The 494952-nt window shown below is 43.5% G+C and overlaps 1 protein-coding gene and 2 pseudogenes across 4 annotated transcripts; 2 read left to right on the forward strand and 1 right to left on the reverse strand.

The window, feature by feature from the left end:
• Positions 1 to 11243: 11243 nt before the first annotated feature.
• GPC3 (glypican 3) lies at positions 11244 to 413663 on the forward strand. 4 transcript variants are annotated; one of them, XM_088028917.1, is made up of 9 exons: positions 11244 to 11418; positions 11707 to 11811; positions 42363 to 42524; positions 224444 to 225138; positions 276845 to 276978; positions 287558 to 287683; positions 311604 to 311724; positions 364319 to 364478; positions 413494 to 413663. In XM_088028917.1, the coding sequence occupies exons 1-9, from the start codon at positions 11244 to 11246 to the stop codon at positions 413661 to 413663; spliced, it is 1848 nt and encodes a 615-aa protein (XP_087885043.1). The 4 variants fall into 4 exon arrangements, with proteins under 4 accessions (XP_087885043.1, XP_087885044.1, XP_087885045.1 ...); XM_088028918.1 differs by lacking the exon at positions 11707 to 11811; XM_088028919.1 differs by lacking the exon at positions 11707 to 11811 and having other exon boundaries at positions 42363 to 42476.
• Positions 88180 to 88527, reverse strand: LOC114201647 (small ribosomal subunit protein eS26 pseudogene; annotated as a pseudogene).
• LOC148162976 (small ribosomal subunit protein uS14 pseudogene) lies at positions 409106 to 409339 on the forward strand (annotated as a pseudogene).
• Positions 413664 to 494952: the final 81289 nt, after the last annotated feature.

The raw sequence follows: 494952 nt of genomic DNA on the forward strand, positions 1-494952 counted from the left end.
AAGCGGCTCTCCCTACCCAGGCGTGTCACTACTACATTCGGAGAAATTCTGAGTTTTGTATCATCGATAGTCTCCATGATTAGCTGTCAAATTCCACTGGCCTGAGGAAGTGCGATTTCAGAGGCTTTCAAAGGCTACTTCATTCGGACTTCTCCTTTTGATTTCTTCATTTACCTTCCTGATAACAGGATGAAAGTAAAACAGAGCCAGACTTTCCCTGAACCACTTGAGGCTTTTCACCTACAAGGAGGAAAAGGTTCTCCAAACATTTAAAATCCAACTGCAGGGTGATTTCCAAAGCGTCTCCCACTTTCTGCTCCCCCCCCCTCCCCGCCCACAAATTGGGAGTGAATCGTCTGAAACAAACTCGCTTTTCCACACACAGCCAACACTGTACCTCTTCTATCTTGTGCTAAGGTCATGGTTTGCAGGAAAGTGAAGAGCAACAAGAAACGTTCTGAAACCTGGCCCGGTCTATATGGTCCCCGACTTTTCTCTCTCATCTAGTAAATCCTAAATGGGCATTGTGTTTCATAACATGGCATTTTTCAGGCCTGGCTCTTGAAGGTGAGTATCGATTCCCCTGAGCCTTTCAAAGACATCTGGATAACATTCAAAAGTTTTTGCCTATGACATTTAGGTTTGAAACGACTGCCACATGGCTTGTTGGGAGTTTTTATTTTTGTATCTTTTAGAAATGGACGGATATGACTTGGGTTATGGTCCCATCTCCGTGGCTGACCTGCTATGTGATCTTGGGATTATCACATTATGTCTTTGAATCTTGGAGGTTTTCTCATCAGTGTTACCGGGGTAATAATACTTGCATGTCTGGTCTGTCTCATGGGGCTGTTGGGAAGAACAATCCGGATAAGGTATGGGGAAGCCCTTTGTGAGAAGCATGAAGTCTAAAACAAGTGTAAGAGAGTTGGAAAGGAGACAAGTTAACTGGGGTGATTAGGCAGTCCTGGAAACCGGGCCCTTTCTTCTCAGATCCAGAGGTGTGTTGTCAGGCCCCCAAATTGCCCTACATAGTACCATCCCTTTAATCCCTGTTTCTTGGATGTAAACGCCCTGAAAGATCAAATTCTAAGGAAAAAAAAATGGTATGAATGGATATATGCCTCAGTTTGAAGAACCCATAATAAGATTAGTACAGGGGTAAGGAAACTTGGCAGGCTTAAAGTTCTGTTAATATCAGTGATGCTGTGAGTGTATTTAAGGTATATTGCTAATAGTGCAAGTCCTGTTTGCAGCAAAACTGAAGTGAGACAGATCTTCTCCCCGGATTCCGGAATCATGGCTGCTTCAGGTGTAAACACAACTGCTCGGAGAAAAGATCCTCTGTTGATCTGCTCATCTCAGAGTCAAGAACTAAACAGTGCCTGTGAGAAGAGACAAAGGGGCGATAGGCAAATCCATCCTTCATTCTTTGATTTTTTTTCTCCTTAACTGTCTCAGGGTTTCCCATCCTTGAGTGTTGTAGGGGCATCTGATAAACCCCAGATGGTTTAGAAGCACACAGAATCCTGCTTTATATTACCATCTTGTCTAGCTGCCGGCATGTGATTAAATGACCTTTTTGCCACAGGAGCAGTTACACTGAGGAAGATGAACTTTCCCTTCCACATGTGGGAGAAATGTTTTCCCTCCACATATAGACTATCCGCCAAGAGCCTGGCCTTGTTTCCAGTTGTCAAGAAATCATTTGGCCTTTTTCCTCTGAAGAAGAGTCAGTTCGTTGCCTAGTATCGAGCAGAAAAAAAGAAAAGTAAATACAGCATATGATATTTCTGTACAGCAGTAAATTAGAAATGGTATGAGTATATGTGAATATGACTGTGAAGTTTAAAACTGGGGTAGGTCTGGCTGCAAGCTCAAGTTTGAAAGCTTTTTTTCAGAAGTGAATTTGAGCTCCTGTAGTTACATCCAGGAAATACGAGCCATTACGAAGGCTGGGAATTGAGGGTAAGGCCAAAAAAAGGGTCTGGAAATGTAATTGTAATTGGGGAGGCCAAGCGACAGAGGTTAAGCCCCGGGAAATGGAAAGGCAAATCGGTGTCTGAGAATTCCTGGGCCTGTGGCAGGTCTCTTGCTGGAGCCTGGCCATCACTGAACACCGTTCAGCTCTTACACCCTCCACATGGACCTGTTTTAAGGGAGGCTGCGGGAGGGTTGAGCTGGAGCCAGCAGTGTGTAGTTAAAGGAGACCCTCTGAGAGCATATGCCCCCCTCAAACTTTTGAATCCTATAAAATCTTGATAATCTGGCACGCCCCAAAGCTGGAACTGTGGCAAACCTGGCAATGAACTCCCAACGAAAAATGCAAGATCTCAGTTAGGCCTGACCACTCTGGTGGTTAAAAACAAACCTGGATAAGGACCACGAGGGTAAGAATTTTACCCTAATTGCTGTATCAACAGCGCTTAGAACATGGTGACGGTTCAATAAATGTTGTTCGTAAAAAATAAGGCAGTCTTTATTAAAAACAAAAAACAGACAGAAAACCTGGCTTTGATGGCCCTTAAAAGAAATAGTCTTTAAGTTCATAGGATAATGTGAATATCTACAATGTGCCAGACAATTTACCTATATTATCTCTAGGCCTCACAAAGACCTTGCAAGGTTATATTTTTCCTAGCATACAGAGAAGCCAAAGGAATATTGCAGTGGACGCCAGTATCCTGGCTACCTGTACTATTTTTGTATTATCACATGAATTTACCCACCCATCAATTCATCAACCAAAGGTTAAGCTTTTAATCCTTATTTTTAAAAAGATTTTATTTATTTATTTGACACAGACAGCGAGAGAGGGAACACAAGCAGGGGGAGGGGCAGGCAGAGGGAGAAGCAGGCTTCCCGCTGAGCAGGGAGCCCGACGTGGGGCTCAACCCCAGGACCCCGAGACTACAACCCGAGCTGAAGTCACACACCCAACCAACTGAGCCACCCAGGCGCCCCTTTAATCCTTATTTTGTAAGTGAAGCTTCAGCCACGTAGGGCGGCTGGCCTAAGGTCACCCAGCTAGTAAGTAACAGAGCTGGAATTTGGACTCAGGACTATCTGACTCCAGAACCCACACTCACTCCACCATGATGCAGGGACTCTTGTCATCACCGTGTTGCAACATCAGTTAAAACAAGTAAACTAAAGAGTGGTTTGAAACTGACCGGATGGTTGAAGTTACTCGTTGCAAGTATTGACAGCAAAGGAACAGCCCATGAAGGGCCTTTCATTCCAGAATTACAATTTGTAAAATTCAGACTCATGCAGGAGGGTTTGGATCGCTATATGTTCTATGGCATACATTAAAGAGGAAGAGACAAATCATACAGGGGATTTTTATTGTGCTTGTTTTTAAGAAAGCAAGTTTCATGATGTGTCATAGGCCCAGCACAGATTCGGCTCCAATGTATCACCATTTCTATATATTCACAACATCATACACAAGTTAAATAAGAGAAAACAGAGCAGCAAGAATAGATTAGATTTCCTATACTTTGTCTAGTAAGGCAGGGAAATATGCACAACATTTCAGAAAGATTTCCATAGAAAGGATTGACACAGGTCTTTCAACAGGGAAAAATTGATAATAAACCCTCCTCAAAGTTTACTACCATCAGTTCCAGCCAATATAGTAACCTGTTAGACCCCCATGCAGCAAGATTTAGATAAACATAGTCTCTTACCTTCGGTACTTCACAATCTTAAAGAGTCAACATCAAAGCCTCAGTTATGTAAAGATTTTAATGACATAATTCTAAAAATCTCTAACTGAGATTTCTGGAGATAAAGAAAATACGATAGAAGTATGCCTGTTTGTATCTCCACTCTTGCAATATTGCTTACAACAAGCGTGCCTGGGCTGCTCGTTAGGAGAAAAATTAGATTCTAACTGTTGTACACAGTACTTTAAGAAGAGCACCGGTGGACCAACAAATATTTCTCAAGACTCTCCTGTGGAGATTGCACCCCATTGTTGGGGTGTGTGTTGTGAGGGCTTTGTTCAGTCATCCATTCGACATATAGGTATTGGGGGCCTGCTATGCTGTAGGCACTGTTCTAGAAGCAGGGTATAGAAGTATAGGGTTCCTTCCTTCAAGGAGTTCACAGTCACAGAAACACAGACTGTCAGAGCTAGAAGGACTCTTAGAGAGTATATAGACCACCTTCCTCAGTTGGAAGTTAAGGAAGGAGGCTGTGGGTTCAGAGATGTTAAGCTACTGAACCAGGGGCACAGTGCTCTGAGTGGCAGCACAAGAATTAGAAACCAGCTCTTTGGACTCCCTAGTCCTATGTTCCTTCCGTTATTCCAGTCTATTTGGGAAGACAGGATACTCCCACATGAAACAACTTTAGAACAATAGCAGACAAAAAGCTAACAAACCATATGGTATTAACCATAAGTTTAACAGGAGTTAGAGGAGGACTGGAGACATCCAAAAGAGCTTAAATCTTCTGAGTAATGACATGCAATTTATTTATGGCAGGGGAGACTTGCTCTGCTTCTGACATGTTGCAAGGATGAATGAGATGAAGGCATTCCAAGGAAGCAGTACTTCCCTCTGGGTCTTATCATCTCGCTCTAAGAAGATGGGTTTTGGTACACAGGCTAGCATCTCCTTCATTTCCAACGGAAAACAGGATATAAAATCCGGGGGGTGGGTGGATAATTGGTAAAATAATATACGAAAGCTGTGGAGTTCAACTTCTGTTTTGCAATTTACACCAAGATCTACTGAGACACAAAATCTTGCAAAAACCATATTTACTCTCTTCTGAGTATTGCCGAATCAAAGTGAGCCAAAGAAGAAGAATGTTCCTATGGGGAAATTTTTGTAGGAGAAACCTTTCAGTTAGAAATTTATCTTCAGATGGGCTACGGTATTATCAGAAAGTTTTTACGTGTTGTGATTTTAATAGGAACTCTCTATAAGTAGGGAAGGTGGGAATTTATTTTTGTAAAGAAAAGCTTCACAGGGCTTTATTTGAAAAATATGTATGAAGTGGCTACCATGGCACTGGGCACATCCTAGGGCAGTGCTTCTCAGGCTGTAGTAAAGGATTAGTTTATATATTTTTTAATTTTCTGTCTGACATGTACAAATACTTGGGGAAACTACAATAAAAATGAATGACTAGAAAAACCGGGAAATAAAACCTAAATACAAGACCGTTTTTAAACAGTTATGAGATTCAACAGTGGGGCCAATTCATCATGTGTTTACATGTGGCCGCGGTATCAAAATGCTATAAAATTTTCTAAAGGCTTACTCTCCCTTTTTGTACTTAAACTTGGCACAGACTGGTAGCAAACAGTGCAGGGACCAGCACAAGTACCCAGACCACACTTTGAGTAGCACTGTACTAGAGGAAATAGAGAGAGAAGCGTCATGAGAACCTGTGCTCATCTAAAGCTTACAAGTCATGGTGGAGACAATGGTCCCTCCAGGTGTTGGTACAGCAAATATGGCAGACGCTGGGCTAACGGGTATAGAATGGTTTGGTACCTACTCTCCCCTTCCTTTGGCTGCAGGCCCCCACCACACTGCTGCTGCTCAGGAACACAGTCCCTCATGGATAGCCTTTATGATAACTCTATAGAGTTAGGGGTGGGGTGGGGATGGCCTTTTCTTGAGAGATGCTACTTTGGAAATTCCCCAAGACTTAGAACTGTGGATGGGGTTTGGGAAGTGGGATGGGAGACGTGGTTGAGAAAGCATCAGTTGCTATCTGTGGTGGTGGCTGTCGATTTTCTTCCCCCAGACTGCTGGGAATTCAGGGAGCTCTGAGGATGAGAAAGGACCCTGATGGAAAGAAACAACGTGAGAGTTCAACTGTTGGAGAGCCTCTGTTGACGTAGGCTCCAGAGCATAAAGACCCAGGGAAAACAAAAAACAAAAAACAAAACAAAAAAACAACATAGTAAAATTCCTTATAGGTTCTACACACCATACGACAAAATAAATATATTACATTACCTGAACCACTGTGTTTTGGGGCCATGATAATTCAAAGCAAAACAAAGGATGTGTGAATTGCCATGTGGCATATAAAGCCATGCCTCAGGCATCACCAGCCTTTAGATTTAATGCTACCATAGTCTCAACCACCAAACTACAAACCCCTTAAATTGTTTAGAAAACCAAATACCCTATGCAAGAGACAAAATGTTAGATATAGATAGATACACTATATCTGCCCAATCAAAAAAAAATCAATGGACTGGGGGTATGAAGAAATATGTTAGGAATCTAGATCAATATCCCTCATACAAACAGAGACGGAACAGAATAATTTTTGATTTGTAGTAATCAACATGGTGCCACAAATAAAAATTTCAATAATTTTTTCCCCCAAGTCTTAGACTCTAGCTTACAAGAACCTCAGTATATTTTGTGGATTTAGTGAGGGCCAAGCATAGTCCCTGGTCTGAGGAGAGGCTATCCATCCACAACTCATAATGCAAGCATCTCAGCCGGCCCTATTAATTTTCCATACACATGGAGCCAAACTCTGCCTGGGATTATTATGCAATTTTCAAAATGGCTTTAAGTCTTTCAACTTACAAAGTTACCATTTACATTGCACTGGCCTGCTGGCTGGGATGAATGAATGAACACTCTTTCCCAAAGGACCATAATTCATTCTCTGATCATAGCTTATATGTTTGGGAGAATTGGGATCAGTGTGCCTGGCGCCTCCCCTCCTCTCTGCCCCACAAAGGACTCATACACTGCGAGAGAAGGGGAGACAAAGTGGCTGTGTGCCACGGAGTGCAGAGGTGTGGCTAGGGACGTGTTGACTGGGGGCAGCAGCGGTCCAACATATAAGCAACTGTCTACATGATGTGATTTCAGGTGCACCAAAAAAGGCCTCATTGCCCCTCAGTTTAAACACTCCCTTCCCACTGGCGAATGCCTGGAATTCCACAGTTTGGAGAGCTCTGTTCCTTTGGTTTAAAGCTTTGATCCCTGTTAAAATACCCGTACCCCTGGGTGGGCAGCCCCATTATATCCTATCAAGCAGATAGACTGTGGGCAGATGAGTCTGAAAGTTTCTTCTCTGAAAGCCGGTTTTGAGGGTAGGGCAAGGAGGAGAAGGCACTGTGCACCTGAGGGGGGTGGGAAGAGGAAGGCATAATCTGGGGGGCAAAGGGAACCGGGCCCAAGACAAACCATGTGTGCGTGTGTGGCCGCGTGCACGGCTGTGTATGAGCCCCTCCCATGGCGGCAGCTGCTGAACACCCTTTCTTAACTCTCTCCCAGAAACCTTGATTTATGCTGCTTTTGGAGCCATGGAACTAGACTCTCCTCCCAGCTACAGCAAGATAATAGCTGCTGGCTACAGCTGGGAATTCTCGAATTCTTTCAAACTGGAGACTAGGAACGAAAGGTGAAGAAAAGTTCTTCTGAGGTCCAAAGAGGAAAATGGGGCCCAACGGTGTCATCTAAATGCTTCCAATGGGGCTTGAAAGCACAGAACCATGAATTGTAGAAAGTGAACACTGGCTCAATCAGCACATCCTTTTGTGTTTCTCGACTGATTGTTTCTCTTTGTTTCTTCCAGCTGAAGAGTAAGAATGAGTCATTGGCCTGACTCCTAACACGAGGAAGGGAGCCTTGAAGGATAAGATGGTTGTTTATGTAAAAGAGCAAAAAAGAAAACCCAATCTTAATTCATAGTCACTCATCTGGGCAGTGGAGAGTACGTAGGCTTTGGGAAAGGAACTGGATGTTTGTCAGTAAAACTCCGTTATCACTGGATGTGCAGAGGGCACCGGATCGATCGCTGTTCCTGACCCAAAGCCTGTTGTTCCTCAGGGTCTGTCCCGGTGCCTGAAATTCCACTGCCAGAGTCATCGCTTGGGGGCTGGAAGACCAGAAAGTCTTTGAGAGGCCTTTATAAAAATGGAACCGCTTCTTTTTTTTTTTTTTTTAAGATTGATTGATTGATTGATTGATTTGGCAGAGAGATAGAGAGAGCCTCGAAGAAGCTGCTTGGATGGAGGAGGAGCAGATGCTTTGAGGCCAAAGACAGAGTTCCCCAAACATCTGGCTTGGGCTGGTTTGCCTGTGAGCTAGCCCCAGTCCCGGTCATTCACATAGCACCCCACAAGTTTTGCCATATCATCATATTCCCAATACTCTTTCCTGTTTTTCTTCAAGCCAGCTCACGTTTTCACTGAAAGCAGTTCGTTTCAGCACTATCTACTTAGCTTTGTCCTAATGCAGTCAGGGGTTAGGTGCACTACTCCTGTATATATTTTTCTAATCCACATTAAAATAAATATCAAGTAAAATAAAAACCCCAAACTTCACTGGCCCACCTATCACCACGGATTCACGCACTTTACTTTGGGAAGCACCCCCCTGGGCTCATACAGAGCGTATCACATAAAGAAGTTCATATTAAAAATAGGTCTCCGTCCCTCATTTCAAGGTACTCACTACCCAGTAGTTGAAAACAACTGTTGCCTTTGTAGTTAGTTGCATGAGCTCTGGAAGATCATGAATTTATGGGAGGTCATGTCTTCCTCTGCGAGGTCATGAAATTCAATCAATGCTTGCCTTCCAATCTGCCCTTTGGTCACAGGGCTCCACAGGTGGAACATATCAAACTCACCAGCCAAATTATGACTCTTAATTGGTGTTTCTTTTAAAGTGGATATGTCATTTGTCAAATGTTCAATGCAGGCGCAGGCCTAGCCCCAGGCAAAATTATGAAGTAGGAGAAGAATGCCAGATACATAGGCGGCACTCAAATGTTTGTTGAAAAAAGAATGAATGAGCCCTCCGTCCTTGACTCCTCTCCCAGCCCCCACATCCACCAGGTCACTAAGCCTTTTTCATTCTCCTCCCCAAGTACCGCTGCTAGTTTTTTTTCCCCTTCCACACACATCTCCTCTGCCCTGGGCCTTTATTGCTTCTGGTCTGGATGACTTTCACGGCGTTTTAACTTGCTTCCATTCCTCTTTCTTCTCCAAGCCATTCTCCACAATCCACAAAGTCGATGCCGGAGAGATCCTTCCCTCAGGCAAATATGATCATGTCACCCCTCTGCTTAGCATTCCCTTAAGTGGTTCCGCAGGCTCCTTGGCCTGGCTTCAAGACTGCATCACCTGGCCCTTGCTCGCTCACCTCGGCCTCGGCCTCGTGGGCTCTTCTGACACATTCCGCCCCGCCCCCGCAGCCTGAGCGGTCGCTTGTACTTCCCGCCCTGCAATGGGGCCCTGCAGGCTGTCCCTGCTCCATCTCTGTTCATGCTGCTTCTTTTCCCTTGGCCCCCTCCTTGCCGGCTTCTTTTCTGACTTCAACTCCTGCTGGCCTTGTAAGCCTGAGCTTATGGCACCATCTCTTCTGGGAAGCTTTCCCTGACCTACCCTCTCACCCCTTAGAATGCTGCCCTTGCTTCTGTCTTATCACTGACCGTGTGCTGTGTTAACATTTTCTGTTTGGTTGTTTTCCCCATTAGACTTGTAGCTCTTTGAAGTTAGGTACCAAGGGTTAATCTTTGGATCCTCATTGTCTGTTTGCATCCCACATGTCTGGTGCATAGTAGGAGTTCAAATCTTTGTTACTGAGTGAATGAATGAATGAATGAATGAGCGAGCTCCTCAGCAGCCTACCCTTCCTTTACCTCTTTCCTCAGCCCACAGGTTCTGGCACATGACCTCCTCTCTCCTGGTCTGGCACTCCCTGGAAAATTCGTGGTGTGGAGGCTCTCCCTTTTCTTTCCTAATCAAAACCTACTTTTACCTAGATCAGAAACAACACAATCAGATGATAAACTAATCCACACTGAAGTGTTAAATCATGTCATTATACAATTTTTGAGTTCCTACCACGTGCAAGGCACCGTGCTAAGAGGCATGTGTGTGTGTGTGTGGGGGGGGGTCACAGAGAAGAATAGGAGAGTTAAAGATCCTTGCCTAGGAGCACATGAGTAATGACCAAACGCATTCCTCCTTTGAGAGGTATTTCATTTTCAAAGAACTGGATTTCTAATGGAGAAATTTAAGCAGGAGAGGTGGGGATTTGGGTCTAGGAGACAGTTCAAACAGCCTTCTACTCCATCTACGAAACAGGCAAGCTCTGGCTCGATGAATCTGCTGTGTCCAATGATTTCCTCATGAGTTAGGCTGGCGTTAAGCCCCAGGTTATTTTGTTGTCACCAGTTATGCTTTGCTTCGTGAAGGGTCACCCGGGGCTATCCTGCAGGAGACAGATTCTTTTAACATCCTGGGATCAGGTGCTTTCTCTGACTTTGTGTGGCTCATTGGAACCAAACGTAGCAAATCCCACGGGCTTGTGGACTTTTTAGGTACAGGAGTCAAAGATGAGGCAGGCTGTGAACCCCCCCCCGGGCGGTCCCCAGCTGCCCCTGAATGTGACTATTCGTGGGTTGGGTTTGCTAACCCGACCGGGGCCGCTGCGTTGGGAAAACGGTTTGAGGGAAGCCCCTCGGAGAGCAGGAAGAGGAGGTGGATTTTGTGCGGAGGAGGAAGACCTCGGTTGGCTCCGGTGGCCAGGGGCGAGTTGGACCCGGCTGGGAGGAGGCCTGCGGCGAAGCGGAGAGGGGCCCCGCGGCCAGGGAGCCCCCACGCACCTCGAGGAAGGATGGAGAGGTTGCAAAAATCCTAAAGGGAAAAGCCCTGGCGGCTGTAGGCCAATGAGCGGCGGGAAGGAGGAGTGAGGCTGGGGAACTTCTCCCAGAGCCAGTCAGAGGGGACGGCTGCTGGGAAGCCAATCAGCGCGCCGGAGCCCGCAGCCCCTCTGCAGTAGTTATGCCAGAGCGCCCTGGGTAGAGCGGCGGCGAGCGGGCAGCTGGGCTGGGCCGCCAGGAGCCACCGCACGCGCTCGGCGCCCTCCTCCCCGCCGCCCCCGTCCGGTCGCCGCGGCGCGGTGCCCCAGCCGACCCCGCAGCCCCGCGCCCCCGCCCCCGCAGGCTCGCCGCCGCTCGGCGGCCGCCGCCCCCCTGGCCGCGCGCTTGGCCTCGCCCCGCCCCGCCCCGCCCGGTCCCTCGTCGCCCCGCCCCACCCGCCGGCCCCGCCCCGCCCGAGCCGCCGAGCCGTTCCCGCCCTCGCCCCGCGCCCAGGTAGCTGCGAGGAAACTTTTGCCGCGGCTGGGTAGCGGCACGTCTCCCGCTCCTCAGGGCCGCTGCCAGCCTTGCCGAGTCTCGGGACCGCTCTCGCCCCCGCTGCCACTCTCCCGCGCTCTCCTCGCTGCCCGCGAAGCAGGATGGCGGGGACCGTGCGCACCGCGTGCTTGGTGGTGGCGATGCTGCTCAGCTTGGACTGCCCGGGACAGGCGCAGCCCCCGCCGCCGCCGCCGGACGCCACCTGTCACCAGGTCCGCTCCTTCTTCCAGAGACTGCAGCCCGGACTCAAGTGGGTGCCCGAAACCCCCGTGCCAGGTGAGGAGGCGTCCCCGCGCGCGTCCCCCGCGCCCGGCGGGGAGCCGGGGTCGCGTGGCGACCGTACCCCCGGGCGCGCTGGGCTCGTGGGGCCGCGGTCGTGCGCCCGGCCGCTGGGCACCTGGGAGTGGTGGCTGCGCCCGGGGCCCGGCCAGGTCTACCGGAGGAGGGCGGAAGGGTGAGTGTGGACCGTGTCCGCATCTCCCGGGCTCGCTCTGCTGTCAGGAAAGGTGCGGGTGGGAGGCACGGCGGGGAGGGCCTTCTCGCGAGCGCCCATTTTTGGGGGAGGGCGGGAAGGTGGGAGCTGCTTCCCGGGGCCTTGGCGAACTGGCGCCCCACAGCCGAGCCGGTGCCTCGAGCATTCGCCACCCTCGCTTGCACGAACGTGCCAGCGTTTCAGCCGGAGCTGGACCGTGGCTACGGCCATTCTCTCCCCAGCCTGCCCCCCACGCCCTCCTTTCCGCAGCCTGGGCTCCCGGGGTTCGCGGGCCCAAGTGCAGGCAAAGTTGGGGACAGATCTCCGAATCCTCAGTGGCAGATAGAGTACACGCTGGGGGAAACTTTTGAGTAGGAGGGTCCCCAAGATGAGGAGGACCGAACCTTTCCCTTCAAAACAGCGTCCCTTATCCAGGTTGGCAAAATCGCTTCGGAAACGGTGCTGCCGGCCGGGGAGCAGGAGTCCAAAGATGATTTAACTCCTCCCCTTCTCAAATTCATCTGCCTTCTTGACAGGCTGGACCCTGAAGGGGAGATGATTTTAGGTGGAGGAAAGTTTCCGAACGCCTGCCTTTTGTTCTGCACAATCAGATCCTGTTGTAAGGGCATATTTTAACCTTCGCTGTGGGCTGCCGCTGTCAACAGATGAATATTAATGGCCCCGTGTGATTGACTGTCCCGCGGTTGGACTCCTAAAAGCCTGCCTTAGAATCCAATTAGGACAAGTTGCTACACTGACACTGCGGGCGAGAAGAGTTGGTTTGAAACAGGTTAATTTATCGGAGGTGCGCTCTGCAGAAGCGGCCGGTGGTGTTCGCAAACCCTGAGACGTCCGTGGCCTTCGGGGTCTCCTCCCAGCCGGGGTCTCCTCCCAGCCCGCGCCTCCAGCGAGGCGCGCGTCCCGCGCTTCGGAGGGATCAGGGATCGGGGAGCAGCCCTCGTCAAAACTTGGCTCGTGGCTCTCAACAAGTCAGAGAGGCGGGCCTGATGGTTGGACCAAGTTGTGAACGCGACGCGCGCCCTGTGGGCGCTGCCAGCGAGCGTTCACTAGCGGGAGGTTACCTAGGCAGCCGGCGCTCCCTCAGCCCTCAGCCTTTTCTTTAGGTGGATGAAAAGAGCCGAGCGAGCCCGCTGTTTGGTTGCAAAGGTAATTGGTCACCCCTTTTGGCGACTGAAATGCATTTGCGCATATGTTAAATATTGCGTTGCAGGATTTCGCTCTATGGGAGGGGAGAACTACCTCTCCCACTGTTAAATGTTCATAACGTACCACGTGGGCGTGTGCAGGAGCTGTAAGGGGCAACCTACGAATCAGTTCCACAGAGCTGAAACAACAGGCGCAATCTCTCTCCCCTCGAAGTGTCGTGGTAATTAGATTGCTAAGGCCAGAGAACATGCTCTTGTTGATAATGTAAAAATTGGTCCTCACAGGATGAGTCCCCGTGAGATGAATGGTTCCGGGGTTGGGGTTGGGGCCACATTCGGCTGGCTGGTTCGAGGCCAGGGAGTAAAGGTTGTGCTTTAAAAGAAGAAAAAGACCAGAAGGAACACACTGATACTCATTTAGCAACCCCCTCCCTCTCCACACACTCGTGCTGGCGCTGGCCCTCCCTCCTCCTCCCCAGCTCTCTGGCTGCCGGCCTCTTTGCAGCATCTGTATACAAGTAACTGGGAGGGCCCACACACTGTGTGTAAGAGATTTGGCCTGGGCTCCCTCCCTGCGAGCTCTCTTGCTCCCCGCCTAAGGATGGCCATGCTGTAGAGGACAGGAATTCCTAATGGGGATTTTTTTTCCCCCTTTTCCTCCAGTATTTCCCAAACTCTATAGGCAAAATCACTTTCCAAGGGTCTTCATATAAACCCAACCTCCCTTCTTCACTTCTCTTAAACAGCCGTGTGCGGTGGCCAGCACCTTCTAGATGGCGGGCAGGCACTGTTCTGACTCGTGCTGGAGTAAAGCCAAACTTCAAATACGGTGACACCCAGGCAGCTAGCTACCATATATCCTGGATGTTGCTGGGACTGCGCAGATTTCCAGTACTCTTGTCTTGCCATGAAAACCATGTGTCCTGAATTTCACTTGGGCAACTCTGGTCACTGTAGAATGGGAAACATGGTGAAAATCCTAATGTCCACAAGTGGAAATAGCTCATCGGTATTTCAGAGAAGAGATGATAATGGCCGACTAAATACAATGGCAAGTGCATCATCTCAAAGTGAATAAATGTGTCATTTGCTGCTGTCATTCCGTGGTTGGAAATTGAGAGAGAGCTGCAAATTATTTGATAGTTATGAACCGTCAAGGTGACCGTTTGACTTTTTTTCCCCATCTGTATTTTAAGCCATGTTCAGTTTGCCCGTGTCACTGTACTAACTGCTAATTAAAGCTCTTTTTGTCCCAGATAAAATGAGATTTGGTCACAGGAAGGAGAAATCCTCAAGAATGTCCTGTCTCACTTAGGGGGAGCATTTGGGATTGACTGCTAACTTCGGCCATTAGCAGAATTGGGTTAGAGTGGATAAGGTACATTTCTTATGCTAGTATGGATGAGACTGAATGGCATTTGAAATCAGCCAGCCTAAAAAATAAATCACTGGTGCTGAAGGGCTACACCAGACTTCCACAAAGCAGATCTAAAGCCTTACAATCTCATGTTCCCATTTCTTTTAGAGCGTTCAAAGGCACGGGATAGCAATTCTAAATAGCATGTCCCCCAAATCCATAGATCTTTTCATACCCCACTCTCTCTCTTTTTAAGGATTTGTAACTTGGAAGGCACCACAGATGGAAACCAGGCACACAGAGTTAGCATTTGGCAGAAAAATCCATATAACTGACTTTCAGTGTAGCTCTTTTGCCCTTATTTAATTTAGAAAAATTCAGAAAAAAGCCAATGAGCTCATAAGTCTGGATGTTTATTTTGTTTTGCTTAACCTACCCACAGGCACAATCAAGAATGGATACAATTTTAGGCAAGGAAAGTGAGCTAGTAATCAGACAATGATGTTTCCAATTGTCTCAAGGGAATGTTACAGAAGTCTGAAAAAAAATTCCTCTAAACAAAAATCAAGTGTAATTCACTTTATGAATGCCATACACCGCTTTTGTGGGGGGTGGTGGTGAAGGGGACGGTCGGGAATGGGAAAATCAAACAAACCGTGGTAGTGTTGCAACTCCCCAAAGATTGAGGGATCTTGCCTTAGAGGGCCCTGGAAAGTGCAGGAACCAATCCCGAAGGCCAAACTCCCGTGTGGGTCAAAGGCAACCCTGAAGAGCCAAGCCCGACTTGGAGTTTCTCAAGATAGATGAAACACCATAAAAATAAAAATCAGCGTTCTTGAAACAAAGGGAGAGTTTGGTATTTGTTGTTGTTGTTGTTTTAAAGTGTGAGACCTAGTGACCGTGTCTGGGTGACCAGCCGCGGCTCCCCAATCAGTTGGAAAGAGCTAGGGGTCCTAAGGTCGGGAGAGAGAACAAGACACGGGGTGTGGGTGTGGGAGGACTTGCTCCCTGCCGAGGCCGCACTAGACGTGGGGGCGAGCAGGTGATTTGTTCGCACTTTGACAAAGTTGCGTTATTGCATGCTAACTGGGGACAGTTCGGAGGGCTCTTCCGGAGCATGGTCTGAGTAGATTTCTGAGGCCAGTCCTGACGGGTGGTACCGGGCTGGGCTTGGAGGGCCGCGTGGGGCCCGTCGAGGAGATGGCTGGAGGTCGGTGGAGCGCCCTGGCCTGCGAGGAACCTAAGCCTGGCGCTCCTTGGCCGGCCCCGCGTGAGGTGCTGGAGGTGCCGAGAGGCGTAAGACACAGCCCCTTTTGTCAAGGCGCTCACAGTCTAGTGGGGGAGCCTACGAGTAAACAGCCTTCTCAGGAAACTTGTAGGATTAAACAGGGTGAAAAGGGCTAGAAAATACCTCCAGGAAATTGGCTGAAATGGTCACAATAGCCAGCCTGGCCAAGGGAAAAGAACTGAAGAGATGAAGTGGGAGATAGGGCGGTCGCTCTTAATAGGGCCGCCATCTTAAAGAGAGTTTTCTTAATTCTTGGAGCAAATTCCACGCAAGCATTAGGAGATGCATGCATGGGATGATTCTGATGGATGCTAGATGACACAGATGGTGTCAGTTTTGCAATTTTTTTTTCTTATGGGCTGGTAGATTGCGTCCAGTTTTTTTGATGCAATATTTTTGAGCTTTCTGCTACTTACATCTTTAGAGTTGCCATGTTTGCTGTTCGCTGTGGCCTAGAAAAAGGCTGCTTATTACCAACCTGGGAAGAAAGAGGCCTGGGTTTGTCTGCTATGAGACAAGACAGAAAATATGTTTTCTCCTTAAATGGCAGCTATCAATGACCACGCCAACTTTAGTGTTTGATGCATATACAAAAGCATGGGTCTTAAGAGGTATCTTATTACTCATTTCTAAGAAAATTGAAGATAATCACTTATAACTTGTGCACACGATACATCATTTGGAAAGAATTTCACTAGGGATCATATTGCTCAACTGAAAAGTTCTGGCATGCTGAATTTGTACATTTTTGTGAATGCTTCCTTTACTCTGATCTCTTGCTTTTTTCTGCATATGGTTATTTGTATGTTTTAGATTAGAAGCTTCTTAAAGGGAAAGCACTGCATTTGGTGCAGTGTTGAGCACAATACCAAGAGCACCACAGCACATTTAGTAAATTATTGACAATAATAGAATTTCTAGATCATGACGTATTCCCTATGAACACTCAGATACTTTCCTAAGCTCTGTGTCATCTTACTTATTTTAGAAGCCCAAGTCCAGTTTGTTCGGGTACACTGCTGGGGTATGTGGACAAACTTTTCAGGCTGTATATATCTTGACTGGAGCCAGATTCAGTCTTTCCTCAGTTAGCTGGCGACTCTTAACCATCAGGAAGGGCTTATTAATGTCGAGTACCCAAAGAACAAATTGAAATTAGCAACATTGTTATGATTGGCATAGTATCATTACAGATCAACAGTTATTATAGCACATAAATTGTAAGACATCTCTTAAATCAAACTCTCTTTGATTGAATGTCAGCTAGACCTTTCTCGCTAACGTTGACATTACTGTATTTGGGAGTTGAGCTATAACACATGCACGGACCTGTTGAAGTACCTCACACGTTTCTGTAGCCTGGGATCAGAATTTGTGCACAGGCTCAATTCAAGACACCATACCAGGAGCCAACATCTATTCAGCCCTAGCCAAGCTTGCAAAGGGGTTTGATGTTTTGGGTAATCTAGGGTCTAATGGAAAGTGTGGGTAGAACCCACCCCCCACTCATTTGCCCATATTTAGCAAATTGTCTGGCTTGAAACAGGATCCCCAGCACTCCATTAAGAAATGAGCATCAGAGAATAGAATCCAAACCCGGGGCCCCAGACTGGCTTTAGAGTCAGCGTAGGGTAATGGGAATTTACCTTCTGAGATAGAATGACAGGGAGAATGTGAGTCAGAAAGCAAGGTGAAGGTGGGCATACCAGCAGAGAAAATGTGCATTTTGAAATGCTGCATGTGTGGAGAAAACCCTCGCTGGAGCACGGTAGTCTCACTTGAAGACCTCGTTGAATGTACAAAGTAAAAAAGATTTAGTTCTGTACTTCAAGTTAGGCCAATTAAACCTCAATTGTCCAAGTGCTAAGTATTAGAAATACTTGTCCGCCATTTTTAAACAAAAGTGAATCCAGAGTGATTACCAAGAAAGGCGTGTTCACTTTTGCCTCTTTTTGTGTGTAGCTGGATAAAGCCTTATTTGAGAGTTTGTATTTTTCCTCATGAATAAAAAAGAGTCAATGGTAGGACCAAAATGCATTGCTAGTGTTCCAAACAGTTAATTACTTCCAGTAGTCGAAATTGTATTTATATGCTAGATTAGTAAATCTACTAAGCTCTTTGAAGTATACTTAATAGGCTTATATTGATAAATAATTGATAGGAAGGGAGATAAAATACAAGTGAAAGCGGCAATAAGAAGGGACAGGGAAGTTAAAGCCATTATAAAAGAAACCTCCACTCACTGTATTCTATCCATCCACCTGAAAGTTGAATGATGTACATTTCTCAGAAGTGAGGATTTTGAGAATATCCTGTGTTTTTCAGAATTTCCACAATGTGGCATGCATTTATTTCTTTTATAAATCCAGAATAAAGCAGAGTTCTAGACTACAATTTTAATTGGCCTTTTTGAGTCTGCCTTTTGGAAATAAGTTTATGACTGGAAAATTAGAAATCCTGAGTATGGCATCTTTAAGGTATGTGTTCAGAGTCATCTATATCTGCCCTACCAGACTGTGATCTTCATCTTTGTGTCTGCCATTATCTAGCGAAGAGCATGGTACAAATCATAGGTGCTCCATAAATATTTGTAGACTAAATGGATGATTGGAAGTAGAAATGTATTACAAACAAAATTTCCATAAAGCCAATATTTAAGTAATTGATTCACTTTTACTAATATATTAAGGTTTCTAAAAAAAGCAGCTCCTTTTTCAGGTCAAAAATCCATTTGTTGTCTATAGATGAGTGACAAAGGACTGGTTTAATTCATGTGGCTGTACTATAATTCCCCGAAAGAAGTAGTCTAGGCAAACCTTTCCAAGAGGTAAGTATTCTGTGCTTGTTTACAAGGCTATTCTAAGAAGTTTATAGATAAATTAAATATATCCGCCTATACGTAAATGCATTTATTTACTTTACAGATCTGTGGCATTTAGGTTTCAAAAATAATGCAACTTGGTGTCAGTTACAGAAACATATATGGAATGTATGTAAGTTTTTCTTTGGTGTTTCTTACCTAGAACATGAAGCTTCATAAATGTACATTTAAAAGGACATAATCCAAAGTGGATATTCAGCCAAGGAAATTTTATTTGAGTAGGATAAAGGGCCTCCTGAGAGGTCTCTCAATTTCTGTATGCATTGGGGCAAGCTTTGAAAGTCAGCTGAGAAAACTCAACTATTTGGCTAGGGATGACCCATCGGGAGTTCTTTCAGCTAGAGGCTCAACTAGGAAAGAGGGTAAAAAGGAAAGGGATGATGTTCATTTGAAAATAATATCAGAATTGTGTTTGCATACTTTCCTCCTTAGTTATGGTTCTGCTCCCTCTCTCCCAAACTCTGCATTCTGGTACTTGTGGTATGTATCAGCATCCTGGGATACTCCATTGCTCTTTGTCCATTTTTGGTTCGGAGGATTGAAGCCGAGGGAAACGTGGGCGAGAGAGGAAGGGCTAGAGCAACAGATATAGGGAGGACATCCAAAGCCCTTACTCTGGTGTGTATCAGAAAGTTCACTGACACATAACACTCTGAAACGATTGGAAAACGTTTGAATTTGGAAGCTTGCATGTTCATAGCAAATACGGAGATATGTCCCAAGTGCATTTGGGTCCCTGAAATACTCTATTTGTACTTCTTCTTGCTTAGTATCCTTTTTTTTTTGAAGTACCTAGCTTATTCATAGCCTCTGCCAGACCCTACAACTGTTGAATACAGACGCCATATTTGATTCCGCATGATATCCTCTAGAGTGGTGAGTAGAGTGCCTTGTATAGAGTTATTAATAAAGGTTGGAGCTAAGGTAAGAATAAACACCTAAAGACACAGTCTACAGGACTTGACTGCTGTTGAATGAGATCCTAGGATGGCATATACCTAGAGAAGGACTGAGTCCCTGGATGCATCACTGTCTAAGTTGATCTGCAGTAGGATTGAGGATGGGGTGGTGGAGGTGAAGCCCATTTATTTGTTCTTTGTGGTCCTGGGAGCCTTGTTGCCCCTCCTTCAAAACTGAAGTCTGGAGAGGAAGTGACAAGTAGAGAGAAATTTTTACCTACAGGTTTCTCTAAGATTTCCTTACTTATTTGAGAGGAGGGGAGAGAGGGAGAGAGAATCTTAAGCAGACTCTGTGCTGAGCACAGAGCCCCATGTGGGGCTTGACACAGGGCTCGAACCCACGACCCTGAGATCAGGACCTGAGCCAAAACCAAGAGTTGGATGCTTACCTGACTGCGCCCCCCAGGCGCCCCGCCCCCCAGCCTTCTTTAAATGTGGTGTTTGAGGGGCACCTGGCTGGCTCATTTGGTAGAACACGTGACTCTTCGTCTTGGGGTCGTGAGTTCAAGACCCAAATTGGGCATAGAGCCTACTTTAAAAAAATGTGGTGTTTGGATATGTTTTATATGTATTTATATTTATATACACACGTGTGTGTACATTCATAGTTTATGTATGTATAAATATTCTATATTTCTATTATTTTGATAGGAACAACTTATAATTATGTGCTATTTAAACTGTTTGAAAGTTGCTAATTATTACTCTTAGTAGTGAGTGGTCTTTCACAATCCTATCTTATATTTGTGTTATGAAAGCCTTGCTTTCATATATTTTATGTACAGACAATGCAACCACTCATAAAGTGTCCATAGCTTCTGAGTTCAGGTGACCTGCCTGGTTCCAACACACACACACACACATTTGTACACTCATACATACACACATATACTATCCCTACATCTATACATCCTTAATAACCTAGAGAAAAAGCCTAACTTACCCTGGGAAGAGCTATGGGGTACAGCTTCTCAGAGCTCGAGTAAACCATTTTCAGTTGGATTGGCCCCAAATTGTTGCAGAGTGAATTGTCACTGATATCATAGAGCTCATTTATTAAGTTCCATCATTTTCCTAAGTACAGAGATGTGATCCTCATTTAAAGCAGTGGTGGTCAACCCATACTGTGACTCTGACTCATTTCGGAGAATGACTTCTCGTGCTGGCCACATTGCATGTTGAAGTCCATAGCAAGGAGAATGTGACCCAAGAGGCAGTTTCCAAGTTAACTTTCATGGAGTGATTGTATTGGGGACAACATTTAGTTGTTTGGGAAAACAGATGGAAATCCTCAGGAAAGCAACCTACTAATATTGAACTCTATATGCCATTGCTGCATAAATATTGAAAAGTTTTTCATTCTCTACCTCAGACGATATTCAATAAGCCCTGATTCTATGCCAGGTACTGACCTAGGAGCTGATGCATAAGATACAGTCACCGCCTAGGGAGGGAGCTGTGTAGGGATCTGGGGGTTGTTGAGCTATGGAAGAGGGGTGCCTAGCTGCCTTAAGTGGGCTGTCACGTAAGGTATATGCAAAGGCCTGTAGAGACAAAATGACACATTTGTTGGACTGGACTGGTTTGGATTGGTTGGAGAACAGCCGTGGCGGGGGGGTGGATGTAGAGGAAAGATGAACTAGAAAAGTAGGCAGGAAATGATGAGGAGTTTCCTCAGGCTGTATCCAAGGATGATGAGGAGTCATGAAAACATTTGAAGAAGAGAAAATGGTATTCAGGATGGAGAATGACTGGTACAGAGTCTTAGTAATACAGGTGAAAAAAAAGCAGGGCAGAAAAATAGGGGAGTAAAAGATCAAGTTGAGAGACCAGAGGAAGTGGATCAGGTATGACTTGTTGACTGGATATGAGGATAGTGGGGAGAGTCTAGAACTTCTGGTTTTTCTGGGTGGTGGGGCTATGGCACATAATAGGTGCTCAGTAAATATTTGTTGGCTTAGTGAAATAGAGGAGGAACATATATTTTTAAGTAAACTCTACCCCTGACGTGGGGGCTCGAACTCATGACCCCAAGATCAAGAGTCGCACGCTCCATTGACTGAGGCAGCCAGGCGCCCCAAGAAGAACATATTTTTTTTTAAAGATTTATTTATTTATTTGAGAGAGAGAGAGACACAGCGAGAGAGGGAACACAAGCAGGGCGAGTGGGAGAGGGAGAAGCAGGCCTCCCGCCGAGCAGGGAGCCCGATGTGGGACTCGATCCCAGGACCCTGGGATCATGACCTGAGCCGAAGGCAGACGCTTAACGACTGAGCCACCCAGGCGCCCCAAGAAAAACATGTTTTTAAGGGGGGAAATAATGAGTTTGATTTTGAAGGGGTGGAGTTTGAGAGGTTCTTTGATCATTGAGGCAGAAATGTCTGCTAGGTAGTTGAGGTTGTGTTTTGGATGATAGACGAGAGAAATCAGGGCTGGGGATACATACTCGGACATTAACAACGTATAGATGGTAACTGAAACTCTGGGAATAGATGAGATCACTGGGAAATAGTGTATACACTCTCCTGGAGTTCGGAAGAAGCATAGTTGGGACTCATCAGCATATAGGCTCAAGTTGGAAGTCAAGGGTGTGGATGATATTTTCCAGGCTTTTGCATGTGACACATCTTAAAATGCATTTTGCCAACATCTGGTGATTTAAAAAAAACTGCCAAAGACTTCAAGAATTCTCTTGATTAAGAGAAAGTATGAGTAGATGTTGTCATGGTCCAAGATTTTGCAAATAAGATAATGCGCTAACACACACACACACACACACACACACACACACACAGGGGTGTGGGGGGAATGTAGAGAAGCACATTTGAAGCAAGGGATTGGATTTCTATTATTTTTGATAGCAGTAATTAATAATTTTGCATGCTATTTAAACTGTTTGAAAGTTGTTAATTGTTACTCTTAGCAGTGGGTGGTCTTTCACAATCCTACCTACATTTGTGTCGTGAAAGCCTTGCTTTCATATATCTTATGTACAGACAATGCAACCACTCATAAAGTGTCCATAGCTTCTGAGTTCAGCTGACCTGCCTGGTTCCAACATAGAGGCCCCCCTGCCGCACCCCAGCCCCCACTGGGGACCAGCCTCCCACTCTGGAGAATGAAAGCTGTAGCTTTTTGGAGCTCTGGTCTCTATTCCACTTCAGACTGGGCCCTGCTGGCTGGTCTCTGAAACATGTGGTTCCAAGCAAATACTAGGCATACTTGTGTAATTGGGCTGATTTTTCTTAAGTGTCTATGGAGATGTAGTGTGTGTGTATGTGTGTGTGTGTGTGTGTGTGTGTGTGTTTGGTTGGTGGGGGGGGGAAAGGGTGGTAGAATTCTCTGTTTCTCTGGCATGAAGAGTTTCTTTAATTTCCCTATTGTTCAAGAGGTTGCCTTCATCCAGGCTTCTATTTTCATTCAGTGTAAACTTGAAACCCCTTGTTCTCCAGTAGATTTTTTCACGACCACTTTCAGGTTAATGAAATAGTATGGAAGGGGCCCCAACGGAAGAGCACAGAAACTACCATTTACTGAGTGCCTACAATGTGCCAGTTGCTTTATATTTAATCTCGTTTACACAGCAAACCTGAAAGGGTGGCGCTGTCATCTCCATTTTACAGATGAAGAGACTGAGGCCCAGAAAGGTTAACTTTCCCCGAGCTTGTGTAATATGCGGAGCCAGGATTTGCATCCAGATTTGTCTCACTTGATAGCTCATGCTCTTGCCAGTATGCTCACTGGATTCTGAGGGGAAGGAAGATGGGCTGGATAGAAAGCATTTGACTTAACTTCCCACACTCCTTTGACTTTATGACATTTTTCACTCCGGGCTTCTCTCCTCCTCTCAGGCTGATTCTGTCTCTGCTTGTTTGCCTTCACCCTCCCACCCTTTCTTAGATGCAAGCGCTCCAGTCATGTTTGTCCTTTGCCCCTTCTGTTCTCTTTGCTCATTCCCACACCCATTCCCATGACTTCATTATCTTCGCTGTTTGAATGACTCCCGTCTCCCTTTCCAGCCTGACCTCTTCCTTGCTGTCCAGTTCAGGATCTGCCAGTCGCCCTGCCGAACATCTCCATCTAGAAGTCCTGCTAAGGCTTCCCTTTCCGCAGAGCCAAAAATCAGTCCATCATTTTCTCCTCCCGCCTGCACAAAACTGCCCCCCTCCAACATTCTGCATCTGTGGCGATAGCAACTCCGGTACCCAGACCTGAAACCACGCAATCATCTTGGACTTCTCTTTGTCCACCTCTCACCCCCGAATTAAATGGCTAAGTCCTGCGAGTCTATCTCCGCCATGTCTTTTGCGCTTACCTCCTTGGTCCGTGTGCCTTCTGTTTAAGCACAACAGGCCATGAACTCCTTAACTGAAAGGACCCTGTAGTTGTCTGCCTCCGAGCCTTTGCTTGTGGACCACCTGACTGTCTGCCTTCCATCAGTGCATGTTCTAGTCCTGGACACCCTTCAAGGTGGCCGTGCGATGTCATCTCCTGCATGAACCATATCACGGTTCCCCATGCCTAGTTCCCTTTGAACCCTGGTCTCATTGTACTTCTCCTATGGCCTTGGTTCTCTCTTGCTCTTCTAGTTATTTATGTCCTTGACCTTTTCGTCTTCCTAGAGGCTTGCTCCTTAAAGGGTGGCCCATGCACCAGGAGCATCAGCATCACCAGAGAGCGTGCAAGAAATGCAGAATCTCAGGCCCCATCCCAGACCTGCTGAATGAGACCTGTATTTCTCTTTCTATTTCATTTTATTTTTATTTTTTTAAAGATTTTATTTATTTATTTGACAGAGAGAGACACAGAGAGAGAGGGAACACAAGCAGGGGGAGTGGGAGAGGGAGAAGCAGGCTCCCCGCTGAGCAGGGAGCCCCGTGTGGGGCTTGATACCGGGACCCTGGGACCATGACCTGAGCCGAAGGCAGATGCTTAACAACTGAGCCACCCAGGAGCCCCGAGACCTGTATTTTTAAACAAGATCCCCAGTTGATTTGTATGCACTTTAAAGCTGGAGAAGGGCTGCTTCCAAGTGTAAGCTCCTTGAGGACAAGGACCTTGCAGGACTCAGGGGAGGGTTTTGCACATAATAGGTCCACGTTCTTTTGATTTCTTGCATTTGTGCTGTGCTTGGCTGTTCATTCATTCATGTGGCCCCAGCGATCTATACACAAGAAATGTATGCAAGAAATGTATGAGGGGGGAGGATGGGAGAGGAGAGAGAGAGAGATTCAGAGAGTGGGGGTGAGAAGGAGGGAAGGGGGGGTTGAAGAATGAAGGGGCTGGATTGAGCCCATATGCTGGCTAATAACTTTGCGACTAGTTTGGAAAACAATCTTTGCGCTCCCAGATAGTTAGAGCCTCTTGTCTACGCCTTGGCTTAATTTAATGTGGCCAGAGGCAAGTGTCTTCCAAGACCATTTTGCTCTTACCCTAGGGACCTAATGGTTTCCCACTTTTTTTTTTTTTAACTGGGCTTCTGGGGTGTACCTTCTCTGGCCATCCCCAGAAGTCAGAGTGGAGCTTTTGAAGCTATTCAGAGGGCCATGGAAGAACTGTGCTCAGTGTTTCAAATAGTCCCGTTTTCAGAAACTGATTTTCTGCTTTGTTTTCAAACTTCAAAGTTTATTTCTGAAATAAAGGTTTATTTTCCCCCACGGAATTCTGAAGGTTTTATACAAGTGTTAATTTCTAAAACCTAAGTCATTTCTTGCCTTTGAAACTTCAGTGCTGTGGGTCAATTTAATAACGTTGCCTGAAGGTTCTTTTGGCCTTCAAAAGCTGTCAGATTGCCTTTTCTTTGTTCTTTGAGGGAGTAAGGTTGCCTCATTCACAAAGCTTGAAGGAGTTGGAACCAGCTTTAGTCAATCATTCAGGCTTTCTCCACCCCTCAGCAATATCCAGTTTTATTTTCAAGCTAGGTCCTAGTGGCAACGAGATGTATCGCCGACTAAGTTCTATGAAAGTCTCTGAAAACTCATCGCCATTTATTTCATAGAGTAGAGTGATAAGAAGTAGCCTGAGTTATTAGGATACCCGTAGCTAAGGGGAGCAGCGGGTGTTCTGAGCACACCCATCGCTGCCCTTCTGGGGCTTAGAAAAGCTCCAAAGCTACCGAGCCCCCCCTTCATCATCTGCCGGACTGCTCCCCACATCTTTCCTTTTTGCCTTCCTCCTTTTCTATCCTCATGCTCTCTCTCAACTGGTTATAATTTAGAACAGAAGGTGTTTTATGGTTTGTTATATTTATTGAATGGTTTTGTGTTTCTTGTTCTCTAAAAAAATTGGAGGAGTGGAATGTTTTATATTTCCCTGTGTATTTTAGTTTTTAAGTTGTGTTTCCTTTTCCTATAGCTCCTGATTTCCTTTTCTCCTCTCTCTTCCCCCATCCTCTTCTGCCTCCTCCACATCCGCTTGCCCTCAGTGATTCTGGAGAGAAAACAGCCTTTCCGTTTCTGCCCGCATATTTGGTTTGGGTACCTGGTTACTTCTCCTGGGGATATTTCGAAATTCGATTCCTTAGTTTGGAATTGCAGAGCTCTAAAATATGCACCAATGAATTTACATTCCACTTTCTAAGAACTCCGAGTATTTAAAAGGGTTTCTGTACAGATAGCACCAGGCTAAATATATCTGACTGGAGTATCTCAGATCATTGCTATGTAGTTTACATTCTCTCTCACTTTGTCATAATTCTCGATGAATGCAAATTGCATCTTTGTTCTTAGAAATCTCTTGTCTTCCACCGAACTGCCTTTTTCTGAAGATCAGGGAGCCCCTTTGAGACACTGCTACAGTGGGGTGGAATTGACACCTAGCTCACAGGCTAACCAAATGTAGCTTGCTTTTCCCTGATGAAGTGATCACATTTCAGGACATCGTGTCACTTGCAGGATTTTATTGTCCTACTTTCAAATTTGACTTCAGGTTAAAGAGCATCTTCCAGTTGGACTATTCCTTGGTATTTTTTTCTTCGTCTTTACACTTAGGGGGAATCTTTTGTTTGTCCTGTGTCTATTATCTCTTCCAAGCTTGGCCAAGGCTGTTAGGTTATGCACCTACGTATAAATATTTAACAAGATAAGTTAGACAAAACGTGCTCGGAGATACTGCAGCCCTTCCATCCCCACCCCTGCCTCCGCCCCCACTCAGTTTTTGTGTAGAGTCACAGATGGTTGCTTTATCTCAGATGTTTAGATTTGGAGGACATTCCTTTGCACTTTGCTTGATGGACACAATGAAATGGAAGCATTTGAGTCAATCTGGACTACCAAAATGGTAGCACCAAGTAACAGATAACATTAGGCTCCTCTTCCTATTTTTTTCCAACTGGTTACCCAAACTCCCCTAAGCCAGAGAGTTTTAGGTAGGAGATTGTGTTTTTAAAGAAAATATTTCGGATAAAGACTAATGTTCTCGAGTCAGGAATAACAATTAGTACCATTCATTAATCAGGGACATGTTTTGACTTTGAGTCCTGGCTAGGAAATATAAACTGTGAAAGTCACACATATATATGAACCTCAGGCAAATTTATGACTTGTCAGCCTTTTAAGGTTAAATTCTTAACCCCAAATCGGGGCTGGCTTTATATGTGGAGTCCAGCACATTCCTCTGGGCCACTGAACACCCCCCCCCCCAACCCCGCCGCCCCAGCCCCAGCCCCAGCCCTTTGCTTAACAGCAGCTAATGGCCTAATGAGCAAGAAGGATTTCTGCCTCTTATCAGCTGCCTGAACAGCAACAGGAAGGCTGATATACAGAGTACGGGTCAAAACCCGAGTTCTCGAACCAAAAAAACTACAGGCGCAGTTTAAAACTCTGGCTATGTGGTATCCGTGCAGTTATCAATACCTATCAGCGAAGGAGCTGGACACTTGAGTTCAAACAAATAGCAATAGTTGTCAAAAGTATGAACAGTTTTTGCTAATAGTTCGTTCCTTCTTTGTTTAGTTCTTCTATAAATAGCCTCCATATAGTCTTTAATGAGCTTTTAGTTTGCGCCTGGAGGTTGTTATGGTCATGCGGGGGTGTTTGATTGGCAGATGGTGAGGATGGAGGCAAGGATATTTATGTTTTGGCCCGGAGTTTGGAAGGGGTGCCAAATAAACGTAAATAGACATCTACTACTACTTTTATTTGTTATTCAAGCCGAGCTTTGGAATAAATATGCACTCAGCTTGCCACCGAGTCGGAGAAAGCTTTGTGCCTCCTCATATCGTACTCAGACATTTTTGAGGAGAAAGAGTCCTTGCCTATTTGTTAGAACCACTTGGAATCCAGGCTCAGACTCACATAGAATAAATATTTTAGGTTATTCAGTGCCCATTATAGTGAAAGCCCCTTGACTTTCATCTTCTGCATTTGCATTTTTTCAGAGACAATAATGAAAACATTTTTTTTTTTTCAGATTCCGTCCTGTTGTTGAAGATCCTATTTACATAAACAGGCATTGTTGTGGCTTAGGGGAAGAATGTGGGGTCCCATTCTTTAGCTCCCTGTATATCTTTGCTAAGGCTTGTCTAAATAGAAGTAATGACGCTTTAGTCTAAGCAGCTTTTCTCATTTAGGTAAGCAGGGTGGTTTGAAATTTCAGTTTACTAGATAATTGAGTCTCTTCTTAATTATGTCAGGCATGCAGGTTGCTCTCTTGATAGTAAAGACCCTAAAAATCTAGTAATCTCCTCAGGCATCCGTTTGGTAATAAAATCCGGTGCATTTTCAGGGGTTAATTTTCATGACAATTGTTTGTCCCCTCCCCACCCCCACCCTTGAAGAAACCCTGCTATCTTTTAGGGCCTTGGTCTCCTCACGTCTGCCAGAGCACACTTAGCAATATATGTCACGGTGTTGCTGGAGTTACCGGATCTAGAGGAAATTTAAATGTATTCAGATTCATGCTCATTACACAACTTTCATTTCGAGTTTTTAATAGCCTTGTCATATTTCTCAGAAAATCATCGGCCTGACTTCGCCAGACTTGGTTTTCTGCCCTGAATGAAAAGCTGAAGATCAGCAAAAGTGGAGCCTAACTATCCCCTATTCGATCCTTTAAATCAAAAAAAGAAAAAAGAAAAGAAAAGAAAGGAAAAAGAAAAAAAAAGAAAGAAAATCTCAGAGGTCATCTGGGGCAGAGTGAGGTGGGAAAAACCTAAAAAAAAAAAAAAAAAAAAAAAAAAAAAGCCCAGGCCGCCTTCACATCTGCTAGTCATTCCCACTGGTGTGACTTCAATTCAGCGAGTTTTTATTGAGCACCTGTGGTGGGGGCGGTGCTAATAATCGTTAACATTTATTGAGCCAGGCGCTGTGCTAAGCCCTTTATGGGCAACATCCCATTTAATCCTCACTATAGCACTACCAGGTGGGTAGCATTATTTCCCCCATTTTACAGATGAGGAAACTGAGGCTTAGAGAGGTTTCGTGACTTGGCCAAGGACAAATATTTTTCCGAAATGAATCACACTTAGTCTGGTCCCGGAGCCATGTTCCTAATCACTACTCTTGCGAAGGGCTCCGCATTTCTGGGAGTTACTCCTGAAACCAGTTCTGAGAACCCAGACTGTGTGAGATGCTGGGGATTCAAAACCAAGCATTCCACTCTCCCTGCTCTTGGTGGGGGAGGCAGACAGGTAGACAGATGCGGACCAGGCATGGGGGGGGGGGTCTCCCGATCTGTGGAGGGGAAGAAGGTGGGCATGGGGGGTGGGGAGCCGTGGCTTGAATCTGTGGGAATGCTGTGTCCTGAGTGAGTTCAGCAGCCTGGGGGTCGTGGGCATTTGATTTTCCTGTTCAGTGAAGGTCATCATCTAGGAGTTGAACTGCCTCAGTGATTACATCAACCTGTTTCCATCATGGCCCCAGCTAACTGTAGCATCAGGTACCTTGAACCCAGCACTGCTTAGACACGCATGGTCAGCATGGTTTGGGACCTAATTGGCTCCATAGTTCCTGTGTCACAGTTTCTCTCTGATTGCACTTCTCCCTTAAAAAAAAAAAAGTAAATTAAATGAGGCAGATATTCCTGAACCAAACTGCTGTGATCTTGAGAGCAGGTGGTTTTCTGAAGGTCTGAAGGCAGGTTATTTAAGACTGGCCGCCCACAGGGAGACCCCAGATCCAGGTTGGGTTCGTGTAGCTTGATGTGGAGCCCTCCTGGCATTGCCTGTTGGAGCCCACACGGGGCTCTGGGGAGCTCTGTATCTGCATCACCCACGCCTTGACAGAAGAATGAAGTGACTATTAAAAATTTTTGAGTTTTTCAGTGAAATCATGGGAATGGAAGCAAAATCCCCAGATCACTGTTTGGGTAATTTATTTTTGTTTTTCATAGCTCCCGAAGAAAGCAAGGAGGAAAAGAGTCACCAGTGAGCATCACTGAGAAGTCTTTTAGGTGTTGCATTAATAACTTAGATTTTCCTCGATTTGGGGAGACATTTGGTTCAGGGTAGAGTGGACGCACCAACATGTGTGTTTGTGCATGTAAAAGACACAGACAGACAGACAGACAGACAATATCCTTTGGCTTTCAGTCTCAGCTTACCAAGAACGCCTTGTGTCTTGAAGCTTCCTATAGTTGCTCTGCAACGGTTTGCTCGCCAAAACCCCTCCCGTGCACTTTCTCCTTCATTAAATCTCTTCCACAGAAAGGGGTTGCCACCAAGTCTAGACTTCAGTGACATGTAGGAGGAGGGCCAATTAGTGGGGATTTTGATTCCTATTACATGAGGGTGAGGCGGGGGGAGGAGGAGGAAAATCTGTCCTTCGCAGTCCTTCAGATTCTCAAGTTCTAACACAACAGTATGTGGAAGATGTATAAAATTACCGGAGCATTTACACAGCTATTCCCCAAGATGGCATAAATGCCACAGCGCTCGTGCATGTCAGTGTAGACACTCAGACCAGCTGAAGGGTAGGAAAAGCGAGAAGATCAATAACGTGGCTTCTCCCTCAGGGATCAAGAGTGAGTGTTTGATTTCCTTGCGGTTGCATTTTGCTCAGGTGCAGTTCGTGTGTTGTACTAACAAGGCAACCGACCCCCTTTTCTATAGGTTCCTGTCGTTGGGAAAGAGGAAAGATAAAATAGAGGACACTGATTATTTACAGTGGCTGAGAATGTAATTACAAGGTGCAATGGCTTGAAACTGAAATTTAGGTTAGCCATTAGAGCCGGGAGAAGCATCTTAACAGTAAGGGCAATTGGGCATCGGAGAGATTTGCTCGGGAGCTGGTTAAGCAGTATCTCCCCGAGTGCCCAAGACTAGGAGAGAGACTCCAACCAAATTCGTGGTTGGGCTGGAGGCCCAGGTGGATAGACATCTGCCATTGTTGCCTGGCTCTGTTTGTGACTACTTGCTAGGAGCTTGAAAACATTTCTTCATGTATCTGAAATATGCCTAGTTTGTGAAGCATAAGAAAACAAATGCAGTTGAGCAGTGAGAATGAGGCGTTTGGATTGGTCTGAGGCCCCCCCCCCTTTTTAAAAAAGATTTTATTTATTTGAGAGAGCGAGCGAGCGCACAGGGCGGGGAGGGGCAGAGGGAGAGGGAGAGAGAATCCCAAGCAGGCTCCACGCCCAGCGCAGAGCCCAACGTAGGGCTCGATTTCACGACCCTGAGATCATGGCCTGAGCTAAAATCCAGAGTCGGGCACGTAACCGACGGAGGCACAGTCTGAGCACCCTCTTAACAGACTTTCAGAAATATGGGCCAAGGACAGAGGCAATATTAGGATTTTTTGCTTCTATAAGGGCTTCCTCCTTCTTATAACATAGGACTGTTGTTGTTCAAGTTACATTTGGGCTCTGTCAGTAGGACTTTCTTAGGGCTGACCCTAGATAAAATTTGGTTTGAGTCTCTTTTTAAAAATCTTTCCTTGCTTTTTGACATTTCCCCTCATCCCCATCCAGGTGTTTTGGGTTGCCTGCCCACTCCCTTCTTTCCCGTGCTGGATGAAAATCCCAAGTAAACTCTTTAGCCTTGAGGTAATAAGGACATTACTCCAGGGGTGTTGCACTTTAAGACAAAACCTGAGGAAATTGCCTAACCAGAGTACTGACTCCTCCATGATGGAACATTTCAATACTGCTAGGCAGATACTTGCAGGTGGGGTAGAGGGAGAGAGTGGGGGTGTTAGCTTCCTAGGGCTGCCATACCAAATTGCCTCAAATTTGGTGGCTTAAAACAACCGAAATTTATTCTCTCACAGTTCTGGAGGCCAGAAGTTCAAAATCAAGGTGTCAGCAGGGCCACGTTCCCTCCACAGGCTCTAGGGGCGGATCCTTCCTTGCCTCTTCTGGCTTCTGCTGGCTCCAGGCCTTCCTCGGCTTGTGGGCTGTGTCCCTCCAGCGTCTGCCTCTGTCTTCACCTGGCCTCCTCTTCTCTGTGTCTCCCGCCTGTGTGTCTCTTGTAAGGACGCTTGTCATCGAATTTAGGGCCCACCTGATTAATCCAGGATGAGTATTCGTTCATTCAGCCAACAAGCATTTGTGGAGTGTGTACTATATACCCGGCGCTCTGCCATGTCAGGGAGTACAAGGATGGCCAAGATACACTTCCTGCCTCCAGAAATGTACAATTTAATGGTAGGAATACAAAAAGTATGCCAATAGCTATAGCACCTAGATTGCAAAATTCGCTATTAGAGGGACAAAGTGTGCTGCGAATTCTGAGTTGACGGCTCTTGGGGATTATTTGGTGGGGAGGGTAGCCGGGGTAGGGGCGGCAAACATGATGAAAAAGACACTATGGATGAGAAGGTTTGAAGAGCTGAAGCTCAGGGAAGGGCACTCCAGGGACAGGAATAGCATGAGCAAAACAGGGAGGCTGGAAATGGAGCCATGTGTTTGTGATGCAGGAAATAAGTTTAATTTAATCCTCAGAACCATGTCGAGAGGTAAGTGATCTTGTCCCCATTTTACAGGTAAGGAAACCGAGGCTCAGAGAGGCAGTAACTTGCCTATGATCACACCGCTGTTAAGTGGGGTTCATACCCCCCTGGTCTATCTGGTTTCACAGGTCCTCCCTTTGCCACTGTGTACCATCCCATCAGGAGGCTCCCTGCCGTTCGTTGGTCTCTGGAGACAAAGGGCTATATAGAAGGGGATGTGCGCAGAGTGAAGCGCTGTAAGCCTGAGTCGTTGGCCTTGGCCCCATATCTATGTTCATGTAGAGCCAAGTGCTCCTGACAAAGCAAATCCTTTGCCTTTTTGTTGTTGTCCTCCCAATGCCCAGTCTAGAATGGGCTCAGTGACTATCAATTGACCTACAGTTGGGGAACATAGATCCTCAGCTCTGAAATTACCTTAGCCAGGCCTGGATTTGAGAAGATACTTGAGTAAGTCACACAGCTGATTTGGTAGCAGAGCAGGTAAGAACACTTTAGTCTTGGTAGGGAAGGGCTCTTCCTCCTGCCTCCGACGTGATTTCATACACAGGGGAAAGGGCCTAGCGCTCAGATTGAGCCTAGGGTGTTGAAATTCTCAGCTATACTTCAGGTCTGCATATTTGAAGATTGTATCTGAAAAATAGAAATTATACATCTCCTGAAAGATGGGATCTCAGCTACTTATCTGAGTAGAATAACAATCAGTGAAAGAGTGACTCAGGGAGACAGGGAAATTGCCTTAGTTTAGTCCCTCTGGCAAAATTCTAAACTAAAAGGTTTTTTTTTTTTTTATCCCAACTGGCATTGTTCTCCAACCCAATTTTGTTTTTATTAGGACTTTTCCCCGTGTCTAAAGAGTATGAGAGAGAGAGAGAGAGAGAGAGAGAGAGAGAGAGATATCTTTATGTGGGGCTCTGAGGACTCTTCCTTCATTTTCCCTGGAATACCACTCTTCTAAAAGTTGCTGTAGTAGCATCAGTTAATCTGATCTAGTTCCTTTAAAGCTGAACTCTCTTGAAGTTCTGGCATTGGTTTCAAGTCAAAGGGGAGGGCATCAAGCCCAAACCTCAGCGGGTCCCTGGAGATACAAAGATGAGTCAGTCAGGGGTCTTTGCATCGAGGAACTTAAATCCGGTGGAGATAAGCCATGCAGATGTAACTATGATGCAAGTTAGAGTAGAAGTGTCTTCATAAAGGATGCAGAGTGCTGTGGGAATTCAAAGGACAAAGCTTGTGGAGTACATCTCTTTCTGCTCCCATAAACACTGGTTCCTGTGAGAATCCAGTCCAAAGATGAGTAGGAGTCGATGATACCTCAGTAAAGCTGGGAAAAAAGTTGTAAAGATAACAAACAAAAAAGAACCAAAGATATGTGGAAATCATCTTGTAGCAGGACTCCCAGAGCTCCTCAGCATCTGGCCCTGGCCACTCTCCACAGCTCACTTTTCCCTGTAGCCTTACCAGGTTTCTTGGCAGTGCCTGGCTGGGCCACCCATTTTCACACCCCTGTGCCCTTGCTCCCTTTTCTTTTCTTTCCTTTTTTCTTTCTTTCTTTCTGAGAGAGGGGGGGGTGAGGGGCGGTGCACGTGGAAGGGCAGAGGGAGAGAGAATCCTAAGCAGACTCCCTGGTGAGCATGGAGCCTGACGCAGGGCTCAGTCTCACAACCCTGAGATCGTGACCTGAGCTGAAATCAAGAGTCAGACACTTACCTGACTGCGCCACCCAGGCACCCCCTTGTTCCATTTTCTTGAAGGGTTTTTAAGAAGGAGAATGATGTGATCAGATATGTCCTTTAGCAGGATCTCTCTGGGGCTCGGGTGGAGGAGAGCCTAGTAGAGGTAGGAAGACCAGTGTGGAGGCTCTTTACAGCTGTCCAAGTGAAAAGAGGCAGGGTGATGAGGGACATTTACAAAGTAGAACCAGTGGGATTTAGTGGCATTTGGCTACAGGGGATGAGGGTGGGTAAGGTGTCTAGAATGACCTAGAGGTTTCTAGTTAGTTTGGAAGTCCATATCCTGGACAGGGACTGTGTCCTGGTCTTTATTGTACTCCTCGGGTTGGGCATGGGCCCTGGCCCAAAGTAGGCGTTCAGTAAATGTTGGATGAATGAACCGTACACCACTTTGGCCAGCTGAGGGTAATCAGTGAATTTGTATTCCCAGAGCACATGTTGACTGCTGGTTGGGAATGGGGTCCAGAAAGAACCTGTTTGTGGGAGAGTGTAGCTAGCGGTCTAGGGATTCAACCTTTACCAGGCATGAAATGATACGCAGTTAATTGACAGTTGGCAGTAGAGATAAAAGTAAATCATTCTTTAATTCTCAGGCTTAGAGAATGGCTTATCTCCAGGGTTGCTTTAAACTCCCAGTACTCCAGTGTGGTAGCGACATTTTGGCCTGCCTTTTACAGAGGCAGAGTCTGTGGTGGCCCCAGGCATGATCTTTGATTTGAAGTCTGAGCTCGTGATACCCAGGTGCACCCTCTGCAAGGTCATGTTCTTTCAGGCTAAATAACAGAAGGGTAACCTTCAGCTGGGTTCCCTAAGATGATTTCTTCCACCAGCAATCATGACTTTCCCCACCGGTTTCGAATGAAGTCATTTCTTTCATCTGTATTCCTATCTTGATTAGTGAGAAATTAATGAGCGTGTAAGATTTGATTTAGATAATGATTAATTAGGGGAAAAGGCACTGTTCTAATAGCACGTCACTATTATATGCTAAGGAAATTAGTTAATATTTTTGGATGGCTAATCGACTTGTCCTCCGTTTAAAAAAATACCTTTTAAAAGTGTCTGATATGATTTTTTGGTTCATTAGTAGAGCAACCTGCACTTAATCCCTTGGATAATTTTAATAGGCATCTATTACTTTCCCTACAAGTCATGAAGCAACCAGTTTGGGATATCATTCATTCTTCTGCTTAATATTTCTTTAATGATGATATTACATCATTTTTTTAGCACAATGTACCTTTGTTAGCAAAAAAAAAAATAATCTGCCGTTCATAAAGCAGACCTTGGCAAAGAAATGTGTCAAATCATCATATATATATATGTATATATGGAAAAGATTTCAATTTTCATTGTTACTGAGCCCTGACGATTCCCCCTCTTCTGTTGTTGTTCGAATATGTTTTATCTGCTCTTAGAAAAGTATAAGGAGCAAGGTCTACATTAATATTTCTTATGTTCTTTATTGTGTTTTTTTAATGGGATTTTTGACAATTTATAGTCATTAGTAAAATTGCAGTGGAGTAAAATAACCAACGTATAGAACACAATAAAGGTAATTAGAGAACTGGCAGGCTGGAAGTGACCTTGAGTGGTTATTTAGTCCATTCCCAGTTTCAGGCCGTAAGACTCATCCTCCTACGCAGCACTCCTCCTCGAGTTCTGCTTTTGTTCGAGAACCAACAGCAGACCTTTATAGCCTGGGGGGCCAAGCCCCCAGGTTTCTCTGCGCACTCCCATTCTACCCTGAGAAGCTAGCTGTGCCCCACATACCAGCAGGCAGGTTAGTCTTGCTGCTGCCAAACCCATTGTACCCCTTCGCCTCTTCAAATCCTTCCCATCTAGCTCAAGTCCTACCTCTCCCCTGGAAGTTTCGTTTGGCCCCCAGAGCCTCTGGTGAGCACTCATTTATCTAGCAAATGTTGTCCGTAGGACGTATTTTAAAAACCAACTTGATTGAGATAATTCACAAACAGTAAAATACACCTGGGCTGAGGGAAGCATTTAATGAGTTTTTACACATGTACGCACCCATGAAACCCCCTATCCCCAGTGAAAATAGACTCTTTCCATCACCTCAGAAAAGATACTGCGTATTTTGTCACCTGACCACATACCAACTTTTACTGTTCTCTAGCTATTTTTGTGTGAAAGTCTGGTCTCTGTGTGTGAGTTTTGTATTTGTTTATTTTAATGTTGCTTAACACATACTGTGCCAAGAAGGCCAAGAGCTTTACCCACATCATCTCACTCAGTCCTTGCAATGACTCTGTAAGGTAAATGCTATTGATAATCCCCTTTTAGAGATAGGGACAGAAAGGCATGTGGGATTTAAGTGACCTACCCTTGCTTGTGCGGCTAGCCAGTGGTGGCGTAGGACCACATGATAAGCAACTTGACAAGGGGGCCACACTGTGTTTGCTCTTTCCCGCCCATAGTGCCTGCCATGATGCTGACCTCCAGGCCATTAATACTTGCTGATTTGGAATAAAATCCAATAGAACAGATGTATTTAGACAGACCTACAGCACATTGTTCACTGTCCTCTTCCAATTAGGGGCAGGGCTCAGGCCTGAAATGGGGTCTCCGAGTGAATGTGTGAGCCTATGACCGCAAGTTCTTGAATGGAGCCAAAAAAAGAGCAAGAACCGGGCCCAAAGGACAGAGGTCAAGAAAGCAAGGCCACAGGTAGCCAAGGCTGAGACATCCCCTGACACAGGAGTACACATCAGGAAACAGCCTTCTGTGGTCCACCTGTGCCCTAGCCTCTGAGAGGGGAAGTAACTGGTAAGGGTGCCCAGCTTGGGTACACGTGGCAAGAATCCTCCAGAGGAAAGCTGCCATAACCCAAATATCCCTTTTTAGTTGTCGGACCCAGAAGCGGACCCAGTGTGCAGGGAAGACATTGCCTCAAAATAATCAGAAATAAATTACTTTATAGTCCCTTCAAGTGAAACAGCTATTTGTGTATCTTCAAGATGTTTGGAAATTGATTTTTGTGATATTTAAAAATATTTTTCCAAGATCAAAGTTAAGTGCACAGATGTAAAATTTTCGGGGTCATCTGCCTCCACTCCCTCGTTTTAGATCAGAGAGACACGAAGTTGTTTTTACCCGTGTTCTCGATCTGAGGCCCTCATTAATTCAACATTATATGCGCAGGGCTGAGTGGGATCGACGGGGCATCCCAAGGAGATGGGTGTCATTCTCTGTTCTTCAGGAATGGAAAATCTAGGAGAGGAGATTATAGTATGAAGGTACTTTTTAATCCTCCAAAATAAATGTGAACTAGCAGCCCTGTAATGACTTCAGTTAATTTTTTTTTAAGCATCTGAGAATGCAAAGTTATTAAGCTCCAAAGACTTGAACCTTTCTGGCTCATTTGAATAGTCAGTTGCTGAGCCTTCGCCTCATCTCCAGCCCAGGCTATATTGCTTGTCTCTAGTCCCATTTCCCAGCCAAATTCCATTTTTATATAAAAAATGAGCACCTCTCTGGTGAGTGTGGTCAAGGATTACTTTTCCTTTCCATCTAATAAAGGAGTTATTTTCCCTTGACCATCTTTTGTTTCTGACATTCTTAAAGAATGCTTTGCTATTTATTATGTCTTTTGTACGTTGCATCTGATTTTTTGAATTGGCCTTTCTGCTTTCATTCATACAAGTATGTACCAGTTCTTGGTGTACCTCCTTAGTTATTTGCCCTTGGTTACTTTTTATTTATCCCACTTGAGATTTGGTTTCCAGAGGAATTCTTTGTTTCGTTGATGAGGATTCCTCTCTAAATTCTTTCTCTACTTCTTTTGGTTCTGCTTTGTTTCTTTCATGCGTCTGTTCCTGCACTGAAATGGTTCTGTTTCATTATTGTCATTTCATTTAGGCATGTCTAGCTCTCCTGGCCCACTTTGTTCCTTATGTTCTCTTGTGCTGAAGCTTATTTTAAGCTGGCCTATGAGTTATATGAAATTTACTTAAAATGTTTTTCCCTTTGGTATATATTCCTCTCCTTCCTGGCTTGGAAATTCTGAATTCGTATCAGCTTATAGATGTTTTTATTTCCTCAAATACATAGCTAACTCTTAGCACCCAGATCAGTGGTCCTGGTTTACTGATTGATCAGGTACTTTTAACCGGGAGGGAGGATAGATGTTACTATATGGTACATTTCTTATATCAGGATATAACCTACATCTTTCTTCATGATGTCTGACATCTTTCCCCCCAAATTCTCACTTGACATTTTGTTCTGTTCAAGATGTTTGGCTCAACGAATTCTTGAGGTAGTGGGAGATTTTACAATGATAAGACTTGACCAAGCCAGGGAAGGGGCCACACTATGCAAGCTCTAAGTTACCAAACTGATGTCATGGTGATTCAGAGAGGTGGTCCTGGGTTTCTGCAGGTACACTGAGTGGTTTGTTACCTTCTAAGACCCAACAACTCATAGTACTGCACAGAGGAAAGATCTGAGCCCCGTTACTTTGTGATTCCCACTAGCTAGAGCTGGTGGCAATAGGAACATAATCAACAGCTACCCTGCCGAATAAACCCTACCATTCCCGAAAACTGGAAGTCCTCACCAGTGGAAATTTAGAAACACAAAGGATTTTATTTAGAACATTTAATTTTGTGAATGTATTCAAATACAGATATTTTAAACACACATGACTTAGGCATCAGTTTACCAAGAAAGTAGATGAAACATTGCCAAATGGACAGGAACTTGGTACATGGCAAGTATCTGCTCTATAGGATTTTCCTATCTACGCGTGTGTCCCAACCAACCTTGTTTAAATCTAGATTAGCCACTCTTCCCGAAGGGGACTCTTTCCCTTCGTGGTCCAGTAAACCGCATCAGTTTCTACTCCTAGAATAGCATTACATTTTGTAACCGCCCGTAGAAAGAACACAGTGAGCTAGAACTAGCTCTGTTTTGTTTTTTCAGAAGATAATCATAAAGCCTTTAGGCTTAGACCGTATTTAAAATCGGTTTAAGGCTTGTCTATGAGATTGACATTTATAGGAGATAAATCTGAACTCTGTGTCTCCAGACCCCAAATTGTATTTTGACACATTAAATATCACCTTTCTATCCAGTGCTATAAATTGCAGTGCTGGATTCGGTTTGGTGATATGTATTATCTGTGCTCTCCGTTGACAACTTTTGTCAGCTCCCTTGAGGAAGGGGAGGGGGAGAGCTCAAAGTCCATACCCTGGACTCCCAGCAGTGATGTCATGTGAGGCAATACTTGATGAATTTCAGTCCTAAATTAAGAAAATAAAACTTGGACACGTACATTAAGGTCATGATTAACTGGAATTCCTAGGGAAATAAGATGTAATAGAAATAAATTTTCTGGTCACTTAGGACTAGCTAGTCTCTCACCGCACACCCCGCCCCCCATCTTTTAAAACCTCAGTTGTTACAGAGCTGTCTAAAATGTCTGCCTATGCTTTCCTTCAATAAGATTTGATGTTTATTACAGGACCTTACTTTGCCAAAGACCTTACAGGACTTTGGGGGAGTCTTCCCTCTACCCCATACACATGTTTTGTCATCCTGGCTAACTATGTTGCTTTTTTGCACTCATCTCCTATGCCTTAGGTATTTATCTCTGTTAACCCCTTTAGACAGTGAACTCTTTGGGGTAAGGACCATGTCTCTCTTGTTCGAAGTGGTACCTCCGCCATGTAGTGCAGTGCTTGGCACATAGAAGATGAGTCCAATTGAGTCCTCTGAGAAGCAGATGCCAGTATGGCACTAGATGTCTAAGGGAAACCTTTGTGAAGGAAAATGAGCAGGGAGCTGAAGGCTGCTGGAAGAACCCTCACACTGTGGTGCAGGTCTGACCCTGTGGCGGAGGAGGGAGGGAAAGAAGGAAGGTAGGGTAGGAAGAATCTTTGACAGCAGTACAGTTTTAAGAAAGTTTTGTCAAGGTCAACGGGGAGTCCTTGAGCCCAAATCCCTGTCAGCAAAGTTCTGTGTCTCACAGACCTTAGCATCTTTGTTGTGCTCTTGTCATTGGCTGGGGCAGCCCCTGGGGATTGTGGCTCGGGTACAACATGGTGGTGAGCTCAGAGCACAGCAGCTGGGGCCATTTGTCAGTTACACGCAGCGCAATAGGAGATCTGAGATGTGCGTGTTCATGGCCCCTGCAGAAGGATCTCAACAAATGCTCATTGGAGGGAGAGTCTGAGTACAGTGGGAGTTGCAGAAGAGAAGGGAGACTGGACTTAATAATCACTGAGCCCTAATATTTGCTAGTATCGGTGGAGGATATAAAATCATTGGACTCCCCCTCATTTCCTTCGTCTCTCCTCAGATGTTACCTGATGAAAGAAGCCTTCCCTGACTACCCTGTATTATAGAATTGTTGCTGCCGCCACCAGCTACCCGTTCTCCCTGGCTTTGGTTTTTAAACATTAAAAAAAAAAATAACAGCTTTATTGAGGTATAATTAACATACAATAAAGTACATATTTTAAGGGTATAATTTAATAATTTTGACACGTGTACAGCCATGAGACAATCACTGCAACCAAAATTATGAAAATATCCATCGCTCTGACAAATTTCCTCTCTCCCGCCCCCTCCCTGCCCCGTGTCCCCTCCCCAGCAAACACTGAACTGCTTTCTGTCATTATAGGTTAATTTTCATTTGGTAGACTTTTGTATAAATGGAACCATAGAGTATGTAATTTTTTTATGTGGCTTCTGTTGCTTAGCATAATGTTTTTGGGGTTCATCCCCATGGTAGCACGGATCAAGAGTTCATTCCTTTGTATGGCTGAGTAGTAATCCACTGTATGTATATATCACAGTTTGTTTTCCCTTCCTTCCTTTGTTCTATTTTCTCTGTAGTACTATCACTACTTGACTATGTGTGTGTGTGTATGTTTGTGTGTGTGTGTATAGTTTATTACATATATATACACACACACCATATATATACACAAACTGTACATATACACAACATATATACAAAGTACATATGCGTGCCAGTTTATATCTGCTATATCCGTGGTGCTTGGCACGTGGTAGGTGCCCAATAAAATTTTTGTTGAATGACTCTCATCTACTCCCCTGGCTTCACTTTTCATTCATATGCTGATGACATCCACGGGTGCAGAAATGCCTTGTGTCACCAGTGAAGAGCTGAGCATGACAAAGGTTTCAGTCATTGGGAAACTTGGCAGATGATCATTATTAACTGAGACATAGAACACCAGAGATGGAACTGTGTGTGTGTGTGTGTGTGTGTGTGTGTGTGTGTGTGTGTGTGTGTGTGTGAGATACATCGAGTTCAGTTTGGGGTATGCTCAATTTGAGATGCCCATGGAGTGGTTGCAGATGTGGTTTTGGAGCTCAGGAGAGAGGTGAGGGCTGTGTTAGGGAGTTCAGCGGTCATGTGGGTATAGATGAGATCATGGGTGGGGAGAGATGTAGAACGCGGGGGACGGTCAATGACATTAAAGTGACAGGCAGAAGAAGAGGAAGCACAGAAAGGCAGATAAGAGTGGCCGTAGCAGTAGGTGTGTGCGTGCACGCATGTGGTGCGTGTGTGTGTGTGTGTGTGTGTGTGTGTGTGTGTGTGTGTGTGTGTGTGTGTGTGTTGGGGGTAGGTTCACTAAAACAAGGGAGGAGGAGAGCCCTTTAAGAAGGAGAGATTAGTCGACTGTGAGGGATGCTGTAAAAGGTCACATTGGATGAGGACTAAGAAGAGGTTCTGCTTCCCTAATTTTGGAATAAGCGAGGAGATTCTTCATTTGGCAACTTTTTATGGAGCTGCAAAAATGAAAAGGTACTGTGCATCATAAGTGAGGTGGCAAGGAAGTAGCTCAGGAGTTCAGATTCTAGCGCTATTTGAATAGCGCTAGAATGTTGTAGTTGTAAGGGATTTTGGTGATTGTCTGAATGTTAATATTGTCCTCTGGTTTATTCCTCTGTGAATCTTACCCCAGACCTTTAGTTAACAACAACAGCAAAGCTTTGATATGATATTGATGTTTGAATCATTTATCCCAAAAATCCACATTGGGTTGGCAGACATACATTTCATTAGGAAATCATAACCGGAATTTTGAAAATTGCCTCTTGGTTGTGCTCTCATTCATAAATTATAATCAAGAAAAATAAATTGTAGGAGTGAAGATTAATCTTTTAACGGACAAATTAAATATCGGTGTTCAATGACGTATACTTGGTGCTATAAATTAGTTTGTGCAGAATTTATGAGTCAAACCTAGGCAATTAATTCTAATGGTTATTCAAAAAGAATCAGTCATAAAGGTAATTGGGGGAAAGCAGGGATTAGTTAAGATAAACACTAATTTTGAATAATCAAGATTTTATTGTGTTTTTAAAAAAATGCATTGTCTTGCCTTGTTCGCTTCATTTATGTGTGTGTGTGTGTGTGTGTGTGTGTGTGTGTGTGTGTGTGTGACATTCTGCTTACTGAAACATGAAAAACTTGTTTGTTTCAGGATCAGATCTGCAAGTATGTCTCCCCAAGGGCCCAACATGCTGCTCCAGAAAGATGGAAGAAAAATACCAACTGACAGCGCGGTTGAACATGGAACAACTGCTTCAGTCTGCAAGTATGGAGCTCAAGTTCTTGATCATCCAGAATGCCGCAGTTTTCCAAGGTGAGTGCTGGGGATCATTTTAGATGTGCTGCCCTATGGCATCATTCTCTGGGCACCGGGCTTTCAGATGCTAAGTATAATTTATAAATTACCATGCCAGCATTAATGCTTGACAGAGAAACTTCCCAGTGAGAGATTCTGTTTAAGGAACAACACAGTTTTTAGAGACACTGAGTTTCACTCTTTGGAGAGGTGGACATTGTCCAAAGTCATTGTCCAAGGACATTCTGTTTACCTGTGCGCAGAGGCTGCAAATCCCTACAGAAAGGGTAAATGATATCTTCTCTCAACAAGCCCTGAAGACTGGTTTAAAAAAAAACAAAAGAGGTTGCTTAAATACCAGTTTTCTCCAGGCGTGGGTTAGATGCTTGTGGAACACGCCTGAACTCCTTCTGACCGCGGGGACCATTTCCAGAGAGATCAGGAGCTTGACTCGACAGCCCTACATTTTCTTATTTGCGTGAGTGGTTACCTCTTCTTTCTTTGTGAGTCTCCGTCCTTACTACACCTGTGTGTGACTGTGAAAGGAGCTGTTGTGGCATTTGCCAGAATGGGTCAGAAATTCCATTTCTCCTCACTAACTTGCAGGACTGTCCCAGCAGGATGGAGAGTACCTCCCTTGACTCAAAGACCCAGCTAGGGATGACGGTGATAAAGTGCTCTATATGTATTCATTCTTTTAATCTTCACAATAACCCTACGAAGTAAGTCTTATTATCAGCATCCCCATTTAACAGATGAAAAGCCAAGGCACAGAATGGTTAAGTGACTTGCTCAAGGCCACATAACTAATAAATGGTGAAAGCAGGATTTGAACCCAGGCGGGCCTGGCTCTTAGAGTCTGTTTTTTTTAACTACCTCGATATGCTGCCTCCTGGGAGGGGAAATTAATTACAGTTATTGGGGCTTGTTTCTATCTTTCCTGAGGCATGGGACACCAGCCACCTTTTTCTTGCTCTACAGAGAATTGGGGTCAGATAGAAAAATAACGCTTCTGATGACTTGATGTTCCAAATTTGTAGGTTTATGGCACCTTGATAAGGATTGACCTCTTTGAATTTTAAGGTAGGTTGATTATAGCTTATTTTGTGTGTTACAAGGAGAATCTTAGAATTAGCTGAGAAAATTATTCAAATTAGCTAATAAAGCATACATTCATAATAGTTTCGTGGGTCAAAGCCTCAGGGGATGTTGGGTTGATTATATGAAGTACAGTACAGAAGCGCGAGGTATTTGTTCACTTATTTATGCGGCCAGACTCTTGTGAAGAGTTTGTTGAGACTAACAATTTGGCAATTGAATGAATAATTTAAGCTCATTTTAAAAATACATGTACCATTCATGTACTTCTTAGATTAGTTTTGGAGCTGATCTGCTGGCTGAAAGTGGGGTGGTAAGAAGTGATGGGACATGAGAATTGGGTCAAAGCAGAGAGCTGAAACTTACTCTTCGGGGGTGTCCAGGTGCTTTTCAGAATGGAGCGTTTGTGATTTGTTTCATTCTCAGAATGACCCGACCCACTGATGTTATCTGACAACTGTGGGCCCGCCGGAGGCGGGCGGGAGAGCGATTGCGCTCACAGTCCAGCATGCAGAGTAGCGGACATGGCTGCCTTTCTGAGGGCCTGGGGTGTCAGCCTTCCCATCTCTGCCCAGTCCTGCATTGTGCATATTGTGTTTTCTAGGCCCGGAGTAGCACAAGACGAGGAGAGAAAGGAAGTTCTGACCAGATTTTGATTGGCTTTAGCGTGGAGGTTGAACACTAGTCGTGTGAACGGAGGCTGGAAAGTGGGGGTGGGGGTAGCATCTACTAGTTGTATCTTCTCTCTCTCTCTCTCTCTTTTTCTCACCCAAACACATGTACACACACAAATACGTATTATTTCTCCAGTTGTGAACATAGGAGGACAAGTTTGGCAAAGGAACATGGAGACAACTCAGTGATGTCTGAACTCGCTGCGGGTGCCTTCTACCTCATCACCATATGGACTCAATTCTTCCTCTTGTTTCATTCCCTTATTCTTTCCCTGCTTCACATTTAGAACAAATAAACCCCATAAGAAAAAAGAAACCATGGTCCCAGACCTCAAGGCAATTATGCCATGTTTGTAGAAACATCGCCCCCGAATTCTTTCTGTAACAAACATTGGGAGGGACAAGACTAAAATCAGGGACCGCTGCAAGCTGATGTATTATTGCTTGCTAAGAAAAAGAGGGCAGCCACTTTTTCCCCCTTATAATTACTTATTATTCTGACGAGCTGAAATTGGGAGGGCACAGTTGTTTCTTCCTTAAAATACGCTCCCTCCCCAAGATTCCGGTAGACCAAATCCGTGCTCCAATACTTCACTCCTATGAAATTTGATGCAAGCTATTTTCTCCACCACATGAAGTTGAAGAAAGCTCATCTTGATATTGGCCTAGATCCACACTCTCTTTAGGATTCCTTCACTCGTCCACACTGGGGGTATTTAAGCTGTGAATGCTTTCTGCAAATATGTGCACAGTTCCACGAGCAATCCTTACTGCCTCGATTTGGATTTTATGTCTTCGTTTGCAAGAAGCCTTTGCCCTCATAAATGAGCCTGGGGCCCTTTGCTACAGTGGTTGGAGCGCTCTCTCGCTAATGTTGTTTTGATAATGATTGAAGCATTAAAAAAAAAGTTGTTCTTTATTTTCAATCTTTGCATTGCCTCGTTTCCTAAATTTAATTTACTTGGATGTGCTTAGTAAAATGGGGCAGCACAATTGTTTTTTGTTTCTGCTTAATTAATTCTTCTTGAAAAACTCCACTAAAAGATTTTTTTTCTCTTTTTCTTCTCCCCTACCTAATAATAATTACGATGATAGTAATACTAATGGCAATTTATTAAGTGCCTCCTACATGATGCTTACTCTTACATAATTCTCTCATAGGATTTATCTCCATTTTACAGATGAGGAAACTCATCGATGCCCCAGCTTCTTCCAAGCCATCATGTGACATGGTCGTCCTTGTTCTTGGTGTGCTTGAGATGAAGCAAAATTAGGAAGTTGTAGGATCTGTGGTCCTTGAGATGAAAACCGGCATCGAATTTTGAATGTTTCAGCCTCTCTCCGCCATCTCTACACCTTCAAACAAAGCTCAGAGCTTTGTTTTCCTTGCAGAATGTCATTCTAACTTTCAGACGTGTCCTATCAGGGAGTATTTGGGGGGTATGCCTAGGAATTTTTTCTGTATTGTGGATGATTCCAGTCTTCCCCAAGGTGCCACTGACTTTGAGGGAGAACATGCTTCAGCTTTTCTGGAAGTTGCCTAACCTGCAACTTGAACTGGCTTCTTCAGAGGGGAGAAACAGGGGTTAAGCAGAAGACATCCCTGTGCTCCCGAAATGCATGGAGCTCCTGCTGAGGTGGCTGAGAGCTTCTCAGGTCCTTGTTCTGTGGCTACTGCTGTTCCAAATTTATGCATGGTCTTTTGGCAGGCTGGATTTTCTAGTTTTCTAGCCAGTGGTAGATAAGGAGTTAGGTGGAAGGGTTATGGAAGAATGCCAGAGGGAGGTACCTATGAGAAGCAAGAAGTTATGAGTGCCAGGAAGGGTGGAAGACAGAGAAGTAGACTCGGGGGCTCACTGAATGGGGCAGTCCTGAGGGCATTCCGTAGAGGGGTGCATCCTACATGCCTCAGTAGCCCCTATATTATAGGAGGTCCAACAGCCGGTGTCCATAGTGATGGTTGTGAATCAAAGAAAGATCAAATTACTTGCACCGTTTTTCTTTTCCTTCACATTTTCATTTGAAGTGGCTAAAATATATTTGGGGGGTGGTGTCTGAAAGGCAATGAAAGAAACACATGGCTTGGAGTCAGAACATCTAGGTTCTAATTCTAGTTCGGTATTGGTAAGCTTTATGACTTTAGGTGGTTATTTAGACTCCATTAGCCTCAGTTCTGCGATCTACAAAATGGGGGTAATAATTACAGTCCTGCTTCCCCCCATAGGGTCGAGGTAGTATATATGAAAGTGTCTTGAAAACTGTGAAGCACTGTATTCGAGCACTATTATCTAGACAGCTCACTTATGTGGCCTGCTTTACCCCGGGTGGTGCCAGACCCATGGCGCATTGCCATTACAGACGTGAGCCTTGATAAAGCCGGAGGTCACGATATACTTCACCCACTTTTGCCCCCTACAGATGATATTCAAACAGCTTCTGGGCACAGGTGAGAGAGCACTTGGGTAAAGTAGCCTTTGAAAAGGGGGTTTCTTTTGTACCTTCTTAGATGCGAAACTGTGCTGTTTGAAATGTCAGTACTGCCAGGAGCAGTCCTTTTTCTCCAGCTTCCCGAAGCTTCTCTTCTGGCCCCTATCTGGTATATTTTACACACAAACAAGCAGCGCGAGTGGGAAGGGTTTGTTGTGTTCAGGCCATATATCATTTTTTCAGGCCGTATTTTATTTGCATTGTCTGGCCCACGAAATTCTGGCAGTGTTGGAAGGTTTCTTCTACCTGCTTTCTACGGAGGAGACGAAAAAGACATTTCCACATGGCGGGGGGCAGTGGGGTGGGGGGACCGTGTTTCTGTGCTGCTGTCTCCCCACTCCCTTGCTTCCCATTTCCATCTGCTCTTGGCAGTTCTTACACTTTTTTTTTTTTTTTTCTGTCAGATTCCTGTCTCTCCCACTCCCCCTAAAGAAAATTGACCTTGGTTAGAACACCCTTTTCCATCAGCTCGGAGCAATTTCTCCAGTCATTTCTGCTTGAAATAACTGTTTAGGGACATTATTCAAGCAAAGCTTTTTTCCTTCACAGTTAATATGTGACTAAATAATTGCTCGAATGTTGATAAACATGTTTTTGAGATTCAATCATTTGTTAATTTAGTTTTTATAATGTTGTGGGGGTTTTAAGTGAGCACTGAGCAATTTTTCTCCATTTCACAATTTTTCCCCTTGACTAGTCTGACAGTTCTCCTGCTCACGCTCCAGCTCCGTGGGGGCCGAGCCCCACTGAGTCCCTGACTCCGACCACGGGTCATCCTGTCACAGCCCTTTCTTCTTTGAAAATAACGTACGGGAGAGAATAATTACGTTGATGTCTAATCAGAACTTAATTCCTTTGCTAGGGCTAAATGTAATAATATTAAACTGGATAGAAGAATTTTAGGAACGCAAGCCATGACCATGAGCGAGGTGATATATCCTCAAAAATGTAAATTATTAATCAAACCACTCATCTGTACAGCAAAGCTCTAGTAATCCCATTATAAAAGGGTGAATTTCTCATCAGAGCCCAGAAGATGCTGGTTTTAATTAGTGTACTTTTATGGCGCTGACTCAAAGAGATATTTTGGTTACAGAGTTTTTTAAAAAAATGCGATTCTTTAATTATTAGTGCTATTGGAAACACAATTGGAAACTGGGTGTTTAAAGTCATTTTAGTTTTAAACTTAGAACTTTTGGATTCAAGTCGGTTTCAAAATTCTGTGGCTTTCACAGAGCCAGAGGCTGGGGGAGTTGTAAACCTTTACTGTGCCCTCTTATTGATTTAGAAAAGTCAGTCATTAGGCTGAAAACTGTTTAATAAAAAGAGCTTAGAAAAATGACTCAGTGTGCGGGTGGAGACTGTTCTGGGGCCAATGTGAGGTGAGGAGATTATACAGATTAACTCTTTACCCCAGCCCCGGTCCCTCAATTCAACAGGGTTCTGAACAGACCCCCTCTGGCTGCCATGCTCCTGCCCACCTTCTCACTAGTGTGCCCAACGAAGCAAATTAAAGGACATTGTCCCTGCCCTCTAGAAGCTTCCAGGAAAAATACCACTTTTGCCTCGAGTGATTACCCCCTCCTTACCCCCACCGGGATTTGTTTACTTTCTGAAAACATATGTTTCCTCCTCCTCTTTCTGTCTCACTGAGTGGTGGTACCTGAGAGCGGAGTAATGAAGCATATGTTTGAGAGATTTGAATTCTCCTGTCAGTAGAGTGGAGACAGAAACGATTTTCCTTTAAGCTGGAAGCGGTAACGTAGAAATTAAAAACACCTTTCCCTCTGTGGACTGTGGGAAGCTTCCAGGGGCTGAGGTGCACCCCTGTACCCCTCCTTTTTTCCCCCCTCATCCTGGCTTCCAGTCAGCCACCGGGTCGTGTTTGTCCCTTCCCGTTCCCCCACATCTCCCTCTACCCCGTTCCCTTCTGCCCTCTCTGGGTCTCAGTGGTCTCGCCGAGTGCACACTGCTGCCCGATGGCCTGGTCTCCGATTTGAGTTCCAGGCTCCATCAGCTCACACCTAGATACCGGCAAAGGCAGAACTAAGTGCCATGCCTTTGGACTCCTCCTCTGGCTCCCAGGCCAGCTACAGAGTGTGATGTTTAGGAGGGCAGGCTCTGGGGTCATGTGGTGGGGTTTGGGTGAGTCTGGTAGGACAAATGGGGTGGCTGTGGAGAAGAGGAAGCTGAGGGCTTGGGCCGAGAATCAAGCCTCCCCTCCCAACATGTGCTGAGTTGGTGGGAGACAAATGGAAAGTCTCCCCCTCGAAAGTGTTCTATTAGTATCATCTCACTAAAACCTCACGGCAACCCTCTGAGGTTGACACTATGATTAGCCTCATTTTACCCTGAGGAAGTGGGGCTTTAGAGAGATGAAGGGGCTTGTCTAAGGTCAGCCAACAAATGGCAGAGGCGGCAATTGAAGCTGGGAAGGCCAGCTCCAGAGCCGGCATATTTTTTTTTTTTAGATTTTATTTATTTATTTGAGAGAGAGAGAATGAGAGATAGAGAGCATGAGAGGGAAGAGGGTCCGAGGGAGAAGCAGACTCCCCGCCGAGCAGGGAGCCCGATGCGGGACTCGATCCCGGGACTCCAGGATCATGCCCTGAGCCGAAGGCAGTTGCTTAACCAACTGAGCCACCCAGGCGCCCCTGTAACCGGCATATTATTATATATTGCCTCTCTGTATTTTGTTTCACAGTCATGGGCAACCTCCCCAATTCTAGCTGGCTTTCTTGCAGGGGACTTCTGTTGTATTGAATTAAAAAACATTTGCTGAGCAGGAACCTAGCATGTCTGGAGGCAGGCATTGTGGGGGATTCAAAGGTAAGAAGCACTTCCTGCTTACCTTCACCTTCTAGAAACCAAGACTTTTATACATGAATAACTTGGGTACAAGGCATCCCAAGAGAAATGCTCTAAGAAACGTTTAGTAGTCTTCTGTGGGGAGTAAGGGTAGATTCAGGTTTTGTGGGGCCCAAAGCTTATACAATCTGGGGGCCCTCTTTAAGAAAAAGAAGACAAAATAAAAACTACAAAATGCCCGTGGCTCTTCCAGGCGGAGGATCACAAGCGTGGGTCCCTGCAGCTTAGGTTTCAATAGCTTCCCACGAAACCCGCCTCTGTATGGGAGTGTGAGGTTGGAGAGGATTAATTCCAACTAAAGGGTAGAGGTTCTTGGAGGAGATTGCCTGTATGAATTCCCCAGACAGACATGGCTCTTGATCAAAGAGAAGGGCAGGTGAGGGAGTTAGGTAAATCAGTGCACATCTTTTTTCTAAATTAAATTAAAATTGGAAGATTATTAATTGCCTACCAGATACCAGTCTTGCTGGCCTCCCTGGCTAGCCTCGTAGCATCTCAGCCTTCCCTCTCGAAAGAGCAAGATGCCTAGGAGACATGCAGAGAGGGGCGTAGTATGACAGATGTGTGCTTGGGCTTCCGGGGGACTGGAGTCTACATCCCAGCTCTGCTAAGTCCTCTCTTTGTGACCAAGAGCAAGTTACTTCTCTCCGAAGTAAGAGGGTTAATTAAGCAGGGTTAATTCAGAGAAGGGCTGTGAAGAGTTCAGCCCTGTGTGGGTCTGTAGGAATCCAGTGAAGGGCAGCCATTGTTTCTATTATTCCCAGTTGTATGTTTGTCAGCATCATTGTAGATGGAGTAAAATATCTTGCCCTGCAGTATTGACTGTCACATATCTGGCACATATACTTAAAAAAATGCTTTTCTATGCTTTCATGTAATTATGATTCATATAAAAAAGTTCCAGTATACCCCCTCCTAATCCTATCACTCAGAAAAAATGTGTTTTCTTCCTTTCTCTCTCTCTCTCTCTCTCTCTGTGTGTGTGTGTGTGTGTGTGTGTGTGTGTTTAAGACTAAATAGTATGCACTGTCTAAATGGTCCCCTAGTGGTCTGAATGAGTTAACGTAACCTCGAGATCTAACTAGCAGTGGCAGACTCTGATTTCATTGGGTTGCTTTAGGAGAGGAAGGAGAACAAAAATGATAAAATGAACCAGGATGTTTATGATGCTTCCTCCTATGGTTGAAGTTCTTTAGCTTTAGTACTGGACCTGATTAACTGAAATGTAATCATTGGATTAGGCCAAATTCCAGTGTATTCCCTCTCCTGGGATCCTGTATTTTTCCTCTACTACTTACCAAGTTCATAGTGATACGCGTATGGATGTTTTGTTAACATGAGTCTCCTTTACTGGAGAATGAGCTCTCTGAGGGTAGGGCTTATGTGTATTCTACCTCACTGCTATATCCCCAGGTGAGATATTAGAAATTACTCACCCTAGGGGCTCCTGGGTGGCTCAGTTGGTTAAGTGACTGTCTTCGGCTCAGGTCATGATCCTGGAGTCCCGGGATCGAGTCCCGCATCGGGCTCCCTGCTCAGCAGGGAGCCTGCTTCTCCCTCGGACCCTCCCCCCTCTCATGCTCTCTCTCTCTCTCCATCTCATTCTCTCTCTCAAATAAATAAATAAAATCTTTTAAAAAGGAATTACTCACCCTAGGTGAGTAAATGTTTGAAAACACACAGATGCATGTGCACGCACGCATCTACACATGTACATAATTAAAAGAAGTAGTATTAATAGAAACAGATTTCCAACTCTTCCACTTCCTCTGCAGCAAGTACCACTACGACCAAATAGGAAAAAAAAAATACAACCTGTTGCCTGCAGCATTTATTTTCAGGTTTTATTTATTTTTATTTTTATTTTTTTTAGAGAGACAGAGCAAGCCGGGTGTGGGGGGAGGGGCAGAGGGAGAAGGAGAGAGAATCTCAGGCAGGCTTCATGTGGGGCTCGATCTCGAGATCCTGACATCATGACCTGAGCCGAAATCAAGAGTCGGACGCTTAACTGACTGAGCCACCCAGGTGCCCCTATTTTTAGGTTTTAAACTCTACTCAGATATAAGATCTTAGGAGTATAGCTAATAGGTTGACGCTTTCCCATTTTGAGATGAAATGTCTTATGCCTGAGCTTCTGTCTCTGCTTACGGCCTCACCACTCCCTGGCTTGCTGGTTGTCTTTTCTTCCAGTCTGATCTAGGCTCTTCACTGAGAACTGTGAAGAAGTCTCAGGGCCACGGATTTACACTTTGTGACCAAGACTCATGAGACTTGTGACACCTGTCAGCCTCTCCAAATATGCTCTTATGTGTCATTCCTGATTACAACGGACACTAATTCTCCCTCTCTAAATGCCAGATTAAAAAAAGTAATAGAGCAAATTTTCTTTCAGGATATTCTTTTTTTAAAAAAATAAGTTTTGACTACACAAATAAGTACCACAGGAGTCTCCCCTCCTCAGTTTGCGGTTTTACTTTCCACGGGTTCAGTTGCCCGAGGTAAACCCTAGTCTGGGATCAGATGATTCTCCTTCTGACAGATTGTCAGAAGGACAGTAGTAGCCTAACACTATGTCACCAGGCCTACCTCATCCACCTCACTTCATCTCGTCACGTAGGCATCTTATCTCACATCGCCCTGGGAAGAAGAAGGGTGAGTATGGGACAATTAAATGCTTTGAGAGAGAGCCCACATTCATAATAACTTTTATTACAGTTTATCGTTGTTATTGTTCTATTTTATTATTAGTTACTGTTGTTAATCTCTTACTGTGCCTAATTTATAAATGAGACTCTATCATAGGTATGTACATATGTACGTACAGGGAAACGTAGAGGGAAAAACATAGTCTATCTAGGGTTCTGTCCTATCCATGTTTCAGGCATCCACAGAGCATCTTGGAATGTATCCCCAAGGATAAGGAGGGGGACTACTGTACATGTTTATTGGGAAAATGAAAAAACACGAACAAAAAAGTGGAAAATAAAAATGACCTACATTTTAGCTCCCAGAGGATAATTACTATTAACATTTTGGTATATAATCTTGCATACTTTTGTTCAGTATTATACATATATAGGTGTATGTATATATTTTTCAAAAATGGATTATATAGCTTTTTCATGTGACATACGCTTCCTTCCATGTCAATAATATATTTCTATAATACAATCAAAATATAGTATTTAGAGACCACATAGTACTTAGTCATGTGGCGGTCTCATATGTTATTAATCCAACCTTCTTTATTGTTAGAAATTTAGGGTACTTCCAGTAAACCATAGTGAGATAAATAACATTCATGTAACTGAATATTTATGCACATCCTTAATTATTTTTTTAAAAGATTTTATTTATTTATTTGACAGAGAGAGAGAGAGACAGCGAGAGAGGGAACACAAGCAGGGGGAGTGGGAAGGGGAGAAGCAGGCTTCCCACCACCGAGCAGGGAGCCCGATGCGGGGCTTGATCCCAGGACCCTGAGATCATGACCTGAGCCGAAGGCAGTCGCTTAACCAACTGAGCCACCCAGGCGCCCCTGTGCACATCCTTAATTATTTACTAAGGAAAAATTCCTGGAACTGGGATTGCTGGGTCAGAGGCAATATAGTTTTTAAGGTTTCTCACATTTATTGCCTATTTGACTTCTATGAAGTTGTAGCTATTTTCACACTCACTAGCAATATATGAGTGTCTATTTGCCATTTTACAGTAATCCCACTTTGGGTGAAAAATAGTACTCTTTGGTTACTAGGGAGATTTGATGGTCATATATACTTTTTATTTTGTGAGTTTTGTTATTAATATTCTTTTATCATTAAAAAATTTAACTATTCATTGTTTCTTATTGAGATGCCCTTTCTTATTGCTTTGTAAGAGCTCTTTATATATTCAGGATGCTAACCCATTTTATATGATATAAATTGCATTTACTGATTTGTTTATTTGAGTTTACATTTTTTATGGGGGTTTAAAAACACCTTCAGTCAAACATATCAATGTCTTCCTTTGGTTTCCAATATATTCTTTGATTATTTACTGATTGGTAACAGCTTTGGTATGAATCAAAGATGTGTTCTGTTTCCTGTTCTGACACTAGCTATGTGAAAATTGGTAAGTAATTTAGTGTTTGAGTTTGTTTTTTGTATGTGCAAGATAACACCTGGCCTGCCAACCTGCCAGAGCTTTTACGGATCAGAAGAGGTAATGTATATGAAAATGCCTTCAAAGTTTAAAGGATTATTTTTGTTGTTATTCAGCTATCCCCTGACACTATTAATCTGAACAAGTTCATGTTTACTGTACTGAAAACAGCATTGCCTTTCCTTCTCCTGGATCTGAGACCTTTCTGGCCATGTAGTAGGAAGTAGTCTTGGTCTAGAAATACACTGGAGTCTGTGCTCTGGTAGTAGGAGAGGTGCTCAGAGGGTGGTGAAATGTTGCCTGCCACCAGTCTCTGCCTGGAGCATGGATTCTGGGCATCCATCCCACCTTCCCAGCTGGGAAAATGGGCTCTGGAACTACGCTTTGATGTAGTATGTGTGTTTACTTCCACATGCCCCCGCCCTTGGAGGGTAGCTAACGAAACCCATTCAGTGAGGCCAAAGTGTCTGTTCCTGTCCAACAGAGTAGTAGGTGGGGGAAAACCCAAAAGCCTTCTGTCCACACTCCTATTCCTTGGGGACTAGAAAAACAGTACTCTTTCTAGCAATTAATATTTGAAACAGATACAGTGGCCTATCAGATAAATCAGTGGTTTAGCACAGTTTTGTGGTACACATTCTGGAAAGAGTTGTTTATTGGGAAAACTTTTTTTTTAAACCACGAGATGACCATAATTCTCCCTCTCTAAATGCCAGATTAAAAAAAATCAGAGAGGCAAGAAAAACAATTAGAGTATCTCATGCATCAAAGTAATCATTAGTAGAAAAACAAAGTATGTTCTTTCTGGCAAGCTCTCTCAGATGGTTGAGATGGCGTATAGTAGGAGAAGATGCTTAAATGATGCACGTATTATTTCAAAAACAACCTTGAGGGGTTTTGTTTTTGTTTTGATGGGAGGGGAAGATAGTGCATGCTCTCATAACTTAAGCCTTCTTCAAGGTCAGAGGCCTCTGGAAAGTTGATGAAGTTAGACATTTGAACTCTTCTGGGTCACTTCCATGAAGGAGAAGCAAGGTTAGCTTATTGAATGTCTACTATGTGCTTGGTTTGATTAATCTTGATAACAGTAATGATACTGCTAGGTATGATTATTACAGTTTCACAAGAAATGGAAACTGGAGTTAAGAGCCATTAAGCAAAACACTTAAGGCCACATAACCAGTAAGTGGCAGCATTAAGTTTCTACCTTCAAAGTCATCGCTCTTTTCATTGAACCACATTGTCTTCTTGGACTTAGAGGATAAAAATAAGCCTTAACAACTCATAAAAATGATCATGATCGGGGCGCCTGGGTGGCTCGGTCCGTTAAGCATCCGACTCTTGATTTCGGCTTGGGTCGTGATCTCAGGGTTGTGAGACGGAGCCCCACGTTGAGCCCCACGTCGAACTCCGTGCTGGGCGAAGAGCCTGCTTGGGATTCTCTCTCTCCTTCTCCCAGCGCCCCCCCCCCTTAAAAAATGATCATGATCATAGTTTGAAAAATAGAAAGGGCTGTTGGAATCTGTACAGTAATGGAGAAATAAACAAAATACCCCAAGAATGACCCCCCAACTTTATTTGGCAGAAGGCTGCAAATTCCACTGATGGGAAGCAGTTCTCTGCAGGGACATGCTAGGGTGGGTTAACTATACCCTGATGTTCTGTGACAGCATGGCAACCTTTCCTATTGCCCTCATACAGAATCACACACACACCCTTCAGAGTTCGTTTTGGTACTTTTCGGCCTAACGTGGAAAGGGGCTGCTAGTCTGACAAACACAATCTGGCCAGATGTTATTATTTTGCACTACATTTAATTTCTTCCTGCCAAAGATTTAGACTTCTTTTCCCTGATAAAGATCAGGGGAAATTGTCTGGTATTTACAAAATCCCATCCAGGCGTATCTGTTACAATGTTCACTTAGCAAAGTTTATTAGATTATTAGGGCTTTAAACCCTTGGGCTCTTTCATTATTGAAATTAAAAAAAGAAAAATCCAAACATCTTCAACAAATTTAAGTGGCATAATTAGACCCTGGACTTGTGTTACAGGCATTTTGGAATTATGAAAATGATTTAAATAGTATTTGCTTCCTGAGAAACTTGCTGAGTTTGACAGGGATGAAAGGAAAGCGGTTATGCTCCTTTGGTCTCCCGAGTTAATGGGGAAAGTGATATCTGGAACTGAAATAAATTTGCTATAGTAGTATGGCGAAATTATTCCCATAAGTAGTTAGCCATACCACACAGGGCCTCTCTTTCTTGGCCTAGTTAAAATGTGGGCACCACACTATTAGAGGAACATGTGGGTCTGTCACTTCCTTGCTGATGAAATCCATTTAGGGTAACACTGAACCAGACCCCTTAAACTCTAATTTTTGGCGTATACCCATACTCTACTAGGCATATGAAGATAGTAATAGAAATATTCAGTATTTTCAAGATATAATAAGTTCTGGTTTGTATACACTACCATTTTCCTCAAGGGATTTCACTATGCTTTGCATGCAATGATTATATTTTCATGCATTTTCCAAGTTGGAAGTTGGTGGCACTATTCTTACTTTCTCTAGCTTAGGAACGGAGGCAGGGGAGGGTTTGGGCTGGGGACCTGAAAGAATCAAGATTAGGAGCCAGTAACTGGTCAGGAACTTTAGCTGTATGGTGTACATGGGACATTGAGGCTGGCTAGACCAAGGCAGTCTAATTATGCTTATTTGTTTTGGGGAGTGGGGTGGAGTGGCACTAATTCAAGCACCCAAATTTTGGAATACCAAACTTTGCTTAAGAAAGAGAGAGGACTGGGGCGCTTGGCTGGCTCAGTCGGTAGAGCATGCGACTCTTCATCTTGGGGTCATGAATTCAAGCCCCACGTTGGGCATAGAGCTTACTTTAAAGAAAAAGAGAGAGGACTGTGTAAGAACATTGAATGGAAGTGTTCATTATATATGCCAACTTGAGCATTTTCTTCTATTATATATTTACTTGGTATCAGACTAGGCTTTCAACAAATTATGAAAGCCCAGTTCCTCAGAGACTATGTTAGAAATATCTCACAACTAAGCAGGACGATAGTTGGCCTTTTTCTTTTTATTTTGAAGCCCTTTATGGGAAAACCATAATAGTGCAAACATATGTTCATACATTAGATATACAGGCCATAAATGCTGAAATGGCAGGAGTGAACTCAAGGCAGGAGGTAAATATTTTGTAAAAATTAATGATCTAGAGTGAACTCTCATTAACTCTGGCTCTGTTAATTTGAATATTGTGATAATCTGACTTGGACTGAAGTTTACTTTCATCCTATTTATGAAGAAAGAATCTGATAAACGAATTAATAGTGTATATAAGATTTGCAGGAAGCCATGTTTAACTTGCTTGAAGGACTTGAGCAAGCCCATTAATTAGCTAATTATAAGGAGTTTTGCTTATTAAAGCAAGCCTGATAGAGCCTCTCCTTGGAAACACTTTATTAGTGAGTTTGAATTACTCCAGGTATGGAAAAATAATAAAAAGTAGTGTCATGTTTAAGAGAATAGATTCCGGAATAAATTGACTTGACCTTGAATCTTGTAACCTAGAGGAGGTCCATTTAACCTCTTTAAGCCTCAGTTTCCTCATCTGTAAAATGGGGGCAAATGGGGCACCTGGGTGGTGCAGTCCGTTAAGCGTCTGACTCTTAATTTTGGCTCTGGTCATGATCTCAGGGTCGTGGGATTGAGCCCCACACTGGGCTCCGGGCTCAGTTCAGAGTCAGCTTGAGTTTCTCTCTCCTCTCTCTGCCTTCCCCCATGCTCGCTCGCTCTCGCTCTCTCTCAAATAAATAAATCTTAAAAAATAAAACGGGGACAATAAATGATAGGATCTAACTAACCATACACAGTTGTGAGAAAGAAATGATATGAACTTAACTCAGAATGCCTGGTACATAGCACATGCTCAATAAATGTTAGCTGGTGTTTGTGATTCTTGGAAAGTAGTTGTAAATCACACTTCACTAACTTACATTATCTTTTCCTTCATCAATTCAGGTTAGTGAGGATGTTCTAGGAAAACATCCTATTTGTTGAGCTAGCTGTTCCGGAACTGGAATGAGAGTCCATCTGGGGAAAGTAACTTAATAAATTGGCCTACCTCTTCCATAGGCCAAATATACATATGGAAAGGGGTTGATTATCAGGTTCAAAGTCCTTTTAGTTTCCCAGGAGGGAAATTCTATTTGAACAGGTTTTATGTTATAAGCTTAGTTGACCATGAGTTCATGTTGTGAAGTTATTTTCGAGCTTGAAAAATACCAAGAGTTTAATATGTCTGAATATTTTACTATAACATTTCGAATATAATCCCTTTTCTTATCCTGATGACACTTTGCTACACAAATGATAGGTGTTAATTTTGGAAGAGAAATAAGTAAATACTGGTAAATAAAACAGAATATAAACATCACCCTGAATCTTAACACTCAGAGATGACCATATTCAACATGGCCTTCTACTTTTTCTCTGTGTATACCCAAACACACGCATGTAGATATTATAACAAAAATGGAATCACACTGCGCATATTAGAAGCAGTGCTGGTGATAACCCAGAGAGCGTGCATGTTTCCTTTAGTTATTTTCAGGTGTGCCTTCAGATAGGGCATGAATTTGTGATCACGAGATGGACTTGAACTTGAAAAATTGCATAAAATTTTACATCTGAGAGTCCTCCTCAGATCTGTTTCTGTTGAAACCAGTAGTAATTCAGCACAGAGAATATGGCTTCAATTATTTTTATAGGTCCATTATAATTCCGAATTGACGTTGTGTGTGTGTGCGTGAGAAAGAGAGAGATGGGGGAAGAGACAGAGACAGAGAGACGGACACACACTGAGAGAGGACAACTGCATCTGCTGGGTGGAGGTTTTCCCTGTTGTGTGGTCTGGTGACAAGAACATTGGACTGGGAGTAAGAAGATATGGCTTGTAGCTCTGACTCCATCATGACTCACTGGATGACCTTACGCAATTAATTTCATTTTTCTGGGCTTTAGTTTTCTCATATATAAAATGTGAGGTTAGGCCAGATAATTTCTACAGCTGCTTGCAGCTCAAAGAGTTTGAGTTTTTTTTTTTTTTTAAATCAGACTTGCCTGTCTGCCTGGAAGAACCCAAGGCTCTGTGGATATCTTCCTAAAGAGAGGAGAGGTGATGAATCTCAACAGTTTCTTCGGCGCCAGATAGACCAAAAGTCAGGAGTTTGACTTTTGGAAGTGCTAAATCCTCCATTAGGAATAAATGTGGAAGCTCCAGGTTATTTATCGTTATTTACACTTTCCATTCATAACTGTCAGTGTCAAAGTCTCTGTCGACATAACTGCGTCAACGAGGTTAGCTTTAATCAGGTTAGTGGCGGCTAAGTCACAAATATATCAAATAGCCAATCATAATGCAGGAGTCCTCTAAAGCCTGACTGAATTATTTATTTTGTTATGATGAAAATGTCTGGGCTTTATTGGGTTTTCTTTGAAGAACTTGATGTCTAGAAGATAAAAGATCAGTGATTGTCTCTCAGATTTTTATTCTGCCTTCCTTCAAGGCTTTTCATTTTTCACAAGCCGTTGTTAGCACTTTTAAGTCAAGGTGAGAGAGCTGTGATATTTTTTATCCTAGGGGTTTAAGCATGTGTGAAGAACTTTTACCTTTGATTTCTTGTCCTCTTTCTGTTGTATGGAAGCTATGTGACCTTGAACTAACCACTTAACCTGTCTGAGCCTCATTTTCTTCATCTGTAAATTGGGGATAATCTTAGTCTTGTCTAAATCTCAAATTGTTATGAAACCCAAATCAGATAATGCTTTAGTTGTCATACAGATGTAAGGGTTTTTATTATCATCATTAAGTGTAGTGCTATTATTTAGGCCCTCAGTAGGTAGGTCTGACTTGATGGGACAGATACGATCCTGAAAAATGATGTGGAAGTCAGTTTTAGAAATCAAAACTCTTCTCTGCTTACATTATACCCTGATATGTTATCCAGAAAATTTTGTCCTCCAGAGGTCATTAAAAAATTAAAAGATTCAGGGGCACCTAGTTGGCTCAGTTGGTAGAGCGTGCAGCTCTTGATTTTGGGGTCATGGGTTTGAGCTCCACAATGGGTGTTGAGATTACTTAAAAATAAAATCTTCTTTAAAAAAAATTAAAGGACTTCACAAACTTAAGATCACATTCAACTGAAAAAGGACCCATATTCAAATAAAACACGAGCACTGCAAATCATACTAAATACAATGCTAATAATATAGCTCCAGAGACTCTGAAAAGGGAAATAATTCATCTCGCTTTAAAGATGCTCAGGACCTATTTGGGGATGGATGGCATTGGGGAGTGGGCTGCTGGCATTGGGGGGGGGGTGTCAGCGAGAGGAGAGGACAGGAGGAAAATCATGTAAAATCTAGCTCTTCCGAACAGTCCTCTCTGTGTCAGCACACACAACTATTACCAACCCCCACCGCACACTTCTTACTTTTTCCACACATCCTAAGTACAGATGGTGAAACTATAGACGTGTGCCTTTGTCCTTAGAATAAGTTGTATGGTCTCTCTGAGAATCACTTTTGTTTCCTTTTTTTTTTTTTCCTACCAAGCCATTCAGAGGCCCTGCTTACCAGCATAGCAGGAAAGAAAAGAGATAAATACGTGGGGCCGAAGCAGAACACAAAGGAAGCAAGATTAGACAATTGAGAAGTGTGGAGAGAGAACATCTGAGTAGAGTAACATGGCCACCAGTAGGAAAGGCTTCATATTCGCCCAGTGCATGATCTCATGTTTTAAGTTGAGTCACGGCTAACTGATTTTCATGTGCTAAAGCAAATTTACATGTATTGAGCATGTACTAACTGAGAGTGACATTTATTGAAAATTGAAGAGCTAGGGGGGTTTTATTTTGGGTGAGATGGAAGCTTTGCTCCCAGGAGTGATTTTGCCAGCCTCTTCTAGCTGCAAGGCCCTTGGGAAGCTCAGCCCTCAGAGAAGTGCTGGCCTTGGAATCAGAACACATAGATTCCAGTTCCAACATGGTTATTCTCTAGCCCTGGGACCAGCAGCCAGCCCCCTGAGGCCCCAAGGATCCTTTCCCAAGCCTGCCGGTGAGGCTAGGTCTCCCTGCCATGCTGCTCTGTGTCACCTACCTCAATTTCCATGCTCCCTCCCTCTGCCTCTGCCCTAGGACTGACCACACTGGAAATAATGTGCTTTGGATGGGGCAGGAGGAGCAAGGGGGATGTCTGTCCCCTTCACTGGACCGCAAGCCCCTCCAGGGTCTGGTTTGAGTTCCTCTCTGTGTCTCTGCCCAGTGTCAGTGTTGGTACGTGGATACACACAGTAGACCTTCAGTGGATGTTTGTGAAGCTTCATGCAATTTCTCTAAACCTTAGGTTTCTTATCTATAAAATGGAGCTACTACATGTCCAATCTATGTTAGTTGTGAGAATATGAAGATGTGTATATAAAATTACATATTAGGGGCGGCTGGCTGGCTCAGTTGGTAGAGCGTGCGACTCTTGGGATTGTTATGTGTAAGTCACATCTTAAAACATAGGGCTAACTTCTGAATGGAGTTTGGGCAAATTAACCTTTCGGAAGTGCAGTTTCTTTGTCCAAAGAGGTGAGTAGACTAGCACATCAGCTTTATCTGGGGTCCATGGATAGGTTGCAGTGGGTCCTCGAAGCCCCTGTCATTGTGTGTAAAACTTCTGGTATTTGTGCCTTCTTTCCTAGAGAGAGTGCATAGCTTAAATCAGATTTGTAAAGGGGTCTCTGCCCCACCCCCCACTTCCCAAACAGTTAAGAACGACAAAACTAGCTAATCTCTAAAACTCCATTCAGCTTTAATCTGCTTCTATGAAGAATCCTAGGCTGAACAAATAGACTTCAATTTATGATTATTTAATGGACTCAAAGAAGTAGTCTCAGTTAGTTTAACCACACTAACGTCAGGATTCCCAGATGTAATAATATTCACTTGGGTACTGACCATTGGCATTTCCTCCCACCCAGATGCCTACTTGGCTTGAGGGGAGAACTACTGTTTTGGATGTGGTCTTCCATCTCCTTTCCCAAATGTGATTATTCCATCCCACCTATGTTGCTTTTAAGAGGGGCTGGGGCTTGGTCTGCAGAATTAGAAGCTTTACTCGCATGTTTGTCAACCGAGTGCAGTAAATATCCTTTAAAAAAATCGACTAGGAAGAGTGGAGCTATAGCTCAGCCAAGCCTTAGAGAGGAGTGGCTCCATGGCAGAGTCCAGTTGTGTTTGTTCCGATGATAACGAAGAGGCCGTATACCATTTCCTCCTCTCAGGAAGTGATACAGTTAAAATATCAACATCTGCAGAAATCGTAAGGTTGAGTCACTTGGTTATGTACACCATTTTAATAAAGAGAGGCGTAAGTCAACCTATCAGATTAAGTATGGTGAGTAGAAGGAAGCGATCCATCAGACCGTTTTAGAATCCATTGCTGACCAGTGGGAGAAGTTTGCTGACAACATGGGCATCTCACCTTCATCTTTGGGAGGGGAGCACCCTCCAACCAATCACTGAGAAGAGTACAGTGGAAAAAAAACCCAAGCCACAGGAGGCAGAAGATGGAGTTTTTATTCATGGCTCCCATGCTAAGCAAATAGCGTAGCATTGGGTAAGTCTCTTCCTGATCTTGAGCCTCTTGGGCTAGCTCTTATCTAAGGGCCCCTTCCAGGGTTGTTGTAATTATTGTTGATAAGAATTACAATAATAGAGTTTCCGTTTATTGTCTTCTATGTGCCACTATGCAAGGGGTTTTAGAATAAAATTGATTTAATCCTTACAGTAATCCTGTTAAGTAGATGATGTTACTCCATTTAATGAATGGAGAAAAGTGAAGCTCAGAGAGGGTAATCAGTTTGTTCAAGTACGACCGTCTGTCCACCCTTTCCTGATTTCTCTTCTCCCACAGTCATGGCCAAGTCCTGCTGGTTATAGCTCTTCTCCATCTTAAAAGCACTGCCCTGGTTTCAGCCCTCAACTGCTTCCAACTGTCTCCCTACCTCCAGTTTTATGCCCTTCCTCTAGGGCCCATCAGTTTGTTTGTTTGTTTGTTTGTTTAAACAGGGAGAAAGAGAGAGGGAGAGAACAAGTACGCAAGTGGGGGAGGAGCAGAGTGAGAGGGAGAGAGGGAATCTTAAGCAGGTTCCACGCTCAGCACGGAGCCTGACATGGGGCTCAATCCCATGACCCTGAGATCATGACCTGAGCCAAAATCAAGAGTTGGATGCTTAACTGACTGAGCCACCCAGGCACCCCCTCCTCTTTCCAGTTTTTACGAAGTAACTCGGGTACCACCTTTTCAGGAAACCTTCCCTCATCACCCTCTCCACTGGATTAGGTTGCCCTCCTCTGCGTACCTCGGGTCTGCTTCATTAAAAATAGAATACTAGCCAATATTTAATCAGCATTTACCATCCACCAAGTAGTGTGCTCAGCTCATTATATACATTAACTCTTTGAATCCTCACAGCAACCATATGAAGCATAGGCACTATTAATGCCAAGATCTACAGATATTTGGTTCAGTTCATGTTTACAGATACCACGTTTGCCCATGATCCCAAAGCTATGACATGCCCAAGCTGGGACTCGAGACCCAGATGCACTTACTTGAGAACCTGGTCTCAGCCTCTGGTTCCTTGGTGTATTTTGCCTCAGGTGCCACCTTCACCAGGAAGCCCCCACCTATGGCTCTTCCCTAAATTACTTTAAAATATAATTTGGGTTTATATAAATAAGTTCAAATTTAATATAATTAAGTTTGAAGCTGAAAATGAGCAGTTCCCAGGCATGATAGGCTTGAGGTACTAAAATGACCCCAGGATCAGGTAATCCTACATGTACATAAAGCAAAACACTTTAAAACATTTTGACTTCCATGAGACACATGGTGGCTATTTTCCAGGTCAGAAAACTGAGGCTAGAGTGATACGAAGTGACTTGCCTAAAAGCAGTTTCTCAAGCTCAGCATTACTGACGTTTGGGACTGGATAGTTCTTCGTCCCTGGGCGGGGGGGCTGTCCTGTGTATCATAGAATGTTCAGCGGCATTTCTGGCCTTTACTTTCCCCTCTCCCGCGTCATGATAGGCAAAAATATCATCAGACATGGTCCCATGTCCCCTGGAGGGCAAATTCACCTCCGGCCTGGAGGCCCCTGCTGGTGAGAGGCAGTTGGAAAGCTTTGGACTGGCAGTCCAGTTCTCTTCTTGTTCTGTGAGCTGGCTCCCACCCTTGTGCTGATGAGGAATATTGTGGTCTGTGAGGTGCTTTTGCACATTAACCTTTCAGAAAGTGTTCTTTTTATGCCCTAGAAATGGTTTGGTGACGAACCAAAGAGGAGCTCACAGTGATTTCCTGGGGTGTTTTGGTGCTTGAATCCTCTTATTCGATGTTGCCGGATTTTCTTTTCCTAAACTGTGTGTGTGTGTACACGTGTGTACACGCGTGTGCACATGCACACACGTTGTCTGGGAGGGTTTGATAGAAAAGGACGTGTGTATCAAAGCTTTATTGCCTGGAGGCTTATGTGAATCAGCACCTTCATTTTACTGAGTTCCCGTTTGCCTCAAGTGCCGGGTTTTCTCCATCGGAAGTATTTCCTTGACCATGTCAAGCATTTCGGTAGGTGCGTTATGTAAGTTCACGAGTGAGCCCTGCTCTGGTTCTCACGAGAAGGCTTTGCGAGGGTGGTTGGTTCTCCCAGGGTTTTGACCTTCTGAGAAAATCGCTTATTTATAAACTATCCTTCCATGTAGGGCTATGCACGACCCTGAGAACCAGTCTCCTCTCCAACCCCTCCACCCCGAGAGAGAGCGGGAATGCTTTGCTTGGGTAGAGCAGGGAAGCTACACAGGCCTGGCTGGACTCCTTCAGCCCAACCCTCCCAGGAAAGCTGGGGGGTGGGAGAGTGGGGATTTCTTCCTTTTTCAGAAAATTTTTGATATTTTTCGAACCACAAAGGTAGTTTTTCTGATATGGGAAAATGCATGCAGTAGTTAGACACGCTTAATGTAAAAAAGGAAATTATATGTACATATTATATATCTCTCCCCCTCTGTCTTACTAACTTTGCCAACTGCAAACACTGTAGTTTGATGTGTGTTTCCTTCCAGACTTTTCCCACGAGTTTGTGTACATACACACACGCTCCCTGCGCACTCACACAGTTTTCCCCCCTACGTAAATGGACCCATATGGTTTTGCCAACATACTTTTTCACTTCATAGATCTTTGGCATCTTTCCCAACATGTACTTGAAGACAGCTGCATAATATTCCCATCCATCCACTCTCCTCTCGGCACACCAGTTATGTGCGCGCTTTCTTTTTTTTTTCCTTCTCTCTTACAGTGCCGAAGGGAATATCTTTACTCACACGTTTTCATGTTCATCTGCCTGGAGCTGAAGCCCCTAGAAGTTGCAAAGCTGCGTCCAGGGCAAGGTTTCCAGTATCACACTCTCTGCTGCCTCCCGCCGTGCAGAGAGAGCGAGTGAGCCAAGTTTTCCATAGCTCACTGGGGAAGCTCCTACCTGATCACACCAGGGGACTGACCCTGAGCACTCCACCTAGGAAACTGTGTTCTCCTTTTCAGCACGCCAGAAGCCAAGGAACACCAAGCTCTTGGCTCTGCCCTGCTCTGCCGCCTCGGCAGAAGACCTATATCCTGCTGTCATACTGCAGGCCCGAATTTGGAGGGCGTTTTTGGTTAGATGCCTCAAAAACTTCCTTTTTCTGTTTCTGCCAGCCGGTCAACAGCTATTTAGGGGGTGACGGCTGTATGCCAGGCACTGCTGGGTGTTTTCAGACATGCACATCGTAGTATTCCGATGTATGTCTCAAAAAAAATGTAGCTCGGTCTGTCTATGGACACGCTCTTGTTATTTTTATATCTTAATTAAGGGCTCATAGAAGAAATGCTTTGCTGTAGACTGAGTTTCAATTATTATTTCACAAATAATCCTTTTAAAGTGGGTTAGGTCCTTGTTTGTTTGTTGTTGTTGTTGTTGTTGTTGTTTGGCCCTATCCATATAAATCACTGTCTCTATAGAAAAGCATCAAATTCTGTTTTCACAGAAGGCAGGGAAATAAGTGGTCTACACATCACCATTTGACTCCCTTCACCCCCGTCCTCCTTACAAACATCTCAGCCACACAAGTGAAGTTTATGTCAACTGCCAAGCTATCCATGCAAACAAGACCCCTACAGCTAAGGAGTTTAGAGAGAGAGAGGAGTGGGATTGTCTCCTACTTCCCAGGTCACTCTGGTGCAGAATATTTCTTTTCGTGTGGTAATTCACTACCCAGAAGTTTGGCTTCGGTACTGTGTCCTTTTTCAGTTCTATAGATTAGGAAGGTGGTTCCATAATGCCACAGCTTCTCAGAGTTGACAGGAAGCTTTACAGGTCATTGAATGCAACCCTCTTACCTCTGTGTGACTCCTCTGTACATCGTATTCCGAGAGAGCCATCATTTGGTCTTAGAGTGAAAACGGCTTCTGGTGAAAAAATCCACTGTCTTACGAGGAAGCTCATGTAACTTTTGGTCAGCTTTAATTGCCAGTTCTTATGTTTGTTGGACTCGAACCAACCTCCTTGTCACTGTTTCTTTGTAACTGGTTGCTCTCATGTGGATAAGCTTCGACTTGGTGATGATGCCCCTAAATTTTGGCACCCTAGTGATCTCTGCCTGTAGTCTATGGGCATACTTTGAGTGAGGCTGCCAACCCGAGGCCCTCTCTATTGAGTCGGTGCGTGTTGAACTTAAAGTCGGGCAAAATTCTCCAAACTGCTGTCACCAGCCTTCATCCCAGGTTTGGTGTGTTGGTCTTCTATGAATAGGACATCTTATTAAATCCGAGCCAAGATTCTAGCCTGTTGAGATCACCAGGGTTTCAAAATGGGTTAACTGTTCCTTCCAGCTTCATGCCGTTCACAAACTAGATCAGCGTACCGCTTACGCCGTTGTTCCAGTCATTGATAAAAATGCCGAGCAGGGCAGATCACGCAAGTTCCCCACCAGAGGCTTCCTTTCAGATTGCCGTGAATCTCTTACCTAGCACCTTTGGGGACAGCCGTCACAGCAGTGAAGGGACCAGCCGGCGGAACTCGTGACAGATCAGAGCAGCCTGTCTTGGACATGACTGCTCTCTCTGTCCTAGGCCCTCTCGAAATCCAGAAGCGGTGTGTCCACTGTATTCTTCTGGTTTTGAGCCCAACACTCCCATCATAAAAGGAAATGAGGGTAGTCCGGCATGACTTGTTCTTATAAAACTATGCCAGCTTCTTGTGATTGCCACTGAGTTTTTGAAATGCTCACAGATCTTCTGCTTGATGATGTGTTCTGAATTCTTGCTTGGGGGCGACGGGAGACTGGCGAGCCTGTTATTTGTGACAGCAGCCCCCTTTCTCTTCCCCTCTCAGAAATATGGGAACCAGAAGGGCTTTGGTTCTGCTCACCCTCACCACCTCCCCCATACCTCTGTTTCCACAAATACCCCTCTCTTTGTCACCTTTCCCCCTGCTGGGCTGACTTTCTCCTCCTTCCCATTCCCTTGGACCCCTGCGCTCAGTTTTCCTAGGTGAGAGCTACTTAGTGTGGTAATGGGTGCTAATGGGCTAACGGGTTTTTGACAATGAGTAATCTATTTGCTTTTTGAGCAGGGCCTAAATCCCAACATGTGATTAGAATGGTGGTAATTTTGGGCACCACGGCAGGTTATTAACGTAGCGTGGGAGGCTAAAGCCTTTTGTTTCCTCTCAAATAGGTGACTCCCATTTACACCCCGTGTATGGCTTTCTGCCAATTGTGTTGGGGGCGATTTCAAGCCAAATTGATTGGCTAATTGCTTGTGGTCATCCGGCTTTTCAGCTGCTCGTGTTGCATCCCTGGAGGTAATTAGCACTTCCAGAACTGGGGGTGAATTGGAGTTATTCATGGTCATGGCTTCTGGAGTGGGAGCAGGGGCCGCACTAGCTTATAGTTACAAGTGAATCATTTTTACTTTAAAATAATTACTGAGGATTGATGAGTTTCTTTAACAATTTTTAAAAATCCATTATGGAGAAGTTTGATATACAGTTGCCTTCTAGAGTCATTTGAAGTGGCCAGTTGGGTTCTATATATTGTGAGATAAACTCATTGGTAGGAAATAGCTTCAAAAATGTCGAGCATTTTCTAAAAGCGACTGGAATTTCAATTGCAGCCCTGTACCAGCACACATAGTGGAATATTTTCCAGCCAGTGTTATGCTAAAAAGTACAGAATACACTTTTCATTAAGAATGTCTTCATATGTAAATGCCATGTAAAACCCACTGGTATCTGACAGTGATCCCCAAATTTAGAATCGTCCCAGCTTCGAGGCAATTTCTCTCTTTTAAAAAACAATGTCCTTGGGCAGTTCATAGGACACAGGGGGACCAAGCAGAGCATCTTAGGACCCTATCCTCCCCCCCTCCCAAAACGTGGTGGCATTCAGTGTCAGCACTGAAATTCTACCTGTGGTGGTCAAGGAAGGCCTAGCGTCATCTGCTGAGTTGGATTCTTCCTTTTTCATAATTAAGTGGGAGCTGATATTGTCATCTTTGGGAGATTCAGCCTGAGGGTGATATGCCCTAGCAATGCAAATAAACAGCAGGCTTGGGCCACTGCTGAGCCCAGGGCTGGGAAGCCTTGGCCCAACCAGCTGTGGAGTTCCAGTTCTTCCCATGCTGTTCAGGGTGGTCCCCCAGGCCTTTGACCTGCTGGCTGGTATTCAGCCCTCCTCCTTGGGATTCTTTTAGTTTTCCCTCTCTTGTGTTAGAGTCCCAGCCTTGACTAATCCCGGAATTCAGGGAAGGCTAGAGGAGAAGAGGTAATAATTCCTTTTCTCTGTCCTCCCAGTCATCAGATAAGCCCTCTCCCATATTTCAGGATGGGTTGGGGTTCTAGAGATGACATGCTTTAGATGATTCTTTCTTAAGAATCATCTTGCTTTGGGGCATCTCATAATGGGGGAGCCATGCCTGAGATGGCCTGTGTCCTGTATCTCTGATCAGAGGTCCCAGTCTGCTCTCTCGACTTCCTGTTTTCAGTAAGTTTGATTTTTACTTTCACTTGCTTGTCTATTCTCAGCCTGTCTCCTCTCCCTGACTAAATGGGTCAGATTTTGTTTCCTAAAAGGAGATTAAATTGCTCTTTGCTGGAAAAGATAAACAATCACTGGCATGGGGTGTGTTTGTGTGTGTGTGTGTGTGTGTGTGTGTGTGTGTGTGTGTGTGTGTGTGTGTGTTGGCAAGGGATGTTTGGGCGGGGATTGTAAGGCTTCTTTTCTGAAGTCTGTTTTTAATCCTAATGGCTCTTTGAATTCAAATCCTGGCTCTCTCTGTGACCTTGGGCAAGAGGCTTCTGCTCTTAGACCTCTACTTTCCCTGTCTTTCAAATGAATGAGAGAAGAATCTCGTAGTGTTGTAGTGAGGGCCAAGCAAATAAACCTGTGTGAGCTTCTAGTCACAGTTTCTAGGAGGGTCAGAGGAAAAGGTGGGCGGGGGGTGGTGGTGGTACTTTTGTGGTCACCCCCTTTCACCTGGAGGAACAGACAGCAGTGGGGAAAGTTGTTTTTTTCTTTTGAGGATCCAGTGTGTGACCCCGAGGAAATTGCACAACCCATCTATCCCCAGTTTCTGTCCCCAGAGACCGAGCTAGATCTTCTGAGCGGGGATCAATCAAAGAGCTGTCTACGGCAGTGGGAAGTGTCATGAGAATAAACAGCTGCTCCCTCCACCCCACACCCCGTCCTGCTGCTAAATGACTCTAGGGAAGAGGAAACCAGTCATCAAAGGCTTCTGCCACCTGTGCGCAGCTGGTAGTTCCTGAGGTCACTTCTGTAGTGACTAGAGGAGTTTAGAAAGTCTCCACTGGGCCAAGTCACCGACATATCCATTCCCCTAAGGTCCCTCCGTTTGCTGCCTCCTGCGTCCTTCACTCTGAGCTGGGAAACTCCGTGGTAAGCTGGGACGCGCTGGTCTAGGATTCCCCTGCGTCTTCCACGGTGCCATTTTGGGAACAGCATCTCTTGAGAGATTCTTACTATAAAGAAAAGGAGTAGAACAAGGCTGTCTTCCTCCTGTCCCTCCGGCCTTTTTTTTTTTTTTTTTTTTTTTTAAAGGAAGATGAGAGAGTCACTTCCCTTGAGTTACTTGCTGCCAACTGTTTCTCCCAGGGGATCCAGGTTGTTTCAGCCAGACCTCCCTTTGCCTGGCTCTAAGGTTACCCAGCCAACTGGTAGTGTACAGGGGCCCAAAGGTAAGGCTAGTCCTGTGTTCCGGATGGGGCAGAGTGGCCGGTGACTGCTAGAGGGCAGCAGAGGGCCAGGAGCAGGTCTAGACCTGCTTAATGGCCAGATGGTCACCAGACTGGCTGACAGAGCAAAGGACCCTGGAGGCTCCCCATTGTCAGGGAAGAGGCAGGGTGGTCCCTAACCAGGGGAGGCATGCATATCCAAGAAGTTTTAACAGAACATGGCTATGACCCCTTACAGAGGGGTCAACTGGGTTGCTATATATCCAACACATCACGGTAGGTAAGGCCAAGGTTTAGTAAAGGGGGAGGGAAGGCACATAGCCATAAGGATCAAGTTAGAACCAGGGCTGGGTCAGATCTCAACTCAAGGTTGGAGTAATCAGGGTTGGAGAGCTAGAATTGGAATGGCTTGGCTCAACCATTCACTGAGGGTCTCTCAAGAAGGCACAGTGATAGAATCATTAAGATCATGGACTTTAGGGTCACACAGGAACTGGGGTTTGAATCACTGCCCTGCCATCTATTAGTTAAGCGACTTTTTGTTGTTACTCAGCCTCCCTGCACCACAAGGAGGTCACGCACATGATGCTAAAGATGTTTTTATGCGTATATACTAAGGACGTGTTTGTTGAGTGAGTCGTCTTTATCCAGAGGTTGTTTCAGCAAGACTGGAGTTACTGATAGTAGCTCCCCACCTCGATATTCTATTCCATTCGGCTTAGTACTTCTTCTTGTCCCTTGTCTGAGATGGTGCTGCCCAGCCAGTGGGGGCCTAATTGTGAGGGGAGCGTGAATCCTGCTGACAGGGAGGGACCCAGGAACCGTGGGAGAGGGAAATGTTCAGGTCTGTAAGAACTCAAGAGATAAGTAAATTCATGTGAAAATCAGGAAAAGAATATTCTGACTTATTCTAAAATGGCATCTTCTCTATATTTTCATGGCTTTTCTTATAGCTGAAGCTAAAAGAAAGCCTGATGAAATGAACAGACATTTTATGAGTCTCAGGCAAGGCAAAAGTGTGGAGTATCCTGTTAAAACTAAGTGGCCACGTAAATGCATTGCAGTATCCTGAATTTGAGCCTGCAACAGATAAAAGACATTAGTGGAAAACCTGGAGAAATCCAAATAAAGGCTGTAGTTTAGCTAATTGTATTGTACCAATGTTAATATTTTAATGTGACAAAAGGTCTGTAGTTAGGTAAGATGTTATATGAGGGGAAGCTTGGTGAAACTAGCTTTTTTTTTAAAGATTTTATTTTTAAGTAATCTGTATGCCAACATGGGGCTCCAACTTACACCCCCAAGATCAAGAGTTGCATGCTTTACTGACTGAGCCAGCCGGGGGCCCCAAGCTTTGTAACTCTTCTATAAATCTAAAATGATTTCAAAATAAAAAGTTTTCTTTTTAGTGGCTTAACTCTTACTTTCAACAGTGATGAGCTGTGATTTGTTTTTCATTTCACTGCACTGTGTTTGAAGATGTTTTGAAAATACACAGGATTGGGGGGGTGGATTATGATACTTTCACATACGCAGATTTTTTTTTTTTTTATTTGAGAGAGAGAGAGAGAGAGTGCCCGTGAGGGGAGGAGCAGAAGGGGAGGGAGAGGTACAAGCAGACTGTGCACTGAGCACAGAGCCTGACATGGGGCTCGATCCCAAGAGCCTGAGATCGTGGCCGGAGCCGAAACCAAACCAAGAGTGGGCTGCTTAACCGACTGAGCCACCCAGGGGCCCCTCACATACACAGTTTTGAACTCTGCCCTTTTGTTGACAATGTATATAGGCCCTTTCACATGCCATTGAAGTATGTGAGTATAATCGTTAATATGCACAGTGTACTGAACCAACTTCTTACTGATGTACATTTAGATTGTTTCCACCTTCATGCTGGTATAAATAATGTTGCAGTGAACACACGTGTAGATATATCTTTGTGCTCATTTCTGGTGTTTCCTTGGGAGCGGAGACCTGAAAAAGTAAAATGACCACATCAGAGAATATAAACTTTTAAAAAGATCTTGATATACCTAGTACCACATCACCCTCCAGTAGGTTTTACCAATTCATATGCCCAGGAGCAGCATGTGAGTGCCCATCTCACTGCATCCTAATCAATACTGAGTCCTTCCCTATGTACTCGCTCTCACCTGGTCCCCTGCTGAGAATCTCACCTTCAACCTGTGGTTTTATAATGGCCAGGCTTAGTCCCCTACTCCTTCATTCTTTTACCATTTTTATATATAATTCCTTAACATGGTAGCTACCTGGGACATGATCTTTACAGGGAACATATTGTATTGATAGGTACCTGGAGATTCCCTTTCATTTCCAGGAATATTGTGAATTTAACATACAAATTTTGATTCCTTTTGATATTTACACACACACACACATACACACACACACACACACACACAATATCATTGACAGAAGGGCGTTAGGAAAACAAGTGAAAGTTGCCATTTAGGAAGTCCTACCTACCCACTGGGGTTTGGAGAACACCAACCTGGCATGGGCTGGGTTGATTTGAATGCACCATTGCCCAGCACTGCGCATTCTCATGCATGGTACGTAGCTTCTCAATAAACAGGACTAATGGCTGAAATCTGAAAACTTGCAGTATTGCGGTGGAGGCAAAAGGGCCTAGAATGTTTTTGGCGGTGGAAATGTCATTTTTGCTCCTAGCTCACTGTGTTGGGTGGCAGGTGAACTCAGGGCCCTCACTTGACACCAGTGGCTCTGGAGGAGAGCATGCTGGCCAGTGACCTGGTGGCCCATTCTGCATGGGGACCGCTCTGTCAGAAAACAAGCTGCCACCGCTGGCTACATGGTTCTTTCTGCTTCTGTCGCCCTTCACAGTCTCAGATCCTCTTGTATTTATAAGACTGCTTTAATAGTCTTGTCTTGTAATTACATCTGGAGACAGGAGACAGCATCTTTTGATAGTTCAAGTCCTAACGCATTTAAATTGCCCTCCTAACGCTGTAAAAGAGTCAAATTATATATTCTGGTTTGCACTAGACAGCAATAAATGTCAAGGTGCCATCCACTCTGGTACTTAACTCCTTGATGCCATCTGTTTTGGTGTTCCTTACCCGGATGGTACACTGGTGTTTTCCCATCTCCTGGCTCGAAAGGATCAAGTTGGGAGATAAATTTCACTATTCAAAATATATTAAAAGGCAGAAGCAGTTTATAAACATTGCTTTGGAAAGGTAGGCATCGCAATAAAGTCAAGGACAGGAACCTGATTCAGTAAAGGCAACATTTGACAAGATTGTCATCTACTTTATTTTTAAAGCTGCAATAAGATGTAATGACAAAAAGACCAATGATGCATTTCAGCCAAGTGATATGAACTCTTGCTAAACCAATGAAACTGTCAGTATACTATGGTTTCACATTTTCTATAACATAGTAGGTCACCTTAGGACACTTAGTCACTTATGACTTTTTACCACTGATGCAAAATCAATTTGGCGATTTATAATCTTACATTTCATTATGAAAGTATATGATTCTGCACGAAAGCTGCTGGAGAAATAAGAGCTTTCTGAAGCCCATTCATTCCTCTCCTGTTCAGGTAGAATCATAAAGGAATAAAACCAATCACGTTGTCTGATGTTTTGAGACTTCGAGCAGTTTTTTGATTTCTATTTTTTTTAAAAGACATACCAAGTGTACAATTTCTAACCCCGGATGCAATTCTGAATGTTAGATAAAATTGCGGACATTAAAAAGTGAGAATTTTGACTGAAGAGCTCACTTTTTCACCTACCATTTTAAAGTTTTGCGTGTGTAGGCTGAAAGAACCCTTGGCTTAAGTATGCCAGAGGGCGGGCTTTTTTGGTGTGCTATATTTGGAGTTTGGAGCTCCAGCTCTCCTCAAAGAGATGGAGCAGATGGTTATTCATATTTAATACCGTCACATTTTTCAGTTTATTTTTTGGAAATTGTGAGTTACAGAATGATAAACCAGCTGTATTTGAGAGAGGGGTGGGGGAAAAGGAAGAGGAAGGGTTGGAAGCTTTATTATTTTTATTTTATTTATTTATATTATTATTACTCATTATTACTATTGTTACACTTGCACTTGGAAATGCCTTCCCTTTTCTTCTCCGGGACAAATATGACACTGCTTTTGGAAAAACCAATGGCAGTAATAAAATGCACATGACAGATCCTTAGTTTTAGGTGCTTATTAGCACAGTCGAGGACAGATCTGCTTTCATAAGATCATATAGCACACAAGAACATAATTAACATTGACCATATAGCCCTTTTCTTCTGTTATGAACTCAACAAGGGTTTCCTTTAACCCTCCCTCAGGACTATTCATCACACTTATAAACACATCTCCTGACCCCCACCCCCAAGCTTCAGTCACATGTGTGCCTCTGGCAACTATGGCTGCATTAACGCTGCACCCTTTATTATTTTTTTAAAGATTTTATTTATTATTTATTTATTTATTTATTTATTTGAGAGACAGAGAGAGTGAGCGAGAGTGCAAGCGCACAAGCAAGGGGGAGCAGCAGAGGGAGAGGGAGTGGGGAGCCTGATGCAGGGCTTGATCCCAGGACCCCAGGATCATGACCCCAGCCAAAGGCAGATGCTTAATTGACTGAGCCACCCAGGCACCCCAATGGACCCTTTAAATGGGAGATTTAAATTTGAGCTTTTCTTCCTTTTTGGGTTTAAGTCGTGATCACAGGGCAGGCAGGGGTGTCCCCCGGTATTAATTTAGATTCAGCTTGTGATCCAGCATCTCTGGTTTGTACACGATGCAAAGACCGTGCTCCTGTGATTTGCCTGCCCCCATTGTCCCAGGTATTTCCACTCACTGGCATCCCTCCTATTTGTGTCTTCTCTCTCAGACTACAGTCTGAACACATGAGAACTCACCAAATGAATAGAGAAATACAGAGGAGGAACTGAATAATTAAAACGAGAGTTGCTTTGCACTTTCTGTCTTGCTGAGAAAGGTATTAGAGCAGGTTTAACTGGCTTCCTGTGCACCAGGCATGGGAACAGGCGCCTGCACCTGCACTGTCTCATTAAAACTCACAGCCACCTTGTAAGGTAGGCAGTATTATTCCCTATTTTAGAGATGAGGACAGTGGCTCGGGGAGATGAAGTAATTACTGTGATACAATGAAGTCTTGAGAAGCCAGATTACATAGGGAATGGTAGCACACACCATAAGAGGGGTTTAGAAGGTAGGTGAATGAACAGTTCTGGCTGTTTTTTTTTTTTTAATTAAGAATCATTTATTGGCATCATACCTATTAACTTTCAAAAATACAGAGAAGATAGAGAAGAAAATAATTCACTCATGATACTAGGACCCAGAGATAACCACTCTTAACAGCTTGGTTAATAGACTTTTTAATAGACTATAGATACACACACACACACACACACACACACACACACATTTTAAACGAGGCTTATAATATACACACCATTTTATACCCTGCTTTTTAAACAACCTAGCAATATTTTGTGAACATTTTCCCGTGTTATTACATAGATGTCAACATGATTTTAGTGGTTCGGCAATATTCTGTTGTCTGGGTGTAGCATAATACATTTAACAAATCCATCTTGGATATCTTAATGAGAACCAGTCCTCTGGTTCAAGAATACTCCCCTGATGTCATAAAATGCATGGTAATGTGGCTTGTTAAAATATGCCGATATGCATTTCATTATTAGGTAGCTATGGTTGAATGTACATAATGTTACCTACTTCTTTTCAAGCTGGTGGTTTCTTAGGACATCAGCCCAAAAGTCTAACTTTCACAGTTTCTGCTTAGACATCAACAGGCAACACTAAAGCCAATAACCCCCCACAGAGGCAGCTAGAAGGATGATGGCCAATCAGAAGGTGTAATTTAAGGGAAACAGAAACTCTCTTTTCCCTGGAATTTTCACTGGACGAGTCCTCTGGGTTGGGCTACTGAAGACTGGTTAAAAGGCAGTTGTTGCTGTTAAATCAGTGTTGTGTCTGTTAAATCAGTTTGGTACATCCATAGACTAGAATATTATAAAGCCACTAACAATGATGTTTTTAAAGAATATTTCATGATATGAAAAAACAATCATGATATGTTAAAATTTTATAAGTAATAGGATATGAAACTATATATATATATATATATATATATATTTCCCCAGTTTGATTAAAAAACCATGTATACATCTATGCTACAATATCTGGGGATTTTTTTGGGTGGTAGGATAACAGCTCATTTTATTTCTCTTTACATTTTTCTGGATTTTTCAAAGATTTTACAGCAATACATATATTTACTATAAAAAAAGAAATCTCACTTGAGTGAGGGAAACATCAAACCATTACTCAATGCTCACATTTTTAAAAAGTAACATTTTTTTTATTATTTACTATGTGCTAGGCTCTGTACTAGTATCTCAGTCTTTACAACAATGATGGAAGCTGCCATTATTGACCTTTTGAGGAAGCCATTTTGCCTAAGACAGCACAGCTTGGACCGGACAGAGCCAGGATTTGAACTTGTGTCTATTTCCAAAGCCTGCATGACGTGAGATAGAGTGGGGACAAATATAGGGAAGTTTATTTATTTTTAACTGGTTGAAAACCAAGCAGTCAAAGCAGTTCTGGGACAAGAAAATACAAGTTGATGGCCAGGATATAGGTACAGAGCATTTATGCTAGCAAAACCTGGGAGGTCCTTTGGCGCCAGGGTTAGCCCAGGGGCTCTGCATCCCTGGGGCTAATAATATCTAACCTCCCAGGGCTTTTGTGAGGATTAAATGAGACAATGCACATAAAGGGCACATGGTACATGCTTGCTCAACAATGTAGCTAGTATTATTATTTCTCTTATTTAGGACCTTGCTTGTTATAGGGATTAGAGGCTCCAAGAAGCCTGAGGCAGGACATGTTTACCCTAGTGAATCCTGTCACATCTTAATAGTCCTCAAACATTCCTGACCAGTTGAAATGCCTTTTATTTGAAACTTTCAAATAAACAAGCCCTAATCAGCTTTGTGGACCCCACCAGCTTTTTTTCAGAAAACTATTCTGCTTCTTGGGGGGTTATTTATTTACGCACTGAAGATAGGGACTTTGTGTAATACAAGGGAAGCAGGAGGTGATTGGTTTGGAGTTAATAGGCAAGCTTTCTTCCCCCCCCCCCCCCTTTAACCTGAGGCGGCTTGATTGGGTTACGCTCCTTTAAGACTCTTGGAGAGTCTGGGAATTTTGAGAACAAAAGCTCTGTAGGGAGGCCACCAAACAGAGAAGGCTCTTCACCAATCTTTGTACATTCTTAAATTTTTCATTCTGTTCCCCCCCCTTCGGTCCCTTGAATTGAGTGGCATTATCTTGAAGCCATGGAGATTTAAGAAACAAGCAAGGTTGGCCTCTCTTTGTTGAGTTTATGAAAGCCATATTTAGTTTTAGGAGGAATGTATTTTTCCCTTGGGAGGCCCCTCTATACCTGCAGCCATCAGAAATTCCATATTAAAATCCCACATTTAAGTCTTTACAGCTAAAGTCTGTTCTTGCATGTCTGGACCAAGTCCAGCTGTCAGACTGAGATATTATTGACTTTCTCTTCTCAAGTGAGTGGTTTACATCTGCTGGCTCCATTTCTTTACCACTCATTCTGAAACACCTTGTAATCTGGCTTCTGCCACTGCCTCTTTGCTAAAATTGCTCCCCTGCAGATTACCAGCAACTGACTTTTTGCTGAATTCATCAGGGCTTATTTTTCTTTCTCACCTTTGAACATCTCTCTTTGCTTGGCTTGTGACACTACATATATCTGTTTCCCTCCTACCTGTCTGGACATTCCTTCTCTCCTTTTTTGATGGCAGATTTTCCTCTTCCAGCCAAATGTGACTGTTCTCCAAAGGGAGGTCTTTAGTACTCTCCTCTCTTCATTTATTGGCATGGCTTCCACTTAACCACCTCCATGTAATTAACTCTGCAGGTCTGACTCCTTACCCATGCCCCAGTCCTGTATTTCTTATGGACTGATGATCATTAAAATGGTCTTGTGGAGTCAGGCATTGTGCCATGTACTTAATGTACATCATCTCCAATTCTTACAACACTCTTCAAGGCAGAGAGTCTTAAGCCCATTTTAGGTAAGAGGAAACCAGCTCAGATAAGTTACACACGGTTATATTTTTCCATTCAGATCTCTAACCATCAACCAAAACTCAGCAGAGAATATCTTCTTCTCTGGCTCCGAACACCAAACTCCTTCTCCCTTTAAGGTAATGTCACTCTCCCACTTCCTGTTATATCACTTGCAGCCTGAGAGAGTTGAAAATCAGACAGGTAGTTGCTTTGGAATAATGCCCTCCCTCCCCGATAAAACCAACCCTTTCAACATCCCCCAAGCCCAACTCATGACGAACTCAGTGTCTTGAAAACTGAAGTTCAAGCTATCCTACGGACCAACCATGATGAGACCTAAGGCTGATAACTTTCTCACACTGCGCGCTCTGGGTTGCCCAGACTTAAGCTTGATTGGAAGCGCTCACGGTGTATTCGCCAATCCTCAAGGAAACACCCTTCCCAAGAGGGTCCCTCCCATGGGCGGGGCTAGCGGAGGTCCTGTGCAGTTTCCAGTGCACGACGGTAATCCCGCCCCTTTCCTGTCTCTAGGACCTGAAAGCCTATTGGAATGTGAATGATTTAGCAATGGTATTTCTATAGTATCAGGGCAACTTTCAATTCACTATTTTTTTTAAAGAAAATTACTTACAAATGTTGGTAGTTCAGTATTCCTAACAGCTGATGGAAAGCACATATTCACAGCTGATCTGGACATACCAATGTGTTGAGACAATGGGTTTGAAACCACTTCCACAGACTTTTAGGGAAGGCCCAAATGCCCCTTGGTGAGGGTCAGCTTTCTTCTCTGTGTGGCTCATTTGCTTAATGCAAAACATTTTAAACCTGATACTCCTTAAGAATCAGAGAATCGAGGAAACTCTGCGTCTTTTTGAAGGCCGGGAACGGAACCACCAGGCACTAACATCTCATTGAGGATTCTGCACGTGCCAAACCAAATGCTTTCCTTGGGCTGTTTTTACTCTGCTAGCATCTTTGTGACCATTTCATTTTTCAAAGGCAGTAATCTGCCATAGCTGCCATCATTTTCAATGGGAGCAGTACAAAAGGTCAGAAGTTCAGGTATATGCTGTCTTGTGAAGTGAGGCTAAAAGAGAGTATAGACCCATTGAGAGATTTTGGTTATCTGTTCAGTACTTCACTTTCTTCTCTTAGGAAAGCATGGGAGCCCAGAATTGTGGTGACACCGCTCTTCAGTCAGACTTGACTAGGATGGCAGCATGGTGTTGAAGGATAAACATATTCAGATTAGCCTTTGGTGAATTATCTTCTTTTTTTAAAAAAAGATTTTATTTTATTTATTTATTTATTTATTTATTTATTTATTTATTTATTTATTTATCAGAGAGAACGAGAGCAAGAGAGCACAAGCAGGGGGAGCGGCAGACAGAGGAAGAAGCAGGCTCCCTTCTGAGCAAGGAGCCAGATGAGGGACTCAGTCCCAGGACCCTGGGATCATGACCTGAGTTGAGGCACATGCTTAACTGACTGAGCCACCCAGATGTCCATGAATTATCTTCTTAATAAGGAAATTAGAATATTTTTTTAAATCGGAAGAGCTGGGTATTTAATCACTGGCAAGAAAAGAAGATAGAAAGCTGGTGTGTTTTCCAGGATTTTTACCTGTATCTGGTTGAGCAAATGTGTAAATATGTCCTACATGCACCGCGTACATATGTGCTTTGTCCGCAGCTAACACAGTGCCTAGCATGTACTTGGGGTTAAATTAAGATTTGTAGAATGAATTTGTTCCTTTGGCAAAATGAATATTAAATAGTTCTGAGTTTTTAAGACATGTTCCCTATGGTGGTTAGCATAAAGAAAAGTTTGATGGGGGTAGAATCTAATTTGAAAAAAAAACCACGGAAATGCTTATGTTTTAGGAAAAAAACTTTATTCCGAAAGGTAAAATATTAACAGTGTCTCACCAGGCTACTTTTTTTTTTCTTCTTGAACTATAATATAGAGAGCATTTTTCACCTTTAACTTAGCACACGCCAATTAAGGTCGAGGGCAGTGGGGAGGAGGTAAAGTTGAAAAGGTCACTGGGAAGCATCACTCCCATCTGGTCACAGTGGGCCACGGAGGACCTGCATCAGATTCCCTGGGAGGCTCGATATGTTCTTGGGCTCTCCCTGCAATTCTTATGCCCTACAAGTGAAGACTTTGGCCTGATGCTGGTTAGAGTCTGCCTAGCAGCCAAGGTGACCTGTGACATCCTATATGCCCCTCTGAGTAAAGTTACTGAATAGAAGTCTAATTACAGCCAGTCTAGCACATGGGGAATCAATTCAATCAAGAAATGGTCCTAAGTACCTACTATGTGCTCAGATTGTGTGATGTCTTCTGTGGAAGTGTGAGACATGGTCCTTAACCCAGAGATGCCGAAAGGCAAGGCAATGACAGATGAAACAGACAACAGTAGCAAGTAGTCTGAGAGGCATAGTTGGAGAAGCAACTGTGAAGATCAGGTACTATAAACTTTCCAGTGGCAAGGAAGATGGGGTCAGATTAGAAATAGAATTTCCCAAGGTTTGCCAGACAATCGGTAGAAGTTGGAGCTACTACTCAAGTCTTCTAATTCCTAGATACTTTTTTCATTCTGTCATATAGGTGGTTATGTGACATTTTGACATGCTTGCATTGATCAGCTATTTTGATGCTGGGAACTTTTTGATGAGGGCCATTTTGACATGAGGGGAGGGAACTTCTGCAATGCCCTGCAAACAGACTAATAAAACATTCAGCTACTTTTTTTTTATTATCAATTAATATGCAAACCAGACAGCCTCACCCCATCCCTCTGCTTCACTTCATTCCTCAGCCTTGAAGGTGGAGATCGGGGATGAGGTGGGAGTGGGGGCTCAAGGGTGGAATGGACATCATGGATAGGGTGAAGCTCAGAGAAGGGATGAGGGATGGGATGGGGGGTCAGGCACCATCTGGCAGGCAAAGCCCACATTGCCATCATGTGTTCTCCACACTGGCTCATCTTTAAAAGCCATTAATCATTCTGGGCACATTATCTGTTCATTCTCTGAGAATTCTTTTATTTCTTGACTAGTTTGTTTCTTAAAATCTCTGATTCCAAACTTTCAAAGGGGCAGGAATGGAGTAGGGAAGGATATTTGGATCACAGTATGGTCCCATCGTCCCAGGTGCAGGCTCCACTGGGAATCCTTGAGTCCGTGACTCAGTTGTCTCCTTAATACTCCATGTAATACACTGTGGAAAAGTAATAGGTTTTCGCTATTTTCAAAAGCATAAAGGTGTCAATATCACGTTTTGAGGGAATAAGACTGGTAGGCTCTTTCAAGGTTTGTCCTCTTTCAAAATCTAACAAAGTGAAGAGTATGTCTGGGGTTTTTTTTTTCCTGATTATAAATGGATGAAATTTTCACTTTCTCCACGCAGTATTTAGCATAAAATTATTTTTAAAGATTTACCCTGAACGATGAAGACTATAATGCAATAAAGGGACACATATTCAGATGTGCATACTGAAGACAATGGCAAGGGGCTATTCCCTAGAATCTGGGTAAGGACAGAGGAAGAAGCGTCAGGGAGGTAAGTGATCAACAGCCTCCAGTGGTCCGTGTTTCTCATGGCTGCAATCACAATGCCTGCATCAGAGCAACCGCGCCAGAATGTCAAATATAAATATAGGATGTCTGGTTCTTAGCAAAACATTTGAGAGTCTTTCTGTAAAATCCTTGTGCATAAGATTGTGAAATTTGACTGCATAACTAGTCATTAGGCAAATTCACAGCTGGTTGAGCAACTGATGCGGTATCATCTTGGAGGAAGATGTTTTAAGTTAAGGGCCAGGGAACGGCTTTTCGGCTCTACCTGGGCATTCATTCATTGAACAAGTACTGAGCGCCTACGATGTAAAAGGCTCCCTACTTAGCACTGTGAGGAAAACAGGGTTGTCCAGGTCGTGGCCCCTGCCCCAAAGCAGCAGATTCTTGATCATAATTGATCACAAAGACAGGCTTTCTACTTTGCAGATGATCTAGAGCTGGGTGGCGTGGCTTAATATACAGGATGACAGAATCCAGATTTAAAATGACCTCAACTTGTAGGAACTCTAGGTCAAAACCTACAAGATGAAATTTAACAGTGATAGATGTAAAGTCTTGAATTTAGGTTTAAAAAATTGCATATGTACAGGATATGAGAGATGTGACTTGGCAGCCGTTTATGTAAAAAGTTCTTGGGGATTTAGTTGATCACAAGTTTAATATGAGCCAACAATGTGGTGTAGCTTATTTTTTTTTTTAAGCAAAACAATTTTAGGCTGTATTAGAAGCATGTGTGCTGATCAGACCACATCTGGAGTATTATGTTTTAAGTATAGTCACCACATTTTATGAACATTGACAAAGTTGAGTATATCCAGAAGATAGTGACCAGGATGGATCTGAAATGATGTCACATGAGAAATGGTTGAAAGAAAGAACCGAGGAGATTTAGCTTTTACTTCAGGCCTCCGTTTATTTTATTTTTTATTTTATTTTTTTTTAAAGTAGGCTCCCTGCCCAATGTGGGGCTTGAACTCATGACCCAGAGGTTAAGAGTTGCATGCTCTACCTACTGAGCCAGCCGGGTGCCCCTAGGCCTCAGTTTAGACCCTTCAAGTCTTGGTTAGGTTCCCTTGTTATGTATTCTCACACTCTGGACAACCCCCCCCCCCCCCCCCCGTCTTCCTCCTTAGGCTCGGGACAAGATATCTGTGGGGCCCTAGTACTGTGCTTGAGACGGGTGGGTCCTCAGCAATGTTTAGAGAATGAGTGAGTAGAATTTTCACATGTGAGGGCCTTGGGGAAAACTGATGAAAAACTGTAGCGCTTGGCATCTGTAGTCATTAAATAAAAGGACAGAAAAGGAACTTAAAAAGTTCCTAAAAGCTTTAGAATGGGTCTTTTTTTCCTCATGTTCTTTTGGCCTTTGCTAGGACCCGATACTGGATTTATGTGTCTGCTTTAACATAAATCTTAAAAAGCATTCTCTCTAGAAGGAGCATTTAAAAAAATGAGTTCAAGTTCAGGGACCGGTTATCAAGGACATGCAAATGAAAACAATGAGATAACATTTTTTAACACACAGATTAGAAAAGAGTATCTAAAAAGTATAATATCCATTGCCAGTGAGGATTTAGTCAAGTGGACACCCTCATGCATTTCTGGTACAACCCTTTTGGAGCAGCATTTTGGCAATATGTATTATTCAAGGCCTGGAAATATTCATGGTTAAATCCAATAGTTCCACTTCTGGGACTTTGTTCTATGAAAGCCATCCTGAATACAGAAAAAAAGAAAGCTTTATGAACAGAGGTGTTTTCTGATAACAAAAAAACTGGAAACAACAAAATATTTAATAATAGAGGAGTGCATGGTTATATAAACCGTGATATGTCCATTCGATAGAATGTTATAAAGTCATTAGAGTTTGTAGTTTTCAAAGGATACACAGCTGTGTATATATAGTACAACTGAGTGAAAATAAATAAATCTAAACCTGTGTGTAGAAAAATCCTGGAAAGTCTCACACCCAAATGTCAACATTGGCTGTTTTTCAGTGTGAGAAGATCATTATTTTCACATTTGGTCTCCTTTTTTGCATTCTCTAAATTTTTCTTTAAAAGGCATTTTTACACTGAAGACAATTTATAGCATGCCCTGTTAGGTCTAGGAAGAGACCTGTAGAGGCTAGGCCTTCAGCCCTGCTGTGTATCACCAGTTTTATGGACGGCATTCTGAAATTGTGTGGAAAAGACAAACCCGAAAAGCTTCAGAACAAAACTGATTTTCATTCTAAATTTATTTTAACTTAATTTTAATTCACTTTAATCCAAAACACATATATTGGAGCGCCTGGGTGGCTTGGTCGTTAAGCGTCTGCCTTTGGCTCAGGTCATGATCCCAGGGTCCTGGGATCGAGCCCCGCATCGGGCTCCCTGCTCAGAGGGAGGCCTGCTTCTCCCTCTCCCACTCCCCCGGCTTGTGTTCCCTCTCTCACTGTCTCTCTCTCTGTCAAATAAATAAATAAAATCTTTAAAAAACCCCACGTACATGTAACTACATCATGAGCAACTTTAGATCAAGGGTATGTGAGTGAACTTCTCAAATGAAAGATGATGCAACTGTTCGAAAGAAAAAAGGTCAGCATCCCAGATTCTAGAGAGCAAGGTACCTTTTGCAAAGGGAAATGAAAAAGTGCCTTGTGGGTAGTAGGCACTTTAATAAAGTCTTGAATGACTGGCTCTTGGAGGTGAGGAGGGACAGATGAGAGATGGATTGCTAATGCGTAAGGTTGAATGTCTTGATGGATACAGAAGAACCTGGATATCAGGTATTATCTTGTTAAATCAAAATCTGTTCGAAGGGCTATTTAGATATTGCTCAGATGTATCAAAGTTCAAGTTGTCAGACCTCTGTACGTTGTAAAAATGCATCCATTACAAGTAATTTGCACTAACCCATGACTCTAGATACTCAATCCAGTTCAATTCTTCTATGAAAATTACTAGTAGTTTTCCCAATATCCATTGTTTAATTTCACATGCATAGTACCTGTTCACAGGCACGTTTGATGTAAATTTCGTTGTGGGCTACACATTAATGCAGCCTGTCCCCTCATCTTTTTCTAATGACGGCAGGGAGTTTTGGTCCTCGAGTCATTATTGTTTTCCTAATCCCACTTAAAAAAAAAAAAAAAAAGGGCACTGCCTACCTCAGAAAACCGAATGGTTCTGTTTTGTTTGTGATATTGGGGGAGATCAGCAGTCTACCAGGGGTAAATAACAGATCCGGTTTCACTGAGAATGTTCAGAATGTTTGAAGACCATCTAGGTTTGAAGAAAGTGGAATTTTTACCTATGTTAACATTTAGTGATCTTGCTTTTTGCAACTTCAGCTCTACTTAACATGTATATTTATTTCTGTGGCATTAACTTCCTCCTGTTTTCATGTATATTGCGTGTTAAGGACAATGCTGTTACGAAGGTGAATTTAGTAACAATGATTTATGTTCTTTACCTATTTTTTTGTCCTTTCTGTCTCCCCTCTCCCGTGTTTTCCTCTCTCTTATTTTAAATATTTCCTTCATCTTTTCTTGTATCACCTTATTTCTATCCCAGTGGGAAGCAAACTGTTCTTCAGAACTGGTCAAGTCCCTTCTTTTGGGTTGTCTTTTTTTTTTTTTTTTTTACCCCAAATCTCTGCTAAATGAAGACTTTCATACATCATTGGATTGGCATTTCTACAAAGCCGAAGAATGGAGAGTCTTTGAGAATGGATTTGATAATGCATTTTCTTTTAAGATGTCCTAGGCTGGTTGATGCTGACAAGAGATTTTCCGTCTGATAACCTAAAGGTGTGATCTCCTTGGGATGAGTATTCTTACATGGGGATCTGGATAACTTGAAAGAAAGCTGTGTACTTCAAAGCTCCCTTCACCTTAACCACAGTCAACTTTATAGTCTCACTGGTCTGGCAAGTGTTAATAGCTTGATCATTTGCCTGCAGATAACTCCACTGGAACCTGTAGATTATTTCAGTGGGGGATAGCCAGTGGACCTTTGATCTCCATTTAGATAGAGAGAGAATAATTCAGAAGGAATTCTATTGGAGTGATTTATGGCAGAGACAGCCCAATTTTATGAATGTTTCCCCCCACCCCAGTATGTCCAAAACATGTTGGCAGATCTCAGTAGAAGATGTACTCTTTCCATTGTTACCCCTTTCCATGAAATGGGGTTCTTGGGGATATGATTTTTCGACCCCCGTTCTTTTTTTTTTTAACAAAATTGTTTTAAGAATAAGTGTCTGCTGATCGTTAAACATGTAAAATATTGGTTCTTGGTGAGGACAGGGGAAAAAGTGATTTTTGAAAGGAGCAGATGGTACCCCATGGGGTGAAGATGATGTGGTAAATTTGCTTTCTTTACCGTGTGCATAAGATCATGTACAAATGGCCAGAAAGCGAATGAAAGGTACCCTTGAGGCCATTTGCACTTAGCTGTCAACTCTCTTTCAGGAAAGGCTCTTTTTCTTTATTTTTCTTTTTATACAAATCTAGGCCCCAATGTTGTTTGTTAGTTTCTTTTACGGCTGCTTATTTAGTGCTGCTTCATCAAGGGCTTAGGTTTCTCTTTGAAGTATCTGAGTCCTACATCTATAATGCTATTCTTAAAGCCTCTAGTGATTAACTAGACTGGAGCCAGTGACCTAGCCAGCATCTTTTGCCTTAACTGCCTCCTGCCTTCTTAGCAACATTTGGGCCTGTGGGGGTAGATATGCTAGAAGGATTATTGGTGGTGGCACATTTCCTCCTTGGTGGCTTTCTTGGTCTTGGGAACATCTTCCCCGTCTCTCTCTGGGTAGCCAAGGACTCTGTTTTCACAGCTAAGACTTGCCTCCTCTCCTTCTCAAGCTGGCTTGACAGTGGTCTCAGCACTTAGTTTTATCATTCTCTAGCCTTTCATGTATTTTCCTTTTTTATTTCCCAGTTAGTTTGTAGTGCTCTGGGGTTGAGGGGGGGGGAGACTATGTTTTATAGAATAATTCTTTTTTTTTTTAGAATAATTCCTTTCTTAAGATGTATGTGGTCTAACGACACACTTTATTGTCTCACAGTTTGAGACCAGAGGAAGAAATGATATAAGAAACAGAGGGCTCTGGAATGTCAAAGAAAAAAAAAAAACAACAACTTCAGAGACAGGAAGGATTGGTACTAAGCTCTCCTTAAATACCAGTTAAAACAACGTCAGATATAGATATCAGAAAACATAAGCTGGATATAGATGAGAATGTTAATGTTTATTTTAAGGTTATAGCACTGGGATCCAAACACTTCAGCTGTACTCCTGCCCTTTAGATTGTGTTGGGGATCTGTTCCTCAGTACTGGTACAGCTGTTGGCGAAAGTTCTCAGGGGCTGTGGCGATGGAGATCTCCTGGTCCCTTTGTCATCCGAAGGCCAGCGCCACCCAGGTTGCCAGCCAGAGAGCAGGGAGCCTGTGAGCCAGGCCATCGGTGCCTTCCTTGCTGTTCCAGCTGCAGGCTTGTGTGTGTCCTTTTCTCCCCTCAGTCACTTTTTTTTTTTAAAGATTTTATTTATTTATTTGACAGAGTGACAGCGAGAGAGGAAACACAAGCAGGGGGAGAGGGAGAGGGAGTGGCAGGCTTCCCATGGAGCGGGGAGCTGGATGCGGGACTCGATCCCAGGACCCTGGGATCATGACCTGAGCCGAAGGCAGACGCTTAACAACTGAGCCACCCAGGCGCCCCTCCCTTAGTCACTTTTGCTCAGTGTGTCAGGGTCAGGGCTAATCAGAATCCAGAGCCAGAATTAGGACAGTGAAGCAGAAGACCACCGTGCACCAGAATGGCGAGTGAGGAAGGGAGGAGAGGGGTGGGAATGATGAGAGCCAGCCCCCTATTGGCTCCCCACCGTGTTGCCCTTTCCTTCTCTGCCAGTGGCTTGCTGCGAAAGTGATACCAAGTTCAGTAACCGAGATGTGAACAAAAAGGAAGTTCAGTGCAACATTGTTTTATAATGGTGAACAATTGTGAATGGTTGTATGAAGCACAGTATGATAAAACCATTAAAAATGGTGTTTTCAGAGATTTTTAATGACAGTTGAAAAATGCTCACGAAATAATATATATGTAAAAAAGCAACATATCTGATCCCATTTGACCAATATAATACACATAGAGAAAATGCTATAAGGAAATTACTAGCATATTAATGGAGATTGTTTTTGCATGGTAGAATCACGGGTAGTTTCTTCGTATTGTATATTCTAAAATTTCCATAATGTAGATTTATAATTCTTTTTTTAAAAGTATAATCTCCATTTTATTTTTATTTTTTCCAGAGAACAGTTTCTCTTCAGTCCTTAAGGACTTCGATGCTTACATGGGCTTTGGTGGAGGTGATGGGGGTAGCACCTTCGGGTCTAAATTGGAGTGGGGGTGGGGATGTTGGGTTCTTCCCTGCTTCAGGGGAGCGATTCTAGACTACCTTGCTGTGAATGGCTCGCACAGTAATATAGTTGCAGACAGCTTGGGACGCACAGAGGCATCGAAGACACTCGCTTTGGGAATGCCCCTGGTGGCAGCAGCCTCTACTGTGGCGCCAATAAGGAACTTCTTAATGGCCTTGACCTTGGGTATGCAACGGGCACACTTGGTGCCGCAGATAGGCTGTATGTGGCCACGGTCCTTTGTGGCGCGATCATTGTTCCTTCTTTTCATGGTCATCTTCAGTTAACTAGGAAGACATAGGTTGGTAGAAAGGTTCAGAGAAGATGAAGCCTCGTACCTGTGTTTTGTTGCATCCCCAGATATCACGCCTGGAGTGAGGTACGTACCTCTGATGTTCCCTCAGGCACCATGGCTAGTCTGTCTGGATGGCCTCTGACTCTTAAGAAGAAGTGTGTCGAGTTGCTCCTTCTTGCTACCACCACTTGATTGCACTTCTTTATTGAAAACACACCCATTTTTTTTTCTCACAGACTTTATGCACAGGACCCTCTATGTGCCAGGCAATCAATAAATATTTGATTGATCGTTCTCAATGCAAATTCAACATTTAACATTCAAATACTGAAGTTTCCCTAGTGCCAAAAAACAAAGAAGTCTCTGCTAGGAGAATGCCTGCTTGAATACTTTGAACCAGCTACTACAGATCAGTTGGCATGTGTGTGTTCTGCTTCTGTGCTTTAGTTTAAGTGGAACTTAATAACCACTAGACTACCAGTCAAATCACTTGTTTAATGGCCACCTAGAAAATCAGGACCCTCCAATGGTTGGCAGGAAACCCGGAATCCTAGAATTCAGTTAAACAGTTGATTGAACATTCCTTGAACTAGGCTTCTGGATTGGGGGGTGGTGGAGGGTGGGGGTAGCATTTATGTAGATAATGGTTCAGACTCAGTCCCTGTTCTCTGGGATCTTACAGTCCAGTGGAGTGGGGGTCACTGATGATGAGCATTCTCAGGGAAGACACGCTTTGACAACCAAGAGCCATGCACTGCATTTGGTTGGCAGTGGCTGTGAATGCCAGGCTCCCAAGGTGCTGGAACAAGGAGGAGAAAGACGAGATGTGTGTGTGAGAGACAGCGGAAGAAGGAACAAGGGATGGCCGTAAGAAGACCATAGATGTGGGAGGTAGGGCTCCATTCAGTAACGTGCTGATGTTGGCTGGGGCTGTCATGGGGTTAGGGCACACCCAGCTCCGTGTCCCACACCGTATGAGACTGATGTTCATTATAATAACCAGAGCCATTGAATGGCTTATGTTTCACATACAGAACTCCATTTACAAACAAATATAAGAAAGATCCATAGAGCAACGCATAAGTATTTAAAAAGTTACTTTTTATCCAAGAAGACCTCAATCCGCAAATACTTAACAAAGTCAGACATGAAGGGGGATACCAGAAACCCACGCATGTGCCTTTGAGCTGTTTACTTAGCTGGGAAGCCCAGACGTATACAAATGGAAAGTTTACTCTTGTTTTAAGGCAGCGCGGGCCGATTGCTGATAGATAGTAATGGCTAGCGGAGCAGAGGGGATGGTCAGCTCCCTGGGGCTTTGGGCAGTCGGGAAAAGTTTCCAGGTTCTTGAGCTGGCCTGCGTGGTTGGGCAGGATTTAGGTTGGCCCAACATAATGCCAGATCTGCAGAAACGTGGTCTTTTGCCCTCTGAGAAGTTGCAGTGTCTGACCTGCTCTCATAAACTCCTCCCCAAAACAGGCTTGTGCACTTAGCAGTAATAAATTGAACCGTCAACTCCTTAAAGCACACCTGGTTGATAATTAGCTCAATCACATTGTGTTTCGGTCATTACCCTTGGATTTCCCAAGGATGAGCTTAATTCATCTCCCACATTAAAGTGAGTGCCTGCATGACCCAAACTCGACTGAATAGAATTTCTGTCTCTATTATGTCAATTTAATGCTGTGGTAGTTTTATTGCAAAATAGGTATTGGGTTACAATTTGCCACCCAAATATCTGCGCAGAAATTGTTAATGTGTGCTGTAAAAAGATCTCCAGTGGCAGAAGGCTCTTTTTTATCCTAAACGTGCTTGATCTGAAGGCAGACAAAAGAGGAAATGAGCTGCAACTCTGATTCGGGGAATTTAGAGTTGATAAGATGAACTGTTGTTTATTCAGAGACTACCTATTCAGGTTTTATAGCTTATAAACGTATTGATAATGGATACAGCCCCTTGCTTCCAAGGGTTTACAGAGCTTATTTTGTGTTTTAACCACACTCCCTTCGCCTCTGACCTGCTGCTGGTGGCGTATGTGCTCTATTACCAAAGGAGGAAGGCAAAGGGGCACCTTTATTGTATCGGATTACTAGCCAGATGCCTGGAATGCTCACATCTACTCACTGGTTGCTGTTTAAAAGGGAAAAATACAGATCTAACCACTTCTAGGAATGGTGCCAGGTGTCTGTACTAAGGCAACCCAACTCCAGAAGGCTATAAAAATAGCCCCCAAGTAGTAGGTTCTGATTTCCCACTGAGCTGACCAATAAATCCACCAACCAGTTAATTAAAAATGCTGGGAGGGAATGTTCATCCTCCATTACCCACCTGTTCTTGTGAATACTCATTGGTTACAAACGGGAGGCTACAACTTAGCGTGTCAATGTCCGGATTAGGAAACTCTCTTGCTCGTTTTCACATCCATCCGGAGATATAAACGGCCAGTGTGGTTGCCTGATACTCCTACTTGGGTGTCAAGGTTTATTTGAGGCCAAAGCAATGTGAGGCTTCCAAAGACAAACCCAGTTATTACACTTGCCTTAGGGTTTCCGGCACCATCCGGAAGATCATATTTGGACAGCCTACCTCATCTCTCCCTTGTTCAGGCTATGAGTTTTCCTCTAATGTGCCAAAACCTGACGGAAAGCCTTCCTGCCCTGACTGCTGCTATGAGCAGTATAGCACAATAGACTGAGAGGCAGAGAGTGCTAGAAGTTGAATCTTCTAGAATTTCAACTTGATAAAACTTAAAAAGAAATCAGTCAGTAAAGCAAGCAAAACCTTGGACAAAGTAGACCATCAATATCATCCTAATCACTAAAGTCGTTAAAAGGTACACAAAGAAAGTAATAGTTATTGGACTCGGGTTAAAAGCTGGAAAGAGGAGGGGCTCCTGGGTGGCTCAGTCGGTTAAGTGGCTGGCTCTTGATTTCAGCTCAGGTCATGATCTCGGGGTCTGGGATTGAGCCCCACGTCAGGCGTCCCACTCAGCGGGGAGTCTGCTTGAGGATTTGCTCTCTCCCTCTGGCCCTCCCCCTGCTCGTTCTCTCTCTCTCTCTCTCTCAAACAAATCTTTAAAAAAAAAAAACTGGAAAGAGGAAAGCAGCGGGGGTGGTGGAGAGTGAGGGAGACACAAACTCACTGAACACAACTGGTCACCAAGAACCTTTTCTGAGATACTGCTATTAATGAATTATGTTTCTTGCAGAGTTTTTTTCTTTTTTTTTAAAATTTTTATTGTTATGTTAATCACCATACGTTACATCATTAGTTTTTCATGTAGTGTTCCATGATTCATTGTTTGTGCATTAACACCCAGTGCTCCACGCAGAACGTGCCCTCTTTAATACCCATCACCAGGCTAACCCATCCCCCCACCCCCCTCCCCTCTAGAACCCTCAGTTTGTTTTTCAGAGTCCATCGTCTCATGGTTCGTTTCCCCCTCCGACTTACTCCCCTTCATTCTCAGAGTTTTTTTCTTTTTAACTTAGAGGCATTTTGATGGAAAAGAGAGAATGCTCATGAAACTTGACTTCTAGACAGGGCTCTGTCAGAAGTCCATTTCCATTTCCTAGGGCTCAGTTTCCTCCATCTGCGAACCCGTTGGCCTAGAGAAGCACTAGTGATTCTTTGCCCGCACCCTAAATTCATGGGACGGTTGGCTTTTGAGTCTTTATGAATTGGAACTAGAAGTTTTTTTATAGAGTGAAAAGTTTTGGGAGAGACTCCTGAGTCCAAGGGTACAGAAGCTTAGCAAGGACAGAAACTTCTCTTCCAAGTGAGGAATTCTTCGGTCATCAGGAAGCCTGATTGATTGGGGTGGATATGCAGATTGCTTTTTTCAGGCTTTCGGGTTGCATGTGAGTGTGTGTTCGGTTCCAAGATGCTTCTAGAGCTGAAGCTCTTATATGATTTGCTGTGCATTAGCAGGATATGAATTATGAATTCTGCTTATACTTGATCATGAAGACCACAAACTGGGACCCTATCATCTGACAGTCTAACGCATGCATCCCTTTCTCTCCATCAAAAGGGGTTTGTAAATTGTCATTAGGCTTGAGATACCAACCCTTTACATAACACCTCTATGTGCTGCTACCTGAGATTTCTTTAATAAGGAATGTCAGGGAGACTCAGAATCACATTATGGGAGAGGAAGTTGAAAGAACCGAAACTTGGGGGATTAGAGTTTCAGGGGGCCATGCTGCCTGTTATCAAAAATGTGAAGGTTTCTCAAGTCAAAGTAGAAACTTGGGTGTGTGTGTGTGTGTGTGTGTGTGTGTGTGTGTGTGTGTGTGTGTGTATGTGGTTTTGGTGTGGGCGGAGGCAAACTGGGATTAATGGAGGAGAGTCTAGGTAGACATAGATTTCTTAAGCCAGGCAATAACTTTCCAGCAATGTAAGCTGTTCAAAGCAGGGAGAATGAGTTACCTCAAGGAGGGGGCCAACTTCCCACTGCCAGGCCCCATCACAGAGTTGGGGTTAAAAGTTAGTTTCTTTGAATGGAAGTTGGACTCTGTTTTCTGGAGTCGGCCGGTAGGGATCCAGTGGGCTGGGGATGCCCCCACTACAAGGAACAATTCCAGGGCCCGCACCCTGTCTCACTTGTATTCTCCGCACCTGACGTCAGGCCTGATCACAGAAGGAGCTCAGAAGATGTTTGTTGGCCAACTGATTGAGTGACAATGTAAGTAAGCAATAGATGCTTTTGGTCCCTCAGTCAAGTGTATTAAATTGGTTCCCATGTCTATGGTGTCCCCCTTTTCTTCAGATGTTCCTATGCCTTTCACTCACAGCAACTCCCTCACTAACAACACTTGTCATTGTCAGAGCGCTAACACAGTTCCGTCAACAAAAGCCCCTTCCATAGCAATATAGATGAGAGAAAACACACGACTTTAATGTTAGGTAAGCATCAGCAGAGTTACGTGCATGTGTAAGGCAGCGCAAATGTCACCACGATGTCTGGCATGTCTTTCATGAATTTTGGTGGAGAAAATATTGATACAGAAAAGTGAAAGAGAGGGCAATTTAAAACTTCTCTTATTTCCTTGTGAGACAAGAGGATGCACCTTGTGAAAGACATCTTAGCCAATTCTAGAGGTATTTGCTTTTCCAAGGGTCGGGAGACCATGAACATTTGTTGTAAAACTGAAAGGTTGAGCCTTTTTTTTTTTTTTTTCATCAGACCTAGTATGTTCTCAAGGAGATACCTGAAGAAGGGATAATGGGTAGACAGGGACTTCCCTCCTCAATAAAAATTTCATCATGGCATCACCAGACATGGTTAGATAGTGGGTGTTCCTCGTGGTTTTCTCAAGCTTCCTGAGGGCGAACTCATCTGTGGGGTAAAATGTCTTCCCAACAAGAGGCCACTGCATCTTGGAGCCGGAAACCTGCCTCTCGTCACCTTGGTTGATTCTATAGTTCCCATTTTTTAAAAATAAAACATTTTGGATGAGGCTTTGTACAAATAGAAAGGTCATATTAAAGGGCTAAACAGCTAAACCTCATGGGAAAATGCAATCTCTTTCCCCACAGTATAGCTTGAGAAGCCATTGAAAAGTGATAGAAACTTCAAAACTGTAATCTGATCAGAAGCTGAAGAAGATACCGATAGCTCTCTGAAAGGCTGGGCCCTGAGAAATATTTGGGCTAGCGCCTAATAAAGTAATTAAAGGCACATGTAAATCTTTGGTTGCTTTTGGCTGGTGTCTGACTGTGACTTTTGCTTAACCTAACCCGCACCCTGCCGGCAAAGGTTTCGCCGACTCTCCACTCGTGTGGACACTGCCTGTTTACCTTCATTTGTTCCTCTCTGAGGTCTGTAAAAGTCTCCCCGCGGATTCCTACAGGCAGCCTTTGAAGGTGGTTTGTCAGAGCAAGTATCTGGCTCTTTCCAGCCTGACCTTCTCTCTCTTTTGGTGTGCGGTGGCTTGAGGGTGTCACCAGAGGAATACTGCTTTTGAGCCACCCTGCTCACCATTTAGTGAAAAAAAAAAAAAATCCCAGCATCCTGTTTGGACAGATTGTCAGCTGTGACATTAGACCTTCCTGCTATGCAGAATGGCTTTCATCACTCTCCCACCCCATTCAGCAAGGTTAAAGGTCTCAGGAAGGTATTTGACTTGTGGCTCAGACTTGCCCTCACTGCTGAGCAATGATGGGTCTTTTTGCTTGAGCCACTTAGGAGGCGCCAACGGGAGGAGAAGTGAAGGAGCAGAAATGAGTTCATGACAGCATTTGAAATGAAGAGGGTGTCAAGAGGAAAATAGGGTATACGCTGAAGGCTTTGCCTATAGATTTTTTTGTTTGTTTGTTTGTTTGTTTTTGAAATTCTGCTTAGGAAGTAAAATGGTGTTTTTGTGGTGTTTAGTTCAAGGGTGGTAGAGGGAAGCTGAAAAAGAATATAATTTGTCTTAGATGAGAAGACCCTCAGAGGCAGGGACTGATGTCCCTTTGCCATTTCTGTTGTGATCCCAAATCTACAGATGACACTGTAGGTACCTTATTGACTATTGAAAGCTGTGGTGTACTTTCACGTTAGAAAAGTGTGTGTGTGTGTGTGTGTGTGTGTGTGTGTGTGTGTGTGTGTGTGTTCTCCAAAAAGGCATTCTGTCCTTTCTGGATTTTGTAATGTATAAATAATAAAGCCACAGGTGTTCATGATATTACCCTTTTTATGCCAAGTTTAAGAAGACTCAGTCTAGGTGATTCCCAACTAAACTATTTGGGTGCTCTCACTGGGTGTTGCATAACATTCAGAACATTCTTGAAGCAAAATGATTTTTAGTTCATTTTAGGAAATCATTTTATATTCAAAGCTGAAGATTTTTGCAGAACATGCCTCAGAATTTTTTTAACAGGAGGCTTATTGAGATATAATCCATATACCGTGTACAATTCAGTGGTTTTTAGTATATCCACATAGTTGTGCAGTCATCACTGTTGTCTAATTCCAGAATCTTCATTACCCTAGAAAGAAACGCTTTACCTGTTAGCAGTCACTTCCCATGTCCTAGCCCCCTCAGCCCGTGGCAGCCACCATTCTACTTTCTATCTTTATGGATTTGCCTATTCTGGACATTTTGTATAATGAAATCATACAGTATTTGTCTTTTCATGTCTGGCTTCTTTCACTTAGCATAATGTTTTTAAGGTTCATCCATGTTGTAGCATGGATCAGAACTCTCTTCCTTTTCATGGCTGAATCATATTCCGTTGGCTGGATAGACCACGTTGTATTTATCCACTCATCAGGTGATGCCCATTTGAGTTGTTTCCATTTTTTGCATGCCCAGTAATATATCCTGAAGAAATAGCCAACCAGGTGCATAAAGAATTAGGTTATTTGTTGTGACATTATAAAAGTGGAAAACTGGAAATAACCTGAGTCTCTAAAATTAAGGGATTGGTTCAGTGATGAGAGCTATATGACGGAATACTGTACGGGTCTCAAAATGGTGTTGTAAAAGAATTTATAATGATGTAGAATGCTGACAATTTCTTGTTAAGCGACAAAATAGTACATAAAGTGTGATCCCACTTTTATAAAAAATGTGTTTAATATGCATAGAAATAAGGGTAGAACCATAGGTAACAGAAAACCATGGTTCTCTCTAGATGGTAGGATTATGAGGGAGGTTTTTTTTTCTTTTTTATCTCTATTTTCTAGTTTTTCTAGAATTATCCCATAATTATTTATTGAGTACATAGTATGTGCTAGACATTGTGGAGTGTGCATGTATTTTGTAATGAAGAAATGAACAATTAATATTATTATTAAAAACAATCCAAAAGGGAGTGTGGGAGTGATACCCTGTGTCCCCACACGGACATACACGCCAGCTTCTGGAGATGTGACAGGATCTTACAGGCAGCACCAGGGTGTTATGTTTTAACTCCAAATAGATTACAACGTACTGATAATGACATATTTATCAGGTAAGAAAGACATTGAGCCACTGTTTTGGAGCGGTCCTGTGCATGTCTGCCTCCCCACCCAAACGTCTAGCTCTTCTTTCTCTACAGGAAGTGATTGGAAGTGGAATGTAGAGTTTATTTCCGCCTCCATGGTCTGACATTTTGACATTTCCTGAACTGCAGGATGTTTGAGAGCAAGCAACTTGGCTTTTACCGGAAAAATTAATGATACTGCCACTTTTACATAGTGATGGGCCTTTGCAAGAGGACAGAGCTATTCAAGTAGGGAAAAATGAGATGGTTTAACAGGATGACAGTAACAGAAAGGTCTTGAGTCTGGAAAAAAGCAGCTCATTAAGCATTGATTATCAGCATGGTGTAAACTCAGAAAGTGTTACTACATTCCATGCCATTGTTGTGTGGAGGAAATTTAAATCTGTGTTCCATTTACATCATAAATGAGATTTGTGTATCCTAATAATAGGCCAGTCTTGCCTTAGGCTGCATCAGTACACACAAACATATTCGGTTGCTCCTCCTGGCTTGTCACATCAAGCCTGGCACGAAAATTCAGTCACAAAGACTCACACTTGCTTGTGTGTTGCCATACAACCATCCCTGTTTGGAGATGAAGTCCGTTTGGTCCAACTGGAATATGTATAGTTTCTCTGGGACATACTTGAGTTACTGCTCAGGGCAGGCTGTAGTGTAGGGCGGAGGTTAAGATTTCCGAGTCTGCAGTTAGACCAACCTGAGTTCTAAATCCCTGATGAGATTGAGGCTCTGTGAGCCTCAGTTTTCTCATCTGTAGAATGGGGATGAAAAGCTCTGTCATTCTACTTCATTTAATGGGTTGATGCCCAGATTAAATGAAGTAATCTAACCCTTACAACGCGCTCACCATATTTAAATTGTAAGAGCCCAGTAAACTTTTACAGTTTTAATGAGTATGCAAAGGAATTTAAAGAGGAAAATGGAGAGAATTCCTGTTATTTTCTCCCCCCCATTCCTTATTTTTTGCCTAAAATGGATTGTTAAAATAGCTAAAACCTCAATTTTTAAATATAGGCTTTTTTTTAAAAACAGATTTTATTTTTAAGTCATCTTGCACCCAACATGGGGCTTGAGCTCACGACCCCAAGATCAAGAGTAGCATGTTCCACTGACTGAGCCAGCCAGGCGCCCCTAAATATAGGTTTTAAGTGCATTTTCTAGCACAATGATGAAATACTGGTGTTGGCATGTAACCAAACAAAGCACGCAGAGACATATAGCATTCATACCCAACAAAGCCTGTGATCAGCAATCGTGAAATCATCTGTGTAGAGTCCTCCAAGTTCTTACTTTTTCTTCTCAGCCTTTGGCCTTTCATAATGACGAACACATATCTCAACATTAACAGATTGGCTTTTTCAAATGAGGTGCTTGTGGGCTTTTCTATAATTCTTGACAGACTACCAGTCTCTCAGAGCACACCACTCCCTCTCTAACTGGCTGCTTTTAGCCTCCTGGGGGCTCAAGAACTAGGTGACAGAACTTGTCAAGACTGGGTAAAGCACAGTGTTCAGCTCTGACTGAGGATCGGGGTCAGAGGGAGAGGGATCTACATTTTTGCGGCTGGAGGTAACTTTTCTTTGATTGTATTTGGACCGTTCTCTGCCTTCTGGATCCTTGGTAGTCTATAAGGGAAATCCAAATAATGTTTCTCAGTAGAATTTGTGAGCCCGTTAACACAAGAGAGGAATGTTCTTTCGCTCACAAAGAGGGACTGTTCAGGAAACCACACGTAATGACTCTTTGACAAATAACCCAGTGCCACAGTGAATTGTTACATTGGGGTGGGTACTTTTCGAATCACCAGAAACAAGCTTTCTGAAGTGATAGGTGATGCGGAGGCAAACGTCTCGGGGAAGGGGAAGCTTTGAAATGCCACACGACATGTTTACAAGGGTAAAATATTTAGTGCTGCGATAATGTCATCTGGGTAGACAAAGGGGAAATATTTCTATCTAAAATGTCTGGTTCATATTTGACTATAGACTAACATACAGTAGAGTAGCAGGCTAATGTCTTGAGAGTAAAACTAAAAATACCGGAAAGCGCCCAATTTGGAGCAGGGAACAAAATTTTGACTTTGATATGTGCCTTCCCTACTTCAACATGATCAGTGAACAGGGCATCTCTGCCGTACTTTCAGGTGAATTTTCTTGGATTGTAGTTTATGTTGAACATTGGTTGGGCTTCCAAGTGAATGACAGATGCTAGCTTTGACATTTATGTGTTCCCATACAAATGACTTATAATTTTCATTCAGGAAGATGCCTGTCTATTAATGTGCCTGGGCTTCTCTCCACAGATACACAATCACAACATTGTAGCTGGGGCTTCCCAGTTAGACCAGCGGCCTCTATAGGCCGCATAATCTGGGGCCAGTTGCTTAATCTCAATGTCCCAGTTTCCTAATTGGTAAAATGGAACGAGTAATAACCATCTCAAAGGGTGGCTATGAGGATTAAATACGAGACTATGTGCGAAGCCCTGGGACAGCCTTTGTCGTCGTGGCAGTCCATCCGTTAATATCACCACCCAAAGCTAGGCTTGGCTTTGATGGCTGTCTAAGGAGACTTCCGACAAGTGAGCTTAGCTGCGCCTTCTTCGTGCTATTCGTTTTAATCTTTTGAAGGCCCAGGGGCTTGTTGCAGTCTAGAGGAATGTGACTCTGGGAAGTGAAGACAACTTGCTCATAGAAAACTGCTAGGCGATCATAGTGGAGTATTCTTGATGCACCAAAATGAAAACTTCTTATGGCAATCGGTAAAGGCAGTTAGAGGCTGTGTATTTTTTTCGCTAGACATCTGTCTCTCTCTCTCTCTCTCTCTCTCTCTCTCTCAATGTAGTCCTTTAGATGAGCACTGGGGAAACTTTTCTTGACTCTGGGTCTCCGTGAGCTCTGCACCAGAGGCTTAATAAACTTCAACTATGAATGAGCCATCATTACCATAATAAAGGCTCACTAACCACTGGTGAAAGCCACAGGTTAATTATTACATAAGGGTTGTATAATGTAATTTCAGGAACTAAATAATTAAAAAACTTAAAAGACCATTTAATGTATCTTTGACACAGTGCCAGAAAGTAGAAGACAACCTCACTTTAATCATTTAACAGGGATTTAACAACTCATGCAGCACATACAACTCATGAATCAGTTAGTATATTATGGTTGCAGTGTTGAAAAACAACCTTTCCTCGGGACTAGTGGAATTCAGTAATGAAAGCTAAAATTGAATACAAATAAGAGAGGAGCCGGGGTACTGGGAGAAGAATATAGGTCATCAGGACCTTACAAGTAGACTTGATAGTATTCAGAATTTGAGTGTCTAGATTCCAGAACATATCCAATCTGCTTTTAATTTCAATCCCAGGATAGTTGCTTAAAAGGTTTCTTCAGCTTAATTGCCCTCTTTCATGCTCTTGACCTTCAAGTTAAATTCCTTCTATTTTATGAAACCTGACTTTAAGTTTCCGTGCCTCATTCTGTGTCCTTTCAGTACATATGTATTTTGTATGTAGTGCATGTATGATTCTATTTATTTATTTATTTTTTTAGATTTTATTTATTTGAGAGAGAGTGAGAGCTAGAGAGAGCACACACAGAGGCAGAGGGAGAGGGAGAAGCAGACGCCCCACTGAGCAAGGAGCCTGATGTGGGACTTGATCCCAGGACCCCAGGATCATGACCTGTGCTGAAGGCAGATGCTTCACCGACTGTGCCACCCAGGTGCCCCTGTATGATTCTGTTTAATGGCAGCCTGGCGGTAAGGACCACATTGTATTAGAACCTCATTTAAATAAATGCCGATCGCAGAACCTTGAGTTCCTGATTTGACCACGCTAGTTGGGTACCATAAATGCTCAGAGAAATGAAGGGGTAGGGAAGATTGTACAAAAGGAGCTATTTTGCTGACTCCAGAGTGGTGGTATTTCTAAGTAAATACCTCTATAACCTTCTGCTGTAATTGTATTGGAAGGCGGTGGGATCTATAAGTATTGGAAGTACCAGAATAAAGGCACAGGCAGAATAAAGGATATTCTAAACCTTTTGCAGGTTTTAAAATTTGTTTAAAAGATGCTTAGGGAAGGGCTTTAATACACATTTTCATATGTGTGTGTATGATACACACATATTTCTAAGCTTATGTGAAACAGATTGTGAAGGCATTTGGGGCAAAGTTCAGAACCTTTTTCTTTTTTTTAAAGATTTTATTTATTTATTTTGGTGGGGGGGAGAGAGGGAGGGGCAGAGAGGGGAGGGAGAGGGAGGGGCAAAGAATCTCAAGTGGACTCTGCACTGAGTGCAGAGCCCGATGCGAGGCTCGATCCCATGACCCTGACATCATGACCTGAGCTGAAATCAAGAGTTGGAGGCTTAATCGACTGAGCCACCCGGGTGCCCCAGAACCTATCTTTAAGTAAATGATGGTTCAGTTTGAGACATTTTGCTGGACCTATGGATCTGTTTTAGCAGAAGAAGGATATGATCTTAGACCATGAGGAGTAGGGGAAGTAGGAGTAGCTGTGGGCAAATCTATTTGGAGTTCTCTGACCTATTAGGAGTCAGGTTGGAAGTGGGGCTCTCATGGGATTGGATAGGCCCTCCTCCACCATGCTTTTCGGCCTCTGAGCAGGGCATATTCCCCTGTCACGCCTGTCCTCTACATCATTCCCTTCCTGTTTGCACAACTTGCTCAAGGTCACATGGTGAGTTAGTGGCAGAGCCAGATTATAAATTCTCTTTAGGCAAAGACTTGGTCTGTAACTTTGCTTATGTTGGGAGCAGAGTTGGAAGGCACAATTCAGGTTGCTGACTGAGTACCCCAAGGGCAACAACTTGTTAATTCAAATGGCAGCTAAGCCACAAAGAGCTATTTAAAATATCTGGTGGCCATTTAAATGGAAATCAAACAAAATGATTTGTCATTCTAGGGGGAGAAAAAGATGGCGCATCTGAACAGTTGTTTCTAAAGAGCACACCCAAGGTCCAGTGTTTTTCCGGAGCAAAAATAGGCAAATCCAAGCAGGATGTAAGGGCTATTTTGCTCAGTAGCACCTAGAAACAATTTCAGTCAAGGTCCAGATTTAAATGGTTGTTACCCAGGTCAAGCTAGGGATTAGAAAAGGTGGCAGATGAAATCAACTCAGAGTCTGGCACCAGTTACAAAAGGAAGCGGGTCATTGGGTTGTGTTTATAGAGGAAAGAGAATGGATTGTAAGATTGTTATCGCTGGACTCATGGTAGGGGAGGGGGCCCTCATTTGAAGCCTTGGCCCCCAGAGGAAAGGAGCCCAGAGTGCTTTAAGGACTCACACATAATTGGCCATACATTCCACAGGAAGAAGGCCTGCCTCTGGCTACATCCCTCTGCCTGGGAGAAAGGGAGAAAGGAGGAGGGAGGGGTCTGGGTGGGAGGGGGAGTGGGGATCAGGCCTCTGGCATCCTGTGAAGACGGTTCTAAAGCATCGCCAGATTTTTCCAGCCTAGTTTCAGACTTTACATTGAAAACTGGCCGATCTCTAGAAGCCTCAGCTAACCACTTGTGGAAGTTTCTTTTACTATTGCATCAGTTAGCAGTGGCATACAGTTTCTACAGTCCGGGTTTTTGTGTTTGGTTTTGGGAGTGTTTTTTGTTTGTTTGTTTTGTTTTTTGTTTTTTGTTTTTTTTTTTTTTGTGGGGTTTTTTGGTCCTGGGTGATCTCCTTGCCCTTTGATGTAAAGGTTCTGTACTGCTTCGTGGTTTGCAGCAAACACTGCCCCTGACCCTTGAGGGAGGAAAAAAAGAACTTAGTTCTCCACTTTACTCTTTGAGGATCCAGGTAGCAGAGTGACACATAGAAAGTACAGTTTCACTCGACAGAGGCTTTGGGTGTAGTTCACCCCAGTGACTCATACCTGATGATCAACACGAAAACAAGCAGCTAAGGAGTTTTCATTAGTATCCAATTAGTAGATGATTTGCTTGCTAAGTGCGTCTGCTAATTCATTAACAATTAGATAAATTAAATTTAATGGAAAGGATTTAAGTTTGAAAATAAAATGCCACACATATTAATTTTAACTCTATAGATTAAAATCCATTTGCTGTTTCCCCCCAAGCCCCTTCCTCCCTCCCTCTCTCAAATTGTGCACGGCACACAGGCAATTAGAGCTCACAGGGTAGATTGTTTTTCTCATTTAAAGTATCTCTAGTCTCTGGAAATCAGTCCTCCAGTGGAGCATGTCTCTCTGTGTCTCTAGATGAGTGTCAGCGACAAATGGTGCTTGTGCACATAATACTTACTGATGGGGATTGTTGGCGCACAGTGAGAACAGGAAAAGCCCTCCGCGATACCGGGAGGGATTCAGGAAGGTATTTTAGAATTTGAAGGGGCTTAAGGGTTGATTCCGCTGCTGATATTGAATTGCAGCATGACCAAATGATTAACAAACTTGTCTTTCTTGAAATATCTCAGGGCAGAGAGGTTCTCAAGTGATTGCAAATTGGTTAATGACTTTAAAAACAAGTAACTTTGCTGAGTTTTCCTAAACAGTTGGGGATGTTTAGAAGCCGGGCGATTTAGATCAAGTCGAGATACACGGAACTGGAAAGCTGATATTCCTTCTTTGGGATAAATCTCGGAATCAACGCTACAGTTTAGGGTGTTGCTTTGAAGGCCAGTACCTTGCATTATTCGAAATAACTTCATTTCAGCATGACCGTCAGTGATGATAGAAGTTGCAACACATTCCCGCTCTAACACTTTGGGTTGTTTTCATGGTCTTTCTGACTGTTTTTCTGATCTTTGGACAGATCTCATTCACAATTTCCTGGAAAAACAACCAGCCTTTTCCCACAGGGGAATCACATTATGTAATTTTTCCTTGTTATCAAATGGAAGATTGAATCAGCAAAGCTAAACAGGGCGGCAAGGCAAACATCAATGCGGATTGGTCTTTTCCGTTTTTAAAAGGCAGTATTCAACCAGGGGAAGGTTGTTATTGTTGTAATCTATTCAGTGTGTGGAGCTGAAAGCAATAAGATGTTGCCCGTAGGCCTGGATCTTTCCTCCTCTGGAAGATGGGAGAGACTCTGTGGCCCCGTGGGGTTGGTGACTTGCCAGGGTAGTTTCACATTTCTCAGAAACTGGCTGTGGTTGTACAGTTCACATCAGTATTTTGCTTTCAACTCATATTAATAGGTTGTTGAAAGTTCAAGTGAACGTTGTTGAGCTTGAGTGAGTGAAAAATTATTTAATAGCGTCTGTTAACTAGAAGAGGAGATCATTCACTGTTAGCTGCCATCGGGATATCTAATTTCTCCTCGAGGACCTGACCTGATTTTCTATCATACGAGGGTCAGATTACCATTTACCTCAAAGTCAGCTACTGTGCTCGTAAAAGTTGTGTTTATTTTCTCTCTCTCAGATATGTGGCCATAAACACTGGGGTAGAAGCCTCACTGGACTTTTGTTCTCCTTTTACATCGCTTTCTCTTAGTGGAGTTGTCCTGTTTTCTCCCTTACCTTTATATTCAGTTTTAGGGGATCATATAGAAAAATCCTCTTATTTTTTTTTAAAGATTTTATTTATTTATTTGAGAGAGAGAGAGAGAGAATGAGAGATAGAGAGCACACGAGAGGGAAGAGGGTCAGAGGGAGAAGCAGACTCCCCGCCGTGCAGGGAGCCCGATGCGGGACTCGATGCGGGACTCGATCCCGGGACTCCAGGATCATGACCTGAGCCGAAGGCAGTCGCTTAACCAACTGCGCCACGCAGGTGCCCTAGAAAAATCCTCTTAAAAGGCAATGGTTGATGACGCCAATCTTTTTAAACAGTTTTAACTATGAAAAACTGAAGGGTCTTTAAGTGAAGCAAGGTGGTGATAGATGATTTAGAATATGATGATTCTAATAAGGAGTGCATTCTTTTTTTTTTTTTTAATACAGATCTAGTCATTGGATTGCCCTTATTGTTTTCACTTACCAGCTTTCTCAGTTGATCATTGGACTGACTGACCTCTCAATATCACTGATTTTTGAATTTTCATTTAGGTGTCACAGAGCTGATCACGGAGTTGTTTGATTTTTGCATTTGGAGTGTGTTAGGCTTCGTCAAGCACCCAGCGGTGCTCTGAAGAAGCTTGGATTTTATACATAAAATAAAAAATAATCACTTGAAGACCCATGGATGGAAATTTGGGTCAATTTTCTTATCACCCAGGATGGGGGAGGGAATGGAGAGGCAAAGCACTTAACCCTATGCAAATAATTTACTGATGTCTCAGATTTAAAATGTTTCCCTGAATATATTCTGGCACTTTCTATCTGAGGTTTATTCATTCCAACTAAGCCATAGTAATCCAGTCAACACATTTTATTTTATTTTTATTTTTATTTTATTTCATTCTGAATAAGCTGTATGCCCAACGTAGGGCCCAAACTCATGACCCTGAGATCAAGAGTCCCATGCTCTACTGACTGAGCCCACCAGCCACCCCTCCAATGTTCTCTTCTCTAGCAGTTTATAAATCCTAAGTTTGTCTTATGGGCTGGGAACCTTGTCAATGATGAGAGACAGATTAAATGCACTGTGTCCTCATTTGTCATACTTAGTTGAATGCTCTTTGACTTGACTCCTACAGCCATGTGGACATTCTAGCTGTGAATGTAACTGGGCAATGCAATGGTACTTCCTTTCTCACCTTACAAAACCAGGATGTTATCCTGCTAAAATAACCCCAAGGAGTATTCAACAGATTCTGACCCATTTTATCAGGTACTGTGTTTAAAAAGAGAAGAAAACGTAAGAAGCACATTCCGAGTGTGGAAAAGTCAATCGAGGCTAACAGAATTGAAATTTCTCAGCCCAGTTCTTTCCAGAAACACCTTTTTTTGGGGTCTCTCTTCCAAACTTTAATTATTTAATTTTTGTCTATAGTGGTGAGGACTTGGACCTCTCAAACAATGATCATATGACCTTAGTCTTGTAATATTGTTTTAGAGTCTACAAATATACTTTCACAAACATCTCATATCATTTCCAAAATGGAGGTAGAGAGGAAATATTACTTAAAATTCTTTTTCCTGATTACGAATGCAATGCATGTTTTTTTAAAAGAAAATTTGAAAATGCAGAGAGTATAAAAAGACCATAAAAGTCATCTGTAATTTCATCCAATGATAACAAGGGTTCAGTGGTTAATATCTTGGTGTATTTTCCTCTAGTCTTTTTTCTTTGCATGTGTGTGTCTGTATTATAGTTTGTATTATATTATGTGCGCCTTTGAAACCCACTTTTCCCACTAGTCACTTATTATGAACATTCTAGTTCATTAAGTATTTTTCTAAAACCTCAATTTTATGGCTGCATAGTTTCCATTGTATGGATATAGAATAATTTATTTGGACTTGTTCATCTGTTTAGATTGTTTCTGACTTTTCCAGTTAGAGCTCATGCTGTGATTAACATTCTGGTACATAAATATTTGGGTGCGTTTCTGATTCTTTCATCAGGGTAAGTTCTTAAAATTTCAGGATTACTCAGTCAAAAAACACAAATGAAGATGTAAAAATTCTTTAATACGGCCTCACAGTTATGCTTTGAGAAGTTGTGTCTGTTTAGTTCCACCAGCAGTGTGTGAGTAGAGAATAGTTGGTATTATCCCTATTTTACAGATGCAAAAGCTCAGCTCTAGAGAGATTCCAGGCTTGTCCAAGGTCACATGACTAATATAACTTGTCCTTTGGTTTTCTGACAGTTCTATATTCTTTCCACTCTACCACTGTTGTAGTAATCTCAGTGACAGATCTGTAGTGGTTTAGCTGTGTGATTCGTCAAGGGAAACTTAATGTAGCCATGGCCTTAAAATAAATTTACTTCTATTATTATTTACAAACTCTTAATGTGTTTGGAATTTGATATATAGTGAGGACAGTACATAAATGCATGGCTCACCTCCCAAAGGCATTCTTTTATATTTTCAGTATGTTTTCTGACTTGCACCTAAAATATCCCACTGAGAAATAATATCCTAAAGTGATTTTGTTGTTCTGTTTTGGTCACCAAAAGCTGGTTTACGGTATTATTCTTTGTTAAGTAATAGTCTTTCCAGCCTAGCATCAGGACACTGAAAAGATTCCTTCTGTCAGGATTAAAGCTGCTCTCAAGCCATAATAAGTAACCCTTAACATCTACAAAATGAATTGAAACTTTTATTGACACTCATTTTTGGAAGAAGGGGAAAAAACCCACAATTTTTATGTCAAGACTCCAGAATGAGATGGGATATAGCAATTAAAGATGGCCTCCTTAAATGGAACATAACCAAACTAAATGTGGGAAGTAAAACAAACATCTACCCTCTCCCCCCAAAACAAAACAAAACAATAGTACCAAAGGACAAACCACATTCAGTAGTCTTCATTTCTTTCCCATAGCATGGCCTCAATTCTTAGAATAGCTAGGCACTATGACCTTTGTCTGAGGATGGTCCATTCACAACTTCTAGGTCATCAGAGAGCCATATCAGAACTGTGCTGAAGACTTCTTGCTCTTTGCCTTAGAGAATCAGTGTGATAACATTGTTTTGCTTCTGGATTCTGGGTAGATAGCACTTAAGTTGGAAGTAAAACATTCAGATTCTGAAAGCGGGATTAGGCTTTATCTTGAGACTGTGTTTTCTTTCCTATCACCTTACCCTGGGAGTTCCCCACCCCCCCACCCCAAGTGTTTCATAGGTACCATTGCTTCTGGAGTTAGGAGCATGTTTTTGTATCTTCAGAATGTCTTTGGTTGGAAAAATGCTTTTCAGGTGTTAGTGGGGTCTGTATTCTGTTTTAGGCCCTTGTCATTGTTATTTCCAATCATATTATCTCAATGAAACAGGAGTGTATGTAATAGGAATTTTGTTGTATTTGACAACCAACTAAAGATGGCTATGACTTTTGATCATGTTATCTTAATTGCTGAAAGTATGGTTAATATTCCTCAGTTCTTTTCTGTTGATTGAACAACTGCTGGGGTAGATGGCACATCTCAATGGCTCTAGTAATAAAGATCTAAATAGCCTAATAGGGATGCCTGGGTGGCTCAGTTGGTTAAGCAGCTGCCTTCAGCTCAGGTCATGATCCCGGGGTCCTGGGATCGAGCCCCACATCGGGCTCCCCGCTCAGTGAGGAGTCTGCTTCTCCCTCTGCCTCTCCCCCTGCTCCTGCTCTCTCTCTAAAATAAATAAATAAAATCTTAAAAAATAGCCTAATTATATATCTGAATGCGGTAGTTCTTACATGTTTCAGGAAATAACTATTTCCCCAGCTTTACTGAAATATAATTGACATTTAACATGGTGTGAGTTTAAGGTATACAAAGTAATGGTTTGATATATGTACATATTGTAAAATGATTACCACAATAAGGTTAGGTAACACATCCATCACCTCACCTAGAAGTGTGTGTGTATGTGCGTGTGCGTGTGCGTGTGTGTGTGTGTGTGTGTGTGTGTGTATGATGAGAAGTTTTAAGATCTGTTCTCTTAGCAACTTTCAAATATACAATATGGTATTCTTAACTGTCGTTACCATGTTGTACATTATACCCCCAGAACTCTATTCGTCGAATAATTGGAAGTTGGTACCCTCTGACCACCTTCACCCCAGGAAATGATAATTTATCATCAAGGTATTTATACTGAATTCAGATAGTGATAATAGTGTAGGTCCCTGTTGCTTAACCTTTTTCAGACAGCAAGAACTGCATTTTTAATATATGCATCTGCTCAAGTTAGATTCTCAAGAATGTTCATGTCCTGGTAAACATCTTGAGGCAGATATGGATTTCTTGAGCATGTACAAAGTGCCAAGCACTGTGCTAGGTACTATGGGGATGATATGTAAGATGCAATTTCTCCTGTCAAGGGGGTTTACGGTCTAGCTGACAAAGAAGCCATGCCCATATCATCTCTTTTTGAGTTAAGTGCCAATGATGGAGAGGCTATTGATAAAAGAGTATGAGCGACTGTGACATCCGTTGCAAATAAATATAATGGCCTGAGCAAAATCTTTGAGGCAGGAAACGTGAGCTTGGTGGGTGCCAAAGAAACAATTGGGGCTGGAATAAAAGGTTCTTTCTTTTCTAAAGATTTATTTATTTGATTTGAGAGAGAGAGAGAGTTAGTGAGCACGGGGAGGGGCAGAGGGAGGGGAGAGAGAGAATCCTAAGCAGACTCCCTGCTGAGCGTGGAGTCCAACGTGGGGCTCGAGATCACAACCCCGAGATCATGACCTGAGCCAAAAGCAAGAGTCGAATGCTCAACTGACTGAGCCACCCAGGTGCCCCACGAATAGTTCCTTAAAGGGAATAACATAGCAGAAGAGAAAGTTGAAAAGGCAGGCAAGGCAGGGGACAGAATACGCTCATTTCCATCTCCCAGCTGTTTTCTAGGGCTATATGCCTGGAACTCAATAAATATGAATAAATTTTTTTAAAAACACGTGTCTAATTTAAAGCAACACCCAAAGAACAATATCTTGAGTTAATCTGTACAACATGTGGCATTGTAAAATAACCCTTCAGGGTGTCCTATTTTAAACAGCCCCCTTTTTAGTCTCTGCATATATCATGTGGGCCACCCAATGAGACCAGTTGGAAATGAGAGCTGTGGATTAGAAAATTTTGCCAGAGCGGTTAACATCTCATTGGATCAAGCTGAGCAGCTGTGTGATTTCAAACTCACTACTTTCTCGTGAAATGATGTAGCATGGATTTCTGGATGTTTGGAAGGGACAGTCATTGGTCACATGATCTCACATAAGAGCCTTTCACATGAGATACACCACTAGCCAGAATCTGTCCTTGACACATGATCTGTTTTTTCTTGTTCTCTCTTGGCCACTGCCTTCATCCGTCACGTTCTTTTAAAAGCAAGATCCTAGAGCTTTGCTTTCAAATCAGTATTCTAAGGCGAATTTTGTGATGTTTTGAATTAATGGCAGGGAACCAGGGGTATGGGCGATTGCAAATGGCAGATGATGAATAACTCATTTATATGTGACTTGGAAAGTCTGTTTATACTTACACTTGACTACGGGTGAGTCTGTTTTTAAAATTCACTTTCAAACTAAATAATGAAGTCTTACTGTAAAGGTCTGACTTGAGCTGCTGAGAGGCTGGCCTAATTTCCTGCAACCTGCTCCATGCTGGGTAGAGAATAAAAACATCGCCTGTTGCCCAACATATTACTTACATAGCATTGTTCTAAGTCTCACTGACAAGTGTAACTGAAATATTTTATTCTGCAGCTCACGACTATTTCCTCTTAGTTTGTCCTCAAGAAATATGGAAGGGACTACAATCAGAGGACTTAAAAAGGAAAAATAGGATAGTTGTGTATAAGGAACTATAGGGAAAGAAATATACACAGAAAATGGAAGGATTGGGGTTCCATGGTATCAACAAATCTTTAAAAGATTGCATGAAATAAAGGGGTTGAAGCAAAACCAAGATAACATGACATTTAATGCTCAAGAAGTTATTGGTCGAACCAAACCGAAAAGCTCACACAGATCGGGGGTGGGGGGTGAGGGGTGGGAAAAAGGTTTCTCTGAGATGAAGAAATTGGATGGTTTATGCACTCCCAAAGTGCAATTGCAAAAGATTGGCAGGGTGGCTGTGGCAGGGGGCGGGGCGGGGGGGGGCAGATGGCTATAGAACATGGAATGGGAGGATTGTAAAATTATTTTTGAAAAAGCAATGAGAATCTTGTTTTTCAACAAAAAGGATATGTCCATAAATATGCAATTGTGATTTAGTGGTTTGTCGGGATTACAAACTGGATCCCAGGTAAACCTCGGGAGATCTTCTTAGGTATCATAATTAGAACTGGATCATTTTTATGCTTTCCAAGTGTCTGCTCCTGAAGACCAGGGTCTATTTTGAAATGCTCATTCAGTAAGCCATTGTGGATTTAAATCTTATGAATGTATGTAAACTCTGTTTTTGGGAAGCCATTAGCACCTCTTGGTTTGAATAATGTAATGAGTTCCATATATTCAAACCAGCCGCTTCCCACTCCACCGCCCATGTGACTCTGTTTTAAGCTTGTCTTTGTTTAGTTTCAAAAGTCTCCCTTATCTCTGCTGTATTAGGATTTGGCGAATGAGTTCACTTCACCTTGTGGATATCCATTATTATTTGACAGACTGATTATATCCCTTCTGCACCTTCATCTATTCAGACTAGAGTGCCTACAGTCTGTAATCTCTGTTCGTATAGCAGCTTCTCCACTCCACCCCCCCGCCCCACCCCAAAGATCCCCGCTGACTTTCTCAAGCTTTATTCTGTCTTGTCACCCATGGAGCCTGGAAGAGTATGTTGTAACCGGGGTGAAAAAGCATCTTGCCTGTGCCCCTGGGCATCATTTTGCTCATTTGAATGCTTCGTGGATGATCATTTACATTTCAGCAACATTCTTTGGATTCGGGGGGAAATATATACGTCAGGACTGGCATAGGACCGCCTGCCCTTTTCGTTGGCTGCCCTACCCGCCAGCCTACAGGGTTGTCTGCGATGTTTGTTCATTGGCAAAAGAATGCCAAAGGGTAGTGTGTTAATGCCTGGCATCATTTTTAAAGTCATTAGCCTTGCATTTTATTTTTGTAGTGAACTGGGATGGCAGCCTGCCAGGGCCAATTAACCAAAGTTTAGAAGACTATGCGGTTGAGGTTCCAGCCGTCTGTTACCTGCGCAGTTCCTGCCAGTTAGATGACTTTCACTAGGGCTACTTTATGAGGGTATAAAAACTTCTTAGCAAATTCAGTATTTTATTAGGCACCGCACAGTCCCTATTTCAGGAAGACAGTCCATACCAGGAAACATACAGGAAAGGAAAGACTTTTCTGTTCCCTCGGTGGGGGCCTTTTAAACATGTTAGCCATCTTGGCAGTTGGCACTAAGTGAGGGAGGCACTTGTCATTCAGAGGGGATGGTTTTAGCATCTGTGATTTGGAGACACAACAGGAGCCAGAGTAGTCAATGCTCCGGCCCTGGGGCGTTTAGGTCAGGCAGGTTTCTTCCAGCATCGATGCTGTTCCTACTGGGGATGGCAGGAATCAGGGGCACCAGGAGCCTCTTAAAGCAACAGGAGTTAAGCCCATACAGCAAAACTGAGGCTGAAAGTAAAAAGAGGCTGACTTTGAAGCCAGGAGGCAAATGATTGGTTGAAGGAGCCGGGTTTTTAAGTTGAGAACTTAAAAACAGCATCTGTATCTTCTTTTCTCCCTTCCCTCCTCTCATCTCTGTTTCCCTCCATCCTTATGCCTCTCAGGGTCCCATCAAAAGATCCCAAGGGAATAACACAAATGAGGGAAAGATAGTTGGATGGAAAGAGAAATCATTCTAGTATTTTCGTCGCTTTCTCTCCCACCTCCACTCTGACTGACTGTTGCATGACTAGTTTGGGCTCCAAAGGACCATGAATTATGCTAACAAAAACAGGAATGTGTCTTTAATATTAAATGTTTTGGTGACATCAAGATGCCCACAGAAGCATTTTGGTAGCCATATACAACTGGCTTTGTCCTACAGAAAACTACATTTATATCCATTAACACCCCCTTGACATTTATATACGAAAGGAGAATTGTCTGAAACTCAGAGGAAAAGAATACATGGGATTTATGGGTGCTTGAAACCAAAAAATGACACTTTTTCTTCCTGTCACATTCCTTAAGTCTTTGAGGAGATCATTGCTTGATGTGCTTGGAGACAGTTAATGTAAGAGGTCACCTGGTGCCTTTAAGTTCCTTGGGAATTAAACAGGATGGAAACCAGTTCCGGGACCATACTTCTGTCCTGTCTGGCATCTGTGTAGATCCCTTTGGAAGGGCCTAAATGTCTTAGCAGCGTTTTTGCTATCGTAGGGCTTTCGCAGTCGCTGTGAGGTAATACGGCCGTGTTTATTGTGCACCGTACAGTTGTACCACTGGACGATGAGGAACTGCCACTTTATATCGCCTAATCGCTTCTTTCTTCCAACTTCGTATGTGGTTAGAAGTAGCTGATCTCTTGCCTCGTATTTTTCTATTCAAGGCTTTTATGGTTTTAAAAGGAAATTCTTTGGGGTGTGCTGATTTATTATATTTGTTGCCAGTATTTGTTTAGCATCACCTGTAGGAAAAGGATGGCATATTGGGCAAAGATTTGTTGTGCACTTGCTCTGTGAGACACGTAAACCCCTGAGCACGGTACCTCTCACATAGTGGGTGTGAGATGGTGATCTTAACTTGAGCAGTAGCAGTGGAGGTAGAGAAAAGCCAGAGGTGGGTGTGAGAAACATCGAGAACATGAGAACTGATGGGGCTTGGTGACTGGTTGGAAGAGGGTAAAGGTTGTGAGTCAGTCACTACAGGAGGGAAAGGGATGACTTCGGTCATCCTGAGTTTGTGCTAGGGGTCACCCACCTATGGGGAGATGTCCAAGAGGAGTCAGAAATACAGAGGAGAGCTTCGGAGACATGTGGAGACTTACAGAGAAATCCAAAAGTTACCTACATAAGGCATCATAATCAGAGTCAGGAAAATTGGAAGATTTGCCAAAGAGTTCTGAGAAGAAGACCCAGCAGAGGAAGAGTCAGAGAGTCTGAGTACGCTTGAATACCAGAGGATGTTAGCATGGAAGGCAGAGAGCTTGAAGAAGGAGCCATGTCAGATACTACAGAGAAGTAGGAAAGGATAGAGTGGCCATCATGTTCCGCAACTCTGAGGTCATTGGTGACACTGGAGGACCAAATTTCACTAGCGTGGTAGGTGTGAAGGCCACACTGATTGGAGTTGAGGAAGTCAGCATTGATTCCTCTTTTAATATATTTAGGAGAGGGCGTGTGGTAACTTGAGACAGGAGGGAAGGAGAGGAGATTAGGTGAAGAAACAGAAATCATGTGGAATGTCTTCAGTTTTATTGAGTAAGGAGAAATGCCATTTGCTAAGAGTAAAGAGGACAGGAGTGGGTTTGGGAGGTGGGAAATTGGGGAAGCGTGGAAAATGGGAAAGGTTGAGATTGGCCGCCCTCAGAAATAGCAGGTAGTCAGCAAGATATGAGTAAACATCAATGACGTTGTTAAACATCAACCAGGGCTCAGCTCTATTGTGAGTTTATACCGTCAAAATGGCAAAATTTAAGTGTTCCTGGAGAAATTCCTGAAATTGGGGATAGGAGCAGAGAAAAAGTAAACAATCTGGGGATTGGCAAATTGAGGAGAGAGAGAGAAGTCACATGGCGAGGACTGTTAGAGACTACCAAGAGCACAGGATATCTGGAAGAAGAAACGTGACGACTTAAGTCATACGTTTTGCTACCATTCATTCTCTCTGAAACAAATGATATCAATTGTCCTTCCAATTGTGGCTTGAGGGGAAAAAAAAAAAAAGAGGGATTCCCTCTACCCCTAACTTACTGCTGTTACAGTGATGACTGGTACATCATCACTAAAAAATCAGAGTTGAATGTCCATGTGTGAGAATTCATTGAAGCCATATGCAACATAAAGTAGTGATTTCTGTACTTGCTCAGGACTCCTAGAACCCCCGCAAAAAAGTCACTCTCCTTCCCCACCCTTTGGAAAGTTCATGTTACTATTCTGTGCCAGTTATTAAAACAGGCTGTGCCATTCAAGCTTGAAATGCGTTTGTGTTGCCATGGTTTGTGTCAATATTCTTTCCCGTCATGCTTACAGTTGCCTGTGTTCACTGAACCCCAACAGGTGCGACTTTAATGTAGAACTTAAAGAAAGATGCAGGGAAACATCTGTTAGCCTTAGATTCGGTGTGCACTTTGAATGAAGTTATAATTGTGACATTTTCTATTACGTACCAAGGGTTGATTTTGCGAGGCATTCCTTCCAGAACTCATTAGTTCTTGCTAGGCACCATGCATCTGATCTAAGATGATTATTCCTGTGAGCGACACAAGAAGCTATTAAATCCAGCTTCTATTTTCTGAGATGGAGAGTACTGTCATGTTTGCCTCCAGAGACCCCCAGTTTCCTACCATTACATTTCTTCCTTGGGTTTTAAGAGTGCAGAAGAAGGGTGGGGACTGGGACAAAGAAAGGTGGGTGGTGCTGAGTACGGGAAGGAGCTTGAGCTCCGTGAAAGTAGGGAAATCAGGCCTAATCTCATCTCCATTTCCCTTAGGATCCGTGATAGCTGTTTCTGGAGGCTTTTTAGGTTTCTTAGAACTTCTCTGTGTGTGTTATTAAACCTTGTCTGTTCCTCTATAGTTATTAGCTGTAAAACCCTTTACAAAACCTCAAAAGGGTTTCTGGGCTTAAGTAGATACAGATGGGGAGTGGGGGGGGGACCATATAGCTGTGTTCTGCTTGGCAGTGGGCCCAAGAGAAAACCTGGGTCAAAGAATCAGTGTTGGCAGTCGAGGAGAAGAGGGAGGAGGCCAGCACCTAGGGCCCATTGACAAGAAAGCGAAGATCGATTTGGGCCCAGAAAAGGGCCCAGGAGAGGCAGCTTCTTAAGAGGTCTTCTTTTCCTCTGGCTGGAAGTCATCTTCCCTCGCTTTAAACTTGACTTGTATCTCTGTAAAGGGGCCTGTGTTTTAGTATCTTGTACATGTTGTTTCACTGTTACCTTGTATTTTAGTAGCCAATTGTAAACTTGCCTTACCTTTCTGTTTAGACGTCCAAGCTCCTTGAGGGCAGGTACAGTGACTGGCATTTGTTCCAGTGCCTTGCCCACAGTGGCTACATATGGAAATTTTGACTGGAGACCAAATATGTAGGTTATGATCCGCCCTTTCTCCCATTGCTTCCATATGTGGTCTTTGAGCACTACTATTATAGGAGTAGAGGGGAGTTTTGAGAAGGTGGCCTGCTCTCCGGGAGCTGCCTGTCTAGGCAGGAAGATGAGACACCGTAGGCCCCCTTTGATTCTATGCTAGTGGCAACTTGTTCATGTGTCTTTCTCGTTTCCCAGTTGCAGTTGTAGCTAATATTCTCTTTGCTCTGAAAACCATGATCTATTCTCCTCCAGCCATTTATTTTCTGGGCCCAGCAAGCCAGTAATTTAATAACTGATCCAGTGAAGACTCATTGTCAGACCCGACAGTGACAGTGACACACTCCTTCCTGGGAGCTACTCAGGCATTTCAAGCCACAAGAGAATCTTAGAGTCAGTGCTCTTAGTCAGGCACTAAATGCCTAGCCTGGGAGCCTGAGAGAGAGAGAGAGAGAGAGAGAGAGCATGCGCAAGTGATTGGTTCTTTCCCAGAGGGCCACTTCCATCTCTTATTTCCCCCTTCCCTTTTCCAGTTCCGGTAAGTGACTGGACTGGTTTGGGGGGCCGTAGCTTGATCTCCAAAAACAACAGAAGGTCTTTGAAAATGACCTTAGTTTTTTTTTTTTTTTTCTTTTGAAGACTATTGGAGCAACAGGTTAGCTGGGATTTTTTTTTTTTTTGACCAGGGAAATTCTATTTCCTGTATTTGCTAAGAACGTTATGAATGAGTTACCATGTTACTGTAGGTTAAGATAATCTAGAAATGTATCTGGAAAATCTATTTCAATTACCTTCTGGGTGCTTTTAGTGAAAATAATAAATTTCAAAGAATTAGGAGAGTCATAAAAATAAGTGTTATGAGGGGAGTATGTCTCATTTTTCACCTTCAAAATTAAATACGCACTGTCAGGGTCACTGCCTTGCTTGTAGCCGCCATAGGTAACTTCTGAAGGAGGTAAAGGGAGCCATTTCCCATAACACAGAGATTAAAGCATGCAATTTACTGAAAATCTAAATAAAGAGTGACCTAATGCTCAGTTGTGCACTAAAAGGGATGCTGCTTCATATTTACAATTTGCATATGGGTACCCTGTTGAAACTTTCATTTGCATACATATATAAGGTATTGATTTTTGGTTAATGGGACATGAGGTCATTTCTCTTTAGTTTCTCTCAATTTAAGTATCATTTTCTTTCTCTCCGTATTGCTCACATAGAGGAAGGCAGAAAAATGGCCTCAGATGGTTGTGTCTGGAAATGCTACATCTCTCAGTCTCTTTTTCTTTCCATATTTCATATTTAAATTGTCTATGTACCTCGGTAACCTCAGCAGCTGGTTGCTGCTTCAGCCTCAAAATTTGCCCGACAAGAAAGAGTTATGCCCTCAGACAGTCCCCATTGCATGGTCTATGGAATGCAGTGAGGCCCTGAGGCCCCGGCCCGTGTGAAGTGGCTTGGTTGAGCTTGTTGGGATACAATACAGGCACTTGCCTGGCCCTCCTAACTGAGCTGAAGATTTACTGCCAAAATGGCACCAGGGCTTAATTAGATGTGGGCTTCAGAATTTTTAACTATTATCCTGGTTACTTACCAATTACCACACAGAAGAAAAGACGAACAAGGCACTCCACATTGTTGAGACAACAGAATCAACTGATTTACACCTGCCTGTACATTCTGATGCAAACAAACTTTACATAGACTGCTGTTGCAACGACCGAAAGCCGAATGGATTTACCCTTCTAGGAGTGCATTTTCCTGTGTGAAAGGCTTCTTGCCTTTTTTCCCCCTCCTGTTTGACCCAATAAAAACACACACAGCTCATTATAGAGTAGGTACCCCGTGGTGAGGATTGCTTGTGACTTTCCAATATGAAATGACAATATTTATATGCATCTTTTTTTTGGTGAAAAGTTGCAAAAGTAATTTATTTTGCAAAATACCACCTGCAGTAGTGTAACCTTAATTACACTGTTTTGTTGGCTTATGTGTAAAAAAATAAGAATGACTCTTATTGCTTCTCAGTACCCAGATGACACAGTGTAATGTTGTCTGTTTTATTTTTATTGTTATCTTTATGTATTTATTTTTTCTTAGGGAGAGAGAGAGAGAAATGGGGTGGGGGGAGGAGGGTGAGAGGGACAGGGAGAGAGAGAATCATAAGCAGGCTCCACACAGGGCTCAATCTCACGACCCTGAGATCAGGGCCTGAGCCAAAACGAAGAGTCGGATGCTTCACCGACGGAGCCACCCAGGCGTCCCTGTTACCCATTTTAGAAGTAACACTTCCCATGATAGGTTTGAATTTTTAACTTGTAGAGGGAGAAAACATTAATATTAAAATATCTTTTTGGGGGGGTAGGATATAAATGAAAAGACATCCCACAGATAACTGTAATTGAATTTTATTGAAGGAAGAGAACTTGTAAATAGGGCAACAGCTGGACGTCTTAAATTTAAAAAAACCCAGAAAACAATATCCCATTTAATGTACTAGTGTCTAAGAGGAAGTTTATTGTGCACACATCACACTTGCAGTTCAAGAAGAGCAGGAGCATGCTTTTTCCCACCGGCAAACTGTAATCTGCGTAAAGCACCAGGTATGTTTCCCTAAGCCATTGAAATGCAAGGGACTTTGAGAATGAAAGAAGATCCAAAATTAACACTAGTTATTTCCGTTTCATTCACAGTTTGAGAGTTGTGTTTCACACTCTCATTTGAATAAGATATTTTCTTGCTTCATGAATACAAATTTTCAACGACAACAAAAGTCAAAGCACATGTTGGTAAATTGTAACACATTTCCCCATAAATTTTCACCAAAACTTCAGAAGGGCACTCCCAAGGGAAAAAAAAAATATTTTCAAATTGGGCAACGTAGCCCATCTGTCAGTTAGACTTGGGTTCAGGGTAGACGAGGCTGCCGGAGATGTGAGTGTTGCCTGTTCACAGAGATTAGGGATGGGGCTGAGCAGGATCGGGGCCAGGTGGCCCGGGGAGGCGATGGAGGTTACGGCTCTTTGTACATACCCACCGGCATGAGATGCCAACAGCTGGAGAACAAATTTGGTATAAATTCCCGGGAGCTACTGTCAGTTAATGTGAGCCTTCCAGGAACACATACCAAATAATAGCCTACTTTCTTAATTCTATTATGGGAAATTTCTTCAGAGTCAATCCCTGTGAAATGGGATCAGAAACGGCGTTAGTCCAAACCGTGAAGTGAGTGCAATTTGGGTTTCATGCCCTTTAACCTCTTCTTCATCTTTCATCCATTCTCCTTCCCCCTCCTAAGGTGCCGATGCCGTGAACGTGCTACCCCAACTGTCCCTATGCCTCCCTCCCCCAACACTACCACCCTGCCGCACCCTTTCGAGAAAATACCCTGTGATCTAGATTTTGGATCTATTGCCCTCCCCTCCTCTCCCTCTGGGTAAAGTTAGCTGGGTATTCCTGTTCTTCCAGATGCTGGCTGTGTGAAGGGAAATGTGTCAGTAATCAGAGAGGCTTAATGTGTTCTTCTTCTTAGGAGTGTTTCCGTGTTAACTAGGTGTGTGTGTGTGTGTGTGTGTGTGTGTGTGTGCACGTGCGCGCGCATGTGCACAGTGAGGCTGGTGGCCGTTGCATAGTTCCCTTAATACAAAAGGATGAAATGTACATGATGGCATTTATTCGTTGTGGGGCCTCCTCAGCACTCCCCAAACCCCATCACTTGGGTGACCCCCTTCTCTGCCTGAATAGGAGATGTTTGCATCCATTTATTCCCTACCTGCCAGAAATGCAATTTTAAGATTGTTCCTGTTGCCCAGTGGAGCCACGAAGAACCTTTCAAGATTAGCAAAATATTCATTCTTATCTAGAGAGAGATGGCATCATTCTTCAAAATCCTTCTCTTACTATGCTTAAAGAAAATATATATTTTTTTCCCTTAAAGCGTTGGTCAGAGTATTGAGACCCAGATTTATGACTATTCTATTGACAAGGGATTATTGCACAGATGTTTTATTTGCTGTTTCTAGGGGCTTATCAAAAATAATTGACTAGCTGTCATTTTCTGCATGAGACCAATTACTATTGACCCAGCTTTGCTTATTGTTTTCATTAATGTCTAATAAAAAATGAAAATGTTACAGAATGTTCTTAGAATTGACATGAGAAAAGCAGTGTTAAGAAGTGAGTGGGTATCTCTTGTGCTTTCCTAGTGTTGCTGAGCAGAGCCAATGTTTGGTGCCAAGAGCTGTGTGAACAAAAGCATCTCCAGTATGCAAAAATCAAATCCACCAAAGCCAGGTTTTGGGGGTCTGGGGGTGGGGCGGGGAGAGGTAGTAGGCTGTGATGTGCACCTTCTAGAGTTGGGCAAGGCCCCGACCATATGTGAAAGCCTAGGAGGCAGTAGGATAGCTTCTGTCTCTTCTGTGATTAATATAGTCAGGATTTTTTTAAAGAGAAGAAGGAAGTGAGACAGGTGTGATCTGTGACTTGGCACCTTATAAAGGCGAGGGTTGCCTGTTTTACCTTTGTTATGTGGTCCGTTGGTTGGACATTACATGTTGATGCGACTTTGTGCTGTCGTCTAGGAATGACTGTATTTCTACCATGGGAGGAGTCTGGTAGATGACGTTTGGCAGTTGCTGATTAGACAGGAAGACACGTGTGACTTATTAAATAAGTGTCCCATTCTTCAAGGGTAGGGTGAAAAGTAAAATCCCTCAGTTACAGAGTGGCCAAAAAAAAAAAAAATCCCCTTTTCCTAAAAGACCAAGATTGTAGCCAATAAAGGGGCAATGCAAGCTTCTATTTACATGCAAATATAATTTATGGGTTTGGTTTAAGGAGCTGAAAACTATTTTTGTATGAATTGGGGCTCTTCCTCTTCAGTTTCTTTAAGCGTCTCCAAATATATTTAGTATCATCTATGACCCAGTGCCCATTTAAACTGGTACAGAGGACATAACCAAACTTGAGCCGATCGAACTTTGGGGTTGCTAATCTTTTAGAACCAAGAACTCAGAGTTGAAACTACATAGTCACCGGTCAGAGTCTAGCTCTTATGGGCCAAATTTCAGATATGCCTAACCAAGTCGGTTGGTTTCATTCTTGTCATTGGAATTAAACAATCACAGTCAAAGCTCCTTTGTTTTTGAGAGCCCAGCGGCCCCATGTTACCCCAAGTAACCAGACTGGATGCAGATTAGTCATTTACTGTGATGAGATTATCTATAACTAAAATTTTAAGCCTCTGCAGTTTTGGGCCTATACAAATAAAGCCTCCTCCCAACTGGGTTACAATGAATATTCCAATCAACTTTTTAAAAAGAAGACTCGCCATGTGTGCTGGAATACGAAGCTTGAAGATGCTGTCAATGTTGATTCCATAGGACTCTCTATAATTAACTTCGTAGTTAACCGCAAATCTATTGTCAGACTGACTTGAGTTAGAATCCTGGTTCTAGCCTTTTCTAGCTGATGAACTCTAGACGAGTCCATCTTTCTCGGTTCTGGTTTCCTCATTTTTAGAATGGGTACAGTGACAGAACCTTCCTCGTACGAATGTTGTCCCGATGAAAGAAGATAATGCATGCAAAGCCTGGCACATAGTAAGCACTCATTAAGTGCTAGCTGTTAGCACGATTTTTAACTGTCATGGTAGTTTTTCACAGCTCTCTGAGTGCTGCTTATTTGCTGGCCTCCCTCATTAGGCTGTGAGTACTTTCAAGAGAGGACGACGTCTGCCTGACTCTCCTTTGTATGCCCCGCACGTAGCCTGGAGACTGTGAAGTAAGCACTCTGGGCCTCAGTTTCAAAATCTGGAAAAAAGGGAGCTAATATTGGCACTTACCCTCATAGGGTTGTTAGAAGGATTTAAACTATTACCTAGGCTAACATATGGACAAAAGCCTCAGTGATTCACGTATATACTTGGAATTTACTTTCCTTTTGTATTCGCAGGATTGCCAAGGGTCCAGTGGTATAATGCCCGTAGTGTTTGCAAACTCACAATCGTGACAGGGACGTTGGGGAGGGTGTCGGTAAATCTCTCTTGAAATGTTCACTTTGTCAGGAAGCTGAAACCTGCACAGACATGCACTCGCTCCTTCCGAAGCCCCAGGTCTTGTTTGCTAACGTCATTCATGGCCACCCGAAGTAGCTGGGGATGCCTTCCCCTTCGTCTCCACCCCCACTCACCCCGACCGGGCCCTGGGGTCCCTGGCAGAGCACAGTCCTTCCACAATAGCTTTCTTTCACCTAGGTGCGCATCCGGGCTTCCCGAGGGGATTCCCAGGGAGCCGCCAAGACAGAGAATTTTAGTCTGGAATTGCTGGTCTCCAGCAGCAGCCCCCCTCAGGCCCCACGAGCTCTGCCTTCAGAAATCCTCTCCAGGAAGGCTGGCCAGGGAGAGCAGAAGGAGGCCTGCATTGTCGCAGAGGGTCCTGGAAATGGAGCCTTGAAGTCTTGAACAGAAGAAGATGAGGGCTTCTGAACATGGTTCCGTGGTTAATACGTTTGGGAAATGGTGGGTGAAACAGGGCTGTAATTCACTAATGTATGATTCTAATCTCCAAGAGATATAGTACATAGGGTTTTCTAAAGTTACTAGACCAAGAGACTTATTTTCCAAGGAGTAGTTAATGGGACAAAATGTTGCATGGAATCCACTTTTGGAATATTATCCCCTTCACCAATGAGACTCATTTTGGTTTCCATCTTCCAAGACGACCTCCTGTTCATTAAGATACCAACCGAAACCTTTAGTTTTCCATCTCTCAGAGATGAATCTGGTCCTAATCTAAAAGCACGGTGAGAAATGGCAGTAGTGCACGGTGGAGCTGGAGCAGGCGAATGCAGGAGTGCACGGCGATTCGTCAGAAATGAACCTGGCTCTGGACTGACACTGGAGCACGGGGTGGGAGGGGCGTGAGCAAGAGCGTGAGAGAGCATGCGCCATCAGCATCTCAGGGTACTGTAGATGCCAGGTCGACGGGGTGCACGCGGAGGCTATAATGTAGCGTACTGCTTACCACCCAACACTTTCTTTCTAATTGGTCTACTCAGAAAGGGCACCTTTTGCAATCCCTCCATCCTTTTTCCAGCTGGATGGCCCAGAGGGGGGTGCTTTTTTGTGTGTCTGTGTGTGCCAGAAGGGTCCCTTTCCCTACTTTGCACAAAGGCACACTATGTGCTAGCAGGGGTCCTAAGGGTAATTACAAGACGTGGTGTGAAGGCAAGGGTGTCTATTTGGTATTCGAGGGGACAGGTGCCGGAAGACTGGTGATTGTTGGGAATTTTCTTTGGATAACGGCAGCGCGCTCCCTCAGCAGCTCACTTTCCTAAATTGTCTATTGTTCCGCTTATTAGCCTCTATACATACGCCCTGCTCTCTGTACCCAGATATCTATTCATCTCGATAATGATATGATCTCCCATCTACCATACCATCTAAGAATACTCTCTGGCACGCTAAAATATCTCCGCAGCTCTGCTAACCCATTCTTATAACAAGACAAGCTACCCTTCCCCCTTTTTATCCCTTTATCTATAAGTACTTTTTAAAACAAGGGCTGACAGCTTTATTGTTCAGGAATAATTGCCAAAAGGCTTAGTGGACTGTACTTGCCAGTAAAAGGTTATTTGCTGACTTGGGATATGGGTTCCTTTGCTGTAGTGTGTCATTCCAATTATGTTGTCGTATCTTGAGCCTGGTGCTGTTCTGGGGGGGGGGGCACAGTGAACATGGCGGTGGCTCATTTGTACAGTGGTGGTTCTTCCCCATTTGTCCTGATGCTTTCATAGCTATCATCTGGGCCTTCTAGGTAATCCAGGCTGTTCCTTTCATCTTAAAGATGAGGAAACTGGCCCAGAAAGGGGATATGGGTTACCCGAGATCACACTGTGGGTTGATGGTGAGGACAAAATAGAACCCAACTTCCCCTCACCCTGAGGCCAGGACTCTTGAACTCATAGCTTTGGAGACTAAATTCATAGGGTAAAGGGGGAGACTGCATTCATATTTGAGTGTTTTCTGACATGTAAAATTTATGTAGATAGCTCTGCCTAGCAGGAGCCAAAGAATGATAATTCAAAAATAGTTCTGTAAACTTCATATCCAAGTTAATTAAACAAACTTTTATTGATCTAAGAGAAACTGGTTAATCAAGTTCATGATTCATTCATAATCAATTTAACTCGATATGAAAATATTTGTGGTACAAGCAAGAGATGGGAGGAAAAAGGAGCCAGAAAACCAGAAGAACAGGACAGAAGGAAGGGGACTTAGGGAAGGAACCGTTATGTGCGTGATGGAGAGGGGTAGATCAAGATGGCTGAGGGCAACCTAAACACAAACATTACACAGTAGATAATTAAATTATCCATTACTCCATGCTGTGTATCTTTCTTTCCTGAGTTCAAAGCATTTCACCAATGTTATCACACCCAGCACCACAGTATTCCTTTGAAACATGCAGTAATTATTGATTCCCTAAAGCACACACTAGTGAAATGACCTGGCCCAAAGCAGAGGCCATGGAGATAGACCCTAAAAGTATTGCCAAGCTGTGGGGCAATAGAACTCACTCATTTAAATAATATGTGCTTGTTCATGTTAGTCTTCATTAACTTGTCTAACAGTCCCATCATTCTTAATTGGAGTTTTTGTTTTGAGCCCTATGAAGTTAGTACATGTTCAGTGTAGAACATTTTTAACGCTATGGAAAACAAGAAAGAAGAACATAAAACTCATACCACCGTCCTGCTATCCGAGGAAGATTGCTATTAACATTTTAGTGTGTGTTCTTCTGTTTTTAATGCATTGTAATACCTTTGTAGTGCTAGAAAGCAGCAGTATTGTTGCAGGAAGTGTGGAAAATTCACAGAAATGTTAAAAAGAGCAGTAAAATCACCTCTCATCACACTACCCAGTGATAATTACTGTTAGCATTCTGGTATATTTCCTTTTACCCTCTTTTTTCCCCTATGCACTCACAAAGAAACATACACTGTTTTACCCAAATGTGATTATGCTGCATATATAGTTTGATACTCGCTATTTTCGCTTCATGTTACATTATGAGTAGTTTACCATGTTTTTAAGTAGTCTTGAAAACATTATTTTTAATGGTTGCATAGAATTCACTCGTGTGGCTGTACCATAATTTATTATGAATGTACTATAGTTTATTTACCATTTCCACTGACAGTGTATGAGAGTACCCAGCTCACCCAACTCCTTGTCATTGCATTTTATCTCTTCACATCTTGGCCAATTTTCTAGGAGAACGATGGAATCTCATTGTTTTAACTTTTCATTTCTTTGATTACTAATGGGGGTGAACTTATCGAAAAGCAGCTCAGTTTTTGACATGTGGCTTTCAACGCCTACTGAATGCACAACTTCTAGTCAAAACCACATATACATGTTGAGGGCTCATGGCTCCAGTTGTGACAGAACAAAGATTGCCTTGCTAATATGTTTTATATAGCGCTGGGCTTGGTGCCACAGCCGCTAAATAAATCATAAACTCCCTGACAACCGGGCCCATGTCTTAATCATTTCTGCATCTCCCAGAGCCCCCAGCCTAATGCCTGACACAGAGGAAGCCTTAATAAATGTTTGTTAAATGCATATGGAGGTGGAGCTTTTGTGAGGGTCAATGTGAAATTACTAAAATAGTTTCTGAAGTCTTGACATGGGAAAAAAGAATCCCCAGAGTTAAAATTTAGAAACCATTGCTTAGGACTCAACCAATCATCTCATTACAAGGAACAATGAAGAAACTGATCCCTTCATACAAGGGAACTTGGTGTGTGTGTGTTTGTTTGTTTGTTTGTTTTGCCGAAAGGAGCCCTTTTGCAGCCATGATACCACATCCATGTGCACAGCAGCACCAGGATAGAGGAGAGCCCAAAGCAAAGCAAGTAGAGGAGCGCCTGGCTGGTTCAGTTGGTAGAGCGTGTGACTCTTGATCTTGGGGGTGTGAGTTCGAGCCCCGTGTTGAGCGCAGAGATCACTTGAAAAAAATAAAATTTTTAAGAGAAAAAAAAAAAAAGCAAAGCAAGTAGAAAGGACCAACTGGCTGCAAGAAAAAAATGAATGGATAAGAAGAAAGGGGGGTGGGATGGAAAGAAGAAATGTGGAGTCTGGAGCTATTTACCTGCACTTCCCTGTTTGGTGAAATGTTATAGAGCATTAAGGCCACAAAGATATGTGGAGATTGTTCATTTTTCTGAGAAGGAAAATGGGGCTTAAAGAGGTGAACTGACTTGGCCATCGTGATGCATCTTACATAAGAGCAGAGCTAGGTCTGAAATGAGGGTCTTCTTCTATGAGACCTTCCTTGACTATAATCCTACTCACATCCCTAGGCCCCATATCAGAACAATTAAGCAGCTTGGGCTTCCCCATCCTCCTTGCCAGTTCTTTACTTAAGACATATCTCTTGTCTTGCACTTCTTACACGGCACTTACAATCATGTTTTCCATCTCTCCAGTAGACTGTGAGCTCTTCGAGGACAGGGACTGAGTCCTCACCTCTGTAACCCCAGTATCTAGCATGATACTTGATGCATCTAGATGCTCAATATTTGTTCATGAAGGATATCATGTTGCTTACCAAAGCTTAGTGTTAGGTTTTGGCATTCAGACCCTAAGTATCTGGAAATCTTTCTAGTCCGATACAGTTTTCAGGCACCGAATCACTCCCAATAATTTCTGCTAGTAAGTAAGGCTGCACTTGGAAAGGGGAGGAATAACTATTGTAGAGAAGCAATAGGCTGGGGAAGGGGAGTATGAAGGAAACAGAGGAGATGAGGGGAAACCGAGGAGGCTAGAGGAAGGTGATATTGGGTAGAAGGAAATGATTCTTAGTGGGGTATCACACCCATTTCACAGATGAGAGGAATGCGAGATGTTACCTGACTTGCCCAGAGTCACACAGTGCTGAGGTGGTAGAGCTGGAATTCAAATTTTTGTCTGATTTCAAAACTTCACCTTTTCCTTGGGTTTTCCATATGCTCTATGCTGCCTGTCACTGTACAGTAGTAGGAGGTCACTGGCGTTAAAAAGAATAAAACAGAAGAATGCTTTTCTTCTTAGAATTAGAAAAATTACATGTCACTTTCACCAAATATTAATGATATGCCAAAAACCTTCTTCTTTTGAGACTTTCCCCTAAATTTCCACGATAATTTTAGCCCTTTGGATTTGCTTATCTGTGTAACATAAATTTTATTAATGAAAGACAATAGCAGTATTGGAAAGCACCAAAACTATATATACATTTTCTTGCCTGATTGTCGAAGGGACAAAATACCAGCCTCTGTGCAGTTACTGGAAATCTGGCCACCTTGAGCCCACCTCCCACACTTTTTGCTTCTCTCTTGGCTCTACCGAACTTCCCACCAGCTCCACGATCCCCATCTCGGCATGCTGCTCATCTCTTGCTTGGCAAAATTCCCATTTTTAAGACTCTCACAACCAATTGGCGCTTCATTAGAGGTGATCAGTTGCTTGCCAGGATTTTTAAAAGTTTAAGATGTATTTATTTCCTCAACAACAAGGAAATCTTGCCTGGATCTTCAGAGAATTTCATTTTAGCTATGTGTTCTCCCATGTAAAGTTAATATCCACAGCAGTTGATTGCACCTAGCTGGTTCAACAGTGCTCCAGACTCAATAAATTTTCTAATTATTCCCGTTCTCCTTTCTGGAGGCAGCCTGGCACCAGCTGTAAGGGAAGGCAGGAAGACGGGCCTGTCTCACCCTCCACCCCTCAAAGGCCTTATTAAATTACAAATTCCATCTGTTCCCAAGAAGAACTCAAACTGAATAAAATATTGGGTCATTTGGTTTAATATCTTGACTTGATTTTGCCTTAATGAATTTTATCATCATTCTGCAAGAATCTAAAGCTTTCTTAGCAAAATTTGAGAAATATAGTTAGATGACTATATGGTGAGATCTGAGACCTGGAAGGGACATAAATAAGCCATTTGGCTCATCCCGCTGCTTAGGTATCTCAACACCTAAATCATATGTGAGTGATGGTTTTTCATCGCATTTGAAAAGATTTCTAAAGATAGATATGTTGTATCTTTTTTTTTTTTTTTCCTCCAGCAGTCTGTTCCAGTGTTTAAGTCTAAGTCTCTCTCATGGTCAAGAAGTTATCCCTAATGTTTGAATTTTCTTCTAGCTATGCTTTTAGGCCCAATTGATATGAGCAATTTAGAAATCGTAGGGAGATACATGACATTGAAATTTGCTGAAAAGTACTCAGAGTTGGATTACAGTCGAAACAATGAAGAATCACGCCAATCTGCAGGGATGTGAGCAGAAAAGGAAACAGTATAGTTGATCTCATCATGGATTTGCATGTAAATAAGGATGGAGCAGGGCATGGGAGGAGGAAAACAACGGGAAGAGAAAAGGGGAATTTGTATCAATGTCATTGGAAATGAATCAGTAGAGGAGAACGATTTTAGGGTAACAGTGTGAAATAATTGGAAGAGATAAGGCTCACTTCAGAGAGAGTAGCAAGATTTAAGGACATAGATTTTCAATTGAGAGAGCAAGGTTGATTGTACAAAACCCATGCGATCTCCCCTATGACTAGTGCCCTGGGAAGCATGGAAGGGAAGTAGATAGACGAAGATATTAACTGGTTTACCAGGAGGGTGAGGAAGTGGTGCAGTCTCTCTTTTTTTTTTTTTTAAAGATTTTATTTATTTATTTGAGAGAGAGAGAATGAGACATAGAGAGCATGAGAGGGAAGAGGGTCAGAGGGAGAAGCAGACTCCCCGCTGAGCAGGGAGCCCGATGCGGGACTCGATCCCGGGACTCCAGGATCACGACCTGAGCCGAAGGCAGTCGCTTAACCAACTGAGCCACCCAGGCGCCCTGGTGCAGTCTCTTAGAAGCTAAGTTATCTGGCTGATTTTGAAGCACAAGTGAAGAAAAAACTTTTTAATACTGTAATTGGAGTGATGTGCATTATGGGATTTTATTTAGCAAGGACCTTTGTAAGGCGTTGGCAAAATTAGAAGTCACATTTGAGAAGTATCTCTTTTGAACAGGTATTCATGTGGGCCAGAGTAAAGGTCTTTCTTGAGGACAGCGGAATATAAATGAGGGGTAGAATCTTCCAGGGTGGACTTTTGGAATAGCTCGTTTAGACAAATGAAAGTTCACATTTTCTCCTGAATATTATCACTGTTTCAAGCCTAATTGGAGATTCTGCCTAAGGAAAGAGAAAGGTGGATCAGGTGAAGACTGTTCTCACCTGAGGTACATTCTTGGGCCCCTGAGCTGAGGAGTTGCCATTGGTGAGGAAGGGTGAACTCACCAAGCACATACATCTTATATGTACTGGCAAGTGCATGATCATTGGACTGCTTATGAAATGGAACTTGCATGATTCTGAGGTAGCATTTCTTTGTACTAATGTCAGAAGTTTTTGACCAAGGTTGGTGGCTGTTGTAGTAAGGATTACTGAGTAAATACCACATCTCTGTTCGGTAGAGTGTTATTAGCTATTGATCTCCACCCCCCTCAGAAATTGGACAGTAGTGATCTCTTCTTGTTCTTCAGGATACTTCCAGGCTTTGGAGGTTCTGATAATTGTGTGAAGTTCTGAACCTTCACTCTTCAAACCATTTTACAAATCACTGTGGAGAAGCTAATGAGAATCCTGTGAATTTGCCGGGTTTGAACAGTAAAATCTGAACTTTTTTTTTTTTGTCTTAAGCTGTAAGGAAGAGCTCAGCTAGCTTTTTAAAAGAACAACAACAAACCGCATGAGTCAAACCCTAAAGATGAGCATATGATGAAGAAGAACATTAGTATCTTTGAGTTTAAATTTGTAATCTCAGGCTTAAAGTGAAGGTTATTGATTTCATCCATTTTAATATTTTGCACAATAGTCCAGACTTGAAGTGAGAGCAATAGAGAATTAGGTAAATTCTGGTCCATGAACTATTGATTAAGTAACAATATCTTTAAACCCAAGAGATGGCTGATTAAAAATAACTACCCAGGCAGTTTCCCCAAAGTCATAGGGATCCACAGATGGGTCAGCCAGGATCTCTGCCCTCAAGGGACTTCTAGTCTGGTAAGAAAATATATACCAAAAATAAGGTTGACTACAAAAAAAAAAAAAAAAAGAAAAGAAAGAGAAGACCCAGCCCAATGATAATCCAAAGTGGAATATGTCGTATGTGGTAAAAGAGGTAAAGACAGAGCTATACACGTTTAGGAGTGGAGGAGACTACAGTTGAGTGGGGGTAGGGAGATCAGGTAAGGACTGGACCAGAGGATCAGGTGACAGTTAAGTGGGCCCTGTCTCCACCAAGGATCAGGAAGGCTGGGCACAGGAAATGAGATTTTTCTCTTACTTTTTTGCCAGATGGAAAAGATTTGAAAGTGGTTGAGGGGGGCTTACCAAAAAAAAAAAAAAAAAGAGAGAGAGAGAGAGAAAGAGAAAGGAAAAACAGAAATGGTTACCTCTTGAGCTAAATGCTGGTATTAAACTTTATTAGAAAGTTTGGTGAATTATGGACATGTTATTATTATATGTTGACAGATAAGAACAGATGTTAAGTACAGTGATTGGGAAAAACGTGTGCCTCTGTGGTCTCCATAAAATCTGTCTTTGAATCTTAGAGTTCTTACTAGAATTGCTCAGAAAGTTCTCAGAGCCATGCCAAACTTCAGTGAACTCATTAGTCTGTTGTCCAGCTTAGTTTATCTTGGTTAGGTGAGAACACATTTTAAAAATATCTTCACTTTCCCTTAGCTATCTCTTCAAGTATTTGACGCGAAGTCTTCTTTATATTTCGCCTAACTCACTTAAACGGTATTTCATCTTATTCTGTCTTCAGTAGAAATGGAGATCAGCCATGTGTATAATATCCTGGAAGACTTATTAAATGTTTTCCCCATTTCATCTAAGCTTAGGTAATTCCACTGTCATTACCTTTACTCACAAACCTCATTCCCCAGCCTTTTGATGATCTTTTTCTTGAAACCTCTATGTTCTATACATCTTTCCTTCCTCTCCCCCAACCACAGACATTTAGAGTGTATCAGTTGTTATGCTAAGTGCTGCAACATATCAGCCCTCCTTCCCAGACAACACTGATGTTTATTTTGCTGGTAATGGGACTGCATGGCCCTTATAGGGACTATATACCATAAAGGAAGGGTGTGTCTTTGAACCTTACAATTTTAATGACTTTCATGAACAAATTCATCAGTGTCACTGGAAATGCTGGATTTCTTGTCTGTTACCAATTGATTTCAGTTTCCTCTGGGAATGTGATCAGCATTGATATTCTTGCAGTCTATCAGCGTGCATGCTTCAGTGCTGCTTTTTGTTTGGTATGGCCACTTCAGTTGGTTTATGTGAGGATTGTATATCTCCTGGTTCATCTTCCAGTCCATTACCCTTCTCCATCTGTGAGCTCTATGGGAGGAATACCATAGAATCTTTTAGGAAGCGGGGTTATGATGGATTTTTTTTTTTAGGTAACAAATTCTTCCTTCTTGTTTGTTCCTTGACTCCCCGTCCCTGGCTCTAACCTCTTCTTTTACCATCCCCATATTTCTTCACCCACCCCCCCAAACAAGCATAGAATCTGTGGCCATGAAGTGTCAGTAGACTCTGATTTAGGCTGGGGTCTGAATTAATTTTGAATTCTTGGCTGCCACAAATGTTGCTGTAATAATTATTGACTACATCTCTTTCCACCTTTGTTTTTATCCATACTGACTGACCTTGTGTTAAGAAATACAGAAACTATTTCCCTTCCCTTTTTCCATCATTTCATGTATTTGAAATGACACCCCCCTCTTCCTTCATCGAAGTGGCAGCATTGATTTTCTTTTGTTAATCTGTGCTTCTGTTTTCAGATGAAACAATCAGACCCATGTGTCTGCAAATAGCTGTTTCTGTTATCTCTTCTGACTAGTAGTTTTAATACAAATTTCCTTTCTTATGGTCATCTTCTTTTGTACAGTAATAGAAACAGGCATCAGAGAAATAAGCACAAAATATTCATCCTGATTGTGACTCGTGGGCAACAAGTCAGGTACTTTGCATTGTGCTTTTCTCTGTAAGTGGGCAAAGCCCTGAGGATTAACTCATTCCAGTTTGGAAAGCAGCTCATTCTTATGTTTGAGCGTGACTGAAGAAAAATTTCCTGTTTGCAGATATGTACCTGTGCTAACTGTGGTTGTAAAAGATCTTTCTTTCAGATTTGAAAGCCCTGAGCTGGAGGACTGTCATGGAAAATAGGCAATGGAAAAGCCTCCGAAAATTGTTTCAATTTAAGCCAACTTGTTCCATTTATAAAACTGTTATATAGACAGTTGGATTTCTGCTTTCAGTGAGTGCACGAGTGGTGGTAGCCAAAATTGAGAGCGTATGAAATCCACAATTCATATGATAAGATATCCTTCCTGAATAATGAAAATTATGGTGGAGAAATAAATCATCAAGCAGGAATCTGCCTTTCAAGAGTTGCTTTTAAAGATGTCTATGCCCACTCTGATGTAAGAGAAGATAAAATATCCCCTTTGGGAAGAGAAATAAAAGTATTCCTTGCTGCAGATGGCAAACTGTAGAGAAATGCCCTGTGTGTGGTATCATGTGTAATTACATCATTTCATCTTGAAACATTTTATGGGTTTCGCCTTGCTGGATGTCTGTTGTCTTTATCTTGTTTATTATGCATACACTCAGTGTATATGTATATAAACATATAATTTGATTCTATAAATCCACCTCAATTAGGTAATCTTGGCTTTTTCCTCGCTATATGACAGGAGGGGTCACATACCAGAAATTTCCAAATAAAGCACATTTAAGTGATCAGTCTCAAAAAAAAAAAAAAAACAACAACAAAACTCTGTTACCTATTAGTTCTCAGAAGGAACAGCTCAGATTAATGGAAGCTTCAGAATGGGTTCTATGAGCAAAGCTAGTTGAGGTGATGAAGTTTTGTTTGACAAAATTATACTGAATCTTATGATATCAAATCTTAGAATTAGTCATCTGTAACTCGTAGGCACAGAAAACAATATAGTATGTATTTATTAGGGTTGGCTGAACTAGAAAAATAAAACATTCGGGTGGCACTTAGAGAGGAGAACAATGTAAAGAAAATAAAAGGAGCCATTTTTCAGAATTTCTGAAAGAAGGCAGTTTTGCAGAACAGAGTGAATTCTGCCTTTTCATGTTGGATATCGTTCTGGTTCTCATCCAGACTGGGTCACAAGTTCAGTATAATAAATTTATGATGACTGCAAAACCAAGGCATCCCCTCAGGTCTTTGGAGATAAATATGGAAAGAGTAGTGGAGAAAACAAATATGTATTTTCGTTAGCCATGTCGTGTATAAAGGAGGTAAATAGTGGAGTATTCGTCATTCACTTGAGAATGGTGCCATTGGAAAGTGACCCTCTGGCAAGAATTCTGCAATAGCTTCCAAGAGCTACGTTATGTCTTTGAGGTCCACTGTATCATTGGGGTAAGAGGAGAATTATTTCCGTATGTGTGAGAGTTAGCCTGTATTTGAAGTTATTTAAAAAGAAAGCAGTTGGACCTCATTAATTCAGAATTCTGTTAATTTGTAAACAAGATTGCCTGAAGGAGCTTTTAAACTGCTTAGGAGAGTAAACTTTTCAAATACTTCAGAAGTAGTGCCTGGGATACTAATTTCAAATACTTATTTGCATGTGAGGCAGAAATCCTTGCCAGGTAAACTTTTCTTCACTGCAGCCTAGCTGTGGTGTATACAGTAATCCTTCCATAAGTCTGAATTCCCTTAATCACAACGATAGCGTATGCCTACTTGCACCTATGCACTTCCCCGCCATCTCAAGAATTTCAGCTCAGGATTATAGAAATCTCTCCACTTACTCCCAGTTGCAAATTAGGGAGTGATATGATATATAGGGCCTCAAAATCAGAACACTTGGACAGAGGTCTGGCTAAAGGAACAGAATGTCTCTTAATATTTTACGTGTAACATAGAAGGGTGAATTTACAGGGATCTCACTAAAATCAGTATGCTGGAAATTTTGCAGTCAGCAGACAATGGTAAATGAAAGTTAATGGTACAGCACCCTTTAGCACTCGTTTACCAAATACCATTGATACTTGGTTTACTGAATGTCCTGTTTTTTATTGTTTTATTTTGATGAACATTAACAAATATTTAGAATGGTTCTGCTAGGGTCACTTCTAACCAGTCTTCTGAACTCCAGGGAGTGTGGCATTCAACTACATAGAGAATGCTGTGGGAGCCCAAGGTCCTGGGACCTGCTCTGATCTGAGATTTGGACCTTCATTTCCTAGGTATCTGAGAAGTGGGCTTTCTCTTTCTGGATCTGTTCCCTTGTTCTTGTTAAAGGCTGAACTTTTCCTAAGCTCCCTTGAGCTTTGAAGAAAGACAGACTTCCAAACCCTGACCTTCTTCTTCTTGTTTTTTTTTTTTTAAGTAGGCTCCATGCCCAACACAGGGCTTGAACCCATGTTGTGAACCCCTAGGACTGAGAGTCGCATGCTCTACTGACTGAGCCAGCCGGGCGCCCCGAACCCCCCACCTTCTGTCCTCAGCCAAGCCCATTGGCATGCCCAGCTTAATTCTCTCTATTTTTAAGTCAGCAGGACTCGACTAGTTTGTAGCTACGCATTCCCCATTCTTTCTGTTGGACTCTTAGCCTTTTTTCCTCCCAATTTCCAGCTCCTTCCAGCCCAGACTTCCCCTTCCACCTCCTGTGATCCATTATTAAGTCTCAGCTTGCGTTCCTCGGGACCAGCCCCTTATCTATTCCAAATTAGCATCTACAAGCAGAGTCATTTGTCTAAACTTGGAAGGTTGTGTTGTTCTACTCCCACCCAGGAGGAATGTGAGACCATAACGAGAAAAGGGATTTTGTATTCCTGCTCCTTCCGCTGTTGCCTACACCCTCCCTATCTTCTGAACCAGCCCCCTCAGGGTTGGGCCCAGGATTGGTCAGTTTTTCTAAGCTTCTTCCCATGGTAAACCCACTAGCTTACTTACTCTTTCCCTACAGTGACCATATCTTCTGAACTGAACATGGTGGGAGTTGGGGCATATGGTCTAAAAGGGGACCAAATATTTAAAGTCAGAACCTTAACCCCCTCCTTCCATAAGCATCAGGGTAAGGGAAGGTGGGGAGAGGGTGGGGGCTTTGGGAAACAAGTCTTTGGGTATGAAGAGTAAGCTCTGGTTTTTTCTTTTCTTTTTTTTTCTTTAGAAGCAAAATGGATTTGCCTAATAAGGTTTCACAAATATCTATGCTCAGTCTCCCACTGTTCTAGGGCCCCTGTACAAACATCCCCAGGTTTGTGTGTTTAATGTGGCCTCCTCATACTCTTTCTCATGGAGAACAAGAACAGTCAGACCTCACCAGCGAGTGTCCAGTCATGTTTTTAAAGTTCTACTGGCCTTGAGTGTCACGGTTAGCTTCCCTTTCTTCGGATGTATATTTTGCCAGTCATATTCCCTCTTTTGGAAAACATCTGGAATACTCTTTTAGCTGTCTTATGATGATGGTCTTCTGTGAGATCTATCATCTGGGGCTTCATCACTTGCTAAAAGGATGTATAAACCAAAGAATGATTCCTGGCAACAGCCGTGTAGCTCATGTCGTGTTAAGATTTTAACTGCCATGCTTTTTTTTGACCTAGGCTTGGAATTCACACATCATCACTTCTGCTGTATTCTGTTGGTCACACAGGGCCCGGCCTGATTCACTGTGGAAAGGGACTAGACCAGGGCATGGCTACCAAGACGTGTGCATCATGGGGGGCCACCTTGGGGCCTGGCTACCACACCATCCACATGAATGAGGAAAAACCTTCTGAGGACTAAAAATAGAACTAATAATAACGGGACTAGTAGTTACTACTTCTCTGTCTTACTTATTTCTGTATAGAAATTCCTTATGTAGTTTCTGGATGGCCTTCTCTCCCGATTGTCTTCTTACCTCTTTGTCTCTACTTTTCTGTTTCCTTCATGCATTCATTTCTTCAGTCTACCCTTTCAACGTGTTTCCTCAGGGGCTTATCTTTGTTTTTGCTCTGTTCTCACTGTGGGCATTTTACCTGGGTGACCTCGTGGGTGCCTCCTGCCAAGGACTCAACCACATACCTTCGGCCTAAACACTGTCATTCTGGGCATCTGTCTATAAAAGCATCACACACCAACCATGCTCAAAAACGTAACTGACCACCTCTTTCTTTGAGCTTGCCCTTCCTGTGCCCTGTTTCTGGATGAATGAGCTGCCTCATCTCTGGACTATGAACTCTTTGAGAGTAGGGTCCACTTCTTACTATCTTTTTAACCCCTTCACCTGACCTGCTGTCGGGCATGAAGGAGACATTGGAGTGTTTGCTGAATGAACCTATGCATTGTGAATTCTCTATCTGTAGGCATCTTTATGCTTATAAGAGTAGTGGAATGCCAAGCTGGTAAAAATAAATTATAAGAAAACTTTGATGAAATAGTGTTTTAAAGGATAGGTAATGCATTACGGTAAACTGGGCAAAAATAAATATGTACATAGGTGTAATATTTATGGACTGTTTTGAGTGCTTACTTATTAACCAGAAGAGATGTCTGAGAGTCATTGCTAACTATTCCCTGCGGTCTCAAAGTCCAATTTGGCCAAAAGGGGCCCACAATTGCAGGCATTTTCAGGATGGGAACAGAGCTCTGCCTTTTCAAAAAACTTTCTATTGGATATTTTACAATGTGGCCCTTTGCAACTGCTCCTTGCTCCAACCCTAGCAGAACTCCAGCTTTCTCCTTTGACCTACCTACTGTCCATATAATGCCCTGGTTCTGAGAAGCTTGGACTGAAACCTCTGTCAAAGGAGAAGGAAAGAGAAAATGGTGGCAGTGGTGATGAGGAGGAGGACGATGATGACATAATGATGACAATGATGATGATGATGATGACAATCATGATGACGATGATGTTGATGATGGTAATGATAATGATGAAGATGATGACAATAATGATGATGACAATGATGATGGTAATGATAATGACAAAGATGACAATGATGATGACGATGATAATGACAAAGATGTTGACAATGATGATGACGATGATGATGACAATGATGATGGTAATGATAATGACGGAGATGATGACAATGATGATGGTAATGATAATGACGAAGATGACAATGATGATGAAGATGGTAATGATAATGACAAAGATGATGACAATGATGATGATGACGATGATAATGATGATGGTAATGATAATGACGAAGATGACGACAATGATGATGATGACGATGATGACAATGATAATGATGATGATGGTAGTGATAATGATGAAGATGATGACAATGACAATGATGATGATGATGGTAATGATAATGATGAAGATGATGATGACAGTGATGATGATGATGGTAATGATAAGGACGAAGATGATGACAATGATGACAATGATGGTGATGATGGTAATGATAATGACAAAGATGATGACAATGATGATGATGGCGATGATGATAATGACGATGACGGTAATGATAATGACAAAGATGATGACAATGATCATGATGACGATGATCATGATGACTATGATGACGATGATGATTAACACCTACCAGTTGTTTTCTAATGTTCCAGGTACTGTGCTCAGTGGTCTATCTGCATTATTCCCATTTAACCCTCAAAACAACTCCATAGGATAGGTGCTACTCTTTTTAACTCCATTTTAGAGATGAGGAAACTGAGGCTCCCAAGATCACACAGTGAATGAGAGAGATGGATTCAGGTGGAGATTGAAGTCTATCTGACTCACGACCTCTCTGTGACCCCTTCCTCAGCACTCAGCTTCACCTTGATGGTTGCCAGCTGCATACTTTTCTAATTTTGCCTAGAATTATTGAATTAAGGAGAACACTATAGGTCATACATGTTGCCTATAAATCTGTACAGGCTGTATATGCTGGGTACAAGACATGATAGCTTCTGCTAATAGTTTAGTTTTCTCTCTAATTTGAAGCTCTCAACAGCTCAGTGAAGTGCCTATGAAAGCTCTTGTCACCATTTATGGGAAAATAGGGCCTGAAGCAGCTAAGTGATTTGCCAAAAGTCATCCAATAAGCTTGTGACAGAGCTGGGACTAGAATCTCAGTCTCTCAAAACTTAGTTCATTGTTTTTTTCTTTGGTTTTAGTGTTTGGAGCCACCTTTCTAATCATCATTAGCCAGTAGATACACATGGCTGATTTGTGTTCTGAGACCTCTCAAAAGATGGATACTTTTAAAATTGGGGAACAAAGGACCCAATATCAGTTATGAACTTGAGAATTATCCCAAAAGTATTAATGACTCATTTGCCTTCACCCAAGCACCCTCTTGATTCCTTTCACTTAATTAAACAAGTCTATTGTCTTAGGGTTCCCAGACTCTTCTGAGGTCCTCCTGCCAGGGGTCCTTTAATACAGCTTCTCCCCACAAGGGGGAGCCAAAAATGCTCAGGGGGCTGGGAAATGAAGCCGCTCAAATACCAGGCTCGGCTTCCTCTCTTGCTTGTTTTCCCACGAAGGCCCTCCAAGCACACAGTCTCCAGAAAGGAGAAGCAGATGGTGCTGATGCTGATGGTGGTGTGTTTGTATATGGCCGTGGGATGGGGGTGGGGACTTCTGTCTGAGGAAACTTGGCTCTGACAGATGAAGCCATCTGAGCAACCAGTCAACACTCTGCTCTCCGTACCTGTTTCTCCTGCTGGAACTTTGTCTCACAGAGCTGCTCTTTCGCCACTGTACGTGGGAATCGGATCGGCTGCTCCATTAGCACTCAGACCATCATCTTGCCCCATCAACGCACTGGGCTGCTTTTGCCCCCTCCCACTAAGGCAGTTAAACAGGACTAGGCCAGAAGGCTTCTGCTGCTCTCTTTGCAGAAGCTGGGTGGATGGGAGACCCCGTAGGACTATGCCTTTTAACACCGCTTTGACTTTAGTCAAACCTGTATTTCAGCGAGGCCAGGAGTTAAGAATGGTTGCTAATGCCTTTGACAGCTACAGCAAACTTCTGAATCTACATCTGAAGAGTAAACATGGCTAACAACCAGAAGTACATATGGGGGCGGGGGAATGAAACCTTTCTCTGTATGTAAAAATTAATTAAACTATTGTTTTTATTGACACCCCGCAGATCTCTTTTCAATCAGAAATACTTAAGAAATTTACATGTGATAATAACTTTCAAATACAATATTTCCAAATGTCGAGTTAATGTGTTCAGGGAACAAAAAGACTCAAGTACTCAGTATGAGTTTCACATAACATCTGCTTCCACGAGTACTTTTGGGACCCTTTGAGGCAAAGACAGTAGGGAACCTTGACTTATTTGCTAGATGTGGAGGTGAAGATGGGAATATCCCTCCCATCTCCCTTCATTTTTAAAAATGGAGATGAGGATTTCTAAGTATAACTGATTATTTCAGGAAAAAAACGAATTACAAATCACTTGAGTTGCATAGATAACAATATTTATAAATGAAAAATGGGGTTATTTTTGAGGATGGAGAGAAGCAGACTATTACAATGACATATTTTGAATAATGTAACCCCCTAGCTAAGGTGTAATTACTGAATTTTTAAAATAGTAAAGCAATAATCTAGTAATTCTAAAAATCCATTTGGCTTTCTGTAGGCATTTAAGAATTATTGTTTGTTTTTTGGCGTGGAAGTAACATCTTTCTCAGTTAGTTTTTGGAGCATGGCCACTGCTGAATGAAGGGTTCCAGTCGTGCATTATATTTCTTCTGTATAATTGTACTGAAAGAATACATTGGCGTATTGTATGGCTTATAATGAGCTGGAAATAAAAATGGGAAAAAAAGCCACAAATCCTCAACAATAAATTGGTTATTCTGGATGTTTTATTTTTCAAGCAGTGATACTGTATAAATTGAATGAAATGTCAAAAAAAAAAAAAAAGAAAAAGCTTGTTGGTATTTAGTGTGAGCATTAAGCTGAAGCTCCCCCAGCTACAGAACTGATCAGTGACTAGACTTCTTGATTCTACCAAGGAGGTCCTTCATAGAGAGCCATTTAAGCTTTTGTCTAAACCTGCCCTTGAAGACAATTGAGGTTCTGTGTATACCTGCCCTTGAAGATGTGTTGAGTTAGGCCTGAGCCCCTTCTTCTATCACTCTGGCCCCAAATCAGGCACTGATGAGGTTTTGTGATCCTGTGGTCACAGATGCAACTAAAGTAGTTAATAACAATTGTCAGAAACATGTGCAGTTGTTACGTGACAGTGATTATCTTGAGCCATGAGCAATCATTTAACCTTTAGGCTGTAAGTTCCTTACTTTCTTCCTAATTCCTTCCATGGATCTTGTAGGAGTCCAGTCTGGGAGTAGAGATTGTTAAAACCTGCAAAGGGTCTGGGATTTTCACCTGATTCTCAAGCCAGCATGTTAGCCTGAAACAGTTTCATAGACGCTGGCAGGAGACACAAGACTCTTGGATCAGAGAGGAACAGTTTCTTATTCACAGCAGTAGCAGTAGCCGGAAGATCAGCATTTTTGCCCTGGTCCTCTGAGTCCTGGGACCCACACGATGACGTGAAGATGGCTAGTTGGTGTTGGCACATTCAGTGGGTTGCGCTGAGGGAGAGGGTCCCTCAGCTTAAGGAGCTCAAATTTTCTATAATGGGCAGTAAGCACACTGGTCCTTGCTCCAGAGAGAGAAAGACATTATCTTTTCTATTTTGAGTAAACTCTGCCACCAATGTGGGGCTCAAACTCATGACCCCGAGATCAAGAGTCGCATGTTCTACTGACTGAACCAGGCAGCCAGGTGTCCCCGGAGAGACATTATCTTTATTACAACTGGATCATAGTCATCTCTGTCTTCCAAAGCTGTAAGCAAACCAACTCTTGCTTTCAGGGCAAGATACTATCTCTGGATTTCAAGGATGTTGGCTATACAAGCATTCTTGAAAAGATATCTTGGAACAAAGGCACTCCGGTGCTTCTGTTGACAAGATGTACGGTAATACAAGAGATCCATGGAGAATCATCTCCCAACACAGACTAAGGCCTCTGAAGAACTGTTGCCTGGTCTGCCCTTGGGTGTTGCTGCTGACAGCACAAAGCACCCCAGTCGTCACCATCATTACTGTTTTTGCTGTCTGGAAGAGTATCGTTCTGAAGCTGCTCCATCACCCTAAACCAAAAAGCCCATACTCCATGCCTGACTCCATGTGTAGTCTGGAGATTGGAGCCGGTGGACCTAAAGTTACCATGTTACTTTGATTTACCACCATACTCTCACTTAGACAAACAAACAAACTGACCTGACTGAGGCTTAATGTAGCCCCAGCTCAGAGGCTCAAAGTTTTTAGAGGGAAAAATCATTCTTTTGGCAGGAAAGAGTTGGAATTTGGAAGCTTAGGCCAACTCCCAGTCCCTGAAGAAAAATCAGTCTCCTGACTTAGGCTTTAATAAGCCTCTGGACCAAGGGGTCAGGAGGCCAGCCAAAAGATCTTTGTTTATCTGCCATATTTTCTTCATTTAGGTAGAAATGTTACTTTTAAATAAGCAAGCTGTGCCTTCGAAGGTAACAAAAAATTATATTGAATTATAGAGCTGTGTCAATCACAGAGGTCCAGAAATGATTCTGTGTCTTTAAAAATTATTTTGCCTTAAAGGTACTTGTCTCTCCCTTGTCTGATTCGCTTCTAACCTGAGAGAAGTCTGTATTGCCAGATTATATTTCATAGACTCTTCAAGTTGGAAAGCATCTTTGAGTCCTCTAGCCTACCCTGGTCCCTAGGGCAAAGTCCTTGCTGCAGCCCCTTGCCAGAGGGTCATGTGCCTTCTGCTCAGAGATGTAGCTGGGCCATCAGAGCCCCAGACTGGGTGAAGCCCTGGATCTATTCTGGGCTCTGCCATTGATTGGCTATGACACTTTGTGCATATATCACATGTCTTCTCAAAGCCCAGGTGTACTCAATCTAAAGAGAGACGCACCAGATGATCCCCAGCATGCCTCTAGTGGGTCTTTAATTCCTGGAACATGTGAATATTTACAAGTTTTGAAAGGATGATTCTCTTTTTCCGATGACAGAAGTAACACGTGCTTATTTTAGAAAAATAGGAATATATATATTAATAAAAGAATCATTTTTGACCCTGTTACCAATTTCAGTGCACATTTTTAGTCTGTTTTATTTGTGTGTGTGTGATAAAATTGAGATCATAGTATTCTGTAATTTGCCTTTTTTACTTCAGATAGCATGAACATCTTATCATAGCAGTTGGACTTTATCCTGAAGGCAATAGATAGCCACCGAAGAGTTGTAAGTAGATTTTCCTATAAGTCATCCCTGTCCAGATCAGAGACAGAGAAGAGATAAGAGCACTTTCATACAATTTTGAACTTGATTCCTTCCGTTCTTTATTGCTTTCTGCACAGCAAAAGAACAGCTCATGGTTATCTTCATTAAAGATAGAAGTTATAGATTGTTCTAGAAGTTTAGTTGTCTTGAGATGCTCTATTATGAGTACTTGCATGTGTACATTTATCTGTTATGAAAACAAACTAGAATGGCACATTTGAAGATATTAATCACATAGAGACTATTTAATTACACCACTCTCAAAAGTATCAACTACAAATATCAAGCCTCACAGCTCCCAAATCAGATATCGGTAACAATTGAGCCAATTTTTCATAACATGTGAGCCAACTGTTACCAAAAAGCTTCTAGTGGTCAAATTTATTTGAGATTCCTTCATTCTGTATACCTTCAAAAAGATCTGATCCTATATAAATGTAGGACCTTTACAGTTTTAAAACCAGGGAGCCGGAGGAACCAGAAAGGGTGGATACCATGAGATATCTGGACAAGCCAATCCAATAGTCTGTTTCCTAGCAGCAAAAAGTAAACAGGAAAATACATTGGCTTGTATAGTTTTTATTGTTGCTGCAAAAAAATATTTATGCTTGTTCTCCCAGACAAATTTTATTCTGAAACTTATTCTATGGGCCCTTGTGTGAGAGATCATAGGTTACAGTAGACACCTTCAACTATAGTTTTGCGAACAAGCAACAACCCTGTTGAAATGGATGATTCCTGTATCGACCTTCTACATAAGGGTGAGAGTGTCATATTAAATCGTAATTCAGGGTAGACATTTCTCTGGAGGCTGAGATAATACAGTCCAGGTACTTGGCTTTCTGATGATTTAATTTCATACAGAAATAGAACTGGGGAAACACAGATGATCATCTAGCTACCATGCCTAGTTGATTTTTTCTCAAGGGTCAGATGCCTCAGGTGAACCATCCACTCATGATAGCTGGCATAGGAAGCCTCAGTCAGGTAACTCTAGGACTAAGGGTCTAGGTTGATTCATATGTTTTGAGCAGGTGTTCAATAAAGTTTTGTTGAATGAATAACTTACCAGGGTCCACAGCATGGACAGAGTCTTTCTTCCCTCTTAGTATTCTCTCTCTAATAGGAACCACCCTACATGAATCCGTTTTTTTTTTTTTTTTCATGTACTGCTTGACTTCTCTCCTTATTTATCTCTCTTTTATTAAAGATTTTATTTTGTAAGTAATCTCTACACCTAATGTGGGGCTCGAACTCATGACGCTGAGATCAAGAGTCGCACGCCCTACCAACTGAGCCAGCCAGGTGCCCCCTTATTTATCTCTTGATGATGATCTCTTCCTTTTCTTTTTACCAGTTCTACCTTTAAGCAGATTGCAACTGCCATGTTTCTGGACAACAGCTGTCATGGAATGCAAACACAAGTGCATTTCAAAAATAACTCCTCTTATAATTGCAAAAACAGAAAACAGCCAGCAATAAAGGATTGGTTAAATTATGAAATAGCAATATGATGGAAACCTATGCAGCTGTTAAAAAGATGTCATTGAAGAGGATTTAATGACGTGGATATTCATGATGTTTTTAAGTGGGGGAAAACGTGTGTGTATGTGCATATACATGTGTTTCTCTTGATAGAGACCTAAAAAGAGGGAAGGACAGATGCAGAGTGTGCAGCTTTGGGTGGTGGAATTACAGGTGATTTTGTTTTTTTTACATGTGCTTTTCTGTATTTAAAAAAATATTGTATAGCAAACATGGATTATTTGTGCTTAAACAAAATACATAAAATGTAAAACTCCTTGGCGGAGAATACAAAGCCCTTCCATATCTGTTCACTGCATATTGCTTCAGCTTCTATCTTGATGATCTCCCATCCTTTGCTGTATGTCCTGTAAACTCCAACCCCACTTGAATTTTCCACAATGCTCTGGGATTTCCCCAACCAGATTGCTAGCTCATGAGGGCAGGTGCTGACTGGGTCTTAGCCACATCCGTATCTCCTGCCCTTAGTGTGGTGCTCAGCACTTAGCAGGTGCTCAGCGCCTGTTTGTTGAATGGATAGCCCAGGTATCATGTTCTTTTCTCAATTTTAATCAGACCCTCCCTCTTCCTTCCTGGCCACTGGTGCACTTGTGCCCTCACACTTTCCAATCACTGGCAGAGTCGTGTATTTGAAATACAAACAGGCAGTCTGATTCTCAAGTGGTAGACCTCACAGCATACAGTGGTTGTGATATGTTAATGTGGATAGTCACTGAATGTGTCCAGGGTTATTTAACAACAACCCTTACAGATGTTCTTGCCCTTATACATCATTTAACCCCTAAACAAGCTCCTTTCATGAAATCATCCCTTCATTTTAGGACTTACTTTGAACACATACAAGAAGGAAATGATCCAAAGGCATCCTAACTATTAAAACCTGTAGGATCTATTTCCCTCCTGAAACAACATATCTGGCTCTGTTTTCCCCTAAAAGTAAAATCAGACCTTGCAGAGACAGTATGATTTAAACAGCACCACCCAATTAATTTTTTTCTGGTCAATTTTGTTTCAAAAACAGTAATTAAGCATGGCCCTCTGTAGCATCTCTTTCTTTCTTTTCCCCAAGGAGAGATTTTGTATAACTTCGCTTTTGTCTTTGCTCAGCACTTAGGCACGTGTGAGTTTTCACTAACCATTCTGAATGTAGGCAAACGCAATGTGGTAGGAACAAACACAAATCAAGACCACATAAATTAATAATCTTTTTAGTATCATTGTCCTGTGTGCCTTTAGAAATTAATTTTCATACCAGCAAATCAGTTCAAAAGCTCCTACTTCTCCAGCTATTGTAAGAAACACAAACTTCCTTTGGCAATTTTGTGAATGATACAGGAACCTTTTTTGTCTATATTTAAGTAGCAAGTATCATATGGATTTATGTAAGGAAAACAAAAATTCACAGCAAGAAACCAGCCACCTCTGTTAATCAGTACAGTATGTGGGAAAGTGAAGTGTAAATTATGACAGGTAGATCTTTTGCTTTCTTGTTCTGTCCCTTTCTGACTAATTGGGTGTATGAATTTATCTTGCTAAATCTTAAGGACTTTCTTCAGAAAATATAGGTCAATAAGCACCTCCAATAGGTTTATTAATGAGGAGAGAGCGTCTTCTAAAGAGCTCGGAGTGTAGAGCATAGAGCACAGTAAGGTTTCATGGTTCACAGCAGAGACTCTGGACCTCAACAGAAGCTTGGCTTTAATCCCAGCCTCACCACTTCTCAGCTGTGTCATTTTAGACACACTGTTGCACCTCAGTGTGTAAAATGGTGAAAATTCTAGTACTTACCTCATAGGATTATTGTGATAGTTAAGTGAGTTAATATTTGTAAAACACTTAGAACATGCCCACACTGGGGCACCTGGGTGGCTCGGTCGGTTAAGCGGCCAACTCTTGATTTCGGCTCAGGTCATGATCTCAGGGTCCTGGGATCGAGCCCCATGTAATGCTCCATGGTCAGTGGGGAGCCTGCTGGAAATTCTCTCTCTCCTCTCCCTCTGCACCTCCCCCTGCTCACTCTCTCTCTCAAATAAATAAATAAATAAATAATTTTATTTTATTTTATTTTAAAGATTTTATTTATTCGACAGAGAGAGAGAGAGAGAGACAGCGAGAGCAGGAAAACAAGCAGGGGGAGTGGGAGAGGGAGAAGCAGGCTTCCCGCCGAGCAGGGAGCCCGATGCGGGGCTCAGTCCCAGGACCCTGGGATCATGACCTGAGCTGAAGGCAGACACTTAACAACTGAGCCACCCAGGCGCCCAATAATTTTTTTTTTTAAAAAGAACATGTCCACACTTTATAAGTGCTAGATACATATGTGCTCTTATTTTTTGAATCTCTAGATTGTGAAATGATGTTATTACTGGCATAATTAGGTTAGTTTTATAAAATATTCTGTAAATTAACCTATAGTAAAATTTATTCTTTTGGTATAGTTTTTTTGATTATTAACACATGCATAAATTCATGTGACTACCATCAAAATGAGGATACAGAACACATCCATCATTCCAAAAAACTCCCTCCTGCTACCCCTTTGTAACATCCTAGTGCTAACTATTGGCAGTGCTGATCTGCTGTCTATCACTGTAATTTTGCTTTTTCCAGAATGTCACTTAAATGAGATCTTACAGTGTAGCAATCTTCTGAGACTGACTTCCTTCACTCAGCATAATGCCTTTGAGATTCATCCAGGTTATTGTGTGTGTGAATAATGTGTGTTCCTTTTTATTGCTGAGTAGTGTTCCATAGTTTAGATGTATACTACAATTTGTTCTTCCATTCTCAAGTTAAAGGCTATTTGGGTTGTTTCCAGTTTGGGGAAAATTACAAATAAGGATGCTATATGCAAAAGTATATAGGTTTTTGTGTTAATGTAAGTTCCATAAGTTTTCATTTCTCATGGATAAATGCCTAGAGGTAGGATTTCTGGGTCATATGATAAGTATATAGGTCTAAATTTATCAGAACTGCCAAATGGTTTTCCAGAATGGCTGTACCATTTTGCATTCCCACCAGCAATGGATGAGTGTTGCTGTTGCTTCAGGTCCTTCTCAGCACTTGGGATTTTCAGCAATATTTATTTTAGCCACTTTAGTAGGTGTGTAATAGTATCTCAGCAGTAGCTTTAATTTGCATTCTCCCAGTGGCTAATGGTATTGAACATTTTTTTTCATGTGTTTATAGGCCATTTATGTATCCTCTTTAGCAAAGTGTCTGTTCAAGTGTTTTGCCCATTTTTAAATTGGATTGCTTGTTTTCATACTGTTAAGTTTCTTTAATGTAACATTTTATTTAGAAATAGTTTTTTTTTAAAGATTTTATTTATTCATCTGAGACACAGGGATAGAGAGAGAGAGAGAGAGGGAGGAGAGAGCCTGAGCAGGGAGAGAGGCAGAAGGAGAAGGAGAAGCAGGCTCCTCGCCGAGCCAGGAGCCTGACGTGGGGCTCGATCCCACGACCCTGGGATCGTGACCTGAGCCGAAGGCAGACGCTTAACCATCTGAGCCACCCAGGTGCCCCAGAAATAGTTTAAGAATCACAAGAAATTGTAAAAGTAGTACAGAGAATTCCCAAGTACCCTTCACTTAGATTCCCCTGATGATAATATCATACATAACCATAGTACATTGTTAAAACCAGGAAATTGACATTGGCATAATACTATCAGCATGGGCATACACTAAATTAGGATTCCACAAATCTTTACATGCACTTTTTTTCATGGGTTGTTCTACAAAATTTTATTGCATCTGTGGATTTGAATATACATCATGAAAATCAAGATACAGAGCTGTTTCATCACCACAAATAAACTCCCTTGTGCTACCCTTCAGCAGTCACATTCCTCCCTCAACTCTAACCTGTAGTAAATACTGATCTGTTTTTTTTTGCTATAATTTCAAAACTTCAAGAATGTCATATAAATGGAATCATACAATAACCTTTGGAGATGGGCTTTTTTCTCTCAGCATAGTGCTCTTGGAGATCTCTTACTTGAGAGCTCTTTATGTATTGTGGATACAAGTCCTTGTAGAATATGTGATTTGCAAATATTTTCTTCCAGTCAGTAGCATGTCTTTTTGTTCTCTTTCAAGGTGTCTTTCTCAGAACAAAAGCTTTAATTGTGATGAATTACTCAAAATTATCTTTTTTTCTGTAATAGATTGTGCTTTTGGTGTCATGTAAAAGAGCTCTTTGCCTAAGCCAGGTCAAAAAAATTTCTCCCATTTTTTCCCAAAAATTTTATGGTTTTATAATTTACATTTAGATCCATAATCAGTTTTGAATTAATTTCTATATAAGGCATGGTTTTGGGGAGAGGTTCATTATTTTTTTTTTTTTTAAAGATTTTGTTTATTTGACAGAGAGAACAAGCAGGGGGGGAGTGGCAGGGAGAGGGAGAAGCAGGCTCCTGCTGAGCAAGGAGCCCGATGTGGGGCTCGATTCCAGGACCCTGGGATCATGACCTGGGCCAAAGGCAGCTGCTTAACCAATTGAGCCACCCAGGTGCCCCAAGAGGTTCATTATTTTTCCATACATGTTTCTAATTATTCCAACACCATTGTTGAAACGACTATTTTGGCTCCATTGAATTGCCTTTGAACATTTGTCAAAACTCAGTTGGTCTTATTTGTGTGGCTCTATTTCTCTTTTTTTTTTTTTTTTTAAGAGAGAGAGTGAACATGCAGGGGGAGGGGTAGAGTAGAAGGAGAGAGAGAATCTCAAGCAGGCTCCATGCCCAGTGTGGAGCCTGAGTGGGACTCAGTCCCACGTCCCCGAGACCATGACCCAAGCTGAAATCAAGAGTCAGACACTCAACCAACTGAGCCACTTAGGTGCCCCTGTGTGGATCTATTTCTGGACTTTCATTTTATTCCATAGATCTATACTGATACTATACTGTCTTCTGTTGAGAATACTGGAGGTTTTATAGTAAGACTTAAAACTGGGTGCTATGGGGCACCTGCCTGTCTCAGTCAGTAGAGCATGCGACCCTTGATCTTGGGGTTGTGAGTTCGAGCCCCATGTTGGGTGTAGAGATTAGTTAAAAACATAAAATCTTAAAAAAATTGGGTGCTGTGATTCCTCCAATTTTATTCTCCTTTGAAATTTTTTTGGTTATTCTGAGTCTTGGATTTTTGTAGGAATTTTAGAATTAGCTTGTCTGTGTGTACAAAGAAGATCTTGCATGGATTTTGGATGGAATCACGGTAAATCTATAGATCAGTTTGGGGGCAATTGACATTTTTATTATGTTGAATTTTCATGTACTTTGAAGCCCTGTTATTGGGTATATGCACATTTAGGATTAGTTTTCTTTCTTGTTGGGTTGACCCTTTTATCATTATGTTGTAATGTCTCTCTTTATCCCTGATCATTCTTTTTGCTTCATACTCTACTTTTTCTAATTTTAATATAGTCACTCCCGTTTTCTTTTTTTTTTAAAAATATTTATTTGAGGGGGGAGGGGCATAGGGAGAGGGAGAGAGAATCTTAAGCAGACTCCATGCTGAGCATGGAGCCCTACATGGGGCTCAATCTCACAACCCTGAGATCATGACCTGAGCCAAAATCAAGAATCAGATCCCTAACTGACTGCTCTACCCAGGTGCCCCCCAGTTTTCTTTTTAAATTTTATTTTTTTTTAGTAATCTCTACACCCAACGTGGGGCTTAAACTCATGACCCCTAGATTAAGAGTTGCATGCTCTTCTGACTGAGCCTGCCAGGCATCCCTCCAGTTTTCTTTTGATTAGTGTTTGCATGGTATGTTATTTTCTATCCTTTTAATTTTTACATATTTATAGATTCCCCAAATTTCCTTCTGTTATCGATTCCTAATTTCACTCCATTATGGTCAGATTATCCTTTGTATCACTTCAGTTCTTTTAAATTTATTTATAACTGTTTTATGATCTAATTTTTTAACCATCTTAGAGAATGTCCTATGAATACTTAAGAAGAATGTGTATTCTGCTGTTTCTGAAAGGAGCACTCTATAGATGTTCATTAGGTCTAGTTGGTTTACAGCGTTGGCCGTGTCTTTTTTTTTCCTTGCTGATCTGCTGTCTAGCTGTATTATATACATTATGAAAAGTGAGGTATTGAAGTCTCTAACTATTGTTGTTGAATTGTCTCTTTCTTTCTTTAATTCTGTCACTTTTTCCTCCATGTATTTTGGGGCTCTGTTTTTAGATTCAGATATGTTTATAATTGTATCTTCTTGATTGATTAACCCTTTACCATTATAAAATGTACTTTGTCTCCAGTAACTATATTGGTTTGATATTAGTATAGCCACTCCAGCTCTCTTTTGGTTACTGTGTACATGTTATACCTACATCTTTTTCCATTCTTTTACTTTCAACATATTTGTTGAAAATTGAATCTACAGTGTATCTCATGTAGACAATATATAGTTGGATCATGTTTTTATATCTATTCCATCAGTGTCTGCCTTTTAATTAGAGGGCCTAATAAATTCGTGTTGATGTGATTACCAATAAGGTAGGATTTACACCAGTCATTTTACTATTTGTTTTTATGACTTATGTTTTCTCTTGTTCCACTATTTTTCATTTCTGCCTTCATTTGTTTTAAATAGATATATTTTACTGTGCCATTTTAATTCCCTTGTCATTTGCTATATATATTTTTAGTTATTGTCTTAGTGCTTGTCCTTGGGACTGCTGTTAACTTCTTAATTTATGACAATCTAGTTTCAATTAAAAATAATGTACAAAAACTTTGTTTCTCTATCTCCTTTATGTTGTTATTGTTACAAGTTACATATTTATCCATTGTGTTTCCATAAACACAGATTTATAATTTTGTTTTATGTAATTGTCCTTTGTTAGGTAGGAGAAAAGAAGAATTACAAACAAAAAAAAATTATACTCTGTTTTACTTATATTTGCCTATGTAGTTACCTCTAATGGTGTTCTTTATTTCTTTATTAGATTGGAGTCACTGAATAGTGTCCTTTCATTTTGCCCTGAGGGATTTGCTTTAGTGTTTCTTGTAGTGCTCTTCTGCTACTGATGAATTCCCTGTTTTTATCTGGGAATGTCTTTAATTTCTCCTTCATTTTTTAAATTGAGGTGAAATCCAAATACCATAAAATTAACCATTCTAAAGTGAATAATTCAGTGACGATTAGTACATTTACAATGTTGTACACCCACCACCTCAATCTACTTCTAAAACATTTTCGTCACCTCAAAAGGAAACTCCAGCCATTAAGCAGTTACGTGTTACATGTTTACTGGGTCAAGTGATGCCAATCCAAAGAAGAAGCTTAACTCAGGCCAAAGCAATCTATTTCAACAGAATGATTTTGAGTGTGATTGACAATTATAGAATTATTATAATATTTGTTTTTTAATACGAGCATCTTTTTGGCAGACACAAGATTCTAGGGTAAAAAACACCATATTTTCTTGAAATGGCCATCCCCAAGCAATAAATGTTTCTGGGCATGTGCTCATTATTCGTCTGGAACAATTTTCAGGTCCACAATGGATATAAAGATGAATAATACCTACATGGGCAGGGGTAGATATTATTACCTTTGTTATGTAGGTGGGGGATCTGAGGCACAGAGTTTGCTCAGCCAGTAAGTTTTAAAACTGTGTTTTGGTCTTAGGTCTTCTGACTCTAAAGTATGTGTCTCTCAGTAGGCCCATAATTGCCTTTATCAAGTTCATAATCTGAGACAATAGGAAGGAAATGCTTCAAAAGAGAGATAAACTGTCCATTCTGCCACAGTTAGAACAGAACTATCCTCCATGTGCTAATGTCAGAACAGAACTATCCTCCATGTGCTAATATCCCCAAATGACAGATAAAATTGACTGCATAAGTATTGTAATGTTGTTGCTCTTCACTTATTTGGGCCACTTAAAAATGTGCCAGGATTATACAGGTATTCAAAATATGAATAATTGGCTACAGCCTTTACCAGAATTCTCTTGTTCTTCTTAGGAGGTCACAAAGCTTATTAGTCAACAGAGCACACACGTAGCTAGCTAGTGATAATTAACGTACGTTTATATTTCCAAAATAAGCTGTTTGGAGGTTACCCTTGGTCATTAACTCATCCTCATTTTTTCAATTATTATGTGTTGGAAAAAAATGATTCTGTCAAAAATGTTGCTATAGAGGCGGGTGGCTGGAAAGATCACTTTGTAGGCATTCGAAAACTTTCATCCTTTGGTTCGCAGGCACGATCCCTTTTGCAGGACTTGACAAAATGCATTGAGGTTGTACTACGTGCTGGCTGCTGGACTTCCTGGCCTATGTTTTCTCAGTCGTAACTCTGAGAGTCAGTTTAAGACCCTGGAGCCAGAGCATGTGATCACGTGGCTGTACTATCTCCCACCTGCCAGCTAGCTGTTCCTCTGTCTTTTGTGCTCAGCGCTCTGCAGGCTGCCCTGTACCTTCAAAAGCCCTTGCCAGCCAGATATCATTACGCTCTTTGCTGCTAGCTGAGGACAGCTGGGATATTCTGTCCATGAGAGAGAGTGTGTGAGAGTATCGGGTTCAAGCTAGGTGCCCTAATTAATGATTTCTTGTATGGGCTTCTCCCCATTTGCTCCACCCAAACACATGACCCCCTGCTCTGACTTCTGATGTCTGTATATTTCTTTATCTCTGTCTTGCTTCTGCAACTCCCTGACCTCCCAACAGTGCTACCAACTTGTAGGGTCTTAGCAGACCTGCTGGTCCCACAACCCATCTGATGACCCCAGGTTTACTGTCACTCGAAGTCCCAGCATGACGTTTTATGGAAAACAAGGCATCCTATTTCTGATTCCTTTTTTTTTTTTTTTTTTTTTTAGGATTTTATTTACTTATTTGACAGAGAGAGACACAGCGAGAGGAGGAACACAAGCAGGGGGAGTGGGAGAGGGAGAAGCAAGCTTCCCGCAGAGCAGGGAGCCTGATGCGGGGCTCGATCCCAGGACCCTGGGATCATGACCTGAGCCGAAGGCAGACGCTTAATGACTGAGCCACCCAGGTGCCCCCCCCTTTTTTCTATTTCTGATTCCCTCCCCCCAGGTTGAACTGCCTGCCTCTGTTACCCACAGCTAAACGGCATCATCTGATGTCATGAGCAGTAAATATTGCACTAATTTGCAAGAAAATATGCGTTAGCAGCACTACTGGAAAATGAAGTCAAAATTGACTGTATAAGATCTATGTCTTATGCTGCCCTTTACATTCTGGTTACCACTTCTACTTTTATCCTTAGAACTGGGACACTTACTTCTCTTTAGTTACATATAGTATCATGATGACACTGGTAACAAACATGGCTTGAAGAGGTGAGGTTTCCATGTTTTATTTCTAAGCATTTCCGGAGCAAGCATCTAAGTTGTCACTGGTTGCTCCCATTGTAGATAAGATTATATAGTTCTATTGTGGTTAGCTGTGTGGCCCAAACTTGATTTCTCATCGACCAGAGAGACAGTGAGGAAGACAGCTCAGGCTTAGGCTGGACTGCAAGGACTGCAGCGTAATGGGAGTAGAGGCAAGAGTAGATTTTGGAACCATAGAGATCATGGTTTGAATCCAGACTTTACAGCTCTCTGCAGATGACCTTGAGCAAGTTTCCTTAAGCTCACTGAACCAGTTTTTTCATCTTTAAAATGGAGATAACAGGGGCAATTTGGTGGAGCTGTCGATTAAGAATTGGACTCTTGTATCAGCTCAGGTCATGATCTCAGGGCTGTGGGATTGAGCCCCGCGTCCAGCTCCACGCTCAGCGTGAGTCTGCTTGAGACTCTCTCTCCTTCTGCCCCTCCCCTTGCACTCTCTCTCTCTCTCTCTAAATAAATAAATCTTTAACAAAATGGAGATGACATCCTAATGGGATTGCTGTGAGGATGAAATGAGATATTATACAGAGCACACTTGCACCTGTGCCCACCACCGATGTGCATGGAGGCTATGTAACTTGCCCGCGCTCACGCTGCTAGTAAGTTGTAGAGTACAGTCTGGAATGGAAACAGTTTGATTCCAAAGACTCCTGCTCTTTTTACTGTATTTTTTTTTTTAAACTAGTAATGGGGCATTTGAGTTGTTAGTCCTTAGAAACACAGAAGCTTGGGGCGCCTGGGTGGCTCAGTCGTTAAGCGTCTGCCTTCGGCTCAGGTCATGATCCCAGGGTCCTGGGATCGGCCCCACAATCAGGCTCCCTGTTCTGCGGGAAGCCTGCTTCTCCCTCTCCCACTCCCCCTGCTTGTGTTCCTGCTCTCGCTGTCTCTCTCTCTGTCAAATAAATAAAATCTTTAAAAAAAAAAAAAAAGAAAGAAACATAGAAGCTCAGGACTAGAAGAATTCAAACAGTGTCTATTATGCCACTGATCAGATATTTGAATTCCCTTCACGACATGTTTCACAGAAGCCCTCTCAAGATTTCATCATGCTTTTCTTGAGCACCTCTAGTTTGTCTGTGATTTACTTAACCTGTGTTGAGCTTATTATACTCTGTGGCCAAAAAAACCCAAAACCAAAACCAAAACCAAAACCAAAAACCAACCCACCCCAAACTGCTATAATTCAAGGTGCCTAACCATATTTGTGTTCTGTTGCAGAGGGCACAGTGGAAGAGAAGGGGTAATGAGAGTGAGACGCAAAAACAGGGACATAGTTTAATGAGGAGAAGCCCCTGCCTCCTTCAGTGTTGGTAGCAGGTTAAAAAAAAAAATCCATCAGTAGAGAAAATCACCAAGGCAGTCTCCAGCCCAGCATGCCTGTGAACTGATTTTATCGTAATGCGCCACAATGTGGGCTGGGTGTTGTGGCATACCAGTTCTAGAAAGAACCGTTCTGATCTAGACTCAGCTCCATTTTTGCTGGAATGAGGAATCTTGCCAGATTCCCACAGGGATTGGGCAGTCTTTTATTGCCATAGTGGAGATAACTATAACTTCACAATTTGCCCAGAGTTTATGTGGCCTATCCACTCTATTGAGCTTGTTAAGTTGTTTGGGTAATTTGATTTTTAGCTTCCCGTAACACACGTTATATTCTTGAGGGGGGGGGGGCAATCGGTCTATTTCACTCTTCATTACTTGTTGTTCAATAAACATCTAAGGAATTCAGGGTGTTTGGTGCTGGAGCCCTGGTTTAAGTCCTCATCGTTCGGATTACACAGCTCAATCAGTGCTCAGAGTTTTCGTAGTTAGATTAACTCCGGAGACGCCCAGCTGCTTGTAGACCAAGGTGGCGGGAGGTGGGGTGTGTGGAGGGGGAGATGGTCCTCTGGTCTCAGCTCATTTCAATTCCATATCTTGGGGAGGATGCTCCTCAGTCTTGTTTAATGTCATAATTTTAAGCCACTTGGAATAATATTCTCCTTTGCTTTAATGTTATACATCCCTGTGCATGTTCTTCAGTAATTGAAAGGGATATTGGACAAATTTGATCTGTCTAGCTTTGACTTATGCTGTCCTTATCTTGGCCTTTGTGTCATTAAGAAAAAAATTGGTATTGATCTTGGACAATGCCACTACATTGTGCCGCAATTTTTCTTCTTTGCTAGTGGAATATAAATCGATAAAAGGCAGCTGCTTTAGACGAGGGCCAGATATGGTGCTGTCATTTATATATTGTAAATCCAATGATAGCTGATCAAATCAGTGCCTCTCCTGTTCCAAACTTGACATGATTGAATTGTCAATAAAAAAGATTTTACAGTAAGGGAAGGAGAGCTGACAGTGTAAATGTCTGAAAACCCAATGAAGCTCAATATAAAATGAAACAATGAGCTAGGATATCATTTTATAATTTCCAATGGGAAAAAAATATTTAGTAAATCACGGCTGAAATTGGGGATGATCACAGGAGGGGGGGGGAAGCAGGAATGAAAAGCCAGCTAACTTGCATTATAATTTTTGAGAACTCTGAAATGCAAATTTGTAGATGCAAATTTTAGGAATTATGCATCTGTACTCACTGAGTTGTTTATTTACAGAAATGGTTCAAAAATTCTCCACTTCCTCCCTTCTCCATGTGCATATTTTCTAGTGAGAACACCCAGTTGCTGGGGAAAAGAAACAAGCACCTCCTTCCGCAGGCATCCTGCTAACTTCTGGGAAGTGATTCAGAAGCAGATCTGGTAGAACTTGATCCTGCATTCTCGAAGTCAACCAGTAGAACTCTGGTTTCACTTCACAGATCCCTAGAAGGATTCAGATTTGTTTTTTAAAAGCAAAAGCTCTCAATAAGTAACCATGGAAATTTCTTAGAGAGATACACCTTTCTTGGTATGTGGCCCATCAAACTTAGCTTAGGAAACGAATATCTTATCCCCTGGAACTTGAAGAAGTCCTGCCTTTTTTTTTTTTGAGAGACCTGATTAATCTCTTTGCAGATGTAAGAGTCTAGAACTTGTTTGTATGTTGAAAGGCATAGGCAGTCCCATTGGGAGAGACCAGGCTGGAACTGATAAGTGGGTGCTGTTTCATTTCAAAGCTGCTGGAGGCATGTTTGCGTGATGTGCTTGCCTAAGTGGTTATTCTGAATATCTTTTGGAGGGCTTATTTTCCAGATTTTCTAATGATGACTGGGTTAACACGATCTTATAAACCGTGGCAAACGGCACTCCCAACACCCCAAACGCACTCTCATGTCTGCGCAGGGCACCTAATTGGAAAGATGAATCACCACTGTGCATCTAGGGTAAGACTAGTCTTATTTTCTGATTTTAACTTGAGACAATTCAAATAACATTTAACATTATTCTCTTCGTCCTTGTTGAGGCACGTGATACCACTCACCATCCTCTCCCTCTTTCTGTCATTTGCTCTTCTCCTCTCTAATATTGCTCTTTTTTTTTTTTTTTTTTTTTCTGAAGCTTCTCAAAACCATTTTGGTAGCTTGTTCTTTGTCTCATTCAACCAACTTCTTTTCTCTCATGTCCCGGCAGTGGAGTTCTCATAAAGTTCAATCTGTTGCTCTCAGGTTATTATCATGGCTACCATATGCTAAGAGTTTTTACAAGCCAGGGACGGACTGTGCTGTTCAAATTACATGTATTATTTCATTTAATACTCACAAAATCTCTATAAAAGTCAACCATCTGAGCCCGTAGAGAGGAAAAAGGAGGGCTGAGAATCTTCTAGATTCTTGGTTAACACCCAGTTTTACTGACAAGGGGAAAGAGTAGGAGCCAAACAAAGAAATGGAGAAGTAATGATCAGAAAGGAAGGTGGGCACCAGGAAGGGCAGGATCCTGGAAGCCAAGAGAAGTTCATGCAATACCCACTGTGAATATGACTCCCCAACATGTACATCCCTGTCCTCACTTTATTGCTCATGCTTTGTACCAAAGATTCTGTGGGTGGTTTTGAGGGGAGTCACTGACCCTCTGAAATGTGATACGAAATTTCATGTGTGCACATGTATACTTTCTGGGGAGTGGGTTTGCAGATTTCATTAGGGACCCATAAACAAAACAGAGGTACGTCTTCAGGTCCATACCATGAACTTCCCATTGGTTATTTGCCATGGTCCCCTCAGAGTCAACATATCTAAAACTTCATTTAACCTTTGCCACCTCCCTGCAAACTAGTTTTTCTTCTCACCCTTTGGTAGTACCATTATTCTTCTTGAAGCTGTCTTTTGCTTTCCCCCATACATCTAGTATATCACCATTGCTTCTAGGATTTCCTCTTTCCCTGTTCTTACTTCACCACCTTCTCTTAGGACCTTTCCTCCTACTGTCTGGATTATTGAGGTTATTCTTTTTTTTTTTAAGGTTTTATTTATTTATTTGACAGAGAGAGACACAGTGAGAGAGGGAACACAAGCAGGGGGAGTGGGAGAGGGAGAAGCAGGCTTCCCGCTGAGCAGGGAGCCCGTTGCGGGGCTTGATCCCAGGACCCCGGGATCGTGACCTGAGCCTAAGGCAGACGCTTAACTACCAAGCCACCCAGGCGCCTACTGAGGTTATTCTTAACCAGGATCCTTGCTTCCTAACCCTCTCTGTTTTACAATGAGGCCAGACTTATGTTTTGAAAATTACCCTCATCACATACAGCAGGATATTTAAGAAGATATTTAAGTGTTTATGGGCAGCGGAATCAGACCTGTCTGGGTTATAATCCCAATTTCTCCTTTCATTTGCTATGTAACCCTAGTCAAGTTGCTTAATATTTTTTTTTTAAGTAAGCTCTGCACCCGATGTGGGGCTTGAACTCACCATCCCGAGATCAAGAGTTCCACAATCTACTGACTGAGCCAGCCAGGCACCCCGGTATTTCTGATTTTCATTGTGCCCATCTGAAAATAGGGGATGCTAGTACTACCTGCTAGGCTTGTTGCAAAGACTCAACGGGCTAATCCATGGAAGGAACTTGGCAGAGTACTAGCACGTTGTAAGCTTTCAGGAGAGAGTTATTGTTTTTCTCACTGAAGAACACAAAATGTCTCCCCAGTGCTTACCTCACAGCACGTAACATCTTCTGTCTGGTTTTTCAGGCCTATCGGAAACTGGTCCTGACTGTCACCTCTCCAACCTCACCTTACCCCCCTCAAGGCCACTTCCTAAGTGTGCTCTTACAATGCGTACCGCACCCCTACCTTCTCCTGGAGTGTCCGACCCTATTCCTTTAGCCTCCCTCCCGGCCCCAGCTCCCGTACTTTTCCCTGACCATGGCGGTCCCTGCAGTTCTCACCAGTTTCCTTTTTCTCTCGTACTTTGAAATTGTCCATGCTGTCCAATTAGTACCTTCTAATAGACAGCTCTGCATGGCTTGTGCTTTACTGACGGGCTTATCATGCTGCAAAATATGAAGCAGCGCACTTGTTTATTGCTTATTCACTGCTCATTTCATGTTTTCATGTTTGCTTCTTTTTAAATCCAATCCAGGCACTAGTCTCTGTTCCACGACCTGTAACAGTTTCTCGTTATCATGCACTTTCTTGGGATATTTGTTTGTTCATTTGGTTGTTTTATCAAACGCTCCAAGTCTTCAGGCAGAAGTTATTAAAAATTTGCTGCCTGGACTTAGTTTTTGTGAACTCAGGTATTTGGAGACTTGGAATTCCAATGCCACAGTGGGTGGCTCGGGGATAGCCACCTCCCTTCTCGGGCACCTCATTCCCAGAAATATGTGGTGGATTAAGTGTGCTAGGCTAGGTGATCTCTGTAAGTCCCCCCAATCTCTCAGGACTCTGGGACTCTGGGGAAACGAGGAATCTGCTCCAAAGACCTTCCCCAGCTGCCCTCTCTGCCTTTGCCCCGGCTTGCTTGGGCTTTGACAGAATGCAGCGTCTTCAACAGGGCTTACGTGCTGTCCTTAATTGAAACTGTTTTGTCTCTCCTAGTGAGCAGACAAGCCTCAGTTTACGAAACCACATCAGCAGATTTCATTCCAGGGTGGGGAACTGTTTCTGACAAGGAGCCCCACAAAGTATGTGTGCTTCAGAGAAAAGGGAAAACTGAGTAAACAAATACTCCCTTTGCTGAAGGAGGATGTGGGTTGAAAATCATATTATAGAGGAGGTATCCTGGAGTGTCCTGGGTAACCAGCCAAAAATTGGATCTGGTTTCTCTTAGCATGGGGTAACTCACCACGCCAACTGACATATTTCTCCAGTGACCTCTACATCCGAACATGTCCCCTAAAAGCACAGCTGTCTGTTCTCCATGCTCCAAGCCTCACTGTGTGCCCTAACAGCCTGCAAGATGCCATTCTGCAGATGTTTCTTCCGCATCCCTCGACACAAGGACACACTGGGCTCTATTACGTTTCTGACATTTGGGCGATTGCATCCCCTCCTGGAGCTCGGGAGTTTCTTTCTTTCTTTTCTTTTTTTTAAAGATTTTATTTATTTATTTGAGAGAGAGAGAGAGAGAGAAACAGCATGAGAGGGGAGAGGGTCAGAGGGAGAAGCAGGCTCCCTGCCGAGCCGGGAGCCCGATGTGGGACTCGATCCCAGGACCCTGGGATCATGACCTGAGCTGAAGGCAGTCGCTTAACGAACTGAGCCACCCAGGTGCCCCAGGAGCTCGGGAGTTTCTTTTGTCTGGCACGGGCCACCCGTGCTTGAGAAGCCTGGGCATTGTGCAGTGGCATCCTGATGCTGCCCGGCCACCATTTCTACCAAGTGCCCAGGTCTGTGTTGACATTAATTTGCAAGTTTCTATCTCAGGCTATTCTAGTGAGCAGAGTGGGAAGGAAAACATTGGCATGTCCTCCAGAATTTTAACTAACCAGTTGGCTCTCTGCTGCTGAGTATTCTGTGCACCGCTAGCTCCAAACCTTCCCTAATTATGCAGACTCATCAGGAACGTCACCTGGAAATTTAATGGGTGGCTGTGCACCACACTTCTTTCATTCCACATCAGAATTATTGACATGATATTGACATTCACGGGCAGGCTGGTTTTCTAATGCCGGCCAGAGAATCAGAGTTTCTTTCTTTCTTTCTTTCTTTCTTTCTTTCTTTCTTTCTTTCTTTCTTTCTTTCTTTCTTTCTTTCTTTCTTTCTTTCTTTCTTTCTTTCTTTCTTTCTTTCTTTCTTTCTTTCTTTCTTTCTTTCTTTCTTTCTTTCTTTCTTTCTTTCTTTCTTTCTTTCTTTCTTTCTTTCTTTCTTTCTTTCTTTCTTTCTTTCTTTCTTTCTTTCTTTCTTTCTTTCTTTCTTTCTTTCTTTCTTTCTTTCTTTCTTTCTTTTTTTATTTCCTGACTTTACCTATCCTTTTGGAAAACCTGAGAATGTCATTAATACTTAATGCTGCACATAGTGTTTCCACCAATAATACTTTCCCCAGAGATTAGTCCTCAGAGTACACAGGACAGGGTAATTAGGTCTATTGATCTTTGCTACAGCCAGTGTTATCGGAATGGTGATCAACTTTATAAGTAAGATATGGATATTCATTTTAGCTAAGGAGCTCTTGTTTCTTAAACATTCTTTGCTCTAACAGAGGCATTGCTAAGCAGCTACTGGGAGATCCTATGGAGCTAAAAGTCTCTCTTTTACAGGACTGGTATTAGGGGCCAGAAGGAGTAGGGGCTGGCTGTGCCAAGAATGCGAAAACCTTGAACTTAAACAGATTTAGCCCATGGGGCAAGTTTCATAAAGTCAAAAACTCTGTCAAGGAGCTCCAGCCCTGCCATTTAGGTTGACAAGTGAATTCTCTGAAAGAGAGTTTCTCAGGTAAAATGTTCAACTTAGAACCCTTCTCAGGAGACTCTTCCGTCCCTTCACTGAGCCTCAGAGTGGGGGCAGGTAATGTCTTAGCTTGTAGCTGGAGATAAGTCTTAAGCAAGTGGCTTTGACAATGGTATCGGAACTTACAGAGGTAGATAAACATCTACCCAGAGACCCACAGAGTCTGGGCCCTGGGCAGGATAGTTCCCTGGATTGTCTGGCACGTAATTCCTGGAGTCCAATAATATGAGCCCGCTCTGCCGGAGAGAGGCTCCTAGGGAGCCAAGAATACCTTGTGTTTATCACATATATTAGCCACCCTGAGCTATTTTCTCTTTGGTGTCCCAAAGAGGCTCAAATATTCAGAGACAATAGGTTTGGTTATTTGGCTGGCAGGAGTTGGGGGAGGAGGATGAGGGCTAAACTATCAGGCAGGCACATACCAAGTAGGCAGGAGTCCAGTTACAAGGGAAATGGTCTACCAAAACCTGAGTCAGGCCCCAGGCAGCAAGATCAATTCAAAGTAAAGCTAGGAAGATCTGGTCTGAGGTCTCCTTTTATCTCCTTGACCCCGGTGCCCACCACCCATCCCCAGTTTCCTGTAGGGCTTATGTAAATCATGGCCACTGCTTTCCAGGCACATCTGTATATCTGTATACATAGCCTGAGTCAACCAAATTGAGATCCAAATTCATTTCAGTTTATATACTAACAGCATTTTGTTTCTCAGATGGCTTTGGAATTAAAAAAAAAAAAGTATATTCGTCTGGCTAGAATGGTAAATAGTTTTGAGACGAGACCTGTCTGCAAGGTACCTCTTCACCAGAAGTATCTAAATATTTTTATGTGACAAAGTCCATCAGATACACTTAATATCTGTTTCTAGCTTGAAAAAAAAAAAAACAATCAAGGGGCGCCTGGGTGGCTCAGTCATTAAGCATCTGCCTTTGGCTCAGGTCATGATCCCAGGGTCCTGGGATCGAGCCCCACATCAGGGTCCCTGCTCTGCGGGAAGCCTGCTTCTCCCTCTCCCACTCCCCCTGCTGTGTTCCCTCTCTCGCTGTCTCTCTCTCTCTCTCTCTCTCTCTCTCTCTCTCTGTCAAATAAATAAATAAAATCTTTTAAAAAAAAGAAAAAAAACAATCAGAATATCTAGATTCCAGTGAAAGTTCAATAGGATTTTACCCAAATGACATGAACATTTGTTGAAATTTGGGATTATTTCATCAGTTTAGATATGGCTTTGGGTCTTTACAATAGCTTGCTCTCGCCTTTTTTTAATCCCAAAAAAAGGAGGTTTGGGATCTTTCATCGCTATTTCCAACAAAATCTCTTTTCCTTATTTGGTTTTTAACTAAAACTTTTATGAAAGACACATTTTAACTAAGTCTAGGTACTTGTTGAAGGATTTAAGTAGCTTCAATATTAACGAAGTTATTTAAGCCTGGAAGTCTCAGGACAAGTTTAAGCTAGCACCTCAAACTCTGTGATTAGTCAGATGGGAATTGTCTGTGGACACCTGAGGGCAGATTTCGGCCTACATGAGCAGCTACGTTGATTTTTGTGACTTCAGCGTGGCTAGTTTTCAGAATTAGACCTTTTTCTCTTGATTTAACTCTTGTGCCTTGACCTATACTGTATGTAAATGATGTCTGATGATAAAAGGGAATGAGTCACACTTAAGCAGCAGCATCAGTGCCCATTAAGCAGAATATAAATAACTGTCTCTAGATATGCAACAGAGATCTAAAATGGCCCCATGGGAGCTAAATTATATAGGAGAATTTCCTGTGTAATTATTCCAAAACAAAAAAACAAAAAACCCTCACTGATTTCAGCTAGGAAAGTTCTCATACTCTTTAGCCAAATCAGTGAGACTGAACTTTATGCTTCCCTTACTCAGACTTGTTGCTTTTTATCTCGCTGGTTTGATCCCCCCCCCCACCCTCCCTCCTTTCCACTCTCTATCTTTCTCTTCCTTCCTTTCTTTAGGAACAAAGCTCTGTAATTTTAAGTATGGTAGCTAGAGATATGTAATTAGCTAGAGCTGTATACCAAAGTACAAAGCTTACATTTTTAAATGACTCACAGATAGAGCGATGATATAAATTATTGTCCAAAAAGGGATACTTCTGAGAGTGGAAGGAAGTACTAAAAATAATCAGTGGTTTAGTTGACGTACAAGGTATCAACTGAGACTGTAGCAGGTGAGTCAGGATGTATGGTCACAGAGATGACTATTCACAGAGATGACAAGGCTGGTGAGGTGAAAGAGGCTTCAGAAGGCATCTGGTCTACCCCCTTTAGAAAAGGAAACAGACTCTGTACCCACAATGACTGGTTCTGATCCAGGTCTTCTAACTCCCAGTCCAGGCTTCTTTCAACTACTCCCCCTCCCTCACCACTACAGCAAGCTGGAAGGACATACAGCGCAGAGCCACCTTGTTCTCATAGCTTTTTTTTTTTTTTTCTGTCCAACAAATAGCTTTTCAATGTGAAGCTTTTGAGAGATGAGAATCTTCAGCTCCCCTTCTCTCCAGATCAGTGCCTCACAACTAAACAAGTGCCCTGATTCTAGTTGAACCTCCACTCAAACTAATTGTGGTCTTTGCCATATCTTTTTGTAGTTGAGTTAGGATGGGAAGTTTACAAAACCTAAGCCAGTTAGATATTATAGAAGCATTCAGATAGTTTAAATTAAAAAATACCGTTCTTAAAAAAAATGGAATCAAGTGAATCTTTAACTGACTTTGAGGCACACCTTCCAGACTAGCCATGTTTGAGTGATCATCTGCTAATCAACAAGGTACAGCTGCAGAGTAAGTTTTTCCCAAAATAATGAACTTGAACTTGTGCATTTGGGTGAGAGGTGAGAATGAGTAATACTCTCAGCTGCAACTGACATGTTGGAAAAGGAACAGAACACAGCTGAAAGAAATTGGGCCAGAAACTGGGATTAAGCTTATTTATGTAATGCCCACTATCTCCTCTTGCCATTATTCTGTGTATATTCTCTCATCTCTGTTCACACAGTAGATTCATTTGCCCCGGTGATAGACAGGTAGTGTGGGGATAACCTCGTTAATGAAGAGGATGGGTTCCCACAATACACTTTGTTGTCAGCAACTTCATGACCATGGTAGAAATGACAGAGCAAATGCACAGATGGGTTTAATACATGAAAGCAAAGACTTACAGAATAAAAATATTGTCAGATCCTAATGGAAATATGGATGTGACTGATACAAGGCCCTCAACGTTGACATCAATATCTCACTCCCCTTTTAGGTATAGCTCAATAATCATTTGTTGACTGAGTGGCAGTGCTGGATGCCACCATTGATTCACCACACCAATGAGTTTTTCCTTTCGTTTGTTTAGTTACTCTGCATAGGAGGAGGTTTTGTGGCCAGCAGTAACAACATTGGCATTTGTTTTCCTGGGGACTGTATATATCGATCACAAGGGATCAATTAAGGCTAGGAATTTGGGCAGCTGCAACCCAGCACACCTAGACTGGTGAGGGATGGAATATGAGGATGCCTCTAGTGCCTTCTCCCTATTCTCCCTCCTTTCTTCCTTCCTGGTTGGTACTTTCTACGTAGTGACTTGATCATCCTGGGACTTTATCCAAAAAACCCCTGTATATCCAGGCAAGCTAGCCATTTGGCTTCACAAATTGCAAAGTTTAACAAATGACCAAAAAGAGCTCCAACATAACTAATAACTTCATTGGAAGTTAGAAAGTTTATTGATGGAGGTATATAAAATTGTGTAAGTATTGCTATAGGTCGGTCAATTATTTCCTCAAGTCATTGGTTTGTGTACTAAGTTGGTCCTTCCCATCACCTTGTCTCACCTCATATTCTTCTCACACACTCTATATAGCTGATGTCTCTCTTCATGGCCCTCATTTGAGGTTCGCTTTCTAGCCTTTCCCTTACATGCTTGTGGTTTTTCTCCATCTTCTGTCTCTTCTCCACATCATTGAGCTTGTTTAAATTAAGGGAACAGAGATGTGAACAGGAAAAAGAAAATAGCCCGAAAGAGTTGAAACCCAACTTTTCTAGTACCTTCAGAACATATCTTCATGAATATACATGTGTTTGTATTTGGGAATACCTGAAGCCAAGAGCCATCTTTTTTATTGTGTATGAAGTTTCATTTTGTGTGTTATGCCTCTTTGTGTGTGGCAAGAGGTGTAGATATACAGACAAAACTGTAGGTGGTGGTGTTATAAATTCGCAAAACTAGAACAGGTATTTGGTTGTTTTCTGGTTTTATGATACTTATTCCGTGCTGGGCACATTTAAAGACATTCCCGTTGAATTCTCACGACTCCTGTGAAGGTGTGGAGTCTTGCCCATAGTCTCACAGCCAGTAAGTGGTGGGACTGGAATTGGAATGTAGATTCGTCTGGCTCCAAAGCCCCAGTCTCTTTCCATTATACTATTTCTTCCAAACATAAATGATTCTGGGTTTTACTACTTTCTGATATTATAGCATATAAGGACCAGGCATATTTCCCCACTGGCCTCACTGTTCTTGTGTTCAATTTCTTTATATCCTGAAGTCTGTAGAGTAATTTTTCTATTTTCAAAGCATTCTAAGCTTTGATTTCTATTTTGGGATTGGATGACCCTTCCCCCATTTTCTTTCCCCAACACATATGGATTACTTTGAAAAATCAAACTGTCATTTGAGACTAAGAAGGAAAGGCAGAGTGTGTTAAATTTCTCCTTTTCTTGTGGGCATGGTTTTCATTAAGCTCTCTCCCTTTCTTGTAGGGAGCAGCCCTATGGGCCCAGGCTTATACTTAATTTTGTTTTATGCGGACATTGTCTCCTCCCTATTCTCAGGGTTCTTTCATGTTTGCTTCATAGTGGTATAGCCAAGTCATGCCAATGGCATTGTAGTGCCTTGGCCTTCAGCACTCGGCCACTATTGTTAATGAGTTGCTTTCTATCTGTTCTTCACTAAGCACCAGATGTTCATCCTTCAGCTGTATAATTATTGATTTTCCTTAATTCCGAAGGAGCAGGTCGTGCCTTTGCCATATATAATCAGGTATTAAACATAGTGTACCCTTTTCTTAGGAGATACTTGTTAAAATTTTAGGTTGCCCCCTATGAAATTGCTGCTATTTTACTTTTCTTTAAATCTGAAAAAAATGGCCATTTGGTGTGGTTTAACCTAATATTTTAAAATAGGACTATAAGATGATTCCTGAAGCCACTTAACTATGATGCTGATAAGAATAAAAGCTAACATTTATACAGGCCCTGCTACATGCCATGTACTTTATATGTGATTTCTCATTAACTCCTCTCAAAAACCTTAGTACTGATATAGTATTATTTCCTTATCAAGGAAGAAACTGAGTCTCAGAGAGGGTGAGTAACTTGCTCAAAGCCATACACATTAATTAGCAAAGCTGGGATTCCAACCTAGGTCTGGCTGATTCCAAAGCTTGGGTCTCTTCCAACTGTGCCATCATTCTCATGTTGTCATTGCATATAGGGAATTGTGTATGATCAGGCAGAGGAAGCAGAGTTCATTGGTGACCACATTCAAAGTTAAGCTGTCTTCCATCTGATTCCAACTTTAACCTAGAACTTGACCTTATATTTTACTACCCCCAAGTCCTAGACTGTGTCTGCTCCCTTTCCATGGGCTCAGTTCCTTTCCTAAGGCACTCTGGGAGAGGGAGTTCCAGGAAAGGCCACCCACCTTTATTTTCTTCCTAGTGTGAGATGGGGGCAGGGAACTGTTGGAGGGCTGGGGAGTGGACTGGGCTGAAGCCCTATAGATGGCCCAGTCTGTGACACTACCACAACTTTCTGTGACTGTTTGATTTTTGTGTTTGATATATTTCCCTTTGATTTGCAAGACTAAATAATAGATCTGATGATTCAAAGGCTACAGCTTGAATTCTATTTTTTTTAAAGATTTATTTATTTATTTTAGAGGGAGAAAGAGCTTGAGAGAGAGAGCACAAGCAGTGGGGAGGGGCAGAAGGAGAGGGAGAGAGTTCAAGCAGACTCTGCGCTGAGCATGGAGCCCAACTCAGCGCTCCATTTCACAACCCTGAGATCACGACCTAAGCCCAAACCAAGAGTCGGATGCTTAACTGACTGCACCACCCAGGTGCCCCTTGAATTTTGTTTTCATATATTTAGAACAACTCCAGGGCCAATTTTTTCCCAAGTGTGCCTGCTTCTGAGTAATCTGGTGAATAAACAGTCTCTCTGAAAAACTAATGTTGGAACTTACCTCTCCTGATACTTCACTGATACTTTAATCAGGACCTATTTTAAATGGACACCATTTGGTATCTAATGGTGATATTCCATCTTTGCATACAGATAATATTATACTCCTATTAGATTTTTGTAAATAAAGCAGGATATTTCCTAGGGTCCATTACTTTAAAAATATATGTTATGTGAAGAAAAATGGCAAATGCAGGATCATAAAGGTTTGTAACAGATTTTTTAATCGTTAGCTTTCATTAAAAATTATTTTTAAAGGAAGATTAAGATATAAGGTTGGGAACAAGTTAGAATTCTAGTTCATAGAAATGCAAGAGATCTTGGCCCAGGTCTGTTTTTCACGTGAAGAAAAGCAACTTTTTGTGGGAGGGGAGCATCCAAGATTGTGACATAGGAAGACCCTGAACTGACCTCCTTCCATGGATACACCAAGTCTACAGCTACATATGGAATAGTTCTCACTGAAAAAGGACTGAAACCTAGCTGAACAGCTCTTCCACAACCAGGGATAAAAGGACTACATTAAGATAGATAGGAGAAGCAGAGACAAGGTCTTGCTAAAAACCCCTCCCCAATATGGTGACACGCAATAGGGAGCTTCCTCATGGGTCCAGAGCTTCCCCCTAAGGAGTGAGAGGTTCGTGTCCCACGTTGGGCACCCCAACCTTGGAACGTGCACTGCAGAGGTGAAGCCTCAAAAATGTCTGGCTTTGGAAACCAACAAAGTTCATATCCAGGGACCTGAGGGGCTGTGGGAATCTGACATACTTCTTTTGAGGGGGGCTCATGCATAGATTCACCCATCCAGGGACCCAGTGCAAAGGCAGCAGTTTGAGAGGTGACTGGATTATATGTGAACAAGATGCATTTTGCTAAACTTCAAGTGTCTGCCAGGGGGTCAGAGACCAGTTGGGACCTCCTTTGTGGATGAAGGCACTGGGTGTATCATTTTTGCATTCTCCTTCTACCATGCTAGGGCAGGTATGTGCACATGGACATGGCCTCATCAAAGCCACAGGCATGTCCTGCCTCCATTGCTCTTCTCCTAAATCATTAAAGCCACAGGTATGCACCATGCCCAGTGATCACCCCAGGCTCCACTAAAGCCCAGGGCATGCCCCAACCCAGCACTCTTTCCCTGCATCATTAAAACCACATTGGTGCCCCATCAGTACTCTACCACAGCCTCGCTGAAGCTGGCAGGTGAGCACAGTCCACCCAGGGGATGCCTCTTGATTACCTGCCTCTGGTAGCCAGAGGGTCTTGTGTTCCTGGGCCCCATGGGACTATGACAATAAGAAAGACAATTCAGAGCAGGCTACTACACTCAGGGCACTGCATAGACGGCAGACTGAAACACACCCCAAGCCAGCCTATGAAAAAGTCCCAATTACTTGTCCTGGAGCTTCAACCTGAGAGATGGGCTTCAGGTTTATTACACATCTAAAGGCTACAGAGGCGCTCTCAGGGATTATAGGCAGAGAGACACCATCTTTGTGCCTTGCCTTGGCCTCACCATAAGCTCACAGGCCCAAAAAGGAGATTATACATTTGTCTGAAGCCCCAGTTCTTGCAGCTGTCACCCCAGGGGACACCTCCAGATCTGGTCTGGTCGTTGGCAGTATCTACAGTTGTGGTCCCACTGGACTGTATATATTTACGTATGTTAAATCTGCTGCCTGAGGATCTGGCTTTCAATCAGCCTGAACAGGTGCTGACTGAGATCACTCCCTTTGGAACACTGACTGGTCTTGGCAAACCCTCAACAACTGGGACCTATCAAGAATAAATCAGCCTTACACATTTAATGCAATCCCTATCAAAACATCAATAGCATTTTTCACAGAGCTAGAACAAACAATCCTAAAATTTGTATGGAACCACAGAAGACCCCAAACAGCCAAAGCAATCTTGGAAAAGAAAATCAAAGCTGGAGGCATCAAAAGTCCAGACTTCAAGTTGTATTACAAAGCTGTAGTAATCAAAGCAGTATGGTACTGGCACAAAAAGAGACACGTAGATCAATGGAACAGAATAGAAAACCCAGAAATGAATCCACAATTACATAGCCAATCAATCTTTGATAAAGCAGGAAAGAATATCCAATGGGAAAAAGATGGTTTCTTCAACAAGTGGTATTGGGAAAACTGGACAGCAACATGCAAAAGAATGAGACTGGACCACTTTCTTACACCGTACACAAAAATAAATCCAAAATGGATGAAAGGCCTAAATGTGAGACCTGAAACCATAAAAATCCTAGAAGAGAACATAGGCAGTAACTTCTTTGACATCGGCCATAGCAACTTCTTTCTAGACACGTCTCCTAGAGCAAGGGAAACAAAAGCAAAAATAAATTATTGGGACTACATCAAAATAAGTTTCTGCACGGTGACGTAAATAATCAACAAAGCCAAAAGGCAACCTACGGAATGGGAGAAAATATTTGCAAATGACATCTCTGATAAAGGGTTAGTATCCAAAATCTATAAAGAACTTATCAGACTCAACACTCAAGCCCCAAATAAGCCAATTTAAAAATGGGCAGAAGACACAAATAGACATTTTTCCAAAAAAGACATACAGATGGCCAACAGATACATGAAAATAGCCTCCACATTACTGATCATCAGAGAAATGCAAATCAAAACTACAATGAGATATCACCTCACACCTGTCAGAATGGCTGAAATAAATACAAGAAACAACAGGTGTTGGCAAGCATGTGGAGAAAGGGAAACCCTCTTACACTGTTGGTGGGAATGCAAACTGGGGCAGCCAGTCTGGAAAACAGTATGGAGGGTCCTCAAAAAGTTAAAAATAGAAGTACCCTATGATCCAGCAATTGCACTTCTAGGTATTTGCCCAAAGAATACAGAAATACTAATTCAAAGGGATATATGCACCCCAATGTTTACAGCAGCTTTAGCTACAACAGCCAAACTACAGAAACAACCCAAGTGTCCATGGATTGATGAATGGATAAAGAAGGTGTAGTATATATATTTGACGGAATATTACTCAGCCATAAAGAAGAATGAAGTCTTGCTATTTGCAATGACAGGGATGGAGCTAGAGTGTATTATGCTAAGTGAAACAAGTCAGTCAGAGAAAGACAAATACCATAGGATTTCACTCGTATGTGGAATTTAAGAAGCAAAAACAAATGAGCGAAGGGGGAGTGAAAGAGAGACAACCTAAGAAACAGACTGTTTACTATAGAGAACAAACTAATGGTTACCAGAAGGGATGTGGGTGGGGGAGATAGGCTAAATAGGTGGTGGGGATTAAAGAGTGCACTTGTGATGAACACCGGGTGTTGTATGGAAGTGCTGAATCACTATATTGTACACCTGAACTAATATACTGTATGTTAACTAACTGGAATTTAAATAATAACTTTAAAAAGAATAAATCAGTCTACTTAGACAATCACAAATGTTCAAGAGACAACTGAGAGCTAGGGCAATGTAGAATGATAAGGTTCATCTCCTACTCAAGGCTACTCCTTCAAGACTGGGAGAGGTAGCTGTTTCACATAATACATAGAAACAAACACAGAGAGTCAAGCCAAATGAGGAAATAGAGGAATGAGCTCTAAAAGAAAGAATAAGACAAGACCTCAGAAAAAGATCTTAATGGAGATAAGTAATCTATCTGAAAGAGAGCTCAAAGTGACGGTCATAAAAATGTTCACTGAACTCAGAAGAAGAATGGATGAACACAGGGAAAACATCAACAAAAAGAAAATATAAGAAAGTACTAAACTGAAGTCATGGAGCTGAAGAATACAATAACTGAACTGAAAAATACACTAGAGGGGTTCAACAACAGACTAAATGAAGCGGGAGAAAGGATCAGTGACCTGGAAAAGAGAGGAGTGGAAGTTACCCAAACAGAGCAGCAAAAAGAAAAAAGGAATTTTTAAAAGCGACGAGAGCTTAAAAGACCTATGGGACAGCATCAAGCAGGACAAGATTTACATTATAGAGGTCCCAGAAAGAAAAGCAGAACATTTATATTATAGAGGTCCCAGAAGGAAAAGACAGAGAGGAAAGGGGGACCAAAAATTTATTTGAAGAAATAATGGCTGAAAACTTCCCTAACCTGGGAAAGGAAACAGACATCCAGGTCCAGGAAGCAGAGAGAGCACCAAATAAAATGAACTCAAAGTGATTCACACCAAGACACATTGTAATTAAAATATCAAAAGTTAAAGAATCTTAAGCAGCAAGAGAAAAAACAACTTGTTATGTATGAGAACCACCACAAGACTATCTGCTGATTTTTTAGCAGAAACTTTGCAGGCCAGAAGAGAGTGGCATAGTATATTTAAAGTGCTGAAAGGAGAAAACTTCCAACTAAGAATACTCTGTCCAGCAAGGCTACCATTCAGAATTGAAGGAGAGAGAGTTTTCCAGACAAGCAAAAGTTAAAGAAGTTCATCAACACTAAACTGGCCTTATAAGAAATGTTAAAGGGACTTATTTAAGCTGAAAAGAAATGGCACTAATTTATAATAAGAAAACATTTTTTCCTCTAGGTTACTGTAAGAACACAATATGTAGTACATATAACATACAAAATGTATGTTAATTGACAGTTTATGTTATCAATAAAGTTTCCAGTCAACAGTAGAGTATCAGTAGTTAAATTTTGGGGGACTTAAAAGTTATATGTGAATTTTCAACTATGTAGAGGGTCAGCATCCCTAACCCTTGCATTTTTCAAGGGTCAAATGTAGAAACACAAAAAATAATGAGAAAGGAATCTAAGCATAATGCTAAAGAAAGTCATCAAACCACAAGGGAAGAGAGCAAGAGAAGAAAGGAACAAAAAGAAATTACAGAAAGAGCCAGAAAACAGTGAACAAAATAGCAACAAATACCTACCTATCAATAATTATTTGAAATGTAAATGGACTAAATTCTCCAGTCAGAAGACATGGAGTCGGCTGAATGGATTAAAAAACAAGACTCATCTATACATTACCTATAAGAGAATCACTTCAGATCTAAGGACACACACAGACTGAAAGTGAAGGGATGGAAAAAGATGGTCCATGCAACTGGAAATGAAAAGAAAGCTGGTGTAGCTATACTTATATCAGACAAAATGGACTTGAAAACAGACACTGTAACAAGAGACAAAGGGCATTACATAATGTTAAAGGTATCAATCCAGTAAGAAGATATAGCATTTATAAATATTTATACACCTAACATAGGAATACCTAAATATATAAAGCAAATATTAACAGACCTAAAGGGAGAAATTGACAACAATACAATAATAGTAGGAGATTTTAACACCCCGTTTACATCAGTGGATAGATCATCTAGACAGAAAATCAATAAAGAAAGATTGGCCTTAAAGGACACATTAGACCAGGTGGACTTAATAGATATATGCAGAACATTCCTTCCAAGAGGAGCAGAATACACATTCTTCTCAAGTGCAACATGGTATAGTCTCTAGGATAGATCACATGTAGGCCATAAAACAAGTCTTGATAAATTTAGGAAGACTGAAATCAGATCATGCATCTTTTCTGGCCACAGCAGTATGAAACTAGAAACTAATCATAAGGCAAAAACTAGAAAAATCACAAATGTGTAGAGATTAAACAACGTGCTACCAGACAACCAGTGGGTCAATGAGGAAATCAAAGGAGAAATAAAAAAAACATTAAGACAAATGAAAATGGAAAGAAAACAGTCCAAAGTCTATGGGATGCAGCAAAACATTTTAAAAGAGACGTTCATAGGGATACATGCCAACCTCAAGAAACAATCTTAAACAATTTTTAACTTTACACCTAAAGGAACTAGAAAAAGAACAAACAAAGCCCAATGTTAGTAGAAGGAAAGAAATAATAAAGATCAGAGGAAATAAATGAAATAGAGACTAAAAAAAAAAATAGAAAGGATCAATGAAAGTAAGAGCTTTTTCTCTGAAAGGACAAACAAAATTGACAAACCTTTGGCTAGACTCCCCATGAAAAAAAGAGAAGGCTCAAATAAATAAAATCAGAAATGAAAGAGAATTTATAACTTACCATAGATGATTATAACAGACTACAATTAACAATTACACACCCAAAAAATTGGACAACCTGGAAGACTTGTATAAATTTCTAGAAACATACAATCTTCCAAGACTGAAATATGAAGAGAAAATCTGAATAGACTGATTATTAACAAGGAGATTGAATTAGTAATAAAAAAACTCCCAACAAACAAAAGTCTAGGACCAGACGTCTACAGTTGTGAACTCTACCAAACATTCAAATAAGATTTACTACCTATCCTTCTCAAACTCTTCCAAAAAATTTAAGAGGAAAGAATGCTTCCAACCTCATTTTATGAGGCCGGCATTACCCTGATTTCAAAACCAGGCAAGGACATCACAAAAAAAGAAAATTACAGACCAGTATCCTTAATGAATACCAGTGCAAATATCCTTAACAAAATATTAGCAAACCAAACTCAACAGTACATTAAAAGGATCATACACCACGATTCAGTGGGATTTATTCCAGGGAGATTCAAAGATGGTTCAACATACACAAATCAATCAGTATGATAACTGATTAACAAAATGAAAACAAAAGATAAAAATCATCTCAGCAGATGCAGAAAGAGCATTTGACAAAATTCAACATCCTTTTATGATAAAAACACTCAATGAAGTGTATATAGAGGGAACATATCTCATCATAATAAAGCCCATGTATAACACACCCCACAGCTAACATCATACTCAATGGTGAAAAACTGAAAGCTTTTCCTCTAAATTCAGTAGTAAGATAAGGATGTCCATCCTGACCACTTTTATCCAACACAGTATTGGAAATCCTGGCCACGGCAATTAGGCAAGAATAAGAAATAAAAGGCCTCCAAATTGGAAAGGAAGAAATAAAATCATCACTATTTGCAGATGACATGATACCATATATAGAAAACTCTAAAGACTCCCACCCAAAAAACCTGTTAGAACCAATAAAAGAATTCGTTAAAGTTTCAGGACACAAAATCAATGTATATAAATCTGTTGAATTTCTACACACTAATAACTATCAGAAAGAGAAATTAAGAAAACAGTCCTATTTACAATTGTATCAAAAAGAGATGGGGCATCTGGGTGGCTTAGTCAGTTAAGCGTCTGACTCTAGATTTCAGTTCAGGTCTTGACTCAGAGTAGTGAGTTCAAGCTCTGCATTGGGCTCCACGCTGGGCATGGAGCCAACTTAAATTTTAAAAGAGAGAGAGAGAGAGAAAACCTAGTGATAAATTTAACCAAGGAGGTAAAAGACTTGTACACTGAAAACTATAAGACATTATTAATGAAAGAAATTGAAGAAGACACAAATAGATGGAAAGATATTCCATGCTTGTGGATTGGAAGAATATTGGTAAAATGTTCACACTACTCAAAGCAGTCTACAGATTCAATTCAATCCCTATCAGAATTCCAAAATTCCATTTTTCACAGCACTAGGATAAACTTTTCTAAAATGTATATGGAACCCTCAAAGACCCCAAATAGTCAAAGGAATCTTGAGAAAGAAGAACAAAGCTGGAGGTATCACACTCCCTGATTTAAAACTATACTACAAAGCTATAGTATTCAAACAGTATAGTATTGCAATAAAACAGACACATAGATCAATGGAACAAAGAGTCCCCGCCCCCCCAAATTTATGCAAAAATGGTCAATTAATTTGCAATGAACGTGCCAAGAATATACAATGGGGAAAGAATAATCTCATCAATAAACTGTTTTGGAAAAGCTGGGTAGCCACATGCAGAAGCATGAAACTAGACCACCATCTTGCGTTACACAAAAATTAACTTAAAATGGACTAGAATGAAATCATAAAACTCCTAGAAGAAAATATAGGCAATAAGCTCCTTGGTATCAGTTATGGTGTTGAATTTTTGGATCTGACACCAAAGCAAATTTGTTAGTCTCATAAAGAGTACAGGTTACATCAAACTAAAAAGCTTCTGCACGGCAAAGAAAACTGTCAACAAAATGAAAAGGCAACCTACTAAATGGAAGACAATATGTAGAAATCATATATTTCATAAGGGGTTAATATCCAAAATATGTAAAGAACTCAATAGCAAAAAGCAAAACAATCTGATTAAAAAATGGGCAGAGGATCTAAATAGACATTTTTTCAAAGAAGACATCCAGATGGCTAACAGACACATGAAAAGAGGTTCAACATCACATCACCAGGGAAATGTAATCAAAACCTCAATGAGATATCACCTCACACCTGCTAGAATGGCCAAAATCAAAAGAGAAGAAATAGCAAGTGTTGGCGAGGATGTGGAGAAAAGGGAACACTAGTGCACTGTTGGTGAGAATGGAAATTGGTGCAGCCACTCTGGAAAACAGTATGGAGGTGCCTCAAAAAGTTGAAAATAGATTTCTCATAGGATACAGCTATTCCACTATTGGGTATTTATCCAAAGAAAATTAAAACACGAATTCAGAAAGATATATGTACCCCTATGTTCATTGCATGATTTTTTTTACAATAGCCAAGATAGGAAGCAACCTGTGTCCCCCTGTGGATGAATGGATGTGGTACACACATACACACACACACACACACACACACACACACAGATGCACATACACACAATAAAATACTACTCAGCCATAAAATAGGAGGAAATCTTGCCATTCATGACAACATGGATGGACCTAGAGGGTATTATGCTAAGTGAAGTCAGAGAAAGACAAATACTGTATGATTTCACTTATAGGTGGAATCTAAAAAACAAACGGACAAACAAAACTCGTAGACACAAAGAACAGATTGGTGGTTAGCAGAGGGGAAGGGGGCCTGGGAGATAGGTGAAGAGGGTTAAGGGGGTCAATTGTATGGTGACAGATGGTAACTAGACTGATTGTGGCGATCACTTTGTAGTGTATACAGATGTCAGATTATTAGGTTGCACTCCTGAAACCAATATAATGTTATATACCAATTTTACCTCAATTAAAAAAAATTTTTTTAAGAATAACAACCTGATATCAGACTTAAAGAAGGACCAAGTTGGAACAGAAAAGAGAGAGATTCAGTGTTTTGGCCTCAATGCATTTGAGGTGCCGCTAACACACCCAGAGGGCTTGCCTGGGGCTCACGAGAGAAAGGTCAGGGCTGGAGAGAGATGGAAGAGAGCAGGGTTCATAACTGAGGATGGGGTGGTCTGCTACAGGTGTTTTGGAACTGGTTAAAAATGCAGATTTCTCGGTTCTGCCCTGGGAGTTTCTTGGACAGGGCCTGTTCTTCTGTGTTGTTGTTGTTTTGTTTTGTTTTTCCCTTTTATTTAATAAGCTCCCCGGGCCATTCTGATTTGCAGCCCGGTTAGTTCATTGGCTCATCCATCAATTCAGGACTTGGCTGTTGCTTTGTTGGCTCCAAAGGGGATCATAAAATGTGAAAGATTCTTCTCCTGTCCTTTCAAAAGAGGGTAGTTTCCAAAGCAAAGCAAGTTTTAGAAATATATTTTAAGGAAATATTTATGAAAACTCCAGAGGCAGTGGGGCCATTTCCCTTGCAATCCTGGGTTTGATTTGTTTAACTTTTTAAAGGAAAGGAAATCATTTTTTTGAACTTAACCCAGAATTTGAATGGGTAATTTTTGCATATTTTCCAAAGTCTCATAAAGAGTAATAATTTAGAACAAAACTAGAAAGTGGGCTAATTTTATTATGTTAAATAAAGAGTATACTTAGCAATTATTTGTGGCTTCCACACTAAAAACACTATTTTATTTTTTAAAAATAGAGCCCTCTAAATATGAAAATCATATCTGGACTTAAAGAAAAAATTGTCTTTGGACAGGTACAGATGGTGGGCCGTATTTGAGGTTGACTTTTGGATATTTTCCTCTAAGGGTTATCTCCAGCTCTAAGTGTAATCCCAGGGCACTCCACGCTTCCTAAACAGATGTTTCTCACTTGAGACATATGGAACCATCAAGGATTTTCCCATTTGACTGTATTGTAGGAGAAGAGAGTACCATTGCTTTTGGGGACACTTAGGGCCAGTCTAATTAAATTGAAGGCTGGAGGAAGCAGTGGCTATTATAAGCCCCAAAGGTTTAGAAAGAATCCATAGACTAGACTTGTCTTCTCAACCTAGAAACCTAGAATGGGGCCATTTTGAACCATGGTACCTGGAAATGTCAACTGGTCTAAATTCATGGTTGTGGAATTAAAACAAATCATATCTACTTTGGTTATCAACTTAGTCCAGCATTTTGTTTTGGCCAATCCCTGCTGGAGTCCTATTTTGTGAATTTCTTCTATATCTTTCCAACTCTGCTCATTCTCTCCCTCTGCTGATCTAGACAGATGTTTCCTCGTGGAGCTGGATACATTCCCTATTCCCTGGCAGGAATCTCATAGATGGGAAACTTGGAAAGATTTCTGAATGATTGATATGTCACTAGTGTGGGACGTATGGATCGTTTATATCAATAAGGCGTTATTGTTTATTTGGGAGCGAGTTTTCAGAACTGTTTTATATGTGTCATCTGCTTCTCACAATAGTCCTATGCGATAGAGGGGGTAGGGTAGCTTCAGCATCACCATTAATAACCGGAAACCAAGGCTTTGGAATGATCTCAGCCAAGGGTCCTTGCCATTCAGCCTTGCTATAGAATCAGGAAGAGTGATGGATAAGAGAATTTATGTGCATGGGCTTTGAAACCAGTTTTGCAAACTGCAGGCATGGGATCATCATCATTCCTAGTTTGTCCATAGGGGGAAAATTAGGAAGCACAGTGTTAGGAGTCACACAACTCATACAAGACTGTTGAGGCTGGACCATGTCACATAGCTGGCTCTTAATATAGTATGTTGTTTTCATTATAATGCCTCTTTGCAAAATGCTATTAACCTTTCATGAACTGATGAAGCTGTGTGTGTGTGTGTGTGTGTGTGTGTGTGTGTACAAACTAGTGTTTCTTGACTTTTCTCTCAATGATGGAGGGCATTTGTTCTTAGCAATGTGCTCATCTTATATATAATATTTAAGATATAGAATGCATGATCTTGTGAAATGCTGTTTGTGTCTAGAACTTCAGCTATTCCTCTCTGTGTTCTATTTGTATTGACTCTCACATCGGGGAAGGGGTTATAGGGCTTGGGATTTATGATTAAGAGTGTTAGAATTTATAATTGTGTTGGGAATGGCCAACAGAGATGGAGATGTCAGCAGGTGCTGGGTTTTTTTTTTCTAGGCCCATTTTCTGTTTCTTTGTTGCATTCTCTGTCTTGAAGCGCACACACACACACACACACACACACACACACACACACACACACCCCTAGATGGTTAATTCATTCATGTGCAATTAAACTTAGAATGCAGACTTCATGGAGACGACACATAAAAAACAAAAGCTTAAGAGACCTATTAGTGAAGTTCATCAGAGTGCCTGAGGTATAAAGAATCTTTACAGCCTTGACAAAATGTATTTCTAAGTGTTCTTTGTTTAACCGAGATGTGCTAATACACGCTGTATTGTATTTTAGTGTTCTTGACCTTTTAATTAAAATCCCTTGAAATGAAAGCTTTAGGAGATGACTTAGATGTAGTCGAAGTTACCAAAGATGATTGTTTGTTAAGATAATGCCAGTTTTGCTGTCAGTTTTTGACAACCACACTTGCTGTTTCTTTCCCTAGAGGGAGGGAAAGAAATGTTTTTTTTTCCCCCTGCAAGATTTTATACAGTTGCACTAGACTTTATATGGATTTGCTGGATTCCTAAGCAGAAAGATGTGTGTAAAAACACATGTTAGCAAGCACATCTTGATGTAGCATTAGACCAATGAACCTCCATTGACCAAAGTAGGAAAGGATACAGCAGCAGCACAGCTCTCTTGCTTAGAATCCTCTCGATGGAACCTGACAAAAAGCAAAGAATGTATTTCAAAGAGCATCTCTGTGTGGGCCAAAGACTGGGACCATCTATCTGTCTAATTTCTGGTCTGCTTAAGATGAAAAGCTCTTGGTGGTAGACATTTCTCTTTGAATAAAAAAGAAACCCCCTCGGTGAACTCTGTTGCCACCGTGTTTTCTTGTGAGGTGTTCCTTACAAGAAAGTTTCGGGATTCATCAATCTGTTCTGCCTCTCCTACTCACCTTGATCAGTAATGCTCAGATCTCCTAGTTCATTTACAAGGGAGACACTTGTTTATTCAGCTTGTTGCTGGTAAAGGAAGATGTCTTACATGGGTACACTTCAGATGAAAGTAGTGATGCTTCTTAGAAATGGACACATGAATGTGCTTAAACAAAAGGCTTACCTCTCCCATGAAATTGCCATGTGATACTTACCCTAGGAAGAGAGGTGGCCTTCAGCCTGACTCTGAAACTCCTCTCAGACATGGGTCATCTTCTTTGATGGTGCTTTTTAATTCCCTTAAATTCCAAGCAGACTGCTGGCCCTGTTTTGTTATCATGCCAGACCTTCCCACTGTGCACGGTTCTCATTAGAGAGCTCTTTCTACAGTCTATGCAGAATGCACTTAGGACATTTTCTGCTTTGGCGTTCTGAATCTGCAGCCCACTCTACTATTTGCAAAGCCATTAGCATGTGATTTTTCTTTCATTTCTTTTTTAAAAAATAAATGACCACCAAAAGAGATTTCAGAACAAAATGAACCCCCAAAGGCTAGATTGACAGTATTCATCGCTTTACTGCCTGTCTCCAGATACCATCATAACCGTATTTCAAGGGTTGTGCTTGCGTGGTCGTTACGATGCAGGGGATGAAGTCAGACCAAGAGTGGGACTTGCAATTCTTTGCTCAAGTTCACGGAAATCTGAGTGCCCTGATTTGTCATCCCTAATATCTGGGTTGGTCTGATGTTTTAACAGCATTGCCCATTCTCTACATCAGGGGAATGTACATTTCTGCAGTACATTCAATAAAGTTCTTTGGCTCTGAGGAGCGCTCAGATGGTGGAGGAGGTCAGATGAAGCCCAAGAGCCTTCCAGTCCCATGACAGCATCAGTATTTTTTTTGTCTGTTCCAAATACCGAATTTGGTTCTTTTTTTTTTCCCCCTTCACCACCACACTTTCTCCAAGGCAGTCGATCTTTGGGAGTCCAAAGAACAAAGGGATTGAAGGTGGCACGGGTCAAAGAAAATGCGAAGCCATCTCTGTTCGGAAGGGGACTGCTACCATTCTAGATGGCTCACACCACACCAGTCAGAAAGCAGAGGCTTCTCTTCAAAGTCATTCATGTGCCTTTGTGTTGACACATGGACTCATCATCGGGGCACCTCAAAAGCACTGGAGCCCATCCTTCCCGACGGGGGGGGGCTAGATAAAGTGCTATTGGAAGACTCTGCCTTTCCTTCTTAGTCTCAGACTTTTGCCCTTTCAGGCTCCAGAGAGAGGTTACGGCTATCTGCAGCCCCTCATGGGAGTAACATACATTTCCAAACAAGAAGGATGGGAGTCACATTCTTCTCATAGAGGACCTTGAATGGGGTGAGGGAAAAGGCATCCGGGAGAGCTTCTGGGAGAGGGTAATGCTTCAACTGAAGCTTTAAGTGTCAATAAGGATTTGGGATGTAAAGGACAGGGAATTCAAAGAAAGACCTTTCAGGCCTAGGGAGTAAGCAGCATGTGCGAAAACCCAGGTGGCGCTATAGAACCGACTTACAAAGATGCATATGATAAAAGACCCGACCTTGCGGAGCTCACAGGCAGTCAAATACATCTTCTGAATTGCTTTCCCACTGGCGAAGGTGACTTTGTCATGATGTACTCAAGTTCAAGCCTTGTGCCCCGGTCCGGTTTCAGGAACATGCCACCTTGCCCTCATAGGGCGCCCCGCACGGAGGAGGGCCAGTCCTTGCTTTAATGCCCTGTTGGCGTCCGCTTGAGAATCTTAGTAATTTTTAAACAAGGGATCCCGTGTTTTCATTTTGTGCTGGGCCCCACAGATTATGAGGACAGTCCCATTTGTATCCCTTATTACTTTAACAAGTCTCAGCCTGAGGCGAAGCAAAAATATCCAGTGCCCCTTTTTATATCCTTCTGTCTTCACCATGCCCTCCCCCCCCAGCTCCACCCCAGTGTGGGAAGGCTCAGATAAACTCATTCCTCCCCAAGTTTAGAGGGCTTAGAAGATGCAAGAACTGTGTGCCGGGGGTTCCGTTTCTAAAGCAAGGTGTTTATCGCAGCAATAGCCGCAACAAAAGCAGCGTTTGAACCGTGCTGTTTACAGAACTCATTCTTGCATATTAGTCCCTGCACGAGGCATAAGCAGTCTGATGATTTCTGTGCTCTGCTCATCAAAGGTAAATAAACAAGCTCGATGGATCTGTGTAGCTCCTTAAAGCAAGCATGCCCATCCTCTGTCCCATGGAGGCCAAGTACCCGGGCTCGGCATCCAGCAGTTTAGGTGGTGGCTGTAGGAGGCCTCAGCCCCCCCCTTCCTCTCTTGCCAGCATCGAATTAAGGTGGAGATATTCTTTTATTGAGGTAAATTGGTTTATAACATTATATAAAGGTGGAAAATTTGAATACTGAGGCATACAAAAGGAGGAGTTAGTGTCAGGCTGAGGGACCCCATTCATCTTGTGGGCGTCCAAGCCAACTCGCCCAAAGATGTGTAGACCAGACTCTCCTCCTCCTGAACATCATCATCATACCAGCTGTCTGACCAGCACCTCTTTTCATTATCTATAGTCCAGTCTTTCAGAGAAGGAAAGCTGGTTCGCTCTATTATTTTAGCTAGATATACCTAAAATGAAGTATAAAATCTTAATGTGTTACTGAGCTCCAGTTGAATTTAAAATTGACCTTTCTTCACTTGTGCTATATAAGCCTTATAAAAAAAGGGATTTCTTGATGTTTTACCCAGCTTACCGTATGGAGAAAAGATTTGTCTCCTTGAGACATCAAGAAACTTCTTCAGGGAAAAGGAATTTCTTCTTAATAGCTTTGGAAGAATTGAGAGAAGGCTTAAGATGAATGGGAGAAATTAGATTTAACAATCATGTATGCACTTTAAGCCCAAAAACTATACCACTTGTCCCCTCACCTTCAAGGAGACGTGGGGAAGGGGGGCTGGTGATCAGAGAAAATTCCAGTAATAGGAAGACGTTTATTTTTGTGGGCACAACACCAGGTTCAAGTAAACCTGGCAGCAGGTGATAAATATCACAGAGGTCTACTCATTCCGTCCCCTTTAGGCTTTCTATGTGCTGGGCATTGTGCTCTGGTCTATGGAATACAGGTGAATATAATAAGGTCTAGGTCTTGGCTCTGAATGCAAAGTCTTAGGTGGGGACATCAACATGTGCCCAGTTGGGACATCTGATCGCAGCTGAGCTCATCTGACTCTAGTTAAGAACTTAGATTTCTAATTCCAGGCTCAGGGGCAGGACCCTGAGGAGCAGTGGCAAGGCAATTGAGAAGAACTAAAATTCTGGCCGGGAAGCCAAGACAGGAACACAGGCAAGATAGAGTGTCAGGATGGGCCAGGATGACTGGAAGTAACCCAGGTATGTGAATCACAAGAAGTTACCAAAAGCCCAGTTACTGCAACCAGGGTAAAAAGTCAGAGCAGGACTGGAGGCCCAGGGAGACTTGACCCTGAGCGCTGGGGCTCCTAGGAGCTTCCCTAGCTTTGGAGATTATCCTGAAGCTAGGCAGGGCTGGCCTACCAGAAGGAGTTCTAAGGAGGGGTTGTCTATAGTCACTCAGAAAATAGTGGTAATGAAATCGAGTGAGTTTAATTGTGGGGGCAAAGCTAAAAAATGTTAATGATTCCTAGAAGACTGAAAAAAGAGGAAGTTATCTCTGACAGTTTATAAATTGTGCCACTTAAACTGTTGGTTAGTTTGGAAAAATGTGTCCTCAGAAATCCTGATTTGAGTGGTGACTCCTCAAGTAACTGAGGCAGTAGGATGTTAGAGAAACCTCATCTAACTAAGCACTGAACTGATCTGTAGGAATAGAGAATGTTCCAGACTTTGAGAAGGCTGCCTTTTTAAGTAGTTTCTGTTTTCAGTCTCAGAGAAGGTCTACCCAATGCCTAATTACCTTGCTTTAACTTAAAACCATTTATCTTCTCCCAGTTTACACATTTCTCGATACTACTATAGCTAAGGTCTAAATTGTCAGTACATTTCTCTTCAGGCACATTTAAGGATTTGTCATAACATGATGGAGAGCCATATTTTTAAACTGGGGTCCTTTAAAAACTGTATCAGCTTAGGGTTGATTTTGTACTTACACTTCAGCATACAGAAATGGAATTTTGCTGGTGTGTGTGTTGGAAATGGCTCTTATTGCCTTCTGAGTTTAAAAGAGAGAAATCAAAATTACTGAAATAGTAAACTATGAAAAATGGCCCTAGGCACTGCCCATAGGACTCTTGCTCCATGGAATGTACTTGAGTCCATGTACTATATAGATGATGATTGTTTATTCCAGATGCTTATGAGAGAGCTAGCCCACCATTCTTCATATGGTAGCTGTTCAGGGAAATAGTAGTATTCTAGCACATAATGTGCATTTCAAAGCGTTAAGATAATTTATATTACTTGTAATATAACCTTTTAAAAACAGATTTTTCCGTTCATAAGTATTTAGATACATGAGATAGTAAAATTTTTACTGTTTTTTTTTTTTTCTTTTTGAAGATCTGAATGAAAGATTACACTTCCCTGGATAGTTTTCGTGACAGTCTATCTTCTCGGACCTAAGCCAGGTTGTTCAGAATAGAAGCTGGAAATTTTCTCTTGCCTCACCCCACCTTGACTAGGCATTGCAACATGAACTTGGAATTGGGACCACGTGTGACCCTTATCCATTTATTTAATATCTAATCCTAGCAAAGCATAAGCAGACTCTGCCTTTGTAGTTTTTCATGGCTATGACCACTTTATGTGAATTACCGCAAGGGAAGGACATGGTCCCTGACAGGCAGATAAAGGATAGTCTTTCCAAAGGACATTGTTCCTGAGGAATGTAATAGCTTTTTAAGTGTTCCTTGCTTCTTTTGATTATACCAGTTGCTTTCTGGTTGGAGTAGCCATATGTGTTTTAACTACTAAGTTTTGGAAACGTTCTAGGATCCACACATGGGATTCTTCTCAGTTGGCATATTTTAGGCTGAAGGCACCATTTTGTTGCCTGTGGATACACAGGGGCTTGGTTCGGTTAAACACACACTTATTAAATGGCCCCCTTCTGTGTCAGACTCTGAGGTAAATACTGCGACATAAAGACGAGAGATACAGTTCCTAGTCTCTAGGGGTTCACAGTCCAGTGGGGAAGACAAATGGATAAATAGGTATTTTCAATATATCATGACAGATTCAGGGGGAGGAATGCAATGGATACCATGGGAGCCAGTACGGAGTCATCGTTTCTGCCTCTTGGAATCTGTTCTACTTACTACTCACCAGATGGATTTTTAAGTCTTCCCTAAATTGGACTGGGAAGCCATGAGCATCTTCAGCCACGCAGTAGCCGACGTTTTATCATAGGGAAGAGTATTGACAGTGGAGATGCTGTGGAGATCGGGTACATTTAGGCTCTGGGATGCCCAAGGCCACTGTGGAGGCGGGTCTACAACCCCGATTTAGGTTTGTGGTCTTTCTCTTCCACAGGGTGGGGAGGAACAGATAATGAGTGGAAGCAGGAGGAGGAAGGGAATGGGAGAAAGCCAGAGAGGCACTGGGAGGAAGAAGTTGAGAAAATAAAGAAGCATATGGTCCACTCTTTCTCCCCTCTACCCCCCATCTACCAGCCTTAAAGGCTAAAAAGGTGACTGACCCCGGTGTAGACTTCATATATTTTCAGTAAGTTGTATTTAGCCATCTACTCCTTCCATTCCTTCTTAGCAAATTTCACACAAACGACGAGGCCTCCTTTGTGCTTAGGGACATTCTCAAGCACTTACGTTTTTATCCTGGAATTCACGGGCCTTGCTCTGTTCTGTGTTTTATTGCCTTCAGCTTACTTCCTGTTCTCTTGATTAAAAACTAAAGCCTCTGTAGAAATGATAAGAAGCTAACACTGGAGCAGACACCAAGCATTGCTTCCCAGGGTCCACACCCTGTCCAGGTGAAGCGAATCTAGGGCACTCGGGATTCAAAGCCCCAAACGGAACCAGCTTTGTGCACACATTGCTTTAGAGGCTTTGCCTTTCTGCCTTTTCGGTGGAGTTATTTAAATAAGTTTAGAGCTGTTTGTTTATTTTTTTCTTTCATTCTGCTGCCTCACGTGCAGATAGAGGAGAAGCTTCCCATATCAGCTTGGTTTAAATGATGCTAAAAGGGATACATTTGCTGGCACTTATCAGGGGACTGACTGAAAATGATCACCTCCGACAGCCCAAGATGGACCAGCTCTTTCTTCTTCACCTCCTGAGGGTCGAAACCCTCTCAACTTTGTTAACAGGAACTTGCAGGGACAAGCCTACCCAGCTTATCTCATTCCAAATGAACACTTTAATTCACCAAAAGCTTACAGGGAGGCAACACAGGTTTATAGAAGAAATACCATATAAAAGCCTCTCAGAGGTCCAAGGCAATGATCTAGTTCTGAAGCTAGAGATTGTTGGTTTTCCACACAAATATATAGGCCGGTAGTATTGTGAGCAGTCTACAGTTGCAGCCTGAGGGGTTGTGTGGAAGATTGGAGTCCATAAAAGGATGTACCCAGGGTGCGGAGAGGATATTCTGAGTTTGGTGACTTAGGAAAAAATATGAGGAAAGTTTGCTCGGATGTAAGACTTGAAGCATATTTATTAAGAGCATCAAGGTTTTTATTTCACAAGAAGGTATGGTTAAAATTAAATTTATATATGTCATAGCAGTGAAGAATTCAAAAGCACTAGAATATGCAATTGCAATAGAAATTCACATATTGAAGGGTTTTGGGTTCTCATTAAGCCCTTAAATTTCTTAATAGAAATTACATGCGTATGCACATACTTGTTAAGTGTAATAAGTTTTTCTTCATATATATTTTGACGCACATATTTAATATTGTAGCAGGGTGTTCAATTTTTGGATTTAATTATACCCCTTTTTAAAACTCCCCAACTTATTATAATGGGTACCGTGTTTTAATTAAAATGCATTGTCACCAAGTTCCAATGATAAATGTCTCGGAGAGGCAAATAATCAGATTGTAAGGTCAGCTTCCTTTGATGCCAGGAGTTGGCTTTGTTTTGGGGGGCGGTGATAACTCGGGATAATCATAAACCAAAAGATTATCATTATCATTTTATTATATTACTCTAGTTAAAGAGAATCCATCAAAAGGAAGATTACATTTGGCAGCCCTTTGCATCATGGCCTCTTTTGTCACAGCGAAATGTGGCTCCCTCCCCTAGTGTGTAGAAAACAACCCAGGACACTTCTGGCAGCTAGCCATGGAGTCTTTCCTGGCTTTGGCAAGAACAGATGGTTTTGGGGTCTGTTGTTCACATTTGATTTCCATGTTACAAATTTTGAATGAAGTCTTTACTGAACCCTTTGTCCTGCAGTCTGCAGCTCCTCACATCAGGGGGCAGCTCGGCGCCGTCCCGACATGCCAATTTGACACCCGAGTTCTGCCATTTATCTGGAACTTGGAGTCCCCCTACCTCTGGCCCTCTGCTGGAGGGAAGCAGTAAGTGTGGGTATACTGCCCTCCCGTGTCCGGCTCGGGGAGGTGCCGAGGAGCAGGATCGCCGAACTCCAGGAACCAGGGGGCGACCAGCACGTGAGCCCTCACTTAGCACTTGGGGGCAGCTGGGGAGGCGCCTGTTGGAATGCCAGATCCTTATCAGAACATGCTAGTGCTGAGTGCCCTTGAGTGCCGCCATGGTCCGTGGACTTTCAGCTCTGGGAAGCCCACCGCCTTCATTGTCTTGCTCGACACATGTTTATTGAGCATCTACTATGCCTTCAGTTTTTAATTCGACAGATATTTATTAGCACCTACTAGGTGCTAGGCCCTGTTCTCTGTAGCTAGGGAGACAGCAGCGAACACGATGCAGTGACAAGGGGGTGCCTGGGGGGCTCAGCCGGTTAAGCATCTGCCTTCGGCTCAGGTCACGTCAGGCTCCCTGCTTGGCAGGGTGTCTGCTTCTCCCTCTGTACCCCCCTTCATGTTCTCTCTCTCGTTCACTCTCTCTCTCAAATAAATAAATAAAATCTTAAAAAAGAAAGATGCAGTGACAAGGAAAAAAAAAATCCTGGCCTTAACAGAACTGAAATTCTATTGGTGGGGCCGGGGACTGACTGAGGGCAAAGAGACGGCCAACAAGGAAATCATGAATGAACGAATAGACAGATGGATGAAGGAAAAGAACGAACAAGGCAATTTCAATTTTATGGTAGGTGCTACGAAGAAAAAGTAAAGCAGGGCAGAGGTAAAGAGGGCTGTGGGTGGTGGTGACAGGTAGGGTGGTGAGGAAAGCCTGGCCAAGAAGGGAGTGTTTGGAAGGAGAGCTGAACGAAGTGAGGGAACGAGTCATTTGGAACGCGCTGAGGGAGCTGAGGCACGGAGGGGGAGAGACCGTCTTAAATACTCACAGCTTCTTCAGTGGTGGAGGTACCGCTAGAGTACATGCTCCCGGATTCCAAAACCAGTGTTCTTCTCTATGAGCTCTAGCTACGTAAAATAGCAGGGGAAAAAAAGGGTTATTGAGCTTCTTCCCTATACCAGGTAGATGGCTCGACCCTGGGTCAGGAAGAGACACACAAACATGAATTAAGGTGACCGCCCTGCTGTGCAGAGGCCCAGTGTCCAAATGTTTGTGTCTGACAGGTATCTTTTGCATGGAAGAGTCGGCAGTCACCCACATGAATGGCACGCTGATTGCTCCAGTATGGCGTTGCAGTCCCGTGGTGCCTGGGACTAGACGGTTGAGTGTCGGGTGGCCTTTGTACCTCAGAGGATGGGTTTCCGGGGTAGCCGCAGCAGCGGGTCACTTGCTGTTTCTGCCCCTACCTCCCCAGCCCTGCCCAGCACAATGGCTGCTCCTTGGATTCCGTGGTGGTGGGGAGGGCTGTGTTGGCTGGCTTTGAAAGGAGCCAAGTCAGGGGGACTCTGTGGAGGGAAGGTCTCTATTATTCACAGAGTGGTGGGGTGATGCTCAAAGGTCATCAGATTCAGAGACAGGGTCAAAGTACTAATGAGCTGGAACCCTCATCCACATGGCAGGGCAGTCCCTGAGGAGAGACAGAGGCGATGGTTGCCTTTGTGGAGAGCCCGCCCCACACGCACTTTCTGGCATGCCCTCTGCCCTCCCTGCTCTTTACCTCCCGACTCCTGTTCCTTTCATGGAGCTATCTATACTATGTGGTTTGGCCTAGGTTCTGTCTTCAGAAGAATTAGTCTCTCTTTCTCATTTCTTTTCACATAATGGTTCCAAGATTGGGTGGGAGGATTTTTCTAGTTGACCGTTAAGGCCCGACGCTCATCTCTCTCAAATCTATTATCATATGTAGATACGGTGTCATATCTGACAGCGTAATTACGGACATGAGTGCGAACACACCAGTAGGTGCGTTGTAGGGGTGTACTAGGTGACTGCTTTAGCATCTGTTTACCTCGGGTTTTTTACTACCAGAGGAAAATGTGTTTTTTTGTTGTTGTTGTTCGTTTTGTTTTCTTTTTTAATGAGCATTTTCAGAGTACAGAAATTTCTAGCGGAAAACATGTCCTTTTGAAAGATAAGTATATTTCATCTGCAACAATAACGTACCCTTTCCTCTCCGCACCACTGACTCAGAGAATGACACATGTGACAATCAAAAAATGAGAGTTTGAAGTGAAATATGATGAGTATAATCTGAGGTCAACTTTTAGTATGGCCCGTGTGAGTGTAATCAATCTCCTGAGGAAATGATCACCTCCTCTTCCCGGGGAGAGAAATGTTCCATGTGGCTGGTGGGAGGGGAAGGAATTCTTTGCCTCTGGTGCTTGCTGCTATCGAGGACCACTTTGCTACATGTACTTCTTTCTCAGGGCTTTCAGATTCATTCCCATCCTCTCTCCCCGCTTCCTCTTCCTCTTTCCCCCTCGTAAATCAGCCGGTATATCCTTTTTTTTTTTTTTTTTTTTTTGCGGATCTTTACTTCCTCCACGTCTTTCAGCCAACTGACTCCTCATTTATCAGTTGGCAACTAATTGCACACTGATGACCCTAGCCTTCTCCCGGCCCTGGCTTGGAGGTGGGGGAGCGGCACTCACTGACCTCATTTCATTGTATATCTTGCATCAGCACTGTTTGGGAAAGAAGTGATAGCCTGGGGGAGCTTAAATAAAAACAGTAGTTAACCAGGAGTTTCCCCAAGTTTTCAGCTGACTGAGAAATTTCCCCTCCTGGAAATTCTCCACTAAGTGCTCTCTACTCTCGTTTACCACCGTCTTTGGTAAAGTTGAAGGATGGCAAAAGGATCCACGTGTGCTGATTTTAAAATGATAATAGCTTATATTGGCACGGTACTTTCAAAGCCTGTTTGCGCCTGTCTTATTTTTCTCCCATGAAGGATATGGGATCATCGCCATTTGATGGTGAGGCAGCAAGACAGGGGAAAGCATTGCAGACTCAGAATCAGAAAACCTGGTCTCGGTTGGTAGTCCATGGAGGTGACAGATGTCCCTTGAAGACTCTGGAAGTAGGTTGTTCTCTGATAATTAAACTTTAAACAAGATGCAATAGATCAAACCAGAGAGATGTCACCGGGAGGTAGTAACGTTGTTAAAGAAGTGATATGTCAATGAGAACAGAAGCTGGAGAGAGTAACTACGACAGAGCCCGTCCAGCTCTAAGGCCATGGGTGTCAAAGGGCCACTTCCTATGGCAGCTTTATCTTCATTGTGGACACCTGATGCCACTGAAATTTTACATGATTTCACTAACTCACCTGGTTATGATTCCAGGCCCACCCATCAACCTTCTGATTATAATTCATCCTTTTCATGTAGCTTGTCTGTGGAGAGCGTGGCCAGAGAATGTGAGAATCTGGTCCCCCTAGTAGTAATAAATCACATTGCAAGTCAGTACCCAGGCATTCTAATTATTTATGCCACTTTCTTGGGAGCTTTAAAAAAAAAAATTTTTTTTTTTTTTTTTTTTTTTTTGAGTAAGCTCTACAGTCAACGTGGGGCTTGAACTCATGAGGATCAAGAATCTCATGCTCTACTGAATGAGCTGGCCAGGTGCACATCTTGGGGGCTTTTTTTTTTTTTTTTTAAGCATGAGTTAGATGAGCACCTGGGACGCTGGCAAAATCAGATCTCTGGATGGGCAAAATTGACCAAATTTTAGACCATGGTAAATTTGTCAAAGTGAAGCCTCTGCTGTGAATCCTCATAGTAGCCGCCTGGTCCCGTTGGCCTTCCCTGGTGACATCCTTCCTTATTGCCATGCACATATTCTTTGGAGTATCTAAGGATTTTTGTATTTGTAGGCTGTGTAGCCTTGGGCAAGTCATTTCTCCTCTCTGAGCCTCACTGTCTGCCTCTTTAGAATGCTCTGGAATCCATACAAATAAATGTCAGGTGGTAGTGTGGGGGAGGAAGAAAAAGACCAGATTGAGGTTTGACATCAAAAGTAATTTGTTTAAATCATATACCTAGCTGACGGTGGCCCAAAGTAGCATTTGACCCTCACCGTATTCTTCTCTACCAGCGGTCGTGCGCAGGGCAAGAAGGGGCTGTGACGTGAGCTGGGGGTAGGAAGGCAAAAATGGAGAAAGCTCTTGAGCAGGCAAAGGCACTGTAGCTCTTGTTTCAGAGGTGAAACAAGGAGGCTGAGTCCTGCCTGAGAAGAAGGAATTTGTCACTGAGCTTTGGAGAATTGGTAGTAGTGATAGGGCCCTTGGTGCCCTCTCTAAGGATCTGAACAGACCCCTAAATTCAAGTTTTACTTCTGCCCACTGTCTGGGTCTTGACCTAGAGCCCAGGAGCAGAGTTTTTTCCCCTAAATTTTTGTCATGACCTCCCTTTGGTTGCTAGATCTCTTTCCCTGGGAAGCGATCAGCGTTTCCCTTGGACTGTTGCAGATGCTTCTGGATCTTAGGTATATATCTCATCAAAAATCTTTGAGGGCAGAGATATAGTCCTCTTTAACTCCCGAGAGCTAACACAGCACCTGGGAAATTAGTAATGAAAGCCTAAATCACCGACTTACCAAATGAAGATCTCTTTGTGAGTGGGTCTGTCCGATCTTCTGCATTCCAAGTCCTGATGATGATAAGAGTAAAACAGAGTGGCCAAGGGTCTTGGAACTGGATCATAGGATGCAAAGAAAGATAGAGCATCTAGCTCCACCTCCACAGTTTACATATGTGGGCACAGAGGCCTGGAAGACTAAAGCCACTTCCAGGGGCGCCTGGGTGGCTCAGTGGGTTAAGCGTCTGCCTTCGGCTCAGGTCATGATACCTGGGTCCTGGGATGGAGCCCCATATCGGGCTCCCTGTTCAGCGGGGAGTCTGCTTCTCCCTCTGCCCCCACCCCACTCTTGTGCTCTCTCTCTCTCTCTCTCAAATAAATAAAATCTTAAAAAAAAAAGCCACTTCCAGATATCATACAGTTAGTTAGTGACAGAGGTAGACCGGAAGCCAGATCAGCTGACTAGGCTAGGCTAGGCTAGGAGTTGTTGAGCAGAGGACCAACCTCACTGCTACTTGGCAGCAGTGTGGGGGCCTTTTGGCACCTACCACTATTCTCTGTTCAGTCCACCCTGTTCAAATTTCCTTTGTGCTGGAATGGAAATGGTTAATTGGATTCCTAGAGATTCTTTACCACCTCGTCCAGTGTTTCTCCTGTCTAGAACCAAAGCGTGACTGCCAGAAGGAGTAAAGAGCATCCACAACACGGTGGGAAAAAGATCCAAAAAGTGAATCGTTGTTTCTTAGAGCCACGGGATTCTTGGGAAGTCCCGGAGTGTTCCCTTTCCATGGCTATTGCTAATGAGTGAGAGAAAAAGGTGTATGTTCCGATATCAGGTTAATGACACACGACTGTATCAGATTCCTGATTTCCTTTGGTCAGTGTCAGCGGCTCCCGTCTACAATTTTATGCGGCTTGGATAGTGTCCTGGACCAGGGATTTGAATGGCCCTAATTCTTTAAGATTATAGGAAATCCTCTAGAAATGGAATTCTGCTGGGATCCTACTGCTTTGTGATCATTTTCTATTGCTTTAGACAGTATTAAGCACCAAGTTATCCATCCAACCTGAGAAAGGAGTTAAATAACCACTTAAAGATAGAGTCCGATGGTAGTCCCTTTGTTTTTGTCCACCTACCAGATAGCCTGTGCGTGCAGTTATAAAATATTTGACTTTGAACTTTTTATTAGTGAAGATGGATGCCTGACTGTGTTTAAAAATCCTATTGGGTTTTCAGACATACTGTATAAGATATGTATTCTTTATTTTGACAGGATTATATTTAAAGTAGCCTTTTGATGAGAGACATTTATCTTTTCTAGATCTTTTCTCCCTGGCGACTTGCTGTAACTTTTTATAAATCAAAGGGCTTATTGATCTATAGATTTCATATTATACTGTGCATGAATGGCTGTTGCTATATTACTGGAGAAACTGCCATATAGTCAGGGTAAAACGTATTGATTTTCATGGACTATAGTATTTGCAGAAAGAACATGTTGAATTTTAATTTCCTGAGAATGTCAACTCGCCTTGCCTGTCAAGAAATTAATCTGGGACTAGTGTTTACTGATGTGATATCAGTCTCACATACTTGATCAGACATCATGTCATCTTATTACATCGATATCTTTCAGAGGCATAGCCAGCTCTTATATTCAGAATCTCATCTCTCCTTTTGATGGTGTGCACTTCACAGTAAGGAAGCAACCAGCAAATGCAAAAACCAGTACCTGGCCCACGATAGGCATTTCATTTTAGATATCATTTATTGAAATCTTACTAATGCCTGGTGTGGTACCAAGCTACCCATCTATATTTATATCTATCATCTATCTATATCTCATTTAGTCCTCAAAATAAATCAATCCCGTGAGGTTGGTCCTACCATTTCCCTTTTGAAGGTGAGAAACTGAGGCTCAGAGAGGTCATGTAACTTGCCCATCATCACACAGCCTGTAACCCATAAAATGTGGGTAGAGCTGTGGTTTGGACTTGGTTCACCTGACTCTGGAGTCTACTTAGCTGTCCCGCGTCTGGCCAACAGCCTGGAACTGGCTTTGAGGTATTTAAATCTACCCTGTCTCTGACAAACAGCAAAGACCACCCCACTGCTCCACTTTCCCAACCAAGGGAGGAAGAGAGAATCACACCTGGCAGGAAGATCTGTGCTCAGGCAGTGCTGGAAGCAGCCGTCTACATCTACAAGTAAAGGTCCCCAAGGGAAGTTGCTCTCAATGAAGTTGCATACTGGTATGGGAACCTGAATTTCAGATGGAACCACCTCAACAGTTCCTACAGATTTACTGTTTCCGCCAGGGAAAGACCCAGTGGTTACTTTAAAAGCAGTATAAAGACCAAAGCCCTTATGCAACGAGGAATGATTGTCCAGAATAGGCAAATCCATAGGGACAGAAAGTAGAGGAGCGGCTGCCTAGGCTGGGAGAGGAGAGCGGAGAATGGGGAGTGCCTGCTAATGTGTATAGGGTTTCTTTTTTGGGGTGATCAAAATGCTCTGGAACCAGACTGTGCTGATGGTTGGGCATCTTCGTGCATACACCAGAAACCACAAAATTACACACTTTAAAGGGGGTGAATTTTATGGTATGTGAGTTATAGCTCAGTTTTTTTTTTTTTTAAAGAAATATTGTAACATCTGCCTAGAGCATCCATGTCCTTGGGGGTTCTCAGTGCTCTGGGATGCCATTTGTGGCCTATGACTTTTGACCAAGCAACAGTGGGTGTTTTTGAGATCAGCTTTGCCCGGGAGCTTGTCAGCATGGGCTCCTGGTTACCGATGGAGTTTTTTAACTCCCTGATTACAAATTTCCTATGAAAGTCACAGAACCAGTTTGGATCCCTGCCTCTCTGCAGGATACTCAGGTAAGGGCTGTTTTTTTCTTTTTTTCCTTAGAAGAAATGTAAATAAAGTGTAACTCCCCCAAATAACTTGATTTATCTTGAAGTGCAGCAATTTGCTACATGTGCGTTTTTCAGAAAGCACTAATCAATTCCAGGTCAGAATCAGTTACAGCGCCCCACAAATTGATAGTGAGGTCTTAAAAAGGCTCAGCAGCTTTGGAACGTTAAATTCACTTGCTGTAAATTTGGAATAAGAACATAAAGAATCACTTTCCAGCAAGATGATGAAAATTCATCATGTTCATTATGTGTTTCTTCAGAAGCACACTACATTAATTTTCCAGCTCAACTAAGTGGAGGAAGTAAGGTTTCTTGTTACTGAAACGTTGCTCTGATGTTTAGAGAGGCGGTCCAATTCCATTAATGAATCCAATCTGCTCTGACTTGCGATACTGTTTAATGTGTCCTAAAAACCCTAATGTTGGGAAGTGTCATACAAACCAGTATCAGGGGTTTTTTCCCCCCCTTAAAACAAGGCCCAGTTGTTTATAAAACTGAGTTTTGTTTTCCAAGGATCCAAACGCTTACAGTCAGCTCTCGGTTATCCACGTTAATGGAGGTACGCAGAGGTGTGGCCCTTCTGAAAATAATCTCTCTTTGCCTCTGGGGTATGTCTTGGTATTCACTTGACTCTGGAGGATGCATCAGAACCGAAGGAAGGAGGAAAACGAAGAGGTTCCTCTGGTCAGCATCTCCTCAAAGCCCCCTTCAGGTACCTGTCCCACTCTAGACTGTGCTGGAGAACAATAGCGTCGCCGCTGAGCCCAAAGAAGCCTTCTGCCAGCGAGGTGCAATAACGAAGTGTTGCCGGGGCACCTGGGTGGCTCATTCGTTAAGCATCTGACTTCGGCTCAGGTCAGGATCCCAGGTCAGGATCCCAGGGTCCTGGGACCGAGCCCCGCATCGGGCTCCCTGCTCCGCGGGAAACCTGCTTCTCCCTCTCCCACTCCCCCTGCTTGTGTTCCCTCTCTCGTGTGCCTCTCTCTGTCAAATAAATAAATAAAATCTTTAAAATAAAAAAAAAATTTAAAAAACCAACAACGAAGTGTTGCCATGGTGAAAAGGCCCGTTGCTCAGTTGCAGGCCAGCACAGAGAAGTGAAAAGAAAGCTCAACTTTGTTAATAAGAACTTGAAAACAAGGTAACCCACCCCGGGATAGTCGAGCCTTACCGGCGCATGGCTCCAGGCCCTGTAAAGCGCAGCTTTCCGGCTCACCTTAGGAACCCCAGAAAGCTTTGCAAATCTACGCTGTGGTAGAATCGCTCCACACCACCTGAAACGCAGCCTATGTTCCTGTGAGTGGGGCCAGCTGTCAAACCGCTCCTAAGAACACAGTCCAGAAGTGCGGATCAGGAAGGGGAGGGGGCGCCTAGGCTTCCTGTGGTCCCAGCACCTCCAGGCCCACGGCCCCTGGCTCGGGCCTCTGTCTGCTCGGGCTCTCCTGACCGCGCTGAGTTCTGGGACACCTGTTCCATGAGCACGTTGTTTTGGCCGGACGTCCGCTGTGGATGCACAAGCCTCTCTGTCCACCCTCTGTCCACCTGACCCTTTGGCATCTGCCGGCCTCTACCGGCCTCCTGAGTTCTCAGGGCTAGCCTCTGCTAATCTGCTTCCATGCTGTCAGAGTTGAAAGCTTTAGCAGCCTGTGTGCATAGATGTGGCACCTATTCTTGTGACAGAGCTCCGTTACCATGGCAACGAGGTGCAGAAAGTCTATATGATAGGCATCCAGTCTCGGTCTCTCTGGTCATTCCTTGGTTGTCAGTGCTAATGGGAGGGAGCAGAAGCATAGGCAACCTGATGGAGCCGAGGACCCAAAATTCATTTGTGTTTGATGTTGGAATGGGCGCACACCATCCCTCGGGCAGCCATAGATGAGCAGAGATGGCCGTTAAGTCTGGTCAGGACTTGCGTTGTATAGGGTAAGGTGCGAGGGGAGGGACGAGAAGAGGAAACGGGGACAAGGAGAAGACTAAGAGGGAGAGAGAGAGGGGATAGTGAGGGGCAGATGGAATAGAACATGTAAAGCGACATGCTGAGAGGTGCAGTGTTTCCGTGAATTAAAAAAGGCGAGCGCTGAGCACTTCCAGAGGTAGCTGGCCTGCTCTGCTGGGCTCTGCTTTCCCTTCTGTTCATGAAATGGAACGTCAGATTTGCATTTCTATCACCATTTCAAGCTTGATTATTCTAACAAGTGCTCCTCAGATAGATAGCCACCTTTTTATTATACTTTCCATAGAGATGAAATTTAGCAAGTGGTAGTAATTACGGTGAAGGTCCCAGCCTCTAGCAGAGCATGTGAGCTCGCAGGGTACCTGATTAGCCGTGATGTGGCACTGGTGCCCGGCCAGGGGCTTAGGGCTAATACTTTGTCTCCCACAGAGAAGATGGAAGGGAATATCTGGGGTCATCCATAAGTAGGATCCCTCTGGTAGCATTTAGGGTTGTCTCTTCTCAGAGCAATTGCTATTTTGGGAATGGGCTCACTGATGAATCACTGGTTTGCATGATTCATGGAGGTCTTTGCAAATGACAGTGCTTCTGACCCAAAAGGAATTATGAATTTCTGTTCTCGGAAGTACCGGGAAGATTAAAGCCCCTGGGAACCCTAAATAAGCTGGTAAAGGCATAGGGGAGGTTGGATTTCACACCAGGCAGGAAATGCCTTTAGGGCGAGAATCATACCTGATTCTCTTCTGGGCTCTCGGAACCGTTAGTACAGGTGCCTGGCACAGAGCGTGTGCTCATGTGCTCAGGGATGGAGGCTAAACAGGTAAGGGGAGCTTTGCACTATTGCATTTTCTTAGCCTTGTCCAGTTCCCTTCTGCACCTTCCTGGGGCACGTTTACGCCCAGCTGCTACTTCATCAGCCTCGTCTGAAGGTTTCAGAAGAGGAGTCTACTTCAATATATCACTGTGGCCAAAGATCTGGAGCTCCCCTTTGCAAACAGAAGAAGTCAGCTAGTAGAGAGGGTGGTGCAAGTCATTTTCTCAGTTTGTCGAAAAAGTGCTTTATTGGTCTCCTGTCAGCCTGGCCTTAAAGTCATTTCATGGAGTCCCCCGTTGCCTCATTCTGAGCCGTGACACCTGGCCCAGCCCTGGCCTCTGTGATCCTGGCAGTGTAGCCAGCCAGCTGTGACAGTCGCCATCTGGCCTGGTCTTTCGCTCTTCCTGCAGCAGGACCGACTAATGTGACAGGGAAACATTCCCATTACATTTTTGTGGATGAGGCAGGCCAGTGGGTTTACTTTTGAAGGGAAGGAAATGAGACTGAGAGAGATTTCCTTCTAGCCCATGTTGCCAGAGAACTTTCCATCAGTGAGGCAGTTGGAAAAGAATAGGGAGCTACCGTTATACATGCCGAGGATCGATTCAGAGAGAAAAACAATAAAAGATACGGAATTAAAAAGGAACAAAATGTAAGGCTGTAATCGGGGGAGGAAATACAGTATCTTTCATACCAAGAACATCATTTCTGCAATAATTTTCAATAAGTCAGTGGGAGCATTGTGATTCCACAGGGCTTGAGATATGAGAAAAATAAATACTTGGAATAAGCCATTATGGAGAAAGGTCCCTGATGAGTTGCTATTCACTACTATAACGCTACTAAAACAGAAATCCTTTGAAATCTTTTTGGGAAGTTTTCATCCAGGTACTCGAGTTCATTTTTTTCCTTTCCTCTGGGGTGCCAACGGCCCAAGTAGACTGTGAGGAGTTTGATCGAAGTGGTGTCGCTACCCATTGATCTCCTTCTAGACCATTAGCAGTAGAACCTGCTTCGTTTTGAGGCTAAGGACCACATTTCTGGAGGGTGGCTGTCACTGAGACTGCAGTTCCAGTGTTGTCAAAGCAAGTTGGTAGGTAATTATATGTTCCCGTAGAGATTGCTTTCAGAGCTGGGTAATTATTGTGAAACTGACTAGCTGGAACTCACAATTAGCTCAGGTCCAGGCTTCCCAGGCCACCAAGAACTACCTGTCTTTCAGGCAGGGTAATCTTGGACACAAATTGCTTCTCTTAAATGTTATAAGACACAAAGGCACTTAAATTGAGGTATGGCTGAACTCTCTCCTAGAAAAGCAGAATCTGTTATCAAAACAATTGTACAAATGCAAATATTAGACCACTAAAAAAAAAAAAAAAGCCTCCTTGGGGAGGGACAAGTAAGAAGAGGGATGCTCTGAAATAGTTGGGCAGTTTCAAAGTTTAATATAATTAAAACTATTTCTTAAGGCTAAAGAGAAATGAACTTTACTATTGAATAGTTAGGAAGCCATAAACGGCTCTCCTGGCCTCCGAGAAGCATTCTCTTCTTTTCTTTCCCACTTTGCCTAAGTCAGAAAAATGTAGTGCCTCTCCATAGCTTATAAGGGTGTCTAGGTCCCTTCCCAGGCTGGCTCCAGCCTGCTTCCAGCCCTCCTCTTTCATAGGGTCCCCGTAACCATCCCATTTTGTCTATCCACATGGCATTTATGGAAAGGTGCCATGCCCAAGACGTTGCTAGGTGCATTGTGATCTAACGCCCTTTTACTTCACTTTGGTGGGGGCTTTATTAGTTCACCATGCATCCTACGTGGGCCCCATTAAACAAAATTATGAGGTGCTGAGTGCTTGGGCTGGGGTTGTAGCAATGGCCTGGGGATAAAGAGGGGGCTAGGATGGAGTGGGAGAGGGAGGAAGATGGACCAGTGAATGAATTTGAAGAAACCCCAGCGAATAACGAAAGTGATGGATGCGATCCACCTCCTGTTTTTGATTTTCAAAAATTTTCCAAATTCCTATGAACTCCCCTAAAGTCATGCAAGATGAAATTGGCTAAGCACGCCATGATCTATTAACACCATGGAACCTTCTGAGGTGAGGTGCTATCATTATCCTGATTTTACAGGTAGAGAATCCAAAGTACAGAAAGATTAAGTGACTGGCTCAAGGTCACACATCTAGCCAGGATTCGAAAGGATGGATTCTGGCTCCAGAGTGCATGCTTTCAACTACTCTGCTGCAGTTGTCTCAGTACATGAGAAAGAAGATCAGAAAGTCTGTAAACCTAGCTACGCACGTATAGGTACATTGATAAAGACAATTTGCAGTGATACAAATGAATGGATTTAACGTTAAATTCATTCTTCCGTAAAGAAGCTTAAATGCCTAAGAGAAAGGAAAGAGTGAAAATAGTTTAGTGTCATGGAGGTCAAGGGAAAGCAATTTAGGAAGGAGGATATCCACAGTGTCAAATGTCAACTGAGTCAGTAATTAACTTAATAACTTGAAGCAAGTCATTCAGCCTCCTTTGTAATTGTTTCCTTGTCAGTAAAATTTGCTGTTGCCTTACAGCTATCTTTTGAAGATTAATGAGATAACATTAATAAAGTCCTTGTGGTTTCCTTCAATAATAGAGACTTTTTTCAAAATACCATGCACAGTTGCAGACCATTTCCTAAGGGGTAAAACTAAAGGCAGAATATATGTGCGTTTTCCGAGTCTTGTGCAGCCGGCTAAGATAGTTTATGTCTTTCAATTCTGGTTGAGTGGCAACATAACCTGAAATGCCTGGGTATTTGGAGGGATAAAAAAGCAAGCAGGTTGCTTGTTTGGCGCCATGTAGGCAAACCAATTGGTGGATTGACTAAAGTTTTCATTTTTCAGCATCCACGATGGCCAGTCAGCGCCCTTTGATTTCTCTTTCATTCGTTCACCCACACCTATTCATTTAGCAAATGTACATGGAGAGTCTCCTGTGTACCCAGAGCCTATCTAGGTGTTGAATGAGACACGTAGGCTTGCCTCAGAGCACACTCATGCTGAGGAGGTGAATTTGTAAGTCTAGACTGTCATTACACCACAACGTGTACAAATTCAGCATGGGCTTTACACACAATGTACTACTATGGGAATGCCCAGGAGAGAGACCAAGCTAGGAAGGCTGTTGATTCTTTGTCATCGAATTGGAAGTTTGTGTCATTGTTCTCTCTTTCCAGGTGAACAAAATACAAATGCGTTGAAAAGCAGAGACAACAACTGAAATTTCTTAACCTTAGCAACTACACGCACAGCACAGACTTCTAATAACCTTTCTGATGGTTTCGTAGGCAACTGCCACGCAAGTGTTTCCCAGCCCACATTACATTTAGCGCTAGCAAAATTCATATCCAAATAGTCTTCATGTTCCCTCTGATCACGTATATAATAAGTCCAGTGCCTTTGTCACGTTGTTATTATAACTCTTCAGAGCCCCACCTGCTATTTCTTGATTCATCCCCGGCCCCTATTTTGTTATTATAGTCACACCAAGCTCTCAGAGGCGGCCGAGCCACCCCACATCGAGAAGACAACCTAGTATTTCCAGGCGACTGTGTCTTTCATGTCTTTGGCTGCTATATTTAACCAAGTTTGAAGTGACCTTTTACACTTTTACCAAGTGAGAGATCATGAGAATGCTGTCATAGGTTTTATGTCCATCTTGCTCTGGTTGAAAAGGACTTGATTATTATCTTAAATTCTCTGTCGTTTGTATGATCTAAAAATCATACCGCTGTTTCAATTAATGTCAATGGCTAAGGGTCCATTACTTGTTTTGTTTCCAAAATATGTATCCGTAATGGAAAACATTATTTGTGTGACTTTGTGCTGGTGGTTGCATGTAATTTGTAGCTCGACAATAAGCAACTAAAGAGAGGGGGGCATCTGAGGGGCTAGGACCTATTCGTTCTTTTTTCATGACAGCGTCTTTCCCATTTTGCTTTTGGCTCTTTGCCTTGCTTCGTGTAGTCTTCATAAACAAAGGGTACCAGGTAGTTCAGATAGCTCAAGCAATCATCCCAGTATAATTCTCTCATGCTCCAGCTCATTGCTGAAGCTCAGCAGGCTCTCCTGCTTTGGACCCATGTGAGTTTGGGGTGAGGGGAGAAATCATAAATCTGCAGCAGTTAATACGTGTCACCCCAAGATTGGTGGCCTTCGGGAGTGTGCAGACCTTTTCAAAGGAGGGTTTTTGAGAGAGTTTAACAGATAGTCCACTGTGTTCTTCACAAAACAAGCTTTTTACTGCAAATGGACTTTATAACTAGCTCTTACACAAGATAGTTCCAAAGTACTTCTCCCAGCAGGAGAGAAAGTGCTGGAAAGTGCCATGATGAACGAACAAAAACCTGGGACTCGTGGGACCTGACTTTCAGCTCCTGTTCTCTCAGTTTCCTCATCTGTGAAATGACAGGCTTTGATAATCAGCGTGTCTAGGTCTAACTCTGAATCCGACATGCCTGGGGAGCTTGTTAAAATGTAGATTCTTGGGACCAGTGCCTAGAAACTCTGAATTTATAGGTCTGTGGTAGGGCCCAGGCATCTCTGTGTTTAACAGGCATCCCAGGAGATCTTGATATCAGAGGTTTTCAGACCAGCAATGTCTAGAAGTCACTGAGATACAGGATTTCTAAGCTCCCTTTCAGGCTTAAACCTGTGTAATTCTAATATCAAAGATTTCTAATCTAGGCAATAGAGGCAAATAAGCAGAATTGATAAGAGGAAGCTTATATTCATATTTTCATGCCAGGCTTTTGTGTTCTGAACTCAGACTTCTGGGCATCAGGCCCAGCCGGAAGATGTCGGCAAGGTTGTGGGTCCAGCAAGTATGTTGGAGTCAGGGTTTAGAATCCTACTCTGGGAAGGGAAGGTGAGCACTGTGAGGTCACCGTTCGGGGGCAAGAATTTGGGTCCAAAGGCCTGGGGCAGGCAGTAAGGCATAGACAGGAGGCGAAGGCTACCTTACAGGAATTGGCTGAGATTTGCAATTCAAGTAAGAAGCAGCTAAGGAGGGGTAGAGACTAACAGAGAAGTGGAGAAAGGTGAGTGGAGAATAAAAATAAAGAGCTTGGAATGAACTGATGGTCCGTGCATTAGTAAAGAAAGACTGTGACTGTCAAGTTTCTACACTGATTTTTGAGGACACTCATTGGTGTAAGAGGAGGAGAGCAGATGCATGGGCTGTGATTGGAACAGAAATGTCTCTCAGGTCGGAAGGTATTAGAGATGAACCTGGCCCAATATTCTCCTGACCTTTTGGACCATCGGTGCAAGGGCTGAGGGGAATGAGTCTAACTGGAAAGGGATAATAGCCAGACCCCAGTGTGAGCGGAAGATGGAGGTGGATCTGAAGGAGCCCAGGACACCCGTCTCAAATGACCCAGAGAGATCTGATAATGTGCGATAATGAACAGTGAAGGGCTTCTGGTATCTGTAGCTAAACATAAAGGAGACGCTCTTCACCTGATAGTTTTCCACACAGAGCAGTGTCCTGTGTAGGTACGTTTTGCTCCTTCCATTGAAAGCCTAGAAGAATATAGGCTCATTCGGTTGATTGTCCTCAGTGCTATAGCAGTAGGACACCCTGTGGATCTAGGTGGGCCAAACGGTGCCTGAGAAGGGGTCTGTGAAGGGCTGAGGCTTGAGAAATGTTTTATGCCATCCCTGGGAAGACCAGTAGGGGGAGCCAGTCATTTGGTTGATGCCCTATAATCTTTGTCATGAGATTGCTTGAGACAGTGTTTTGACCAGAAATAGCTATGGATTTGGTTTATAATATCTCCTCAGTTTTCTGCCATATATATTATTAGAAAGATATATTTAGAGTAGATAAACTATAGAAATAACTCCATAATTACAACCCTGGAAGTTGAATGTATCACAGATTGAAAGGGCTTCTTTGATTTGACAGAAAAGATGCCTTTGACCACTGTTCACTGTGCTCACTTGTTGATATTTGCCATGCACACCACATTTTTTCCCTTCTGGGAGGCTTTTTATTTTCCATTAATTCTGTGGTCTTATCCTTTCCACAGATAACCTTTAAAAAGAGTTCTGGGTGCACGTCTCTCTTTAAGCCCATAAACTAACACCCCCTTTTAATTTTTTTTTGTTTTGAAATAAATATATACTAAATGTCATAGTTATCAGCTCTCCTGAATTACTGTCTACAATTTTCAGACATGTTCAGAGGTGACTACTTAATAGCTTACTTTTCTGTTGCCAAGGTATCTCTTTTTCAAAGTGGTGCTCCCAATTTTGCCAAAGTCACCCACGTAGTTAATCGTTTATGTCCGCTCCTGTAATTTTCTTGTCAATATACAAATCCTTTTGCTTTGTCGGGGAAAGATTGTATAGTCATTGACCCCTGCACAATAACAATTTTTACAGACTTTTATGTGGAAATAGATTTCTTTTGACAATTAAGAGCTGGGCAGGCTAGACAAAGTGCATTCTCTTGAGCTCCAGTGCTAGCAAGATGGTCAGTCTTATCTGCCTGTTTGTTTATACCAATCTTACCATGTCTGGAAATGTGTAGTTGGGGCATGGAAGCTACTGAGTGGGGCCTCCCCAAGAACCTGAAGATATTAGAAGTGAAATTACCCCCTAAGAGTTAAGCTAGAATATCAGTAAGTCATGACTGAGTACAGAGCTACACAAATTCCCATTACAAAGGAACAACGTAGTCACATATTTCTTCGTAGAATTTTGTAAAGCATAAATGTAGGAAAAAGACAGGAAGCAAATTGCCGAGGGTTGACTATTATTGGCAATAATTGGCAGGAATATGGGCGATTATTATTGTACTTCTTTGAACTTTGTTTTAAATTTCAAAAAGAGAGAGAGCAGGACTGAGACAGAGACAGACAGATTGAAGGGCTCCTAGGAAAAAAGACCAGACAGTAGCCTGATTGACAGCATTAACACACTTGAAGAAAGAATGTGTCAATCAGGGAGTGGGGGCGGGGGTGGTGCCATTGGGCATGAAGGGATGAAAAGGAGACAGTCACAAAGATTGTAGCACTGATCAACCCCCCTCTGCTCAGGGAGAGAGACTCTCTTGTCCAGCTCTGGACTAGGCACAGAGGCAATGTAGCAAAGCGGTTAATGAATGGGTTCCCATACCCGGACTGAGGAGGGCTCCTGTCTCTTGCCTACCACTCCCCAGCTTTATGACCTTGGGCAAGCGGCCACACCTTTCAAAACCTCACTCTCTTTTCTGTAACGTGGGGATTTTCATAATGGTGCTTACCCCATAGGGCCTTTGTGAGAACACAAGGAGATATCTTACGTATTTAGCACAGTGCCTGGCACATAGTAATTCCTCCTTAAGTGTTAGCTATTGTTTTAATATGATATTGTAGTATCCTATTTATAGAGATATATTTTAACATGATTCAACGTTCAAATCTTATAACTTGAGTTGACATCAATTCCATGTTTATTAAGCAAGTTTTGGATTGTAATTTGCCTTCCCACATTGTCTACCAGTAGGGAGATTATGTGAGGATCTGTGCCTTCATGACTTACGTTTGTCATTGTAAAGTGGTACACTGGCATTCAGCTTTGATTCAGAAGTCTTTGGAGGGTTTGACAATATGGATTCAATCAATCTGGGACATTGTCAAAATTGAGTTTGGATTCCCCCAAACCCTGGGCTTTTTTTTTTTTTTTTTTGGAGATTACCCTCTGTGATCTCGGTCGATGTGAATCCACCCCTGAGCAAAATATATACTTGACTCTGAACCTCATGAGGTTTCCTCGAAGCCAGTCTTCCAGCATCCTCCAGCCAAACTAGCTCCCTCTGTTTCTATCAGAAATTCGACAGAATAAAATAAAAATTTCATGCTCCCTTTTGATGCTGTTTGAAGTATCGGTAATGGAGAATATGCATTTCAAACTACCCCCCCCCTTCTCCAAGGAAACACGCTAGGCTCCCACCCTGGGCATTGGAGAGAGGTGCTGAAGAGTTCAGGCTTTGGAACCAGATAGACCTCACTTTGAATTCTAGCTGTGTGGCCGAGGGCAAGTTACGTCTGCTCTCTGAGCCTCAGTTTTCTCATCTATAAAATGGGAAGAAGAAGAAGAAGAGTACCCTATCTCATAAAGTGGTTGTGAGGGTTAAATGAAGTAATAAGTGTAAGGGGCATAGAATAGTGCCTGGTCCAAATGACTATGCCGTGTGTCCAGATATTACTTGTAACTGAGTCATTACAGAACCAGGCTGCTGACATCACGTTAACCAATGGTACTCCACCTGGGTTGTCAACATCAGCACTGGTTCCCAGGATGCTGTGGCATTCTTAAACTTTACTGAAAGAAAAGGGAGCACATAGCATTTATTGGGGGGGATGGGCTATGATGATAAGATCAGCCAAATTGGGTGACATGATTCCAGCTAGAGACATGGTTCCAGCTAGGTCGGGACCAATCACAGTGAGCGTGTTCATTGGGTCGCTTGTCGGCAGCGGACCTTTCTTGGTGTAGGTACGCACTGGCAGGACACACCAGCACCTATCTTTATGACCAATACTGATGTAGGTCTGCTCAGCTAAATTAACATTGTCATCTGGCCCACCTCATTTTGTGGAAACAAGTTGGCAAGCTCAGGTGTGAGTTGACTCCCATAGCCCCTTTGGCTAAAAACAACGGACGGTATACCTTTGTGCTTTGACTCCAACGAGCATTGAGAAGTGGCAAACAAACTTTTCTTTCATTTTTTTTCTTTTGATGGCAACATTCACTGAGCTCCCTTGGTGTTCTTTGAGAGGCACATGGAAAGGAGACTGAAAATCAAATACAGGAATAGGAGGGGGACGCAGAGAAAAGAGGCAGGTCATAATTGGTCAGCATATGAGTTATTTATAGCTTGTTCTATAGTAAAGACTCCAACCCCGACGGTTCTGAAAAGTTTAAAGACCTAGCACAGGAATGGGGCAAGCTAATTATGAGCCGATCACAGAGACGATTTGAACATCGTTTATATCAATATTCCAGTGAACCGTTGACATCATGGTGTGCCAGCACCAGATGACATCCATAGCTCCTTCCCTGCTCCCTGCCCAAAGTATTTAGAGCCAAAGGAAGAATAGAAAAGAATCCACTTCTCTAATTTGTGTTCAGTCATTCTGAGCCAGCGGCATTGCCCTTAGTGACTTCCATCCATGGGCAGATTTGGGAAAATGACAAAATTGAATTTTAATTCATCTTTTTTTTTTTTTTTTTTTTTGGTGGCACATGTCTCAAACTGGAACAGTGACATTCTGAGGGGCTTCTCCTTTGTCTCTTTCTTTAAAGGGATAGAATTTTCGGTGATGTCAACTCCACTGTTCTAGACTCCACCAGCTGGAATTTATAGCCTGGCTGAGGCCGCTTAGATCAGTGAACAAGGACACAGTCAATTGTGCTGTCTCCCTTTGCCCAGAAATCGGGGCTGCCCCCAGGCCCGTACGCGGGGCCCCCAGGCATATTTAAAGAAAGTGCTAGGCAACAGGATAAGAAGGCCTCGTTAGGGAAAGTGACTATAACTTATATTTTAGCGATTTTCTTTAAAATGCCCAATCTCAAAATCAGCTTTTTCTAGGCACTTTGCCGAATTACAGCAATGGCCCATTTTAAAAATGCCTGTTTAAAATAAGCTTTCTTGAATGTAACCCTATGGCAGAGGTCCTCCTGGCAGAAGGCCACTTAGACATCACATCACTCCAAGCATTATTTTAAAATAATGCCCAGGCCGTTTAGTAATTGAGGTGCTGTTTTCTTTGAACCCAGAAAATGTCAGCGTACTCAAAGCAGAGAGAAATGGGGCTGGCCTGGCCAACAGCTGATTTTCCTTTCCCACAGGTGTTGCCTTTATACGGATCGAACCTGGAGCGTTTACACGATCCCTTGTTCATTGATCTGGGTCCCGTGTCCTATCTTCCCTTGATTCACCCCCTGCTCTCCCACCCCATTCCCTCCCAGATTTAAATATTAAGTTGAGTTTGGGGGGAGTGAGAGATGGCGCAGTTAAAAGGAAGGAAATCCACTGTGACCTACTCAGGGCAAAACTCCTGGAAGCTATGAGGAAGACGATGGGGAAGGTGAGGAGGATGCTGTGCTCTGTTTTCTCCCCTCATCAGGAGTAGAAATGGAGCAGAGTAGCCAGGGCTGCTGGAGGTTTGCCAAAGAGAGTTCTACAATCATGGGCTTGGGACTGCTGCACATAAAGCCTTGCAGTTCCTTAGAAGCTTGGGGACAAATGGCAGCAAAATGCATCCATGTCTCTGATGCTGCGAGTAGCTGAGCTAGCACTGAGTGGCGGGCTTCCTGCTTTTAGCTCAGGCTGCGGGGCTCTCTCACACATTGCAATAGGATGGCTGCTAGAGGTACTCAGCCGACACAGAATGGGAAGCTGAATCAGGCACTTATATCTGTGGGAATGCTGGCTTGTCCTTCTGCCCACACCCTCTTTTCTTCCAGGTTGTAATTTCAGGATTATTTCAATCACTGGCTCTCCATTTGGATAACTTCCTGTTAAGCCCATGCCCACATTTTGTTAAAATAATCATCTGTTCGCGATTGTTTGGAAGGTCAAATTCCATCAGACCACCTCGTCCTTAGTCATTAGCGTTACATGTGATTGCTTTATAATACAATACAGACCGCCCTTGTGGCCCACAGAGTCACTCCTTTGTCACTCTTGAGTGTGTGGCATTCGGCATTTGCTACAAGGAGCAAATGTGCTTTATGTAGTGATGTCTTAAGAAATGCCCATTTAAAAAGCAAATCAATGAGTTTTCAATAAAACAGATGTTTCTCTAACCCACTTCTCGGAATTTGCACTAGGGTTTTAGGCTCTTCAGATAGCTGCTGAAGCCCCCAGTCATGGCTACAGACCAGAACTCAGGCAGTAGCCAAGCCTCAAAATTTAGCTGGTTTGGTGCAAATAGCTACCAAGTAATAGTCCATCCAGCCCTAGAGAGATGAGATGGCTTGCCTCGTAGATTATATTGGTACTATGGTATCTTTTCAACTGCATCTCACCATTCTAGATGTCAGTAGAATTGGTTCTTCATCTAAAAACCAAGGTGGAGTGGGGTGCCTGGGTGGCTCAGTCAGTTGTGTCTGACTCTTGGTTTTGGCTTAGGTCGTGATCTCAGAGTCGTGGGATCAAGTCCTACGCTGGGCTCCGCACTCAGCGTGGAGTCTGCTTGAGATTCTCTCCCTCTCTCCCTTCCCCTCCGCCCCTCCCCTTGCTCGGACTTGTGTGCATGTGCTCTCTTCCTAAAATAACTAACTAACTAACTAACTAACATCTTAAAAACCAAGGTGGAGAAGGAGGTGACGTGAAGTATGAAAGAGGAGAGAGATCACAGACAGTACTCAAGTATGTACATGCTGTCTTTTTGGATACATGATAATAATTTTCTTCTTAAACAAAAGAAAGGCAATATCAGACAGAAATTGTTGAACACCTGCTGGAAGAAGAAAGAAAAGCGTGATTCCTGAGACGCTCCATGGAGTCCCCTCTACTGGAGGAAGAATTCTTTATTAGGTGCTCAGTAAATCGTGAAACACTTTCTCTTCTGCATGGAAACATTTTTGACTTGTTGAGAAGCATCCAGCATTTTTCAAACTCTCCAGCTGTCGAATCATAATTGCAGATCCTAGCAGCTGCCCCACTACGTTGATGGCCCCATAAGAACAGGGAGGGGAATGGAGGCCACCACGCCCAGCTTCCCCAGGGACATCTTCACAATAACACTGCCATCTTCCTACCAGCTGACTTGTTTTGTCAGTCTCAAAACAAGAGCTTTGCCCCTGCTCCCGCCCCATTCTTTCCCAGAGTCTCATACCAGGCACAAACACACGTGACTCCATCCTAAGGAGGAGGCAAAAGTCATTTTATGAAGTTTTTAGAATATAAGAGCAGCATGCCGAAAATAAGACATTCCTTCCTTTGGCAAGCTCAGGGGCAAGCCACGTGGTTGACCCGTGCTGGTGGTCTACCCCATTCCCACCTGCCCCTGACCTTGGCTGCAAGTCACTGCTGCCACACCTGGTGAGTGCACCTGCACAGCTCTTTCCCCCTGAGTTCATCAAGCCAGCCTTCACGAGTCCCCTGGCCTTGGCCCTCCCTGGGTTTTCTTGTGCCGATGTCCCCTGCAGGAGACTGAGTCCTGATAGACAGCCAAGATCCTGGCCCCCGAGTCTTGTCTGCCGGTAGCACTTTGAAGGAACTGTGGCTCAAGGGAGGGCCTGACCTTTGTGAAAAGGCCAGCTTTTTCAATTAAATACCATAGTTTTACGATTAGAGCTGAGAATCTGAGATTTGATACCCATATCAATAATCCCTAGGAAATGCACAGTATTGACTTTTTTCACTTATTTTCTTATAATTTCCATTCCACCATGGCTATAAGGCACTGCAGGTGGTGTGTTTCTAGGGAATTGCTGTTCTTGGTGAGTAGTTGGAATCATTCAGGCTTTTGCTGTATTCCTCACATCTTACCCAGGTTATGGAGTTATTTTCCGGAAATGTCCAGTGAACCCAGTGCAGCCCAACAACTGAGATATTAAGGGTTTTTTTTGTTTTTGTTTTTGTTTTTAGAGTTGAGCCAAAAAGAAAAGAAAGGAGGGGGGGAGAGAAGCTACCCATACCTTGAGGCATTATTGCATAGTGTTTTAATGGGTAAGCTCTGGAGTCAGACTGTTTGCATGCAACTCTTGGCTTTTCTACCTACCCACAGTATAACCTTTGGCAAGTTGCTTGACCTCTCTGTGCCTCAGTTTTCATATCTGTAAAATGGAGACAATAGTATACCCCCCTCATAGGATGGTTCTGATCATACGTGAATTAATTCACACAAAACACTTGAAATACTGCCTGGCAGGGATAAATGCTCTGTGGATGTTAGTTCTTACTATACCTTAAGCCAATCTTATGTGCTATGCAATATTTTCCCTAGAAGGAAATGGATATAATGGGGAAAACATTGCACAGATAGGAGTCCTGTGTTGCTACCACCAGCTACTGTTGTAGCTATATGCCTTAGAGTGGATCTTAGCTTCAGCTGCTTTATCTGTGAAGTTGGTATAATAATAATTCCCTGAACTACTGTTTGCACACACGTATGCATGTGCACACCGCCCACATACACTCACGTTGACTTCCAGTGATAGATAAGGAGGAGAATTAAATGAGAATATGACATTTTAAACTCTGAAATGACACGAAACACTTCAGTTGTGCTTGGTGTTGCCGCATATGCTATGTATACTGAGGCTGTAACAGAACTTAGTTTTACACAAGTGAAATCAATCTGATGATACAGCTGAGATGCCTCAGAAGTGGTCTTTAAATAGGTTTCTAGCAAGTGGTTAATATTATTGACTTCCCATAACATCAGGGGCCTGTAATAATTTAGGTCCCAAACAAATTGAAATTTGGTTTGGACAGACATCTTAAGAGACTGTGTTAGGGTTCAGTGGGAGAAGCAATACCTCAACCCTTTGGGGCTTGGGATCTCTTAGCCAAGATTTACCTTATCTTTCACAAGACAGCAGACTGTCGTTGCATGGCTCTGTGTGTAAAAAGTGAAAAGAAAATTGTTACAGAGAGTGCTCAGTGAGTACTTGAGTATATGAACGAATAAGGCCTTGCGGAGGGTGGGGGGAGTGTGTAGAAATTCTAAGTCGACTCAGATCGGGGAATTCTCATTAGTTAGAGGAGGAAGGATGGGAAGGCATCTTCCAGTAACCACGGGGAAGAGGAGTCTGGTGCTTTCGTAATCGCTGAAGCTTTGGCTGTGAAGCACTTGTGGAAGTACAAAGTGCCATGGAAATCCTTAATAACAGGTTACAGACGCAGTTTTTTCCAATAACAGTGGTTGCATAAACTACTGACAGTTGACCTTTCTTAGGGTACTCATTTAGTATCTTAAGTGGTTAAAGAAGGAAAGAAGAGCGAACAAGAGCAAGACTGGGTCAAAGGAACACATTAATTGTCCTGACGACACAAAAGACCCCCTAGTTCTTGTGCTCTTTCTTTTTAATATCTAAAGGTATACTGAAGAGAAATACGGGATTTTATTAGATAAAAGCACTAACAGAATGTTTGCACTGGAACCTTTAAATGAAGCCATTCCCTCTTTATGGAGCAGAATCTTGCATTCAATATGTCTTCAAAAGCCGATTTGTATTTTCCCAAGCCATGGTTAGGAAGAGTAGGTGGTTCAGAGAAGAAACTCTTTAGCCTTGATGTATGGAATTATGGTCACACACTATAAAAAGAACATTTCGCAAGTCGAGAAGACAGTAACCAAACCTAGAATGTCGCCATGATTTTTTGGTCTAGCTAAGACATAAGCCATTCTTCTCATGACAGTTTGGAGTTATCCATGTCCAGTCCCCATAAACTCTTTGGAGAAGGACCTTTTTTAAGAAAAGAAAAGATTTTAATTATGGAATGATTTGGTGAACCATGGGGGCTTTTTCACTATTTGTCGTGGGTTCTCAGAGTGATGGTAGAACTTCCCTTCCTTGGATACTATTGGGCTTTCTTTTGAAAGAGTGAACTGCAAGATCTAAGAATGCAACCCCAATGCCTCCTTTGGTAGGTGTTATTCCTTCACCATGGGAACCTTGGAGAAGTAAGAACATTTCCTAATCAACCAAGAGTTGGCTCATTCAAGTGAAAGCCTGGAAGACAACAAAGAATGAAAAAAAGACTAAGGATCATGTCTTAAAGCAGAACTAACTCATCAAGGTGATAGGGCAGGGTATGGTCCAGCATGAAAAATGCCAGCCCACACTATTCTCTTAGAAGGACCAGAGTTATTCAGGGCATGTTCCCAGTGAAATGAATTCCTGATCCCCAGTGAGTTCTGTTAAGACAAACTATCTGGAGTTCCCCTACATTCTTCTCTTTCGCCACCTTCCTGATTTCCCAAGGGTGGCTTGTTCCTGAATCCAGTGTGAAGACAGACATATGTCTTCTGAGCTGTGATGAAGCCAGCCTTATTAGTGCCTACCTAATTTTAAAGTTGTTATATACATTTGACCAAAAGTTTTAAGATATGGCTCAAGAGTAAAAAGAGAAAAGATTTTGGAAGGACCATGCATGCACGTCCAACCTCGGGCCCTGACAACTGTGGGGAAGACAGTGCTGGGCTACTGATGCGTCCCTGACAAGGGTCTGGCCATGCAGGAATACAAACGCTTCTATAGTTGCTACTCAAAGTCGTGAGAATACGTTATTGAAGTGATATTTTGGCTTGAGGTGGTAGGTATATCTCCTCTTTCTCTCCTTCTCCTTATTTATCTACCTACCTGTTTATTTACAGCCTACCTTGTCCCCAAAAGAATTTAAAGTGCCCTATAAAAGGGCACATTAATAAGAGCAGGATACAATGCGACCAAAATACATAGGGATAAGTGGCACCAGGACTAAGGTTAGGAGACGGATGCATGACCTGAAGTTTATTATGCCTCGTAGAGGCGGGCCATAAATTTCATCTGTATGTTCTAGCAACACATGTGAAGAGGGAAAAATGATCGGATGCATGAATCACAGTGTCCAGAAGGTTAAAACAAATTCGTTTTTCAGACAAGCTAGCGGAGGGTAAATGATAAGAACTAATAGGGTTGATGGAGCAGAGGTGTGGCCGATTGCAGAACCATGTAATTTTTAGCAGTTAAGGGTATTCATTCCTGAAGATTCTTCCAATCAATCATTTTAATTGCCTTTCCTGGTCTGTGATAGCCTTTGGGGGGAAAATCTATACGTACGTACGTATGTATGTATGTGTATGTATATGTTTCTATCTACGAAATGATATATGTAATAGCCCTTGAAAAATACATTGCTTTCATTGTTTTCCCACTCATTTCTTTCCTTCTGATTGATGTACCTTGGTATTTAGAAGCCTCGCATGTGAAAGTTAAAAGAAAGGCTCCATCCATTTACAGTCTGGTCATGGGCCTGCACAAATAGATGGCTGATCCTTAATAGCAACTTATTTCTAAGCTTGGTCAATTCGAGTTAATGTGGAACATAAAATATCAGGTAAATCCAGCAGAAGTTGGAGCAACGCTTTGCGTATCTTCTCTGTGAGCTATTCTAGAAAACATGGGGGCTTTTCTTACAGCCTAAACTTGCCATTTTTATGTGGCTGATTTTTTAAAAATTATCCAGTATTCGAAAATAACATTGAAACGTGTTGCCTATTTGGATGTTTTGGTCCATTAACTTTTTCTGGTGGTTTTCCCAATTAAAATTACACTGATGCCATATGGCATCTATTGTATGCTAAAACTTCCTAACTCGTGGAAGGAATGTCAAAGCAGACCGAGGAAGAAGACAGAGTGAGTTAACACTTTCCAGTGATTTCTAGTCACTAGTTACATCAAGGACTAATTTCCAAGATCCAGTTTTTCTCATTAAAAAATCAATATTTATATTTTAGAGCAGTTTTAGATTTAAACCAAAATCAGGCAGATAGTACAGAATTCCTGTTTGCTCCCTCTCCCCTGCATACAGTTTCTTCTGTTATTACCGTTATTAGCATTAGTGGAGTACATTTGTTATAATTAATGAACCAGTACATTGTTATTAGCCAAAGTCCATAATTTACAATAAGACGCACTCTTTGTGTTGCATAGTTCTGTGAGTTTTAACAAATGTATTATGTCTTGTATCCTCCATTAGAATATCATACAGAACTATTTCACTCCCCTAAAAATTCCCATGCTTCGCCTATTCACCCCTCTCCCCTTCTCTACCCCCAAGGCCCTGGCAACCGCTGATTATTTTAGGGTCTCCATACATTCCTCTTTTCCAGAATGGCAAATAGTTGGAATCATAGAGTGTATAGCCTTTTAAGGCTGGCTTCTTTCACTTAGAAACAGACATCTGAGGCTCCTTTCTGTCTCTTCATGGCTTGATTGCTCATTTCTTTTTATCAGTAAATAGTATTCCATTGTATGAATATACCACTTTTCGTTTATCCTGTTGAAGGATATCTTGCTTGCTTCCAGTTTGGGGCAATCATAAGTAAAGCAGCTATGCACATTCATGTGCAGGTTTGGGTGTGATTATGAGTTTTCAGCTACTCAATATGGTAAATATCTAGGAGCACATGCTGGATCATGTGGTAACAGTATGCTTAGTTTTATAAGAAGCTGCCAAACTATCTTCCAAAATGGCTGTACTATTTGATAACAGCTGTGTTGCTCCGCGGGTTCGTCAGCATTTGGTATCGTCCGTGTGATGAACTTTAGCCATTCTAAGAGTTGTGTAGCGGAATCTCATTGCTGTCTTCATTTGTAATTCCCTAATGACACATGGCGTTGAGCATATTTTCTCAGGCTTATTTGCCATCTGCAAATCTTTGGTGAGATATCAATCCACCCAGATCTTTGGGCCATTTTCAATTGGGTTGTTTGTTTTCCTGTTGAATTTTAAGAGTTCTTTTTATATTTTGGATACAAATCCTTTATCAGATATGTTTTGCAAATTTTTTTCCCAGTCTGAGGCTTGTTTTCTCTTTCTCCTAACAGATTTTTCTCTTCATTCTCTTAACATCACATAACACATGTTTTTACTTTTAAAAAAATTCCAACTTACCAATTTTTTATTTCATGGATTGAACTTTTGATGTTGTATCTAAAACCTTATTGCTAAACCTGAAGTGATCAAGATCTTCTTGCATGTTATTTTCTAGAAATTTTATAGTTTTGCATTTTACATTTAGGTCTACAATCCATTTTGAATTAATTTTTATGAAAGATATAAGGTCTATATCTAGATTTATTTCTTTGCATATGGGTATCCAATTGTTTCAGAACCAGTTGTTGAAAAGACTGTCCTTTTTCCATTGAGTTGCCTGTGTCCTTTCTGTGAGTCTTTTTTCGGGCTCTGTATTCTGTTCCATTGATCTGTTTCTTTATTCTTTTGCCAATACCATGCTGTCTTTATTACTGTAACTTTATAGGAGTTCTTGAAGTCGGATATTTCCAGTCCTTCGATTTTGTTATTCTTTAGTGTCATGGTGGCTATTCTGGGTCTTTTGCCTTTCCATATAAACTTTAGTATTGATATCCACAATATAACTTGCAGGGATTTTGATTGGGATTCCATTGATCAAGTTGGGAAGGATTGACTCCATAATACTGAGTCTTTCTGTCTATAAACATGGAGGATTTCTCCGTTTGTTCTTATACATATTTTTGTTAGAATTATACCGAAGCAATGTTACATTTTTTGGGTGCTTATGTGAGTGGTATAGTGTTTTCAATTTGAAATACCAATTAATTATTGTTGATATATAGAAAAAATGGGTTTTTGTATATTAACTTTGAATCCTGCAACCTTACTTTAATCACTTATTAGTTCACAGAGAATTTTTTGTCAATTCTTTGGGATTTTTCTACATAGACAGTCATGTCATTTGTGAGCAAAAACAGTTTATTTCTTCCTTCCCAATCTGTATGCCTTTTATTTCCTTGTCTTGTTGCATTAGCTAGGACTTTAAGTACAATGTTGAATAAGAGTGCTGAGAGAGACATCATTGACTTGTTCCTGATCTTACGGGCAAAGCCTCTAGTTTCTCGCCATTAAGTACAATGTTAGCTGTAATTTTTTGTGGGTATACTTTATCAAGTGGAGAAAGTCCCCGTCTCTTTCTCATTTGCTGATGGCTTTTATCATAAATGGTGTTTGATTTTGGCAAATGTTTTTTCTGCACCTATTGATGTGATCTTATGATTTTTCTTTTTTAGCCTATTGAATGATGGATTACATTAATTGATTTTTGAATGTTAAGCCAGACTTGCATATCTGAAATAAATCCCACTTGGTCATGGTGTATGATTCTTTTTATACATTGCTGAATTTGATTTGCTAATATTTTGTTGTAGATTTTTACATTTATGTTCATGAATGATATTGGTCTATAGCTTTTCTTTCTTGAAATGTCTTTATCTGGTTTTGGTATTGGGGTAATGATGGCCTCATAGACTGAGTTAAGAAGTGTTCTCTCTGCTTCTGTTTTCTGGAAGGCATTGTAGAGAATTAGTATCCTTTCTTCCTTATATGTTTTGTGGAGTTTACCTGTGAATCCATCTGGACCTGGTTCTTTCCTTTTGGAAGGTTGTTACTTATTCACTCACTTTCTTTAATAAATACAGACCAATTTAGATTATCAATTTCTCATTGTGTAAGTTTTGGTAGTTTTGTCTTTCAAGGAATCAATGCATTTCATCAGTTTTATCAAGATTATAGCCATAGAGGGACACCTGGGTGGCTCAGTCATTACACGTCTGCCTTTGGCTCAGGTCATGATCCCAGGGTGCTGGGATCGAGCCCCACATTGGGCTCCCGGCTCAGTAGGAAGCCTGCTTCTCCCTCTCCCACTCCCCCTGCTTGTGTTCCCTCTCTCTCTCTCTCGCTGTGTCTCTCTCTGTCAAATAAGTAAATAAATAAAATCTTAAAAAAAATAAAGATTGTGGCCATAGAGTTGTTCATAATATTTATGTATTATTCTTTTAATACCCATGGAATCAGTAGTACTGACTCCTCTTTCATTTCTCATATTAGTAAAGTGTGGTTTTTTTTTTTTTCGCTCTCTCTTTTTGGATTAGCCTGACTAGATATTTTTAAATTTCATTGATCTTTTCAAAGAACTAGATTTTGGTTTCATTGGATTTCTCTATTGATTTTCTTTTTTAAAAGATTTATTTATTTATTTGAGAGAGAGAGTGAGTGTGCACAGGTAGGGTGAGGGGCAGATGGAGAGGGAGAGGCAGAGAATCTCAAATATACTCCCTGCTGAGCATGGAGCCCGACTTGGGGCTTGATCTCATGACCCTGAGATCATGACCTGAGCTGAAATCAAGAGTTGGACGCTTAACTGACTAAGCCACCCAGATACCCTATTTCTCTATTGATTTTCTGTTTTCAATTTTATTGATTTCTGCTCTAATTTTTATTATTTCTTTTCTTCTGCTTGCTTTAGGTTTATATTACTCTTCTTTCTCTGGTTTCTTTTTGAGTTGAGATCTTTTTTCTTTTCTAGTATATGCATTAGACATTCAATGCTATAAATATCCCTCTAAGCACCTCTTTTGCTGCATCCCACCCATTTCTTTTTTTTAATTAAGTTTTTTATTTTAATTCCAGTATAGTTAACATACAGTGTTATATTAATTTCAGGTGTACAGTATAGTAATTCAACAATTCTATACGTGACTCTATTCATCATAAGTGTACTTTTAATCCCCTTCACCTATTTCCCCTATTACCCATCTCCCGTCTGGTAACCATCAGTTTGTTCTCTAGAGTTAAGAGTCTGTTTCTTGATTTATCTGTCTCTCTCTCTCTCTCTTTTCCCTTTGCTCATTTGTTTTGTTTCTTAAATTCCACATATGAGTAGAGTCATATGATATTCGTCTTTCTCTGACTTATTTTGCTTGGCATTAGCCTCTCTAGCTCCATCCATGTTCTTGCAAATGGTAAGATTTCATTCTTTTTTATTGCATCCCAATTTCAGTAAGTTGTATTGTCATTTTAATTTAGTTAAAAATATTTTAAAATTTCTTTTAAGACTTCTTTGTCCCATGTGTTATATAGAAGTATGTTGTTGAATTTGCAAATGATTGGATATTGTCTTGTTATCTTTCTGTTATTTATTTATAATTTAAATCCATGTGGTCTAAAAATATTCTTGGTATGTTTTCTATGCTTTTAAATGGGTTAAGATGTATTTTATGGCCCAGAATGTGGTCTATCATGGTGAATGTTCCATGTGAGCTTGAGAAGAATGTATATCCTGATGTAGGTGGATGGAGTATCCTATGTCAATGAGATCTATTTGATTGATGGTGCTGTTCAACTATATCCTTACTAATTATCTACCAGATGTATTTGTTACTGACAGAGGGATGTTGATGTCTCCAACTATAATTGTAGATTTGTATATTTCTCTTTATAATTCTATCAGTTTTTGCTTCACATATTTTGATACTCTGTTGTTAGGTGCATACACATTAAGGATTATGTCTTCTTGGATAATTGACCCCTTTATCCCTAATAGTTTTCCTTCTTCCAAAGTGTGCTTAGTCTGAAATTAATTTAGCTCTTCTAGTTTTTTCTTAGTGTTAGCATGGTATGTCTTTCTCTATCCCTTTGTCTGTATCTTTATATTTAAGATGTGTTTTCTGTAGAAATCTATAGTTGGGTCTTGTTTTTATATTTACTCTGATAGTCTCTATTTTTTACCTTGTGTATTTAAAGATTGTGTGTTTAAGTAATCTCTACACCCAACGTGGGCCTCGAACTTACAACCTTGAGATCAAGAGTTGCATGCTCTACGGACTGAACCAGCCAGGTGCCCTTACTTTGTGTATTTGAACCATTGACATTTAAAGTGATTAGTGACACAGGGCACCTGGGTGGCTCAGTCGTTAAGTGTCTGCCTTCGGCTCAGGTCATGATCCCAGGGTCCTGGGATCGAGCCCCGCATCGAGCCCCGCATCGGGCTCCCTGCTCGGTGGGAAGCCTGCTTCTCCCTCTCCCACTCCCCCCGCTTGTGTTCCCTCCCTCACTGTGTCTCTCTCTGTCAAATAAATAAAATCTTAAAAAAAATAATAAAGTGATTAGTGATGTAATTGGATTAGTATCCACCATGTTTGTAACTGCTTTCTATTCATTGCACTTATTCTTTGTTATGGATGCTTTTAACTTTTCTCTCTTCCTTCTCTGGTTTTAACTGAACATTCTTTATGATTCCATTTTTTCTCCTCTCTTAGCATATCAATTATATGTCTTTTTGAAAAATTTTAGTGGTTTCCATAAAGTTTGCAATATACATTCTAAAACTATTTTAATCCACTTTCAAATAACACTATATTGCTTCACTGGTAGTACAGGTACCTTATAACAGATTATTCCTAATTTCTCTCTCCTGTTCCATCCACGTCCTATAATCACCAAATACATTGTTGCTATTATTGCTTTGAACAGTTATCTATTAGATAAGTTTTTTAAAAAGAAAAATAAAATATTTTATTTTACTTTTATTTATTCCTTCTCTGATGCTCTTCCTTTCTTTATGTAGACCCAATTTTCTGACCTATGTGATTTTCCTGAGAAATTGCTTTTAACATTTTATGCAAGGCAGGTCTACTATGTCAAATTTTTTCTATTTTTGTTTGAGAAGGTCTTTATTTTTCCTTCCCTTTTCAATAAAAATTTTGCTGGAAACAGAATTCTACATTGGTCAGGTTTTTCTCTTTCAACACTAAATATTTCACTTCCCTCTCTTTTTTGAGAGAGTGAGAGAGCGAGCAAGGTGGGGGAGGGGTAGAGGGGGGGAGAGAGAGAGAGAGAGAGAGAGAGAATCTTAAGCAGGCTTCATGCCCAGTGCACAGCCTGATGTGGGGCTCAATCTCATGACCCTGAGATCATGATCTGAGCTGAAATCAAGAGTCAGACACTTGACCAACTGAGCCACCCAGGCACCCCACTTCCCTCTCTTTGCTTGCATGGTTTCTGATGAGATGTTTGATATAATCCTTATGCTTATTCCTCTATAAGTGAGATGACTTTTTCATCCTCTGGCTTCTTAGAAGATTTTTCTCTTTCTCTTTGGTTTTCTGCAGTTTGACTATGATATACCTAGCAGTTGGTATTTTGATATTCAACCTGCTTATTGATCTCTAAGCTTCCTGGGCCTTTGGATGGTGTCTATCATGAATTTTGTGAAATTTTTGGCCATTATTACCTCAAATATCTCTTCTTCACTGTCCTCTCTTCCTTCTCTTTCTGGAATTGCAATCACACATATTCTACACCTTTTGAATTTGTCTCACGGTTCTTAGGTATTCTTTTCTATTTATTTTTTCTCGCCCCATTTTGGTTTGGGAACTTTCACTGACATTTCTTTAAGCTCACTGATTCATTTCTGTTTGTGTTTTTGATTTCTAACATTTCCTTTTTATATTTCTGGCATTTTCCATCGTTGTATTTACATTACCCAATCTGTTCTTGTATGTTGTTCACTTATTTCATTATAGCTCTTAACATGTTGATAATAGTTATTTTAAATTTCCTGTCTGATATTTCCAAAATCTGTGCCATATCTGATTATGGTTCTGATAATTGCTTTTTCTCTTCAAACTGTTTTTCTTACCTTTTAGCATGGCTTATGATTGTTGAAAGTAAGGCATGATATAGGCTAATAGGAACTAAGGTAATTACACTTTTAGTGTGAATTTTTATGGAACTGGGCTATTTAATGTTTGCTCTAGCTATAAATGCCAGAAGCTTTAGTTTTCTATAGTTCCCTTATTTTATTTTTTTTCTCACCAATTGTTTTTGGGTTTCCCTAATAACTCCTTCTTAAATAGGGTCTTTGTCTTTCTGGTGGTAAATTATAGGAGGAATAGTAGTGGTCTGTAATCTTATGATTAATCTTAGGCTTTCAGTGAGTCTAAGTTCTTGGGCTGTGACCTTCAGAAGGTTTTCTCAGCTTTTGTTTTCTCCCTTAAGATAGAACTAGAGGGCTAGAGGGGGCTAGACTTGTCTAATTGCCCGTCTACCAGGTATATTAAGCTTTGGTAAAGTTGTGTTCTTTGGAGAACAGGTATTTGTTATGGAGAATGCTCATGGTGTATTCCTAAATTATTATTTCCCCCCTCCCCCTGCCTGAAAAACAAGGAGACTTTTCTTAGATCTTCACCATGAGAACTCTGTATGTTTCCTGGAGATAAGTTCATGGAGGTATGGGGGGCTTATAATACTGGGGGCCCAGGAGCTTTTAGGTCTCAAGCTAGTCCACATTTAGCCTCTGTCAATTTGTCAAAATTGCCCTTTAAGTGTTCCTACTAGTTTATGGCTCTAGTGGCTTCTGCTCCAGGTAAGCTGATCATATCTGTGATTCTCTGTGTTTGCCTATCTTCCCTTATTTCTGAGTGGCAGTTTGCCCTGTGACCTCAGTTCCTTGATGGGTCTAAGAAGAATTGTTGATTTTCAGTTTGTTCAGCTATTGTCTTGTTGTGGAGGATGGGAACAATGAATTCTAGGCTCTTTAGATGTTGGAGCCAAAACCAGAAGTCTCCCAATGTCCAGTTTTCAAAGGTGGTAGATATTGTAAGATTAATAAGGGGTTTGGGGGAGACTGCCCTACATTCAAATTCAGGACCTGGCCTTTAATTAGAGGTAGTACCTTGTACAAGTCATTTAACCTGTCTGGGCCTCAGTTTCCTCACCAGTCAAATAAAAATAATTCCAAGTACATATGGCTATGTTAAAGTTAAATGAGAAGACATATATGAGCAAGCTTATCACAGATCCCGGCATGTATACTGCAGGTACATCGCAAATGTTACTTTCCTTTTTCCATTAAAGTACCTGTGCTTGAAACCAAGGACCATTTTGAGTCCAGCTTATCACATGGCATGTATCTGAGGAATTTAAAAAGTTTTTATAAAGTATTTGCCATTCTTACAATGTGGGGAAAAGTGCTTTGAAAAAAGAACCTGCCTCTGTAAGGATTGCCCTATTCTTAAGGGCTTGAAGGAATTCAGCTGTTCATTCATTCCTCTCTTCCAACTGCAAGTATAATATCCTTTTTGAAAGTATGCAGCCTTCTGAAAAAGCCCATGAAAACACATTTCTTTCTGTCTGAGTCGGAATACAGAAACATTATTACCAAATACTAAAGATGATCATTTTGCTACAGTGGTAGGCTATATGTCCAGAGGTTAGGAGGGTGGTTAGTAGAAGTTGTTGAATCACTTAGAGAGATAATAAATAACCTGATTGCAAAATTCACTGTCAAACCACATCTGGATAATTGTGTCCCCTTTTGAGCACCATCATTTAAGGAGGATGTTGACAACACTAGAGTGTGTCCAAATAGTGGTGCCCAGGATAGTGATGGGGGCATCTACAAATTGAGAAAACTTGCTATATTGGGATGTATATTAACTCAGTTTATTAGCTCTATTTATCTGTATCATTTATCTTTTTATATAGTATAAAATATATTTTTTTGTTCAGTGCCAAATTTTTCTTTATAGCTCTGATTTTTACATTGTTCCAGTTTTTCTTGGATATAACTCTTGACTCCTTTCCAGGAAAGACATAGAGGGAATCCTCCCCTAGCTTAAGTGTACATTATTATCTGACCCCCCCCCCCAAAAAAAAATCAATGGGCTGAACTTCCTTGCAGTAATTCTAGCCCTTGGCTTCATTTCATGAAATCTCCAGTTGCCAACCTCAAGCTGAGCATCACTTTTCACCTCGTGTTGTTTCCTATAAGTCCCCAAGGAGCCTTCGCTTGAGCAGTTATGGTTTGGTCTGTTGTCCTGGGATGTAGAAATAAGGGGGTTGGGCAAAACCCAGAGATGTGCTAAGTGGATTCCGAGCTGTGAAAGTTAGAGCAGGGAGCACATGTGCGCTTGAGGTTAGATGTGAACTGGAGCCTTTTCGCCCTGCCATCTGCATTGTTTTTATTCTTTCTGCAGAAGAGTTCATGATCTTTTGTAATTTTCTTTTTCTATTGATCCAGCAGTGCTAGTAACAGAAACTTAAAAAAAAAAAAAGGTTATGGCAGTACAGTCTATGGAATTTCACTGTCATATATCTTGCACGTTAGAGAACACACGCACTGTGGGATGAAGAGATGAAATTTGCCTTGTAGAGAATTCATTTTAGGGTAGCAGTCCTCCTTCCCGTACCTCATGCTGCCCCAAGCAAAGGTGAAAGTACGACTCTGCTTTGTCGGTCTTTGGGCTGTAATTTCTTCTAATACAATTCCATCTGGAGAGGTGAAGCCAATGGGAAAATAATGAACTTTTAAAGGAACTTAACTTTCTACAAAGATTTTCGAGGATATGTGTGTTGGCTCTAGGGCTGAGGGCAGCTAGAGTGTAACCATTGCTGGGAGACAATAGTCTGAAGCTGACTACTTCTACTTTGCAGTTATGTGACCCTGTGAAAGTGCTTAAACTATGCTGAGCATCAATTCCATCAACCATAAAATGGGGATCACAATATCAAATTGAGAAGATTGTTGTAAAATGTAGATATCATAATATTCTTGGAAATACTTTGTAAACACCAAACCATATAGTTCGTGAGTAATCTTAAGACGGGATGGTCTATCATTTATTTCCATCTACCCAGCACTTCTATACCCCTAGCACTTAGCACAGAGCCTAGTATATAATACGTGATTGGTAGCTGAAATTAAAATGAATGAATAGTTTTAAATCTCCAAATTTCTGATGATTTTAAAGAATTCATTGACTGATCCTTTGTATTGCGCTGGATGATCTCTTGGCCTCATGGCCTCATTCAACCTTTAGATGCAAGGATTGAGACTAGAGTAGCATGTGGGGTTAGGAAGAAATTGCCATAAAGTAGATAACTTCTCCAGGAATTGCCTTATGTTCTAAACAAAATAGGACAAAACAAACAAATGAGCATGTAGCAGTTGATGGAAATGAAGATTAACTTTCTTGAGTGGGCTTGGAAGCCCAGTAGAATTACACTGGCATCTGCTCACCATTGCTGGGCATGTCATAAGCCCAAGGGAAGAATCTAGCAAGCGTGTTCTACCTTGTGAGGGATCTGGGGCAGATGGTGGTGGCACAACCTAGAGCTCACTTCTGCCACAGATGACTGCGATATTGGACTAAGTGATCCCAAGGAGCTGGTGGAGTACAGTCTCTCTAGTAGTCTTAAAGTAGTAATAATTTGATTTTTCAAGGCTCATGAATTGGCATCATTTAGACTACATCTGTCATGGACCTTTGCACTTTGGAAGGAAACAAAAGTACTAAGTTCATTTTAAATGTCTCAGGATACTTGGTTATTTTTGTTTGTTGTTAAGCTGTCTTATTTCTTGAAAAACCTATCATTATGGTTATTTTCCTTTCCTTCATATAAATGTGGAACTCTGATTATTTGGGATAATTTGTGTCTTGAGTGTTTCAGTTTGGAGAAAATGAGATGATGACATTACTACTTTCTTTCTCAAACCAATGACACTAATTGGGCCTTATGCCAGGGGGTAGGGGCAGCAGATGTAATCTTGAATTCATAGTCTCTGTAGAATAGATAAGGCTTCCAAGCCAATTGGAAGCCAAACTTTACCAAGGAAGCTCAGCAGTCATCCTTCCAGATGTTTGGTTTGCAAATACCAGAGGTGTTATTTGCAATATCAAATGTATAGATAAGTGCATGGATTGGTTTTTTTTTTTTCCATTCAGATACCCATGTGGGGGATACATTTCATTTTCAGGTCTGACAATCTGTCAGAGAGCTCCCTTTAAAGTTATCTTGAGAAAATCTACCAAAAATGATTAAATTCGTGATAGTTTTTATACTCGGCTAAGACCTTGCCTCTCCTCTGGGGCTGAACGGGCTTAAAACTGTTATGTGAATTTATATGGTAGTATATGGTTTGTTGCCAAATATTTATCTCTGTCTAAAAATGAAATGTCTTGAAATACATTTTCTTTTTAACTGAATAAATCAATGAGAGAAAGAGAAATAACTTCTCATTTAGCCAATTTTTAATCGATATTCTCGTGAGAGGCCGAAATGTTAACCGAATCCTGGCTTTTGTCATTTGAAATACAATTTGTGTGTTTAAGAATTTATGTGCACATCAGGGTTTGGACTTCATGTTCAGAAAGGAAAATTGATTTATAGGAGCAAACAACCGCAGGAGTAGAGGTAATGCTGGAAATGAATATGAGTCAATTATTTAAGGCAAATGGGACTTTAATCACCACAGCAATAGAGAAATCTCAAATTCAGTTGCACCCTGTGTTTTCAAGCTTTAATCTCTGGGCATTTCTGTATCTCTTATTTTGCAGAGGCCTTTGAAATTGTTGTTCGCCATGCCAAGAACTACACCAACGCCATGTTCAAGAACAACTATCCGAGCCTGACCCCACAAGCTTTTGAGTTTGTGGGTGAATTTTTCACCGACGTGTCTCTCTACATCCTGGGCTCTGACATCAACGTGGATGACATGGTCAATGAATTGTTTGACAGCCTGTTTCCTGTCATCTACACCCAGCTCATGAACCCTGGCCTGCCTGAGTCGGCCTTAGACATCAATGAGTGCCTCCGAGGGGCAAGGCGTGACCTGAAAGTATTTGGGAATTTCCCCAAGCTTATCATGACCCAGGTTTCCAAGTCACTGCAGGTCACTAGGATCTTCCTCCAGGCCCTGAATCTCGGAATTGAGGTGATCAACACAACTGATCACCTGAAGTTCAGTAAAGACTGTGGCCGAATGCTCACCAGAATGTGGTACTGCTCCTACTGCCAGGGACTGATGATGGTCAAGCCTTGTGGTGGCTACTGCAACGTGGTCATGCAAGGCTGTATGGCAGGTGTGGTGGAGATTGACAAGTACTGGAGAGAATACATTCTGTCTCTGGAAGAACTGGTGAATGGCATGTACAGGATCTATGACATGGAGAATGTCTTGCTTGGTCTCTTTTCGACAATTCACGACTCCATTCAATATGTCCAGAAGAACGGAGGAAAGCTGACCACCACGGTGAGTACTCGTCTGCAGTTTTCTAAGGAATTGGGTCCTGTTGAGGTGGGGCAGTCTGGCCAGCATCGGGTGCTGAGAGAGAGAAGTCAGGGTAAGATCAGGGGGTAGGCAGAGATGGTAGAGGGACTGAATGATCTCATGGAGCTAGGCAGCACATTAAGACCACAGACTATGGATGGGGCGCCTGGGTGGCTCAGTTGGATAAGGGTCTGACTCTTGATTTTGGCTCAAGTCATGATCTCATGGGTCATGGGATCAAGTCCTGCATTGGGAACCTGATCTCAGCAGGGAGTCTGCTTGAGATTCTCTCCCTCTGCCCCTCGTTCTGCTTGTGCAAGCTCTCTCTCTCTGTCTCCTCCCCTCTCTTTAAGATAAATAAAGAAATCTTCCAAAAAAAAAAAAAGACCACAGGCTATGGAGTCATAATGCCTGGCTTGAATTTTAGCTCCACCTACTTAACTGCTGTGAGACCTTGGGTGAATCATCTTATCTTTATGAGCCTCATATTGCTGATTCATAAAATAAGGCTAAAAAGAATATCTTCTTCATAGGGAATAACATGTGTTAAAGCATTTGGCATGTGTGTGGTCCATGGTAAGTCTTCAGTAAATATTAGCTATCATTCCCATTGTTGTTAGTCATTGTAATCCTCCTGACAACACTGTGAGGTGGGTATAATTATCTCCATTTCATAAATGAGGAAACTGAAGCTCAGTGAAACTCTAACTCACCCCGGGGCACCCAGCTTTAGTTAGTGGAAGAGCCATGATCCAGAAATGGATCAGGTTTCCCTTTAATTATGTTATCACCAGTTTTTCTGATTGTGATTTCACGCTCATGCTCTTAATCGCGTATATCATATTACCCTTTTGGGTAGTGCCTTTAAACACAGGAGGCCCAGCCAGAACCCACTAACTCAACCTACACAAGAACAGAGGTGAGGCAAAGCATCTGCGTGCTCCAGCTGTTGTTTTCGCAGCCTTGGTTATACCAGTCTACCCCTGATGGGCTTTGTGATGGGGGCAGGACAGTTCTGTTAATGGGGCAGCAGTTGGCTTGGTTTCAGCCACACTGCACCTGCTGAGCTAGAGTGCACACATTCAGAACCACAGGAAACACCCACTTTCCAGCGCAGAGCAGAACCCACGACAAAGAGCTACCAGCAGATCCCATGAAGGTGGTCGTGACTGATCCCTGAATGCTGCCAGTTTTGTAGACAGAGGTGGCAAAATCATATACTACACTACCGTTGTTGAGCTCCAGCCACATTCCAGGTGCTCTGCTGGCCAGTTCACATATTATTTCACAGCAGTCCACAAGATAGGTCCTAATAATGTCCCCATTTTACACAGGGGGAAATGAAGCTTAAAGAGGTTCAATACCTTGTGCAAGGTCTCAAAGCTGTTAAGTGGAGGTGGGGGAATCTGTGATTCAGACCCAGGCTGGGCTGGCTTGGTTGACACAGACTCTTAGCGTTTACACAGTGCAACTGCTGTGTACTCAGAGCCATTGCTTACCCGGAATGTGGAGGGCAGATTGGGCCATTTAGTCTGGCTTTAAACTCGGGAAATACAAAGCGATGGGGGTAATTGGTTTCTTTGGTGAGTTAAATTAGGAAGGAGGATAGAAATGGTGCAAGCGGCAGCATGGCTACTCACGGAGCTGTTCTAATTGCCCCATTCACAATGTTAGCCATTTAAAACACATTTACTGAGAAAATATTTTATAGTAAAATGAACAGAAATGTCCTATCTAACGATAGTGTTCTTCAGTGGCTAATTATTCCCTTGACTGCTTTATAATTTGAGGCCAGATTCTGGGGACTTCTACAAAAGTAAATCTCATGGAACTAGAAAAATGAGAAATCGATGTGTTTGTGAGTTCCCCCACCTGATAGTGATCGAGGGCCCACTATGTGTCAGACACAAAGCAAGGGTGCCAGGGGTGTGGAGGTGTCTTTAATGAGAGGAAAAATGAGGAGACAATATTAAAGACAGGGTATCGGAATGTTTAAATGTTGCCTCTGATATTGGTCACTTCACGGCAACATAATGAATCTTGAAAACATGTATTCTCCTCTGGTGCTTCTAAACACAAAAAATAGGGTGGGGAACTGGTAAGGGGTTAAGGGCACTGTTTTGATGGGGCTCTAGGTGTAAAGGCTTATTTAGTAAACATTTATTAAGCATCTGCTTTGTTCATGGCACTTTGCCAGGTGCTGGGTATTCATAGTTACCCAAGACATAGTTCTTGAGTCTTACAAAGGTCAGTCTAGTTGACAGACAGATGTGTAGCTGAATAAATTTCACCATAGTGGACATTTCACCATAATGTGAATGTTGGAAGGGCCATGAGAGATTAGCTAGTCCAATCCCATTGATCTACAAATGAAGAAATACAGTTCAGGGAGGCTTGCCCAAAGTTATATAATTAATGGAAGAGCCCAAAAGACTAGAATCCAAGGTCTTCTGCGGCTTCAGTCTGGTGCTTCTCTTAACTACCATGCTGGTCTGTCTCCCATTAGACTCCCCACTTTCATTCTAAAAGCTCCATTAGGATTTTGCAAAGACATCATGAACTTAAATTGGATAGCTATTTCAGGGTGCCAGACCTGCTGTATTTTAGGTGCATACGTGTGTGTGTGTGTGTGTGTGTGCGTGCACACATGTGCGCATGTGCCCACATGCACGCTCATGCAAGAGGGCGTACATTTCATGTCATTATCATTCAGGAAGAAAGGCCTTGGCTGTCAAGAGGTGCTCAGTGATGCAGTCCCTTTCTGTTTTGGCCATTAAGGGCCTGATTGCTCCCAGCTCCCAGCTGGTTATGAGAGCGTGAAGTCTGCCTTCCCCAGGGAATGCCTGAACTAGAACAGAAAGCATATGTAAACTCTGCCTTGTTACTGTTTTATGACCACCAACTCTAAGTAATATATCCCAAATGGTGGGGGTGGGGGAATCATTGGCCAGGTGTGATCCAGCCCATACTCTGTACAGGCCAGAAGGGGGCTGGGCTGTTTATGGGGGTGGTGAGGGGAAGTGAGGGTTGGGGAGACTGCAGAAGTCTATTCATGTTAACAACCCCACAGAATGCCCCAGAGCGAAAGCTGATTTAAAACTAAAGCATTAATGAGGTTCTGCTGTAGCACCCTCACCTTCCTGTTGTGATAAAATATAAAATCCTGCCAGTCCGTCCTGTTTGAGGTTAAGTTGTGGTGAGAGACCTCTTTGAAAATATGCTCTTTCTGAGTTCTGATGAGACCACCTTTTTAGCCAGCTATATGCCATGCCGTAAGTCCTGCCATACTGGGACTTTGCTCCTTGCTTTGGTGGCTTCTATCTTCCCCAGATTATGAAGGACATTTTGGTCTTCTAAGTGAACCAGGCACTATTAAAGTTTTGTAAGTACAGCCTGTTAGTGCTTTCATTTTCCCTAAGATAGTTTTCACTTCTTCCACCTACCCAGTGGAGGCATGCGAGTGAATGTCGGGCGTGTTCCTCACTGGCAGCTCTCCTGGAGGTGGTAAACATCTGGTTCCTAAACTGGGCTCATCATTGCTATCCCCTGTGGAACATGTTAAACAGACTCCTGAAGTCTAACCCCGGGGCTTCTGATACCACAGGTCTGTGGAGAAGCTGGAGAATTAGCCATAGAATTTGTCAGTTTAAAAGTACCCTCAATTGATTCTGATACTCCTTTGGGAACAAATCCAGCCACCTTGTTTTGAAGATAAGGTAAGGCCCAGAGATTGGGAGTGAATGACAGTTAATGGCAATGCTAGGATCTCTAATTTCTCATCTATAAAATGGGATTGATATATGGAAATGAATTGAAATGATAGGTACAAAGTACCTGGCAGAGTTCAAGGCACATGGCAGGTGCTCGCTTAAACCCGGTCTAGTACGTTTTCTGCTACATTTTTCTAAGTGCCAGATGGACAATGAGTTCTTCTTAAACTTATTTTTTCTTAGATTTTATTTAGTTTTTTGACAGAGAGATAGAGCACAAGTGGGCAGAGAGGCAGGCAGAGGGAGAGAGAGAAGCAGGCTCCCTGCTGAGCAGGGAGCCCGACATGGGGCTCAATCCCAGGACCTTGGGATCATGACCTGAGCCGAAGGCTGCCACTTAACCAACTGAGCCACCGAGGTGCCCCTTAAACTTATTTTTTAAGTGCCAGGACATTTCATGTCATGTTTGTCCAAAGAGGTGACTAAAATATTGTGTGAAAATGTGTGTGTGTGTGCACGTGTGTGTGAGAGAGACAGAGAGGCACAGAGACTGAGCGAGATTGAGAAAGAAGAGGGAGGAAAGAAAGGGAAGGAGAGAAAATTTGTGCTGAGATGTCCAAGAAGGTTTAAATGATGGGACTGTAAATAGATCCATCTTGACTCTTTATCTACATTTGTGAACTAGGTTAAATATCATGGCCCCAAGTGAGTACTGAGCAGGTTTTTAATAGTATTTGGGTGAGAGCATCACTGTTAAATTTATCAGCACATTATTGAATTCCGCGTCTTACACCTTGAAGCAAATACAAATATGTACAGTCATTAGTACGTGTGTTTTCAACATTGTTGTCGCACCACAACCCCATTGTCAAATGCGACAGCCTTCTTTTAAAAATGCAATTGCTTTTATTTGGAAACCATTTTGATTGTCATCACCACATACCAGTGTATGGATTAGAGGCATAACCGTTGTGCGTTTCCTACCCATTGATTAAAGGATTAATAAGCAACAGTTTGGATGTTTACTGCTCTCCCAGAAAGTTTCCCAAAAGTCTCTCTGATTTCATTTACTTCCTGTACCCCCCACAGTCGTTGCTCACATATCCTCATGCGGCTGTTTGCCCTGTCAGTTTCCCATTTGTACTCATGTACTTTCTTTATTGATTCATCTCAGAGTTTCTCGGCATTAGTTCCTCCTCTCCCACAAGTTCATTACCTTGGCTTGTTATATGCTTCACTGAACGGTGGGCAAAATTGCAACCTTTCCTACCACCACTCCTCCCGGTCTTTCCTCGCTGTGATATTTATTTTAGCATGATCTGAAATAGGACTGATTTCAGGGAACATTAATGAGTGCTCATTGCAGAAGCACCACGATAGACACCAGGAGCCACAAGGAGTGGTAGAAAGATGACCGTGACCATGTTGCCGTGCTCAGGGGTCACTTGGCTAGCAGGTAGCCAAGCTAACACCTAAAGCCAGACCTGTTGGACTCCAAAGCTCATGCTTTTAACCATCATTCTATGGCTCTCTCAAATACTTCACCTCTGTCTTCACCAGAATCTCCATTCCCTGAACAGAGGCTAACTCGGTGTTTACCATCTTGTTTAATATCCTGTCTTACTCTCCGCTGTTTTTCCAGCTGCACAATCAGGGTTTGAATTCATTCTCCCTCCTTGGAGACTCTTGCTATAGTTTTTCCCAATGAAGGACCAAAAGACACGAGATTTTTAGTCTTCATAACACTTAAAGGCACAGAGAAGTTGCTTGGGGAATGAGGACTGTTTGTGCAGGTGATGAAAGAGCCAGTCACGCATTGAAATGACTTTGCCTAGAATCTACGTGAGCAGTGCCAGTGGTGAGGAATAGCTTATTTTTCCATGGCAATGTTTGGAATCTGCCCATTAGACCAACAGATGGTTTTTAATGCATTTGCCTTTGATTCTGCCCCTTCCTGGTACATCCGGGTCTCCATTATGGAGTTTCCTCAGCAGGAACATTGAGTACTGAGAACCTAACCTACTCCGGTATCCAAGTACATCCATTTCCTTTGCTGGAATTTCTGAAGATACCTGCAGCGAAGTCAGTATTTATGTGTGCTAGGAAGCTCTGGGGAAGATTCTCTGTTGATCCTCAACAATAATTCACTCTATCAAATTCTTATATTTTGCTCTCTGTGTGAGTGACTGTAACTCATCAGAATTTCCAAGATGAGCCCTCCCTTCATCTCTGCTTTGAAGGCTGAGGTTAGAATGTCAGAATGTCAGTGTTTCTCTCCTTGTGCTATCACTTTGGACTTTCATTTTTTAGTCTCCGATAGAGATACCTTGTCTGAATTCATACAAGCTGTTTTCAGTACAAAGTGGTTTCAAAGTGATAAAAACAAGTAAATGACTCACTACCTAATTAGTGTCCGCCGGTCAGCATCTAGAACTGTGGTAAGCAGCATCATTTGCATGAGGTCCATTTCTGGAAAGACAAAAATGTTTATAGGCTGCCATTCTTTCTTCACTCACAATAAAAATAGCTTTAGTGGGTCCCATGGGGGGAAATACATAGTTTTTAAACATAGATTACCTACTTATTGAAGAGAAACGTACAAAGGAAAAAATTGGTACCACTTTTAGGCACTAAATGTTAATTTCAGGGCGCGTTTCAAACGGTGGTCACACTGGGGAAGCTTTTATACATGCTTCATCCTGAAATTATATATATTATGGCTCATATTAGGAAATTAGGCGGGCCCTTCACGAATCTAGAATTACTCACCTTTACCTTGGCAAGAAGTGGCAGCGTGATTACCAGTTGTTCTCTGTGTTCTGAATCTTTAGAAATAAGTTTTTTCTTTCTGTGGTCTGTGGACTGATGTCACAAGACCATGTCCTCAGGAACTGTGAAAGATCAGAGATCTGTACCCTAATTACAAGCTAACACGTTCGTTGGCCACACAGTTTCATGGATGCTGGTTAAAGACACGAGACTCCCTGGCTCAGAGATGAGGGACAGTTTATTTCTCACAGCAGTGGTAGCCAGAGCATCTGCATCTGTGCCAGACCCCCGAGCCCCGATTCCCATGGGGTAAGGCAAACGGGACCAGATGGCTACCGCACCCCCAGTGAGCTGCATTACAGGAGCAGAGCCTTGAGTTTCTGGAACTCAAATCTTTGACAACAGGTAGTGAGCCTGCCTGCTCTTCTCTCTGAAGGTAGGCACTGTCTCTGTCTTCCAAGGCTGCCCACTCTTCAAGGGTACTGGAAAAAGAGCGTGGGGAGAAAGTGCCTATGTGTCCACGACAGGCAAAAACCCAGGAGACCCATGGAAAATTGGCCAACAACACAGGATCCCCCAAACTTGGGCAAAAGTCCACAAAGATCACCCCATGACTGGATCTTCCAAGAATCTCTGTGCCCCCAGCATTAGCCGTGAGGGGAGTCCGAAATGATTCTTCTGTGTTGAGTGGCCAGGGCATGGGAGCACAGTGAGAGCAGCCTTGACCCTGGGGAGGGCAGGCAAGCCCCTGCATGCTTGCTGTCTCCATCACACACTGAAGCATCCCCAGGAAACCTGGAATCATGTACACGGCGCGATTCCCCTCCCCGTACCTGGAATAAGGTTCCTCTCGGCAAGGGGAGCATGACACCATTCAGGCACAGTAGCACCACTGGTGACCTTGGCTCTCTTGCCCCCTGGCGCCTGGGCATTCTGCTACCTTGCTCAGGTCTCCGGTGACAAGTGCTTTCTACTGGGACTGTTTTGGAGCAGGCAGTCTCCCCGCCCCCACCCGGAAAATTGAAAACCTATTTGAACACCACAGAAGCACGTTGAAATGAAGTTACCCTGCAGCACAGCAATTTCCTCGGGTGGGGGCGGTTATAAACTTGCCATGATCAAGTGCGTCACAAAAAGGGCAAAGACGACGGACTTTGGGGCAGATTTCTTCTAGCACATTGCCGCTTTTGGAAGATAAACTACAAAACTGCATGACCCACAGCTGGCACAATTTTCTGAGTGCTGATACTGGGTATAGACTGGGGCTCACAGTTCACTGCTCCTTTCCTTGTGTGGGGGGGGAATGCTAATAGGGGAAGACAACTAACCTCTGTTTTGGTGAAAGTACAGACTTCTTAATGTCCTTTTAAAATGTCCCTTTGGGGAATGGGGCTCAGAATTCATCAGACTTCTCCCAAGCAATGCTGGAAGGGGCATGAAGGATCTTATTGGGGTGATGGAATGTTCTAAAACTGGTCTGTGGTGATGGTGGCACAACTTAAGTCAATTTAATAAAAATCATTAAATCGTACACTTGGCATGGGAGAATTGTACGAATCCAAAAATACGCCTCAATAACATTGTAAAAAAAAGATTTCATAAAATAAAACACTGTGGAGTTAATATATAAAGCACTTCAAATACAGCAATGTATAAGCACATTATAAAACAGCTAGTAAAACAATACTTGTATAAATATTAACCATATCATTCAAATAAATTACTTTATAAAGTAAAACAGAAACAAACAAAAGCAAATTCTGGAAGCTAGAAGACAAAAAAAATGTCCCTTTGGGAAGTGTATAACCCAGCAAGGGTGCTTTCATATTTCATATGGGGGTGGGGGTGTGCAGGGGGGTTGATGCTGTCTTCTTATTACCCAGTTCAAATCCTTTCGGAAGAATATTCAGAAAGCGAATTAATTTTTCCTTTTTTCGTTCCACTCAGAATGCCTGAAACAGATAAAGTAGGAAATGGAGTCATTATATTTGGGCGCTGTCTATTATCATTTACTGACTGAGTATCTAAGCCTTGCTGCTTTTTGCAGATAATTAATTTTGTTCCTAAATGTAGGAAAGAGTGATTGTAATCAGTATGTTTGTACTTTCAGCCACAAATAGAGCCCATCAAAGATATGCAGTACAAATAAACCTCATAAAATATGCAGCCCGAGCACTGCTTGAAGTTAATGTGCTGTTTTTTTTTTAAAGAAAAAAATTATATGTATGATTTTTGAAAGTTGTTCTTGGTATTCTTATGTAGTTAATAGATGAACTCCTCTTTTTCTAACTCAAGCCCACACTCTGAATTATTTTTATCATGAAATCTCATAAACTCAAGCTCAAGGGGACTTTGATTTGGCATGGAAATCAATTCATCAACATACACATATTTCTGAGATCTGGGTGTGCGTTTCTCTTATGCTTCTAGAAAATTATGAATAATCAGATCGAAGTTTGAGGTTCAGGTTCATGGGATGAAACCCAAGAGCATGGTTATTTGTGAAGGACTCCCTCTAAACTCTTTAGAAAGACTTTTTGTACTTTTTTTTCCTGGCCGCCCACACCAGCATCTGTTCTAAGCCTGTCCCTTGTCCCTCTCCTTCACAATTGTACCTTGCTTGGTGTCTTGTTCATTTAGGCCCTGTAGTTGGTTGAAAATGGTGTTTAATCATGGTTCTGTCATCCTGGGAAGCACATTTCTGCTTCTGCTGATTCTCTAATGTGTTCCCTCTCTTGAGAAGTAAACTCACTTCACTTAGCAAAATTATATATCATCAGAAAACACTTCAAAAAGGTTATCAAGGGCGGAGATCTTAGTCCCTGTGGCGCAGGTAGAGGGGAAATATTTAAGTGTATGTGGGACCTTTTCATGCTTCTACAATTGCCCGCTGTGCAAAATAACATCAGGCCAGGAATCAGAATAGGGATGTGGGGTCTCCGCCTTGTGCGGCCCCAGGAAGTGGCCTGGGAAAAGTGAGTTAGTCTGTGCAGTAAAGAAGATCGTGACCATGAGTGTGATCACGGAGCACTTGCCATGTGCCACACACAGTGCTAAGCTCTTTACATGAACAGACACATTTGATGCATACGACAATCTGGATTAGGAAGGAATTCTCAGGGCTATTTTCCAGGTTAAAGAACGGAGGCAGGGAGAGTTGAAAGTGGGTGCCAGCCACAAGGCTGCTTCAGTGGCTCTCTCCACTGCCAGGGCTCCCGAGGCTCATCTCTTGCCCGGGACCAGACCCAGTCTCAGACTGTGTAGACGGAGCCTGGCTCCTGCTGCAAGAGGGTGCTGGCTGACTCGGTGGAAGTGTGGCAGGAGGGAGAGCTAGGAAGTTGCTAAGGGGCTCACATCCCTGCCTGCTCGCTCAGCTCTAATTCTTCATGTTTCCTCCACGTGGCCTTGAGAATAGCATGGAAACTTCCAATGGGCTTAGCTTTTTCTTCTCTGCTCTTCCTCATACTTGTGTTAATCCTAATTAGATTTTTCTAAATCTGCTTGGAGCTCAGACTTCCCCCAGGATCAAGGGCTATTCCATTTTTTATCTTTTCTTAAAAAAAAAAAAAAATCCGTTCTTGATGAGCTTAGGTTGAAAATATACTTTAAAAAATATATGTCGCCTCCATTTCCCCCCTTTCAGATCAGAAATCCAAAGAATAGTGAAAAATACCAAGCGCTGTGGTTTTCTTATTCTGCATTAAAACCCTGCAATGATCTCTTTTCAACATGGAAGGAGTTCTGTGATAACTGTTTCTGATTTACTCCAATGTCCCATTCGCCTTAAATTCTTCATGTAAATGAATGGTCTTCTTCACTGTAGCAAACTTCTAGTAGATTTTTTTTTTTACAATTATGAACACTTCAAATCACCTTTGAACAGTATCTTCACAAGTTTCCTAGACATAAAGTACTCTACACAAAAGAAGACACTCAATTAATGTCCTTACTCTGATTAAAAATAAAGCAATAATTGTGATAAATTGGCATAATCAAACTTGACAGAAAGAAGGTATAGAAGACATGTTACATCTCCTTCCAGTATGAAAAGGATGTTAATAAGCTCCAGATCACAGAGGGTGGAAGAAGACACACTGGTGGAAACATTTCCCTCACACATCTGTGTTTATCAAGTTTTAAAGTCTGTTTCCTCCCCGACCATTTCTTCTGAATCTGTAATCCATTGATTGCAACAAAATTAATGCATAACTCAAACTGCTCTGCTGTGAAAAGCCCCATTCAGAATTGTCTTGGCTCTGGTTATCATTGACCAAAGAGTCCTCGAGATACCAGGAACAATAAATTACAATGAACATCCATTTTTAATAGCACCATAAGAGATTTTTAAGAGCTAAGCTCTTGAGATGGAAAGCAGAGTCAATACCCTGCACAGGAATGGGTCAGCTTGGTGTTGCAAGGAGCAGAGTAAGAAAAGGTTGTGTAGTAGAAAGAACATGGGCTTCAAGGGTTAAGATGTAAATCTCTGCTCAGCCATTCTTTATCTTAGTGACCCTGGCCATAGTGCATCTTCTTCTCCCTGAAACTTCGCTGCTTTATCTGTAGAATGGGGATACAAATGCCAAACTCTGGGGGGATGCCTGGGTGGCTCAGTGAGTTAAGCCTCCGACTCTTGATTTCGGCTCAGGTCATGATCTCGGGGTTGTGAACAGAATCTGCTTGAGACTCTCTACCTCCCTCTCCTTCTGCCCCCCCCCCCACCACTCACGCTCTCTCTCTCTCTCTCTCTCTCTCTCAAATAAATAAATAAAAAAAATCTTTTTAAAAAAAGCCAACCTCTGAGAACCACTATGAAAACTGGCAATAATGCCTGGTGCACAGTAGCACCATCAAGTCTGACATGTAACACGATCTGTCTCCTATGCCTCTTCTTTCTAAGTCTTCCCTCACATGGGGTGGTTCATCTCTGTGGTCCTCTCATTAGCCATACCAGCACCGATAAATATTTACCGAGCTCCTGTGGCAAAAACCCTATGCCTGGGACGGGCAGCACAATTATCAACAAGCCATGTCAAGAAGCTAAACCAGTTGGGTTGCAGCAGAATTTCTGGATTCTTTGCCTAATGTTAGGGTGGCTGTTTGAGGTGAGGCTGCTCATCTGGGTACTCCATGTTCATCCTAAAGACGTGATGCTCCTACTGATCTTTGCACTCACAGCTTGGTGTGGCCTTGAGCAGGTTCATTTGGCCTGAGTGGTTGTAGGCCTCTGCTTCCATTGGCCCAACCCTGCTACTGAAAATCATGTTCTGCCAGATGTTCAGGTGACTTGATTCCCAGCCAGGCAGGACAAGTTGAGCACACAAGTTTGCTAGCTGCTCACAGTGGGCTTCATAGAAGACTCATGAATAAAGGGCAATGTGATATATCTAGATTCCCAATGGGGATTTTGAGCATTTATCTTCTTTTGCTCGGGTTTAGTGCTGAAATCCTTGGGAGGGGAGGGAGGACTCAAGCTGTGTTTATGGCTCCTTTGTTTTCGAGTGTGTGTGGTGCAGTATAATGCTAAATTGCTTTTACTGTGTACCACTGTTAAATGATGATTAAATTTAGGTTGACATAAAATGAACAGATATCTATTATATATCTTTGGAATAATTTAATGATACCCCCTTGTTTGAGATCATATCCTTTTATTAAATCCCTAAATTTCCTTGTCTGTTCTTATCCATCTTGCCCACTCAGAGTCTCTTCCCCCTTTATAATGATTGGCAGCCACCTTTCTGATCCCAGGGATTGGGTTATCATTCTATTTCTTTTGATGGAAGGAAAGAGGAGGAAGCAAAGGGAGTTTGGGGAAGTAAAAGGAAGATGGGAAGTGAATCAGACCATTTAGAAATGTTTTTTTTTTCTAGGTACGTGTCCTCTGCAGGTTTTTGCTTAATATAATCATTGCCCCAGTCAAACTAGCACAATACAGATAAGTCACAAATTTCAGATTTGAAAAATACAGAAAAATACAGGGACATCTGGCTGGCTCAGTCGGTAGAGCATGTGACTCTTGACTTCGGGGTCGTGAGTTCAAGCCCCCTGTTGGGTGTAGAGATGACTTAAGGAAATAAAAAAAGTACAGAAAAATACAATATAACTCAACTGATTTACTTGCCATTCTCTTAAACCAAGCATCAGTTTTAGTGTGTGAGGCTACCATTCTCTTCCCCTCATCCCTACTAAACAATTTCTTACGTGGAGTAGGTGTTTTGTTCTTCTCTTAAATCAAGCTAAAGGGGAATGGAGTTTCTGCTTGGGATAATGAGGAGCCATTAAGAGTACAGAGAAGATGAATCTCCACCCACAAAATCAGAAGTATAAGAAGAAGTACATTTATTATTATTATTTTCTTGCTTTCTCTTTTTAAATGATAGACTCTTTTTAGAGCACTTTTAGGTTCACAGCAAAACTGAGCAGAAAGTACCAAGTTCCCATGGACCTCCTGCCTCCACATCCCCCAAAGTCCATGGTTTACATTAGGGATCACTCTTAGTATTATAAATTCTATCAGTTTGACAAATGTATAGTGAGGCATTATAATATCATACAGAGGCTTTTCACTGCCCTAAAAATCCTGTGTTCTGCCTGTTCATCCCTCCCTCCTCTCTAACCTGTAGCAACCACTGATTTTTTTTACCGTCTTTTGGTTTTGCCTTTTCCCGGATGTTATATAGTTGGAATCATACGGTATGAAGCCTTTTTAGATTGGCTTCTTTCACTAAGTACTATGCATTTCAAGGTTCCTCCATGCCTTTTCATGGTTTTGCAGCTCATTTTTTTTCTAATGCCGAATAATATCCCATCGTCTGGAGCATCTTTTATTTTTAAATCAATTTAATTTCAACTCCAAATCTTTATTCCCATTGGGTTAGTGGTAAATCCCCCCTCATTACTTTTTTAAAAAAAACAGCTTTGTTGAGATAGAATTCATATAGAACACATTCACCACATATAACCACTGAACTGTACACTTTAAATGGGTAAATTGGTGAATATATTCACCATGGAGTTGTGCATCTATCACCAAAGTCAATATTAGAAGAGTTTTAGCATTCCAAAAGAAACTCTGTACCAGATAGCTGCCACTTCCCATTTTGCATTCCCCTGCCCCTGGCGACTGCTAATTTACTTTCTCTCTCTCTGGATTTGCCTATTCTGAACATTTCATATAAATGGAATCCTACAATATACGGCTTTTTGTGTCTGGCCTCTTTCACTTAACATAATGTTTTCGAGGGCCATCCATGTCGTAGCATGTATGAGTATTTCATTCCTTTTTGTGGCTGAATAACATTCCATCCTATGGATAGACCACATTTTGTTTATCCATTATCAGCTGATGGACATTTGAATTGTTTCCATTTCTTGGTTATTATTCATAGTGCTGCTAAAATCATTCATGCACAACTCTTCGTGTGGATATATATTTTCATTTCTCTTGGAAATATACCTAAGAATGGAATTGTGGGTCATATGGTAACTCTAGGTTTAACCTTTTGAGGAATTGCCAAACCATTTCCCAAAGCAGCTGAACCATTTTACTTTTCCCACCAGCAATATATGAGGGTTCCGGTTTCTACACATCCTCACCAGCAATCGCTATTATCTGTCTTTTTTTTATTATAGCCCTCCTAGCGGATTTGAAGTGGTATCTCATTGCAGTTTCAGTTTGTGTTTCTCTAATGACAAATGACGTTGAGTAATTTTCATGTGCTTATTGGCTAGAGATGTATATCTTCTTTGCTGAAAGGCCTATTGAGATTCTTTCCTAAATTTTTAATCAGGTTTATGTCATTTCATTGTTGAATTGTAAGCATTATTTATATATGTTGAATACTAGACCTTTATCAGATATGTGATTTGCAAGTATTTTCTTCCATATGGTGGGGTGACTTTTCACTTTCCTAATAATGTTCTTTAAGACATAAATGTTTATGATTTTGATGAAGTCCAATTTATCTGTTTTTGTGTATACGGCATATCTAAGAAACCATTGTCTAATTCAAACTCGTGAAGATTTATACCTATGGTTTCTTCTGTGAATTTTTTTTAAAGATTTTATTTATTTATTTGAGAGAGAGAATGAGAGAGAGAGAGCATGAGGGGGGAGGGTCAGAGGGAGAAGCAGACTCCCCGCTGAGCAGGGAGCCCGATGCGGGACTCGATCCCGGGACTCCAGGATCATGACCTGAGCCGAAGGCAGTCGCCTAACCAACTGAGCCACCCAGGCGCCCCTCTTCTATGGATTTTTATAGATTTAGCTCTTATACATAGGTCTATAATCAATTTTGAGTTAATTTTATACATTTAATGTGAGGTAGGGGTGCAACTTTATTCTTTTGCTTGTGGATACCCAGTTGTCCCAGCTCCATTTGCTGAAAACAGTAGTGTTCTTTCCCCATTGAGTGGTCTTGGCACCTTTGTCAAAGTGAATAGACCGTAAATGTATGGGTTTATTTCCGGACTCTCAATTCTATTCCATTGATCTGTATGTTTATCATTATGACAGTACCATGCTGTTTTGATTACTCTTGCTTTGTAGTAAATTATAAAACTGTGAAGTGTGAGTCTTCCTACTTTGTCGTCTTCCAGATTATTTTGGCTATTTGGAATCCCTTGTAATTCCATTTCAATTACACAAGCAGCTTGACCATTTCTACAAAGAACTCAGCTGGGATTTTGATAAGGATTGCATTAAATCTGTAGATCGTTTGGGGGGAATATTGCCAGCTTAGCAATATTAAGTCTTCTGATCTATGAACATGGAATGTCTTTACATTTATTTAGGTCTTCTTTAATTTTTTTCATGGTTGTTTTGTAGTTTTCAGTATACAAGTTTTGCACTTCTTTTGTTAAATTTATTCCTAATATCATAGTTTTGTTGTTGTAAATGGAATTGTTTTCTTTTTTTAAAAGGTTTTATTTATTTATTTGAGAGAGAGAGAGAGAGAGAGAAAGCACAAGCAGGGGAAGAGGGAGAGAGAGAGGGAGAAGCAGGCTCCCTGCTGAGCAGAGAGCCCAACCCAGGGCTCGATCCCAGGACCCAGAGATCATGACTTGAGCCGAAGGCAGATGCTTAACTAACTGAGCCACCCAGGTGCTCCTGGAATTGTTTTCTTAATTTAATTTTTGCATAGTTCATTACTTGAGTATAGAAATACAACTGGTTTTTGTATATTGATGTTGCACCTGGTAGCACTGATGAACTCATTTATTGATTTTAATAGTTTTGTTTTATTTTGTTTTGTTTAGTCCTTGATGTTTTCTGTATGTAAGATCATGTCGTCTGTAAATACAGATGGTTTTATTTCTTCTTTTCCAATCTAGATGCCTATTATTTCTTTTCCTTTCCCATCCATCCCTCCCTTCCTCCTTTCTCTCTCTCTTTCTTATTCTCTTTCTTTCTTTATTTCATTCATTCATTTTTCTTCCTCTTGCTGTCTTTCTTTCTTGCCTCATTACTCTGGCTTATACCTCCAGTACAATGTTGAACAGAAATGGCAGGAATGGACATCTTACTTCAAATGTCCTTTTCCTAATATTGGAGGAAAATTCTTCTGTCTTTCCCCATTAAATATAGTGTTAGCTGTGGGTTTTCCCTAAATGCCCTTTATTAACTTGAGGAAGTTCCCTTGTATTCCTGGTTTGTTGAATACTTTTATTATCAAAGTATGCTGGATTTTGTCCAATTCCTCTTCTGCATCTAGTTTATTTCTCCTTCCAATCCAATTTTGTATGTGTTCTTTATTCTATTAATATAATAATTATATTGATGACCAGATGTTAAACTACTCTTGTATTCCTGGGATAAAGCTCACTTGGTCATGGTGTATGATCCTCTTTATACATTCCTGGATTTAGTTGGCTAGTATTTTGTCGAGGATTTTTGTATTGATATTCATAAGAGATTCTGGTCTGTAGTTTTCTTGTAGTCTTTGTCTGGTTTTGGTATCAGGATTTAATACTAGCCTCATAGAATGAGTTGAGATGTGTTCCCTCCTCTGTTATTTTTGGAAGAGTTAGATAAGGATTGGCATTAATTCTTCTTTAAGTGTTCAGTAGAATTTGCCAGTAAGGCCATCTGGTCCTGGGTTTTTCTTTGTGGAAAGATTTAAATTGCTAATTCTATCTCTTTATTTGTTTTAAGTTCATTCACATTTTCTATTTCTTTCTGAGTCAGTTAAGGTAGTCATTTTAGGAATTGTCCGTTTCATCTATGTTATATAATTTGTTGGCGTTTACTTTTTTTAGTATTCCCTTAAAATTCTTTTGATTTATATAAGGCTGGTAGTAATATCCCTTCTTTCATTCCTAATTATAGTAATTTGAGTCTTTTTTTTGTCTCAGTCGGTCTAACTAAAAGTTTATTAATCTTGTAGACTTTTCATAAAAAGAAAATTCTTTTTCTATTCTTGATTCCACTATTTCTGTTGCAATGTACTATTTTCTTCCTTCTTCTTGGTTTATTTTAATGTGCTCTTCTTTTTCTGGTGTTATAAGGTGACAGTTTAGGCTATTGATTTGAGATCTTTTTTTTTCCCCCAAAATAGTTGTCTATAGCTATAAATTTCCCTCTATGTGTTGCTTTAGCTGCATCCCATATGTGCTAGTATATTTTCATTTTCATTAATATCAAAGTATTTTATCATATTCCTTGTGATTTCTTATTTGGCCCTTTCATGCTTAGGGTCTTAGAGACTACATATTAACCAGTGTATTGTTTAATTTCCACATATGTGGTTACTTAGGAGTGTGTGGTTTAATTTCCATATATACGTAGATTTCCTATATTTCTTTCTGTTATTTCTTATTTGATTCCATAGTGGTTGGAAAACATACTTGGTATGATTTCAATCCTTATTCACTTATTGAGGCTTGTTTTATGGCCTAACATATGATCTGTCCTGGAGAATGTTCCATGTGCAGTTGAGAAGAATGTGTATTTTGCTGTCATAGGGTGCAGTATTCTATAGATGTCTGTTAGGTCTTTTTGGTTTATAGTGTTGTTCAAGTCTTCTGTTTCCTTGTTGATGTTCTGTCTAGTTTTTTTTAATCCACTACTAAAAGTGAGATATTGAAATCTCCAACTATTATTGCTGAATTGTTTATTTCTTCCTCCAGTTTTGTCAGTTTTTGCTTCATGTATTTTGGGGCTCTATTTAGATGCATATGTTTATCAATGTTCTATCGTTCTGATGGATTGACCCTTTTATCAGTATAAAATGGTCCTCTTTATCTCATAATATTTTTGATCTAATGTTCATTTTTTTCTGATATTTCTATAGCCACTTCTGCTTTCTTATGTTTACTATTTGCATAGTATATCTTTTTCAATTATTTTACTTTCAATCCATTTGTATCTTTGAATCTAAAATATGTCTCCTGTAGATAGCATATAGTTGCATATATTTTTTTTTATCCAAGCTGACAATTTCTCTTTTGACTGGGGTGTCTAATCCATTTGTATTTAATTACAGATGGTGTCTGACTTAGGATGGTTTGACTTACGATTTTTCAACTTCATGATGGTGTGACAGTGATACACAGTCAGTAGAAACCTTACTTCAAATTTTGAATTTTGCTCTTTTCCTGGGCTAGCAATATGTGATACTCTCTTATGGATGCTGGGCCACGGCACTGAACTCCCAGTCAGCCACACGATCATGAGGGCAAATAACCAAAACACTGACAAGCATTCTGTCCCCATACAACCATTCTATTTTTCACTTTAAGTGCTGTATTCATGAGATATTTACCACTTGATTATAAAATAGGCTTTGTGTTAGATGATTTTGCCCAACTGTAGGCTCACGTAAGTGTTCTGAGCACATTTAAGGGAGTCTAGGCTAAGCTATGATGTTGGGTAGGTTTGCTGTGTTCAGTGCATTTTCGACTTAATATATTTTCAACTTATGATAGGTTTATCAGGATGTAACCCTATCACAAGTGGAGGAAGATGTGTACTGATATGGTTAAATTTACACCTGCCATTTTATGCTTTGTTCTCTATAGACGGCATATCTTTTTGTGCCTCTATTTCTCCTTTGCTGTTTTCTTTTCCCTTAAGTGATTATTTTCTGGTGTATCGTTTTAATCCCTTTAAAGATTTTTTTCCCCACTATTCTTTGGTTATTTTCTTAGTAGTTGTTCTAGGAGTTACAGGACACAGCATGACCTAGAATCTACTTCAGATTTTTACTAATTTAATTTCAGCGAGGTACAGATATAATGGTCCTTTGGTTTTCCTCAAATGCGCTGTCCACTCCAGTGGCCAAATAACTGTCTACTTATTTTCCTAGAGTTTGAAGATGATCTGTTATGTTGGAATGGGGCCCGGGGTAGTTCTTTACCATCAGTTCTGCCAACTGATTCTGACTCTCGTTTCGCAGCTATCCGCTTTTCTTTTGCTCAATCTTCATGGAATTCTAACTTGCCTCTCTCCCTACAATCCAACGTACTTTATGCTTTCTTTTGGCCACATTGTATGTCACTGTGACATCCAGGTTAGTACTGTTCAATAGAAATATAATTCAAGTCACATATGTAAGTTAAAATTTTTTTATTTTTATTAACTTTTTTTAAGATTTTATTTATTTATTTGACACAGAGAGAGAGACAGTGAGAGAGGGAACACAAGCAGGGGGAGTGGGAGAGGGAGAAGCAGGCTTCCTGCGGAACAGGGAGCCCGATTGTGGGGCCAATCCCAGGACCCTGGGATCATGACCTGAGCCGAAGGCAGACGCTTAACAACTGAGCCACACAGGCGCCCCTAAAATTTTTTAAAACCACGTTCAGTGGTGCCTGGGTGACCCAATTGGTGAAGCGTCCAGACTCCTGGTTTTGGCTCAGGTCCTGATCTCAGGGTCGTGAGCTGGAGCCCCTCCTCAGGCTCTGTGCTCAGGGGGGAGTCTGCTAGTCTGCTTAAAAATTCTCTCCCCCTGCCCCTCCCCACACTCCTTCTCTCTCTAAAATAAATAAATAAACCTTTTTAAAAACCCACATTTAAAAAATAGGAAGAAATAGGTGAGATTAATATTTTTATTTCACCCAATATGTTCAAAAATTAACGTTTTGGCATGTAATCAATATTTTTTAAATTGTTAATGGGATATTTTATGTTCTTTTTTTAAGATTTTATTTATTTATTTGAGAGAGAGAGAATGAGAGATAGGGAGCACGAGAGGGAAGAGGGTCAGAGGGAGAAGCAGACTCCCTGCTGAGCAGGGAGCCCGATGCGGGACTCGATCCCGGGACTCTAGGATCATGACCTGAGCCGAAGGCAGTCACTTAACCAACTGAGCCACCCAGGCGCCCCTTATGTTCTTTTTTTTATCACAACTTGGACTAGTCACATTTCATGTGCTCAATGGCCACGTGATATAGATTGGACCCTGCAGTTCCAACCTCCCCTTTGGGAAGGAATTCATAGGGCTGTGCTGTAAAGTGTATCTGAATTTCCTTGCAGTACTGACAATGGCAGTCCCTTCCCAGAAAAGCCACTTTCTACAAATATAACTAACTGCCCTTCTATCTGCCCTGCTGAGAAATGCCCACAAGCAAAAGGAAATAATGCAAAGTGTGTGTGGTCTAATATGCAACTGCCCATCCAGAGCACATTTTCAGGCAATCAAAAATTAATTTATGGGAACTAGTTAATATTTCAGTTAATGGTAGTAGTTTTTTATATCTGTAGGGAATACAGGGTAGAAGTTTAAAAGCTCTTTCAGATTTGCCATGGGAACTCTTGATACCAACAGCCTGGGGTGGATCACCTCCAAAGGACTGAACCAGAGGCCCAAGGAAGGGGAAATCTACAGAGACTGGAGAAATTTGAGCCCTCCAGAAACCTCTCCCTCCTGAACAGTGTATTTTTTCTTTTTTTGGCTAGAGATTAGGAGGTGGTAAGATGAGTGGAGCCATCTCTATGTCTGCCCCAATCTCTCCCTGTTATCATTTTATCTGATTAGACTCATCATAAGGATGATTAAAGGTTTCTCATTACTTGCAAATTGCTTATTCTCACCTTACCTTTGCTCTTTAAGGAAGAGTTACCATTTGCTCATCCAATTCTTAATTTTTCTTAGCCACCCAATTCCATGCCTACCCTGTTTGCTTAAGATTGGGGACAGTCCAGCTGGACTAATCGAAGCCTCTGACTTCTTGTAAAGTTATGCGCGCTCTCTGCTCTCATCCATTTCCTCAATGTTGCTTTCTACCTGTTACTCTCTGGCTTTGACAGTAAGTGGCTTAGGATTTAATTTCTCTTTTTTGCAAAATCCACAGCCTACCATTCAAACTCTTTGCCCGGATGCTCCTTTCTTCTTGCCCAGATTCTGGGATCAGGTCCCTGAGCTCATGGTTTCTAGACCCTTATCTGGGTCCCTAAAGCTTGTGGCCTGATTCTGTGGGTAGATCTAAATTACCTGCCTGATTCCCTTCTCTTAATACAGCATCTAGATTTCCCTGGCGAGAGTATTAGCCAGAAACCCTACCCCACACCCACCACAGCCGACTCTCCTGGGCCCTGGCCTTGGATTTCAAAGTGACAGTAGAAGAGGAAGAAAGAAATACTCATTGAATGCCACTTTCAAGGCCATGTCCAACGTTCAAGAAGCAGCAAGTGAAGACATCTATTTGAGGAGCCTTCCTCTGCAGAATGGAAGAGGCTACTGGATAAAAAAAGAAAGCAAATCTATCTGCCGGGCAGCTAGGAAGCCTTAACCTAGACAGGGCAGACATTTCCTTGTGTTATCGTTTCAAGCCAGAATGGGGAGGTTTAGTTGGTAGAATGTGACAGACAAGCCAGCAAGGGAGAAAAGGGAGGGTTAGAAGCATAGCCAACTAAGCAAAGGCAATATGGCTGCCTGTTGTAACATCTGCAAGTTCTAGGATCAAAGGAAGAAATCCATAAATACTTCAAGATGTTTGCTTTGTACTGTTTAGCTAATGGCCAAATGAAACATCAACTTATAGGGGAAAGTGAAACACTTAAGTGTCCAAATGTAGACAAATAGTCCGGCTTAGCACATGCCCACATGCCCATAAAAGAAGACCATAAGAGCCTGGAACTTCATTCTTGGGATCGGCCTCATGGCATTTTTGTCACGTGGGGTTCTCCTGTCAGCAGCGCCTTGGCCAGTAGCCTCCCAAATCACAAGCTCCCCTTAATGGTCTGTTCTGAAAAATATCTTAAGGAAACACTAACCTTGGGTTAGACCTTTGTTTCTGTTATCAAAGCCTCTCCATCTCTGATTCTGGAAAACATTCTCCCTTTTCTTGGTCTCTCCTTCTCCTTAACCTTGTCATGTAGGTCATGTAAAGTTTTTTTTTTTTAATCAATTTTTTGATTTACGTTTAGAGAATACTACCTTTGGAGTGGCCCTCAAAGACCTAGTCTAGCCTCCTCAGTTTGAAGCCGAGAGCACTCAGGCATATGACTTGAGGCAAAGGATTTGCTGAAGATGAACCAGTTAATGTCAAACCAGGGTAAAACCTATGGCTTCTGACAAACAGGCCGGTATTCTTTCTGCTGTACCATTCATTTCTTTGATGTGACATAGTGACTATGCTTCTAAGGTTTGCTTTTAGGATTATTCTATCTTCTTCTGCCTTTTACAGAAAGATTCAAACTGGCATCGAAGATGCTCCTTGATTTTCTTTGCTTTTTGATTTTCGGATCTCTAGAAATCACAATAGGTGCATAATTAGTTTGGATTTCAATGCACAGAGTATTATGAGCATTTTTATGTGAAGAAGAGAAATAAAATAGGCAGAAGATGAAATTTCTTGCCAACATATTTTTGAATCTGTGTTTTTACAAGTTACCTGAGAAATTCTTTATGCAGAAAGAATCAAATATAAATATGTAATCGAGACCAGGAAAACCTCTGAAGTATGGCTCCCTATAGAAATAGCATAATAGAACCCCAGTTTTGTCTCTCCTTGCTTAGACTCTTGCACAAGTCCAAGCAAATCAATATGAAAGTGTTGCTCAGAATGTGCCCCTGTTATAGCCAATTAAAGGTCGAAGTATATAATTTACATAAAATGGATGGGCAGGAACAAAAGGTATCTGTTGGGCCATGAGGAATGATTCTATTTCATTTGCAGATGAGTACTACATAGGTCATTGAAAATGCAAGATGCAAATCATTGTTTTTTCTTTCTAAAAAGCATTTTCCCCCCCCTCAGTTTGGTCTCAGCCTGTTTTATTCTCTTGTTGCATGCATGCCATAGTCATTAGTACAATTGAATTATAGAATGACCTACACCGTGAGACTGTTAGGCAGCTTGATTGAAATTATCTTTATAATGGAAATCAGAGAACACTTTTAACCTTGTTAGAGCACCACTGTACTGTTGATTAATATATAAAGCGAGTCATAAATTTCACAGTGAGCTATTTATTTCCCGACAATCTTGTGAAAGCAGTTTGGGCCACATTACAGAAACTTTCCTCATACCTTTGTCAGGCTGACACTAATGATCCTGATTATTTCTAGGACTTTCAAAGTGTCAGTGTTAATTAAACTAATGCTTTAAAATATGGGTAGAAAAGAACATTTGAATATTATATCTTAAATGTTTGACAATGTGTATGAGGCTTCTTTCGTTACCTGGGTAATTTCAGAGAACTGACTTCATTTGATAAAAGTTTCTTTCCAGGAGCAAATGCATGCCTGATTCAGTGGCAGGAGCCAATATCACCAAGGTCACAGTTTCCTCTCTATATTCAATGAGTATTTCTTGAGTACTTTAGATATGTTCTGTGCTGGATCATGTGATACAAATAAAAAGATGTAAAAAGGGGGTGCCCGAGTGGCTCAGTCAGTTAAGTGTCTGCCTTCAGCTCAGGTCATGATTTTGGGGTCCTGCAATGGAGCCCCACTTCAGGCTCCCTGCTCAGCAGGGAGTCTGCTTCTCCCTCTCCCTCTGCCCTTCCCTGCCCCCCCCACTCTCTCTCTCAAGTAAATAAATCTTAAAAAAAAGATATAAAAAATCTAGTACCTGCCCTCAAAAGAGTTCATGGTCTAGTGAAGGATACAGTCACAGAAAGAGAGATGACCTGTGTATAGACATTTGGAGGAGACAGATTAACGGGGTATCCAACCTAGCCTGGGGAGATCAGGGAAAGTGTCCTAGTGGACTTCTGCCTGAATGAAGGCTCTTCTGGCTGCTGAAGAGGTGAGGGCAGGGTTTGTGGGAAACAGACGACTGGTGACAAGAACCACAGAAGCTTGGGGTTTAGGTGGAGACTGAAGGATAATGGAGGCAAAAGGGTCCTTCTTACTTCCAGAACTCATCCTATGGCCCAGACCCTGGTCTTTGGCTATACTACACCACCCAGATCCTGAGACCTTGCATTAACCCTGGCAGAAAGGACCCTGTTCTACTGCCTTTCCCTGAGCCCCCCACCCCATAGCTGGCTCCAGCAGCAAGAAGGCAACATGGTGGCTGGAGAAATCAGGCCTCCCACACTGGACCAGCCACCTGTGGATATGGGAGGTTTGGAAACAGGAGGATGTAAGTCTGGGAGGGCCTGGATTATTTCCAGAAAAGAAAAAAAAACAGAAAGGTTTGGTGGGGAGGGGAATTGATCCTGTTTCTTAACAAACCGCTTTCTATAAAATCATAACCTTGCTTTTAGACTCCTATTAGGGGAATGTAGAACTAATTAAGAGACCCGAACATCATTAATCATTATTTTACTTGAGTAGTAATCAAAAAAAAAAAAAAAAAAGAGCCTTCGTTGAAGTCACTGGTAGAAAAGCTAATGCACAGCTTCTCAGGCATATTGCCCTTCTCGGCTCAGGCTGTATTCACTCATAAATTGCATACAAAGAACTAATTGCTCACTTCCAGAGTAAAATGTACTTACTGTCTCAGGTTGGACACATAGCTTACAAAGTCAAGCAATAGCCAGTCTTTGTTTTTAGAGAACATTGCTAAAGGCAGTACTCAACCAGATGGCCAGGACGGACATGCGGCTGAGGCCACCACTGGGCTGGTTCGGTGGACTTCGAGTGAGTGGGAATAGTACACTCCCTGCAACAGCAGAGATTCACGGAATGACTTCGGGCTCTCATTTAAAACGAATGTCTCCTAGAAGGGAACTATGTTCTCTATCTACACATTCTCCTGTTCCTTCCTCTTCTCTTCCTCCTCTTCCCCCCTTCACTCCTTTCCTTCGCCTCTCTCCTCTTCTTTTTCCTTCTTCTTCCTCAAGAAAAATGTGCTGGTGAGAACAGGTTGCAGTTTCCTTTTGAGGGAAATCCTGCCAAAGGTTTTTTTTTTTTTTATCCCCGGAGGCAGATCTACCACTGGCCCCGGAGTGTGGCTGTTTGCGTGTGGAACTGGGTTGGAGCAAGCCTTACTACGCCTTTCCCTTGCCTTCAGGACAGGTTGCAGGACTCAAAGTGGAAACTCAATAAAACTTTCAGAAGCAAATAAATAGAACCTAGAAGGCTTGTTTCCCTGGAGATGGGGAGGCACCATATGTCAGTTTCATGTTTTTAATCAAAAGGCCAAGGCTTCATCTAGATTGTAGTAATAAGTATTTGCTTTCCAGAGACTTTCACTGAAATGACAAATGTCTTTCCTTTCACTATTTCTCATGCATTCCCCCGCCCCTCCAGATCAGAGAAAAATCCAGTACAAAGTAAAATGCCCTTAAGAAGCTCCTATAAATAACCTCCTGTATGATGTGCTCTCATTATCTAACCTGTTTACGAGGGAGAAGTTACAGCATTTGGTTGCCCGAGAAGCTTTGGAGCCCAGGCTGTAGCAGAAGGGGTGCTGCGTGTGAGACCCTTAGAGCTTGTTTAGTCAGATTGTGTTCTTGGGCCAGCAAGGAAGCAGAGAACCAGATCAGGGAGGAGAGATGCGTATAGAGGAGAACAGGAGGCTGGAGATAAGTGTGGTAAGAAAGAGTCAAGAGGAAGAGCATGGGGCGCCCAGGTGGCTCAGTGGGTTAAGCGTCTGTCTTTGGCTCAGGTCATGATCCTGGGGTCCTGGGATCGGGCCCCACGGCAGGCAGGGAGCCTGCTTCTCCCTCTCCCTCTTCCCCTCCCACCTGCTCATGCTCGCTGTCTTGTGCTCTCTCTCTCAAATAAATAAAATATTTTTTTAAAAAAGAGGAAGAGCATAAAGTATGTTAAAAAGCACCCTGTATTGCTTTTTTCGATTTTTGGAAAGATTATAAGGGGGTAGGGTGAGAGAGTGAGGGTGCAGTAGAGATGGGGGAAGGGAACCGCTGTGTATTGAGCCCCTTTTACGTACCAAGTGCTGTGTGAGGCATTTCATGTAGATTCCTTCATTTAACCCTCACCAGAAGCACCCAAAGTGGGACTTATTGTCCCTGTTCTACAGATGAGGAGGCTGGGGCTTAGCAAAGTCACATCACCTACGTTTTCTTTCCCTCTGAGAAGCAGCAGGAGACCTGGGACCTTGCCTCCCGGCCCATGTTGCCAAGTCTGTAACCTGAGAGCAAATAAAGACTGGCGGGCCAGTCAGGGGGTCAGTACACTGAAAGGAGCAAATTGGAGGGAGGGAAGCTAGATCTGGAGGGAGTTCTTGGTAGGAAGAGCACACGGGTGCCCTCGTTTTTTCAGCAAAGTACAAGGCCACCCAGATAGGAAGTGATTCCTGTGGAGGACGCATTTCAAGTCAGGTCCTCAATACGGAGTAAACAGAGATTTGTGAGCATGGAGGCGGGTGGGGAGAAGGAATGTTCGAGCACACAGGATCAAGAGGACAGTAGAGAGAGAGAAGAGAGTGACGGCTTGCAGATAGGGGGACCCCATGCGAAGGGGATGGGAGAGTTGACACATCAGATAGACGGGTGACTGAGAGCGAATGAGTAGGTGACAGCCAAAAGACTCCAGGGAATACCTCATCGGGTGGCTCGCTCTTCGGCCATTAGTGTAAGGAACATTTATATGCAGTGATCCGGGCAACTGAAGGCTAACTCCACATTGTCATTCTACTTCCTGCGTTTTTATTATAATTATTTGATTATTTGCTTTTTAAAGGCCTCTGTTGACTCATCCATCCAGGTCACCTGTCTCAGAGTTGCTACCTGAGGCAGTGTCCTGAGGGAGGCCTGCGCGGAGGCCCTTTGCAGAAGAGTTGGAAACTGGATGCTAGTATGTTCTTTTGTTGCTGAGCCGCCCATGTCTGGATCAAAGCAATCCATTTCTGATTCATGTATGTTATTAGCTCTGGCAGGATGGCAAAACGTGAGTCAGATACTGTTTTGTATATTAGAAAAACCTAGATAAGCAAACAGAGAAGGAAGGGATTGCCTTTATTAGAAAAGCAATCTTTTGTGATAGATCTTAGCACCAAGCAATGAGTTTTTAATAAAACTGAGCAGATAGAGCACTCATCTGTCTGGTCTTGCTCCCCCTCTTCGGCTCCTGATATGTATGATTTCTTGACACTAGCAAGAGGCCCACTGATTTGTCAGTTAATCAAAAGTTGCTAAAGGAAAGTCAATACAGAATAAACTAATCATCAGCCTGTCTTTTTCCAGTGACTCTATGGGACTTCCAGGCTCCGAGCTGCCTGTTCTCTGTGTTAGTGTTACTCAGGGTAGTACCTGTGCCCTTGTTGCAAAGGGTGAGACTCTCATTTTGTTTCTCTCCCTCTTGATAGAAAGCTGGGGGCTGACTCCTTGGAAGAGCTGGGAGAATTATTATCACCAGCTATGTGTAGCCAAGTGTTGCTTTTCCTCCCTCTCTTCTTCGGTCATATTCACAGTACTTCATTTCTTTATCACACCTGCCCTCCTCTGGCCTTCTGTCTTTGGGGCCCCGCTCTCACTCCCCGTAAAGCAACTCCAAAATGAAGTAATTTGATTTTTCTTCAAGTGGAACAATATGTTTCAGGTGTCCCCAATCTAAATCTAATTGCCTCGACCAGGAGTTTGTCATAGAAGCCACTAATTTTGTGCACGCAATCCCCACGTGGGAAGGATCTGATGTGATGATGGGGATTTTTACTTAAAGCCCCTTTCCTCCTTGGAACAGACTTGCTCTGCAAATCCTCTTGGGTTACACAGAGGCTAAATGATTTGTCCAAAGTGAGTCCATAGCGGAGCTGAGATTATGTCTATGTACAATATTCTGAGCACCAGAAAACGGCATTTGAAATTAGTAGGAGACTCTCTGTGGCCTGACACTCGGATCTGCTCTGAGCCCCAGCTGCCTGCAGACTGTGCTCTCCTGACAGGTTCCAGCCTGTCTGATCTGATGGTGCCTCACAGGAGCCCCGTGTATGGCGCCCCCCCAACTATTTTTCACTGTTATTTGTCAACATCATTATGCTAAATTACGAAGCCTGTAAAAGATCATGATACAGGGACCAAAGTTCTTGTCCACAAAAGTCATACTTTCTTATGGCGGCTGCAAAACCTCCAGGGACAAAATGGCAGAATGATAGGGAAAGAAGGAGATGTCCTCTACTTTCAAAGGGAAATGACTTCTCTAGGCCTGCTCTTAGAGTCCTAGGACTTGAAGATGCCAGAGTTGGGAGTGATGATTTAATCCAGTTCCCCTTCCCCTCTTTGTTTCATGGTGAGGAAATGGAGGCCCAGAGGAGAGAAGAGACCTCACCAAGGACCTGAAACCCCAGTAGCCAGGCGAGGACCATAGTGCTGGATGTGTACAACCCTGATTCAGTGACTCAGAATAAGAGATGGCTTTTAAAGTTCAAATCTGGGGCTTCCAAGATCTATTTCAAGTTCTCCTTCTACTTCAGCATAAATAAAAACAGCCCCCACTTTTTAACCCCCAAGCACAACAGGAGAGTCATGCATTCTGGGTGTTACTTGAGACCATTCTTTGTGAAGGGAGAAATAGAGAAATCAGTTGGCCAGGACTCTTTCTCTTGCTGTTCGTTGATTTTTCCATCGTCTTAAAGACCCCAGTTTCTTAAGTAACCTCCTACTGGCTAAATCTTTGATCCTCAGTTACTCCATAAGGGGCTTCCTCAAGTAGAGATTATAACAAACACATTAGGGTTTGGAGTTGTAGGCCGTGGTTTCAAGACCCTGTTTTGTCTTTTACTAACGGTGTGGCCTTAGGCAGTCCCCTCACCTTTTGGAACCTCACTTTGTAAAAAAATAGGCATACTATCTTCCTTCACAGGGCTGGTTTCCAAAGCTCCTCGGTGATAATATAACATGGACAAGTACTTTGTAAAGAGTAAAAGGGCTATACGCAACCAAAGTGTTAGTTATGGGGGTGCCTACCATTCATATTTCATGAAACTAGTCTGGAATATCCTCAGTTCTTGGATGATCTACCGAAGCATTAGAATAGCCATCTCTCAGTTATTTGCACTAATGGTGGGGCAGAGGATCACACAGATAATTCGAAATAGCGAGTCATCGAGAAGCCATTTCCGTTTGAGTTTAGAATGTATATTGTTTGGGGAAGCTTCTGAAATATGCTTGTTGAAAGCAAAAGTCAGCTAAGGTGGAATTACATGAGCACACCCAGTGCTTCCAGAAGCAGGCCACGGGCGAGTCCCTGCCCTTCTGCAGGCCTCTGTGTGGTACCTCCAAAAGGGAGAAGGGCCTTAAGTGACCTCACAGTCCCTGTCGGCTCTGATATCCGTGTGTCTGTGAGTCTAAACATATGGCAGTGGAGTAGGGCTGGTTTTAGACGATGCCCAAGATTTTGTGGTTGGAGCTGTGCCAATACTAGGGAAGGGAGTCACAAGCTGCCCAAATGGTACTGCCTCATTAACAGAATAGGCAGAGAGATAAGCAAGTCCAAGATGGACAAAAGCATGGCTGACATTTAAGGAACCGGGCAAAAGATGAGATTGGAGAAGAGGGTGAAAATAACACGTAGCGGCACAAAAGGTTGGAATGAAAGCAATGTCCAGTGCTGCTGTCACCGAGGAAATGCACAAGACAAGCCTCTGAGCTACTTCTGCCCAGGGTCACAACTCTTCTCAATTCACCTGATTTGTTCTCTCCTTTCAATCATGTCCTTTTCAAAATGCATCTCAAAAGTGTTTCTGAGCCATTCTGATTATAACTTTTGCTAAAACCAATCAGCACAGGTCTGTCTACAGTGCAGGGCAATCAGCAGAGACTCAAGGTGTCGGTCAGAGACTATGGCTTTATTTAGACAGACTGAGGCTAATGGGTTTGACTGAAGTTTCATCTGGAACAGTCGTGAACAGAGCCGTTGCCTAGCAGGTACACGGCTTCCTGTACATACAGTGCATGGTTAAATAGTGTTTTTTTAATGTTTGCCTGAGAAATGGAGGCTGAAAGTGATGTATGTTGCACTCTAATATTTTTTTCCTTTTAACTCTTCTAGTATTCCTTCAGCCTGTCAGAATTGAACAACCGCAATAATAGCAGCAGATAAAATAAGCCCCCAAATTGGGCTCTCCTGACATACTATGCTGTGTGATGGTAGCTTGCGGGCCAGGTCTTCTTGTAAATTGGGACCCCAGGGACATCGTTGTATGTGATTTGGGATTCTGTGATAGGGTGCCATGTAATGTTGCATGGTCGTCAGCCCCGGTTTCATACACCATGCATTCCTATACCTTAAATCAGACTCAAGTCTTCATTGTATAGAATGAATAGAAAGCAGACACATGAATAGCAACAAGCTATGAGAAATGAAGTACAGGTTCATATTAGTCAGTATCAGATAAGTGACAAACTAAAGGGGTTCATCAGACTACATCCATGTATATGCGATTATGATTATGATTATGATCACTACTACCATTATTTTATTGTTAAATTGTAAGAGTTCCTTAGGTATTTACAATACTAAACCCTCATCAGATATAAGATTGAAAATATTATCTCCCATAGGAGGTTGTCCTTCCACTTTCTTAATAGTGTCCTTCAAAACGTGGAAGTGCTTTAATTTTTATGAAGTCAAATTCACCTTTTTTTTTCTTTTATTGCTTGTGCTTTCAGTGTCATTGCCAAATAAACCCAAGGTCACAAAACTTTATGCCTGTTTTTATTTTTTCCTGAGAGTTTTATAGTTTTGGCACTTGAATTCAAGTCTTGATCCATTTTGAGTTAATTTTCGTATGTTGTATGAAGTGGGGGTTCAAATTCAGGGATATGTTCCTGGATCCAGCTTGCTAGTATTCTGTTGAGGATTTTTGGGTCTGTCTTCATAAGTGATTTTGTCTGCACGTAATTTTCTTTCCTTATGATGTCTTTGTCTAATTGTCATATCAGGCTAATACCAGCCTCATGGAATGCTCACTTTTCTTACCAAGATTCCATCATTTTCTTGAATATATGCCCCCTCAGATTGCTGCAATCCTTTTGTTGATTTCCAGAGCTATGAAAAGTTGATTCTGACCATTTTTTGCCAGTTTTTCTCACTGCTTTTCTGGAACAGAGAATTTTCCCAAGTTCTTATTCTGAAATTTTTGCTAAGGTCCTATTATTAATATATTACTATTTCATGCTGTGTAGCATTTTATTGCTTATCATTCAGTCAACAAATAAACATCTATTAATCACCTAACAAGTGGAGTGCTTTGCTAAAGACTGGAAATACAATGATGAACAAGACTGCTTTTGCCTGGGGGCTCCTGGGCGGCTCAGTCAGTTAAGCATCCGACTCTTGATTTCGGCTCAGGTCATGATCTCAGGGTCATGAGATGGAGCCCTGGGTCGGGCTCCCCTCTCAGCAGGGAGTCTGCTTGAGATTCTCTCTCCCCCTCTGCCCCACCCCTGCTCACGTGCACATGCAGACTCGCTCTCTCGCTCAAAATAAATAAATAAAATCTTAAAAAAAATGCTTTTGTCTGTGCCCTCACGAAGCTTACAGTCTTGTGGAGGAGGACAGAGGTTAAAAGACGCAATTACAATTCAGTGTGATAAGTGCCATGGTGACAGAAGTGAAGAGGGCTGTAGGAGATTCTAGAACGGGATCCATTTCAGACTTGGGGAAGAAGGAAAGGCTTCTGGAAGGAAGTTAAAGCAAGGGGATGGTTTCCAGGCAGAAAGCAGAGCATGTGTAAAGGCTCATGATGCTATGAAGGAAGAGAGCATAGAATGTTATGGAAGGAGGGTGGCATGAAGCTAGGAGTTTCGCAGGAACAAGATCATCAAGGATCTTGTAAGTGAAATTAAGATATATACTTGATCCTAAGTGCTATGGGAAGCCACTAAGGAGTTTTAAGCTGAGCAATAACATTATCTTTGCTGTGGCTCCAGCACATAGAACACATAGTAACTGATGAGTTAACAAAATATTATTAATAAATAATATTTTAAATTATAACTAACTTAATTTGTTTATAATTTTCTTACAAGTTATTATATTCAAATTATTCTGGGTGTTGGTGTAGACCAGATGTTTTGGTGTCAGGACTCTTTTAAAATTATAAAAATTAGCTACCACACGACCCAGCAATTGCGCTACTGGGTATTTACCACAAAGATACAAATGTAGGGACCTGAAGGGGTACATGCACCCCGATGTTTTTAGCAGCAATGTCCACAATAGCCAAACTATGGAAAGAGCCAAGATGTCCATAGACAGATGAATGGATAAAGAAGATGTGGTATATACATACAATGGAATATTATGCAGCCATCAAATGGAATGAAATCTTGCCATTTGCAACGACGTGGATAGAACTGGAGGGTATTATGCTGAGCGAAATAAGTCAATCAGAGAAAGACATGTATCATATGACCTCACTGATATGAGGAATTCTTAATCTCAGGAAACAAACTGAGGGTTGCTGGAGTGGTGGGGGGTGGGAGGGATGGGGTGGCTGGGTGATAGACATTGGGGAGAGTATGTGCTATGGTGAGCACTGTGAATTGTGTAAGACTGATGAATCACAGACCTGTACCTCTGAAACAAATAATGCAATATATGTTAAAAAAAATAAAAAGAAGAAGATAGCAGGAAGGGAAAAATGAAGGGGGGGAAATCGGAGGGGGAGACGAACCATGAGAGACTATGGACTCTGAGAAACAAACAGGGTTCTAGAGGGGTGGGGGGTGGGGGATGGGTTAGCCTGGTGATGGGTATTAAAGAGGGCATGTAGTGAATGGAGCACTGGGTATTATACGCAAATGAGTCATGGAACACTACATCAAAAACTAATGATGTAATGTATGGTGATTAATATAACATAAAAAAAAATTAAAAAAAACCCCTCATCTATGAAAACTTCTTTGTCATCTCCTACCCTCTCCAAAGAGAATAAATAACCCTTCCCCTTTAAAATAATTTAAAAAATTAAAATTAAAAATTACAGAAGCCCCAGTGAGACTTGTTTATGTAAATTATATCTATTGTTATTTATCATATCAGAAGTTAAAACTGAGGATTTTAAATAATATTTGTTTACTATTTCATTAAAGATACTACTAATAAAGTCATCATGTGTTCACATGTATTTTTTTCTAAGAAAGTAGATGTGTTTTCCAAAACAAAGTATTTTAGTGGGATGAGTGGCATTGTTTTACATTTTGCAAATCTCCTTAATTTCTGACTTAATAGCAGACAGCTGGATTCTCATATAGGCTTGTGCACTCAATCTGGTTAGATTGATGAAAATTAGGCCGCACACAGATATACAATTGGAAAAAAAAGTGTTTTAATATGCTTTTTACATAATTAAGGCTATTTTCCTCTGATACTACACAAGAATTTGACAAGTGATAGTTTCTTAAAGGTTAGCCACAATATGGAATCTGAAACCATATCAATTAACTTTTTATTTTGTGTTACAATAAAATCTTTCTTGTGCTTTGAGTGGATCTTTAGCCGTTGTGTGATTTTGTATCAAACTGCATTGGTCACTTGAAAAATACTGGCTCACTCAATTAGGCAGATTTGCCAAAAGTTAACACTTCATTGTACAACATCAAAATATCATATATATTAATGTCACTACCTTCTCATCAGAAAAGCCTTAAGTCAAGCTTGCAGTAAAAGATATAAGTTTTCCCAAATTACAATTTTTGCTTGATGGTGAAAAAGTTTTAAATTTATTTTTAACTATTTTTTAAAGATTTATTTATTTTTTGAGAGAGAGAGGGAGAGGGAGTGGGGGGAGGGGCAGGGGGAGAGTGAGAGGAAGAGAATCTCAAGCAGACTCCCTGCTCAGCGCAGAGCCTGACACGGGCTTGAGCTCAGAATTCTGAGATCATGATCTGAACCTAAATCAAGAGTTGGATGCTCAATCGACTGAGCCACCCTGGCACCCCAAGTTTTTTGAAAGAGATTGTAGAGAATTGGTATAATTTCTTCCTTAAATGTTTGATAGAATTCACCAGCAAACCCATCTGGGCCTGGTTCTTTCTGTTTTGGAAAGATGTTAATTATTGACTCAATTTCTTTAATAGATACAGGCCTATTCAGATCATCTGTTTTTTTCCTGTGTGTGAGTTAAGGCAGATTATTTCTTCCAAGGAATTGGTCCGTTTACCTAGATTATCAAATCTGTGGGCATAGGGTTGTCCATAGTATTCCTATGGGCATTCCTAAGTGGGTTTCATTTCAATTTCCATGGGATCTGTAGTGATGTCCCCTTTCATGTCTGATGTTAATAATTTGTGTCCTCTCTCTTTTTTTCTTAGCCTGGCTAGAGGCTTATAGAGGTTTTTGATCCTTCCAAAGAACTAGCTTTGGGTTTTGTTGATTTTCTCTATTGATTTCCTGTTTTCAATTTCATTGATTTCTGCTCTAATTTGTATTATTTCTTCTCTTCTGCTTACTTGGGATTTAATTTGCTCTTCTTTTTCTAGTTCCCTAAAGCAAAAACTTAGATTATTGACTTTAGAATGTTCTTCTTTTTTAATATATGCATTCAGTGCTCTAAATTTCCCTCTAGGCACTACTTTCACTGCATCCCACAGATTCTAATAAGTTGTATTTTTGTTTTCATTTAATTTTCTTTGACCCATGTGTGAGTTAGAGCATGTGGTCTAATCTCCAAGTATTTGGGGGATTTTCCAGTTATCTTTCTGTGATTGATTACTGGTTTCATTTCACTGTGGCATGAGAACAGACATTGTATGATTTCTTTTAAATTTGTTAAGTTGTATTTATGGCCCAGAATATGGTCTATTTTGGTGAATGTTCCACATAAGCTTAAGAAGAATGTGTTGTCTGCTGTTGTTGGATGAAGGAGTCTGCCTTTGTCAATTATATCCTGCTGATTGATGCTGTTGTTAAGTTCTGTGTCCTTACTGATTTTCTGCCTGCTGGATGTGTCCATTTCTGAAAGAGGGGTGTTGAAGTCTTCAAATGTGATAGTAGATTCATCCATTTTTCCAGCAGATCTAGCAGGTTTTGTCTCATATAATTTGATGCCCTGTTGTTAGGCACATACATGTTAAGAACTGTTATGTCTTCTTTATCATTATGTAATGCCCTTCCTTATCCCTGATAACTTTTCTTACTTTGAAGTCTGCTGTGTCTGAAATTATATATAATCACTCCTGCTATATTAGTGTTGATTAGTGTTTGCATGATATATTTTTCTCCATCCATTTACTTTTAATCTTTATGCATCTTTATATTTAAAATGGGTTTCTTATAGAAAACATATACTATCAAGTCATGTTTTTTGATCCACTCTGATAATCTCTGTCTTTTAATTGATGCATTTAAACTATTGATATTCAAAGGATTATTTATATACTTGGATTAATATCTACCATATTCTTTACTGTGTTTTCTATTTGTTGCCCTTGTTCTTTGTTCCTGTTTTTGTTTTCACTATTTTTCTGCCTTTTGTGGTTTTAATTTAGCTTTTTATATGATTCCATTTTTTCCTTTCTTAGTATATCAGTTTTAGTTCTTTTTAAAATGTTCTTTAGTGGTTGTGCTAGAGTTTGCAATATACATCTACAAATAATCCAGGTCCACTTTCAAATAATACTATATCACTTCATGAGTCTTGTTAAGTTCCTTATAATAGCAAAATAATCCCAATTCCTTCTTCCTATCCTTTATATTATTGACATTTATTTCACTTATATAAGCATATATAATGATATATGCATAAGATATATACATAGCATACATAATCAAACATTGTTGTTATTAGTATTTTGAACAAACTTGTATCTGTTAGATCAGTTAAGAATAAGTAAAAGTCTTTATTTTTGTTTTACCTTCACTTAGCCCTTCTTCAGTGCTCTTCCTTTCTTTATGGAGATCTGAGTTTCTGACCTATAATATTTTCCATCCCTCTATAGAACTTCTTTTAACATTTCATACAAGGCAGATCTACTAGCCACAAATTCCTGTAATTTTTGTTTGTCTGAGAAAGTACTTTTCCTTCATATTTTTTAAATGAAGTGTAGGTGACATACAATATTATAAGTTTCAAGTGTACAACATAGTCATTCATTTATATACACTACAAAGTGATCACAATAAATCTAGCTACCATCTGTCACTATGCAAAATTGTTATGATATCCTTAACTATATTCACTATATAAAATCATTAACTATATTCCCTAATGCATTGTATCCCTGTGTCTTATTTATTTTATTACTAGAAGTGAGTACCTTTTAATTCCCATCCCTTATTTTGCTCATCTCTCCACTCCCCTCCCTTCTGACAACCACCAGTTTGTGTCAATGAGTCTGTTTCTGTTTTGTTTTGTTTTGTTTTTCAGATTCCACATACAAGTGAAATCATACGGTATTTGTCTTTGTCTGACTTATTTCACGAGGTCCATCCATGTTGTTGCAAATGGCAAGATTTCATTCTTTTTATGGCTGAGTAATATTCCATTATATATGAATGTTATATAATGGATATATGACTATGTATATATTGGATATATATTGAATATATATATTGGATATGAATATATATAATATCCAATATATATATATATATATAATATCACATCTTCTTTATCTGTTCAGCTGTTGATGGCAACTTGGGCTGCTTCCATATCTTGGCTATTGTAAATAATGCTGCAGTGAACATAGAGATGTATATATTTCTTTGAATTGGTGTTTCGTTTTCTTCAGGTAAATATTCAGAAGTGCAATTGCTGGATCATATGATAGTTCTCTATTTTGTTTTTTGAGGAACCTCCATACTGTTTTCCAGAGTGGCTGCACCACTTTGCATTCCCACCAACAGTGCACAAGGGTTCCCCTTTCTCCACATCCTCGCCAACACTTGTTATTTCTTGTCTTTTGATACTAGCCATTCTAACAGGTGTGAGGTGATATCTCATTGGGTTTTGATTTGCATTCCTCTCCTTCACTGTTTTTTTTTTAAGATTTTATTTATTTATTTGAGAGAGAGAGTACAAGCTGGGGAGAGAGGCAGAGGGAGAGGAAGAAGCAGACTCCCTGCTGAGCAGGGAGCCTGATGTGGGGCTTGATTCCAGGACCCTGGGATCATGACCCGAGCCAAAGGCAGGTGCTTAACCTACTGAGCCACCCAGGCACCTCCTTCTCCTTCACTTTTAAAGGTTAATTTTTCAGGGTACAGAATTCTAGGTTGGTGACTTTTTTCTCTCAACACTTTAAATATTTTACTCCACTCTGTTATTGCTGGCATGGTTTCTGAAGAAAAGCTAGATGTAAGTCTTATCTTTGTTCCTCTATAGGGAGGGTGTTTTTTTTCTCCCCTGACTTCTTTCACAATTTTTTCTTTATCTTTGATTTTCTATAATTTGAAGGTGGCATGCCTAGGTGTAGTTTGGTTTCTTTTTGTTTGTTTGTTTTCTGTTCCTTTGTTTTTTTTTTAAGATTTTATTGAGAGAGAGAGAGACAGAGACAGAGAAGGCAACAGAGATAGTGAGAGAGAGCATGAGTGGGGAGAAGAGGAAGAAGCAGGCTCCCCATCGAGCAGGGAGCCCAACTGGGGCTTCATCCCAGAACCCTGGGATCATGACCTGAGCCGAAGGCAATTGCTTAACAGACTGAGTCACCCAGGCGTCCCTTCTGTTCCTTTGTTTTACATTTATCCTGCTTGGTGTGCTCTAAGCTTCTTGGATCTGTGGTTTGGTGTCTGACATTAATTTGGGGAAATTCTCCGTCATTATTTTTTCAAATCCTTCTATTCCTTTCTCTCTTTCTTCTCCTTCTGGTAATCCCATTATGCATATGTTACCCGTTTTGTGGTTGTCTTACAGTCCTTGGATATTCTGTTCTGTTTTGTTCTGTCTTTGTTCTCTTTGCTTTTGGGGTTTTTTAAAAAAAGGTTTTATTTATTTTAGAGAGAGAGAGCATGTGCACATGTGTGCAAGAGGGGAAGGGGGAGGGAGGGGAAAAAAACCTTGAGCAGACTCCATGCTCAGTGTAGAGCCCAACATGGGGCTCGATCTCACAACCCCGAGATCATGACCTGAGCCGAAACCAAGAGTCGGACTCTTGACTGACTGAGCCACCCAGGCACCCCTGCTTTTTGGTCTTTGAGGATTCTATTGCTCTATCTCCTAGCTTAGAGATTCTTTCATCAGCTGTCTCCAGTCTACTAATAATCCTGTCAAAACCATTCTTCATTTCTGTTATTGTTTTTTCTCTTTAGCATTCTTTTTGATTCCTTCTGGGGATTTCCATGTCTTTGCTTACATTGCCAGTCTTTTCTTGCATGCTGTTTTCTTTATCCATTATTAATAAATCATAGTTGTTTTAAATTCCCAGTTTGATAATTCCAACATCCTTGCCATGTCTGGTTTTGATGTTTGCTCTGTCTTTTCAAATTGTGTTTTTTGCCTTTTGGCATGCCTTGTAATTTTTTTCTTGATAGCTGGACATGATGTACTTGTTAAAAAGAGTTGCCATAAATAGGCTTTTAGTATTGTGGTGGTAAGGTGTAGGGTGAGGATAGGCATTCTCTAATTCTATGATTAAGTCTCAATCTTTTAATGAGCCTATGCCTCTGGACCGTGAACTTCACAGGTGTTTTTGTTTTGTTTTGTTTTTACCCCCATTAGGTGATGCAGGGTGCCTAGAGTGGGGTAGAGTTGGGTATTTTCCTTCCCCAGGTGAGTTAGGCTCTGATAATACCCCAGCAGCTTAGGCTTGGGTTAACTAGTTTCTTCTTAGAGCAGGACTTGTTAAGAAGAATGGAGTGCCCTGGGCGCCTGGGTGGCTCAGTTGGTTAAGCGACTGCCTTCGGCTCGGGTCATGATCCTGGAGTCCCGGGATCGAGTCCCACATCGGGCTCCCTGCTCAGCGGAGAGTCTGCTTCTCCTTCTCACCCTCCTCCCTCTCATGCTCTCTGTCTCTCATTCTCTCTCTCAAATAAATAAATAAAATCTTTAAAAAAAAAAAAAAAGAAGAATGGAGTGCCCTGGTGTATTTCAAAACGGTTCCTTTTTCCTCTCCTTGCTGGAAGCCTGAGGGAATTTTTCTCTGATATTTACTATGGGAATCTGGTCAGGCTCCTGCAGGTAAATTTCATAATATTGTGGAGGCCTCCTTATGACCGGGTCTCCCTGAAGATTTTAACTGTCAGAGTTTTCTGCACTAAGCTTCCAGCACTTTGTCAATTACAATTCCAGTTTTCCTACCCCAGCACTGGGTCCCAAGGTGGTTTCTGCTTCTGATTCTCTGCTCTGCTGAGCTCTGACTCCCTATATTTGCCTGTCTTATCACTCCAGTCTTGGTGACAGTGATTTATCCTCTGTCCCTCTGTCCCTCTGTCCTTCCTTCTCCTATGGGTCCAAGAAGAGTCGATTTTTCAGTCTGTTTAGCTTCTTGTTGTTAAGATGGAGTGGCAGCTTCTAAGTTCCTTATATGTGAAACTGGAAATGCTGATAGTACAAATTTTATCATTGGCTACAAACAGTGTCAGTTGTTTTCCTTGAAGTAGTAGACTCATTTTGTTCCTTTTAAAGAAAATGCCTGCCAAATACTCAAGTGTAAATAACATTAGTTTGTCTGTCAGTCTTTTATATAAAAATAATGTTTCATGAAAAAAGTGCCTGCTTCATCTCAACTCAATCACGCATGGGCTTTTCCTCTAGATGATCATCATACTTCGGTATGTAACAGAAGTACTTTATGCATACTTCTCATTTCATCACACATAATATTAAAAAAGACATGTCGTCAAGGGTCAAGATTTACTAAAATTATTTTGTACTGCTTCTTCGAGTTCCTTCTTAAATGAAACTGGATTTTTTATTTTTTTATTTTATTTTTAAAAGATTTTATTTATTTATTTGAGCGAGAGAGAGAGTGGGGGAGGAGCAGAGGGAGAGGGACAGGCAGACTCCACACTGAGTGCAGATAGAGCCCCACGTGGGACTCAATCCCACAACTCCGAGATCATGACCTGAGGTGAAACCAAGAGTCGGATTCCCAAATGACTGGACCACACAGGCACTCCTGAAACCGGATTTTTAAAAAAGTGTGAGTGCTTAGCCCTGAAAAATACAATAATTACCATCTCAGAGTTTGGTGCCACACCCCTGACTCATGCCATTGCTTTTGCACCATCAGTGTAAATGTCCTCACATTTGCTTGAGGATAAACCATGAATTTCAACAATGTCATTCAACACTGGGACGATTTCAGCACTACTCATGTTTCTCTCCCAAAGCTCTCACTTACAGATCTTCTTCAATGATTAGTTGGCGCTGATACTGGATAAACGTAAGCAAAACAGCAAATCCAGTTCATGTCTATAGATTTGTCTATTTGAAAGGCAAAAACAATTCCACTGAGGCCATAGTAACCCCCCATCTTTATGTTTGCAGCTAAATCTTTAGTTTCTTTCATTGGAAGGTGGCATAATTTCCTCTACTGACTCTTTATCCAGTAGACACTCGGCAGTGTCAACTCTACAATGTTGTTGTTTTTTCAGCAATACCACCAATTCTTTTTTTAAAGTTTTTATTTAAATTCCAGTTAGTTAACATACAGTATAATATTAGTTTCAGGTATACAATATAGTGATTCATCACTTCCATACAACACCTGGTGCTCCTCCTGACAAGTGCACTCCTTTTTCCCCATCACCTATTTCACCCACCCCCCTACCCACCTCCCCTCTGATAACCATCAGTTTGTTCTCTATAGTTAAGAGTCATTTCTTGGTTTGTATCTCTTTCTCTCTTTTCCCCTTTGTTCATTTGTTTTGTTTCTTAAATTCCATGTATGAGTGAAATTATATGGTATTTGTCTTTCTCTGACTTATTTCGCTTAGCATTTTACTGTCTAGCTCTATGCATGTTGTTGCAAATGGCAAGATTTTGTTCTTTTTGATGGCTGGGTCATTTTCCATTGTGTATATATACCACATCTTCTTTATCTATTTATCGGTTGATAGACGCCTAGGCTGTTTCCATAATTTGGTTATCGTAGATAATGCTGCTATAAATATTGGGGTGCATGTATCCCTTGGAATTAGTATTTTTGTATTCTTTGGGTAAATACCTAGAAGGATCATGGGGTAGTTCTATTTTTAATTTTTTGAGGAACCTCCATACTGCTTTCCAGGGTGGCTACACCAGTGTGCATTCCCAGCAACAGTGCACAAGGGTTCCCCTTTCTCCGCATCCTCACCAACACCTGTTGTTTCTTGTGTTGTTGATTTTAGCCATTATGACATGTGTGAGGTGATATTGTGGTTTTGATTTGTATTTCCCTGATGATGAGTGATGTTGAGCATCTTTTCGTGTGTCTGTTGGCCAGCTATATATCTTCTTTGGAAAAATATCTATTCATGTCTTCTGCCCATTTTTAAATTGGATTATTTGGTTTTTGGGTGTTGAGCTTGATAAGTTCTTTATATATTTTGGATATTAACCCTTTATCAGATATGTCATTTGCAATTATCTTCTCTCATTCCTTGATTGTTTCCTTCGCTGTGCAGAAGCTTTTTATCTTGATTTAGTTCCAACAGTTTATTTTTGCTTTTGTTCCCCTTGCCTCAGGAGACATATCTAGAAAGAAGTTTCTACCACCAATGTCAAAGAGGTTACTGTGTTTTCCTCTAGGATTTTTATGGTTTCATGTCTCACATTTAGGTCTTTAGTCCATTTGGAGTTTATTTTTGTGTATGGTGTAGGAAAGTGGTCCAGTTTCATTCTTTTACATGTAGCTGTCCAGTTTTCCCAGCACCATTTGTTTAAGAGACTGCCTTCAACAATATCCCCACTGGATATTCTTTCCAACTCTGCAGTGTTCATTAATTTCTCCACTGTTGTGTGTGCTTCTTCATCTACTATAATACCATGCCCCACACGATGCTTTACCGGCCTTTCCATTTCTCTTCTGAAAAACCATAACAAACAATTTTGACTTTTACATAGCTCATAACATCTACTTTTAAATATTTAATTCCTTTTTCTTTAAACTCTGAATAATTGATTTCAAGATGACACTACACCTTAGGTCACACTATAGTGCTATTCTGAAATGTTCTGTTGCATCAGACACAGTAAGATAAATTATTAGTGTCTATACAGCCAAAGGAATGATAGCTTTTTGTCATATTCTTGTTTCTTAATTATGGTTGCAATCTACTGTGTAGGTTCTACCTTTCTATGATTCAGAGAACTCTGATAGGTCAGTTTAACACCTTTTAGCATCTTTAGACCTAGACATTGCAACTAGGGATTGAGCAAGTGAGTCTTCTAATCTCCCTGTTTGAAGCCATTTTTAAATATCAGAAAAATATGTTGTAAATAAATTTTATTAAAATACATAATGACATATAAGTTCTTCAATAATAAGTTTTAGTTAACTTTAAAACTTAGATGATTTTTCAAAAAGTATTTCTAAATATTACAGATATGACTACAGAGTGCATTTACTTCTTTTTTAAAAAGATTTATTTATTTATTTGAGAGAGAGAGAGAGCACAAGCGGGAGGGGTAGGGGGAGAGAGAGAGTCTCAAGCAGACTCTGCGACGAAAGTGGACCTCAGGGCGGGGCTCAATCTCATGACCCCGAGATCACAACCTGAGCGGAAACCAAGAGTCCGATGCTTAACCGACTGCGCCACCCACACGCCCCAAAGTGCATTTACTTCTTATGTTTTCACATAGACACAAAACTTCTAGATTTCAAAGTAACAATTTATTAAATGAGAATGAGATAACAAAGATTATAGTAGGCATCACCTAAGTAGCCAGTAAGAGCACTAAATACTGAGAATAAATTAACCTCTTAAAAGTGCATGTATTTGTCCCCTAAACCAGCTATTTTAGAAACTTTTAGAATGCACAAACACATATTCCAGGGCAAAGATTTCATTACACATTATGTAGCCTCTGGAAAATCCCTTTTTATGTTTCTGAGGGAATAAGAGTGTAAAGGGCAAACAAAGTCTTAGTATTATTATGGAGATAGGTTTGACCTCTAGAACTTCCTGAGATGGTCTCAGAGAACTACAGTTAGAGGGGATGAATCCAGGGGAGGTCAAAACTGGAGCTTGGGAGACCAATTAAGAGGATGTTGGGATGATCTATGTGGCATTGGCTTTCCAATCTGTGTGTGTATCAGAATCCCTTGGAGGGCTTGTTAAACCAGATGGCTGGACCCCACTCCCCACCTTTCTGCTTCAGTAGGTCTAAGGCTGGGCCTTAAAATTTGCATTCGTATGTAACAAGTTCCCAGGTGATACTGATGCTGTTCATTTGGGGTGGCCACACTTTGAGAACCACCACACTGGGGCCTTGTGGCTCATCTCAGAACTTACCCTAGGCTTACTGTATGTGAATCTACATGAGTAAGACTCCCGGATGATTTGTATACTTATTGAAGTTTGAGAAGCACTGTTCTAAGAGACAGTTAGTGGTATCCTAAACCTGAGGATGAAGAAAAGCGCACAGGGTTAAAAGTGATTTATAAGAACAGAAAAAGCCCCAAACTTAAATGGCTGGACATAGGGAAATAAGAGAGAGGGTGAAATCAGATATGCTTTGGTTTCAACTGAGTAGACAGGTGATTATTCCTTTCCACTGGGGGAGGGGATGCAAGCAGAGGAGTGCATTTGGAGGAGTGGTATTTGAATTCAGCATTGAATGTTTTGGCTACATGAAGTTCTCTTTTAACCCCCACCATATTGGTCATATTGGCCATATGTGATTAAGAAATACTGCCCTGGGCTCCCAGTCCTGGGAAGGGATTGGTATTGCATAAGAAGTGTGAGGCACACGTGCAGGATTCTATTTTTCAACTCAGAATCCACTTGTGGCAAATATAAATCAGTAAAATACCAAGTCCCTTCCACAAAAGGGTATTGAAAACCTGTCTCCCGGGGCATCTGGGTGGCTCAGTCATTAAGCATCTGCCTTCAGCTCAGGTCATGATCCCAGGGTCCTGGGATCGAGCCCCACATGGGGTTCCCTGCTCCGCGGGAAGCCTGCTTCTCCCTCTCCCGCTCCCCCTGCTTGTGTCTTTCTCTGTCAAATAAATAAATAAATAAATAAATAAATAAATAAATAAATAAATAAAATCTTTAAAAAAAGAAAAAAGAAAGAAAACCTGTTTCCCAGCCCCATAGCATCCATCGCCATGCAAGTTAGAGACAGCAGATAACCAGCAAAGATGATTTGCCACCAAATGATTACCAAATCAGTAATCGGGGCCCTGAAGAACAGAAGGGGATAGTCTAGGTATCCCAGAGCAAAGACAAGAGACTGTGTGATGGATGCGCAAACAACGCCGGCAGACTCACTGTGCTTCCCGTTCAGAGTGGGGACCCAATCTCATCAAACCTTTTTGCTGCCTTCCAAAAGTCCCCAGTTGAAGGTCTCCTCCAAGTATTACTTACAGCTAGCAATGTACGTGACCAGCGGAGCCAGGATGCTGACACTCACGGCAAGCTGCAGAAGGTGAGCAGTCCCCACTTACAGGATGAATGAGCCAGATTTCTGTCTGGATGTGGCCGACTTTGCACATTCACCCCCTAGTTTCTTTGCTCCTCACACAGCTGCTAGGCATGGCAGGCAGTGTTATTTCCACTCTGCAGACGAGAAAGCTGAAGGAAATTAAAGGACTTGTGTAGAGTCACTGAAACAGGAAGAGAATGGGACTAGAACCCAGGTCTCCTGACTCCAAATCGTGTGCTCTTTTCGCTATAGTATAATGCTGTAGTTCCGCTGAACAGCAGACTGATCTGCAGGACAAGTTCCCCTTTTTTAGATTCCAGTTTATTTCAAGAGATGACTTCAGGGACGCCTGGGTGGCTCAGTCAGTTAAGCATCTGCCTTCGGCTCAGGTCATGATCCCAGGGTCCTGGGATCGAGTCCCACATCGGGCTCCTTGCTCAGCAGGGAGCCTGCTTCTCCCTCTGCCTGCCACTCCCCCTGCTTGTGTTTTCTCTCTCTCTGACAAATAAATAAATAAATAAAATCTTTAAAGAAAAAATAGATGACTTGAATGGAAGGTTCACACAATGACACCTGATTTCCTAAAATAGCGTGATTCATAATGCATTATAGTTTATTAGCGACTTTCATTTTAATGGTCAAGCAATTAATGATGAGTCACAGCCAAATGTCTGTGACAGGAAAAAAAAAAAAAACGCTTACATTGTCACCAGGTCTGTTCATTATCCTCTGTGCCCTATATCCAGATCAATCAATAGTTAATTAATAATGATGTGCTTCCTGAAGTACAAGGTTATAAATTAACTTAATGCTCATATGCATATTTTTTGTAGGAAAAATGAGTGGAAAATGCCTGCCATGCCCATCTCATTGTAAGAAAATGTATGTAATGATTACAAGCATATAATAAGAATGGTTTGCCCAGCCAAATGTTTGTTCATTTCTGTTAATCAGTATTCATTTGAGCTACTTTCATGCAGTTTGTGGAAGCAGTGCAATCAGTTGAGTAGTGTGGCAGATTTAAATCAGTAATAAAAGCCCTGGGGAAATTAACAAGACAAAACATTAACCACAGACTAAACATTAACATATATTAGCATTTTTATTATACCTGTAGAATTGTTAAATGAGCATGGTTACCACTATTAAAAAGTTTATGTTGTAGATCACATAATTTCAATATATGTTTTGTTTTAAAACTTTTAAGATTTAATTAAATGAAACTGAACAACAGAGTAATAGACAATTCAACAGAATGAACTGAAGTTTGTCATTTTATTTCCGCTGGAAACCTACGGGATTCCCATCCCACCCTATCCCCTAGCCCCCAAGGTATCCTAAAACAAATGCCACAGGTAATACTCCTCCAGAGCGGACCACGGGATCAGAGTTGGTATTTAAATTGCATAACCGTAGAGGAAGTTTCATGTTTAATTCTTCAGGGTTCTGATGAATCCACTGACGACCCCAAACTAAATTTACACCAATTATTTAGCAACCGTTCTCAGAAAAGCACTCTTTGGGGCCACGGTAATCCACTGGATTCTAGCAGAAAAGTTATTCTGTAATTAAATAAAACTGCAGAGATCCTCTAGAGCTCCTCAAGTCTTGGTGACCTCGGGAACAGCTCTTGAGAGGGAAGGAGATATGCTGATCACCTAGTACCATTCTGTGAGACCTCCATCTTCTTCCTCAAAGGCTGTCGAGTTTCCCAGGCAGTAGGAGGTGTCTGTGGCTCTTCTACAGACTCACTAATGGGAACTTCTCTCTTTCTGTTTCTGTTTCTCCCTCCCCTTCCTCCTCTTGTTATGGGCCATGTAAGTTAAAACACACACACACACACACACACACACACACACACACACACACACACACACACCTCTTACTTATTTCTTGAGAAAGAAAACATTGGTGTGCCTGGTTGGCTCAGTCAGTAGAACCTGCAACTCTTGATCTTAGGGTTGTGAATTCAAGCCCCACGTTGGGCATAGAGTTTACTTCCTGAAAAAAAAAAAGAAAAAATGTAAAGCCTTTCCTTCATCTGTTTTTATTTTTTTTTAATCTGGTTTTTTAAAAACCAAGCACAAAAATAGATCTGTAGGGCTAGTTAAGAGTGGGAGAGAGTCAGAGATACTCTTTAATGTATTTGCATCTCTTCCCCCATTTTCTCATCTTTTAGGCTATTGGAGCTAAAGGCTTAAAATTGTTGCATTTTTGGTAGCCCTAGGATCAACCAGGAATCTCCAGTTGGGGAAAACTATAAAGAATATAGTCGGGCCAGACATCAGACTAGACCTGGGTTAAATCGTAGGAATTACAGATTTTGTAGCCACTGCAAGAATCTGGCTTCAGCAGTCAGTCAAGGTCCAGGGACAGCCTGCAGCAAGCCACCTCGCCCACAGAACCGGACATCCAGTGCTTTAGGATGATTACTAATCCACTCTTACCTGGCAGGCCAAAGAGTTTAAATCACCCCACTAGAAACACTGCCTGAAACTTTGGTTAGAATTGGATGTCCGTTTTTGGCTTATCTTTAATAACTAACCCTTCTTTAAAGTATGTTTTTTAATCCTTCATAATAATTGGTCTCCTCCAGTTATGGACAGGATGTCCACAGGACTGCAAAGCTGGGCCACTCTCAATACTGGGAAGCCCAGAGCCTAGTGTCTTGATTTCTTGTCAAGAAATCACTGGCATGGGGGAAAAATCAAAACCAAAAACTCAGGGCACCTGGCAGGCTCAGGTCGTGGAGCGGGTGACTCTTGATCTCAGGGTTGTAAGTTAGAGCCCCACGTTGTGTGTAGAGATTATTTAAAAATAAAATCTTTAAAAAATAAGCTTGGGTTTTGGAGTAAGCAGATGTGCGTTCAAGTCCTAGCTCTGCCATCATGCTTCAGTTCCTTAACCATTGTGAGCCTCAGGTTCCTTATCTCTAAAATGGGGTCAACAATACCAGGTCCATATGCCTCAGAGTGTTGTAGAACTCATCATCAAGAACAGAGAATGGCTAGAGAAGTTATTAGTAAGGCAGGAGGCTGGAATCAGCTATTATGTTACAAATGCGAAGTATTAGTATTATTGAGAAACTTGCAACATAGACTTTCTCTGCTCACTCACTCAAAGGGAGAGATCAAGTCTGAGTTTTTTGGTCGCCTGAGAGTTTCCAGAACCAGCAGCAAAATGGGGCCTGAGAATCAGTATAGTTATATTTTAACCAATGGGGTATCTGCATTTCTTGACATGTCAGTTATGGGGTGCCTATGTGAACTGCCTCAAACCAAATGCTTTGCATGGTTTCAAAATCTTTGGTAACATATTCTACTTGAAAAGTCATTTTCAGGGGCACCTGGGTGGCTCAGTCGGTTGAGTATTGGCTCTTTATTTTAGCTCAGGTCATGATCTCAGGGTCATAGGATCAAGCCCGGAGCGGGGCTCTATGCTCAGTGGGGAGTCTGCTTGTCCCTTTTCCTCTGCTCCTCTCCCCGCTCTTTCTCTCACTCTCAAATAAATAAAATCTTTTTTTTTAAAGTCATTTTCACCTTTTTCTTTTTCAGAGGAGTTCAGAATCAAATACGGCACTTCACATATTGTATCTTCCTTTTTTGCATGAGACCCGAGTGACAGGTGGAGTGAAGCTGTGGGACCAGGTCAAAAGGAAGGCTTGTTATGGGTGACAGGTAGAAATGGGGTTGTAGGCCAGGTCTCTTGAGGCCAAGTCTCCTGGGCTTTTCACCATACATTGCTGCCCTAGTGGTGTAGTCCCTCATGCATGTACAAAGCCAGTTCTCAGGACCCTGCTTAGAAAAGAATCCTAGGGTTGCTAGGATGACCTTCTGACCATGGGTATGGTCAGAAGTCCTGCCTTCGTCTTCTTCTTTTTTTTTTTTTTAAGATTTATTTATTTATTTGAGAGAGAGAAAGCACATGGTAGGGAAGGGCAGAGGGAGAGGAGAGAAAATCCCAAGCAGACTCCACCGCTGAGCACAGAGCCTGATGTGGGGCTCAATCCCATGACCCTGAGATTGTGACCTTAGCCAAAACCAAGAGTCAGGTGCCCAACCGACTGCACCCACCCCCCAGGCACCCCGAGGCCCTGCCTTTTTAGGTTTCAAGTCTTGTAGCACCTCAGAGCACCGTTGCTTTCCCTGCCATAGGTTCTGGCACATGAATAAAGGCACCGTTAGGAATCACAGTTCGTGGAAAATGAAAGTATTTTCTATTCCAGGTCTACTGATAGAGACACTCGCCTGTCTAATAAATCCACTGGCACTAACTAAATTTCAAGATAGCAGCACCCTTGACCAGGTACATTAGTCAGTGGGAGGAAATTGGATTGCAGTTGTTGTTTAAGAGTCCCAAACTCTTGGGCAGGACTTGGAGTTCTAAAATGCCACTCGAAAGGCTGGTGCTTCTTCTTCAGCAAGTGCGGCTGTAGAGTGAGACCCAGGCCTCCAGGCGTTGCCTGATGTTGCCCGAGTGTAAAGCTGAAAGGACCTCTTTAATGTGAATACTGCGTTTCTTTGTAAATTATGTTTTCTTTTTGTGGCCACCTCTCAAAATGAGCTCATAATATTCACCTACAGCTCAGACAATGTGGAGGTAAAAGATGTGGAGAGAAGAGCCCCAAGGGGGGAGGGTCTACATTTGACAAATGCTTTGTATATGTGAAAAATTTGCTTCATGGTAGATTTGTGGAAGAAAATGCAGCCCATCTGATAAGATGTGGCAGATTTCAGATGGGAGTGGGTTGGGGACATTGGCAGGACACCATTGTTTGCCCCTTACCCCACACGGAGCCTTGGGGAGTCTGCCTGATAATGCCACATTGGGTGGCTTGGGAAGAAAAGTCACACTGGCTACATTCTCATTTGTTCTTAACCTTCCTTCTTTTGCCTCGCTGCACCCCCTTTCCAGTAAGGTGAGGGGGGTTAGAAACTTTAAAGTCTTGCTGTGGCCCAATTAGCATTCACAGATACAAAGGGCAGACTTTCAATGGGGAGGCAGGTTTCACAGCTGTGGCTTGTGAGTAGACAAGCTACCACGAAAGATGTGTGAACGATTTTGATTTTGGTGCTGGCTTTGGAACAGGTGTCGGTCAAGAGAGTGTGTCTCGTGCTCCTGAATGTGCCAAGAATACTTTGATCCTGGTGAAATAGATTCTCACACTGATGTATGTTCACGGAGTAATAAATAGAGATTTATGGAGCGGAGATCAAGGTTTGGTTCCACAAATGTTCCCCAGCTGTGTGACAAAGTAAACATGTATATGTCTATGAACATAATTTTAGGATGCACGGTCTGCCCTCAGTTATTTGTATCTGCCTTGTAAACTTTGGAAGTGATTGGAACCAAACTCCCCAGTCCAGCCAGGCAGTCCCCTCGCCTAAAGCACCGTCAATTCGGGTAAACTCAGAGAATACAGATTCTTTATTTGAAGTTAATATCTGCCCGAGTCAAATAGCATTTCATAAACACATCTGCAAAATTCAGTATCCTACATTTCACAGGCAAGCGGAATATTTCAAAATGTCTGCACCTCTCATTTCCTTCCTGTTAAGATCTACTACTGAGAATAGCTGGTCTGAATATCAGACTATAGGCGCTGTCTTTCATCAGTGGATATGATGCCACTACTGACTTAAGATTCTTTTTTTTCTAATTCAAGAATTGATTTATATATGGAAAACGTGCCAAAGCTATACAAGCCAAATGCCATTTTTGCTTTTAGAAAGACATAGATAGCTTCCTAAATGTGATGGGGGCCATCTTGAGAAATCCAGAAACGGATGACCACATGCAGCCCGTGGCCTTTCAGTAAAATGGCGTGCCAGGCCTGACACTAGGAGTTTCCTTCCATTCATTTCAATTAATTTGCCTTTACTGAGTGCCTAACAGCATGCAAAATTCAGTCTGAATTCCATGGAGGTACAGAAGTACCAAAGATAGAACCTCTGTCTTCACCAGGTATTTCTAATATTTTTCCTAAAGTATACAATCTATATATTCACCTTGGCTATGTTGGCTATGTTTTTGAGGACTGGGAGTTCCTTTTTTAAAAAAAGAGAGGGAGAGGGAGAGAGAGTATAAGTAACTGGAAACCAAGCATCGTCCTCTAGGGAGGTGATATTGTGTAAGCTTTGAAGTCAGACAATGAATCCACTGTGTATTTACCACAGGCAAGTAACAACCTCCCCAAACCTCAGTTTCTTCACCTCTAAAATGGGGGTGATAACATTTAGCTTAGTGTCTGGCATAAGGGAGACGTGTTAATACACACTTCTTTTTTTTTTTAAGATTTTATTTGTTTATTAGAGAGAGAGAATGAGAGAGAGAGAGAGAGCACATGAGAGGGGGGAGAGTCAGAGGAGGAAGCAGACTCCCCGCCGAGCAGGGAGCCCGATGCAGGACTTGATCCTGGGACTCCAGGATCATGACCTGAGCCGAAGGCGGTCGCTTAACCAACTGAGCCACCCAGGCGCCCCCATACTTTTTCATATAGAAGTTCATTTTAGGCTTTTGTCTGAAAGCGCAAAAATAGAAACCTACAATAATTGAACCACATCATTTAGAATTGAGATAAGAAAGCTGATGCCATCTTTTAATCATTGAGTGTCAAAGAACTAAGCTTTCAAGGGAGGCATCCAACAAGTACTTTTGAATGAACAAGTGAAGGGACAGAGAAAGGAAGGAAGGAACAGAAGAGGAAGGAAGGGTGGAGGGAGGGAAAGAGTGAGGGAGGAGAGGAGATAGGCTTTCTTGAGCACCTGTGTTCTTTAGTACTCTCGGCCCTGGCCTTATTCAATGATAACGTGATTCAGAGCTGACCACACTGGCGATTGATTCGTTGGCTTGCCTTCTTCCTTCCCTTGGGCGTTTTTACGAAAGCCAGATGAGCAATTACATTGGCATTTTTCAGAGTACTCTACCCTGGGTCTTCTGACAGAACTCTCTGCATGGGAGGCTGCTCTATTAACAGGCTACTCTCCACATCTCTCACACCCCCTCACCTCCTGCACAGGTTCTTTCTAAACTTTGTAATTCCCATTTGCGAACTTCTTCATTCGTATAAATACCAAGGGCCATTGACAGGTATCAATAGCCTAAGTCTTTTGTAGAGGGTCCTCTCAAATGTGCAGTTCACTATAGAGGAAAAGCATTTTTCATCTTAGGAAACCTTTGAATAGGCTGTGCTCAGAGCCCCCTCCTCCCCCTCCGCCAGTCTTCAGCCTTCTTTTTCACAGATGGCTCTTTGCCTTAGAAGCCTATCACCTTTTTCGACTCCAGTAATAGCTTCGTTCTGCTCTTTAAAAAGAAATTGGGGGAAGACATTGAAGTGCATTTCAGAATTTGTTTCTACTATCATATCTGTGAAAGTATCATATAATTATATTACATTTCTTTTTCAGATTGGCAAGTTATGCGCCCAGTCTCAACAACGCCAATATAGATCTGCTTATTATCCTGAAGATCTGTTTATTGACAAGAAGGTATTAAAAGTTGCTCATGTAGAACATGAAGAAACCTTATCCAGCCGAAGGAGGTGAGAGGGTTTTTTTTTCTCTATTTCAGCGTACAATTAGCAATTGTGTTGTGAGGTCAAAAACCTTTGGAGTGAAGCTTCTTAAACACACGTTATTTTGTTCTTTTGAGTAGAGTTTGATTAAATTCTATCATTTGTCAATGCCAGAGAAGAAAGATACCATATTATATCTAAGCCATATTTAAATGTAAAGTTACCCTATGTAGATATCCAGCAGAGCAAAACAAGGTGGAATGGATTTCTCTATTCAAGATATTTATTGATTAAACAAAACGTTTTCTGCTTGTGATCTGGTCTCACAGCTTTATGGCTTCGCTTGTGGCTTTCCCATTATTAACAGTCCAGGTCAAGTTCACCAGAGAGAAACTGGCAAGACACACTCATGTATATACACATACTGCACATTCTATACACTCTTGTAAGTATATAAAATGAAGGATTCAGTTTCTGTTTCTTAAGACAGCAGTCAGGGGACTAAATTGAAGTTTGTTTCTGATTCTCTTCATTCCTCCTCCCCTCATCCGGATGACTTCTTCCCCTGTTCTAGCTTCATGGTTACAAATAAGGAATAGACATTGGATGGGAATCCCAACACAAATCTGGGAGAGGTGCCTTCCCAAAAGGACTGCACCTGTCCCCAAGCCTGCCACTGGCTCAAGAATAGCCAGACATGAGCTCTGCTTCCTGATGACTTTGAGGGAATTGGGAGAGACTGGCCTATAGATGGAAAATTAAGAGATGAAATCAGCAACATCTCAGATGTAGGCTACATTATGCCATTCATATCCACTTACTTTTGCAGTGATAACTCTTAGTCATATATGATCCAGTTTGGAGTGAGAGAAGGCAGTAAGGGTGCTTGAGAGATAATCCTCCAAAGAAGCATTTCAGGAAGTTCCATTTTCTTCTCTTTTGTTCACTTCCAACCGAATGGATTTCTAGTTTTCCTGTAGCAACAGTTTTAAAGTGTGACTCAAGCACCCAGGAAGTCCCAGAGACCCTTTTCAGGGGAGTCTGTGAGATGCTCCTTTTGCTAACTACATATCCATGTGAACCTGGGTTTTGTTTATATACTTCAACCAAAACAACACATTGCAACAGATTGAATGCAGAAGCCAATGGGAGAATTCAGCTGTCTCCTAATACGCCAGGCTAAAGATAGTTTCTAAAAAGGCAAAACCAATATCACTTTCTCACTATTTTTTTCATAAAAATAGTATTTATGTTAACACATAATGGCTCATTGTTAGTTTAAAGTTAATAAATAAATATTTTTCCCTGAGTTTTAATTTCTAAAACTGAAAGTATCAAAAGATACATATCGTACGAACAAATCTCTTTGGCGCCCTCATTCATTTTTAAGAGTGTAAAGGAGTTATATTATTTCTCCACTGCTACATAACAAATTACCCCAAAACACAGTGATTCAGAACGACCAACATTTATTATCTTACAGTTTCTGTCAGGAATTTGAGAACAGCTTAGCTGGGTGGTTGTCAGTCTCTAAAGAAATTTCGGTCAGTTTCTGGGGCTGTAGTCATACGAAGTGTAGATCTAAAGTGGCTCACTTAGCAAGTTAGTGCTGGTTTTTGAAAGGAGGCCTCGGTCCCTCACCACATGGACCTCGTGAGTGTCCCCGCAGCATGGTTGCTGGCTTCCCCAGTAAAATGCAATCCATGGAAGAGAGCAAGGAGCAAGCTGTGATATCTTTTCTGACCTAGTCTGGGAAGTGACATACTGTCAATTCTGGCATCGGTTTGTTCGAAGTGAGTTCCCAATTCTAGTCCACACTCAAGGGGAGGGAAATTAAATTCCACTTCTTGAAGGAAGGAGTATCAAAGAATTTGTGGACATATTTACAAATTGCCACAGGGGTCCTGGCACCAAAATATTTGAGACCCATTTCCCTATAATATAAGGGAACTTTGGGACGTTTCTGTCATTCTGGGAAGACAAAATTTGGTCATTTTTCCAGACCTCCTTTAACCCCTGACTTTCCTTTGTTGTTTTCCATTGCTTTCACACTTTGCCCAAACCACCTGAGAAATTAACCTGTCATTGATCTTTAACTAAGGGAAACCCCTTGCATATTGGGCTGAAGTGAATGATTTATATTTATATTGTATTATTATAATATATATTACATATTAATGTTATATTAATAATGAATCGATATATAATTACTAATATATTAATATTTAAAATTATATAAATATAATATAAATTATATGGTTGTATATAATTTATAATTATATTATTTATAAATAACATACAAAAATAAAATACAATGTAAATGTGTTGTATTATATTATACTACATAATTATTAGTTTAAAATTAATAAGAGGGGCACCTGGCTGGCTCAGTCAGTGGAGCATGCAACTCTTGATCTCAGGGTTGTGAGCTCGAGCCCCACACTGGGTGTAGTGATTATTTAAAAATAAAATCGTAAACAATTTTGTTAAAATAAAATTAAATTAATAAATGGAATTTTAAATTATAAATGACATTTATATGTTATAAATGTAATATAATGTAATATATTTATATAATATTGTACAGTAATATGTATTTTCATATATGTGGCCTTAGCCAACTCAGCAGACATTTAGGAAATACCTATTATGTGCCAGAATGTGTGCAGAGCATCAAAAATCAAGACACAATCTCAGCTCTCCAAAGCAGTCTGATGTGGAAATAGACTTAAATGCAAATAATTCCAAAATGGTTTTATAAGTGCAAAAGATGTCCAGAGTCTATCCCTAGAGGCAGCCTACAGGAAAAGTGAGAGCCTCTGCCCAGGGAGTTATAGAGGGCCTTCACGGAGGAGGTGGTATATGAATTGGTCACAGAATCATAGGCAGAGTTTGTTCAGATGAAACACACCAGCCCAGGCCCATTTTGAGACCACCCATTTATGAGTAAGTAGGAGGCCCTACTTTATCCAGGCCCTGCTGCCATGGCCTCTGTCTGGGGCTCTTGTGGGACCCATGCCCTATTGCCTGACTGGGGAGGGCTCTGTGATGTTGATTCCTCCAAGGAAAAAAGAAATTGATGAGCGGGTTCTTGGCTGGGCACCCAGATTTGGCACTTGGTCTAGATGAGTTTCTGAACTTGTTGCTAAGCACAAAAGGAAAGAAAACGTAATAAGAAAAACTACGTAGCCTGTTGGCTTGAGTAAGCGGTGGTCAGGCAGGACTCCTTTGGGTGTTGGGAACACGAGCCTACCCCATGATGCTTCCCATCTCTTGCAAACTGAAACATTAGAGTCCAAGGCCAGAGCCTTTCCTCCTGAATTCTCTTGAAGAATCAGAAAGCAAAACAACAGGAGAGTGTCTGATTTCAGTTAACTCCCTCCAATAGGCATTGTAAACCCTCTTAGGGAGAGGGGAGACTTGGGGATTAAGATGATCTCTTGCTGCATGCCCCGGCCCCTGCAATCTGATGTTATTAGCAGGACTTGCTTTGGCAGAGTGTCAGTACCTCTATAAATTTCTCGGTATGTCCTGCACAGCACTTCACACTGTCCAGAAAAATACATGTGCCTCCAGCACCCCTCACACCCATGCCCAAGCTCCATCCTCCGTGGTTAAAAATATGATAATTGGAAAGGAACCCTATTGTAGCTTTCTGTCTGTGGAGGTTGGGAGCAAGCTGTCTGAATCTGATTATGAGTTGAAAAGCCCTTTGCCTTATTAAAATAACGACACACAAAGAAATGCAGTATTCCTTTGGTAGCATTCAGAAGTCATCTGTTTGTTTTGTCTGCCCCCAACTGGGTAGTTTGCAACACACAACTAATCTTAGAAATAGCTTAGTCCAATTTAAAGGCAATTTAATACTCAACTGGTGGCCTGCAAATGGGATTCAGCGTTCCGTTAAGGTAGAAATATTGAAAATATCTGTCATCGAATTTAAAACAGGGCAGGACAAGACGCACAAGTTAAGCAACCCGAAAAGAAGCAATGCGATTTCCGTAGCCCTTGCCAGCCCTAATATCTTCAGCCCTTCTCAGTAGCAGCCTCTCCCTCCTTGGGCCTCCTGAATGTCTCCTTCACTGCTTCCCATATGATGCTGTCTACCATGTCATTTGCGCACCGCCCCCCCCCCGCCCCGCAAAGTTTGGTGGACTGCGTGAGCACTCTGTCCTTTTTCTAAGCCCCGCATTTCAGTCGAATAGTCCATCATGGCCCAACTGCTAACGTGTGAGAAAGTGGCACAGTCCCTCCGCCTGCATCTCTGTAACCCCACCCTTCCCCTTCCTGCGCTGCCCCTCCTCCCCTCCCCCTCTGACTTGGTCTACAGGGGCGATGGATTAGGCGACACTAGTAAATGACCTAGAAAGAAAAGAACAAAAGCCGATCTCAGTTCCCTGGTCCCAAATCAATGCTCACTCCCACTCCCTCTCAGACTGCTGCTCTGGTTGGGCTAGGCAGCTTTGTAAGCTCAGTGGTGCCTTCCACCCTCCGAACAAAACAACAAAGTATGTCCTGAGTGAATCAACGAGTTTTGAGTCTGGTACAAGTCATTCTGCCCTAAATAGGACGCTACTTCTTTCACCATTTGTCAACACCATCTATACGCTAAGCATTGTGTACGGATTAGGCTCTGATGAATAGGAGGCGCTCCTAGCCTAGTTAGGGGGAAGACACACAAATAAATAATTTTCAAACACTGGGGGCAAGTGTCGTTGCAAAGCTGTGTCCAAAAGGGTGCTGGTACCACGGCTGGGGAAGGCAGCGGCCCCCTTGCAGAAGTCAAGAAAGGCTTCTTGGAGAAGGTGACTCTGGAGCCGGGCCTTGGCGGGAGATGAGAAACTCAACAGATGGAGGAGGGAAGAGAGGATGTTCCAGGCAAAGGGAAGTGCACGAGAAAAAAAGTACGGGCTAATCTTCGGAATGGCAGGAAATGAGAGTTTCGGGTCAGACGGTGAACGTTTCTCTGCCGCAGAATTAAACCTGATCCTGCGTCATTCCCTTTATAATTATTTTAGTTTGTTCACTTTTCTGGGTTTTCCATTATTTTTTTTTTTTAAATAATGAGCTCCTATTACTTTATATTAAGAAAGAAAGAACCTGAATGATAAAGGAGAAAAGTTCAGGATCTGCAGTTGGGGATGAAAGGCTGTTTTTACTTGTAGTGCTTTCCAATTAGTACCGCTTTGATGCCTGCCCAAGCAAATCACTGCAAGAAAGCCAAGGGACTCCCCTCCCCCACGACCCGAGAAGGGGACGCTCCTCTTGAGGACGGTGGGAGCCCTCCAGGGGAGATCACGTGCACCCAGCTGCAATATTTCAAAATGGCTCGTGCACGCAAAGGGGCCCTGTCCCTTAGTTCCACGTTTAACCCAGTGAATAGAAAGCTCTAGGAAGAGACTTTTTTTTTTCCCCCCCTGAGCACACTGCTGTAAGCAAGTGTTGGGTTTGACCTAAGTGAGAGCCCTAGGCTCTACTATTTCTATGTCAAGTGGTATGTTTGGCATGCACGTATTAGAATAAAGTAGAACTGGAATCAAAGAACATTCCCTTCAATCAAATTGTTTTTCCCATCCCGGGCAACTAATTGTCCAAACGGTCTATCTTTTTTTCTTTTCCCTAGAGACAATTCCGTTGAGCAAACTGCCTTAGTTCATGGGTGGAGGTTCTTTTGTTGCCTGTCATGGGCTACTAGCACAAAGAAGAGAAATCTGGACTGAGTCCTACATGGGTAATTAATATGTCACCTAATTCCATTTCAGGTATCTTTCTTTAAAGAGAGAAATGGAAATATTCACCTTGCCTCCTTTTAAGATTATAAGCAGAGGGACAGGGGGCTTTATTCAAGGAAAGATAAAAGCAAAAGACCCTCCATTCCCAGGCCAGAAGGAGTTGAGGAGTGAATGACCAAGAAGAGGGGAAATGAGAGAGGCCCAGTAAACTCGGTAGGAGGTAAACTGCGCCTGTCACACTCGCTGCTGTCAGGGCTGTGATGTCAGAGGACATTAGCACCTGTTGTCTGGCTCTTCTGAAAAGCTCATTAACTCTCCAGCAGTTTTGAAAGGCTTTCTTCTAGCCTGCAAAATAGTACATCTGGATTTGTTTTCAAAAACCCAACTTTCTCTTGGGAGACCGAGGTCTAGTTTCCCTCCCACAGTCTGTGGAAGGTTTTGTGTGAAGGAATGGCCGACCCTGTAGCACCAGTTTGCCAAGAGCCCGGCTCTCTCTTCTCCTGAACGTGGGGACTGCCTCACCCCCAGGGGCCCCGAGAGTTCTTTGAGAACCTGCATTCGCTTCATTATTCTCGGGTGCTTTTCTCATCAAACGCACCGTGGATTCTAACACGAATAATGTACTCGGAGAACCAAAAAGAACTCCGTGAACTTGCCTCTCAAGAAGAATAGGTTTTAGAGGACTAAACATAAAAGCCTACTGGAGAGCCAAGTCGAGAAGGAAATATATCCAAATATTCACAGTAATTATCTCTGGTTGGTAGGACTATGAATAGGGTTCTTTTTTTCCCCATCTACCTTTCTGTATTTTCTAAATTCTCCATAGTGAGCATGTATTTCTTTTGCAAGGAGAAAGAAAACCGACAGACCTTATTTTAAAGGATAAAGGAAGAAATAGATTTTAATCATTGTTTGCAGCTCTTGGGCATTTCTTTTCTCACTCCTCGCCCATGGTTTTAGTTCACGTCGAGCCACCTCTGGCCCCCTTGACTATCTCCGTCCATTGCTCCAAGGGACAGCCCTCCTCCTACTAGACAAGCCTGTCTTCCTCTGAGACGTATCTCACTCATTCTCTACCCTTTTGGGGGTTATATCTCAATAAAGCTGGTATAACACACCATTCATCCATATAAAGTATATAATTCAGGTGTTTTTGGTATAGTCACAGGGTTGTGCAACCATCACCACCATCAATTTTAGAACGTTTTCATCGCCTCAAGAGGAAGTCCTGTGCCCTTTAGCTATCATTCCTCAGGCCTCCTCTCTGCCCCCAAGCCCTAAGCAACCACTAATCTACTTTCTGTCTCTATAGATTTGCCTATTCTGGACATTTCACATAAATGAAATCATATAATATGTGGTCTTCCATGATTGGCTTCTTTCACTTAGCGTAATGTTTTCAGGGTTCACCCATGCTGCAACGTGTGCGAATATTCTATTCCTATTTAAGGCCAAATAATATTCCGTTGTATGGACTGTGTATTTGTTTATCCCTTCATCAGTTGATGGACATCTGTCTTGTTCCACCTTTTGGCTATTGTTAATAGCACTGCCATGAGCATGCATTTACACGTACCTCTTTGAGTACTCATTTGTGATTCTTTGGGGTATATACCTAGGAGAGGAATTGCTGGGCCATATGGTAACTTCTATACTTGACTTTGTAAGGAGCCACCAAACTGTTTTCCGCAGCAGCTGCATCGTTTTGCATTCCCCCCAACAACGTGGAGGTTCCGCTTTCTCCACATCTTTTGCAACACTTTATTGTTGTCTGTCTTTTTTATTTTATTTTATTTCTTGGACTTTTTTATTATAGTCATCCTCGTGGGTATGAAGTGGTATTTCACTCTGGTTTTGATTTGCATTTCCCTGATGACTAATTGACATTTAACTGGACTTCATCTTGGCCCTCCACATCTGATTCTTACACACAAATCCCTTTGAAGGCCACCACCATCTTATCAGGCAAAGACCATTCAAACTGCTCTACCAGATTAGCCCAGGGGGTTACCCAGCCCAGGACCTAGCTAGTCTTTGGAAAAAAAAAATACCAGGAAGAATATGTGGGGAGAGAACACGGTTATGCTTATTAATACTCACCTCAAACAATGAAGGATTTATCCATCTTGCACATAGAAAATAGTTACCTGGAACTTAAAAAAAAAAAAAACCCTTAATTATCTTGCATACTATCTGAAACATAATGTATATGTCATTAAATATTCATATTCTACTGGCTTATAATAATGGTAATATTGACCATGACTAATGTTATGGGGGGATTACTTTGTGCCAGAGACTATGCTAAACACTTTACGTGCATTGCGTCAATCATCACAGCGACCTATTATTAGCTTCATTTTACAGTCAGGGAAACTAAGGCCCAGAGGAGTATAGAATTTGCCTAAGGTTATGCCGCCAAGTAAATGAGGGAGTAGCTGGCCCTTGACACTTACGTGGGTCAGACTCCAAAATCAGTGCTCTTACCTACTACTCCTAACAGCTTTTCAGGGGCGGTTCGGAGACTCCAACCATCATTATAGCGTGGTTGCTAAATGAAACTTTTCCAAATTCAAAACAATTAATCCGGAAGCGAGTTTTTCAAGCACAATCTCTTCCTAGGTCCATCCTGTATGTCCTGTGGTGGTAATGAGTACTCTATGACATGGGATGGCCTTCTGTGTCTCCAAGTTACCTTGCTCAAGTTTCAAAGAGATTCCCCTGAGCCCTAGAACTTGACGACCCAGATTGTGTTCACAGTATTCACATTCTCTGCGGTTTTCTTAGACGTTTATCTTGACCCCACCAAGTAATGTCCTTCCATACTAAAGTGGGAGGTCTCGTGTTTATGGCAGCCCCTCATCCCCTTGATGTTTAGATGGACCCTCTCTGAATCTTCTCCAACTTGCCAGTGATCTTTATGAGCAGCCCAGAAGACTGTAATGGTTCAGGGGCTAGGAGAAGTTCAGAGTGTTTTTTTGTTGTTGTTTTTGTTTTTGTTTTTTTGTCTCTTTTAACTTCTAGGCAAGTCAAACTGGAAAACTTTGCCATGAGTTCAGTTTTTCCTGCCATGTGCTATCTTAGAGAGAGTTCGGAGGTGGGAGGAGGCCTAAGGGAAACTCTTTCATTAAAGAGCAGGCCGTCGCCTCCCATAGACTGATGGCCATATTCCATTTCCTCATGGAGGTGGGGGATTACTCAGCCTCAGCCTTTACTCTCTCAGTTTCCACTCTTGGGAACTGTATTATTACCTTGTAAAACAGAGCATCTCTCCTATTAGCGTTAATTGAACCCATCTTTTTCCTGTTAGAAACTATAATGTTGACTTTTATTTTCCGAGCCCTGGATTGAGCCTCTTCACTTTGGAGGTTGACAGAGCTCAGCCCCCAGCAGTAGGCTGCGAGGGGGGTTGAGCATAGCAGGAAGCAACTGTTGGGGTGTCGGGAGTTATGTATATCCCAATAACCTTTCTTGAGTTGTTCTGTCCATCACCCTGGCTTTGCTGTGACCCGAGCCTTTGTGAAGATGTGCTGAGTATTGTAAGTGCTCTCCCTCTTCTAAATCATCAGTTGAAATGAATCGTTTTATGGTAATAAAGTGGAAAAATGCAAGAAAATAATTTCTACCAGTCTTCCTCTTTTGGCCAGATCCGAAAACAACCCCCAGAAGGCTTTTCTGGGCTCAGGACTCCCACCAGTGTCCAAATGAGATTCAGGCCTCTGGCTTCTCCAGAGGCCTATATATCAGGCCAGTCCATTCTTAGCCTGGAAACAGTATTGAATAATTACTCCACTGCCGGAAAATTCCCTGGCCGGAGTCTCTAAAAACTTAGTAGAGACTTAAGATAGACTTGGTTATGAAGAACGCTTTAACTTCCTTTCTACCAGGAACATTGCTTTAGAAGAATAAAGAGTATTTTATTTGTGTTTACCATCAGACATCTATTGTGTAGATATTTTAATATTTCTTTATAAGCATAGCCACTTCTCTCCAGTCTGTAGTGTCTTATTTTGTGTGTCCATGTACAGCTGAAACAAGATAATAGGCCAGAAAATTTGCTGGGTATTTATGTGTGTGTGTTTATACCTATTTGCATATATAATGTGCTTGCTCTCTTCTCTCTGTCTCGCTCTCGCTCTCTCTCTCTCTCTCTCTCTCTCTCCCCCTCTCCCTCTCCCCCCCCCACACACATTTGTCTTATATGTAGCATAAAAGCCAAAGCAAATAAATAATAAAATATACTAGGATCCACTCTCTCCTGCCTCCCACCACCACCACCACCCCCTCCCATAGTTACCACAATATACAGACAAAGAACAAAGAAACCTTCCTCCTCTAGCAGATGTGAGTTTCTCTGGCTATATTGTCAGGAGAATTTCGTAGCGCGTACACTGCTCTGAGCACCCTGTAATTCTGATCTGCAACTATTAGCCCGAGCCTATATGGAAAGGGGCCATCTCTAGGGTAATAGCATTGTAAATTACAATCAATGCACTCAATTACACCCAGAAACCAAAAGATACGTAGTGCTCCCGCGTGCCTTGTAATCAGCACCTTTGAGAACATAGGTAACAGCGTTCTGAACAAAAAATGGAAGCCGAATGTGTAAGAAAATGAATGTTGGAATTAAATCATCCTTCTGCTAGGAGCAGCACCTTATATGGCAAGCAACTTTTCTTCCCCCCAATATCATTTTATTGATTTTTTTAAAAAAAACTAAATTGTGGCCTTGTAACCAAGAATGTCTTTTTTAAAATCATTTATGGCTCTAATCAGCCTGGCAGAGACTTTCTGTCATGCTGATAAGGAAATTAAACTTTTCTCATACTGGGTTTACTTGCCTCTTATGCACAGATGCTTTCTTTTTCTTTCAGGGAACTAATTCAGAAGTTGAAATCTTTCATCAGCTTCTATAGCGCTTTGCCTGGCTACGTCTGCAGCCATAGCCCCGTGGCTGAAAATGACACTCTTTGCTGGAACGGACAGGAACTCGTGGAGAGGTAATCTTTTTTTTGAATGTTAAATATAGCAGTGTTTGAGAAAGACTCATCATAGGTCTATCTCAAGGTTGTTTATGTCTTCTCTCTGCCTTCACTAACTTCACAAGAAGTGTTCTTGAAAAAAACATACATGTGAGCATCTGTGACAAGCCCTTAGAGAATTTACAAACTTTAAAGCATGTAGAGAACTGTGTATTCAGGGACATTTTACCAGGTGTAGAGCATCAAACAGCACCCCCCTTTTTTGTCTTTGGCTTCTCCATTTCCCTGTTATGTGGACCCTTATTTATTTATTGGTTTGAAGAAATCATATACACACTAATAGCTACCGTTTAGTGAGAGTTAACTGTGTATGAAGCACTGTGCTAAGTGCTTGTCTGTATTAACTCTTTTTATCCTTACGCCAACCTTCAGAAGTAAATTATTTCCCCCCATTTTATAGATGAAGATGGAGGAGAGAATGGGGAGGGGAAAAGGGGTACCATTTCACTGAGCAATATTGCTGAAATGGTTGATCACTGAGTATAATCTGTGCTAACATTTGTCATCTGTGAAGAATTTGCTCATTGCTGGAAAGGAAATAATATATGTTCCTTTATTCAGTAAATATTTACTGAGCACGTTCTAAGCGCCAGTCACATTGAAGTGAACAAAACAGGCAAAATTTCCTGTCCTCCCGGAGCTCTCAATCTAGTGAGCTAATGGCACTCCTAACCTCCATGGCTTCCCATGTGTAAGGAAGAGTTTGGGATTAAGGAACGAAATCAGGAGGGTAAAATGCTTAGGAAACCATGGGGAGTTGATGAGCAGGCTTCCAAAGCTATTTGTCCAAGTGGCAGCGTCTTGTCGAGGAGAATATAGGAGCTACTTGAACTCGAGTTCTGAATCTTTTACTAATGAGTCACTTAACCTGGGGCAAGTGACTTAATCTCTCTGGGCCATGGTTTCCCCATCTAAAAAGTGAGATGGTTGGATTAGAACCTTCTAGCTCTGGCAGGCTGTGGGATTTTTTTCTCTTACCGGTTCATTTGTTCATTCATTCATATACCTTTATAGTTTGAGATACTGTGGGTTAGGCACCAAGGATATGAGGCTGAAGACAGGAAGTTACCGGCTTTGAGGAGCTTAAGGTCTAGTGGGAACCAACATCAGGGCATGGGATAATTAGTCATGATGCTAAATGGAATGAATTAGCAATGTAATGTAATGGACTAGAGGAAGGCTTTGGAGCCACATGAACTTGGGTTTGCATCTCAGTCCTGCTACTTACCATGTGGGGCCTTGCTGGGTGGGTCACTCAACCTAGAAAGTCCCAAGGCCCTCTTCTGTAAGGAAGGGCTTCTCACAGGGTTGTTGTCACGATTAGGTGAGGTCATAAAAGTAGAGTCCGTAGCAGACTGGCATATACCAGAAGCTCAGTTCATGTTTCTTCTCTTCCTTCTCCCTTTCTCCCTTCCCCCCCCCTTCCCCACGCAAGGCAAAACACATGCCTGAAAACAGCTTGTTTCCCAACTAAGCTGTTTTACTGACCTGGGACAGTGAGAATGAGGTGCTAATGGGATGAGGCATTGAATTTGCATGGAGATAGACTTCCCTCCAGCAAATGTGAATCAGGCTACGGGGATCAATGGCCCCGTGCATCCACTCCACTCTGGAGAAATAGCATATATTTATTATTCTAAAAGCTCATCAGGTTCTAAGTAGAATCATGGAAATGTACTTAACTGTTATGACATATTTTTTTTAAATTGTCAGAGAAAAGCAGTTGGTGTTTGGCTTTGTTAAAAGCAGATGCTGTAAAACAGGTATAAACAATATAATCCTTAAAAAAGAAAATGCCCACAGGTCAAATATGTGGTTCTTGCATAAGCTTCAAGAGAAACCATCACAGTGACTTACCCACTGGGATGCTAATATGGTAAAAAATGAACAATTCCCGAATACTAATTTGTTTTAAGCAGCATATCTCCTAACCATGGTCTGCTCTTAAAGAGGAAATGTTAGTTAGCGATATATTTATTTGCTAATGTTCATTTAACAAGTATTTGAGCACCTACTATATATCAAGTGTTAATATGGGTTTCTTTATTGTTGTGACCGTTTAAGGCAAATGCTGGAACCCTGCTGGATATACCTTCTATTGTTCCTCAAGAAAAACAAAATTAGATGATCCAGTTTTAGTTTATTCAAAAGAATTTCTTCCCAGGCCTATGTTTTGTGAATTAGTGGGATTTTTTTAAATTGAATTTGGTGCATATAAGCTACTTCATGCCCAGTGTGCTTTCATGAAGGATGTTGCTCGAGAACCAAGAAAGTCCTCCCCTATCAAATGGTGGAATCCAAAGCCTGCTGAATTTGAATGAGTCTAAAAATTAGCCAAATGCACTTTTGCACCATTACAATAATTCTGTTAAATGAAGTTTTTTTTGTTTAATTTGCTGGCTTTAAATATCTCAGGGTATCAAACAAAATAATAAAATAACACAAATGGTATAGTATGGAGAAAACGTATTATTTCAAACCCATATTTATATTTCTGAACAATCTATTGTTTTAAAACAACTTTTATTGTTGATATGTGCTATCCAGGGAGGGAGGGAGGGAAGGAAGGAAGAAAAGAAGGGAGGGACGGAGGGAGGAAGGAAAGGAGGGAGGGAGGAAGGAAGGAAATCAAACCTATTTGTAGACAGTGTAAGGGTACTATAATCCAGGAAGTGACTCTTCCTTGGGTAGTAACCTCAGGTTATAATTAACCTACACTTAAATTACTGACCTAATGTGATGATGGGTCTAGGGAATAGTGTCAAACCAGATTTTTAAAAAAAAATTACTCGGGAATATACATTTAATCATAGGAAGTTCTGTAGCCTGAGGACATGTGTGCACTCTATTTGTGCCATTTATAAAGATTAGCTTCACACTGCCTGTCTCATCCATAGTAAAACCTCTTTCCAGAGCTTTTCATTGAATTTCTCATTTTGTTCGGTCTTAAGTAATAGTTGCCACTTCACATTGTCAAATCGGTTGTAACCTTGTTATCTTTATAGGTTGGGTTTGTATTCTTTTCAAAGTATTTTACTTTTAGTCAAGAAAACTTATGAAAATCAAGGATCCTGAAAGGAAACTAAACTTGTCAGTGGAGACACCCGATTAAAAGGAAAATATCAATGCTAGGGAAAATATGGATCAATATCCATGACAGCTGGGTCGTCAGACCACTCAGCTTTTCAAGAGTTCGACAAGTCGCTAAATATGGTCTCTAAATATGGTTGTATTTCACATCCATTCAATTGTTTGCTCTTATGAAACCAATCAGTTGAAATATGAATGAAGAGAATATTTTCACAGACCTAGTCTGAGGGAGTACCACATAAGCCTGTCATTTGTCCTTCTAACCTCTCCCCACCACAACCCTTCCCGCCCCCCCCCCAATCTTGGCTTGAGATAAATAAACATTGGCTCTGGGATTTAGCTGAGAAATCCTGGAATTAGCAAACTCAGGCTCGTGTGAGGTACACTCTTTCATCTGAGATACCATGGATCCTACGGGCAAAGATTTCCTACAGTTGCCAAAAGTGGAAGATCCTCCGTCTTTTGCCTTTGTGGTACTACAGAGAATTTCAGTTAGAGCATTTCTGAGAGCAAGAAAAACAGAAAGGATCCCATGGGAGTAAGTTAACACTGGGCTTAACAACAGGTAACCATGGGCTTTGCCTGCATTGGCACTGAAAATTCCTGTATGAAGAGTGAGCCATTTAGTAAATACATCCCCATACGCCCTCCTCATACCCCTTTTCAGGACTGTTAGGCCAAACATCTAGATCACGGGCTAAAATTTTCATTCTTCTTCTGGATGGTTTGATACCATCTGGAAGGTAAGCCCCATTTTACTGCTGAATCAAGTTGATCTTTAAGTTAGTGTAACAGAAACTACTTAAATTTATACATGTGCAAAAACTGCTAGTCAGAGAGAAAAAAAAGTGCCATCTTGTCTTGACATGTAGCATCTGATAATTCAAGTTCATTCAACAGAGATGGAGCACATCTTATACACTGGGCCCTGTGGGGGCATAGTGATAAGTAGAATCCAGTGCCTGCCCCTGCTGAGGACTTTACAACTTAATGAGAAGAAAGGAAAAATAATCAGCCAGTCTCCTTCCCCAGTAGGCTCTACCCATCTGTGTGTGTGTGTGCGCGCGTGTGTTATTGAAGTGAAATTCACATAACATAAGATGAACCCTTCTAAGGTATACAGTTTGGTGGCGTTTCGTACATTTGTGATGTTGTATAATCACCACCGCTATCTAGTTTTAAGACATTTGCATCGCTCCAGAAAGAGAGCTTGTACTCATTAGCACTCACTCCCCACTCCCCGCCTCCCTCAGCCCCCGACAACCGAGAGTCGGCTTTCTGTCTCCGTGGATTTACCTATGCTCAATGTTCCATACAAATGGAATCATTGACTTAGCATAATGTTTTTAAGGTTCATCCGAGTTGTAGCATGGATCAGTACTCGGTTCCTTTTTATGGCCAAATAATATTTCAGTGTCTGGATGTAGCACATTTTGCGTATTCACTCGTCAGTTTCCTACCCAAGTTTAGTGACCCCTGAGCAACTACTGCTCTATCGGGCTCCACCCACCACGTCTGGAGTCAGTGTGGCTCATCCTTAACCTGGACAACAGGGCAGCCAAACCTTCAGGCCGCCCAGCCCCAACATCTTTGACCACCACCTAAAAGGCTAGCCTCTCCCTCACCTCTCCTGCTCTTTGTATCCCTTTGCAATTCATCTCCTGAGTCTTTTTTCTCAGCCCAGTGTGTGTGGTCAACTGGCCTCTCCTCCAATCAGCACGCCTCCCATCGGGTTTGATGCTTCCCTAGTGACTTTGCAGCTTCCTGGTTCTGTATATACAAGCGCTTGGACTTCGTGGCATGGTGCCTCAGTCCCCTCTGTGATTCAGTCCCAGCTGCTCTTGCTCCTTGTCATGTGACTGAGCCTGCATCCCGATGTCAGCTCCAGAATGTTGCTGGTATCTCCTTGACAGTCCTACAAAGCCACTTCTGCCCATTATGACTCAGTAGATCCATCTCGAATTTTCTCAGGATGACTCTGGAACACTCAGGGGCATACATGAGGCACCTGGCATTAGAGAATAAACTCCCTGAGATCTGCAGGGGCAAATTTCACTGCAGGTAACTCCTCTCCCTCCTCTGTGATCTTACCTCCCATTTCACCTGAGGGATTGTATACATACACACACCCACCATGAATTCTCCTTTATGTCCTCTGATCACACAAGTCTTCCAGTGTTCATGATGCCTTTTCAGAATTTCTCTGCTTACTGGGGAAAGGCAGAAAGCAGGAATACACAAAACAATTATCTTAGTTCTCAAGGACTTTTGTTCTTGTTTCAAGACCTATTGGATGTTGCAGAAAAGGAGGGTAAGGAGACTTTTTCTCTCTCTTCTGCTGGGTTGGGGGCATAGACTGTGGCATATCAACCAGTGGGAGCAAACACCTGAACACCCAATTCCTGCCGTATGCAATATAATTCTAAAAATGAGAGCAACAAAGGGTGCCCGGCTGGAGCATGTGACTCCTGATCTCAGGGTTGTGGGTTCGAGCCCCACAGTGGGTATAGAGATGACTTTACAAAATAAATACCTAAGTTATCTTAAAAATGAGAGCAACAAAATGGCTTGTTTTGCGCTTATAATCTAGGAAAGGTGAGAGAGAACAGGTGATTGTTTTCATGATGCACTTATTTTAAGAACACTGCATTTTGAGGAATTTGGTGGAGAGGGACCAATTCCTAGCACCAACAGGTCTTTCACTGGTGTACAGAAAAAAATGGGAAGAACTTCAGAGCCTTCACTTTGATGGTGAAGGAATTAAGTGAAGATAAGACCTATATGCACAGACAGACACACAGATACAGACCCACAGCTCAATGCAATCACATCTGAATAGGTTAGCAATACAGAGCAGGGGCTAGCTATAGCTCCCAGGCTCTCGTGCTAAAATAGGTTATTTGTTATTTGGGTTTTGCTTGTTTGTTGTTTAGATTTATGTGATGGCTTTTCTCCAAATGGCTCAAGGCCATGTACATAGAACTTTATTTTTTGAACAAGATATTATATTTAGGTCCTCTCTACACCCCACATGGGGCTTGAACTCACAACCCGGAGATCAAGAGTCACACGCTCCACTGACTGAGCCAGCCGGGCTCCCCCATACAACCTTAAATATGGGATAGCCAATGGAAGCACCAATGAGGAAGTAAATATATAAGACAGAATACAGAGCCAAGAGGAAGGGGGCACAGGAAAGAAAATAAACAATGGATAATGGACACAATATTCAAAGGTATTGAGTAGGTCCTAAGGTCATTCGATTCCCAGCTTGTGTAGGCACAAGCCAGACTGAAATCATGCTGAAGCCAAGGCTCCGTGGCTCTTCTTAGCAGCCCCTGTCGTGACAGTTTGAGAGTTAGAGACTGAAGTGTGGTCTTCAGCATCCCAGCCTTTTCTTTCCGTGGCTACTTCTCCCCTTGGCCCCGATAACCCACAGGAAGCTCTGCTTACAAAAGGCTGGCAAGAGGGGAGAAGGTTGGTCTTATCAATGCCGAGCTCTACAGTTCTTGGTCGCCCTCAGACATTTTGGGATTTCATTTCTGCTTCCGTTTTCCTAGAAGCAGGAACATGACACTTTATTCTTTCTGATGTGGGGAACTGCTGTGTTCACCCGAGTGCGTGCCCTAGAATGAAGGTACTGAAGCATCATACTGCTTTGCTCGGATGGCAGCTTACATCCTCTACCTGGCTTCATGTAAGTCACGATTGTTCATGGAGAGGCTTGGAAGGAGAAGTGGATCCTGTAGAAAATGACTTAATTTGGTATAGCATGAAATGTTTATGGCAGCTCAAGATTTTTTAAAATCCTGGTAAGGTGAGGGGCACCCGGGTGGCTCAATTGGTTAAACGTCTGCCTTCGGCTCAGGTCATGATCCCAGGGTCCTGGGATCGAGCCCTGCGTCGGGCTCCCTGCTCAGTGGGGACCCTGCTTCTCCCTCTCCCTTTGCCCCTCCCCCCTGCTCTTGCTCTGTCTCTCTCTCTCTCTTGCTCTCGCTCTCTTTCTCTCTCCCAAATAAATTTTTTTTTTTTTTAAATCCTGGTAAGATGAGACAGATAATTTTGGAGTGTACCCGCATGTAATAATCCCCCTAAGACCTTAGATTGGCATATTTTTCATCAGAGCTTTATCTCAAAAGTAGTGTTCAGTGACAGGTATTTTTCAGGATCTCCTCTATGGTAATATGTGACATTTATCCCTTAAGATTATGGTGTCGCCTACAGTAGCTCTACCTTCAAAACCGAGAGAGGAAAAACCTGGCTCATCCCACTGACTGACAGCTTCATGTGGTGTGCCATGTTTGGGATGGGCTGTCCTTTACTACAGTCACGTCTGAAGTAGCAGAAGATGTTTTCGCAGCTCAGTATTGATGTTTGTCACCACCTGGTGAAGGTTCGTGGCTTATTACTATAAACAGATTGTGTCCTATTAGTACTTATGCCAGCCCCTCCCGTGTTCAGCTGGATCATTTCATTGTATGGAGCACATTTGGGGGTCTTCAAGGCTGGGTCTCGGGATATCCGTATCCTCAACAATTAAGCACCCCTCACAATCTGCCTTTGAAATGTGATTCTGATGGTGGGTAAGGCTTGTCTCCTCTCACGATCGTGACTCAATGCACCAGAGCTCTTTGAGCCCAGAAGGCTTAGGAGAGGTGTCCCTGAAGGACTTATCACTGCTTTTAAGAAATTATTAACATACTAGAGTTTCTTTGCTCTGTTAGTCTTACTTGCCTCCTTCAAAGCAAGTGCACTGGGAGGTCAGAGACTGATGATATGGATGCCCCCTGTCCTCAGAACATTTTTCTACATCTTCTTTGGGAAAAGCCTTGAGGGCATATGGCCAGTCTTTGTGGTCTACAGGTTGTTGGTTCTCAGCCAGTTGGTCTTTAGTGGTGAGGGTTATAGTAAGAAGACCCTGAGAGGTTAGCAAACATGAGCCAGGTGACTGGTGCATCTTGGGAAGAGTACAGTCTTTAGAATGATACAGATGGAGATGTCATTTTTTTATTTCAATTCAATTAATTAACATATAGTGCATTATTAGTTTCAGAGGTAGAGTTTAGTGATTCATCAGTTGCATATAACACCCAGTGCTCATTCTATCACATGCCCTCCTTAATGCCTGTCACCCAGTCACCCCATCCCCCCACCCCCTCCCCTCCAGCAACCCTCAGCTTGTTTCCTAGAGTTAAGAGTCTCTTAGGCTTTGTCTCCCTCTCTGATTTCATCTTATTTTATTTTTCCCTCCCTTTCCCTATGATCCTCTGTTTTGTTTCTTAAGTTTCACAGAGGAGAGAAATCATAGGATAATTGTCTGTCTCTGACTGACTTATTTCGCTCAGCCTAATATCCTCTAGTTCCAGCAGATGGAGATTTTAATCTTGGTTCGGACACTGTGTGCTTCAGGCAGGTCATTGGACATCAAAGTCTGTTACCAGATTTGTGAGATGAGGATGATACTCTACAGCACTGTTGTGAAGATGTGTTCTGGCAAGGAGGCACTGGGTAAATGATAGCCTTGCTGATGTGACCACATCATTATCGTTTGGTTGAACAGGCCAGAGCAAGGGTGAAAAAGTATAGGCCATTCTTTCTGTAAAAGGAAACTGGATCTGGGAGACATATCTACAAGTCTTTTGGGATCCAACTGTTGAATGGGGTAGCTGATCAAACCTATTGGTCCTTCTGGTAGTTAGTCACTCAGGATCAAAGAGAACAGACTCTTTAACTTGGTCATGTGAAGGACAGGGAAAGGTCGGTCAGGGAAGCCTCACTTTGGAGCCTCCCACCGATGGCCCTGCCCTCGGACCCCTCGGGCTCCTTTGATGTGGTGACTGTCATGGTGGTAGTGATTCTTCTCCCCTACAGGCCGCAGGAAGTGACCAGCTGGTGCCACTTCTCTACTACCTCTGGCTCCAGTTCTGCCCCCAGCGTACAAGCGCTTGGCGGCTTCTTTGAAAGCAGCTCAGCTCTCCACGTTTTGTCCTTTCCTCCCATACTTAAGCAAGGTCACAATATTGTTTGAGTTTCTGGTGACTTTTACTGATAGACATACAGCGCAACAGTTGGGGGTTAGCAAAAAGCACACAGAGGCAAATTTCAACATGGCAATCGTAAGACCCAGTGTAGGCGTGTTTAAGCGTATAACTTTGGCATCAGCCAGCCTGGGTTTGGATTTCTGCTCTAGTGTGCACTAGCCCTCTTCTTCCCTGAGTCCCTAGGGTCTCCCCATCTGTACAATGGGGTTGATCATTTCTACCTTAACAGATTGTTGAGAGGATTCGGAGGGATGGTGAAATGCAGAGTATAGCGCCTGGAACACAGTAGGCCCTCGAGAAATGGTAGCTACTATTTCTGTTGTTCAGTAAGAGAAGCCTATAAAAAAGGCCCTCGCAGCTCTTCCCTGGAAGATAGACGGAGCTAGGCCTGATGTTAGCTCCATTCAAGGACCCATTTCTTAATACTTTAGGAAGACAGCTTCACCGGCTCCCTCTCATTTTTAACTTATTTCCTCTCCTTTCTTCCAAAACAAAACAAAACAAAACAAACTCCATCTTTGGTCCCAGTTGGTGCACATTTGGTTGGTACACCTTGGTCCTAGTTGGTAGGCATTCGAGTCCACTGGGGATCACGTGAGAGTTATTTGCCTCTAAGGCTATGTACTGGGCTGACCTCCCTCCCTTCATATTGCATTGTATAGCAAATATGGCTTAAAGAGCTTCTCCTAGGGTTTCCTAATTGTGATTAACACAGGGAATGGAATCTTCCTCAAATACTTACATTAGAAACCAGGACTGGTCTAGCTGCCGGTCAAGGTGAGTTGCCCAAGGCTCTAATGTCCTTTCTGTCACCCTTGGCTTAACCTTTGTGGAAAAGGAGAGAGATCATTAAAATCAGTTGTGATCTCCCAATTTCTCGAGCCAATGAATTTTATTCTTTTACGTGAGCATGGCTTTGATTCTTGGCTTTGTCGCCTTTATAATGACCTTGCATTTCCCTGTGAAGGAAACATTTTAATTGGTGGCTCCAGTGTCATGGGAGCTTCCTACTCTTTGCCCTCTCATATTTTAGTGACCCCCCCATATCAGGTGATCTTAAAAACCACCCAGACCGTGAACTCTTGCCTGGTTTGAGCCCCTCATTTGCACAGCTTCGGGCCCAGAGCTGGGAGGAGTCTCTGTTCAGCAGAAGCCAGACTAAGCTGTCCTCACCCGAGGCTGGGGTACATCAGCTTTGGATTGGAGGGACAGGTAGGAGGGTTGTGCTCCACAAGAACTCAGGCTGAAAACTTAATCTCCAGTTACTACTAGAGAGGATGAAGCCAAGGACTATTTTAGAAGGGGCCAGAGAAAGAGCTGTTGGACTGGCTTACCCCTACCTATCCTTAACTCAATGGCATCTCTACTGGGGAGCCTGAGTCCTCCTGCCCCATGCCCTAGTCTGGGTTTAGGACCCCCTCAGCACCTGGGTGCCCCTCTGGGCTGGCCCCTGTATTATCCTGTGTTGGAAGTTTCACACATGTCTGTCATTTTCTACTAGCTCCTTCTCCCTGCATATCCTCATTGCTTAGGTGCCCCTGCCACAGAGTAACATCTCCAAACGTGTTTATTGAATTCAGTGGGTGAACCGATGAACATACGTGTGGCTAAACAAACCTGAGTACCAGACCTGGCTCCCCTGTGGCATCACTGTGCACCTTTGGGTGGGCTGCTGCAACTCTCTCTGTTTTGTCTCCTGTGAAATGGTGAAATGAACGCCTCCTCCTTACCGCCTCCGTAGGGTTGCTGCGAGCCTCCAATAAGAAAATGCATTTGAAAGATCTTCGCAAATTATGAAGCATCCCGCATTTACTAGGTATTAATGTAGAAGTAAGTAGACCAGATATGGCGGGAAGTTCTGCCCTGAATAAATGGAACTCTGTGTTGGCTAATTAACACAGCATTACTGGGCTCTCTTCACAAAGGCATTAGCAACTTCCTGGGTATCTCTCTCTCTCTCTGCATCTTTCCAGAGATATTACTTTTTAATTTTTTTTTTCTTGAAGCAAATCCACCCATCCCCACAGATTCTGTTTTCAAACAAGTCAGTCCAGGTGCTGAAGAAACCGGTTGGCCCTGGATAAGGAAATACTTTGAGGGATTGGTAGCGTCAGTTTAAATTAATGAAAAGTCTGAGTGACAGACCATTTTAAAATAAATGTAGTTTTATTACTTTCAAACACATGTAATAACAGCCCTGGGAATAGAAGCTAGAGAAAGATAGCCTGCATCAGAGAATCAAAGCAAACAAATAAGAATCCGTGATAATGAGCCTATTACTGGGTGAATGTCCTGCTAAAGACTATCATCCTCAAATTGGCTAACGTTCCCCTAGTGAAATCCATTTATGTTAAGAAGCGCTTTTTTCCCCCTCCCTTCAGAGATATGAGGAAAGGCCCATTAAAAATCGCTACACATGGGGCACCTGGGCAGCTCCATCTGTTAAGCCTCCGACTCTAGATTTTGGCTCAGGTCCTGATCTCAGGGTCGTGAGATCGAGCCCTGTGTTGGACTCCACGCTCAGTGCAGAATCTGCTTGAGATTCTCTCTCCCTCTGCCCCTCCCCCCACTCACTCTTGTGCGCTCTCTCTCTCTCTCCCTCTCTCCAAAATAAGTAAATAAATAAAGTCTTTTAAAAAATCGCTACACATGTCTTCTGGGTAACCCAGCTTTTGTAAATGCTAATGGATGGCATCTAGCAGCAGTCTCCTGCACTCTGGCCCTAACAAATAGTAGTCCCAAACAGCAAACACCCTGGGACCCCTACAGGGATCAACTTGTCCCAGCTTGCCCGAGACTTCTCCTTTTGGGCACAGAAGGTTTTGAGTCCTCAGTCCCAGGCAAAGCGAGACAGCTGGTCACCTACGGGCGCCTATGCCTCTGGCAGCCTCTAAGTATGGAAGAACGGTGTGGTTGTAGGGGTTGCCATTGGAGGGATGAAGGCGGGCTGGGGGAATTGCAGCTCACCCATTCTGTTGGTCTTTCTGCCTTCATTTTGGGACTTCTCTTACCATTTCCTCCCTGAAACATGTTGATCCCGTCTGTCTTCGCTGTACCCCCCAAATCCCATCTAAAGGCGTAGCAAAACTTGAGAAAGTAGGAGTGAGACAGCGGAGGGGGTTAATGCTCGTCATAGCTAGCATGTCTATGGTGCGTCCCAGGCACCAGGCACTGTGCTAGGCACCTCGTGTGCATTAACTGAGTTATCTTCACAGTAGCCTTCCGAGTTGGGCGTTACTGTTACCCTCATTTTACTGATGAGGCTAGGTAACTAACCCAAAGCCACAGCACTAGGAAGATGGGCTCTTGACTCAGGGAGTCTGTGCCCCTCTACCCACGACACTGCCCTGCTTATCAAATGCCTATCTGCCTCCGAGGCTAGCCCTCCATTCAACCTCTACAGACATGGCTCCTATAATAAAAAGCCATTGCCTGTGTATCCCCTGTGAAGCTCTGGAGTCCTTGTAAGAAGAGACCCTCTTAGCCCATGCAGCCTGGGTCCTAGGTCTACCATGGACTGGTGTGCAACCTTGGACAGGTCACTGCCCTTCAGCTTTCTCTTTTATTTATACAATGAAGATGCTGGACAAAGTGACCTTGAAAGCTCTTTCCAGTTCTAACAGGCTCTGAGCTCCTATGACAAGGATATTTGAGGGGGAGGGAGTCTGAAACGAGGAGGAATGCCATCAAGCCTCCCTGATGACTGGGAATTCCCAGTTCTTTCCCTGATGCCTTCCCAAACAGACCAAAGTGAAAGTGCTTCCAAAGGAGCCCCAGGGTATTCATCGCTGTCCTTAGGATGGCAATGAACCCTTCATTTGACTCCTCCAGGTATCTCTGGGGCTACAGGAGAGCAGGTGGGTTGGCTGTCTGAGATGTTGTCAGAGTTGTTCTGAGTTTCTGATATTGGAGAGTTTGGGGTGAAATTCATATAATTAAACCTTAAAGAAAATGTCTCCCCCCGCCCCGATAGCACCACATAACCCAAAGGGGCTTCTGAGCAAGAGAAATGGAATTTAGTGTCTGTTGCCCCAAATACTCTTTGACACAACCACCCGGAATTGAAATTAGAAGCCCTCTAACCACAGAGATCTATCAGTGAGGGGAGAGCTCCGTGGAGAGAAGTGCCCAGGGCTGAAGGGCAGGTAAGAGCAGAGGAATACCAAGTGGCTGAGCAAACTGGCAGGAGGGAGACGATGTTCACTCTCTCCGAGACCCTCCGGGCTAGAGAGCGAGGCTAATTTTTGACCTAGTTGTCCTTGTGTGCGTTGCCGTGAGCTTTTATGAAGTATTTCTGTAGCCGTTTTCTATTTCACCAAGTGCTTTACAGTCACTTTTATTTGGCTTAGTAAAGTTTTCCTGGAATGCCATCTACTTTCTGGTCAGGAGAGTCGCCTCTCGTTTGCTTGGCACCTCTGTGCGCCCAGCCTCACACAATGGGCCGCTTGTTCCGGCAGCCGAGCAGGTGCAAAGAGTCGAGGGGCTGACGGCACCTGCAGCCACTGGGCTGGTTGGACTGGGGGTGCTTTACACTCCGGTTCACCTTTCCTTGATTGTTTGGTTTGATTTTATTGCTGGCAAGCAGAGCGCGGCGGTGCCCAGCTTGGGTCTGCCCAGGGCACAGCTATTCTGATCATGGGACGCTAACCAGTGGTTGGCCCTTTCCGCTGTGCTCAGGGATTCTGTTCTAGTCCCCCTGCCCAGGTCCACCATCGCCACCGTCTTCCGCCAAGCAGACGTGCGGACTGTGCTTCCTCCTGCCCGCCCCCCTCCCCGGGCTCTGACTACAGCCTGGATTCGGGGGCTTGGGGAATGCTTTCGAGGGAAGAAGACAGCAGAAGGAGCCAGTCCGCTCTCAGCAGACAAGACTTTTCAGTGTCCTTGGGCAAGTCTAGCACCGGGTCGCCATTATTCTTGAGGGGGGGGGTTCCTTCGTCCTCCCATCAACCCCCGCAGCACCCTCTGCCAAGTGCTCCCATCAGCCCCCGCGGCACCCTCTGCCAAGCTCTCTGGGTGTCGTGATGGAGGGTGGCGTGTGTGTAGGTGGGGCAGGAAGAAGTAGAGCTTCACACTCTAGGTCACAGATTTGCTGGGGGATCCAACACAGTCACTAGTCGAAGATTTCATTTTCTGAGGACCAGGTTTGCCAAAGCCAAAGGAAGGATGTGGGCTTCATGGGAAGTCCAGATTAGAGATAGTGGGCCAGAACACTGGAAAATTTGGGACCTCCAGCTACCAAGGCGAGGGGGGGTGGTTCTGTGGCTGAGCTCGGGGCTATGTAGATGCTTAACAGGGAAGTGGTGAGTAGACAGCACTTGCATTCTGTAACTGATGGAAGACGGAAAATCCTTTCTCGGATGCCCAGAACTGAGAACCTAGGCACTTCGCCATCAGATTTGGAACTCTTTTTTTTTTTTTTTAAATAATATCTACACCCAATGTGGGGCTCAAACTCATGACCCCGAGATCAAGAGTCTCATGGTCTCCTGACTGAGCCAACCAGACACCCCTGACACGTTTTCAAAGTTACTGCCTTGACCATAGGAAATATAACAGGTATATCACATGTGTTTTTGCAGCAGGAGAATCACATTGATTCAGACTCAGAAATGGGCTGAAGTTTACACTCGGAGAAGAATTGTTATTGCTAGCAGGTGTGTATGATGGATGGGCTTGGCATGGGCGTGCACTGCCTGCCTGGTCCATGGGGATGGTACAGAGGCTAGAAGGAGTGGCGCTTGGGCTGGGGGAACTTACCTGTCGGGCTGGCCCACTCAGGTGGGAAGTGACCCACCCCCTGAATAAAGATATTCACTGGGGCCTAGGGAAGGAACCCTGCCTTTCTCCAGGTAGGCATTGGTTTCCAAAGTGGTGCCATCTAGGGGGTGGGACACAGTGGCCGGTTTTCCTGGCAGGACCCAGACAGGAGTCCAGCATAAGGCAGGTTCTCACTCAGGGGCTACAGATTGAGGGGTGGGGGGAGGCCCCGGAGAGAAGACAGCTGACAAGAGCTGGGCAGAGTAGGTTAGAGTCTCCACCATACAAGCTGAGGTCTGGGTGAGGCATTCAGTCTCCGTTCAGCTCAACAGACATTTATGGACTGCCTCCTGTATGCCAGGCATGGGGTGAAGCAGAGGACTGACCCAGAGACGAATACAAACAAGGAAACCAGGACAGAGTTCAGGTGGCACAGCCCAGGGAAATCTAGCTGGCAAGAGGAAGTTATGCCCAAACCTCTGGGGCTCACTCCCCAAACAGGAAAGACTGGCTTTGAGGTGCAAGACTAATTCCAGAGCCTGGGGCTTGACAGGCCGGTCAGCCAAGTGATCGCCTTCCTGCCTTTGTCACCACGGGCTCAGGATCTGGGTAGGCCTAATCCTGCACACTGAAGGCTTTGAGGCCTGCACATGAGTGTGGCTAAGACAAGAGGAACTGACAGCCAAACAGCGACAGGAATGGTGAGCTTTCCTTTCAAGTGTGTCGGCGGTACCTATTCACAGGAACGCAGTGTGTCCTCCCCTCGTGATCTTTGGGGGGTCATTAAATAAGGTCCGGCGGGATGCCCGGAACAACACCGAGGACGCTTTCCTTTGTTACTGCACATGCTTGAAACACAACATGAGGGAAGAAAAGAAGTCCCCTTTTCCCCTAACTCCGACATGCCTGCCTCTCAAACTGGTCAGCGAAGTGTGACTGTGGGTCGACTTTGGGGGTCCCGGCCTCCATTTGGCAGATCACTGCGTTGAAGAATGGCTGTTTGTTGTGGACCCGCGGGGACCTGAGACAGACAAAGCGGTGTCCTCAAGAGAGAGATTTGAACAAGTGTGTGGGTGTTTTCAGGAGCCATTGAATTCATGACTTGTGCCACTTCTGCAAAGTGGGAGTAGACAGTTTGGGGTCCCAGAGAGGAGGAATGTAAAATGTGGGGAGATGTGTGTGTCGGGACTCTGACACCCCAAGTGGGTTGGTCACTGCCCTGGGCCTCAGGAAATGATTTGTTCTTCAGCGGGTGACAATTAAGTTTGAACCATTTGAAGTCCTGTCTGGTGAGTCCCCCACCCCCCTCCCCCCAGAGGCCCTGTCCCCTGGAAGCTCCGTGTGAGGACATCTCTGCTGAAGCTACGCACACATCACTGCTCAATCACAATCCGAAAGAAAGCTTTGGGTGCTTTTGGCCGTGTCATTCTTCCCTAATCCTACACCATCAGTGCCCCTGCTTAGACTTGGACTTTAGCTGCGGCGTCCTTAGACAACTGAGATGCTTTCTATTTCTTCAGGTCTCTTCAGCGTGGGGAGGAGTGGATTTGACGCTTCCCCGGACAATTCATCGCAAGGTGTCTTCATCCTCCTTCCGGAAATCCTTTTCGAATACCATTTATTGCACACCTACTGCATGTCAGCACGGTGTTCAGTGCGTTCACATAATAATAACAGCAACCCTCATCTGGATGTGCTGGGCACTGTTTTAAGCACATTGCCTGTGCTGTCCCAATGTACTAGCATTCAGGCTATCAATTCGTCCTCAAAACAAGGCCGGTGGCATCATCCCCATTTTACAGATAAGGAAACTCCAGCCCAGCAGGGTTTCATTATTTGTCAAAAGGCACACAGTAAGTGGTGGAAACCAGCTCATGAACCTATGTCTCGACGACAAGGCTGGGGCTCCTTCTGCCCCGTGACTCAGCCTTTCTCAAGTGTATGATGTACTCGTGGTCTTGGTAAACTGCATATACTAAACTGACTTTCACCTCCTGAAACTAATTACTCATCACTATTTTGACCATCTGTCGCTGTGCCACAATGCTGTCATGGGCTGTTGAGGTAGGTGACCCGTTCTCTGACTCCCTTCTTGGCCCTTCCATTGGGGAGCGTGACAGCTCCATGGAAGTCATATCCGCAGGGACGCTTGGCCTCTCCGGGCCCCAGTCTGCCCATCTGTAAGTGGAGGGCATTGGACTAAATGATTTCGAGGGTTCTCTCCGACCCCGATATTCATTCCCATGAGCCAAAATCTAACTTAAAAAAAAAAAAAAAAACTAACTTAAAACAGGTAAAGATCATTTCCTTTTGGCTTAACTCCAGTGGGACGAGAAAACATCTGGTTTTCTGGGCTAGTTCTCTGGTCTAAGAGGACTTGATAAATGAGTTTGGGGTGATTGAATAATAAATCCCCACTGCACACCCTGTCCTGTGACAACCTAACCCCCCGGTTCCCGAGCTTCTGAATTACATATTTCTTTCTGGTTTTGTAAGAGTGAAACTGGGTCGAAGTCTTCTCCTTGACATGTCCTTCCGCAAGGACATCCCGCCCTCCCCCGCTGAGAACCCTGCGCCAGTGCCGCTCGCCCTGGCCTGGCATCCGGACTGCTGGTGGTCGGGCTCTAAGCCCAGGAGGCAGTCCTTACCCGCCTTCCCACACCCCGGGCTCTGCCTAGCCCGCGGTCTCACTTTGGCTTCCTTATTTACTTTTCTCTCTCCTTACCTCGAGGTTCCATTCAGGTGATCCCCTCATCATCAGCCTTTTCTCTCTGCATTCCCTTCTCAGTGGGGGGCTGTTCCCCACAGCCAGACTCTTCTCCCCATGGAGGGTGATTTTCAACTTCTCACGCTTTCCTCGCCATCTGGAAAATATTCTTTGCTTCTCTAGGTTTAAATGACTTCTTGAGTATATTCCAAGACCAAATCTTTCAGTCCCCCCCCCCCCACCCCTCACGGGGAGCTTTGAAACTAGGTGAAAAACAGATTCTAATAAATACAGATAGTCCCTTGTATAGTTAATGCCCACTAAAGGAGATATAAATGGATCGACATCTCTCCGGCTTCTTCTCTAGCTTTTACTTCCTGTCTGTTGAAATGTATTTGTAATTAATTTCTGAAAGGCTGTTGTTCGAGAACAGAGGGGCTTCTAGGAGTATGGTGGATATATGTTTCTGGCACTCTCCTGGTTGAGATTTGCTCTCAAGTGGTACTGCTGTGCTGACAAATATGGAAAACATTTTCCTTTAAATATGTGCATAAGTAAATAAGAAGCAAATTGTTGCTATCTTTATTAAATGCATTCACCAAACTCAGCTCTTTTCACCTTTGCTTTATTTTTCTGTTCCTTTATGTAAATTAAGACAGCATCCTGGATAGAAGGAACTTTTTTTTAGGCCTCTTAACAAGATGGTTTTTCTACCCTGTATTCTGGTGTGTTTTTAAAGCTATTTATGCTCTTTCAATTATCCCATTTTTCCATAGTGATTATTGTGGATTATTTATTCATTTCTAAAGAAACGAGCTGATAATCAGGGGCTGCATGCAGTACTGCAGTCTTTCCATAAGATGGCGCTCTGAGAATGTGAGCTCTGTAACTTGCCGCTCTTGGTCTAACCTGGCGGCAAATTAAACTTTTGTAAAATCACTTATTTTGGGGGTGGTGGGGGAGTTAGTCCTTCTAAGACTCGCTCTCAAACACTTGCCACCATTCTAATGCCTGGGGGAAGAAGGAAAGTGCATTTTCTAGAAGCCTCCCTGCCTTATATCCGGGCTAGCAATGTTTGAAATCAGCAGTGTGCGTTTTAAGGGAACTTTTTTTTTTTTAAAAGATTTATTTATTTATTTATCTGACAGAGAGAGACACAGCGAGAGAGGGAACACAAGCAGGGGGAGTGGGAGAGGGAGAAGCACGCTTCCCGCAGAGAAGGGAGCCCGATGTGGGGCTCGATCCCAGGACCCTGGGATCATGACCTGAGCCGAAGGCAGCCGCTTAATGACTGAGCCACCCAGGCGCCCCTTTAAGGGACCTTTTAAAGAACGGACTTTCTTCTAAAGGGCGGATTGTGATACTAACAACTTGTGCTGGTAGAAAAGCCCCTCTCTGGGCCTCAGTTTCTTCACCTACCAATGAGTGGATTGGACAAGATGATCTCTTAAGGGTGCTTCCGTTTCCAGTGATTTCTACGTTTGAATTCATTGATTTCTTTCCACTACACCCTTGCTGCTGCAGCCAGCACAGAAATGGGAAGAAAAGATCGCCCATTTTACGCTTGTTTGACTCTATTCCTCTTCTACAAGTGCTCTCTTTGCTTCAACTGTCCCAAGACAAGCATGCCCAGATGTCCTGTTTTAATTAGGTTCCTTTTCTCTTTATGGCTTTTGCACCGGTACCCCCCTTCTCCTCCCCCCAATCCTTGACCAATCTGCCTGAACAGAACCATGTCCCCCTTTTCACTTCACAAATAGGGATTTCTTGGCATTATGGCCGACATTTTTGTGTTAAGCAGATACCAAAGTGGATGGGAAAAGGCAAAGACACTGCATGTAATACGTAAAGGTGATGCTTCTTAGATCACATGTAACATGTCCAGCTAAGAAAACTTGAGATTCTGGAGATAGGAACTTCCCTCTTCATTTTTCTTCCTCTGCTGGCTGGTATTCATTGCCAGAACCATGGCAGAGCTTTAGGAAAGAAGCAGTATTCCTGAGAGAGGACAATTAATCTAATTAGAGATGAGTGTCACTAAGTAGATAACTCATCATTAAAATCCTCCGTGGCTGACGGCGTCCCCGTTCCTGGCGCTCTGGGCAATCTGTGGATGAGGGTCGCGCAGTGATGGCTTGTCCTCGTTCAGAGGCTCTCATGGACCCTGCACGCCAGTGGCGCAGAGGGAGCCAGTGAAAATGAAATGCTGAATTAATTAATGCAAAAGCTATGGAGACACCCCTAACCGAGTCCCTCCAGGCTTGAAGCGGAGCGTGCATGGTCCATAAAACTCCCCGGGGGCACATCACATCTGCCACATTGCTATAGCCGAGGGGACATTCTCCTGCATTCATTTTCCTGTTGTCCTTAGAGATTTTCAGATCGCCTTTGGTGCCTGTCTTGTGGCGTGCTGGTGGTGGTGGTCGTGGCAGATTATTTATTTCTCTGACCTCAATGTTGTATCTCCCAAGAACGCAAAATTTCACTGAATAGCAATACCTTTGGATCTGTGTTTGGGGGAAGTCCAGGGCAACATCCTGTATATTGCATTCTGTAAATATGCGTTCTGTCCTAAGAAATCACCTTTGAGGGGCGCCTGGGTGGCTCAGTCACTAAGCGGCTGCCTTCGGCTCAGGTCATGATCCCAGGGTCCTGGGATCGAGCCCCGCATCGGGCTCCCTGCTCGGCGGGGAGCCTGCTTCTCCCTCTCCCACTCCCCCTGCTCGTGTTTCCTCTCTCGCTGTCCCTCTCTCTGTCAAATAAGTAAATAAAATCTTAAAAAAAAAAGAAGTCACCTTTGAGCTGGGCTGTTAGGAATGGCCACCATAACTCTTACCAAGAAGAAGGATTTCCCATAGGCCCTGCTTTTAATTATCTTTTCCTTCCTTTTGTTTTCTCTTCTGCCTTAAGAAAATTAACTACTATATAAAACTTCACTCGTTAAACATTAAATTATTATAAAGCTTTAAAAATGTACAAGATATGGAAGAATATAAAATAAAATTAAGAGTTCCCCCAACATCTCCCCTTGCTCACCAGAGATAACTGCTATTATCATTTCTTAAAAATGTTCTGCATCTATCTGGACACATAGAAAGTACAGGAGAGTCATGCCTCTGCAGACCCAGTTTTTTTTTTTTTTTGGTTTGGTTTTTTAATACTTGACTTGCTTTATGGATTATTAAACTAATAAAACTGTGCCCTCTGGAGGCATCCTGGCGTCGGAGGCGGGGTGGAGGTCTCTGAAGCCCAGGTCGCTGGTGCCCGAGCCCCGCAACAGACCCATTTTTACCCCAAATGGAATCACACCGTACATTCTTGACCACTGCTTCTATCTGCGGCAATGTATCTTGAATTTGGCTTCATGCCAACACATACAGATCGACTTCGTCCTTTTCACGTCCTCATAATATTCCATTTAGTACTCATGGCTTTTAAGATTCCATTCTGTCTTTTGTCCAGCTAAGGAGAACAGGGTAGAGTGGTGGGAAACAGAAATGATCGGGGCGTGGGGGAGGTATTGAGACACCTAAAGAGAGAGTGCAAGATCGCCGAGTTTTAAAACAGTGCCATGAAATTTTAGCAGCTATGGGAATCAGTTGGATCAGTACTTTGGGTTACTGCTTTGAGGAATACAGAAAATAAAGGCAAGTTTTAGGTCAAAGCCACAGGCCAGCTCTTCCTAACACTTCTGTAACCAGAAACCATGCTTAATTTACTAAAGTCCTTTGAGGATTTAAATAGCACATGGATAGAGCGAAACAGTGGATGCTATTTCAACTTTCAAAAAGTTTGGCAAGCTTTTCAACCCAAAGCTGTTTTTAAAAAATTGAGTCACCATGGGATTGGAGAGCAGTGTTTTGTCCTGGCTCCTGATCCATAGCTTGGAGATAAGAAACCAAAAAACAGAGCAAGCAATGGGGACACTTTTCCGGATGGCGGGAAAGAATACAGTAGGGCCGCAAGGGATCAGCTGGGGGACTAATATGATTTAATATTTATAGGTGATTTGGAAGAGGGAGCATAGGGCAAAATCGCTACATTGGCAGATGTCTTTACACTATTCCAATGAGGATCATAAACTTTAGGAAGACGTTTGTTTTGTAGGAGCAGGCATAAAAGTGGCCGGCAAGCTTCAATATGAATAAGCCCATGGAAATGTCTCTGGGGACACATTCCTGAAGTTCATTTCAGAAGATTTATAATAAGCCTTGCCTCTTTATCTGTGAATAGGGTCTCTGCTTCAGGCGTCAGTAGGTGCAAAGAAAGACATGATGAAGTTGCTGGTATCATCAGGAGGGAGATGGTATTTAAACAGCATTATGTGAACATAAAAGAGGAGGCTGGTAAGCTGATTGCCACAAGATATATAAATAAAGAACGCTGCTTTGCATTTCTTTAATACAGCCCCAAGGGCAACTGGTGTCTGATGGTTGGTGATCTGTGTATTCACTAATCTTCAAAGTTAAATAAGCGGAATATGTTAGGCTATCATTTCAGAAGAAATGCAATCAAATGTTCTCTTCAACTTTACTACAAAATATTTTCCTTTCCATGGGGCGCCTGGCTGGCTTGATCGAAGGAGCACCCGACTCTTGATCTTGGTGTCATGAGTTCAAGCCCCATGTTGGGTGTAGGGATTATTTTAAAAAAGTATTTTCCTTTTCATTGGATGCCTTTTAATTATGAAAGTCAGAACTAGATTTCCTGACCTCCTCTGCTACCACACGTCTTTTTCAAGGCATGTCCTTAATATTGGCAGATACATTGTATCATGGAAGGGAACACCTAACAAAACCAGATCAATATCTTCTGAAGTTGTGGAATTTTCAGTAATAAGTAATAAAGATGTCTGCCCTACCCATGTCACAGTGTGGTTGAGAAGCTCAAGTAAGCTGAATGATAAGAAACTGCCTTGCACAGTCATATGCAAAAATACAGTAGTATTAATTATTTATTGCATGTCATAATTTGGGATTACGAAGTGAGGGGCGCCTGTGTGGCTCAGTCAGTTAAGCGTCACCCTTGGGCTCAGGTCATGATCTCAGGGTCCTTGGATCAAGCCCCACGTCAGGCTTCCTGCTCAACAGGGAGTCCGCTTCTCCCTCTGCTCCTCCCCCGCCCCCCTGCTCATGCTCTCTTTCTCTCTCTCAGATAAATAAATAAATAAAATCTTAAAAAAAAGAAATATGAAGTGACTAAATTCTAGGAAATTATCCTTTATAGCTATTCGTGCAAATGTGCGAAGATTGGTATACGAGGATGTTCTTTGCGGCGTTGTATTAGCAAATTATTAGAAATAACTCCATTGTTCATCAGGGACTGGATAAATAAATTATGATACAGCCATACCGAAGAATAAGGACAAGACAGCTGTTTATGTTCTGACATGGAAATATGTCCAAGATATATATTAAGTGATAAAAATTTGCAAATCAGCATGACTAGTATACTTCCAATTTGGGTTAGAATTATGTGTTAGTAAAAGAAACCCCTAGAAGAATATAGATCAGACTGTTAGCCATGCTTCTCTCTTGGAAGGATAGGATGATGGGGGAACTTTTACTTTATGCTTTGTTTATTTCTGTACTGTTTAAATTGTTTACAATGAACATTATTATTTTTGTAATTAAAAATACAAATAAAAGAAATACGAATTTGCCCTTAACACACCGACTATCCTATTGTAATTGGGGGGAAAAATGTATCAGGCGAGGGCAAATTTATACTGTACATGGCTTGGGAATGCCTCCTGAAAAGAAACCCAACTCCAAGGCCTACAAGAAATGGTGGGAGGAGGCAGTGGAGGAGAAGGAAGAGGTAAAGGACATATAAGCATCTTTCTTTTTCCAGTGAGTAGAGAGCACACTCAGAGTTAATGTCCCTTCTGCGTGCGTGTTCCCCTAAGACGCAGGACCTCCCTTGACTAGCTCTCATCACTCTGAGTTGCCACTGGCCCTTACCCTTCTGGACACCACACTAGATCCAGAACACAATAAGGGAGGGGACTTTGTCTGCCTTGTTCTTGTTCATTGTTGTATCCCTAACTCCTTGGGGGAAAAAAAAAAAGATGTTGAATTAATGTTTGTTGACTGTTGAAGGTTCTCCATTGCAAAGAGATTCTTTCGGCAGTTGTTTACTTTTGCACCATAGGGTCATCCCGTGGTTTAAAAGGCTGAAGAGAGCTTGTGGTCAGCTTGACCACTGGCGTCAAGTATAGTCAGCTTTTATTTTGCTTGGGACCCTCCTGTGACAAACCTTTTCTTTACTGTCCCCTTTCCAGATACAGCCAGAAGGCAGCAAGGAATGGCATGAAAAATCAGTTCAACCTCCATGAGCTGAAAATGAAGGGCCCTGAGCCAGTGGTCAGTCAAATTATTGACAAGCTGAAGCACATTAACCAGGTAAGTGGTAAATTGAACAAAAATGGAAATGGGGGAAAAAAAAATGAGGGATGGTCAACGTCCGCCGCTCCACTTGTGTTCTTGGGCTTTTGGAGAGGCAGCCGTTCTTCATTTCCTTCAAAGATTCCCTCTGTGGGGGCGCCTGGGTGGCTCAGTGGGTTAAGTGTCTGGCTTGTGATTTCAGCTCAGGTCATGATCTCAGGGTCATGAGACCAAGCCTCAAGTCGGGCTCCATGCTTGGCGGGAGTCCGCTAGATTCTCTCTCTCCCTCTGCCCCTCCCCCCATGCATGCGTGCGCGCGTGCGCACGCACGCGCGCACACACACACACACACACACACACACAGTCTCTCTCTCAAATAAATAAATCTTAAAAAAAGATTCTCTCTGTTAAAAAGGACTTCTGACTCTTGTTTTTTACTCCATTTTTATTTTAAGTTTATTTTTTTTAGTAATTGCAACACCCAACCTGGAGCTCGAACCCATGACCCTGAGATCAAGAGTCACACGCTCTTCCAACTGAGCCAGCCAGATGCCCCTTCACCCCACTTTTAAATAATAAAGAAAATATTGTAATATTAGAGAAAGCTTGGAAAATGGAAACATATTTCTCACAATCCCATTATTCTATCCAAAAATATATCTCACAATCCCATCATTTTTAGCTGTTCTTTTCTAATATTTGTTCAGAAAACCACACTCACACAGACTTGTTACATAACTGGAACTACACAAGTGATTTATAGTTCTTAAAATTAACACTATATTGGAAACACTTTTTCATGTTGTCACAAATCTTCATATTAATCATTTTTTTTGTGGCTGCCTAAGATTTCTTTAAGTATTCATCATAATAGTCAGTTTGCCTTTGCTGGACATTGAGATTGCTTCAAATTTTTTACCATCATAAATAAAGCTACCTCCTGCTTTCTCCTGATCTTAGATCATTTTCTTAAAATATTGGTGTTATCAGGTTAAAAGATAGGAGCATTTTAATGCATGTTTCCAAATTGCTTTCCAACGGGGACGTGTATCAGCTTTCACTGCCACTAGGAAGATACTAGAAGACCAGCTTCACTGCACCCTTGCCAACTTCTGACTCACTGCCATGCACAGAGACACCCACAGATTCCCTTGACCTGTACACAGAGTTTTTCCTCTCATGAGGAGTTTAGTAACTAAGACACAAATAGAAGTTAGTTGTACCATCTGCTTGTGATTGCTTTGTGGCCACAATAAAAAAAATGCCACCAAAAGTGCCACCGTATACCAGAGTGACAGTGTTCCTGCTCCGTGATCCATGGGTGGGAGGGCCCTGGCACCACCAACTTCTATTTGTAGCCTGGAAAGAACTTAATGCAACTAAAATCCTTATGCAGGGGCAGAGGTTTGTGTATGAAGACACTGGCATGGCTTTATTTTTTAATATGAAGATTAGCAATGACATTTTTGTGGTTCTTAGAAAATGTTTGGAAGGGCTTTCTAATAGTGGCATATTTCACTGCAAATGGCTTTGTGAAAGTATTTACAACACACTTGGGTTTGGCTCCTCCAGTGCCTAATTAAGTGCTCTGCACTCAGTGAGCACTTAATAACCAGTTGTTAGTGCTGCTGAGCACATGATAATGGAAGTCGCTGCCTGAAAGACCCTTCTCTCTGTGAACTCCCAACCTCACGAAGTTCTGCAGAGCCCGGCTAGACGTAGTATGATTTCTCCAGAATGCGTCTCTGAAGGGTTCAGAGCACAGTGTAAACCACTTCTGTGGAGGTGTTAAGGGCATGATATGCTTCACCTGGGGACAACAGCGGTCATTGTCCTCTGAATAATTTCCCAATTATCTCTACCCGGCTCTATCTGGGGGGCTCCACTCGACTGGTTAGACCACCTCCCCCCCCACACACACACACTAGTGAGGCCAGACTCTCAGGCTGCATCACTGTGCCCCTAATCCTAAAAGGATACTATCAACAGATCTCTTTGGTCAGTGGACCTGAAGGAACACCTACTATGTGCTCAGCCAGGTGCCAGGGCCTTTGGGACCCACAAGTCTGATGCTCTGTATTCATAGCTTCCTTGGAAGGAAGCACAGGCATAGAATGTGCTTTCAGATAGAAGGCAGCCTGTGATGAAGAGCCAGAGGACGGCTGCCACTCATCCACTCTGGCTGGCTGGCGGAGGCCTGAGGTGGGCGGGGCTAGGGCAAGAAGCATCGCAGAGGGCGGGAGCGCCGAACGCTGCCATGAACAATGAGTAGGTAAAGACAAAACCAGGGAGTGGCAGGCATAAGAAAGATCAAAGGCCTGCAGATGGACTCCCCAGTGGAAAAAGGGAATGCCATATCGTATCAGACGTGGGCTTCTATGTGATCCAGTGGTCGCTACCAAATACAGCCTTACCGTCTTCTTAGCGCAGTGGGCAGCGCGTCAGTCTCATAAAAAATACAGCCTTGTAGCAAAGACGTTGAGGGTTTGATATTCATACTATGGGAGACCATGTGGGATAGTGGGAAGAACGTGGGCTTTGGATCCAGATGGATCGGAGCTTGGCTGTGGATATTACCAGGTATAGAACTTTGGGCAAGTCATCGGACCTGAGCTTTAGTTTTCTCATCTCTAGTACAGAGAGATATCAAAACCTCTCTTACAAGGTTCTTGTGCGGATTAGAAATCTTATCTATACCCCCATTATAGAAAGCTTAAATATAATTATAGATATAACATATTTTATGTATTACTTATTTTTACCTATATACACAAATATATATAACTGCATATGCCCGACAGACAGTAAATGGCAGTTGAGATGATTATAATTCAGGATTTTCTCCGTAGGCAGGACTTGAGTTTGAAAGGGAGCATTATTCCCGTACTTTTTGCCAGTCTGTCTAATCTGCTTCCCCAATTTTGTGTGACTGTAGATCCCTTTCATGTGTCTCTTCTTTGCTCCCCCATATTGTTTCCTTCCATCCCCTTCGTCTGACTTCCAGCCCCAAAAGCTGAAACCAGTTCATGGGTAGGGAGGTGTATATTATGAGAGTTGGAAAAGGCACCATTACAATTTCTTTCTCCCACCTCTGCTGTGAATATGTGTGTATGTGAACATTTTTGGTTCCCTTACAAATACCATTGAGCAACCAATTAATTCTCATTGATAGACCAGTTTTACCTGTTTAAGTAGAGCTGTTAAAATTGCTTGGGCTCCAAACACCCACAGTGACTTCTTTTTCTCATCTGTGCCCAAACACATTTGTTTTCAGACCTTCAGTAAAATTCCTAGTTTGGCTGTGACTCAGTCTGAAAGTGAGACATTTTAAGAAAGTCAAAGAAGAACGTTACAATGATGATAACGATGGTGAAGAAGATGATGATGATGTGTCGCGTTTGTATAGCACATAACCACATTTCAAAGTGATTTCATGTTCTAAAAGTCTAACTGGTTGTGCTGGGAAAAATAGTCAACCCGGGATGGTATGAGATAGAGTCCTATCACAGAATCAGTCTTTTCAAGAACTCATTGTTGCCTTTGGACATTATTTAGTCCTTACTGACGCCTGTGAGTGAGTGATATGTGATCATTGTCCCTTTTTTATAGCTAGGGAAACTGAGGCAGAAATCCACCGAAGGCTGAGTGGGCATGCTGCCAAAACATCTAGTGAGTTTGGTCGAAAATTCGATCAATCATCCAGATGTTGTTTCCTGTACACTGCCAAACATCTGGATTCATTGAATGCCTGGCTAAACTGACCTAAAGTTTTAGTGACTGGAAGGGGGGAGGTGGATAGAATCAAGTTAACTTGCCCAAGTTCACACGTAAGTGAGTGGTGAGTCTAGGAGTGTAATGGCTATTTTCCTAGGCCCCTTGCTTGGGGCTGCATCTATTAAGCTATAGTAGCGTGCTCCAACATACACATCTGTAAATGCAGAGCTACCTACTTCTCTCTATCTATGCATGTATGCCCACGTGCGTCCATCCAGATGGACCGTAGCTGGGCCATTTATGAGCACTTCCCAAAATAACTCTTCACTTTCTTCCGTGGCAATTCTCAGCTGCCTCCTTTCAGGTTATAGTTGCTGTTGGTAGCACTGGAAATAATATACTCACTAAGGGAATAAAGTAACATTATTTCCATATTGACAGTCCCATGGTGTAACCTTGAGGGGATGGGTTCAGGGTCAGGCCTGGGCCCCTTTCCTGGGAAGGCCTGCAGGTGTGGAATGGCCTCCCCTCCTCGTTCCAAGCCAGAGTTCATGTGTAACATTCCCACGATTGGAAATGAGGACCTTTTTATTTCCTTTTCAGTTTCTAATTTGTGCAAGGATTTATTGTCTTGTGTTAGCAGAGGAGTTGAACTCCTTTAAGCCCTCAGTATCAGTTCTGAAATTTGCTAGGCAATATTGCTTTAAACACACACACACACACACACACACACACACACACACACACACACACACGTTTTGTTTTTATTTTTGCCTGGAGAGAAGACTCCCCCATATACCAAGAATGATCACAATACGTTCTTACCCAGATGATACTGTGGGCCGTTTGCCCTCTAACCCAGCTCTGTTGGTGACATTTTCTCTCTCTTTAAGAGTAGCTGTGTAGTTAGTGTGAATTTAGCAGTCCCTGAGCTGTTCTCTGTTATTCCTCCCCAGGAAAATCTCGCTGTTTATTGTTTTTCCCCAGTTTCAGTTCCGGTTCAAATGAAATTCCAGAAATTGTTTCCCTGCCTGTTGTAAACAGTTGAAAAGCTCTGACACCAAATTTCATTCAAAGTTGGATAAAAGTCTCATCTGTTTGGGATGGTTGAAATGTCCTGCTGAATGGTGGGGGAGTGGACGAGATGGCCTCTTAAGATTCCTTCCAGCCGTGTGATTCCGTGATTTGTGGCTCAAGGTCAGCCTTTAACCCAGCACCCTCTTGTGAACAAGTCTTGTGACTTTATTCTCTGCTCTGCCACTCTTTTTAAAACACCCTGTTCCCAGGTCACCCCTTTCTACTTCGTAACCTCTCATCTTTTCAGATTGTTCTCTTCCCACCAGTCCTCCAAGCCTGGGCAGATGGAACTTCAACTTGCCCTTCCCTGCCCCCGCCCCCCAATTCTTCTGTCCTACTGCCTTGTGCCCATTAGGCTATGAAAACATTAAATTAGAAAACCACTTTTGCATTTATCAGCCCTCAAGTTTCCCTCCTCTGCGGCCAGATAGGTGTCCAGTCTTTGGATCAGGTTAGCCACGTGACTCCATGGGAATGATAATAATTCTGCCATATAATGGCGCAGCGCGGTTCAGTTTGTAAAGCTCTTTCATGTACATTAGATAAACTGATCTTCACAATGGCTCTGAGAAGCAGGCATCATTACCTCCATTTACCAGATGAAGAAAGGAGGGGCACAGGAAGGCCAAGTGAGTGACAGATCGTAAGTGGGAGGCCCAGACCTACGATCCAGGGCCGCCGATTTCTGGCTGTGTGCTCTTGCCTTCTGCTTCTTTGAAGCCACGCCCCACCTTGTGTCGGTTAGCAAGATCTAGACAGAGAGGACATGTACACGTGCAAGAAGCAGAAACTCCTTAATTTGTCTAACAACCTCCAAGTCCCTGATATAGTCATTTCTATGGTTGAAGCTCTGAAATCATCAGCAGAGAAAGAATAAGCACGCCATTTACCAAACCTCAATTAGAAGATTCTTACAAAACCAACTACCGTGCTTTCTGGTGTGGAAACTGAGACACTTGGTGACATGGCTTCAAGTTAGGCACAGCCCGCAAACTTTCTATTAGCTATCTCAAATTTATAAAATGATGCCAGGTGGTCAAAGAAGAATTTAACATGTAAGCAGACAGTGGGACAGCACCATTTCCATCCCGCTCCATAAACACCTGAAAAGTATTTTTAAGATGCCTGACAGATGACTCCGGTATCGTGAAAAGGCGCTGGCTTCTGAAATAGAAAGTCAAAATTTTTCATAAGTTAATTAGTAAAGTTGTTAAGTGTCAGAGAGGTTCTCAGGACATTCCTTAGCATGTGATTTAAAAACAAAATCTGGAAATGAATCTCAGGCATGATAGAAAACACTCTGAGGAACTTTTTTCAGAGTCTTCCCACAATAAAACCAGCGACAGTCGTAAAACACGGGCCTAGTCCGATGGTTGCTAGAAAAGCCAACGTTGATCTAAAATTTCGAAATAAAAGGAGAGACCATTTGAGAGGCAAATATAAATAAAAGGCCTTTCCAAATGGAATTATGTCCCAGTGTCTGTCACACTTGTTCACATACAAATAGCGTGGCAGAACTTTAGGAAGGGCCATTTCCATATGGAGCCAGAACGTGTGTGTGTGTGTGTGTGTGTGTGTGTGTGTGAGAAAGACGGAGTATCTACAATGACGTGTTAACAAGAGCCAATGAATGACTTCTGAGTTACAAAAGGACAATGTGAGTTGGTCTTTAAATAGCAGACCTAGACTCTGTGGAGCTAAACATTATTTCATGAAGTAAAAGGGAATTAGCCGATGCATTCCAAAACACATTTATCATTAAAAAATCTTCTGTCATTTTGCTTAATAGCCTGAAAAATAATTACAATGTCTGGTGGCTTTGGGGAGCATGTGTTTTTAATATCTTAATTACTATGTACAGTTTAATAACACTGCACCAAGAAGAATTCCCAAGTATTTCATATTAAATTTATTGCAAATGAGCTATTTGCTATATTTAGAAAATACAGGACTAAAGGTACGGAAATTGGGCCACGTATTTTAGTCCTTGCTTATGAAATGAAATTACTCAAATGAAACGGAAGATGAGTCGGGAGTGGCGGGCCAAAATGTTATTGGTAGCGGTGTTGGGGTAATCTTGACTTAGCAATGAAGGGAAATACGGTATCTTTTTTCACTGTAGTATTATACTCTCTTGAGTGTTTTGTTTTAGTTAGAAGTATTGGGCGTGTCAGGGGCGCCTGGGCGGCTCGGTTGGTTGAGCGTTTGACTCTTGGTTTCAGCTCAGGTCATGATCTCAGGGTCCTGGGATCGAGCCCTGCAGCGAGCTCTGTGCCCGGCAGGGAGTCTGCTTGTCCCTCTCCCTGCCGCCACTCTTGCTCTCTCTCTCAAATAAATAAATTTTTAAAAAACGGGGGGGAGGGGAACACCCAGGTGGCTCAGTTGGTGAAATGTCTGACTCCAGCTCAAGTCACGGTCTCGGGGTCCTGGGATCGAGCCCTGCGGCAGGCTCTGTGCCCGGCAGGGAGTCTGCTTGTCCTTCTGTCCCTCCCCCACTCATGCTCTCTTTGTCTCTCTCTCTTAAATAAATGAATACATAAAGTTTTGAAAAAAATGAAATATTGCACGTGTCACCTGTGGAAAGACAAGCTCTACATATGACAAGAGAATTCTATCTAATTGTAAAGGTGACCAGATTTACAAAGTTAGAGATATATTTCCAAAATAGCTATGAAATCCATGAGGTCTCATATTCTGTTCGTATCTACCTCCTGGCCAAATGCGACACATTTTTTAAAGATTTTACTTATTTATTTGAGAGAGAGCACGTGTGCACACACACCAGTGCGGGGGTGGGGGGCGGGGGGGAGGGACAGAGGGAGAGGAAGAAGCAGACTCCCTGCTGAGCAGGGAGCTCTCCTGCTGATCCCTGAGATCATGACCTGAGCCTGAGCCCAAGATAGACACTTAACCAACTGAGCCACTCAGGCTCCCCTGCAACACATTTTTTAAAAAATAAATAGGTACAAATGGTTGCTCTCTACCCCCGTAAACCTTCACTATAAGCCATGTATCAGTAAATGTATGTTCAAATACTGTTTGAGAAATTCAGAGGTAACTTTTTACATCTATCTATCTATCTATCTATCTATCTATCTATCTATCTATCTATATGATATAAATTCTCTGTTTCCTATAGCACCTAACATAGTATCATGTATAGAGTAGACATGGAACATACACAACATTTTGGTGATCAGTTTATTCAAAGGACTCAACCTTGGCTGCTCAATTTATTTCTGAATTTAGATTCCATTTAAGGCACTCCTCGCATTCGACATTGAACCAGCTTCTGTGCCAAAGGGCAGGGTTACATAAGTGCAGGGTTATCGTTAGCAGGGGCTTTTAGGTCATAGGTCTCTGGTTTTACCGGTGAATAAATTGAAGGCAAGAGAGAGAAATGACGTGTCCAGAGTCATACTGCCAGAAAACAGCAACGCCAAGTCTGGGAAATGAGCACGTTAGTATTTTGCCGTGCCATCGCTCGGCTTCCAAAGGCTCCCGTGTCAGGCGAGATGTGCTTGCAAACACGCAGGCACATTTTCCTCTACGGTGCTCCTGAGCATGGCAGAAGCCCACACTTCAGCAGTTCATCTTTGGAACCAAAAGCAGAACAGCATGAGGCAGGAACTTGCTAATTATTTATCCCTCATTACGGATATTAACCAGTGTTTGGTCAAAATGAGTACACCTTGGGGCCATCACCTCCCTGAGCCCATGGAGCAATGGCCCGCGTGGCACCGTGGGGGATGGGCGCGTCTGCTGGGATCACTGAACCCAGAGCAGGAAGAGGTAGCAGGACCTGTGGCTCACAGCCTGATATGCCCCCCTCCGCCCACCCCCCACCCCCCACCCCGGGTCTGCCTCCGGCTCCCATCCACGTTCAGGGGCCAGTCATCCTTTCGCTCTAGGGCTCTGGATCTCAGCTCCTCCACCTTCCTGGGCCCCCCTGTAACAGTTTCTCTTAGTGCATCCTCCCTCCTTCCAGAATGGCAAAATTAGCATCCTATTAGTCAGTGGGCTCTGGTGCCAGTTAGCTCAGTTGTTCAGGCAGTGTATTCAGATCGGGCTCCATAGGGAGTAGAGATGTGGGAGACGTGCTTGGTGGGGGGTTGTTCTGAGTCCCCCATTCCTATTTTAACCAGAGCTGCTACAGTTTTAAAATCTGCTTTACATATCCGTCTTGAGTAAGATTTCCCTTACACAGAGGGTTCCGACTGCTAACACAATAAAAATCTCAGGGTGCCCTTGAAGTTGACATTAAAGGTTTAAGCCCATATGAGCCATTTTTTCATTCGAGCATCCATGCAACAGATCTCCTCAATATCTACAGCACGCAAGGCTGTCACAAGAATGCCTTCCAGTCCCCGTTAGCCACCTCCTAAAATGAACTGTTGGTTAAAAGGGGGACCAAATGGGCGCGTGTGAATGGCTTGGTGGAGATATTATTCCTATTGGAAGTGATGTTCCTGGTGGAAGGCCCATGTTCTTGTACTAGTGAGCCAATAGACTCTCCTTTGAAGCTGAAGACCAACACATCTCAGTTCTCCTTGCCCGCGCCATTAGGATTCTGACGACATCCAATGGAAATAAAACTAGCTTGTCTATACAGAGCAGACACTTTTGACCCTGGATGGCAGCCCTTTGTTCATTGGCTCAACCAAATGTTTGGCCTCCGTCCTGGGTGTGCCCAGGGTTATTTGAGACCTAACCCTGTGCTGTAAACTTATTTGACACGTGACCAGAGATGTTTCCATGTTCTGTGTGGGCTCCGTGTCAGTACTTAGTAAAATGTAAAATAACAATGATGGAGTCAAGTCTGTATCCCTAACTATGTGCTTGTCTTGGATGGCAGCTGCAGTGATTTTGCATAGCAACTGTTAAGTGGAGTATTTCCAGCATTTCTAATTAATGTCAAAGTGAAAACTACATTATTAATACGCACTGGAAGATATCAGATAGTTTCCTAATAGGGTTAAAGTATGATCTTCTTTGTTTAATTAGTTGATCTGGATATTATTTTCTTCATAGTTCATATTCTGCCAGGACGTCACTTTTCAGAGTAAAATCTGTTCTGTATTATGGGCGAGCAGTTGACAAGACCAAAAAAAAGCTAAGAGAATTGCTATCACGGTCTGCCATAAATAATGAGGCCCAAGTTCACATCAGTTATACTCCAGGGCACTGAAGAGTCTTCTGGTTATTATCATGGTATCACTGTTAGCAAATTTTGAGTCATCACAATAAACAGAAGAAGAGCCAAAAGACTGGAGAGAGACCTGATTTTTTAACCTTACCTTTAATAAGGGGTAGAGGGACATCTGAGCAACTCAGTCTGTTAAGCATCTGACTCTTGATTTCAGCTCAGGTCATGTTCTAGGGTCATGAGATCGAGCCCAGCGTTGGGCTCCACACAGCTGAGCGCGGAGCCTGCTTAAGATTGTCTCTGTCTCTTTCTCTCCTTCTGCCCCTCCTCTGCACTTGCTTGCTCTCTCTCTCTTTTTCTAAAAAAACATAAGGGGTAGATATTGAACTGTGGAAACCACAAATCAGGGAGCCTGGTATCACATCTTAGTAAAATTCTAGATTAGATTCTTGGAGAGCATGAGCTTTTAAGAAGCCACCATGATGATGCCTAGGAGCCACTGTGGGCTCACTCAGAACAAATCAAGACATTTCCCTTTATGAGTGTGTGTATGTGTGTCCGATTTTACTAGATCAGGGGAATGGCACAGACACGGCATACCCACATTTCAGCAAGGTGTTTGCCAGAGATTCCTCTGATCCTTTTTAAGCAGGTGGCAAGTAATGTTGGCTAAGTGATCATATAGTTTAGTCAATGTATAGCTAATTAACCATCCTATCTGAAGAATATTTTCTTAACATATCAGTGTCAGCCTGGGGAGAGGAGTTTAGTTGTTTGCTTTGTACTTGACCCTTATCGCCTCAAGTTTTTACCAGTCACTTAACTGAAGACAGAGAAGGCATAATTTTAATATCTAGTGATGGCATGAAGCTACGTAGGGTTAGCTAATACATAGATAACACAATCAGGATCCAAAAGTATCTCAGCGGGCTGGAATGGCAGAGAAAATTAGCAAAGTGAAATTTTACAAGGATAAATGCAAACAAAGTGTTACATGTAGATTCACAAACTTGACTACAAAAGCACAACGGGGGAAACGCAGCTTAGCAGACATCTTTGTTTTTAATTATGATGGAAACAGCAATAAGGAGCAATGAAATCTTCACTGACCCACAAGAATATATCTCTCAAATAGAATGATCACTTAGCAGCTCTTTGGATGTTGTGGCCATTATTGGCAGGGTGAAGGGGAACATATACGTACGTGTGTGTTGGGGTGGGAGAGGGAGGGGCATGGAAGTGAGTGGCTGGGAAAATATTCTCTATTCTGTTTAGAGGTTCAGAAGGACTGTTTTGGGATTATAATGTTCACTGCTCCACCTGAGTTTTTGTTAAACTAGTACTACCTGCTTTAGTTGTTAAGTCTTATTGGTGTGTGATTTAAGGTCGGGGTGAAAAATCTGGGAGCCACAGCACTGTGTAATCTAGTTTGGGGAAAGTAACAAAGATCTTAGAACCAAAGATAGATCTCTGCTCAAATCTCAGGTATGTCACTTTGTGATTGTCTAGATTTAGGCCAAATTATTTAACTTCCTGGCACTCAACTTTCCTAATCTGTGAAATGGGTATACTATGATCTATCTTGAAGGGTTAGTACAAGTGTTAGAGACAGTAACACTCAATATGTTGTAGCTACTCTTTTTCTTCGTATTATGATAGTATGAAGAGTTATCATAAAGGAAAATCTGTAAAGGGAGTGACCTTTTGATTGGCTTCTCCGTGCCTCAGTTTATCAGTTTCTGGAATGGAAAGACTACAGCTTTTCTAGTTTAGATTGTTACTTAAATGATTTAAAATTCTAAATATAATAATCTAAATCCTAAAGATTCTTGGAAAAATATATCTAGCCAACCTTCGACAGATTTTTGAACTATTTAAAGTTTAGTTTGGCTCAAAGTAACTGAATGGAAAATGAAGAGGATAAATTTTTAAAAATTTATACATACATATATATATATATATATATATATATATATATATATATATATATATGGAGTGTGTGTTTAAATCAAGGTCTTCAGATTTTCCCAAGTTTGAACTCTGCCCTAAAGTGGAGGATCTATAAATAGGCAGTCTGCCCTTAGAGATCTTACCACATGATCCAGAAGTCCCATTTTATCTTCAGCCCCACCAGGACCTTTCATGGAAGGATGGTATCAGGTGAAGATACTTCAGAGCTATAAAGTCAGGGCAAGTTAATCTGCATTCCTTTTGCATTTTGCTCTCTGGTTGAAGATGGTGAGAGGTTCCTATATTTAAAACCCGGCTGACATGATATCCTTATTGGCAGATGTCTCACAGGAGGTATTTAGAATGATTCTGAGCGGCATATAACATGTTTGTGAGTGTGTGTGTATTTCACATGCCGACAGAGCACAAAGAATTCACAGGGCTTGGGACTACTGAGCTTTCTTGAGACACCATCACTCTCAGCTGTTGGGGTGATGTCACAGATGCCAGGAACACTGCCTAGGTCCCAATTCCCAAAGCTCTATTTTGCGTTGCAGAGCCTAAGGCGGACAAGACCCAGTCCATGGGCTCTACCATCAAAGAACTTTGGAATTTGTTAGCCACAGGCTGGGACCAGCAACCACTTGTTGTCTGGGCAAAAGGAAAGCTGCCCCCTGCTGCCTGAGGCTTTGTCCCTGCCTGGGATACCATGGAAAATGGGGAAGGAATCCAGACTCATTAATGAGCTAATACAAAAGATGAAGCCAAGCTAGAGGCAGTTCATTAGCTGCATATGGATTCTTGAGGGCAGTTTGAAGGATCTCCAGATCAGGACCCAGTGGCGCTGTAGCCTCTTGTTTGCCAGACCCAAGTAGAGGATAAGAGTATCCCTGTGGGAAGCAATTTCCATATTGCTGATTTCTTTTTTAGGGAATGCCATTCCTTGAGCTATTATGTAGCAAATTGGCTGATCAATAAATACAATCTGATAACCCACGGTACAAATTATTGTTAAAGCTACTGGTTTCATTATGAGATGCTGAGATGGAGCTCAGCTCTGAGCTTCTACTTGGTTGAATGGCATTTGTTCTTGTCTGTTCCTGGAAGTCACTTAAATCATGACTACTACTTCCTTTTTTAAAAGTTTTATTTATTTAAGTAATCTCTACACCCATTGTGGGGCTTGAACTCACGACCCTGAGATCAAGAGTCGCACACTCCACCGACTGAGCCAGCCAGATGCCCCTAAACCATGACTATTTCTATGATTCCTTTCAAACTGATACTCATCAGGCAAGAAACAAAGTAAAATATAATGCACACACACACACACACACACACGATATATGACTTATATATCATATCTATAAAATCTCACCTTTTATTGAGCAGTTACTTATTGAATGTCTATGTTGCAGATAGTGCTGAGTTTGGTGGGCTCTGTTGATAAAGACATAGACACACTTATAGTCACATATACATATATCATTGCCATTTGCATTCATTTGTTCAATATCGAGCAGCTCTGTGTGCTGAGCACTAGGGGTAGGGGCTGTGGACAATGATCCAGACAACTTAAATCCAATCCTTGCTTTCAAGGAGGAGGATGAAAACATCCGTACATAACTATAATCCAAGGCCTAGCGTAAGTGTCATGAGAGAAATAGAAACCAAGGACTATGCTGGCCCCAAGAAGGGAAGGATTAATTCCTACCAAGGGTATTAGACAAGACTTCAAAAATAGGTAGCCTTTAAGCCAGGCTTTGAAAGACGAGGAGAATTTTGACAGATAGCGGTGGGAAGAAAGGATCTTCCTAGCAGAGGAATGTGGTGTGAGCCATGGCACAAAGACATGAAAGTATATCCGTAAGGAGCCTTAGTCTAGAAGAGTCTGAACTTTACTCTGTTAGCGGTGGAGAGCCGGTGAAGGGATTGGAGGAAGAGAGTGGCATGGTTTGACTGGTGTTCTAGGATGTTAACTCTGCCAGGAACGTGGAGGGAGGTCTGGAGATGAGAAATTGGAGGCAAAGAGTCCATTTAAGCTTGTAGGGTTTGCGGAGCAGAGAAGGAAGGCCCGTTATTAAAATTCATTAACCTTCCTTTCCAATGCCTGGTGGAGCAGGTTAGGGGATGAGAGCTGCTCTAGCCCCGAAGTCCAGCCAATCATCTTTGGGTCATTAATGGGGACATAGGCAGGGCTGTAGCTTGCAGTGGTCTGGGTCTCAGACGAGAAGATAGCATGGCGTGACCTTCTCAAAGCAGACCAGTTACTGTATCCAGGTCCCACAGCAGAAAATTAAAAGAAAAATTCTAGTACCTCCACAGATCTGTCCCTCATTGAACCCTAAGGAGAAGTTCTCACAATGTAGTATTTAGATTCTCCGATGAATGTGTTAACTATTACTTTTTAATCAATTCGTCACACACTTTTTTTAGTCAGGATTCCAATTAAAAGTGGCTCCTTGGCTGTTGAATGTTGAGTGCCATCCATCCGTTCACTGAAGCCTCAAAAATTACCGAAACTGTGAGAAAGACTGAGAGAGATTATAGTGTTTTTCTTCAGCTGCCACTGTGGGTTCTTAGATGTGCTGGGTTTCGTGACAACCTCACAACGAGGAGTGGGGGAACCCGAGGGAAGCAGTGAGTGTTTGCCTTCTCCAACCTTCTTAAAACACATTTTCCCATTTGTTATCAATTCCTGTGTTTTTCTAATTATGGCAGCTACTTACAGTTGGTGCTGTTTCCCTAGAATGGTCTCCAGGAACTTTATAGACTTTCTCTCTAGGACCCTGCTTGTGAATTTTACCCAAGCGTATGCCGACCGTGAGCTGACCTGACCTGTCCCCAGGACCGGTGGGCTGGCACCCGGCCCTGCTCTTTGTCCCCACTGCGCCGGTCCTGTGCCCTTGCTACTCAGAGCAGATGCTAAGAAGGCAATTGAGGGGGGCGCCTGGGTGGCTCAGACGGTTAAGCGTCTGCCTTCGGCTCAGGTCATGATCCCAGGATCCTGGGATCGAGTCCCGCATCGGGCTCCCTGCTCCTTGGGAGCCTGCTTCTCTCTCTCTCTCTCTCTCTCTCCCTCTGTCTCTCATGAATAAATAAATATTTAAAAAAAAAAAAAGAAGGCAATTGAGGTGTCTCGTTCAGACAGGGTAGAAGCTTGCTTATAGCACTTCCACCAAGGGTAGTGTCTTGTCTGCCCCACACCTCACCGTCTCTTCTTCTAGAATGGTGCCTGGCACAGAGCAGGCGACCGGTAACTCTTGCATGAATCTGGGAAGGCTTCTGATCCAATTTGTGACTTGGCTGTTTTCCTCCAGCTTAGGAAGACATTCTCCCTCTAACCATGATGCTATGCCTGTGCCGCTATTGTATTTGGGAAGCAGGTAACTCGTTTCCTAGTTTCATAGGTACACAGGTAGAGGGAAGTTTTGCTCCAGAATGGATCCTCAGCATCTCAGCAGCACTTGATTTGGATGATGAGATTTGGGACTTTTGAGCTAATGAGATTTTGGAATGAGAGTTGATGCTGTAATGTGCTGAGATTTTGAGGCATGTTGTGATAACATAAATATATTTTGCATGTGGAGTAGAGATGAATTGGGGAGAAATTGTACGTGTGTGTGTATACAGCAAAAGCAAGAGAGTTGGGGGGGTTCTTTCCACCATTAAAACAATTACAGAATGTTACATTGGGGTTTTGTCTTCAAAGTATATACAGAATATTTCAAGTCTGCCAAGAGTCATCCAGAATACTTCTTTCTGCCTTGACTTAAAAAAAGATTTTATTTCTTTTTTCCAGCCTTATTGAGATACAGTTGATATATAACATTGTGAAAACTGAAGGTGTACAATGTCTTGATTTGATACACATAAGCATTGCAATATGATACCATCGTAGCATTAGCTGCCACCTCTGTCATATCACATAATCACCATTTCTTTTTTGTGGTAAGAACATTTAAGGTCTCCTCTCTTCCTTCACCTTCTTGAGCAATATGGTGGAATGGTACCAGTCTTCCCCATGACGCCCCATTCCGTTATGCAGCAGGTGCTCACCTTGATAGAACCTGGATAAATCCATGATCTCTCTACTTGTTCTTTTTTTTTTTAACCTATTCTTTTTTTTAGGACTTTATTTATTTATTAGAGAGAGAGAGAGCATGAACAGGGGGAGGGGCAGAGGGAAAGGGAGAAGCGGACTCCCCACTGAGCAGGGAGCCCAACACAGGGCTCGATCCCAAGACCCTGGGATCATGACCTGAGCTGAAGGCAGATGCTTAACCGACTGAGCCACCCAGGTGCCCCTCCCTCTACTTGTTCTGCCTCCCTGGTCTGACCTTCACTTGGTGGCTATGCTGTGGCTCCCATCTAGTGGAATTATTGCTGACAGAGACCCCAGGCCATGGCCTACTCTCCCCTACTATGCCTGTTCTGTCCTGTAAAATATGGTAGTAAGTGAAGATGGAAAACCAATTTTATCTGTCAAAGCTCAGTTTGTTGAAGTTGGAAGAGCTGAGATAAAACAGTAATCTGTGTGCCTATTTTATTTCTAGACTCCAGTCTTCCTGGGTCCTGAAGTCCTGCGGTGACTCATGTCTCCGTGTTAGGTAGCTAGATGCTGGGAAATTTTCCCAGCATATAACCTTGTGGGTTATAAAAGTGAATAAAGTGACCAAAATCTTTAGCACCACCTCCCCTGTTGACACAGATTTCTCATGCTTTCCCCCAGGAAATAGTCTCTCTGAGGAAGGACAGATGAGTCAGTGATCTCATCTACCTTCAGCATATTCCTTTGGACCTACTATGTACCACTTCCTCTGAGCTCTCATCTCTCTGGACATCACTAGCCCTGCCCTCCCTTTCCCGTAGCCAGTCAGCAAGTGCTCATTTTTGTAACATTATTTGTCTGAGATCCTTTGTCACCCCTATGCCACGAACCTAGTGCAGACGTGTCTGACTTCATCAGCCACGCCCCCTTTGGGCATGGAGACTAGAAAAATCAGTGAGACACTTACTGCCCTTGGCTTCTTACGTCTCTCTTCTTAGAGCCCTATGGTCTCCGACAGGACTTATATTTTGCTTTTTGTTGATCCATTGGTGTAACTTCTGTCTCTACCACAAAAATACTTGCTGCCTCCCATTTTAAGTCCCCGCCTTACTTGCCGCCCACGCTCTGAGGGAGAGGCACCTCCTCCCCACAACTCTTCCCCCTTTCTTCCTACCCACCCACTCTCATCTTCCACTTCATTTAGGAATTTTCCCTATACGTGTTTTTTTTTTCCTCTACACCCTTAGTGATTCTGTCTTTAATGGAAAGTAGTAAAAAAAAAAAAAAATGACCTGGAGAAAGACAGTGATCAAGGCCAAGCGGCATTTATCGAGTACTTGCTGAGTGCTAGTTACTCCACTGGATGTTTTGAAGCATCAAATAAAGAGCACCGTGCTGGTTATATGCTCCCTTCTAGATTGAAAGAAAATCCATAATCTATAAATGCTTTTTTTTTCAAAGCAAAAACACCAGAAGTTTAGAAAGGAATTCGCAAGTTGTGTTGTAATGCAACTGATCTCTTGCTTCCTGAGAAAGTTGGTTTCTTGCCAAAGCGTTCAATTCAGGCCCACGCAAACTGGGTGTATTTATAGAGGGCCAAACGAGGAAGAGAACATGATAAACTTTCCTCCCCAGTACAGCAGACAATGGCAAACAATCACCAGGTGAATGCCACGTAGCCCAAAAACTGGGGAGCTAAACGCCATCTAGGTATGGGGGGGCCTGACATCTGCTAGGGGGAAGCCCCCCCCACCCCTGGAGGTGGCTGATTCAGGGTCTGGGGACTCCAAAGTGTTATTCTGGAAGATGGCAAGCCCTCAGGCATTTGGGGGACCCTCTCTATCTTGGGGAAATCTAGGAGACTGGACCCACTATAACTGCCGCTGAATTCTTAACATAAAGATGTTAACAAGAAAATGAGAGTCTCTGCATTTAAGTGTTTTAACGTTTATGAGGCCCTTTTATTTACATTGTCACATTTATTTCTTACTACCATCCTGTGAGCTAGCTATCATGAATATTTTCTTTTATAGATGAAGAAACTGACACTCAGATTGTAACAAAAAGGTTGACCTTACTCTAAATTCCGTGATCTCTATTCTCCTCTGTTGAGGGAAGAAGAACCGTTAAGACAGTCTTATTATCTAGGAGGTCACTTGGAGCAGCCTAGAGCTAGCCGCTCCACCTCTAGCAATTTCTTCTGAGGAAAGGGTATGACAGTCCACCAAGATGAATAAGGATATTTCAGCGGTGTTGTTGGCCAGAGCAAAGAATTAAAAGCAACCCAAATTTCCATCGGTAAGTTTATTATGTGAACGATGTCATTTCCATACAGTGGAATAATCGGCAGCCATTTAAAAATATTTTTTTAAGATTTTATTTTTAAGTAATCTCTATACCTAACGTGGGGCTTGAACTCACAACCCCGAGATCAAGAGTCAGACGCTCTACTGAGTGAGCCAGCCAGGTGCTCCTAAAAATATTTCTAAATACTGTTGTGCATGGAAATATATCCATGATAAACTGTTAAGTGAAAAGGCAGCTTATGAGACAGTATTAAAGTACAATCCAATTTTTACCAAAAAGGGGCACACATATATACATATGCATGAGGGGAAAAGTCTGTAAGAATATGTATCAAAACTTTAGCAATATTACGGTAATTTTCATTTTTTTTTAACCTTTCTGCACTTTGCCCCCATGCTTTAAAAAATTATTTTTAGGGGCACATGGGCGGCTCAGTTGGTTAAGCGTCTGACTGCTGATTTCAGCTCAGGTTGTGATCTCAGGGTGGTGAGATCGGCACCCTCGGCCCCCCACCCCCATCCAGGCTCTGCACTCAGTGGGGAGTCTGCTTGAGATTCTCTCCCTCTGCCCCTCCCCCCACTCACACTTGCACACGTGTGCACGCTCTCTCTCAAATAGTCTTTAAAAAATTACTTTTTAAGTCAGAAAAAGCAATACATCTATTATGATTTAAAACAAACACTTGGAATCGGACGAGGACAAACGTTAAGACTGAAACCACCACCGTGGACCAAGTCTGAGTTCTCACACCTTCCCCATCGCCACCTTTCCTGGCCATCTCAGAAGTAACCGAGGCCAGACAGGAGGCAGCAGGAGAACCATCTGGCCTGGTGGCCTCCTGACCAAGGCAAACGGCCCTGACATTTCTGCCTCAGCGCCCATCCCCTTAGTGCTGTGCGCAGCACCGAGGGCCTTCAGAAAAATGGCCCCAGAGGCATGTGGCCTCATGACCCACTTCACCCAGGACCCCTTGCTGACAGGCCCACTGAGACATGTGTGCACAGTTAGAAGTGGCCCCCAAGCTTCTAAGCTTCCCAGAATAACCTAGTATTAGTCCGTCATTCACAAATTGGCCCAAACATTTTGGAATCTATTTCTACTTTTTGCCTGCCCTACCCCTGAGGGAAATGAATTCCTTAAGTTTAGTGTTTGATATTCAAAGTAGGGCCTCCCTTCATCCAACCTAAAATCATCTCTTTCAAGTTCAAGGGGGTAGCCCCCTAATTCCAGCGTTCTAGGACATAAGTTTGTGGTTACCATAACCATCAATTGCATGCACTTCTCTGATTTTCCCCGTTAGCCTTCATCTTTTCAGACTCAAGAGGCCAGTGATTTCAGTCTGTCATCATATGGCTTTGCCTTGTTCTCCACCCTTTGTTATTTTATTTCCCCTTCTCTGGACAGTTTCCTTTTCCATTTTGTCTTCTCCAGTATGCCATCAGCAGAATGTAATCCCAAATATTCTGGGAATAAGGTACAGTGGCTCTAAAATCAGCACTGCAGCTTAAAATCAACTTCTCTCTCACGTGGGTTGCTAGATGCAAACCTGAGAAGTTCAGCTTTCCGTGGCAGGAGCCTCATCACTAAAGAGCTACGGATTCTAGTCTGTTTCATTTTCGCTGAGATGCGTCCGCCGTCCCCACTTTATATTGTCTGCTACACCAGGACCCCACAAAACCCCAAACAGAGTTTGATTTGGAGGCGAAAAACCCTCACATCAACGCAATAAATGGCGCTTCCAAATGTAACCTTCCGGCTCTATGAAATAAGACAGCCCTCATCTCTCGCAGACCAACGGTGAGGCCATCTGACAGTTTTGCCACGCCAGAGACTTTCAGTCATTCCTTTACACACGTGTAAAACCTTCAGACTTTCTGGAGAAAATAACCTTTATTTCAGAAAGTAGCTTTGAAGTTTGAAAATCCAAGCAGACCAGGTATTTCTCAGCACAGAAAGGACTTTTCCTAAACTTCTAGAAAGCTAATAAGGCTTTCAAAGGGCAGTGACAACTTCCTCCGATGGCCACAGTACAGGGAGCTCCAGGGCTGGGGACCAGCTGTTACAACCAGGGCGCTGAGGAGCTCGCCAGACCTTCCACCGTGTTCGCTCCCTTCTCCCTTTCTCTCCATGCCCTTTTTCCTCCTTCCCTCTTTCACTGTCCTCTGGCTTCTTTCTTTCTGTTCCTTACCTTTCTTCCCCCCCCCCCATCTCCTCCTCCCCGACATCTTTTTTTTTTAACCATTTCGTTCCCCAGACTCACTGTAGCCTAGACCTGGAGTAGTTTGAATTCTTCATTATTTCTATTGAATAGCATTTTCCCTTCCTTGTTCTTCTTTTTTTTTTTTCAAAAGGAGGGGATGTGAAGATTTTATATCTCTTCCACACACACAAACAAAAACCAAGCTAAATCAAATGGCTTCTTATTTGCGTGTAGCCCCAGTGGATTTTTTTTCCCCCTGTGGGTCACTGGCCCTCGATAGGAAAGAGGTCCCCACCCTTGCACCAAGGGGTCTTACCAATTTCATTCTTCTCTGAAAAGGGGATGAATAACAGTATGGACAATTAGTTACTGTGGGCGGGAGAAGGAATTTGACTGGAGGCAATTTTCTTTGGAAAGCGATAGGAAGGCACAAGAGATGGTAGTAGTTCTACTTGTGAAAAATAGAGGGTAGAAAATCACTTGGTGGAAAGTTCAGCTGAGAACAGGAACATCTGGGGCTTATTCATGGTTTTTCAGAAGTTTTTTGAAGCTTTTTTATTAGCTGGGTTGACCTCAGATTGAGGAGGAGATTTTTCAACTGTTAAACAGTTTTTTCTTTGCATTCCTAAAGTCATATTGTGTTCAGCTTGTTAATATCTGCACAGGGGGCCTTGGGCAGAGTCGCCCCGAGCAGCATGCTTTCGGGACATATTTCCCCATAGCTGTTATTTCCCTTTCTTGTTGAGGATTTGCATGTGTCCCTTTCATCCAGGCACACAGCAGATTCCTCCACAAATAATTGCATTTGACATCACAGTTGTTAGAGAAAATTCGGGGTGGGGGGGGAGAGAAATCCCCATTTCCCTCATGCCGAGGCAGCTGGAGGGAGGAAGCAGGTTAGACAGGGAAATGCATAAACATACCTGGAATGTAGCAGCAGGTAATTCTGTCTGTGTTAGTCACGATAATAGCTTGCATGTTGGAATATCAAGGGTGTAGATTCCAAGATGTCTAGAATTCAGAAAGAAAAGAAAACAAAAACAAAAACAAAAACAAAAACACCACACATCAACACCTTGCATCCCATTGACTTACAGGGCCTGACGCTGGAAACATTGGCTAACATGTTTAGTTACTATCCCGGGAGCGTGTGCCAAGGCACTTTCCCACTTTTTTTTTTTTTTTTCTAGAAAGGATTTTAGGTCTTTTATTTGGAGCTTCTGGTGGGCAAGGCAAGAGCATCTTGTAGGGAGACCCCAAACCCAGCTTCTGATAGGCTGGGGGTGTCATCAGATTGCACTCCGGCGGAAGTTCCTGTTACTGGGACCCTCAAAAGGCAGACTCTCGGAAAAGGAGTGGTTTGTTTGGGGTGTGATGCTGTTGAGAAAAGTAAAAAATAATCTATGCACCACTAACACTATGCCCAGAAATAAGTTTCTATGTTCTGTGGCTAAAACTCTTGGAGGTAAGTCAGTGATTTGGTTTTTCTTTTTCTATTAACTGGCAGGCCTACAAAGGTTCCGTGCAAGTGAAAGAATTTAAACAAATTTCCAAAAATTTGACATTTGAAAATTTGGGGAGTTATTCGGACACAGATGTTCTGCGTTCTGTGTTGGGTTTATGGTCTATGCCAGGCTCCTTGATTAACAGCTAGAAAACACACAGACAGTTCAATAAATCAACACGTAGTTCTTGAGCTTCTATTCTAAATATGTTTGTTGTTTATTTGGCCACTGAGTGCCAGGCTCTCGGCTGGGCCCTGGGAATCTGGAGAGGCCTAAAAATGAATCTGATACAGTTCTACCCTCAAAAAGCTTTTGGCCTCATAGAGGAGAGAGACATAGGCTCAACTAATTTCAATACAGGGCTAAATGTGATTGGGATTTTAAGACAGGTCCAAACAAAGTGTTGTGGGCACACAGATGAAACAATTAGATTTGGCTGAAGGGATTGGGGAAGAATTTGTGGAGGAAATGACATATGAGACGACTCCTGGAGGATAAATAGAAATTCAACAGAAAAGATCAGTCAAGGTGAAGAGAACAGTGTGGGCAAGGCGTGGTGGAGTGAAACTGCAGGGTGTATTTGGAGAATGGGGAGTAGTGAAGGTGTGTGGCGAGAATTGTGGTAGACAATGGGCAGTTATGAAATTGAGTTAGGAGCCCAAGAGAAAAGTCTAGACAACAGAATGTGTCAAAAATTCAGAACAGTATCGTTCCCTTGGAACCAGGTCTCTTGAGAACAATATTAGAACCCAGCCTCTGTTCTTTGGGGGGCCACAATTAAATTACGAGGCAAGGCATTCATTTATATCTACCCTGGAAGGGGCACCTAGGTAGCTCAGTCAGTTAAGCGTCCGACTCTTGATTTCGGCTCAGGTCATGATCTCAGGGTCATGAGATCGAGCCGTGCAGAAGCCCCACATCGGGCTCTGCGCTGGGCGTGGAGCCTGCTTAAGAGTCTCTTTCTCCCTCTGCCTCTCCCTCTGCTCCTCCCCCACCTCCGTTCGTGTGCTAGCATTCTCTCTCTCTCTCTCTCTCTAATAAAATAAAAAAATAAATATTAAAAAATAAGTATCTCTCTGCTGGGAAACAGAACAACCTATGTATCATATGATACAATATGCATGGGCACCAGCTGAAGAGTAGATGCAAGAAAGCACACGATGTATTATTGGTGATTTATTGTTTTTGAGATCAACCTGGAGCCTTGGTATGCGCCCCCCCCCATTCAAATGTCACACCCTTCCTAGACAAACACTGCCACAAACCACGAACAGACTTTATTCATCAACGCTAGTGGTTGGGAAGGCAGGGGGCAGAGGAGAGAAGGTTGGCAGGCAAAGGAACAAGCAATTCATTTTTAGGTTGGAGAATGAGAAAATTAACTGATCGTAAATTCCACGTGATTGGTTTTTCTCCTGCTTTGTCATGAATAAAAGACCTGTTCACATTTTGAAAGTAACACCTCAGAGTACAGAATGGAATAAGCAGGCAGGCCAAGTTCTCCCTTTGTTTTCATAAAGGTGTGAGAATAGGAAGTTTGTCTGACCCACATATAGACTCCCTAGGGGACAAAAACCCTTCTCATCATGTATGAATACATAGGTATTTGACACTTCGGGCTGCACTAAAAATGGGTTCAATTAAAAATAATTTAGTAATGACTCATTTTGAGTGCCAGGTGCTTACACATCTTTATTATTTTGCCTCTAAGAATTCCATAGGCTTGGAAGATAATCCTTGGGTGAATTAATGTTGCCCCCAGTAGAGTTCCTTTCTGGACGCCATTATATAAGTCCTCGTGGACGGCCTTGAGGAGAAGCCCTGGGGAGAGTGTGGTTTACAAAGAGTGAACTTCCTTGCTCTCCCTTTGGATCTGGTTGGCTAACGCATCTGCTGCCTTTCAAAGCGTTCTTCCCAGTTCATTTCCATTCCCCTATACCACAAGGACCGGTGCACCTGTCTTGTACTGGAAAGGAAATAAGTGTCAAAGTGAGAACAAAATAAGGACAATTGGCTCATTCCAAGTTTGTGTGGGACTGCAGCACAATTGCTTTTCCCACTGTGGTGGTGGAGGTGGGGGAAGTGGCCACGTGAGGAAGGAGGGTGAAATCGGGCCTTGTGTCCCCATCCACTCCAGCTACGATCCCTTTATTTATTTATTTTTACAATTTTCATTATTGAAGCAGAGCTGACCTACAGTGTTATGTTCACTTCAGGTGTACAACGTGGTGATTTGACAAGTCTGTACGTTACTCAGTGCTCTCACCGTGATAAGTGTAGTTACCCGGCTCTCGTCCCTTTAAATCACCCCAAAGCATGCCAAGTTCTTATTCTGAAGTGGATTTTCCAGAGAGCCTGTCTTCTGAATAGTGAGGGGAGATCTGCTAGCGAGAGCACGCAAGTCACCTCCCCCTCCTCAAAATGGGATCGAGGCAACAGCAGAGTCAGGGCATCACGAACCTCCAGTTTGAAAAAGATGTGATGCCAAGGTTGCAATGACTTTCGGGCATTGAGGATCCCGTAGCATTTCTTAAAGGAGTGTTTGCCCTGACCTCCTTGGCCCAAGTTCACATCTGGTAATTGCATCTGTTGACACTGGCTTCCCTTGTCCTCTCAGCTGTGTACAATATTGCCTCTTGCATCCTGTCTCAGACTGTTGGATAGTGTCATTATGTGCTGTTAAACAGCACTTGCATTTCACCCAGCGGGGAATGCGTGTGGAAACCCTTTGGGAAGAGTGGTGCTATAGAAATGTCAGCTCAACAGCAGTTTTTCTTTTGTGAACCAGGAAGTGGAAGTGTAAGAAACAGATCCAAACACTGTTCAGCATAACCATTACTGCGGACGGCAGAGTTGGCAATGACCAGATGCAAGGCCAGATAGGCCAGGGGTCAGCAAGACCCCTTATCGATAGGGAAATGAAAGCAGAACGTTTTTTTGAAAGTCATTTTGGGGGTGCCCTGTGAGTTCCGAGGAACATCTAAGGAATTTTGGAATTTTCCAGAAAGTTGATAGCTTCTATTTGTTGGGGTCTCCGCAGTGTACAAAGTGCTCTTTATGTACACAGACACACTGAATTCCCATAGCCCCGTGAGGTCGGTATGACTATTATTCCAATTTTACAGCACAGGGAACTAGGGGTTAGTGATGTTCGGAGATCTAAAGTCTCACTTCTAGCAAGTGGAGGAAACAAAAGAGATAGGAATCCAGGTCTTCTGACTCCAAATTCTTTACCCTTTGCAGCATACCGTAGCTCAGTGACTGTGTTGGGTATGGTTTGAAGGCCAAAGCATGAATCTGGCATACCTCCTGGGTACATTTTAAACATTGGGTTACTAGAATTTGGGGGCATTCTGGAAAGCGCAGGTTTTTGGGTTTGTTTTTTTTTTTTTTTTTTTTTTGGACACCTGAAGGTTAGGACCAAATTTCAGAATGTTAACTGTTTTAAAAAATAGAAACCTTGGGCGCCTGGGTGGCTCAGTTGGTTAAGCGACTGCCTTCGGCTCAAGTCATGATCCTGGAGTCCCGGGATCGAGTCCCACATCGGGCTCCCTGCTCAGTGGGGAGTCTGCTTCTCCCTCTGACCCTCTTCCCTCTCGTGCTGTCTCTCACTCTCTCTCTCTCAAATAAATAAATAAAATCTTAAAAAAAATAAAAATAAAAAGATAAAAAATAGAAACCTTTCTAAAATAGACATGCTCTAAGTTGTCACCGCAGTGTCAAAGATTCTTTTTGGTTCCTTGGGCCTTTTGCTCTGTCCCAGAGGCCGCCAGGCCTCACAGGATAGCTCAAGTAAATACTGTCTTGCTGGGGCATTTTCATTTTCTGGTCACTCCTGTGTTGTTGGCTAAACAACGGTATTTTGCATCCATAAAAGAGTGAGTATATGTTGTAAATGACTAGTTCTGCAAAGAAGTTTACTCATCTGATGGGATCTGTCTGTTCCGATATAAATTTATTGCCATTAAATATTGGCTGCAGGAGCCGTGAGTGTGGAATTAGGTGTGAGGTATAGAAAAGAGCTCCTGTGTACTATAGAAGAAAGGAGTATACACTGAGCAAAGAAACACATTTCCTAGGGGACAAGGCAAAATAAAGCAAATATGGAGAAAAGTGAGAGACATGGGGATAAAAGGAGAGCTTGCACAAGAGTAGTGGTTTTTAAAAAAGTGTCACCTTGAACCTCATGGAGTTAATGTGTCTCCTGGCTGGCGACATGATTATGGTGGTTGAAAGCTAGGTACGATGAGGAAGGAGTCTGGCAAGACATTGCTGGCTTTGGGCGCCTGGGTGGCTCAGTCAGTGAAGCGTCTGCCTTTGGCTCAGGTCGTAATCCCAGGGTCCTGGGGTCGAGTCCCACATCGGGCTCCCTGCTCGGTGGGGAGTCTGCCTCTCCCTCTACTCCTCCCCCCTGCTCATGATCTCTCTCTCAAATAAATAAATGAATTATTAAAATTAAAAAAAAAAGACATCACTGGCTTAAAGATAGCTAGCTTCCTCTTGGGTTTTGACCTCAAGGGCAGGCATTTTCATCCAAGCTTGAGTTCCTCCCTTGTCACATTGACTAACATAATTTCTCCCTTTTTGCAAAGATATTTGTAACCATTTTATTGAGATATAATTCACAAGTCATAAGATTCACCCATTATAAAGGTACCTACCGTCCAAAGAGTTTTAGTCCATTCAGACAGTTGTGCAATCAATACCTCAATCCAACTGGGAACATTTCCATCACCCCAACAAACTCTACCATGCCTGTTTGCAGCCACTTCCCAGCCCCAGCCCCAGGCCACCACTCAACTACTTTCTGTCCCTACGGATTTTCCTTTTTCTGAATATTTCATATAGGTGGAACTATACAAGATGTGGTCTTTTGTGTCTGTCTTCTTTCACTTAGCATCATGTTGTTGAGGTCCACCTATGTTGTGGCATGGTGCAGGACATTGTTGCTGTTTATTGCCAAGTAGTATGTCAGTGTCTGGATAGACCACACTTTGTGTATCCATTTACCAGGCGATGGACATCTGGATTGTTTCCAGATTCAGATTCCTGTGAACAATGCTGCTGCGCACATTCACATACAAGTCCTTGTGTAGACCTATGTTTTCATTTCTTTTGGATAGATACCTAGGAGTGTAACAGCTGAGTCATATGATAGATGTACAGTTAACTTTCTGAGAAACTGCTAAACTATTTTCCAAAGTGGTTGTACCATTTTGACATTCATTGGTGCGAGCAATGTTTGAGGGTCCTAGTTTATCCACATCCTATTCAACACCTGGTGTCATTCTTTGAGAATAGACTTTCTAGTGGGTATGTAGTGGTATCTTGCAATTTCCATCTCCCTGGTGAGTCATGAGGGTAAAGCATTTGTTCCTGTGCTTCTCAGTCACTTGTATATTTCTTTGATGAAGTGCCTATTCAAATCTGTTTACATGGATATTTTATAGTGTAAATAATGGGAGGGAAGTAGGAAGAATGTGACTCTGCTAAGAGATGTTCACACTCCTCCCTTCTACACGTTAATTAGCCTTTGTTTCTTTTTGCAATTGTTTTGGGGGTTTTGTTTATTTGCTTTGTTTTGAACAAATAAAGGACTGAAGTGGTCTATAGTAATTCACTGGCCTACACAGAATTTCTGAGGACATGGATAATCTTCTTAGTGGAACAAGAGTTTCTGTGCTCCAGGGCGGAGGTCAAATTACCTGAAACTGCTTTAGGTGGGACGTTACAAAGTGCTATCATGTGTCTCTCATCTCATCAACTCTTCATAGTGGCTCTAGAAGGTAACTTCTTTTAATCATCTGCTTTTCACAGGGCAGACTCTGATTCGGCAAGTGACTTGTACAAGTATAATCAGTTGGTCAATCGGTAGAGCTGAGTTTTGACCCCAGCTTTGGCTTCCAGTCCTCTACTCTTTCCACCATAGCAGGCAGCCACACTTCAAGGTCCACTTTGGTTCCGTGTGTCAGAACTCCAGCAAAGCCCAGACCAGCACCTTCAGGATATCACATGTGGGAATGGCTGCTGGACAAACTTTCCGGAAGCATTTCCTCCATTACCTGATTGAATGGTTTTGTCCATTTACCCTTGGCCCAGATGTCTGGGTCTCTGTATTACAGACAACCTGATTGTAATCTGGAAACAATGAGGACTCAGAACATCTGTTGAGAGAAGGAAATCTAATAGATGAGATGGCATAGTCTGATTGGAGATTATTTTAGGAGCAAATCAGTTTACATAGAAGCAACCAAACAATGTTCAATTGATAAAATGCTGACTTGCAGGATCAAAATATTGTAAAACAATATTGAATGGGGAAATGAGAGTACTAATGTATTTATTACTGGGGAAATTATTTTTTAATTTATTATATTCAGTGGCTCGTAAGGTTTTAGGAATGTTTCATTGCAGGGGGTGGTAATAGTTCTGTGTCAGTCAAGGGCATGTTTTTAAGCATTTTGTCTGTTTGGACTCAGAAAACACTGAAAATGCACCTGAATTTCAGTGATGTCCATACAAAGACTCCCAAACTGCCTCACATACTCAGATACAGTGTGCACACACGCACGCGCGCGCGCGCACACACACACACACACACACACACACACTTTCTTTGTTAGGTGATATGCCTTGATTGGGGTTGGAAAATATGGTTATTATTACTGGGGCCTGCAAGAGAAATATAAAACACAGTCCCTTCCCCTGAAGAGCTTACAAGTAACAAAGCAGTTAATAGTCACACAGAGAGAACAATTAGAAAATAATACAAGGCAGAACCTAAGAAACTGCTAAATTGAGCACAAGAACAATAAGAGTTGGGAGAAGGAAATGATCATGGGAAGCCAAGTGCTGTGGCCAAAGCAAGGCATAGTAGGGGCGCTCTATCTGTTCAGCATCAACTGTATTAAACTTCGAAAATTACGTACTACAGGTTCATTGTAGATATTTAGAAATCACAGATAAACAAAAATAAATTAATCCACTCCTAATCTTACTACCCAGAAATAACCACTGCTTGGACATGTGCTAACTCTATATTGTGTTGCTTTTAAAATAAAAAATGTTAACTGTTCTTTAAAGAAACCAATAAAAACTCCTCTATCCTGAAAAGCAATCATTATCACTCATTTGCCTTGGCAGTATATCCCCAAGTGTGTTCCTCAGAATTTTTATTGGTGTGATTTCTTTTAAAATTTCAATTCAATTAGCCAACATACAGTACGTCACTGGTTTCAGAGTATTGGTGTGATTTTTTTAAAAAAGAATTCCTCCACCAAGTATATGAAATGATGCTCAAAATCACTGATCCTCAGGGAAATGCAAATCAAAACCATAATGAGTTACCACCTATTTGGATGGCTACCATCAAAAAAGAAAAAAAAAATCGCAGAAAATAACAAACGTTGGCATGAACATGGAGAAATTGGAACTGTTGTGCGCTATTGGCGGGGTTGTAAAATGGCACAACCACTGCGGAAAACAGGGTGGTGGTTTTTCAAAAACTTAAAAATGGAATTACCATATGATACAGCAATGCCATTTCTGGGTACAGATCCAAAAGAATTGAAAGCAGAATCTCAAAGTGACACTTGGACACCCATGTTCACGGCAGCACTATGTATAATAGCCAAGAGGTAGAAACAACCCAAGTGTTCATCAATGGATGAATGGATAAACAAAATGTGGTATGTACACACAATGGCATATCATTCAGCCTAAAATGAAATCCTGTCACTTGCTACAACATGGCTGAATCTTGCAGACATGATGCTGAGTGAAATAAGCCAGTCACAAAAGGACAAATACTGTGTCATTCTACTTAAGAGAAGTACCTAGAGTTGTCATATTTCATAGAGGAGAAAGTAGAATTGTGGTTGCCAGGGCTGAGGGGAGCAGGAATGCGGAAGTTGTGGTTTAATGGGTACAGAGTTTCAGTTCTGCAAGATGACAATGTTCTGGAGATTGGTTGCAGACCAGTGTGTATGTGCATAACACTACTGACCTATTCATTTAAAAATGGGTAAGTTGAGGGGCGCCTGGGTGGCTCAGTCATTGGGCGTCTGCCTTCAGCTCGGGTCATGATCCCAGGGTCCTGGGATCGAGCCCCGCATCGGGCTTCCTGCTCAGTGGGAAGCCTGCTTCTCCCTCTCCCACTCCCCCTGCTTGTGTTCCCTCTCTCGCTGTGTCTCTCTCTGTCAAATAAATAAATAAAATCTTTAAAAAAAAACAAAAAAATAAAAATGGGTAAGTTGGTAAATTTTATGTTATGTGTACTTTACCACAGTTTTAAAATTTCTTTCAAAAGCATTCCAGATGCTCAAATAAGGAAGCTGCAGATTAAACAAAATTTGTTTGTTTACAGCAGGACTTCTCAGAACCTTTAATACGCTAATGTGCCTTATGACTCTCCAAGAAGAGATGTAGCGAAGTGTGTTTTCCCAACTTACGTGACCAGGGATCTCTTTTTCCAAAGTTTTATGGAACTGGGGAAGTATATTAAGGAATACACCTTAGGAAATATTACTATAAAGTCTTGGCGATTTAACATCTTCCCTCTCCAATAGAGATTTCATTTCAAGCAGATACCTGGGGTGATCAGTGTTTATCCGAAAGGAATGTGTTGCTAGAGAAAGTATGGCAAGCCCCGCAAGTGCCTAAGAAGAAAAAGAGTTGGGGGCACAGAGCCACCCAGCACCTCTCAGATCTCTGCTTGCCAACAGCCAACTGTTCTGCCCACTCGCAAGTTCAGCCCCTCATTTTGGCAACCGCGAGAAGGGGCCCTCAAATTTAGAAACTGTTCTTAGGAGGAATGATCTCCAGTATCTCATGATAAAGTTTCATGATTTCATTAAGGCATCCAGTCATTCCAGTACAGATAGCAGGCATTTCCAAGCGGGAACTTGAACGCAGTGCTAGAAACTTTGGATGGACAGAATTCAGGTCAGGGGAAAGATAATTCTCTGGGTTGAATATTTTCATGTGTAATTCAAAACGCGAGGTTGTCAGTAGGTTTAAATGTACTGTAGTTGAGTTGAAGGAGGATGTCATGGTTAAAAGCCAAGAATTTCCTCTAGGAGCAGGTGAAAAAACAGCTGACATTCCCGATTGTTTTTCTAAGTGTTTAAAATGACTTTTCCAGACCTAAAGCCTGTAAGCATTTTATTAACATTTGATTAGCAATTATTCCTTACTGTGTTGAACCTGAAATTAGGATCAGGTTTCCTTACATTGCCATCAAAAAAAAAAGAAAAAAAAAGCCCAAATAACTCAACTTGCACAAAGAATCATTCCAAAATAATTTCCCCTTTTCTTCTCCTTAGCAATCTCAAAAAATCATGGACTGTTGGAGCTGGGAAAGACTTGGAACTCATGCAGTCCAATTCCCTGCTTGCATATGTGGGAAAACCAAGGCCCAGAGAGGAGAAGATAGATTTCCCCCAAGACCCAAAGAGTGGCAGAGCTGAGAACACTTAACTTCTTTAGCGCTCTCTCCGATACACAGATCTGTGGGGGCCCAATATCGCTATGACTCCAGGTCAAATTTTTTATAATTTATTAGACGAATGAATAACAGGGATTTTATTTGAATGCCAGAATGCAATTTCTCTTAGGTAATAATACAATTTGTAGGCTAGGCATGAAACTTAAGATCTGAAATAAATCAGTGTTCACAGCATGTAAGAATGTACAGTCAACTATAATGTGACATTTTGTTTTATGTGTAAACATACAGCAATTAGGTCACGTATATCCACTGGAATTACTTGGTGGCTTTGATTCGTGTGGATGCCCATAGCAGATTTATTCCAATTCTGAAGGGAATTGTTATTGTGAATTATCTGGCTTTATAGGAACTCTGTACCATATGCCCTATTTGTAAGCGATACACAGACCATGTAGCTAAATTAAAAGCAGGAAATAGTTGACTTGATAGGAAAGGTTGGCTAGAATGTAACAGAGGTAAAAATGTATGTTGCTTAAGGGAAAAAAGGCTTTTTGCGATGTTTACTTTCACTTGCTAATTAGCATTTTGGTGTGTTTGTATTTAAGGCTGTGTGACATTAACCGGCTTTATTTATTTATTTTTTAAAAAGATTTTATTTATTTATTTGACAGAGAGAGAGACACAGCGAGAGAGGGAACACAAGCAGGGGTAGCGGGAGAGAGAGAAGCAGGCTTCCCCGCCGAGCAGGGAGCCCGATGCGGGGCTCGATCCCGATCATGACCTGAGCCGAAGGCAGACGCTTAACGACTGAGCCACCCAGGCGCCCCAATTAACTGGTTTTAAAGCCACCACCAATCAACCAATTAGGGTGACAGTTCTGATGTCAACCGATGCTTTATCTCATAGTTCTCTTCAGGGGTTCTCAGTGCACCAGAAGAGCCAGAATAGGGACATGCTCTTTTCACCAGTCACTCGGGAGGAGCCACCAACTAATGCAGATGTTGAGATAGGTCCAGTCTAGTTACTTTAGGACAGCTCAGCATTCTCTATAGAGCGGCCTCCGAATGGCAAGATTATAAACAGCAATGACAAGAACAAAAATCAGGGTGGCTTTAAAGATTGTTAAAATGCCTAAACCATGAACACGAAAAGTCAAACTGGTTAAGCCCTATTTTCCTTCTGTCCTAGACTCCAGGTTCCTGGAAGGATCGACTAATGTCAAGAAGGTGGGATGGTGCAAAGAGGAAGCCTAGTAGAGGCGGCTCTTTCAGAAAGAGAATTACTGGCTTGGTAACTGCAGTATTTGCAGGAAGCATTGTAGCCCCGGACATTATGTTTCCCCGGGGCCCATGGAGGCAGTCTGCATTTTCCCATAGACTGCCCACAGAAACATTTGTCTTCTTTATATATTCGGGCTGTGTTTGGAATTTGCCTTTTTAATGTTTTTGTAAAAACAAGCTCCAAAATATTACATGTGGTGTCCTAAGATGCCTGTGGACTGGAACAAATACACCTGTGAATGACCTAGCCCCATCTAGAAGTCGGGCCCGTGTTGAATTTGTACTCCTCAGACGGAAATCAGCATCATCCGTTTAAAGGAAAGACTGGAGCTATGTTCCAAATGCATTGGCTAGTAATATTTCTTCTGTAAGATGAAGCTGGAAATATGATGGAAGTTTCAGCAACATAACCACTTCATATGCTGAGTTTCCCACTCAGTATCCAGAGAGTCATTCACACAGCCCCTATTACTATTAAAGGGAGGAGTGAATTTAACTCCCCCAGGAAATCATAACCTTCCAATATATTATTCACGGTTTAGGAATCATTTTGATTTTCTACCTCAAGAATTTAGCCAAATGAGAACTATTTACTGAGCTCTTTTTTTTCCCCCAGTACTTCTTCATGTGCTAAAACTCTACAGGCTCTTGTCATATCAGAGCCAGCTACATTGCTTCTCCTTGCATGACTCACTTTCCCATCATCTGAATGAGTACTGAAAGCAAATCCGTGAGAGTCTTGTGGAAGATTAAGACCACTGAGACTTTGGTGTAGTAAGATATTTGATATGCTGGTATAATAGTTTTCAGGCAAGTTAAGATAGAAATAAAATAAAGGCTCTTCCTTAAGATTAAGATTATCGTAAGAAAATATCTTTTCACAGGAGTGGGCACCAGGTCATGTCTATAAAGAGTAGAATTTTCCAGTGACCTCTTTAATGCCAACAATGGGAAATTTAGTTCTAAATTTGAGGTTGCAAATTCTTCCCAGTTGGCTGGTTCCCTTTTTTTTAAATTTCTTTTTATTGAGATAAAATACACATACCATAAAACTCACCCTATTAACATGTATAATTTAGTGGCTATTAGTATATTGAGCGAGTTGTACAACCGTCACCACTAATTCCAGAACATTTTCATCGCCTCAAAAAGAAATCCACACCCGTTAGCAGCCACTCCCCTTCCCCCGCTCCCACAAGCCCCTCACAACCACTAATCTGCATTGTTTCCGTGGATTTCTCTATTCTGAACATTTTAAATCAATGGCATCATATAATATGTGGTCCTTTGTCACTAGCTTAGCATAATGTTTTCCAGGTCCACGTTGTAGTAGGTATCAGTCCTTCATTCCTTTTTATGGCTGAATAATATTTCACTGTGTGGGTATATACCACATTTTGTTTATCCACTTGTCCACTGATGGGCATTTGGGTTGTTTCTACCTTTCGGCTATCGTAAATAATGTTGCTATGAGTATTGCTGAAAAAGTATCTGAGTCCTTGGTTTCAATTCTTTTTGGTCTATATCTAAGAGTGGAATTGCTGGGTCCTAAGGTAATTTTATATTTATATATATATATATATTTATATATATGTATATACATACATATGATGTATGTAATTTTATATGTATATTATATACATAACTTTATTAAGTTATATATAATAATTTAATTTATTGAAGAGCTATGAAACTGTTTCCCCAATGGCTGCACCATTTTACATTTCCGCCAGCAGTGTATGAGGATTCCACTGTTTCCATATCCTAACATTTGTTATTTTCTGTTTATTATTATTATACCATTTTAGTGAGTGGGAAATGATATGTCATTGTGGTTTTGATTTGCATTCCACTGATGACTCATAGTGTTGGGCATATTTTCATTGGCCATTTCTATATATTCTTTGGATAAGTGTTTATTCAGATCTTTTGTGTATTTTTTAAATTGGATTATCTTTTCATTTTGAATTACAAGAGTTCTTTAGATATTCTGGATACAAGACCATTATCAGATATGTGGTTTGCAAAAAATTTTTCCCAGTCTTTCGGTTTTCTTCTTATTTTTTGATACACAAAAGTTTTTCGTTTTGATAAAGTCCAGTTTATCTACTTTTTTTCTACTGTCACTTACACTTTTGCCTCACTCAGGTTCACAAAGATTTACCCCTGTGTTTTCTTCTAAGAGTGTTATAGTTTTTAGCTCTTACATTTTGGCCTTGGGTCCACTTTGAGTTAATTTTTGTATATGGTATGAGGTAGGGATCCAAAATAATTCTTTTGCATTTGGATATCCAGTTTCCCCAGTACCAGTTCTTTTATTTCCTGTTGATCTTCTGTCTAGTTGTTCTATTATTGAAATTGGGGTATGGAAGTCTCCAGTTACTATTTATAAATTGCCTGTTTTTCCTTTCAGTTCTGTCCATTTTGCTTCATGTCTTTTCAAGCTCTTTTGTTAGGTACATATACATTTATAATTGTAAATTATTGGTATATTGACCCTTAAGCATTAGGGGAAAATGGCCTTATTTGTCTATAGCAAAAATTTTTGTCTTAAACTATATTTTGTCTGATATTAGTATAGCCACTCTAGCTCTTTTTCAGTTACTGTTTGCATGGTATATTTTTTCCATCTTTTTACTTTCAACCTATTTTTGTCTTTGTGAAATGTAGGTCTTATAGGCAGCATATAATTAGAACTCTGCCCTTAGACTGGAGAATTTAATCCATTTACACTTAATGTCATTACTGATATGATAGGACTTACATCTGTCATTTTGCTATTTGTTTTCTATACGTCTGTGTCTCTTTTTTCCCTCTATTCCTCCATTACTACCTTCTGTGTTAAATAGGTATTTTCTAGCTCATCATCTAATTCCCTTGTTATTTATTTATTTATTTATTTATTTATTAAGATTTTATTTATTTATTCATGAGAGACAGAGAGAGAGAGAGAGAGAGAAGCAGAGGGAGAAGCAGGCTCCCAAGGAGAATGGAGCCCGATGTGGGACTCGATCCCAGGACCCCGGGATCACGACCCGAGCCAAAGGCAGATGCCTAACCATCTGAGCCACCCAGGCACCCTTGTCATTTATTTTATTATGTTTTTAAAGTAATTTTCTTAATGGTTGCCCTCTGGGTTATAATTAACATCTTAAATTATAGCAATCTACTTTGGATTGATACCAACTTAATTTCATTAGTATATAAAACATCACTACTACATAACTTTGTTTTCTCTCCCCTCTGTGCTGCTACTGTCATACAGTTTACATCTTATATGTTATAAGTGCATCCACACATATTTATAATTATTGCTTTAGGCAATTGTCCTTTAAAACCAATAGGAGAAAGTATTTGCTGAACAAAACACAATAATATCATTTATGGAGTTACCTTTACAGATGTTCTCCATTTTTCCTGTGCCTTTCGGTTATTGTCTAGTGTTGTTTCGTTTCAGCCTAAGGGACTCCCTTTAGCATTTCTTGAAGGGCATGTGTAATAGTGAAAGCTCCCTCAGCTTTTGTTTATCTGGGAATGTCTTACATTCTCCTTCATTTTTGGAAGGACACTTTTGTCAGATATAGAATTCTTCATTGACAGTTTTTTTTTTTTCTTTCAGTGTTTTGAGTGTGTTATCCCACTGCCTTCTCAGGTTCTTGGTTTCTGATGAGAAATTGGCTATTAATCTTCTTGAGTATTACTTGTACATGATGAGTTACATTTCTCACTGCTTTCATGGTTCTCTCATTGTGTTTGACTTTCAACGCAGTGGTGTGAGAAATAATAGGCTTGGATAATTATTTAATCTAGAGCTAGAAAGTGAAATTTCACAAAGCAATACAATGAAAGAGTATGCTTCTCTAAAAGCAAGGTAATGTTTCTAAGTGTACAGGTTTGGCCTGTATAAAGGAGAGATTGTCTTAATGACAAAAGTGAAGGAACTATTTTCCCAGTTATGTTGATGGAAAATAGATCTCATTTCTGGCTGGTATACCTAGAATCAGAAACAAGTCAAGCTGGGGTAGGATAGAGCAGGACATGTTTTGGAAAGGAGAACTGGTTAGCATTAAGAGCAGCCCCCTGCAAACCTCTGTGGTCCTCCAGCTTTTATATTACTTATTCAGACAGTTGTATATTTGATTTCCATTAGTAAAGGTATCTGCATAAGCATAAGTACCTAAGTGTGTGAATTTGGTGGGCACTTAGTCCCTGGTATTGTGGGTGGTGCATTTATAGCAGAAGGTCTCTGCACTGTCAACTCACAGATGGTAATGCTGGAATTTAGTTCAAGCTTGTGGAATCATTACATACAACTTTACCAATGGTTACACTGTATATGTTCCTGACTCTTTCTGGAAACATGAAAACACAAGATGTCCACCATCTGAAATGTCAGGGTAGTCCTTAAATATGGTTGCTATTTAAAGATGTATAAATTACAACCAGCCCACCAAATTTAATCTTTGGGACAGCAACATATTTGAAGTTTTGATTTAGTTGAAAGCCACCATGATTTAGGAATCCACCATTCAGTTTAACCAAATTGATCAAATGTCTAAATGTGTATAAGAGAGTAGGAAACAAAATGGAATTATGTTTAATTGAATGCAAATGCAAGGATTTCAGTATGACTATGTTTCTCTGAGATGTTTCAACTGGAATTACTTGGGAATAGACAGGAAGAGATGAATGGGAGAAAAGGAAGTACCTATATTTTGGTGGGTTGACTTATCCACTTAAGAGTAGTTGAGATTGGGGTGCCTGGGTGGCTCAGTCATTTAAGCATCTGACTCTTGATTTTGGCTCAGGTCATGATCTCAGGGTCATGAGATCGAGCCCCACATCAGGTTCCCCACTGGGCATGGGGCCTGCTTAAGATTCTCAACCTCTGTCCCTCTGCCCCTTCCCACACCCCTGCTCACACACACATGCTCTCTCTAAAATTAATTAATTAAAGGAGTGGGTGAGATGAGGACTTTGGAAGGTATTATTCCCCTACTTTCCCACACCTTCCAGAGAGGAACTCATTATGAACTATATATTTCTTGAGGACAAGCTCCATGTTCTTTCACTACCACTCACTCATGCCAACCAGCCTAGCAGTTGGCTGCCGCATGCTCCCAGGAGTCATGTTGTCCTCTTCCTAGCCTATGATTTGACCAGGTTTGGCTAAGGACCCAGGAAGAAGAATCTCATTGTCCACCTTCTGGACCTAAAGGCTTTTTGCAACTCTCAAGTCCCTTTGCCTCTTTCTTATCTTACTTGCCCTCAGCTGATTCTCCTATGATATGCCCAAGGATCTGGCAGAAAGCTAGTGTTACTTGCAGCACTGATATGGTTGAAAAGTTCTACCAACTATTGCCTTTGTGGGCTTGCGTGCTCATTTGTAAAATGGGGCCATTGGAGCATATCATCTCTCAGGCCCTTTCTAACTCACTTACCATTCCAAGTCTATGACTTAAATCCCTTAGTAACATGTTGAATATAATGCTGAGCACTTCTGGGTCCTCAAGACATCTAATACCTCCATTTCTCATACTGGACACCATTCTGTGGGAGGTGAGTTCTCTGCTTCCCAACCATCTCCTTCCTTGTTGTATCTAGCTAGGGCATACAAGTTGATTTCTTCAAAGATGAAAATTACCATGGCTGTATCCACAAGTATGTTGATGCAACATGACGTTCAGGATATATGCATATTACCTGGTATGTCAAAAGAGGTTAAACATTGTGGAGGAGAGAAACAATTAACAAAATGTTAACTGTGACTAAAAGGAATCCCAGAGGATGGTGGAGAAGCCCATGTTAGAACAGGTCAAGACATTCTTACCTACTAAGCTCAGTGAAGAGAAACAAAGAAAGGTGGGACCATAAATACGTGTTGGCTACAGTCTGTTATAAGCTGTCCATTTTCTCTCCCACACTCATATTCTCCTATTTCTGCAACTCCATCACTACTATCATCACCCCATAGCTTTATGGGATAGGGAAGGAGTCCAGGTAAGACAGCCAGCCAAGCACTTCAGTTCCAGGAGCAAGCAAAAGGTATGTACCCCATCCACCAAAGAGAACCAACAGTGAAAATAATTCACCATAATCTTTACCGACATATACCTCGCCAAAATAGCATAGGATCAAGCCCTGCCCAGCCCTGAGCACAAATTAGCTGGACTTGGTTCCATGATGCTCTTTCCAGACCTTGTGGTTAAATTCTAGTAAGCTTCTTAGGAAAAACAAGGGGCCTGTCTGAGGAACGGATTCCTAGACAGAGCCAATAGGAGAAATGCTTGGTGGGGTTTGGAATTCAAGGATAAGAAGCAATCATGAGAGAGACCCAGATGGGAATGGAAGTGATTGTATCTTCACTAGACTCCAACTCTGTGCTTTTTTCAGAGAAGTGAAATTAAGATATGCTACCAAATGGCAAGTGTACAGATATACTGAATTAGTGAGTGCTTTCCTTAGGAGATAAAGGGTGAGTTTGAAGGACAGTTTAGCCAAATGCTAAGTAGAAATTATTTTGTAAGCACACAAAATCAACCCAGCAGAAAATTCTGCAACTAGAATTTCTGAATGTAGAATTGCCTTAGCTCACATTGGAAGAATGATCTCCAACTACTGATGTTGGGATCACTACTACCAATGATGATTAATGTAAAATGACTATGATTTTTGTTAAAAGACCCCATCTCACCAAATAAGGGATTCCGACAAGGTAGTGAATATATTCCAAGTGTTAATGGCCAAGTTTGAGTTAACTACAACATTCAGGGATTTCCTTTAAAACTGTATCCTAGGGGTGCCTGGGTGTCTCAGTCGGTTGGGCTTTGGACTCTTTGATATTGACTCAAGTTGTGGTCTCAGCATTGTGAGATGGAGGCCCATGTCGGGCCCTGTGCTGGGAGTGGACCCTGCTTAAGATTCTCTCTCCCTGGGGCGCCTGGGTGGCTCAGATGGTTAAGCATCTGCCTTCGGCTCAGGTCATGATCCCAGGGTCCTGGGATCGAGTCCCGCATCGGGCTCCCTGCTCCTTGGGAGCCTGCTTCTCCCTCTGCTTCTCTCCCTCTCTCTCCCTCTGTCTCTCATGAATAAATAAATTTAAAAAAAATCTTTAAAAAAAAAAAAAGATTCTCTCTCCCTCTCTCTGCTCCTCCCCCTGCTCACGCATGTTCTCTCCCCCTCTCTCTTTCACTAATAATAATAAATAAACAAACAAACAAACCATATCCTAAACAATTACCAAAAGGCAGGGCTCATATTCTTTTGCTATTGCCATTTCACATTCCTTCGTCCACTGTTTGACCACTCCATTCAAACCACTCTCGGTATAGAAAGGCAAACTACACCATGATAAGGAAGTACTTAATCATTTGGTGGCTGCAGGGTGTAACTAGGGTTGTCAATGGCCCTCATAAAATTCCAATGCTCTACTCGTCTTCTGTGACCAGAGTGTTACAAAACGCATACATGGTGGATCCAGAAAGAGCCAATTGTTCTAGCATCTTTAATGCTGTGTTTACCCAATGAAGCACTGTTTTAGAACACATCCCAACTTTTCATATTTGAAAGAATTACCCAAGCATTTCTTTTTTTTTTAAGATTTTATTTATTTATTTATTTATTTATTTATTTATTTATTTGAGAGAGAGGGAGAGACAGAGACAGAGCATGAGCAGGGAGGAGGAGGCAGAGGGAGAAGCAGACCCTGGGATCATGACCTGAGCCGAAGGGAGACACTTAATGGACTGAGCCCCCCAGGCGCCCCCCAAGCATTTCTTAAGCTCATCTTCACTCAAGGAGTAAGGCTAAAAAGTATAGAAGATCACCATTCTTTTGCTTCTTCTATTTCAACCTTTCAAAGTATGTGATTAAATATGAATATTATAATAATTTTATTCATGTTTTCTGTGGAAGCCCATTTCCCTCTTAAGATTCTGTAGCCTAAAACTTGGAAAAGGAAAGGTTTGAAACTCTCTGACCTCCAAGGAAATAATAACTAGAAACTGAGAATCTAGTTTTTCATCAAGTCCCAGCTAATTTATTTATACCAGATGTACCAATTCATTTATTATACTTCAGAATAATATAATTTTGCTGTAATTATCTGTAACCTATTTCAAAGTTCATATTTTTCAAATAGTATACCAGAGTAGGACAACTGTTTTCACTGAAAACCTATTTTTTAAATCCTAATCTAGACCTAGTCTTTAAAGGAAGAAACCTTTGACAGGAAAACTAGAGGTATCTCAGTGATCCTCGGTGGGCCAGAGGCCTTCCAGCAGAATAGTGAACCATCGTTCTCCAGTCATTGAGGTTGATCCTTCAAGCCCCGTGCTTGATGACATGGCTAACTGTGGTTCATACACAGAGGTTATTTTTAGAGGCAAGAATTTTCATTTCCCAAAAGTATAACCACAAGATGTCTATTTGGACTGAATCAGGTTTATACACTAGGACAATAGTAAAAGCTCAGACCATGCCTGTGTAGCCTCAGTTCCCTGAGGAAATATGTAATATCTTAGTACACCCTCACCCTGGGACCCTTGCCCTCTGGCTGGCTGTGGCAATTCCTTTGGAAACCAAGCGGTGCTGGGGGCGGTTCACAGATGTCTTCCAAGTAAGTTTTCCTTACAGAAACAGTTCTATTTAGTCCTTGTGGCTTTTCACGGTGATTTAAAACTGACATAGGGACAAGTCACTAATCTTCAACAGTGGTGGTAGCCCAAGTCAGATGTTTTCAGAGAGAAATTGGACCCGGTGGCCTACAGGGACACTGCTGTCACCACACCTGGCAGCTCAGCCTGAGCTGCCCCTTCTCCAGTCTAGGCCCACCTTGACTCCAACCTTATCACTGGCACCCTACTTCGTGGGACTTTTGGCCCCTTAAAGTGAGATTTAGTCTGCTAAGGCTAATGGAAGGAAGGCATTACAGAGCCCAGAATTAACACATACAGGCTGACTAATCTAGCAAACAGAAGATTCACTGAGGATTGGAAGAGGCTCGCTGGGTGGCCTTGGGAACCCCATCCAGCCACTTAGTGCTTTGGTTGGCCACATCCCTTTGGGTTAGCTGGTTCATTTGCTTTAAAAGATCAATTTTCTGCCTTCCTCTTTGACTTCACCCCACTTTTTTTTAAGTACGCTCCACGCCCAACGTGGGGCTCAAACTCATGACCCTGAGGTCAAGAGTCACCTGCTCCACGCCTGAGCCAACCAGGTGCCCCCAACTTCACCTCACTTTATCAGAGGAGGAGGCTCCCTCAACTGGGGCAGAATGTGGGACCTGCCTCTCAGGGTTGCCCTAATAAAGTGAAGGCTGGTAGTCAGTCACTTAGTCTCTCTGTACATCTGTCTAGCCTCAGTGTCTCCAAGGGCTCCCTGGCAGGAATCAGCTATTTCCAGACCTGAGCAATAGCAATGGCAGATCAGATCAGGGTTGCAGAGACGGAGATTGGGAGAAATCGTAAGCGGGTGAATCAATTGCTTATTTATTTTTGCTAACCCATTGGTTTATTCATTCTTTCAGTTAGCAAGCATTTCCTGAGTACCTACCATGCCTCAGGCACTGTTTGGGTCCCAGGACCATGGCCCTTCCCGGTTAATGATGGAGTACAGAAGCTCTCATCGCCGACCCCACTCCAAATCCTACCAACCTTACAGTAGCTACCCTTAAACAGTTGTCATGCTAAAAATGGGTACATTGTCTCACATCTCTCTCTCTCTAACAATTCCCTGATTCGTAAAATGAAGCTAATAATACTTGCCCTGCTGTCTCCTGGAGGTCCTGGATGGATCAACTGAAAAATCAGATATGGAAGTACTTTTAATTATAAAAATAATCCAATGCTGATCGTAATGACACATTAAGATTTTTTTGAGGGCCTACAGCGTTCCACAGAATGAGCCCTACCCAGGCTGTAACTGAATGTCAGCTAACACCAACAATTCAGAATTTGTCCCCTTCAGAGATTCAGATTTTAGAAATATACAAGTTTTAATATATACCATTTTGTGAACACTTACTATGTGCCAGATACTAAGCTCAGTGCTTTACGTGGATTACCTCATTTAATCCCCACAGCAATGCACTATGGGAGGTGGGTACAGGTATCATTATACCCACTTTATAGATGAGAAACATAAGGCTCTGAAGAGTTAAAGAACAACTTGTCTATAGCAACAAAGCAGTAAATGATAGAGTCTGGACTTGAATACAAGTCTTCTGACTCTCAAGTATGAGCTTTTAACCACCGCACTGGACTTCCTCTTGGAAAAAAAATAAAACTCTGTACAGGTCTAAGCTAGTGGTAATATTCTCATAAATTTTTTATTTTCAAGCAGTGGACAGCTTCCTAAAACTGCAGAGAACCATTTCTACCACAGAGAGGGAGCCCCACCGAAATAATTTTGTTTTTTGGTGTCTTTTTTTTTTTTAAGATTTTATTTATTTATTTGAGAGAGAGAGAGCAAGTGCATGGGCAGGGGGGAGGGGCAGAGGGAGAGGGAGAAGCAGGCTTCCCGCTGAGCAGGGAGCCCGATGCGGGGCTCAATCCCAGGACCCTGAGATCATGACCAGAACGGAAGGCAGACACTTCACTGACTGAGCCACCCAGGCGCCCCTCCACCGAAATAGTTTTCATTGTAGCCCCAGTTTGCTGCTTTCACCTCCTGGTTTGTTTTACCAGCTAGACATTTATTTCATTGGGAGGACTTATTTGCACAAGTTTCAGTGCTCCGTTAACAAACACAAAGTAAAAATCGGGGGAGCTGGAAGTGCTAGAGAAAGCGTGTGCTATGAATAAGAGGCGGACATGGAAGCAAAGCCCAGACAAGAGCGCCTCTGGGTGTGGGTGGCCTTCTTACTGATTCCATATGGAAGCCCAGCCTCTAGCGGGTCCGTTCGCTCTCCATCGCTAACGTCTCTGTGTGCATCCTTAGTGCACAGACCCTTATCTTACTGGGAGCATCCAGATGGATTTCCTCAGGGAGCTCTGGTGGCGCAATTGGTTAGCGTGCGGCGCTCATATAGAAGTTTCCGCAGACTCTTAAAAAAAGTTCCACCCAGCCTTCTTTCTGGTACCTCCAAGTCTGCCCACAGAGTGTTAACTTGTTTTGCCTTATAGGGCATCTGTAATAAGCTTTTTGTGTCTGCTTCTGGGTCTGCTACCACTGCTTCTCCTCTCCTTCCTCTTCAAGATCATCGTTATCCTCAGCAGCAGAGTTAACATGTTCGAGAACTTACTATCTTGCCAAGCAACGTGCAAAACACCTTCCACACCATCATCTCTTTCTTTGTTCACTCATCCATTTAATGAATGTTTATTGAGCGTTTACTTTGTACCAAACACTGTGCTGTATACACACTGGTAATCAAAACAGACCATTATCCCTTCTGTTAGTCTAGTGGAGGTGCAACGGGGGAATTTATCATTACAAACCATGGAAAGTTCTGTGACAGAAGGCCACACGGGACTCTGAAAGGTGAGTGAATAGCATTATCCTCCGTTTTACAGGTAAAGAAACTGAAGCTCAGAGAGATTAAATGACTTGCCCAAAGTAACACAGCTTGTAAGTAGGCCGAGTGGAGGGAGATTCAAATCCATGCTGGTCAGATTCCAAAGCTCACACTCTTAACTGCGAGGCTTTATTGCCTGTCCAATGTGTGAAGTGCACATATAGCCATTAATTCTAGCCCTACGCATTGGGATTCTGGCTTCATCTCAAATGTGTGGACTTGCAATTGTTTCCAATTAGTTGTGGCTGTGGTTTGGTGCATTTGTTCAAAGAAAGCGTGCACGCAAAACAGAGGTCACGTGCCCTAAGTCTTGTGGATGTGCACGACATATAAATAATAAGGCATTCCAGAAAAGCTTTTGTTTCCCATTAGCTTATGCTACTCAAATGCAAACAGTAAAGCATGTGTTTACATTGCTGTGGACATGGAAATCTGGGCCCCCCAAAGCATTCCTTGCAGGTTGTATAAAGCCGAGCATCCAAACAGTTCAAAATCAGTTTTGTAAGCCCAGCTTAATCGCTTTAAAATGTAACCTGGATTCCAGATACTGAAAAACTGCCCAGAGAGAGGTATGTGAGTGGCCCAAGGAGACAAGACCAGCTAAAGCCTCCAACTATGTACCAAACCTCATATTTGCAGGTCTCTATTTTGCTTCCGATCCTTTATTTTTAAAAAGCTAAAGAGCTTAAAGTCAAGAAAACACGTAGCCATGTAACAGCAGTAATGGAATTTTTCATTCTATTCTAACCAGCTGTCTGAAGCTTTTCAAAACAAACCTGTTTGTGATGAGATGGTTTGGTTATTTAAGGCACAGTGGATGGCAAGGCTGGGAAAAACAAGTGAGAAGCATCCAATGCCATTATCTCTCCCTCCCTGGGTCTCCCACCCAATAACAAAAGGCTTGCCCATCAAGCTGTAGTTCACAGCCAGCATCCGAGAATGTGGGATTGAACGGGAAATCATCTCAGGTAAAAGCAGTTCGCATGGCAAAAATGTGAAATCAAAGCCCCATTAGTTGATGTCTTTACTTAACACAGCATTTTTTTTTTTTTTTTTTTTTTTTTTTGAAGAGCTCTGGGCTTGGAAGCAGAAGCCCTTATTTTTAATGAGGCCTCCATCACTTACTCAGCGACTTGGTCGAGTCATGTGGCCTCTCGGAGCCTTAGAGTCCTCCCTTGCTGGGGGTGGGGGTGTGGGTAGAGAGGGATGGCAGTCTTCCTCATTACACAAATTGGTGGTGAGGAGTTGAGGATTCTGTGAGAGAACATATGTTAAGCCCTATAACACAGTGTGTGGCTGATAAGGTTCATATCTTTGCAATCAAGATAATTTCAAGAGGCATGTTATTTATACCATATAGACAGATCAAGAGTTGCTGCTCTTGCTGGTCTAATTTCAGCATATTTGATCCCCCCAAAGAACAACAAGTATGTTCTTTGATCCTAGTTCTCCTGCCAACCAGGCACAAAAAGAGCTTTGGCCAAATCACATCGTCCCGTGCCACGGTTTTCTTTTGTTATCCTGGTTATGGTTTTAAGAACATGAAATTGCTGTATTCTAGCTATTTTTTTTTCTCTTACACTGTGGTTCTAATTTTCTTAAGTAATTTTTCCAGGCTTCTTGGTTCCTTTTATCACACAGCCCTGGGTACCTGTTCCAAAGCTAACTATAAATATTTCACTTTCTAATCAAACAAAGTCACTCACCTTTACACAAGGGTATTTTCCTTAACTAAAAGACAAAAAGGTCATGATGTCCATACTTAAGTGAAAAGGAAATCATCAGACTGAATATACTTTTTGAAAAAAAAATGGTTTGAAGAGCACGTATTAAGGAATTCAAACACACATGAGGCTGAGGTGACTCTTTACCAAACATGATTTCAGAGGGTTTCTGGGAAGTGCAGTGACACTGGAGCAGCCTTTCTTAAAGGGGGAACTGTGCTTCACTCTTGGCAAGATGGCGGGAGACGGATCTAGTTAAAAATGCAGATCTGTAGAGGGGAGGGGGGTGGGGGGATGGGTTAGCCTGGTGATGGGTATTAAAGAGGGCACGCTCTGCATGGAGCACTGGGTGTTATACGCAAACAATGAATCGTGGAACACTACATCAAAAACTAGTGATGTAATGTATGGTGATTAACGTAACATAATGAAATAAAATTTTTTAAAAAATGCAGATCTGTGCTCTACCTCAGACCCTGCTAAATCAGCAGCTCCCTAGATGTGGCCTGGGAGCCTGAGTTTTTAACAAGCATCCTAGGTAATTCTTATGGACACTGAAGACTCCCTCCCGTGGTATGTAAAAATGTACATATCCTTTCCCTTATGTTTTTTTTTTTAAATAATCTCTACTCCCAACTTGAGTCATAAACTCATGACCCCGAGAGCAAGAGTAGCACACTCTACTGACTGAGCCAGCCAGGTGCCCCTAAAAAATGTATATACCCTTTGACCCAAGAATCCTACTAATGGGAAACTAAGGAAATAATCCAAAATATGGAAAGAGTTAGGTGAATGCTCCTGATGTTTCATCTTTATTTATAAGAACAAAAGAACTAGAAGTGATGTCAATATTCAGTATTAGAGCATAGTTAAGTGAATTTCAGTAGATTTCTTAAAGGCACCATGGAGGTGTTTTATCATATTTAAAGAATAACAACAATTCTCTGAGGCAGGCATTATTTTCCTCATTTCACAGATGAGGACACTGAGGTTTAAGAGAGAATAAGCAACAAAGTTAATAAGTGGGGGAAATGCTAATAAGGGAGGAATCAGGATTCTAACCCCAAGTCAGTCTGATTCTCAAGTCCAAATACACCAATGTAAAAATATAGGCATTACAAAGAAGCTTACCTTTGAAAACACAAATGTTTATTAGAGTTTGGGAATTGGGGATTTTTTTTTTATTTCTCTTTCCTGTCACCTTTCTCTATTATACTGATACTTACATGATTCAAGTATTATATTATAAAATAAAAATCGATCGTATATTTAAGCAACTGTGATAGTCTCATGCAGCTCAACCAGAGTTGCAGGGAGGCTAGGAGCTGTCGAAAAAGCTGGCTGTGAAAAAAGCTTGTACGCTTCCTGCTAAGGTCTGCCAGGCAATGCATGGCAGAAATGTCAGGCTTATAGAATGATGATGGGGGAAGTGGAGTGAGATAATCAGACCTGTGTTTCAATGATTCTGAGCCTCGGCTTTTAAAAAACTCACAGAATAGTGTCCTTTGAAAATGGTAAACAGTTAATCAAAAGCATTAGGCACCGAAAGTTAGCTGATTTGTGGGCAAGGCCCTCATAACTTTCTTTTTTATAAAGTGAGCGTGCAATCTAGAAGACATTGTAAAGAGTGAAAGAGGGAACAAAAAGGTCAATATTGTGAATTGTAATTAGCTGATTTGATTTCTGTGCCAAATTCTAGGCTGTACTAAATCCACAGTTCTCGCTGGCAATTCCTCATCCCTGACACATTACCCTTCTTTCAACACTCTGGAGCTTCAGACTCTTCTTTAGGACTTTTGCCTTAACAATAGTTTTCTAGGTTTGGATTTGTTTTGTCAGTGTGTGCGGGTTAGGCTCATCAGCAGATGGCTGTGTATAATGGTTTCAACATAAACTATAATCCTTCAATGTTGAGGACGTCTCCAAAATGGGGGCCATTTAAGACTAAAGTAGTAATCTCACTGACAACGTTTTAAAGGTTGTTTTTTTTTTTTTTTTTTATTAATTGTACTTTAAAAAATTGAACTACGAGAGAATACTGGGGACATCATACACGAGGCTGGAAAATGGCCTCTCAAAGATTAGCTATCGATCTTAGGCAGGATAGTACAAAAGCATTTAGCTATTCATTCACAAGTTCTTCTATCATTAATCTGTGCTTTGGCTTTCTCATTTTCATGACGTTGTGGCAGTAGCTTTGAAAGAATTAAAGATACCATGCCCCTTTATTTTGCTACCATTCGATAGCACATTTATTGAGTGCCTACTGTGTGCCAGGCACTACCTTAAATGCATTGAGGTTCAAAGATGAAGAAGATTCGGCCCCTGGGCATCTCACAGGCTAGTGGTAGAGCGAAGTCACGTGTATACTAAATAATGCCAGGTCGCGTACATAAAGTGCTATTTAGGAGGTACAGACAAAGGAAAAAGTGGTGGAAGAAAGAAAATGAGGACTGTAATGACCATCTGTGGTAGCCAGGAAGGCTTTATTAAGGAAGTAGCATTTGAAATTGGCTTGAAAGGATGGTGTGCTTTCAACACAGAGCAATGAGAACAGCCCATATTAGGTGCTCAATTGATGTTTGCCGATGGGACTAGTCACAGGCGCAGATATGAGATGTGCTTGAGAAATAGCAAGTTCTCTACATCTAACCGCAAGTTCCCCTTAAGTGAACAGTTCTTACTCAGTAATCTCACAACATACATGAAGGATGTATTTTTGAAAATTAACCTAGAAATGCTTATGTCAAAAGCAATTTTCTCACATAAAATAACGGTAAATGGTAGTTGGTCAAACTAAAGTGGTACTATAGTCTAGATGAGCAGTGTTCAAACAATGGTTTGTGGACCCAGGTAATCCATGAAGCCTAGGGAGCCACAAGGTCAGAATTACTTGCACAACAGTACCGAGGCGTTATTTTGCCTTTTTCACTGGGTTGATGTTTGCACCAATGATGAGTACAACTGTCAGCAGCGCAGTATAAATCAAAGCAGTGACACCAAACTGTACCAGTAGTCACCATATTCGTCACCAGCACACAGTTGCCGGAAAATAAAAAGCGGTTTCACTTAAGAATATCATGGCTGGCCATTAAAAAAAAAAAAAAAAATTATCATGGCTGGGGCACCTGGCTGGCTTAGGCAGTGGAGCATGCAACTCTTGATCTTGAGGTCATGAATTTGAGCCCCACGTTGGGCATAGCAATTACTTCAAAAAAAAAAAGAGTTATGGTCAAAGCAGTAAAAATGATTAGTTTATTAAACTATAACTCCTGAGTGTCTATTAAAAAAATATTCTGTGTGTATGGGTGGTGAAGTCAGGTAAGTGTCTGATTCTTGGTGTCAGCTCAGGTCATGATCTCAGGGTGCTGGGATCAAGTCCCGCATCGGGCTCCATGCTGGGTGGGGAGTCTTCTTGAGATTCTCTCTCCCTCTCCCTCTGCCCCTCCCACTCGGGCTCTCTCCTCTCTCTCTAAAAGAAAGAAAGAAAGAAATCTTAAAAACAATATTCTGTGCACACTTAAGGTATTTCTGCTGCAAACCGTATATAGCTGTGTGTCTCAAGGAAAAGCACTTGTAAGATTATTTAAGCTATGAGCTAAACTGGCCTCATTTTCATCCAATGCTATTTTTATTTGAAATAATGACTGACAAACTACGGTTATCCAGACTTGAGTATTTGTGAGACATTTTCTCTGAAAAGAACAAGGAGAGCCCATCAGTTAAAGGAAAAGCTGATAGTATTTGTTACCAATGATAAAATTTAAACTTTCAAGAGAAAAGCAAAATTTTGGAAAACGTATATCCGCCACCATGACCTTGAGAGCTTCCCAGTACTTAGACTTTTTCTAGTTAGATTGGCGGCGATGTAATTAATGAATGTGATTTTTTTTTTTTTTATGTATCATATAATGAAAGGTATTGACATTCAGAAGACCCGCATAGCTCAGTGAACCAGTATTTTTGGGTGACCCAAGTATGATGACACAAAATGGGTAAAAGGTCCATTCGAAGTTCAGAATACACCAATGGATTTTAATGTAACAGAACATGAAAAGTTGATTCATGTGGTTTCATATTCCACGTTGCAGCTAACTTTTCCCACTTGTGGTTTTTATGAAGTATCACTGAAAAATATTCACAGTTATCTGGAAAGGCTACTAAAATACCTTCCTCTTTTCCCACTGGAATTTGTACAAATATTTCAATCAAAACAACATGTAACAACAGATTGGATGGAGAAGCAGATATGATAAGCCAGCTACCATATTAAGCTGGACTTTAAAGAGAGTTGCAAAAATGTAAAACAATGCCACCCTTCCTTCTAACTATTTTATGTCAAGGAAAAATGTATTTCTTTTTCATTAGAAAATGTTATTTATGTTAACACATCATGGGTTTATTACTGTTAAGTTTAAACTAGTTATTAAATCTTTTTTACATTTCTCAGTTATCATTTCTAAGATGGTAAATGTCAATAGATAGAACTTGTAGAAACAGAAGTTCTCTGGGATTCTGAACAAGAATACAAATTTTGGTCCTGAGACCAAAAAGGTTGAGAATCACTAGGTTAGCTTATCCTAGCCTATGCATCTATAGTATACATTTATTTTTTAAAAAAGATTTTATTTATTTATTTGTCAGAGAGAAAGAGGGTACAAGCAGGGGGAGTGGCAAGCAGAGGGAAAAGCAAGCTGCCCGCTGAGCAGGGAGCCCGATGCGGGACTCGATCTCAGGGCCCTGGGATCATGACCTGAGCCGAAGGCAGACGCTTCACCGACTGAGCCACCCAGGCGTTCCAATACATTTATTTTTTTTAAGATATTATTTATTTATTTGAGACACAGAGAGAGAAACCACAGGCATGTGGCAGGGGGGAGAGGGAGAGGGAGAAGCAGGGTCCCTGATGAGTAGGGAGCCCGACACGGGGCCTGATCCCGGGACCTTGAGATCATGACCTGAGCTGAAGGTAGATGCTTCACCAACTGAGCCACCCAAGCGCCCCTACATTGTACATTTAGATGTGTAGGATGAGTTGGGGTGGGGAGGGTCAGAGAGGGGATGCGTTAGAGGCAGTAGGGTGGAGATGGTGCTAGAGTGGGGATGGTAGGTGGCTTGGCTTCTCCAACACCATTAGAGGTTGCTGGACTTTTCTTTCTTTCCTTGAAAAAAGAAACAAACCCACAGTCACATTTCTCTATGGTATATAGCCTGTTCCGTGTAGATCTTGGGGTAGGAGCTAAATCACAAGTGGAGAACATGAAAGTATACTTTGCAGTGACAATGAACACAGATAAGAGAAACCACAGAAGCCAAGATGTGTCCGTATATGCATTTTTTTTTTCTGGATACCTCTTGTGCAATCACAAAAATCTCGCTTTTGGTAGATCCAGCATCTTTTGTTGGCCATTATTTAGAAGTACGAGGTGGGTCCAACTTTTAGGGCTGGAAAATGGGTGGTGGGGCAGGAATAGAGGACACTGGAATACAGCCGTGGTGAGAGATGGCAAGGAAAAGTGCATGGGGTCTAAGAACTGCCCTCAGAGACCGTTCGTGCTGTGAGATGGGCTCCTGGGTCAGTGGAGAGATTTGGGGGAGGTGGGTGTTCGGGCGCCTGGGTGGCTCCATCGTTAAGCATCTGCCTTCGGCTCAGGTCATGATCTCAGGGTCCTGGGATCGAGTCCCACATTGGACTCCGTGCTCGGCAGGAAGCCTGCTTCTCCCTCTCCAGCTCCCCCTGCTTGTGTTCCCTCTCTCGCTGTCTCTCTCTGTCAAGTAAATAAATAAAATTAAAAAAAAAAAAAAGGCATTGACCACGTAACTGAAAAGCCAGACACTGAAGAGCAAAACAGACATGCCTCCTAGTAGGCATATTATCTACAACAAAGCAATGTGAATTTCAAACCACCTTATGGAAATTGTGAAGGAGGGAGAGATTTTTAGTTTTTCTAGTGATCAAGGCATGGCACATTGGCAGTTAATTGTAAGTATGTATTTAAAATGTGTGTAAAATGCCATTGCTAGGCTCTTCATCTGGTGTGAAGCATTTGTTGTTTGAATTTAATGGAAATATCATTGTAGGAGGCTTCCATAGGGATCTTTCTTGATCTTGGGGTCCTCTCAGCCTATAAATATCCTTAGTCTGTCACATCTTAAGTTTCTCATCAGTGAGGTCTCCTACCATGGAGGCTTTCGGGGACTTAAATACCATGATATGGAAAGTCTGATGCAGTATACACTGGCTACTGGGTGGTGGAAGTAGCATGGAGGAGTAGAGAATCATGTCAAATGCTATGGAACATTCCAGAAGTATAAAACTCCAAAGAATATAAGCAGTTGGGACGCCTGGTGGGCTCGGTTGGTTTCAGCTCAGGTCGTGGTGATCTCAGAGTCATGGGATCGAGGCCCACCTCGGGCTCCAGGCTCAGCACAGAGTCTGCTTGGGACTCTTTCTCCTTCTCTGTCTCCTTCTGCCCCTCCCCCGTGCTCTTGCTCTCTCTTTCTCTCTCAAATAAATAAGTCTTAAAAAAGAAAAAGAAGATAAGGAGTTTACCTTACCTACTTTTGAAAATGGCTTTTTAAAAACTTCTGTGTAATTCATTCAACATTTTTTAACGCCTCCTGTTCGCAAGATGCTGTTTTAGACCTCCCTGAGAAATCTAAATTGCTGCTACATTTCTGGTCATTTCTTTCAGCTCCTGAGAACCATGTCTGTGCCCAAAGGTAGAGTTCTGGATAAAAACCTTGACGAGGAAGGGCTTGAAAGTGGCGACTGTGGCGATGATGAAGACGAGTGCATCGGGGGCTCAGGGGATGGCGCGATGAAAGTGAGGAACCAGCTCCGCTTCCTTGCAGGTGCGTGTGCAAGCCGGCCGGCACCCAAGCCTAAATAGCCATGCTCACAGATTCAACACCAGTTGCCTCCGCTCTCTCTAACTTTCTGAAAGTCCCCGCACCCTACGGTGCCATCAACTCTGCAAGGAAATACTACACTCTAGAAAAAACAAAGTTTTCAGGTAGCCTTTCCCCCCCTCCCCCCCATCACTGGACCTGGGTAGATGAAAAGGGTAACTTCCTGTTTTTGTTTTTGTTTTTGTTTTTTATTGTCTAAAATGAACTGACCAAGGGCGCCTGGGTGACTCAGTTGGTTAGGCGGCTGCCTTCGGCTCAGGTCATGATCCTGGAGTCCCTGGATCGCGTCCCGCATCAGGCTCCCTGCTCGGCGGGGAGTCTGCTTCTCCCTCTGACCCTCCCCCCATCTCATGTGCTTTCTCTCTCTCTCATTCTCTCTCTCTCTCTCAAATAAAATAAATAAATAAAATCTTAAAAAAATATCTTTAAAATGAACTGACCAAATCAGGTGGCTCTGTTTCCCGTTGGACATTCCTTGGTTCTTCTCAGTTATAAAAAGCAACGCAATCTTGGGAGTGTAGTGAACACCAGTAATGGGGTAACTTTGGAAGGAAGCATAAACATACTGCTCTTGTTTCTCTCTTCACACCATTGCCCATATTTATTTCCGTATAGATACCCCTCTTTTGTCCCTTCTTAAATTATACCCATCCCTCCACTGTATGTTAACTATACTAGAATTAAAATTTAAAATATGCATTTTAAGTATGATACAGTGACAAAAAACTAGCTTTGGGGGTAGAGCAAATATGTATTTGCATTCTGGCTCCCTTCCTCCTAAGTCTTCACTCCCTCGTCCGTTAAATGGGGATCAATACCCTAACTTCATAGGACTATTGGAGGATTACATCAAGAGGGAAAGTTTGTAAAGCATCTAGCCTGGTACCTAGCACATACTAGGTGCTCCATAATTGTTGGTTTCCTGGAATGAAATCTTTCACAGCCATCTCAGTCCACACGCATCCCCCATCTTCTCTGAATTGCTGAAACAAACTCTGCCAATGCTTTCAAGAAATTGTCTGCAGTGGCTCCCAAGTTCCATTCCTAGGGCATAACATGATCACTCAGAGGCTGGCATCGTATAATAAGTAAAAATAATAGAAGCCAATGTTCTCTGGACATTAACCAGGCTCCAAGCGCTGCGCCAGAGCTTTGCCCACATTGTCTTGTATTGTTTCCACTATGAGCAACGGGTGGTTATTATTCCCACTTTACGGATGAGAAAACCGATGCTGGAAGAGGTAGAGTAATTTGCTTAAGGTTGTGTGGTCACTGAGGGCAGAGTCAGGATTCAGAGCCAGGCAGTGAGGTTTCAGAGGCCTCTCTTTGAATAACTCTACTCTGATTTCTTCTTTCTCTGCTCATCTGGACAATTGTAAAAAGACTGAAATCTGCTTTGCATTTTGCCACCCAGAACAGCTTTCACTCATCTAAAGGCTGCCCAGATGATTCCCCAAAATATTAACTGGCTCCAGCATCGGTCCTTGGGACACACCACTTTTTATCCTTCTCCAAAAACGTCCTTGCTTACCCCTCCTCTCGCTTTCCTGCCTATAAGCCACCTCCCTATCCATTTCAAACCGCTACTCCACAATTCCATGGCGACTTAACTTTTTTAAACAGTGTTTGGTAGGGGACCTTGTCAAGGGCCTTTTCAAAATCTAAATAGATTACATCCACTGGTTTCCCTTTGTCCACATTGCACATTTATCCTCTCAAAGAATTCTAGTCAATTAGTTAGGCATGATTAACCCTAAGTGCTTTGTAAACTGTAAAACACTACACAAATGGTGGTTAATTTAATTTACAGGAAAAATGATGCCTTACTCCGAATAGGTTACACTTGCGTAACATGTTCAGCGATCCTACCAGCCTGGCGCTCCCTAGGTCCCCTTTGAAATGCTTCTCAGGGAGAGGAGACTTACTGGCAATCTGCCAGGCTCATGGCACAATAGCTATTTGGAACGACAAGCTCTACACTTTGGTCAGCTCTTACACAATTTTACCCCAAATCTGGGCAGATGCCATCTGGTCCTGGTGATTCATCAACATCCACTTAGTCAACCAGACTTGGAACACTGTGTGCGTTTACTGCCATCTCACTCAGAACTTCCAAAGTTTTCCTCCAAAACACAACTTGGGAATAAAAAAAAAAAAAAAATAACAAGGCTCAGAGGAGGGTTAAGACCCTCTTTTATCTCCCTCTTGTCCCGGAACAGACCTTTTACCCTTTTACACCGTAACTAGCAAGCGGTCCCCCTGGCTTACTGCCCTGGCTCACTTCTTCCCTTGTTTTGCTGCATTGGATGAAATGCAGGACACCTCTCTTCCTGACTTTGCTTCCAGCTCCCATGTGTCCTAAGGCAAGCCCCCTTCCTCTTCTTGAAAGTCTGCTTCTCCATTCGCGAAACAAAGAGAATGCCCCATGCTCGCAGGCCATGCTGGGACAGCCAATCCATGATCATGTTCCTCGATTTGGCTTGAGTCCCTGGCAGGGTGCTTATTGGAGTCTGGGGGACATCTTTTTTAGAGTTTTCTTCTGACCTCAAGGGTTCCCTGCTTTCTTCATTTTTCTTGGCTATGTTAGATTGTAGCAATTCAATAGCATCATCATCATCATCATCATCATTATCATCAAATCATCCAAGCAAAGCATTTGGCACGGTTCCTGGCACCTAGTAAGCACTCAAAAAATGCTATCTACTCTTAAAACGACGGGTCCTTTGCTGCCTCTGCTGACCTCTGGGAGCTCAGAGAGCCTGCAGATGTAGCTTAGGCATTAGCTTGTTTTATTAGTTTGGTCACTTAAGACCCACAAAAGGCAATTAAAACCAGGTAACCAACATTCAGCAATATCCCCACTACTCGGTGGCCCAGCAACATCTGTATCATCTGGGAGTCTGTTAGAAACGCAGGCGCTCAGGGCCCACCTTGAGACCCACCCAATCACAGGTCACTGTTAACAAGAGCCCCTGGTGATTTGTTGGCAGCCCTTATCACCCTCTGATTGAGCACTTGCAGCATTTAGGTTTCATGCCTGAAGCATCTAAGAAGCCACTAAGCTGGCCCACAGGGAGCTAAGTGTTCCAGGAGGTAGAGAAGAGGCCTGAGACCCAGTCACCCACATGGTAGATTAGGACACTTGGGTTCCAGCTGTAGCACGTTTCCTCCCGGTGGGACCTTGAGCAGGTTATGTAGTGCTCTGAGCCTCAGTTTGTCCAGTTGTAAAGTAGGGACACGCATCCTTGCCAACCTCAGTGAGTTGTGGAAATCAAAGGTGATGCTGAGCCTGAAAGTGCTTTGCAACCTGTTGAACTCTACAGATATTTATAACAACCAGGAGACTGTTACTATGAATCCCCAAATCTCTGGAAACTCTCTGGCTTTCTCAGCATCCCTAGCTCAGCACGTATTTTCTGCGAAGATAGAATTGAGCCCATGAGTTAGGAAATGCTTTTGCACTGAACCCCATGTTCAGACTCCCTTCCAAAGACAGACCGGCCGCGGTGGAGCTGGTGCAGTAAACTGTCTTGTTGCCGGGCTGCCATCAGCCACAATTGTTCCTAGTTGCTGGCCTTGTCAAAGCCCTTATTGTAAGCTGCTTGGGAAGCTGGCTACTCCCAGCACTTTGGCTGGGGCTGATTCCTGAGAAGCTTTGCAAGCTCTGGCCAGGTGTCCCTAGCCAAGACATGATGACTAAGCATCTTAAGCATCTGCCCCCTCTCCGCCAAGTCCCCACTCTCGCCCACACAGAAAACCACACGCACATGTGCATGTACTCATGTAGGTGCACGCGCTCACACACACACACACACACACACACACACACACACACACACACACACACACACACACACACACACCTGCTCTTGGAAACAACTGAAACACTCTTACAAAGCAACCCAGCAAGAAACACCCATTTCAGGGATCTATTACCACTCCCTCACCCCCTTCCTCCCTGGGCTTGTTCTTGCTCCAGCTTGCATTGTTCCATGGGTACAGCCAGAACATTCTGGTGAGCCTGATGTCTTTATCACTGCAAGTCAGAAAAAGAAGATAATCTTGACTCAAGCTGGGTCAAAGACAGGGGGAAGTGATCACGGATGCCGTGGAAGCCTCGTTCTTGGGAGGAGAGAAGTGGAAACACGCCGGAGAAGATAAACACATGCCCAGCTGCAACGTAGGACTAGGGTAGCTCTAGCCGGTTGGTGGTGAGTGGAGGAGGAGGCTTCACGAAACACGTCTTGGGCTTACAACTTGAACCAATGCTAAAACCCAATGGATGTTCCTTACCCATTTAAACAGATGTTTCTTGTGGAAGTGTTCGCCCTCAAGAAACTTTCAGTTTTGCCATGTCAGTGTGGGGGCTGAAAAGAGAAAACCTGCCACTTGTTCCCGGGCTCGAGGTCAGGGTGAAGGTGAAGTCCAGGCCCAGGCAGGTCCCTTTTACCATTCGGCGCTGTCGCGTCCAGGCGTTGCGAGGGGAAGCAGCTGTCCACTCCACCCCACCAGTCACCTCCTCTCAGCGGTGCTGGAGCGAAGCCATTAAGACTCACAGCTGTGAGCCCCATGAGTCTCTACACTCAAGATTTCCTCCTTGCTGTTACTTTACAATCTGGAGGCAAAAGAACAACTAAACACAAAACAAGACCAGCATTTAGGAAATAGGAAATATGTCTTTTAGGCCGGTGATTTTCATTCATTTTTTTTAGTGCATCAAGTGCAACCTTATATTCTGACTTGTAGCAAGCCTGTGCACATAGAGGAGGTGAAGGACACTTCGATAGCTTACCTTTTCTGAGTTGTCAAGTCAGACCTTCAGAGTGCAGGCTGGCAGTCACCTTGTATGAATAAATTCATTAATGGCTTGGTTTGGTGAGAAGGATAAAACCAATGGAGGAACTGTATCATGGGCCTTTTCTCAGGGGTGACATCTGCAAGATTATAACGTTTTCGACCAAATCACGTAGCCTGCCAAAGAATAAGTAGAAAATTTGTAGAGGAATGAAATGTCCTGGGGGCTTTTTTATGGGAAAGTTGTTGAGTCCTGTTCAGAGATCAAAATACATGTGGAAACAGTAATATATCTATTTATACCACCTTATTGGTCATAAGTCCAGGAATAAATTATGGCAGTTTTCCCAAAGTGTATTCTATAGTTTGATAGTCCTACTTCCTCTGCATACTTTGCTTCTCACTAAGTAACCCGCTCACAGAATTCTCAGACAGCATCTTGTAGTGACTCCCTCCCACCTTCTTTCTTGGGATATCAGTCCCTCAATCATGTGACCCCAGTGTAAGGGGACCTCATGTCACTCACTGTGAGGTGGATCCCATCTGATGGATGAACGCGATACCCTTCTTCCTTCAGGCTGCTGACGCTTGGGACATTCAGGGAGGGAAGGGCATTTCATCTACAGAGTCAAACAGTTTCCGTTCAGCTTCTGCCCCTTGCCAGTCTTGTGACCTTGGACAAAGTCACTCAGCTCCCCTGAGACTCGGTTTCCTCCTCTATAAGAATAATGTTGAAATATTTCCTGACCTGCAGGGGCACCCAGGGGGGTCAGTCGGTTGAGCATCCGACTCTTGGTTTCGGCTCAGGTCATGATCTCGGGGTCCTGGGATCGAGCCCTGCATTGGGCTCTGCACTCGGCAGGGAGTCTGCTTAAGATTCTCTCTCTCCCTCTCCCTCTGCCCCTCCCCCGCTACTCTGTGCTCTCTCATGCTCTCTCTCAAATAAATAAATACATCTTTAAAAAAATATTTCCTGACTTGCCCACTTCAAAAGTTGTTGAAGGAAACACAGGTGACAAAGGACATAAAAGTACTTTATAAACTGTAAAGCAGTTTCTCATTTGGGGTAATATTGTTAATATTGTTTAGTACCATTGGGTTATAAGTTTTAGTTGCCAAAAGCCTGTAGCTAAAATTAGAAAAATTAAGTCCCCAATGTTCTGGCCAGCAATTTTCATTATAATATGCTCCTCCTTCTCCATCCCCAAGATGGCGTTTTCAGTTACTCATTAACTTGTTTCTAGCTCAGTGAGAAGGTATTTCAACAATGACAAATATGTCTGCTGAGATGTGCAAATAACCACAGTCACAACAGTGGTAGTCACCTACATCTTGAAGGAATCACAACTACTTATGTTTTGTTTTCTTTGGTGTTAGAGGGACAGTGAGGGCAAGGGTCGATGAGTTGCGGAAGGTCAAGAAAGGGCCTGTAATTTTTTTTTTTTTTCCATTCTAACTTGTTCTTAGCTCTGAGCAATCTACTTTCATGCCTTGATCTTTTCGAGAACAAACGCCATAGGGAAAGCCGAAGGAAGCAAAGCTTACTATAATAGCACTTCATGCGGATACAGACCAGGTGGTTTTTGCTCATAGACTGACAAGACAGCCAATCTCATCTCTCTCCAGAGCTTTGGGCAGTTTCCATGGCTCCCAGAGACGGATTTTGATGTGAGCTTTAACAGTGAGTGATATTACCTGCCTGTTCAGTACGTGTACCCAGAAAAGGCCCTTCTCCACGCTTTAGTGTCACCTAAGGAATGAGTACAGGTAAGCTGGTGACAGTTGAGAGTAAGGGAAGGTAAGAACTTTCCATAAAGTTACCATAACATGAGATGCTTTAAGGAGTGTGTTTCTTATTATTCGCGAGGAGATGTTCAGGGGTTCACTTTTCTAGGCCTACTGCCCTGGGAGACTTTCCTGCCTGAGCCATTAGGCTAGGAGGCTTTTATCAAGGGTAATGCTATGATAGTTAGGCTTGCTGGTGGGTCTTACATGGAACTCTAAGAATTGGGGGAGCACTAGGGGGGTGTGAACAATTTGTGGCCATTGTATTACACTTTATGATCAGTTTCAAACTAAAAGGAAACTGTTGCATATATGAATCTGCCTAAATGGTGCAACTGATTTTCTCTGGATGAAGCCATGTTGGCCAATTTAGTGACCGCCTCGACTAAATTGTGGTCGTCTAGTATGATAGAAGGGAACGGGAGCGAGAGAGTCAACATGACTGGTAGAACACTGGAGGAGGAACCAGCAGGAAAGGGGCAAGCCCAAAGCCTCTAGCTGAGCTGAAGCCATCCCTGGAGGAGAACATCCACAGGGGATCTGGGAAAGCAGGGGTGTATGCCATCAACTGGGACGTGCTCCACTGCAAGAAGAAATACCATCTCAGAAAGAGAGAAAGATGTGATATCTAATTAAACCTGTGCAGTGGCCCTGAATGACGGTCTCTTGCGTGAACCAAATCAGAAGAGCCCGGTGTAGCAAGGAGTCATGAGTCTGCGGAGTAAGACAGCAAGTTAGGGGTCAGGGCCCACCAGTCCCGGGGGCCGCACATGGACATCAGATCTGAGGCCAGGCTGAGGTCCTGCTCTGACGGGAGGAGGGACTAGGAGGCACCAGAGGCTTTGCGGTGGCCGACCTTCCACAAAACCCCTGAAACGCCACACACAGGCACGTATGTCCGCACACGCACGCTCACATGCACGCGTCCTCAAGGCTCTCTTTCCGATTTGCACCATGCTGTCCTTTAACTTTGGTTAATATGGCAAGAAGATGTAGCCAGTTATCTTCCCCCCAACTTATTTGCCTGGGGCAGGTGCAAGGAGGGATCCAATTTGCTTTGGTAGAAATGAAGTTACTGGCAAGTTTTTGTTTGGTTAGTTGTTTTTTGTTTTTTTGTGTTTTTTTTTTTCCTGTTTGGTTAGTTGTTTTGAAAGGAAAACTTGTTATAGTGCCTGTCTGCATACACACCTGGCTAAGAGATGCTTAATGATCTGGTAAAATGATCCACGGCACTTACAGTTCTTAACATTTCTAAATATACTTACTGAATTTTAAAAACTGCCTTTTGATCTTTTTTTTTTTTTTTAACAATCCTAATGGTTATGGGTGAGGGTAAATAAGACTTTAAGGTGAGAATGGGAGACCAGTGCAGACAGAATCTCATAATTGGTAGCTCGTTGATGAACTTGAGCAGTAATATAATTACCAAATAAATAAAAATCGGTAGAGGCTATTCTGTAAATTCTGGTGCCAGAGAAGAGTCTATGCCAGAGCAGGGAGCAATCTCATTAGCAACTTCAGGATGGGGTTCAGAGCAAAGTAGTGTCCTTGACTAACGCTGAGCTCCTCAGAGGGTAGCAAGCAAGTCTTTTTCATCATATATATACACTTACCAGCTCCCGGTCACCAACCTCTGGCACCCACCCCCCCGCACCTTGCCTTGTAATCGCCACTTAGTAAGTGTTCAAAAAATATTTCATTTATCCACATGCTGTGTTTACTTCTCAGCATTTGCTTCCTTTTGCCTTATATTTGGCAGGTTTTAACCTCACTGCTTCTTTAATTAGCTTCCTCAAAGTAGCCTTTGACTTCTAGCAGCTGAATTTGTGAGCAGAGAGATCGGCGATCCCTGTTCCAGTCAATATGGGAGTAGGAGCTCCTGTGAGGCAGGCAGGACGTGCTGTGTGAGTCGCTGTATGTCTGTAGTCTAGTGTACCTCTTGAGGAGAGTGAGCAGGATGGTGAAGAATCTGCAAACAGGCTTAGTGGAAAGATAGTGAGAAGAAGTAGTGATGTTCAGTCTATTCAAGAAAAGAATTAGGGAATGTGAATGTTGTCTTCTAATATTTTGAGGTCTTGCATGTGGAGGATGAAGGTAGATCTAGAGCCAATACGTGGAATTTACCAGGAGATCTATTTTGATTGAGAAAAGGGTGAACTTTGTAACCCTTCAAGCTGTTTCTCAGTGGCATGGATTGCTCTAGGGAACCATCAGCTTCCTGACTCTGGAGATATTTGACTAGAGATTAAATAACCATCTATCAGAAAGATTGGCTGGGTGAGGCTGGGGTGGACTGTCAGAAAGTGAGCAGATACCTACATCATGGGCTCTTGACTTCCATGGTCCTGAATAGCTCTGCGATGCTATGGTTTTATGATGATTCAACCATGCAAAGAGAGCAAAAGAGAACCAAGATAGTGGAACAAACCCATGAGGCAATTTTTCTGGCTGGGGTTGGGGAGGAAAGAGAAATGGAGAGGTTATCCTCTCTGGCTGTATTTGAGCACATGTCACCAATTATGAGTTTCTGTAACTTTTTTCCTAAGCAAATGGATCCTGAGGAATGACAGATTTTTCCAGGGAGTAGTTCCTTTCAACATTGTCTCTGTCACTCATAGCCTCTAGAACTCCAGTTCTCATCTCTCCCCAGTCATTTGCAGGCTTGTGGCCTCCCTGCCCCTATGTTATAAAAAACAAACTGGGCTACAGCCCCTCCTCCAGCTACGAGGTTAGCCCGAATGGCAGAATCGTCAATATCAAGGTTGTCTGGTCCACAACAGTCTCCCGCACCACCCTCTCTCTTCTGACCCTGGCCTCACAGAATAGACCAGTGCATCTCAAGTTATCTGTGGGAAGGACTGGGAGGCGGGGGCTTTGTTCCTCCTTAATCTGTCATGGACCAATAGTTTTATAAAATATAATAAAAATGAATTGCTACAAAAAGGAAATCACAAAAAGGCCTACAAAAAATAAGCCACAGTTTTTAACTAGGAGACTCAACAGACCTAAAAAATCTCTCTGTCAAATTGCTATAAAAATTGCCAAGTGCTTACTTCCAATTTCTGTGCTTGTCTCCTCACAGATTGGCAAAAAATAGCAGAGCAGCAGACCCCACTCTGAGTAGGGAGGAGTAGCCTGCTGTCGGTGTCTCTGCCTTGTCTCCCCCTTCCTGCTGGAGCCCATGGCGGAACAAACTCCAAAGCAGTGGTTGAAATGGGGGTGAGGGCAGTGTGTGCTGCTAGACCTCCATAAGCCCTATCATCCCATCACTAGCTTGATATTGACTGGGATGGAAATATTTACACCACAGAAAGCAGCAAAACCTACAAATCAGGGCTTGATGTATCATTTTGTTGATTGTCTAGACTCTAGACTTAAGAGAGTGATGGGAAAAGGTTAACAGTGTGGATTAAACTTTAAATTGTGTGGGCTCTGTGGCCATTACATTGCAAGGAGCATAAAACGTGAGGTCCATTCCTCAGTATTCGAAAACTGTTATCGGACTTAGCAGAGAAGTCAACTGCCATTGTTGATGAAGGAATGAGATTCCAACATATATCTTTGTTATTTCCTCTTTGTTCCTTAACGTAAACCAATATATCAGCCACTGTTCTTGCAGGAACTACACTTGCTTGTCAATCACGACCCTGGTTTGGTTACCGACGTTAAGAGCCAGGCAAAATTCAGTGAAAGGATTCTGTGAGAATCCATTGGCTCTACGGAATTTGTAATAGAGTATCGTATATTTTTATTATTTGGAAATTGTGTGTCCCACCTCCTTTATTCCATCAACAATTAAAATGAGCTAGGGACGCCTGGGTGGTGCAGTTGATTGAGCGTCTGCCTTCGGCTCATGTAGTGATCCCAGGATCCTGGGATCGAGTCCTGCATTGGGCTCCCTGCTCACCGGGAAGCCTGCTTTTCCCTCTGCCTGCCACTCCCCCTGCTTGTGCTTGTTCTCTCTCACCCTCTGACAAATAAGTAAAATCTTAAAAAAAAAAAAAAAAGCTGACATGCATGCTTTTTTTTTTTTTTGAGAACCATTTGTTAAACAGTTACCAGTGTACCATGGGTTGAAGGGGTACTTTGGAAGATTTGTTTTCCTTCCTTCCTCCTTAAAGGTTCTAGGCTTAAATCAATAGCTTTTTCCACCACGAGTGAGGGAAAGTTTCTCTCTTCCTAAGTTATGCTAGAAAATGAAAGAGCCCCTCATTTTCAGTTACTCTGAAATCTAGGATTCCTTTGGAATCTAAGACTTGGAAAAATTCCTAACTTGGAAACTGTTAACCAGAGCCATAAACTTTTCTTTTTTTTTTTTCCTCAAAACCCCTTATTCCCTGTTGAGGTCGATGGGCTCTCAGTGAAACCTCTGCTTAACCACTGGAAATCTCATCAGTCCCATCCCACAAGATGGGAGTCTTGTAGGCCAGCTTGTGGGGCACTGAGGCAAGGACCACTTTTAGGGGCCAGTCTCCCCATATCAGACGGCATTATGACCAATGATTACCATGTGCTGGCATTAGCCCTGGTTGCACAGAGTTAGAGCGGAACTCCTAATATCGGGTTACATTTCGTTGGCTTGGTAATCACTTTTTTAACCACCGACCATATGGGCAGAGGTTGGAAGGAAAGCTAAATTTGGAACACACCCCCACTCTCCTTTTCAACATTTCTTTCTTGTTTGCGCCTGGAGGCAACATATTACTCATATTCCCATACAGCACCAATTGCTAGGGGTCTGAGGAATGAGATTCCCCCCAAATGTGGTCAGATCGGGGAGTCGGAGGTTTTCTATACCAGTGTGCAGGGGCGTGTAGGAGCGTCCGTTCTCAGCCTCTGTGGGTTTCTGAACCTGTCTGTGACACACAGCCCTGGAAGGCTAAGTCCATCGTGACAAGAAACCCGGGGACTTGGTGTCTGTGGGCTCATAACATCTTCCTCATTTCTAGTCAACATCCAGAGATCGCACCTTTCTGCACTAATATCTTTCTGACTCAGGCTTTTTGGAGCATGGAACCATGAATCTCTCTCTCCCCATTTAGGGTTTTTTTTTTTTTTTTTTTTTCCTGTTCTAGCTTTCCTTCTCCCCATACACCACTTTGTATGGAATGATAGAGCGGGGAAGATGGATGTGTTTGGGTCAGTGGTAATGATTTGGATGGCATCCATGGCAATCACATGCATTTCAGTTCTAGGACACCCTGAACCTGAATACACAAATCATACGTTAGCTGAAACCGGTACTTTTAGCACCTCAAAGGGATTTAGAACCAGGTTTGGCTTAAGGAATGAAAATTAGTCTGCCTTCCTTCAAAGAAAGCTTGTGGCCTTCCCGCTGACTACCAGCCAGCTTGCAGTCCAACGGGCATTCTCCTGGCTGTCCCTGGATGCCGGGCATGAATGAGGGGTAATGAAGCCAAATCCATCAGCCCAGCCTTTCTGAATCTGGCCCTGGCTTATTTCTCCAACCTTGGCTCCCACTAACCCCTGCCCCATCCTGTGTTCCAACAACCTGGAAATTCTCACTGCTCCTGAACTTGCTGTTCTGCTCTTTAAGGTCTGCCTGGGTCTTTATAAATTCCCATCTTTGTGTTATCCATAATGCACTCAGCCCAGGGCCTGCACCTTAGTGGGTTCCAGTAAATGCTGGCTATTAATACTCTGCAATGCTGGTCCATTAGCCCATAATGATTTTCCTTTCTCTACCTTTAAAACTCAGCTCAGATGTCGCTTCCTCCTCCGTGAAGCCTTGCCCTAGACAGAGTGCTGTGTTACTGCCCACTCTAGCATTCATCAGTTTGAAGCCAGGCAGTTCCCAGGGTCTAACTCAGAATTGGTGCTTAGTAAGTTTTGGTTGCATGGCTCTGGCCATACAAAAATGAACAAGCACAGTACCTGCCCACGTAAGCTCCTAGGCTGGTTCGGAGCAGTGAGGGGAGGTGGGGAGGACAGACACCTAACTAGATAATTATAATGTGATGTTCTTAAAGCACTGATTGCAATATGCACAGGGAGTTGTGGAAACACCAAGGAAAAGCTTCAAACCCAGACTGGGGTGGTGAGAAACTGAGCTGAGTCTTAAAACAGTGTGTAGGAGTCAGGCAAAAAGGGGAGAGCATTGCATGTTGGGAGGATGGTATGAGATAAGACACGGAGGTGAGAACGAACATGGTGGTTCTGGGAACAATGTGCAGTTTGGTGTGGCTAGAGCAGAAAGAGGTAAGAGGTAAGGCTGAAAGAATCGTGAGGGGTCAGATCATGAGAGCCTTCTATGCCCTGTTAAGGAGCTTGGCCTTGATCCTGTAGCAGGGTCTATAAATTCACAACATACGGTTCATCAGCCTCCCCAACCACTACCCCTCCTCTGGCAGACCTTGATAATCAATCACAGCACCCCACCACACTGGGCCCAGATGTGACCTCATAATCCTTCTCAACATAACACTGCAGGGAACACCACCAAGAGATGGAAGGCGGCACTCTGGTTGGCTGCTCTGGGTGTGTGTGTGTGTGTGTGTGTGTGTGTAAGTTGGGAGTATGAGAGAGTACAAGTTATGGGAGAATTATTACGTGATCAGAATTGCATTTTGGAAATCTTCATGAGAAAGAAATCTTGAAGAAGAAGAATCAACAGAGCCCAATTGTTCAGCGGTGGCAGGATGAGGGGGCAAGAGTAGTCAAGGACAACGTCAGTGTTTCCACCTTGGGCAAATGCGCAGATGCTACTGCCATTCAGAGAGAGAGCATCATGGGTTTGGCATGATAATAATAGCTTACTTTTTGAGTGCTTACTATGTGCCAGGCACTGTTTTAAGCATTTGACGTGAAGCAATAAATTTTATCCTCCCAACAACCCTGGGGGGTACCATTATTATTATCTGTTTTTCAGATAAAGAAACTGCACAGAGAGGTGTAAAATATTGAAGAGCTAACAAAATCAAGGGCACTGAGGGATAACATGAGGGCAAGACAAGCTGAAAACACATCACTGAGTCATTTGGATGAATATGGACAGAGCCAACCAGGTCACCAGGCACCCAAGCTAGAGTTTATCAGTTCATCTTAAATGTTTTGGAAACCAAAGGATTTATTATTCTTGGAAGAGGCCCACCACAATGTGTATAAATCCATCCTACCTTCACCATGTCTGTTCTGCTCACAAGGGCAAACATCAGGAGGAATATGAATTAAAACAAGCCTATCCAAATGATGACCTCCATGGTTTCCAAATGAATTTTCAAACATAAAACACATCTAGCATTTATCAATTAAAAGGACAAGGTTAGAGGAGTATTGAATTTTAAGAGAATACATCACATTAAATTGTGCTGTTTTTTTTTTCCAATGATAAACCTCTTCTTATTTCAGCAATTATGTTATGTACGTATGTGTGAGTGCGTAAATGGATAGATTTGCTTCGTTTAGTAACTTTGTACTTTCCAAAGCGCTTCCTCATCCCTTGTTGGAGCATTCCAATCAGGAATCTAGTTGCTTTAAGGAGCATGCTGTTTCAATGGCTAATAGATGTATCCTTATTTTCTTGTTAGCTTTATGGCTTCTCTCAATATCTGGGCCATGTCAGCATCACAGAGGCAAGCACTCCCAGGAGTCAGGCGCCCTAGCGAGGAGGTTACAGATGTCCATGGCCTGCAGCCTGAGCATGCAGCTCAGCACTGGAGTCAAGGTGCAGTGAGGACTGTGCTGTCTGGGATTTCAGACCCCCGGGGCCATGCTGCCTATTAACCCTGAACTCAGACCATGAGGCCATGGATTTGCTAATGATCCCACAGTGTCCTCTGGAATTTTTTATAGCTATAAATGAGCTATAAATGTGCATCTTTTGCCTGAACATGCCAGTCTCATTACCACCTCTTTACTTTTGCTCAGACCATTACATCTGCTGGCAGTGCCCTCTGTCCTCCTGCCTAACGCCTCCCAATACTTCAATACCCACCTCCTCTACAAAGGTCACTCTTGGTGACCTCAGCCCTCCATGATTCTCTTTCTTTCCCTAAACCCTTATATCCACTTTTCTGTATATAACAACAATAACAACCAACTAGCAGATTGTGATTTACAAATAAGTTCCAAATTCATCATCTGATTAAATCCTTCTTACAACCCTGCAAGGTCAGCTCTTATAGAAGAGCAAACTGAGACTCAGAGGGTTAGGTAACTTGCCCAAGGTCAATGGATAGTCAGAGCTCGAATGGGAGCCCAGATCTCTCTGATAACAAAGCCCACTTCTGTAACCACCTCGTTTCATGGGCCAACACATGTAGCTGATAAATATTTGCAGATGACCATTAACTTTTTCCATGGAGTTGATGCTCAGAATCAGAGTAACCTCAGCAAGGATAGTTCAGAGCCTCTCCCACTTTTTGGGATGGCATAGGGAGGGGCTGAGAGAGCAGTGCTCAGCCCAGTTGAGTTGAACTATTTTGAACTACCAGGAGAATTTTCTCTTTTTTCCATCTACCCCCCCCCTCTCTCTCTCTTTAATTTTTTATTTTAAATGTAAGCTCTCCACCCAATGTGGGGCTCAAACTCATGACCCCAAGATCAAGAGTCGTGCGCTCTACTGCCTGAGTCAGCCAGGCGCCCCCCTTTCTTCCCTCTCTGCATAGACATATACATTCCCCATATCTTTCTCATGAATCATAGTTCCTCTGGGGGCCTGAGCCTGGCCCAAAAAGGAGGGACTGACGAGCACATGGTGTTCAAGTAATTCACTCCTCTGCTCCACTTGAGAGCTGTAATTATTGATCCACAGCACATTCTTGTGCTCCGTGACCATCTGGCCTAAGTACATCCCAGGCTATCATTTGCTGGGGCGGCAGTTGGTTTGGACAGCTTATCCTGAAGGTAGCTTTGGAAACCTGCTTAATCTTGGTTCTGGGAGACTGAGCAGGCAGCCAGGGTAAAGGCCCCATGCGCTGTTCTTGGGCCCAGTGCCCCAGCTAAAATAATACATTTAGAATTATTCATTATCCCTGCAGACCAACTCTAAATTTTAAATTGTGTGCTTGTGAGTGAGCCTGGCTTCTTGTAGGTCTTTGGTATGTTCGAGAATTGCATGTTACAGAGATTCCTAATGAATGGGGGGTGAATCTTATTCTAGCATTAGTAGTAACAACAAAGATAATCGTAGCAGTCAGAAACAGAACAACACTCACCACCAGTCTCTCCATGCTGACATTGGCCTTAGTGAGTATTACCACATTCATCTCTACAACACCCTAGGAAAGCCGGTAATACTATACTCCCATCTTACAGGTGGGGAAAATGAAGCTCAGAGAGATTAAGTAAATGTCTCAAGGTCACACGACTAATAAATGGTTGAGCCAAGAGTCCAACCCATGCCTGTTTGCTCCAAAAGCCAAGAAACTATCAATACTAGCCTCTGCTGCAGCACCTCCCTTTCTACCTCATGGTCCTCTTGCCTGTGCCATGTAAGCCTTGCATTCGGCAGCCCAGAGAGACCCCCGGGCACTGTTTCAGCCAGTGCTGAGGTCAACAAGAGGGTAATGACCAGCATCCAGCATTAAGGGCCTGAAACTGGTCGTTCTAACCATGCTGTGCTCCACTGGCCAACCCTTGAGCCTCATTACTCTCGGTTCTCCCCACGAAGAAGGTAGAGATAAGAATGCAAATGGAGTGCGTGGGGTGATAGGACTAAATTAATTTGATCATCCTGGACTTTTGTAAAAACATAAAACAGATCTGGTCTAAGATTTACTCTTCTTTTCCTTGGGCTAAGACATACAAAACTCATGGTCAGCTTTGCTGGCAAGCCAAAGGTTAAAGATGTTCCATAAAGAAGAGATTGGTTTTAAAAAATCCACAACCTTAGCTAAAAAGTGTAAATTTGTTCATAGTGAAGTCTAGTAAGAAATGACCAACAGGCCTAACCAACTTGAACCAGCAGTTATCTTTGGTTTGTATAATGTGGACAGTGAAAAATTGATAATTTCCTCTGCATAAAGAATGTTGCTTTTATTAATACAGGTCTCTGTGGAATCTCATTTTATTTATTTTAATTAATTAATTTTTTTAGTAATCTCTACACCCAACATGGGGCTCCAGCTCATGACCCCGAGATCAAGAGTCGCACATTCTTCTGACTGAGCCAAGCAGGTGCCCCTGGAATCTCATTTTAAATATGAGCTGATGAACTGGTCCTTTCATTTAGTAACAGCTTTATTAAAATATAATTCACATAACTATACAGTTCAGCCATTTTAAGTGTAGACTTCCGTGGGTTTTAGTATATTCACAGAATTGTGCAACCATCACCACAATTAATTTCAGAACATGTTCAGCACTTTAAAAAGCAACCCATATTCCTTTGCCATTACTCCCCACCCCTCCCCACCCCTAACTCTAGGTACACACTAATCTGCTTTCTGTCTCTATGGATTTGCTTATTCTTGAAATTTCATACAAATGGAATCATGTGTGGTCCTTTGCAACTGGCTTCTTTCACTCAGTAGAACACTTTCAAGATCCATTCCTGTTGAAGCACATTATCAGTAGTTCGTTTTCTCTGATTGCCAAATAATATTCCATTGTACGAATAGATCACATTTTACTTAACCATTCAAAAGTTGATAGAAATTTGGGTCGTTCCCACCTTTTGACTATTGTAAATAATGCTACTGTGAATAAGATTTTGTGTGGACCTGTTTTCATCACTCTTGGATACATAACTAGGAGTGGAATTGCTGGGTCCCAAGGTGACTGTGTTTAATAGTTTGGGAACTGCCAGACTTTTTTTCAAAGTGGCTACACTATGTTATGTTATCCCCAGTTAGTCCACATCCTCTTCAACATTTCTCATTACCTGACTTTTTTGAATACAGCCAACCTAATGCGTGTGACATGGTTTCTACCTTGTGGTTTGTATTTGCAGTTCCCTGTTAACTAATGATGTTGAGCATCTTTTCATGTGTTTATTGGCCATTTGTGTGTTTCTTTGGCGAACTGTCTGTTTGGTTGCTTTGCCATTTTTAATTGAGTTATTTCGAGTTTCACTGTTAGTTTTAAGTGTTTTTTTATATTCTGGATACAATCCTTTATCAGATGTATGACTTGCAAATGTATTTTCCCGCTCATGAGTTGTCTTTTCACTTTCTTGATGGGTATCCTTTGAAGCACAAAGGTTTTAATTTTCATAATGTTCAATTTATCTATTTTTCTTTTGTTATTTGTACTTTTTGTGTCATATCTAAGAAACCATTGCCTAATCCAAGGTCAGGAAGATTTACATCTATGTCTTATTCTAGTTCTATAGTTTTGGTTCTTATATTTATGTCTTTGATCCCCTTTAGTTAATTTTTGCATACGGTGTGAGGTAGGGGTCCAAATTCATTTTTCTGCATTCCCCAGTAATGCCACCACCATTTGTTGAAAAGACTATTTTTTCTCTATTGAATGGTCTTTGTACCCTGTCAAAAATCAATTAATTGCAAATGGGAGAGTTTATTTCTAGACTCATGATTCTATTCTATTTATATATACTTATGCCATTTCCACAGTGTCTTGATTACTGTAGGTATGTAGTAAGTTTTTAAATGGGGAAGTGTGGGGCACCTGAGTGGCTCAGTCAGTTAAGCAACTGCCTTCAGCTCAGGTCATGATCTCAGAGTCTTGGGATCGAGCCCCACATCAGGCTGCTTATGCTCTCTCACTCCCTCTCTGTCAAATAAATAAATAAAATCTTTTAAAAAATTAAAAATAAATGGGGAAGTGTGAGGCCTCCAACTTTGTTCTCCTTCTTCTAGACTGTTTTGACTGTTATGGGTCCTTTGAATTTCCACATGAATTTTAAGATCAGCTTGTCAATTCCTGCAAATTGTAGTTCAATTTTGGGGTGTTGACATCTTAACAGTATTAAGTCTTCCAGTCCAGTAGGGTGGGTTTCCATTTATTTAGGTCTTCTTTAACTTCTTCCAACAATGTTTTTTAGTATTCAGAATATAGGTTTTGTAATTCTCTTATTAAATTTATTTTCCTGTATTTTATTCTTTTTGATATCATTATACAAGGAATTGTTTTCCTAATTTAATTTTCAGATTGTTCTTTGTAGAAATACAATTGATGGGCCCCTGGGTGGCTCAGTCGGTTAAGTGTCTGCCTTCCACTCAGGTCACGATCCCCGGGGTTCTGGGATCAAGCCCCACATGGGGCTCCCTGCTCAGTGGGGGGCCTGCTTCTCCCTCTGCCTGCTGCTCCCTCTGCTTGTGTGCTCTCTCTCTGTCAAATAAATAAATAAAACCTTTTTAAAAAAAGAAATACAATTGATTTTTGTATTTCTGCTTCCTTGTTGAATTCATTTATTAGTTCTAATAGTTTTTTAATGACTGCCTCATAATTTTATTAACATTGGATTATGTTGCCTATAAATAAAGACAATTTCACTTCTTCCTCTTCAATCTAGATGCCTTTCACTTTTCTGGCCTGGTTGCCCTGGCTGTAACTTCTGGCTCAATGCTGAATAGAAGATGCAAGAGCTGGCATCCTTCTTTTTTCTGATCATACAGGGAAGCCTTTCATGCATTCACCTTCAAGTATGATATTTGCTCTGGGTTTGTTGTGGATGCCCTTTATCAGTTTGAGTAAGTTCCCCTCTATTCCTAGATCACTAAGTGTTTTTACCATGAAATGATGTTGAATTTTGTCAAATGCTTTTTCTGTATGTATTGAAATAATCATGTGGGTTTTTTCTTTATTCTCTTAACACAGTATTTGATATTGCTTGCATTTTGTATGGTAAACCAACCTTGCATTCCTGGGATAAATTCCACTTAGTCATGGTATATAGTCCTTTATACGTGTTGCTGGATTTGTTTTGCTTCTATTTTTTTTTTAAGATTTTATTTATTTATTTATTTATTTGACAGAGAGAGACACAGCAAGAGAGGGAACACAAGCAGGGGGAGTGGGAGAGGGAGAACCAGGCCCCCTGCTGAGCAGGGAGCCCGACGCAGGGCTCAATCCCAGGACCCTGGGATCATGACCTGAGCCAAAGGTAGACACTTAACGGCTGAGCCACCCAGGAGCCCCTGTTTTGCTTCGATTTTGTTGATAACTTTTACACTCATATTTATAAGGGATATTGGTCCGTAGTGGTTTTTTTTTTTTCTTGTGATATCTTTGCCTAGCTTTGGTACCATAGTAATGCAGGTCTCTTAGAATAAGTTGGAAATGTTTCCTCATCTTCGGGTTTTTGAAAGAGTTGTGAAGGATTGCTGTTAATTCTTATTTCAACGTTTGGGAGAATGAAGCCATCCGGACCTGGACTTTGTCTATTCAGATTTTCTATTTCTTCTTAAGTCAGTTTTGGTAGTTTGTGTATTTCTGTGAACTTATCCATTTCGTCTAGGTCATCTAATTTGTTGATTTACAGTGGTTCATAATATTCCCTTTATAATCCTTTAAAAATTATTTCTGTAAGGGCAGTTATAATGTCCTTTATTCATTCCTGATTTTAGTAATTTGGGTCTTCTCTATGTTTTCCTTGTTCAATCTAGCTAAATGTTCTTCAGTTTTGTTGATCTTTTCAAAGAACCAACTTTTGGTTTTGTTATTTTCTCTGTTGTTTTCCTGTTCTCTGTTTCATTTATTTTACCTCTAATCTTTATTATTTCCTTCCTTCGGGTTGCTTTGAGTTTAATTTGCTCTTCCTTTTCCCATGTCTTAAAGTAGAAGAGCAGGTTATTGATTTGAAATCTTTTTTCTTGTTTAATGTAGGTGATTATGGCCATAAATTTCCCTCTAAGCACTGCTTTCCCTGAATGCCATGTTTCAGTATGCTGTATCTTCATTTTCATTTATCTCAGAGTAGTTTCTAATTTTCCTTGTGATTTCTTCTTTGATCCAGGTTTATTAGGAATGTGTTGTGTAACTTCAACATATTGGTGAATTTCCCAAATAACTTTCTGCTATTGATTTCTAATTTCACTCCATTGTGATTGGCAAACATACTTTGCATGAGTTCCATCCTTTTAAATTTATCAAGGCTTATTGTGTGGCCTAGTATATAGTCTATACTGGAGAATGTCCCATATACACTTAAAAAGATTGTATATTCTGATGTGAACTGGTCCATTTTATCTGCAGGATTGATATGGAGATGTAAGATACTTTCTCAGCTTCAACTTCATAGTTTAAAACAAGATTCAGGGGCACCTGGGTGGCTCAGATGGTTGGGAGTCTGCCTTCGGCTCAGGTCATGATCCCGGGGTCCTGGGATAGAGCTCCACCTCTGGCTTCTGGCTCAGTGGGGAGCCTGCTTCTCCCTCTGCTTCTCCCTGCCTCTCCCCCTGCTCATGCTCTGTATCTTTGTGTCTCGAATGAATAGATAAAATCTTTTTTTTTAAGATGTTATTTATTTATTTGACAGAGAGAGACACAACGAGAGAGGGAACACAAGCAGAGGGAGTGGGAGAGGGAGAAGCAGGCTTCCCGCAGAGCAGGGAGCCCGATACGGGGCTCAATCCCAGGACCCTGGGATCATGACCTGAGCCAAAGGCAGATGCTTAATGACTGAGCCACCCAGGCACCCCTAGATATACTCTTTTAAAAAATTAAAAAATAAATAAATAAAACAAGATTCAAGCACTAATCCTTCCTCCATGTCCTTCTGAAGAGGGCATGTGATTCACAATTACCATTTGATTTCAGGATTGAAAACAAACCTACAGGAAGTCTTCTTTCTTTTTTTTTATTTTATTATGTTATGTTAGTCACTATACCGTACATCATTAGTTTTTGATGTAGTGTTCCATGATTCCTTGTTTGTATATAACACCCAGTGCTCCATGCAATACGTGCCCTCCCTAATACCCATCACTGGCCTAACCCAGCCCCCCACCGCCCTCCCCTCTAAAACCAATGAACCATGAGAGACTGTGGACTCTGAGAAACAAACTGAGGGAAGTCTTCTTACTGCTTCAATTCTTCTGCCTTTTAGAAATATAGAGGCAGCAGTTAATTATCCACAAGGGGATTTTTCATTTTGTGGTCTGTCCGAAGTAGTCTATAGCTTTCAGTCCTTCTGTCATCCATTCCAGGCAGAGGCTGCTGATTTAAGCCAGGACAGAGGAAAGGGGATTTTGAATACCCAAACGTGGTGGTTTGTTAGCCTGTTACCAAAGCCGTAGGGACTCAGTAAGTATGAAACCTACATTTGACTAATGTTCTCAGCCTCCTTGATGACCAAATCAGATCAGCTATAGAAAATGGCTATCAGGACACCTGAAAATAGTAGCCAGTCTAAATGAGTAGAGCACAATGGCTGAGTATGAGTGGCTGGATGAAGTCAAATGTGATGCTTAAATTGTCCATTGGTATCATTTATGCCATTTTTTAAAAAAAGCTGGCTATTCCTCAAAAAATAAGTTCTGGAATTAATTTCCTATTTTAAATGGTGTTCAATATTGCCTTTTGTCAGCAAAACCATTCTCACTTGTAGATTTATAAAGTAATGCAAATAAACATCAAAGAAATAAAAATATTATGATCAACCAGGATGTGGGTTCCAAGACAAAAAGAAAAAAACTTGATCTCCTTTCATGATTCTAAATTCTCGTACTTATGCCATGCACATATGTATAAGTTTATAAAGCTATGCAATAATAAAATCACAGACTTTCACAGTAGGTAAGTTTAAGATTGAAACACAGGAGAACCATTTCTTACGAGATTTTTTTTGAGTTCTTATATGAACACTCTTAAAATCCAGCCATGGAATATCCTGTCTCTACATAATAAAATTGGGTACACTGGCTGCAGCAATATAAAGATGGCCAAGGACCAACATGGAATGGTGAATCACTTTAGGCATTTGGTCATGGCGCCAAAGACCAGGCTCTCGGACCTAGACTGTGCATCTAATTATCTTTCAGTAAATCAAGCTAGTAAAGGCAGTGAATCTCATGCTGAGAAAAGATGGAATCCCAAACTCAATGGGGCCTAATTCTATTGAGAGTTTGGAGAATGGATGCCTTTAAGGGAATTGTTTAGTTCAACCTAGAATGAGTCATCCACAGATGTGCCCATTTCATATTATATTCATTAATACCTCTGTTTTAAAGTGTTCTCTTTTTGGTACAATGTTTCTAGCATAACCAAAATTTATGTAATCTAGAAATAACTTCCATCTGCTAATACTTATTAAGCAATGTGGAGATGGCTTTTAAGAGCTTACTGTCTGTATCTATAGGGACACTACATGGATAGGTGTTTATGGCCACATGTGTCTCACATTTAACCATAAAATGGATACCAACATCCATCCAGCACAGAGTGATTTGAAATACAGCATTTAATTCCCAAATGTTAGTTTTGCTCAGAGAAATACAAAACTTTTCTGGTTGGAGAAGAATTTATGGAATGATGTTTCAAGGCTATTTTAATTAAAATTGTATCTTTAGTTCAATTAAAGCTCCCATTAATAGGGATGATGATGTAGCTGTGGACTGTCCTCTAAGGAAAGGCAACTGTTGTCCCCAGCTTCCAGGAACTACTGGGATCACAGTTTCTGAATATCTCACACACACACACACACACACACACACACACACACACACACACACACACACTTGCACACGTGCATCCCATTGTTGGCTCTGAAATCTTCCTTATTGGCTGGAGACAGAAAAAGAGCAGAGACATAGCAGCTTTGAAAGGACTGTGGCTCTGAGGTTAAAAGCTCATCTGTACCTAACAACCGCTCTAGCTTGTTCATTCATTTCTTCATCTGTTACTCATTTTTGCATGCCTTCTACAGTTTCACCCACTCAACCTTTTCAGTCTCATCCCTTGCTTCTCACACAGTCCAGCCAAACTCTTTCCTATTTTCCATTTTTCCATGCCCCCGTGCTCATACATATGCCATTTTTTTTCCTCTAGCTGGAATACTTCTGTCTCTCCTTCCACTTATTCCTTCCCCTTAGCCTCCTCATATCCAGAACTACCCATGCTTTCCAGCCCCAATTTAAATGCTTCTTCCTCCATGAAGTCTTCCATGATCTTAAAACACTCCTACCCAATCCAAAAGTGATCGCTCCCTCCTCAAAACTTCCTGCTTTGCTGTACCTAGTTGAGGCAGTGTGACAGTAGATAAGAGGATAGCCACTGACAGATTTTGTAGTTTTGGGCAAGAATAGTCTCTGAATCTCAGGTCCTCCGTTTGTAAAATGGACATAATAATATCTGCCTCATAGGATTCTTAGAAGGATTCAATGAGATAGAACATCTACTGTGTGGGTTCTTAGATACACTATCATTGGAACTGTCCTCGAGGGCAGGGACCATGTCCTGTCGGCACTGAGCATTGTGCCTGGCCCAGAGTTGGTACCATGTGAATGTTTGTGCAGTGAATAGGCACCCCTTTAGGAATGGGAATGTGGCGGAGAGGGAAGACAGGCTTTCTAGCCAGCTGGGAGGTGATCCGTCATGTCTGTCACTTGCCTTCCAGTGGCTTCCTCGTTAGCCTATAAAAGGGAGCTGCCCTTTGTGGATTGTAGCAGCTTTCTCTCTTCCTAAGTTGGGGATCAGGTTGAGCAATGAAAATTGGGTGCTCAGTGCTTCATTTTAGCCTTCTGGTTATTGTCTGAGCATTTGCTCTTCTGTGTAGGGTTTGGAGCTCATCCTTTGCCTAAAGACTGAATTCATTCGGAGTTTTGCATTGTTACACTTCGAACCAATTTCAACCGGTTTGGTAGTTTGTTTATCCTTGGCCAGTGTGACTTCCTTTTCTCTCCCAATCTCTTTGAAAGAGTCCATAAAGCTTTTGGTACATTCAAAAGATTCTGAATTGTTTTATGTGTAAATAAATAAGAAATGCTTTGGTTTTTCCCAGAGTGCCCCTCTGGTAAAGTCAAGAGGAAAACATGTGTTATAAATGGGCCTTAGTTTTTATTTGTTGAATTTGGGCCTCTCTGCAATCCCTTTTTGGCAGATACATGGAGTAAGTTGAATTCCAAGTGGACTTTCAATTAAACTGCATTTCTAGAGTTCCTTAAGAAGAGTACGCCTTGGGGGAAAGGGGAAAGACTCTTCAGTGCCAAAGACACTGGTCAATACCTTTTGACCACATTTTCAGGAGATGAAGGCAAGGATCCATCCAAACATAAGTCAGGGAACTCAACTGTAAGAAAAACAACTACCTGGAAGGGCTCTTCTATGGACCATTGCCAAGGAGAATGTGAGTTTGGTCCTTTGCAGACAAAATGTGCAAGTCTTTACTGTGTTCTCAGAATCGTAGGATACTGTCCCGGTGGGGTGTGATTTGAGCATACCCAGACATTTGGCCATAATTTTTAAGTGTTCAGGGCATTTAGTCTGTGTTGTTTCTCTCTTCTTGGAGCCATGGGAAGGATCTAGTGGGTGAGACAGACTGGATATGCGACACTGTGTCACAGTGCCATATGCATCCTCTTCACTCACGATCACCCCGGGATGGGAGAGACAGGGTTCGCCTGGGAAACTCAGTGTTCTGCCCATTGGCCTGGTGCACGGTAGGCATTCACGAGGTAGTTGACCAAATGGAAAGTACTTGCCTGACAAGGCTGCTTTCCTTATAGCTTTCTGTTGACATCAGTGTAGGAGAAATGTTGGTGAAATACTCATTGGTCTTCCTCTGCCTTTCTGACTCGAGACAATTCCTGCTTAGGAGTCACTGAAGTTGGAAAGGAGGTGGAGGCAAGGGGAGGATTCCCTTTTTAGTTTTATTCTATCTTACCTGTCTCTACTTGGGGGCGATTGGCGTCTGGGCACACTTTAAGGTTTTGGGGTTTGTTAATCACTCATTAGCTTGAACAAATCTCTTTCTCTGGCCTGGAAGCCAGAATTGAGCCAGATCACAGGGTACAGCAGAATTGCCTCCTTGGGCTCTGTGTGTCTGGTGGTGGGAGGGGAGGTGAAGCTGAGGAGATGCGGCCCACTCTGTAGTAGTAGGAAGAGACCCAAGACCGTGTTTTGGCCTAGAGTCTGCTCGCCTTCATCAACATGGACCAACTGGTGAATATTTGACTTGCACAGGACACCTGCAGCTCTACGTGTATGTTACATTCAGTTTGATACTCCATGTGGTCTTGGTAGGTTTCTTAGGTTAGATGTAGTACAGCTGAAGATTTTGGAAGTAGTGGTACTGGTACATGTATGACTTCCATATCACCACCATGTTGGGAGTATTATTATTATTAATTATTATTATTATTATCATTAAAAATTGAAAAGTCCAAACAAGCCCCAGGGGCCACGTGCTGTGTACAGAAGTGCCTGCGTATAGGTCAGGCCTCACGTGTCCTCTCCGTAGGAGGGCCACTCTGCTGGGGTCTGGGAGTAGGGGACGGTTCCTGAGCTATACACCTGAATCCATCACTCCCTCTCCCGGCATCTGCACTCCAGACAAATGGCCCATCCATCTTACTAGAAGACACAATGTCATCCAAAAAGTTGGCAGCCTTCAGAAGAATCCACTAGGCCAGCAGTGCCCATTGGGGGTGTTAAGATGGAGTCTGGCAAGCTCTATCATGTTTAAAAAGGAAGCTCTATGGCTGGTCCAGTTCTGGGGCTGCTTTGTTTGGAACAATTAAACAGTGACTCTCCCGATTTTGATCAACAAGTATTTATGAGATGCCACTGATAGCAGGTCTTCTGTGAGGGACTTTGCATCGCTGTCATTTAATGCCTTCAGCAGCCTTGGGAGGCAGGTCATGGTGCTCACTTGAGAGATGACGAAACCAGGGCTAACAAGGAAAGTGACTTTCCCAACGTCTTACTGTCATCAAGGGGTAAAGCTTGGATTTGCATTCAGGTCACTGTCTTCCTTAAGTTCTCAGGAATTCTTTCTCCTTCTTACTTGAAATCATTTCATGGCTCAGCTCGACCAAAAAGCATAAATCTGTTAAGGGCTCCAGAGTTACAGGTCCCTTGGGGATGGGCCATTTAACCAACGTTAGTGGTGACCTTCCAAGTTTCCCAAGTTCCTCCCTGGTTCACCGCATGCAGAGAGCATGAGTGGCAAGGCCTTACTGATGGCGCAGAAGCTTTCCTCATCTCCGCTAACTTGGGAAGGCACAAGGCATGAAGAGAAGGTGCCCAGAGAGAGGGAATTCAGTTCAGCCAGGCATTTCAGCTCAACTCACAGATTTGTACTGAGCACCTCCTTCACGCCTAGCGCAGTGAAGATAAAGAGGCTAAGTAAGACAGCACCTGCTCTTTATGGGGAAGGAAGATACAAAAGAATCATAGAGTTTGGATTTAATCCTATGAACAGTGGTGAGGTACTAGGGACTTCAGAGCCGAGATCTGACAACTCCCAAGGTATGCTTTTACTTGTCCCTACAAGGCTGCTGTGGGGGTCAGGAGTGGAACATGGGGTCTAGCTGGGAAGAACGTGGGGCACTGGGCGTTGGAAAGCCTGACTATACTATACCAGGGTGTTAAAGATGGGACAGTTTCTGCATCTTTGCCTAGCACCTCCCATACATGTGAAATCCCACAGTTTAATGGAAAGGATATAAACCATCTGCAGCAACATATTTGTTTAAAAAGGAGACATCAGCATGAAGACTTAGCAACTTTGAACCAGTCAAAAGAAGAGCATCTGCCTGATATTTTCATAGTGGTTCTATTGATTGTTCATCTTCCATTCTTCTTGTGGTTTGTGTTACTAGCATGTTTGTATTGGATCTGCCAAACAAAGCCCTGAGAGGAAAAAGAGTTTGTAAATTGTTACTTTGGAAAGATGAAAATCGATAGCAGAATTAAAGGTCCCTGTATCTTGAGCCCACGGACATGCACAAGTAAGTACATATGATTTTGAAAGGCCTTTTACACCTTGAGAGCCTAGGGAGCTTGGGAATCTTCCATCCCTGTCCACCTTTTCATGGAAAGCTTACATTTATTAGGCACCTACCGTATGCCAGGCACCATGCTAAATGCTTTTGCCTCTCCTCACAGCAACCCTGTTTTATAACTAGGGCTCAGAGAAGTTACATAACTTGTCCAAAATCAGAGTTGAGACGTGGTAGAACCAGTATTGGCAGCTATGTCTCCTGGCTCCCGGTCCAGGACCTTTATCACCAAACACACCACTTCCCTCTCAGGTCTATCTTGTACTCCTAGAGTGTGCACGGTATGATGTGAAGCCCTGAAAAGGGATGAGATTCTCTGATTTGCCCATGACTGTCTGTTGCCACTTAAACAAAATCCAGGGCTTTGATGACTGGGAGGGCCATGTTGAGAGAAGTGGGTACTGATCAGGCAGTGCCAGCCCGGGAAGGTGGCCCCGATTGGCTATGAGAGAGCATGAAGTCACCCAGTCTCTTCAGAGGATGAGGAAGAGCTACAGGGCAAGTCAGATGAAGACGGGAGCAAAGATACACTTGTCTTCTCAATTTTGCCCCAGATAGAAGCATTAACAACAATGTGGCCATTGAATTTCTCAGTGCATACAGATCCCAGTCACTTCTGGGGACCTATCTCTCCTAAGAAGTTGATGGGCTGAAAGCAGAGTTCAAGGTTGATAAATGGACCCAAACCAAACTAACAGTGGCAGGTCACTGGAGGGTAGGCCCAAAACTGGTCTTGATCCTACCATCCCTCTCATCTCCTTAATTGCTCTACTAGGTTATGAATCTATAATTTGGAGTTGGCCTAATCTCTCCAGCACACTCTTCTCCAAAGTACTTCTAGAAGCAGCCTGGGAGTGGGAAATGGTTGGCCAGAGCCCTACCCCTCCCTCGACAGAGGGCCAGGGCAGAGAAACACCTCATCTGTAGAAATGGTCTGGGTATGCACAGGGGAAATAGGAAGTTGGGTTGAGTGTGGCTGAATAAAATACTCCCTGATGCCTGGACCTGGGGTCCTGGCTATGGAGGAATCAAATTTAGGGAAACTTTGTCAGAGAATGAAAAGCCAAGGAGACTGAACTGCCTCAAAAAGAAAAATGCAAGTATTTGAACTTTGTTATTTCAAATATGCCTGATGGTCTAGTTGTCATTTTTTTATCAGTAATGAAGCTATAAGGAGTGACAACTTGATTTATATCTGAAAATCTAGGATCTGGCATTTTAAAATACTTCCTGGAACTTTATATAAGAAAACATTTCTTTCTGGGGCGCCTGGCTGGCCCAGTCAGTAGAGCGTGTGACTCTTGATCTCAGGGTCGTGAGTTTGAGCCCCACATGGGGTGTGGAGATGACTTAAATAAACATAAGAAGAAAACCATTTCATATCTTTAGTTTTAACTATGACCTGTAACTGGCTCTTTATTTTCTCATTCGAGCAGAATTTGCAAGAATGTTTTTTTAAAAGATGTATTTATTCCAGAGAAAGAGAGAGAGCAAACATCGGGGGGGGGGAGGGGGAGGAGCAGAGGGAGAGGGAGAAACTCAAGCAGACTCCACACTGAGCGTGGAGCCCAACACAAGGCTCCATCTCACAACCCCCAGATCACAACCTGAGCCAAAACCAAGAGTCGGATGTTCAACCGACTGCGCCACCCAGGTGGCCCCTGCAAGAATGTTTTTAACGTTTTCCATGCTAAGTACAAGTAACTGTGCATATTCAAACTCAGGCTATCTCGGCACAAGTCAGTCGGACTGACTGTCTAAAAAAGTAAGTTGAATTCAACGAAACAGCTCTTGCGTCTTGTGTCTTGGGTCCGTAGCATTAGATTGCCAGCTTGCCTTTTCTTTCTCCCCCCAAAGGGTTTTGGAATCTTGTAGCCGAGCTTCATTTATTGGTTCATGGACAAAGGGTAAATACGCCCAAACTCAGCCTTGCATAATTCTCCCCTACTCCTCTTCAGAGACAGAGACAGATTTCATTATCCTTTTTCTTTCTCCCTGTTCCCGACCGGTTCCCTCTCTTTGGTCCCCAAACTGGGACACGTGCAGTATCTCTCAATTCCCTCTACAGTCCTGAAGGCCGTGGTCTTGTGTCCATTTTGTAGATTAGCAAAACGAGAGCTCAGATTTAAAGGACTGTGGCCACATAGCCAGCAGGTCCAAGGGAGGTGGGAGAAAGAGGGTTAGGAACCTGGGACTCTTAGTCGCTCACGCTGCCTTTTCGGGATCCTAACATTCGCATGGTGGTTCTGGGGTTCCAACTAATCCTGTGGAAACAGACTGGCGTCTAATCAAAATGGACGTGCCCATGCAAATTCCATCTAAGTCCTACTTTACTACATTAACTACATCGCAGGTAGAGACTGAGGCACAGACATGAGTGAGTTTATTCTTGATCTTGGGAAAATCAAGACCGGGACTTACTATCTCTACGGGGACCTGAACGACGCTCTCTCCTCACTTGAATGCTGCTTGGAAAGGTTCTCGTGACTCCTGGGCCTGTTAGATTTCCCACAAATATCCCAAGATGCCCCAAAGTTTTTCAGGCACGATTTTCATTCTTTCTGAGTTCTCTTAAAGTTGAAACAGAAAGCCTCTGTGTGGGTGCATGTGTATATTTTTGAGCTCTGTGCTTTATGTACTGTGGCTTGAAAACCTCCCAGGCTAAGGTCTTACAAGCTTCAATATTTGATGCCATATGAGTCCTGTCATCAAATACAAACTGAATTCCCTAATGGGAAATGCACTTGTTCTGGAACGCTGCCAAAAATAGTCCAAAGAAGACACTTAAACTTGGCTTCCCCAAATATCTGTGATGACAGATGATCAGGTGTTCAATTAAAACCACAGAACTGATTTTTAATTCCTATTGAAATCGTTGCAAGGGCTCCGAGTTCTAGCCCTCGTCCACTTTACATGCCTTCCCCTTAATTAACATAAAGAAATTAATGTCTTACAAGCTTCCATATTTGATGCCATATGAGTCCTGAGGATATTTCAAGGGAGAAGAAATGTAAATAGAATGAAATTCTTAAGCAAGATTACTGATATGACAGAACTAAAGAGCTTGGGAGTGTGTGAAAGTAGCTCTTTTCTTCCCTTTAATAAGTCCATTACTTGCACTTGGGCATATTTTAAGGTCCTTTTCATGCTGAATCTAGAGTTGAGCATGCTTTGCATTTCAAGCTTTGTCTATGAATCAGTAGAAGCCAAAGTTATTTCTGCTTTAAAATCACAGGAGCCAGGAACAGCTAATCTCTTTTCATTCTGAGTTCCTTACATTATTTTACTGGACAAAGTTTGTGTTGGCTACAAAACAGGCCATTCATAACATCTATGAGAAGGAATTTAGGTAAGAATGGAGAGAGATTGTAGGATGTAGAAAGACTCCCTCTCCTGAGGCCATTAAGAAATTCCAAATTGGCAGAGTTTTGAATAGTGACATGGCATTAGCCTTGCTAATTTCAGTAATTCAAGCTGATTGCCTCTGTTTACCGAGCTACCAGATGAAACCTTCCCATAACTACAGTACCGGGACTGGACATGCTTCTCACCCAAGGTGAGTGGGTCTTTTAGAATAGGCGATGGGGGCTGGGGGGAAAGGTGAAGGGCGATCATGGCTAGCACAATAGTGCCTCTCAGTCAAAAACTCTTTGAAAAGTAGTGTATGTCTTTACTTCCTCAGTCAGACCTGTCCGGCATTGTCAAAGTCAATTCTCTCACATAAGTCAATCTCGTGTCTTTCTTTAAGCGGGAATGAGGATATGAGACCCAGGATTTGTCACTTTTCTTATCGTGTGGCATCTGCCCTCTTTGACTATCTCTGTCTGGCTTTTAATTGTGATCGTTTCAATTACTGGGACTGGCCAAGTAACCCCTCCCAAGTTTGTTTGTCTGTTTTCAAGTGGGAATACGTTCACTCTGCAGTTCATGAAATGTGCATATAACCTGACCGATAGTTAATGGCAAAAACCCCAGGGGAAAAGGAACTCCCTTTTAAAGGAGTCTACATTTAAAAGACATTCTCCTAAATCGCTCTGACTAACCGGCACCTCACGTCGTGCTGGAAAAATGTACAGAGGGACATCTTCAGAGCCTCTCAAGCTGAGAAAGTGGAAAGATCGCCGAGTGTTTGAAAGGGTTTAGGGTTTCATTTGAAGAGCATCCCCACCAAACCCGGGCTCCGATACACCGAACGCCAGCCAGGCGGGCGGTGGCAGTCACCCCAGCGCTGTGCTGTGAACCCGAACCCGCAGGTAAGGGGGCATGGCCGGCGACCCACACCTTCTGCACGGCAGGCCCCCGGTGACTGACTTGGATCTCCTGTCAGTCGCTGACTGGGACCGAAGCAAAGGATCCTTCCCTGAACACCTCGGGTCACCAGACAATAAAAATGAGAGGCAGACAGACAGATGGAGTGCGGGAGGGTGGACATAAATAGGGGGCTTGGGGGGCATGTAAAGGCACAAGAGGTTGACTTGGGTTCCCCAGTAACGTGTTTCTCTGAGAAAGGTCTAATAGAGTTTTCTCAAACGACAAACAATACCATGCTTGTGGAGCACGTGAAGGTTTAGAAATCACAGTATACCTCTTAACGCGCTTGAGAAGTAGTAGGACTCTGGGAGTGATAACCGTGTTCTCTGCTTACGGGCCCAGCAATAAAGGGCTGTGGATCTGCCTCCCTCGGATTCCCCTTCTCACAACCCTCAACAGCCCCCCCCCCTGCTCAGAGTTGCCCCCACTCTTGGTTCGTGCCTCTCTTGGGGTGCTCCTCGCTTCTCTCATTCCAACCTGGATACGAGTTTTTGTTTTTGTTTTTTTGGGGGGGGTACAACCATCTCATCCTCCCGACTGCAGAGAGGGCTCCTCAAGGGCAGGCCCGGTGTCTTCTCCTGTCTCCCCTGGCCTGCCCGGTGCCCAGGACATCAATAAATGTTCCTAGCGCTCGCCGAGTGTTTCATTAATTCATGACATTGGCCCCATCAGACTCAACCCAGACCCGCCCCCCCCCCCCCAGCTAACCTGGAAATGGCAAGGGTTCAGAGAGGCCTCAGGGAAGGAAGCTATGCAGGAAAGAGAACAAAATGAGGTGAAGGGGGGAGGCAGAGGGAGACTGGCCAGTGAGGAATGCTGCTGGATTCTGTGGTCCAGGCCCCGCACCCTCCGAGTGCTGCCTGTCCGCCTGTCTGCCCACCTGTCTGTCTGCCCGCCCGCCCGCCCGCCTGCCTGCCCGGCCGCTGGGGCATGAGAAAGGTGAAACCAACAAAAATCAAGTTGAAAAGGAGGCCTCCTAAACTTGGTCTTAGGCTTAATGCAAAGGAGAACGATTTGAGGATTAACTTACCTTGTTGTTAGTTGAAAGGGGCTTTGGATTTCTCCCCGGGGTGACCTAAACTGTAATCTGCCTCTACAGCCCTCGGTTAATACTTCTTCCATTTGGGAGGAAGTCATAGTGACTGGAGAAGCTCGATTTACTTCCTCTAATCTCTCAGCAGAGAAATGAAACAGACAACAGAATTTCTGCAGGATGCAGGGAGACCTGACTGGGACAAATCAATTGAGGAAAACAATCTGTTTAAGGAGAATGATGAATCTTTAATCGTGCTGATCCCTTTAGCAAATTGCTTTCTCTGACGACACTGCATACCTAATTACAGTTTGCTCATTTTGATTTTTCCCCCTACGTTGTCGCTTTGCTGCTTATGTAGTTGTGGGCTTGCCGGCTGAGCAATGAACTTATTACCGGCCTTAAAAATTCTCGACCAACTGGATATCGGGTCAGAAATGTCACCGCTTTTGGAAGTGAATCACATGTCGCCAAACAATTGCCTTTCCTTTAGCACTTCATCAAAGGACCTAGTTTCCACCCCTTAATGCTTAGGATTCCCTCCTCTGGGAAGTTTTCTCAACATCCACCTAAAATCAGGAAAATAAAAATGAAAAACAACAGTAAGATGGGTACAACCAAGGACCATAGGGAAGTTCATGTACAAGGATGTGCTCCGCAATCTAGTTTAGCGTAATACTGGCTTTCGTGATGAACACACTCTGTTGCCAGCTCACATTCACTGCTGGCTCCCTGGACTTCCAGCTTGTCTTTATGGCCCTCGTGCCGAGCTAGATTTGTCATAGCTTGGAAAGGCACAGTTTGTTTTAAATGAATCGGGGTTTTTTAATAGCTGTTGCATTTGGGTGATAACATTTTAAGATGACTTTTCCCCAAAGATTTCCTAATACCATCCTATGTCTTGATAGCCTCTACATCATCTTTTCAAGAAAAAATACAATTAATCTCCTTTCTCTCAAATCTTTTCCAACCAGTCTTTCTCACCTTCTGTCCTACTGCCCTGCAAGCTAGCTCCCATGCAGCCTCCGTTCCTACATGCCAGCTTTATCCTAGGAATAGACCTTCTAGAAATACACCATGTATCCAGAAGTGTGTGTCGGAGGATGTTCACTGCAGCATTGTTTGGGCGAGGAAGGAGTGATGCGCAAACGGAATGCCTCTCAGTGGGGAAACGGCTAATGGTGATTTTCGCACTATGGAATTTCTTGCCGTGATTAAATTCTATGTGTATTAATATACAAAGATTTCAGAGAGATTGTATCATATGCATGTGCATAGAAAGTACCAGTGTTTCTTTATTTACCAGTCATTACCCCCGGGGAGTTGTGGGGGGGGAGTGGAAAAGAGGGGGCTTTCTTTGTTGCTCTATATACTCAGGTGTTGTTTGAACCTTTAGCTTCAAGAATGCATTCATGTGTTGAGTAGTTTAAAAATTAACAAAATAAAAGGACCCTACCAACTGTGCCGGAGGATAGTTTGCATGAGGACAAAACAGGGAGGCTGCTAGTCCAGGTGAGAGATAATGAGAGCATAATCTAAGCAGTCCCAGTGGCAATGGAAAGGAGAGGAATTCACAAAATAGTAAGGGACACAGAACTTACCGGATGTGAGCATTAATTAGACCCAGAGGGTGAAAAAGGAAGAGGAATTAGGGAGTCCTGCAAGTTTAGGGCTTGGACAAGTGGATGGCCAGTAAGAGGCAATCACCAAACCAGGCTGGGAAGGGGGTGAGGGTGGGGGGGGGGGGACAGGAGAGGGGCCACTTAAGGGACTAGAAAGGCCGCATTGTTTGTGACTTGTTGTGACATTGTTTGTGACTGTTGCCGGAGAACCGTCCAGGTAGAAATGGCCAGGGAGCATTTAGATCTTCAGAGAGATGTCTGAGATGTCTGAGAAAGAGAGATTTGGGAATCCTCCTCAGTGATAGCTAAAACCAGGGGCACTGAAGAGAACATTCAGGAAGACTCATAAAGCGGGAAGAGTGGAGGGCCAAGGAAGAGATGAGAGAACACCCATCTTTAAGAAATACAGCTTGAGGGATTCTCAGAGGAATCTGAGGATGGTCCGGAGAGGTAGAGGAGAGCACCTGCAGGGAGTGATGTCCGAAACTAAGGGGAGGCCAAGCTTCAAAACGGAGAGTGGCCAGCAGTATTGGATGCTGCAAGAGAGCTCAAAGGAAAAAGGAAAAAGACCCCACTGAAGGTTCAACTGTAAACTGGCATGAGGGATCTTACTGGATATTGGGTGGATGAAAATGCTCAGAAATTGAATTATGATGCTGGTTGCACACCTCGCCGAAATCACTGAAAATCATTGACTTGTACCCTGGAAATGTACTTGAAATGCGTGAATGGTATGGTATTTAAATCATACCTCAATAAAGTTGTTGAAAAGGTAAAAATGTAAAAAGCAAACAAACAAACAAACAAGCAAAAAAAACAGTGCATCAGGATTTAGTTTGGGGCAGGCTGTGACTCCAGGGGGAGCTTTCCAGTCTAATCTCTTCTTCCTAACTGGCTGGGAAAGCCCCCATGAGATAAAATGACAGGAATCACAGGAAGCTACTGATGCCACATCCTGATTCTCTCCCATCCTCTTGCAGTATCAGAAACTACTTTGCATTTGATTTGCTTTTCACCAAGCAATGAATATTACCACCTTATTCCCTGTTTTCCTTTTGGATCATTGCAGAGGAGCTGCTGTGTTTACTTCCATTATTTTTTTTAGCATATGTTTCCAGAAGAAGTTTAGGGTGCCAGGCTCTAAGGCCCCAGTTTCCCTCTTTTGTTGTTGTTGTTGTTGATTGCATTTTGATTGTTTAAACATGGCTTCTTTACTGGCCATGCAAGGCCTGTTCACTCTGACATGCCGTCGTTCATTTTCTTTTGCTTTTTTTTTTAAGTCTTGATTTTACTTCCAGTATAGTTAACATCCAGGGTAATGTGAGCTTTGGGTGTACAATAGAGCGATTCAACACTTCCACACTCACCGTGCTCGTCATGACAAGCACCCTCCTCAATCCCCATCCCCTGTTTCACCCATTGTTCGCCTTCCAATGCCTCTATTATGCTCATAGCGTGACACCTTGCTCTTCTCAGATGCTTTTCCTTCTTCATTTCACTTGGCCAATAAACAGATGCATTCGTCTTGGTTGACGGGCACATTTGATGTATCCCGTAGATAGGCAAAGACAATACCCCAAATTCCTGCCCCCTTCTTAATTATAAGGAACTGGGGCCGCCCTTGGCTCTACCTCATTAAAGTACTCATTTCTTGCTAGGTGCATCTTCTTTTTATTTTGGTTTGATACCTTCCTGCTGCTTTCTCTCCTCCTGCTTAGTGAACTAGCTGCCACCCTTGGTAGTAGGATTTTCCCTTTTCCTTCTTACATCTTTATAGCTGTGGGTTTGGGCCACTTGGCGTCTTTTTACCTTTCCTGGCCTCCCTCTGGACTTGCCTACTTTGTTCTAAGGCGCACAGAGCTATTTGTATGAGGATCATCCAGCTTTTTCTCCTCAGTTGCCTTCCCCTTGGGTCCTTCCAACTTATGTCCTCATCATGTTCCCAAAGTGATTTTCCTCCATCTGATGCCTCTTCTTTTCTTCCTGTGGATCCTGAGTGATACCATCATGTGGCTGCGTTGAGCAAGATGTCTACCACCTGCGAATTACTGCTAATTGTTTAATATTGGTAGGGAGAAGATTCAGTGTAAACAGTTGCTGAGTTCATTGCTCCATCTTCTGTATAGGCAGTGTCCTCTACTGACCATCTCATACCATATCTGTACATTCCATATTGCCTGATAAATATTCACATTATTTCTGAGACTTAGCCCCTACCTTCTTAAGCTGGACGGACTATGTGGTTCTCTCTCCCCATTTTAGGCAGGCCGAGAGTTACTCCCTTAAAATGATGTCTTGGTTGATAACTCCTTGGCAAACTTAGAGCCCTTCTCTCTAAGCCAGTCGTGGTCTCCAAAAGACACCATCCCTTTCTTTGAGAGAGGCTCCAAAGCAGTCTCTTTAGATTCCTCTGCACACAGTATCTGTGTCAAAGGGAGGAATGCAAAGGTCACTTGAACCCGCTCCCTTCACCCTTTATCCCTGCCAAGAGACCCCTAAAGACCAGAATGGAATCCTAGAATCTCAGGGTTGGAAGGGTCATCAGATGCTACTTACCTTCCCCCTCATTCTGTGTTTGAACCCCCTTACTGATATCTCCACCAAATGGCTGCCCACACTCTCCGGGACCACCTCCAGAGATGGAGCTCACTGTTTAGGGGAGGCCTATGCAATTTTCAGATTGCACTAATTATTAGAATGTTCTTTATTTAAGTCCAAGTCATTTTCCCCTTAAGAGAAAAACAAGGCCATGAAATAGTGACTACACAGGCATGGCAGGTACCCAGCTGGCTCAGTGGGTGGAGCGTGCAACTCTCGGCCCCAAGATCAAGAGTTGCACAGTGAGTTCGAGCCCCACAATGGGTGTCAAGATGACTTAAAATAAAATAAAAATAAAATGGCATGGCTATGGAGTGAGACAAATCTGAGATAGAGAGAGGAGAGAAATTGCAGAGGGGGCATGGGCAGGTGCAGGGGTTGGGGGGCAGGTATCAGGCAGGACCAGGGAAATGGTGCAGAGTGGTAAACAGTCCAAGAATAAGGAAGGAGATACTAGAACCACTTCTAAAACAAATAGAACCCTGGTGAGAGGTTTCCATTCAAAGTGGGAAGGAACAGAAAAGCATCTTTAATATTTAAAATCCACCAGAGGATTCCAGCCTTGCCCCTTGCCCCTTGCCCGAGGATATGGAAAACATCATAGTGGAGACCAGAGAGAAGGCTTAGTAGAGCACGGACTAGATACAAGAGGAGAGAATAATAATCGGACACAGGAAACAAGTTGAACGAGCAATGGGAAGAGAAAAAGGAGTGAATAGAGAAGTGGAAAAGGGGGGAAATAAAAGCACGGAACTTTTAGGTTAGGGCAGTCAATCTATTACCCGGGCCAGCACGTAACTGTATTTTCCTGGCAGCCATCCCGCAGAGCCCTGGGAGGGGAGAGGGTGCCGGCCTGCGTCAGTGCGGGGGACGCAAGGCTCATTGCTTTGTCTTGTCACAGCCAAGCAAGGGACTTCACGAACGAAGCTCTATTTTCATGTCACACAGCCAGGTGCTGAAATCCCAATCACCAGCAGCCCCCAGGCTTAAGAATCGGTGGTGAGGTGAAGGGCAGGGTGTGTGGTCCAGAGGTGGGTAGATGGCGGGGCAGCGGCAGGGGTCAAAGGCATGGGAACCTGATCGCGAAGTTTCCAAGTAAGAAATAAATGGAACCTGCTCACCAGAAAACCTGTTTCCTGCCCAGCATGGCCCGCGGAATGCCGGCTTGTGTCAGCTGCTTACATAGCAAGGCATCAGGTTCCAGGCAGCAAAAGGGAATGAGAAAATAATCTTTGTAGATCCCATGCACCCCGAGTGCAGGGAACTGATGCTGGGGGGTATCAAGAACTGGCTGTTGTCAGCACGGCTTCGGAATCTAGAAGTCAGGGTCGGAGTCCTGCCATTTGCTGTCTGGGCCGCCCCACCACAGGCCCTGCCTTTGTCTTGTCTTCATCATAGCTCCGCGGGACTCTTTCCCCTAAGGAAATCATCAGGTCATGAGAAGAGACTCTTTGGGAAGGGTGTCTGCTAAGGGAGTGGCCCTGCACCTGCAGATATTCTCAGGAGACTGAGGATAATGTGTTCGTGCAGTCAGTCAGTCAACAAGCATGTCTGTAAGTGTCCGTGCTAGCCAGGTTCTGTGCGGCAGCCACAGGGACGAATAAGACTCATTTCTTACCTTGATGGGGCTCGTAGTCTAGCTGAGGACAGGAACATAGAAATACTAAGTCTCCTATGAGACAGACTGAGATGAATGCTATACTAGAAGTACAATCCAACTAAGAGCCAGATAGGGGAAGGATTAATTTTGGCTGGGGCAAGATGGGAAGACTTCCTGGAAGAGGTATCCTGTAAGACCATCCCAAGCTGAGGGAACAGCATGGGGAAAGGCATGGGAACTTCCAAGAACTTGCTTTTTCCAGCAAATGATGAATGTGATGGTATGAGTCCAGCATACGGTACTTGGAGAAGTATATGGGCAGTGGAAGCTAGAAAACAGGATGAGGAGCAGCTCATGAATGCCATGCTAAGGAAATAAGACCAGATCCCACATCCAGTAAGGAGCCATCAAAGGACTTTGAGGAAGAGACAGATGTGATTCAACTTGTGATTTAGGAAGAGAGAGTTGTCTTGTTCCCGCTGTCACTGACTAGAACAGTCCTGCTTCCTGGACAGTGCTGGGCCATTGGAGAGGAGTGGGTATCTTATTCATTTGGGACCCTGAGGACTACAGGGGCTTTGGGAGGTGAGAGGGGCTGAAGGAAAGCAAGAAATGGTCGGGAGCGCCCGGGTGAATGTGAGAAGGGGGACTCACTGACGATCCAGATCTGAAGATGGGAAGGTGGGAAGATGGAGCCAGTATGATAATGTGTTCTTCCAAGTAAATTGAGGGGAAAGTAATCGCGATTCCCCAAATCCCACTGATGATGATGGAGGCATTTCACAGTTGGAGAGTTTTGAAGGAAGAAAATCAGATGGAACAACTTAAGGAGGCTTTTTTTCATCTTTCATTTATAAGGACACCTGCCGGCTGTTGATCTCTGGCCTGCAGTGTTCTCACAGCCGGGCTGAGGGTTTTCAGGGACTCGAGCCATTTGGACCCATTGACTGTTGTGCTAATAATTTTCTCCGCTGTTGGGCATTGCCAGGACATTGCAAACATTTTAGTTCTTGGGTATGTTTTTTGTAAGATCCACCATGGCTTATTAAAAATGGAAGATTACCACACTTTGGGTTTTCCCATCCAAGTGTACCTAAAGCCTTGCTCCAAATGCCATCATGGTGCTTTTCACTGAGGATCTTGGAGCCTGGTCTCCGAGGGACCATAAGGCCCCTCCCTCACTCTCCTGACACCTCACCAGCAATTGGATTTGGCCACAATAAGTGACATTTTGTGTTTTCCTTCTATATCCTCAAAGCCCAGAGGTGCATACCTCTGTAGCGGCATCATGCCTGAAATTCATATTATAAACAGAGCTCTGCGAATCTAAACCATTACGTTTTTGTTAAAGAAATGAAGACAGAGTGTATCCGTTCACTGATGTCTTTTAAATATGGTTTCAGCTTAGCATCATCTGTGTGAGCCACAAAATAAATGTGAGTTTCCAGAGCTTCTATAAAAATTTCTCTTAAAATAGTTAGCCTCTGATTAAAATCCTTGACATAAACTGCCCTCTTCCGCCATTCCCAATTGCGGAGTCACATCTGCAATTCTAGGCTAGTGTCTAAATATCCATTCATTTTAATTCTTTTGGACAACTTGACTTTCAAAACGCCGAGGGAGTGCCATGTGGGGGTGGATGCTTTGGTATGGGGTACGTTCACACACCCCTCTGCAAAGTGAAATACTGGAGTAGCAGTGCACTCCCTTTAGGAACTGGGATTTGCCCCAGATGCCATTATTGTTTGGTTTCTATAGGTTTTTTTTTTTTTTTTCAATCGCGGTGAAATATATACAACATAAAACCTGCCATTTAAACCATTAAGTATACAATTCAGTGACATCAATTACATTCAAAATGTGATGCAACCATTACCACTATTTCCAAAATTTGCCTGCTCTGCCCATTTCATATAATGGAGTTGTATATTATGTGGTATTTTGTGACTGGCTTCTTTCACTGAGCATCGTGTTTGTTTGTTTGTTTTTAAGATCTTATTTATTTATTAGAGAGAGAGATCACAAGCAGGGCGGAAGGGTAGAGGGAGAAGCAGACTCCCCACTAAGTAGGGAGCCCGACGCGGGACTCAATCCCAGGACCTTGGGATCATGACCTGAGCTGAAGGCAGGTGCTTAACTGACTGAGTCGCCCAGGTGCCCCTGAGCTTCATGTTTTCAACTTTTATCCATGTTGTGGCATGTATCAGTCCTGTGTTCCTTTCTGTGGCCAAATAATATTCCATTGTATAAATGTACCACATTGTATTTATCCATTCATCCATCGATGAACACTTGGGTTGCTTCCACCCTTTGGCCGTTGTGAGTAATCGGCTATCAACATTGGCACGCAAGTCTCTTCTGAGTGTCTAGCTGAGGTTGTCCGTGTATCAAGGATGACAAGAATACAGCGCTTCCAAAGGCTGTCTTGAGTCAGCACTCTGGAGGCACCTTCTAACGAGGCGTGGTTGTACAGACTAATGACGTATTGTGACACAGCCTCTGGGGCACAGGGTGACAGCGCTTCGTTTCACTCACTCTCAAGCTTCTCCAAAGGCCGATCAGGACTCTGTAAACCCATATCAGCTCCTGTTGTCTCCTCAACTCAATATGGTTTGTTTTTTCGCCACCGCCCCACTGAACTTCTCTCAAGAGTCTCCCGTAACCATCTAGTTGACACTTTCAATAGCTGCTTCTCGGTTCTTTACGTTGCCGGACCTCCCCATAAACATTGGACCATGCTAGTCCTCACCTCTCTACAATGTCCCCTTCCCTCGCCTTCTCCAAGCCTGTTCTCATCTGAGTCTTCTCCGCTGGCGTTGCAGCACAGTGTCTCTGTCCCACAGGGTGAGGTGATTTCTCCTGTGGGAAGTGAAGGCTGTGATGAAGCGTGATTCCCGTGGAGCCGTCAGGCAGCCCTGGGTGATAAGGATCTGTAGACATGAGCGGAGGAGTCGGGACACTCCTGCGGAAGGTGGTGATAATTCTGGGGCTGGTGGAGGAGGGCCGGCACCCACACCACCCGCTCATGCTGTCAGGGTTTCTAGGACACAGTTGTTCTGTTTCTGGGAATATGACTTGACTCATGATATACCTAAATAAGTATAGTAGTGGCCCATGTTATAATAAGATTCTATAGTAAAATAATTTAATTTCCAAAGTGATTAAGTGATATTTTTGTTTGTTCCTTTCTTAATGGCTAAATGCAATAGTGAAGCATTAGTCGTAGTCCGATCCCCTGGAAACCATTTTGTATTAGTTGTCTTTTCTTTTTTTTTTTTAAAGGTTTATTTATTTCAGAGAGAGAGAGAGAGAGAGCACAAGCAGGGGAGGGGGATGGGGCAGAGGCAGAAGGAGAAACAGACTCCCCGCTGAGCAGGGAGCCCAACGTGGGGCTCGATCCCAGGACTCTGGGATCACAACTAGAGCTGAAGTCAGATGTTTAACCAACTGAGCCACCCAGGCGCCCCACCATTTTGTATTAATAAACTAAGCGGTCGGAGCCCCAGGTAAGGGCAGTTATTGTGGTGTTCTCTCGATAAGGCTGTTGTCATAGAAAAGCCTACCGGAAGTCATTAATGAGGAACATGTGAGTCAGTGTGTCCAGCGTTGAGTAGCGTACAAAGCCCAGATGACCCTAGTATCCTACCAGTGCTTTTAAGACCTTCCTACCTAAGGACTCCGTACATCAATGAGGAGTGAGAGTGAGCACCTGCTCCTGAGGATCTGGGACAGAACCCGAATGTCCTCGTAAACATGAGGTATTGGATGAAGTCTTAAATGAGTTTGCAAAGAGGGCATTTCTCCTCCATCACACAGCCTTGCATGTTTTAGTATAAAATGGTGTGCTCTCCCCCCTGTATGTCTAGGGAAAAGCATGCCATGGCTTTATGCACCCACAGCCCACTGCAGTGTACCCTGAAGAGGCACATAGCCCGGCCTCAACAACAGAGGCCTCTAAGAGGGGAGGCCATGCCTACACTACTGGGGAAATCCACCGTGGTTGTTCAACAACCCAGAGGATGTTTGCAGCCTGGAACTGGCTGTAGGAAATGAAGTGGGCATCTCATTGCCCAGCCCTCTTCCGGGAGAGGCCAGCAAGTTCTTCCCAGAATTTACAGTCTGCAAAATCGGCAGCTCCCTTGTTTGTCAAGAAGACATGTTGTGAAATGGTCCCGTTCCGAAAGGAGTCCCCCACTAGACCTATTAAAACCCAGAGGCCCCGAGGGTGCCGGCTTCCTCTCATCTGATCTATGAAGAAGAAAATCTAGACTCCCAGAGACCCCAGGGTCATTAGCAAAGTCACTTTCTTCTGCTTTCAAGTCCAAGGAGTCATTTCACACCTGAAAGTTCACAAAGGAGTAGGGGCTGATGGGGCAGGCGGAGGGTGGTGTGGACGGGGCGGGCACGGGAGCCGAGATCTGTTTGGGACTCTGAAGTGAATGGCAGCGCCCGAGGGTGTCTGTGGGAGCGGGCCGCAGAGTGAGCAGCGGCACAAGGCACACGATTCCTCCAGAGACTTCCCCGCTTTCAGCCTCTGGGGTCTGCCAAGCAATGCACTGAAGGTTTCACATATTCGCGTCTTGGGAGCCAACTGTACCCAGCAAATGCGAAACCCAGGGCCAGCAGTATTGCTCTGTTGCTATATTAGGGCCGGATTGAAGCCATCTGCCGGCGCAGGCTTAGCAAGGAAGAAACCCCCATGCTTGGCTCAACAGCAGCATTCTCTCCCCTGGGATTTCGATACCAGCTCTCCTTTCAGGCTGGCCCACGAGGTCTGCCTGCTGGTGTGGGCGAGGCCCCCATGGCCAGGCACGGCTCCCCTTGATGCCCCCGCCATCGGAGGGCAAGCATGTGCATCCTATCATGCGCCCAAGACCCCAGCGGCTTTGGAAGGGCCCTCAGGCTCGTCTCGCTGGCTGGCAGATCCTCCCTGGCTCTCTGTGCCTGCCAGCTTGATGCGCCCCGGGTCTGGTAACTTCTCCCCCAGAGCTCTGCGTGCACGGGCCTCGCAGGTTATTCCACCAAGATTTCAAGAAAAGCCAAACAGTGCAACGCAGATTTATTTATTGCCAGCGTCTCTTATCCGAGACTAGATCAGCTCAAGAAGAAAGAGGATTCAGAATTCGATAGCTGATGAACAGTCCAAGAGAAGCAGCTGATTGCCCCCTACTTGCTTCTGGAGGTTCTGCTGGGGACAGACCCTGGGCTACTGCGAGTGGAGGGAAGATTGCAGCCCCCAGCAGACTCTGTCCCTCCCTGGGCCCCGAGAGCCTGGGAATCTGAGAGAACTCAAATTAGAAGGACACGTAGAGTTCATCTAGTCCAACGTCTTGATTTGGGCAGATGGAGCCACCAAAGTCCAGAGTAGAGGGAAATGACTTGCCCAAGGTGAAAGAGTCAGACAGTGGCTGAGCCGGGCCTGGAGCCCAGGGCCCCAGACTATCAGGATGGGACAGCCTTCCCTGGGAACTCCACTAAGGCTGGAGCGTTCCCCACAGAGTGCTTTGCCCAACTCAGAAAAACTTCTCTTTTTTAAAATTTTTTTCAAAGATTGTATTTACTTATTTGAGAGAGAGTGAGAGCTAGAGAGAGAGAGAGAGAGCACACACAGAAGGAGAAGCAGAGGGAGAAGCAGACTCCCCACTGAGCAGGGAGCCCGACATGGGGCACGATCTCAGGACCCTGGGATCATGACCTGAGCCGAAGGCAGAAGTTTAACCTGCTGAGCCACCCAGGCGCCCCTCAGAAAAACTTTTCAACACAAAGTATAGACCTTGATGACTGATGATTATTTTAAAGGGATTATCTAGGAGTGGCTGGCGAGCTCAGTCCGTGGAGCATGCAACTCTTGATCTCTGGGCTGTGAGTTTGAGCCCCACATCGGGTGTAGAGTTTACTTAAAAGTTTTTTGTTTTTTTTTTAAATAGCCTTTTTTGCCTCTGCTCATCCGAGAGAGCAAGATGGGTCACCAGCAGCTCTGCTGGAGCCCCCTGGGGAAATTCGGCCAGGGTTCTTGTTCTTGCCATGTCTGCTTGAACTGGCACCATCTGATCCAGAAATACGGCCTTGAAGTGTGCTGCCAATGTGTCCGTCAGTGTGTCTGTCAGTGTGTCTGTCGGTACGCAAAGGAAATGGGCTTCATTAAGTTGGATTATGTGAACTTCCTTGATATCCTTCCAAGATACCTACTTTAATGCCAACTCATTGTACATAAGATAAAAGTACGTCAATGATGAGTGTTCCAATGTGAATAAATAAATAAATATAAAGAGAGTATCTAATGTGCGGCACTAAGGAAGGCACAATGAGAGTCCGGGCTGAGCGTTTAATTAGTATGGATTGTTGGGTCTACCCTCTGGGTGTAGGCAAACTGATTACAAATAGAAACCGATTTGGGGGTTTTGTGTGAAAATCTCCTTGCTGGTTCTCACTGACAGTCAACTGTAAGGTAGAAACAATTTATGTGCTTTTTACAGTATGTACCTAATACAGCATAGATATGCTCTGGAAAATCACTGATAAACAAAAAAATATGAATGACTTAGAAGGGAATGGTTTAAGATGATTCCCGTAATAGATCTGGTTTGTAGCAAAATGAGAAAGTTTTGATTTGGTGTAGATTTAGCTTCTTTGTCGGTTTTTTTAAAAAATGTATATTTGCTACTGGCTGATCCCCAGATACTGTTCCCACAGGCTTCTTGTTTTTTTCTAAGACAAGATGTCTGACAAGTCTCTCCCACTTAAGGCTGTCCTCCAAACTGTTAACAATGATCTTTTTAAAAAAACACCAATCAGATTGTGTGAGTTTCTTACTTAAAAACCTTCAATGGCTCCCTATTGCCCACAGAGTAAAGTTTTAGCATTCCCAATCCACCGTGATTTGGCCCTCACTTGTCCTTCCTGCCTTGCCTCTTATCACCCACCATGCAACACACACACACCCCAGCAGTGTACACCCTATGTTCCCTCCCATCATAGAGGCTACTTGCTCTTACTGAGCATGCCCTGCCTCCACTCTCTGATATTGATGATTTTGCTCAAGCTGAACCCTCTGCCTGAAATGAACAGCCATCTCATTCTGCTCTGCCATGGTCCCACCCATCCTTGGTGGTATCGGTTATATCCCACTTGTTCTAAAAGTCTTCCCAGATCCTTCTGTTTGGAATTTTTCTCTCCCCATGGTGTTTTGCTTGTGCCTTTATCTGAGCCCTTACTACCTTCTGCCAAGTATCTAGTTGGTTTGTCTCTTGGTCTGTTTTCCTTGTCAGGGTGTGGGATTCCTGAAGGCAGGCACTAAGTCTCTCTCCAGCCTTCTAGCTCAACGCTTGGGACAGTGTAGGCTACCCTTAAGTTTGTTGAATTAAACTGGGTTATATTTCCCCTGTCCAGGAATATATCCACATTTATCTTTGACCAAAACCCTATTTCCTCTGTCTCCCATAATGCTTCAATGTCATGCTAAGCTGTCCCCATCGTCTCGAATCTCCATGATGGTGGCCCATTGCTGATTTCTTCAGGGCAATGGAAGGGACATAATTTTCATTCTCAGTCCCCAAGCCCAGAGCTCTTTTCAGGATTTCACAAAGCTTAATAAGGCTACTCAGTCAAGTATGTGATCACTTTCATGTGGAAACACTGACTTTTCTCATGCTCTTGAGTTCTCTTTGGCAATATATATTTTACTAATCAAGGCGGCATTTTTTTTTCAAGAAAAAAATCCATTACTACTTAATCACTGCAGTTGATTTGATATACAAAATTGTTCAAGAGACGGTATAGCTTCATATGACGTTCAGAGTTGGACCTGCATTTAAACAGCCCCTCTGTCACTTACCAGCTGGGTAAATATGGGCCAAAAAAGGAACCTGAGTTGGAGCTTCCTCGTCAGTAAAATGGGAATTACGATGCCTACCTCGCAACATTGCTGAGAAGGTTAAGTTAAATGAGATCATGTATATAAATAGCTTAGCACAGTGCCTGGCCCACAACGAGGACTCTGTAACTGGTCGTCATTTTTATAATTCCAAAACATAGGGTCCAGGAGATAGAAATAACAAATGAGGTCTTTGGTGGCAAAGAAGATTCGAAACTCCTGGGCTTAGCATCTGCTAGGTTTACCATAACTGCTCTAGGACGTGAAACTGTCCAGTGTTCGCGGATTATTTGAAGAGCAAGATAAATAACACAGGGGCTGAGTGGTAACATGAATAGATGTTGTTTCATCTTGACGTTGGGCAAGGGGAATATCCAGAAAAGGAATCCGAAAGCAACGCTAAGAGTTCGCTCATTCAGGTCAACCCTAAAAATACTCCTCTGCATTTAAGTTGAGAAGTTGCCCTGCGACTCAAGGCTGGGCTTTCAACAGCTAGAGCCATATGTGTTCTCAACTTTGGTGAAATCCGATCGTGACCTGAGCTTGTGCTGACCTCGGCCTTTGCTTGTGCGCTGCGCATAGTTCACCTTTCCGAGAAAGAGGTCTGACTTCCAAATAGAGCGCGGCTCTTTGTTCTCCTCTTCTTTTTCTTTTCTTTGTGTGTATTTATTTTATGGGGAGAGGGAATCCCGATTAGAGTCAGCCGAGTCGCTTTTCCCTGGGTAAGAGGGTTCTCTGGAAAATTTGATTTGAATTCTTCTCGGCACTCCAGGAGAACAACTTTCTCAGCTTTAGAGAGGTAAAAAAGTCGTATCTGTTAAAAGGTAGGACACGATTTCTTAGTACGGCAATGAAAACTAATTATACTTAACCACAAAAGAGAAACATTATTTGTATTTAATATGACAGAGGAGTCAATAAAACATATGTTCAAATTAAGAGGAAAAACCTTAATACCCATCAGATACAAAGGCAAAGGATATGAACTGTCATGCATTAAGAAATGTAATTAGTAAACGAAGGCGGAGGAAGAAGTTGATCTGTGTAGTAATCAAATACGTGCAATTAAAGAAACCTTGATATATTATCTTATGCTGACTGCAATATCTTTTTCCAGTTGAGGCCCCGTAAATTTGGTTCCCTCGTCATTGCTGAGGGCAGTAGAAACTACCTTAGCCCTTTTGGGAAAGGAGCATTGCAATCTGTGTGATCCCCCTGGCTTTGATCACCTTGCCCTTGCTGCCTGCTCTAACCGTTGCCAGCCTCTGAGCAGCCCTGGTCCCGGGCCCTGCTCTGCGTGCATCCTGGGCCAGCTGCGTCCTCACACTTTCTTCCTGTGACTTACTGAGTGTTTCATCCCTTGTAAGAGGAGCCCTTCCTTCTCCTTCCTTCCTTCCCTCTGTAGAATCCCAGTCATTCCTCCGTGCCTGTTGCTCTGTATCTCAGTGTCCCCGAGGGATCCTTCCGGCTCCGGGGCCACAGGCCAGTTGGCTGGTGAGGGCACTCACATCACCCCACCTTCCCAAGCTATTGAAATAGAAACACTGGCAACTGAGTCTAGAAAAGCCAAGGGAGTCGATCCGAGTTCTAAATCTGGAAAAACAAAGCGGAAGGAAGCTGACCTCTGGGCCAGGGCTGGCCATCTTGAATTTCCTGACAAACCACCATCTACTCAGATGTGCCTTCTGAGAGGCGTTCGCACTGGGCCAGTGCCAACACCCCAATTTCTTTTCAGAATGATGAACGTATACCATAAATGGTAGGTGGTCAAAGAAGGAAAGCCCTTACCCATCGGCCTCTCCTTGGTCTTTGCTCGGTATCAGTTTAAATCCTATGCATTAGATCAATTATGCTCTGTGTGTCTGCGTGTTTGGGGGGGGGGTTGTGTGTTTAAGTTGGGGGTAAATGAAAAGACAACATAAATCAAAGAAGAAATATTTGGGAAAAATAAAACAACTTTCAATGGCAAACTACCCTATCCTCGACTCTCATTCAAGCGAGGCTTCCAGGAGAAAATCTGGGGGGCGCAGGGCCCAGGAGAGGCACATCCCCGCCCTGTTGACACATACATACGCAAAGGCACACACAGAGTCACCCACCTAGCACCTTACATTGCAATACCAGTGAGATCTGGTGAAAGAGACCTTCAGGCACAGCCCTGCCTAGGGAGGAGATGATGTGCAGCTCCCGACCTGCACCCTGGGGTGTGGGTGGGTGGAGCCAAAGGGCAGAGGGGAACAGCCAGCCTCTCGCCCTTGGTGTGACCTCGGGAAGGAGCCTCTCTGGCCACCTCCTTCCTTGGGAGGACCCCCCCCCCCACCACGCACACAGCCCTGGCTCCTTCTCAGCCGGCCACCTTCCTTTCCACGAAAGCTGGGGCACCCCGGCGGTCCAGACCAACGCTTGAGCCATGGCTAGCAGACACCTGATGCTGTCGGGGATCCCGAATTTCAAATGCTTCTTTTCTTTTGGCAGAACTGGCTTACGATCTGGACGTGGATGACGCGCCTGGAAGCAAGCAGCACGTGAACCAGAAGGACAACGAGATAGCAGCCTCTCACAACCTGGGGAACAGCTGTTCCCCGCTGAAGGTTCTCACCAGCTTGGCCATCTACGTGGTGGGCTTCTTCCTGCTGGTGCACTGACTTCCCAGTGCTCGGCACCCATGCTGCCCAGCGGCACCCCGTGGCCTTCCTCTGTAAAGGGAGCCACCTTCTTATTTTTTTTTTCTATTTTTTTTTTATCTTGTATACCTCCTCCAGCCATTAAGTAGAAGACCAACCATGTGTTGTGTTTTCGAAAATCAATGGTGTCTTTGAGGAAGGTAAATTTTAGTGGTAGTGTAGGTCGTCTTTTTGCAAGGAAAAAAACTCAAGTTGTGCCAAATTATTTTCCTATGTTTGGTTGCTAGAACATGGTTACCATGTCTCCCTTTCTCTCTCTATTTCTCTTTCCCTTTGCATGGATTTCTTTGGAAAAAAATAAATAAATGTTCAAATAAAAGTGCACTGGGTCTTTTCTTGTAAGCCCTCATACATGGTGACCACGCGGTGCTTTTCCTACCCCTCACCTAGCTTTCTGTTCAGTACGGGAAAAATCCCATCGGGTGTCAACGAGGTCATTCAACCCTACCTCCCTGCCTGCCTGTTGTTGGCGGATCAATCCTGGCCCCAAGCCCCGGTCAAAGCCTCCCTCCCAACACATTCTCAATGCCTGATCTCCACGTGGAAGTCTTGAGTTAGAGTGTTCTTGCCAGTGAACAAAAGGTATCTCAAAAAGTTCCCCTGTCTCTCTTTACAAATTTCCCTTTGCTGAAAGCGCTTCGCCCAAAGAGAAACCCTCCATTTGGATCACGTTCAATTACGTGATTACCATCCTTCCTTCCCCCAACCCGAGAGACGTAGGCCCAAGAAAGAGTAACTGTGCGAAGAACTAACTCCCCAAGCTTCTCTGCTACTGTCTCGGGCTTGTCGTCTGTCACCCTTCTCCAGGGACAGGGCCATGGCGGGGCCAACAGTCACCCTGGGTCAGGCTGCAAAGATGGGCATCGGGAAAGCCTTGATTTACAGCAAGTGACCGCGTCCACTCTTGGCTACAGGTGGGTTTCTTTGACACTTGTATCCTCGACAGCGAGGTTTTGTGTACCTGTTGCGTATCAGGTACTGTACCAGACGCTGGAGGCAGGCGAAAACAAATATTTGGTCCCTGTTCTCCTGGAGCAGACGGTCTGGCACCAACACACCTTACCAGCTCTTTGCCAATTGTAGGCCGGTGTTCCCACTGAAATCTGGGTCTTACGTGTGCAACATCACAAACCATCATGGCGCCGATGCGGATATCTGGACATGCTGCTGCCAAAGAACCTCAGGAATAGCCAACTTGTCACTGTCACAATGCCTAGCATGTGGCTCATTTGCCAGGTGAGGTCAACAGAAACATTTGGTTTTTTTCAACAGAAACGTTATTGGTTCTTTCCAATGAGCAGGAAGTCAACTCCCACCCAAGGACAAGGACAGGAGAAGCTGAATGAGTATGAGAAAGAGAGGGTGAGCCACCATGAAGGAGCGTGAAAAAGGTCAAGGAAGGGACCAGAGAGTCCCCTTTGATTCTAGAAGGTGGTCCCAGCCAGGATCTCCAATTTCTGTCTGATGGCCAGAGGTCACCATGCGAGATGCGGGAGGTGCCATTACTCACAACTTATTGTCCCCCCTCCTGCTGTCACCAGCACACTTCTGGCAGGGTCTCCTGTGGACCACAGGGCTCCAATATTTATTTTCGTCCTCTGCAGAAATTCTCACAAACACAAACTGGAAATGCTTGGTTTAGTGTTTCCTTCCGTTGCTTTTGTTGAAGACTATAATCAGTTGTATTTATTAATATGATTTCAGTGATTTGTAGCAGTTGGTAAGACTGGAAAGGGAATTATCTTTGTTTTTCAAACCATCATTATTTCTGTCTTTGAATGGGATTTGTACAAATCTTTGTTCTTGGATTCAGGAAACCTAAATACTGGGCAGGTTTGCTCCCGGGCCCCAGAGGGTGGTATTACAACAGCACGGGGGCCAGAAGAAAGAACTAGAGCCGACTTCTCGCCTAATAATCGTCCCTGTCATTCTTCAGGAAGGTTTTTATTTAATGTGGCAAGAAGAATTTGTGGTTCCGAGACCAGGTTTTATGCCTGCAGGCAGGAGAGGACTGTTCTAACGTCCGTTCTTCCTCTCTGGGAGGCGAAAGGGATTATCAGCTTTTATTTTTTAATGTATTTATTTCTTTTTTTTAAAGATTTTATTTATTTATTTGACAGAGAGAGAGAGAGAGAGACAGCGAGAGAGGGAACACAAGCAGGGGGAGCGGGAGAGGGAGAAGCAGGCCTTCCACTGAGCAGGGAGCCCAACACGAGGCTCGATCCCAGGACCCCGGGACCATGACCTGAGCTGAAGGCAAACGTTTAACAACTGAGCCACCCAGGCGCCCCTTAATGTATTTATTTTTTAGATTTTATTTTATTTTTTTATTTTTTTAAGGGGGAGGGGCAGAAGGAGAGGGAGAGGAAGAATCTCAAGCAGGCTCCCACTGGTAAAGGCTAGAGTCAGGACAAGATGCCTAGGCTCTTTGTTGCTCCAATTTCGTAGCATCATTGTCTTGCCTGGTGCTGGTGTCACGTATGTGCTGTTCCCATATGCTTCTTAGGACTTCTCCAGCTTGAGGTCATATTTGACATACTTCAGTGCCCAGAACATGGCCCGAGCCAGCCAGTGTGTCTGCTGTCTTTGGTACACTGTCTACCAGCTTGGGTCCATCAAGGCTGAATGGTGGGGCAGAAGACACCTCTTCTGGGATATGCATAGCCTGCTGACTTCAGCTAAATGGTTGGGATGAAAATGAATAACCATACCCCGTGACAAACCATGGACACTCCGCCATCTTTTATTGACATTTTGTTTTACCCAATAGCTGGTCTCTTTTCACTTTCCGTCCGTGCCTTTCCCTACCCTTCTATATTTTTTCTTCCTCTAGTTCAGAATCCAGTTTCACAGCTAGTTAGTGGCTTTTCATTTTTGAACTGTTTATTCTACCCTCTGATTTAAACTTCCTACACGCAAATTATGGTAAGATGACTATTTGGTCCTTAGAATAGGCCTGGCAGCTGGGAAGCTGTCCCATCGTGTTGGAAGTTTCCAGGCCTCCTTCTCATTTGAATGCACGTGTGAACCTCCAGCAGCTCCACTCTGGTACTTGACCAAGGTTAAATCAGGGAATAACCTGGGGAATCCCTAGGCTGGAAAACACCTGCTGGCTCACCCCGCCATCTTTGTTTGATGACTGCCTGAGGCAGGGCTCTCACTGGCTCACAGAGCAGCCCATCAGTTGCTGGACACCTCCAATTTTTATCAGATTTATTTTATTCAAAAGAAATACATATAGATAATAAAAATTCTAATAATAGAGCATTATATAAAGTTTTAGAAACGACATGTATCCCATAATTCCATCCTCCATAGATATTTACTATTAAATATTTTATCTATATCCTTCTAGGCTTTCTTTCTCCGTATATGTATATTCACACTCATGAGATTATACCAAACATACAATTCCATACCATGAATCGGGCTTTATTAGGTTAAACCTAAGTCGGCCTTCCTCGAATTTTCACCCATGGGTCCTGGCTCATCCAGAAGGGCCAACGTGAAATGAAGCTACCACCACTCTTCACACAGCTGTTCTTCAACAATAGTTTTCAGTCACTGACTCTTGCCTGTTTGAGGATTTGTCTTCTCGTTGCTGTTCCTAACAGCTCCTTCAGCCCCTTCAGCCCTGCTCTGCACTCCGGCAGGTCCGTGGTTCTCGTGTGCTGTCCTGCTGGTCGCTGAGCCCACGGGGCCGCTGGAGTCCTAGCATGATGGAGCCTGGGTGCTTATGTTTCCACAGAAGCCCAAGGCCTCCGCCAGAGCAGTCCTAGAACTCAGACACTTGCTTAGAAGCCACCGTACACACCGCCTGAAGGATGAGCTTGGGGCCAACGGAAGCCCCCAGAGGTTTTTGCAAGAATGGCGGCCAAGCCGGGTCTCTTCTATCCCAGACTTCTGTAGTTGGTTTTTTTTTAAAGCTGAATTCCAAGGACTTTTGATTTTACTTGTCTGTATATTGGGGCAGACACTAGACACCATGTGTTGTGTGAGTGTGAGTGTGTGTGCATGTGCGTGTGTGTGTGTGTGTGTGGACTAGGGTGGAGACATTTTTTTTCTTGCCAAGGCCACGCGTTCGAAAGTCCTCTTTTGAAATTGTTCTCGAGCCAGTTTATGTACCATATACAAAAATTAGCCTCATTTCTTTATAGTCACACCTTGTTTGGAACCAAAAATAATGTTCTTCAGCTTCATCACCCACCTCATTCACAAGGTTTGCTGCCAAGTGGCTTTTAGCTGTTTCCAAAAATCAAATCTGCCTTCAGGAAACAAAGGCCTTCCTAAGAAGATTCCAAAGAATGTGCCATGGGCTATGGAGGGTTTTTTTCCCAAAGAAAAGTTCTAGAGAATTTGAAGAGACTGTCTCTTGGAAGGACATAGCACTAGTCTGGATACAGGTCTGCTAAGGAACCAACAAAATAAGCTCATTGCTTTTCATTCACTTTTATGTATTTAGAAATAAATATATGAGGCACCTGGGTGGCTTAGTCATTAAGCGTCTGCCTTCGGCTCAGGTCATGATCCCAGGGTCCTGGGATCGAGCCCTGCATCAGGCTCCCTGCTCCTCGGGGGGGCCTGCTTCTCCCTCTCCCACTCCCCCTGCTTGTGTTCCCTCTCTTGCTGTGTCTCTCTGTCAAATAAGTAAATAAAATCTTAAAAAAAAAAAGAAATAAATGTATTGACCTTGATTCATGTTAAAAATAGAGTACAGGGCTGGCATACAGTTGGTGTTTAATAAGGGTTTGATGAACCCAATATTCATTATATAAGCATTTATTGAGCAAAGCTTTGTGCCAGACCCTGTGTCACATGGGTTTCATTCACATCTGTTGAAGGAAACAGGCAAGAAATCATGGTACGGGGGCGCCTGGCTGGCTTGGTCAGGGGAGTGTGCAACTCTCGATCTCGGGGCTGTGACCTTGAGCCCCACGCTGGGTGTAGAGATGACTTAAAAATAAAATCTTAAAAAAAAAAAAGGAAATCACGGTACAATATAAACACTATAATAAGGGTGTATGTCAGATGCATGGGAGAGCAGAAGTCAGTGGGTCAGGGGTATAACCCTTGAAGAAAGTGTAGAAGAAAGGATATAAATTGTCCAGTGTTTGCAGAAAGCATAGAAGATGACTTGAAGAAATTGTCAAAATTTTCCACATTACCAAGGAGGAAGAGTGTCTCAGGCAGAGCAGCAGGACCCGGGTCCATAGTGGACCACACCCAAGGCTCTTCGTTGTTGGGCCACGTAAGACACCAGGGTGCCTGCCCTCGGAGCGGGGGGGAGGCATACTGTGGGGGGGGTGCATAGGGTATTGCCTAGCACTTAGAAGCGATGGACAATACATACACCCAGCAGTGTGGATATTTCTTAAAATCATACACAGTATGAGTAAAGAAAAACTAAGCAAGAAACCGAAGGGACTATATAGCATCTCACCATTGAAACGAATTAAGACATATTCACAGAGGACAGCACACATTTCCCAAAAATACATGCACGCCGAGGGATACACACTGACCACATTAAAATGGTCGCCTTTGCGTGCGAGTGGGCTTTGGGCATAAAAAGGAATAACGAATGAGTCAGACAGAGCAAGAGAGGGGGATCGTCTAGGCGAGCTCTGACGATATATCGACCGTGAACTAAGCAGCAGCTGTAACTCAACCCTTTGCACCTGAGGCCACAAACACAACCCAAGTCAAAGACAGAAGGGAGGGACAAGAAGAGGGAAGAAAGAAGGCAGCACAGGATTCCAGGAGAAACATCTCTCCGGGGCCTAGCATATAGTAGGCGCTCAATAAATGCATGTTGAGAAAATAAACAAATGAGCCAAGTGTTCTACCTCAGGCTACATGGACCTATTGGCCAAGCAAAGAGGCCTTCAGTTAGGTGGCATGTCTGCCACCGAGTTGTCTCGACTTAGCATTTTGGAGGTGATTCTCAAGTGAGTCACTCAGCTGGAGCCTCAGTTCGAGACAGCATGTTTAAGAGCTCTTTTGGACAGGTGATGATTATAGCTTTCTTTTGGGGTGAAAACCCCCAGTTTCCAGCACCATTAGGCAATGAAATTGTTATACTTATTCTGCTTCGCTGGAGTCCTGAACTCACCGTGATACTCCAACACCTTCATTTTACAGATGTAGAAGCGGAGGCCCAGAGAGGCTAAGAGACATGCCTAAGGTCACACAGCAAGGTGGGTGCCGAGTCAGGATCGACTCGGAGCCGTTATACATACACGTCGCGTTATATATACGGCGTCCCCTTGACAGAGCAGAATGCACAAACGGTGACATTGGGGAGCTAAAGTCAAGGCTGTTTGCGGAAACCTGCGTGCATATGGACAGACTTAGTCGTACTGATCTTCATTTTGATTCTCGTGGCAGTTAAAAAAAAAAAAAAAAAAAACTCTTATCTCACAAAACACATTGCCTTTCCAAATGAATGCATTCAAGCCAGGGCCTGCTCCAAACCAGTTAATGTTGCCCTTACAAATTGGAACCTGGGGTGCAGGAATTCCATCATCCTCCTGAAGCCTCCCTTGTCACAACAGAGGCATTGTTCTTCTCACTCGTAAGGTTTGGTTTCGTGCCTTTTCTGTAAGATGTTAGGTATTTATTTTGTTTTGTTGGTGCTTTTGTAATCAGTCTAGACATGGGCCTACACCAGCCCATCCAGGAGGCAGATAAAACTCCCACAGTGGAATGAGGTAACCCCCTCCGAGCTGTTCTCTCCAGGGGAAGGCAGGACGGCAGCCCCCCTCAGCAAGCCCCCAAGCCAAAATGTTCGGGAAAACGACCACAGAACGGACTGAATTCCCTAATGAAGCAGGGAGGACATGTTCCGTCTCCGAAAATACTCCCAGTCCCACGGTAATCTTCATTTTGTCCCTGAGATGAATTTGCTGCCCACATTGTTGTCTAAATGCTGTCTCATTGCAAATGAAAAGTCTCTCTCTGCGGGGGTCAGAGAGACTGCTTACTGTGAGCCTCCGCAATTGAGGATTTGTAGACTTGACTTTACCCTGAGTAAACAAAGGCACCTATAGCAAGACAACAAACGGGGAGGGCATAGGGCACAGATTACTTGGATTTGATAGAGGTGGGTTTCCTCTGCCCTCTTTATGCAAATTGTTCTTGAATTTTTTCCTGTCGCAGAACGTATAGAGGCCTGACTTATGTTTCACAATTCACAGGGCTGATTACATTTACTCCATTGTCAATGGATAGTAACGCTGTTTCACCCTTCTGGAAAATCTAAAAAGGTTCATCCTCCCCGCAGAACCTCCCTGACACCATCTCTGTGACGGGAGAAGCTTCTGGAGCCCTGGCAATTCCGAGTAAGAATGTGTCTTCATGGGGCCCCTGGGTGGCTCAGTCGCTTAAGCGTCCAACTCTTGATCTCGGCTCAGGTCTTGATCTCAGCGTCATGAGTTCAAGGCCCACATTGTCTTAAATTTTTTTTTTTTTTTAATTCTAAAACAAGAATGCGAGGGGCGCCTGGGTGGCTCAGTTGGTTAAGCATCTGTCTTCGGCTCAGGTCATGATCCCGGGGTCCTGGGATCGAGCCCCGAGTAGAGTAGGGCTCCCTGCTTGGCGGGAAGCCTGCTTCTCCCTCTCCCACTCCCCCTGCTTGTGGTCCCTCTCTCACTGTGTCTCTCTGTGTCAAACAAATAAATAAAATCTTTAAAAATAAATAAATAAAATAAAAAGTAAAAAAAGATATGTCTTCAGCTTGCAATCAATGAGACCATTCAGCCCGGGGTCTCGCACAGCACCAAGCTCCACCTCTTACACTAGGCAGTGCCACCGAAGTTCGAAGCTCGTGGAGTGAATGTCAGTGGCCACCAAGCACGAGCCAAACGTGAAATTTGACCATAATCCTCAGGTCCGACCTACTGCCGATAGAGATAGAGCGCCCATTAGTAACCTTAGGCTTGTTTCGTTTGGACTGGTATCATATTGTTTTCTGCCATTTTACCAACAAGAAAAGTTAGTCTCTCACGATTTCTAAAACTTGTGTATGGCTACAGTTGCAAAAACACAACAAGGCAAAAATATTGTCTAGGAGCAATAGCAAAAATAGGGCTGTTTGCAAACGGCCACGGACTGCCTGAACTTCTAAGTGAATGTCCTTTCTAACTCCTTAGGTAGAGCAGAGTCCTAAACCATCCAAGAAGGATTCAGTGCTTTCCCAATGTTTTGTTCAGTGTATCTGGCTGGATTTTAATTCTGGGAATATCAGTAAATTGTGTATGTATCATACAGAAAGCAAAGGGCATTTTTTTTTTTTTTTTGCCAAATCTGTTGGATTATAAAGAATTTGCCACATTACGGTTTTTGCAGCCCAGAAGCTCTTGGTTAAAGGTTGTCCTTCTATTATCATGAATATTTATAACACAGTTTTGGGTAGGTTTGCCTCCACGCCGCTTTTGAAGTGCTGATAAACATTGGTAGTTTCTCTGTCATCAAAATGGTTCTTTCTAGTGTCGATGGTCTCAGTTCCTGTGATTTCAGACACCCATTTAGTCCTATGGACCCTGACCACATAAAATCTATGGGTCCCCAGCATGGACCCCTCACATGGATTCTGAGAAAACCTTAGAAAAGTGTAGAAGTTTTAGTCAGTATCCTCTTGCTGCCCATCATCAGGTCAGCCAACGTATCAATAAGAACATTATAGGGGCACCCGGGTGGCTCAGTCAGTTATGAGTCCGACTCTTGATTTTGGCTCAGGTCATGATCCCAGAATCCTGGGATCGAGCCCCACATGGGGCTTCACGCTGGGTGTGGAGCCTGCTTGAGGATTCTCGCTCCCCCTCTCCCTCTGCCCCTCACCCCACTTGTGCTTTGTCTCTTTCTAAAATACATAAATAAATAGATCTTTTTTCAAAAAGAACATTATAATAGATTCTCATCACAAGGGAAAAAATGTAACTATATGAGATGATGGATGTTAACTAAACTTCTCGTGATAATCATTTCACAATCTACACATATATCAAATCATCATGTTGTGCACCTTAAACTTGTACAATGTTAGAGGCCAATTGTATTTCAATAAAACTGGGAGAAAACATTAGATATTATGTTCTTAAGTCCTGTGCAGCCTACTCAAGGCTTGTCCTGAGGCTCGCATGAGGGGGTGGACAGGACAGCATTTGGAATGGTTAGATGTATCCGCTAGAGGATTCGAAAGGACAAGTATCAAATTTTCGATGTGATGAAAGCTAGGCCTGAGGAGTGGGAAACCTCAGCTCTCTGGGGCCTTTGTACCTGCCCAGCACCCCCTGATGTGACACCACACCCTCCCTGTCTGAGTGAGGAGTCTCCTCAGCCTCAAATGGGCAGTGGGTCCTCACAGCAAAAAAGTCTCTCAGAGACATCACAAGAAAAGACTTAGGACTTCCAAACCTCCTCCCTCATTACCCTCTTCCGAGCATTTTATGCTTGAAGCTGGAAGTCACCTTGAAGAAAGAGGTGAAGATGGGTGCTATGAGTTGAACACTGGCTTCAGTGGAAGCCAAGAATCAGTGTTCCTTGGAACAGAGCATCACCGAAAATTGTCGGCCAAGGCCAACAGCCCACATGACCACTGTGAAAAATAGTTATTAATCTGTTTTGTCTCATCCCTTATTTCTTCTGAAATAGCCTTTTCAAAGCCTTGTCAATGCGGTTGGAATCCGGCCCCCGTTCTTTTGCACCTAGAGACTCATGGTTCATTTTCAGTTGTCTTCCAACGCCTCTCCTATTGATCACTCTCATTTCATCCCTTTGCTAGGGCAGGAGGCGAGGCCCAATGGGATCCCACCCATGACATTCACCCTCAGGAGACAGCCACATCCCACTGAAGTCACCGATCGACTGTTAGTCACAAGCTGGGTTTCTGAGAGGGCCTGTGCTCATTATAAAGATGAGTATCCGTTACAGCCCTGCCGGAGCCGGGGAACAGAATGAGAAGCGTCTGAAGATCAGGTTAGATATAGCCAAACTGTGAGGGGGGGGTTAGGCTTCCCAAGAGTTGACCAGAACAGCTAAAGCCTGTGCTTTGAGCCGGCCTCAGACCTAAGGAAAAAGGTACTCGTGTTCTCCAAGGCCCTGCCAGGCCTGTCCCCCCAATTAACCCTAACGAGAGCTTGAGTTACAGAGTGACTTCTACCAGCGGTGAGGCAGGAAGTCCACCCGGTCACATACCCACATCCGACACCCCCTTCCCAGCAGGAGCCTACGGCTTGCACAGGGAAGCTTCGCAGGGATCCCTTTCTCCTTGTGTCTGGACTTGGCTGTGTTGATACATGGCTCCCCCCTCCTCATCGGTAAGCCACAGGCCTTGCTCCTGTTGCTTGAGTAAACACCTTTCAGCCTGGTCTGTGCTCTGAAACACAGTGAGTCACAGGCCTTCTCTCGCGATCTGGCCCCGGCCCTTCCAGAAGTCTGGATTTCCAAGCTGGAGGGAGCCAGCAAGCAGGTACGGCTCAGCCCTGAGGTCTTCTGAGAGTCCCATCTTACTTTTTGGCCTTAGGCTCTAAATGGCATGTCAGAGCAGCTGAGCCCAGCTTCCTCTGTTGCTGAGCTCCTCAGAGGTGCCATCCACAATGTTCCCGGGAGTCCAGATGCAACTGGAAGCTTCTGAGCCGGCAGCCGGCCAGGACTGGTTTCCAGTGCCGTCCACATTCTTCCTCTCTGAGTTCTCCGGAAGCTGCAGAGCTTAGTGTTTCTTATCCAAAAATCTTCTGGCATTTTTTATTTGTAATAATTCCAAACCCACTGAACATTCTTATAACAACTGAGATTTGGGAGAGAGGGTGGAAAAAAAGGATCGGTTAGATGATTAAGGGCATACTCACTCCTAGGTGCTGATTTTCAAAGGGAAATGAATTTGATGGCCCCGTTTGAGCTCTCTGGGAGTGTTGATTTCCTGCCTGAGCCCCCACACAGCTTTTCTATTGTTAATCGGCTGGCTGCTTCGGATGGTGGAGGTGTAGGATTTGGGGTTGCCAGGGGCTGGGATCCAGTAAGGCTGGCCAGGTCTGGGAGTAGCTGAGCTTATGCCTCTCACACGAGGGCACTGGCAGAACTCACTGCTGCTGCTAGCCCAAGGCCCAGAGGGTGGGTTTTCTCACTCTTGGCATGTGCTATTCTGCATGCTGCATCCAGAAAGAGATGGAAATCATCCAGGGGCAGAGCAAACAGGCCCTCGAGGTCAACAAGCCCAGTCCCCTCAGCCGATAGATGGAGAAAGTAAGGCCCCCCGGGGTAAATGAGGGACATTGGGATGGTTCTAGAGCCTAGGGCCTCCTGGCTCTCAGTCCAAGACTCATCTGGTCCTAGCCCATGAGCAGCATCAGAAACAAGACAGCATCTGCCAGGCCAGAATTTGGAACTTTCTCCATATCAGTGTCCCTGGTTTCTTAATCTCTAACCCCTCCTTGTCACCAGTGCTTGTGACAAAAATCAGACCAATAAATACCTCGCAGAACCTTTAAATTGCCTGGAGACTGGAAGACAAGTACTAGAGCAGTTGACAGGGAACCTATTAGAATAGGCATTTCTTGTGAGTCCTAAAAGACATGAATTTTCCCCAGAGAAACAGATGGACATTCATTTCAAGGGCCAAGGAGAAGAAAAAACACATTTACTTAAATGACATGGTCTCTTTCTTCTTCAATGACTCAAGTACAGGCTCTTGCCTCTGCCCCTGGGGGCTTAGTAATGCACATATCTGGAGACCTGCTTCTCACATGTCTGCTCAGTCCTTCATTATAGGGAGAGAGAATTCAACTGCTGGTTCCAGAAACCGTTTTCCAAGAATAACAGTGTATCTGGCCCAATTTAATGCTTTCACTTCTACTTGCTGGCAGAATAAAGAGGCTGGGCATTCCCTTTTATCCACTCCCATCACTGAGGTTTGGCTGAGACCCTTCTCTGGAAATCTCAGCTCTAAGGAGAGGTTCACACACTTGGTTTTTAAAACCAAGGGGAGACGTTGACAAAGGCAAGAAGGTATAAGTGAGGAGAAACTAATACCCTCCCTACAGTAGGAGCTAATAAGATTGGAACCATAACTCCAGCAATGCTAAGTGAAGGGGCCACAGGGACTTGGTGCAACCTGGGCCTCAGTGCACGATTCCAGAGGCCCTGGTGTCTCTTTGAGTATAAGGAACACTGCCTGAGAGATTATGGGGAGAAACTGAGCTCCTCTAGAGAAGGCTCCAGACACTATAGAGCCATCTGGTCTAGAGGAATCTATATTTGCATCTCAACACTACTGTCACAGAAAGCCATGGAGCCAATTATCCTTCCTGAGATATGAATACCATCGGTGGGAACACAGAACATTAGTAGCTTGGAAACTCTTAACGGGCCTGGGGGAAAACTATATAAATTGTGAGAAAACAACCCTTGTGATCATTTCACTTCAGTGCACATTGAATTTTTTTTTTTTTTTTTTTTTATTTCAGACAGAGAGAGAATGAGAGCTAGAAAGCACGAGAAGGAAGAGGGCCAGAGGGAGAAGCAGACTCCCCGCCAAGCAGGGAGCCCGATGTGGGACTCGATCCCGGGACTCCAGGATCATGACCTGAGCCGAAGGCAGTCGCTTAACCAACTGAGCCACCCAGGCGCCCTTGAGTTTTTATCTTATATGGGTCCCTCTCCTTACATTTTTTAAAAACATGACAGAGTGGTTATAGCTTGTATTTAGCACTGAAATTTTGGAAGAAAATCTCTTCCTTAGTCAAAACCTCCATTTTAGTTCCCTCCAAACTAGTTCTTAAACCTTGTTGGGAAGGGGGAAGGAGACATTGAGGGGTGGTCTGAGATTTCCTTGAGAATCATATAAAAGCTTAGGTCTTTCCAGGAAAAAAAAAAAAAACCCACACAGATACACTGTGATAAGCAACCTCTGTGATGGCTCCCAATATTTTCTTGGTAATCACACCCTTGAATAACCCCTTCCCCTTGACTGTAGGCTGGACTTAGTGACTTGTTTCAAATGAACTGGATGTGGCAAAAGTGGTGGGATTAGGTTATAAAAAGACTATGGCTTCCTTATGTATATTTCCCCACAATAATAATAATAATAATAACAATAATAAAAGACTGTGGCCTCCATCTTGCTTGTTTGGCCTCTTGCTCTCTTGCTCACTCACTCTGAGAAAGCCAACTGCCATCTTGTAAGCTACACTGTGGAGAGAGTCACATGGCAAAAAACTAATGTCTCTGGGCAATCGCTAGCAAGGAACTGAGACCTGCCAGCAGCCACGTGAGTAGAAGCAGATCCATGTTCAGAAAGCTCTCAGATGAATGCAGCACCAGGTAAGCCACACCTGGATTCCTGACACACAAACCTTGTGATAATAAATATTTGGTTTTTTAAGCTGTTAAATTTGGGGATCATTTGTTATACAGCAATAACTAACGCACATCCATGCACACAAGATTTTACACAGAGGTTCAGGGGATTCTAGGATATCCTAAATCTCACTCCATGGCTCTGCCACATTAACTCCATGTTAAAAATCCCCAGACTGGGAGGCTCCTGGGTGGCTCAGTCAGTTAAGCATCTGCCTTCGGCTCAGGTCGATCTCAGGGTCCTGGGATCGAGCCTTCTGTCGGGCTCCCTACTCAGCGGGGAGTCTGCTCCTCCCCTCCCCCGCTTGTGCATGTGCTCGCTCTCTCTCTCAAAATAAATAATAAATCTAAACAAACAAACAAAAAAAATCCCTAGACTGGGGGCACCTGGATGGTGCAGTCGGAGGAGGATGAGACTCTTTGTGTGTGTGTGTGTTGTGAGTTTGAGGCCCACACTGGGTGTGGAGACTACTTAAATAAATAAAAACGTTAAAAACAAAACAAAAAAACTTTAAAAACCTCCCTGGACCAGTGATGACCAATAGAAATATAATAAAAACCACACAGATATTTTAAATTTTCCAGTAGCCACATTAAAAAAGTAGAAAGAAACAGGTAAAAATAATTTTGATAGCACATTTTATTAAACTAACATGTCTAAAATATCATCATTTCAATGTGTAATCAATATTATTATTTATGAACTATTTCCCATTCTTGTTATAAATCTTTGAAATCAGTCATGTCTTTCAATACACAGGACATCTCAATTTGGACTAGAAATATTTCAAGTCCTCAATAGCCACAGGTGGCCAGTGGCCTCTGTGGTGGACAATGCAGCCCCAGACTAACATGAAATTCAAGTAATGAAGAAACTTTGACTTCAACAAACTCTGGCTATCATAGTACCTGCTACCTGATAGGGAGGCTAGCAGGGCCTGCTGCTATCAAAAAAGTGCAAGGGGGTAAAGATGATAATACTCTCCACATTGATCTACAGCTCCAACACAATTTCTATCAAAATCCTAAGTAGGTTTTTTTTTTTCGGCAGAAACTGACAAGCTGATCTTAAAATTCATATGGAAATGCAAAGGACACGTAATTGCTAAAACAATATTGAAAAAGAACAAAGTTGGATGAATGACACTTCCCATTTCAAAACTTACTACAAAGCAACAGTAATCAAGAGAGTGTGGTGGGTGTTATAAGCAAAAAGAAAAAAAGAAAAAAGAAATAATTAAAAGAAAAAGAGAGAGTGTGGTGCTGGAATTGGATTGACATATAGATTAATGGGACAAAATTTAGAGTCCAAAATGAACCTATATATCTATGGTCAGTTGATTTTTTTTAAAGATTTTATTTATTTATTTGAGAGAGAAAGAGAGAGAGCATGGGCGGGGGAGGGGCAGAGGCAGAGGAAGCGAGAGACTCTCAAGCAGACTCCCTGCTGAGCCCAGAGCCCAATGTGGGGCTCAATCCCACAACCCTGAAATCAAGAGCCGAAACTAAGAGTCAGATGCTTAACCAACTGAGCCACCCAGGCACCTCAATGGTCAGTTGATTTTTGACAAGGGTGCCAAGACCATTCAATGGGGAAAGAAGAGTCTCTTCAACAAATGGTGCTAGGAAAACTGGATGTTCACATGTAAAAAAATGAAGTGGAACCCCTACCTCATCCCATATACAAGAATTAACTCAAAATGGATCAAAGACTTAAATGTGAGAGCTAAAACTATAAAGTTCCTAGAAGAAAACATAAGGTAAATCTTTATGATATCAGATTTGGCAGTGGTTACTTAGATACAACACCAAAAGTACATGCAAAAAAAAAGAAAGAAATAGAAATATTGGATGTCATCAGAATTTAAATGTTTGTGCTTTGAAGGACACCATCAAGAGAATGAAAAGACAACCCACAGAATGGGAAAATATATTATCAATCTGTACGTTTGATAAGGGACATGTATCTGAAATATATAAAGAATTCTTAGGGGCACCTGGGTGGCTCAGTTGCTTAAGAGTTTGCCTTGGGCTCAGGTCATGATCCTGGGGTCCTGGGATCAAGCAGGGAGTCTGCTTCTCCCTCTCCCTCTACCTTACCCATCATTTTCTCTCTCTCTCTCTCTCTCTCTCAAACAAATAAATAAAATCTTTAAAAAAAAAAAGGGGGAATTCTTACAACTCAATAAAAAGGCAACCCAATTTAAAAATTGGGCAAAGGATCTAACAGACATTTCTGCAAAGATAGACAAATGGCCAATAAGTGCTTAACAAGGTGCCAACATGACCATGAGCCATTAGGGAAATACACATCAAAACTGCACTGAGATACCACTCGACACGCACTGGGATGACTATAATTTTTTCAAAAAGGAAAATAGCAAGTGGTGGAAAGGCTGTGAAGAAATGAAAACTCCTCCGCGTTGCTGATGGGAGGTGGAAAGCTGTGCAGCTGTTTTGGAAAACAGTCTGGCCGTTCCTCAGAATGTTAAACAGAGAGGTAACCTATAACCCAACAACTCCACTCATGTGTATATAGAATAACTAGAAGTAGGGACTCAAACAGATACTTGTACACCCATGGTCACTGCAGCATTGTTCACAATAACCAAAAGGTGGAAACAGCCCAAAGGCCGATTAGTGGGTAAATGGCAGCAGATAAATGGGTAACCAAAGTGGTTTAGCCATGTAATGGAATAGTATTCAGCCATAAAATGGTGATGTAGTGACATGGCAAGTTATAGTAACTTGGATGAACCTTGAAAACATGATGCTAAGTAAAAGAAAGCAGTCACAAGAGGCCACGTATTATATGATTCCATTTTAATGAAATGCCCAGAACAAGGGAAATCAGTAGAGACTGAAAGCAAATCAGTGTTTATCTCCGACCAGGGGCTGGGGGGAGAGAGTGGGGAGTGATGGCTGATGGGTACAGGTTTCTTTTGGGGATGTTGAAAATATTTAAAGATTTATTTTTTTTTAAAGATTTTATTTATTTATTTGACAGAGAGACACACAGCGAGAGAGGGAACACAAGCAATGGGAGTGGGAGAGGGAGAAGCAGGCTTCCCGCGGAGCAGGGAGCGGGATGCGGGGCTCGATCCCAGAACCCTGGGATCATGACCTGAGCTGAAGGCAGATGCCCAACGACTGAGCCACCCAGGCGCCCCTATTTACTTTATTTTAGAGATAGAGCAGAGGGAGGGACAGAGGGAGAGAGAGAATCCCCAAGCAGACTCCCCGCTGAGCGCAGAGCCGGATGCAGGGCTCAATCCCAGGACCCCGAGATCATGACCTGAGCCAAAACCAAGAGTCAGATGTTCAACCGACTGAGCCACCAAATTTTATAAAATTAGACAGTGGCTATGGTTGCACAGCACTGAACGTGCTAAAAGTTACTCAACTGTACCTCTGAAATGGGTACATTTTGCCGTCCGGAGGCTGCATCCCAGTAAAGCTATCACCAAAGCTCCAGTGGCCTTTCAGGCATCCTTGGCGACACGGCATTGCCTCCCTTCTTTTTCAGGGCCATCTGGAGGCTGCCCGGTGCGGCGGAGACAGGGAGGGATGAAGACAATCAGAGTTAGGAGCCCCCGCTCAGCGCCGGCCCGCGTGCTGTCGCATACGGTCATCTCCCGTCATCTGTGCTCTGGTTTTTCTCACTTCACACACCGGGGGAGTCGCTGGGTCAAAGCCATCCCACGAGGTAAGGGGTGGAGCCAGGATTGAAACAGAAGCCCACCAACCCCAAGGTCGCGTTCCTCCCGCTCTCCCGCGCTCCCCTGGGAAATCCACATCGGGTATAAGGACAGGTTGCCTTAGTCAGCCTGGCAGGCGCTGCGCGTGTCCCAGCGCCACAGCGGGTCGGGGACGCTTTGAACCCTGGTCGTGGTGGCAAACTCAAACGCCCACTGGGGCTTGGCGGGTCACGAAGGGGGCCGGGCTCGGGAAAGGCTGTGGTGAATCGGGGACCGTGCGGCTCCTCTACAGGGAAAGGCGGGTACCGGCCCCAGCTCACTGTTGCCAAAGGGTCCCAAGGACCTGCGATGGCCAGATGCTGATTTTTCACAAGAAGCCAAACCTGTGGATGTTAAATACTGGCGACCGAGCCAGAGTTTTAAGGCCATCTCTGGGGCAAAGCCATCACTTGCCCTGTGATTCCAGCGGAGGGCCCACCAGTTGGCAGGTCTGAACTAGATAATCTCTGCTCCCTCTGGCTTTCGCATCGCCTGAGTCTCTCCCCGCCAGAACTGATCCTGCGGGCTCCGGTGAATGCAGGGTTCACGCACGGGTTTTCTGGACGCTCCGTGGCATTATCCCTGTGGGAAATCAGACCCCAGAGAACAGCCTCTCTGGGCCCGGGCTCCTAGTCTGCGGGGGCGGCGGCCGAATATGGAAGACACTTTTCCTCCCCAGCGTGGCCGTGACTTCTCCTCGAGCTCTTCCCCGGGCCTATTGGGCGGGTGGGGAAATTCGGGCATGAGCGGCCCCCTGCATGGATGGCAAATGGTGTCTGGGACTCCAAGCTTTCGAAATACAAGGCCTTGGTTGAATGTTTCCTACAAAGCCCCACCCAGTGCGGTAGGAAGGCGGCATTTTGAAGCCCTCACTCGTCGCTTTCTCCAGGGAGTAGGCCAGAGCCAGGAACGTGTACAAGGAGCTCCTTGAATTGTTAGGTTTTCACCGTGGATGTTGCCATGAATTTTGTGATTTCATCGAGGAATAGGTGCTACCTTATCCTTCTGGTGGTTTGGAAGGGATAAGGAATTAAATGTGTTATTAATATTTGGCTTTTTAAAAACATACACTCATGGCTACAGGAGAGCCAAAATGAAAGAAAAATTCTTTTTGGCCAACAATTCCCCAGTGCATTAGAGTGGTCCCTGGAAGCATTATTAAGTCAAAAGATATAAAATGTTCCCACAGAATGTTGTTTTTTTAAGATTTTACTTATTTGAGAGAGCACGAGCAGAGCGGCAGGCAGAGAGGGAGAGGGAGAAGCAGGCTTCCCCCCGAGCAGGGAGCCCGACGTGGGGCTCAATCCCAGGACCCTGAGATCATGACCTGAGCCAAAGTCAGATGCTTAACCAACTAAGCCACCCAGGCGCCCCTCCACAGAATGTTGGATACTGATTCCATCTTCTTTGCTACAAAGAGAGAAACCTTCCGGTAAAAGCTAAAGGGTTGGGGTCCAAGAGAGTTCTGAATTGTCATGGCCAAAGTCTTTCCTACCTCACTGCCATTGACTGACCTTGGAGAGGCTGTACTAGAGGCCTGGGCATGCTCAGGGACATAGGCCACGGGTAACAGGCCTGCTCCTGAGAGGCTGGGTCTGCTCAGGACCCTCCTCCGAGGCCTGTGGAAGCTCATGTGCTGGAAATAGTCACCAACCCAGTTGTAGGCATTGCTTGCCCCCCACAACCCCTGTATCCCCATCTCCCAACTCTTTGCAGAATCATCTAGGCAAAACCTGTTGGTCTTCACTCCAGACTCTCCAGTCCTCAGAGCTCCATCTAGCTGAGTACCCTAGTTCCTTACCCAGGCTTTAACAACCTCTTTGGGATTTGCTCTTCTGACTGCACCAGCTCACCCTCTCAATGATGCCCATTCTTGCTCTTTGGAGGCTGAATGAAATAAGGCCCCTGGAAAGATATGACATCCTAATTGCCAGAGCCTGTGGCTATTTCCTCATATGGAAATAGGGTCTTTGCAGGTGTGATTAAATGAAGGGTTTTTTAATAGGGAGATTATCCCAGATTATCTGGGTGGGCTCTAAATGCAATGACAAGTGTCCTTAAAAGAGGGAGCTCACTGAGATTTAACAGGCAGAAGAGGAGGAGGCAATGTGACCTGCCACGGGGACAGAGATTGGAGGGCTGTGGCCGCAAGCCAAGGAATGCTGGCCCCCACCAGAAGCTGGAAGAGGCTAAGAAGACACTCTTCCCGAGAGCCTCCAGGGGTAGCGCAGCCCTGACAACACTCTGATTTTGGACAAGTAACCCTGATTTTGGACTTCCAGCCTCCAGAACTGTGAAAGGAGAAATTTCTGTGCTTTTTTTGTTTTGTTTTGTTTTTGTTTTTTTTAAAGATTTTATTTATTTATTTGCCAGAGAGAGAGACAGCAAGAGAGGGAACACAAGTAGGGGGAGTGGGAGAGGGAGAAGCAGGCTTCCTGCAGAGCAGGGAGCCTGACTTGGGGCTTGATCCCAGGACCCTGGGATCATGACTTGAGCCAAAGGCAGATGCTTAACAACTGAGCCACCTAGGGCGCCCCGAAATTTCTGTTTTTTAAGGCACCAAGTTTATAGTCATTTGTCACAGCAGCCACAGGAAACGATAGAGGAAGCCTGCATCTCAACTTCAGGCAGGACTCCTTCCGGGTTAGGGACCTCACCTGGCCCCTAAGGACGTACCAAAGAGGGGAGACCAACAGGGCCAACAAAGGCCTCGGTTCATTAGGGTGAGATTTTGGGGTCCAGGAACCTTAGGGAACACCACTGAAGAAAGTGGATTACTTTATCTCGAGTCACACAAATTTAGAACCTGCAGGAAACACAAGACTGGTGAAGTGCTTTATAACAAGACCGAGTCCTCCAAGCAGACTCGTTGGCAGGCATGACCCTCTGGGGGACCTGATTCTGATGCTTCCAGAATCCACCTGGCAGGTGGGTGAGAAAGCACTAACCTCAAAGTATTTTGCCTAAACTTATTTATCGAATGCAAGCCCTCCCTCTTGGCCTCGGTTGCATCCTGGTAGCATCTGGGGAGCTTTTGAAAATCCCAACACACAAGTTGCAACCTAGACCAATTAGATCAGAATCTCTGGGGATGCGGGGCACCTGGGTGGCTCAGTCATTGGGCATCTGCCTTCGGCTCAGGTCATGATCTCAGGGTCTTGGGATCGAGCCCCGCACTGGGCTCCCTGCTCTGCGGAAGGCTGCTTCTCCCTCTCCCACTCCCCCTGCTTGTGTTCCCTCTCTCGCTGTGTCTCTTTCTGTCAAATAAATAAAATCTTTAAAAAAACAAAAGAATCTCTGGGGTTGGGCCTCAGATATTGGTGTGTTTCGAAGCGCCCCAGATGATCCCCACGTGCAGCCAAGGTTGGGGACTGCCCCTTAAGTTGTAACCCTCAGCCTCATCCACCTGCTTGCATAATGCGACCCTGGGAGGTCAGGATGGAGGAAGACAAGGGAAAAGGATCTTTTGAGATCTCACGTTCAACCTAGCTAGAGAGAGGGAAAGAAAAGAAACAGTGAGTGGAACAAAAAGCTCTTCTGAGCCCCGTCTGAGGACCTCCAGATGAGTAGCCCAGCGGGATCAGTGCACCAGACAGTCTCACCCCCCGGTGGGCATTCCAGAAGCACCGATTGACAGGCTCCTGGTCCCCTTGGATGGGAAATGCCCCTGGGGTCCTGGGATTACTTGGTTTAAAATGGCACAAGTCCTTGAGCTGACAGGGGCATCCCTGGATGCTGTTATCCTGATAGAAAGCTCGTGTGGGATGTCATCAGAGCGACGACTGACCTCCTCCAGCAGAAAAGGACTAAAGACAACAAACTCTCTTTTCTCCTCCCCTTCCAGAGTTTCCTTCCCAGAATAATTATAATGTCTGTATAAAAATCTGGCTAGTCACTGTCATTTCGATGAACTATGGATCATTTATGCTCGGTTATTGTGCCCTGTAGAACCAAGTGGAAAAACCGTCATGCAAGTCTAATGAACTGTGTGTGAGGTTGGATTTCAACATGAAACTCTGTTTAGCAGTCTTCAATTGCTGCTCACTCTCATAGTGCTCTCCTAAGTCCACAATCTTCAAATATTCGAGGAAACATTTCTTCCTGGTGCTTGGCTCTCTTGAGTAATGGATGCCATCCGTTAAGTCACCAATGCTCAAAGCAGAGTTCTGTGTCTGAGACATTTGTAACTTTGAAAAATGCCAGTCAGACCTCAGAGATGAAAAAAGGGAGCCTTGGAGCAGGACTGTTGGAATAAAACATGACCAAATTTGCACCTTCCTTGCGTGTTTTCATAGCTACCAAATTCACGGTACCAACGGTGCTGGTTTATCGTGGAAATTGTAAATGCAGCAGAGCCCCTGGGAGCCAATATAATGAAAAGGTGGATTTGTGTTTGCTGTAGCCAGCCAAAAATAATGAAGCTGAAGCAGTCCTCAGAGAGAAAAAGGGCTCGGCCAGGAATGTGTGGGAAAACAAAACTACTCTGTGCTGCTCCAGCTCAGCTTGGGAGAAGAGAGAGTGTCAAGAAGGTCGAGTTTCGAGACTCTCCCTAGGAACTCATTGCAGGCCAGCAGATTTGCTCTGAAGTCATTGTCCAAGAAATAGGACGAGGCCTGGCTCCATCCAGCTCCCGACTAGACATGGCAAGTGGAGTCACCTTGGGCCATTGCTGTGTCCTGGGGGGAGATGGGTGGGGAGAAGGGCTCCCGTGGCGGCCGGGGGGGGGGGGGGTGGTAGCAGCAGGCAAGTAAGCCAAGCCTAAGAAGCAGTCAGAATCCTTTGGTAACAACTTAATGGCATTCCCCTCAGCTGAGGTAAGGGGGTTCCTGTTAGAAGCAGATGAACAGTTCCTGGCATGTTTACACAGCTAGTGAGTTTGTTGTCTAAGAAAGTTTCCGTTAATCAAATAGAGTGTATTTTGTTCAGAGTCGGATCCTTTTGAAAATAAACATCTGATCTTATTTCACTAGAAATCCACTGTTGCAGCCTATTCCGACACTATCAGAGTTTTTCGCTCTTTAAATGCCACATTAAATAAATTGTATTTGGGGGTTTTTACCCCCTGCCCCGCCCCACCACCCACAAAAAGCCAAACTACAGCCCCCAAACCAGAGCACTGAAAATCGTGGCCTTCATGTCTCTGGTGGTGGCTGGTGGGACCCGCCGAAGCTTCAGCGGCACATTGCGTGTGATGACCATCAGCTCTCCTCCTGCAACTTGAGGATGGGAGAGCCTTTAACACCACATTTCCTTTGAAAGTCAAGGGTGTGCGCACTGGCAGTACATTTTTCCTCGTGGACGTAACCAATTTTAACTGATTTTTCTGGACCCACGAAAGCGCCATCAGCCCAAATTTCCCCAGAGCCTAAGTAAATAGAAGTTGCGTTGGTACGTGCATTTTTTAAACGTTTCAAGCATTTCAACTCCTACGGAAATATCCACAATCCATTTCAAAATGACACTGAAGGAGAAGAGGACAATCTCAATCTGCTCGTGTTTTAACTAACAGAGCCCTAACACTACCCGAGAGAAACATTCTAATGAAGTTAATTAAGAATTAATGAAGTTTACTAATTAGTAATTAATAAAGCTCTCATAATGTGACACCTGACATTTAGTTCTGTGATTTCTTTTTCTGGTTCCAGATGTTTTTTTAATTATAAGAAGAGCGCCGGCCTCATAAATGACGCTCTTCCATCTTTCCAATAGCCGTTGTTGATCCGTGGGCATTTTTTTTTCTCTCTGTGACTCATAGTAAAGGTCATTTTTCTTATTCCTTTGATGTTCACAGATGCATTTACATTCGAACAAATCCACAAAGTACCAGGACCAGCTACAGAAAGACACACGTCTTTGGAAATATATTTCAGATGGAGATGTTTTAGAAAATGCTAATATACAAATCAGTCCAGCCTAAGATGGAGCTTCGCTGAGCCTCATCTGCAGTCTTAGACATAAACAGTGGGGCAACAAACTGCCTGGCCCAACTGAAGCAATCAGAGTTCCAATACACAACAAATTAGTTTCGCACCAAGGGAAAGGTCATTTCTTTAATCCATGTCTTTGGGGAATGTACACAAATGTCATTCTTCCCAACCTACGTAATTAAACAGTTTAACTGGTGTGGCCATTCACTGTTTATTTTCCCATTGGGTAATGGAAGGATGTTAGCATCAGGTGACAAGGAGAGAATAAAGACAGTTGCAAATGTGTGGATGATCCACCCCCCAGCCCGCGGGTGTGTGAGTGTGTGTGTGTGTGTGTGTGTGTGTGTGTGTGTGCGCGCGCACACGCGTGCACGTGTGACAGTTGCTTTCCCTCTCTCTAAGGGAGCCAGGAAAGTCTTGCCTCAGACCCCAGGGCAAGAATCAACATCAGAGAGCCTCTTTGCCAGGGAGGATGGGCTGCTCCAGCTTTCCTCCTTCCCTACCCGTGTGGCCACTGGATTTGGTTCTGGGACAACTGCCCACCTCACAAAGCCGGCGGCACAGGGTGCTCAGCGGGGAGGAGCAGCACCGGGTAGGGGTGGAGGAAGGAAGCACCGGATTGGAAGTCAGATACACCAGGCTTACGGTCCCGGCTCCCGCACCATGTGACCTTGGACATGTGCTCACTCTTGTCTGAAGTTCAATATCTGCCTCTCTAAAAGGGGTTAATAGTACATAAGGCAAAGGTTTGTGTAGGGTTCCGGGAGATGATCAGCGTGAAGCGAGGTTAGCACAGTCCTGGCAGGAAGTGAGTGCTCGGTCCGGGAAAACTCTGCCTCTGTGGACACAGGAAGATTCCAGGGGTTGCATGTAGGGGACAGGAGGAGCCACGATTGGAATGGGGCATGTGGAAGGACTTCTGGGGTGGCTGGCAGAGTCCCGTGCTGTGTCCTGGGTGGCGGTTACGAGGGCGCTAATATTGCAGTAACTCACTGAGCCGTGCGTTTGTTCTTGGTGTTGTTCTGTATCTGCGTTTTATTTCCTAATAAAAAGATTACAGTAAATAAAGGACAACAATTGTTTGTCTTCGAAGGAAGGAAAGAAAAAGAAAAAGAAAGAAATAGGAAGGAAGGAAGGAAGGAAAAAGAAAAAGAGAAAGAAACAGGAAGGAAGGAAGGAAGGAAAAAGAAAGAAATAGGAAGGAAGGAAGGAAAAAGAAAAAGAGAAAGAAACAGGAAGGAAGGAAGGAAGGAAGGAAAAAGAAAAAGAAAGAGAAAAAGAAAAGGAAAGAAACGAAGGCAGGCAGGCAGGCAGGCTTCCCTCCATGACCGCTGCCCGCCCTCTGACTCAAGAGCACAGCCGATTTCCCATTTTGTCCATGAATAAAGCTCTTTCCACTCGCCTTAGACCACTTCATCACTGCTGACTACCTCCACCCCCTCCTCCGGCCGCTCTGACCGCTGCTTTTCTTGCTCCCTTTTCTCAGCTGGCCTTTAATGTACCCGTGGTTCCCAAGGTCAGACCTGGGCCTCTGGATCTTCCCTGCCCCCTCTCCCTGGTGAGCTCATCCTCTCCCATGGCTCCCGTGACCGGCTCCATGCCAGGGCTTGCCCACACTCTATCTCCCGTTCTGGTCCCTCCCTTAGGCCTCAGACTCCTTCTAAGCACCTCATCTGGCCATGTCCACCTGGATGTGAAAAGGCACCCAGGCTTCATACACCCCTGTGCTTCTCAGTTTCCCATGTAAGGCGCCCCCGGCCTGCACCAGACCGTGAACTTTGATGTTAAGTCATCTCTACCGCCAGCATGGGGCTCGGAGCCGTGATCCCAAGATCGAGTCACACGCTCTACTGATAGAGCCCACCAGGCACCCCTTTATTTATTTACTTATTTACTATTATTTTTTTAAGTAAACTCTGCCCTTGGCTGTGAACCTGTAAGCACACCAAGCTGCTCTTACTACACCCTGCCCTCATTCAGCGCAAGTGAGCCTGGGGCCCTGCGCCACTGTCTTCAGCCCAGATCTAGTTTCTGCTGCCGCTTTATCCTGTCACCACTCTGGTTCTGCAGAGGTCCCCACCTTCCCGAATTCCTGTCTCTTACCCTGATTCAGACCTCACTCTCCCAAGGACGTTGTTATTCTAGCGGCCCCCGCATTGCCTTGAGTGAGCCCCGTTACACCATGTGCCTCACTGGTCCAACCCAATCCAGGTTCTAACACTGATATGCATGGTGTTCTTTCCCTATTTGCCCCAGCTCTGTGATTGGGAGAGAGGTGCTCTTGCTGAGGTCACAGGCCCTGCTGAGATGGGCCACCACCACTGTCCTTCCAGAAAAAGTTATGAGGGACACTATTCAAAACCTTGACTACATCTTAGTGCTATGCATCTGGCCATTATAGACAGAGACTTTAGTCTGGATTATGCTGAAGGAAGAGAGATGTCTGCGGTGCTGAGGAAGGATGATCATTCAAGACGAGTAATTGTGCTTGTGTTAAGGAAGACTCCACATCCATGACTGAGCAATGTCATCACTCACTGGTGGTGGGCAACAAGAAAACCAACACATCCGAGCCCCAGCCCTCCCCATCTGACCTGTCTTGAGCCTTACCAAAAGCCAGAGACTGTTTTGAATGCCCCTAGAATGACCAGAGGACCAAGTGTGTATGTAGACCCATGTGAAAATGGACTTGGGTCCAAGAGGACTCATGCCAAGGCCCCCTACTTCATAACCTCACACCCCTCCTAAACACTTAGGTCTCCAGCTACTCCAGACAAACACCAGCCGGCCCCATTCTTCTCCCCGCCCCACACTAAGCAGTCAGGGTCCCCACCAGCTTCTCCCTAGCACCTCAGAGGAAAGAACTTAGACTCCTTTCTTTCTTTTTTCCTTCACTTAGGTCTTAGAGGCACCTCAAACTTGACCTGTTGAATGGATACATTTACTTCCACCTGCCCCACCATCTGTTCCATCCAGTAAATAACACCACCATCCACCTACTCACACAATCCAATCAAGGCACCATTCTTTTTTCGGTTAACAGTTGTATTTATAACAGGCATCATTCATATGTCATAAAATTTAAACCTTTCAAGCATACAGCTCAGTGGTTTTAGCATATTGACCATGTTGTGCAACAATCACCATTATCTAATTCCAGAACATTTTCATCGACCTGAAAAGAAGCCACGTACCTGTCAGTGGTTACTCCTCATTGGGCCCTACCTCCCTCACTTGGCCAACATAGTAGTCTGCTTCCTGTCTCTCTAATTTTGCCTATTCTGGGTATTTCGTGTACATGGAGTTATGACATGTGGCCTTTGGTATGTGGCTTCTTTAACTTAGCCATAATGTTTTCAAAGTTCACCCATGTGGTAGCATGGATCCATATTTATGACTGAATAATAATCCATCGTATAGGTATAAAATTTTGCTTAACCATTCATCAGTTGATGGGCATTTGGCTTGTTTCCGTCCTTTGGTGATTGTGAACGCTGCTGCTATGAACATTTGAATGCAAGTGTTTCTTCGAATACCTATTTTCAATTCTCCTGGGTATACATCTAGGAGAGGAATTGGTAGGTTATATGGTGGTTCTATGTTTAACTTACTGAGGAACCACCAAACTGGTTTCCATAGTGGCTGTGCCATTTTGCATCCTACCAGCGACATATGAGGGTTCCAATTTCTCCACATCTTTGCCCATACTTGTTATTTTCCTTTTTTATAAAGTTTGTTTTTTTTTTTTAATTTTAAGTGCCATCAACCTCCCAACATGGGGCTTAAACTCATAACCCCAAGATCAAGAGTCACACTCTCTACCAACTGAGCCTGCCAGGTGCCCCTTTAGTTTGCTTTTTTAAAATTGTAGCCATCCTAGTGGGTGTGAAGGGGTACCTCATTGTGGTTTTGATTTGCATTTCCCTAATGACACAATGTCAATCATCTTTACCCGTGCATGTTGGCCATTTATATCTTTTTTGGAGATACAAATGTCTTCGTGAGTCTCCTCTCTTGTTTTGTGGTGTTTCTCCTTTGGGCCTCTTGCACCTCCTCCCCCCTTCTTCTTAGACTCCTTCGTGGGCTCCTTCTGTTCTGTCTGCCCCACCCCTCAGATTTGATCTTCCCTAGGGGTCTATCCAAAGTGCTTTGTTAAACAACAACAACAACAAAAAACAAAAAACAAAAAACAAAGTGCTTTGTTTGTTCTCACTCCACACACTGTCTTTGGGTGATCTCATCTGCCCCATGGTTTCACCTCTGTCTCCAAGTTGGCAACTCCTGGATTTTCCTCTTCAGCCCAGATCTTTTTCCTGGGCTCCCGGCCCATATATCCAGCTGCCTCCCCGATGGCTTCACTTGGGTGTCTCACAGCACCTCACACACTCAACGTGCCCAGACAGCACTCACCCGTCTCCCACCATTCCAGAGCTACTCCTCCTCTGCTCGGTCACACGGGCCCAAAACCCTGGAGTCTTCTTTGGCTCCTCATTCCAAATTTCTAATCAGTAACAACAGCCTACATATTCTACTTTGTGGATCTTTCCAAATAGACCATATGCCCAACAAAGACTTAGAACACTGAATTACTTTCTGGCCTACCACTCTAGGTAATAAACTATTCAAATAGAGCATGCTCATAAAATATTTTCAATTTGAATGAGTGCTTGACCTGTCTGAAATCTACTTCCTAGGTTAGGTATGAGAGGTGGGGCCCCTATTTCTGGGTTCAGTTTCACTTCTTTTCCTGCCTACTACCTCTTCCCTTGTCCATGACCTCATTATCTCTCACCTAGACTATGACGAGAGTCTCCTAATTGGTCTTCCTGCCTCCAGTCTCCCCTAGTTCTGAAATCTATTCTCTGCACTGACAGCAGGGTAAACTTCCAGAAGCACAGCTCTGATTATGTTGCACCTATTTAAAAAAACTCTTCAATGGTTCTCCTTTGACTACACATATAAGCTAAAAATCTAAACTCATGGGCAAGTATTAGGCACCCAGCTGGCTCAGTCAGCAGAGCATGTGACTCGATCTCGGGGTTGTGAGTTCGAGCCCCACGTTGGGTGTAGAGATTACTTAAAAATAAACTGTTTTCAAAAATAAGTAAATAAGAAAACTCATAGGCAAGTATTGAAGATCCTTTGTGATTTGGCCCATACTGATTCTTCCAGCTTCATTTATTGTTCCTTCAGGGGCACTAAACTACCTGCCACGCCAAGAACACACTATTCTTCATTGCCCTCTGCCCCTTTGCACATGTTCTTGTTCTGTCTGTCTCCCTTGTTCCCTTCCTGTCCCTCTCCCACAACAACTGGCAAACTGTTATTCTCCAAGATCCAGTATAAATATAATCTCCTCTGTGAAGCTTTATTGAACTTTCCCGGACAGAGTTAGTCATTCAATTCCACTTGGTTCAGCTAGTGCACACTCAGCTCCTATTACATGTCATGCGATATTAGGCATAAGGGCACAATAATGATGAAGTATATGGGTCCTACCCTGAAGGAGCTCATAGTACTGGGGGGAGGGGCATGTTAAGAAAAAAATGACCAGACAGCGTGGTAAATGCTGTGGAGAGAGAGTTCTACAAAAGTGATGGAAACACCTAAGAGGCAGTCAATAAACCTACCTGCAGGGGTCAGGGAAAGGTACTGTGAGGAGATGAAATGTGAGCCGTGTCTCAAAAGAGGCCGTGAGGTGAGCTAGAGGATGCAGAAGAAGGAGCGAGCTTGAGAAAGGAAATTCTGAGTTTGGTTGAGTCTGAGGCACCTGTGGAACATCCAGAAGACACTGAGAAGGCAGGTGGAAACACTAGGGGTCTGGAGCTCAGAAGACACCTGCGAGGTGCTGATGCATATTCGAGAGATGGCAGCACTTGGTAGTAGTGGGAGCCGTGGGAGGCTGGGGGGCTGGGAGGTAAGACTGGGGGGGAGGCTGGTGCGCACCTGGCCCCTTTCCCACAGGCTGCTGCACTCTTACTTCTCACGCGCGCTCTACATGGCACAACTACGAGGTTGAGCACAACTCAAGGGTGGAGTTTGAGGCTTGCCCGTGTTAGCGTTTCTCCTTCTCCCCTAGCATCTTCTCTACTGCCAGGCATACAGTAGGCACTCCATACCTGCTTGAACAGCAATCACTGAGATGAGGGGTGGATGTCAAGGGACTGTAGCTGTGAGAGACCATAATGTTCGTGGTTGTTTTCAGTGATGCTATTAAGGATCTCAGAGCCTTTGGGATGGGACGCAGAATAGGTTAGGGAAAGGGCTCAGCCCGAGAGAAGAGAACATCAAGAAACAGAGGTAGATGTCCTCCCCAAAAAGCTTTCAAACGAATAAGGTCAACACCCACCCTGTGTCACCCACCTCCTGCTGGGATCAGGTGTGACACAATCGGATCGAGGCTACAGTAGAGCATGTTTTGGGAAAAGCAGGACAAAATCGGATTCGGGAAATCACAGGTTTATTTCACTCCTAGCCCCTAGTGTGCTGAGGTCAGGCAGGCGTGAGGCAGGGAGTGAGCTCCAGAGGAGCCAGCCCTCCAGTGCACCTTAGGCGATTGGGTCAGGAGAAGGCTAAGGAGAAAGAGTACCCCACTTTGCCCAAGAGCTTCTCAACTTCTGTGCAATGCACTAGACCACAGGCTTTAACAAATCCAGACTCTGGGAAGCAAAGAGGTCTTCTGCTGGCTGGCTAAGGAGGGCAAATGAGGGCCAAATATCTTCTCACTAGGTTTGGGGAACTCATCACTCAGTGCCGGGGCAGACTGGTGATGCAAAGTGCCGTGGGCTTGAGGCTTTAACCAGCCCAAGTGACAGCTTGATTTTCAGTCAACATTTTGCTCTATTTGCTTTATATCACATCGTTTCCACTAATCCATCCCTCAATCCAGCCATCAGTGCGTCTTATTTGGGGGGTTTATTTCCACATAAGCTGCAGACACAAGTGCACTCTCCTCCCGAACGCTTGGCATTCACATAATTAACTAGAGTGTACAATGCGTTTGTTTTTCTTTCTTCGAGGTAAAATTTGCACACAAGAATTGCACAAAGCTTCAGGGTACATTTGACAAGCTTTATTTTGATGATTATACACCTGTACCTCACAAGGTCTTATCAGAACGGGAAACCTGAGTTACTCGTACTCCCCTCGGCAGACTCCACAGCCGACTGCATTCTGAGGTCATCTGACCGAGGAGCTAATGCATTTGCAGCGGATGCTAAGGTGACCTTTGTAGATGTAGCGGACACTGGAGTGGAAAGAACTGGTGAGCTTTATTGACTACAACAAATGCTAGAGAGGGCAAAATTCCCGGGCGCCTGGGTGGCTCAGTCGGTTAAGCATCCAACCCTTGATACCGGCTCAGGTCATGACCCCAGGGTCCTGGGATCCAGCCCTGCTGAGCGGGGAGTCTGCTTCTCCCTCTGCCCCTCTCCCGCTCATGCTCTTTCTCTCTCTCATATACATAAATAAATAAAAAATTTTTAAAAATCCAGAGTGCATTATTCCTTTAGGGTAGAAGGAATGCCGCACTGCAGCAAACCTCAGAGGCTGGGGAACGGGAGGAGAAAAAAGGGTGTAGGAGTAATCAGGTTGACGTTCAAGTGTACAGAATCGAGCTTCATTCACTCCCACCTCACTAAATCTAGAATTGCAGTAGTTTCAACCAGACAGGTGAAGGTTGACCTTTGAACTCTGTGTGCAAAAAGCAGGGATGGGCCAGCAAGGCAATGATTAGACATCTGGAAGGGCCTCAGAAGGCAGGTCTCCGGCCTGGAGACACCCAGGACTTTGTGCTTAGCCAGGATGTGCTCCCTGCTCTCCCAACCACTCGTCATGTTCGGACTGATGAGGATCTTTTTAAAAAACTCATCTGAAAGTTGAATTTTTCACCAAGTCCAAGTTCCCTTCCCTCCCAGTTTCAGTGATTCAGGGTGGCCTGATGCCTTGGTCATTACAGAAGGAGTTCTGTCCTGGAGAAAACTGAAGGCTGAAATGTGGTTAAGGTCAGGGCTTTATCTAGCCGACAAGGCACTCTCTTCTCTCCTCACAGACTTAAGTCTCGAGCTACACATAAGATGCCCCCACCCAGGCCAACTATCTTTAGCCATGCCCTGCTGACAGCCTGAGCTAACCAAGTGGGTCAGATGCCAAAGCCAAGGGCAGGGAGCCTCTCCTCCATGGTGGCTACTGACCCACAAAACAAATGTCGGTTGTAGGTCACACAATTATCAAAAGCGACTTCTGTTTGCAGTGACTGCTTCTTAAGGGGAAGGGGAAGGTGTTGGGGCCCTGTTTCTACCGTCGAGCGACCTACACCAGGTCATTAAGAAAGTGGACCTAACACTTGATTCCACACACTTTCTTTTTTACAGATATGTTTCATTCCTTCTGGTGGCTGGAACGAGGAAGGGTATGGAAGAGAACGCAGAAAGGAAAACGGCTGGGAGGGAAAAGGAAGATAGAAAATGATTGGAGGGGCCCCTGGGTGGCTCCATCAGTTAAGCGTCTGCCTTCAGGGCGCCTGGGTGGCTCAGTTGGTTAAGCGACTGACTTCGGCTCAGGTCATGATCCCAGAGTCCTGGGATCGAGTCCCACATCGGGCTCCCTGCTCTGCAGGAAGCCTGCTTCTCCCTCGGCTTGTGTTCCTTCTCTTGCTGTCTCTCTCTCTCTCTGTCAAATAAATAAATAAAATCTAAAAAAATAAAAAAATAAAAAAAAAAAAAGCGTCTGCCTTCAGCTCAGGTCATGATCTCAGGGTCCTGGGATCGAGTCCCGCATCAAGCAGGGAGCCTGCTTCTCCCTTTGCCTCTGCCGCGCCCCCTGCTTGTGCTCTCTCTCTCTGTCAAAATAAATAAAATTAAAAAAAAAAAAAAAGAAAGAAAGAAAATGATTAGAAACATCGGCGCCAAGGTGGCTCAGTTGGTTAAGCATCTGACTCTTAGTGTCGGCTCAGGTCATGATCTCAGGGTCTTGAGATAAAGAGCCCCTTGCCAGGTTCCGCACTCAGTGCAGAGTCTGCTTGAGATTCTCTCTCTCCCTCTGGCCCTTCCCCTGCTCTCACTTTCTCTCTCTCTCTCTCTCTAAAATAAATAAATAAATGAAAATCTTTTTAAAAAAATTATTGAAAAAGGTAAAGGCGTGTGGGGGGGTGCCCGGCTGGCTCAGTCGGTAGAGTGCAATTCTTGATCTCAGGGTCATGAGTTCGAGCTCCACGTTGGTTGTAGAGATGACTTTTAAAAAAGTAAAAGATAAAGGGGGAAGGGAGGCAGGGCTTGGCACCAGGGGTACTGAGAAAAAGAAACTGGCAGATAGAAAGGTAAACGGGTAACAAGGAAACAGGAGATAGACGCAACAAGGGAAAGAAAATGAGACAGAGAAGATTGGGGTATCAGCCAGGTGGACCCTTTAATTTGATTGAGGGGGAAATTGAGGCCCAGAGAGGGGAAGTGATTTGGCCAAAGACCTGCTGCTGGTTAATGCTTGAGCTGAGGCTAGAAGTCCGTCCTCCAGACTCCCGGGTCAGGAGCATGTCCATCCCAGCATAAGCAGCCTACATTCCAAACTTTCTTGGAGGGCCCCGACATCGTTTATTCAGGCCAGACGTTACATGACGAATCTGAATTAAGGGGGGAGAGCAGAAGCCCCAGGTCCCACCAGACCAAGTCCGGGCAACCGAGAGCCACGGTGTGGTCAGAGCCGGAAGCCTCAGGCCCACGGGCACTGCCGAGTGAGGGGGTGCCCGGCAGGGGCTTGCAGGGGTCCCTGGGCCAACGGGGCGCCCCGTGGACGGACTGCCTTGGCCAGGAGGAGAAAGCTCAAACCCCGGGCCGCATATCGGTGCCTGCTGGGAGCACAGCCGCGTGCCCACTGCCCGCTCCCAGCACGGACGCGGAGACCGCACAGCGGCTCCCGGGAAATCGGACGCAGAAGGCGTGAAGGCTCCCCGACCGCAAGCTGCCCCTGGGCTCTGCCGATCCAGGGCAAGAGAGCGATCCGGGCCAACGCCAGGTTTGTCTTTCCGTTAGGGCCCCTCAAGCCTGACGGCTCCAGCAAGTACTTTGTGGTTGCCCCAAAGTACTCGGCAATTCACGGGGAAGCCCAGTCTAACCTGTCTCCCTCCCACAGCTTCACAAACTTTTCACTCAACTTTCCCACGGCTGGATATAATTAGGCACAGAACCAGAGGTTCCTGAAGCCTGCCATATGCCTACATATATACCCATTTGCATGTGCAGAAAATGCTTTTGATCACCAAATCTTATATAGAAAAGCTGCTTATAGTGAAGTTGCTTAAAAAGCCCTCATCTAAGTGGCACTTATCTTTTTCAGGAGTAAATCTGGGTTTAATTCCTGCTTGGCCTCATCCAACCATGCAGGCAAGGTTCCTCACCTGCCTATTCTGCTCTCAAAACCCTATGGAATCTTCCTTCAGTTCAATCCCAGGCTTAGAGTCATATGATCTGGGGAGGCCGTGGTGAATGTGACAAAGAATAAGTGCTGCCGGTGAGGACTGAAATGTCCTAGGTGGCAGAAAAAGCTGAGTAGAGTGACTAGCACCTAATAGATGCTCAAGAAATATCTGCCGTAAGAGTCCTTTGCTGTCAGTCGACCCAACGTCATTTTGCTAACACCCGGAGAGATGAAGTGACTTGTCCAGGATCAATCAGCTGGTCGGTGACACAGCTTCCACTAGGTCATGGGTTGTTCATACGAAAGGGGAATTTTTAAAAAGTAGGATCCTTCTAGAATTACAGTCTTCAAGGATTGCCAAAGCAATCTCCTTGGACCTGGCACCCAGTGATAGACTGAAAGTGCTCATGATTATCGCGTGCACTGGTTTTAGTCCTGCCCTCTGGCTCAACACAGAAGAAGCCACATCCTTCTACATGAAAAAGATTTGATGCCAGTCAACGCAACCTCTCCAAGGCCCCTAATCCTTCAACTGTTCTCCACTCTCACCATCCCCGTCACCCTCCTGTGGTTCATAGAAGTCCCTGGGACAGTGATGCCCAGAGGCGGGTGCCACCCTCTGAAGGGGACTGCCTGGCCAGGGCAGGGGCGTAATGTCCTCCCTGGCTCCTTCCTCCAGATGTTATCAGAGTGTGTTGGCTGTTTCAGCGGTCACGTGGCACTGTCCGCCCTTATTTAACGTGTGGTCAGCTCAACCCGCCTCCCCCGAAGGTCTTTTTCAAAGAACTGTTGTCAAACCGTGTCTCCCTCATGTGGTCTTTGTACAACCGAATCTTTGTAAACTCGGCACAGCACTCTCTGTGTGCCCCACGACCCAAGTTCTGGTCACTGAAGGAAGATGCCACTAGATTTTCCTGGGCCAGAAGGCCTAGGGCTAAATGTGGAAACTTGAGCTAAATGTTCTTCCGCGTTGGCTTTTTTTTTTCTATCTACTGTATTTTGATCTATAAGAAAATTAAATCGGGATAATTTCTGCAAACAGCTGGCACTTAATGGTTTAACAGCATGCGTATGTTGGGAAGAGTGGCATTTATTAAGCGAGTACTGTGTGCCAGGCATTGTTAAGTGCTTTATACATATTGCCTCATTCCTTCTGATAGAGGTGGGATCCTTATCTCTGGTTTACAGACAAGGAAAATGAGGCTCAAGAGAGCCCACTGTTACCAAGGGGAAGAGCTGGGATTGGAACCGAGTCCTGATGAACTCCAAAAGCCATGTTTTTTCATTTACACTAGGGGTTCTTAACCTTGACTGCACATCAGAATCACCTGGGGAGCTCTAGAGCCTCCCAACACCCAGGCCCCACCCCAGGCCAATTAAAGCCGTGTCCCCGGAGGCAGGGTCTGGGCCTGAGTAGGTTTTAAAGGCTGCCCAGATTGGCGCCTGGGTGGCTCAGTCGGTTAAGCGTCTGCCTTTGGCTCAGGTCATGATCTCAGTGGTCCTGGGATCGAGTCCCGCATCGGGCTCTCTACTCTGCAGAGAGCCTGTTTCTCCCTCTCCCCCTACTCTTCTCTCTCTCTCTCTCTCTCTGTCAAATAAATAAAACCCTTAAAAAAAAAAGCTCCCCAGGTGATTCTAATGGAACGGTAAAACCGCTGCTTTCGATCGAGGTGCATTAGTTCGGCGTGGATGGGAGTGCAAGGGCGAGGCTCTCCACGTTTTTAGCACTGGCTGCTTCGAAAAGCAAGACTGAAGTCGTGTAAGGTGCTAGCATCCAACACATGGCGACGGAGAACATGAGCCTGGGCCTCCCTGATCTGGTGGAGGAGGTGAGGGCAGCCACGGAAGCTCCATTCTAACTTCAACCTCTCAAAGCTTCTGTGGTTCATAGCCTCCAAGCCACAGGCATTCTCCTGACTGTCTTCAGTTCCAAAAGACAGGCCCGGCCCATCTCCTGCGAGACCAGCCTACAGGTAGGTCCTCGACATTCTTCTGTGTTTCTTTGACGGATCAGAACCAAAGTCCTGGGATTTGGGTTCCTTCTGGGAGGTCGGCCTGGAGGAACGGAGACTGTGTGGAGTCCTTCCTGTTCTCTTCTGGCTGGTCCTTCCAGGGGAGAGCTCCTGATCAAGGGTTTTCAAAATTAGGAACGGACATGATGCAACTAAGAAAATAATTTGTATATTAGCAGGAGGTGCAAATCCCCAGAGAGCCCGCTGGAAAAAAAAAATAAGACATTCCGAGTCAATGGGAAGTTGTAAAACCCAGCACCGTGAGAACAAAGGGCGCAACCATATGGAATAGCTTATGCGAGGCAAGGCAGGGGAACCCGCGTGGGAACAGCGCGGGCTCCAGAGAGACACCTAGATCCGTTCAGGGAGAAGCCAGGAAGCCCTGGGAATCTGAGAGAGCCGAAGGAGCCGTGGTTGGAGTAATTCCTCCAAAGAGGGGAGAGTTAGGCTAACCGTCTTCTTCCTGCGCCTTCTGTTTTTCCTGGAGGTCGCGTGGGCACACGGGGTGACTTGATCCCCGTCCGGCCTCCAATGCTGGCCCGAGCGGTTCTTTTGTCAGCAAATCCTGCATGTGGGTTTCCCCCTTGACAGCAGTCGGCGCCGTGGGAATAAACCGTGTATCTCTCAGAAACCGGAATGTGATCCCAGAGTCGGTTCCCTGTCTGATTTAGGCGAAATACACATGTTCCCTTGGACTGTGGAGAAAAGGGGACGACGGGGCGCCTGGCTGGCTCAGTCCTTAGAGCATGCGACTCTTGATGTCTGGGTTGTGAGTTCGAGCCCCACACTGGGTGTGGATGTTACTTAAAAAAATAAAATCTTAGGGGCGCCTGGGTGGCTCAGTCGTTAAGCGTCTGCCTTCGGCTCAGGTCAGGATCCCAGGGTCCTGGGATCGAGCCCTGCATCAGGCTCCCTGCTCGGCGGGGAACCTACTTCTCCCTCTCCCTCTGTGTGTGTGAGAGCTCTCTCTCTCTCTCTCTCTCAAATAAATAAATACATCTTTAAATAAAATAAAATCTTTAAAAAAAGGGAGGGGAGTACCAAGTGGTTTTCTTTTTTCTCTTCCTTCTTTTCCTCCCTCCTTCTGTTCTTTTTCTTTCTATCTTTGTCTGTGGCCCTGAAGGAGTCAGGTAATGTCACCGCCGCGGACCTCCGTTTCTCCCGTTTGCCTGGGCAGACACCCCGAAGAGAGACTTGGAAGATAAACACAACATGTCAACACATTCAAAATGTTTCCCTCGCATGGATCTCCCCTCACACTTCTTTCTAACACTGGAGGCATGCGACATTTCCATGGGAGGAAAGTCTCAAAATAGCAAGTAGTAAACAGCGCCAAAGAGCCGGATGCAGCTTTGCCCTGTGCCAGCCCTCGGCCCTGCTCCTGTCCAGGGGGAAGCCAGCTCTTTCCAGCCCCAGGCGGCTAAGCCAGGCGACAGGGTCAGATAATCAACGGCAGGTGTCACACCCCAGAATAAACCCCGAAGGAAACAAAGAGGAGCTTACAGAACACTCAAGGTTTGACTGCCCATGGGGCAGCGTTGGCTGGCATGCTACAAGGCAGCCCTGCCCGGGGGACTGGATGGTTAAATCCCAAGTGTCCTTGGATGGGCAAGGAAGGTGAGCGGGAGAACAGAGGGGGTCCTGGGAGCTTCCAGCCAGGAGGGACTGAGGGAGACAACTGCAGTGTTTATTCAGCTTACAGCGTTCATTTTTCCCAAGTCATCTAAATGAGTTAAAGAGAAAAAAAAAAATCATCCTACTGGATTGAGTCCATCACTAAATATTTGGGACACACGCTGAAAGGTTAGAAGCAAACTCCTGCAAAGAAATGATGGCTGGAATGAGGGAGTTGGCTACCAGAGGAGGGCTGGGACGAAGGCCAACAGTGACCCAAGAGAGAATGGGGAGCAGTGAAATGATCCATGAAGTTTCTTGGCATTTTCCAGCACTCCTGGAAAGAGAGCGGCTCATCAACTTCACTGAAGAATCTCCAAACAAATAGCTCAACTGTCTCCAGAAATGGGCTGGAAAACGGGACTGAAAGTTGTGGAATGACTAGTTCAAGTCTGGTGTCTGGGGCTTTCTACTGCGGTTTGGTGCGCCTCTGACCCCATTTGCCCTAGTCTTCAAGGTCACACCAAGTGCCCGGCGACGTCCCAGGAGTGGTTTTCCCCATCCCCACCTGGACCTAACCTTCTCTCCCAGCCTCCGTCGTGGTGAGGGAGTGGATTTGAGCTGGTGATCTCCTTTGCCTCAAAAACAAAAACCTACCCAAATTAACCCAAGTGGTGTTTGACCGATTTTCCAACAGAAACCTCATGAGGAAAGGGGGAGAGGGACCAGTATAGTCGGCATCCCGTTAGACCGAATGTACCCCAAAGCTAGAAAAAGTGTCCAGAGCACTTCCTGTTTTGCCCTGGGGTCACCCCATGGCTATGGAAATGTCCTTTCAGGACCCAGGGACCCAGGTGCTGTGAGCCAAGGCTGAGCGGACAAAGCACGCAGAATGGCCCGGGGCTGGCACAAAGAGGGGGACAAAGAAGTGGGTCCAGGAACAAGGGCAGATCTGGACCCTCCACTGCGAGCCAGAGTAGAGGCCAGAAGGTGTACGAGAAAAAAAAAAACGAAGAGCCCCCAAAGGCACTGGCGCCTCCAGGCATGGCCTTGCTCGTGGGACAGTCCTCTAGTCTGCGGATAAACGTGTGCTGTAAAGGACGCCCTCCTGGTTAGAACAATAACATCACCAGCACGTTATTACGTGTGGTACAGACTGAAGTACGTACTCCTGCCCCCCAGGAAGAGATCACAGTTTAATGTGGGGGAGCAGAACCCCAAAGCAGCTAATGCAAGACTAGAAATGGAGGGGCAGGTACACGGGGACTGCTCACCAGCATTCCTGAGAGCAGAGTGAAGCATCACTGTGGGGCTATTTTCATGGCAAGAAGCTCATATGCACCTTTAATCCCGAAGGAGCAAGAAGAAATATCCTTCAATCTCTGTTCCAAATCTGTGCTGAAAATTTACTTTAAATGTTTTATGATAAAGGCTACAAAGTCTTATTTAGCACACTTTCTAAGGATTTCTTCTGAAGCAATTTGTAAATGTTAGAAGTATAGGCTTCAGCAAAGCAAAACAATTGTGCTTTTTTAAAAAAGATTTTATTCATTTATTTGACAGAGAATTTTATCACTACAAAACATAACAAACCTGTACCCATTCGTAGTCACTCCCATTTCCCCCACCGCCCCCCAGCTCTAGCCAACCACTAATCTACTTTCTATGTTTGCCTAATCTGTTCATTTCATATAAATGGAATCACAAAATATGTGGTGTTTGGTAAATGGCTTCTTTCACTTAGCATAGTGTTTCCCGGTTCATCGTCGGGCAGGATGTATCAGTACCTCGTTCCTTTTACTGACCACATGATGCTCTATTGTATGGATACTTTGTTATCCTTTCCTCCACTGATGGGCGTATGGGTTGTTTCCGCCTTTGAACTATTCTGAATAATGCTGCTGTGAACATCCACGCACAAGGTTTGTGTAGAACTGTGTGCTCAGTTCTCTTGAGGATACACCTAGGAATGGAATTGCTGGGCCAAATGGTAACTGTATGTTTAATCTTTTGAAGAACTGCCAGGACGTATTACAAATTGACAGCACCATTTGCCCAACCCACAGGCAACCTATGAGTTCCAATTTCTCCACGTTCTCACTGACGCTTAATTGTCTTTTTTATTATAACCGTCCTGAGTGTGAAGTAGTAGCTCACTATGGTTTTGATTTGCATTTCCCTAATGACTCATGATGGTGAGCATTTTTTCACGTGCCTAATGGCCATTTGTATACCTTCTTTGGAGAAATGTCTATTCAAACCCTTTTTCCATTTTTAAATTGGGTTACTTGTTTTTTTATTGTTGAGTTGTAAGTAGGTTCTTTTAACGTATGTTCTAGATACAAATCCCTTCTCAGACGTATGATTTGCAAATATTTTATCCCATTCTTTGGTTTTAAAAAGATTTCTAATGTAAAAACCGGGGTGCCTGGGTGGCGCAGTCGGTGAAGTGTCCAACTCTTGGTTTCTGCTCCGGTCGTGACCTCAGGGTTGTGGGACCCAGCCCCGCATCGGGATCTGTGCTCAGCATAGAGTCTGCTGGAGTTTCTCTCTCCCTCTCCCTTCGTCCCTCCCTGCCACGCACTCCTGCATTCTCTCTCTCTGAAATAAATAAAAAAATATTTAAAATGAAATAAACATAAAAAACTACTCAAGGCGCCTGGCTGGCTCAGTCCGTGGAGCATGCGGCTCTTGATCTCAGGGTCATGAGTTCAAGTCCCACACTGGGCATGGAGCCTACTTAAAATAAAGTAAGTAGGTAAGAGTATGAGCTAAGGATTTTTCTTTTTTTTTTAAGATATTTATTTATTTGAGAGAGAGAAAGCATGAGCAGGGGGAGCGGCAGGCAGAGGGAGAAGCAGAATCCCCGCTGAGCAGGCAGCCTGAGGCGGAGCTTGATCCCAGGACCCTCGGATCATGACCTGAGCCGAAGGCAGGCGCTTCACCGACTGAGCCACCCAGGTGCCCCAAGGATTTTTCTCTAGAGAGAAAACAAGGGAAAGGTAAGCAATCCAAAATAGTCCTTGTTAATGGGGGGGGGGACCTCCAAACTATACCTTGAGTTTAGCTTTCTCTCTACTGACCATTCTATAGAAGTATCATGTTTGCCCAGAAATAAACCCTCACATCTATAGCCCATTGATCTTTTTCAAGATTTATTTATTTATTTGAGAGACAGAGTGTGTGTGTGTGTGTACGTGCAGGGCAAGGAACAGAGGGGAGAGGAACAAGCAGACTCCTTGCTGAGTGGGGAGCCTGATGTGGGGCTCGATCCCACGACACCAAGATCATGACTTGCGCCAAAATCAAGAGCCAGATGCTTAACCAACTGAGCCACCCAGGTGGCCCATACAGTCGATTGATGTTTGATGAGGATGCCAAGACCACTGAATGGAGAAAGAATGGCCTATTGAACAAATGGTGTGGGGGGAAACTGGGTTTGCACGTGCAAAATAATGAAGTTGGACCCTTACCTTACGTCACATACAAAAAAAAAATTAAATAGATCAGACACCCAAATTTAAGAGCTAAAACTACAAAACTCTTAGAAGAAATCCCAGAGGGTTCTTTTAAATGATACCAAAAGCATAGGCAGCAAAAGAAAAAAATAAATTGAACTTCATCAAACCTGAAAACTTTTGTGCATCAAACAACACTATCCAGAGAGTGAAAAAACCCAGAGATGGGAGAAAAAAATTGTAAATCATGTATCTGATAAAATCTAAACCTCTGGAAGGATCTACGAACTCCTGTACCTCAAAAGCAAAAAGACAAACCTCCCAGTTAAAATGGGCAAAGGACTTGAAGAGACATTTCTCCAAAGAAGATACACAAATGGCTCAACATCGTGAGTCATCAGGGAAATGTGCTTCAAAACCACAGGAGAGGGAACATCATACCCAGCAGGTGGTTACAATAAAAGGGCGGGGGGGGGGGTGCGGGGAGAAGTGTTGGCAGGGATGTGGAGAAATTGGAATCCTCACATATTGCCCGTGGGAAGGTCAGATGGTACAACCTCTGTGGAAAACAGTTTGGTGGCTCCTCAAATGTGAAACAGAGCATGACCATCTGATCCAACAATGCCACAGCTAGGTATACACCCAGAGAATTGAACACGGAGACTCGAGCGGGCATCTGTACACCCATACCCGCGGCATCATTATTTATGAAGGTGGAAACAACCCAAGTGTCCATGCACAGGTGAGTGCCTAAACAGAACCCATACAATGGGGCCTTGTTCAGCCTTAAAAAGAAATGAAATTCCTACATATGCCACAACTTTGGATGAACTTTGAAAACATTGTGCTATGGGGCGCCTGGGCGGCTCAGTCAGTGAAGCGGCTGCCTTCGGCTCAGGTCATGATCCTGGGATCCTGGGATCGAGCTCTGTGTGGGGCTCCCTGCTCAGCGGGGAGCCTGCTTCACCCTCTCCCTCTGCCCTTCCCCCCTGCTTGTGCTGGCTCTCTCTCTTTCTCTCTCAAATAAGTAAATATAATCTTTAGAGAAAAAAAAAAACAACATTGCTAAATGATATAAGGCAAACAGAAAAGGCTTGGATGATTCCGCTCATGTGAAATATCTAGGATGGACAAATACATAAAGACGGAAAGTAGATTAAGGTGACCAGGGCCTGGCAGGAGCAGGGGGGATGGGGAGTTATTGTTTCATGGGTACAGCGCTTCTGTTTGGGGTGATAAAATATTTTGGAAATAATAGTGGTGTTAGTTTTACACTGTGTAATTAATTAATGCTGCCAAATTGTATACTTAAAATGGCTCAAATGGTTGCTTTTTTCATCACAATAAAAAACAGTAGAAAGAGGTATTCTTTTTTAACCCCCATGTAGTGAATTGTAATGGTGAAGAGGGTCTGATGGGCAAAGGAGCAAATCCCTGGGTCAATTGGATTAAGAATGTCTAAACAAAACAAAAAGAGGGGGCACCTGGGTGGCTCAGTCGGTTAGGCAGCTGCCTTCGGCTCAAGTCATGGTCCCGGGGTCCTGGGATCAAGTCCCATACCGGACTTCTTGCTCAGCAGGGAGCCTGCTTCTCCCTCTCCCTCTGCCTGCCTCTCTGCCTACTTTTGCTCTCTATCTCTCTGTCAAATAAATAAATAAAATCTTAAAAAAAAAAAAAAGAGGAAGGTGACCCTAACAATGAGGAGTATACATCAGGCAAACAAGAATCCCAGCCAGAAGCAGAGAACAGAAGACTCCTGGCGAGTTGGGGACCCCTGCCGACCATCAGTCGGGAGGAGGTAGTGGAGGTCCACCAAACACAGCGGAGGTTCCTCACCTGCTTCCGGTCCAGTGTCCAGGGACCCTGCCCTCCGTTCTTTTGACAGAGGGGCTCTGCAAAGCTTCAAAGTCACAGCTACCATTCAGTCCCAACGAGACGTGTGAGGCCAGACCCGTCAAAGGCCACAAACCGAGTCTGTGTCCCAGGTGAGCCAGCACCACTGGTGGTGGGTGTCCTGTGACCATGTCCAGCACCTGGTTACCCCTCGGGCCCTGGCCGGTCCCGTGGTCTAAGGTGGCGTGGACAAATGTGAGCTCCTGTATTCCTTCTCATCTGCGTCTCAAACGAAACGTGTCTGTTTTCCATTTGGTTCATGAGACCAAGGGAGTCCGCGTCCTCATCTGCTGGTCTCCTGGCCCCTCGGTTCCACTGTTGGCGACTCTGCCACTCAACTACTCACACCTGCCTGTTCGGGGTGGCCCCCCATCCCGGGACCGGTGCTTGCAATACCACGGAATGGAATGCACTTGTGCACAAAACCGGCGTTTGGTCTATATTCTCTAGGTCTTCTAGTTTGAGTCTTCTGTTTGTGGAGCCAAATGCTTGCCTGGCTTCTTACCTTCTCCCCTGTCCTGCCCTGTGGTCCGTGGAACTAGCTCCCCGTGCCCACCCACCCCCATTTCCTTCTACTTTTCAGTTTCGGGAAGGGTTCCTCTCTGCCCACCTGCTCTCAGTCTCACTGCTTACCCTTGCCACGAGGCTTGTTTGGTCCCTGATCTGGGCTCCCTGGGCTTTGCCCCCCTGCTTTATGTATACATGTTGCCCCGGGGGTCTTTACTCTAGTCCACCCACCTGCTTCGGAACACCAGCTCTAATTTGACTGAAAGTTTTCTCTCTCCCGATCCACTCAATGATCACAGTTGCCTAGAGCCTTAGCTCTGATGGATGACAGGCTTCTTACTCCGGTGGCAATGAAACCAAGCCGTAAGCCCAGCCCTTTTAAATAGAAAATAGATCTCTTAAAGGTTGTTCCAAGAAGCTTCAAATTATAAAGTGATGATGAACATCCCAAGAACACATTTTACCCCCAGTTACTTTGGGAGCTAAACACAGTCACAAAACATTCACTGGCTACAATAGTTTACCCAATAGACAAATTCAACCCATGCTTAGTGCTCCTATGAAGTGAGGCACCCCCCCCAACAGTTGAAATCACTTGAGATTTGGTGTTTAAAAAATAGAATTGAAGGAGTCATTGTGGAAAACCCAGAACTTTGTTGGGTTTCCTTATACTTATTTTTCGTTCAATATTGTTTTTAGTTGATTTACATATATCGGCGGCATCAGAATTTCTCCACGCCTAGGGTCTCTAAAGTTTTTTTTATAAAATCCTGGATGGCCACAGAGATATGTGGATTCCCCATAGTCCCGCTGGGAGTTATCTAGGCAGCGGGGACAAGGGAGAAAAAAGATGGAGTTGAGAAATGGGTGAGGTCCAGCTTGGGACATTTGCTTCAGGCCGTCTCTTGGGTGCAGGGGCTGAACAAATGAAATTCAAAGCTAAAGCAGGGCTAAGACTAACAGACGTCCAGGTTCAGGTTTCAGCGAGTCACAGAAAGGCAACTTAAGTTCAAAGAACAGGCATTTGGCTCTATTTTTTTTCTTTTTATAAAGATTATAAAAAGCTCTTATGAAAAGAAAGTTAATTTCTGTGACTCATAAACAAAAGATCTCCAAAGCTCCATAAGGTTTCTATGCAATTATGTCAGAATGACTTGATGAGAAAATCAATAATCCCATGCTTCCTATGAGTGTATCTGTGAACACAGTATGCACTTCATGAGAGCAGGGTTAAGGAATGGTGTTGCTTGTCAAGGAGAGAAGGGGGCTCCCTCTGGTTAATAACGAGAGCATTTCCGTGTGCACCAGGGCACCCAAACTTGACTTTGTCCGTGACTGGCTGCTAGCCACGTGGCGAGAGCATATATGAGAAACAGAAGCTCATTCTCCAGCCCCTAGGTAGGTACTAAGTTGAGCTGCTAAGAAATTATGGAGGTAAGTCATCTGGGAGGGGGGGTGGTTCCCAGGTGTGGAAAAGCCAGTGACCCTCTGCATCAGGAATAGCTGAGAACAGGGAGTGCCCTCTGGGACCTCACAGCACTAAGACAGAAAATACAAGATCAGAAAAGAAGACTCAGGCAAATGTCCAAGAAAGACTCTAATATTTACACACTACCATACTTGACTTCTACATGTTACCCCAGCATCAGAAGGAAAAAAAAAATCCTTTCTGCAAACATGAGAAATGGTACCTCCAAAGAAGATGTCAGTTGCACATCAAGGTTCAAAGAACATACTCACTGCAATATCCCCAGCACCTTATTCTTACAAATTGTTTCTGAAGGTGATGCCAATAGCCGGTGACCCCGAGGAAGCTCTAGGTTGACTGCAACCACCCTCCACCCAGCTTTGGAGAGCCCAGCCTGCTCCTTGTCTCCGAGGGCCTCCTAAAGGAAAAGTGCATGTGAAGGGGGCCTAGAGTTGGGGACCTCTGAGGAGCCAGAGCAGCACAGGGGGACCAGGACCTGAGGAAGACAGACAGGCCAAGGGGACAGCAAAGGGAAGAAGAGGCACCATTTCACCCAGGAAGGGTGGATCCTATCCTCGAGGTCTAGCTCCGGCCCTGAGAACAGACGTGAAGGAGGAGCGCCCTGCCTCCACATAGCCGTCTGGGCGCCTTCCCTTGGCCAATCAAAGGTCCACTCAGGCCTCTCCTATAAATTCCAAGCTCACGTATCCAACTGTCTGCTCAGCTCCTCCACGTAGATGTTGGATAAGTTTCTCCAGCTTACCATGCCAAACCCCAAACTCCTGATTTTTGTCTACCTCCTTCTTCAAACCCACCCACAGTCCTCTCAATCTCTCTGAATGCAACTCTGTTCTTCCAGTTGCGTAGATCAAAGAGACCTCCGGCATCCTTCTTGACTCCTCATTTACTCTCAAACCCTACATCCAGCCCAACAGCAAACACTGTTGGCTCCACCTTCAAACTATAGCCAGAATCCAATCACTTCTCATCTCCAGCATTTCCACCACCCTGCCCCGAGCCACCATTGTCTCGATCCTGGATGATGGCAGTGGCCCCCTCCATGCTTCTACTTTTATTCTCCTATACCCTATTCTAAACATGGCAGCCAGACTAATCCATGTAAACTGTACTCAGACCATGTCACTCCTGCTCGGCACGCTGCCATGACTCCCCATTCCATTCTCAGTCAAAGCCGAAGTCTTAATCATGGTCCACGAGGCTGTACGCATTCTGGCCTTCCATTGTGCCTTCTTATACTGCTTACCCCCTCATGCATCCCACCCCAGCCACAACTTCCACATTGTTCCTTGAAAATGCCAAACACACTCTTATTTCAGAGCCTTTGCTCGGACTGCTCCCTCTTTCTGGAATTCTCTCCCCCACCCCAGATCCTCTAGTATATTTGGGTCTTGAGATGGGAAAAGTTAGACTTCCTTCTCTTCAGGAGGTAGGGGCAGGGAAACCAACCCTTTTCTCCAGAAATGTTCCTCAGTAGTCCGATGTCTCCTGTGCCCCCTTGCAAAGCCAGATCTGTCGAGAAGTTTGGGATGGGGTAGTTGGCCCTACTATTCGGGACAGATCACAACTGAGGCAACCGAGCTGAACAACTGCTGGGCTCCCATTCGGTGGGTTCTGTGGTTCGGGTGGGCCAGCTCTGGGCTCCAGTACTACTGGGCCACCCCCAATCTCCTCTGTTGCCTATCGCCACGAGTCTGTAAATTCTACTGGAAAAGGGTCCTTCTCTGTTTTGTTCACCGCTATTTTCCTAGCACCTCTATCAGTGCTTAGGACATAGTAATGCTCAATAAGTCTTTGTAGGATGAATGAATGAATGAATGAACCCACGAAATGACCCAGTATACCAGGGTGACCTTGCCTCCTGCCTGCATCTGAATCATCGCTCTTTCTACATTCTTCTCTCCCAACCTGTTGGTTCTCCCTGGCTTGACTTTCTCAGTTCTTTGTGCTGCGCCTCCTCCTATACCTTTTCCATGTCTCCTCCCCATTCCCAGTCCACAGCCCGAGCGCTGCTTGGACTGCCAGCACAGTTGGCAGGGGCTTCGACAACAGCTGTCCTATCCTGCTCGCTGGAGACCCAGTGGGGCACGTGCCATACTCAGTGCATTAGACACATTTTATTTAAGCCCGAGAACGCTACGTGGATGGCATCTCCAAACAAAGCCGGCTACCCTCCACGTGCCCTCAGATCAGGCCTCCTCCCTCAGACCAAGAAAAGGGGTGCTTTCTCTGCCCTTTGCGCCCCTACTGTTGACCCACCCAGCTGTCCTTCCTTGGCTTTGCCTCCCGTGGTTCCATTCAAGTGTCTTCCCGAGAAACCTCCCAGAGTCTGACTCACCCCATTCATTGTCAGGCCCAAGTTCTGAGTCTCCAGGACGCCTCGGCCTGAGCCCACCCCGGGGATGACCCACAGGAGGACTGAGGCCCGGATTTCAGCTGCCAATGGTAGCGAATTCTCCCAGAGCCCCCATTCCCATCTTGTTCTCCGGCAATCCAGCCCAAGCGACCCGCATCGCTGGGTAGCACGTTCCCTGGATGTTTTGTCTCTAACCAAAGACTTAAAAATCTTTGCCTGGGAATGGAGTGAAAAGCATTTTTGGAAATATTCAAAACATGCATCTCTGTTCCTCAATGAGAACCAAAGCCGAAGATGTGAGGTTTATAGGACATGTCAGTGGAAAAGATTACTTTTCTCAAAATACATTTGTTAAATGATAGGTAAAACAGCAAACGGATGGGAACCTACAACTGGGAGACAGCACAGGAAGGGGGAAATATGATTTTTATTATAAACATATGCATTTTATTATTTCTCCCAGTGAGGATGGGGATTGAGAAGCTGCAGCTGTGACAGGGCGGGGAAAGAGCCGTATTTTTAGACCTGTCACTTTAAAATATACCTTCGTCTGCTTTGCGGCAGCCTTTCTCTAAACAAGGCCCTCTTGGAGCCCGAACACAGGCGAAGATGAATATACGTGGGAAACAAATGACTAGCTCCCCTGGGCCGCAGGAGCGCGTGCGCGGCCCCCCCCCCCCCCCGCGCCCCGCACTAGAACTTGGCTTGGCCCCGCCCCCACCCAGGCCCCGCTCCTGCCCTGCCTGGCTCCTCTGGTCCCACCTGGTACCAAGTCCTGTTGGTTCTTTCCCCAGAAGCCCCTTCCGCTGAGAACAAACGAGGGGCTACAGCTTAGTGGGGCCGCCTATGTGCTGTGGACACATTTCCTTTCATCTACTCCACTTCCCCACGAGGCAAGCAGGGGGATCAGCCCAGTTTACAGACGAGACGGGGGGGGGGGGGGGGGGGGGAGGTTTCTTGCTCCGGGTTAGGGGGCTTGTAGGTGGTGGATGGCGGATTCGAACCCAGGTGCATCTGGCTCCGAAGCCCTTGCCCGCGCCATAGGCGGTGCTGTGGCTCCATCGTGCCGGCCGCCAGCCTGGGCGAGGCGCTACCCACCCCGGGGACCACCTCGCTGCCCAGCTGCCCCGAGGCCGGGGCCCGAGCCACAGCCCAGGCCACAGACGCTTCTTTCTCCACCTCCCCGCCTTCCTACGGTCCTGGGAACTCCCTGGGACTCGTATTCCAGAATCCTCACCCGCCCCCCTCCCCGAACACCCTGCCTGAGCCCCCACTTTCTCCCCGGCTTCTCTCCGCCAGTCACGTCCTCCTCCCGGACACCCGCGCTGGCCCTGCTCACTCCTGCCCCAGCGTCTCTGCTGGCGCTGCCCTCCTCCACCCCAACCCCCTTCCCCTCCACCCCCTTCAGCCCTGCTGAAGCCTTCGCCGAGGACTCCACAAAGGGGCGAGCCCTCTCCCACGGTCCGGTCCACTGCTGGGGTCTGTGCTCCGCTAAGACATCTTCCAGTGGTCTCGCGGGGCTCTCTCCTGCCCACGGCACACTGCCCTCCTCCTCCCCTTTCTCCTCTTCCTCTGGGGTCTGGCCTGGCACCATATCCGGGCACAGAGCAGGTGCCCCGTGGTTTCTGGCCCCTTTTGACCTGATGCTACGAAGTCCCGGGCTAATGGGGTTTCCCCAAAGCAGAGGGCTGCCAGGGAGGGATGTGACTCGTGGGGAAGCCACCACCTAGTTCACGGCGATGCCAGCACCTCCACCCCCGGGGCGGGCTGTCCAGGGAGCTGAAAAGCCCTGGGTCAGGCCTTTCCACCAAGTGATCAGGCCTCTTTGCATCCTGAAGTCAAGCAGCCCCTTTCTTCCTTGTGGCATCCAGAACCAAAGTCCTGGCACAACAAGTACGAGTGACAGGCACTTTATTACCGACATGTCATCGCCTACATGGGGCTGCTCTGCCGACAAGATGAGTTCTCCAGCCACTTTGCAAATGCCTGAATTATGGGTTTACTCAATCTCTCACGCTGCCAGGCTCAACATTTTCGTTTACTGCTCTTGTTACCCTTGGCATGGTTCCGGGGCTGGGGAAGGCAGAATTCTCCCAGGCTCATGGCTCCCTAGGGACTCCAAAAAATACCTTGCCTTAAACTCCAGCTCTTCTTTGGTCTGAAGGCATCTCTACGCCCTCTCCTCCCCCCCACCTGCCCATGGCGCCATCAGGGTCTCGGGCCTGCAGATAACAGTGGAGTGCACGTCCACGTCTTGGTCCTTGTTTTCGAAACCATTTCCTAGTGAAATTTCGTCATTTTGGGAAACAAGTCTGTCAGGAAATCATTTCAGGCAAAAATCAAATCCACAGCACTCCACACAAATAACAAACAGCCTGCAAAGCCCTTCAGTGGGACTCCAAGAACTGCCATTTGGAAGGGAGGTCAGGAAGTGGAGCGTAAGCATCTGGTGTTCTAAAAGCCTGGCCTGGGGGCTGTGTACAGATGTGAGAAGCCACAGGCTCTGGGGCCTGGCCTCTGAGTACCTTCTCTTTATTTATTTATTTTCTTTCCCGGGATTGATTTTTGGCCACCGGGGCACTGAGTCACCCAGATCTCAATTAACGCTGGAAATGCTACTCAAACACATCGACTATTTATCAGGGTGATGGGCCATTTTCACTGAGTATTTATTTTTTAATTAGCCAAAGTGCTAATTTGCTTAGCATTTCTTGGCATAATTGGTGCTGAGAGGTCTTTGAATCTTCAGATGGTCCCTTTTGTCACTCACTTTCCAATTCACTCTGGCTCCTTGGGCATATTGCAGAGATGGATTAACTCCGTATAGTCCAACACCTTTGTTTCCTGAAACTAGTGTGAAAACAAGCACTTTGACTCCTGGAGTGTCTCAAAAAGAAGATGAGTTAACAATAGTAGACTCTCCCCAAAACACCTCTCGTTGAAAGAGCACAGCGTGTTTCAAGAATGTTAACTACTTAAGTCTCCCCCCACATCTGCATCCTGAATCCAGGCCATCCAGATAGCTCTCCCTGGATGAAATGTAGTCCCATCTAGAGTAAAATCCCCATGCGGAAGCTATAATTGCTGGAGTTGCAAGTTGATGGACAGTTTTTGGTCAACATCCAAAAAGTTGCTAACGCTGTAATGAGATCTTCATTGGAGGTCCCATTGGATCAAGATCTCCCCCCCCCTCCCATCTAATTGGAAAGATGATGCTTCTAGGCCTGTGTTTCTCAAGTGTAACCTATGGTCTGTAAGGTGCCTTCCCTTTTCCAGTGGCTGGCTTAAAATGCAAGAACAGGATGTGCTGACGGTTGGGTGAAGATCCTAGCCAGAGCAAAAAGCAAATGGGAGGTGGAGGCAAAGGCCAGCCGAATTCATTCCGGCTCGACTGCTAAAAATTCCCCAGATGTTAACTCAGAACACTGGGAGTCCTACTTTCCCGCTGCTGCCACGGGCCTGGGCAAAAGGGATGTGGCTTGTAAGGGAATCCAGCCACTTGGTATAAGAAGGAAGCTGTGGGACACGCGGCCGGCTCAGTCAGTAGAACGTGCGCCTCTTGATCTCAGGGTCATGAGTTTGAGCCCCACGTTGGGAGCAGAGATTACTTAATTTAGAAAAAGAGAGAAGGAAGATGTGAGGAAGATGTGACCACGGTGGGGGTGGGGGTGGCCTCATTTCCTCTTTTCATCATTCAATTTATGATACATTAAGAATTCTTCCAGTCTGGGGCGCCTGGGTGGCTGAGTCATTAAGCGCCTGCCTTCGGCTCAGGTCATGATCCCAGGGTCCTGGGATCCAGCCCCGCATCGAGCTCCCACCTGCTCCGCAGGAAGCCTGCCTCTCCCTCTCCCACTCCCCCTGCTTGTGTTCCCTCTCTCACTGTGTCTCTCTCTGTCAAATAAATAAATAAATAAAATCTTTAAAAAAAAAAATTCTTCCAGTATGCCTTATTCCACCCCCCCACCCGCCAAAGGCACTTTCCCTGACACCCCTTCTATAGAAAGGCAAGGCTCAAGAAGTTCAACATGAAGTGGATTTCTAGGGTGTTGGCCCCCGGGGAGTGATTTGCTTGCTTGTTTGTTTTTACCATGGCTCTCCATCCCTTGGGGAAGCTTGACTTACTTGGCAGCTGACCTTGGTAGAGCCTTCAATGCTATCTGCAATCTTATTTTTGTCCTGAGTCATCTGCCCCTCCCGTTCACCACACTGATGACGAATCCGAGACTTATCACTCTGCAAATCTCCAGCCCCGCCTCTGCTTCCTTCACTCTTAACAGGATGCCTTGCAGATGTCCTTACAGAGATCCATGCTATAGAATATGAACTTTCTTCTTCCTTCCCCTGTCTTCAAATTTATCTGTAGGTATGTGTTTCCAAAACTGTCCTTTCTTCATTTCCCTCCAGTGTCAGCAAGGGGTGTCCTACCTCATCTCCAGTGTCTTGATGTCAGTCCCTCCCCGCTCTGAGCCCTTGATACATGGCTCATCATGTCTACTTTCTATGTCTTCAAACTCTCCCTCTCTGCTTACTTCTACCCCCCAGACCCCATAATTAAGTCCCGATTTGGGGGAGTCATCTTCTTTCATTTGCCCTTTAAATGGGGGTTCCGAAACAGGGCTCTGTCCTAGGCTTGCTCACAATCTCCCTATTGATCTCATGTCATGTACTCCCATTGTTCAAATACCTCCAAAACACCAGATTTCCCTCTGATCATATCCACTGCTTTCTCCCCTCATTTTCTTATGAGCTCCAGGCCCGTAATTCCAAATGTCTTCCAATGACACACAGCTCCACCTAGATATCCCATAGGCCTTTCAAACTTTGCCTGTCCAAATTGAAGACATCTTTCTTACCTCCCACTCTCAACTGGGTCCTTTACCTGTTTTCCCTCTCTCAGTTGATAACCACAGGGCATTCACATGGCACTATTCATAGTAATTCCCAGATGGACACGACACAAATGTCTGTTCACAAAAGAATACGATACAGCATTAAGAAGGAAAGAGCGATTTCTATTAAAAAATGCATGGAGAAATCTCACAATGTTGTGTGAAAGAAGCCAAACAAAGGAATACATACGGCAGAATTCCATTCATACAAAGTTAGAAGACAGGTACAATTCCTCTATGGCATTAGTTGTCAGGTTAGTGACTACCCCTGGAGGGGGCTACATGACTGGGCACGGACCCGAGGGGCTTCTACAATGCTGGTAATGCTCCGGTTCTGATCTGGGTAATGGCCACCTAGCTGTGTTCAGACTGTGAAAATTCATCAAGCTGCCACTTAGGATTCGTGTGTGTTTTTATGCATATATTATACTTTATTGAAAATGCGTGTCTTGAACAATAGTAGCCATCTTTGCAACTTTTTAAGAGTTCTTCTGTCTCTGAAGCTTTTAAGGTATTTCACATACAAGTTGTCTCTTGAAATCCTCTCCTCCATTTCGAGGACCGTTTTCATCTCTTGCGTGGTCTGTTGCTGTTCTCCAGATGGGGCTCTCCACTCTTCATCTGTCTCCACCCTCACTCGGTCCTCTCCACTAACACCCACATCTGTTCACACCCTCCTCCTGTACTCGAAATCCTTTAGTGGATCCTCTTCATGGAACAAAAGGCACGGAAACATAGCCACGGATTGGAAGATGAAGGTCTAGGAGAAAGAGGTGTCAGTGAGGACACTTGGCAGCTGGGTGACACAAGGGAGGTGTCCTGAACAAAAATATGAAAGGCAAGAAGGTGAGTAAGCCCTGGAGGGGAGCGATGGGCTCAGATTAAGCCATACTGAGTTCGAAGTTAGTGGCTGACAAAATTGGGTGGAGGATCCAGGTCTAAAGATTGAATCCAAGATTCAACATACAGGAACAAGTTGGGTACATAGGGGAGAGTAGTGAATCAACACCTCAGGTCAAGCCTACACAAGGGGAGACCGATTCTAAAGAGCAAGGGGTGACTTCTCATCGGGTAATTTGGCTCTGAAGGAAGTTAGCCCCTCTGCTAGAGTTGATCACACCTGAAAACTCAAATCGGTGCAGCAAATGATAGCTATGCTCTACTAACTCAGTGCCCATTCCTCAGGACATACAGCTGGAAGGGCCACCCAAAAGCTCCAGTGACTCCCAGTGGCCTGTAGCCTCCAGGGCTGGGACTTCCTTCCATCAGTGTCGCTAATAGCCGGGAGTCCACAGAAGAAACCATAGCCCTATCCCAAATCCTCAGCTCCTCCCCAAGGACATAGGGCTGAGAAAGAGACACTGTTCCCTCTACTGTGTGCTGTGGGCACGGTGCTGAGGCCCTTCTGTGGACCTTACCCTCAAAGGTACCACCTCCCACCAACCCCTTTTAGATCAAAACTCTCGTTTTTCAATCTGCCTTTAGTAAGTTTGCCAACCCTTTATTCTTCAGCCCACAATAATACTTTTTTGGTGTTTATTATATAGTGCCCAAATTGGGTTGGGGGAGAAGCAGGTTATCATACATCTATAGTATGTTCCTGTTTTAGTTATAAGAAATATATATATATATTTCAATGGTTATATAAACACTTTTGCATATATATACACGACAAATATATATATATGAAAAAATGGGGGCACCTGGCTGGCTTAGCTGGTAGAGCATGCAACTCTTGATCTCAGAGTTGTGAGTTCAAGCCCCACGTCGGGTATGGAGCCTACTTAAAAATATATATATATTTTAAAGATTTTATTTATTTGACAGAGAGAGAGAGAGAGCAGAAGCAAGCAGAGCAGCGGGCAGAGGGAGAGGGAGAAGCAGGTTCCCCGCTGAGCAGGGAGCCCGACACGGGGATGAATCCCAGGACCCTGGGATCTGACCTGAGCAGAAGGCAGACGCTTAACTGACTGAGCCACCAAGGTGCCCCTACTTAAACATATACATATATATATTGTATATGAAAAAATGGAAGGAAATAGACCAAAATGTTAATAGTAAGTGTCTTTTAGAAATGAAATCGTGGGTAGTTTTATTTTCTTCTTTGTTTTTCTCTTTGTCATATCATTTTTAAATGCACATACATTATTTTTTTAACAAGGAGAAAATCCCCCAATGTCTTCTTTTACTCAAAAATTAAAAAGCATTTCCCGTTAACAGCACAACCTCCCTGAAGATAGCAACTACAGACTCTAAGGAAAAAAAACTAAAAGAAAAAAGAAAGAAACCTGGAGATTCTGGAGAGTAAGAAACAAAACAAGGGGCGCCTGGTCAGCTCAACTGGTGGAGCATGTGACTCTTGGTCTCGGGGTTGTGAGTGTGAGCCCCATGTTGGGTGTAGAGATTACTTAAAAAAAATAAATAAAATCTTAAAAAAAAAAAGGCAGATTTTGGATGGGAGCTGAAATGGGGAAGAAAGGACTGGCATGGGGTGAGTTTCCATTTTTACAGCTTATAGCCTGATCCCAGACTACCGTTGCAACATGGCACAAGACAGCTAAAACTCCAATAGAAAACCTTTCTGGCCTGAAGAACCAAATGTCAGAACTCAGGCTAACTACAGCCACTTGAAAATGCCGGGAGAATCCAGGAAAGGAGGGAAGTGGAACAGAAAAGCTCCATATTCTGTGAATAAACTTATACTTAGCTAAGGTCTCTGGCTGACCCCAGGATCCTTGAACCACACATGCCTAGGGCAGACTCAAATCACATTACAGCTAGAGGTAAAAGATTTGAGCTGATAATCAAGCTGAGCTGGTGAGACAGACTTTGCAGTCCGAGCCTAACCAAGTTAATTGCTTGTTAAAACAAAAACATCAACACTTTTGGAGGAATATATGAAAATCCAGAGTCTCTACAACCTAACAATTACATTGCCCAGTATATGATTAGAATTACCAAATATACAAAACCAAAATCAACAAACAAAAAACAAAAACAGGGGTGCCTGGGTGGATCAGTTGGTTGGGCGTCTGCCTTCGTCTCAGGTCATGATCACGGGGTTGTGGAATTGAGCCCCACATCGGGCTCCCTGCTCAGTGAGGAGCCTGCTTTTCCCTCTCCCACTCCCCCTGCTTGTGCTTTCTCTCTTTCACCCATTCTCAAGACAAAAAACTATCAGCTGAGCACAACACAAAGATGACCCAGAAGTTGGAATGATCAGACAAAGACTTTGAAGGAGGTATTATAACTATAGTCAATGAGTTGAAGAAAAATATGCTTGTAATGAATGTAAGAAAGAAGGATATCTCGAAAAAAAAAAGGGAAATAGAAACTATAAAAAATGAATGAAATTCTAAAACCAAAAAATATAGTATTTGGGGAAAAAACCTTGAATGGCCTTAGAGCAGCATGGAAAAGACAGAGAAAAAGTGAGCAAATGTGACGAGATCACTAAAAATTCCCCAGTCTAAAGAAGAGAGAGAACGAAGATCAGAGAATAAAATGACCAGAGCCACAGGGATCTGTGAGACAGTATCAAAAGATCTAACATACAAGGAATTGTCCCAGAAGGAGAGAAGAGGGAAGAAAAAAAAAATTTAATAATGGCAAAAACATCCCAAAATTTGGTGAACACCAGACCGGATAAATATGAAGAAAACCATGCCTAATACATCATAATCAAGTGGATGAAGGCCAAGGAAAAAAGTAAATCTTGCATATAGCCAGAGAGAAACAAAATATTATATATATATAGGGGAATGAGCACTCAAGTGACCATGGTCTTCTTCCCAGAAACCAGGAAGGATGAAGACAGTTGGAACATCTCTAAAGTGCTAAAAGAAAAGCTGTCAACCCAGAATTCTATAACCAGTGGAAGAATCCTTCAAGAGTACAGATGAAGGGCACCTGGCTGGCTCAGTCGGTACAGTGTGTGACACTTGATCTCAAGGTCATGAGTTCGAGCCCCACCATGGGTGCGGAGATGACTTAAAATAAAAAAATCTTTTAAAAAACAAAGTAAAGATGGGACACCTGGGTGGCTCAGTTGGTTAAGCGGCTGCCTTTGGCTCAGGTCATGATTCCAGGGTCCTGGGATCGAGCCCCGCATCGGGCTCCCTGCTCAGTGGGAAGCCTGCTTCTCCCTCTCCCTCTGCTGCTCCTCCTGCTTGTGCTCTCTTTCTCTCTCTCAAATAAACAAATAAAATCTAAAAAAAAAAAAAAAGTGAAGATGAAACAAAGACATTTTAGATGAAAGAAAACTAAGAGAAACTAGTTGTCAGGAGACCTGCGCTATAGGAAATAAGTTCTTCAGACAGATGGGAAATCATACCAGAGGGAAACTCAGAAATTCAGAAAAGAATGGAGAACATAAGCAATAGCGCCCGAATATAAACTTAGTAATCAAAGTATTTATTTAGCCAAATGTCTAGGTATAAAATACTGCAAGGGGCTTAAGGGCTTACAAAAGATAGCAAAAGATGGGGCGCCTGGGTGGCTCAGTCGTTAAGCGTCTGCCTTCGGCTCAGGTCATGATTCCAGGTCCTGGGATCGAGCCCCGCGTCGGGCTCCCTGCTTGGTGGGAAGCCTGCTTCTCCCTCTCCCACTCCCACTGCTTGTATTCCCTCTCTTGCTGTGTCTCTCTCTGTCAAAAAAATAAATAAAATCTTAAAAAAAAAAAAGATAGCAAAAGAATTTACTGAAAAAACAGGATTCACATTGTATCAGTAAAGTCATAAGCAGTTTCCTACTATTAAAGACATGGTTAGTCTCCCTTCTTCACTATAAATATGTGAAGGCTTTAACCAGTGTGGCTGAAGGTGTCTCAGAGCTGATCAAAAATGGATCATTTCGTATGTCTCAAGAAGGTCTTGGTTTCACGAAGGCCAGTCTGTACTGGGATGGTGACTTCTCTCTTCTCTCTTTGCCATTTTTAACAAAACCCATTGCTTTTCTACTTGTCCACAGGGGATACACGTGCACTGCTGGATACCTCGAAACTTCCAGTTATATCTAGAAGCAAGTTACAAAATTACATGCTTATCACGACCATATAAAACTCCAATGAAACGTGTTTGTTAAGTTTTATTGAATTCAAAATAAAAATTATGATGAAATAGTATTTGAAAACAATTATAAAAATAATGTTCAAACACAATATTCAAAGAATTGTGGTTATAATGTTACTTCTACACAGTGTTAAGGCAATTTGGTATGACCGTCTTGAGAAGCAAAATGTTAACAAGAACTTAAAAATGTTCATCCCACTTTTGGAAATTTCATTCATTAAAAAAACCAGGAAGGGGGCACCTGGCTGGCTCAGTCAGTTGAGCATCTGACTCTTGAGCTCAGCTCAGGTCTTGATCTCAGGGTCGTGGGTTCAAACCCCTCGTTGGGCTCCATGCTGGGCATGGCGCCTACTTCAAAAAAAAAAAAAAAGAAGAAGAAGAAGAAGAAGAAGAAGCCCTGCCTATGAAAGTGTTCAATTCAGTATAATGGCAAGTAGTGCGAAGCTGAAAACAACCATTCCCAAGAGGAGGGAGATGACTAAGTAAACAACTGTCCATTCATAGGATAGAATATCAGGGAACTATTGGGGCACTTAGGTGGCTCAGTCAGTTAAGTGTCAGACTCTTGATTTGGGCTCAGGTCATGATCTCAGCGTTGTGGGATCAAGCCCTACATCAAGCTCTGTGCTGGGCGTGGAGCCTGCTTAAGATTCTCTCTCCCCCTCTCCCTCTGCTCTTCCCCCTCCCTCTCTTTCTCTCCCTCTCTTAAAAAACTTATTAGGAAACTATTGAAATACATTATGTGAAAAATGAAAGCATATAAAAATGTGTGTACTCTGATACTCGGTAACAAAAGCAAATTACAAAATTACATGCTTATCACGATCATGATAGTACACATATAGGTATTAATTCATTTGAAAAATTTTATTGACCATTTACTTTGTACCAGGCATTGTACTATGTGTAGGAGACACAAAGGTGAAAAAAACATGGTCCCTGCTCTGCAGGAGATTCAGTCTAAGTGCAAGTCATACAATCGAAGTGAAAAGTGTGGGGCGCCTGGCTGGCTCAGTCAGTGGAGCATGCGACTCTACCTCGGGGATGTGGGTTCAAGCCCCACGTTGGGTGTAGAGATTCCTTACAAATAAGATCTTAAACAAAAGTGAGAAGTGTTATAATCCACAAACTGCTTTTGGATGGCAGAAGGAACATTAAAGCCTGCTGAAAAATAAGGGAAGACTTTACAAAGGAGCTAAGACATAGGTGGACAATAATGAAAGGGAATATAAAGAACAGAAATCCGTTGTAGCAAGGTGGAAAGATTAGGAGTCATTTACCTTTCCACTTTCAAATTCTTTATAATGTTAAATGCTTTCATAATAAAAAAAATGGAAGCTGTAAAAATAAAACCTTTTATATCTGGCCACTGTGGGAAAGCTGTATGTGAAATAAACCACAAATATATTGTAAAAATAAAGAAAACACATTTTGAAAGAAAATGTAGACGGTTTTCTGGGCATCTTCCTCCTCCTCACTTCACATAGGGATGGGCCAGGCAGTTCTCCTGAGTGGGCAGTGACATTTCCTGCCCCCCCCACCCCCGCCGCCGCATGACACTTCACTTACAATGTCTACTCCAAATGGTGGTGGACTTACCTCCTTCACTAGGATTATTAATAGTCTGGAGCCCCTCAGTTTGGGGTTTTTGTTTTGTACCTGAAGCTAGGAAGTGGCCATGCCAGCAGAACTCCTTAGATTTCCAGGAGGCAATACCAGTTTCGTGGGCTGAATGGTTGCCCCACAAAAAGATGCATCTGTGTCCTAACCTCTAGAAACTGTGATTATGACCTGACTTGGAAAAAGGGTCTTGGCAGACATAACTAAGCCAAGGATCTTGAAATGAGATCATCCGAGGGGCGCCTGGGTGGCTCAGTCGTTAAGCGTCTGCCTTTGGCTCAGGTCATGATCCTGGGACCCGGGGATCGAGCCCCGCATCGGGCTCCCTGCTCAGCGGGAAGCCTGCTTCTCCCTCTCCCACTCCCCCTGCTTGTGTTCCCTCTCTCGCTGTGTCTCTGTCAAATAAATAAATAAAATCTTAAAAAAAAAAAAAAAAGAAATGAGATCATCCGAGATTTAGGATGGGCCTTCTAAGAGAAAAGCAGAGGAAGATTTGGGCTGGGACACGGGAAGAAAGCTGTGTGAAGATGGAATCGGAGACTGGAATCATGCAGCCCACAGATGAGGAACGCCTAAAGCCACCAGGAGCTGGAAGAGGCGAGGAAGCTATGATGGTTAATTCTAAGTGTCAACTTGGCTGGACCACAGGATACTGAGATACTTGCTCAAACATGGTTACTCTGAGTGTTTCTGTGAGGGTGCATTTCTGATGACATTAACATCAAATCGGCGCGCTTTGGGTAAAGCAGATTGCCCTCCCTAAGGTAGGCAGGCTTCATCCAAGCAGTTGAAAGCCAGAATAAAACAAAAAGATGACCCCACCCCCACCCCCAGCAAAAGAGAATTCTTCAGCAGTCTGACTTTCAACTTGATAGGAGACATTAACTCAGGCCTTCAGCCTCAAACTGGAACATTAGTTCTCCTGGGTCTCTCCCCTGCCAGCCCACTCTGCAGATTTTGGACTTGCAAGCCTTCATATTCCTTGTGATGAATCTCTCTCTCTCTCGCCATAGAACATATATATCCTATTGGTTCTGTTTCTCTGGAGAAGCCTGACTAACACCTAAGGATAGTCTTCTAAAGGCAACAAGAGGGAGAAAACTCTGTTGACACCTTGATTTCAGACTCCTGGCTTCCAGAACTGAGAGAATGTGTTCGAATTGTCTTGAGCCTTCCACTTGGTGGTAAGGGATAGAGGCAGAGGGAGAAGCAGGCTCCCAGCTGAGCAGGGAGCCCCACTTGGGGCTCGATCCCAGGACCCTGGGATCATGACCTGAGCCGAAGGCAGATGCTTAACCATCTGAGCCACCCAGGCGCCCCTTCCATGGGCATTTTTACATCCAACACAGGAGTCAGGGACATGTGCAAGAGTAAGAAGGCACAACGTCATGGAAACACCCACACAGACCTGGATTCAAATCCTGACTCTAGCACTCACCACCAGTCAGGAGCCGGGATGGGGGGTGGTGGTGTAAGAGCCTCACTTAACCCCCACGAAGCTATTTCCGCATCTAAGCAATGAAGCGTCCTCTAAGGAATAGACATCATGTAGGTCACGTGCCTGGCCCACAGTACCAATGATAAATCGTGCCTCTTCTCCTCCCCCCAACCCCTCCTTCTCTCCCCTGTGAGCTCCACAGGCAATCCCATCTGGCCTGACATCCCTGACTCCAGCCGGAATGCCTGAACCATTTCTCCCAGCTTGTGTAGTGAGCACCCTGTTCTTGTCTCAGGAGAAAGTACCCCTTTACCCCGCCCCACCCCCACCAAAATCCTATTCCTCCTGAGAGCACAGCTCCCACTCCCCTGCCCCAGGAGGTCTTGCAATGCCCAGGCCAGGGTCCTCCCTGCCTCCTCTGAACTCCTAGAACACATTCCCTGAACAGTTCCTCTGGCTCTTAGTGGCGTCTACCTTTTGCTCCTTCCCTTCCTGTCTGTGCAGCCAGTTCCCAGCATGCAATCAGGCATTTTGGGAACTGGAAACCATTTCCCATAGAAACAATGTGATGGATGATTGTCAGGCTAGTGAAAAGAGTACTCAATACTCTATTGGGCTTTGAGCCTCTGGAAAGCAGGCCTCACATACATTCCAAGTATTATAATTATGATCCGTTCTGCATAAGGAGGAGCAAGAGAGATGGTGCCCCTCTGTTCTGGCGGCACCATCTTGCATAGCCGCCTCCTGGGCTAATATCCATCCAGCCTCGGCTTCCCACGTGGTCCCAGCAAGGCGGCCTGCCTGTCGCCCGGGGCCCCGGGGCCCTCGGGGAGTCTGACTCACGGTACCAGAAGGGTCGGTCGCCAGGGCCGGTCTCCTGCTGTCAGGCAGGTCCAGGACCAGGCCACCCACCCAGGCGGGCGACCGAAGATGTCAGGGGAAAGGCCACCGGCCCAGCGGGGCACCCGGCACAGAGCTCAAGCAGCCTGACAGGCACAGAGTGCTGCCCCCGATGCATCAGGGAGGGCAGCAGGGAGGAGGGGGCCTCCTCGCCCTTGTCTGTGGCCTGGTGGCAGTGGCAGCAGGCTGCGGACGGACCAGGGGAGCTGGCCTGGCCCACGTGGAGGCCAAAGTGAGCGTGGGCATGTCTCCTGGGACAGGGCTGCCTTTTCAGCCCCAACTCCAGCCTGGACAGCCACTTGCCCTTTTACTGGGATGAGGCTCGGAGAAGGGAGGTCCCTCCCTCTTGCAGCTCAGGGTTGGGGGCTCTTCCTCTGGCCCACAGGGAGATGATGAGCAGCTCAGCACTCTGCCTGGGGCTCAGAGACAGGATGGAGGTCTGGATCTGGGTTAGCCCATTTAACTCCATTTAGCGCCTGCTCCCCAACCCTCAAACTAGCATTATCAGCATCACCTGGGAACTTAATAGAAATGCGGACTCCCGGGAGCACCTGGCTGGCTCAGTCCGTTAGAGCACGCGACTCTTGACCTAGGGCTCTTGAGTTCAAGCCCCACATGGGGCATCGAGCTTACTTTCAAAATAAATAAATAAAAACAAAAAAGTCTTGCAAAAACGAAACAAAGTCTCCCTATTAAAAAAAGGGGGGAAAAAAAGAAATGCAGACTCCCAGCCCCCACCCCCACACCTACTCATTCATAATCTGCATTTTAATAAGATCCCCAGGTGTTTGGTATGTGCATTCAAGCTGGAGAAGCCCCGCCTTAATTGTTAAAGGCTGACTGGAATAAAACTTCCATTTGCAATTTGATGGTCTGGGACAGCAATGGTGGTTCCGGCCATGGTCAAAGCATAAAAACTTCCGAGGCCTGGTTGGGGTCAATCAAAGCCAAATTCACTGCAGGCCAGCACAACCTCCCCAAACACTCAAGAGGTGGAATTTCCAGCAGGGATACACAAGGTACCCAAGGGACTTCTGTGATGAGTGTCCATAACCAGCGACTGCTAGGTATTGCTGTATGTGTTTATCTTATCATCAACTAGACTGTAAGGTTTAAAAGGCCAGGAATGATACTGTATGAGTGTATATATTATGGGAGAAAAATGGCATATAATTAGGACAAGCTTTGAAGTAGGCGGACCTGCCTTCCGGGCCCAGAATTTCCAGTAACTTACTGCATATGGTCTCAGTCATGGCACAGGGTCTTTGGGAACCTCAGTGTGGTCATCTGTAACCTGTAGTTGTAAAAACCTGCTTCCCAGGATTGTTGGAGGATGAAATGAGTAAGCATCAAAAATGTGCCTTGTAGGGGCTCCGGGCTGGCTCAGTCGGTACGGCCTGTGACTCTTGTTATCAGGGTCGTGAGTTCGAGCCCCATATTGGGCATAGAGATTACTTTTTTTAAAAAATGCACCTGGTAGTGCACCTGGGTAGTCGGTTAAGCATCTGCCTTTGGCTCAGGTCGTGATCTCAGGGTCCTGGGACCGAGCCCTGGGTCAGGCTCCTGCTCAGTGGGGAGTTTGCTTCTCCCTCTCCCTGTCCCTCCCCCCACTCATGCTTTCTCTGTCAAATAAAGAAATAAAATCTTAAAAAAATAATAAAATAAATAAGTAAAAAATGTACCTGATAAATAATTACAGGCACTCAATGAAACAGTTACACCTTTCCCTAGGAATCTCCTAACCCCTGTGCCTAGCTCCAGGCCGGCCCATTTTAAATGCTAAATAAAAATACCCCAGGTAAATAAAAAGATGCTAGGTAAATAAAAATAGGCTAGGTGCTGGATCTCCTAGATGGTCCTTAACAAACTGCATTTTAAATAAACAGCTCTTACCGTTAAAAAAAAATCTTTTGAGCAGAATTTTGGTCTAATACAATTTAAATGATAAAAAAAAAAACACAAGGAAAGTGCCTTTTAGGCACTGAGATTAGGACTCAAGGGAGTTGAACTGGCTTTAGCAGGAGACACAGGGTTCTGAAGGTGGTCTAGGTGAGAGGTTACAACTGGTTGGACTAAGGTCATGACAGGAGGTGTAGGGAAATGACCGATTTCAGAATATACTTTCAAGATAGCCATGATATGGCATATTAACATTCTTATGTACATTAAATTAGAAAATGGATGTAAAAGTTTTCTCATATTTTGGGTATCAAGATGATAGACAACTATAAAAGACTAGAAAAAAAACATGCAAATAAAAAGCTTATATCCTAAGGTTAATATAGAAAGTTCTTTAAATTTCTGCTCAAAATTAAAGACACAGTAGTCAGTAAATTTATTTTTATTATTAATCTATTTATTGATAAAATTGAAACATGTTGAAAATCTGCAAAAAAAAACAGCTTATGGAGCGCCTGGGTGGCTCAGTCGGTTGAGCTGCTGCCTTCGGCTCAGGTCATGATCCCGGGGTCCCCGTTCGAGCCCCACATGGGGCCCCCAGCTCAGCGGGGAATCTCCTTCTCCCTCTCCCTCTGCCCCTCCCCCCACCTCGTGCTCTCTCTAGCTTGCGCTCCCTCTCTCAAGTCAATGAATAAAATCTTGAAAAAAATAAATAACTTACTGTTTTCCTGTTTTTCCAAACAGCAACGCAAATCATCCTTGCTACGGACATTTTTGGAAAACACTGGAAAGTAAAAAGCTAGCTCTTTCCTTGCAGTTCAGAGGCAGAGGCTCGGGTGAGTTCAAGATTCAGCTCCATCCCTGGCCCTGCGAGGGAGGCCCTGTGGCTGGAGGTGTCCTGGACATTAATACTGCTTTACAAGAGGTGCGGAAGACCGCCCTCATCCAGGATGGCCTAGCACCGGGAATTCACAAAAGCTGCCAGAGCCTTCGACAAGGCCAAGCCCACCTTTGTGTGCTTGCATCCAACTGTGACGAGCCTGTGTAAGTCAAGTTGGTGGAGGCCCTTTGTGCTGAACACCAAATCAACCTAATTAAGGTTGATGACAACAAGAAACGAGGGGAGAGAGGCCCCTGTGGAACGGACACAGGGGGAGAGCCCCCCACCCCACCCCCCCGGGCCAAGTGCTTGCTTGCAGCTGTGATATAGTGAAGGACGATGGCAAAGAGTCTCAGGCCAGGGATGTCATTGAGGAGTACTTCAAACGCAAGAAACGAACAAATGAAAAGAGTTGGCTCTTGTTCCTCAAAGAAAAAAAAAAAAATCTAAAATTTGCTATAATACCACCAGCCAGCCACATATCATGTCGATGCGAACGTTTTGGAATATTTCCTTCCATTATTTCTCTCTCTCTTATATTTATATAATATAAATATTATTATCTCTTTTGTATTTATATAATTTAAATAAAGAGAGACGGGGGTGGGGGCGGGGGGCACCTGGCTGGCTCAGTCGTTAGAGGGTGCGATTCTCAATCTCAGGGTTGTGAGTTCGAGCCCCACCTTGGGTGTAGAGATTACTTAAAATTAAAAATAAAATCTTTTTTAAAAAAGAGAGAGAGAATCTGAATCTGAAGATCAAAATAATTACCTGTTATTACTGTTGTTTTATACAAAAGTTTGTTGGTCTCAGAAGACGATGGGCCAGGGGCGCCTGAGTGGCTGAGTCGTTAAGCGTCTGCCTTCGGCTCAGGTCATGGTCCCAGGGTCCTGGGATCGAGCCCCGCATCGGGCTCCCTGCTCTGCGGGGAGCCTGTTTCTCCCTCTCCCACTCCCCCTGCTTGTGTTCCCTCTCTTGCTGTGTCTCTCTCTGTCAAATACATAAATAAAATCTTTAAAAAAAAAAAGAAGAAGAAGACAATGGGCCAGCTGGGTTTCCTTTCTCGCTGAGCACTGAGTGCTCTGGAAACCCAGGCTTCGAAACCGGCCACACTAAGACATTTCCCTGGTTCCGTGGCTCACCGCAGATCTCCACATGATGTGTGCTACACAACCATGCTTTCAAAGAGAATATGCTGAATAGAAAGTGGGGGAATAAGAACACATCTGAATTGGTGACCAGTCCAACACAATCCATGTTTCCAACCCAATGGCCTTTTCTAGCAAAATAACGAGAAGTTGAAATAAGGGGCTAGGAGACAAGTGCCTTTGAAAACTTAACTCTGGGCGTGCCTGGCTGGCTCAGTCGGTGGAGCGTGTGACTCTTGATCTCAGGATTGTGAGTTCGAGCCCCATGTTGGGTGGAGAGCTTGCTTTAAAAAGATAATAAAATACAATTTCTGAAAAGAAAGAAAACTTAACTCTGGCTTTGTCTAGTACAAACCCTCTAAGCACACACTGTTTCTACTTTAACTGGGACAGAAAGAGGAGGTACTTGAAATTGAGCAGGAGACACATTCTTTCATTGATCTAGGGGAGAGGAAAGCATGTCTCTCGATCATTGGTCTTTCTCCACCCAGGCCTGACCCCAGGATCTCATGGCCTGGATAAATGCTGTTTCTCTTCTGTCCTCTGTCCAAATCTTGTTCTTGATCCTGAAGGCCCTAGGTTCGAAGTAGGAAGGCATGGTTTCGAATCCTCCTTTCTGCTACTTGTAGTGCGGCCTTGGCTGCGACAGGGAACCCCTCAGACCCTCAGTTTCTACATCTGTAAAATGAGGATAATGATATTACCTCTCTCCTTGGGTTATTATTCATTAGGATAGCCTCCAAACCGTGGGCACTGGGGAAGTATTCAATAAATGAGAGAGTGTAGGATTCCCTCCCCATTGTACATGATAGACTTTGTAATCCAAAATTCACTTCTCTTCCATCCCTTCACCAAATCCTTGAGGCTGATTTCATGCCTGGAGCCCAGGATCTTTTGCTTTTAACTAGTCCAAACTGCTGCTTCTAACTCCATCTTTCTTGCAGCCGGGACTTGGGCCACATCGAGGGCGTTGGCCCCACCTTTTTTCCCTCCCAAACTCACCCCCCACTGCCCTGTCCCTTCCTCCCCATGAAGCACTTTCATCCATTTCTTCCACTCACCATGCCTCCCTGATCATGGGAGATGGGACAACCTCCCAGGCTTTAGTCACTAAGCCATCTTTCTTCATTCAAATCCCACTCACTTCAAAAGGCTTGCTTAAAAAACAGACAAAACCAGTAATCAAACTCAAGGGGGATAAAGGTGCTCCTCTCCCTGATAATCACAGCATAGTTGCCCTGGAAGAAAAAAACAACCAACATTTTTACAGAGGTGATAGTCCGTGCTGGGACCCGTGGGCTGAGACGATGCTCACCTGCCATAGATAAGAGGGTATGTTGGTTCAACCCCTTGGAACGAATCTGGGCAAGAGTGATGGAACCATGAACATGTTCATACTCATTAATCTTATATTTCAATTTCTAGGAGGTGACTTTAAGGAAATGGTAAGAAATTTGGGTGAAGGGACACCTGGGTGGCTCAGTCGGTTAAGTGTCTGCTTTCAGCTCGGGTCATGATCCCTCCTGGGTTCGAGTCCTGCATTGGGCTCCTTGCTCAGCGGGGAGCTTGCTTCTCTCTCTCCCTCTGCCCCTCCCCCTACTTGTGTGTGTGCGCGCGCGCGCGCTCTCTCTCTCTCTCTGACAAATAAATAAATAAAATCTTAAAAGTAAAGAAATTTGGGTGAAAAGACAAGACGTTATGCTAATACACATTGCCGGTAGTGTTAGTTACAATAGAAGAACACTGGAGACCACCCAAAGGGCTAACAACAACACAATTGTAACATACATCCTACCGGATCCCCTAGGGGTAGTTTGCAGTCACTAAAATAAGGACCATGAAGCATCTACCTAGAAAAGTTTACAGTGTGAAAAGCAAGGTACAAAAAGTGTGAGTGTGTGTGTGTGTGTGTGTGTGTGTGTGTGTGTGTGTGTGAATATACAACTAACGAAACGAAAGCTTTGGGAAAGGACTCAAAGAACACAACACAGCTAACACACAGCAAAATACTACCAGCCTCTGCATTTGGGAGTTGCAATTATAAATGGGGAAGGGTTTTTCTTTTGCTCTACTTTTCAAAGGTTCTCTAATGTGGTTATAATACTGTTACAAATATATGTAAATTATATGTTACTTTTATAAATAGGTATCTGAAGCCTCCCTGGAATTAAGGAATTCCGCACAAGGAGTTCCCTTCCCAAGGAAGGACCACCAGCAGCCCTCTCCCCGGGCCACGTCAGTCAAACCGCCAACAGACCATCCCCCCCCCCAAGGAACGCTATTTGGGGCTCTGCTGATCCCAAGGCCCGCGCCCGGAAGATGGGCCGGGTCTGCGCCCTCCCGACGTGGTAAACCCTCGCTCCATCGCCGGCCGGCCCCGAAACACCTGGAGCGGCGGAAGTGGGAGGCCGAGCGCGGTCCCCGGGCCCCGTCCCGGTCGCCTCCCACCCAAACTCATCCCCCACTGCCCCGTCCCTTCCTCCCCATCGCGGGGAGGGAAGTGGCCGCGGAGCCCGGGAAGCCAGAAAGTGTGGCGACGCACTTCAGGCACTTCAGGAGATGCCCAGTTGGGGCAAACACTTCGCGGGAAGCAAGTTTTCGTGGCAATTGGGAAAACTGAAAGCAGCAATTCAGGTGTGTGTGCCCCTGCCGTGATTGGGAGTGAGGGCTGTTGCTAAGCCACGGACTGGAGTTTGGAGACAAAGGAACCGGATGGGGGCCAGGGTGTCAGTGCGGGAAGGGACTTCTAGGGGAAGCCAGAGTGCTGCCTACTATGTGCCAGACGCTTTAAAAACACTATCCCTTTAATCCTCAGCGTACCTCAGTCAGGAAAGTATTATTGTCCTTGATTTTACGTGGGGCGGGGGGGGGCGGAACTGAGGCTCAGAGACTGGCTGTCGGTCCAGGGTACACACTGGCCAGTGGCAGAACCAGGGTCAGGCCTCCAGCTGTCCTGGGCTCCGGCCCCTTTCCTCTTAGGTCCAGGCCAACCCCTTTCTTTTGAAGATGAGAAAACTGAGAGCCATCGAGGGTAAGTGATCATGCGTTGTTGCAGAGCTCATCAGAAAGAGGCCAGGACTTCAAGTCCTGTCCTGTGAGACCTGGCCCAGCGCTCTTTCCGCCCCACCGCCCCCCCTCCCCCGCAACCCACCACCCCCGGAGGCCTCTGACTTACCTGCTTCTAGCGGGTTCCCCAGATCGCGAAGCCCAGGTCGGTGTCTCTCTGGGGGTCCTTTGCGATTTGGGACTCTGTTATTAACGTCACTATTATTTTTATTTCATTGGATTGTTCACTTCTGTATCTCCTCCCAGCCTGGGAGTATTTGTGGAAAAACATTATCTGTAAAGTAAAGAACATGTAACTGAATACATAAAAGCTGTTTGCCCTGGGGCTTTATGTTTGAAACTGAAGTCGGCTCGACCATTGAGCGTATTATCTGGATGATATCTAATACCGCCACTTCAGAGTGTGAGAATGAACTCTTTTCTTACAAGAAAAAAATCAGAAAAGAATATTGACCTTCCTAATGTTTCCCAGCACAAAGAAATCCATCTACTGTAGATTCCAAGACAGACCAGACCAATATGTTGACATGCTGGGCTCAGATTTCATTCCTGAAAATCTGGAACCTTATGCTGTATAAATAACATGATCTTTTTCCTTCGTTCGAATCAAGAGAGAAAACAATTGCTGGCAGATCTCAGAGTTTGCCCTCCCCCTAACTGTCCCCACAAGTCCTAACTTGCTACCCACAAGTCATGACTCGCATATTTTCATTTGAAGAGTTTTGAAATGTTCTGGAAATCATAGGGGGAGAAAGAACCAAATCCTCCTGAGAAATAGAGTAAGGGGAATTTTTTTGTTAAAGACAAAAAGAACATAAAGGCGAAATGTCTTGCATATATGAGTGTATATGGAAATAGTTAATGGGACTCGATAGTAAGCTTTCTAGCTTAGCCTTGTCAGATATAGAAGTGCTGTTAGATCTGTCCTCATTTTTCAGAGGAAGGAATATGCCCAAGGCCATAGAAGGAACTGGCTAACTTGGATTTCTGGTTATGTGCTCACTTCTCTGGGCAAATCAGAAAATCTAAATACCTAAAGGTGTTTGTATTACCAAAGTTATTGCTAGAAATCATTGTAATTCTAAACATGTTTAGAGGTCTTAGAGTAGTGTCACATTCACTGCTGTTTAAATGACAGTCAAACCCTCTGATATATTTCTAGATTATTTAAATAATGGTTTTGTTTTTTGTTTTTAGAGAGAGAGATTGCGTGCGGAGGAGGGGAGGGGCGGGGGGGAGAGAGAGAATCTTTTTTTTTTTTTTTAGATTTTATTTATTTATTTGACAGAGACATAGCGAGAGAGGGAACACAAGCAGGGGGAGTGGGAGAGGGAGAAACAGGCTTCCTGCGGTGCAGGGAGCCCGATGCAGGTCTCGGTCCCAAGACCCTGGGATCATGACCTGGGCCGAAGGCAGACGCTTAATGACTGAGCCACCCAGGAGCCCCGGAGAGAGAGAATCTTAAGCAGCCTCCACACCCAATGCCCGCTCGATCTCACCATCCAGAGATCACGACCGGAGCTGAAATCAAGAGTCAGACGCTTAACCAGCTGAGCCACCCAGGCGCCCCTCTGGATTATTCAAAAAGGAGGAGAGTTAAGGGCAGTGGCCATGCCTTATTCATCTTTATATTTCTGTGCCTGGCACCTTGTGTCAATTGTATAAACCAGTTAAATAAATGGAAATGAGCCTATTGGCTAATTCCTAGGCTATTTCCTGCGGTACATGCTCAGAGACAATGGAATGTACTGTAGAGACAGATAGAACTGGGTTGGAAGCTGACTGACCTTGAGTGAGTGATTCCAGTAAGTGTCTTGGGAGTAGAAGCAGAGCCTAACACTCCACTGGCTGTTGCTGTGCAGACTTACTCCCCTCCAGTCCATTCTTGCCAGTATGTCTTTCAGTAGGTTCTCATTCTCATCAGGATCAAGTCCAAACTTCACATAGGGTCCTCTGTGGCCTGCCATGCCAACCCCATCAGGCAGGTGTCCCCCCACTCCTACCCCCCTCTGCCCTGTGCGGAGCCTTAGGTTTTCAGTCTTTGCTCCCCAACCCCCAAGGCCAGATGTTAGATGGCTCCATGCTTCTCCCTTGAACACCCACCTCTCACCCCTTCTTGGGTAGTGAATTTCTACTCATCTGTTTTAAGGATTTATTTATTTATTTTAGAGAGAGAGAGAGAGAGAGAGAGCACACACATACCAGAGCGGGGGCAGATGGAGAGGGAGAGTCTCAAGCAGACTCCACGCTTAGCTTGGAGCCTGACACGGGGCTCCGTCCCACAACCCTAAGATCATGACCTGACCCGGAACCCCAGTGTCAGACGCTGAACCAACTGCACCACCCGGGCACCCCCTCTTGCTCATTTTTTACCTAGTCCTCAAAGCATCTCTTCCAGGAACCGTCTCTCATTTGGGCATGCAGAGTGCAGCATTCCCTTTTCTCTGCTCCCCCGACACCCTGTAGGTGTCTGTATATAGCACCTGGCAGACTGGATTGCAATGCACTGCTTCGACGTCTGTGTCCCCGGCTCAAGCATGATCTCCTTGAGGGCAAGGACTGAGTTTTGGTCATTTCTGAGTCCCTGGTGCCTGGCACAGCGCCTGGCCAGAGCAGCCTAGCCCAGCTACTGAAGTTTAAGCTACCCCGAGGAGGGGTTTTTCACGGGTGGGACCACAGCAAGCGTCCATCCAGTAAGGGTGTTTTTCTTAGTTGGGGGAGGGGTCAGAGGGAAAGACTAGGGTATTCGGGGGCTCCCAATCTCCACAGAAGGAGGATTTTTTTTTTTTCATTTTCTAGAAACATTCGGATAATAGTCAAATGTCACCGTTGCCTGGGTTTCTCCCCACGCCACACCCCTCCAGTCCACCTCCACTCTGCCCCCCGCCCCCACCCCCAGGGTAAAGCCTAGTTTCCTGTGAGTAAGGTGTGGGGGCAACAGTTAGCTTTGGAATCCTATCAGGCATTACAAGATCTCTCAGGCGATCTCACCCGTGCTGCAAAATAGCAGCCTCTGGAACAGACGGATTGTCTTCTAGAATGAGAGTGAAAGCTGGGATCCAGAAGGATGTGCCAAGGCCAGCTACTATCTGAAAAGCAGTAAGAGCATGCTTTCAGGAATTATAGTTTTACTGCTTTCAATCATACAATAACAGTAACAACTAACAAAGTGTTGCCCAAAGAGGGTGAGTTCACCTCTTTGAATAAATACAGGAAAATAAAGTGGAACAATCCATTACTAGAAGCAAAGGATTCCAAGTGCTTTATTTTTTTTTTAAGATTTTATTTTTAAGTAATCTCCACACGCAACATGGGGCTCAAACTCACCACCCCAAGATCTAGAAACACATGCTCCAGTGACTGAGCCAGCCAGATGCCCCTTAAGTAGATGCTTTAAAGACGTTTGGTCTCTGTAGTAGGACCAGTGTGTTGTTAGCACACATTTGAGATTACTTTGACTTTCAAACCCATTCCCATAGATGTTCCAAGGCAGCACTATCCAATAGAACTTTCTGAGATGCAGGAAATATTTTACATTCGTGCCGTCCAGTCTGGTAGCACACATGTGGCTGCTAAGCACCTGCATGGTGCCTAGTGCAATGGACAAGCTGAATTTTAAATTTTTCTTAACTTCAGTTGATTTGCATCTAACCAGCTATGCGTGGCTAGCAGTTAGCATATTAGACAGTACAATTCCAAATTAAAGGTCAGCCCAATCAAGGCCCCAGTCACCTTGCCACATAGATCACGGCCTCTGGCCAGCTTTCTTTGAGCAAAGCAGTTTTTAGAAAAATTGACACAGGCACTTTCCTGAAAAAGTTGGAAAAATATGGAAAACTTCATTAGCCCCACTCTGAAGATTGTTACGACCACTGATGCATTTTGGTACATTTTTTTTCCCACTCTGCCCAGCTTGCTCATGAGGATCTGGACCCCCCCCACTCTTTTTTTTTTTTTAAGATTTCATTTATTTATTTGACAGAGAGAGAGAGGAGAGCACAAGCAGGGGGAGCGGCAGGCAGAGGGAGAGGGAGAAGCAGGCTCCCCACTGAGCAGGGAGCCCGATGCGGGGCTGGGTCCCAGGACCCTGGGACCATGACCTGAGCCGAGGGCAGAGGCTTCACTGACTGAGCCACCCAGGTGCCCCAAGACCCCCCTTTTTTGAAGTAATCTCTACACCCAACATAGGGCTCAAACCCACGACCCCAAGATCAAGAGTCCAACGCTCTACCGACTGAACCAGCCAGGCAGCCCCAGAGTTAAGATTTCAAAGGTGCTTGTCTCTTGTTAGTCAGAAGGTCCTTACAGGGCAACAACAGACTTGTGTTCCTCAGTGGCCTGCAGGGACCCTCAGGAGCAGCCAGGGCTGGTCATCTGTGGCCTGACACAAGGGCCTCAGTGGGGGTGAGGCTGCTCACCTCGGCGCGCCCAACCACCATGGCGCGTCCAACCACCATGGCGTGCCCAACCACCATGGCGCGCCCAGTGTTGACTAGCAAGGGGGCACGGGGAAGAGTCCTCTGTGTGCTCTAGTTTCGAGTCCTGTCCTGTTTTTTAACTTCTTAAAAACTCTCTTCAAGAGGTAAACTCTGGAATAGCGGAGCTGTGAAGTTCCCTAGCAGAGGGCCAGGGCTCCTTCCCCTCAATCGCTGGTCCTTTCAGAAGCTTTCCAGGTCCAGTGACGAGGGCCACTTCCTCCCCCACCCCACCCCCACGCCCGCCACCATAGCACTGCCGCTGAGGAGAGGCAGGATGGGGGCAGAATGCCATGTACTTACCCTCTCCCAGAAAGTCTCCTCTGTTTTGTTTGTTCAGCAAAGTAGGAGCAAGTGCCCGTCACTGTGTCACTTGGAAGCCCCAGGCAGAGAGTGAGAGAGGTCACCAGCGCCTCTCCTCGGTGCCCGCCGTCACTATGAAAGGCCTGCTTGCCTGCTCCCACCATTCCCTTCTTTCTGGGCCGCCTTTCTCCCAGGCCTTCTAAGAATGGCCTGCTTGAAACCCGAGCCCAGTTCTTTCCCACACGGGAAGGAAAGATTCCCACAGTGGAGGCAACCTTTTTAAAGGCTCCCATGGCACACCAGAGGGAGGGCCACATTCCTCCGGGAAGCCAGTTGTGGACCCCGCCAGGGGGTAGGGTAATTTGCCCACACTCCTCTGCTCCTTAAGGGGATCTTTCTGGCTAGGCCACACAGGCACGACTCTCCCGTGTCCTCGTAGTTTCCCTGAGGGCCCTGGCCATCTCGTGGTCTCCAGTAACCTGGAAGTCGGGACCCTATTGCTACCTTCCAAATCCCCTAGCCCTGTTTGCTCCCAGTAAATTTAAACAACTGCATGAGTGGGTCTAAACTCCCCTTTGTGCTATAATTAGGCTGGAACAAGGCTCACCCCAGGACAGAAATACTGTATGGGGCGGGTTATAGACCGCTGCTGGGCCCCACAGTAGGGAAGTAGCGACCTTTTGAATAGGAGGATTAACACATTAGCACATAGATTCCTGTTTCCGGGGAGGGTTGAATTCGAGGATAAGAGCTCCAGCTTGTCCGAGATGGGGGAGGGGGAAGACTGTGTGTTCCCGGGGTACCTGGGGGGGAGACGGTCAGTGAGAGAAGAGGCCAACAGGTACCGGGGGAGCAGAACAGCTCCAGACCGTCCCTGGCTCAGTGTCGTGCGTGGCAACCTCAGACACTCCCGAAGGGGAATCATCTCTCTCCCTCGTCTGTCTCCTCCTTCTTCCCTGTCAGGTGGTGCTGGGGCAGCTGACTCTGTTTCCAGCTATGCCCCCGAGACAGTTGTCCCACTTCTGTCCCCCCTCTTTGCCCATTAGCATCCGGGGCGAGTAGAGGTGGGTGGGGTCCGTCCCAGCTCCCCTTGCAAAGGGCTCAGTCCTGGCCCACCGCCTTCGCCCTGCTACTCTCAGGATCTCACGGAAAGGGAGCTCTTGATGTCCTCAACGGGCCAAAGGGGAGGTGGGGGGGGTGGCCGGGAGGGGACCCACAGGGTCTTTGTACCCACTCACGGAAGTGCATTGAAACGGGTCCTGAGCCAGCAAGGGAGGATATAAACAATCAAGGGGCCTCGGTGAGTTTTCGGTTGAAATCTGCACATTCACGGAGCACATATGTTCCAGTGGTGGGCTGTCTTTGCGCCTTTCATTTAATGAGTCCAGGTTCTTGAAAATTCTTTGTAAATTGTAAATGGAGACGGATACCCCCTCCTGAGCGTAAAGTATTATTATTGAAAGTAGCACTCAAAAATCTCGAACGTTTTCTTCAAAATAAATATTCATTTAAGGGCCGAATACACTTACAACTTGATGGCACTCCAGATAGCGCTCCAAATCTGCCTCTCAAAGCCCACATCTCTAGATTGAGTCTATCTGGCCCGAGTGGCTGAATTCTGCTTTGTGAATAGCCACTCTTTCAGGGAATGATGATTTGTGTAGGGTCAAAGGTCAAGAATGCTAATTTCACATCCTTTACTCCTCGAGTACCTTTAGGGGACCGGCAAGCTAGTGAAAAATGGTTTGGAGTTTATAAATGTCTTGTATTTACTTGCCAAGCTTGCTTGGTGGCAGCTCTACCTTGGGGCCGAAGAATGGACTTGCCTCGGAGAGGGGCCTAACAGGTGGGATACTACAGCTGTGTCTGGCCCGGCTGGCCCAGCCCCAGAGGGGCCCGCCTGGCACCCAGAAAGTCCAACATCAGAAGGAAGGCCCCACACCTGGAGTGCCCAACTCCCCCAGGGTCAAAGCAGGAGCATCCTAATGCACCCCAGGAAGTGCTCGGTCTGAGGCACGCCTCCCCCGCCACCCCCCCCCACCCCCGGGACAACGGCTTAGGAGACCCAGCTTTAGTTTCTAGGGGAAGAAATCGCCGTCCTCTGGGCCAGGATGGGCAGCAGACCCAACAGCCCCCGAGGTGAGGATGCCAGGATCTCATGTTTAGTCACTTTGAATCATGGGCGGTTAGGGCTTTGGTTTTGCAAATTTGGGCAAAGAAGCAGGATATGTGGTTAGGGAGACAAAATCAGAAACTTAAACACTCACCCACATGGAGAACTCATTACCTTAGCAGGCAACCCATTTAGATTTGAACAGTTCTAGTGGGTTAGAAAGCTCTTCCTTATATAGAGTGGAAATCTGCCTCCTTGTAGCTTTTCCAGTCCCTCCTTCAGGAACCACGGGGATGAAATCTGTGGTTTTCCCCCCACAGGCCTGAGGAGCATTGTTCCCCTGCCCCTGAGAGAAGACGCGACATCCCTAAAGCACACGCTATCTCAGGGGTTCTGCTGGGAATCCTTCCTGACCCCAGGTGAGCTCTCCTCCACCCCAAGACAAAAAGGCGGCCCAGAATTTCCAGTGTCAACCAGAATGTTGGGCTTTGGCTAATCCGGTCGATGAATCCCTAGCCACTAGAAGCAGATGTCGCACAAAATCCCATAGAGTGAGTGCCTTTACTGTGGTGGTGGTAGGAGCACACAAAAGATATTAGATGGCTACAGCCTTAAACACATCTGAAAAGGTCAGGCTTTTAAAGAATCTGCGCATGTGCGCCCGCACACACCCCTCCCCCTCCCCCTCCCTCTGCCCCCTCCCCTTGGCTTCTATCACTCTTAACAGGCATTTTGCTGTCAAAGACTCAATGCCGCAGAAGGTAATCTGGGCACGTGTTGTAGAGGTAATTATCTCCAATCTACTGCAGGAGATGACTGAGCCACCCCCCCTCGGCCACCTCCCCCACCCCCATCTGCTCCCAGCCTGCCTTCCTCCACTGAACTGCCCTTGGCATGCTTGTACTTGGTGGTTCATTTTGCTCTGTCTGGGCCAAGCAGCCCACCAGCCAGCCAGCCAGCCAGCCAGCCAGCCAGCCCCAGCCACCAGTGAATGCCACTCAACACAACTTAAGCTGAAGCTTCTAACTAGCCTGTTGACCAGGTCCCCAAGGTCAGACAGTCCGCTACTTCGATGGAGGCTATGCCCTGTGTTGAGGACTGTTCTAGCCACTGTGAGAGCCACAGGGAACAAAAGAAGTACAAACCAGGGGCCCTTGTCCCCGACGGGTTTACAGGCCTAATGAGTGATCGCCAAGTGACTCTCTTGAGAAAAGATTTAAGGACACTTACAAAACCACATACAAGTGGGGTATAATAGGGAGAGAAGTGAGCCAAGGGGAGAGTCTAAGTTCCTTGAGGGGAGGGCCCTGCCTTTGTGTCCCTCCAGGAAGGGCCTCTCCACTTCCTTATTAACCTTTTGTCTGGAACCTTTAAAAGGAACTTTAGGCTGGCCAGCCTCCTCTTTCTCTCTGGTCTCAGGCTCGAGGATCAAGTTGACAACTGTGGGGACTTCATTGACTTTAGATGGGGGTATTTCAATATCTTGCTGAGATGACTGAATAGGCCTTTGAGGTACATCCATTTGGAACTCAGCATTCCGGCCAGGATAGGAATGATAAAGCTTTCCTCTTGAGGGTCTTCCCCTATCGTTTCCTGCTTTATAATAATAATAGAAGTAATAATAATCGTAACAGCAGCTGCTCATTATCCAAGCCCTTGTCTATGCTGGGCACTTTACATATTTTATTTCGCACTGTCTTTTATTTTATTCATTCAGAAACATCCCTCTGCAGAAACAAGAAGGCATTCATCCACTCCGCTTAGCACTGATGAAAACTGACCCAGAAGCCCGGGTCCAGCCTGAGGTTTTGCAGGAAGGTGAAAAATAAATCTGAAGAGGACACAGGGGAAAAAAAAAAAAAAAAAAAAAAAAAAACACCGAAGGAATAAAAAGTTTTGAACAGACAGGTGAGATCCTGTTATATAAACCATGGCATCCCAGCCACATCTCCCTATAGCAAAATACTGGCGAAAATGCTGGGCACTGGGACATTTACTGAAAGCAGTATTTAGAGCAATTGAGAAAATGAGCTCAATCCTTCACATGTTTTGAAATGGATTTTTGAAAGTCGGTATGGCACATCAAGGTAAAGAAGGAAGGGAGCTGGGGCGCCTGGCTGGCTCAGTCGGTGGAGTATGGGACTCTTGACCTCAGGGGTTGTGAGTTCGAGCCCCACATTGGGGGTAGAGTTTACCTAAAAAAAAAATAAATAATCTCCCTCCCCCAAATGGAAGGGTGCTAATATTTGTCATCTGTATTTTGTGTTCAAGATACTTTTAATCTTGGGGCACCTGGGTGGTGCAGGCAGTTGAGCATCTGACTCGGTTTCGGCTCAGGTCATGATCTCAGGGGCGTGAGATTGAACCCCGCATCAGGCTCTGCGCTCAGCATGGAGTCTGCTTGAGTTTCTCACTCTCCTTCTGCCTTTGCCCCTCCTGCTCCTGCTCTCTTTCTCTCTCTCTCTCTCTCTTTCTAAAATAAATAAAATTAAAAAAAATTTTTTTAAAAAGATACTTTCAATCTTCACAACCACCCTTTGAGGAAGACACTATTTTTATTCCCATTTTCCAGCTTAGGAAACAAGTCTGGAAAAATGGAATAATTTTCCCAAGATCGCATATGAACCAAGTGGCCGAAGATGCAAACACAAGTTTACCCAATTCCAAATCTAGGATTCTTTCCTCTACGTCATATTGCCCTCTAGCAATGAATGAGTTAAGCCAGACCATGGGACAGCAGAGGACAAACCCCAGTTGTGTTCATCCAGCTTCAAGCAGAGTGCTGAGCTGCTCTTCATCTCCCTGTGGGCCAGAGGAAGAGCCCCCAACCCTGAGCTGCAAGAGGGAGGGACCTCCCTTCTCCGAGCCTCATCCCAGTAAAAGGGCAAGTGGCTGTCCAGGCTGGAGTTGGGGCTGAAAAGGCAGCCCTGTCCCAGGAGACATGCCCACGCTCACTTTGGCCTCCACGTGGGCCAGGCCAGCTCCCCTGGTCCGTCCGCAGCCTGCTGCCACTGCCACCAGGCCACAGACAAGGGCGAGGAGGCCCCCTCCTCCCTGCTGCCCTCCCTGATGCATCGGGGGCAGCACTCTGTGCCTGTCAGGCTGCTTGAGCTCTGTGCCGGGTGCCCCGCTGGGCCGGTGGCCTTTCCCCTGACATCTTCGGTCGCCCGCCTGGGTGGGTGGCCTGGTCCTGGACCTGCCTGACAGCAGGAGACCGGCCCTGGCGACCGACCCTTCTGGTACCGTGAGTCAGACTCCCCGAGGGCCCCGGGGCCCCGGGCGACAGGCAGGCCGCCTTGCTGGGACCACGTGGGAAGCTGAGGCTGGATGGATATTAGCCCAGGAGGCGGCTATGCAAGATGGTGCCGCCAGAACAGAGGGGCACCATCTCTCTTGCTCCTCCTTATGCAGAACGGATCATAATTATAATACTTGGAATGTACGTGAGGCCTGCTTTCCAGAAGCTCAAAGCCCAATAAGAGTACTTTAGCTTCTCAGTCAGTCTCTCACACACAGAGGCACGCACACACACTTTAAAGAGCAGGCCAAAAAGTGTTATAAATAAAATTCTAGAACATGAGTGGGAGGAATAAACAGGAAAATTTCACTGTAAAAGATGAAAATGCACTAACTTCTTGCAGGATGGCATCACTCAGCCAACCCACAACTGTGCTATTAATCAGAACCCAGGCTAGATATGCCGTTGCTCTGCTCGGGCTTTTTCCTTTCCTTGTCAATACATGTTAGAGACGGTGTAAAGCCTGTTGGTTTTCGGGGTAAGGCCAGCAGGAAGAGAAAGAAGATGGTCTTCATGGGGACGGTAAGAGAGCATACCCCGATGGGTCACACTTACGTTGCCAAGCATTCTTTCCATCCAGCCAGACAGGGCTCCGAGCTGCCAACCACGTAGGTGTGGCTCACTGGCTCTTCCCTCCCTCTGGTTCCACTCTTCCCCAAGCTGACCGTCCCCCACTCTCCTCCCTCTGCCCATCTCCGAATTCTCATCCTCTAGACCTTTGTTCAAGGCATTCTGTTTATCTAACAGGCCCTCCTATCCCTTGGAGATCTTTGGTGTGGCCACCTCCCCTCCCCTGGACCCACCCACAGAAGGCCCAGTGACCTCAGCCCTCCGCTGATCCGGAGGACCACCGGCTATCTGGAGCTAACACACCCTGCCTGCCTTGTGAGTTAGTGGTGCGGTCCCTCCCGACAGGGGATGCTCCTGGATTACAGGCCAGCTCTGTGGCTTATTCCCTGTTCATAATATGTGCTTGACACGTGACCTTTTTCAAAACTAAAAGCAGAGTTGTCCAGGAGGCGTTCCTTGTTTTGATGACTTTAATTGAAGAAGCATAATTCACTAGACGGCTGTGTACATGATTCATGACTCTCGCGACAATTCCTCCATCAGCTCATTCTCACCTTGGTCCTTTGTCTCCCCACCCCCCACCCCCATTTTTGGCTTAGTGTTTGTGATGGGCTAGTAATTCTTATTTTGCAGGCCAAGGTAGTGTTTTCTAGAATAACATTCATAGCTCTAGAGCTGCTTTTGGTTCTTAGATTCTACAAACTCAAGAAACGCACACACAGAGGTTGCTAAGAAGGAGAGAGAATTTTGTTGGCCTCCGCAAATTAGAAATAAAAGAGCCCTTGGGAAAAGATTGGTTCTGAACAGCTCAGAAGAACTCTTAGAGAATCTGCTAAATAATATTTTTGTCTGCTGTTTGTAAATGTGACTCGCTTTGAAACCATCTGTCATGCAGTCCTTTGCAGAGAGCTGAGAAGTATTTAAATCTGTGAAAATGAGTATATTTTTGTATATACCAAAGCAGTATTTTAATGGGTCCCTGCTGCATGTTGTCCAGTGCATTCTTTGAAACATGATTTTACCCAATTGTCAAGTAACATTTACAATGGAATTCAAAGAAGGGATGTGGCAGTGAATGGAGAGGGTGTGGTGCGGTTTGTAGCTGTGTTCCTTCACAGAACGAGAGCCCAGAGGCTGCAAGGCAGGTGGTGGAGCAGGGTTTCTTCAAGGGTGTTGGGGGGGTAGGGTTAGGGTTTTTGCTCCTTTTCCTCCTGCTTAAGGAAGCAGCCCTTCCCCAGGGCAGGGGCGGGCGGAGGGGAGTTGGTGGGGAAGCAGGAGGGGGATCGGGGCGGGACACCAAGGCCAGCTGCCCCTCATTTCCTAGTAAAGTTCTAGCTTTGTGCAGCCGGCTTTGGGCATTGCTGACAATTCAGTGCCTCCATCTTTATGACATCGCTGTTTTCACTGCTGCCCTTGGTCCCTGCGGCTAATATCCCAACCGAGCAGAACCCAAGACAGCTAAATGACTGGTGGCGGCTGCAGCTGTTGCAGCAAGAAATTGGAACATCATTGAAAAGCCTTCCTCATGTTGAATGGGGAAAGTAGGCTCAAAGAAAAACTTTCTCCAAACACCTGGGAGGCGAATCACTGGTGTTTCACACATGCTGTTTTGGGTCCCGAGTTGTCTCTTGGGGGATATGTCTTGTCTGCCCACCAAAATTGTAAGTTTCAGGGTGCCCGGCTGGCTCATTCAGTAGAGCACATGACTGTTGATCTTGGGGTCATGAGTTCAAGTCCCAATACATTGGGGGGTAGTGTTTACTTAAAAAAATTTTTTTTAGATAAAAGTGTAAGTTTCTCGAGGGCCAGGATCTTGTCTAGGGCAAAAATCAAGTGTCAGAGCTGGAAGAAACTCCAGAGCCCCAATCACACAGATGAGAAAATTGGAGTCAAGAATAGTGGCAAAGTTAGGACTCAGTCGGAGGACTCTGATTCACAGCGCAGTGACTTCTCACCATGCCATTCTCCAAGCTCTGCCAAAGACAGACTACTCAGCTACTGCCCCACAAAAGGCGACAGGATAGAACCTTCTCTTAACAATACCCAGCCACAACCCGTGATAAAAAATAGTATCTCAAGGGGCGCCTGGGTGGCACAGTCAGTTAAGTGTCTGATTCTTAGTTTCGGCTCGGGTGGTGATCTCAGGGTCATGAGATTGATCCTTGCGTCGGGTTCCACACTCAGCATGGAATCTGTCTGAGATTCTCTCTCCCTCTCCCTCTGCCCCTCCCACTTGTGTGTGTGCGAGCTGTCTCTCTCTAAAATAAATAAATAAATCTTTAAAACAATAGTGTGTCAATACCCAAAAGAATCGGAGACCAGTGCTCACATACATGTGCATGCGTATCCATAGCAGCATTATTCACGTAGCTAACGGGTGGGAAAAGCCTGAATGTCCATCAGAGGATGAATGGATTAACAAATTATAGTATATATGCACACACAGTGAATATCCTTGTAGCTGATGATTTATGCATCTCCTTGGTTATTTCCTTAGGATAAATTCCTGGGCCTGCAAAAAATGGAAACAACACAAATGTCTACCAAGCAATAAATGGACAAATAAAATGTGTGTATCCACACGATGGAATATTATTCAGCCATAAAAAGGAATGAAGTATTGATGCATGCTACAATATGGATGAACCTCAAAGGCATTGTGCTAAGTGAAATGAGCCACACAGGGACCAATATCGTATGATTCCACTGTATGAAATGTCCAGAATAGACAAATTTATAGAGACCGGAAGTAGGTTAGAGGTTGTGAGGGGCTGCTGGGGGGGGTGGTGAAGTGGGGAGTTATTGCTTAGTGGGTATAGAGTTTCT

The sequence above is a fragment of the Eumetopias jubatus genome, unplaced genomic scaffold (assembly GCF_037043125.1).
Source record: "Eumetopias jubatus isolate StellerSeaLion01/CBP00866 unplaced genomic scaffold, mEumJub1_p1.0 scaffold_11, whole genome shotgun sequence".
NCBI lineage: Eukaryota > Metazoa > Chordata > Mammalia > Carnivora > Otariidae > Eumetopias > Eumetopias jubatus.

Excerpts from the sequence above, each read along its gene's own strand:
- GPC3 (XM_088028917.1), top strand. The coding sequence starts at position 11,244 with ATGGCGGGGACCGTGCGCACCGCGTGCTTGGTGGTGGCGATGCTGCTC. Across the intron at positions 11,419-11,706 it reads GCCCGAAACCCCCGTGCCAG|GGCGGGAAGGTGGGAGCTGC; the intron begins GTGAGGAGGCGT and ends TTTTTGGGGGAG. Across the intron at positions 287,684-311,603 it reads GGACAGGAACTCGTGGAGAG|ATACAGCCAGAAGGCAGCAA; the intron begins GTAATCTTTTTT and ends TCCCCTTTCCAG.